General features: G+C 39.1%; 1 protein-coding gene and 2 pseudogenes across 25 annotated transcripts; all 3 read left to right on the top strand.

Moving 5' to 3' along the window:
• Window positions 1–43286: 43286 nt before the first annotated feature.
• Window positions 43287–44040, top strand: LOC101431258 (large ribosomal subunit protein uL30 pseudogene; annotated as a pseudogene).
• Window positions 44041–51305: 7265 nt separating this feature from the next.
• On the top strand, window positions 51306–427244 carry GRIA3 (glutamate ionotropic receptor AMPA type subunit 3). Of its 25 annotated transcripts, none has more exons than XM_071213080.1 (18): window positions 51339–51689; window positions 51985–52134; window positions 53090–53210; window positions 53301–53459; window positions 144784–145023; window positions 229361–229548; window positions 265634–265687; window positions 292025–292186; window positions 295677–295844; window positions 301677–301781; window positions 310309–310416; window positions 311574–311780; window positions 323756–324132; window positions 336425–336623; window positions 398495–398742; window positions 399304–399418; window positions 419836–420083; window positions 425084–427244. In XM_071213080.1, the coding sequence occupies exons 4-17, from the start codon at window positions 53312–53314 to the stop codon at window positions 420079–420081; spliced, it is 2565 nt and encodes an 854-aa protein (XP_071069181.1). In that variant the 5' UTR covers window positions 51339–51689; window positions 51985–52134; window positions 53090–53210; window positions 53301–53311; the 3' UTR covers window positions 420082–420083; window positions 425084–427244. The 25 variants fall into 25 exon arrangements, 20 of the variants coding, with proteins under 20 accessions (XP_071069172.1, XP_071069181.1, XP_071069184.1 ...); XM_071213083.1 differs by lacking the exon at window positions 399304–399418 and adding an exon at window positions 417179–417293 and having other exon boundaries at window positions 51398–51477; window positions 419836–420094; XM_071213078.1 differs by lacking the exon at window positions 399304–399418 and adding an exon at window positions 417179–417293 and having other exon boundaries at window positions 51434–51689.
• On the top strand, window positions 133728–134290 carry LOC139438135 (large ribosomal subunit protein uL11-like; annotated as a pseudogene).
• Window positions 427245–576716: the final 149472 nt, after the last annotated feature.

Raw genomic sequence — 576716 nt, forward strand, 5'->3', positions numbered from 1 at the left:
CAGGGATTTGTGCCTTTATCAAATGGTGCTGACACAAGAGGGCCACAGGCAGAACAATGCCATACAATATCTTGTGCTTGTAGTTTTGTTAAAGATGGAAATTTACGTCACAGTCCTTTAGTGTTAAGATGAGTAAGAGCATATTTAGTGGCATCCTGTACAGACCCTACTAGAATATCAGCCTGTGCATTACGTGCAGACAAGGGTCTGGTTAAATCAGAATGTGATCGAATATGGGTAATATACAGAGAATTTGATCATTGATGAATGAGTGCCTGCAGCTGCAGAAACATTTGAGAAAGTTCATGGATTACAGAGATATTAGCAATTTCAATTTGAGTAACTGTTAAACAAACGTATTCAGAATCAGAAATACTATTAAGAGGTTCTTTAAAGGTTTGCAAGACCATAAGAACAGTTGATAATTCTGTAGGTTGCGCAGAAGTATATGGTGTTTGCCAAACATTTTCTGTGATGGGAGTGACATAAGCCACTTTACCATTGCTACTACTGTCTGTGAAAATGGTGAGTGCATTTTCAATTGGAATGGATTTAACTATTTTTGGTAAAATCCAAGTTGTTCTTTGTAAAAATGTTAAGAGCTTAGAGGTGGGATAATGGTTATCAATAGCTCCCTGAAAATCACTAATAGCAATTTGCCATTCTTTATTTGTAGCATAAAGATGTTTCATTTCATCAGTAGAGAGGCTGCATATCATCCGATCAGGATCAGTGCCTTTAAGCTGCATGAGCCGTAATTGACCTTTAGCAATGATAGAAAGAAGTTTCTATAAATATGGTTACAATCTTTTTTGTTTATTATTATGAAAAAAATATCCATTTCAAAATGCCATCTTGCCAAAATAAGGCAGTTGGAGATTGTAGGGTAGAAAAGATAACCAAATCTATAGTTTTATCATGATCTATTTGATTTAATTGTCCTTGAGAAACTCACTCTTCAATGAGAGCTAATTTCTCCTCCGCCTCCAAGGACAATTTCCTTGGGCTCAAGAGCTCGGAGACCCCTTCCAAAGTCTTAACCAGAGACATTCCTGTCCCGTTGACCAAGGGAGTCTCAACAAAGAACACTCTTTTCTTGTTGTTTCCTAGGTAATATCACATCTTATTTTCTTCAGCCAACAAATAATTACTTCCTTCACTCAATCAAGAACACAGAAGAAGAAGACACACAGGAAGAGAGAGCACACCATAGACGCAGCTGAGGGGAGAATTGATCCTGGGGCACCAGAGAGAGATGAACCATAAGCCTGATAGCTTATAGCTGACCTCATGAAGTGAGTAGAACAGCTGAACCCAGAAAGAAATGAGCCCTCCAGCCTACAAGTGAGATCACAAAAAAACTGGGGCCATGGAGTCTTAAGAGAGAGAGGAAGGCTGAACCTTTGAAGACATTGCCCACCATCTTGCTTCAACACATAGCAACAGAGTTCTGTGAGCAAGCAACTTTGAGTTGGACTCTTTAGGGTCTTGTAACTATAAGGTTTTATAAAATAAATACCTTTTATAAAATAATACCTTTTATAAAAGCCGAAAGATTTCTGGTACTTTGCATCAACACCCCTTACAGTGACAAAGATTCAGATCATGTATATAATACATTTTCATTTGTGCAGAAAAAGGGGCATGAAATAATTCCAGAAGAACACACAAGAATGTAATAACAGTGATGCCCAATATGGAGGAGGCATGGAGATGGAAAAAAGACTTATTTTTCCCACTTTAAAACTTAATGAATTGTTTATCATGTACATGTATTTCTTTTTCAGCTAAAAGAAAGCCTAGATTAAAAGAAAAAAAATACCTTAATACAAAGCCACAGTTGTGGCACGGTACTGACATAGGGCAGATATGTAGACCAATGGAAACAAATTGAGATCTCAGAAATTAACCCTCACACTTATGGTCAACCAATTTTTGACAAGAGAGCAAAGACAACTCAATTGGAAAAGAATAGTCTCTTCAATAAATGGCACTGTGTAAACTCTATCTCCCTTTGCAAAAAAGAAAGAGGACCCCCTACCTCATATCATATACAAAAATCAATTCAGTATCATTCAAAGACTTAAATGTAAGAGCCAGAGCTATAAAACTCCTAGATGAAAACATAGGGAAGCCTCTTTATGACCTTATATTGGGCAATGGTTTCTTAGACTTTACACCCAAAGCACAAGAAGCAAAAGAAATAATAGATAAATGAGACCTGATCAAATTTTAAAAAGCTTTTGTACCTCAAAGAATTTTATCATGAAAGTAAAAAAAAAGCCTACACAATGGGAGAATATATTTGGATCCTATATATCCAATAAAAGTTTAATATATAGAAACTATTTTTTTTAATCCTTCGACTTAACAACAAAAGACAAACAATCCAATGTTCGAGAAAATGTGGAATGGGTGTGGGAAGGGTAGCCATGGTGGCTGCTGGGTGTGGGGAACGGGAGGAAGAGATGAGATGTGGAGGCGTTTTCGGGACGTGGAGTTGTCCTGTATAGTGCTTCACGGACAATTACGGGACATTGTAGATCCCCCCAGGGCCCACTGGATGGAACGTGAGAGAGTCTGGGCTATGATGTGGACCATTGACTATGGGGTGCAGTGATGCTCAGAGATGAACTTACCAGGTGCAATGGATGTGTCACGATGATGGGAGAGAGTGTTGCTGTGGGGGGAGTGGGGGGTGGGGGCGGTGGGGTTGAATGGGACCTCATATTTTTTTAATGTAATTTTAAAAAAAATAATAAATAATTTAAATAAAATAAAATAAAATAAAATGGACAAAAGATTTGAATAGACATCTCTCCAAAGAACATATACAAATGGCCAGGAAACATACGAAAATATATGGAACTCATTAGCAACTAGAGAAATGCAAATCAAAACCACAATGAGATACCATTTTGCAACAAATAGAATGGCTACTATTTTTAAAAATGGAAAATAACAAGTGTTGGATAGGATGCAGAGAAATAAGAATGCTCATTCCTTGCTTGTGGCAATGCAAAATTGTGCAGCCACTGTGAAGACAGTTTGACAGTTCCTATGAAAACTAAAGCTAGAAATACCATATGATCCAACAATCCCAGTAGCAGGTATATAACCACAATAACTGAAAGCAGTGACTTGAACAGTATTTGCAAACTGATGTTCATAGCAGCATCATTCACAATTGCCAATAAATGGAAGCAACCCAATTGTTCATCAGTGGATGAGTAGATAAACAAAATATGGTATATACTTACAAAAGAATGTTATTCATTTGTAAAAAGGAATGAAGTTCTGATTCATGTGACAACATGGATAAACCTTGAAGAAATAATGTTGAGTGAAGTAAGCCAGACACAAAAGGACAGATAATGTATGACCTCCCTCATATGACAGAATTAGCAAACTCATAGTGTCAGAATCTAGAATATATTACCAGGTTATGGGATGGGCATAGCAAATGGGAAAATAGGTTTAAAATATGCAGGGTTCCTATTTGGAATGATAGACATATATTCAAGAATGCAGATGATTTTGGTTATGGCAGCAAAACATTGTAAATGTAATTAACAGTACTGAAATATGTATCTGCATGTGGTTTAAGGTGGAAATGTTAGATTGTATATAAGGTAATAGAATATAAATTCTTTTTTAAAAATCTATGAAAATGTACTACACAAACAGTGATTCCTAAGTTAAACCCTGGAGACTGTGGTTAAAAGTACAATCCTGGAAATATGCTGTCATCAATTTAAACATGTGTTCCACACCAGTGCAAGGTGTTAATAATTGGGTGGTAGGTGGGAATCCTGTATTTTGTGCATTATTGTTCTGTAAACCCACAACTTCTTTAATAAAAATAAATAAAATTACTTTAAAAATGAGAAATAAATTTTAAAATAATATATCTTATTTAGCTAGAAATTGAGAAATGCTTTCTAAAATAGCCCTTCGATAAAATTGAAACTCAAAATTAAAATGATGAGTTATCTAAAATTTAGCAGAAAATAAAATAGAAAGATCAACAAAAATGAAAGCAAATATGGCAGAGAAATAATAAAAAAAAGTTGAAGTGGAAAACAAAACAAAGCAAAACAAACAAAACAATTCAAATAACAAACAACGAAGTTGATTTTTGAAAAAATAGATAAATCTTGATTAGGAAAAATGGGAATAACTAAAATAGACATTTTTTATAGGAAAAAGGAGATGTAACTACACATACTGAAGAAATTAAAGAAGTTTAAGAGGATACAGTATATTGAATTTTATGGCAATAAATTAGAAAATCTAACTGGAAGATTTGTGAAATTTATACAAGAAGATTTCTTTAAACTTGAGCATAAAAACTATAGGGAAAAAATGGAAAGACTTAAAGATACACAAATTTAATTAGCCCCAATCCCAGATTATTTTAAAAAAATAACTTTGAAAATTACTTTGAAATATTGAAGATGGCAAACTACGCTTCATTTTACAATGCTTTCATAACCTAAATACAAAACATAAAAAAATTAAAATTTTCTAAATAAAATATTTTCAAAAGGATCCAACAATTGACAAAAAGTTAGGAAATCTAACAACATAATTAACATTTTAAAAATATGAAGAGGAAATCAATATAGTATGTCCACAGATAATATTGAAAAGACAAATTCTGCAGCCACTCCAGATAAAAACTCTAAAGAATAAAATAATAAAGGTGATGTGATGTTTAAAAGCAAAGGCATTGGAACCTAATTGCCCTGGTTTGAACCTCAAGCTCCAGCACTTTTTAGCTGTGTAGTATGTTTCTGTACCTCAAGTTCCTCAACTATAAAACGGGAATTATAATGATAATACTTCCATGAGTCAATATATATAAGGCATGTAGACCTGTACCTGCTCTTCAGAAATGCAGTATGGTATAGTGGCTGCCTGGGTTCAAAGCTAAATTCACCAATGTAAATCATATGACTTTAGGAAAGTTCTTTAGCATCTGTCCTTTGACTTTTCCTTCATCTGTAAAGTAGGGATAAGAAGAAACCCACATCTGTAAAATGGGAATAATACTAAAACTACTTCTAATAAACATAGTTTGTAGAATTATTGTGAGAATTGAATGTTAAAAGCACTTAGGACACTGTTTAGCACATAGTGATAATTATAATTGTAGTTCTTAGACTTCTGGGATTATCTCTCCATGGCTCCAGTCTCTCTGGAAACCTGCCCTCAAATTACAACCATTTTATTAGTCCCCAAACCATGGTCTCTGCCTTTTCCACCCTGTGAGTCTACCATTTCCTACTTGGATTCTGCCTTCCTGGAAAAAATACCCAGAGCTAACACTGAGAGAATGTTGGGATTGAGTCAAGTGCCTCCATTCTCTCAGGGATCGCAGCCCTGTTTCCATTGTTGTCAAATGCTTGTAAATAGTTGTTTTATATAATTTGCTAGGTTCTCATGGTTGCTCATGCCAGATAGGTAAGTTTGATACCACTTATCCTGACATGGTCAGAACCAGAAATCATGGCGGCTTTAAAAATTTTGATAACATACTATGCTGTTCGGTTTTGGGGGAAAAGGCATTCTCCAGCACTCTGGGTGGAACTGTAAATAAATATCAGTTTAAAACTTACAAATTGTATTTATTGAGCATGTTGTGTCTCAGAATATCTGTGCACTTTGTATAAATGCATTATCTCATTAAATCTTCACAACATCAGATAGATAAACACTTTAATTACAGAAGAGGAAACTGAATGAAGCAGAGGAGATTAAATAACCTGTAATAATTACACAGCTAGTAAGTGGTGAATTCAAGATTTTATATCTGGCACTCTTATTCCAGAGCTGATGCTCTCAAACAATGTACAATACCATCAATCTGGAAATATTTATTAAAGTTAAAATGTACATAACTTTTGATCCAGCAATACCATTTCTGAGGATTTATCCATCACACATAAAAGTACTAGTATATCAAAAACTATGTGTAAGTATTTCAGCTCACAATATAAGATTATTAAATGAGATTCATCTATATGTATTAAATTACAGATGAATATAACATATAATGATAAAAAGAAAATTCCAGAATAATATAGATAGTGCAATCATAAATGACCCACCTAATGTATGTCTCTAGCCCAGGCTTCTCTATTGAACTTCAGATTTCCCTACTCAACATTTACTCTGAAAGTCTCAAAAGCACTGAAAATTCATTAGGCCCAAAAGTAAACTCAGAAATTTCTGTCCCCAACCTAATTATTTCCAGTGTCCCTTCCTAGTTAATGGCACCATCATATATCCAGGTATGTAAGCCAGAAGCCTAGAATTCATCTTTTTTTTGTGGTACCATGGGCTGGGGATTAAACCTGGGATGTGGGAAACCAGCACTCAACCACTGAGCCATATCAGCTTCTCTAAATTGTTTTATCATTCATTTTGCTTGTTTTTTGTCTTTTTCAGGAGGCACTGCGAACTGAATCAAAATGTCAGAACAGTTTTGTAAATGGATAAGGGATGTTTTTTGGAGGAACTGTGAGGTACTTGATATAAAAGGCCTAGATTGCTTTTAAGAGACTGTTGATAGGAATATGGTCACTAAAGATACTTTTTATGAGGCCATCAAAGTAAATGATGAAAGTATTATTGGAAACTGGAGGAAAGGCAACCTTTGTTTTAAAGTTACAGAGAACTGAGCAAGATTAACTCCTGATGTTTTGTGAAAGGCAGAATTTGAAAATGGCAAGCCTGAATGGGCATTTAGCTGAAGAACTTTCCAAAGTATACTCAGAGAATATGGTTTGGCTTATCCTTGTATCATATAGTAAAATGATAGACAAGAGAGATAAGCTGAGAACTGAATTGATAAGCACAACAAAACCAGAAACTGATTTTGGAAGTTCTAAGCCTCTGAAAATCAAGCCCCCAGATGATAGTGCCCCATTTGAGGAATTACCTAAGCTTGGAACTTGTAAGTCAGAATTGAAAATGCAGTTATTCATAAAAGACTTATAGAAAGTTTTACTGTCTGATGGCTTGAACCCCTGCTTCTTGCATGCTAAAGCAACAAGCATTTTAAGAGAGTTTTATGAACAAAACCACTGTCAGTTTGGACTAAAAGGGACATGAAGAGAAAGATGGAAGGGAAAATGGCTTTAAGAGAAAAACCATGGAAGCTGAGGTCTGAAATTAAGACATCTCCTAGAATGAAAAAGGGGAACCCCATCCATGTGTACAGAGAGTGTAAGTTTGTCCAGGTAGTTGAAGAGGCTGGATGTTCCAGCCCTCTGTTCAGGGAGGGTTTTGTCACCCCAGGCTACAAAGAGAGTAGAGCACATTCCCCAAGGGCTGGTGAAAGTGAGGTCAGCACCCCATAGGTCTCAGAGTGTGGGCTTTCCCTATAGATTAGGTAAGACAAGGTTACCAACTCATTGCTCTGAGACAGTTGGGCCTTTACACCATAGATTATGGAGAATGTTGCCTTCACCTCACTGTACTAAGGGACTGAGACTGCACACCAGAGATAAAAGAAAATGTGGCCATCACACCAATGTTCTTGGAGGATGAGCTCTGGTGCTTGGTCATGAACAAGATGCTTGATGAAGGTGGAAACAAAAATTGGTCATTGGGCAAGCCTGTGGAAAGGGTTGGTTCCCATGAGACCCCAGGGAGAAGAAACCATCATCTCAAGAATGACTATCAGACTTTGAAATCTAATGAAGTATGCCCTACAGGTTTTCAGAACTGTAGAGGACCAGTGACTTATGTTTCCCTCTCAAATTCTCCTTATGGTAATGCAAATGTTTATTCTTTGTCTGTTCCTTTGTACATTGGAAGCAAATAAATTGTTTTGTAAGATTCCAAGGTTGACAGCCAGAAAGGACTTTGCCCAAGACAAACTGTATTTCTATAAATAACTTCTATGTGCTTTTGTATTTAGCATTGCTACTGAAATAAGATTTTTTTAATGTTGTAATGTCTTTTTGGAATTCAGAGGGTGGACTGTGGCAGTTTTATTTTATTTATGAATTCCAATTGTAAACAGGTCACTTCCTCTAGGCATGATACCCCTTTGATTGTATTAACTTCAGAGGTTTCACTTTCACTTTATTAAATTAAGGTTAGGGTTTTATTCAACCACATCATTAGGACTTGCAGGGTTGAGTCCCTGCCCCCTTGGTGGACTGATAAGACAGATTCTCACACAGAATTAGGCACACACGAGAAGAACACAGAGGAATAGAGGTGGCTCCTCAGACACAGCAGAGGCCCAAGGAAGAGAGAATAGCCTGATAGTCTATAGCTGACCTTGTGAAGAGAGCAGAGCAGCAGAGCCTGGAAAGAAACAAGCCCTGGGAAGATAGATGAGCCTTATGCCAGCTTACAGCTGATCTCAGGAGAAGGTGGGACTGCAGAGTTTTATGAGGAAGAGGAAGGCTGAACCCTCACAGACATTGCCTGCCATCTTCCTTCAACATGTGGCAACAGTGTTTGGTGAGGAAGTAAATTTAAGTTGGACTCTTTAGGACATTTATCTATAAGCTTCCACCCCAAATAAATACTCTTTAGAAAAGTCAACAGATTTCTGGTACTTTGCATCAGTAGCCCTTTTGGCTGACTCATACAACCATCCTCATTTAAACTTTAAGGATCCTCTGATCTTTGGGGGCAATAAAAAATGTTAATGATAATTCATATGTACAATGTTATTTTGTATTTTTGTGGGGTTTTTTGCATTGTGATTTTCACGTTGTCATTCTTATTTATACATTTTTATTGGATCTCATAGACATCTTAGAAGATAAGTAGAGGGGAGTGGATGTGGCTCAAGCAGTTCAGCACCTGCTTCCCACATGGGAGGTCTCATATTTGGTTCCTAGTGCCTCCTAAAAACAAAACAAAACAAAAATAATGAGGAAACAAATAGAAAAACAACTCAGGGGAGCTGATGTGGCTCAATGATTGGGCACCAACTTCCCACATACGAGATCATGAGTTCAATCCTCATCCCCAATACCTCAAAAACAGTAGAGTAGGTATTAATGAATTATAACAGACCTCTTAAAGGAAAGGGCTGACTCTTGCAATGTTTGTATCCTCCCTAGCACTCAGTAGAGTAATTTTGTACAAAGTAAGTGTTCAATATATAACAATCTATTTTCTATATCCCCTCTTTTCATCAATTTTGAAAATAAGGCTAAGAGACATTAAGCAACACACATAAGGTCCCAAGCAAGTTTGTTACATTCCTCATTTCATACCTAGTACCCATTCCATTAGACTTATACCTATGTTGTTGAACAACATAGAGATGTACAGAAAACATGAGAGGGAGGTCAAGTAGACAGAACATAAATGCTCTATTCAGTGATTTTTATATTCATTCATTTTATATATTGAAATTTTATGTCAGGTTTTACTTAAATCAAGATTGTGCTGCTATTTGTTTTTCTTAAAAAGAAAAAACAGTTGAGCTTCATTCCTACTTAAAGCTCAATACTATTCCATTGTATGTGTATACCACAAATTGTTCACCCATTCATCAGTTGTGGACACTTGGGATGCTTCCCTTTTTTGACAATTGTGAATAATGCTGCTATGAACATTGGTATGCAAATATCTGTTTGAGTCCCTGCTTTCAAATACTTGGTGCATATACCTAGAAGTGGGATTGCTGCATCTTATGGTAATTCTATATGTAACTTTCTGAGGAACTTCCAAACTATCTTCCACAGCAGCTGCACCATTTGACATTCCCACGAAAAGTGAACAAGTGTTCCTATTTCTCTATATCCTTTCCAGCATTCATTATTTTATGTTTTGTTAATAGTAACAATTCTAATGGATGTGAAATGGTATCTCCCTGTGGTTTTATTTTGCATTCCCCTAATAGCTAACGAGATTGAGTATATTTTCATCTGCTGTTTTACCATCTGTATATCTTCTTTGGAGAAATTTCTATTCAAGTTTTTTACCCATTTTTTAAATGAGTTGTTTGTAATTTTACTATAGAGTTGTAGGATTACTTGACACATTTTAGATATCAAACCCTTACCATGTATGTGGTTTCCAGATATCTTCTCCTATTGAGTAGGTGATCTTTTTAATTTCATGGTGAAGTCTTTTTATGCACAAAAGTTTTTAAGCTTGATGTGGTCTGATTTATCTATTCTTTTGTTGCCTGTGCTTTTGGTGTAAAGTTTAAGAAGTCATTTGCAACACAAAGTCTGAAGATGCTTGTCTACTTTTTCTTCTAGGAATTTTACAATCCTGGTTCTTATATTTAGGTCTCTTATACATTTTGAGTTGATTTTTATATATGGTGTGAGTTAGGGATCCACCTCCATTCTTTTGCACATGGACACCCAATTTTCCCATCATCGTTTCTTGAAGAGACTATTCTTTCCCAATTGAGTTGACTTGACACCCTTTTTAAAAGTCATTTGGCAGTTCCAGGAAAATGGCTCTGAGGTGGCTAGGCAGAGTTTGACCCTCTCACAACAAAGGAGCAGAGAAAGGACAGAGACTTATCTGAAGGAGCTGCTTTGAGTATACATAGAATGGGAAAGTGCTCTGAGTCATGTAGAAGGTACTGGAGATATAAAAAAGGCAAAGAAAAACCATGAGTTGCTTACCCATGTGGCTGGAAATGGCACATGTGCCCCATCCTCAGGGCAAATAGCCTATGTGGAGCCCCAGGCTCACAGCTCCAGAGTGTGAGGGGGCATTCCCTGGGAAGAAAGGGGGTCTTGTTGGGTGGAGAGTGGTTACTTTGTGGTGAGTTTGGACACATGAGCCCCTTTTGAAACTTGAAAGGGACCCAGACCTGATGGGGAGACAGGAGGGGGCCTCTCCTCAGGCAGGCTGCCATGCCCAGTTACTCTGGTAAAGAGAGGAATTAGATTTGATAGGGGGCAGGAAATGACAGATTCCTAATCAGCAGGACTCTGGCAAACTGCTAGGAATCTTAACCTGCCTGAGGAATAGGGGCAGATAGATTTCTGAAAGTCTAAATAACCTAAGGAGAAAGTTTAGCTCAGTGGAGGAATTCCTGCCTTGCATATACAAGGTACTCGGTTCAATTTCCAGCTTCTCTTAAAGAAGTGATCCACCAGGTTATCAGGCATCCAGCTAATATTTTATGACAGAGAACATATAGACATTCTTGTTGAATGAACTTTTCTTGGATATCTTTTTTTTTTTTTAAGTTCCTTGTTTGCCCACTTATTTTACTTGCTAAAACCTGGTTCAAAACAAGCAGAAAGCAGGTGGAAGGGTGATTGATTGGTGAACACCAGCAACCTGAGAAGCTACTTAGGGGCCTAAGAAGGAAGGCTGTTTTTCATTGTTTTTTTTTTCTTTCTCCATTTTTTTAATTAGTGGTTTCTGTTTTGTTTCTTGCTTATTGTGCTTTCATTTCTTTGTTTCCCTTTTTATTGATTTTTCTACCTACCCTAATCAATTTCTGTCCTTCATTTTTCTAACTTCTATATTCTGCTGTTGTTATTTGATTCCACTTTTGTTATTTGGCCTTCATTTTTTCTGATTTTATTTCTCTCTCTCTCTTCTTTCTCTACTTTCTTGCTTTTTTACCTTTTTTTCTTTTTCTCATTTCATTTTTTTCCTCTCTTCTCATCATTCCAGACTTTTACCATACACTATATATTTTTATCTATTTTGAGTCTCATTTCAATGCTTGTATTCCACTTTTTTATTCTTTTTCCTCTTTACTTCTTGCTCACATTAATTATTCATTTTCCTAGGTATTGTATGGTTCTTCTTCTAACATTTACTTGTATTGCTACTATTATTTTTTTCTCTTCTTATCTCTTACCTCTTGTCTGATCTTAATTTTTTATATTCAAAGGGCACATAGACAATAACAAGGAAATATAATAAGAGGAATGAAGGGTCAAAGTGAAAACTTACCACACACAAAAACAACAACAACAAAATAAGACCCAAGAGTAAGAAGAGAAGCTAACCAATTAAATAAACCCATCAGGATAAACAGATCCCTAGACACCAACAAAAAATTACAAGCCATGCTAAGAAACAGGAAGGCATGGCCCAGTCCAATGAGCAAACTAAAAAACAGGAGGAGATGCAGAATATGGAACAACTAATCATAGATGTCCAAACAAATATCATGAATCAATTTAATGAAGTGAAGAAAGAGATTAAGTATATAAAGAAGACACTGGGAGAACATACTGAAATAATTGTTAACATACATAAAAAGATAACAGATATGATGGTGATGAGTGGCACAATGCAAGAAATCAGAAATACACTGGAGGCACATTGCAGCAGATTTGAACAGGCAGAGGAAAGAATCAGCAATGTGGAAGACAGTACAGCTGAAATCACATAGAGAGTAAAACAGATAGGTAAAAAGAAAAATTCAAGCAGGGATTTAGGAATTTGAAAGACAATATGAAACACACAAACATATGCATTATAGGCATCCTAGAAGGAGAAGACAAGGGAAAAGGAACAGGAGGTGTGTTGAAGGAAATAATGACTGAAAATTTCCCAACCTTATTGAGGAACCTGGTCATACATGTCCAGGAAGTACAGTGCACCCCAAACTGTATAAATCCTACAGGCCTGAACCAAGCCATATACTTGTCAAGTTGTCCAATGTGCAAGACAAAGGGAGAATACTGAAAAAAGCAAGAGAAAAGACATCAATCCCTTACAAGGGAAACTTGATAAGCTTAAGTGCTGATTACTCATCTGAAACCATGGAGGCAAGAAGACAATTGTATGACATAGTTGAAGTGCTAAAAGAAAAAAAAAACTTCCAGCCAAGAATTGTCTATACTGCAAAGAAGATGTTCAAAAATGAAGGAGAGTTCAAAATATTCACAAATAAAGAGAAATTAAGAGAATTTTTCAATAAGAAACCTACACTTCAAGAAATACTAAAGAGAGTAATGCAGGTCAAGATGAAAAAAAAACAGGAGGGAGAGAGTTGAAGAGGAGTGTAAGGGCAACTAAAAAGATAAAAAGAGAAAGAAAAATAAGATATGACATATATAAACCTAAAGAAAATATGGCTAATGTAAGCAATTCCTTGACAGAAAACTTTCAATGTTATTGGATTAAACTCTCCAGTCTAGAGATACAGATTGGAAAAATTGTTAAGGAAAAATGACTCATCTATATGCTGTCTACAAGAAACCTACCATAAACACAGGGATGAAAAGTGGTTGAAAGCAAATTGTTGGAGAACAATTTATCAAGCAAACAATAACTAAAAAGTGTGGTAGTAGTTAAAGTAATATTGGTCAAAATAGAATTGAAATGCAAAATTATTTTAAGAGGGGGTGGGAAGTGGGTTATATGGGAAAAAAGAAAGAAAGAAAGAAAAAAAACTATTGTAAGAGACAAAGAAGGCCACTATATATTTTAAAAGTGATAATCTATCAAGAAAAAAAAAAGAACACTCATAAACATTTAAGCACATAACCAGTGTGCTTCAAAATACAAAAGGCAAACATTGGAAAAACCAAGTGGGAAAATAGATGCCTCTACAATTACAGTGGGGAACTTTAATACAACATTATCACCATTAGACAGAACATCTCAATGAGAATCAATAAAGAAACAAAGACCTTGAATAATACTTCAAGGGTTTGGAACTAATAGATATAATCAGAACACTACACCCAAATACATTGGGATATACATTCTTCTCAAGTGCACATGGATGATTCTCCAAGACAGACCACATGCTAGTCCACTGAACAAGCCTCAGTGAATTCAGAAAGATTGAAATTATACAAAGTAACTTCTCTGACCACAATGCAATGGAATTGGAAATTAATAAGGTGCAGAAAAAATATTAGGCACAAAGATATGAAAATTAAATAATACACTCTTAGACAAGCAGTGGGTCAAGGAGGAAATTGCAAAACAAATCAGTGACTACCCTGAAATGAATGAAAATGAAAACACAAGATATCAAAACCAATGACACGCAGCAAAAGATGTACTGAGAGGGAAATTCATTGCCATAAAGCCTACATTAATAAAGACAAAAAGAGCCAAATCAAAGATCTAACTGCACACCTTGAGGAACAAGAAAAAGAACAACAAACTAACAGCAAAACAAGTAAAAGGAAGGAAATGACTAAGATTAGAGCAGAGCTAAATGAAGTTGAAAATAAATAGTCACTAGAAAAAATAAAGAAAACCAAAAGCTGGTTCTTTGAAAAGATTAATAAAATTGACAAAACATTAGCTAGACTAACAAATAAAAAAAGAGAAAGATGAAAACACATAAAATAAGAAATGAGGAAGGGGATATCACCACTAACTCCCAGAAATAGAGTATTATAAAAGGATCCTTGGAAAAATTGTATGCCAACAATATGGATTATTTAGAGGAAATAGACAAATTCCTAGAAACACCCAAGCAGCCTACATTAACAAAAGAAGAAATTGATGAACACAACAGAACAATCACAAGTAATGAGATAGAATTAGTTATCAAAAACCTCCCAAATAAGAAAGGCCAGGACCAGATGACATTCTGGAAAAAACATTCTGGAAAAAACGAACATCTTCCTGGCTTAAAGTCTTCCAAAAAATCAAAGTGGATGGAACATTGCCTAACTCATTTTATGATGACATCAAACTAACACCAAATCCAAACAAAGATGCCAGAAGAAAGTTATAGACCAATCTCTCTAAAGAACCCAGATGACAAAGTCCTTAACAAAATACTTGCTAATCATATACAACAACATTTCAAATGAATTATATACCATGAACAGGTGGGTTTCATCCCTAGCATGTAAAGATGGTTCAACATAAGAAAATCAGTCAATGTAGTGCATCACATAAATAGATTGAAAGAAAAAAATCACATGATCATCTCTATAGATGAAGAAAAAGCATTCAGCAAAGTACAACACCCTTTCTTGATAAAAAACACATCAGAAGACAGGAATAGAAGAAAACTTCCTCAACATGATAAAGGGTATATTTGAAAAACCCACAGCTAACATCCTATTAAATGGTGAAATCCTAAAACTTTCCCTCTAAGATCTTAAACAAGACAAAGATGTCCACTTTCACTGCTCTTATTTACAAATTGTGTTAGAAATACTAGCTCAAGCACTTAGGCAAGAAAAAGATATAAAAGGCATCCAAATAGGAAAGGAAGAAATGAAATTTCACTATTTACAGATGACATGATCGTATACATAGAAAACTATGAGAAATCTACAACAAAGCTTCTAAAGCTTATAAACGAGTTCTTTAAAGTGACAGGGTTATAAGAGCAATGTGAAATATCAGCAGCATTTCTGTACACCAGTAGTGAGCAAACTGAAGAGAAATTCAAGGGAAAAATCCCACTTACAATAGCAACTAAAATAATCAAGTACCTAAGTATAAATTTAGCTAAAGGTGTAAAAGACTTTTAAACAGAAAACTACACAACACTGTTAAATGAAATCAAAGAAGACCTAAATAAATGGAAGAATATTCCTTGTTCATTGATAGGAAGGGTAAACATCATTAAGATATCTATCTTACCCAAACTGACCTACAGATTTAACACAATCCTCCCAAAAATTACCATAGCACATTTTTTTTATCAAATTAGAAAAAGTAATTATGAAATTTATTTGGAAGGGCAAGTAGTCCTGAATAGTCAAAGAGATATTTTTAAAAAATGAAAATGGAGGAATCACACTACTTGACTTTAAAACATACTACAAAGTTACAATGATCAAAACTGCATGGTATGAGTGCAATGATAGACATACTGATCAATGGAACCCAGTTCAGAGTTCTGCTATAGATCCTACATGTACAGCCAACTGATATTCAACAAGGCCACCAAGCCCACTTAGCTGGGAGAGAATGGCCTCTTCTACAAATGGTGCTTGGAGAACTGGATATCCATATCCAAAAGAATGAGAAAAGAATAGCACCTGACACCTTATACAAAAATTAACTCAAGATGAATCAGATATATAAATATGAGACAATATAATAAAGATCTTGAAAAATAATGTAGGGAAGCATCTACAGGATCTTTTATTAGGAAATGGTTTCATGAACTTTATACCCAAAGCACAAGCAACCAAAAAAAAATAGATAAATAGGACTTTTTCAAAGTTAAAAACATTTACACCTCAAAGGAGTTTATCAAGAAAATGAAAAGGTAGCCTACTCAATGGGAGAAAATATTTGGTAACCATATATCTGATGGGTGCCTAATATCCAGTATTTACAAAATATTCCTACACCTCAAAAATAAAGACAAACAACCCATTTTAAAAATGGGCAACTGATTTAAATAGACACTTCTAAAGAAGAAATACAAATGGCTAAAAAGCTCATGAAATGATGCTCAACATCACTTGATAATAGGGGAATGCAAATCAAAACCACAATGAGATATCTTCTTACACCCATTAGCCTGGCTGCTATTAAACATCAGAGGACTACAGGTATTGGAGAGGATGTGGAGTAATGGGAATACTTATCGATTGCTGGTGGGAATGTAAAATGGTGCGCCCATTGTGGAGGACAGTTTAGTGATTCCTTGGGATGCTAACTATACAACTTCCACATTATCCAGCAAACTCACTTCTAGGTATATACCCAGAAGATTTGCAAGCAAGGACACGAACAGATATATGCACACCAATGTTCATAGTGACATTATTCACTATTGCCAAAAATTGAAAGCAATCCAAATGTCCATTAACATATGAATGGATAAACAAACTGTGGTATATACATACCATGGAATATTACTCAGCTGTAAGAAGGAATGCAGTATTAACACATGGGATAACATGGATAACTCTTGAAGAACTTATGTTGAGTGAAGCAAGCCAGACACTGAAGGTCAAATGTTACATGACCTCACTGATATGAATTCAGCAAATTGAGCAGATTCACAGTGCTAGAATCTGTAAAATAGGTTTATGGGAGAAAAAGTGAGAAAAACATTGTGAGTCAATGTCTATATGGGCAAAATCTATGATAAGGTGGAAGGGTTTAATTGTGCACTAGATGGGCATAACAGTGTTGCAGTGATGCTATTGGGCTGGGTGGTGTGGGTCTTTGAGGGGTGTAAGGTGGGGAGGGTGGGTTGGACTGTCCATGGAACTGGGGAATGGGCTGTGGGAGGGAGCATGTGAACATTGGGTATTGGTGGCTATGTGGTTGAAACTACAATACTCAGAGTGTTCTTTTGGTAAATATGGCAGGGGAGTGTTACTGGTTTAGGGTGTTGGTTGTAGGAGAATGTGGGTCAGGGCAAACCTGGGGCAGGCTTCTAGGTAGTGTGTAGTGTTCATCTTGTCACAGTGTTTTGTATCAGTGGGTGGAGACTCACATAATGAACAGGAAGGTGTTGGACTCCACTCTAGGGAGTCCTTCTATGATCTCAAATAGAGGGTGGGAATCTCTCAATAGCATACGCAGTGCCTAATAGGGGAGGACAGGCCAATATGTCAAGCCATCAATGTTGCTACAACTATGAATCCTGTCCTTCAATGAGTTAATCTTGGTGGTTACCATAGGTCCTGAGGGGAGAGGGATGGAGGAATAGAAGAGATGGAACATGGGGCATTTTGGGGGTGATGGAGTTATTCTACATGATCTTGCAATGATGGGTGCAAACCATGTTAAACTTCATCAAAATGTATAAATGAGTACAGTCCAAAATATAAACCATAATGTAAATCATTGACCATGGTTAGTAGCAATGTTTCAATATTTCTATAATTATAACAAATGTACCACCCACATGTAAAATGTTATTAAAAGTGGAAAAGGGAAAGGGGAAAGGTGGGAGGAGGTTTGGTATATGGGAATCCCCTATTCTGTACATGACTTTTCTGTAACCTAAAATTTCTTTGAAGACAAAATGAAAAAAATAAGACACTGGAGGAATAAATGGAAGAAAATGTCACTGTACATACAAGACAACAGATCTTACAGTGATGAAATACGTGTCAATTTTTTAAATTTTTAAATTTTTTATTTTTTATAATTTCAAACTTTTTAGAAATCTTTTTGTATTTTATTCATTATTTTTTTAAAGATTTATTTATTTATTTAATTCCCCCCCTCCCCCAGTTGTCTGTTCTCTGTGTCTATTTGCTGTGTCTTGTTTCTTTGTCCGCTTCTGTTGTCGTCAGCGGCACGGAAAGTGTGGGCGGCACCATTCCTGGGCAGGCTGCACTTTCTTCCACGCTGGGCAGCTCTCCTTACGGGCACACTTCTTGCACATGGGGCTCCCCTACGCGGGGGACACCCCTAAGCAGGGGACACCCCTAAGCGGGGGACACCCCTGCACAGCACAGCACTCCTTGTGTGCATCAGCACCGCACATGGGCCACCTCCACACAGGTCAAGGAGGCCCGGGATTTGAACCACAGACCTCCCATGTGGTAGACTGACACCCTAACCACTGGGCCAAGTCCGTTTCCCTTATTCATTATTTTTTAACTATCATTACTATATCATTTTCCCATTAATTGTATTCAGTTAGTTTGTTCACATCAACTTTGAAGAAGTTTTGGATAACCAAAGTGTTACAACTGTGACAGGGGAGAATCATTGGTGTGGTGTATCAGAGATTGGGGATACATGGGATAGGTTCATCTGAACCATACCATAAGGCACATGAGCATGTTCAAGTGTTCATGAGTTTTTGTCACAGTGGGTGGGGATTCATACACTAACCAAAAGAATATCAAATTCCCATCCTGGGGAGCTCTGCCACATTCTCTAATGGGAGAACAGGAATCCCCTGAATACAGGGGCAGTGACTAGTGAAGAAGGATTGACCATTGGTGGGCCTTTGGTATTGATGACAGAATTTATGAACATAGTCTTTTGAAATTGAACCTTAACCTAGTAATATGAGTTACCTAAGAGTTACCTCCTGAAAGCCTCTTTGTTGCTCAAATATGGCCTCCCTCTAAGCCAAACTCAGCATATAAATACACTATATTCCCCCACCCTGATGTGGGACATGACTCCCAGGGATGAGCCTCCCTGGAACTGAGGGACTACCACCAAACACCAACTAGCAATGCAACTAGAAAAAGACCTTGGCCAAAAGGGGGAAAGAGTAAAGACAAATGAGTTTATATGACTAAGAGAATTCAAAGTGAGTTGGAAGATCATTTCTGAGGTATGTTTATGCATGTCTCATCAAGGTCTCATTGACTGTTACAGTAAATATTGCCTCAAATAGAGGGGCTCCTGAGGGTTCTGGAGACATCCAGGCATTTATAGCCAGGGCAGACAGCTCAGGAGTTTGGTGTACTATCATTGGGCCCTACTTTGAAATTTATGCTCCCCCATGTGACAGAGTTGGACTCAGTTGTGGTTTCCCTAGACATGGTTCTTTACCCCTTCTATTTGAACCTGTAGTTAGCACTATAGTTGATAGGTGTATGTCCAAAGAAACTTAAATCTTTGGACTGTTCATATACTATTTGGACCCTAAATCTCAACGGATTTGCAACACCTACTCTCCAGTTCATTGGACTCACCCAGGACAACTAAGGAGATGATAATGGATAACAACCATATCAAGGATCAGAGAGAGTCTGCAATGGCAAGCAATTCAGTCCCATCCATTTGCCCCATGGAATCTAAGTCCCCTCTCAATTAGAGGTGGAGCGGACATCACCATCCCAAAATCCTCAGGATTGGCAAATGAATGATGGACTAGAGTAGACTTATTGTTATTCTACTATAGACTTATTGTGACTCTAGCAGTGGAAGAACTTTTATCATTGATGTGGAGGCAGTGGCCACTGGAGGTTCTGGGAAGTGAGAGAGGGAAAAATAGATGTAATTTGGAGGCATTTTTGGGTCTTGTGAAATTTCCTGAATCACATTGTAATGACAGATTCAGGCCATTATATATCTTATAATAACTTACAAAAATGTGTGAGAAAGAGTGTAAACTATAATGTAAACTATAATTCATGCTTAGTGGCAATGCTTCAAAATGTGTATCAATTGTAATGAATGTACCACACTAATGAAGAATGTTGTTAATGTGGGAAAATATGGGAGGGCCAGGGAGTGGTGTATTATGATTTTCCCAATAGTTTTTATGTAACATTTATGTAATCTAAATATATTTTTTTAAGTATATAAAAAAGTCAACTGGCCTTAAGCATGAGGGTTGATTTCTGAACTCTCAATTCAATTCCATTGGTCTTTATGTCTGTCGTTGTGCAAGTAGCCATGATATTTTGATTATTATGACTTTGTAATACACTTTATGACCGCTCTGTTATGAAATAATCAAAATAAACAAACTCATAGAGTCGGAATCTACAGTACAGGTTCCAGGGTATGGGATTGGGTTAGGGAATGAAGAGTTAATGTTTAAATTGTACAGACTTTCTATTTAAGCTGATTATAAAGTTTTGATAATGAATGGTGGAAGGATAGCACAACACTGTGAATGTAAAGAACAGTAATGACATATATGTGAATTACTTAAAAGGGGGAAATTTTAGGCTGTGATATGCTACTAGAATATTTTTTTAAATAGGACTATTCAATACAAACAGTGAATCCTGTTGTAAATGATGGACTATAGGTAATATAGTATAATTATACAAATGTTCTTTTATGAATTGTAATAAATGTACCACACTAATGCAATTTGTTAATATTTGGTTGGTATATGGGAACTCTGTCTTTTATATATGATTTTTCTATAATGAATTTTAATTAAAAAGGACAGTTATTTACCCATGTTAATTTAAAATGCCTGTTGTGATGAAATGTATTAGTAATTTGATGGTTAGAACTGAAAGGAGATGGGGGAAGAAGCAGGAAAGCGATAGTAGTTTTAGAGTCAGAATTAGTGGTTTTGAATATCTAGGTCCCCTTATCTTCAGTCCATCTGCAGGACAGGTACATTGCATAATTCCAGGTTGCACCAGACCTAGAAAAGCACTCGTGAAAAGTGTCTCTGTATCCTTGATAGACAGAAAGTACATTATAGTTTTATTTAAATAATACACAGTTAATAAATTATGAAAGAGGTTGTTGATGTGAGAGAAGTGGGGGTGAGGTGGGGTGTGGGGTGTGTGAGAACCTTTTATATTTTTTAATGTAACAATTTTCTGTTCTATGTATCTTCAAAATATGCAATAAAATGCTAAAAAAAGCTATTGTTGAAAGTATCAGAATGATTATTGCTACCATTTTGGAGTCTCACCTGTTAGAGTGCTATGTTGCCTTAGTTACTATTAAGCATTTTTTAAGGAGGTACCATGAATTGAATCCAGGACCTCATACATGGGATGCAGGTGCTCAACCACTGAGCTAAATCTACTCCTCTATTAGTCATTTTAAGCTCAAAAGGGAAAGGAAGAAAAGTATGTTTGTGAATAGGACCTGTGCAAATTTGGAGTGCTGTATTGGTATAAGTGTCATTCCAAACACAAATGCAGAGAACACAAATAGGCGATTCACAAAATGTATGTTCCAGGGATATTTTATAAACGAAATTCTATTGTTATGTTTTTCAAAGTCAAACAACTGATTGAGACAGGTTTATAACTACAATCTAGGTCTTCATACCAATTTTCCTGCTATACTGCACAACTTAAAAAAGAGAGAGGCTGGTAGATACAAAATGACAAATATAATATGAACATACTACTATGAACTAAATATATCATGTAACCTGAATATGGGTCACCAGAAAATTGAATGACGTTAGTGAATGTAAAGCTATGTGTTAACTTGTGCAGAATTGGTAAAAAAAAAAAAAAAAGAATGTGTATTAATCTTTGGGAATGAATAGAAAAGGTGAAAGTCCAAGATAATATTTGTAACCAGCTCTACTATTATGTGAGTACTGCAATAAGAACAAGGCCTAGAGTAGCACTGTGCCTGGGAGATTCCTCCTGACAGCCTTCATGTTACTCAAATGTGGCCACTCTCACAGCCAAACTCAGCATGTAGATGCAGTGCATTCCCCCCATCGTGGGACATGTCACCCGGGGATGAGCCTCCCTGGCACCGAGGGATCACTACCACATACCAGCTGAAGATGCAACTAGAAAATGACCTTGAATTAAAGGTTCAATACGGATCAGCCGAATATCCCTGTCTACATATAATAACATGACTTCAAAATGCTGTTTGACCTAATATAAGGGGGAAATGGAAAGGAGAAATGAGATTATAAGGCTATGAGTCTCTAAAAAAGAGTCTGGAGGTTGTCAGAAGGAATGCCCTTATGCACAACTGAGCAGAGTCTAAGAGACAGATAAAGTAGATACAACCCCAGGTATTGGTTCTTCTGAGGGATAAAGAGACCCACGGGTTCTATGGTCATGGCAGATGGGATTCACTGCCATGGCGGATGGCCCTTCTTTGGAGCTGGTGTTTCTACATGATGGAATTGAACTCAGAGGGGATCTCTTCCCACAAGACTTGCATGCTACTTTATTGGAATTGTAGTTGGTGTAGATATATTTAGGGGATTTGAATCTCTGGACTGATAATAAGACACCCAGGCCCAGAGCCTCAACAGACTTCAGCTCCTACACTTTGATTTATTGGACTGACCCCACTCAGCTAACATGGAGTTGAAGAAGGTCAACCACCACACCATGGAGCCTAGAGTGTCTACAACTGAAAGCAGGAGGAGTGCATCCAGTATCCATGTGGAATCTAAGCCCCCACTTGACATAGATGTGCAATGGACACAACCAAGCCAATGTCCACAGAGAAAATGTGGAATGGGTATGGGAAGGGTAGCCATGGTGGCTGCTGGGTTTGGGGAATGGGAGGAAGAGATGAGAGGTGGAGGCATTTTCGGGACGTGGAGTTGTCCTGGGTGGTGCTTCACGGACAATTACAGGACATTGTAGACCCCCCCAGGGCCCACTGGATGGAACGGGGGAGAGTGTGGGCTATGATGTGGACCATTGACTATGGGGTGCAGTGATGTTCAGAGATGTACTTACTGGGTGCAATGAATGTCTCACGATGATGGGAGAGAGTGTTGCTGTGGGGGGAGTGGGGGGTGGGGGCGGTGGGGTTGATTTGGACCTCATTTTTTTTAATGTAATTCGTAAAAATAAATAATTTTAATTAAAAAAAATAAAATAAAATAAAAAATAAAAAAATAAAAAAAAGAACATACTACAAAGCTACAGTAGTGAAAACAGCATGGTATTGGCATAAGGAGAGACACACAGACCAATGGAATCGAATTGAAAGCTCTGATATAGAACCTCACATGTATAGCCATATAATATTCGATAAAGCCACCAAACCCTCTCAACTGGGAGAGAGTGGCCTATTCAACAAATGGTGCCTGGAGAACTGGATAGCCATATGTAGAAGAATGAAAGAGGATTACCATCTCACACCTTATAGAAAGATCAACTCAAGATGGATCAAAGACCTAAATATAAGAGCCAAGACCATAAAAACCTTGGAAAGCCATATAGGGAAACATCTACAGGACCTTGTGATAGGAAATGGATTCATGAATATCACACCAAAAGCACGAGCAGCAAAAGAACTATTAGATAAATGGGGCTTCCTCAAAATTAAAGCCTTCTGCACCTCAAAGGAGTTTGTCAAGAAAGTAAAAAGAGAACCCACACAGTGGGAGAAAATATTTGGCAACCATATATCTGATAAGAAACTTATAACTTGCATATATAAAGAACTCCTATTTCTTGAAAATAAAAAGATAAACAACCCATTTTTAAAAAAATGGGAAAAAGATTTAAATAGACACTTCTCCAAAGAAGAAATACAAACGGCTAAAAAGCACATGAAAAAATGCTTCAAATCTCTAGCTATCAGGGAAATGCAAATCAAAACTACAATGAGATACCATCTTACTCCCATAAGATTGGTAGCTATGAAAAAACAGAAGAATACAAATGCTGGAGAGGATGTGAAGAAAGGGGAACACTCATCCACTGCTGGTGGGAATGCAGAAGGATTCAACCATTCTGGAGGACAGTTTGGCGGTTTCTCAGAAAACTAACCATAGATTTGCCATATGACCCAGTAATACCACTGCTGGATATATACCCAGCAGAACTGAAAACAAGGACACAAACTGATATATGTACACCAATATTCATAGCAGCATTGTTCACTATCGCCAAACATTGGAATCAACCCAAATGCCCATCAACAGATGAGTGGATCAATAAAATGTGGTATATACACACAATGGAATACTACTCGGCTGTAAGAACAAATACACTACAAACACACGTGATAACATGGATGAATCTTGAGAATCTTATATTGAGTGAAGCAACCCAGGCATTGAAGGACAAATACTACATGACCTCAATGATATGAAATAAGAAAGCTGCCTCAGAGAGATAGAGACTGAACGATAGGCTTACAGGAAATCGGGGGCTGGAGGAAGGATGTGAGCCGACGTCTGCAGGGGTGGAATTTATGATGAGCTGGCGGTAAGTATGAACACAAAGAAGAGATAAAATGGGGGCAAGGGGTTGCCTTTGGGTGGGGCTTTGCGGGTTTGAGGGGGGCTGGGGATGGGCGGATGGGTAATATTGCCCAAAAATTGGGGGGAGGGAGGGGCCACATACGAACATAGGAGAGTGTCAGGTGTTCGTTGAGAGTAAATTGCTGAGAAAATTGTATCAAAATATAATTAAGAGGGTTACTTGTTTAGGATGCTTGGAGGGGATGGTCTGATGCGGGACGGGTTCCTGGGAAATGTCTGAATGCTCATTTTGCCAGAGTGGGTGGTACCATTGGATAGAGACCCAAGCAGTGAGAGTGGGGGTGGACCCACATCCTGGGGAGGGCTAATGCCATCAAATAGAGGGAACCGTATCTCTAGAGAGTAAGGGTGGCTCCCAGGGCATTGGAGCAGTTGAGCAAGTTGGGCCCAGAACACTGTTGCAAGTGTCTCTGAATGTGCCTCCTCGGGAAATGGAGGTTGGTTGTCACTGTGGGCACCAAGGGGATGGGAAAATGGATGTTAAATATGTGGAAGCAAAGTAAATGTGGGGTAAGAGAGGAGTTTCGCGAGAGTGCACAGGGATGGATATAAAACATGTAATATTACACCATAAACATATAGGGGATGACAGACTAATAATGTAAACCATAATGTAAAACATAGGATAACTAAAAATTTAGAAAACTGTATATCCTAATGTATGGACCACAATGTAAGCGTGGATGTTGCCTTGTTTGAAAGCTATTGTCTCAGAGTCTGTACATCACTTTAAGTAAATATGATATGAATAAGTTATAAGAATATCACTGTGGAAGGGAAAAGGTTCTATGGTGGATGTGTGGGAGTACTGTATATTGTATATATGAATTGCTGTGGTCTAGGGCTCTTGTGAAGAGAAGTTCAATAATTAGGGAAAAAAAAAAAGAGAAAGATAGGATGTAGAATTTTTCCAAGTCAACACGTATTCTGTATCTGACCTTTAAACCCATCGCCTTATCCCATTTTGCTAGTAAGGGATCCTGACATTATATTGGGCTTCAATTTTCGGGAGGTTTTGGATCACAGAGTGGTTCGGCAGTGGTGGCGGAGGAATACTGGTATAGGACACTATTGACAGGTGATATAGGGCTGACAGGGAGCTATACAGGACATAGGTTCAGGGTGCATGGTAATGTTTGGATATACTCATAGTGGCAACAATTGAAAATTAAAGCTGGGGGGGGTACTGGGTTCCTGGCCGGGGGCGCTCTGTTGTGGCCCCTAGGGGAGCAGCGGCAGTCCCCCAGGTGCAACGGTAAGGACCAGGAAGGAATGAGGGTCCAACAGTGAGAGCATGATACTAATGACTATGCTTGTGAGCCTATATGCCTGAAATAAGAACAAGGCCTAGAGCAGCACTGTGCCTGGGAATTTCCTCCTGACAGCCTTCATGTTACTCAAATATGGCCAGTCTCGAAGCCAAACTCAGTATGTAAATGCAATGCCTTCCCCCCAGCGTGGGACATGACACCCGGGGATGAGCCTCCCTTGCACCGAGGGATCACTATCAAGTACCAACTGATGATGCAACTGGAAAATGACCTTGAATTGAAGGTTCAATGCGGATCAGCAGAATATCCCTGTCTACATATAATAACATGACTTTAAAATGCTGTTTGACCTAATATAAGGGGGAAACGGAAAGGAGAAATGAGTTTATATGGCTACGAGTCTCTAAAAAAGAGTCTGGAGGCTTTCAGAAGGATTGCCTTTAAGCACAACTGAGCAGAGTCTAAGAGACAGATAAAGTAGATACAACCCCAGGTATTCGTTCCTTTGAGGGCTAAAGAGACCCACGGGTTCTATGGTCATGGCAGATGGGGTTTACTGCCATATTAGATGGCCCTTCTTTGGAGCTGGTGTTTCTGCGTGATGGAGCTGGACTCAGATGGGATCTCTTTGCACAAAACTTTCATGCTACTTTACTGGAATTGTAGTTGGTGTTGGGGTTTAAGATATATTTAGGGGATTTGAATCTCTGGACTGACAATATGATAGCCAGGCCCTGAGCCCCAACAGACTTCAGCCCCTACAATCTGATTTATTGGACTCACCTCACTCAGCGAAGATGGAGTTGAAGAAGGACAACCACCACACCATGGAGTCCAGAGGGCCTACAACTGAAAGAAAGAGGATTGCATCCAATATCCCTGTGGAATCTGAGCCTCCTCTTGACATAGAGGTGCAACGGACACAACCAATCCAAGGTCCACAGAGAAAAGGTGGCATTGGAGTGGGAAAAGTGGACATGGTGGCTGATGGGTATGGGGAACGGCAGGAAGAGATGAGAGGTGGAGGCGCCTTTGGGACTTAGAGTTGCCCTGGATGGTGCTTCAGGGACAATCACCGGACATTGTAAATCTTCCCAGGGCCCACTGGATGAAATGTGGGAGAGTATGGGCCATGATGTGGACCATTGACCATGGGGTGCAGAGATGCCCAGAGATGTACTTGCCAGGTGCAATGGATGTGTCATGATGATGGGAGTGAGGGTTGCTGGGGGGGAGAGTGGTGGGGTGGGGGTGGTAGGGTTGAATGGGACCTCATGTTTTTTTAATGTAATATTTTTACAAAATCAATAAAAAAATAATATATTACTTAGGAAAAAAAAAGTGGATTAAAGAGAAAGTCTGAGATCGTGTATATTACTAAAAGGAAAGCAAAAAAATATAGCATGGGACTGTGTAGCATAGTAAAACTGCATGTGAAATATGAATATGGGAAAACTGCATATTCTTTGAAACTGAACAATGCATAATAATACTGCAAGATGTTAGTTAATATGCGACCAAAAAACACAACATTATGCTAAGTGAAAGAAACCAGATACAAAGTACTACTTATTTTATGATTCCATTTATATAATATGTAAATATAAATCAATTTATAAAGATGAAATTAGTTTACTGGTTATGTAGAGTTGGGGAAGGACTGCCAAGTGGAGTGGAGTTTTTCTGTTTGGAGTAATAAAACTGTTCTAAAATTTTTTGTGGTGACAAATGCATAACATTGTGATTATACTAAAAGCCATTGATTATATACGTTAGATAGATTGCATGCTATGTGACTATATCTCAATAAAACTGCTTAATAAATAAATAAATAAATAAATAAATAATTGTGCAAGAATAGCCAGGAGTAGCAACTATGGACAGCAGGGGAAGCATAGAGAGATTGAGAGTTAAAGAATTTTCTTGTTTGTCTGGGTTTTTTTGCTTTTTATTATTATTATTGACACAATGAAAATGCTCTAATAATGACTGAACTGGTGTATGCACAACTATGTGATTATACCAAATACCACTGATTATACTCTTTGGATGAATTGCATGCTTTATTAATATGTATCAATAAAATTAATTTTTTTAAAAAAAAGAGGGGCTGGAAACAAGTTAATATTTCCATGTAATGACAGTTGTTACTAATGTAAATGTATCTATTAACATAATTTTCTTCACAATAAAATAAACACAGGTCTTTAAAAAAGAATAGAAAATGTGCAGCCTCACCATTTATCAATTAAAAATACAAATGAAACCAATGTGATTTTTATTGATAAAATTAACAGAGATTTAAAAATGGATAACACCCAGAATTAGTGAAGTTCAGGGAAATGTACATTCTTGCACATTACTTGTACGAGCATAAATTGATAAAACTATCCTGGAGTAATATTTAACAAGTATTAAAAGTCTTAGCAGTTTGCATAAGTTTTTACTCCGCAACACCATATCTATGAATTTATCCTGTAAAAAGAATCACAAGTGAGCAAATAGATGTATGTTAATAGGTCTTCCCTGAAGCATAATTTTCCATAGTGAAATTTCTAAACTTAAATAGCCAATAATAAAGGCCAAATTAAATAAATTATGGGACATCTCTATATGCAGTTATTAAAAAGCATATTGTAGAAGAAGATATAATGGCGTGGATAATGTTTTGAATATACTATTTTTTTAATTATTGAGTTAAAAAGTAGGTTGCAATATAGGATGGAGATATCCCTGTTTTTAAATATATATATATATGCACATTTGTGTAAAATTAGCACTGTTCATAAATATTCTGATGCTCTTCTTCAAGGCACATGGTATGATTGTGTTTCCCCATTCTCTTTAAAGTTAGGCATGGCAGTTTGACATAACTGGACAATTGAAATGTTATTGAAGAGGTTAAGGGCCAGTGCTCAATTTCTCATATGCCCCTTTTACTGTACTAGCAATCATGGAAAGATGTTGCAATGGCTTATCTGTCACCTTGGGTCCTTGACTACAATATGTAGAGGCCCCTACCCACTATGTTGAACATGAGCAGGAAGAAAAATGTGTATTAAGCTATTGAAATTTCAGGATGTCACAGAATAGGCTAGCTCATCCTTGCTCAAACAGTGGGGGTATATGTGTGTGTATGAAGTGAGAAAGGGAGGAAGCCGCAGAGGAGGACTGGATAGTCATACATGAAAATAATAACAAACAGGTTTATATGAGATTTTCATGTTCTTATTTTCTATATGTCTTCTAAATTCCTAATGATGAATATGTATAATTTTATATTAAGAAAAAACAATGGTTTTAATATGTGTAAAATTGTCTCTTTTCTCATCTACTTTATCCCTTCACAGACTTGCATAGAATTCTCCAGAGCCTTTAAGAGAAGCATATGAACTGTGTAGCCCTAGGTAAATCATTTAGTCTCTCCTCATACTCCTCCTACCTCAATGGCTTCTATTTCTTAATTTATTTTGTGGATGCAACTTTATCTCCTCAATGTCTCAATGTACATGTTCTTTAGGGCATGAAACTAAACGCTTTTCTCTTCTCTCTTTACCCCTTCTCCCTAAGTGAGCTCATCTAATCCTCTGGCTTATGAATGCCATCCATATAGGGTTAACTTCCAAAACTCTTGGATGAGCACTCCCACTCCTGCCAAAACACATATCTCACCAATATTTCCATTTCAGTTTAAAAAGAGTAGGAGGAGGAGAAGGAGTAGAAAGAGAAGAAAGAGGAGGAGGGGAAAGAAGAAGGAGGAGGAAAGGAGGGGAAAGGAAGAGAACACCACCATCTACATAATTCCGCAAGCAAAATCCAAGAAACAGCTTTGCTTCCTTTTTCCTTCCTTCTCCACATCTAAGACATTAGCCTTGTCAGCCTACCTTTAAAATATATCTATCCACTTCTCTCCACCTACATTGTTACCTCCCTAATCCAAGGCTCCACCATCTGTTGTTTGGACCATTGTAACAACCTTCTAATTGGTCTCCAAATTCTACACTTGGCCACCCACAATTTCATTCTCTATACATAGCAGAAAAAGTGATCCTAAAATATGTATCATTCCCAAACCTATTTAAAACTCTTTAGTGGCTTCATACAATACTCAGAAAAAATCCTTAAATGCCCTACAAGTTCCTAAGTGTTCCAGCCCCTACCTACCTCCTGTACCTCATTTCACAGTTTTCTCCCATCACTTGATACATTGTAATCATGGTCTTCTTTCATGGCCTCAAAGATACCAAGCTTGTTCAATCTCAGGTTCTTTGCACAAGTCTCTTCCCTATCTGCCTGAAGATCCCTACCCCCAATGCTTCATTTGACCATCTCATCCATCAAGTCTCAGTTGATTTGTCATTTCATCAAATGGCCTTTCCAAACTGCCTTATTTGAAAAAGAAAATATTGGCTGCCCCCACAGCAGCCATCCCCACCCACCTTCTTCTTTGCTAGTTCAATGATTATTTTATTCAAGGATATTGCTGCCTTGTGATCAGGAGAGGTTGTCCCCTTCCCAGTCCAGATGGTGAATCATAATTGGTCTTAGTCAATCACGAACATACATTACCTTTTTGTCAATGACAAGTTTAGGAATGGGAACATGATCCAGAACTGGCCAGTGAGACACAAAGAGAAGTCTGCTAGGGAGCTTCTTGGAAAGGTCTGCCCTGCTGTGGAAAAAAAAAAAGAGGTACAGAAAAAGAAAACATTAACTTCCTTTAACTAGCAGTTGTGTTCTGTTTGTGATGCTTGCTACTGTGTCAGAAATCATATAACCATAAGGAAAATATTACCCAAACACTAAAGATGGTAGAAAAGAAATATGGAATGAGCCTGGGTCCCTCATAATAATTACATTGTGTTTCTGAATTAACTCTGGATCCTCCTACTTCCAGATTTCTTATTTGGTGAGATAATAAACCCCTTATTGTTTAACCTGCCAACTTTTAGTTGGGTTTGTTATAACTGGCAGTCAAAATTTGGTCTGCATCTTCTATTTTTATTGCATCATCTTATTCGTTTTCTTTTTATGAACAAATCAAAATGAATTGTTACTGTATTTGTTATTTTTGTGTTTTTGTTTGTTTGTTTAACTTTCATGAGAGTAGTCTGAGCCTTTCTTGTTTTTGTTTTTTTTTATTGACTTTGTAATAATATTACATTAAAAATATATATGTGAGGTCCCATTCAACCCCACCCCCCCACCCCCCCCTCTCCCCCCCCCCCCAACAACACTCGTTCCCATCATCATGACACATCCATTGGATTTGGTAAGTACATCTTTGGGCACCTCTGCACCTCATAGACAATGGTCCACATCATGGCCCATACTCTCCTCCATTCACCAGTGTTCCACACAGTATCTGACACATAGTAGGTATTCAAAAAATATTTGTTAAATGAATAATCAAATGTCATTCTCACAGAATGAACCAATTAGTTGATTTAAATGGTGGTTTTTAGGATAGAGAATATATACAAACACTAAGAAACAAATTATAACTGTACTTTGAAAATGACTTCCCAAAGAATCCTAATGTTTAATATTTTAAGCTTTGGTTTCAAAATGAAGGTCTGAGAATTTAGGTATATATAACATTTCTATCCACCCTCCAAATAAATCTATATATCATCATTCCACTAAAACAAAAGGCCATTCTACTCTCTTGGAAAGGCAATCATTTCCAGTCCTCCACCATATTAAAGTGAGTTCATGTTCCTGCCTAGAGCAGATGAGGCAAAAATCTGGATTATTTTATTCTCCCTTTCTATTGTTCATCAACTTTGTTATGAAAAACATTTTTATTGCTTTATCACAAATCAAATGATTCTATAATGATGGCTCAATCCCACAGAGCATGTCATCTAGATGGCAGCAGAAGTCTTGTTGAAAGGCATTATTGCATCCAGTAACCATGTGGAATCTGAGCCTCCTCTTGACATAGAGGTGCAATGGACACAACCAATCCAAGGTCCACAGAGAAAAGGTGGCATTGGAGTGGGAAAAGTGGACATGGTGGCTGATGGGTATGGGGAATGGCAGGAAGAGATGAGATGTGGAGGCGTCTTTGGGACTTGGAGTTGCCCTGGATAGTGCTTCAGGGGCAATCAGCGGACATTGTAAATCCTCCGAGGGCTCACTGGATGGAATGGGGGAGAGTGTGGGCCATGATGTGGACCAATGACCATGAGGTGCAGAGATACCCAGAGATGTACTTACCAAATGCAATGGATGTGTCATGATGATGGGAGTGAGGGTTGCTGGGGGGGGGAGGGGTGCGGTGGGGGTGGTGGGGTTGAATGGGACCTCATATTTTTTTAATGTAATATTTTTACAAAATCAATTTAAAAAATTAAAAAAAAAAGAAAGGCATTATTGCTTATCCAACTTTGAAAGCCCTGACCAAGACAGGCCCTATGTAGTACAAGTCAGGTCATATGGAAAGGTTGTATCTGCTAACTCAAAAAATAACCCCCGTTTGCCAAAGTGCCTGAATTCCCTTCATTATCACTGCTTCTTTGGATAACAGTTAAGTCTCCAGAAGTCCCTTATTTAAATGTTATTTAAATATTGCCTGGAAAGGCTAATATATTAATTTTCAGCTTTCATTTTCTAACATAATGATCTTGTTTATTTTTCTTGGTGCTGGTATCATGCATTTCAGTTTGTGAAAATTCAGTCAGATACAGACTCACGATATGTCCGCTTTTGTGTATGTATATCATATTTCAACACAAAGTTAAAAATTATAAGATGCTAGTTTTTCCCTATTATGTTGACAAAGATTATTTTCAAGTACAGTACTAGTGGAAGGGAATGTGGTGATATGGTAACTGACAGGCAGCGAATAAAACCAGTAAAAAATTTCCGCAAGGCAGTTTGGCAATTACCTATCAAAAATTTTAACACAATTATACTCTTTGGCTCCTTAATTCTGCTTTGTCTCAATTTCCTAGGGCTACCATAGCAAAATACCACAGGCTGGGTTGTTTAAAACAAATGAAATTTATTCTCTCATAGTTCTGCAGGCTTGAAGTCCAAACTCAGGATCTAGGCAGGGCTACAATCCCTCTGAAGTTTCTAGGGAAAAATTTGTTCCATGCCTCTCTCCTGACTTCTGACAGAGCTGGCAATCCTTGGCATTTTTTGACTTGGGGATAAATTTCTCCAGTCTCTGCCACTGTCTTCACATGGCATTCTCCTTTCTCTTTGTGTATGTGTGCTGCTTCTCCTCTTCTTCTTAGGACACCAGCCTTATTAGGTTAGTGTCAATTCTAATCAGTAGGACATCATCTTAACTTGATTATATCCACAAAAACCCTATTTCTAAATAAAGTCACATTCACAGGTACTGGGGTTTTATCTTTTTTGGGGGGACACAATTGAACTCATAATAACCTTCTAGGGATTTATCTTAAGAAAATAATCAGAGATGTGAGAAAAGGTATATCTATGACTTGTATTATAAATGGGATGTTCATAGCAGTAAAAAATTATAAATTTCCTCAATATCCAACAATAAAGAATAGATTAATTAAATCAATTTTTAGTTCATTCATGGTCAAATACTATGCAACCATTAAAATTATATTGGGAAGATTTCTTTTTTTGTTTTTTTTTTGTTTCTTTTAAATTATTTATTTTGCAATAATTATAGATTCACAGGAAGTGACAAATAAGTTTACAGGGAGGTGCCATATACTCTTTTGTGTTTTTTCTAAAATATTACTAGAAAAGTTGTGAGTTAACAAAACAATCATGCATACTTCACAGGATTCCCATACATTGCCCCACCACCAACACCTTACTTCACTGTGACACATTTGTTACAATTGGTGAAAGAACATCACCATAACATTACTGCTATTTAGAACCCATAGTTTACATTTGGTGTGTTTTCCCACAAACCTTCCTATTATTAACACCATGTATTAGTATCATATATTTGTTATAGTTCATGAGAGAATGTTCTAATATTTGTACATTTAACCACAGTCCATAATTCAGCATGAGGTTCACTGTGTTATATGATCCCCTGCCTTGTACAATCCCTCCAAAGTGTACCTTCAGTGGGTTTCAATTTCATCACAGAGTTGTGCTGTCATCAGCTCAGTTCATTTCAGAACGTTTTCATTACTGCAAAAGGAAAAATCCCTTGCCCTCTGTGATGGTTAGACTATTGTGTCAACTCGGTCAGGTAATTGTGCCCAGTTGTTTGGTCAAGCAAGCACTGGGATAACGTAATACAAGGGCATTTATGGACTTTAGTCACCATTGACTGTACTGCAGTGGTAAATCATCGATAGCTGATTACAATTACATCAATCAGGGAGACTGCCATCAGCAATGAGTGATGCTTAGCCCAATCAGTTGAATGCCTTAAAAAGGGAAGTAATTCCAGCATTGAGAGAGAATTTCCTAGCTCATTTTTGGACAGTCAACATCTTCCAGAATTAGTCAAGAGCCTTCACTGGACATTCATTGGAGCTTCTGGTTGCAGCCTGCCTATGGAACCTGGACTTGTGTATCCCCATGGCTGTGTGAGAGACTCTTATAAAATCACATACTATTAATAGATACCGCTTCTTGATTCTGTTTCCCTAGAGAACGCTGACTAATACACCCTCCTATACCCCTCATTCTTGATCCTTAGCATTGATAAAGTATCTTCTTTGCCATTACTGTAAAAAATTACAATACTATGTTTAACTAGTCTATATGTAACATTAGTTGTACTTTTCCATGTATCTCCATATTCTCAACAACTTATAATAAAGTAATATTCTTGAGATTTAGCATTCATTTTTATGTGATTTTTTCATTTATTTTTTGAAGTATATCATTCAAACATGAATATATGCAAACAACAAATATATAGTGAAAGTTGTGAACTTACAAAATAAACATACATAACATCATATAGGCACCCTATACATCACCCCATCACAGACACCTTGCGTTGTTTTGAAAAATTTGTTAAAACCCATGCAGGAGCATCATCAAAATTTTTTAAAATAATAATAATAGGGCTTTCTGAACAAAGAGCAAGGTCCTGAGGGAATGGAATATTGTAAAGAACAGTATTCTGTAAGAAGGAAAGGAAAAGTCTAGACATGCAAGGTAACATGGGGCACTGGGAAGGTAGAAAAAGGGAGAGAGTAAAGGAGGCAAGGAAGATACCAACAGGGAAAGGAAGTAAACAATCAAATATCACCTACTTCACGAATTTTCTCCTAGATTCCAAGTGATCCTAGTGCTACCTGATTGCTTATTTCTGATGGAAACCTAGGGAGGTAAACATCATTTCATCTCTTATCTGTCTCTTCATCTGTGAAATGGAGGCTGGAGAATTAAAGTAAGTGGTAATAGCTATATAAATAGAAAGGCAGATAAAGAAAAGGACTAATGGAACAAACAAACTAGAAAAGCACATATTTCAAAGACCTGGTCTCAGTTTAGTTAGTTTGGGGAACTAGCCTGGGTTAAGGTTTGATTGACTAGGCTAACCACATTTCCAAGATTACACTGTTTGCCTGAAGTCCTGAATTAATTAGTAATATTCCCCTTTCCACTCTCAAATGTGTGCCAGGTTGGAAAATAAAAGATATGGTTAACCTTATGAAAAACTGGTAATGTTGCCGTGAGGATAAATTAGGAGTGTAATGAGTTATTAATTACCTTAAGGCCTCAGGGCTTAAAATGGCCAGAGCCCCCATAATTGTTGACTCCAGTTTTGAGCAACCTTTGGTGTGTTGTGATGGGGAAATATTGGAGAACATGTACAAAATGTAGGAAGCACCACCATTTTAACAGAGAGCTTCCCAAAGGAGAGGGTAAAGGTGGGAATTTAAGAAAATAAAAGGCCAGTGCTAAGGATATGCAGGGGATGAAGTAGAAGCCTTGGAAACCCCTCAAATCGTACTCAGAGAAAGTACTAACTTACTCCACATAGGACTGGACCTGACCCAAACCATTACAAACCATTGTGTTGCCTTCTGTGATAGGTTGAATTATGTATCCCAAAAAACACATGTTCTTTATCTTATTTCATCTCCTTTTGGATGTGATCCCATTATAAATCAGACCTCTTGAGGATGTGATTTTTAATAAGGTGTGGCCCAATCTTAACTAAAATGAAGATGGACCTTAATCCATTGATGGCATTACAAAGAGAACCAGGAAGTCACAGAAGGTAGAAAGGAGTGAACATTGCTATGTAATTGGAGGACAAGATAAAAACCAAGGTACCCTAAGGATTGCAGGCAGCCAGCACAAGAACGCTACAGTCCTTATGGAGAAAGTATCACCTTGCTCATGCCTGACTTTTATCATCAAAACCATGCGCTAATAAACTCCTGTTGTTTCAGCCAATCCATTGTGTGGAATTTATCAAAGCAGCCTGGCAAACTAAGACACCCTCCATTCACACCCAAAAAGGAAATAGTGTTTGCTATATGCAGGATCACCCAGCCTGCAACTGGGCTCACGTTCATAGATGGGTCTGGCTATTTACATATCTTTTAACTTGTTAGAGGCAGATCTGACCTAATCAATACCAAGTCCAGAACAGAAACAACAAGAATAAAAAAAGTAATAGTCCATGCACAGAGGAAATACAATATGAAAAGATCTGCTACATCAGATGTGTAAAAAATAAAATAAAAAAAAATCATTTGATTATAAATATTGGGTTCTGGTTCTCATCTTATATCACCAGAGAGGATATTGTACTAAAATTGATACCTTGTGTTTTTCCTTCCCAAATTTCATGTTCCCATTCAAATTGCACTAAATCTTTAAAGACATTGCTTTCTGCGCCTAAAACCTATTTCCCCACCTAATACTCATTTCATGGTAAATACTTGTAATGTATCTAGAAAATCAAAGACATTATTTCTTTTTCAATATATGAAAAGATTCACCTGTGGTTGAGGGGATGAGTTAAACAGTATAGAAAAATCAGAGGAGAATGAATGGGGGCTTCAGTGTAGCTCCTTGCCTCTCTAGCACTGTTTTCATTTCCCTGAAACAGCATTGATGTGGAGGCAAAAAGCAACAAACCCAAGATTCTAGTCCCTTGGTTGCTTCTGGGAAAAAAGTCAGGGTTATCTCACTGTGCATTGAGGAGCAGGTGAGAAGAGAAAAAAAAAAAGAAAAGAAAGCAAATCCCCCTCTACAGTCTTAACCAAAAGTCCCAGACTCTGTTATTCTATCTTCTTCTGTGTGCATAAAGAGTAGATAATCAGCAAAGCTAATAAAAAATGCATTCATTATCACAGAGCAGCAGTAGGTGAGAGTGACTACAGCTCTTACTTCCCAAGCAATTTCTGGACTAGTACAAATGAATCTCTGTGGCTCTTAAACAAGATTTTTGTCTCCTCCTGCCCTCTCCCCCAGCCCTGGCCATACCAGCTGTCTCTGCCATGTTCAACTCTGTTTCTTTGTTAAAAGCAATCTAATTCATACCCTTGACAATGTTTCCTCCTCAATCACCACAGTGTTGTACTGTAAAAGCTGTTTTCTGACTAATAAGCTTCTGAATATTTTTATAATCCTTTAAAGGTGTTTCTACATTTTATAAAATACACTTTTTCTTTGGTTTCAAAACAGGAAGCTATTTCTTGCCAGGGCTAAACAAACTCAAATACTGACAGATTCTGCAAATGTACAACGCTTTCCTGCTTCCTTCAGTTTAGCAAAATGGACTCTCTCAGAGGCCCCAGAATCAAAAGAAGCTCAGAAGAGTCTGTGCTAAAATATGTTGATGGACCTACAGTTAATAACAATAATGGCTAACATTAGTGAGCATTTATAGTATACCAGGCATCATTCTGTGCACTTTATGTCATTCAACCCTTACGGTAGCCTTGTAAGATATGTTTTATTATCATGTTCACTGTACAAATGAGAAAGGTGAGACCCAAAAAGGTTGAATCACTCTTGTGCTGGTGATGGAGGGGAGATTCTGAACTCAGACAGACTGGTCTTTTCTCTACACTACTACCTCACTATTCTGATAATAGAAAACAAGTGTACCACTATACACTTTGCCTCATCCCCTCTCAGATAGTAAAGCTAACCGTTCCAGGGCATGTGATTACCATTCAGTAAATATTATTTTGTAGGACATATAAACAGTACTTCCTCCATCTCTGGAAAAATTAAATTTGCTTGAGCTAATATAAAGAGGGAGATTTATTTTTAAAAAAAGTCTTTGCTTGTCCAGTCATCTTTACTGTTGGGTGAATGGCCACTGAGTTTGAGAGTGGTCACTGAGTTTGTATGGTTTGTATGGTATAAAGGTAGCTATCTGTTCTCTGCCTTTGGGAACCCACAAACTAGTTGGGATGTCAGAACACACACACATATAAACACACAAAATGTAATACGGAGGCAGGATGGTGTAGGGGCTTTAGAGTCAGACAGCCCTGGATTTTATTTCACCGACACAATTTAGAGCAACGTGTCACTTAATCTGTGCATCTCAATTTCCTCAGTTGTAAAATTTAAATAATAATAGCACACATCTCATAGGTATTTGTAAAGATTAAAGGGGCTAAGTTATTAAAGCACTTAGCACATGACTGGCACATAGTAAGTACTTGACAAATAATAACTCATAATTCATTTCCTATTGATATTATATTAATAGCATATGCTGTATATCCAAAGCTTCAGTGAAGAAATAAATAGTGATACCTTAGGGCGATGTAGGGGCAGTATTGTATATGTTTCATTAACGCTTTTATTTGTCCCTGATAAACTGGCAAATTTCTGGCCCTACATCAGAGATGTACTACGAAATAATACCAGGTGGGAATATTGGGAGTTGGAAAGGCCAGATATTTCTCAATGTAAATTTTGGTAATAAGAGAAGATCTGAAAACAAAACAGCCCCAAACTACATCTTTCTATTCAAAGGTTTCTGTCCTCTGAATTATAGGGATCTTTATTTTTAGTGCATGTACAAAAATGACAAAATAGCCAATTTTTCACATGAAATATTATTTACTTCAGGGTTCCTATAAGTGGCAAGTACCTGTCCTGGATTTTAAATTGGATTCCATTTACTTAAATTCATATTTCCCTTAAACTTTTAGATGCATGCCTATTGAATAAAGTAAGATTTGCCTGTATTATAAGGTAGAAGAGCAAATTAGTTATGTCCGTTTCCATTTTGTCATTATTTGCCACCCAGCCTCTTATCATGCTATGGCCAGCTGCAGACTGAGTCAGCCAATTTCCATGCTCTTGAGAAACAGGAAATGCTATACTAACTCAGGCTTTCAATTCTTCTCAACTGCCATTCATACTTTAATGGTAACACAAGGACTGTTTTCCCCACAAGTACCTTGTGTAACATACCAACCATTTTTATCCAACAGAATACTGAAAAGATGTGGGAAAGGATGGGTAAGTTTGACAGTGAAGAGGCAAGGAGTTGTGTTGGTTATTCTACTTGATCCCCTCCAAATCCACCTTCCACTCTTCTCTACCCTACTATGAATTCCAAGAAGCTGAACTCTTAAGGACTGTATCAACTGTGCTCCCTTGCTCAATGGCTTCTGGTTTGGTTTGGACAATGAAGAACAGCAGAAGTAAGGCAGGAAGACAGAGACTGGGGTATATCTATTCCAGTAGCTCCCTCTATGCCAGGCTGTAGCTTTTGCAATATTTGTGCTCCTCTACTGAGATCCATAGCTCCTATCAGGTGGCTATTTCTTTCAGCTACAAATCATCCCCTTGCCTTTCAGGCCTGTAAGTGATTACGTTGTGCTGCTGTTACTAGCCTAGGGTACTTTACCATCTCTTTTTGGTACCTCTTATACACATCCACACTTTTAAAAATAGTTTCTTTATTAAACTCTGCTCAACTGTATTTATGTTACAGTGTTCCTAATCCCAAAAAGAATTTTAAGTAAACTACAACAAAAGACATATAAATTTATTTTGTTGATTTATTATCCATAAATATAACTGAAATGAAAGTCATATAATATTTTAGAGGGGAAGTGTGTATATGGTTCAACAATCAAGATCCTGTAGCTTTTTGCTTGCATAATTTGTCTGCAATTATTAGAAACTTCCACAAGGTGGTGGTAATGATACCTTAATTTATAACCACAGCAAAAGGACAGGCTGATACCACTGGTATAAAATGTAGGTGCTAATCATTGTGCACAGTGTTAAAAATAAAGGTTGTGTTCACAAAAATATACCAAAGCATCACAAATAAGAGAAAAACAATTCTAAATTGTTTTTCACTTTCACATTCTAAATTGTTAATGGGAACTGTACATTGACTTTCCATTAACATCCCGTGATTGACAGATGCTTTTCAGGGTCTCTTTCTTTTAAGATTTATATGAAATGCCTAACAGTACTTACTTCAAAAGGTAAGTTTTAAAGATTCTATTAGACAATATATTTAAAGCATTTAGCAGAGTACCAGGCGTGCGGTAAGAAATAAATGTTAGCTATCATCATTTTTGTCTTCATTGTCATCATCCTCATCATTGTCTTCATTATCATCATTATGTTCATAGTCCTCATTGTCATCATCATAGAAATTTTTAAGAGGGTGGGGATTTATTTTTATTTTTGCCTTGTGTTGTTTTGTTTTGTTTTTAATTTAAAGACATTTCCTCACAAAGAACTTTCCCAATGTGGTACTTCTCGATAGAGAACAATCTTTAGCTCAATTTAAAATTAGATAGCAGGGCAGGTAAGATAAGTAAGACCAATCTTAGATTGGTTTCCTGCCAAGATATAGTGATTTTAAGTGATTTCTCTTCCTTTGTAACATATAACTTCTCTTGGGACAGGGGTCACCCACTGAAGGAGGCTCGGAGAAACAGTGAGGAACTGTTTGGCGCTTCCTTAGAGAAAACCCATTCATTTGCTTTGGACCCTTCAGGGCTATTAGTTAGTGAGCTTTATCCCTGAGGTCTGGAGTCAAGAGCCCCACCCACTGAGGAAGGAAGGACTCCACACTCCAGAGGAGCAGGCGCTGCCCTCAGGGCGGGCTTTATGAGCACATGACCCATGACTCAAGCAGTTGCACAAAACCCTGTGATTAGAAGGACCCAAGAGAGCTTGATTTAGCATTTTGCTGTCACTATTTTGAAATTTTTAATGTTTGAACAAAGAATCCAATATTTCCATTTTTCACTTGGCACAGCATATTATGTAGCTGGTCCTTTATGCCTTGAAATTTTCTAAAAATCATCCAGTGGACTTTTTCTTAGCCTCCCTCCTTCCTGCTGCTACTTAAAGGTATCCATCCCACTCCCTACCACTGAGTCCTACTAAGTGATGATGGCTCAATGGGGACCAGATTTCTGCCTATTCCTGAGCTCTAATAATCACTATGGAGATATTTTTGTAACTGCTGCTTCTTCTCCTTTGATACTTTCTCTAAAGTAAAACAAGAACAATAATATTCTTTGAAGCACTGGTGACTAGTAACAGGCACTGTAGGTACCTTGCAGTGAATTAAGGCAAAAAAATAGCATAGGAAGTCAGAAAACCTTGGATTTGGAGAATTTACTGAAGTTCTGCCTTCAGTGAGCTATTGCTGTAGACTGTTTAGAAAAGTAAAAGCAGTAGAAATATTTTCAGGAAGTTCGCATTTCCTTATTTCTATGACTTGAGCTAATCAACTTTACCAACCTGAATGCCACAATATTGAGTGGATAATTTCGATCTCTCTCTTTCTCTCTCTCTCTACTGCCTTATGTAGAGAGGTAGCTAAGGTTATTATTATCCCCAATTCACAGATCAAAACTCTCAGGCTCAGAAAGTTTAAATGATTGTTTGAGGTCACACTTAGCAATTTTGGCAGAGGTGCAATTAGAACTAAGGTTTTTCAGATTCTGGGTCTAATGCTCACATTTCTGAAAAGATTTGTAGAAACTATTTTGGTTTTTGAAAATCCTATTCTGACTCACAAGAGCAGGATTTGTCAGTCACAGCACTATTGACATTTGGGGCCAGATAAGTATTTGTTGTGGGGGGTTACCTGTGTATTGTACAAAGTTTAGTAGCTCCCTGGTCTCTACCCACTAGAAGAAGTAGCACACCCACTCCACCCCACGAGTTGTGATGATCAAAAATGTCTGCAGACATTGCCATTTATCTCCTGGGGGTAAGGGAGAACAAAATAACTCCTGAGTGAGAACCACTGCACAAGAGCAGTTTACCTTTAAAGGAAACCTTTGATGAATCCTTTAGTAAAGTACACATCTCCCTCCAAATTTTTTATTTCCACATACTTGATATTCTTAAACTAGAGTATAACTATATTTTCAAAGGAGAGAACTACTGATTTGGGTTTTGTGGTTGTGAAAGTTTGATATTATTGATGAATTCCAAAAAGAAATACTGAATATGTTTCTAAACTGGTCTGTTCCTCTGAGCTAGTGATAAATTAGATTGTATTGGATTCAGAGTTTGCACTCTTATTTGATTAAATTATGTTTAAGGCTTTTATTGGGCTGCATCAACAGGACATTGAATCCCCACCCCCTTAGTGGGTGGGAACTCACAGAGAAAATGACTAGGCAGAGGAGTTAGTTAGAACTGTAGACTCAGGAAGTAAACACACAAAGAAGCATATACAAGAGGAAGGAGAGAAGCCGCTATTAGATACTGCAGAGGCCCCAGGAAGAGAGATGAGCCATTTGCCTGATAGTCTCCAGCTTGCCTTGTGAACAGAGCATAGCAGCTGAGCCTAGAGAGAAACAAGCCCCAATAGAAATGAGCCCCAGGAAGAGAGGAAGACAGGAAGCCTGAACCCTTGTCAGAGATCAGCATCTTGCTCCAACACATGAAAACAGACTTTGGTGAGGGAACTAACCTTACACTTTATGGCCTGGGAACTGTAAGCTTCTACCCCAAATAAATACCCTTTATAAAAGCCAACAGATTTCTTGTATTTTGTATCAGCACCTCTTTGGCTGATTAATACAGTGGGTAATCACCCAGAAAAAATGTGGAATGGTCAATATGTAATTCTTTTTCCTCATAATATGCTCATGGAATTGATGTTACAAAGATTCAACAGAATAAGTCCACAGCACACAGATTAGAGTAGATTAAACTTTAGGAAAACCAGCCATTTTTCTTTAATAATTAGCCAAAGGCAAGTATCTTAAAATTCAGCTGTTTCCAGTTATCTTTTCATTCCCCTAAATACACTCAATTCTCCTTCAAAGCAGGAAATCCTGACCTTCCTAAACTTAAAAGAATGCTAAAATACCTTATTCTTCAAGATGGCCAAAGTCAAATCCCCAGATGACAGGTTAAAAAAGCAGAATTTAAGAGGTGGAAGTGGCAAACAAGCAGAGAGCAAGTTTGCCATCTGGCCTTCAAAGCAACCCCATAAACCAATCATTATCTCAGCTAAATTGACCATACAGTTTATCATCCATACTGGGATAGTTTTGAAAGTGAAGGAGGGTACTAGCTCTTTTCCAAATGGAATCATGGAGGGTGTCAAAGAGAAGAAGAAGGTTCCTCCTGTGCCAGAAACCCTTAAGAAAAAGTGAAGGAATTTTGCCAAACTGAAGATCAAGTGCTTGAAAAGAAGTTTGTCCAAAAGATACTTCAAAAGTCAAGGAGGAAGCTTATGTATGAAAAAGCTAAGCACTATCACAAAGAATATAGGCAGATGTACAGGACTGAGATGCAAATGGCTAGAATGGCAAGAAAAGCTGGCAACTTCTACACACCTGTGGAACCAAAATTGGCATTTGTCATCAGAATCAGAGGTATTAATGGTGTGAGCCCAAAGGTCCGAAGAATGCTGCAGCTTCTTTGCCTTTGTCAGATATTCAGTGACACCTTTGTTAAGTTCAGCAAGGCCTAGGTGAAAATACTGGGAATTGGGGAACCATATATTGCATGCGGGTACCCAAACATGAAATCTGTGACTGAACTGATATATAAGCATGGTTATGGCAAAATCAATAAAAAGTGGATTGCCTTGAAAACTAATTCTTTGATTGCATGATCTCTTGGTAAACATGGCATCATCTGCCCAGAGGAGCTGATTCATGACAGCTATACACTGGGAACTACTTCAAAGAAGCAAACAACTTCCTGTGGACCTTCAAATTATCTTCTCCCAGAGGTGGAATGAAGAAAAAGACAACCCATTTTGTAGAAGGTGGAGATGGTGGCAACAGGGAAGACCAGATCAATAGATTTACCAGAAGGAAGAACTTGCTGAGTTCCTAGATGAGGGAGTGCTGTCACATTCCCCAATGGAACAGCAACAATCTCCAAAGTTCCAGGGCAAAGACCAGTGAAGAAGAATGGTCGAATGATGGGCTTTGATACTGATGACTATGCCTATGAGCCTGTGTGCTTTAAATTTCAACTAGGCCTAGAGATGCAGGGTCCCTAGAGTTACCTCCTGAGAGCCTCCATGTTGCTCAAATGTGGCCATTCTCTAAGCCAAGCTCAGCACGTAAATTCATTACCTTCCCCCCAGCATGGGATAGGACTTCCAGGGATGAGCCTCCCTGGCACCAAGGGATTACTATCAAACACCAGCTGGTGCTGCAACTAGAAAAAGACTTTGAATAAAAGGGGCAAATGCTAAAGACAAATGAGTTTATATGGCAAAGAGACTTCAAAATGAGTTAAGAGGTCATCAGAGGGGTCATGCTCATGCATATCTCAGCAGGACCCAAGAGACAGTCAAAGTAGATACATCCCCAGGTACTGATGCTCCTGAGGGCTATGGAGACATACAGGTTCTACGGTCATGGCAGAAGGCTATGGAGTTCAGTGACATGCCAGTTGGCCCGAATTTGGAATTTGTGCTCCTGAGTGTGATGGAGTTGGACTCAGATGTGACTTTTCTATACAGGCCTCTTGTCACTTTTACTGAACATGTGGTTGGCACTGGGGTTGGTCTATACTCAGAAGACTTGAATCTCTGGACTGTCATGTGCCAGCTGTGCCCTAAGCCTCAGCAGAGTTGCAACACTTACATTCTGGTTCATTGGACTTACCCAAGTCAGCTAACAGGGAGGTAAATATGGTCAACCACCACTCCAGGGAACCGAGAGTGCCTACAACAGCAAGCAGGACAATCATATCTCTCAGTCATGTGGGATATACGCCCCCTCTTGATATAAAGGTGGAGTGGACATCACCATCCCAGGGTCCACAGGATGGAGAAATAAAATATGGATTATAGTGGACTTACTGGTATTCTACTATAGAACTATTGTGACTCTAGCAATGGAAGAAATTATACCATTGATATGGAGACAGTGACCATAGGAGTTGCTGAGGGCAGGGAGAGGGAAGAAGAGGTGTGATGTGGGGGCATTTTTGGGACTTGGAGTTGTCCTGAATGATATTGCAGGGACAGATGCAGGACATTATATATCCTGCCATAACCCACTGAATATACTGGGGGAGAGTGTAAACTACAATGTAAACTATAATACATGCAGTGCAGCAGTGCTCCAAAATGTATTCACCAAATGCAATGACTGTGCCACAATGATGAAAGAGGTGGGAGGAGTGGGGTAGGAACTCTTTTTTTTTTTAATGTAACATTTTTTGTGATCTATGTAACTTTAAAAAAATACAATTAAATAAACATTTTTTAAAAATTTTAAATAGTTACTTAATCCATAAAAAAAAGGATGAACTAATGTTCCACCCTGATTTTTTTTTTGTAATCTGATCTGTTAATAAACAGAAACTGCTTTCAAATTGAAAAAAAAAAGGGTGCTAATAAAAACTGTGCCAGAACAATAGGCATAGACTGGATGATTCTGGGCAAACCGGAACACATCATCACCCTTGCTAACATCACTCTCAGAAACACACCACTGCCAGAGACCTCCTGTATTAGTTCACTATCGCTTTGTAATGGGGTGCCCCAAAACTCAGTGACTTTAAAGAACAATCATTTATTATTTTTTATCCATCTGCAGGTTGGCTGGGGTTCAGCTGATTTAGACTAGGTTCAGCTGGGCACCTCTGCTACAGGCTCAAGTAACTGGTATAGCTCTGCTCTCACTTTAGGTCTGTGAGTTAATTGGAGCGACTACTCCACATCCTTCTTGGACCAGCAAACTAGCTGGTACATGTTCTTCTTAGGCAATGGCATAGATGAAGATGGTAGGAAGAAATTCATGAGACTTCTTAAAATATAGGCTGCAATTGGCTCACTGTCACTTTTACCTACATGCCACTGGCCAAAGCAAGTTACATGGCTAATCCTGAAGTTAAAGGGCAGGAAAATAAACTATCCACAATGAGGTCCCAGAAAAGGTATAGATTCAAGGAGCGGAAAAATTGGAGCATTCATTAACCTAAAACATATACTTCACCCAACACACACACACACAAACACATACACACCAAAAAGGAAAACAGTCCATTTGCCATCATAAGATGTTATCTAGAATAATGCCAACTCAGTTTCTGACATGCAGTCATATAAGTTTCTGAATCCAGAGTAAGTTTCCAATTTTTGTATGTACTCAAATAAATGGAAACTTTTCCTACTGAATATAAAGCATCACTCTTTAACCATCTGGCACCCAGAATTCTTCAACATCTCAAAAATTCAAACCTGCTCAATCTTGAAACTTCCCCCAAACTAGGGCCTCAAGGGAGGTTTAGTTTTACATTGGGGGGTTAATTTCCCCCTGATTTGCCTACACTATTTCATGGTTACAGTTTTTTAATATTTCCAGAGTGGTTTAAAAAAGTATACAATAATAAAAATGTCAACAATGTTATCTCTGGGTAGTAACCTGAAATAATTCACAATAAATTAACACTTCCCATCAGAGAGATATTACAGTTTATAAAAATGTTTCACTTTGTGAAAAACTGGAGTGCCAAAACCATGTGATTTCCATCTGCAGCTTTCAAACCCATTTCAGAGCCCACCAGGGTGAAAATTACTTGCTAAGATGTACCCATCCCAGAAGAATATATTTGTTATGATACAATTCTCTCACATACTTAGTCTCACAGCATGAAGGTGACTCTGGTCTGGTGGATAAAGCCCTGGAAGCTAAGAAAATTCATTCCCTACCACTTGGTTGTGTGACCCTGGGCTGTTAACTTTTCTGATGCCCCAGTTTCATAGTGCATAGAGTGATACCCTATACCTATTCTTACCTTGAGAAGGACATGAAGAGTAGTCACTAAATCCTTAGATGAAAAGATCTGGGAACTATTTTCTTCAACTCCTAGGAAAAGGAATTATTTCTATACTAGATTCTCACCCTGGACTCACTACTATAACATAGTTCTCTTAAGAGCAATTAAGTATCAGGCAGATGCATCTTGAACTCAATTTAGGGGGCTGAGTTACTAAAATACTCAAAGAAAGATCTTACCATTAAGCAGTCTGCCTATAATGGACAAAAGACAAAAACCGTTTAAGCAAAGTCATCAGAAGCCTGTGCACAGTTCAAGAGTAAGATCACCACTACCTACAATTCTCAGGAGGCAAGCTTTTTGGAGAACAGGGATCTTAGTTGTTTTTGTGCTTGTTTCCCAATGTCCATATCTCCCCCCTCGCTGTGTGTCAATCACGTGGTTTGGTGGAGGAGGGGAGGACTGACCCTACAACCAGCTCTATGAGCAGGAAAAAATCTTGTTCCCCCATACTATGATTATTGTTTCAGGTATTTCAAGCCTAAAAATGACATTAACTGGCCACAGGTATTGGATCATTAAAGGTATATTAGTCAGCCAAAGAGGTGCTGATTCAAAGTGCCAGAAATCTGTTGGCTCTTATAAAGGGTATTTATCTGGGATAAAAGCTTACAGTTACAAGGCCCTAAAGAGTCCAACTCAAGGTACCATAAGAGGAAATTTCTCACCCAAAGTCTGTTGCTATGTGTTGACACAAGATCATGGCCGATGTCTGCTAAGGTTCAGCCTTCCTCCTTCCTCTTAAGGCTCTGTGGTCACCGCTTCTTCTGGTCTCAGGTGTAGGCTGGCATAAGACTCATCTCTCTCCCTGGGCTTGTTTCTTTCCAGGCTCAGCTTCTCTGTTCTCTTTAAAAAGTCAGCTATAGACAATCAGGCTCACCTCTCTTCCTGAACTGCAGGATCCTCTGTGTATCTTCTGTGTGTCTGCTTCCTTATGAAAGTCTGTTTTATCAGCCTACCGAGGGGACAAGGACTCAATGCTGAGTCACACTCTAATGACGTGGTTGAATCAAAGCCCTAATCTTAACATAATTTAATCAGAAGTCTCAGCTGAATCTAATACAATCAAAGGTTTATCTCTCCAAAGGAGCAGACCAATTTACAAACATAATCTACAACTCTTTTTAGAATTCATAAATAATATCAAACTGCCACAAAGGTCATATGATTCAGTTTGGACCAATGATACAAGAAGATGTGATGCAGACTTGAAGTGAGAAATACTGTAGCTATTTTGCCACCATGAGAGAAGCAAAGAGATATAGAAAAAGGAATTAGGTCTGTGATGAAATTGTACACTGAGTCTAATCAATTCTCAAGCTGACCCTACCTCTGTTCCCTCACGTTAAGTGAGTCAATACATCTCTTTTATCATTTGCACCAGTTTAGTAGATTTTCTCTTAAAAGCAACATGAGGCATCTTAACTGATCTTGGACCTGAAGGAGTTACTATCCCTGAGAGTACTTAAAGGAGGAAGTATGAAAGTGATTAGCACAGTAAGAAATGGTTGGAAGATGGAAAATGTTAAAGGAGTACTGATGGTAAAAAATCAACTTTAAGGAATTTTGCCCAAAAATAGCTCTTAGTTAAATTGAGTTCTAAATACCTTACAATCTACAAGAAGTAAGCCAATCAAAATAATTTGGTATAAACATAATTGCCCCCATGACCACTGTTTATTTGGTGTGACTCTCTCCTCCTGGATGATGAAATGGATCTATTTCTATTTCTAGGCTTCTCCTCTGACCCACACTTACATCCTACAAGAAGTAGCTCCAAAAATGCCCATGCCTGGATTTCAGGTTCTCCTTGATAACACCAAGGCTTAAACCCACATAGAAGATTTCTATGGAGGTTTCTGGAGGGGGTGGTATAATAGAGACAGTAGGATGAAGTTCAAAAGGTGCCTCACTGCTTTCTTGGGTGAAGTATCGATTTCTAAAGAATTTGCCAGTATTTCTTATACAGTCTTTTCAACCAACAACAATATGACTAGTACACCACTGTGTCCCTGCTGGCTCAGATGGGACTAGCCCAACTCTGCAAAATGCTACCACTGACAGCTAAGAGTTTGAAAAAGTAACATCAGATGAAAGAGAGGAAGAAAGGTGGTGGGCAGGGGAAGATGAAAATGGAAGGGATAGGTGGTATTTACAGTGATTAATTCGGTGGAGAATATTCAAGAGTAGAGGCACTGAAATGTCCTTCTTCCTCTGATCTTTCGTTATTGACCCTCTCCCATTACTCTTCAAGTGAAACGATAGGGAAGATGGCTACAAATCTCTCCTTCCACCTCTTCTCATGGACTTTCCAAGCAAGGATGGGGAACTGGTTGCTTTTAGGAGTGAAGCAAGGCACACTTAGAGCCACCACTTCCTCCCCCTCCCCAATCCAAAATATATTGTCCTGAAATCAAAACTAAAACTTCCTCATTAGAGTTATTCCTTTGTTTCAAGGACTTGAAGGCTCCTATTAAAATGCAATTTATGTTATCTAAAAGGAGGAATATATAGTACCTGGCACAGAGTAGATCCATTCTCTAAATGTAGAAATTTTAATATCAAGTTATCACTGCCTGCCATTAGTACCTTGATGTTAATTGTCTCTTGGGCTCCTGATGGGCTACAATGGGAAGATTTTAATGTAGAACATTGGCAAGACAGAGCAAAATTCTGAGGCTGTGTGGATGGAAAGAAATCTGGAAATTAACATTTATTGATTCTTCTGTGAGTCAGGAACTGAGTTAGGTGCTTTCACATGCATTATCTCATTTAATCCTCACAACCACTTAATAGGAAAATAAATATTAATATTCCCACTTTGCAGATGAGGGAACCTGGGTCCCGACAGATTAAAAGAGTTGTTGAAGGTCACACACTGCCTGCCTCTGAAGGAATTTAAACTTGAACCTGGAGCTGTTTGTCTTCAATGCCTATGTTCCCTATCCTGAATGAAGCTATCTCACTCTCCATATTTGTCAAGGGGTGGCCAGCCTTCTCTCTGCTAGTTCCTTTGCCCTAATGTTCCTACCACTTGCAAAATCAATCTCCTGTGACTACCAGGTTTCTCTCTCACTCCTAGTCATTGGCTATACAAATGGAGAGAGAAGATTTCAATGGGTAATGGAGTATGAAGAGATGGTTCATTGTCAGGGTGCATAGAAGTTTGGGAAGGTCCCAAACCATTTTTCTGGTTGCCAAAAGGTTCAAAACCTCTTTTTCCCGGGCTTCAGATTATGTCTTGCCAATCCAACATTCTGGAGTCATCAGCATACCAAGTGGGTTTCTGGAACCCTGCCCCCTATTCCCTTTCCCATGTGTATCAGTTTTCTGTGTACTGGCAAGAAGGGTCATCTTCCTCTTAGACCAGGAGGAGATATGAAAAGGAGAATAAGCTGTGTGGGGAGAAGAAGTGGTAGATAAAAACCCATGACTTCCAAAGTTGCTGTGGGATAGGAGTGAAAGAATTGAGAAGATTCTTTTTATCACTGCTGAAGAAAGGGGCTAGGGAGGGGAGTCCATATCCTAGAAATTCTTATGCAAGATGCTATGGAGGGGACTAGCCCTCACTAAGATCTAGGCTGGACTGCATGACAACATAGTTCCTTTCCTCCTCTTAGATCAGAGACTGGAAAAAGAGATGGGGAGAACTGATAACCCCTGGGGTCATCAGTCAGGAGCCTAATCTGTTCTGTCCATGAGCAACACCAAAGGAGAAAGGCAGTTAGGGGCAGTCTCCTCCAAATTTAACCTTCAATCCCCACCCCCTCCTAGTTCCTTTGCACACCTCTCTCATCCTCTGTCAGTGGAACTGAGAATCTTTGTCATTAACCTTTTAGTTACCGCCTCCACATATGTACTTTCTACCTCCAAAGCAGTCAGCACCATGCTACCCATCACCGCAATCCCAGTTCTGCCTCGGCACTTGGATAAGGGGAGGGACGTGTCTCCCACAGCTGCGGAGGTTGCGGGGGAGGGTGTCCAGTCGCCCTCGGATCACTGCTGTAAAATCTGAGCGGCAAGGATTGAGCATGCGCAGCATCTTCGGGCGCATTGTGATGGGAACTGTTTCTCTGAGTCTCTACAAAGACTCTGGAGTAACCACCAACCCTCTTCCAAAGCCCCCCTCCCCTTTTTTAAGACAAACACACTAACACAGAGGCAATGCAGTTTTTAAAACAAAAACAAACACACACACAAAAGAGACCATTGCGGCTTGAAAGACCGGCTCACGTGAAGACTGGTGTATTTCTATTGATCCCATCTCCTGTGTTGACAAACGCCAGCGCGGAGGCTTTGCAGTCTTGGGCTGCAGTTTGCAGTGGAGCTAAACTGAGTGCGGCTTTAATTCCACGTCAGATCAACTTTGATCAATATCCCCCTACCGGCCCAATTGGAAGAGCCCAATTCACGGGAGCTGGGCTTTTTCACTCTTTCCTTCTTTTACCCCTCTTTAGACCGACCATCTTTGGGGTATCTCTAATTTTCCTTATAATTTATTTTTCCGCTTTCTCTTTATTTGTTTTTTGGAGCTTTGTGTTTTTATTTTTGTTTTGTGTTTTAGGTTTTTATTCCCTTTCCTCTCCCTCTCTTCCTCTCTCTCTCTTTTTTTCCTTGGTAGTGATAGGAAGAGAGATCGCCTTGGTGAACCAAGCTTGCATCCAATGAACCCGCCTTACAGATTGGTGTGAAGACTGAAGTGATGTGGGGGGCGGGGATGGAGGTGTGAGGGAGCCTGGGAGAGAGAGGGAGAGGGAACAAGAAAGGGAACGGGGGGGGGGGGGGGAAAGGGAGAGGCGAGAGAGAGACAGAGAGAGAGAGAGAAGAGAAGAGAAGAGAGAAGGGAGAAGAGAAGAGGAGGAGGCAGCGGCGGAGGACTAGAGTGGGGAAGAAAGGAAGAGTGAAGGAGAGCAAGTTGACGGGAGGGGGTGTAAGAGTCGGCGAATTCTTTTTCTTTTTCTATTATTTTGACGACTCCAGAGTTGCGCCCATGCTCTTGTCAGCTTCGTTTTAAACGTAGCATGGCCAGGCAGAAGAAAATGGGGCAAAGCGTGCTCCGGGCGGTCTTCTTTTTAGTCCTGGTGCTTTTGGGTCATTCTCACGGAGGATTCCCCAACACCATCAGCATAGGTAAGCGTTAGTGAGCGAGGGAGACAGTCGGGCTGGGTTCCCCTGCGCCCAAGACCACTGCCCCAGTGGCCTTAGGTCCCTGTCCTGCAAAGCCTGGGAAGGGGATGGGGAAGAGGAAGGGCTCTCAGGGAGTCTCCTCAGACCGGGAACTGGTCTGGGGAGCAGGGTCTCCTGGGGCTGGTGAGGGTGGGGGCTCTCCTGTTTTCTGTGCTGAGCGGCGCGGGGAATGTATGCCGGAGGCTGGGAGGCCGGGAGGCTGCAAGGGACCGAAGAGTCGCGGCTATTTGGCTGGATGCTCCGGACTTTGCCATGGCTTGCGTGCCACCGCTGGAAGTTGTACCAGGGTGATGCTGGCTGTCTAGTCTCGCCAGGGCGCGTAACCCGGGCGCCGGGCTACAGTACCGCATCTTCGGCTCACGCAAAACAGGCTAGTACTGGGAGAAGTGGAAGCCCAATCCGGATCCCTAAGATCCGGATAGCCGCTGGGGACGGTGGTGGATGGGATGCGGGGGATGGGGAGACACCAGAAGCACTAGGAGCGGCTAAGTCACGCAGACCACCAATTCATGAATTGTCGCTGTGTCTGTCTGGAGCCTGGCCCTGGGGCCAGGGAGGGAGTTCTCTTTGCCCGTGTTTACAAGTACAGAAGTTCGAATTGTTGCCATTACCGAACCAATCCTCTGTAATGTCATTTGGGGTGGGGGCGATCGGGAACCGGATAGGGACAGCCGGGGGAATGGAATTGTTTTTCTTCCTAACCTTTCCCTTGCTCCAGGAAAGGAGGAACCGGCTTGCAGGGATGGGCAGGTGGGTGCTGGGGGGGGGGGGGGGGGAGGGAGCTGCGGGGAGGCTACAGCCTAAGAAAATACCAAGTCCCATTCGTTTCTCTGGGTTTCATGGTCCTACCCCAAAGCAGCCTCCTCTTCCCTCTCTCCCTTTTCTTCCTTCTCTCCAGTCTTTCCTCCTCTCCTTCAGTCAAGAGGAAAATTAGGTTTCTCTTGGCCGAAATCTGAATTCACAAGAATCTGGAAAGAAAAATAGGTTGAAAATCAATCATCAATTGCGCAAATTGAAAGGTATCTGGTATTTGTAGTGTTCCCCCTTTTTTTAACCGTCCTGGAGTGGGGTGGGGGTGCAAGCCAAATCTTGGTTCCATTTGCTTATAGGTGGACTTTTCATGAGAAACACGGTGCAGGAGCACAGCGCTTTCCGCTTTGCCGTGCAGTTATACAACACCAACCAGAACACCACGGAGAAGCCCTTCCATTTGAATTACCACGTTGATCACTTGGATTCCTCTAATAGTTTTTCTGTGACTAATGCTTGTAAGTAGATCTGCTTTTCCTCCCTTTGGGAACTTGAGGACCTTATTTGCATTTGTTTTGTGGGGTTTGGGTCTACTTGTGTGTTGAGAGGTGACTGCCTTAGTAGACACTTTAGGGGTTCTGGTCAACCTAGGCTTCATGAGGCATAAATCAACTCTGGAGGATCCGGCTGAGGGGTTTAAGGCTGTGGGCAAAACTCTATCGTCAGTAATGTTTGATGCAAAAGTTTCGTTTTCCTCCTGGCTAGGCTGGTCTTCCCCCCCACACACACTATTTTATCTGAAAAGGAAAAAATAAAAATTTTTAAAAAGCATGACTGTTCAGGGGAATCGCTTCAGATGGAATTTAAAAAAACAAAAGAAGCCTTCTCTTGGTTGAGTCAATTCAGGATGCATATTACATGACTGTTAAATCCTGGCTGTAGGAATGAGCTGAATGTGACAACTGCTTAATACACAGAAACCAAATATGAAAAATTCTGCAAACAAGTGACCTTGAGGAAACAGGTCAGGCCAGGTTTCCTGGCCTCTTTCTGTCCTAGAATATCACCTTTCTTACTGAGATAGCTCTGATAGAAACTGGTAAAACTAAAAAATTATCGCAAATGATGAACACCTAGCAAACTAGGGGAAAGAGAGAAGACAACGCTTAGCTGAATATTTGGAAAGACAATTCTGCCTCCCCTAGTGTTGTTCACATCCCCTCCCCATTGTTAAAGACAATACAGTCCTTAACTTAGAGCTAGAAGGAGTGGGGGAAGGTTTGCAGCAGGGAAACTGAGTATCAAAAGGGAGGAATTTCATCAGCCCCATACCCATTTCTGAAATATTTAGTTGTACCCTGCAAAGGGGACATTTTGAGAAGTAAAACCAGAGGAATCCAAATGACTCATAGCCTGGACACAGATTTTTCTTAGATGGAATGTTTTGTGAGAAAGACTGATTTCTTCATTTACCCTCATTTCACCAAAGTTTTCACAACAATGATGGTGAGGATGGCATAAAGTACGTTTTGCTTTTATGACTGGTGCGATTTGTATTTTTTCCCCTCATTTTCTTTCAAGGGAGAAATGAAACTTATGTTTGATTGGGCAAAACTTTATATATGACTTTCTTCAAATCCTTCTGCCTCAGAGAATATGGTTCCAAAGGGCACAGGGTCCTTGGATTTGAAGACTTGGATTTGAAGACTGGGCCATGGGGATGGGGGTGAAGCACTTTGCAAGAAATGTGATATTTATCAGGTTTAAGGAAATTTTAGCTGAGGTAACAGTTCCTTATATGAACATGTTCTGAGATACTCTGTATTTGACATTCTTTGGCTTTCCAACTTTGACAAAAATAGGAACTTATTAATTCCAGCTAAGTGTGAAAGTTACAAAATGTCTGTCTATACTTTGCATCGTATTTCAGTAATCTCAGCCTGTCTCCACAGCATTTAAAACACACATCTGATTCGTAATCCTGCAGCACTGTAATTTTGTCAAGAGGCTGGATCTCAAATGCAGCTTCTCACATATCAATTAGAATACATTTAAATCTAAATACATGAAAATACCAGGATTTGTTGTTATTAATAACTAATATTATTTATTTCAACTCCCTTCAGTGTCTTTCCACCAATGAGGACTGGGATAAGAGAGTCAATGACTTCTCAGAAATGATTTATTTCTAAGGTATTGGGACCTGTTCTTATTTTCAAACTAGATTGACACCTGCCAGTCCAGGGACAACAGAACCCTACTCAAGAAGCAATCAAGAAATGATTCTTGCTGTATAACATCCTCAGATCTGATAATAGACAATAAGTCATCCATATTGGCACTGAGTTTCCTTACTTCCTTAACTTTCAGGGCAATAAAGGAATAATCATGAGAAAGGAAAAGAATTTGGAACAAAATCCCTCACACTAAATCCATAGAATTTCCCCCTACCAAGGCCTTGTTATGACTGGGGGCTTGAGGTTGTGGGAAAGAGGTATGACTCACTGGGCAACAAGAAAAACAAAAAAAAAATGTGACTTTGTTCTTATGCCAAATACACATATGTACATGCACAGAAACATACAGGGGAAATATCCAGAAACCAATGATATATACCCAGCTGCCTGTTGTGCTCTCAGACTTTACAGCTCAGAGAACAGAAGAGGAAAGCTGTCATCTCTGGTTCTCAAAACAGTCCTCTTTGAAAGTCACAATGATTGAATGAGGACCAGATCTCGAGACTGTCCCTTGGCAGCTGCTGGCTGGTGGCTTAGTATGAGAAAGATGAGTAGTCCAACCATAGTTTGATAATCTCTGAATGCAGAAACTAATCACTTCAAGGAACCAGGGAAGCCCTGGAGGTATATTTCATTTCCCTCCTGCTCTTGATTGTTCTTTTCCTTGTGAAAGTGGAGAGCAAACATCCAATATGCCAGTATATAAAATTCTACTCCAGTACTGGACACTATGTTCCACTACTCCAGTTAACTGCTCTGATAGTGCACACTGCCATTAGAAAAATCTTAGATCCTCTGGCCGGCCTTTCCCTAGAGAGCTAGGGAGAATTTGAGAAAACCTCAGATAACTTCAAATGTGGAAATCTACTTCTCCCATCTGACTCAATATGGAATGGACTGGCAAAAATTAAAGAAACTTTTCCCTGTTCTCATTCAGAATTCCAAGTTTCAGCTTCCCTTAGAACTGGAATTGATTTCTTCTCATGCTTTTTCCTGTTCCCTCAGTCCTGAGGCAGGCGCACACTTTCTAGGGCATAGGTGTGCAGATAAACTGACCAAAGAATAAACAAAGGATAATTCCTGTGTATGTTTCTGCTCTCCCTCTTTACTCGCCCACCCCACTCATGTATTCAAAAGGTCTCCTTGTAATGAATCCCAGGCATCAGTTTTTTAAAACTCTTCTTTACCAGCAACAAATTTTTCGCACAACCCCCAAGAGGTCTGCTTAAGACAGCCTCCATCTTTACTTATGTATTAAGAGGACAATAAAAACCTCCCTGGCTTTGAAAGGTGGTTCATGTGGGATCTCAGCTAAGAGGTGAATTGAAGTTTATCAAAGACACTCATCTGATTTTGAGCACATGTTCCCAATTCATAGGGATTAATTGAGTTTTCTGCCTTTTCAATTTAGCTAGATAACCCCAGAAAAGAATACTGAATGCATGCATTCATACTCACACACAGGCACACATACACACACGATCAGGATATATGAAAAGAGATGTGTACACATGCTCTAAGTTACATATCTGTTTTTCAAAACACAGATTTGATCATTCTCAGATTTGGGGACTATGGAATTACCAAGGGACAGCTGGGTCCCATTTGCATGGCTCTATTGCCCTGGTTCCTCAGGAAATGCCACTGTTTCCCTTGAAGTCCCCTTCTGTGTTTTGCTGCTGTGCACTTGTAGTGCACTCCACACTACATCGCCCCAGCCTCTGCAGTGTCAGCTCATTAGCACACAGATCTCATATTCCCTCTCCGCACTGTCATTGCAAAAATTGCTGTTGTACACCTTTACAGCCAACAAATGTGCTTGTGGATTACGCACTGTTTGCAAGAAGCAGGGAAAAGGCAAATGCAATCTTAAAGGTTATTCACCAAGGCATTGTGCTCTAAACACATTGGCTTAAATAAAAATCTGTTGATGGAGGTGCAACAGCAATGGTGGGACTGAGAGTGGGACTCCTAGGATTGCAGGCTTTAATGGAGTCCCAGGCAAAATCTTTGCTGGCTAAACCTAACGCATGAGCTGTGATTTTTTTCCAAGGCCATTTGAAATCTATCTTGCCATCTGAAAGCACCCTCCCTATAAACAAGCACATTTTGCTACCAAGTGTACTTAGCTGAGACAGGTTTTGGTCTCTTGCCCACAGCATCACACCCTAATCAGCTAATTATTCTAATTATCAGGATCTATTTATCTGTTTAGGTCCATTTGCAAGGAAATTTCTCCCCGATCCCATTTTCGGCTTTCTGGTGGGCTTTGTTTTGTTTATTTTGGTTTTGTTTTGATGTTTGTTCTTTCCACTTAAGCTTTGGAACCAGGGCGAAGACCCCTGCCCTCAAACAGATCATCACATACTAACCAAAGTCGACTGCTCTGACTCCACCTCCCACCCCCACTCCCCAACGTATGCACTTTTGTTGCTCTCTCCCTCTCTCCTGTATGCAGGCCAGTCTTCAAATAGCTTACTGGCTTAGCTTACTTCTCAGCCCCTCTGGCCAGCTGGCTTAGCCCACTGAAGCATAAAGAGATTGCCTCAGTGGTGCCAGTCAAAGATTTAAGTCACCTTCTCACAAGGTTTATTATGTTTTTTTAAATCTCTTTTTTTAAGGGGGTAGGAGGGAGGACGGTGATGCTGTTCTTTGGGGCCATAAAAATAAATGGCAATCAGCAGGCTGTAAAGGTAAGCTTCCTCCACAGTGTATTACCTCCTCTAGAAGGCAGTTTCCTATTGATCTACTAAATGGAGGGATGGGGACAGGCAAGAATGGGTTTCAGGGGAAGGAACAAAGAGAATTACTTTGTCCTTTATGCCCACTGGAAAATGGGCCACATTTTTTCTTCCTTTCTGTAATTTTTTTTTCCCTAAAATGAAACAAGTTTTCCACGTGCCCTTACTTCTGCCTCTCTCAGGCTGTTTCCTTAACTCTGCATTCCCTCCCTACATCTCAAGATCCAGTGAGAAGAGTGGGGGCTGGATAAGATTTTATTGTATGTTTTTTGGCTCCTAACATATTTTTAAATTTCATTGTTATAGGCAGTTAAAGGTGATTGGCTGGTTTTATTTTAACAGATTGAAAAATAAATGAAGCTGCTGAGGCGTTTTTAGTCTTCTGTTGTGAATAAGAAATTTGTCATTTTTATAAAATTGGTTGAAGGATTAAAAGACAGCATGGATTTATTAATAAGAGAGGGCCAGAATTTGGGGAGATAGAATTCATAACATGGGAGAAGGGAGAGGACAGAAAACATACTCAGCTTAAGTTTGTACTTCTTAAATTGGGACTGTAAATATATATGAAGACTCTTTGTAAGACTTTCTACCTTCTCTGAAAGTCAGGAAAATAATCTGCATAATTTACATGGATCATTAAAAAAATTCAGTTTTGACTTTGTTCCTTTGGCTTTGATACTTTGGTTCTAATTAGTTGCAATGTCCACAGAAGGATGCAATTAAAACCCCAGGCAGGAGACTTGGGTACTCTTCGGAAAGAGTGTGGGAGTTGTGAAGATACAAGGAACTCCCTTCCTCCTGGGAGCTGCTCAGAAGGTGTTTGGGCTTCAGACGGAGCTACAAATAGCGTCAGTCTGTGTGTGATAAACCCTAATGTAGTGCAGCAACCCCTGAAAGAGGTCAGTCCTTGGCAAAAGGATAAAGTGGACAGAATTTGTCTTCCCCACACTTCTACCTCTTCTTCTCCTGCCATGTTTCCTTTTGCTCTGCTCACAGCCTGGCCCCAGATTCTGGTATCTAATCCATTCTAAACTTACCTAGGAACTGTTTCCTGCTCTGGCATTTTCCTGACATAATGCTCCTCCATAAAAACATCCCTGTTCTTGGTCCCTTCTCCTCATGGCCTGCACTTTATTTATGGGGTAGCAACTTATTATCTAATACAGGAATCTAGCTGAAAGTGGCAGATAAGAGGTTAATATACCTAACAGGAGAGTATTTGCTTTAAAACAAGGGATTATGGGAAACATAATACTAGATTTCAAGGAAAGAAACGCAAATGGAAGTGTTTCTGGATCTGATGCAGAGGGGCAGTTTACTCTACCCAAACCAAAGGATGTCTGGCCTAGGTCATGGAAGACCTTTACAGATGAAAGTGGAAAGGTATGTGCACATGGTAGGTAGGTTGAGTTTAAGGACACCCAAGATATAGAGCAAACTCACCCCTTCTCTATGTTGAACTAAAATCCTTTATGGTAATTTAGGAAGCAGCTTATATTCATAGGGATTTTTATTAAAGAGACTTTTGTAGTATAAAGGTGCTTAAGTGGATATTGGCAGGAGACCATTGGCATAAAAGGGGGTGGATAGGGGAAGAGGAAGATAGTAGGGAAGCTGGGTCTCAGAATGAGTTTCCTATCCCTGGATGGCATGCGGAATGACACATTGTGAGATAACATCTCCCTCACAATCATTAAATGGCAGCTCTGTAGGCCCTTGGAAGCCTAGATGAGCAACGTTCCCTTCCTATTTCTTCCATCCCTCAATTTCCCTGGCTCAATGGAAATAAACAACATATTCCCTTCTAGATTTCCTTTTGAGCATCACTGGTCAGGGACATAGAGTTTTACATCCCTCAGTCTGTTCCTCCCTGTCCCTCAGTTCTTAACTGCCACTGCATTCTTTAGCAATTATCTTCAACATGACCGACCATCATTTGTCCTTATTTTGAGGGGAAATGGAGGAAGGATAAGGACTAGGAGAGAAAACACAGCTGGTAGTGATCCATGAACTCTATGGGGCCCAATTCAGTTTTGAGAAGCGTGCCTCAACCTGTCATGTACACAGGAATCACCTGGAGATCTTGTTAAAATGAATATTCTGATTCAATAGGTCTGGGATGGAGGGATCCAAAAAATTTGCATTTCTAACAAGTTCCCAGGTGATAACAACGATGCTGACCCTGGAGCCACACTTTGAGTAGCAAAGGTCCAGAGCAGGGAGACTGTGATCACCAAAAGAAAAACTCTACCAGAAAAGCTCTTACCTACTTTTGAATCCAGATGCCTTCTAAAGAAGCTATTGTAGGAGACACACTTGGTTCACTCTGACTCAAAAATATTCCTGTCATATTTCCAAAAACACTGTGTCCATTTCAGCCATGTTTGTAGGTGTCAATAGAGCATCTACTTAGAGTTGCTTTTTGTGAGGATATGGAATGGGGGCTGGAAGTTTAGGCAGGAAGAGGAGGTAGTTCATGAGGCAGGATGACAAAGTATTTTTGTTTCTTGCCACACCCCCAAGAGCTTCTTTTAGCAAGCAGACATAAAAACAACTGGACAGTCTATTTGGAAGGCTTGGTCAAGTCCCAGTTCCCTTTCTTGAACCTGGGACCTTATACATGGGAAGTAGATGCTCAAACCACTGAGCTACACCCGCTCCCCTCCCTTTCTTTATACGTGTTCTAACAACACTTTGCATGATGGTTCACTTGAGGCAGACAAAACAGTAGTCTAGTGTTAGGATTCAGCTAAGAATCCTCTTCAGTGTTTGCCCCCAGGCCTGTTTATGTTTCTGAATTGTTCCTAGAATACCAATGCTAAGGTATCAGCCTACATAGCTTATTAGATCTTTATATGATTTTTCCTGTTTGAAAATACCTCTACCATATTTCTAGCCACTCCACATAGGCTAAACACTACTAACTTCACCAATGAGAAATTTAATGTTAATTAACAAAGTCTCTGCTGTTGAAGATAAAGACACCTGAGGTGCTTTTAGGACCACTTCTTGATTAGAATGGTTTTTTTTAATTAGAGATGTTGTAGGTTTACAGAAAAATCATATGAAAAATATAGAGTTCCCATATCCCTACCCCCATTATTAATACCTTGTGTTAGTGTGGTACATTTGTTACAATTGGTAAAAGAACAATTGTATTATAATTGTACTATGAAGTATATTTCATGGTTTACATTAGGGTTCACTTTTTGTGTTGTACAGTCCTATGTTTTTTTTAAATTTTTCATTCTAGTAACATATTTACAACCTAAATTTCCCTTTTTTAATTTTTTTTTCTTTAGGAGTCACCAGAAACTGAATATAGGGCCTCCCATGTGGTGAGCCCTCAACTGCTTGAGCTACATTCGCTCCCTAAAATTTCCCCTTTTAACCACATTCAAATATGTTATATGATTCAAATTTTTAAATGCTAAATAACCACTCCTAGAATGTGTATTTTTCCAATTAAGGTAGCTGATCACCCCTAGAGTGTTAAGATTAACTGACATATATACCACACAATCTGAGTTGAAGTCTTACAAAGTAAATTATAGAAAATATATCATTTAGTATACCACAATTCTTATGGCCTTAGGAAGCAGCAAAACTGTAGTGGGGAGAAGGGGTATAGAGGAATGAGCAGTAGTTTTGGGATGAGGAGATCTGAGTTTTAGTTTCAGCTTGACCATCAAATATCTAGATTGCTTTGAACAAGTCATTCCAGTCTCTAGTTCTAAGTTTTATTACCAGTAAAATGGGGAGATCCTTCTGGATGATCTTTGAGAAGTCTTCTACCTTTTACAACTTATCATTAACTCTTTTTTAAATTTTTTAGAAGATACGTAGATTATATAAATGATACATAAAAAATGGAGGGGATTCCCATATGCCCCACTCTCTACCCTCCCTACATGTTCCCACATTAACAAAACCATTCATTAGTGTGGTATATTTGCTACAATTGATGAACAGGTACTGGAGCATTGCCACTAAGTATGGATTATAGTTTACATTATACTTTAAACTCTCTCTCACACGATTTTCTAAGTTACAACAAGGTATATAATGGCCTTTATCTGTCATTGCAATGTTTTTCAGGACAGTTCCAATGTCGCAAAATGCCCCCACATTATACCTAGTTTGCCCTTCTCCCTTCCCTCAAAACCTACAGTGGCCAGTACATCCACATCAATTATCAACGTTCTTCCATTGCCAGAATAGCTATAAGTCTATAGTACAATAACAGTAAGTCTACTCTACTCCATCATTCATTTCCCAATCTGAGGGTTCTGAGATGGTGATGCCCACTCCACCTCTAATTGAGAGGGCCTTAGGTCCCATGGGGTGGATGGATGGGCCTCTCTTGCTTGCAGTTTCAGACTCTCAGTTCCTTGGGATGATCATTCTCCATCATCATTTCCTTGTTAGTTGTCCTGGGTGAGTCTAATGAACTGGGGGATAGGTTTTGCAACTTCATTGAGATTCAGGGCCTGACTAGCACATGGACAGGTAAAGATTTAAGTCCCTTGGATATACACTGGTGTACTCTAGTACTAATTATAGGTTCAAATAGAAGGGATAGAGGAGCCATGTGTAGCGAAACCACAACTGAATCCAGCTCTATCATGCTGGGGAGCAAAAATTCCTAAGTAGGGCCCACTGAAAAGCCCTAAACTCCTGAGCTATCAGCCCTGACTATAGTGTCTGGATGTCTCCAGAGCCCTCAGAAGCCCTGCTATTTAAGGCAATATTTACTGTAGCAGTCAATGGGATTCTGATGAGATGTGCATAAGTATAACCTCTGGAATGAACTCTCAACTCATTTGAAGTCTCTTAACCTTATAAACTCATTTGTCTTTACCATTTCCCCTTTTGGCTCAGGGTCTTTTTCTAGTTGCATTGCTAATAGGTGCTTGGTAGTAATTTCTCTATGCCAAGGAGGCTCATCCCTGGGAGTCATGTCCCATGTCAGGGGTGGGGGGAGAAGGTAGTGCATTTATATGCTGAGTTTGGCTTAGCTTAGAGAGAAGACACATTTGAACAACAAGGAGGCTGTCAGGAGGTAACTCTTAGGCAACCTATAATACTAGGCTAAATTTCAATTTCAAAAGAAAAGGTTCATAGGTACAGTCACCAATATCAAGGACCCATCAATGGTCCATCTTCCTTAACTAGTCACTGCCCCTGTACTTGGGGGATTCTTGTTCTCCCATTAGAGAATGTGGCAGAACTTCCCAGAATGGTAATTCAATATTCTTTCAGTTATTTTGTGGATCTCCACCCATAGTGCCAATGCCCCATGAACACTTGAAATTTTTCATATGCCTTATAAGTATGCCCCAGATGAACATCCCCCCATGCATCCCCAATCACTGACACCCCACACCAATGATCCTCCCCTGCCACAGTTGTAACCCTTCTGTGATACAAAACTTCTTTGCAAATGATGTGAACAAAATAACTAAATAAAATTAATAAGAAAATGAAATAATAATGATAGTTTTTAAAAAATGACAAATGAAATACAAAAAGTTAAAAATAATTTGAAATAATTTTTTAAAAATTAAAAAAATAAAATTAAAAAATTTGGCACTATGTCTTTCATCACTGTAAGATCTGTTGTCTTGTACACACACTGACATTTTCTTCCTTTTATTCTCCCAGTGTCCTATTTTTAATATATTTTTAAACTTTTAAAAGATATTTAGATTACATAAATGTTGCATAAAAATATAGGGGATTCCCATATGTCTCACTCCCTACATCTCCCAAATTTTCCCACATTAACAACATCTTTCATTAGCATGGTATATTAGTTACAATTGATGAAAATATTTTGAAGCATTGCCATTAGGCATGGATTATAGTTTACATTGTAGTTTCCACCCTCTCCAGCACATTTTTTGTAAGTTGTGGTAAGATATGAAATGGTCTGTATCTGTTGTTGTAATGTCATTCAGGACTATTCCCAAGTCCCCAAAATGTCCCCATATTTCACGTGTTTTTCCCTCTCCCTGCTCTCAGAACCTCCAGTGGCCACTGCCTCTACATCAATCATATAATTTCTCCCATTGCTAGAATCACAACAAATCTATGGTAGAATACCAGTAAGTCTACTTTAATCCATAGTACATTCCCCAATCCTGAGGATTCTGGGATGGTGATGCACACTCCTTCTCTAATTGAGAGGGGGTTTCAATGCCATAGAGTAGACGGATGGGACTCTCTTGCTTGCAGTTGTAGACTCTTTTGGTTCCTTGGGATGGTCATTGTCCATCATCATCTCGTTACTTGTCCTGGGTGAGTCCAATGAATGGGAGAGTAAGTGTTGCAACTTCATTGAGATTCAGGGCCCAGCTAACACAAAGACAGCCCAAAGATTTTAGTCTCTTGGATGTACACCTATCAGTCTTAGTACTAATTATAGGTTCAAATAGAAGGATCAGAAGAGCCATGTTTAGGGAAATCACAACTGAGTCCATCTCTTTCACATGGGGGAGCATGAATTTCAAAGTAGGGCCCACTGGCAAGGCATCAAACTCCTGATGTATCTACCCTGATTATTTGTCTGGATGTTTCCAGAACCCTCATGAGGTAGCATTTACTTTGGCAGTCAATGAGATCCTTCTGAAATATGCCTAAGCGTAACCTCTGGAATGAACTCCCACTCACTTTGAAGTCTCTTATCCATATAAATTCATTTGTCTTAACATTTTCCTCCTTTTGGTCAAGGTCTTTTCCCAGTTTCATTACTAGTGTGCTCGGTAGTAATCCCTTGGTGCCAGAGAGGTGCATCCCTGGGAATCATGTCCCACAGTAGGGGGAAGGTAATGCATTTATATGCTGAGTTTGGCTTAGAGAGAGGTCACATTTGAGCAACAAGGAGACTCTCAGGAGGTAATACTTAGGCAACCTATAATACTAGGCTAAATTTCAATTTCAAGAGTAAAGGATAATGAATATAGTCATCATTATTACTATATTCCATTGGTGCACCACCCTCCTTCACTAGTCATTGCCCCCGTACTCAGGGGATTCTTGCTGTTCCATTAGAGAATGTGGCAGAGCTCTTCAGGATGGTAACTGGATATTCTTTCAGTTATTGTGTGAATCTCCACCCACTGTGACAATGTCCCATAAACAATTGAACAAACTTGTATGCCTTATATGTGTGCCCAGTTGACCCTCCTCCAATGTATCCCACATCACTGACCCCCTGCATAAGTGATCATTCCCTGTCAAAGTTGTAACCCCTCTGTGACCCAAAACTTCTTCAAAAACGAAGCGAACAAAAAGGCCAAGTAAAATAAATAAGAAAATAAAATAATTAAGATAGTTTTAAGAATAAGAAATAAAATACAGAAATATTTTAAAAATTAAAAATAAAGATTTGGAAAAATAAAAAATAATGAAAGAATATTTTAATTTTTTTAACATTATGTCTTTTGTAACTGTAAGATGTTTTGTCTTGTATGTATAGTGACATTTTCTTCCATTTATTTCTCCAGTATCTTACTTTTTTCATTTTGTCTTCAAAGAAGTTTTAGGTTACAGAAAAGTCATGTACAGAATACAGGGTTTCCCATAGACACAACATCCTGCCCCTTTCCCCTTTCCCCTATTATGATAATAATATTTTATGTGTGGGTGGTACATTTGTTAAAATTGATGTACAAATATTGAAACATTGCTACAAACCATGATCAATGATTTACATTATGGTTTACATTTTGGACCATACATTTTATGAATTTTGATGAAGTTTAACCTGGCCTGTGTCCATCATTGCTAAATGGTATAGAACAATTACAAAAACCCAAAAGTGCCCCTTGTATCATTTATTCTAGTCCTCCCTCCTCTTCCCCTCAGAACCCCTGGTAATCATGAAGCTTCACTCCTTGAAGAACAAGATTCATAGTTATGTCCAACAACATTGAGGGCTTGACATGCTGGCCTGTCTTCCCCTATTAGGCACTGCCAATACTCTAGAGAGACTGCTGCCACTCTGTTTGAGAACATACAGGACTCCTCAGGATGAGAGTCCAACATCTTTCCCTTCATCTTATGGGTCTCCACCCACTGATACAATGCACTATGACAGGATGAACACTCACAAACTCCCAAGAATCCTGCTCCAGGTGTCCCTGTCCTGTATGTCCCCCATATCCAACACTGTAAACCAGTAACCCACCTTGCCATATTTGCCAAGAAAACATTCCTAACATAATTTCAACCACATACCCACAAATCCCAAGAGTTCATCTTCTCCCTCACCCTGACTGTATACCCCCAGTTCTGTGTACCATGGAAAGCCCCCTCTCTACCTCCCTCACAGGCCAGCATTGCCCAACCCAATAACATTACTGTACCACTGTCATGCCCATCCACTACACAATGACACCCTTCCAACTTATCATAGATTTTGCCCTTAGGAACATTGGCTCACAGCCCTCTACTCCCTTTCTGTCTCCTGTAAACCTATCTACCAGGCTCTAGGTCTGTGAGTCTGCTCAAATTGCTTGATTCATATCAGTGGGGTCATGTAATATTTGATCTTCAATGCCTGGCTTGCTTAACTCAACATAGGTCTTCAAGGTTCATCCACATTATCCCATTTGTTAATACTGCTTTCCTTCTTACAGCTGAGTAATATTTCATTGCACTTATATACCAGGGTTTGCTTATCCATTCATCTGTTGATGGATATTTGGGTTGTTTCGAACTTTTGGCAATAGTGAATAATGCCTTTTTGAACTTTGGTGTATATACATATCTATTTGTGTTCCTGCTTAATCCTCTGGGTATATACCCAGTAGTGGGATTGCTGGATCATATGGCAATTCTGTAGTTATCTTTCAGAGGAATCACCAGACTCTTTTCCACAATAGTTGCACCATTCTGCATTCCCACCAGCAATGGATAAGGGTTCCCATTCCTCCACATTTTCTCCAACACTTGTAGGCCTATGTTTCTTTAATAGCCACCAGTGTAATGGGTGTAAGATGATATCTCATTGTAATTTTGATTTGCATTTCCCTAATTGCTAGTGATGTTGAGCATATTTTCAGTGGCTCTTTAGCCACTTGTATTTCTTCTCTGGAGAAGTGTCTATTCAAATAACTTGCCCATTTTTTAAATTGGTTGTTTGTCCTTTTATTTTCAATGTGTAAGATTTCTTTTTATGTAGGATATTAGGCCTCTATCAGATAAATGGCTACCAAATATTTTCTCCCATTGAGTAGGCTGCCTTTTCACTTTTTAAAAAGCATTTTTATGTTTTATTTCTTTTTAAAATATATTTAAATTACATAAATGTTACATTAAAATATAGGGGGTTCCCATATGCCCTGCTTCCCACACCACCTACATTTGTCCCCTTTAACAACATTCTTGATTTGTGTGGTACATTCATTGCAACTGATGAACACATTTTGGAGCATTGCCACTAAGCATGGATTATAGTTTATTTTGTAGTTTACACTCTCTCCCACACAACTCTGCAGGCCATGGCAAGATACATAATGGCCTGCATCTGTTGCTGCAATGTCATTCAGGATAATTCCCAAGTCCTGCAAATGTCCCCATTTTACACCTGTTTTCCCTTTCCCAGACTTCAGAACCTTCAGTGACCACCTCCTCCATATCAATGATGCAAGTTCCATTGCTAGAATCACATTAAGTCTATTGTAGAATACCAGCAAGTCCACTCTAGTCTATATTTCATTCCCCAATCCTGAGGATTCTGGGATATTGATTCCCACTCCACCTCTAATTGAGAGGGGGCTTCAGTCTCATAGGGTTGCTTAATAGGGCTCTCTTGCTTGCAGTGGTAGTAGGCTCTCTCAGTTCCTTGGTATGATGGTTATCCATCATCACTTCCTTGTTAGTTGTCCTGGGTAAGTCCAATAAAATGGAGAGCATGTATTGCAACTCCATTGAGGCTCAGGGCCTCTTTGGACAGACATTCCAAAAGGGTCAAATCTCTTGGATGTATACCTACCAACTCCAGCACCGACCACAGGTTCAAATAGAAAGGATCAAAGAAGCATGTGTACTGAAACCACAACTGAGTCCAACTCGGTCACACTAGGGATCACAAACCCTAAAGTAAGGTCCACTAGCAAGGCACCAAACTCATGAGCCATCTATCCTGACCGTAGAGCCTTGGTGTCTCCAGAGAATTCAGGAGACTTGTTACCAGAGGCAGTATCTAATTTGGCAGTCAATGAGATCCGCTGAGACTTGCATAATCGAAACATCTGGAATTACCTACTGGCTCACTTTGAAGTCTCTTAGCATATAAACTCACTTGCCTTTACCTTTTCCACCTTTTGGTCAAAGTCTGTTTCCAACTGCATTGCTTGTTGGTGCTTGGTAGTAATCTCTTGGTGCCAGAGAAGCCTATCCCTTGGAGTCACATCCCAGGCTGGGGGGAAGTTATTATATTTATATACTAAATTCAGCTTAGAGAGAGGTCACATTTGAGCAACAAGGAGGCTCTCAGGAGGTAATATTTAGACACCCTATAATACTGTGCTAAGTTTCAATTTCAAGAGTAAAGGTTCGCAAACACAATCATCAATATCAATGGCCCATCAATGGAACATCTTCTTCCACCAGTCACTGTCTCTGCACCTGGGAGATTCCCACTGGTTCATCAGAGAATGTGGCAAAGCTCCCCATGATGGGAATTCAACAATTTTTTGGGTTATTGTGTTAGTCTCCACCCACTGCGACAATGCCCCACAAATATCCAAACACATTTATATGCCTTATATGTACACTAAAGTGAACCAACTCCCATGAATCCCCCCTCAATAACACCCCACGCAAATGGTCCCCTCCTGGCATAGACACAACCCCTCTGTGATCCAATGCTTCTTCAAAACTGAAGCCAATAAAATAGTCAAATACAATTAATAAGAAAATGAAATTATAATGTTAGTTTTTAAAATAGGAAATAAATTACAAAAAATTTTTAATTAAAAAATATAAAAAAGTGTTTTCGGACATTTTGCATTTCATCACTGCAAGTTCCACTCTCTTGTATGTACAGTAACACCTTCCTCCTTTTATTCTCCCAATATCACACTTCTCCCATTTTGTCCTCTAAGAAGTTTCAGGCCACAGCAAAGTCATGCACAGAATATAGGGGATTCCTATATATCCAACATCCTTCCCTCTTCCCCCCTCCCATATCAAAAACATTCTATTAACCTTAATATATGTGGATGGTACATCTGTCACAACTGATGTACAAGCACTGAAACATATCTATCAACCACAGTCAGTGATTTACATTATGGTTTACATTTTGGACCATACGCTTTTATAAATTTTGATGAAACTTAACATGATCTGCATCCATCATTGCCAAATCATGTAGAACACTTCCATTGCCTCCAAAATGCTGCCCGCACCATCCATTCCATTCCTCACTGTCCATCTGCCCCCAGGACCCATGACAACCACCAGGCTGAATAAACTCTTGTGCAGGACGAGATTCACAGTTACTTGCAACAACACTGAGGGCTTGACACACTGGTCTGTCCTGCCCCACCAGGCACTGTCCATGCTCTGGAAAGACTCTCCCCCTTCTTTGGAAAACAACGTAGGCCTCCCCAGGATGGGAGTCCAGCACAAACCTGCCCATTATGTGAGTTTCCATCCACTAATATAACACACTATGTCAAGGCAAACATTTGCACACTACCTAGAATTCCGCCTTTGATGCACACTATCCCTCATGCCCCCCATATCCAATGCCCCAAGCCAGCAACCCTACCCTGCCCCATTGCCAAAATAACATTCCCAAAATTGTAATTTCACCCATGTAACTACCAATCCCCAGTGTTCACCCACTCCCTCCCCCAAATCTCCCCCAAGTTCCATGGACATTCCAAAGCCCCCTCCTCAACCCACATCCCAAAATACCTGCTGCCTTACCCAAAAGTATCACTGCACTACCATCATGTCCTTCATATGCAAAACTACACGTTTCCAATTTATCATAGATTTTGCCCATACGTGCATTGGCTCATAAACTTCTTCTCCCTTTCTTTTTCCTGAAAACCAATCTCCAGACTCCAGCTCTTTGAGTATGCTCAATTTGCTTAATTCATATCAGTGAGGGCATGCAATATTTAACCTTCATTGCCTGACTTGCTTCACTCAGCATAAAGTCCTCAAGATTGATCCATGCTACCTTGTGTGTTAATACTGTATTCCTTTTTACAGCTTAGTAATATTCCATTGTATGTACATATTAAAATTTGTTTATCTGTTCATCTGTTGAAGGACATTTGCATTGATTCCAACTTTTTGCAATAGTGAATAATGCCATTATTAACACTGGTGTGGATATATCTGTTCATGTCTTTGCTTTCAGTTCTTCTGGGTATATATCCAGCAATGGTATTACTAGATCATATGACAGTTCTATAGTTAGTTTTCTGAGGAACTGCCATACTGTCCTCTACAATGGTTGCACCATTCTACTTTCACACCAGCCGTGGATGAGGGTTCCCTCTCCTCCACATCCTCCCCAACACTTGTAGTCTTCTGTTTGTTTGTTTTTTCCATAGCTGCCAGTCTAATGAGTGTAAGGTGATATCTCATTGTAGTTTTGATTTGCATTTCCCTAATGGCTGGTGATGTTGAGTATTCTTTCATGTGCTTTTTAGCCATTTGTATTTCTTCTTTGGAGAAGTGTCTATTAAAATCTCTTGCCCATTTTTAAAATGGGCTATTTGTCTTTATTTTCAAGGTGTAGGATTTCTTTATATATGCAGGATATTAGGCGAATATCAGATATATGGTTAACAAATATTTTCTCCCATTGAGTAGGCTAACTTTTCACTTGCTTGACAAACTCATTGTTGAGAAAAAGGTTTTAATTTTGTGGAGGCCCCAATTATCTATTTTTACTTTCACTGCTTGTGCTTTGGGTATGAAGTTCATGAAACCTTTTCCCATTACAAGAACCTATAGATGCTTCCTTACATTATCTTCCAAGGTCTTTATGGTCTCCGCTCTTATATTTATATCTTTGATCCATCTTGAGTTAATTTTTTTATAAGGTGTGAGATGGTGTTCCTCTCTCATTCTTTGGATATGGATATCCAGTTCTCCAAGTACTATTCGTTGAAGAGGCCAATCTCATTTAGTTAAATGGGCTTGATGGCCTTGTCAAATATCAGTTGACTGCATATGCAAGGATCTATATCAGAAGTTTCAATTCAATTCCATTGGTTAGTATGTCTATCTCTGTGCCAATACCATGCACTTCTCATCACTGTAGCCTTGTAGTATTTTTTTTAATTCGTGTGGGAAATTTATTTTTAAATTTTAAAAAAATTAATTTAATTTATTTTTTTAAAGACACATAGATCACAAAAAATATTACATTAAGAAAAGAGGTTCCCATATATCCCATACCCCACCCCACTCCTCCCACATCAACAACCTCTTTCATCATTGTGGCACATTCATTGCATTTGGTGACTACATTTTGGAGCACTGCAGTACTGCATGGATTATAGTTTACATTGTAGTTTACACTCTCTCCATTCATTTCAGTGGGTTATGACAGGATATATAAAGCCCAGCATCTGTCCCTGCAATATAATTTAGAACAACTCTGAGTCCCAAAAATGCCCCCATATCACATTTCTTCTTCCCTTTCCCTGCCTCAGCAACTACCATGGCCACTGTATCCACATTAGTGATACAGTTTGAATTGCCAGAGTCACAATAGTTCTATAATAGTATACCAGTAAGTCTATTCTAATCCATATTGTATTCCTCCATCCTTTGGACACTGGGATTCAAGGTCAGCTAACAAGAAGGTGAAGATGGTCAACCACCACACCAGGGCACCAAGAGTGCCTACAACCTCAAACAGGAGAATCACATCCATCACCCAAGTGAGATCTAAGCCTCCTCTCTATTTAGAGGTGTAGTATGTTTTAAAGTCAGGTAGTGTGATTCCTCTGATTTCATTTATTTTTTTCAATATGTCTTGGCTTTTCAGGGCCTCTTGTCCTTCCAGATAAATTTCATAGTTAGTTTTTCCAGTCCAGTAAAAAATGCTGAGGTGATTTTTATTGGGATTTTGTTAAATCTCTAGATCAATTTGTGTAGGATAGACATCATAATAATGTTTAGTCTTCCTATCCATGAACAGGAAATATTCTCCCATTTATTTAGGTCATCTTTGATTTCCTTTAACAGTGTTGTATAGTTTTTTGCTTATAAGTCATTACACATTTAGTTAAATTTATTCCAAGGTATTTGATTCTTTTAGTTGCTATTGTAAATGGTATTTTTTTTCTTGATTTCCTCCTCAGATTGTTCATTGTTGGTATACAGAAATGTTACTGATTTTTCCACATTGATCTTATAACCTGTGACTTTACTAAACCCATTTATGAACTCTAGAAGATTTGTTGTAGATTTCTCAGGGATTTCCATATATAGGATTGTGATATCTGCAAATAGTGAAATTTTTACTTCTTCCTTTCCAATTTGAATGCATTTTATATCTTCTTCTTGCCTAAATGCTCAAGCATCTACTTCTAATACAATTTTAAATAAGAATGGTGAAATTGGGCTTCCTTATCTTGTTCCAGATCATAGAGGGAAAGCTTTTAGGATTTCACCATTGAATATGATGTTAACTGTGGGTTTTTCATATATACCCTTATTATGTTGAGGAAGTTTCCTTTTGTTCCTATCTTTCAAAGTGTTTTTATCAAGAAATTTTGTCGAATGCTTTTTCTTCATCTATATATATATGACCATGTGATTTTTTTTCTTTTGATCTGTTTATGTGATGTATTCCACTGATTGATTTTCTTATGGTGAACCATCCTTGCATACATCATGGTGTATAACTCATTTGCTGTGTTGTTGAATATTAGCAAGTATTTTGATGAGGATTTTAGCATCTAGGTTCAGCAGAGAGATTGGTCTATAGTTTTCCTTTCTCGTGGCACCTTTTTTGGGCTTGGGTATTAGGGTGATGTTGGCATCGTAGAATGAGTTAAGCAATGTTCCCTCCGCTTCTGTTTTTGGGAAGAATTTAAGCAGGATTGGTGTTATTCTTTCAGGAATGTTTGGTAGAATTTACCTATGAAGCCACCTGGTCCTGGGCTCATCTGAGATGGGAGATTTTTGATGACTAATTCAATCTCATTACTTGTGATTTATCTGTTGAGTTCATCAATTTCTTCTCCTGTCAATGTTGGCTTTTTGTGTGTTTCTAGGAGTTTGTCCATTTCCTCTAAATTATTCATCTTGTTGGCATACAATTTTTCGAAGTATCCATTTATGATACTCTTTCTTTCTGTGGGTCACCTTGCTGATTTTTCCTCTGCCTGTTCAAATCTGCTGTTATATGTTTCCAGTGTATTTTTGATTTCTTGCCTACTGCCATTCATCACCATCATATCTGTGATCTTTTTATGTATACTTACAATTTCTATGGTATGTTCTCCCAGCGTTTTCTTAATATCTTTAATCTCTTCCTTCACTTCATTAAGTTGATTCGTGATATTTGTTTGGACATCTCTGATTAATTGATCCATATTCTGCATCTCTTCCTGTTTTTCAGTCTGTTCTTTAGACTGAACCATGTCTTATTGTTTTTTTAGTAATATTTTATTGATGTTTAAACATCCGTTTACCTTGATAAGTTTATTCTGTTGGGTAGCTACTCTTTCTACTGTGGGGTTTTATCTTGTTGTTGTTTCTGTGTGTGTGTTAAGGTTTCACTTTGACACTTTATTTCTCCTTTTCTTTTTCCTTGTTGTTGCCTATGTTCCCTTGAAAAAAAATTAGTACCAGAGAAAAGAAAATATATAAGAATAGAAAAATAATAATAGTAATAATAATAATAAATGTATAAGAGCATCCATACAAGGCCTAGGAAAATAAATAATTAACATGAGTAAAAAGTTCTAAGAAGTGTTGAGGAATAAGAATAAAAAAGTGGAATAGAAAAAATCAAACAAGAAACAAAATAGAGAAAAATATATAGAGTGAATTTAAATGCTGGAATGATGAGAAGGGAGTAAAAGTGAAAAAGAAAGGAAAAGTAAAATAAGAATGATAACAAAAAGAGCAAAAGAAAGAAATAAAACCCCAAAAATTGAAGACATGAAAGAGGTAAAATGAAAGAAAAACAACAGAAAACAGAAGATAGAAAAATGAAGGAAAGAAAAAAAATCAGTAAAAGAAAAAAAAGAGAAAACAAAGAAAGGGGAAACAATAAACAATAAACAAAACAGCAGCAACTAAAAAAACAACAACCAAGACAAAACAGCTTTCCCTCTTAGACCCCTAGGGAGCCTCTCAATCAATCACCCTGCAGCCTCCCCTCTGCAGGTGATGTATCAATTTTTTGCGAGTAAAATAAGAAAAAGGAAAAAAAAATAACAGATCCAAAGAAGTCTAAAACAGAAAGAATGTATGTTCCCTGTCATAAGATATCATTAAGATGCCTGATAACTCAGTGGATCACTCTCTTATCACTTCTGGAAGGAGACCGGGGATCAAACCACGGATTCCTAGATGCAAGGCAGAAATTCCTTCACTGAGCTAAATTGTCTCCTTAGGTTAATTAGTCTTCAGAAAGCTATTGGCCCTCTTTCCCCCAGGTATTTTTGAATTCTACAATTTGATACAGTTCTGCTGATTAGGGGCCTGTTCCTGCGCTCTGTTTAGTCTGGTTCCTCTCTCACCTTGGGTGGCTGGCCATGACAGCCTGCCTGAGTAGATCCCTCCTCCACCATCCCCATCTGGGTGAGGGTCCCTTCTGAGACTCAAAAGGGGATCAGCTGGCCAAACTCACTACAAAGAAAACACTCTCCACCCTCTGTGAGATCTCTTTTCCTCCAATGGAACACTGCTTCTCAGTGTGTTGGCAGCAGTGAACCAGGAACTCCATCCACCAAGGCTACTTGCCCTGAGGGAGGATTATCTGTCCCATTTCCAGCCCCAGGGGCGAAGAACTTAACGGTTTTCCTTTGGCTTCTTTATCTTTCCAGTAACCTCCTAGATGACTCAGAACCCCTTCCTATTCTATATATATCCAAAGCAGCTCTTTTAGATAGGTCCCGGCCTTCTCTCTGCTTTTTTTGGTGAGGGTCAGACTCTGCCTGCCTGCTTCAGTGCCACTTTTCCAGAAGTCTCTATCATTAACTCTTGTCCAATTCCTACCACCTCCCCTTCTAGTAACAACCTCACTTCATTTCTTACTGAGGAATTGAGTATCCCAAATGAAACCACTCAAAATTTTCTTCTATACCTAGAAATGTGTCTTCATATTTATCTCTTCTCTGCTTTTATAAGACTCTACGATAAAAATACTGAATCTTATTCCCCCATCCTGTGGACCCTGGGTATGGATTAGAGTGAACTTACTGGTATTATATTATAGAACTATTGTGATTAGTAATGGAAGAAACTGTAGCAGTGATCTGGAGAAAGTGGCCATGGTAGGTGCTTTGGGCAGGGAGGGGGAGAAGAGATGAGATTTGGGGGCATTTTCAGGACTTGGAACTGTCCTAAATGATATTACAGGGACAGATGCAGGATATTATATATCCTGCCATAATTCACTGAATGGACCGGGGAGAATGTAAACTATAATCCATGCTGTGCAGCAGTGCTCCAAAATGCATTCACCAAATGCAATGAATGTGCCACAATGATGAAAGAGGTTGTTGATGTGGGAAGAGTTGGGGTGGAGTCAGAGGGGGGTACATGGGAACCTCTTATATTTTTTAATGTAACAATTTTTTATCTATTTGTCTTTTTAAAAAAAAGACAATTTTAATAAAAAAATTAAAAAGTACCGAATCTTTAAATCCAATGGCCAGTATTCCCAACAAGTTGTGGCTTATCCTTGCTCACGTCCCAATTCTTCCACTTACTAGCTGTGAGAACTTGGGCAAGTTACTTAATTTCATTGTGCCTGAGATTATCCGAATTATAAAGGATTGTTGAGAGTTTTAAATGAGATAATCCACATAAAGCATGCCGAATAGTGTCTGGCACCTATTGGGTATTATTATCAACGTCATCATTAGTTTAGATCCTTTGACATTTTTGTCCTAAAAACAGAAACCTAGTTTCATTTGAGAAGAGAAATCTGTTGTCACTTTAGGAGTCAAATTTCCTTCCTGAACATCTAGCTGCCTTTCTAGAGTTCTCAGTTTTTCTCCAAACCCAAGGTGATTTTTCCCATCACAGCACCCCTTTACATCATCAACCCACCACCCTAAAATTCTCCAATTCTCACCCATACATCAGAATTTGCCCACCCAGTTTGCATTTTTGGAGCAACAGCTACTCAACTGCTTTGTGGTCAAGGAACTTAAAGATGCACATTATTGCATAGTCTAAGGTTTACGGGTTCAAGGGAAGAACTAGAGCTTTTCTTCTTTCCCAAAGCAACCATCTTCATCTCTAATCCAGCTTTCTTCCAATCACAAAGTAAGCCACCCCTCCTGCTCTTTGTGACAATCGGTTATTCAAACAGTATGCAAGTGGCCCCTCAGACTTCCAAAAGGCCCAGGAGGCGTCCACTTATCCTCTGAAGGTTGATTCAGGGAAAAAAAGTAACACTTGAGCTTAGAGCCTTAGGTATTGGTTCTGTGACCAAGGCCCAGAGTTTCTCTTGGAAATGTGGCTGCCTACTGAGGGATATCAGGAGAAGCTGTAAGGAACAACTCAGGACCTCCATGGAAGAAACCCCTTAATTTCCTTAGGCACAGCAGGGCCATTAGAAAATGGGCTGTCTCCCTGAGACCTAGAGTTAAGAGCACAGGCAACTGGGGAAAGGCACTCCTTACTTCCCATTCTCCTCTGGAGCAGGCAAGGACCTTACACACACACACTGTGTATATCCTCCTCTGATCCATTCCACTTCCTGCTGGCACAATGCAGTGGATAATTCTTGAAGTCCCTTGCTACCCAGATGATGACAGCTCAACTGTCACCCACTTCCTGCATATCTATGAGTCTAGGCAAACCTTCAACTAAATATCACAGCCTCCAAGAAGAATTTAGTCCACTTTGTGCAAGAGCTACTGAAGGAGAACTTTGGCATCCTAGTTTCTGTCAGTCTCAATTCTTACTCTCCGCAATTCTTCCCTCTACATCCTATAAATCTATATAACATAAGCAGAGGAAAACAATGGGGAAACCTTAGCTTTCCCCTGGGTAAAGAGACCTGGAGTTGCCTGCCTTTTATACACTTACTCTTGGCACTTGCATTTTGCACCTAACTCTCTGGAGCAAGGGATTGCTGTTTGATTCTTGCCTAGTAGAAGTCTGTTTATCCTACTTAGTTTGGGAGCACCCAGAGGACAAAGAATGGCTCTAAATTGGACTGCCTGGATTTGAATCTTGGCTCTGTCTCTTACTAGCTGTGTGACCTTGGGAAAATTCTTTAACTTTTTATGAGCCTTACTTTCCTCATATGTGAATTGAAAATAAAAAAAATAATAGTAGCTACTTTATAGGGTTATGAAGTTTAAATGAAACCATTCATGTAAAATGTTTAGTATGATGTCTTTGTTCAATAAATGGTATCTCATTAACACAGAATGGTGAGGGGGTTGGTAAGTGGAGAAGATCATAGTTAGTCAAAGACAAATTATGGAAGAAATAATTCCAGTTTATGGCCACCCACAAAGTCCTCCAAACTAACCTGTACTCTCTGTGAGTCTTTAGCTGGAATCAGGCTGGGTGGGGTAAACTTTGAGTACTGACAATGCTGCCTTGGAAATAAGGGATTTGCTTTCAGGCAAAGCAAAGGCGAAAGTATCAATCTGATGCTTCAAAAACCAGGGTATACACACAATTAGGCCTAATTATGCCATCCTTGAGTGGGACTGTCTAGAAAGACATAATCTCTTCTGCTTTTTTTTTGAAGTTGTATCACTTTTTTACCCAAACTTTCTTCAAATGTAAAGTCTATTTTAATATTGTAGAAAGTGGGAAAATGGAAAAGTAGATCTTGGAGTCTCCACTCAGACAAGGAAAAATGTGGTTCCAAATGAACTCTCCTAGACATGATTTTTCTGAGTTATTTTAATTAAGAGTGATACATGGATGGAAGGGTAGAGCTTATTGGTTTGGGTGGATGGAATTTCTTCTTTTGCTGTTGTTTGCCTAAGTCAGACCAAAAATAGCAAAGGATTTGGCTAATGCGATTTTCCAGTACTTCCTTGTCTCTATCCTCTTCTGAACAAAGTTTTATTAGCTGATTCTACATGCACAGATTTACTAGAAAGGGACCTGCTGAAGACCACCAAGTAATGCAGTCCTCTTGTCCCCCTTTATTCCTGGTATTCTGGGGCTGATCTACTGGCATGCTGCCACTGGCAACACATGCTGCCTCTAGCAGGCCCAGACTGAAGCCATTTTTCCATTGCTCTTCCTGTATCATGTGCTCTTCTCATTTCTCACAGGAGTCCATTCTTATGTTGTCTTATGAGATCATTGATCTTTTCTTATAGATGAGGAAGCTGAAGAACAGAAAGGCTAAGTAATTTGTCCAGAGTCACACCATTAGTTGATGGTTGAGCTAGAATTACAACGCAAGTCTTCTAATTCTTGGTACTTCTCTAAGAAGTCTTCCTAACGCAATCCTTCTTCTCTTAACTTTCACTGCTGCACAACTACATTATATGTGAGGATAAAAACACCCTTTTCTTTTATAAATAGGTGGTAGAGAGGAAGAATAAATCCACAGCAAGTTGGCAATGCAACAAAGCATGAGTTTGCACAGCCATAGTTAAGGTATCTTCCATTTAGTGACTCCAATATTAACTTGTCACCATTTTTTCATCCTCTGATTTATAGTCAAGAATGAACAAAAAAAAGTCTTGAGTTTTGGTATGGATCACAGACCACTGTAGCTAGATCAAGTAGTTCTATCTCATCTACCTCATTTAATGGATAAGGAAACTGAGGCCAGGAAAAGAGAAGTGATTTGCCAAAGATGATGCAGATCTCTAGACACATCAGCAAGATGAGAATCTAGAGTGACTGACTGTCAGAGTAGTACCTCTTCTAACTATGTTTTGCAGCCTCACCAGCAGAAAATTGTACTGAAGCAACAATTACTGCTCTTTTTACTTGACTATTTTCTGGTATGTATTGTTCTCTAATTGTTTTATGTGTATAAGTTGTATTGCCCCAACTAGATTTTTTAAATATGAAAGACATATTTCTATGATTAGAGGAGTTAAAAAGCTCATTATTAAAATGGCTTTCAAAGATACAGATAGAAGAAAGTAAAAGTCACCCAAATTTGTGTTTTACCATATGCTCAGATTTGTATCCTGTTTTTTTAAATTTAATATTATAATGTTAGCATTTTTCCAGATCCTTTAAATGTTCTTTAAAAATTTGATATTTTAATAATTGTAAATTATTATTATGCCATTATTTATATAATCAGTTTCCTATTGTTATGCATTTGGGTAGATTCCCAATTCACTAAAGTTTACACTTTTGCATTGACCTCCTGTAATACCTACATCTTATCACAGATCTGAACACATAATAAATAATAAATACTTGCTAACTGATTAGACACCTTGGCCTTTCTGGAATGATCATGATTCCTCCACTAGACAGCGTAACCAGAACTTGACCCTTCATCCTCTTTAGAGTATGTGTTATATAATTCAATACAGGAAGTATAGTAGAGGCAATTCAGCTCAGAAGCCAGACTATCTAGGTTCCGATACTAGATTCATCACTTTCTAGTTGTGTAGCCATGGGTGAGAAACTTAACCCCTCCAAGACTCAGTAATGTGTGTCTGACAGGTGGGGGTAACAGTAGTTGCCACCCTGCAAGGTCATTGTAAAAGCTGAATGATATAATATTTGGAAAGTGTTTGGCAATCATAAAGTGAGCGCTTAACAAAATTAGCTGCCTTTTTTATACTTTATTTGCCAAAAGAAAAAAAACACCAAACTTGGAGTCAGAAGATTTGGGTTTTTGTTCCATTTCTTCTATTATCTAGCCCTATGACCTTGCATGAGTTATTTTATCAGTCTTATTCTCAATTCCTTTATCTGCAAAATGGGAATAATATTTCCTGAGCTGTATAACTTACAGGGTTTTTATAAAAATCAAATAAGAGAATGGATACAAAGGTGTGTTGAAAACTATGAAGTAAAGTATGATTGTAGAATATGTAATGTTAGATGCAATGTATGATTAGCATATGGTAGAGGTTCGGAGGGAACTGAACTTAGGTCGTTCCCTGGAAGATGTTTTTAAAATTAAACACCTGGTATTGGAAATATAGACTATTATAGGCAGAAAAGACCTCAGAGATCATTTAGCCCAACTTTTTTATTGTTACATATAAGAAAAGAGGTTCAGAGAAGAGAGTGCTCAAGGTTACAGAGCCAGTTGTAAAGCTGAGAGTAGAACTCAGGTTTCCTAATTTCCCGAGCAGAGTTCTAAAGCAATCACTGCAGCTCCTCCTTATATTGAGCTTTATCTAAAATACAGTAAAGAAAAACTCCAGTCATTTGTAGGATCCATATATCTAAGAACTGATAAATTGGAGTTTTATTGCAAAGACAAACCACATATTTTAAAATGCAAATCTCATTCCAGGTGAGGCAGAGAAAGGGGGCAGGAAGGTGATGGGAGGGTTTCAGTCCAGTGGGGAAAATGCCCTCAGACTTGGCCAGATTTGGCTGTCCTTAGCAATGACCTCTGTAGCAGATAGTCTTTCTTTGATTGTTAATATTTATCTTTGCAGTCAACCCTCAGTTATGGGTTTTGGGAAAACTTGGTTAAGTGGATAAAATTGGCAGTTGCTTGAAAATACAATTGCCAATTGTTTGAATGAAGTAAATTGATTACAGTCAGAGAACTATTCATTTTACTCTGGCATCCATACAGCTGTTGTCAAGCAAAGGCTGCATCACTGATGGCAGCTCAGATATTGTTGCACCCCCTGAATTATATTCCTCCAGGTACTCAATAAATATATGTGTTAGATATTTTCATCCTTACACTATTTTAGCTGAGATGAGGGCACACAAACACATCTATCTGACAACCTTATCAAGTTCAACAAGATAGAAGGTTATTTTAAAAAGAAACAAAGTTTTTCAATAGCGGGCTCCAAAGGTGAATAAAAACGCCATTCAACAAGGCAGTTCATTAAGAAATGTAGTGTGAAATGTGTTAATATACTAAATCCAAATCAGGTTTCTCAATTCTTAGCTCCAGATTTTGACTGATTTTCCCAGGTGCCACTGTGACCCAGCTGGAGTCCTTCAAGGCTTATCCTTTACCCCAATCCCAAAGCACACCTTTCCTTCCCTTCAGCTGGAGGAGATTCTATTACCAGAGGCAGTTCAACTTCACCTTGTCATTGTCACAGCTCCTGCTGAGAGGGACTCCCTACCTTAGCCAAGAAGTTTTGGGGGAAGGGAGGAGAAAGCAATGAGAATCTCTCTATCATGCTGCAGAGATCACTGGCTGCTATGCCTAAGATGTTCACCTGCTGTGGGCCAACCAGTTGAGAAACTTGACAAAGTTAGGCCTCTTGTATCTGGAGTAAGTGACCATAGTTTGAAATCAACAAATGGATGGAAAGGAAAAACTGGCTTGTTTACCAAGCTTCCTCTGGAAGCTTAAAAGGAACAAATTTAGGACAAGTCAAAGGCAGGCCTGCTTTACATAGTGGGAAGTAAACCTATGAAACTTCTTAGCCTAAGAGGTGGTGCCAGCTGAAAATATAAATATAAATATGATCAGGGAAGGTTTCAATACATTCATGCATGCTGAGACAATGATAGGTTATTAAAGGAAATGAAACTGTTTGGGGACATCTTTAATCTCTGAGCTCAAAAATCGTTGTGGACAACCAAATCCTCTGATAACCTCAGTGAATGAGTCCTGGAGATGCGGTCTCAGAATAATGATTGTATTTTCCAATTAAGTTAGAATTAAAAAGTGTTGGGTTGATTCACTCAATATGAGATGCCAAATTTTCTGGCTTGCTGAATTAACTTATTCTGAACATATAAAGGAGGCAATGTGGTATGGAAGAAAAAGTCCTAGATTCTTTTCTTCACCCAGATACTAATGACTAACTCTGTGACTGTCCCTTCTCTAAGCCTTACTTTTCCATTTGTAAAATAAAAACGTTAGACTAAGTGACATTCAAGTTCCTTTCTAAATTAATTCAACAGCTTAGAAGGTTATTTATGTGATGATATCACAGGGTTCACTTGAGGGTTTTGTGTTGTGTCTGTACCTTTCCTTAATCTCCCTTGCTCAGGAATTTGAGGGCTTCAGGATGCTTAGAAGATACCCCAGACATCCACCAGGATGTCTCATGCAAGACTGGCCTCCACAGGCTCTCTTCATCTGCTAAACTATAATCACCTTTGCATGTTCTTTTGGTGAGAAGCAAGCCATAGCCTTTGCCTTCACCCAAAGGGTGGATATTACATAGACGTGATTCATTGCTGTCATCTTGAATTCTGTCTACTACAATGGATGGCATATTTATGTATATTATGTCTCTTTTTCTTTGGGTGTTTCTGTTTTGGTTTGTAAAATTTTCAGAAATTAAAGATTGTAGACTTTTGTCAAAAAATAAAATAAAAAGACTGGCATCAACAGCAGAAGCCCATGCTTTGGAATTTATATCTCATGGTCTATCTGTCATCCCCCAAATCCCCAACAGTCTTCTAAGGGGGTAGATATGGTTATATACACAGGTTTGGTTTTGTTCATTACAATACGCACTTGGGGCTCCAAATAGTAGAGTCAGCATTGTATGGGCTGGCTTTAAAGCCAGATATGCCTTGGGTTAGAATTCAGGTTCTGCTGCTTCCTGCTATGTGACCTTCAGCAAGTAACCTAACCACTCTGTGCTTCAGTTTCTTCACCTATATAATGAGTGTCATAATATCACCTTCCTTCTGTGTAAATGTCAGGATTAAGTGAAACATTGTGCTAAGCACAATGCCTGACTCATGGTAAATGCTGCCACCAGTAGGCATCTTTCTCTACAATCATTTAAATAAATTTAAGACTCAAAACCCATAAGTCAATAAATACTGAGATAATAATCGAGACCATACCTTTAAGCAGTGGTAAATTATTCACATTCTCAGGGCCCTCATGTTTTTGTTACTACAATAGGATATTTACGATTTAATAGAGGGCATTCTGGAAACTGCTCAGGCCAACGAAGGAGCTCTTTCTGGTAAGGGTGGCATTTGGGTACTTAGATGTATGTTACTTTCACCTCTCAATTGAGCCAGCTTAGCCTTTGTGAATACTGTGGAGAGGGTATCAGAAAGGGAGGACACAAAAGATGACTCCTTGATGTGGCTCATCCACACAAAGCACTGAACAGTATTTCACCTTCCCTGGTTTGGGTGCAAATTTAAACTGTGAGGTAAGAACAGAACACTGAAACTGCCACTATCCCCTCCCTTTTCAAATTTTCACTGAGTAAGCATCATTGGGGTAGAACAAAGAAAGAGGCTCAGCCTGGGTATGTTGAACTGGAAAATGGTAGGTTGATCTTTAAAGCCATTTTAGAGACAGGAAGAACTGCCCCTTGGGGATAAAATAAAAAGATGAAACTGAGTTGGAACAGGATCAAAGTTGATGAAATTGCCACAAAGGTTAATAAAGGCTCATTAAGTTTTTCCTCAAACCCTGTGTTCTGCTATGTGGTTGTGTGTTTTGAGGCTAATATGTATTGGAAATGGACATCAAAGGGAATCAGGTTCTCTTTTTTTTCCCCAATGCATCAGCACTTAACTGAACATCTTACATACCAAGAATCAGCTTCTCTTAATGCAATTCCAGCTGACCGTTATCAAGACTGTCCACTTTGACCTGGAAATTCAAAGGCCTTCTTACACAGGTTACTTAAAGGTGGTTTCTTTCCTTAGTCTTTTCTACGTGAGAAGTCATAAGTCTTTGGAGAAAAGACTTCAGTAATGGGATACATACATATATCTTAGGAAATTTTTTAAGTTTTTTTAAATTTACTTTTTATTTTGCTTTATTTATCCCACCCCCTCCCAGATGGTTCTCTGATCCATCTACTCACTGTTTGCTCACCTATTCCAGGAGACACCAGGAACCAAACCTGGGACCTCTCACATGAGAGGCGGGTGCCCAGTGGCCTGAGCTGCATCCTCTCCCCACAAGCTGTGGCATCTGCTGACTTATGTCATCTGCTCCTTGTGGCAGGGGCAGCATCTGCTTGTCTTCTTTTAGGAGGCACCAAGACCCGAACCCGGGACCTCCCATGTGATAAGCAGGCACCCAAGTGGTTGAGCCACATCTGCTTCCCTGTCTTAGGAATTTAATTAATCAAGTAAAGTTGTGACGAGGTAAAGATGATCCCCGAAGATATGCTCCAGGTCCAGTGAGGAGGAGAATAGGAGAGATGGTTACCTGCACTGACTAGTGGCACATTATAGGGAGCAAACATGATGAAAGCTGGTGGAAAATTCACAAATTTCACAACGTAGTGAAGGCAAATATTATTGCTATACCCATATTATGATTAAAGAATCTGAAGCTCAAAGAACTTAAAGTGTTATAATCAAGAAATGGCAGGAGTGGGGCCCAAACCTAAATCTCCTAATCTTGTGCTCTTTCCATTTGCTGTGTTGTCTCCCTTGAACCAGAATTGTAAGGGAATGAGTGGTTCCATATAAGCTAATTTTCCAGATAATTGAAGCACACATCTTTTCAGCAGTGCCATTTTTATTTTAACAATTTTTGAAGAATAACTTTCTGCAATGCATCACACACATCCACACCTTATTATACAGAAGATACAGATTACTGTGCTTTTAATCATTTGTCTGTTTTCATAGCCTTCTATTGCCTCTCTCACTATGAGACTGACAAAGTTAAATACTTCCTAAGTTACTGAAGATTGAATATTAGTAAGCAGATAAGCTGAAATGTGACAGCTGACAGTGAAGTAACAGCATGCAGAATCAACAACTATAAAAGTACAGTAGTCTGGGGCTACTTTGTGCAGGTACAAATAAACCTGAGAGACCAAATCACCTAATAGATAACACAGTCAATACTGGAATTGAATTTCCCAGTAAAAACAAAGAATTATCAATAGAAATTGAGTAGTGCTTATTCTCCTGCACTGGCATATCATGTGGAAGGGGTGGTAGGAGAGGTCCAACCTAGCTAGGAGGAGTATTTTTTCACTAATATTATTTAGAATTGGCTGTGCATTCTGATAATTTTAAAAGCAGACTTTTATATAGTTTATTATTCTTTTAATCCTCCACAAACAATACACCCATTTATTTATTGCATCCCAGGCAGATCATTCCTGCCACAACCCTTTTGGTATGCCACTGCTTAACTGTGATTAAAAACTCAGAAAGGGGAAGTGGATTTGGCTCAACAGATAGAGCATCCACCATGGGAGGTCCAGGGTTCAAACCCAGGGCCTCCTGATCTGTATAATGAGCTGGCCCATGTACAGTGCTGATGCGCGCAAGGAGTGCTATGCCACGTAGGGGTGTCCCCCATGTAGGGGAGCCCCATGAGCAAAGGGTGTGCCCCGTAAGGAGAGCCACCCAGTCCAAAAAAAAGTGCAGCCTGCCCAGGAGTGGCACTGCACACACGGAGAGCTAACACAGCAAGATGACGCAACAAAGAGACACAGATTCCCCGTGCCACTGACAAAGATACAAGTGGACACAGAAGAACACACAGCAAATGGACACAGAGAGCAGACAATGGGGCGGGGGGAGAGGCAGGGAAGGAGAGAGAAATAAATAAAAAATAAATCTTTAAAAAAAGTCAGAAAGGGTGATTTTGATTTTAGAAAGATTTCTGTTTCAAATGGTTCAAGAGTTGGTGTATACAGGGGGGTAATGTAAGAAAGAATTACAGTATTAACACATGGGATAACATGGATGAATCTTGAGGACCTTGTGTTGAACAAAGCAAACCAGGCACTGAAGGACAAATACTACATGAGTTCACTGATATGAATTAAGCAATTTGAGAAGACTCACAGAGCTAGAGTCTGGAAGACAGGTTTACAGGAAATAGAAAGGGAGAAGAAGGTTATGAGTCAATGCCCATGTGGGCAAAATCTATGATAAGGTTGAATTATGTAGTTGTGTGGTGGAGAGGCATGACAGTTGTGCGTTGGTACTATTGGGTTAGAAGGTGCAAGAATGTCAGGGAGGTAGAGTGTGGAGGGTGGGTTGGACTGTCCATGGAACTGGGGGGAGGGTTGGAGGTGGGAGCAGGTAGATACTGGGGATTGGTGGGTACATAGTTGAAACTACAATGTTGGAAATGCTCTTTTCGCAATAGGGCAAGATAGGGCTACTGGTTTAGGGTGTTGGGTGTGGGGGGCATTCGGGACAGGGAGCACCTGGGACAGGCTTCTAGGGACTGTGTGAGTGTTCATCTTGACAGAGCATGTTATATCAGTGGGGGGAGACCCACACATGAGTTGGAAAGGGCTGGACTCCCATCCTGGGGAGTCTTGCTATGTTCCCAAATAGAGGGGCAGGAGTCCTCGAGAGCATGGGCAGTACCTAATAGGAGAGGACAGACCAGTATGTCAAACCCTCAATGTTTTTGCAAGTAACTATGAATCTTGTTCTTCAAGGATTGAAGCTTGGATGTTGCCATGGGTCTTGAGGGGATGGGGAAGGAGGAATAGAATAGATGGAACATGGGCATTTTGGGGGTTTTGGAATTGTTCTACATCATCTAGCAATGGTGGATATAGGCCATGTTAAATTTCATCAAAATTTATAAAAGTATATAGTCTAGCTGAGCTAACATGGAGATGAAGAAGGTCAACCACCACGCCAGGGAGCCAAGAGTGCCTACAACTGAAAGCAGGAGAATTGCATCCAGCATTCATGTGGAATCTAAGCCCTCTCTTGATATAGATGTGGAGTGAACACAACCATTCTAAGGTCCACAGGATGGAGGAATAGGGTATGGATTAGAATGGACTTACTGATACTCTATTCATGAACTATTGTGAATAGTAATCAAAGAAAATGTGGCATTGGTGTGGAGAAAGCAGCCGTGATGGCTGCTGGGGGTAGGGAGTGGGAGGAAGAGATGTGATGTGGGGGCATTTTCGGGGGTTGGAGTTGTCCTGGGTGGTGCTTCAGGGACAGTTACCAGACATTTTATGTCCTCCCATGGCCCACTGGGTGGACTGTGGGAGAGTGTGGGCTATGGTGTGGACCATTGACCATGAGGTGCAGCGGTGCTCAGAGATGTATTCACCAAGTACAATGAATGTCTCATGATGATGGAGGAGGTTGTTGTTATGGGGGAGGAGTGGGGTGAGGGGGATGCGGGGTATATGGGGACCTCATATTTTTTAACGTAACATTAAAAAATAAAGACGAATATTTTTTTAAAAGTATATGGTCCAAAATGTTAACCATAATGTAAACCATTGACCATGGTTGGTAGCTATGTTTCAATATTTGTACATCAGTTGTAACAAATGTACCATCCACATATAAAATCTTATTAATAGGGGAAGGAGGGAAAAAGGGAGGATGTTGGCTATACGGGAGTCTCCTATATTCTGCATGTGATTTTGCTGTGACCTGAAATTTCTTAGAAGACAAAATGAAGAAAGTACAACACTGGGGGAATAAATGGAAGAAAATGCCAAAAAAAAAAGTTGGCATATAAAGAGTAAATCTTCACCAAGCTGTAAAACATATCCCATGTGCAATACACAGCAAATTTGTTTTTAGCCTGTTACTTCCCTTTCCTTGCCGTAACTGTTATTTCAAAGAAAAAAATCCCTTTAAGCAAAACCCACCACAGATTGCCATTCTATTGGCTTGCTGTAAGTACTTGGATCTTCTCAAGTTCCAATCAGAATAGGCTGTACTTTGATTTCTCCATCTCTGTCTCCTTTGATCCAGCAAAGTTTCTCATCTTTCATCCTGTCACTTAGCTAATGGTGTGTGTCCTTCTTGCATACATTCGATTCACCGACTTCTTTTGCTAGTGGAGGCATCAGTGAGATGCTCGGCAGATGGTTCACTGGCTGCCATTCTTGTCCCCTCACTGCAACAATCTGTTGTTCTAAATCAAAATGTTAATGAAAAATAAAAGAACGCAGTGCCAATGTCTGTCTGATCTAAATTAATATAGAGTCATATCTTTTGAGGCAGCTTTTACTGGCAAAACATTCTCTGTACAGGCTACCCATATTGTGGGTTTTTTTCCCTCTCTAATTAAAATTAAACACTTTCATTTATCTGAGTCTCTCTTGGTACCCCCAACCTGTTCTTTTTAATAATAACAAAGGTCTAACAAGCAGTTGATTTCAGTGTTCCAGGGAATGGCATCTCACCTGGCAAAACTTAATTTTGAGAGACATTATATGTGATGTCTAATTACTAACATGCTTTGATTAGATGCTGTTTTCAATACTGGAATGACACATTTACTAAGTGCTTCAAGTGCAGCTCTAAGTTAGGAATGTAGCTATTGAAATCTTTCTCAATCCATTTGTTTTAATACTACTATCACAACCATTGCTCATTTGCTACTTTATTTACCAGGCCCTTCAATTTCAATATACTCAGCACAGTACTTATTTCTGCTGCAGCAACAGGACTGCTCCCCTCTTTGGAGAAAATGTGTATGTCCACAAGATTATACAATATAAATTTCAACTTCAATTTAGAGGGTAAGGGATCACAATGATTTTAACACACCACATTGGGGGAAATTACCTCAATATTGTAAATTTGAAAAAAAAATTTTATGCCCCATAAGAATGGCAGTTTCAACCAATTGCAGAAGATCTCCCCTTTAGTTTGTTGTCCTTAAGCTCCTTTGTAGATAATATTAGGAATAGTACTGGGAATAATAAGCACTAATACAGTATTTCCTGAATACCAGACATCCTTCCAAGTGATTTATATTTATTTTTCTTCCAATTATCAAAAGTATCTGTTGACATTAGATCTATTTCATAGATGAGGAAGGTGAAGCATAAAAAAGTTAAATCGACTTGCCCAAGGTCATACAACTAAGTGATGTATCATTCTATTCTGTGCTGGAAGAGCCATAAATTCCTGTCTCCTAGAAGTAAGCCATAGTTTTCTTTCAGATCTGTAAGAGGTTTTCTTTCCGCGAACTGCTGTGCAAGTTGAATTAGCCTTCTACTACAATAGGGCTTGCTTCTTACAAAAATGCATGTGCTATTTGCATGTGTCACTGTCATTAAGACTAAAGTGAATTGGGCAAATCAAGTTCAGGCAGGAAGGCAGGAAAAAAGTCTTGAATTTCCAACTGGGATGAAATGTGCTGGTTACTAGGTCTTTCATCTCAATGCTGTGCACTGGTCCACCAATAGTTACAAGAGAAGGCCAAAAGAGACAAGGCCCACAAAGCTCACATCTGAATCAGTTGACCAAGTAGTGACTCCTCCCTGCTGAGATGCATCCAGTCTCCTAGCTTCAGGTTTAGTGCCTCCCCCCTTACTACAGGCAGGGTCACCAAATAAACCTAAGCCCATTGAACCTCAAACATTTTCCTGCTGCTCAGAAGCCAACTCAACCAGAAAAGCAAATATTAGAAGTTGGTTCTAATTAAAAATATGCATCCCAAGCCTAGGAATTTACTGGGGTATCAAGTTGTTGAATAGAGAGAGTCCCTAGTAGGAAAGGATTGATTTGGACAGAAGTCATTTCCCTTGCTAAAATTCACTTTGCTGGTTGTATTTTTCTGTCCTTACAAGAGACGAAGAAAACATAAGTTTGGACAAGGGTTTGTAAGACACCAAAATGTGTTAAATAGAACTCTGGGCTGGGAGCCAGATGTCCTGGTTTCCAGTCCTGGCTCTATCTCTCATCAACCAGGACCTCTCCAGCTTTCCATTAGACCCTATGCAAAATGAAAAGGTTAGAATGAATAGTCTATGAGGACCTTTCCAATGTTAAATACTGTCTGATTTTAGCTCCCCCTCCATTTTTAAAATGAAAAATGATTCTCCCTAGAGAAACAAGGAAACTCAGAGGATAATTTGACCAAGTGAAACAGATTTGGGTATTTCTGAGCAGCCATCTCAGACTACTAGAGTCATAAAATAGATTTCTTTTTGGCCTGACCTCTCCCAGTAAATATTGCTAGATAAGACTTACCCCCTGAGTCACTGAATCATAAGCATATTGAATCTCTGGGAAGTAAAGGACTTTAAAGGTCATCTTTTCTCCCCTACTCACAGGACTGAGCTCCCCTTTGTCCAAATACAGCCAGTTTAAGCAGTAAGACTAGTGCCAGCTTTATACATAGGCAGAAGATGTGCTATCTAACTGGGTGGATGTCACAGGCACTGGAATAGGCCCTCTGATCCCCATCCCTAAATAGCAATCCATTCTGCTCAGTGATGCCAGAATCCCTTTTAACAGAAGTCCTTGAATTTAATTCCACACCCTAAAGTTTTAAGATACAAATTCCCTTGGAAGAGGTGACACTGTTCAAATTCATATCGAGATGCTTATGACTCACATAGCAGTCCCTGTCATGAGAGCAGATTTTGATAAGAAAAAGAATCCAAAGATGTGGAATTCTTGAAGAGAGGGGGAAAAGCTTATGTAAGGAGGATAAATGATATAGAAAGGGAAGAGAGGGAAAGGTGGAGTCCTTAAAGTGGTAGCCTAGAAGAAGGTGTAACAAATTGGAGTCAGATTTGGGTTTACATCTCAGCCGCGCCATTTACTAGTTATTCTACCTTACCACGAACTTTACCTTCCCTGATTCCAAACTGTAATCTGGGAATAATATCTACCGTTCAAGGCAGCTGTTGTTGAGAATTAAATGAGATAATCATGCAAATGCAATAGTTGCAGGATACTTGATTTACATATGCCTTCAGGGCCAAATCCATACTGTTATTGCAGATTGGTGGTCTTTGATGTATCTCTCCTTGACTACAACTCTACAATCACATGCATGAAAGGTGTTGATGCCTAGGTCTGCAGCCACCAGTAATATAGTCCTTTCAACTGTCTTAACCATCCATGGTGCTGATTGAATAACTGATTCAAGCACCAACCAGAATATCAATTATCAAAAAACTGAAATATCCACCTAGACATTGTTGAGATTAGTGACCACAAAGATATCAGTTCCAGGCTTATAATTTGAGGGACTCTCATGTTTTCAAGCCCATTTCAATTTAGTACAGTCAATAAAAATTCAAGGTGGGTTCTCTAATTAATTACCTCCAATCAAGAGTAAACATGTTCAGTGGCTTTCTTGAAAAATATCCCAAGGTACATTTCAATCTTACTATGGGAGAAGAAAGTTAAAAAGTGAAATGTCAAGGTTTCAGCCAAGATTTAGGTTTTGGAGTAAATACTGAGTCCATAAGCTTGTCAAAGATAATTACAGGAAGATTAGGGGTTGGTCCTGGTCGCATTGTTGGATGATGCTGAAGCCTACATTTCCTGACTTCTGGTCTATGTGCATCTTTCAACACTATTAGTTTGAATGGGGGCTTTGGGCTCTTTTTCTTTCTTTTACAAATATGATCAAAACTTCATATTTTAAAAAATTAATGCTTTAACCTGCTTTTACTGTCCTCCTCCTCCTTCTGCTTTCCTATTTCCTCTAATCTTGGATTTGTGTAAGATGTCTCCATTTGGAATCCCCCGTTCTGTTCTTAACTCCCATAATGTACTTCTATTCTCCCTAATCTACCAATTTTTCTCTTTTAAGGCCAAATCCTTAAAAGAGGATCTTCTTGCCAAATCCAAGGGCTGTCTCTCAATTGTTCATCCTCCCCAATCTAGTTGGGGTATTTGACACACTAATTTTATCCACTCTTTATTTAAGTTCACTCTTTCCTTGGCTTCTGCTGATACTTCATGTTCTTCTTTCTCCCCTCATTTTCCACCAACTCTTTTTATGACATCAGGCAAGTCACTTCTTTCTGGACTTTGGTTTCTTCATCAGTAAAATGAGCAGGTTAAGCAAGATAGTATGAAATGTTCCTTCCATATGTAATATTCTATGGCTATGAGAATCAATGAAATGTAGTGGAGGTGTTTTAGTTGATTTCAATGTTATAATGCTTTTAGTGTTGAAGTTTTTGCATCTACTTTTGCCTTCTTTAATGTTGCAGTAATTGATATTGTACAGCTTCATAAAGCTGGGCATTTGTTGATTTATACATTTTTAATCTGGTTGCTTTCCTTCCTCATCTAATAATAAGTATGTTTGAAATGCATGGATGCTACACTTTACCTTTCTTGAAAACAGCTACAAGATACATTGTAGAAAAATAACTTATTGATTAGGCTTAATATTAGCCTTTCAAAAATGTATACAAGTCAGATATCATTAATTTTCATCCATTGAATTTGGATATTTAGAAAAGGAAACAACTATCTTTTATTTATTTATTTATTTATTTTTAGGAAACAACTATCTTTTAAGCTAAGTGAAAGCATTCTGACCAACTATAAGAGCCAGAATTGACCAATGCCATCAACAAAAAGCCACAGATAGCATACTTGACAGTTTAACACTGAATTTACATATTACATGGCAATAGTCTGTAGTTATTTAGTGCACCCTGGTATGTCTCTATGTTATATCATTTGAAGGCATTTAAATCTGGAAAAAGTGGCTACAGTAGTTGCTGAGGGAAGGGAGAGGGAAGAAGAAACGCGATGTGGGGGCATTTTCGGGAGCTGGCGTTGTCGTAAATGATACTGCAGGGACAGATGCTGGACATTATATATCCTTCCATAACCCACTGAATGGACTGGGGGAGAGTGTGAACTACAATGTAAACCATAATCCATGTGGTACAGCAGTGCTCCAAAATGTGTTCACCAAATGCAGTGAATGTGCTACAATGGTGAAAGAGGTTGATGTGGGAGGAGTGAGGGGGTGGGGTGCGGGGTATGTGAGAACCTCTTATTTTTTTAATGTAACATTTTTCGTGATCTATGTATCTTTTTTAAAAAAAGACAAATAAAAAAATATTGTCCCTACCCCCCTTAGAAAGGCATAATATTACAGTACAATTTCTAATGATAACTTTTCCCTTCATGCAAATTTTTAGTCCTATATATTATACCTTCAAGAGAGTTTCCTGAGACCCCAGGGCAAAAGATTGACTATCCATGCCTTAAAAGCCATCACCACAAGTCCTTTGAACAAGCAGTTTTCCTTGTCCCAATTAAAGTGTAGTAATGCAAAACATGAATCCAAGGTGTATGTAATAAATATATGTTAGTAATGATGAATTGTGCCAAATAGAAATAAATGAGAAGGCTGAGAAAAGCAAACTTTGAGTGTTCAAAGCAGAAAATGCTTCTTCTCTCTAAGGAAGCCAGTCAAAAGTGGCAATAAGTGTCCTTCAGCTGCTCCCAATGCAAGCTACATAAAAATAGCAGCTGAGGTTTTGTTTTCTATCACCAAAGAATATCTGAATTTGAAAGATCTTGCACACAAAAGATCTCTTTTCTAAAAATATTTTTATTATAGAGTTGTGAACTTACAAAACAATCATGCACATGTGTATAATTCCCATACAACACCCCTCCACCAACACTCCACACTGTGGTGGAACATTTGTTACAGATTACAAAATAATATCATCAGAATATTACCACTAACTATGGTCTATAGCATACATTTGGTATATTTTTCCATATCCCCCCCTATTATTAACACAGTACATCTTTGGTATTGATGCAAAAAGTTTTCATTATTGCTGTTAACTATAGTCTATAAGTTATATTAATTGTATTTTTCCCATGCAAAGGAGCTCTTTTGATCCATGGAACATAAGCATGTCAGTGTGTCATAAAGGCATGGCGTATCACCTAATCTCTCCTTTAACAGAAGAAATTCAGTGACTTGCACAAAGTCTTAAAATTCAGTGGCTGAGTCAACAGACCCCCAAACTTCTGTTGAGAATTCAAAACCTGTTAATTTGCACACATTATTACAACAGCTCAGTGCCACCTTCCCTTTCTCTTTCTTCCTCATTCCTCCTCTCTCTTAACTCCCCTCCAAACACACACCACATACCACCTAATTGTGTCTCAAAATCTACTTGATGGGCTGATTCTTATTTTAGCATAAAGTTTTGTTACCTAGCATTGTTAGGGTATAGAGCATTCAAATTAATACACTTGGGTATTCAAGTTACCAGAGAACCACCCAATATGCTATATAAGGTTTACCAATCTTTTAAGGGTTAGAATAAAATAATGTTTACTAGGAAGTGGATGTGGCTCAACAAATAGAGTGTCCACCTACCATACAGGAGGCCCAAGCATTCAATACCCAGGGTCTCCTGGCTCATGTGATAAGCTGACCCACGTGCAGTCCTGCTGCACTCAAGGAGTGCCAGCCCATGCAGGGATGCCCCTGCATAAGGGTGCTTCCCACACAAAGAGCGGCTCCTGCACAAGGAGAGCTGCCCCACATGAAAACTTAGCTTGCTCAGGAGTCGTGCCACATGCAGGGAGAGCTGACCCAACAAGATGATGCAACAAAAAAAAGACACAGATCCCCAGTGCCGCCTGATGAGAATACACGTGGACACAGAAGAGCACACAGTGAATGGACACAGAGAGCAGACAATGGAGGAGGGGGGAGAGAAATAAATAAATCTTTAAAAAATAATAACATTTACTTATGACTCAAAAGATGGCATGTAAAATGATTTTTCATTGATCATTAAGCACTATCCTAGAAAGACTTCATGTATTCAAGTAAACATTATTATCTATGGAATGACAGATCTTGAAAGGCTGTACTTAGTAAAACAACTGATCCTAAGGTCTCTAGGAAAAGAAACAATTCAGGGAAGCAAGTGTGGCTCAACTGATAGAGCATCCGCCTACCATATGGAGGGTCCAGGGTTCGATACCCAGGGCCTCCTGACTCATGTGGTAAGCTGGCCCATGAGCAGTGCTGCTGTGTACAAGGAGTGCCACACCACACAGGGGCACCCCTATGTGGGGGTGCCCCACGCACAAGGGGTGTGCCCCGCAAGGAGAGTCGCTCTGTGTGAAAAAAGTGCAGCCCACCCAGGAGTGGTGCTGTACTCACTGAGAGCTGATGCAGCAAGATGACACAACAAAAAAGAGACGCAGTTTCCCAGTGCCACCTGCAAATGCCAGCGGACACAGAAGAACACACAGCAAATGGACCCAGAGAGCAGACAATGGGGGATAAGGGAGAGAAATAAATAAAAATAAAATCTTAAAAAAAGAAACAATTCAATTATTTTTAAAGAAGTAAACATTTCCAGAATTATTATATAACTGCTGAAACACCTACCTTGAGATTACAATCTCATACATTCTTGATACCCTGTCTTTTCCTTTATTTTCAAATGAGAAAATCTCAACTTTATGCTTTTAAAATGAGTAAATTGATATCTCAGTTTGAAACACAAAATGGTATAATTCTCTAGAAAGATCTTCATCTTTTGGGCTTTTAAGATATTACCAAAATTATTTATATATATATATATATGTACAAAAAGTTATATTTAGGTTTCTGGCACAAATCAACAATTACTTATAACATTTTTTCTTTATTTTCTTTTAAGTGTTATATTAAAAAAATATGAGGTCCCCGTATACCCCCCACCCCACCCACCCCACCCCTCCCACATCAACAACCATTTCCATCACTGCGCCACGTCCTCTGTACCTGGCGTCAATGGATTAAATTCACCTGTCAAGAGACTCAGACTGGAAGATTGGATAAGGAAATATGACCCATCTATATGCTGTTTACTTATAACATTTTATTAAAAAAAGAAATCATCCTAGCCATTTTTCATCCAAAGCAGTACCATCTTTTGTATTAGTTTTTGGAATTTTTGCAGTGTTAAGAAGAAAGTTATAGGTCATAACAATACCAGTAATTGTAGCTACTAACATTGATCTTTTATGCTGTGCCATGCATTTACTAAATGCTTTTACATGTATTATATCATTTAAGTCCATATGTAATGTTGTTAGACCATTCTTCAAATAAGGAAACTGAAGTGTAGAGAAGGTGAGAGGGATATGTCTACGTGGGATCTTTTGCTTAGAAAAAATGGCCTGGGTGCAAAAACACATTTAGAGTTGTGTGAGATGTTTCCCATGAAGGAGCATTAATATTTAGTGAGCACCTACCATGTGAGGGGAGCTAGGTCAAGTGCTTTACATGTGTTGCCTCATTTCATACTCTTATCAACCTATGGAGCTTGTTATTTCACCTTTTCCAGATCAGTGTAAGAGAGGTTCAAAGGAGTTAAAACATTTTCCCACAACCACACTACTAGTGAGGGCAGAGTCGGGAAGTGACTCTAGATTGGTTTGATTCCCAAATTGATGTTCTTTCTATTATAAAGTAAAATTTGAACCAGCAAAAGGGAGGAAATAAATTTAATTTGTTAATAAGTTCCATATTCTCTTTCCTTAGAACTAAAACCTTGGTTATGAAAGCCAATCCCAAAGTCAATACCAAGAGTAAACTCCAAGTCTCCTGTACATAGAGCTTTTTATCCTATGGAGCACAGGGTTACAGCATTCTGATCATTTTAGGTTTCAGAGCAAAGAATGGGAACATTTTGGAGTCATTCTCCAGAAATCTTTTCAGGCCAAATAAATTTTTAAAAAAACTAGACAGTCAAAGAACAATGATGAAATGCATCGCTATGCAGCAGAGAAGCTTCCTATTAGATAATGAATTAACTCTTCCATGCTTTTCCATGGGGAAAAAGTCAGTTCCTCTATCCTCAGTAGCCTGAAGGCTCTAAGAGCCTCCAAAACAGAAACAGAATAGTGTGGGGCAACGGTTAAAAATGCTTATGCCTCTGCCCTGGATGGTGCTTCAGAGGTAATCACCGGACATTGTAAATCCTCACAGGGCCTACATGATGGAATAGAGGAGAGTATGGGCCATGATGTGAACCAATGTATATGAGGTGCAGAGGTGCCCAAAGATGTACTTACCAAATCCAATGGATGTGTCATGATGATGGGAACGAGTGTTGTTGGGGGGGGGGAGAGGGGGGGGTGGGGGGGTGGGGTTGAATGGGACCTCACATATATATTTTCAATGTAATATTATTACAAAGTCAATAAAAAATAAAAAAGTTAATAAAAAAAAAAAATGCTTATGCCTAAGCCCTGAGAACCAGACTTAGGCATCTACAAAAAGAAGTGTTCAGATAACTTATTGACACAGTAAAGTTTGAGAATCACTGTGTAACGTGATAAAAGTCTCCCCTCTCAAGCCTTAGTAGTTCCTAATTTGGGATGTTCAGACACAGTTGAGCTGATTTTATCTTCACCCTATACAAGAAGGGATGGGATCCTTTGAGTTAACATCAGCAAAACAGTTAATAGTGCTGTACGTACCTTAGAAGCACTTACTGAGAAAGAAGGTTGTGGTTAGTTTGCTTCGTTCTCATCTACTCATTATAGCAGGACATAGAATCTGCACCATGCCCATGCAAAATATCTCAGCAGCCCTCCTTTCGCCTTTGAAAATCCCTTTGTAAAGTTCAATATTCATCTAAGAACATTCTATAATTCAGACCCTGATTAAGACTGATTTGATTTAAATATAGCCTAAATAATGAATTTGAACTGTATTTCCCTTCTTAAAATTGAGATAAAATCTAAAACCTCCATAATAAATAGCAATTAGTTGAGTGCTTCTTACATACCAGGCACTATTGCAGACATGAGATACTTCCTGAATTAGAGGGTTCCATCACGAGATAATTTTGCCTACTCTAGAGTTTTCTTGAAAATTCATAATGCACATGAGCCCAAAAATGACTCCAAGAAGACCTTGTTGTAAAGAAATCAATTTCTTTTTCTTTACTAAGAGTTACCAAAACCTATTTGACCAAGAGCTTCTTTTACAAGGAAAATCACTTCGAAGATGTGCTGCTATGGACCAGTGTTTAGCAAAGTGTGGTCAGTGGCTTTAGAATGCAAATTCACGGGCCCTACCTCAGACCTGTAGAATTAACCTTTGTGGGAGTCTTCAGGAATCTATGCTTTTAACAACTCTCTAGGTGACTCTCAGGTACTCTGCTCTAGGCAATACCAGAAGAATTAGTGGTTTCCCTAGCGGTGAAAGTTGAGGTAAATCTTTAGACCTACGCTGGCAAGGCTGACTAAATTTTAATTAAAAAATCCAAAGATGGAAACTAACAGGTGACCACATTTTGACCCTTTATATTTCACCATCTTACCAGTCCAAAAATTTGGGCTATTTACAGAGGTAATGCTTGCCATTATGTAAGTAAGATCTGGAAATGATGCACAGAACAAGACCATCTAAATATTCCCCAAAATTCTTCTGCCAAATTCAGGGTATAATACAAGAACATAGTTGGGCAGATTTGTTCTACCACTTGCTAAACTGTGATTTTAGGAAAGTCACTTTACCTTTCTGACCCTCAGTTGCCTCATCTGTAAAATGAGAATGATTATCCCTATCAGAGAGCTACTGTGGGAATTAAATGAGATAGGACCTGCAAACCTTCTGTTATATACAAGAAGCTCAAAAATGTTAGTTCCCTTTTCCTCTTCTCTCCATTCATTCTACCCCTGGTATAGCACTGAGACATCAGCTTAATTAGTGTTTGAGACATAGGAAATTTTGCTGTTCATTTTAGAGTAGCTATTCTCTTCTAAGGGTAAAGTTTCTTTTAATGATACCCAATGTCAGCAATACAAGGCTAAGTACAAGGTACTGAAGTACCCACTCAATTCAATTAACTATGAGTTGTCATGCACTAATACACAAAGGTGAAAAGACAAGTCGTGCCCTCAAGTTGCTTACAGCAAAGTAGTAACATTCCTACTATGCCTAGTATGGGCCTAGTATGGGCCTAGTATGGGCAGGTAGAGGGGTACACTTGGTCACAGAGGCAAGCCAAATGAAAACAAAACACATTATGGCTAAGTTAAATCAGAGTGTGCAAGGACAGCAAATGTCATCTTTATCTACCCAGAAAAGCCAAACGCTGACCTAACCCAAGACTGCAGTTTCAGCGCTCAGTTCCAGTGGCCAGCACAAACCCAATCACTAGGCTGCTTTGCACTTTGTGCCTCATGCTGTGCTACATATAGAATAAAGCCATTAAAACAGAGGTGACCCTTGCTCTCTAGGGCATAAGAAAGGCAAACCTCTAGAGTGTACAAATATAATTGAAAAATTAACATCAAACAGATAAATACCACAGTCACTCACATAATTCTCTTTTCAGGTTCCTGGGCATTTTTCTCTAAGATGGAAAAAGGTAGATGAGACCAAAATAAGAGAACATCAGATCCCCAGCCAGCTCCACCCTAACAATCTATCAAGAGAGTTGGAGATCCTTGTCATTATTTTTTCAAGCATTGATTCTGCCACAGTTGCATGACAATCAGTGGTCAAGCTAATTGCAATATGGTTTTCCCAACATTTATTTCTCTACTTAGCAATTGTTCATGTTGTCCAGAAGAGAGGGAGGTGAGTTTCAAAATATGCTTGCATGGAAGATTTCCTATCAATGCTCCCATCAGGGTCTTAAGCTTCTTTGGTCAGAGGATCAAACAGCAGGCAACTGCGGCAGTGTCGTTCTCCACTTGCACGCTTCTCATATCTAGTGGGGAATTCAGAATCAGCAAAGTTAGCACCTCCAGTCTCAGAGATGGATGGGGAGGGAGGAAAGTGGTCAAGATGCAGGAGTAGACAATAAAGTGCGTATTTGGCCAAGCAGTCTCTTGCACCTTCCATTTAACCTTTTTCCAAGCTCCTCATCACCAACGACCCTTAGGAGAAAGCATACCATAATTAATGAAGTCTCTGTGAATAGCACAGGCAGTGTTTCTATATAGGAAAAAGAGTGATGGAGTTAAGAGGTTATATTAAGCAAACTATTTTTTCTTGATTTTCTTCTGTGTACGCTGAGATTATATTGAAGAGCAAAAACTGAATAAATAGTGTAGACTAATTATGTAAGCCATCTGAAAGGAAAGCATAAGTTGGCATAGTCTCAGCTGCTCAGCCCAGAATTCACTGGACAGCTGTGTTTCATTCCTAACATCTAACTACTCAAATAGCCTTTCAGTACTGACTCTCTGTTAAAGGGCAATAGGTGCTGACAGGTACCATGGACATTTTGCAATGCCTTTTTTCCTCCAGCAGAACAAATAGTGTTCAGATATTGCAAAGCCAACAAAACTGCAGCACAGGTCAGCTGCCAATTCCCCTTCATCAGAGACCTCCCTAGCCAGCAAGTCAAGGCCATGAGCTCAGGGCCCGCAGAAGGTTGCTGGAGAGGACAGTGAGTCTGCAAGATGAGTCAGGAGAATTAGGAAAGGCCAGCCAGTCCCCAGAGCCAGGCTTCTTGTAAGGCAGCCAAGGAAAAATCTCTGTAAGAACCTAGAACACCCTGATAATGGAGGAGAGGATGGAGAAAAGAAGCAACAGAAAGACAGACTACCTGCCCTCAGCATCAGCAAAAGAAGGAAGTAGGCCAGATTTATCCTTGACATGCCCCATTCCACTTTCAATACCCTCTCCCTTCCCAAAGCACCCAAGACCCCCATGCTGATGCCAGCTGAGCAGACATTTCCTACCACTCTTGGCTCTACCTCTTCCCCCAATAGGCCCAAATTCCTCAGACCTTCTTCAATATCTCACTGCCTTTCAAATTAGTGTTTTGTTCCCTCAGCACTACTCTGCTTCTTGTTTTGTGATAACTGATTTGGGTCAATGCAGGGACAGCTATATATGAGTTAGTATGGCTCCCACACCAGGGCTGAATACTGGAAATTAAACATCTATCTTATAGTGACAGAGTTCCTTTAGTCCAAATAATATGTATAGTGTAAGGATTTCTAATGTCAGGGGGACCTCAGGCAGAGAGATTCTTGGGGAGCCCACATTCAATTCCATGTGATATAATCCCTACTTACCTCCTTTTTTAAGTGTAAACCAGCCCAACGAAATTAAGGCTTAGAGCATCAAGATACCTCACTATGTGGGACCCAAGATACAAGAACTCCCTCTGAATTATTTCCAACACATTGCAAACTGCTAATTTGTGATATCATTGCCTGGGGGAAAAAGTAAATAAGGAATTAAGAGAACTGGCCATATTATCCAATTGTGAAGGAGAAAATTAAAAAAAAAACAACTTCCAGTACAACGGAAAAATTGCCTGCTCAGAAGTTTCTGAAATCCTACAATGTTCCAAACGTGCTAAATAAGAGTGCATAACCTGGAGGACCTGCTCAAGGCAAGAGCCTACAGGCCTAGCACCTGGGGTTAAGGGTTGGGAATGTATTGCTGGAAGGAAGCAGGTAATGATGAGCAGTAGAGGCCCTTTCTAAAATTAGCAACTGAAGATGGGGTAAACTCTTGGTATTTAGGTTATTCAGCTTATATAGAGGCTGTAGACTACTGAGGACACCATTTGACTTATGATAGGCCTGACTTCCTAACATACTGTGCTGATTTACAGTGGACTTTTCAGAGTAAAAGTAATGTCCAGAGTATTGAGTTCCGGAGTGTAGCAGTTTGATATGGTTATGAATTCCAAAAATTATGTTTGCAATCTGATCTGTACCTGGGCCCGATTGAGTTATGATTAGGGCTTTAATTGGTCCACATCATTAGGGCATTGGGTCCCCACCCCTTGTTGGGTGGGGACTCACAGTTAAAGGACTTACCCCACTTTGCGAACATGGAGGTTAAGAAGGTCAACCAGCACACCAGGGAGCCAAGAGTGCCTACAACTGAAAGCAGGAGAATTGCATCCATCATCCATGTGGAATCTAAGCCCCTTTTGATAGAGATGTGGAGTGGACACGGCCATTCTAGGGTCCACAGGATGGAGGAATAGAGAATGGATTAATGATATTCTATTCATGAACTATTGTGATTAGTAATTGAAGAAAATGTGGCATTGGTGTGGAGAAAGTGGCCATGGTGGCTGCTGGGGGTAGGGAGTGGGAGGAAGAGATGAGATGTGGAGGCATTTTCATGACTTGGAGTTATCCTGGGTGGTGCTGCAGGGACAGTTACCAGACATTGTATGTCCTCCTATGGCCCACTGGGTAGACTGTGGGAGAGTGTGGGCTATGGTGTGGACCATTGACCATGAGGTGCAGCGGTGCTCAAAGATCTATTCACCAAATGCAATGAATGTCTCATGATGATGGAGGAGGTTGTTGCTATGGGGGAGGAGTGGGGTGAGGGGGGTGGAGGGTATGTGGGGACCTCATATTTTTTAATGTAACATTAAAAAATAAAAAGAGGGGGAAAAAAAGGCATGGCAAAGGACAGAGTTGAGGGTTTCTGATGTTGGAGTTTTGATGTCGGAGTTTGAGGCTGAAGTATTAAGCTGGAGTCCCGGGGAAAGAGACCAAGCTGTTCGCCTGATAGTCTAGAGCTGACCTTGTGGAGGAAACAGGGGCTGAGCCCATAGGAACCCAGGAAGCCTGAACCCTCACAGATGTCAGCAGCCATCTTGCTCCAACATGTGGAAATAGATTTTTGTGAGGGAAGTAACTTATGCTTTATGGCTTAGTAACTGTAAGCTCCTACCCCAAATAAATGCCCTTTATAACACCCAGCAGATTTCTGGTGTTTTGCATCAGCACCCCTTTGGCTGACACAGAGTATTTGAGAAAGCATCTAGTGATGCTGATTCCAAATGAATATAACCGTCGCTTTAATGTGACTTCTCTGGACAAAGAATGCTGGATCTCAGATTGTTATTGTGCAAGTGGGCTTACCTAAGCAGGACTGGCAAGTGGATGAAGTCTATGTTTGGTCTCCTTTTTCCTTTTCCATAGTTCACTCTCTTCACACCCCTTACCATTGGAACCTACTTCTCCCAGAAAGCCTAGGGCTCCCCCTGGCTATACGCTGTCTAGGCTGCTCATAATACCTCTGTAGTTTCCAGTCCTTTTTCTCCCTGCTCCCTCACATCCCAAGGGACGCATCCTGTGTCCCTTCTCTGAGGACTCTTTCTCCTGCCTTCCAAAAAGATATCTTGGGCTAATGAGCTTTTACGTGCTAAAGTGTGAGTAAACGTCTTACCCCTTTAAAATTAGAGCTTTCAAATCAACAAGGAATGAACTTCTAATTATAACATTTCAGCCTTTTGTTAGGCTAGTAGGGAAGGTAGTTGGGACAGGGGGACCATAAGATGAACCTCCCATCACAGGATGGAAATGGCTGCCTACTTTTCTCTAAACAGATAACAAAAGGGGTGCATTGGCTGGTTTAGTGAACGGAAGAAACTAGCTTATAAAAGATGCTAAATTCACAAAAATCTTATTAAAATTGCCAAAAACCCACTTACAGACAGGTGTCCATCCTTAAGAGCAAAGCTGTGAATTTTGCCTGTGATTTTTCTTTTGTCTTTTGTACTTTTGCCTTTTTAGCAGAATCTGCCTGAGGCAAAGTAAAGTTTCCAAATTAGTATTTCATTTTTATCCTGGATCATATTAACTCTCTTCTTCCTGAGTAATGTTTTGAAATGAGTCTACCCATAATCTCTATCCCCCACCCTCTTTTGAGATCTAGATCTAGTAGATCTCACTTTACCCAACAACTGTACTACTGAAAAGATGTGCATACAGGAAAGGCAATACCATCAAGTACACCTCATTGAATCTATCTGTAATATAAAGAATTCCAAATTTTCTGATCAATTGATTCAATAAACAAGCACAAGGCCCATCTTTGGTCAAATCTATCGTGGAGGCACACCTACTGTTAAAATGTAACATTACTCCATGCCAGTTGTTAAATAGTCACTGCCCCTTCCATTGGCTGCTTTAGAACATCTTCTGGGATACTGGGACCTCAGGAACCAGCATCTAATAGAGTAATACCTGGCAAAGCTAAAGGCCTGTAGGACCTTTTTCTAGGGCTACAGCTGGAATTTATTCTAATTGGTTGTTTTCTGTGCCTTACTAGGTGAATATCATCCATCATGTGTATTGAAGGTACTGTGTATCAGGTACTGGGTTTGGCCCTCACTGTGGACGTATTCAATTTGCTTAAAGCTCTAGTGGTGACACTGATGTTTGTCTCTGTGCTCTTTGCCCCATGCATTCCCATAGAGCAGAACATCCATGACCTTCAAAAGACAAATGACATGAGCCCTGTTTCCAAAATAGCACTTGGCAGGCAGCCTAGACTCGGATGGGGAGAGCAGATACAGGCTGTGGGCATGATGGGCCAGCCCCCTGTCACATCACCTCAGGGAATTCCTCAGCCCCATGGGACTCTAGAAAATCCTTTACGTTTGAAAAGCAGAAATTATCTAGTCCACCTGAGTGCCCTAGGAAAGAGTCTGTTTTCTTAAGCTCATGCTTCAAATGATGAGTTTAGAGCAAAGCCGTTGCTCAAGGTCATAAGATGAGTCAGTTACGGAGTGGGGAGTGAATAAAAGGGGAACAAACAACCCACAACAGGGTTAACTTGAGCTGCCTAAGAGAAAGGCTTAGCAAAACTATTCATAATCTTTATATATAGATAGTTTTAGGAATTGTCTCAGAAGGCTGTTAATGCTCATAGTTATAGAAGAATGATGATAGTGGTAGGTCTCTCTAATCAACTGGCCTTGAGACCTAAACTTGTTAATATACACTGAGCTCCCACTTACTTCACTCTTTCTCCAGTATACCTTGGCTACTCTCAACCTTTCAGTAATATAAATTGTCAGTTTCCACTTAATTCTGATTCTTGTGCACTAACTAATGGGATCAGTGCTGTCCCTCATTACAGTTGCAGAAAGCTGACTTGTGATAAAGGGAAGCAGAAAAAGCCCCGGGTCTGAATTTCAAAGGTCTGAGTTCCAGTCTTAACTCAGCTAACTCCCTTGTTAACATGAGGGAAGGCACATTTCTCTTGTTTCGTTTTCCTCATTTATAAAATGGGAATGATATTAACTACTACCTATGTAATGGGTTTTTATAGGGAGAAAACATCATAATAGATAAGAAAATTATGTGAACAGTTCAATAACCTCTAAATATGTAAGGAAGTATGACTGTCTTCAGACGTTCTTAAGGGGTACATAGAAGTCAGTATTTATTAAACATTGATTTTGTGCCCAGCACTTTCATATCCATTAGTTTCTGTACTTGTGACAGCAACCCTGTGAAGTAGAAATATTAGTCTTGTGTGTAAAATGATAAGGAAAAAAAATGAAAATTAGATATTTAAGTGTGTTCAAGTTCTAATTTTATTCTAGAAATATGTAGATTTGATCTAAAAGAAAAACAAGCCTGCACACACAAAAAAGAATCCATAATACAAATGGTAGTAACATATAAGGTCAGTGTAACATCAAATTGCATCTATATAGCAATGGAAGAAATTGTATCATTGATGTGGAGACAGTGGGCACAGTAGTTGCTGAGGGCAGGGAAAGGGAAGAAGAGATGTGAGGTGGGGGCATTTTGGGGACTTGGAGTTGTCCTAAATGATATTGCAGGGACAGATGCTGGATATTATATATCCTGCCATAACCCACTGAATGGACTGGGGGAGAGTGTAAACTATAATGCATGTGGTGTAGCAGTGCTCCAAAACGTATTCACCAAATGCAATGAATGTGCCACAATGATGAAAGAGGTTGTTGATATGGGAGGAGTGGGGATGGGGGGTTGGGTGTGGGGTATATAGGAAACTCATATTTTTTAATGTAACAGTTTTTTGTGATCTAGGTATCTTTATAAAAAAGACAATAAAATTTTTTAAAAATTGCATCTATAAGATATAATTGAAAGTAAATGATTATTTCCATAATTTTTATTATAGAAGCATAATATGGTTTACAGAAACTTGGGACACATTTCGGATAAGGATTATCACTCTGGAAAGAATGTATAGCTGCCCAAAAGTTAGCCAATAAATGAAAAATACTCCCCATGTTAAAAGGCATAGTACAAGGAGATAGAAATACGAACTAATATTTAGCTTAAAGTAGTAGCACCCATGAGGACTCCCAGAGCCATACAGTTTGCCTTGAGGGAGGTGCTGTGTGAAAACCAAGGAGAAGATAAAACAGGGAACAAAAATGGGGGGATTGATTTGTATAAATGTGAAAATGCAAGCACACATCAACAACATCCTTCACTAGCATGGAACATTCGTTGCAATTGATGAACACATTTGGAGCATTGCCACTAAGCATGGACCATACTTTACATCGTAGTTTACACTCTCTCCCACACAATTTTGTAGTTACGGCCAGATCCGTCATTGCAATTCCATTCAGGACAATTTCCAAGTCCCAAAAATGCCCCCATATTACATATTTTTTCCTTCTTTCTGCCCTCAGAACCTCCAGTAACCACTGCCTCCACATCAATAATATAATTTCTTCTATTCCTAAATCGCAAAAATTTTATAGTAGAATAGAGCTTTTTAAAAGTAGCGATGTTAGATCCCACTTCTGATTTGGAATGGAGTGAGGTCTGATTTGGAATGGAGCAAGGTCTGAGCATTGGTATTTTTTGAAAGCTCCCCAGTGAGTCTGATGTGCTGTCAGAGTTGAGAACGACTGGGATGGATGATCCCTAAGTTTCCTTCTTAATCTGAAAAATCCATATGCTGACTGTAGCTGGGTCATTCTTGATATCAAGCTGTCCTTCTTTTTCTCTACTTTCCTTTCTAATACCACACACCAGAAGATCTATCAACTGAATTGTTCAACAGCTGAACAACTTGTTTCATCCCATTTACCTATTGACTTAAGATTTGTGTGTACTGTTGGAGCGACTAAGCATTGCTACTGAGATCTGTTTTTTAATTCTATGTGGGTCATTTGGCCATCAAAGAAACTCCATTGATAGCAGGTTGTATCTCCATATATTAGCCAAACTACCCTTCTCCCAGGCTGGAGAAGTCCAACAAGCAAATATGAGCAGCTTGGAATGCTCCCACTGATCTGGAAGAATCCATAAGCACAATGTGCAGCTTCCCATTTCATTGGGCTCTTTCATTGCACTGAGCCTGCTCATTTCATTTGACTCTTTGTCAAGAATGTCCTAGACATTTAAGGAATTAATATGGTCTCCTTTCCTTTAAATGATTAGCCAACAGTTATGTAGAAGTTTTATAAGGTATCAATTTAACATACAAACTGTATTATAACCCTTGAATGGTACACCAAGAACTAATGCCTCACTGGTTAGGAAGACCAATATAGTGATATTTTAGTGTTTTCTTAACCTGTCAAAACACTCCTGAGCTGGCTGAAGAACAGACATGCCAGAATTTAGAAATGTCAAATTAAAGCGCTCTGCACTATTTTCAAAAATAGACATGAGACTTTTTAACTACTAGCATTCCCTGAACAATGCTTTTTCAGAATATGCAGTTTCTAAAGGAAAGCACTACAGAAGAACAGTGTGGACATTATAAAGGGAACAGAGGGCCCGTCAAGATCATAAGATATTTATGATTTATTCAAGATTTATTCAAGAAGCACTCTACAGAAATGTTTGCCTGCTCTGTGTGTATATGGGAAGTGCTGAAAAGGTGACAGAATAAGAGTAGAAAGAGGCACAGGGCAGGAATCTGAATGAAAAATTCCCAAAGTACCAAAATTCTATACCACAGGGTTGAAAATTCAAATTTAGGTGCCCTTCAAGGAAAGGAATATGCAGAGGTGGACAAATTGCCAAAAGTACATGAGACCATTCTTCCTTTTGTTGCCAAATATCTTGGAAGGGTAGTCATCTGTCTACCTATCTCTATTTCTCATCTTCCATTCATCTTTCTTTTATTTGAGAAGTAGTTCATTTACAAAACAATCAGGCATTAAATACAGGATTCACATATATTACCCCATCACCAGCAACTTTAAATTTTTGTGACACATTTGTTACAGTTGATGAAAGAACTTTGTTATAATATTGCTACTATCTAATTACCTTCCCCCCCCCCCCCCGTGGGACATGACTCCTGGGGATGAGCCTCCCTGGAATTGAGGGATTACTACCAAGCACCAACTAGCAATGCAACTGGAAAAAGACCTTGACCAAAAAGGGGGAAAATGTAAAGACAAATGAGTTTATATGGCTAAGAGACTTTAAAGTGGCTCAGGAGGTCATTTCAGAGGTTATGCTTATGCACGTCTCAGCAGGGTCTCATTAACTGCCAAAGTCAATACTACCTCAAATAGCAGGGCTCCTGAGGGCTCTGAAGATATCCAGACACTACAATCAGGGCAGATAACTCAAGAGTTTGATGCCTTGCCAGTGGGCCTTATTTTGGAATTTATGTTCCCGCATGTGATAGAGTTGGATTCTGTTGTGATTTCCCTAAACATGGCTCTTCTAAATCTACTATTTGAGGCTATAATTAGTACTAAGTTTGATATATGTACATCCAAGAGGCTAAAATCTTTGGGCTGCCCATGGGCCAGCTGAGACCTGAATCTCAATGGAGTTGCAACACCTACTCTCCCATTCATTGGACTCACCCAGGACAACTACTAAGGAGATGATGAAGGATGGTGACCATCCCAAAGAACCAAGAGAGTCTACAACTGCAAGCAATAGAGTCCCCTCCATCAGTCTTATGGGATCACAACCCTCTCTCAATTAGAGGTGGAGTGGACAACACCATCCAGAATCCTCAGGATTGGGGACTAAATTAGACTTACTGGTATTCTACTATAGATTTATTGTGATTCTAGCAATGGAAGAAATTATATCACTGATATGGAGGCAGTGGCCATTGGTGGTTCTAAGGGTAGGGAGAGGGAAAAACAAATGTAATATGGGGGCATTTTTGAGATTTGGTTATTATCCTGAATGACATTACAATGACAGATATAGGCCATTACGTATCTTGCCACAACCTACAAAAATGTGTGGAAGAGAGTGTAAACTACAATGTAAACTATAATCCATGCTTAGTGGCAATGTTCCAAAATATTTTCATCAATTGTAATGGATTACCACACTACTGAGGGATGTTGTTAATCTGGGAAAATGTGGGAGGTGTAGGAAGTCAATTTGGTTCCATTGGTCTATATGTCTATCTTTATGCCATTGCCGTTCTGGTTTTACCATTGTAGCTAAGTAATATGCTTTAAAATCATTAGGTGAAAGTCCTCCAAATTCATTTTTCTTTTTAAAGATCTTTTTTGTCTATTCATGGTTCCTTATGCTTCCAAATATATTTGATAATTGGCTTTTCCAATTCTGCAAAAAAAAGCTGTTGAAATTTATATTGGGAATATGTTTAATTGTAAATAAGTTCAGGTAGAATTGATACCTTAATGATATTTAGTCTTCCAATCCATGAACATTGAATGTCCTCCATTTATTTAGGTCTTCTTTGGTTTCTTTAAGCAATGTTTTGTAGTTCTCTGAATGCAGTCCTTTATGTCTTTGGTTAAGTTTATTCCTAAATATTTTATTCTTTTCGTCACTATTATAAATGTAATTTTTTTCTGACTTCCACTTTAGATTGCTCATTAGTAGTGTAGAGAAATGCTACTGATTTTTGCATATTAATCTTGTACTCAACAACTTTGCTGAACTTGTCTATTAGTTCTAGTAGCTTTTTGGCAGATTTTTTTGGGGTTTTCTAGGTATTGGATCATATCATCAGGGAATGGCAAAAGTTTTATTTCTTCCTTTCCTATTTGGATGCCTTGTATTTCTTTTCTCTTGCCTAATTGCTCTAGCTAAAGCTTCTAGGACAATACTGAATAACACTGGTGACAGTGGGCATCCTTCTGTTTTTTCCAATCTAAGCATGAAAGCTTTCAGTCTTCCACTGTTGAGTACAATGGTAGCTGTGGATTTTTCATATATGCACATTACTATGTTTAGAAAGCTTCCTTATATTCCTATCTTTTGGAATGTTTTTATCATGAAAGGATGCTGCAATTTTGTCAAATGTTTTTCTGTTTCAATCAGGATGATCATGTGGTTTTCTTCTTCAATTTGTTCATGTGCTTTATTACATTAATTAATTTTCTTATGTTGAACTATCTTTGCATACCTGGAAAACAACAATCTTGATCATGGTGTATGTAGCAGTATGATATGGTTATGAATTCCAAAAATAGATATTGGATTATGTTTGTAATGTGGCCTGTACCTGGGCATGATTGAGTTATGATTGGGACTTTGATTGGACCATGCCATTAGGGCATTGAGTCTCCACCCCTTGGTGTGCGGGGACTCATAGATAAAAGGCATGGCAAAGAACAGAGTCAAGGGTTTTTGATGTTGGAGTTTTGATGTTGAAGTTTGATTCTGAAGCCTTAAGCTGGAGTCCCAGGAATTAAGCACACAGAGGAAAGAGAAGCAAGACCCAGGAAGGCAGGAACACAGGAAGCCTGAACCCCCACAGATGTCAGCAGCCATCTTGCTCCAACATGTGAAAAAAACTTTAGTGAGGGAAGTAACTCATGCTTTATGGCCTGGTATCTATAAGCTCCTACCCCAATTAAATACCCTTTATAAAAACCCACCGATTTCTGATATTTTGCATCAGCACCCCTTGGGCTGACTAATACAGTGTATAATCCTTCTAATGTGTTTTTGGATTTGGTTAGCAAGTATTTTGTTGAAGATTTTTGCATCTATGCTCATTAAAGATTGGTCTGTAATTTTCTTTTTTCATAATATCTTTATCCGGTCTTGGTATTGAGGTGACGTTGGCTTCATAGAATGAGTTTGGTAACATTACTTCCTGTTCAATTTTTTGGAAGGCTTGATCAAGATTGGTATTAAATCATATTTGAATAAGTGGTAGAATTCACTTGTGAAGACATGTGGTCCTGGGCTTTTCATTTTGGGGAGGTTTTTGATGACAGATTTGGTCTTTTTAGTTATGATTGGTTTGTTGAGGTCTTCTATTTCTCTTAAGGTCAGTTTAGTTTGTTCATGTGTTTCCTTCTCGAGAAAGATCTATGAGAACTGGAGAGGAAAGGATATCCTGTTGTTTTGGGGTGTAATGCTCTATATATCTCTTAGGTCTAATTATTTTATTATGTTATTCAACTTCTCTGTTTCTTTATTTATCCTCTGTCCAGATGTTCTATCTAATGCTGAGAGTGGAATGTTGAATTTTCCAATTATTGTTGCAGAGACCTCCATTTTTCCCTTCAGTGTTGTCAGTGTGTGCCTCATGTATCTTAGGGCACCAAAGTTAGGTGCACAAATAAATTATTATAGTTATTTTTTCTTAGTAAATTGCCTGTTTTATTATTATATAATGACCTCTTTATCCCTTATAACAATTTCGCATTTAAAATCTATTTTGTCCAATGTTAGTATTGTTATTTCAGATCTTTTTGCTTACTATTTGTGTGGATTACCTTTTACAATCCTTTCATTTTCAGCTTGATTGTGACTTTACATTTGAGGTGAGTTTCCTGTAGATGACATATAGATGGTTCATGTTTTTTTCTTATCCATTGTATCAGTCTATGTCTTTTGATTGGGGAGTTCAACCCATTAACATTCAATGTTATTACTATAAAGGCATTAGTTACTTCATCCATTTTATACTTTGATTTTCCATTGTCATATGTTACTATTGTCTGTCTTTTTACCCTTTTAGATAACCTTACTAATACTCTTCATTTCCATACTCTTCTTTAAATATTTTGCCCTTTTCTTTTTTAAAGAAACTTTAAATTATATAAATTTACATTAAACATCTACACTCTTCTCAAAGTTTTTCATCTTATCTTTTTTTTATTTTTAAAGAAGCTTTAGATTGCATAAGTGTTACATCATTCCCATATGCCCCACCCTCTCCCCTCCCACACTTTCCCACATTAACAACATCCTTCATTAGTGTGGTACATTTCTTACAATATGATGAATACATATTGAAGCATTGCTACTAATCATGGACTACAATTTACATTATAGTTTATACTCTGTCCCAAACAATTTTGTATGTTATGACAAAATATATAATGGCCTGTATCTATCATTGTAGTGTCATGCTGGACAATTCCAATGTTGTGAAAATGCCCTGATATTACATCTATTCTTCCCTTTTCCTTCTCTCAGACCCTCCTGTGGCCACTTGTCTTTTTTTTTTTCAGACTGTAGCAGTCCGTTTGGTATCACTTATAAATCTGGTCTTTTAGTAACAAACTCAGATTTTGTTCATCTGTAAAGACTTTAAACTCATCCTCATTTTTGAAGGACAGTTTTTCCAGATAAAGTATTCTTGGCTGGTAGTTTTTCTTGTTCAGAACCTTAAATATATCATACTTTTGCCTTATTTCCTCCATGGTTCCTGATGATACATTAGCACTTAGATTTATTGCGCTTTCCTTGTATATGATGCATTGCTTTTCTCTTGCAGCTTTCAGAATCCTCTATTTCTGGTATTTGACATTCTGAATACTAGATATCCAAAAGTAGGTCTATTCAGATTTATTCTGTTTTAGGTGTGCTCTCCTTCTAGAATATTTGCATTTATTCCTTCATAAGTGTTGGGAAATTTTTGGTCATTATTTCCTTAAATATTCTTTCTGCCCCTTTTCCATTCTGTTCTCCTTCTGGGACACTGATAATGTGTATGCTTATATGTTTCACATTGTCTTTCAATTCCCTCAGACCATGTTCAATTTTTTTCCGTTCTTTTTTTCTGTCTGTTCTCCTGTCTTTTCAAGTTCAGATGTTCTATCTTCAATTTCACTTACTCATTCTTCTGCCCTTGCAAATCTGCTGTTATGCACCTCTAATGTATTTTTTATCTCATCCATTTGTCTTTCATTCACATATGCTCTATTACTTTACTTTGAAGGTCTTCAAATTGTTTTTTATGCCTACCCAGTGTGTTAATACTCTTAATCTCTTTAGCCATATTTTCCTTTAACTCCTTGAATTAATTTAGAGCATTTGGGTGATTATCATTGATTACTTGGGTTAAATCCTGTCTCTCATAAGAATTTATGGTTTGTTCCTTTGGCTGGACCATAACTTCCTGTTTCTTAGTGTGGCTTATAATTTTTGCTGATGTCTAGGCATCTGATTATGTTGGTAAATTTATTCTGACAATTAATTTCTATCTTATGCTTAGCATTTTTATTTCATGGCTCTTCTTTGGTTTTTGGTTCAACTTATTCTAAGTCCTTAAAATTGCCCAGTTTAAAAAAAATAAATAAACAAAGAAACAAACATATATATAAAGGAAAAAAAAAGAAAAAGTTGCCCAGCTTAAGTTATCAAAATGGTGTCAGGGATCCACTAATGGGGCACAGATCAGATCCAAGGGGGCCTGTGACATGAGAGACTCCAAAAAGCATTTATTTTTCTTTCTGCAGTTTCCCATTCTACCAGCAGATAGTGATCTTAAATGGCTCTTACCTTGGCAGTGTCTCTTTCAACTTCCACATGCCCATGATTCTGGTATGATCAGAGCCAAGATTCAAAACGGGATTTGCTGGCCAAACTCACTGAAGAGAAACCACTCACCACCCTCCACCACACCCTCCCTCTTCCCAGAGAGGAAAATGTCTGTTCCCCTTTCAGTTGCCTGCAGTGAGCCATGAGTTTTATCCAGGCTATTATCCTTGAGGGTGGGAGATGGGTGCCATTCCTAGCCACTGGGGCTGGTAACCCATTGTTTTCATTTCATGTTCTTCATCTCTCTATCCCTTGCCATCCTGGATGATGTGCAAAACACTCCTGGTCTTCAGATCCCCAAAGCAGCTCCTTCAGACAGCGTTTTGCCCTTCCTCTATTGTTTTTGTAAGAGAGTTAACTTCTGACTATTTACTCTGACACTATCTTTCCAGAAGTACCCACCTCACTCATTCTTCAAATTTGCCCTCCCATGTTCACAACTCTGCTGAAGCTGCTTTCATTAATATACTAATTATATCCTTTTATAGCCAAGGCCTGTGGTCAGCTCTCAATGCTCATCCTGATTCACACCTCCAAAACATTTGATGCTGTTGACCATGCTTTCCTTATTGGACTTTTGTGACATCATCACTCTCCAGATTCTCCTTCTATTACTCTACTTTCATTTTCAGTTGCCTTCTGAGGCTTTTTTTCCTATTTCCATCCCTCAAACATTTATATTCCTCCAGATATTTTTCTTAGCCATTTTCTCTTCTCACCTTCTAAATGCTGCCCCACTATAACTTTTAGGACTCTTCAAATCTTTCCCTCTTGTCCATTCTTCTAAACTCCAAACCCACATAGTCAGCTCCATTTTGGACATCTTCATCAAGACATCCAGCACACACTTCATCCTCATTCCCAATCGGCTCCTCCTCTTGTGCTGTAACAACAGTTTTCTAATTAGTCTCCCCACATCAAATATCTTTATCACCTCTAATGTAGCCTCCTCATTTTCTCCAGAGTTTTCTTTTGAAAACATGGATAAATCTGATATTACCATTCTATTTAAAAATTGGGGGAGGGAACTTCCCACTTCTTATAGATTAAGCCCAACCCTTACCCCGTAGCTTTCAAAATATCTAACAAGCTGGCTCTATTTTACCTTTTCTCATTTTACTTCTGTTTTCTCTCCTATCATCCCCACCACTCACCAACACTTCAATCCAACCTATCCTATGTGCTAACCCATCTTTAAATATGCCATGCTAGCTCATGTCTCAGTGTCTTGTTTCATACTACTTCCTACAGCTGGAATAATCTTCCCTCCTTCACATTTCCAACTCATATTTTATAAAGGTCACCTTGTCCAACAAAAATGTCATCAGTGTAAAACCTCCAGGCAGGATTAAATGTGGTCTCTTCTGAACTTTTTATAAACTATAGACTATAACTTGAGCATTCATTCAAATTGTTTTACAGTTAAGTATGTGTGAGAGCTCTTTAATGGCTTCGTTTCTGTCTCAGGCTTAGTATTTAATATCTCAGAATATGACATCAGACAAGCCTGGATTTGAATACAACGTTTCTGGTGCTTGGTCTGGCACAAAGTTAACTACTCAGTAAATGGTTGCTGAATAAAAGAACCATAGCCTGGAAGACCTAAGGACACTTGATAAATGGACAGTTCCTTCCTTTGTTAGATCTTGGGTTCCTGTCAGAAGTACTACCATTGGGTTATGTAATGAATTTCTTTCCAGGTAGTCAAATCATTAGAGTAGCAGTTGGAATAACCAAAAGCTTCTTATGTGCATTTTATCTTTGATCCTGAACTTGTTATTTATTTATTCCCAGCAAATACATATTTTGTTTTGTTTTTTAATTTTTTTAACACTCACTTTAAAAAAAATTTAAAGAAGCTTTAGATTACATAAATGTTACAGCAAAAAATATACAGGATTCCCATAAACTCAACCCCCTCCCTTTCCCACATTAGCAATATCTTTCATTAGTGTGGTACATTTGTTACAATTGATGAACACATATTGAAGCATTGCTACTAACCAAGGACCAAAGGTTACATTATAGTTTACACTTTGCCCCACACAATTTTGTAAGTTTTGACTAAATGTATAATAGCTTCAAATACATGTTTTGAAGTGCACATTTCAAAATATCCAGATAAACTCAAAGACATTTCTCTATTTAACATTTGACAAATAGGATGATTCAATTAATTTGATAATTATTTAATACAGCAAGCAATAACTTTTAAGATGTAATGGTAATTGAACTCAGCATACTTGAAAATACCATTCTCTGAGTCAAGTTCGGCAACATGTCTTGAACTTGGGACCTTAGAAGTTTAATTCATTTCAAACTCCTCAATGAATAAAAATTTAAATTAATGATATTTCTGATTCTTGTTCCCTTTCATCTATAATCAAACTTAATCACTTGACCACCATTGCAGTCTTTAAATCCTGCAAGACTACCTTTCATATTCAACCCATGGCAATCTGTTTAATAAACTTTGATAAGGAATACCCTTTTAAAATGCCAAATTCTGGCATACTTTAATATAGAAATCCTTTTATTTTGGAAAAGATAAACACTATAGTCTTATCCTTTACTTGATTCTAGAATAGGTTTAGAGGAAAACATATGTCAAGCTTATTGGAAATGAGTATGCCAACCAGACTTTTGAAATCTTGTTTTTGTTATTGTTGTTATAAAAACAATATAACAACAATACAGGAAGATTGGAAAATGGGGGGGGGATCACCTCGAATGCCACTATCCACATACAATTATAATTATTTTTGCATATTTGTTACATTATTTTATATTTGCCTACATTTTTTTTCAAAGCTTGCCTCCCAAACACTCCCTGGCACCCTAAGGACATTTTAAAAACTTCAGAGTAAACTGTAATTCTAATAGTATGACACCTTGAAAGTTTTCTAATGGTTTCAATTTTTCAGAGAAAGGCAGTCTGAGAACACAAATGACATAATGTCCCAAGTCTATGGAAAATTTTTTCTCTGTGCACATAAAGCACCCACTCCAAGATAAGGCAATGGGGAATGAGCTGATGAGCTGATCTTCCTGCTTATTTGATGCCCACTCAGGCCCATTACTATGTGGATAAATGCTGGGACCAGCACTTTTTACCTCAAGTTGTACTCACTCTAAAAGAGAAGTGGAATGAGGAGAGAAGAGATTCTCTAAAGACAATGATTTCAAACTTCATGATATTAAAAATAAAAATGAAAAGACAGAGAAAATTGAAAAATACCATCTAGATCAAAAAAGGGCAAACAATATGCAAATTGTCATTCTTGTATGCAGTTAATCTTTTATTATCCATGAAAGCAGAAAGGAGCTGAAACTTTGGGGTGTGCTAAATGATATTTATTAGTATCTTTCAGCTTCCTGTCATGCACACACATACACACACACTTAGAGTAACATTTGTTTTAGATTAAATTTTGTGTGTTCATGAAAAACTTGATGTAGGCATTAATGAAAGCCTAAGTTTAGGGCATTATTACCTGTCTTTCTAAAATTCATCTTCCCTCATTAAGTTATTTGAACCTCTTGCAACCTACACAAACTTCACCCTTCTTTGACTTTCCTTTTTACTTAATTGTCTAGGCTACATAATTTAATTATGTAATTTAATAATATTTTATATTGTTCTTGAATCATTTAATTTGTCTAAGTCTTGTCTGTCCAACTAAACTGTGAATTTTTGACAGTTTATACCTAGAACTTCCTTTCTATCTATCTGCTGTGGTCCTTGCCATATAGACTACTAGCTACTTGAAGGCAGGGACCATGCCTTTTTCACCTTTGTCTCCTCAACACCTATTGTAATTCCTGCCAGTGGAGATACTCAATAAAATAAATGTTGAATGAAAAAATAAATGAGTGGGTAAATGAATGGATAGTTGAAAAGAATGCACCCAAGAAATTTTCCCTAGCTGATTAATGGATTTCAGAATCCTTGACAGCAAGAGGGGTGGCCTGCAAGTGTTGATAAGTCAGTCAATAATTTCTTATTGGGCACTTATTATCTCAGGCACAGATATTATAGGCAGATAGGAGGTAGGCCCAGAATTGAAAATCAATTGTGTATAAGTGGAACCACAGATGCCTGACTTTTTGTTACTGTCATCTGTGTGTCACAAGCTGAATTTTTTCTCTGTCACATGAGGTAAACTAATTTGGGAGGGAGAATATTTCTGTCTTTTGTGCAATTCTCTTGTCTTAGATTAGGTTGAAAGGTTCAAGTATTGGAATGTATAATTATCTCTATGGTTTCTTCTTTGCTCTGTCATCATTCCTTCCAGCCAATGTGACCATGAGTTGAAGAGTCATTTTGGATTCTAAAGAGTCACTGAAGACAAATGACCAATGGCTAATGGGTAAAGACATAGAGTGTGAGGAAGGAGTTCCATTCAAGGCTGTTCGTGAGTGCCCTGTTAAGCCTTTGCTTCCATTTTAGAGACTGGAGGCTTTTAGCTTCTCTTACTGTCCTTCTAGCACCTCTTAAGAAAATTTTGCTTCAATTACAATAACAGAGCAGAAAAAGGAACAATGGAAAATATCATTATAGAATGGGCTTGTTGACCCAACATTTTCAGCCTCTCAGCAGCCAACCCCATGTAGCTGCCCTATGCTTGTTAATGAAAGGATAAAAAGGATATGGAGGAGACATTTTATGGGGCCATTTCAGCTGTTCATTTTAAATATATCCTCCATCAAATATAGTGAACTGGGACTTGGAGATCTCAGACAGCTGGGTTGCTTGAAAAGGGAAAGGACATTATAGTAAATTATATTATTGTACATTTACTGAGCTCCAGAGTGTCTGAGAGTGCCTCAAAGGGCAAGGGAAGAATTTCCAAAGTGGCTTGAAATGCTGTCATGTTGGGGGCAAGCCAAAAGTCAGCTAATGGGTCCAATGTTATGAACCCATGCCTGTGGTGATTGGGACTTTTTTAGGGGCTAACGTGGGCAGTTTTTTAGAGTAGAAGCATTTGGCAGGTGAGTCAAAAATGAATATTTTAATGGATTTAATAACACCAATGAGTTCACAGTTTGTCTTCATTCATGCCTTCAGGTATTAAAGATCCATTCAAAAGCAGATGTCTGATGAAGGGAAGTTAGGGTTGCCAGGGAATGAAGGCAATTCAACACAGAGGTCAGCATAGCAGTTGGTTTAATTACATAACACATGTTATGAAATGGGCACATGCTTTTTTAAGCCTGATAGCCACAGGCAACACACTTGCTTAATTTGAAAAGAGAAATGTCTCAGTGTGGGGTGAAATGCTGGAAACGCTGTGTTCAGGTAGTCAATCCACCAGGATTCTGCCTATCTCCATACTGTATAGTGAGAATTAGCAGTAGAAAGATCTGAAGGTTAGAAGATTCCTTAGAGATTAGAGACTGAATCTTTGCAGAAGGAGAAACTGAAGCCTGTGGTATCCCAAGGTTGCACTGCTAGTCAGAGGCTGAACTCGGACTACAATCCAGATTCCCTGATTTCCCAAATGAATGCACTTTCTACTATACCATGCTGCCTCTTACTGTTTATAATTAGCATTTATAATGGTGACAATGAAACTGTGAGAGACCCTGAAGTAACTTCTGAATTATTAGGGAAAGCCTTAACCTTTTCCTTCTATTTTCAGTGTGCCATGAATTTCATTGTATTTTATTTCACTGCACTTTTTTATCTATAAGAACTTTCAATTAAACAAAACTTTGAATTAATCTGAATAGCCTAGTCCCTAATCTTACCAGATAACATACTGTGTTCGCAAATGGGGTGTACAATATACAATTCTGGCCTATTCTCTCAGCATCCTTCTTCTGACTTACTTAGCAGATTCATGTCTCTGTCCAAGAACTAGATAAAGGAAACTGAGTGTGAAGGGCAAAGGTCAGGTTTCAAAGGGAGATTCATTTCTGCGTATATATTTCCTCTTTCTGTTTACTCCATAGCATCCAGCAGTGTGGGGCACACAGTAATTTCAGTGAATGATAATTGGTTGATCACAGAGGTGATTCTCTACCAGAGATGGAAGAAAGGGCCATGGGTTTTGTAAAATGAGTCATTGTAACCTAAAAGAAAGGTCATGTATTTTATACTTAGATAAATCTGAGCTTAAATTCTAGCTCAGTCACTTACCAAAAGCAAGTTATTTAATCTCTCTAGGCTTCAGTTTTCTTCCTGTAAAATTGGGAAAGGTATCTTGAAGGATTAAGTGAGAATTAGTTGAGATAATATATACAGGAGCCTAGCATGGTATCTGGCAAATGGTGAATGCTCATCAAATGGTATTATTAATGATTATTATTATGACTATTATATAGCAAGAATAAGTCCTTAAGGACTAAAGCTGCCCAGGGGGTCTGGATCACTAATCCAAAGCTGAGAGGGAAGTTGTGAAGCTAAAACATAGGAGTCTTTGCTAAATGCATGAAGTGAGGGTTAGAAAGAAACTAAAGAATACCCAGTTCTTATACTTAAGGAACAGTTTTCAGCATTTTCACCTGAGATTCTCAAGCTCTCTCAAGATAAGAGTCAAGAACCTTACCTAGATGGTCTTCAGTGCCCCATTGGGCTTTTGTTGTCCCTATCAAGTGTAGGAAACAATGTCCTCATGCTGAGTGCTAAATACTTGGGAGAAACTTATTGTGATGCTCCTTTAATCTTCTCCTGAATAGTACCCCATATGCTGTAATTTTCCAAATTCACCCTAATTTCCTAATCAAAACTAACTTATCCTGTGCCTTCTGCCCACAGTGGTATGGCCTTAGCTAATACACAAAAAATAATTCATTCTGAGGCATTAATGATGGCTAAAAAATCAACATGCAGTTTATTTCAGCTGATTCAAATATAATATTTTCACTTTAATGAACTCTATTGCAACTGAAAGCAGTTTGGTAGAAATTTCTGGCACTTGAGTAGGCTGATAGGAAAGCCACTCAGAGGCATAAAGGAGCTACTTGGTATTCGTCAAACCACACCATGTAGGCAGATCTGCTTCAGATAATTCAGGAAAGTTGACTGGGTATAAATTATAAAAAGAACCAAAAAAGGGAGAAATTTCCTACTCAGTCTATATGTAGGGCCTCCCAGTTGTCATCTTATTTAATTCTGTAGACATTTTGAACACCTACTGTGAGCCTGCTACTGTGCTGGCTATTGTGGATACAAAGAAGGTTATGGCACATCTTGGAGATCTTAGTTCTGTGGTCTAACAAAACTTAGAGTGCTTATTTTATTGACAGAGGAAATAAAACAGCAGAAAAAGCGGGTAGCTGTTTGTTTTTAACCACTTACTATCCGAGGCAGCCCTTCCTGGTTTAAATACTTCTTTTTGTTTCATACACAAACGTGAAGATCTGAATGTGAAAGCACCTAATCTTAGAGGTAAAAACTAAACAAAGAGCAAGTGATCAGAGAAGTTAATTCTGCAGTGATCAAATTGCTAGTCTTTTCCCAAAGAAGCCAACATTGTCAGCTACCTAACAATAGCTTTTGAAGATAACTTTCTAATTAGACCTGTATTTTTTACCCTGACTATTCAAATCATTAACAAAGTGTATATCCTTGGAAATAAGAGGCAGCAAATCCCAGGTAAGCTTAACTGAAATATTTTCCTCCACTGGTAAGAATCATAAACCTAGCTTCAACGGATTCATAAAACATTCAAGCCAGAAAGAACCCTAGAGATCTTTGAATCCTAATTTTTTAAGTGAGGAGACTAAGGCTCAAAGAGGTTAAGTGACATACTTATGACTATACACCCAGTAAGTGGCAGAGTTGGGACCAGAATCCAGAGCGCTTGAATGGTACTCACTCAATCAGTCAGTGAGTAGATCAGTCAGCTGAATTTCTTGAGCATCTACTATGTACCTGGCAGTGTGCTAAGTTCTGGGTGGGAGAGGGTATAAAAATAGACCCTATCTCTATCTTTATAAAGCTGTGGAAGACAGACATTCAACAAATGACTAATTAATTATTAATATTACCATTAAGTATGATCCATGATGTGAAGCCTTGTCAAAGGTAAGGGAAGTCTCCCTAAGGAGGTCATGGTTTAAGCTAAGAAATAAAAAATGAGAGCAAGACCACTAGTCAGATAAAAATTGTCCATGTGGTTAGGGGTGGAGGAGTGAAAGTGGAGGACATTCCAGATAGCATATGGTATGGTACAGTCACCTCTAAAACTCTCCCAGCTCCGCCATGGTTCCCCTTTCATGGTTCAGAGACTATGAGACTCATAGTCCCTTTATATAAAGCAGAAGTATCTCCAGTAAATTTATCAGAAATAAGGATGTAGTTGAGACAGAACAGTATTGTAGTCATCTGGACTTATTAAAATATTATTAAAGCATTTATCTGATTAAACAGTTGTTTTTATTACCAATGCCATCTTCTAAAGCAGATATTCAGTGTTTCAAGTTTCTGAAAAGGTCACATTCTCATTCTTTTGCATGGCATCCAAAGATAAAATAAATATATTTTCAAAGGAGTAGATTTTAAGTGATGCTCACTGAGAAGACACCCACAGGGTGAAGGAGAAATAAGGAATGGTAGAATTTCACATATGTATGCAGAAAACTATTGACATAACAACATATCAGCAGGTAAAAATCTGTCCTTAACTTTTTCTAGCACTCTCTAGAAATGTTGTGCCCATAAGGACAAGCAACTAAAAAACCCCAAGTGTGGATTCTTGAATCCTAGAGGTGTAAGGGCAATTCTGAGGCCCCTAGTTGTCCCCATTTCTGCCATTGAATGTGCCTGAAATCCAGTCACCCATTTCACCTCAGCTTAAAATTAACTGTTGATTTTAAACCGTGATTGGTCACAAGTGCACAATAATAATAAAAGATACTCTGTTACAGTGCTGAGTGGTTTATATGCCTAATATTGTTTAATACTCATAGCAGCCTTGTGACATGGGTTCTATTCTTGCCACTTTTACAAGTAAGGAAGCTGACTGTCTAAGTGGTTAAACAATTTGGCCAAGGTCACACAGATAATAAATCTCTTCACAAGAATATAAGGTCCATGAGTGTTGGGATTTGTGTCTTCCTTGCTCACTGCGAACAGTGACTAGGACAGAGTAAGTGGTCCGTAATGGTAGCTCTGGAGTCCAACCAATGCAATCTTATTCTAGAGAATATTTACCCACATAGTGCACTTGTCTCTGTCTTTTTGTCCCCATCCACTTCCATCTTCATTACCTCTTATCTGGAAACCACGTGCTCTTAACTGCTCATCTTCACGCCATTCCTAGGCTTCCAAAGTTTTATGACTCTTCCTGACACAACACTTCAGCTTAGGGATACCCTTACTGAACAGCCCTTCAAACATTAAAGGTCTAGCTTAGTGACCATTAAGCCATTGCAGACACTACGAGTTTCATATCCTAGCTCTGATATTTACCAACTATATGAACTTGGTCAAGGTCGGTCACTTCTGAGCATCAATTTCCTTATCTTTGAAATGAGGAGTGCCTTGGAAAGTCACTTGTTCTCTCTGAGTCTCTGAGCTTTGTTTATCTCCCATATCTCTTCTAGCTCTCAAGCCTCTATGATGATCATACTTGGACTCCCCAAATTCCCAGATCTCCCTCTTCACAATAGCTTACATCTCCCAGATGAAGTCCTACGAGTTGGTCTGGTGTCTTGGGAATTTCCTGGACCTTCAATTACTAAGGACTCTGCCTGCATTACCAAATAAATAGAATTCAACAATAATTTTCTTGCCTCTATTGAAGAGCCATAGCTACTATTTATGCACTTATCCCTATCTAAGTTTTTTTTTTTTTTATGTTCCAAGAACTAAAGAATGAGCAGGATGTCTTCCACCAACAAATTCGATGGTCAGAGGTTGAAGCCATGAATAACAAGTCTTTGAGAAGAAGTATTAGCTATATAAAGCTGTTAGCTTGTTGATAGGAACTGGAACACTCTTATGAATAATTCCTACATACTTAGCTTTTTTTTCATGTTTTTCTTTTCTGAAAGGGAATATTACACTAAAATTAGGAAAATAAAGGCCCCTCTTATACAGCCAGAAATATTCCACTCATTTTCTTCTTGCTTCCTTCCCTTTTCATTAGTAACACCATGGGGTCTTCTTTTTATTTTACTTTAAATTGTTGGGTTTTTATTTCATTTTATTTTTTCATTTTTTAAAAAATATTACATTCAAAAAATATGAGGTCCCCATTCACCCCCACCACCCCCACCCCACCACTCCCCCCACAGTAGCACTCTCCCCCATCATCATGACACAGCCATTGCATCTGGTGAGTACATCTCTGGGCATCGCTGCACCCCATGGCCTGTGGTCCACACCATAGCCCACACTCTCTCACGTTCCATCCAGTGGGCCATGGGAGGACATAAAATGTCTGGCAATTGTCCCTGCAGCACCACTCAGGACAACTCCAAGTTCTGAAAATGCCTCCACATCTCATCTCTTCTTCCCATTTCCCACCCCCAGCAGGCACCATGGCCACTTTTTCCACACCAATGCCACATTTTCTCGATTATTAACCACAATAGTTCATGAATACGATATCATTAAGTCCACTCTAATCCTTACTGTATTCCTCCTTCCTGTGGACCTTGGCTTGGTTGTGTCCATTCCACATCTATGTCAAGAGGGGGCTTAGATTCCACATGGATACTGGATGCAATCCTCCTGCTTTCAGCTGTAGGCACTCTAGCTCCATGGTGTGGTGGTTGCCCTTCTTCAACTCCATGTTAGCTGAGTGGGGTAAGTCCAATAAATCAGAGTGTAGGAGCTGAAGTCTGTTGAGGCTCAGGGCCTGGCTATCATATTGTCATTCCAGAGATTCAATCCCCTAGATATATCTTAAACCCCAGCACCAACTACAATTCCAGTAAAGTAGCATGAAAGGAAAGGCTTGTGAAAAGAGATCCCATCTGAGTCCAGCTCCATCACGCAGAAACACCAGCTCCAAAGAAGGGCCAACCGACATGGCAGTGAACTCCATCTGCCATGACCATAGAACCTGTGTGTCTCTTTAGCCCTCAAAAGAACCAATACCTGGGGTTGTATCTACTTTATCTGTCTCTGAGACTCAGCTCAGGTGTGCATAAAGGCAATCCTAGTCAGCCAAAGGGGTGCTGATGCAAAATACCAGAAGTCTGTTGGCTTTTATTAAGGGTATTTATTTGGAGTAGGAGCTTACATTTACCAGGCCATAAAGCATAAGTTACTTCCCTCACGAGTCTGTTGCCATGTGTTGCAGCGAGATGGCTACTGACATCTGCAAGGGTTCAGACTTCCTCTTCCCCTTAAGGCTCTGTGGTGCCAGCTTCTTCTGATATCAGTTGTAGGCTGGGATAAGTCACATTTCTCTCCCAGGGCTTGTTTCTCTCTGGGCTCAGCTTCTCCGCTCTTTCCACAACGCCAGCTGTTAACTGTCAGGCTAATGGCTCATCTCTCTTCCTGGGGCCTCTGCTGGGTCGAGTGGAACATTCTTTCTTTCCTCACATATTTGCTTCTCTGTATGTTTACTTCCTGCGGCTTCAGTATCAAAACTCCAACCTCCCTCCTCTGCTGTGTGGTTGGGCAGGACTCAATGTCCTATTGATGGGGCCCAAACAAAGCCTTAATCATAATTTAATCAAGCAAAAGTGAAACCTCCAAAGTTAATACAATCTAATATGTCCAGAGGAAAAGACCAGTTTTCAAACATAATCCAATATCTATATTTGGAATTCATAAATAATACCAAACTGCTACAGGGTCATAGAAAAATAATGCTGTCCTTTATAGATGAAAATGACACTGTTGCCCCACCTTTTGCAGACCAGGTCATGGGAGGTTAGATTTACAGTAATGAGTGCAGGTTTACCTGGAACTATTCCCTTCTGTGGTTATCTCTTTCTTAGGAGCAGTCATGCTCACCGACACTACCACATGGGTGCCACCCAGTAATGGAAATCCCCTTATGGACTGGCCCATGGATATGGCCTCAAAAGACAGGGAATGGTTGCCACTTTCCTAATCATTCCCGAGTCTATCACTTCTAAGAACAGCAAGAGAGTCATCTCGATGACAAACAGCTACTTGTCTTAATACCCCTCCCCAAGGCTTCTACCTAAGAAAACTTGTATTTTCTCTATTGGCATCTAATTCACTAATGTTTCTGCCCTTCTAATAATTGGCATTATTATAAGGAAAGTGGCTAAGTAATATGTAGAGGCAGTAACTATCTGCATATGGACCAGTTTAGGGTGTGTTTCTTAGAGGAAATTACATTCCAAGTAGGCAGCAAGCAGGGCCATCCCTACTTCCCTGAAACTGATAGGGTGGCAAACCAATTATATCTTTTATCTGATCATTTCATACCTCGCGGCCACATATCAGGATCAGGAAACCTTCATTTCAGGGGTGTGGAATATTAACCTCAGCACTTGTCCTGCTCCAAATGGGAGCTTAGAATGTAAATAAGGCAAAGCCAGTCAATAAAATAATAGCCCTGTTCATTAAAAGCCAGTGCATTCACTGGCAAATGTGTTATGTAATGGAAACAATACACCAGAAAATAAGGCAAGGGTGTACAAATGGCAAAATCTCTTTTGAAAGCACATAACTGGATTGTAAGCTCAAATAGAAAATATGCATTGAGGGCCAGGATAATTGGTCCTTTATCTTCTCCTTATAAAAACAAAGGTTATTTGCCTTTTAAATGGGCCAGTAAAATTAAATTGGTACTCTATAGTGTGTGCTGAATATATAATCTGAAATCTGAAACAACAAAAACAAAAAAAGGAAATAAAAAGCAAAAGTAGAAAAATATAAAATTGTGAACAGTGTAGAAAAACATATAGGAAAATAAAGCAATTCCCAGTAATACCTCCTTGATGTGTAGCAGATCCCAGAGCAGCCACTTCTGCTCCTGGAACCCCAGGGTCAACAAACGGATCCACATTACCTCAAAGTCAGGGATGCTTGGCTTTGGAGTATCCTTAGACGAGGGGTAAAGTGAGGTAGGACAAGGCCAGAAAGTAGGCGAATTTTCACTATAGAGGAATGCACAACTTTAAAAGCAAAAGCAGTACACATGAAAAGAAATGCTTTTGTGACACTCAAAGTGTCTTTTAAAGGATATTCCCTGAAATCCTTCCAAAGCATGTTGAGATCTTCAGAGAAACAGCACAACAAAAACCTCATAATACATAAGAAGGCAGTAATACAACTTCCAGAAAAGACAGAAAATTGGTGCCTGCTAATGGATGGACAGGAAGCACAGTAAATAAAAAATCCATCTCACTCTTAATTTCTAATTTCAATGGCCAAGCACATAAATATATGTTTAAAAACTCACAGCACATTGATAATACTTCGCTGTATTATCTGTAAAGATGAAAGAGAAGGGAAATTATTTTGCATCAAATATACTCTCATACTTTACTCAGAAATTATTAATTAAGCACACAAGAATATTGACTTAGAAATCTTGGAACACTTTACAGAAATTGATTGTGCATAACAATTCAGTAGTCAAATAAATACAGGAAAAGTTAGGAATATAAGTCCCAAAATATCTTCCTTTAAAATGTCTTACAGTTAGAGGTTCCCAGTGAAAGCAGAACTGTCTAGAGGGCATCTCTGCCATAAACCAAGTATACATCTAAGCCACCTTGAACAGATTAGGTTCATCATCTTTCCAAAGAGAAAGCTTCTTCAACTTTTCTAGAAGTTTCTTGTTTTTCCTAACTTATTTCAGACCAAAAGACCTTTTCCCAGCTAATGGAATGCATGTTGTGTTTCCTCTGCATTTCTCCCAAGGAACTGATGGACTTGGTGCACCCTCAAATGTCATTGCTTCTGGGCTAATACTTAGGTTCAGTAACATAGACTGCACTTTGGAGCTGAGACCCCTCCTCTTAGGGGTAGATAAAAACCAACATGGGAAGGAACATTGGACAAAATGGGAGCCTAAAGAGTGAAGGATAGAAAAATACTCTTAGATTTGAGTCAGTAACTTTGCTTCTGGGAGCCTAGGCCCCATATATGAAGACTAATTTTTAACCTAATTTGTCACAGATTCAATTTAATAGACAAAAGAAGCAGCTAGGCCACAACTGTGCACAGAAACAAAAATTACAAACATTAAAATGAAATAGCATACTTTATAATCAACTAATACCTGGTACAGTTGGCTGCTCCCTGCCCCCCAAACAAGACATCTTCTATATGATTTCTGGAGCACTTAACCAAGTACAGCTGTAACTTTTATTATTCTTAGAGTAATGGAGTTCCTACTGATCTTCATATTCTTGCATGTTTTACACTCATTATGGCTAATCCACAAAACGTCTCTTTAGGGTATGTAAGTACTTTTCTTGCCAGTATGCTAGAGAGGAGCTAGATATCACAGAAAGGTAAAGTGAAGGTCATAGATTGAGTCAGTCCTAACTCAGGAAACAGAGCTGGAGAATTCTGCTTTTCAGTCCCAATTTATGTCATCAGCTCATTAAGTGCACCAACTTATAGTGAGCCTGACACAGAATTAACAGACATGTGTTCCTGGCTTTCTAAAAGCTTCTTGGCCATAGATTGAGTTCACATTCATACACATAAGGTAAGCAGGCCATAGCTTGAGCAAGGCATGGTATGATTAAGTGCCAAGATGGGGGCTTCAGGACAAGAGCTGCTGAGAAAGAATAGATCTCTTGGGAGATAAAGCAGGTACTGAAAGCTCCATGAAGGAGAGAGTTTCAACCAGGTTTTTTTTTTCAATATATAGATCACACAAAATTTAAAAATATGAGGTTCCCACTCCAACATCCTCCTTCATCATTGCGGCACTCTAATCACACTCAGTGAACACATTTTGGGGCACTGCCGCACTACACAGATAATAGTTTACCCTATAGTTCGCACTCTTCCCCAGTACATGCAGTGGATTATTGCAGGATATATAAAGTCCAGCATCTGATCCTGAAATATCATTAAGGCAACTCAAAATCCCAAAAATGTCCCCACATCACATCTCTTCCACCCTCTCTCTGCCCTCAGCAACTTGGCCACTTTCTCCACCTTGATGCTAAATTTTCTTCCATTGCTAGAGTCACAATAGTTCTATAGTAGAATACCAGTAAATCCACTCTAATCCATATTATATTCCTCCATCCTGCGGACCCTGTGGAATCAGCAAGGTTTTTAAAGGTAGGCAAGAATTGGAAAGGTAACAATCTGGGAGAATCGCATTACAGGACAAGGACATAGCAGCAGGAGTAAGAAGTATGTGAGGGATAGAAAGACCAACTAGACTGAGGTAGAGAGAGTTCCTTATGCAGAATTGTGGGAGATAATTTTGGCTAGATCATCAGGCCTAATTATTGAGGGCTATGGAGTAAAAAAAAAAAAAAAAACAAAAACAGCAAATACTCACTATTGAGCACTAACTATGTACCAGGCTTGGTGCATGCTTTCCAATGTGAATTCCAAACTGAAGAATCTGGACTGTACCTCACAGGCAATAGGTTCCCTAGGTCCAGTCACTGAATCCCAATACCAGAAGAGGACAAAGTGAGGTTCAATGGTCTCACTCAGATGTCCCAGGCTAACCTCCAAGGACTTAGTTGAGTTTTTCCATTATTAAGTATGCAGCTTCTCTCAGGCAATGCCACTGTTATCTGAAAATATGAAGGCATTTGTTTTGCATGGTATTGCACAAAGACAATTACAGGGGCCTAACTCCTCTCTCTCTTAGAGCAAATGGACAACTCTAACATGGTCAAGTGTATTCAGCAGCAGCACATAAAAGTTACAACTCACTACATGACCGAGCAGCAAAGTGCTAGAGCAGGCTGCTAATGCAGTCTACAGCTGAAACTGCATTCCACAAGTTTTATGTGTTTACTTAATTTAATTCTAGATATTTCTAGCTATTTTTAATCAGATTCTTTCCCATGGAGCTAGTTAAGCACTTTGGGAGACAAAGTCTTACTTTCAAGACACTAAGGGAGCCTCTGCAGGATCCATGGAAGAAATCTCAGCTGCTCTGTGTTACTGCAATAAAGTAGAAATTAATTTGAATCATGTTCCGCACCTTCCCAGCTCCCAAATGAATTAAGTTCTAAAAGAAGATGTATAATCTGTCTAGTACTAGTGCAACCCATTATAGCACGTGAGTCTAGGCTGGACCTGAAGGATGGTACAGCACTAAATCTGACCCATTTCCATGCTCGTGATTCTGTGGGAAGACGCATTCACAATCCTAACTTGAAAGTTCAGTAACATATATTCCCCAATCGCTTTCATCTGAGACAGTGGGAGCATAGACTCCTCCAACCCCCAGCTCCAGATGACAATTCAATGGGACTGCAATTGTGTGGAGGGTGAGTTCAGATGGAGACTCTAAGGGTCTAGGGAGCAGGGATGGACTGGGAACACAGAAGAAGGAATAAAAGAAGACTTCTGCAGGAAGTGATAAGCAGAAGGGACAAAAATATTGTAGACCAAACAAGGGCTAGGATTGAGATGGGGCATGGAGCTACAATCGTGCAAGCTAGTAAAGAAATACATTTTATTTCATGACCCACAACTCACACACATACATCTAATAACCAATAAAAAGTTCCATGAAACAATATTTACCCTTACTACACATGATGTACTTTCATATTTTTCTATTCTATTTCATTATTTTTTTAAATGCTAGGTCGTATCTCACTAAATTGATTTCACAGCCCATTAATGGGTTATAACCTGCAATTTTCAGAATACACTCTAGGGAAATGGAGGGAGGATTAGTTTTCCTTTATTGTTCCCTTTCTCCCTTATCAACCATAGACACTGGCCTGGAACAAGTCAGAAGTGAGGGCAAAAAAAGGACTGCAATATGTGTGGTGAAGGTGGGTTCCAAGCAACAAACACATGGAGAAGAGAAAGTTGGAGGTAGAGTGGGGAATGTGAGGTCATGTCACTGGGCCAGCTGGGATTCCCTGGTGGGAAGTCACTTAATATGGAACTTGAAAGCAGAACCCTACATCCCCATCATCTGGCACAATACTTGGTGCTGTTCAATAAACGTTCAGTAAATACACATTTGCTGAATGATTCACATAAGTTAGTTGCTGCTAGAACATACATGTCTTATAAAAACGCTGTAAAAATTACTACCTACCCTTGGCAAATAGCAGTGTAGGCAGAGTTTGTCCTTATCAGTTTTATCCCTCCTCTTTGTATCTGACTTAATATCATTCAGCACTGCCTTCAGATGGCAAAAGACTCCCATACTGAGGTGCCCCCAACTGGAAAATCACTTTTTTAGGAAATAACTTAGACATTCAACTCTTTCCTGCCTCTCACTACTGGCCCTCAAAATTTACCTGACCTTCATCCTGTTCCCTCAGTGCCTTGCTCTCAGAGTTAATCTGACAAACCAATTCATACTGAAGTAGTCAGGAATAATATGACCACATATTCCCCTTCCAGTCCACATTTATAATTTAACAGGGAACTCCATCATCCTAGCCAGTAGAGGTAGATATTTCAAAACTTATTGTAGTCAGTGAGGAAGGCAACTGAAGGCAGAAAATCCTTCGAGGGCCCGTCAAACCATACTATAAAACAGATTCTTAATCTGCCTACACATGGCTAGTTTCCTTTAACCATTAAACAAACACCCATGCAAAAAATACAGAAACTTGCTAATATAATGCCTAGAACAGAATTAGTAGTGAATAAATGCTGGTTGAATCATAATGTAAAACATTTAGGTGGATAGGCTCAGGAGATAACTTTAATAAGAATCTTCCAGACCAGTGCTGTCTGGGATGATGGAAATGTTCTATGTCTGCAATGTCCAAAGTGGTAGCCACTAGATTATATGTAGTCATTAAGGCCTTGAAATGTGATTAATGTGACTAAAACTGAATTTTTAATTATATTTAAGTTCAATTAATTTAAATTTAAATAGCCACATGTTGTTAATGGCTACCATATTGGACAACACAGATCTAGACAGTCAATAGACTTAGGAAACACATTTTAGGTGTGCACCTGTCTGTCATTGGTGCCCTTGTTAAAAAGCTCGGCCTTTTTTCTAAATTATCCTAGAGACATGGAGTGCCTCTATTCCAAGGGATCTTCTTCTTTGTCTTTGGAAAAAGGGATATGGGGGATTTATGTAAGCCAGTTTCAGAGGGATTTTTCTCAGATCTGTGCTGGAGTACTTGTCATGTCCAATCAAGGTACAATATGACCCTGCAATGTACTGCAAGAGCCACTGAGGTTCACCTGAGTATGAGCCTTGTGATTGACAGTATGAACACCTCCGACTGGACTTATATGGCACAAAGTTCTGCACAGCTCCAGAACTTCCTCCCAAACTCAAAACTGGGAATTATTTTCAAATAATCCAACCAGTGAAATTCACGTTAGAAAAAATGTCTTTAATTTAAACTTGCCTTTTTGGTTTAGAGGGAAAATGGATTCTTTGTTCTTTGGGGACAAATCAGAAGGAACTAAGGGTATACAGATTTTTAAAAAATTTCTCCCCCCTTGCCCTGCCCCCCCGTTGTCTGTTCTCTGTGTCTATTTGCTGCCTGTTCTTCTTTGTCCACTTCTGTTGTTGTTAGCAGCATGGGAATCTGTGTTTCTTTCTGTTGCATCATCTTGTTGTGTCAGCTCTCCGTGTGTGTGGCACCATTCCTGGGCAGGCTGCACATTCTTTCGCGTTGGGCGGCTCTCCTTACAGGGCGCACTCCTTGCGCGTGGGGCTCCCCTACGCGGGGGACACCCCTGTGTGGCACAGCATTCCTTGCACGCATCAACACTGCACATGGGCCAGCTCCACACGGATCAAGGAGGCCTGGGGTTTGAACCGCGGACCTCCCATGTGGTAGACGGACGCCCTAACCACTGGGCCAAGTCCGCTTCCCCATATAGATTTTTAATGAAACAATTAAGTGAATTGTTTCATATAACCACCATTCCTAGGTATTGTGAAGATGTCTTTTCTAAAATTGCTTCCCATCAGGATTGCACATGGGAAATTGTATAAGAATGTTTTCAGTTTCTTTAAAGTCTACTAACAGGAAAGGATGCTGAGGACCACAGACTTCAGGAGCTGATAAGGCATCATTTATTCTATCTGTAAAATGGGAAGGTGATTTGCTAACTGTCAATAAAGGGCAATTTATCTGTTTCTCCATCTTAAGTGATGACACACTGCTTAAGTCAGAGGGTTAGAGAGGAGTAGTTTCCCTATTTATCTGGTGGCTCAGTCTTTACTAGAGGACACTTCTCTGTCTGATTATCTCTTTCTTCTCTCAGGATCCTTTTCTTTTTTCACTTCCTACCCCCCAAATTGAATGATAATAGATAATGGTCACAGGTGACAAGACCAGGAAAAAAGAAAATCATTCCAGTTATTTTTTTCTTAGATCCAGGTCTGTTAAAGTATCTGAAGAACTAACATCAGTGCTAGGAATAATCAATATTTCCTGAACTGCTAATATATTAAATATACATTTGGAGCAGACTGAAGAAATTTAGCCAAAAAGTATTCATTACCCATTAGTTGTCATCCTGGAAAGTGTAGGGGTTAAGAATGAAGTACCTGCCAAATGATTCTGTTCTTGATCATGTTATCAGTGCTTTGTCAATAACTTGGATAATGCTACCCAAAACAGGGTGATCAAATTTATAAATGACACATAACTGGGAACAAGAGCTAATAAACTTGTCAAGTGAACCAAGATTAAAATTAAGGCCAGTATCACCAGAGGTTCTGAGGTTTGGGAGAAGGGAGAATAGGTGTAATATGAGTGCATTTTTGGGACATTGGATTTGTCATTGCAGTTATGGATACAGGCCATTTTATATTTTGTCATAACTTACTATTGTGTGTGGGACAGAGTGTAAACTATAATGTAAACTGTAGTTCATGGTTAGTAGCAATGCTTCAATATGTGTTCATCAATTGTAACAAATGTACCACAATAATGAAGGATGTTGTTAATGTGGGAAAGGGTGGGAAGGGGAGGGAATGGGGCATATAGGAATCTTTTGTATTTTTATGTAACATTTATGTAATCTAGATCTTCTTTAAAAATAAAAATAATTAATTATTTTAAAAAATAAAACCACATACACACAAAAGAGAGCCCAAGCAGGAGTGGCTGTAGCTCAGTGTTTGAGCGTCTGCCTCCAATGTAAGCAGGAGTGGTTGTAGCTCAGTGTTTGAGCTCCGCCTCCAATGTACAAGGTCCTGTGTTCACTCCCTGGTACTTCATTTAAAAAAAGAAAGAAAGAAATGAGGCCAAGTGGCTTTTGTCTCAGAGGAGGCGAATGTGCAACTTCCTTTGGTCGTCCCGCATGCTGGTTCATCTGTCACCAGCTACCTCTGCCTTGCCGCCCAAGTTCTACCCCAATGAGATAAAATTTGTGTACCTGAGGTGCGCTGATGGGTAAGCCAGTGCCACATCTGCCCTGACACCCAAGATCAGCTCCCTCTGTCAGTCTCCAAAAAAGTTCGATGATGACATTGCCAAGGCAACTGGTGCCTGGAAAGATCTAAGAATTACAGTGAAACTGACCAGTCAGATCAGACAGGCCCAGATTGGGGTGGTACCTTCTGCCTCCGCCGATCATCATAGCCCTTAAGGAATCACCCAGAGAAAGGAAGAAGCAGAAAAACATTCAGAACTGTGGAAATACCGCTTTTGATTAGATAGTCAGCATTGCCTGACAGATGGTAGATGTGGTGCCAATCTTCAGTCAGAGAACTCTCCAGAACCATTAGAGAGATTCTGGGAACTGTCCAATCTGTGAGCTGCAATGTTAATGGCCGTTACCCTTATGACATCCTCGATGACATCAACAGTGGTGCCGTGGAATGCCTTGCTAGTTAAGAATTACAAAGGAAAATATTTTAATAAAGAATCATTTGACAAACAAAAAATGAGCACAAGAGAATGGGTCTAACCTATAAGGACATTGCAAACGAGTAAAATTCTATATTTAGATTTTAAAAGTCAATAACATATATTCAAATTTGAGGGAAGCCTAGTTTGTTAGAAGCTCCTGAATAAGATACCTGAGACACAAATTCAAGACCACAAACCCAGTAGAAGACTAAAGTGGACTAGTTGGTTTTGTTTGTTTATTTGTTTGTTTGTTTGTTTATAAAGGCCAGTGCCATCTTAGGCAGCACTGACAGATGTGTTATGTCTAGTTCAAGAAGGAGAAAATGGCATCAGTTCATCAAGTTCACTGTCCTCTGGATGGGTTCCACCACACTTATAGTGTGATGCACAGTCCTAGACACCAAACACATACAGTGATATTTGACAAACTGAAACACATCCAGAGGGCCATGACCAGAGTGGTGGAAAGACTGGGAACAACATCATATGTGTAAAGAACAGTTGGTGCTGAGGATGATTAGCCTAAAGAAGAAAAGGCACAGACAGATGTGATACATATCTTCAGATGTTTGAAGTCCTGCCATAGAGAAGAGGGAGCAGAACTTTTCTGTGCAATTAGGGCAAAAAGAAGGATCTATAGGTGGTGAAACTAAATTGTACACTTTAAAATAGTTAATTTTACGTTATGTGAATTTTACCTCAATTGAAAGAAAAATAGGTGGTAAAAGTTACAGGGAAGCAGATTTAGTTTCTATATAATAAAATCATTTCTAATAATGAGAGCTTTTCAAAAGTAGGAGTCAGTGCTTTTGTAAGTGATAAGTTTGCCATCATTGGAAATGTTCAAAAGGAGACATAATTCTCACCAGGTGGATCAGACTATGGAGGGGATTCTTGCACCATTGGCAAGATGACCTAGGCCATCATACTCAGTATTAAGAGTCTGATGCTAAGGAATTAAAACAGATTGGGAAATAAAAACATATCTTCCTGACAGACAGAAGATCTAAATATTTTATGATTTTAATGTTTATAAAATAGTTCAAACATACAGAAACTAATATAACATAAAATCATTAATTAGCATTTTAGAATAATTTTTGTTTGGGGGCCTGGTTCACACAACTCATCTACAGCATGGGCTATAAAATTATTAAATAAAATGGCTTTCAAATGTCATAAATAATAATACCAACTTAAAGCTATTATCAGTCCATGACAAATCTTTGAACTGATTCAAAGGCATCATAAGGGTTCATGACTTTCCTGCCCAGCTTTAGAAATTGTTTCATTGACTGTGACTGGAGCATTGGATCAATTAGTTTTTCAATTAAGAGTTCTGCTAAATCCAATGTAAAATGAATTGTAAGTCAAGACAGGCCCCTGACTACTTTACATGATTGATGGAGATATGTAGGAGAATGACAGGAGCTGAGACTGGGAAGAATGAGGGTTCTGTTATTATGAAGATAAGGATTACTGGAAGCCAAGAACGAATACTACTTACTCACTGACACTTAGGGGCTTTTGTAATTTTCCAATGGAGGAATTCAGATATTATTTCTTTTTATTCTCAGGACATCCATGTGAAGTGTGCAGGACAGGCATTAATATTTCAAGCTTACAAGTGACAGACCTGAAGCTCAGTGAGGTTAGATCACTGGCCCAAGGCCACCCAGTAAATTAGGGGCTGATCCACATTAAAAAAAAAAAAACCATCCCAGTGCAAAAGCACTGAGAAATAATTTTATAATAAAAGATATCATTTATCAGTTGAGCACATACTATATGAGTCATAAGCACTTCACACATACTCATTTAATCCACAAAACAATGCTATGGGGTGAGTACTATTATCCTAATTGTTATAGATATGAAAATGAGATTTAGAGAAGTAATTGGTCCAAGACTGTTTGACCAGTTAATCTGATCTCAAAAATAAACTCTGAATCTCTCCACTTCTCTTCACCTCCTTTGCCACCACCAAAATCCTAAATCACATACATAGACTACGGCAATAGCATCCCAGTTTGTCTCCTTGATTTCATTTATGTCCCTTCAAATCTATTATACTTTCCATATAGCAACCATCTAAATATAAATCTTTTAAAAACATAAATTGGATCAGGGTATACTCATGATCAAAATCCTTCAAATCTTTCCTCCCATGGCCCATAGAATAAAATTCAAATTCCTTTTGAGCACCCTACAAGGTCCTCAATGACTGGATTCCTGCTTCCTACCAGACTCTTTTTGTACCATCCTCCTCTTCACTCACCACACTCCTTTCAGACTAGTCTTCTTTCAGTACTTCAAATGCAACAAATACTGTCCTACCTCAAGGCCTTGTCACGTGTTATTCTCTCTGCATGAGACACTCTTCTATTCTCAGCTCTCAGCTTAAATGTCACATCTTCAGATAACCTTTCCCTGACCTAACCTAAATTTAAGTCACTTTGTTATGTAATCTCATAGCACTCTATATATTCTCTTTGTAATATTTGTCACATGACAATCACTCATTGCTATGATTATTTTATTAATGTCTGTTGCCAACACTAGACTATAAATGCCACAAGGGCAGGAATCCTGTCTATTTTACTCACCTCTGTATACCAGCCCCTAGAAAGAGTTTGTCACACAGTAGGAATTCAAAATTTATTTGACGAAGGAATAAATTAATGAATAAACAAAAAATTCAAAACCCTGATCTGAGACGAAAAGGGACTAGAAGGCATTCTCTTCCCCTGACCCATTCCAGCATTTTTTCTGCCATTTCTGACACTTCTTTGGGAGGGTACTTTGCACTTACAGTTGCACCATGAATTTTTTAAAATGCATATGTTCGTATGTTAATGCTTGAATTTGCAAGCCCTTATATTCAAGTAGGATCAATGTTGATAATGAGTGTTTTCTTTGCCAACATTTAGATACATACCATGTAATTGCAAAAATAACTAGTTAGACTGTTGGAAGGCAGTGTACTCCTGAGAGAAGAACAAAATGTTCAAGAGAATTAGCCCACAGATGGTAATTAAACCATGGAATCATCAGCTAGAGAAAGGCTTATACCTTGTTCTGACTCTGGAATCTGCAAATGCCTGCAGTGGTTACTAGAATCCAAGACCAAAGAGTGTTTGGGAGTGGGGGGAGGGAGAGTCGGATTTCTGTGATCCCTGGGAAGGCATGAACTAGATATTACCTACACCTACCCCACCACTTCAATCATTTTTCCAATTCCCACTCTCTTACATTCCCACGTTAAACACAAGTAGGCACTTAAAGAACAGAGCCAGGAGGGTAGCTTCCTACATGGAGGTCTTTGAAGAGGTCTAAAATTGCCACCCTTCCTGAATTTCTACCATTAAAATCACTCTTTTGGGACCTTCTAGGTAAGTATGCATTTTCACTGGGTTCAAGCCTGTTTTCTGGAAGGAGTAAGTCATGACCGACAACTGTGATTCTTGATAAGGGGTGGCCAAGAGTTTTGTCCCCCCAGAGAACATTTGGTGATATCTGGAGATATTTTTAGTGTAACAACTGAGGAGGCACTATTGATATATAGTGGGTAGATGCTAGAGATCCTGCTAAATATCATAAAATGCCCAGGATAGCCTCCCACAGCAAAGAATTATCTAGCCCAACATGTCAAAAGTGACAAGGTTGAGAAACCCAGAGCAAACCTATCAGCAAAAATGCATTTATTAGTTCATTAACAACTATTAACTCATACACAGGGCAGTTTCTTACAGAAATGAGAGTTGGGAGTGGGTATATTTTGATTGGACAATTGGAACAGAAAAGAGAAAGAGTAATCTTACAGCAGTGCCAAAGATAGGTTGAGAAAAGATATTGGAAATAAGGGAGCCGTTAAAACACTGCTTTCATAGTCTTAAGAGAGAGCAACTGAGAACTTGAACTGAGGATGAACAAGAGCTAGATACACACATGCTGTAGAAGTAGAATTGATGAAGTGTCACAAAAGCATGGTACAGGGCGTGAGGGAGAAAGGGAAGGAAAAGATGACCCTAAGACTCTAGCTCGGGGAACTGGAAGGAGAATGGTATATCAATAGCAATAGTCATGCAGACCTGTGGTTGGAGATTGGTGATGGAGAAATGATGATATGATGAGTTGGTGGTGCCACAAAGTGAGGTTGTCTTATGAGCAGTAGGAAATAAGGATCTGGAGTTCAGAAGTGTGGTTGAAGCTAGAGATATCTACTTGGAAGTCATCCACATAGAGACACTGAGATATGAAATAAAGGATTGCCCTTCCTACAAAAGATCAGTTGTCAGCCTTACTCTGACATATGCACACATATTTATGCATACATACATACATCACAATATATACACAGAAGTTTCTATTTCATCAGGCTGGAAACTTCACCATGATCCAACACCACAGGTTTAGAAAGTACTGAACTATATGATATCTTAAGGTCCCTCCAAGTTCTGAGTTTCTTTGAACCACTGGAATTGTGGTACTATGGTATTACTTGAGAACCTTCTTGTTTGTATCTCTATTAGTTCCTTCATAGCTATATTTTTCTTCTTCCTGCTTGCTTCAAATGTGATCATTAAGTCAGCAAGAGACTTCAGTTTCCTTTTCCCTCCTTGATTCAAAAGACTGTGAAAAGTGTTCTCTAAATGATATGCCTTATTGTTATTCTGATCTTTAGGGTAATCAGGTTGTATGACATTTTTGTAATGATGCTTTCTGGAATATAGGTTATGTAATTAGCTGCAACACTGTACCTGTCCCAACACGACAGAATCAGGGACTATAAATAAAAGTGTGACAGCTGGCTCCAACCTTGCTTGTCACTCACCATTGAAGGGAATGCATCTGGGAAACTATACTACAGTCCCCCAAAATCCAGGATGTAGTCATAAATGACAACCTCAATGAGGATTAGGTGTTTCACCAATGGGAAGAGATGGAGATAGGCCCTCTTGAGAAGCAGACAATATAAGATATTTCATACTGGGAAGGCACAGAGGCCCCAGGTGGAGATAGCATTTTACCAACATGAAGGCATTATATATACAGGGGAAGGGACAGAGGACAACTGCACATTCTTGAACCAAATTAGTAGGTTTTCTTTCTTAACCCATTACTACCCAGGAATGAAAATAAGAAAAAGCCCCAAAAGAATGGAGAGGGAAGGTAAAAGAGAAGAAAAACTATGCTACATGGGGACTCAGTGTGACATTGAGAGTCATGGTTTCTATGGGGAGGATATAAGAAGCCAACAGAGGGCAAAGTATGCTACAAAGAGAACTGGCAAAAGAAAAGAAACAAAGACAGACTATTTAATTCACAAGGTATATAGGAAGCATTGTGTATTTTTCATGTATCATTTCATTTAAACCTTACCTAATGACATTGATAAAAAGTAATACTTATCACTATGATATTCTTTATATTTTACTTATCCCATTTCTTGTTTTTTCCCCTTCACCAGTATTTAATTTCCAAGAAGACAGTCTATTCTGTATTTCCCAACACTTATAATAGTGCCTGGCACACAGTAGATCCTCATTACGAATGTGTTGCATGAACAAGTAGCTACCACCAATTGAGTATCTATTATATGCTAGGCACAATGAGTGCTTCTCATGAATGATCTCATTTTAACTTTTACAGCAATGTTGAGACAGGTACTATTATTATCACAATTTTACAGATGAGGAAACTGGATCAGAGGCAGAGAGATATTAAGTAACTTGCCTAGTAAGCAATGGACTAAGCATTTTAACCTAAATGGTCTAACTCCAGAACCTGGCTATGTAATAACCATCCTGGCTGAGAGAGGTTAAGTAACTTGCACAAAGTAATGCAGCTTATGACTGGCAGAGACATGACTGGAACCAAAGTCTGCTGGTCTCAAAAGCTTTTGAGAGGTGGAGGCGCCTTTGGGACTTAGAGTTGCCCTGGACGGTGCTTCAGGGGCAATCACCGGATATTGTAAATCCTCCCAGGGCCCACTGGATGGAATGTGGGAGAGTATGGGCCATGATGTGGACCATTGACCATGGGGTGCAGAGATTCCCAGAGATGTACTTACCAGGTGCAATGGATGTGTCATGATGATGGGAGTGAGGGTTGCAGGGGGGGGGGGGGAGTGGTGGGGTGGGGATGGTAGGGTTGAATGGGACCTCATATTTTTTTAATGTAATATTTTTACAAAATCAATAAAATATATATATATTACTTAAAAAAAAAAAAAAGCTGTGGCTCTTATCTCTGTACTACATGGCTTCAAAAGATTGCCAAAAATGTTTCTTCCATTACAGTTTTACCAAGGACAAGTCTTCTGAGGTGAAAAAAAAATGAGTGTGGTTCATTTAGGAGTCAGATAAAGAAAAGAGACATTCTTTAAGAGTCAAGAGTCTCAAAGGATCACCTATCTGCCACCTGCTCTCATTGTTGTATTTGGGGCTGGAAGGAGCTGAGGGAAGCAGCCAGTGGATGAGTCATAGGAAACCCCTTGGAGATCCATCTATGCTACCTCGGCTAAGAGCTAGGCATTGAGAATTAGTCACTTTCATGCCAGGTGAATCTTGATCCATGCTGCCCTAGAGATCCCTGGAGTAGGGCTGGTATGGGAGGTGCTGACAACACACTTCTAAGAGACTGGTTTATAATTCATTGTGTGACCTTGCACAAGACACTTCCTCTCTTTGGGTCACAGTTTCTTTATGATAGTGAAAGATCAGACCAGCATAACCCCGGATTCAATCAGAAGAGGTCCAGTTTGTTTCTTATATACTAGACTTTTCTAGATAAAACGTAATTTCAAGAAAAGATTCCACTAAAACTTACGCTTGAAAACCACTGAATAAAATAATCTTTACATTCCTTCCAGTTGAAATATTCTAAGAATCTAAAACCATAACCACTGTCCTTGGGTCAGCTCATGTTTCTCATGTTTCATGCATCCCTATTTTTCTGCAAACAGGAACAAGCACAAGTACCATACTATGAGAGGCTATTCAAAGGTCTCCTATACCCCAGTTTCTCTCAGAGGCTGTTAATCTTGCTCCATATGTCAGTTCTCTCCCCATTGAGTTACTCTTCTCCAGGACTTTTATTTTTCTGTGTATATATTGGGGCATAGAAAGAGGAACTGTACACAACACTCAGTATTTGTAGGATAGCGATACTTCTGTTTTATATGAAGGAAGAAGAATGTTCATTGGTTTTCTCCTAACACTCTTCTTGCTAATGTCCACCATTGTATGCCTTCCTTTTGGACCACAGTAGCAATCCCTTAGTATGCAGGTGATCTATAATATTCCTAAGTCCCTTGCCTAAGTCACCAGTAGCTACAAGGCCATCTTGTAGGCTTAGTTTAGAATTGTTTAAAATTTTCAGTGGGTTCCCTCACACTTGATCACCCACAGATTTTATAAAGTCTTTTTTTTTAATTCTTTCTGCTTGTCATCACAGATAGGCTTAAAGATTTCACTGGGTATTCCTTCCTATAGACAATTCATAAAAATCTTACCTTGGTGCCATATTCCCTTGTTATAAAGACTTAAGATAAGTAAAAATAACAATATATTGTTTAGGACAGTGTGTTTGTATATTTTTTAAAGACCAAGATAATGATAAATAAAAAATTCAGGATAGTAATCACCTCAGGATGGGGATTATTGAGGCAAGAAGATGGGATAGGGAAGGAACATATAAGTGGATATAAATTATAAGTAATATTATAGTTCTTGGATTGGATGATTGGTTTGTGGGTTTGAATTATATTCTAAATAAATAAATAAATGAATAAAATTTGAAAGATCAATATATTAGCTAGTAATGATTAATTAATTCGATGCCCTTGAGGTTCAAAAAATGATCAGAATAGCAATACAAGCCTTTTATTTTATTAACCAGAATCTCACCACCCTAACACACTTACATTTATTTTCTATTTCCTTTCAGTCTGTTCAAAGGCTTTCTGGAACTCTTAAGTAGTTCATATCTACAGCTTTCCCTCTCCAAATTTATTTCACCTCAGTTTGGGTTCTCTTTGTTGGAAATATGTTGCATTTCCCCCAAGAGGGTTTTTTTTGTGTGTGTGTAGTGTTCATGGACTCTTACCTTTCTCTTGAGCCTTGCATGCAATTTGGTATACATCGGAGAATTACCAGCTAGCTATCTTTTGAATCTTTTGTGGTGAAGAACCATGATGTTCCAGTCTCATGACCATTAGTATTAGGGTAAGTTTTTTCTACAGTTGCCAAATAAAATACAGGATGCCCGGTTATATTTAAATTTCAGCTAAACAATTAATAGTTTTCTTTAATATAATAATTCATTATTTATCTAAAATTCAAATTTATCCTGTATTTTTATTTGCTAACTCTGGAAACCCTATGCAGTTTTGGCTAATAAATTATTCTTTATTATCATTGTTTGGTTTGGTTCCCAGGAAGTGTGAATTTTGGAGTCAGAAAGACTTAAGTTCAAACCCTGGTATCTTTGCTTAAGAGATAAAACATTTTAAAGTCTCTGAATCCCTATCTATAAAATAGGAATAATAGCAATACCTCATAAGTTTGTTGTGAAATGTTAAATGAGATAATATTTACATAATACTTAATGCCTGGCACATACTAAGTACCCAGTGGTTGTTATTATTATTAACAATTTTATACAGAATATTATGTGCACCAGCCAAGAGATGACTTGTTAGTGCAAAACTCATTTATAAGGTTAATATGGGAATGGGACTCTCCTTATATCTCCCTTGCTGATGACCAAGGCAAAATGTCATCTAGACACTTCTTTTTTGTTTTTGAGTACTTTCTTTGCTCTCCAGTCCTGAAGTACCCCAGACTCATTCTTTAGTTGGTTTTCTTCTTTTAATATAAAGATTTTTTGCTTGTGTGTGTGTGGGGGGGTTGTGTGTGTCTCTGGGGGTCACTTAGAGTTCCTCAAATTGTACACTATTATTTCCCCTGATGAAGATGCTTAAGTGACTGATGATCACCTTTGAAATGTTACCCTCAAGCCAAAGACTAATGAGTTTGTCTGATAAAAGGGAGGAGCCCAAATCAACACAGACTTAAGTAGAATGCATGGAAAGCAAGATACAACAAATACTAAGAACTCTGTTTCTCACAAGGTCATGAAATGAATTAGATTGATTTTCTACTTACCGTCATCCTACTTTCAATGCTTTCTTCTTTTTGGTGCCTAAATGCCTTTATTGTTTCTCCTCTGAGGGAGGATTCCGGACACTACACATTCTCTTCTGAGACCCACCTATCCTCATCAAAACTTTCCCATCTGTTTTCCCATTCATCTTGGCATCTAATCAGACACATTCATTAATCTTAACATGTTAATGGTTTAAATAGATTCTATTTAATTCCCCTCCCAGGTCACAGATTTTTTTCAACACACTAAACCTAAAGAAGTAAGCCTTACAGTGGCATTTAGGAGATCCTCACAGATAAGAGAGACTGTGCAGAACTGTGTAAATCACACCCCTTATCACTTGTGCTTATGTTTGTTTTGCATGAATGAAAGTGAGTGGTGGTGCAGATAATCTAAAGATCATTTCCACTTCGTTTGGGAATGCAGCACGTGATGTTGTTGTAGCTGATTTGCCTTGCTAATTATGTTCTACTGAAGCTAATATTGAATTGGTTCAGTTTTTACGCTCCTCTGGGCCAGAAGGGGAAAAAGGTGGGTGGTGCGCCTGACTTTGAAGTGAAGGAAAGCTGACAAGGACAATGAGGGTAACATGAAACTTCTATACATGGGCTAATGTTGTTTAGAAGATAAATGCAAAAGTATGACAGAACTTTGCCAGTTGTACATTAGTAGAATAAGCAGCCACCTAGTCCATGTAACTTACTGGGTACTGAAAAACTTGCCTTCCCATGGCCTGCCCAGAATCTGAGAAAATCTTCATTAGTAGCCTTAAAGGCCTTAATCATAATAGAACTAGTTAAAACATTATGCAAACTAGAGAGGAGTAATGCATTTCCTAGTAGACACATTAGCAGTTCATCTGACTAAATCATAAGTCATCATAGCTAGAAAAAGCAATAAAGGGGTGGGCACAGACAGTTGTGCCTTGATGAGGGTATGGCTAAACTAAGAGTCTTCTGGGCAACTAAAGTGAAAGCACACTAACACTGAGTGCCCTGCAGTGAGGTAGAAGTTACTGAAAGAGGGTAAGTCAACCTTCTCCTCCTAAGTACACCCATTTTTTTAAGTTTCCTGCTCATGGTGGACAGAGAACATGCGACTGAATCAAATAAATTCTTTACTTTCTTATTTTTCTGCTGGGCAACTGGGCTTTCAAGGGCTTCTAGAAATCTCCAGAGTTCTTGGTTTTCTTTTGAAGCATGTAATTTAGAGCTAATGCCTAATTTTGCATTGTATTTTTAACCCTACATGTTCTAGCAGGGACAATGGGGCTATTGAAATTTCCCTCTCTTTTTTTTCCATTGCAGTCTGCTCCCAATTCTCAAGAGGGGTGTATGCCATATTTGGATTCTATGACCAGATGTCCATGAACACCCTGACTTCCTTCTGTGGGGCTCTGCACACATCCTTTGTCACGCCCAGCTTCCCCACTGATGCAGATGTACAGTTTGTCATCCAGATGCGCCCGGCCTTGAAGGGCGCTATTCTGAGTCTTCTGGGTCACTACAAGTGGGAGAAGTTTGTGTACCTCTATGACACAGAAAGAGGTAAGAAGTGGCATCTGATCTCTTTGAATACTCATGTAACAGTGTTGTTCAGCCTTCCTCAATTAGGTTTCCCTTCTCTTCCAATAAATAAATTCTCATTTTCTCTTAATTTTATTTGATATTCAAAATTAAGATCAAGACCAAAAATTCAAAGCAATTTTAATTTTATAATCCAATTTTTTAAACTATATGTCCTCCCTTTCTGAATCTGTACGGAGATTTGGAGTGACATCTTGGTTTGAGAATCACTTGTTGAATAAGGCCCCCTATCAAAAAAATTATCTGGTCTAAAATACACAGAGTAAAAACAGTTTAGTGTAAAGTGGAAAAAGGCTTAAACTGGAAAGTTTTAGAAAATTAATCTTGTCAGAGACTATTATTACCCCCATTTCATAGGTGAGCAAACAAGCCCAGAGGAAAAAAATGTGCTTTTCCACAAAGCTGTTTAACCACAGAGCGGGGGCAGGGGCCAACATCTCCTGCTTCCACAGTTTGTTCCACAAAGACCACATTAGGTCTTCAGCTAACATGTCCCCAGCAATTACCTGATGGAAATAATGAGTGGAGACTCACTAAACCTAGGCTTTGGGTATGAATGCTCTTTCTAATAGTAGTAAAATATGTTGAGCACACACTCTATCAAAACAGTCTCTGTAACTAAGGTTCTGATATTAAACAGTATTCAGTAAGGTATATTAATTAACTAGCTAAAGCACACACATCATAATTTAGCTAAACATTCTGCTCCAAAATTCAGTTATCTTTAAGAAGTTCCTCAATAAAAGCAAGAGATCCTATGGCCTTGAGAGTCCATAGGATGGTGATACTTTATCAGTTGTTTGCCTGTACTTCTGGTCCAGGATGTTTCACTGATTTAGGGAAGAAAAGAACAAAGGGAATGCCTGTCTGTGCAAGGGGTGCCTGGAGAGGAGGTCCTCCTTGATAACTTAAAGAACTATTTTGTACTTGGGATCTCAGAGTACACTTAACTCTCATTCTGCTGCATCATCAAACACTATCAGGAAATCCTAAGGCCTGTATTTCCCTATGATACATACTTCCAAAATGTTATCAAACTTCATGAACCTGAACCATGACACCAAAGTTCTAGTCTAAGCTCTGACATTAACTAGCTCTCTGATGTTGATCAACCTCCTGAAGCTCTCTTGACCTTGATCTCCTCATCTAAGTTGTGTCCCTTCTTAATGTAATATTCTATGATTCTATGATTTTTGAGATACTATACAAATTGTTACCAACCTCCTATGATCCACTCAATCCTGTGATCGATACTGTATACAATATGGTTCCAATGAGGGTGGACAGAAAAAACATTCATGAAACAATTTGTAAACAACACAGAACAGTATCAAATTGAATGCTATACTACGTGGTACAGACTCTGGTTGCCATAAGAATTGTGAAAGGGGAGAACTCCAGGAAAGTGGAGTTGCCAGAGAAGAATTGCTAGTGTAGCTAGGTTGAAGGAGAGGTAAGTTTTGGATTGCAAGAGAGAAGAGAGGTGGGTTTTTGGGTAGAAAAAAGTGAACAAAGGGCAGAGTCAGTGAGAAGTGCTATGTGTTCATGCAGAGACTTATCCAACTTTGGCATCATAATAGTTTGAACCTTTAATTCACAATTTGCTAAATTTTAATGTATTTCACTTCTCTCAAACACTACTATTTCCATGCACTGTGTACAGTGTAATGTAGTGCATAGGAATATAATTTTCAAAACTGAAGTGAGACGTTTGTAAATCAGGAAGTTTCTCTCCTGAAACATTTTAAAAACTGAATATCAATTCTACTAATACTGTAACCTCCCAGCTATTCAGGAGCAGACAATCCAATTAATATATTTTCTCCTCTTTTCTCCCTTGACTCTTCTCTCTTCATTAGTTTTCTGTTAAAGAAAAGGAAGCAAAAGTCCATCTTTTCTCATTTCTTATTTCTGTAACTTTTATTAAACAAACTTGTTTAATAGTTTGGACAACTCTGTGGTCTTGGAACCAAAGAAACCTCCTTTCTGATTCATATGTGTTCATATTTTTTCCACTGCAGCCATTTAGCTGATGCAGCTCATCTGCTTTGCTTAAGAAATACTTTCCATAAGCTTTTATACTCATTCCCCCTTGGAAAATCTATCTAAAACATAGCACCATCACCCTGTTCAAAATTTTCAATGGTGTTCTATTGCTCGCATTGAAAAAAGTGTAGTCCATTCTTAAAGACTCTATATTTATGCCTCAACCAACAAACAAGCCTGTTCTCCCTTTGCTAACTAAAGAGAACTTTCCATCTTCCACTGTTGCCCAAATGTGCCAGAACCATGCCTACCTCAGCAATTTCACTTCTAATACTAACTGGAATTCTCTCCATCTTGATTATGAAAGTCCTTCCCATTTTTCCATTTTTCAAAACCCAACTCAAACTCTGTCTCCCCAGGTGGCCTTTTCTGACCACTCCAGCTCACAGTGATTCATTCATTCATTCACTCATTCATTCAATATGTGCTAGAGTTACAGTGATGAACAAGACAGACATGGTTCCTGTGAGAACTAAACCAACAAATAAAATGATTACATACTTATATAAGGTGCTATGAAGGTAACAAAGAGACTAGATGAGACCTAATTCAAAAGGGTTGGCTAGTGAAGGCTTCATTGACATGGGGTCATTTAAGCTGATAACTAAAGGGTGACAAAGAGGCAACCATGTGAAGAGTAGAGGAAAAGAGTGTTCCAAGTAGAGAAAAGAGCAAATAAAAAGGCCGTATGGCAAGGAAAATCTTGGGATGTCTGAAGAACTGAAAGAAGACCTGTGTGGCTAAAAGGTAGCGAGGAGGCAAAGAGTAGCATATGATGAGACTGTAGAAGTAGACAGGAGCCAGATAAAAGTCAGAGAATATGGACAGGAGCCATAGTAGAGTTTGGATTTTATTCTAATGGCAATGGATGAAAATCCTCCAATCCTGAATTAGAGGATTTTAAGAAAGGTAGTCACATGATATGATTTAAGTTTCTGTGGAGAGTTGAGTGTAGTGCAAGAATGAAAGGAGGGAGACCAATTAAAAGGCTAAAGTGGGACATTCCCAGGGAGAAGAGGAAGATTCTACTTGGTTCCTTAGATTGTCAAGAACCCCAGCCTAGAATTCAGTAAAACCTTCCCCTCTTATCCCTGATTCTTGCAGCATTATTTCCCAGTTGGTCCACACCCGGGCAAAAAGACATCCTTTTAACAGTTAGAGAGGAACAGTTACTTAAATGATTCCATGTCAGTGTTGTATTTATGGTTTTGCAATAAAATGACCTTTAGGGGAAAAAAAAAAAAAAGACTATCATAGTCATTCCGGTGAGGGAGAGGGAAAAAATGGGTCGAATTGAAATACATTTTGGAGACAGAATCAACAGGACTTTGGGACAGATTTACTGGTGGATGTGAGGGTGAACAAGGATTTATGGATGACTACTAAGCCTTTGGCTTGAGAAACTGAGAGGATGGTGCTCTTTACTGGGGTTTCATTCACATGGCTTTAGCATAACTGATTTCCACTGTTGTTTCACTGAGTCTACTCTACACTTTCTTAAGCCCTTCTCTCTGGCCTTACAGTAAACATTTGAGTAACCCTTAGACTTATGCTTTGTGCCTCCCTTGGTATGTAGCACAGACTTAAGCACATGATTGGTGCATTTCAACTCCCCAATTGAATGATCAAGAATAAACTTGTTGGGCTGGAAGAAAGAGAGTGATGAAGAGAAAGACAGGAAAGAAGGGAGGGAAGAAGGAAGGGAGTCTTAAAATTCCTGGAAAAGTATCTATTCTGCATTTTCTCATTTTTCTACAATTATAATTTTCTGTAATTATTACTAAATGCTTTAGTAATAAAATTATAGGGATAAATTACAATAGTAAAATATAATTTCAGAATATTTTGCTACCTAAGAGAAAGCTGGAAGACAAAAAGAGCCAGAAGGGTGCTCCTATAATTACTTCAAATAAGCTAAATATATACATGATATTAGTCCACTGTATAAGGGCAGGAATGAGTGAAAACCTGAGACATGGTTAAATATTTTAGGTCATTTAAAAGATTTATAGCACAATCAGGGAAACGCTATCTCTCTGAAAATGTGAAACATTAATAGATTTCAGGGATTCATTGGCTGTGCTTTGATTTCTGTCTACAGAGAAAAGTCTGATTTCATGTTTTCTGGTCATCACTTTGCTTAGTTACTAATCTACCACCTTGGTTCATTAATATAAAATTGAAAATCATGCACTTGGTGCTTATATACATAAAGGATAAGCTCTTAGAAAAATTTTGAGATTGACTCACTGTGTCATCTGCCCCCTCTGTGCCCTCTACTCTTTAAATACACTCCTTTTCCTTATTTTCCCTCTACTCTTTAATGACACACTTTTTACTTATTTACCAGGACATGTGTCTATACCTGCCCTCCCTGGCAGGAGTAAAGCCTTGCATTGTTTCTGTCCCAAACTGCCTCTACACCTCCATATAATTTTGCCTGCCCTGCATCTAATTCCCACAGATTAATAATTTCTCTGCTAGTGACAACAGCTCAGCTGACCATCTCATTTATGCTAATTTACCTATGGCTATTAGTGACTTGACATGTTAGTGCAACCAGGGGAGAAATTTGTATTCAGACAAGGGCCTTCTGTGGTTAAGAAAATTTAATCCAAAGTGTGGCTTTCTAATTCTGGGATCCCAGACACCACGAGTCCAGTTTGTGAGGCCCTTTGTACACATGCTGTCTTATCTAGAGAGCTTTAAAAACATACCAGAGAGGTAGCCACCTCTTCTGGTTTTCTACTAGATCCATCTTTTGGGTGCAAGTAATCTAGCCTCTCTGTTTTGCTACATTTTCCCCAGAACAGCGACATACTTGAGAACTGCAGCCAGACTCTACTGTGCACCTGACAACTCTCCTTGGCTTCAATGGGCACAGCCCACAGAGATAAAAGAATCTGGCCCAGGCTCCGGCTCTCAGCTTAGATAATGAGATAATAGCTCTGGGTGCCCTTTGAGGCAACCAGTCCCTACCTTCTTGCCAGTGTTCAATAAACTCCTGCTGTTTCCCATTCTCAACTTGAAACTCCCTTCTAAGTTCCCAAGTAACTCTCTGTAAGTCAACAGCCTTCTAACAGGCCTTTCTATTTTCTCTAGAAGATTGTGTCAGGAACCTGGGCAAGTGTAGCAAGTAGTCAGTCAGTCAGTCAACAAGCAATTATTTGGCATTCCTTAGTGCTAGCTTTGTTAGGTAACTGGTGGGGATCACAAGAACAGAATTAAGCTCTGTCTTTGACGAGTTGACAGTCCTTTAGGTATAATATTGAATTATCACAAGGGCCTGGAAAAAAATGGATTTTTAGACCAACTGCTTCCACAGCCACCAATGACATTTGCATCCATTATGGCAGGTATCTTGCAACAAAGTTAAAAATTAGCCAGATAGTTCAGAAGGTAGAAAAAATGTTGGAAGGTACTGAAGGGCTTAAAGGGGCTTAAGAGGCAAAGAACTTCCCCGAGACAAGAGGGGAAAGGCTTTTGCTTAGAGGACTGTGCATATTATCAGACTGGCTATATTTGGAATCTACTGAAAAGACAATCAGATCTTCAATTCTTCACACCTTCCTGCATACTCCCTTCACCAGCTATTTATATAACCTATCCTCATCTTCCATCCCAGTCTACTTTCCCAAATAAAGTGCATAGTCACACATATCCCAATACCAATCAATGGCACAAATCAACAAAGCCCCATCATTGTCATCTTCTTATCATCTTATTTTGATAAGAGTAGCACCATTTGTTGAACACTGTTATGTACTAGGTCCTGGGCTTATGGTTAATCTCATGTAATCCTCATAATATCTCTACATCTTTATAATTGAGGAAACTGAGACATAAAATTTTAAAGTGATGGCTTCTAGGGTCCAAACTAGGAAGTAATGAAACTAGAATTTCAACCCATATCTGCCACATTCCAAAGTTGATGTGTGTTTCACTGGTTTGACACACTGATAAACTTCTAAAATTTGATAGCAGCTATTACCTCTTCCCTTAATCTTTCCTTCAACTATTCTTCAAAACAGACTACCCAGGCCCTCCCTATTCTGGTTGTCTTTATATGGATGCACTCCAGTTGGTCAATTTCCTCCTTAAAGTGTATCCACAAATGAACACAATAGTTGGTGGTACCAGATAACCAGGGACCCAGGTAGGCAGGAGATCAAAAATTCAGATTAAGAGGAAGGTGAGTAGCAGAAATGAAGCTAGGGAAAGGGCAGAGTTCTAAAGTCAGACAGATGGTGGGTTTCCTTATGGTGCACACCAATAGAGTACTGTGCTGGAGACCTGATTCTGAGGTGAAGGGAACTTATATATTCCTCTCTAGGGAAGTGACCATTTCCAAAGCTGAACTGGCAGGTCCTCAAAACTAAGGAGATTTATCTGCTTGTAGAAGAAAGCAAGCAGAGACTGATGGTACGTTCTGCCATGAGTACTTGGCAGGAACTCTAGACAAGGTAGCAGTTACCTTGATTAAAAATAAAAGGACACTTATGGATTTTTTCCCTCTACTTTAAAGGATGTGTGAAGGTAATAGATGGCTTCAGTTCTAGTCCTGTCCATTTGCCTTTTGGGAAAATCAAGGCCAAGAGTTTTTATTGAAATTCAAGCTACTTTTTACATCTGAATAAATTAGGAAGGCCCAGAAAGTACATTATCTTGTAAGAGACAAATACCGAATTCCTCTGTCTCAGAAGCAATAATCAGGGTTGACAGTACCTGAGACATTTCGGTAGTTTCTGCAGCCTGCTTAATCTATTGTGATGAGTGTCCAACTATGAGAGCATCTTGAGAGCCTGCACAATAGTAATAGTGAATGACTACTTGGACTGGATTATGAATAAAAGACTGTACATATGTCTTTAATGAGAATTTCATTGAAAATGAAAATACTAAAGCTGTCATATATTTTAATATTCGACTTGCATATCCTTGACTGCTTTGGGGCATAAAAAGAGAAAGTGCCAAGCAATTTGTTGTCAGCTCTTGAAATAAATTATCATTTAAACGCTTCCTCTCCACAAAGGTTATTAGCTTAGTAGCTTGTTCCTGGGGTTGGACCATCAGTAGGGGAAAAAAATCACAAGACATTAAACTATCTTACCAAAAGCTGAATATTAGTTACTGTGGAAATTGTTCTCTCAGTATCTTAACATATTTTTCCATAGCTCTCCAATGCTGCAGCTTATACTGCAGTGACTATTAATAAATACTGTCATATTTTACAGCTGTCATGTAAAGCTGAAAAAAAGCTTCTCTGTGATTAGATCCTGTTTACTGTAATATTTCCAGCTCAGACTCAGAAAGGCAGTTTTCCTATAAAGGTATTTTCCATAAGTAGAATATTTCTCTAACAAATGACATGACTAATTTTAGTGTATCCTTAACTCCTTGGTGGCAGTGAACTTGAGGTTGAATTGACTTCATAGTCAGAGATACATTTCTCTCCAGAGATGCATTAAGCTAAAATGTTAAATTTCCTCTCTGAGGTTGTACTTCATATGCAGAGATGGTGCTACTGTCAGGAGATGTGCTTTGAGTAATCCCCCTCCTCCACAAAAAGGCAGATTTGCACTGGTTTATCCACCTCATTTTGTACTGTCTCTCTTGTGACCGATTGCTTTGTTTGCAAAACAGCTGGCCAGGATTTAAGGTAGGAATGTTACTACAGTGGGTCAGCTAGAAATTCTGCTTCCTGAACTAAAATGTCATTGTATAAGCAAAATAAGTAGATCTCCAGCCCCCCCCCTCCCCATGATGCATTAGTTATTCAGAATGGTGTTCACATCTTTGAAAAAAAAGGAGGTAACAGCTGGCAGGATTGCTTTTGCTCTGACCTTCCACTGCTTTTCATTGAGCTCCTTAAGGAATTAACTCTTACTAAACTGAATATCTAATTTTCCATTAATGAGTAGTCCTTATGCCATAAGGGATTAGCTGAAGTGGGTGTTCTATAAATTTTGGATTTGAACCTAAGAGGTCTTTGGGAAAATTCTTTTTAGTGCCCTTTGAGAAAGAGAAATACTGTGATAGACACTTGCAACTGTGACTTTGAGGTTCATCCTTTGGAGCCCTTTAGACAACAATTAAAGCCAAAGCAGGGTTGTTGTGGCTGTTTAAACAAGAGAATGCACATTAAGTGTTTAGCACCAAGCTAAGCACAGTAATATGCTCAATAAATTTCAATTCTTAATATTTTATTATCATTATAGAACAGTGGTCTTTAATGGGGAAGGAGGAATGTCTGGAGAAGTTTTGGTTGTCACAACGGGGTGGGGGGAGATGTGTGCTTCTGACATCTAGGAGGCAGAGGCCAAGGATGCTGCTCTACATTCTACATGCCCAGGGTATTTCTCCCACAACAAAGAATGACCCAGCCTAAAATGTCAATAGTAGCAAGGTAACAGCTGAAATAAGGAACAAATGGTTACAGACACTTCTCAAGGGCTTATCAGTGAATCAATCTAGCATTTACTGTGTGCCTTCTACTATGCCTAGCTCAGTGCTAAGAGCTGTGTTCCAAAAATAGGAGGTAAAGTCTTTGCTTTTGAAGAGGTCAGAAAGATAGGACAAGGTTAATGAACATGAAGCAAAACTAGTACAAAACAGCATGAGGAAAGAGCTCAGATTGTATGATGCAGACTTTTTAAAAAGATTTTATTTATTTATTTATTTATTTAATCTCTCTCCCTCATTGTTTGCACTCACTGTCTGCTCTCTAGGTCCATTTCCTGTGTGCTCGTCTTCCTTTTAGGAGGTGCTGGGAACCAAAACTGGGACCTCCCATGTGGGAGAGAAGTGCTTAATCACTTGAACCACCTCAACTCCCTGTTTTGTTATGTCTGTCATTGTCTTTCTTCTTTGTGTCTCCTTGTTGCATTATCTTGTTGCATCAGCTCACCATGCCTGCTGGTCACACCAGTTCACTGTCTTGCTCATCTTCTCCAGGAGGCACTAGGAACTGAACTGGGACCTCCCGTGTGGTAGGCAGGAGCTCAATCACTTGAGTCATATGCATTTGCCTGTATGATCCAGATTTGAAGTACAGTGGGAGTCCAAAGAAGAGAGAGTTCACAAGAAGCAAGCTGGATTGGTCGGAGTAGGCTTTTTTCTGCACCTACCATAGAGCTGCTACTCCTAACAATGACCTTGCCTTGATTTCTAAGGCCAAGTTGGTATCTAGAACCAAAACAACATGGCATTCCTCATCAATTCTCCCAAACATTAGAGCTCAGGACAATAACACAATGAAGAGAAAAACCAAAAAAGAAACAATGTTCCTTTTACTAAATGGAAAACAATTACAGGGCTGTTGAAAATAGGCAGTAAACAAAGGGAGGAAGGGAAATACTGGCAAAATTCCATTTTCCCAACTAATCCTGGAGCAAAAGTGCTATTTGTAACAAAATCAACAATGCTCTCTCCCTCTCTCTTGCAGTCAAACACATTGTTTGACATCAACATGGCTACACAGGGTGCCTTAGTAGTTCAGAAACCAGGAGATGAGAACGCAAAATGGGGAGGAAAGGGGATGAGAGGTTAAGGTGGAGCAAAGCTCTCCCTCCACCACTACCACCACAATCTCTGTACAGCACCTTCGCTCAGGGGGAATGGGGACCACAAATAGGACTTCTTCCCTCCCCATCTTCCTGAATCCCTTCCAGTCAGTAAGTTGCCAGTGCTGACTGCTGTCTTGATTTGTAGACTCCACAAACGATCTGATTAATTCTTTGGTGCTAACTGCCTCAGTGGGCTTTCTTGGCAGTAGAACAGAGGCTAATTAAGATCATGTCAGGCAAAGAAGCTGGCAGGTTATGTTCCTAGACTACATTGAACTTTTAGAGGATGCTTTAACTTCTCCACAGGCAGGCAATACTTGGCCAGGCAATGATTCCATTGGAGTTTCTTTCCACCAATTCCTGTACCAACAGGATGCCATTTTGCCCAGGATTTATATCTTTCTCCTTGGAGTATTTAATTATCAACCAGTGTTCACTTTCAATTGCATTTCTTCAGTTTTCTTTCATTTGAATTTTTAATATGTTTGTTACAAGGATAACAATAGTGAGGTCATTTTCCCCTCCTAAATCACGTATGTGTGAGAGAAACTATATATGTAAATGCGTGACTTACCAGCACAGATCTCACAGAGGTGAGTTTAGGACAAATACAAGGAAGCCCTACTTTTCACAGGATGTATGAAATGGAGGAAACATATGGAACTTATAATACCATGTAATGGATTAGACTGAAAACATAAATAGCTTTTCCTTCCCCTCAATAAAGATTTAGATAAATTCATAGATGACAGACTCATAATGAATTAAATGAAACAGATATTTGGAGATTTCTCTAAACTGAGGGTGATACAAACTACACAGTAGATTTTGGGGGCCATATTTGCCTTCCTGTGGACAAGTGGCCACACAGAGTACTTACTATTCTATGCTCTAAGAGTCAAAGATAAAGTCAAGAGTCTACTATGTATCAAGGGGTGGGGAGGAATACTCAAAAATAGAAGGAAGTTCTCCATTAAATTTCTGTCTCATCTCATATAATCAGATCTGCCAACCACATATCAAGAACACCATGCTATAAGAAGTGATTGGTATCAGTTAAGGTATTGAAGAAAAGCACCATTAAATCAGGGACCAAGAATCCTTAGTTCCAGGACCAGGTCTACCACTGAGTAGTTGTATTATACCAGGGAATTTATATGGCATCTCTGGTCTTCATACCCCACATCTGGAAAATGAGGGAGTAGACTAAATCGTTCTGTAACTAACAATTCCTGAGTGTAAGAATTGTCTATCAGGGGCTTTACTTGGGTTATGGAGGTGAATGAAACAGAGTGTTTGCTCTTTGTAAGCTCACAGTTTAGAAGAGTAGCATAGACATGTATATAAGTGAGTAGACTCTAGAGTGAGTTTCAATTTTGGTTTGGTTCTAAAATTCTGTGGGCTATCATAGCACCTCCATTAATAATTAAACTGGAACCTACTCAAATTATTATTTGTAGGGAGGATTTATGGAGGCACATATAATCACCCATTTTGGCTTTGGGAAATAGCCAGGGACACTCAATGCACTTATATATTTCCTTCTTACCCTTCCCCCCCCCCCTTAGTCCTCAGTACTAAACCTTTCCAGGACCCTGCTAGATAGGGAAGAAAAGTAAGCAATGCCCTAGTCAGTAGATTAGGATGTCTTAGTAGATCTTACATTTTCAGAACTTGGAGTTGTCCTGGGTGGTACTGCAGGGACAGATGCTGGACATTGTATGCGCTGCCAAGGCCCATTGGGTAGACTGGGGGAGAGTGTAAACTACAATGTAAACCATTATCCATGTGGTGCAGCAGTGCTCCAAAATGTATTCACTAAATGCAATGAATATCCCATGATGATGAAAGAGGTTGCTGATGTCGCGGGAGAGGGGTGAGAGGGGTGGGAGGTATATGGGGACCTCTTATATTTTTTGAATGTAACATTTAAAAAAAGAATAAAGAGAAAAACAAACAAACAAACAAGCAAAAACCCTTTCTGGTAGATCTCCTAGCCAGGAGCTGCCACCATACAGTTCTCTGCTTTACCACTTCTAACGAGGTTTGCAGAGATTCTTAACAGTGCCTTCCCCTCCACTCAAAGCCCTTACTGACAGCATCCTTCAGGTTCTTAAATTATGGCCCTGTAAGTCATTTGCAATGTCCAAGCTTCCTGAAAATGAAATAAATGAAGACTAAAATGATATGAATTCCTAAGATAATAGATGATGCAGCTTTGCTTCTCCTTGGACAAATCCAATTTCTCTAATGATTTAAAATGCTGCCCTAGGCAAATCAATTGCAATTTCATGTGCGCTTTCCAGATGACCAGACTTCTTTCCGCAACTTATATGTCTTTTTCCCTATAACACTTTCATCTTGATGCCCACAGGGACCTCAAAATCAACATATTAAACGCTGAATTTATCATCTTTCCCAGATAAACCATCTATTCCACCAATGTTCAAGGCTCAATGAATGGCACTACTCAGTTGCACAAAGCGGAAACCACATCTTTGAATTTTTCCTCTTCATCAACTCCCACATTCCATCACCAGAGTCCCTCTTCTACATTCCCACAGTCACTGACTCAAATATAGACTACCATCCTCTCCTGCACAATACTCCTAACTGATGTCCCTGACTCTATAATCTTACTCCCTCCATTCCTGCCAGAGAGCAATCTTCCCATAATGCCACTTGCCTCCCTAAAAGTTTTCAATGGTGTCCCATTAATCTTAGGATCAAATCCTAGCTCCTTAGCTTGAAATTCAAAGCCATGATCCATCTAAACTCTGGCACACTTTCCTAGACTCATTCCCTCCCATCCCTTCCTCACTTGTGCTGCGTACTCTAGCCACAGGAAACTATGCTACTTTCAATACGCCACAGGTATTGTGCCCTTTTTATGCCTCCATATCTTTTATACTATTTCTTCCTTCTGGCATTCATCTCTTTTACTCTATGCACTTCACATTCTCTCTCTCTCTCTTTCTTTCTCTCTCTCTCTCTCTCGTAAATGGAATATCTTTGAAAACCCTGCTTAAATACTCATTTCCCTAGGCCTGGGTGTTCCCCCCACCCTGTGCCCTCAGAGTATTTGTATGTGCCTCTATTATTATGGCACTGATCATAATATAATATTATTATGTGCTAGCCCTGATTTTTTAATATTATCTACTTTTATTATTTTTAAAGAAGCTTTAAATTACATAAATATTACATAAAAAATATAGAGGATTCCCATATACTTTCCCCCCTCCCCCTCCCACACTTTCTGCCATTAACAACATCTTTCATTAGTGGGTACATTTGTTACCAATAATGAACACATATTGAAGTATTGCTACTATCCAAGGTCTATAGCTTACATTATGGTTTACACTTTGCACAGCACCATTTTATAAGTTTTGACAAAATGTATAATGTCCTGTATACGTCATTGCATTGCCAAGCAGAACAATTCCAATGTTCAAAAAATGCCCCATGTTACAGCTATTCTTCTCTGGTGACCACTGCCTATAAATCAATGTTACAAGCTCTTCCATTCCATTACTAGAATAACAATAAGTTTACTTTAGTCCATAGTTGCAATCCTCCATTATGTGTATTCATTCCTCAGTCTTGAAGATTTGGGGATGGTGAGGCCCACTTTGCTTCCAATTGAGAAGGGGCTTAGATCCCTTGAGGGAGATGGGTGGAACTGTCTTGCTTGCAGTTGTAGGTATTCTCTGTTTTGGGGGGAATTGTCTTTCATCATCCTTTTGTTAGTTGTCCTGAGTGAGTCTGATAAATTGGAGGGTAAGTTTTGGCTGCAACTCTGCTGAGATTCAACTGGCATAGAATAGCCAGAAGATGTAAGTCCCTGGGACATATATTTAATGGGTATAGTGCTAATTATTGGTTCAAATAAAAGAGGCAGAAGAACAATCAATGTGTAGGAAAATTATAAATGAGTTCAACTCTGATGCACATTGTAGCCTTGATTTTGAGTTCTTTTTTTTTTTTTTCCAACATCCTAACCACTTTTCTGGTACAACCAGTTTGGAAACAGAACAGACATTTTAGTGCTGGGAATTTTATTTATGGGTTTCCGGACAAAGAATGCACCTGCAGTGCACTCAATGGTTCCTGAGTTTCAGCCAATGAAAAGTTATTAATATTTGAGGACTCAAGTGTTAGAGTGTAGATACTGCACTATTTCATGTAAACCAATGGTATTTAGAGATCCACATGAATTGTCTAAAGGCAAGAGCAACATAATATTAATGTCCACAGCTCCCAGTGAAAAAATAAACAAGGTGAATTATTTCAAAATGCCCATGTAGGCAAAATGACAAGAATGAAAAGTGATATGAAAACTTAGACTGACAGCTCTCAGATATCTGCATCAAAGAAGGAGAACCAAGCATGGATAATGCAAATGGCATTTCTTTGGGTATGAAATAATGCCTTTTCATAACAAATTTTCCTTCTTGGTTCTATCCTACTTAGACTTGAATGAACATGGAAAGGAAGGGAGGTGCCCTAGGGAAAGGAATCTTTAAGATATTCCTTCAATTACAAATACCCAAAAGATAGGAAGCATCCGCTTGAGGGACTAGTAGGAATAATGGAAAAATAGAAGAGAGTAGGTGGAAACAGATGCAAGGAGAAGGACCCTGAATCTGGGAGGAAAATGGGTCATGTCAAGGTCTCAAAGAAATTTTTGCTGATCTTACAATTGCTGGCCCTGTTCCCAAAACCATAATGAGTGAAAGACACAAATATAGAAGAAATAAAATCAGCAATGAACATCATAAACATGGTAATTTTTCCCAAAAAGATTTGACATGAGGCTTTATATTGTTTTTTTTTAATTTCCAAATCCCCATAGTTAATTATTATTGTTACTATTGTTCTTTCAACTTTTTTGTTGTTGATAGATAACAAGAACAAAAAATTAGGTGCAATATAACCAACATTTTCAGTTAAGGAAAAAATAATTACAAGGTTCATCAAGTTTCATGAATGGAAAAGTACAGTTTAAATGGGGACATAAAGTAACCTTAGGTAATATAAGATAAACCAGTATTAGTACTACATCAATAGCAATGATATGAACCCATAATTTAAACAAAACACAGATGGCTAGTTGTTATTGGGATGGCTTAAGTTAAATACTTGTGTGGAACAATGTGAAATGTTCCTGTGACCCTCCTGTTGGTCTAACACTAGCTTTTGCTAGAAGGAAACAAAGCTTCTTGGGAAGCAGCTGATTCCTTAACTTGGAGTAGGTGAGGTTCGTGGACGTGGATCAGCTTATTGCCAGAAAGCAAGGCTTCTTAGGTTGTAAAGTCCTTCCACCAGCTCGTCAGAAATTCCACCCCTGCAGACTTCGGCTCACTTCCTTCCTCCACCCCCCGATTTCCTGTAAGGCTATCGTTCAGTCTCTTGCTCTCTGAGGCAGCTTGCTTATTTCATATCATTGAGGTCATGTAGTATTTGTCCTTCAATGCCTGGGTTGCTTCACTCAACATAAGGTTCTCAAGATTCATCCATGTTATCACGTGTGTTTGTAGTGTATTTGTTCTTATAGCCAAGTAGTATTCCATTGTGTGTATATACCACATTTTATTGATCCACTCATCTGTATGGGCATTTGGGTTGATTCCAACTTTTGGCAATAGTGAACAATGCTGCTATGAACATTGGTGTACATATATCGGTTTGTGTCCTTGTTTTCAGTTCTGCTGGGTATATACCCAGCAGTGGTATTGCTGGGTCATATGGCAAATCTATGGCTAGTTTTTTGAGAAACCGCCATACTGTCCTCCAGAATGATTGGATCCTTCTGCATTCCCACCAGCAGTGTATGAGTGTTCCCCTTTCTTCACATCCTCTCCAGCATTTGTATTCTTCTGTTTTTTTCATAGCTGCCACTCTTATGGGTGTAAGATGGTATCTCATTGTAGTTTTGATTTGCATTTCCCTGATAGCTAGAGATTTGGAGCATTTTTTCATGTGCTTTTTAGCCATTTGTATTTCTTTTTTGGAGAAGTGTCTGTTTAAGTCTTTTTCCCATTTTTTAAATGGGTTGTTTATCTTTTTATTTTCAAGATATAGGAGTTCTTTATATATGCAAGTTATAAGTTTCTTATCAGATATATGGTTGCCAAATATTTTCTCCCACTGTGTGGGCTCCCTTTTTACTTTCTTGACAAACTCCTTTGAGGTGCAGAAGGCTTTAATTTTGAGGAAGTCCCATTTATCTATTAGTTCTTTTGCTGCTCGTGCTTTTGGTGTGATATTCATGAATCCATTTCCTATGACAAGGTCCTGTAGATGTTTCCCTACACTGCTTTCTAAGGTTTTTATGGTCTTGGCTCTTATATTTAGGTCTTTGATCCATCTTGAGTTGATCTTTGTATAAGGTGTGAGATGGTAATCCTCTTTCATTCTTCTACATATGGCTATCCAGTTCTCCAGACACCATTTGTTGAATAGACCACTCTCTCCCAGTTGAGAGGGTTTGGTGGCTTTATCGAATATTATGTGGCTATATATGTGAGGTTCTATATCAGCGCTTTCAATTCGATTCCATTGGTCTGTGTGCCTGTCCTTATGCCAATACCACGCTGTTTTCACCACCGTGGCTTTGTAGTATGTTTTGAAGTCAGGTAGTGTGATTCCTCCAATTTCATTTTTCTTTTTCAGTATGTCTTTGGCTATTCGGGGTCTCTTTCCTTTCCAAATAAATTTCATAGTTAGTTTTTCTAGTTCCTTAAAGAAGGCTGTGTTGATTTTTATTGGGATTGCATTGAATGTGTAGATCAGTTTTGGTAGGATAGACATCTTAATAATATTCAGTCTTCCTATCCATGAACAAGGAATAGTCTTCCATTTATTTAGGTCTTCTTTGATTTCCTTGAACAGTCTTGTATAGTTCTCGGTGTATAAGTTTTTTACCTCTTTCGTTAAATTTATTCCTAAGTATTTGATTTTTTTACTTACTATTGTGAATGGTATTTGTTTCTTGATTTCCTCCTGATCTTGCTCATTATTGGTGTACAGAAATGCTACTGATTTTTGCGCATTGATCTTATAACCTGCGACTTTACTAAACTCATTTATGAGTTCTAGAAGCTTTGTTGTAGATCTCTCAGGGTTTTCTATGTATAGGATCATGTCATCTGCAAATAATGAAATTTTGACTTCTTCCTTTCCAATTTGAATGCCTTTTATATCTGGTTCTTGCCTCAGTGCTTGAGCAAGTACTTCTAAGACAATGTTAAATAGGAGCAGAGACAATGGGCATCCTTGTCTTGTTCCTGAGTTTAGAGGGAAGGATTTTAGGATTTCTCCATTGTAAACAATGTTGGCTGTAGGTTTTTCATATATACTCTTTATCATGTTCAAAAAATTTCCTTGTATTCCGATCTTTTGAAGTGTTTTTATCAAGAAAGTGTGCTGTATTTTGTCAAATGCTTTTTCTGCATCTATAGATATAATCATGTGATTTTTTTCTTTCAGTCTGTTTATATGGTGTATTACATTGATTGATTTTCTTATGTTGAACCATCCTTGCATACCTGGAATAAATCCCACTTGGTCGTGGTGTATAATTCGTTTAATGTGTTGTTGAATACAATTAGCAAGTATTTTGTTAAGTATTTTTGCATCTAGGTTCATTAGAGAAATCGGTCTGTAATTTTCCTTTCTTGTGGTGTCTTTGTTTGGCTTTGGTACTAGGGTAATGTTGGCATCATAGAAAGAGTTCGGCAATGTTCCTTCTGTTTCGATTTTTTGGAATAGTTTCAGCAGTATTGGTGTTAGTTCTTTCCAGAATGTTTTGTAGAATTCACCTGTGAAGCCATCTGGCCCTGAGCTCTTCTTAGTTGGGAGATTTTTGATGACTGATTCTATCTCTCTGCTTGTGATTGGTTTGTTAAGATCATCAGTTTCTTCTTTTGTCAATATGGGTTGCTTATGTGTTTCTAGGAATTTGTCCATTTCCTCTAAATTGTCATTTTTGTTGGAATATAGTTTTTCAAAGTATCCTCTTATGATAGTCTTTATTTCTGTGGGGTCAGTGGTGGTATCATCTTTCTCATTTCTTATTTTGTGTATTTGCATCTTCTCTCTTTTTTTCTTTGTTAGTCTCGCTAAAGGTTGGTCAATTTTGTTGATCTTCTCAAAAAACCAGCTCTTGGTCTTGTTTATCTGTTCAAGTGCTTTCTTATTTTCTATTTCATTTAGTTCTGCTCTTATCTTTGTTATTTCCCTCCTTCTTCTTCCTGTTGGGCTACTTCGTTGTTGTTTTTCTAATTCCTTCAAATGTGCAGTTAGTTCTTCAATTTTTGCTCTTTCTTCTTTTTTGATATATGAGTTTATGGCTATAAATTTCCCTCTCAGTACTGCTTTTGCTGCATCCCATAAATTTTGGTATGTTGTGTTATCATTATCATTTGTTTCAAGGTAGTCAATGATTTCCTTTGAGATTTCCTCTTTGACCCACTGTTTTTCTAAGAGTGTGCTGTTTAATTTCCAAATTGTGGTGTGAAATCTGGGCCTCTGTCCCTTGCAAATTTCCAGCTTGACTCCACTGTGGTCAGAGATATTGTTTTGTATGATTTCAATCTTTCTGAATTCATTCAGCCTTTCTTTGTGGCCTAGCATATGGTCTATCTTGGAGAATGATCCATGTGCGCTTGAGAAAAATGTATATCCTGCTGTGTTTGGGTGTAATGATCTATATATGTCTATTAGATCCAGCTCCTCTAATATATTGTTCAAATGTTTTGTTTCTTTAGTGATTCTCTTTTGAGATGTTCTGTCCAGAGTTGATAGTGGTGTATTAAAATCCCCCACTATAATTGTAGATGCATCCATTCTTTCACTTAGTTTTTCCAGTGTTTGCCTCACATATTTGGAGGCACCCTTGTTAGGAGCATAAATATTTATGATTGTTCGATCTTCTTGACAGATTTTCCCTTTCACTAAAATGTAGTATCCTTCTTTGTCTCTCACAATTGTTTCACATTTAAAGTCTATTTTGTCTGATATTAATATAGCTACTCCTGCCTTTTTTTGGTTATTGTTTGCTTGTATGATTGTTTTCCAGCCATTCACTTTCAACCTCCATGCTTCTCTGGGTCTAAGATGTGTCTCTTGCAGACAGCATACAGATGGGTCATATTTCCTTATCCAATGTCCCAGTCTGAATCTTTTGATAGGTGAGTTTAATCCGTTGACATTCAGTGTTATTACTTTCAAGGAATTGTTTGTGTTAGCCATATTTTGATTGTATTTGTATTTGTCATATTTTGGTTTTTTTTTCCTTCTATTTTTGTTTTTTTTTTGTTGCTCTTATACTCTCCTCCAACTCTGCCTGTCCTGTTTTTTCCTTTCTTCCTGCAGAACTCCCTTTAGAATTTCTTGAAGGGGAGGTTTCTTGTTGGTATACTCTTTCAGTTTCTGTTTATCTGCGAATATTTTGAACTCTCCATCATGTTTGAATGCTAGTTTAGCTGGATAGAGTATTCTTGGTTGGAAATTTTTTTCCTTTAGTACCTTGACTATATCATACCACTGCCTTCTTGCCTCCATGGTTTCAGATGAGAAATCAGCACTTAATCTTATGGAGCTTCCCTTGTATGTGATGGTTTTCTTTTCTCTTGCTGCTTTTAGGATTTTCTCTTTGTCTTGAGCATTTGATAATTTGACAAGTATATGTCTTGGGGTGGGCCTATTGGGGTTTATGACGAATGGAGGGCGCTGTGCTTCTTGGATATGTACATCTGTCTCTTTCAGTAGATTTGGGAAGTTTTCAGCCATTATTTCCTGCAACACTCCTTCTGACCCCTTTCCCTTCTCTTCTCCTTCTGGAATGCCTATAATACGTATGTTTGAGCATTTTGCATTGTCATTCAGGTCCCTGAGTCCTAGCTGGATTTTTTCTATCTTTTTATCGACCCCTTCCACTATCTGTTTGATTTCTGATGTACTGTCTTCCACGTCACTAATTCTCTGCTCTGCCTCTTCTAGTCTGCTGATATTTGCTGCAAGTGTATTTTTGATTTCTTGAACCATGGTGTTCATTCCCATCATATCTGTTATCTTTTTGCATATGTCTGCAATTTCCCCTCCAAGTGTTGTCTTCATGTTGTTAACCTCTTCCTTTACTTCATCAAATTTGTCGGTCATAAATGTTCTGAGATCTTTCATTGCTTGTGTGAAGTTCTGCTCCCCTTCCTGATTTTTAGTTTGTTGATTGGATTCAGCCATGTTTTTCTCATTACTGGTTTGATTTATAGTTTTTTGTTGCTTTCTCGTCATCATTTTATCTTGACGGGTTTATTCAGTTCCTTAGCTTCTTTGTCTACTCTTGGAGATTAGTTAGCTGTTGTTTTTGCATAAGTGTTATATCTTCTCTTTGTCACTTTGTTCTTCTTATTCTAATTTCTTGTTGCTGGTTAAGTTCACTTTAGAGGAAAGTGTTAGTGCAGGGGAAAGGCAATTGTGTAAGCAAGGAAAACATGTAAAGTAGTATTGGTGATATATGTTAACAAAGCAAGAATATGAGATCTGGGAGGGTGGAGGTTAGATTCGTGTAAATTGTGTAGAGTTATAGCAGTAGGTAGAGTACCTATTATGAGGTAGATGATTGAATATGGGAGGAATATGGTATGCGCTAAAAAGCTATTGTTTTCGTGAGAGAGGGAAAGAGAAAAGAAAGGTAATAGTTTCAAGAGTGGATAACAGACAGAACACAAAACAGAGGTATTAGAAATTAAGAGTTAGACACTTTGTGGATCAAAGAAAGAGAGGTGGGAGGTGGAATATAGGAGAGACAGTAGATGATGGTGGATATCAAGATGTAGGGGAAAGGGAATAGTGTTGGTAGCCTAAGTCAATTCACACAGAAATGAGGCAGTGGAGGATGTGAAAACCCAGCAAATGTGAGGTGTTCCCTGCAGCACTTATTGTATAATTGAGTTAAAATGAAATAAGTAGAAAAAAATTTTTAAAAAACCCTAAATAACTGAATAAAAAAAAGACTTTAGGGGATATGCTGGGAGAAAAGACTAGGGGATAATGCAATAGTAGCAATCAGGACATTAAAAAAAAATAAAAAATAAGGTAAATGAAAATAAAAACAAAACAAAATGAAACGATAAAGAAAAAACGCAAACGTTGAAGGCTAGGGCATTCAAGGATCTCAGATGGACCTCAGGGCATGATGGATTCAGGGGTGGAAAGTCTGAGTTATTGAAGACTCAAGAGGTGTGAGTCTCAGGTATGGGCCACCAGAATTTAAGGGATTCAGACCTGGCAACGTCAAATCTGGTCAACAGGAAGCCTAGGAGACCCGCAGTGTAACACAGCCCTCAGGGAGCCCCGCAGCTGGGTGTCAGCCCTTTCCACCAAATCAATGTCCAGACACTTCCTGCCCTGCAAAAATCCTGAAAAAGCCCGGCCTCGGAGAATCTCCAGTGGCGCCCAGCCTCCTTTTCCCACGAGAGACCGCAAGGCAAGTTCACTCAGCCACCATCTTGGCCCCTCCTCCCCTATATTGTTTAGAGAACTCAAAAGAATTGCATCCACTGTAAAATTTCCAGGTTCTAAAAAGCAGACAACAGAATTATTCTGCAGGAGCAGTTTATACTTCTGAGAGACTGAGAAAACACTTCCAACAATTAGTCAAGTCTCTTTCTCTCTTGGGAGACACTTGGTAGAGTTGTATTCCTCCTGAAAATCCTGAAGAAGGAATTGCTGGTTTTCACTTGACACAGTTTGGAGGGAAACAGTACAATATTATTTACCAACACTAACAATTGTCTTCCATTTTTAGTTGCTTTCTGATAATATAAACGCATGCAGCACTGCGTTTCTTCAATAAGGTGTAACTTTCAAGAGTAAGGATTAAGGCTTCTATAAGTGATTTTTTTATTCCACCACTTTTATCTACCTGACTTGGTGCTGGATAGTAGCATTTAAGAAAATGTTAGATATGTCAAGCTGGGAAGGTCTTTAATGTTTTTAAGTCTGAGGCTTCAGGTTCTGAAAAATGAATTGGTACCATATTTTGTCAACTTAATGAGTCTTCTAATTTATAATTCTATTTATAGAATTATTTTTGGGGTTCCAAAAATCTAAAAGCTAGCCCCAGATTTATAGTATTAAGCCTTTTCTACTCTGTCTCAATTCTTTTATCTACATAATGGCATTAATATACTTTGCACTCTATCTCACAGTAGTAGTAAAGGAAAATGGCATAATGATGTAAGCTAAAATCAAATGCTGAATACGACCGGTCAATTGCCTACAGCTAAAAGAACTGTTCTGTAAATAAGTAAGTAATATATGAGAAGACAGCTCCTCTTTTGTAGAGTAGTATGTTTGGAATAAGGCTTTACCCAACAGATTTGAAAGAGTTAATGTACCTTCCACTATCCCTCAGGTACTCACCCACCCCAAGGATCCATCCGGTTATATCCATTCCTCACACAGATTAGCAAAACAGGTAGCCACCTCATTAAATAAGAATTGTCCAGAAATACTGATCAGAACAGAGGCTCCTATGATACACAAAAATACCACCAGAGGGCGGTGGACTTGGTCCAGTGGTTAGGGCATCCGTCTAACACATGGGAGGTCAGCGGTTCAAACCCCCGGGCCTCCTTGACCCGTGTGCAGCTGGCCCATGCAGTATTGATGTGCGCCAGGAGTGCCATGCCACGCAGGGATGCCACCATAGGGGAGACCCACGTGCAAGGAGTGCCCCCCGTAAGGAAAGCCGTCCAGTGCGAAAGAAATTGCAGCCTGCCCAAGAATGGTGCCACACACATGGAGAGCTGACACAACAAGATGACGCAACAAAAAGAAACACAGATTCCCGTGCCACTGACAACAACAGAAGCAGACAAAGAAGACGCAGCAAATAGACACAGAGAACAGACAACGGGGGCGGGGGGGGGAAGGGGAGAGAAATAAAATAAATAAATCCTAAAAAAAAAACCACCAGTGCTAGTCTCCGTTTCATGTCTTGTTTTCTTACCCTGAAAGTGGAGATAGTAATAATACATACCTCATAGATTTTTTCCAGATTACATACTTGGAAGACACCTGGAGCAGTTCCTGATGCATGGTTAGCGTTCTGTGTTAGCCATTATTATTATGCTTTACCAGAGTCAAAGGAAAAGGATGGCCAGTGAGACATAGAATGAAGATCATTAGCTTCCATAAGATGGTCTTTTTTGTGCCTTGGAGCTACCCTACTCATCCTCTCCAATGTGGAAATTTTGGTTCTCCTCTATAGGAATCAGAATTTATTTCCAGGAAAGGTGCTGGGAAACTCATTTATAATTCACAGGGGTAGAAATATAAATTTCTCTACAAAGTGTCTATGCATTTTAGATAAGTGCAGAAAGCCCAGGACCAGAGAAAGGAGGCCTTGCTTTTGGAATTTCAATACTAATGACCTAGAAGAGAGGCTTTGTTGGTTCCCCACAGTTTTAATTTCATAGCCAGCTTACCATCTATTCCACCCATCTCTAAGTCTAGACCACTGCTGAAGAGAAGGAAGAAATTAGAAAAGTTGAACTAATGCATTTGTGTGCTTTCTATGGGCACATATTTTGGGGAATATTAAAACAAAAGACATTCTCTTCATTCACAAGCAAATGGAAATGCCTAAAGTTAACTTAAGCTAAACAGACAACCCCTTTGGAAAGTCTTGAAGTCAGTGGCTCTATAAAAAATATACATATATTTTCATTTTTTAATGAGCTGACAGAAAGTGGAGCATGAGTTTTTTCTGGCACATTTTAGGTTCCTCTGGATTCATAGTATGCCTATTGAATCCTCAAATTGGGTATAAAAGCTCAGTTTGTAGTCTCACAGTTGTTTAGCTTAACCTTGGGAAAGGGGTGGAATGACCTCTTCTCATTACATGTCTCTAGTTCCAAGTTCCCTCCCAATGTCTTCCTTCACCTGCATGCCCATTTCCTGTGGCCATTGCCATATGACTGGGTAGACTAAGTCACTTGTGTGTATAACCCCCTAGGGAAGCTATGACATGAAAACAAAGGAAAAAAGTTGGAAAGCATGGAGCATCTCCAGCCATTTTGTTGGAAACCATGGTAAAAAGTCTTTGGGTGACCTTAAAGATGAATAGAAAAGGGGGTGTGATAACAACTACCCTCACTGACAATCCTTAAAGTGTACAGTTAACATCGCCCAAACTCCAGTTTCCCTCATCACTTCATCATCACCAAGCAGTTGTTCAGAATTCAATGATATAGTGGCCATATTTTCTGAATGTTGAAAGAAGTTTCATGGTCTGCCAATATATTTTCTTTTCTTTCTGGTTTGTGAATTTGTTTTTATGAAATGAATAGTATTAACAGTAAAGGCTTACAATGAAGGCCTGAGGATTTCAATTCCAGTTCTGGTATTGATAAACTATGTGACCTTGGGCAGCAAACTCCTTGAGCATCTGTAAAATGGAAATGGGTTGTTATGAAAATTAAATGAGATACTGAGAATGTACTTAGTGTGGTACCTAGTAAACAGGAAGGTACTTAATAAATGGTAGCTTTTATTACTCATGATAAGGATTAAAATTTTGCAAATGCATCAAAATGAAACCACATTTAACTACTAACTTCTAGAATCATGTATATGGAAAAGTGGGAAGATATATGAAATTTAGACAGTCCCAGAAAATCCAGAATATCTTGTCTAGATACTTCTTCCTCTTCAGTTTAATAAAGCATCTTAGAAGAAGAGATGGAAAGAGGACAAAAATAGGCAATGCAACCTTCTCACTGGCCCGATAATTCCTTATATCTGCAGATAAGCTATTTGAAACTCTTTGAATCTGATTTCTGTCCCCAGCCCCCATCCTTTTGCTCCCTGAATGTTTCAATTTTAAATTAAAGAAATACTTCCATAAACTACCTGGGCTTTCATGATCTCACTTAATATGTAATTGGGGGCTTAAAATTTTTACTTAACTGGAACCCTTAGAAATGGAAGAACATCCAGTTTTTCTAATTAGTATTATTGTTCAAAAGAAAACCCACCACTTTATACTTCCAGGCACTTTCTCCATGTGTTTTATTGTCTTTTGCATCCAATGAGGATGGCAGTGCAGTTATATTATTACTGGTTTACAGCTAAGAAAAATTGTATTCCAAATAGGGAATGACTTGTCCAACATGAGTTTTGAGTGAGTTTTGAAGGCAGACCTAAAGCTCATGTTTCCTAAATCTCAGTTGAAAAATCTTTCCATTCTACCAAACTACTATCCACACTTAAGCCATGGTATTATTTCCTTACTGATAATGAAAACTCAAGACATTTTGGTGCTTTAGGGCTAATGAATAAGCTTCAGTTCCTCAAACTTACATATTCACCCTTGACTGAGTACTTCCTATGTGCCAGGTTCTGCCCTAGGCCTTTGTGTGTGTGTGTGTGTGTGTGTGTGTGTTTATTTTTTTTATTTATTTTTATTGACTTTGTAATAATATTACATTAAAAATATATATATATGAGGTCCCATTCAACCCCACCACCCCCACCCCACCTCTCCCCCCCCAGCAACACTCATTCCCATCATCATGACACATCCATTGCATTTGGTAAGTACATCTTTGGGCACCTCTGCACCTCATGGTCAATGGTCCACATCATGGCCCATACTCTCCCCTATTCCATCCAGTGGGCCCTGTGAGGATTTACAATGTCCAGTGATTGCCCCTGAAGCACCATCCAGGGCAGCTCCCTGTCCCAAAGACGCCTCCACCTCTCATCTCTTCCTGCCTTTCCCCATACCCATCAGCCACCATGTCCACTTTTCCCAATCCAATGCAACCTTTTCTATGTGGACATTGGATTGGTTGTGTCCATTGCACCTCTATGTCAAGAGGAAGCTCAGATTCCACATGGATGCTGGATGCAATCCTCCCACTTTCAGTTGTAATCACTCGAGGTTCCATGGTGTGGTGGTTGTCCTTCTTCAACTTCATCTTAGCTGAGTGTGGTGAGTCCAATGAATCAGATTGTAGGTGCTGGAGTCTGTTGAGGCTCAGGACCTGGCTATCACATTATCAGTCCAGAGATTCAAATCCCCTAAGTATATCTTAAACCCCAACACTAACTGCAACTCCAGCACATTAGCATGAAAGTCTTATGAAGAGAGATGCCATCTGAGTCCAGATTCATCACACATAAACACCAGTTCCAAAGAGGGGCCATCTGACCTGGTAGTTAACCCCATCTGCCATGACCATAACTCCCATGGGTCTCTTTAGCCCTCAAAGGAACCAATACCTGGGGGTTGTATCTGCTTTATCTCTCTCTCAGACTCTGCTCAGTTGTGCATAAGGGCAATCCTTCTGACAGCCTCCAGACTCTTTTTTAGAGACTCATAGCCATATAAACTCATTTCTCCTTTCCATTTCCCCCTTACATTAGGTCAAACAGCCTTTTAAAGTCATGTTATTTTATGTAGACATGGATATTCTGCTGATCTGCATTGAACCTTCCGTATAAGGTCATTTTCCAGTTGCATCATCAGTTGGTAGTTGATAGTGGTCTCTCGGTGCCAGGGAGGCTCATCCCCGGGTGTCATGTCCCACACTGGGGGGAAGGCATTGTATTTACATGCTGAGTTTGGCTTCGAGACTGGCCACATTTGAGTAACATGAAGGCTGACAGGAGGAAATTCCCAGGCACAATGCTGCTCTAGGCCTTGTTCTTATTTTAGGCTTATCAGCTCACAAGCATAGTCATTAGCGTCAGGGGCTCACTGTTGAACCCTCACTCCCTCCCGGTCCCCACCGCTGCACCTGGGAGACTGTCGCTGCTCCCCTAGGGACCACGACAGAGCACCACTGGCCAGGAACCCAGTACCCCCCCTGCTGTGGTTTTTAATTGTTGCCACTATGAGTATATCCAAACATTACCATGTACCCTGGACATATGTTCTGTACAGCTCCCTGTCAGCCTAGGCCTTTTAAATGCATCATCTCCTATAATCGTCCCAACAATTATAGAAGCAAGGTACTATCATGATCTTCATTTTACAAATGAGAAAATGGAGGAATGGAAAGGTTAAGTGATTTGCTCAATGTCACACTCCTAGTAAGTGGTGGAGCCAGTACTAGTTGTTGTTTCCTAACTACTAGTAAAATGTTTTGCTACTCCACACTGTCAGGCACCTTCATCTCTCATATTAAAAAGAAAAGGATTGGGAAGCAACTTTGGCTCAATGGATAGAGCATCCACCTACCACACGGGAGGTCCAGGGTTCAAACCCAGGACCTCCAGACAAGTGGGATGAGTTGGCCCATGTGCAGTTCTGATGCATGCAAGGAGTTCCATGCCATGCAGGGGTGTCCCCTGCATAGGGGAGCCCCACGTGCAAGGAGTATGTCCCGCAAGGAGAGCCACCCAGCACAAAAAAGAGCAGCCTGCCCAGGAGTGGTACCACACACATGGAGAGCTGACGGAGCAAGATGATGCAACAAAAAGAGACACAGATTCCCAGTGCCACTGACAAGAATGCAAGCAGACCCAGAAGAACACACAGTGAATGGACACAGAGAGCAGACAACTGGGGGGTGGGGTGGGGAAGGGGAGAGAAAAAATTTTAAAAAAGAAAGAAAAGGATGTTACTTTTAAAGATTCTTTAGGACAAAAAGATAAGCCAGGCTTCTCTCAATTCCTCATCCAGATAGAGGAGAAAAGAAGTATAGAAAGCAAGCAAATTATGCCTATTCCCAAAACCATGACTACACAACTGTGGAAGGAGTCTGGCATAGAAAACCCAGAGAACACCCTCTCTTACCTGCTCGAGTGCTTTTGTTCAATGGTATTGCTCTCATTGGTCTGGCTTCTGACTTGAAATCCTTGCAATACTCACTATCCTTTATTTCCATATAATAAACTTTATTTTTAAAGAAGTTTTAGATTTCAGAAAAGTTTTACATTACAAAATATGAGGATTCCCATATATCCTACCCCTCCCCCTCTCACATTTTCCCCTATTAATAGCATCTTACATTAGCGTAGTGCATTTGTTACAATTGTTGAACACATATTGAAGCACTGCTACTAACCATAGTCTATAGTTTACATTATGGTTTACACTTATTAACACTGCACAATTTTATAGGTTTTGACAAAATGTATAATGACCTGTATCCTTTATTGCAATAGCATGCAGAACAATTCCAATGCCCTAAAAATGCCCTGTGTTCTACCTATTCTTTCCTCCACCTCCTCTCAGAATTTCTGGTGACCCACAGTGTCCTTGAATTAAGGTATTAGAAGCCTCTGTTAAAACATGTGTATGCTTTGGGAGGGGGTGTACAACGAGCCATTAACCAACATTAACACACTAGTCCAGATTAGCTCTGCAGGGGAGTTCACTGATCATCTTGTAAAGTCTAGATAAAATGCAATTAAAAACAGATGGATTTAATTTGGGAGAAAGGACAATATGATAAGACTAGAACCAAGGGTGGTGCCCAAGGGACAACAGAATGGAGAACCCTAAGTTAACCATCCTCCAAAGCAAAGCCAGCTGCCCTGACCATGTTCCAAGATGTCCTCAAGTTCCCCCACTTCCTTCATCAAAACTGACCTATTCCCTGTTCCTTAGATGCCTGAAGCCAAGTCCAGGTGCTCAGGGCTGAGGAGGACAATAGCTTCTCACTTCAGCAAAACTTGCTTTTCAAACAGATGCCTTCCAGGCTGTGCCTTTGAACACCTGAATGGGGAGAGGCACGACCAGCCCCGGATCCCAAGCCAATCTGAGTTGGGGATAGCCAGTTAAGAAGGGGATAGTGTATGGGTTGCTGTAGCTAATTAAATCACTAAAAATTGAAAGTTGACCATCCTCATTTTAGTGCCTTTAGAAATCCTTCCCTGAGAAAACAAGTGCAAATCACCCTAAAGACAGAAAAGGTGAAGCTCCAAATGCACATTTAGATTGGGAAAGGGAAAAATCAGTTCATTATTTCTAGACCTCTTGAGATGCTGTAAATACACAGTCAACACAGAACAAAGATCCCTTTCTCCCTCCTGGCCCTTACATTATTTATGTGCCATCTAAAAATTACATGCCCTTTCTCTTTCCAGAGCTGAGGGAGAGATACATGCATATTCATGATCTGATAAATATTTAAGTAGGATTTATTTAAATGAGAGAGTCCATTTACAAACATTCCCTCTCTGAGATCTTATCCTGGGCACACAGAGGGAGGATAATTTCCTCTGGTAGATTCAAAACCTCCACTGGCCACCTGCCCCCTTAAACTTGGAGCTCTTCCTTGAAAGCTGGTGAATACTGCCTGCAGTATTTCAAGAGAGTCTTCTGTACCTCCTCCCTCCAGTCCTGCCTTCCTGCTCTGAGATCATGCCAGAGGATTAGTCGACAAAATGCTGTCTCTGGCAGTTTATTTAGGGAGAGGGGAGCGGTCACAGCTTTCTTTGCCTGGGGCCTTCCTTCCCACAACCCCTGATATCCCCAGCTTTCTTGCAGATCTCTGTCTCCCATCAGGGAGGACAGTTATGTGATGCACAAGGTAACCAGAGTTGGTTAACTGTGCCTATTCCTCCCAGGAAGACATACATTTTAATACTTCTAAAATGTTTTGTCAGTATTTGTTTTCAAAACATAAAATACAGTGATTTGTTTGTTACTCACAGCAATCCTATGAGACTTCCAAGGCAAGAATCATTGCTCCAGTCTTAGAGATGAAAAAGTAAGACTGAGGACACCTGCTTGCTCAACCTAAGTCACATAGCTAGTGAGTTGCAGAGATAAGACTAGAACTCTGGTCTGACTCTTAAATCTAGGATCTCTTCATTACACAAGGTTGCATTTCATCTGGGAAGATGCCTGGAGAGAAAGCAATGGTAATCTAACGGGAACACTAATGGTGACCTATCAGGCATTGTGGTTGTTGAAAGATGGGGAAGTATTTTGATGTACATGTGACTGTATCCAACACCTCTTCCAACCTACCATATAGGTGACTTTCTATGCCTGAGGTTAACTTAGGGCTCTCCATTCTGGTGTCCCTTGGGCAAAATCCTTGGCTCTAATCTTATCATATTGTCCTTTCTCCCAAATTATATTCATCTGTTTTGAGCCCTATTTTATCTAGGTCTTACAGGATGATCAGTGAATTCACCTGCAGAGCTAATCTGGCCTAGTGTATTATGCTGGTTAATGGCTCAATGTACACCCCTTCCCAGGTCATACACATGTTTTAATAGAAGCTTCCTTTATTAGTCAGCCAGAGGGGTGCTGATGCAAAATACCAGAAATTGGTTGGTTTTTATAAATGGTATTTATTTGGGGTAGGGGCTTACAGATAACCAGGCTATAAAGTATAAGTTTACTTCCCTCACCGAAGTCTGTTTTTACGTGTTGGAGCAAGTTGTCTGCCAATGTCTGTAAGGGTTCAGGCTTCCAGGGTTCCTATGTTCCTGGGGCTGGCTTCTCTTTCCTCTGTGTGCTAACTTCCCAGGTCTCCAGGTTAAGTCTTCAGCATCAAACTCCAACATCAAATTCCAACACCAGAAAACCCCAACTCTGTTCTTTGCCATGCCTTTTATCTATGTGTCCCCACCCACCAAGGGGTGGGGACTCAACACCCTAATCATAATTCAATCATGCCTAGTAACAGATCAGATTACAAACATAATCCAATATCTATTTTTGGAATTCATAGCCATATCAAACTGCTACACTCTACCCTCTGAATTCCAAAAAGATGTTATGATATTTGATAAAATCTTAAATTAGTAACAATGCAAGTATTAAATCATATAACAATCAATTTAAAGATATACAGTTTGTCCTAGGGCCAGGTCATACCCACTATAGACCTCTGAAATTACAAAACAATTTATCTGCTTCCAATACACAAATGAATAGAAAGGGAATAAACATTTTCATTATAATAAGGAGAAATTGGGAGGGAAACATGAGTTACAGTTTCTCTGCAGTTCAGTAGACCAACAGGGCATCCCCTATTCGATTTCAAAGTCTGAGAGTCATTCTTAAGTGATGGATTCTTCTCCTTGGGGCCTTATGGGAGCCCACCATTTCCACATGCTTGCCCAAAGGCCATTTTCTTGGTTCTATCCTCATCAAGTATCTGGATGTCGAACAAGCCCCAGACTTCACCCTCCAAGAGTGTTGGGGTGATTGCCACATCTTACCCAATCTTTGGATTAGAGTCTTAACCCTCCTAGTACAGTGATGGGAAGACAACACTCCCCCTAACCATTGGAAAACAGGCTCAACCCTCTCAGAGCAATGAGTTGATCACCTGGCCTTCCCTGACCTTTGGCATACAGGCTTAACCCTCTCAGAGAAACACGTTGACCACCTGGCTTTCCCTAACATTTGGGGGACAGGTCCACCCCACTCAGACCTGTGGGGTGCTGACCTCAATCACCCTAATCTTTGGGGAATGTGCCCTACCTTCTCTGCACCCTGGGGCAGCAAAATTCTCCTAGAACATTGGACAAGATCATCCACCCTCTTCAACTGCTGGGGCAAACTCACCCTCTCTGTATACATGGTTATGGTTCCTCTCTTCACCCGAGGTGATATCCAAATTCCAGATCTCAGCTTCCATGGCTTTCCTCTTAAAGCTGTTTCTCCTTCAATCTCTCCTTTCTGTGTTCTTTTTAATCCAGGCTGACAGTGGTTTTGTTCATACAGCTCTCCCAAAAATCTTGTTGGTTTAGCATGCAGGAAGCAGGGATCCAAGCCATCAGACAGTAAGACTTTCCACAAGTCTTTGCAAGATAACTGCATCATCAATCCTGATTTGCAAGTTCCAAGTTTAGTTAAGTCCTCCAATGGGGCACTTTCATCTGGGAGCTTGGTTTCCAGAGGCTTGAAATTTCCAGAATCAGTTTCTGTTTTCTTTGTGCCCAACAGTTAAGTCCTCAGCTTATCTCTCTCTTCTAGCATTTTGCTATAAGCTGCAAGCAGAAGCCAAGCCACATTCTCTGAATTTACTTTGGAAATTTGTTCATCTAAATGCCCAGGTTCACCGTTTTCAAATTCTGTCTTCCATAAAACACCAGGAGTTTATCTTCCTAAGTTGTCTGCAACTTTAAAACACGGATTGCCTTTCCTCCAGTTTCCAATAATAGTTTCATCATTTACTTCTAAGGCATCATAAAATGTCTCTTTATCATCCATATTGCTATCAACAAACTCTTCAAAGCACTGTGGGTCTTTTCTTCCAAGCATCTCATAATTCCTCCAAAAAATACCCCTTACCCATTTATAAAACCGTTCCATCATTTTGGTAATTGCAGAAGTACTTCCCCACTGCTCGGTACCAAATTCTGTGTTAGTCAGCCAAAGGGGTGCTGATGCAAAATACCAGAAATTGGTTGGTTTTTATAAAGGGTATTTATTTGGGGTAAAGGTTTACAGATAACAGGCCATAAAGCATAAGTTACTTCCCTCACCAAAGTCTTCAGACTACATTTCCAATGCTGTAACTCAAGGACACCGTGTATGACAAGGATTTCAAGCCAGGAGCCAGGCCAACGAGGGCAATATCACTGAGAAAAATGGACTTCTCAGGTCTCCTCCAACTTACACCACCTAAAAGACCACTTACTATTCCTACTTTAAAGTTACCAGATAAAATCCAGGGCAGCCAGTCAAATTTCATTTTCAGATAAACAACACATAATTTTTTGTATAATTATGTCCAAATATTGCATGGGACATACGTATGCTAAGAAATTATTTGTTTTTTCTGAAATTAAAATTTAACTGGGCTTTCTGTATTTTTATTTGCTAAGTCTGGCAACCCTAGCCTAATTTTAAGAACTATCCCACTGAGAATCACCATCAAAATGTACCTATTGAGCATCTGCTTGCTTTTGACACTGTGCTGGATAGGGTTGTTAATGGAGAAAGAGAGAAGAAGCTGTGTGAGAGAGAAGTATAATGTATAGCACTGGTCTTAGTTACTTGCATGTGTCATAAATCACCATCAAAATGTACCTATTGAGCATCTGCTTGCTTTTGACACTGTGCTGGATAGGGTTGTTAATGGAGAAAGAGAGAAGCTGTGTGAGAGAGAAAAGTATAATGTATAGCACTGGTCTTAGTTACTTGCATGTGTCATAAAAGTAAAATCACAGGTCGTTTTAGAAAGTATAACTGTTCCTATTTGCCTTTCATCATCAACTCCCTACACACAAACACACACACACACACACACACACACCTGCTATGCTATTCTGCTCTATCCTACTTTGTTCTTTGAGGAATGAAAAAGGAGCAAATTTTGACAAATGCCAGGCTTTACATTCTCTTATTGTGATCTGAGCCTTAGAATGCATTTTGCAAAGAAAACAGTAAGGGCAGGGCCAGGTGCTGCACACAAAGCAGGGCTGCCCAAACTTTATTAAGCACCAGGTGCAGACCACAGGAGCAATAGCGAGAAGAGGTCCATGACCAAAATAATATTAGGAAAGTAAAGTGGAGAATGTTTACAAACCTAGTTAGCAATTTGTACAACTCCAGACTTAAAAATTTTGCTATTGTCAGGCAGCCTTTTGAACTGACTCTGGAAACCGAATTGGACCCAAGGGATTGGTGAGGCTAAGCTTTCGCTAGTTGGCCAAGTCTGATAGCTAAGGCTCTTACAAAAATGTGCAAATTGAGAAAATGACAAAATAAGAGCAGGAAGAATGGGCTGACTTATTTTCAAGGCAATAATAGAGGCTAAGGAAAGCAAACTCCACAAATGAAATCTTTGAGCAGTAATAATAGCGATGGTACTATTATTGCTACTGTCGTAATGATAATGGTAGCAATAGCAAATCCTACTGAGTCCTTATTATATGCTAGGCACTGATCTATGAACTTTACATGAATTGACTCATTTAATCCTGAGAACAACCTTATGAAGATTATACTCATCTGCATTTTATTAGGCACAAAGATATTGCATAACTTGCCCAGAGTTGCAAAATTATTGACTGATGAAGCAGAAATTCAAACCATGTCAGGAGACAAAGCCCATGTACTTACCAGTTCTCTTCTTGTGGAAGTTTTCTTAGAAGTGGGAATGGACTACCTGAGCCCTTCCCATCACCTTGTCCTGGTTCTCATGTTGTCCCAGGGGTTATCCATTTGCGAAAAAAAAAAGGGTTAGGAGTACACACCATGGATTTAGGACAAAAGTCCTAGTGACCTTATCAGCATCACCATGTTCTCATTAAACAAACTAACAGCCATTGGGCTCTTGAAGTATCCTAGAACTAACAATATAAGGTGTAGCAAATGTACCTATGGGAACCACGAGTGAGATTATAGATATCTGATGGTATTTTAGAACTCAGAATGGATCTTAGCAATCATTTAAGTCTGCTGATATCTTATTTATCCTTTGAGGCCCATCTTAAATAGCACCTCATCCCATGAAGAATTTTCCAGTTGGAGTTGTTTGCTCCTTAAGGCTCCAAATGTGCCTTTTTCTCCAGCACTGTATTCAGTACATATCTGTCTCTCCCACAAGAATATAATAAGCATTTTGAGGCCAGAGATTGTTTCATTCATATTTATATCCGGCATACATTTCCTAAAACACACAAGTTAAGTATTTGTTAAACAAATAAAGCTGGTCTAAAGCATCATTTACAGATGAAAAGACAAAGACACAGAGAGAACCACAGAGAAGGTTAATGGCCAGCCTCCAAACCAGTGCTTAATCCACTATCCTAGGATGAATTTCTGAGGATCCTAAACTGGTTCAGTTTCCTTTCCTCTTCTAGTGCATTTGCTTTTAGTTTCAGAACTTGCTGGTTCCATGATTTCAAAGTTCATTTGGAAACAGTCACTTTGATTTCTCTCCCCACCAACTACCTACCTCCTCTGGGACCATTTTTTCCTTCTTCTCCATAAACTACCATATCCAGGTGATGATTTTTAGGATATTACATTTTTATTGACAGAGATGCTGCTGGGGTCTTTATAACAGCTTAAAAACACAAGGCCACTCCCCCTTTCCTCCTTCTCTCAACAATGAGCAGATGAAGATTCTAAAAATTTACTGAAGCATAATTGCTATGTGCCAGGCACTGTGCTAAAACAATGCATGAATTTAATCTCAAGTCCTCCTCATAATAACCTTTTCATGTAGACTTTGTTATTGTTCCCATTTTACAGATGAGACTCCTGAGACCAAGAAAGCTGAAGTTATATTCTTTTTTTTTTTAAAGATTTATTTATTTATTTAATTTCCCCCCCTCCCCTAGTTGTCTGTTCTTGGTGTCTATTTGCTGCGTCTTGTTTCTTTGTCCGCTTCTGTTGTCGTCAGCTGCACGGGAAGTGTGGGCGGCACCATTCCTGGGCAGGCTGCTCTTTCTTTTCACGCTGGGCGGCTTTCCTCACGGGGCGCACTCCTTGCGCGTGGGGCTCCCCCACGCGGGGGAAACCCTTGCGTGGCACGGCACCCCTTGCGCACATCAGCGCTGCGCATGGCCAGCTCCACACGGGTCAAGGCGGCCCAGGGTTTGAACCACGGACCTCCCATATGGTAGACGGATGCCCTAACCACTGGGCCAAAGCCTGTTTCCCTGAAATTATATTCTTAAGGTTATACTGCTAGCGACAAAACTTTCGTGTCCTTGCTCTTAGCCTTTACATGATTCCCTCTGAAGCATCTGACATACTGCTGCCAGATTATCTTTCCTAAATTATGTCATTATTTTGTCCTTCCTTTCTGACTCTACAGCTGTGCTGTCTAAAAAGTAGCTACTAGCTATGTTGTGGCTTTAAATATAAATTTTAATTAAGTAAATTTAAATGCAACTAAAAATGACAGTTCCCCATTCTCACTAGCCACATCTCCAGTGCCCAAAAGCCACATCTCGATAGTGGCTACCAAATTGATCAGTGCATATAGAGAACATTTCCATCACTGAAGAAAATTCCATTTGATAGCACTCTTCTAGAGACAGAAGTGTAAACTCATCATCCTAGTATTTCAAATGTACTGACGTGGGCTATGGGTGAAAGGCTGTTCATCTCTTCTTCAATAACCTAAGCTGTGTGCCCCGAGCTGTGGTGTGGGACAGTAAGAGTTGCAGCCCTGCCCTTGGTAACCATGGCAACAGCTCCAGTACCAGGAAAACAATTTAGCAATGCAAACTCTATAAACTTTAAATATTCAGGGAAAATGCAAACCAAATGTGCTAAAAGCTTACCTAGAATGTAAAAGATATATGTTAATTCAAGCTTATTGAGCACTGAAAAAAAGAACCATTTGGGCCTTCCTCTGTATAAAAAGAACTCAAAAATCTTGTTCATGGCTCAGGTTTTGAACGGAAAACTCCCAAGTCTGGCTGGCCATAAATAAATTACATTTTCCTTCCCAAAATTATGAGTCCTGGCCTTTTCATCCACAAATAATTGAACCTCTCTCAACATCTACAACAGTACCACAATCTCATCCCTATCAACTTTTCAGGAGAAAGGCAGAAAATGAGAGGTAAGTGATAAGGCTGGAGAAAAGAGCAAGAATCTGAGTATGAAGGGCTTGCTATGCCACACCAAGGAGGTGAAGCCTTGTTCTGCAGGAAACAATGGATTTCCTCTCTAAAAACAGATAAAGCCAATGTGTGTTTGAGACTTGACTCAAACTTGCTTCTTTCAGGAAGTCTAAATGGAAGACCAGAGAGGTCTGAAGATCATATCATCCTGTTGACCAGGTGCTCTCTAGCAGTGACAAGAAGGATTCAAAAACTCACAGAAAAGACAAAGATCTCACATTCAAAATGGAGTCAAAAGACCTGTGCTCAAATAGTGGTTCTACTACTTATTATCTGTGTATCATTGGCCACTCCATTTAACATTATTGAACTTCTGTTTGTCTATCTGTAAAATAGAGTCAATAATACCTACTCTCCAGATTTTTAGACCATCAGGTAAGATAATGAGGGAAATGAGATAATGGTCTGAGATGGGGGCGGGGGGACCTAGAGTATTCTTTAAACTACTTCATGTGACTCTAGGGAGCAGCTAGGGTTGACAATCATTGAACCAGATGATCTCTAAATTCCCTTCCAACTTTGAAAATCAAACCTTGACCCACAGTAAGAAAGGTCAGAAGTCAATGTAGACAAAATATGTAGCTAGGTCCTCAAATCAGGCTGCAGGCTTCAAAAGCAGATGATGTTGTAATTTTTGGTACCTGGGATTATGAGGTAAAGCAGCTTCTGTGATCAGAGAGCATGGTCATTGCTGCCTTCTTGGTTGAGCACCTCCCCACCAAGTAATGATGCAACAAGATCCTCCAGCCCAGGACAACACCACCGTGGTTTGTAATGGTCTTCCTAATGAATCATTAAACAGAGCCAATGGATTTAGGGTTTGGATGTTGGCTGAAAGGTTTCTTCTGTCTCACAGAATTGCTTTATTTCAAGGAAATGGAGTTTTAAAATGGCAGACAGAAGTACAGAGGTTATACAAGGTGAAGAGGGCTTAGAGAAGCTGGCAGTGGGAGAGAGAAATGAGAAGGGAATACTGTAACTAATTCAGATAACATCCTGTCAAGCCCCAGTAGACTAGCATAGCAAAAGCAGATTTCCCAGCACTGTAATCCACCAAAGATCTCTCTATTAGCCAGCCCTTCTGCACATCAACAGCGCATTGAGACCTGGTTTATGCCTCATGGCCCAGGTACCCTGTAAGTCCTTAAAGTACTTTCTTAAATTACCAAAAAAAAATAAAGTTATGCGCAACCTGAAGCAACATTTTGCTGTATATCTGAATATTTCTGGGTGTAAGATGAAGTTATGAATTTTAACACCTGAAATCCTGCAAACTTTCAGTTTTCTGCACAGTTGGGAATAGGGCATCATTTTGGGGGTTGGGGAGATCCAGGGATTGAACACAAGACCTCATACATGGGAAGCAAGCACTCAACCACCGAGCTATATCCGCTCCTCAATGAGAGTTGGTTTTTCCCTTTGTTTGCTTTTGTTTTGTTTTGTTTTGTTTTTTTAAGGAGGTACCAAGGATTGAAACTGGGACCTCATACATGGGAAGCAGGTACTCAACCACTTGAGCTACATCTGCTCACCAGGAAATAGGGCTTCTTTTTTTTTTTTTTTCTTTAGAACATTATATTTCATAAAAGACAATGATAAAAAAGTACAAACATTTCCATGAGAAGCAAAAAAAAAAAGTAATATGAGAGTACAAGAAATTATCAGTTTTTATTTCAGTGCATTTATGTAGAAGCCTTTCATATCTTAATAAATAAAATAATCTTAAGTACACTTCCTCTTTCTGATAAACAACACTATGACCACTTTAGTTCTCTCAATTTTTCCACATCCAAGGCAATAAATCCAGAATACTAATATTTATCTGAAAATTACAGTAAGAAATATAATAGAGGCAAGCAAAAACCAAATAAAATGACACAAAATCTGCTTTCACTTACAGAAAGCCTCCAAAAGGAGAATTTTATATTGGATATTTTCCCATTGTTTTAAAATGGATATAATACACTAATTTAACAGAGTGCTTCCATATGTACCCAATAAGAATTTCTGAACTTGCATGCCCAATGAATGTCTTAGTACCAAAAAGGAATCCCAGAGCAACCAATCATCATTGCCTTGATCCACAATTACAGCCACAGTCTTGAGTTAATCTCAAAAAGACACCCCAAGGTTTGGGCACTGAATCCAAAACGGATCATGCAGACATGTTCATGCTTCATCTCTCCCTCCCACTATTTTCTTGCTTTATCTGGTTCAGCTATTGTCCCCAAACTATACAGAAAACACTTAATCTTTTTTGTGTGTGGTACTTTTGGGTTTGGCTTTCAAACTGGTAATGTGGCAGAAAGACAAACATAAATATACACACTTTATTATTGAGATAAGGCAGTTGGGAATTAGTAAAAATTCTCAGGGAATGGACTATTCTAATTAATAGAATCTTCTAATAAACTGTTTAACTGAAACAAAAAGAATGTTGAAACAAACCACTTAGTAGTTTGGTCTACTTTTGGCAAATCTTTCCAAACTGCCTGTTTTGGTGTTCCTGCCTTAAAACATCATTGAATCTTCGTTAGGTAATTGAGGTTCTTCCTGGGCTTTGAGGGGTCATCTTTTGAAATATCTGTTCTTACAGCCCAAGGTTAGAAATGCGAGATGGATAAGGATACAATATGGATGGCACTCAAGACACAACCTAAGTAAAATCTCCAATTTCCAAGGTTATTTGTCTATTGCCTCTTTTGTCAAGGGCATAGGAAGAGGAAAATCCTTTTTATTGAACAAAAATTAATGTAACAAGTCTTTCAGCTTTTCCACATATTTTCAAATTAGATCTCACTTGATTGTCATACTCTTAAGGGGGAGATTCTTCATTTCATAAAAGGAGGCATAGAGATGCTAAGGGACTTGCCTGAGGTTGAGATTAGTTTATCTGGCTTCTGAAGTCTCTATCTAGTTTTCTTTTCACTACACCACATTGTGATATCCATGCCAATTCTACTTTCTCCATATTTATAATGGCCTCCTCCCAAGCACCAGGATCAGCTCATCTCACACAGTAGGAGAAATATCTGAATATGTGCTTAACTTTTGTAGCACTAAGAATAGCTTAGATAAAAATCGTGGCCAGGATGACAATGGTTGCCATAACAGTATCCTTAAGCACCCGAGTTGAGAGCTATTCATTTGCATCCTTGTGTTGAAAACACTTGACTTCTCTGTGGCATCACTGTCTGTGGGAATAAATTTTCTTTGTAAAGTGTTTAGTGTCTCCAAAGACACAATGTTGTACTTTGGAGTAGCTACAGGATAACAATATTTGAAAAGGAAGGTGAATGTGTGCTTTGGGATTACTTGTATGTATTTTAAGTAATAAAAATAAATAATTTCTGTTGATCTTCTTTATGAAGTTGATAGGGTATTTATCATAATCCCATTTTACAGGAGTGGATACTGAGGTTCAGTTAGGTTAACATAGTGCCCTAAACCTGCCTGCACATACCTTTCCCCTATGGTGCTTATCATAGCTCTCTCATCAACAGAATTCCCTGTGAGCTTGTTACAAATACACCTTTCCCAGCTCTATCCCAAACATGACTCAATATTTCCAGGGGTCTGCTTATTACCTGTCCTACCAGTTTCATTAGATTATTTTCAAGATCACTGGAGATAATTTCTTTTTACCAATGAAAATAAAGAAATTAAGAACCTGGAGAATGCCAGCTGCCTAGAGTAAAAATTTCATGATCACCTACTCTGTAGCACCATACCCCATGGTGGAGGTGGGGTGTGGATGGGGACAAACAAGATGCAAAGGATGCAAACTTTGGTCTTGAAGAATTTAAAGTAGTTTATTGCATAGGCCAGTGTTTCTGAAACTCTACAGTGCATCAGAATCACATGAAGAGCTTGTAAAAACACCAGTTGCTGGATTTCAGAACCAGAGTTTATGCTTCAATAGGTCTGAGGTGGGGCCAAGAACCTGCAAGTTCCTAGGTGATGCCGATGTTGCTAGTCCAAGGACCACACTTTAAGAACTACTAGCCTAGGCATCATTTAAACTCTTATGACTGTCTTAGGGCTTAAAAGAAATATTTCAGCATATAAATGTGAAAGAAATTAAAACAAAAGAAATAGTTACCTGTGGTGTGCTATTGCCTCCTCTGAGTTCTCCTCTTTCCCTCCACCTGCCCACACAGGGTGATGTGTTTATGAACTTCAGTTAATGAAAGAAGATCTTACTGACATCTGAAAAACAATCCATTTTCTTACCAAAAATGCACTGGCTGGCATAATTTCAAATGGAAAGATTTGCTTCCTTTACAGCCCGGTTTCTCTAGAAATAGAAATGTCCTCTGTTTTGAGTCCAGAAGGAGGCTGCAGAGAAAACTGCCTTTCTCCCCACTGCATAAAGAGGGATTTCTCAAGATCTGGTCCCCAGATGAACAGTGGCAGAGTCACCTGGGATATTTATTAAGTATGCAAATTATGAGATGTCCACCTCCAACTCAAGGAAATCCATTTTGTCTAGGGCATTTCTCAGGTTGCTAAACACAACTCAGACGCTGACAAATTCTACCCAGTGAACAAAAGATGTTTTTATTTTTTAAAGATGCTATTATTTCATTTTTTACCTTCTCTCTCTGTTTTTAAACTTTTATCTCTCCTGTTTCTTTGTGACATATTTGGGATATGTTTCAAAGCCATTTATAGTCCATACTGATTTTGGTCTTTTTAATGGTCTGAGAAATGCCATAGCTTATATTGAAATGATACACTAAGATATGAGGGAAAAAGAGGCATGGAGAGAAAAAGAGAGAAAAGATAGTGAGGAAAATAACTGAGAGCAGCATTGATGAGAAAGATGGGCAGATACAAGATTTGGAACTCTCCTCCCACAGCTCTAAAATATTCTAAAAATTCATACTTAGTGTGCTCTTCTCCTATCTTTTAGATTGGGAAAGACTTTGCAAGTTTAGCAATGAAATGTAGTCCTCTAACTTGCTTTGGTAGCTATGAGTCTGCCAATGTTTTTGCTTTGGGGTTCATTTTTGAGTTAGAGCAAAGATCTATTTGGTTTCTCCTGGGCTAGTCACTATATAACTTGTATTTTTTATTATGGGCTTCTCAATACAAGTTTTTTTTAATATAATTTTACTATTAACTGTAGTACATGGTTTATTTAATAACTTTTGTTTTGTTTTGTTTTTGTCTTTATTTTTTTAATGTTACATTCAAAAAATATGAGGTCCCCATATACCCCCACCCCCCTCACTCCACTCCTCCCCCATAACAACAACCTCCTCCATCATCATGAGACATTCATTGCATTTGGTGAGCACATCTCTGAGCACTGCTGCACCTCATGGTCAGTGGTCCACACCATAGCCCACACTCTCCCACAATCCACCCAGTGGGCCATGGGAGGACATACAATGGCTGGAAACTGTCCCTGCAGCACCACCCAGGACAACTCCAAGTCCCAAAAACGCCCCCACATCACATCTCTTCCTCCCACTTCCTACCCCCAGCAGCCACCATGGCCACTTTCTCCACACCAATGCCACATTTTCTTTTATTACTAATCACAATTGTTCATGAGTAGAATATCAGTAAATCCACTCTAATCCATACTCTATTCCTCCATCCTGAGGGCATAAGTTGCTAGGACCAAACAAGCGAATCCTCTTTATAGAAGGGTCAGGGTCATGCAGTTCATCAACACTAAGATTTAATTGGCTTCTAAATTCTATTTCCCTTGCTCTCTCTCCTCTAGGTGTGTGTCTGTATGCATGTATGTGTAAAAGACTTTCTGGGGGAAAAAATGTGTTTGCATCAGATGTTGTAGCAGTTTGATATGGTTATGAATTCCAAAAATCAATATTGGATAATGTTTGTAATCTGACCTGTGCCTGGGCCTGATTGAGTTATGATTAGGGCTTTAAAAGGACACTTCATTAGGGCATTGAGTCCCCGCCCCTTGGTGGGTGGGGATTCACAGATAAAAGTTATGGCAAAGGACAGAGTTGAGGGTTTCTGATGTTGGAGTTTGATGCTGAAGTCTTAAGCTGGAGCCCTGGGGAAGAGACAGAGCCGTTCGCCTCATAGTCTACAGCTGATCTTGTGGAGGGAGGTAAAGCCTAGAGAGCTTCATAGTCTACAGCTGACCTTGTAGAGGAAACAGAGGAGCTGAACCCAGAGGAACCCAGGAAGTCTGAACCCTCACAGACATCAGCAGCCATCTTGCTCCAACATGTGGAAATAAGCTTTGGTAAGGAAGCAACTTATGCTTTATGACCTGGTAACTATAAGCTCCTACCCCAAATAAATACCCTTTATAACACCCAGCAGATTTCTGGTGTTTTACATCAACACCCCTTTTGGCTGACTAATACAGATGTCATAAACAATGTTCTTAATTTATATAATGTAGTAATTTTTACGATTCTGCAGTGGATCATATCCAATGCTATTTTTTGTATTACTTTTCAGAATCATGCAAATATTGCTGACAATTTAAATAAATTCTGTGAAAGGAATAAAAATTCATTCTCAAATAATTCCAAATGGAACCAGACCTTTTGTAGGTGGCCACTTTCAAGATGGGGTCCAGTGGGTCCCCAAAATCTATCTCTGACTCAAAATATGAACTTTCACATACCCGATAGCAGCTATTAAAACCCAATTGTTGGAATGGAAAGAGGATATCCTTTGAGACTAACACATTGGAGAATTCTGCTAAAGCTTGAAAGCATAAGTAGTTATTAGATTAGCTTCTGTCACTTCACAAATCCCTGAGGGAATAGAATACAGAGCAAGTTAAGCTTTGGTTTTATTGGTAGTATTGTATAGAGATCAGGAAAGACCTGAACCTGGGCACATTGGCATAGCAGGATAACTGGGGTGATGGACCCTAGTGAGGAGCATTGAGTAAATATGGACTAACTTTAAGGCACTGGAAGTTCGAAGGTTGATTAGGATCACATTTGGCTTCAAGTAACAACAACAACAACACTGGTTTAAACAAATACAACTTTATTTTTCTTTTATAACAGAAGCCTCCAATAGGTAGTTGTAGACAATGATTCTGCTACTAAAGAATGCCATCAAAGACCCAAGCTCTAAGTTTCTGCTTCTGTTTGCTTTGACCTTCGCTTATTACTTTATGGTCATAAGATGGCTGTGACATCAATGCTCAGAACAGGAAAATGAGGGAAGAGTAGTACCAATCACATCTATCACTTTTTACCAGAAAAGCAAAACCTTTGACTGATACTCCCAACAAATTCCCGTTTACATCTCACTAGCCAGAACTGTATTATATGCCACAAACACCCAACCCCAGCTGAAAATGAGATTGGGAAAGGAAATATTTACCTGGGCACATTGCCACCTTAAATTTTAAAAAAATAGGATTATGTTAACAAAGTATAAGAAAGTTGGTATTGGATAGGCAAAGTGCCTGCCATAATGTCTTACTAATACAGGAGTATAAGTAAAGAAAAGTCTGAAAGGGACCAAAGGAAAATTTAGCTACTCTAATTCAGTCTAACCAACACTCACTGTTTATTTAGTAGGTGCCAAAAACTGTGCTATGTGCTTGGAGACTATCCAGAATTCTAACAATGACACTTTTTTCAGAAGAATAAGTTACCAAAATTGACGTCTAGCTAGGTGTATTGTTTTATGTTTATTTTGTTCCTAGTCACCAAGCTGCGCTGAGCTTTGACGATGTCATTTCATCTAATTTTTCAGATGCTTTGGGATGGAGACTCAAACATCAGCTAACCTGCTCCAGATAAGGACCTTCATAAATAAAGTCCTTGGAATTTTAGCTATCAGGGTCATCTTTTTTAAAAGAGTGCTTCAGAGTTATTTTATGCATGCAAATCCCTTTTTGCTTTTTAATTGCATTTGCACCTGGATGCACTGCAAACAGCTTTTGAAGATGGGCTGCAGAATAGGCTTCAGCTACAGGCAGCAATTCAGTGGCTCACGCACCTTAGGTGTGAGCTCACCCACATACCTTTATTCCCTCACAGTCCCCAATACCACCTTATTTGCCAACTAATCAGTAAAAGGATTTCTTAAAACCCAAAGCGATCTTTAAAAACCTCTGCCCTGCAAAAAAGCAAGACAAAATGATTAAGAGCTCTAGAATGATTTCCATTATGGATTTGTTCCTGGAGATTCTCTCCAAGGAAAAATTAATAAATGGCTCTTAGGAAAGAAAAGATCTTTACTGCTTTGTTGTGAACAGGGTCAACCAGAAAATCCCTGCTGTTTGATATCTAGGCTCAGTGACCCTTTGTTTAGTAAAAGAATGGAAAAGTGCTTTCCATACTAAGGCTCATGGAAAAGGACTTGTCAGGAGTGGCGAGAGGGATAACGTTCAGTAAAATCTTTAAAATCAACCTTTCTGCAGGCCTTCAGCAGTAGGATACAAAACAGCCCAGAAGGTGTGATTTGAAAAGGAACTACTTACCTATAGACTTCTTGTTCTTTGGCTTATCAGTTTCAAAGGCCCATTGATTTTGCTTCTTAAGGGTCTCTGGTGACAGGTGCACTTCGATACCAAGGAAGGATTAAAACATATGATCTGGGATTAGTTTGTCTAGTTGGCCCATTGTCACCCAGAGGAGATCAGGGCCCCAAGTGTTTGGTCCATAAAAGGGGTGCATTTTTTGAGGGATAAAAAAGAATAGTTTGTAGTATAAGTTTGGAGCTCAGGCAGAACTCAGTGAGGTGCCCCAGGAGGAAATCCTGAATAGACAGAGAAGAGTAGGTGGTCACTGGACTCCTGGGGAGACATAGTGCTGAAAGGAACAGGGCACTGGACTAAGACAACCATGACCCTTCTGTTTGAGTCAGAGAAGTATATCTTGACTGGGGTGTTCGGACTACCTCTTAAATTAATCACAGTGTTGTAAAGCTCTGAGTATAGTATCTGGTTTATAGAAGGTACCTAATAAATCCTAAGCATGAAAAATTGCAAAAAAGAAGTTTGGGGGAACATAAGATTGATGGGGAGGGAGGACTTCAGTGGAATAAGTGAAAGTGTTTGTTCATAATTTGTGCCATCCAGTAAGACACTGATTCCCTGTGCCTTTGCCTGACCATAACTGATTTGACATTCCACCCAATGTAACATCTCTGTAGAGAGAAGGTATTGGAATTGGTGGATGGGAAGGTTAATGATAACTTGTGGAATAGGATAAAGAGAATAGGTAGGAAAGGGACAGTAAAAAGGAAAATAAAAAAGGCAGTTGAAGGCAGAAGTAAAAAAGGAAAAAGGATGTTTTTTTGTGTGTCATTATTTTTTTAATGTTACATTCAAAAAATGTGAGGTCCCCATATACCCCCATCGCCCTCACCCCACTCCTCCCCCCATAACAACAACCTCCTCCATCATCATGAGACATTCATTGCATTTGGTGAATACATCTCTGAGCACCTCATGGTCAATGATCCACACCATAGCCCACACTCTCCCACAGTCCACGCAGTGGGCCATGGGAGGACATACAATGTCCGGTAACTGTCCCTGAAGCACCACCCAGGACAACTCCAACTCCCGAAAATGCCCCCACATCACATCTCTTCCTCCCACTTCCTACCCCCAACAGCCACCATGGCCACTTTCTCCACACCAGTGCCACATTTTCTTCAGTTACTAATCACAATAGTTCATGAATAGAATATCAGTAAGTCTACTCGAATCCATACTCTATTCCTCCATCCTGTGTACTTTAGAATGGTTGTGTCCACTCCACATCTATATCAAGAGGGGGCTTAGATTCCACACGAATGCTGGATGCAATTCTCCTGCTTTCAGTTGTAGGCACTCTTGGCTCCATGGTGTGGTGGTTGACATTCACCTCCATGTTAGTTGTGGGAGGTAAGTCCAATAAACCAGAGTGTAGGAGTTGCAAGTCTGTTGATGCTCAGGGCCTGGCTATCACATGGTCAGTCCAGAGATTCAGATTCCCTGGGTATACACTAAACCCCAGCACCAACTACAGATCCATTAAAAATAACAGGAGAGGCTTGTGGACAAAGATCACATCTGAGTCCAGCTCCATCACACAGAAACATAAACGCCAAAGTAGGGCCAACTGACATGACACTGAACTCCATCTGCCATGACCATAGAACCTGTGGGTCTCTGTAGCCCTCAGAATAACCAATACTTGGGGTTGTATGTACTTTATCTGTCTCTGGAACTCTGCTCAGGTGTGCAAAAGTGCAACCCCTCTGATAACCTCCCGGCTCTTTTTGGAGACTCATAGCCATATAAACTCATTTCTCCTTTCCATTTCCCCCTTTTATTCAGGTCAAAAAGCATTTTTAACTCTTGGTATTATATGTAGACTGAGATATTCTGCTCGTCCGAGTTGACCAGGAAAAGGGATGTTGAGGCAAAGGGAAAACACAAGAAGAAGAAACATGAAATATTACAATAATAATAATGGCAATAGCAATAATGACACCTAACACTTACATAGGGCTTACTATATGCCAAGCCCTGTTGGAATTATGCCACATGCTTTAACTCAATCTTCACTATCACCCTATGAAGTAAATTTATTATTATTATCTCATTTTACAGACTAAGAAACTGAAGCACAGAGAGTTTCAGTCAAAATTTGACATTTATAGAACAGAAACAAGGAATGAAGAAAGAGTCTGAGTCCTGTTGACATCATTTGATCTCTAGACTTTTCAGTTACTTAAGCCAAGATAGTTTAAGTCAGGTTTCTGTCCCTTACAAACAAGAGTCCTTGTTAATTAAACACAAAGTAACATTGGTGGCTATTTTTCATGGTTAAGGTACTGGGCTTTACACACATTATTTTATTTAATCCTGACAACCCAATGAATTAGATACAGTTATTAACATCCTTTTTTTTTATAATTAAGAAACGGAAGCACAGAAAGTTTAAATAACTTAACCAGAGTCACACAACTAATACATAGCAGAGAGGGGATATACATTTTTTCAGTCTGACTCCAGACTCTTTGCTTCTAACAACTATACTAATAATAGGTAGACAGACAGATAAGCAAAAGAAGAGTATGCCACTAGTCAGTGAAGAGAAGAAACTGAAGGCAGGTTAATTCCAAGTGTTCCCTTTAGTGAATAGCCTGATAAAGTTATAGGCATTCTCTCATATTTCTAAGAAATCAGGTGTTATACAGGCAAGCAACTGTTTGGAGGCTTCTTAATCTTAGGAAACCACTATTTCCGATGCCACGTAGCCTTGACCTTCCAGTGAGAAATCATTAAGTACTAGTAAAAGCTAGCTCAAGGATTTTCTGTGCCCAAAAAAACTCCTTTCTAAACATAACATGGAAGAAGCCATCTCTGGGGCTATGGCTGGGACCACATCCTGGAACAAGAAACCAGGAGCATCACTTCCTGGCAAGCACCAAACTAAGACTCGTGAAGCCAGAGTCCATTGAGCATAGCCAATTTCTGTTTCATACATGCCTTCAGCTTTTCCCCATAATGGATTCTACAGTCATCCTTGGGACTTCAAGTCAATCTCTATGAGCATTCCTTCTACAGGGGTGGTGGGGAGGGGGACTCTTAAATAATTAATTGCTGTAGCTTCATTGAGAAAGAACAAATTGTGTGCATGTTTTTTTGTTTTTGTTTTTGTTTTTTTATTGTCTTTTTTAAAAAGATAAATAGATCACTTAAAATGTTACATGAAAAAACATAAGAGGTTCCCATATGTGTGTATGTTTTTAATGTTTATGTTATTTCAATTTTTAATGCATACAAAAGCCTATTTCCTGGGAATAAGTATTGGTCAAAGAATGAGAGTCTATCCAACTGAGTTTTTTTTTAATTTTTTATTCATTTTTTAAAAAAATATTACATTCAAAAAATATGAAGTCCCATTCAACCCCACCGCCCCCACCCCCCACTCCCCCCACAGCAACACTCTCTCCCATCATCATGACACATCCATTGCACCTGATAAGTACATCTCTGGGCATCGCTGCACCCCATAGTCAATGGTCCACATCATAACCCACACTCTCCCACGTTCCATCCAGTGGGCCCTGGGGGGATCTACAATGTCCCATAGTTGTCCATGAAGCACCACCCAGGACAACTCCAAGTCCCGAAAACACCTCCCCATCTCATCTCTTCCTCCCATTCCCCACACCCAGCAGCCACCATGGCCACCCTTCCCACACTAATGCCACATTTTCTCTGTGGACATTGGATTGGTTGTGTCCATTGCACATCTATGTCAAGTGGGGGCTTAGATTCCACATGGATACTGGACGCAATCCTCCTGCTTTCAGTTGTGGGCAGGCACTCTAGGCTCCATGGTGTGGTGGTTGACCTTCTTCAACTCCATGTTAGCTGAGTGGGGTAAGTCCAATAAATCAGAGTGTAGGAGCTGAAGTCTGTTGAGGCTCAGGGCCTGGCTATCATATGGTCAGTCCAAAGATTCAAATCCCCTAAATATATCTTAAACCCCAACACCAACTACAATTCCAGTAAAGTAGCATGAAAGTCTTGTAAAAAGAGATCCCATCTGAATCCAGTTCCATCATGCAGAAACACCAGCTCCAAAGAAGGGCCATCTGACATGGCAGTGAACCCCATCTGCCATGACCATAGAACCCGTGGGTCTCTTTAGCCCTCAAAAGAACCAATACCTGGGGTTGTATCTACTTTATCTGTCTCTGAGACTCTGCTCAGGTGTGCATAAGGGCAATTCTTCTAACAACCTCCAGACTCTTTTTTAGAGACTCGTAGCCATATAAACTCATTTCTCCTTTCCATTTCCCCCTTACATTAGGTCAAACAGCATTTTAAAGTCATGTTATTATATATAGACAGGGATATTCTGCTGCTCCACCTTGAACCTTCAATTCAAGGTCATTTTCTAGTTGCATCTTCAGCTGGTATTTGGTAGTGATCCCTCGGTGCCAGGGAGGCTCATCCCCAGGTGTCATGTCCGACGCTGTGGGGAATGCACTGCATCTACATGCTGAGTTTGGCTTCAAGACTGGCCACATTTGAGTAACATGAAGGCTGTCAGGAGGAAACTCCCAGGCACAATGCTGCTCTAGGCCTTGTTCTTATTGCAGGCGTATAGGCTCACAAGCATAGTTTTTAAACAGTTAAGGATTATGAGTGGCTTTCATAGTTTTTATAATTATTAGGAGGCACTCCTGATAATTCCCATCTGATTTATATCCTGGTCTTCATTTCTGCAGACATACCATTAAAATGCTATGCTAAATAATTTCATATTAAAAACAAAACCAAGAATTAATCTTCACCTAAAAGTAAAACAATTTTTATCAGTCTTTGTGAGTGGGCCTTGTTCCTCATTCATCAAATGTCTATAACAGTTTGCTAGTTCTTAGAGGCTAAATGAATAAAAGGATAGAAGCAACATGAATTTTTAAAAAATCAGTCTCTATAGTTCCATTCCAAAATACATCCTGCATGTCTCTGTAGATCCTCTCCATGACTAGTTAATAACAAGCATTCTGCGTATTTTATAATTATGTGCACTGCCAACAGAGTGTAGCTGGATTTATTGTGCATTTGAACCCATAGAATCAGAGTCTTGCCTCATAGCACCTATCATAACAAATGGCATGGAAGGGTTCTTTAGGTCGCAGGATGCTGAGTTGGGTATTTAAAAAGAAGGTTTCTGAGTTACGGTCACCCTGAAAGAGGGCCACCATTAAAAGTACACCATGATTTAACAGTCATGGCCCAAACTGGAACCAGCAGCTCACTGAATGAGAACTAGGATCTATAAGAAAGGGGGCAAACAATTCTTTCAATAAAACCCCAGTTGAATCGAAGTAAATTGATCATAAACTTTTATTGGTTCTGATTAGGTTTTCGGCATACTCCAATTTTTAGCCATGAGGCAAGTTACTCAGACACACACAAGGCTATTACATAGTTTTCAATCATGGAAATATTTGACAGAAGCATGGGAGAGGGCCCAGTTTCCTGTATTTCTTTTCTGCTTCCATTCTTAAAAATATTAGAATGTATCAGAAAGTGATATATGGGTAGAGACCCTTTTTTTTTCTGAATTAAAAGATATTCTGAAAGTGGGATAGTACTTCTCCCACTCTCACTTAGAACGAAGGGAGAATGGCCCTTGTTTTCCCACCATATATATAGGGTGTATGAAGAACATTTTTTAAATTTAAATGTGTGTAAAATAATTGCTAATGCTACCTTGGCTTTTTGCTCACTTTTTCTTGTAAACCTATTAGCTTCAGATACTGTCTTCAGAGCTGAATGCTTAAGAACAGCATGACTAACTCTACTTTACCCATGGCAGACTTAGAGAGGTGAGACAAATTATCCAAGGTTCCACAACCAGATCAAGATAGAAGACAACTAGATTGCAAGTCCCCTGACTTCTGGTTCAATATTTTTACTACTGAACTATGTTGTCTATAGCCTATGCTAGCCCTGGTTAATTTACTTTGAATATATATATATATATATATATATATATATATATATATGTGTGTGTGTGTGTGTGTGTGTGTGTGTGTCTAGGAAGTTGTTGTCTTACCCTACATTCATGAATAAAGTTTATCTCCCCACTCCTGTTATCAGCACTCACCCTACCACCACACCTGTGTCCACACATGATATAAATATCTATGTCTACTGATATTATTCAAGTGACTGAAATAACCAGACTAACTAGGATTGAAATAAATTACACTGTTCTTTCAAATTACTTTGACACAAACAATTACTCCAATAATAAACATTGGAAAATGCAATATTAAGTACAATCAGCAAATCTAAATGGTCTTAATTGGCATTACAAATTCTTGTATGTGAACAAATAATTATACTGCTTTCCTTCCAAATTTCAATTTGAACATGGAAAGTCCACTCAGTTCACTGGAGCAGAAATCAGAAGACTACCAAAGCTGACAGTCCACATTGCAAGTGTAGCCTATACATTAAACTCATTTCTACAATTGCAAGCAGGAGAATCACATACATCAGCCATGTGGGATCTAAGCCCCCTCTCAATATAGAGGTGGAGTGGACAGCACCATCCCAAGGTCCACAGGATGGAGAAATAAATTATGGATTAGAGTGAACTTACTGGTATTCTACTATAGAACAATTGTGACTAGTATTAGAATATACTGTAGCATTGATGTGGAAACTCATTTCTGTATTATCCACAATAATTGTTGTTAACACAAAGCTTTGCATCAAAACGCCAACATCTAAAACCCTCAACTCTATCCTTTGCCATGCCTTTTATCTGTGAGTCCACACCAAACATGGGGTGGGGATTCAATGCCCTAATGACGTGGTCCAGTCAAAGCCCTAATCATAACTTAATCATGCCCAGGTACAGACCAGATTACAAACATAATCCAATATCTTATTTTGGAATTCATAACCACATCAAACTGCTACTACCAGCAATATTAGCATCACCTGGGAGCTTATCAGAAATACAGAATGTTAGGCCCCACCATTGTATTACAGTCTCAGAGTCTGTATTTACAAGCAACCCATGTGGTTCATGTGGAAATTAAAGCTTGAAAAGTTCTAATCTGTCAGAACATTGTTAGTCCTGTTTCCAGATACCAACAGTCATGCTGTACATTCCAGTCCACAAATACTTCTTGAACCCTTGTGGATTTACTAAGAACTATAGAGAATATGGAAGGAAAAGACATAATTTTTACCCTAGATGATATGTAATCAAGTCATAAATTATGTGGTTTATACTGGATAAAATGGAATCAGGGAAGATTTAGGAGAGTCAGAGTATTCAGGTAAGATTTTTTGAAATGGAATGTTTTCCAAGTTACTAATCAGTGTGTTAGGAAGTAGGAGAAATCGGTAACAATAACTAAGGTTTATTGAGTGCTTACTATTTGTTAGGCCCTAGGTTACACTTTAAAAATACATTAACTTGTTTTTTGTTTGTTTGTTTTTTATTTTTTTACATTTTTTGTCTTTATTTATTTTTTTAATATTACATTAAAAAAATATGAGGTCCCCATATACCCCCCATCCCCCGCACACTACTCCTCCCCCCATAACAACAACCTCTTCCATCATCATGAGACATTCATTGCATTTGGTGAATACATCTCTGAGCACTGCTGCACCTCATGGTCAATGGTCCACACCACAGCCGACCCTCTCCCACAGTCCACCCAGTGGGCCATGGGAGAACATACAATGGCCGGTAACTGTCCCTGCAGCACAACCCAGGACAACTCAAACCCCCGAAAATGCCCCCACATCACATCTCTTCCTCCCACTCCCTACCCCCAGCAGCCACCATGGCCACTTTCTCCACACGAATGCCACATTTTCTTCAGTTACTAATCACAATAGTTCATGAATAGAGTATCAGTACGTCTATTCGAATCCATACTCTATTGCTCCATCCTGTGTACCTTAGAATGGTTGTGTCCACTCCACATCTATATCAAGAGGGGGCTTAGATTCCACACGAATGCTGGATGCAATTCTGCTTTCAGTTGTAGGCACTCTTGGCTCCATGGTGTGGTGGTTGACCTTCACCTCCATGTTAGCTGAGTGGGGTAAGTCCAATAAACCAGAATGTAGGAGTTGCAAGTCTGTTGAGACTCAGGGCCTGGCAATCACATGGTCAGTACAAAGATTCAGGTTCCGTGAGTATACACTAAACTCCAGCACCAACTACAGATCCATTAAAAGTAACAGGAGAGGCTTGTGGACAAAGATCACATCTGAGTCCAGCTCCATCACACAGAAACATAAACGCCAAAGTAGGGCCAACTGACATGGCACTGAACTCCATCTGCCATGACCATAGAACCTGTGGGTCTCTGTAGCCCTCAGAAGAACCAATACTTGGGGTTGTATCTACTTTATCTGTCTCTGGGACTCTGCTGAGGTGTGCATAAGGGCAACCCCTCTGATAACCTCCTAGCTCTTTTTGGAGACTCATAGCCATATAAACTCATTTCTCCTTTCCATTTCCCCCTTTTATTCAGGTTTAAAAGCATTTTTAACTACTGGTATTATATGTAGACTGAGATATTCTGCTGGTCCAAGTTAACCATTTTATTCAAGGTCATTTTCTAGTTACATCATCAGCTGGTACTTGGTAGTAATCCCTCAGCACCAGAGAGGCTCATCACCGGAAGTCATGTCCCACGCTGGGGGGAAGGCAACACATATATATGCTCAGTTTGGCTTCCAGACTGGACACATTTGAGCAACATGGAGGCTGTCAGGAGGTAACTCTTAGGCACTCTGCAGCTCTAGGCCTTGTTTTTATTTCAGGTGCACAGGCTCACAAGCATAGTCATTAGTATCAAGGGCTCATTGTTGGACCTTGCTTCTTTTTTGGTCTTTGCTGTTGCACTTGGGGTATTGTTGCTGTTCCTTTAGGGACTGTGATAGAGCTCTCCTGTCTAGGAACTCAGCGCTCCCTCAGTTGTTGTTTTTAATTGTAACCACTATGAAAATATCCAAACATTTTTATGTACCCTGGATATATGCCCTGGAGAACTCCCTGCCAACCATGTGTCCCCTGTCAATAACATCGCACACCAGTATTCCTTCCCTGCCATTGTTGAACCTCTCTGTGATCCAAAACTTCTTCAAAAGTGAAGCCCAATATATTGCCATATTCCATTAATAGTAAAATGGAGTATAATGATGAGTTTAAATGTTAGATAGACAATACATATTAATTTAGAAAAATTAAGGTAAAAATAAATGGGGTATCAAAAAATTTAAAAATGCAAAAGCTTTGTTTTTGATATTTTGCCTTCCATCACTGCAATAAGGGTTGCCCTGTATGCAAATTGGCAAGGCAACTATTTCCGTCTTTTCCTCAGTGACTACATCCTACCTTTTTCTTTTTTCTTTTTCCTAATTATTAAGCTTATCTTCACAAAAGTTTTAGATCACATATACAATATACAGTACTCCCACACATCCAGCATAAAAACCTTTTCCCTTCCACAGCAATAGCCTTTTTACATATTTATATTATATTAACTGAAACTGAGGTACAGATATTGAGACAATAGCTTTCAAACAAGGTAACATTTGAGTTTACATTGTAGTTTATATTTTACACTATACAATTTTCTAAATTTTTAATTAAGTTATGTTTTACATTATGATTTACATTTTAGCCTATTAGCCCCTATATATTTTTGGTGTAGTTTTACATGTCTTATATCCATCATTGTGTAATCTTGTGAAACACTTCTATTGCCTATACAATTATATTGGTTCCATCTATTAAATACCTCTTTCCCCTTACCCTTATGGTCCACAGTGATAGTCAATCGTCATTGCTTGAAGGGCCATGTTCAGAGATACTTGCAACAGTATTGAGAGCTTGACATACTCAATTGCCCTAATGCCCTGAGAGCCACCATTTCTCTCGAGAGATACAATTCCCTCTATTTGAGAACATCAGCCCTCCCCAGGATGTGGGTATACCTTCACTCTCATTATATGGGTCTCTATCCAATGATATAACCCACTACGACAAAATGAGCATTCACATACTCCCTAGGAGCCTGTCCTTCGTCAGATTATCCCATTTAAGCATCTTAAACAGGTAACCTTCTTATTATATTTTTGTAAAAGTTTTCTCAGCATTATACTCTCAACCAAATAACTGACAATCTCCTATGTTCGTATGTTGCCCCATCCTCCCCCCCCCCCCCCCAATTTCTTGGGCAATATTACCCATCCTCTCATCCCTAGACCCCTCAAGCCTGCAAAGTCCCCCCCAAAGGTAACCCTATTTCCCCATTTTATCCTTTCCCTGTACAAATACTTACCTCTAGCTTATCATAGATTTCACCCATGTAGGTGTCAGCTTACATCCTTCCTCTACCCCCCATTTTGCTTTAAGCCTATCATCCAGTGTCTAGCTCTCTGAGGCAGCTTGGTTTACTTATTTCATATCATTGAGGTCATGTAGTATTTGTCCTTCGATGCCTGGGTTGCTTCACTCAACATAAGGTTCTCAAGATTCATCCATGTTATCACGTGTGTTTGTAGTGTATTGATTCTTAAAGCAGAGTAGTATTCCATTGTATGTATATACCACATTTTATTTATGCATTCATCTGTTGATGGGTATTTGGGTTGATTTCAACTTTTGGCAATAATGAACAATGCTGCTAAGAACATTGGTGTGCATATATCGGTTTGTGTCCTTGTTTTCAGTTCTACTGGGTATATACCCAGCAGGGGAATTGCTGGGCCATATGGCAAATCTATACCTAGTTTTTTGAGAAACTGCCAAACTGTCCTCCAGAATGGTTGGATCCTTCTGCATTCCCACCAGCAATGGACTAGTGTTCCCATTTCCTCACATTCTCTCCAGCATTTGTATTCTTCTGTTTTTTTCATAGCTGCCAATCTTATGGGAGTAAGATGGTATCTCATTGTAGTTTTGATTTGCATTTCCCTGATAGCTAGAGATTTGGAGCATTTTTTCATGTGTTTTTTAGCCATTTGTATTTCTTCTTTGGAGAAGTGTCTGTTTAAATCTTTTTCCCATTTTTTAAATGGGTTGTTTGTCTTTTTATTTTCAAGACATAGGAGTTCTTTTTATATGCGGGTTATAAGTCTCCTATCTGATATATGGTTACCAAATATTTTCTCCCATTGTGTAGGCTCTCTTTTCATTTTCTTGACGAACTCCTTTGAGGGGCAGAAGGCTTTAATTTTGAGGAAGTCCCATTTATCTAATTGTTTTCTTGCTGCTCGTGCTTTGGGTGTGATATTCATGAAGCCATTTCCTATTACAAGGTCTTGTATATGCTTCCCTACACTGCTTTCCAAAGTCTTTATGGTCTTGGCTCTTATATTTAGGTCTTTGATGCATCTTGAGTTGATTTTTGTATAAGGTGTAAGATGGTAATCCTTTTTCATTCTTTTACATATGGATATCCAATTCTCCAGACACCATTTGTTGAATAGGCCATTCTCTCCCCATTGAGAGGGTTTGGTGACTTCATTGAATATTACATGACTATATATATGAGGTTCTATATCAGACCTCTCAATTCAGTTCCATTGGTCTGTGTGTCTCTCCTTGTGCCAATACCATGCTGTTTTCACTACTGTAGCTTTGTAGTATGTTTTGAAGTCAGGTAGTGTGATTTCTCCAATTTCTTTTTTCTTTTTCAATATGTCTTTGTCTATTTGGGGCCTCTTTCCTTTTCAAATGAATTTCATAGCTAGTTTTTCTAGTTCCATAAAGAATGCTGTGTTGATTTTTATTGGGATTGCATTGAATGTATAGATCAGTTTTGGTAGAATAGACATCTTAATAATATTTAGTCTTCTTATCCATGTACAGGGAATATTCTTCCATTAATTTAGGTCTTCTTTGATTTCCTTGAACAGTGTTGTGTAGTTCTCAGTGTATAAGTTTTTTACATCTTTAGTTAATTTTATTTCTAGGTATTTATTTTTTTATTGACTATGGTAAACGGTATTTGTTTCTTGATTTCCAACTGAGCTTGCTCATTATTGGTGTACACAAATTCTACTGATTTTTGCACATTGATCTTATAACTTGCGACTTTACTAAACTCATTTATGAGTTTTAGAAGCTTTGTTGTAGACCTTTCAGGGTTTTCTATGTATAGGATCATGTCTTCTGCAAATAATGAAATTCTGATTTCTTCCTTTCCAATTTGAATGCCTTTTATATCTGGTTCTTACCTCAGTGCTTGAGCAAGTACTTCTAAGACAACGTTAAATAGAAGAGGTGATAGTGGGCACCCTTGTCTTGTTCCTGATCTTAGAGGGAAAGATTTTAGTATTTCAAGATTGTAAACGATGTTGCCTGTGGGTTTTTCATATATACTCTTTATCATGTTCAGAAAACTTCCTTGTATTCCAAACTTTTGGAGTGTTTTTATCAAGAAATTTTTATGTATTTTGTCAAACGCTTTTTCTGCATCTATAGATATAATCATGTGATTTTTCCCCTTCAATCTGGTTATATGGTGTATTACTTTGATTGATTTTCTTATATTGAAACTTCCTTGCAAACCCAAAATGAATCCCACTTGGTCATGGTGTATAATTCATTTAATGTGTTGTTGGATATGGTTAGCAAGTATTTTGTGGAGGATTTTTGTGTCTAGGTTCATTAGAGAAATTGGACTGTAATTTTCCTTTCCTGTGGTGTCTTTGTTCGGCTTTGGTACTAGGGTAATGTTGGCATCATATAATGAGTTAGGTAATGTTCCTTCTGTTTAGACTTTTTGGAAGAGTTTCAGCAGGATTGGTGTTAGTTCTTTCAAGAATGTTTTGTAGACTTCACCTGTGAAGCCGTCTGGCCCTTGGATCTTCTTAGTTGGGAGATTTTTAATGACTGATTCTATCTCTTTTCTTGTGATTAGTTTGTTGAGATCATCAATTTCTTCTTTCATCAATACAGGCTGCTTATGTGTTTCTAGGAATTTGTCCATTTCCTCTGAATTGTCATTTTTGTTGTAATATAGTTTTTGAAATTATCCTCTTAAGATAGTCATTATTTCTGTGGAGTCAGTGGTGATATCTCCTTTCTCATTTCTTATTTTGTTTATTTGCATCTTCTCTCTTTTTTTCTTTGTTAGTCTAGCTAACAAAGAACCAACTCTTTGTTTTGTTTGTCTTTTCAAGTGCATTCTTATTTTCTATTTCATTTAGTTCTGCTCTCATCTTTGTTCTTTCTTTCTTCTTCTTGTGGGGTTGCTTTGTTGTTTTTTTACTAATTCCTCCAAATGTGCAGTTAGTTCTTCAATTTTTGCTCTTTCTTCTTTTTTGATGTATGAATTCATGGCTATAAATTTCCCTATGAGTACTTCTTTTGCTGCATCTCATAAGTTTTGGTATGTTGTGTCACTATTTTCATTAGTTTCAAGGTAGTTATTAATTTCTTCTGAGATTTCCTCTTTGACCCACTGTTTTTCTAAGAGTGTGCTGTTTAATTTCCATATCTTGGTGTGAAATCCGGGCCTCTGGCCCTTGCAGATTTCCAGTTTCACTCCACCGTGGTCAGAGATATTATTTTGCATAATTTCGATCTTTCTGAATTCATTAAGCCTTTTTTTGTGGTCTAGCATATGGTCTATCTTGGAGAATGATCCATGTGCACTTGAGAAAAATGTATGTTCTGCTGTATTGGAGTGTAATGATCAGCATATGTCTATTAGATGCAGCTCCTCTAATATACTGTTCAAAGTTTTTGTTTCTTTATTGATTCTCTTTTGAGATGTTCTGTCCAAAGTTGATAGTGGTGTATTAAAGTCTCCCACTGTGGGAAACGGACTTGGCCCAGTGGTTAGGGTGTCCGTCTACCACATGTGAGGTCCACAGTTCAAACCCCAGGCCTCCTCGACCCATGTGGAGCTGGCCCATGTGCAGGGCTGATGCGCGCAAGGAGTGCCGTGCCATGCAGGGGTGTCCCCCGCATAGGGGAGCCCCACGTGCAAGGAGTGCACCCATAAGGAGAGCCGCCCAGCGTGAAAGAAAGTGCAGCCTGCCCAGGAATGGTGCCGCCCGTACTTCCCGTGCCACTGATGACAACAGAAGTGGACAAAGAAACAAGATGCAGCAAATAGGCACAGAGAACAGACAACTGGGGGAGGGGGGTAAATTAAATTAAAAAAATAAATCTTTAAAAAATAAATAAATAAAGTCTCCCACTGTAATTGTAGAGGCATCTATTCTTTCACTTAATTTTTCCAGTGTTTGCCTCATGTATTTGGAGACACCCTTGTTAGGAGCATAAATATTTATGATTATTCTTACTTCTTGAAAGATTATCCCTTTCACTGATATGTAGTATCCATCTTTGTCTCTCACAATTGTTTTGCATTTAAAGTCTATTTTGTCTGATATTATTATAGCTACTCCTGCTTTTTGGTTATTGTTTGCTTGTAAGATTGTTTTCCAGCTGTTCACTTTCAACCTCCATGAATCCCTGGGTCTAAGATGTGTTTCTTGTAGATGGCATATAGATGGGTCATATTTCCTTATCCAATCTTCCAGTCTGAATCTTTTAAAAGGTGAGTTTAATCCATTGACATTCAGTGTTATTACTTTCAAAGAATTATTAATGGTAGCCATATTTTGTTTGGACTTGTGTTTGTCATATTTTGTTTGTTTTTCCTTCTCTTTTTGCCTTTTTTGTTGCTTTTACACTCTCCTCCAACTCTGCCTCTCCCGTTATTTTCTTTCTTCCTGCAGAACTCCCTTTAGTATTTCTTGAAGGTCAGGTTTCTTGTTGGCATACTCTTTTAATTTCTGTTTATCTGTGAATATTTTGAACTCTCCATCATTTTTGAATGCTAGTTTAGCTGGACAGAGTATTCTTGGTTGGAAATTTTTTTCTTTTAGTACCTTGACTATATCATACCACTGCCTTCTTGCCTCCATGGTTTCAGATGGGAAATCAGCACTTAATCTTATCGAGCCTCCCTTGTATGTGATGGTTCTCTTTTCTCTTACTGCTTTTAGAATTTTCTCTTTGTCTTGAGCATTGGATAATTTGACAAGTATATGTCTTCAGGTGGGCCTGTTGGGATTTATGGAGTTTGGGGTGCATTGTGCTTCCTGGACATGTTCATCCATCTCTCTCAGTAGATTTGGGAAGTTTTCAGCCATTATTTCCTCCAACACCCCTTCTGTCCCCTTTCCCTTCTCTTCTCCTTCTGGGATGCCTATAATACATAGGTTTGTGTGTTTTGCATTGTCATTCAGGTCCCTAAGTCCTAGCTGGATTTTTTCTATCTTTTTATTGATCAGTTCTACTATCTGTTTGATTTCAGATGTACTGTCTTCCATGTCACTAATTCTCTACTCTGCCTCTTTTAATCTGCTGCTATTTGCTGAGAGTGTATTTTTGATTTCTTGAAGTGTGGTGTTCATCCCCATCATATCTGTTATCTTTTTGCATATGTCTGCAATTTCCTCTCCAAGTGTCTTCTTAATATTGTTAATCTCTTCCTTTACTTCATTAAGTTGGTCTCTAATATCTGTTTTGAGATCCTTAATTACTTGTCCAAAGTTCTGCTCCTTTTCCTGGTATTTAGTTTGTTCATTGGATTTGGCCATGTTTTCCTGATTATTGGCTTGGTTTGTAGTTTTTTGTTGCTGTTTGGTCATCATTTTACCTTGACGAGTTTAATCAGTTCCTTAGCTTCTTTGTTTAGTCTTGGGGATTAATTACTTGTTGTTCATGCAGAGAGAAAAAAAATATTAGAGAAAAGGGGGGAGGCAAAGGAAAGGGTGGGATACAAGCAAGAAAAAACTAAATAAATGAAAAAGAACCTTGGGGAATAAAATGGGAGAAAAACCAGGAGACCATGCAATATTAGCATTACCATGCCAAAGAAGAAAAAGAACCAACGTTTCAAGCTAGGAATCCTCTTTGCATTTAAATAATACACTTAGGGATCTGGCCTTCCCCCTTTCTCCTTTCCTCACTTCTCTCTCTCCCAGGGTAGCAGAAAAGCTACCTGACAGGTCCTGTAGGAGATTCCAGTAGGTCCTTGTTGAACCAACTCAACAGAGAAGACTATGACTCCTTATTTCCAGTGTGAGAGCACCTACACCTCACCAGAAACCCCAAATATGTTATTAGAAGCTTGGATAGCACCTCCTACAGTCCTTCACCCTTAGGTGTGCTAGGAGAGGTCTAATTGATTTTCTGACTCCATCTTCTCCCAGACCAAGTTTCCTATCCCAGGAAGTTTAGGTAAATTGGGCTTTCTCAGTGGATTCACCTTTCCTTTCTTCCCAGACTCTTCCCAAGTCAGCTGGTACATTCCTCCAAGCTCAAGGAGAGAGAGAGAGAAAGAAAGAAAAAACCCGAGGACTAGGGTAATCAAGAACCTCAGGCAGACCTCAGGGCATGGTGGATTAGGGGATGGGAATTCAGTGATATTGCAGACTCAGGGTGTGTGTCTCTGGAGCATGGGCCACCAGGGCTTAGAGGACACAGACCTGGGATCCATGCATCTGGTTAACGGGGCATGGGAACACCACAGCACAACAAGGCCTTCAGGGATCTCAGTGGCCAGGCTGCCAGCCCTAGGAGGAAGGGTCCTGCCCACAACTTCTGACCTCTGTGTCAGAAACCCAAAATTCCACCTTTTGCAAGAATCTCTACTGTCACTGTCTCACCAAATCGACATCCAGACACCTCCTGCCCTGCAAACCCCTGAAACAGCCCGCTCAGGGTTTGGGAGCACCGCAGCACAGCAAAGATTTCAGGGATCACCCTGGCAGGCTGCCAGCCCTAGGGAGAGGGGTTCTGCCTACAACTTCTGACCTCCATGTCAGAAACCCAAAATTTCACCTCTTGCAAGAGTCTCTTCTGTTACTGTCTCACCAAATCGACATCCAGACACTTCCTGCCCTGCACACACCTGAAACAACCCGGTCCAGCAAGACTTTGACCCTACTCAGCTGCTTCTTTGCAGGAGAGATTATGAGGTGCACTCACTCAGATGCCATCTTGCCCCGCCTCCAGTTGGTTAACCCGTTTTTAATCCTCACATTAGCTCAATTAATTAGGTATAGTGTAGTGGCTAAGTGTGACAACTCTGTAATCCGAATTTTGCCTTTACTGTTTACTAGCTGTGTGATCTTGGACAAGATATTTAAACTCTCTGTGCCTTAGTTTCCTCATCTTTAAATGGAGATAGTAGTATTACCTACTTCAGAGTGCAACTACTTATGAGTATTAAAGACGTTAATTTGGGAAACGGACTTTGGCCCAGTGGTTAGGGCGTCCGTCTACGATATGGGAGGTCCGCGGTTCAAACCCCGGGCCTCCTTGACCCGTGTGGAGCTGGCCATGCGCAGGGCTGATGCGCGCAAGGAGTGCAGTGCCACGCAAGGGTGTCCCCCGCGTGGGGGAGCCCCACGCGCAAGGAGTGCGCCCGTGAGGAAAGCCGCCCAGCGTGAAAAGAAAGTGCAGCCTGCCCAGGAATGGCGCCGCCCACACTTCCCGTGCCGCTGACGACAACAGAAGCGGACAAAGAAACAAGACGCAGCAAATAGACACCAAGAACAGACAACCGGGGGGGGGGGGGGGGAATTAAATAAATAAATAAATCTTTTTAAAAAAACAAAAAAAAATAAAGAAGTTAATTTGTATACAACACTTAGAATAATGCTTAGCACATAGCAACCACCCAATACATGTCAGCTTATCATCTGCATTTTGTAAATGGGGAAACTGATGCACAGAGAGGTTAAGTAACTTGTCCAGATAGTAAGTGGTAGAGCTAGAACTTGAACTCTGCTTTGTGTGACTACAGAGTCCAATCTGTTAACTCTATGTCACATCAATTTAAAACAGGGGTTCTTAACAAGGGGTACATATATGTTATCTCATCCTAAATTGCAAGGCTAGGAATTCTGTTTTGAATCCAACCCCTCCGCTAGCTCCTGCCTGTGCATATCACAAATACACTATAAATCAGGGATTCTTAACAAGGGGTCTGTGAGCATGAATTCCACTTGCATCCACTAAAATAAATGAATTTCCACAAGCCCATGTTCTCCCCTTGTACTAAAATATTTCCCTATATCCCCAAAGGTGAGGAGTTTTAATCTCTTGATATGGTCAGGGAAGAGCCAAAGACATAGCTATTGCAAAGGTTGTGACTTTCCCCTTGGTAATTCCAACCTGTGACTAAGCTTAAAAGGACAATATCCAATATTACACACCCACGATAGGATTTCTTTCTTAGGAACTTGTCTCCTGGGCTCCCAGGAAATGTTTCACATCCAAGTTTTGGAGTATAAAATTTCCACTGTCAACCCCTTCGCTATTTCTTCACTGCAGAAGAGCCTACTATTACTTTCAAGGACTACTGTAAAATTTCTTTAAAATCTTAATTGCCCTTTGGCACTTTGAGGGAAATAAAGGCTGCAGTATCTAGCAGAGATGTGCCTGAGTTCCTGATCAATCACATTGGAAATCAGAATTACTCAGTGGTGGCCAGGATCTAGATGTGTTGTTTGACCAAACCAGACAAGTGATACAATTAATCTCTTATTTTCAAAGCAGTGCTTTACTCCAGGAAAGAAGACTTAGGTCTTCCTGGCCAGGGACCATCCAGAGAAATGAGATGTTATTTCCAAGGAATATATGTCACCTTGATTTAGGTGGCAATGTGCTGTATGCAGGAAAGGATGTTAATGTGAATTAAAATGTTTAATTCATCCAGAAGGGCATATACTGCCTGGACTTGTTTGTCACCCATTTATAAGGACACACACTTTAAAATTTAAATGTTTTAAGGAAACGATGTGCATCTGGGAAGACTCTAGATAAAGGTCCATTCCTCATCTTAAAGTTCTCTCTGCTTCATGCTTTGCATTGTTACTGGTTTAAGAAAGAGTCAGTCTGGTTTACTACCACTCTTTGCAATAAGGCATGTTCTTTGGCCCCCAATCTCAACCACTCTACCCAGACTTCTGACTACCATACCTCAGAGAAAATCCGGGGTCACTTCAGGTACTTTCTCTTCAGAGGATCTTCCCCCAGCCCAAAAGGCCCCAATTTGAGTGCTAAATCCAAAGATAATCCAATATAAGTATACCATGTATCTGCTCTAATTTCAGATTCCACGATAGCATCTAGCTTTCTTTTCGTAGCAAAAAATATCAATCAATCAAAGCTGGATGGGCCAGAATCTTCAAAGAGCCAGAATTCCTGCCCAGAGTTTTTAGGAAAGACACAAGTGATTTTGAAAACAGCAAGTGATGTCAGGGATTTAGTGAAAGTGACAGCTTCTTTTGGATGCTCCAGTGTCAGAACACATTTGGTTAATTGCCTCCACTTCTGACTTCTACAGTCATAGGCAATGAATTCCTATGCTCAGAACGATGATACTGAGACATCACAAGATCCTTGGAAGCCAAGAAAGATTCTGCAATATTCACTAGTTTATAATAATAAGAACTAAGGCTTTGGAAGACTTGTCTCCTGATAACCAAATGATATATTTATTATCCTTGCCCAATTATAAGGGATTGGTTATCCACACTGCCAAATATTGCTTTTGAGTTTGACTATCAGTATCCATTATTCTTCAATACTTTTTTGATATCCCAAATGTTCTTTGTGTACTTTCCATTCAACAAAGTGTAAACTATAAACTATAGTTGATGGTTATTAGCAATGCTTCAATATGTGTTCATCAATTGTAACAAATATACCACATTAATGAAGGATGTTGTTAATGTGGGAAAGTATGGGAGGGGCAGGAAGTGGGGTATATGGAAATCCCCTATATTTTTGATGTAGCATTTATGTAATCTAAACCTTCTTTAAAAAAAAGAAACCTGACAGCCACCTCCTCTGCACTGGGGAGATTTTTGGAGGAGGGCAGTTCTACACTTATGGCAATTTTGTATAAGTCTGAGAGATGAACATGGAGAGAGTTGCAAGAAGAAACTGCACAAGCAAAAAGTGTAAGAAACTGGAGAAAGTTTCCCATTTCCTCCGATACCAAGTCTTTATAGTTAAATTCATCCCCTAGTCATATAGACACATATTCAAATACAAGTATAAAAATTTTTCGAAATGTAATATAAATGAGTTTAAATGTATTCACTGTTAGCTACTATTCATATCTTGGATCCCTATTGCAAATAATTAAAAACAAGTTTTAAAGAGCAGGTAGACAATACAACTGAAAATGGGAGATGGAACAAGCAGGGCTGAGTAGACTAAATGGTCTCTTGAGAACTCCACTTTCTCTATCATTCTGTTAGGAGTCACTGTTCTTAATGTTCCTGGACTATTCTATGTGAATAAGACAAATAGTAATAGACCTACAGATTGATAATTCAACAAGCTGAGGCCCATTTTGAAGGAAGAAGCTTAAGTTCTTTTCATATTCATCCCTTGGTTATATGGATAATTCAAAGGCAATACTGGACATATCTGTTGGATCTGCCTGGCTAATTGTCATGTTTGATCTTTAATATACCATCACTTCTCTAGTTTTATCATAGACTTTAAGCTTCCCTTTCTTTATATTACCAGATCACAAAGTGATCAGATATCATGTATACCAATTCAAGGTCCAGAAGGCAAAACAAGTAACTATTATGGCAGGGTCCCAGGTACACTCTTCTCTAATATGAAGGAAGGGAGTAAACTAACATTTAGTGAACACCTACTATGTACCAGACACTGTGCAAAGAACTTTCACATACAACATCAAAAGTATGTTCTATATTGGTGGCAGTATGGAACTATTTGAAAAATAGATGGTACTTTAGAGAGTAGAAGTAAAGGGAAGCGTTGCATCTGGAAATCATTGAAAATCTAACAACAAAATATTGATTGAAGAGGTACCAGCATCCTCTGTCCAGAGGAGTTTACTTTCCAGAAAGATAGCATCACATCCTCCACCATCTGAAGATAGGATGTCAAGAGGCATCCTAGGATGGATACATATGTCTTTAAGTGATTACAACAGCAATTATCTCTCCAAGCTGCATTGAGCTTACTTGGTATCCCAGGCAGAGTAGGGAAGTTTAGCATTGGACCAACATACTTGTCCCCATCCAGCTGTGCCCACATATCTCCCACCTCCAGATAACTCTTTCTCTGACCCTGGGGCACAGGCTGATCACACACCATTCCCTGAAAAGAATTCTCCTCTATCTTACTCCAAGGACTTTGGCAGAGGATTGGGTGGGATGCTTTGTGTATCCTCTGGCATTCAAGTGGCTAGTTAATGCCCAAAGCTGGAAGCCAGGGGAGGTTTGTCCAATTGCTTGACCTAGAAGGGCCATTGTTTCACTTCTTTTCTAATTAGGATAATTAACCTCTCTTGCTTGCTCATTATATTCCAATCCAAAAAGCTCAAATTAAAATGGCACGGGGGACTGGCAGGCTCTAGGGGCAGGAAACAGTTCATAAGCCTCTCATCTCCATGCAGCCGTAATCAAGGCTAAGCCAGGATAAAGTCTTCCCAGAAACTTTACCCTTGAAATAACAGTAGGGCACCTTGAGGGCTACTTTCAGTCTTTTTTCTCAGTATAAATATCCCACCATCTATAAAATTTTGCAGAGCTTCATAGGTCTTGCTGACTAAATTTTTTAGGGGCAGGATGCTCTCAGGAGATGGTATTTATCTTCGCATTGTCATGTGGATTTTGGGTTGGTCCAAGAAGAGCAAAAACTAGATGGTTTTAAGATAGTAAACTTTGATGTGAGATTTATGAAATTTGTTCTTTGGCCATATCCACTAGAGGCAAAATTCAGGAGCATTTCAAAAACTGGAGTCAAACAGCAGCAGTTTAGTAGGGCAGAGATACAACTGAGGGGTAATGATATTGCAGTTCTTGCTCTTGTGGCTTTATTTCTCCTTTCCTCACCTCTGAGAAGGTTCAAGCATTTCCCATAAGGTATTTACAGCCTTCATGCTTCTCAGGAACCTAGGACTGGTGCAGTCCTCTGAATCCTTTTCTCCTCCCTACTACAGGAAGACTCAAAGTCTTCCCTACCTGGAGTCATTTCTACCTACATGGGAAGCCACTATGTTCTTTAGTCTCTCTTCCAAGATCTTTTTTGGCCTATTTGGAATGAGTAGTGAAGAGTTCCTTCCAGTAATACTAGGATATTACCTGGGGCTTCCTTGATTGGAGTGTTAGAATAGCCCCAGTAAATGAGACCCTGACTTGCTATTCAGCATATAATAGAGCCTTTCAGCACATTGACAAGAAGTTTGACCCAGACCTGGACTCCTACACTGTTCACTTCCCATCCATAACCTGCACCTCAGCCTGGACATTCCCTCCCATTTAATTACTCATCTGTTAGCCAGCCAAAGAGTGGTTCTCACTAGATGTACAATAATGAACAAATCAGTGCCTGTCAAACTTTAGTGTGCCTACAAATCAGCTGGTGAGCATATTATATGTATATTTTGGTTCAGTAAGTCTGGGTGGGACCTGAGAGTCTTCATTTCTAAGAAACTCCCTTGGTAATGTTGATGTTGCTGGTCTATAGACTGTATTTTAAGAAACAAAGTTGTAGAGGATAGTATCTTCCTTTTTAAATATTTATTTATTATTCATTTCTCTCTCCTCCCCCCTCCCCATTGTCTGCTCTCTGTGTCCATTCACTGTGTTCTTCTGTGTCTGCTTGTATTCTCATTAGGTGGCTCTGGGAACCGATCCTGGGACCTTCCAGAGTGGGAGAGAGGCAATCATTCTCTTGTGCTACCTCAGCTCCCTGTTCTGCTGTGTCTCTTATCCTCTCTACTCTCTTTCTCTTGTTGCCTCATCTTGCTGCATCAGCTGTCTGTGTTGGCTGGCACTCCTGTACAGGGCAGCATTCCTATGTGGGGTGGCACTTCCACATGGGGTGGCACTCCTCATGGGCCAGCTTGCCTTCACCAGAAGGCCCTGGGCATCAAGCCCTGGACCTCCTATATGGTAAACAGGAGCCCACCTGCTTGAGCCGCATCCATTTCCCTAGAGGATAGTATCTTTAAAGCCTTCTCCATAATTGACATGCTGGTCTAAGGTCCACACTTTAAGTAGCAAGAACCAATGCCACCTTTCTGAATGAGTTAAATCCAACTGGGCTGTGTGGAATAAGGATTGTGGCACATCAACCTCTCTTCTTAGCAGTTAGCAATGGTAACCTCTAATACTGAGGCAAAAAGAATCCTTTAAAAGTGCAGCCAGAGCTCAGTAGAGGGTGTGGTAAATGTGAACCTTTGCATAGATTATCTTTCTTTGGACCTGGGTTACTGGAATAAGCCTCCCTGGGCACCTACCATGCTGCCTGAAACCAACCATGCAGGCCAAACTCATTTTGAGTCTAGCCACTCCATACATCACATCCATTTTCACAGTGGTTCTGAATGGCTGCTGCTGCCATATTACTCATGCTGTGATCTGCATCAGTGCTTAAGACAATGAAAGCAGCTATATCATCCAAGGCACAATCAATTTATTTCATGGTGGATAAAACAATCTTCTATCCAAGTGGGGCCAGCCAGCTAAGTTGCACAGGTGTTGCAATTTTAAATTTGTAGGCTATATGCCTTTTGCACCATTTGACTCCTCAGTGGAGAACAACGTATCCACTGAAGAGACTCTAGATTTCATTAGTGCATCAGTGCCAGACTGGACACAGCATGTTCATTTCCCCTTTAAGGTACAAGATGTTTAACTTCTGGGGGTTTTAAGACATAAATTTACTGGAGAAATTGGTTTCTTCATTTTCCTTCTACAGTAATTCCTGAATCCTTTTCTCTTCAGCATTGCTTATTGTGTTAGTTGTTCAAAATAGCTAATAAACTTTAAAGAACATTGTTATTTGGTTTACAGGATGTTCTGTTATGTTGATATTTGCATAGCTGAACACTGCAGATAGGAAGGGTGCCTTAAGAAGATTCCAGAGGCTGCTGGGGGTAGGGAGTGGGGTGAAGAGATGTGATGTGGGGGCATTTTCGGGGGTTGGAGTTGTCCTGGGTGGTGCTGCAGGGACAGTTACCGGACATTGTATATCTTCCCATAGTCCACCGGGTGGACTGTGGGAGAGTGTGGGCTATAGTGTAGACCATGAGGTGCAGCGGTGCTCAGAGATATATTCACCAAATGCAATGAATGTCTCATGATGATGGAGGAGGTTTTTGTTATGGGGGGAGGAGTGGGGTGAGGGGGGTGGGGGGTATATAGGGACCTCATATTTTTTTAATGTAACATTGAATAAATAAAGACAAAAAAAGAGAAGATTCCAGAGCATTATGATTATGTGGTTTCAATCCAAAATATAAACATGTTTTATGGCTTAAGGGGATTGTCAAACAGTGTTTGAACACCCTCTGGCAAATTTAAGATGGCTTTAAAATTAGGCCTACATGAAGATCTGGATTGACTCCACAACCATACACCATAGTGACTTTAGAAACAAGTCTTTCTGGACTGACCCACTTTTTGGTTGTGGTAGGGTGTCCAAGCTGAAAAAAATACTCCATCATAGGTGTTTCCCTCTTGTCCACCATCCTTGCCTTCTTAAGCTTGTTACCTAACTGTCCTGGGGAGCTTGATAAATAGTTTCATCTATACAGGACCTTATAACTCCAGCTATCCCTCAAAATGAGGCCTAGCACATTGGCCAGTGGGATCAAATCTCCTGCTGAGAGAATCTCATTTAGCCATTTTGTTAAATTCTGTCACTGAGAAATTTTCCTGAATGAGCACAAGAAGCTTTTGGGCATGGCGAGTTCATCCCTCCACTTACCCAATGATTATGATGATTAGCTACATGATGTCTATTTAGATTTGTTTTATTCATATAAATTTTTAACCATTGAAGTTTCCCAGGAATCCATCATTAGAGTCAGCATCTTAACTCTAAATGACCCGAGGCTTTCTCTCTGTCAACATCCCAGATTTTAGTCTGCTAGAACACCCCCAAATTTAGCCAGTCATATAGTTGTTTGTCCTTTGCAAATAGTTAGCTCAATTGGGTAGACCCCCTTGCTAAATGGAGCCAAGGCCGTGAGGTTGATGGATAGGGTCCATTAGCTTCCCTCTTGGCCAGGCTTAGAATTTTCCTCCATGTTGTCCAGCTAGCCTTCTTAGTAACCCATGCTTTTGGTTGCAAAAGAGGCTGGGCCAAATGGTGGGATTGCTTTTGTTTGCATCTCTTTGCTTTATACCCTATTGTCTAGCCAAACTATCAAATTCCAAGTGAAACACTAGTTGGAAACCAAGAGGGTAAGTCAGCAGAAATTTTGAAAAACATATTTTTTCTGTCTGTCTGCCTTTCCAGTGGTCATTCCTTTTATTTAAGTCTTAGTCTTATCTATTATCAGAATAGAATGCCCTTGATCCACCCTCCAAACACTGTCCAAAGTAGCTATGTATACAAATCTAGACTTAGAATTGAAGGGGACCACTTAAAATAAAATATCATTTTACCGATGAGGAAATTGAGTCCCCAAATGGTATAAGAACAAATTTATCCAGTTTATTGGGGCCCCTTAGACTTTTTTAGAAGGTAAATCTTAGGTTGCTAGAAATCTGAAACATTTATAATACCTGCTCTGAACTTTAACCTATGGGTAGAGGGAAATTTTTGAAGGTACATTTGAATGAGCATGGCTATAACATAATCAAAGGAGGAAGTTAAAGCTTGCCTCAGTAGGAAACTTGGGTGGAAGGGGAAGGACTGTTTCAGTAACTCAAGCATGTATCAATAATAATTTCAAAATAGCTGGTAGCAATGAGAATGAAAAAAAATGACAGACACACAAAGGATGAATCAATAGGACTTCATGTATGCTCAAGGCAAGGGAAGAGTCAAAATGATGTTCAGATTTTATAACTAGGAAGTTTGACACAAAAAGGGAAGTCAGGAGTAATGGCTGCTTTAGAAGGAGAGACCATTAGAGACAGTGTGAGAAATAAATAAGGACCCAATCAATGATAAAGTTGCCCAGTCTAGTTAACTCCAGCTCAGTTCTAAAGGTAGTGATTAACTGATGGAAGACATGTCATTATCCAGAGACTCTTGACTGTGTTTCTGTAATCACTTAGTGTTGATTGCAGAGCATGCATCCTAGTGGGCCTGAAAAATTCTGGGACATCTTCACGTAATTACACAATGTGTTCTAGAACCCTCCTTGAGATGGAGAAACATGTAAGACAACACTGATTCCTTCTCTCATGAGCCATTAGAGTGATTTCATGCTTCTGATAAAGGGAAAGAAGAGTGTGAGCTTAGAAACCAGGCTTGGGTATAGATTTGAGCTTCAAAATTTACTAGTTGGGGGCTCTTATTCATCAATATGTGCTTCTCTGTGGCTCAATTTCCTCATCTACTAATTGGTGATAACTACCTACTGCTTAGGGTCATTGGGAGAATTAAAAGTGATAATGTACATAAATGCCTAGCACAGTGCTCAGCTCAGAGCTGGTACTGAATAAATGCTAGTTTCTACTCCTGCCTTAAATTTGACAGTGAAGGAAAAGTCAGTTAATTAAAAATATCATGGATGAAAGTGAAGAATTTATATATATCAATACAAAAAAATAAATCTCTCATTCCAAGCAGTGATTTAAAGCAGGCATTCACGGGTGCAGTGGATGTGCCACAATGATGGAAGAGTTTGTTGATGGGGGAGGGGTGGTGTATGTGGGGTGGGGGGTATATGGGCACCTCATATTTTTTTAATGTAACATTCAAAATAAAATAAAGAAAAAAAATAAAGCAGGCATTCAACCATAACTCCTTAGAGATGGTGGCCATCCTCCATAGTTCAAGCTTCTCAATCTAATGGAAGGTTGATTTGAGACCTTGGAATCCTCATTTCCCATCCTCTCAATCAGGTGATCTGTTGGGTGAGATTTATTTTTATCTTAGTCCTAATGAATAAGAGGGTTATGGAATGGGAGAGAGGCTTTTCCAATTTTGGAGAACAGCTAGAAAAAAGTCACTAGAGATTAAAGATGATCGCACACTTTGTCCTGCATGAGAGCAGGATTAGTCAAGCCAAGGACTTCAAAGCTGGTATAGATTAGAGTGAGCCTCAGGACCACATGGGAGCCCTTGCTAGATGTGAGGTAGAAAATGCTTTGCTTTAGTATACAAATTTACTTGTGGGCTGCTCTGCAAAGGTATTGAAGGAAAGAGGGATGGCTCCTGTAAGGAAGTCACAGAAGTGTTGTAGGCAAAACTACAATCAGGGTATTCCTGTTGGATTTTAATTTTTGCTTGATACCAAAATGAATCTTTATCCATAATGAACGATAGAAATATATTTTTATCTTACTAATTAGTATATTTAATAATAATAAAGTTAAAACAAAAAAAGGGTCATGGTTATGGTCAAGTTTTGGATTTATCCTTGTTTAAAACATTTTCTCTCTCTGAAACTCAGTGTCCTCATTTGTACAATAAAGAGATTGGGGGCATCACTAAATTCTGTCTTTCGTATTTGAGAATTCTAAAAGACTTGGGAGAACTCTGGTCCCCTTATATAGGCTGACTTCTCAGGAAAGATTGACCCACTCTTCACAGAACCCAAGGCCTGGACAAAATGAAACATTATCCTGTAACCCTCTTCTCTACTGCTAAATCCACTCTCATATCCCCACTGGAAAAACTCAACGTAAGAAAACAACTAACCAACATCCTGGGGATGGTTTTATGCATGACTTTTTAAGGAACAGAGGTGGCACATGAAAATACTTTTTCTTTAGATTGTGAGTTATACACATCCCACTATGGGTATTTTCCAGGCAGTTTTTAGATCACAGCATTTAGTCAAAGGGAATTTTTTCCTCCAGGGAGAAACTTGTTCTCTGATTTCCTCAGGATAATATCTTTGGTCCCACTGTATTCTCTGGGCAAAAGCTGGCCCTTAATATTCCCTTTGACAGTCTTCCAATAGTAGTGTCAGGATTAAGAAGTTTCACACTCTGGCAGGCACAACAGACAGAACAAGCCACAGTCTTTTGCAATCAGTTCTAGAACCATTTCCTCTTAGGCATAAATTCTCCCCCACTTCCCATCCCTTTTCCTTCTCTCTGGAAAATGTTAATATGTTTGTCTTGGCCTTGTTTCTAAAAATTGAGAATGTGGAAGAATGTACCCAGATAAGTTATTTTCCTAATGAGAAGACTTTTGTTTAATGGATCGCAAGCACATAGCTCCTGAGTTTAAGTCTCACCTGGATCAGTTTACATTACTACTCCACAGGCATAGGCCATAATGTGAATTACTGTGCACAAAGGGACCCCAGGGTGTGGATGCTCATCACAAAATATACCCACTTCTGGGAACTGATTCAAAGTACATCCTCTGCTGGAGGAGAGAGGCATGACAGCAGATCAGTTTCTTATTTGTAGCTACTAGGTTCTATTTGGAACAAATTGGACCTAGGGTAAAGGTATAATATGGCTGGTTGGTAGCTCTCCATCCTCCAGTCTAAAATTGGGATCCATTTTTAACCATGTGTGAGGCCCACCTGCACCCTGACATCCAACCAGAGCTGGCAAGTAAATTCTCTGGTTGAGATCTATGGTTAGCCCTCTTCTCCAGATGTCTATAAAATACCTGCTAACACCCAGACAACTCACCACTTACTGGTTTAGGAGCCTTAGTCAATTGATCAATGCTGGAGTTACTGATTTCAAGGGGATTAAGAAGCCATGTGAGAAAATATTATGTAAGAAACCTATTAGTGGGTATGATCAATCATCAGATGATATCTATTACGTGCTCAATAGTACACAGAGCAACTTTGAGATGACTCCTGCCCTTTCTGAGTTTGCAAGCAGCCTGTCCAAGAATAATTATCTAGATACCAAACAGAAGCATGAAAGAATTATGTACAAATATTAATGTATCCCCTTTAATCTAAACTCCAGTTGAGTTCAGTTGTTTGTTTTTATCTTTATTTTATTTTTTTATATCAAGACTCGTGTGGTTGAGGATCAGAAAACTTGCTTATTCTGCTTTTTCTAGATGCTAAGCAAATCTACTCCAGATGGTCTTCTAAATTTCCTTTCAGCTGACAATGCAAAGCAAGTTTACTTTCACTCAACAAGACTGACATATCTATTTGGCCATATTTTCTCAGCTTATGGTAAGGAGAATGGAGCTACATAATTTACCAGCAGGGAGACAATGTTCAAGATGAAGGATAGGATTAAAGAAGAAAATAGAAAAGGCAAGATGATTACATGCTCTGCCAGTTTCAGGGTCAACATTAAATTTAGCTAGGATCCTATACTTGCCTCTTAAGTTGGATATTGGAACACTGGGAATACCTTAAGTTGCCAAACAATAGTCTCCCAGTTGCTGTTGTCTGCAATTTCCCCAATTAGAATTTGCCCCTATACTACAAAGCTTTTAATTTTCAATTTTAATTAATTATTATTTTTATTTTATTTTTTTCTTCTTTATTTTCTTTATTTTCTTTTAAATGTTACATTCAAAAAATGAAGTCCCCATATACCCCCCACTCCAGCAACCCCACCCCTTCCATATCAACAAACTCTTCCATCATCGCGGCACATCCACCGCACCTGGCAAATATATTCTGGAGCACTGCTGCACCACATGGTCATGGTCCACATTGTAGTCCACACTCTCCCCCAGTCCATCCAGTGGGCCATGGCAGGACACACAACTTCCAGCATCTGTCCCTGCAGAACCACCCAGGACAAATCCAAATCCTGAAAATACCCCCACACCATATCTCTTCTTCCATCTCCCTACCATCAGCAGCCACCATGGCCATCCTCTCCACATCACTACTACAATTTCGTCCCTTACTAATCACAATAGTTCCCCAGCAGAACACCAGTAAGTCCACTCTAATCCATACTCTATTACTCCATCCTATGAATCCTGGGATGGTTATGTCCAGTCCCCCTCTACATCAAGATGGGGCTTAGATTCCACATGGATGATGGATGCAATTCTCCTGCTGGCAGCTGTAGGCACTCTTTGCTCCCTGGTGTGGTGGTTGACCCTCTTCACCTCCCTGTCAGCTGGCCAGGGTAAGTCCAGCAAACCAGAGGGTAGGAGCCACAAGTCTGCTGAGGCCCAGGGCCTGGTTGTCACATGGACAGTCCAGAGATTCAGGTCTCCTGAGTATACACTAACCCAAACTCCAACCACAGGTAACAGAAGGAACGTGTGTAGAAAGGTCATATCTGAGTCCAACTGCATCACACTCAGGAACATAAATTCCAAAGTAGGGCCAACTGACATGGCCCTGAACTCCAGAGCCATCTGCCATGACCATAGAATCTGTGGGTCTCTGCAGCCCTCAGGAGAACCAGTACCTGGGTTTCCATCTACCGTGCCTGTCTCTGGTACCCTGCTGAGGCATGCATAAGCATCACCCCTCTGATGACCTCCCGACTCTTTTTGGGAGACTCATAGCCATATAAACTCACTTGTCCTTTCCATTTCCTCCTTTTATCCAAAGTCAAAAAGCAGTTTTAAACACCTGATATTACATGTAGGCTGAGATATTCTGCCGATCTGAGGTGATCCTTTTATTCAAGGTATTTTTCTAGTTACATCATCAGCTGGTACTTAGTAGTCATCCCTGGGCACCAGGGAGGCTCATCCCCGGGAGTCATGTCCCACACTGGGGGGCAGGCAATGCATCTACATACTGAGTTTGGCTTAGAGAGTGGCCACATTTGAGCAACATGGAGGTTCTCAGGAGGTAATTCTTAGGCACTCTGAAGCTCTAGGCCTAGTTCATATTGGAGGCACACAGGTTCATATTCGGAGCCATCAGTATCAAGGGCTCATTATTGGACCATCCATCTTTGTTGGTCTTTGCCATTGCACTTATGGGGTGTTTGCTGTTCCACTGGGGAATGTGACAGAGCTTCCCTGGCCAGGAACTCAGCACTCTCTCAGCTGTTGTTTCCAACTGAAACCACTATGAAAATATCCAAACTTTTCTATGTACCCTGTACAAATGCCCTGGAGAACTACCTTGCAACCATGTGCCCCCCACCAATAACACCCCACACAAGTGCTCCTCCCCCGCCATAGTTGAACCTCTCTGTAGTCCAAAACTTCTTCAATATATTGCCAGGTTCCATTAATAGTAAAATGGAATATAATGATGGGTTTAAAGGTTAGATATAGAATACATTGTAATTTAGAAAAACTAAATAAAGGAAAAATAAATTGGGGTATCAAAAAATGAAAAAGCTTTGTTTTTGACATTTTGCCTTTCATCACTGCTGTAGGTGTTGCCCTGTATGTACAGTGGCAAGGTGATTTCTTCCATTTCTTCCTCAGTGTCTATATCCTTTCTTTTTTTCCTAATTATTAAGTTTGTCCTCACATAAGTTTTAGATCACAGTAATTCACATATACAACATATGGTACTCCCACATATCCAACATCAAACCCTCTGTCCTTTTCCCAGCAATGATCTTTTTACATGTTCATATTATATTTGCTGCAGCTGATGTACATATATTGAAACAATAGTTTTCAAACATGGTTCCATTTGGGTTTACATTATGGTTTATATTTTAGACTATACAATCTATGATAAGCCAGCGGTAAGTATTTGCACAGGGAAGTGATAAAATAGGGGCATAGGGATACCTTTGGGTGGAGCTTTGTGGGCTTGAGGGGGGCTAGGGATGGGAGGATGGGTCAGATGGCCCAAGAAATTGGAGGGAGGGTGGGGGGAACATTTGAACATAGGAGATTGTCAGGTATGTGGTTGAAATTATATTGTAGAGAAACTCTTTAGAAAATATGGAAGGTTACCTGTTTATGATGCTTAAGGGGGGACCTCTGACACATGGCAAGCTTCTAGGGAGTGTGTGAGTGCTCATTTTGTCATAGTGGGTTATATCATTGGATAGAGACCCATACAATGAGATTGAATGTATACGCGCATCCTGGGGAGGACTGATGTTCTCAAACAGAGGGAAGTGTATCTCTTGAGAGAATTGGTGGCTCCCAATGGGTTAGGGCAGTCATGTATGTCAGACTCTCAACATTGTTACAAGTATCACTGAATATGGTCCTTCAAGTAATGAAGGTTGATTGTCATGGTGGGCCCTGAGGGGAGGGGGAAAGAGGTGTTGAATACATGGAATCAGTGTAACTGGGCGGCAGTGGAAGTGTTCCACAAGATCATGCAATGATGGATATAGGACATGTTCAATTACACCAAAAATATGTAAAAATGTATAGGCTAAAATGTAAACCATAATGTAAAACAAAAGATAACTAAAAATTTAGAAAATTTTATAGTCTAAAATATGAACTACAAAGCTTTGATTGTAGTTTAACATATAAACCCCTCATGGATGGAGTCACAATTGAAGCTATTATCACTTATGAGTAGTCTAGTATGATTAAAGAGTTTTATTTGGATTGGGGGAGAAGGTATACTGGGGGAGAAAAAAGAGGGTGCAGAACTGGGAAGCTGGAGGCATATTCTGTTTCCTGACTCCACATATTAACTAAGGGCTCATCGTAATAATGCAACTGCAAGGAAGAGAAGGTTTAAAGAGGGTCAGTGCTTCATTAAAGAGAAACAAAAAAATTATGACGAATGAAGATCTCAGGGAAATCTTAATTTGCTAAGGGTAAATTGGGCTGGGTGCAAGTGAATATTTGTTTTTATCCTAGCCTATAAAATTCACCCAGTAACATCCATATGGAAATACAGGGGGTTTCTTGATCTTCCCTTCTCAAGCTCCTCATATACAGAAGAGTTTCTGCATTAGCATCTCAAATTTGCACAATCACTATATTGAGTTTAGTGGAAACCAAAATTATTTAATCAAGTTAAAACAAAAACAACAAAAAGTGGGTTCAAATATGCTATGGGAATCTTTATATGAATTATTTTAAAAAGAAATTACACTTTAGCAATATGTAATATATGTAATATGAATCTGAAGTTTTGAGTTCAGATTTTTGTATAGCAGAATTTTTAGCCATTGACAAAATGTTACACAAAATAACTGAAGAAGATGCATCATCTCTCTTTCTTCCACCTCTATTTTTCTGCATTTCACTTCTGTCTCAGAAAGCATCTTCACATTACGTATCTTACTTCCTCATTCCCTTATCTTGCCATGATATTCAAGAAAAATGTATCTGAAACACCAAGAAGACCAAGGAAGTTTTAAAACATGGGGAGAGTGGTTAACATAAGGTTTGAGCTTAAAGCCCAGGTGAGCACTAGAGTAAGAGTGGAAGAGAAATGTTCATTTGTGTCCATTTCACATAATTTTTTTTATCAACAAGAATTTCATGAATTGTTAAACTTCTGTTCATCAAAACTGCATCACAGCTGACACAATGCAGAGACAAAACAAGGAAACACAATGAAAGACTAAACAAGCAGTGCGCAGAGGTGGCCCAAGTGATTGGCACCAGCCTACCACATGGGAGGTCCTGAGTTCGGTTCCTGATGCCTCCTAAAAATAAGAAGAGCACACAATGAACAGACACAGAGAGCAGACAGAGAGCTCAAACAACAATGGGGGAGGAGGGAAATAAATAAATAAAATAAATATTTAATAAAAACAAAACTGCATCACAAACATTAAAAGTCAAATAAATTGCATTAAAATATAAATGACACATATGTAAAGACTCTCATAAATCAGTTAGACATTAACATCAAATAGGGGAAGCAGACTTGGCCCAATGGATAGGGTGTCCATCTACAACATGGGAGGTCCGCAGTTCAAACCCCGGGCCTCCTTGACCCATGTGGAGTTGGCCCATGCGCAGTGCTGATGCGTGCAAGGAGTGCCCTGCCACGCAGGGGTGCCCCCCGTGTAGGGGAGCCCCATGCGCAAGGTGTGTGCCCCATAAGGAGAGGAGCCCAGTGCGAAAGGAAGTGCAGCCTGCCCAAAAATGGCGCCGCACACAAGGACAGCTGACTCAGCAAGATGACACAACAAAAAGAAACACAGATTCCCATGCTGCTGACAACAACAGAAGCAGACAAAGAAGAACACGCAGCAAATGGACACAGAGAACAGACAACTGTTGGGGGGTGGGGGGAAGGGGAGAGGAATAAATAAAAATAAATTTAAAAACAACAAAGAAAAATCATCAAATAGGAATGTGCACAAGGTAAATTAACAGGCATTTCTCAAAATAAGAAATAAAAATGGCCACAAAATGAAAAAAAATGAAAAAGTCAAAAACTTCATTAATAATCAAAGAAATGATAACAAAAAAAAGAACTTTTTTAACTTACCTATTAAATGGGCAAATTCAGTGCTGGGAAAGGGACATAAAGACATGTATTCTCATATTCTGCAAATGGAAACAAAGTGGCACAACCTTTCTAGAGGGTAATTTGTCAGTATTCCTCAAGGACCTTAAAAATGCCTGAAAATGTTTGACCCAATATTCCTACTTCTAAGCATTTATTCTACAAGTAAAAGCAGACATGTATCAGGGTTGTCATAACAGCATTACTTATAATAGGGAATATTGGAAACAAGTGAAATGTTCGTATAGGGAAATGGTTGAATAAATTACAGTTCTTCCAAATGATGGGATATTATGTAGCCATCTAAAAATGTTTTAGATAATATTTAATAACATAAGAAAATTGTCATGATATAATGTTAAATTTTTAAAAAGTGGGACATAAAAAATACAACCTATTTTAATAAAATAAGCATTCATGAGTTTAAAATAAGTTTATATACATACTATATATGTATATAAAATAGAATGGAGGGAAGCGGACTTGGCCTAGTGGTTAGGGTGTCTGTCTACCACATGGGAGGTCCGTGGTTCAAACCCCAGGCCTCCTTGACCCATGTGGAGCTGGCCCACGCACAGTGCTGATGCACGAAAGGAGTGTACGTGTCCCGGCGTAGGGAAGCCCCATGTGCAAGAAGTGCGCCCTGTAAGGAGAGTCGCCCAGCACGAAACAAAGTTCAGCCTGCCCAGGAGTGGTGCCGCACACACGGAGAGCTGACACAATAAGATGATGCAACAAAAAGAAACACAGATTCCTGAGCCGCTGACAACAACAGAAGCAGACAAAGAAGAACACACAGCAAATAGACACAGAGAGCAGACAACTGGGGGGAGGGAGGAAGGGGAGAGAAATAAATAAATCTTTAAAAAAATAGAATGGAAAGAAATACATTGAATATTAACAGTGGTTATCCCAGAGGGACAGTCATTCATACTTTTTATCTTATTTTTTACCCTTTTTGTGTTCTCACAATGTCCAAAATGAGTGTATATTAATTTTACAATCAGAAAGGAAGACATTTGTAGTGTTTTGAGTACATTAGGGTCTCTTTCCACATACTCAACGTTCCCAGTTTCCTCATCTACTGCAGGAAGAGGCTATTTGTAACTGTGGACTCTTCCCTTTTGCCTCTGCATCTTTGTTTGCTTATTCCTAGGTGGTGTAGAGCTATTCTTGAATGGTACCTTTCTCAACCAGACCTCTCTGCTGGTCATGAAGGATACCTAAGTAAACAGACTTGGGTAGCCCTTCAGGTAGGTCAGTGGTTCTCAACCCTGGCTGTACATGAGGATCACCAAAAGAGTTTAAGAAAAAAAGAAAATCCAGGAATCATCTTCCACCCCAAGGATTCTGATTTAACTGGATCAAGTTGGAACTTAGGCATCAATTTTTTTAAGGCTACCCTGGTGATTACACACTCTGTTAAGAAGACAAATGCAAAAGACTGTATAATATAACCCCTATTCCCTATGTGATAACTCCCATTCTTTAAAATGGGAAAGAAAAAGAAGGTGGACAGCATACGGTGGTCTGGAATCAGGATGAGAGAATTTACTGCTCAAATAAAAGTAGTTTTGGTGTTACAAACTTGAACATGTTAAATCTCACACAGAGTTGAGGACAATTTTGAAGCTGCTAAAACAGCAGGCTTATTTTTACAAAGCCAAGAGCTTTGTTATGCATCTCACCTCCTACAAGCATCAACGCCTGCTTTGGCTCTGTCTCTGGAGCCAAACTTTTCTTTCATTATCCCTCAAATTCATATTTACTCTCTTTGGTCAGTTGCAACATGGAACAGTCAAACTACAGTAAGTTGGTTATGAAAACAAATAAACTTTTCTTTATTTCTCCTTACTGGTGAGGTAATCATTTCCCCCAGGGTTCTTGAGTATACAGCCATACTCAAGCAGACACAGAGAAACTCTGCATGGTAAAAGATACTGTAGTATTGAGCCATAATTCTACCTTGCTCAGAAAATATGAGTTCAGCCCAGGAGGACCCAGACCCAAGCTCATTAAAACATCAGTGCATTTTTTCTATTTAAATTTTGAACAGATAATCATTCATGTGGTTCAAAGAAAAAAAATCTAGAAAGGTCTGTAAGATCAGTGTTTATTAAAAGGTCTTTCATTTGTGTCAGTAGGTAGCATAAGGGAGCACTCATCTGTTATCTAGGTCTTCCAGGAACTTATGGTCTAAGTCTTACAGTCTAAGAGGACAGCATGAGTTGTATTTCTAAATCTTTATTGTTTTTTTTTTTTGGTACTTAAAGAAAATAATACCTTTATCTTATAAATTAGTCAACATTATATAAATAAATGACAATGAAGGTGGAAATTTTTGATAATCCTACATCTCAGATAACTACTGCCAATTCCTTCAGATTATTCTATACTTACATAAATGTATGCATTTTTTGCAAAGGTGAGAATAAACTTGAAATGTATTTTGCAGCTTGTTTTTTCCACAAAACAGTATATTGCAAATCTCTTTCCTTGTTAACATATACAGATTGACCTATCTTTTTGACAGCAGTATGGTGTTCCATGTATATTTACTATAATTTATTGATTCCATTTTATTTTGAATTTTTAAATGTCTGTGATACAGCCATTTAAAAAATTCTCCCTTGCTTATAATTGATTTTCCTTGAATTTAATCTACCTATCTCTGGGGAAATGAAAGAGAAGTCAGTAACAGAAGCTTCGTGGGGGGGGGGGGGGGGAGAGTCATCCAGAAAAGTTTGCAGGTAGCAAGGTATATGTGCCAAGTAAAACGACTGCAGTCACCCAGAGTACATAAAAGGAGAGTACTGAACAAGTGAGTATGACCATTTTTCAGGTTTAAACAAACATGAAAATAAAGGAAAAGTAAGGGCTGGGGTGAGATAAGGGACTTAATAAAGAGACACATGGATGGTGAGTTGTTACAGAGCAAAGGTCACAGAGCAAATTGAGATCAGCCGTGTTCCAGTTGAACCCAAGCTTAATGTGAATTAGCAATATAGTGTGGCTATTTTAAAATATTAGCAATCCCAGACTGCTGTAATGACAATCCAGTTCAAAGCAAGCAATAATCCCATTGTCATCTAGACTGGTCAGATCACATCTGGATTATCAGAATCAATAAAATATAGACAAATATCCAGAGGACAGAACAGTGAGGGAAACTGTCATCATATCATATAAGCAATGGTTGAAGGACTGGAACATCTTCAGGCTGAAGTAAAGAAGATTAAAGGGAGACATTCTACTGACTTCAAATATGTGAAGGACTGTCACATGGAAAAGGGATTAAATTTGTTCTGTGTCACCCCAAAAGGTTCAATAAGATTAATGAGTAGAGGTTACAACAGGGGTTCTTAACCTTTTTTTGTTCCACGGACCCCTTTGCCAGTCAGGTGAAGAGAATACTACTGTAATTTATTTATTGAATATATTCATTAGTGAAGGAAATGCTAGGTTTCAGTTAGAGGTCAGAGAAAATAAAGATAATAAATTGATTTTTTTTTCAATTCAAGCTCACAGACCTCCTTAACCCTGATTAAGAAATTCCAAGAATGCAGATTTTGACTCAACACAGGAAAAACTTGTATTTTGCTAAAGGGCCTTTTTTAAAAAGTTTACTTTAAATATATCAAAGACCCCCTTACTATTCAGCCAAAAATTTCTTCATAAATAGTACAGAACTAGAATTCAACTCAGTCCTTGCTGAATTTTCATAAATTCTTAATTAGTGAGATTCAAAATGATGAGGCCTTATTGTACATTGCTTAAGAAAGATTTTCGAATGCTTTAATCTCTTTCTTCCTGTGTTTGTTTTTTAATCTCATGCCTTGGCCCACTGTGTGCCCTCAACTCCCACTGAAGCAGAAAGCACATAGAAAACCCACACGGAAATGTAAATCCGAGAAAAAAATATGCGTGGTTGGTTTTTTAAAAAAAGTAAGAATTAACATTTAAAGCAATAGCAATTTCTCTGATCTGTAATTTTGAGCTCCTGTGCTGAAATTGCTCATTTGGAAATTACCAAGTGCTTGAGTCTCATTTGTATCTTCTTCCTGCATACACCCAGCACACAAAAGAGTCGTAATGACCGGCTGAGTCACTGCAGCCATCTCCCTGAAGCGTGCTCTCCAAATGTCAATATCATTTTCTCTGGTGCAGTGAGGAACTTTCCCAACCGCAGCCTGCTTACGCTACAGGGTGAGCCTGAGGCATCACAGAACCCAGAATGTGTTCAAAGGGCAGCACAATCTTCCTCCATTCTCTACTCTTGTAATGGTTAAACTGTTACTCTACAGATCATTTTGGCTTTGCAAATCATCCCCGTTACCCATTCCCATTAGTCATTATCTAAATATAAATGAAAAACAATTCAATTTATGGGAAGAAAGGATCTGCTTTTGATGACATCCCAATAAAATGTCTATACTTGATGAGATTATACTGAAATTATGGATTCATACCAGAAGAATTTAGACATGATAAATTAGAAACATGAATACTTAAATAACCAGTACATAGAAACTCCTTGTGCCATTCTGTGTTTCATACTTTAAGATATATACTGTTCTTCCCAACTTCTTATACCCTTACTCCTAAAGGGTTATTCCAAAACTTCAAGCATTAGATCTTTTCTCTGTTTCCCATTCAGCATAGATCTAGGGTGTTGGTAATCAGTAACTGCTTGAGGTAAATTAAAAAGAAACCAAGAATTCCTGGCAAATTTAATTGAGAAAAGAGAATAACTCAGGAAGACTTTAATGACAGAATTTTTCATAATCTTTGAATCGAGGGGGAAATATGATATATTTGTCATAGACTGTTTTTTGTTGGTTTTTCTATTCATGTAAGGGCCAGGAATATAATAATTAGGTTATAACACTATTAAAGTTATTTCTAATTTTGAGGAATGTTTATGTGGAAGTGAAAGAAACGAGCTTCAATTGCAAAAGGAAAGACCATGGACAGATATAAGGAAAAATATTTTGGCTTTCCTTCCATAGATATTTTGGTAATACATGTCAATAAAAACAATTAGGTACTATAATTTAGCTGGGACTTAGGTAGAGGCCTGATAAACACCTGGCCTGGTGCCCACAAGTTGTAGAATTTTCTTTCCTTTAAAATGAGCTAGAGGTGCCAAATGTTAAGAAGGTTCACATCTGAGGTTATGGATAAGCTTGCTCTTCACAATGGGTAATTTACTGAGGAACCTAATGGACTGTGAATAAAAATCCAGGAGAACCTCCAACACCTACAGAAAGTTTTCAAAAAGGAAAAAAAATAATAATTGTAGCTATTTTTCCTTCATTCAGGATTTTCCATCCTCCAAGCGATTATGGAAGCAGCAGTACAAAACAACTGGCAAGTGACAGCAAGGTCTGTGGGAAACATAAAGGATGTCCAAGAATTCAGGCGTATCATTGAAGAAATGGACAGGAGGCAGGAAAAACGGTACTTGATTGACTGCGAAGTTGAAAGGATTAACACAATTTTGGAACAGGTAACTCTGAGATTTCTTCTAACCCCCTGCCAAAATGTTAAATCATCAACCTGAGGCAGTTCCCATATCTGCTAAGAAAATTAAGTAGCCAAAAGACTAAATGTGCCAACAGGTTTTGACAGTCTTGCTAGTCTTCACCCCACCCGACCCCCAAATGGCTGCAGGAAAAAAAAAAAAGAAAGGAAAATCTAAGCTGCTGAAAATTGTGCACTACGATTAATCTGGAAGTCTCTGCAATTTAATGTCACCTATCAGATAAACACACCCCTCACTTCTGTTTCATAGATAGCTAACTATTTCAAAGTAATCCTTTTCTTTTCTCATATCTTCCTCTCAGCAGGGAACAGAAAAGGCAGGGTAGAAAGACAGGGTCTGATTGCTGAAATATGCACTATTCCTAGACCTTTCAAAATAACACAACCCATTCTCTTTTTAAATTGTGGTAACATGTACAAAATAAAACTTCCCATTTTAACCACATTCAAGTATATGATTCAGTGTGGTTAAAATACATTCACAATGTTGTGCTACTGTCAGCATCATCCATTAACAAAATCTTTCCATCATCCCAACCAGAAATTCTATCCATTAAGCATTAACTTCCCATTTCTTACCCCCACCCACCCCTGCTCCTGGTAACCTGTATTCTAATTTCTGACTATATATTTGCATGTTTTAATTATTTCATGTAAGTGAAATTTTATATTATTGGTCTTTTTGTGTCTGGTTTATTTCACTCAACATAGTGTCTTCAAGGTTCATCCATATCGTAGCATGAATCATAACTTTGTTTCATTTTTTATGGCTGAATATCATTCCATTGTTTGTATTTACCACATTTTGTTTATCTAGTCACCCATTGATGGACACTTAGGTTGCTTCCACCTCTGGGTATTGTTGCTATGACCATTGCTGTACATCGGCCCAAGCGCCTGCTTTCAATTCTTTTAGATATATATCTAGAAGTGGGATTGCCAGGTCATCTGGTAATTATCTGCAATTTTCTGAGGAAGTGACAAAATGATTTTCACAGCTGCTGCACAATTTTATCTTTCCACCAAAAATGCATGAGGATTCCTCATTCTCCACTGATGAACCCATTCCTGATGTATATGCATGGGAAGAATGTTAGGAAAGTATTTACTAGGTTTGAATTCATAGATACTTCTGCAGAATACCCTTGTGTTTCCAAAGAGAGATATAGGTAGATGATAGATAGATGGATAGATGATGACAGAGATAGATAGATAATAAATAGATGATAAAGAGAGAAAGGAGAGAAAGAGAGAGAAGGGGAGAGAGAAGGTGTGTATGTAATTTAAGAATATTTTAAAAGTAATAAATATTCATGGTTTTAAACTATGAACAAAGTGAAAAAGAATAAAGGAGAAAAACATGATTAATAGTAAAATGTATTCATTCTTAAGCTCAGATATTTAAATTTAAGACTAAAACATATTACAAGAAATTTTCATCTTAAGCTAGATGGATACCTTTTTGGAGAAAAAAGTCAAACTGAAATGTGGTGAAAGTTTATTATTGTCCTTAATAGTCTCAATTTGCCAGTTAATAACAAAGTGCCTGTGCTGCCATAAACAAAACTGTAAGGGAAATATTTCCATTCTAATTTAATTCCAGTGTACCTGGGGGCCAAAACAGCTTCAGAGATTGTAATTATTGTGAGCAGCCATTGCCTGGGAGAGCTGTTTTATAGCAAATAAAATATTAACAATCTGTCAGGGAGTGAGGGGGGAGGGAAGGAAGAAAGGAGGAAAGAAGGAAAAAAGGAAAGAAAAGAAATTGCTCACTGCGTCACAGAGCTACAAAGCTGTCCCTTTGTTAAGAACATCATCTCCTCTAGTGAATCACACCCCCCAGGAAATCTAGAGCGCTAGCCTAAAATCAAGTTTCCAAACTAACATTCTTTTTAGCTGTATAAATGTTCAAACACACACACACATACACACACACACACACACAAACTTCCTTTGATTTTTTGGATCTTGAAAGTGAAGAATCAGGTCAGTGATGTTGGTGCTTGGACTGTGTGCCCTCTAAAATTTTTTACCAAAATAGCCTTTTTGTGGGTGACCTATTTAATAGTCCCAAGCAGAGGAACATTCTTCTTGTCGTACTTTGTTTTCCTTCTTTCGTATACTGGCTTTGGCTTTTTGGACATCTTACATTCTGTATAATCTTTTTCATTTATAAGACTTTATAATGAAGTCTGGGATTTTTTAGCATGATAGAGTAGAAAAAGAAATGGGTAGACCTCTGTAATCTATGGATTCAGAGCTGTGGAATCTCAGGCACTTAAAATATCTATGACTCAGTTTTCTCTTCTATATAATGGGGGTAATAAAATTTTCTTTACATAACTCACAGAGTTAGTATAATTACTTTGAAAGACAAAATGATACAGTAAAAGATAATCATTATTGCTATAAATTTTCAGGGAAACTAAACTAGCTTTATTTTAAAACTTTGCTCTTTTGTTACATGTTTGATTTCTCTATTCTCCTTTCTTATATGCACAGGTACAGTATCCCTCAAAATATTTTCTACGCAATTTTCAGGGAACATTGTTCAAAGAAAAGTTTTAATAGCATCCGCGTAAGGCTAAAGAATTTATTTTATTTATTCTTCTTCTTCCTTTCAAAAATTCTCATAAAACTATCAAAACTATCAACTCATAACTGTTTTCCTTACCATTAAAATAGTTTCTACTAGGCTATAAATTCCATGAGGTAGACACCATATTTGTCTTGTTCATTATTATATCTCCAGTGTACAACACAGTACCTGGAACATAGAGATGGATGGATGGATCAATGAGTGGATGGGTGGAAGGATGGAAGGAGTGAAAGATGAGTGGCTAGATGAATATTGAATAGGCACATTTCAGCAAGTTGCACTTCGATTTTTCTGTGCTTCCAGCAAGAGGTAAAGAAGTACCTGCAGCCACATGATATGATTGTTGAAGTATACCTTTCTGCAAATGATTAAGATGGTGGTTCTCTGCTCAAGGGTATTCAGGTGATATCATGAATTTGCTATAACTTCTTTTTATAAATATAGATTTCTCATAAAACAACTATTTAAATTAAAAACAACTCCACCATATTTCATTAAATCAAATAATTGTAGAAAGAAATTGAATACTAAAATATTGAGATATCACTTTTCTCTCTGGTTCCTAACCATTATTTTTTACAAACTTATGATTCAAATCTATACAAATCTTAGTTAGAGTGGTAAAGTTTATAAATCAATAAATATCATGTTCACCAAAGAGATGTGCTCATCTTCGAAGAGTGCTTTTAACTTTGAGTTATTTTCATGGAAGGAAACTTCCAAGGTCTCTCACAAAATGTTCTTTTATGCCACTATCTGAGGTGGAAGAAACTGCTATACCACTAAAACACTATTTCTATAGATCACATTTTGGCATAAAGTAAGTCTGTACTGTACCCTTTATCAATGGGTGTTAATGAAAAGACCTCCATAGGGTACAACTTTTCAACTGTAAGACAGGACTTTGATATAGTTTTATATAACATAACCTCCTCATTTCCATGATAAAGGCTGTAATATTCCCTGGGAATGTTCAAACACTTATTTTTTTTTGTTCAAACACTTATAAGGTAATTCAAGAGTCTCCCAACATTTCTTTCTAAAACTCTTTTTTAAAAACTATTTAAAATCTTCATACTATAGCAGAGAAAAAGCCTTATTTGCATACTAATCTGTCTTTAATATCTCTCTTTAGCAGTCAGACTATAAGGAAGGTATCCAATACTCACAGCTATAAGAGATAACATAGAAAAGGACAGAGCTCAAGGCAGTTGAAACCACAAAGAGTTGTTGGGGCTCAGAGAGAACATTTAAAAACTAGATCCTGAATCCGATAATCAGGAGCACTTTCTATAGGAAGATTTAGGTGTACTAGTGTGAAAGAACCATTTATCTGACCCAATATAGCGTTTCCTATTACTATGTTATGCTCACGATGCAGTCCTCACTAGTAGACAGCTTCTCTAATTCAATAACCAATCTAAACAACCTTTGAAAAGGTTGCCTTTGATTGAGTTATCGACCCATGATTGAATAGATCCTTCAGCCCAGTAGCATATTCCAATAGCTTTTTTTTAATCAAACCCCATAAAATCATATGGCTATGTTGGACCTTTAGGTTTATTTGAAGAGGCAGCATACCATAGAAGCTCAGAGAATGGCCACTGGAGACAGTATGAATGGATTCTTTCACTTACTAGATATGTCACCTAGGATAAGTTATTTAACCTTTCTGTGTCTCCATTTCATTTTTGTAAATGACAATAATAACTGTTTCTTTTTTAAAAAATTTTTTGTCTTTATTTTTTTAATGTTACATTAAAAAAATAGGAGGTCCCCATATACACCCCAGGCCCCTCACCCCACTCCTCCCATAACAACAACCTCCTCCATCAACAGGGGACATTCATTGCACTTGGTGAATACATCTCTGAGCACTACTGCACCACATGGTCAATGGTCCACATTAGAGTTTACACTCTCCCCCAGTCCACCCAGGAGGCCATGGGAGGACATAAAATGTCCAGTAACTGTCCCTGCAGTAACACCCAGGACAACTCCAAGTCCTGAAAATGCCCCCACATCACATCTCTTCTTTCCACTCCCTACCCTCAGCAGCAACCATGGCCACTTTCTCCACATCAATGCTACATTTTCTTCAAATACTAATCACAATAGTTCCAGAATAGAATATCAGTAAGTCCACTCTAATCCATACTCTATTCCTCCATCCTGTGGACCCTGGAATGGTTGTCTACTCCACATCTATATCAAGAAGGGGTTTAGATTCCACATGGGCATGGATTCCAGATGGATACAATTCTTCTGCTTTCAGTTGTAGGCACTCTTGGCTCCCTGGTGTGGTGGTTGACCTTCTTCACCTCCATGTTAGCTGAGTGGGGTAAGTCCAATAAACCAGAGTGTAGGAGTTGCAAGTCTGTTGAGGCTCAGGACCTGGCTATCATATGGTCAGTCCAGAGATTCAGGTCCCCTGGGTATATATTAAACCCCAGAACCAACTACAGTTCCGGTAAAAGTAACAGGAGAGGCTTGTGGACAAAGACCACATCTGAGTCCAACTCCATCACACTCAGGAACACAAATTCCAAAGTAGGACCAACTGACATGGCATTTTTTTGAACTCCATCTGTCATGACCATAGAACCTATGGGTCTTTGTAGCCCTCAGAAGAACCAGTACCTGGGGTTGTATCTACTTTAGCTGTCTCTGGGATGCTGCTGAGTTGTGCATAAGGGCAACCCCACCCACCGATAACCTCCTGGCTCTTTTTTGGAGACTCATAGCCATATAAACACATTTATCCTTTCAATTTCCCCCTTTTATTCAAGGTCAAAAAGCATTTTTAACTCCTGATACTACATATAGGCTGAGATACTCTGCTGGTCTGAATTGACCCTTTTATTCAAGGTCATTTTCTAGTTACATCAACAGCTGGTACTTGGTAGTAATCCCTCGGCACCAGGGAAGCTCATCCCTGGGAGTCATGTCCCATGCTGGGGGGAAGGCAATGCATTAATATGCTGAGTTTGGCTTCAAGACTGGCCACATTTGAGCAACACGGAGGTTCTCAGTTGATAACTCTTAGGCACCCTGAAGCTCTAGGCTTAGTTCTCATTCAGGCGCACAGGCTCACAAGCATAGTCATTAGTATCAAGTGTTCATTGTTGGACCAATAACTGTTCCTTAATGAGTTAATATTTGAAAAACATTAGAAAGGCATTGGACACATAGTGTCTGTATAGTGTTTTCTTAAATTTTAAATTTTAATTTTTAAATAAGCTTTAGATTACATAAATTTTACATAAAAAATATAGGGGATTCCTATATGTCCCACTTCTCCCCCTCCCACACATTCCCACATTAATAACATCCTTCATTAGTGTGGTACATTTGGTACAATTAATGATCACATATTTAAGCACTGCTACTAACCTTTGATGCTACCACTACAGTATTTTCACATAGATTATCTCATTTAAGCCTTACTAGGGGAGGCAGGCAAGGCAGATGTGTTTATCCAAAATTTATAGATGATGAAATTGAGGCTCAGAGAAATTTAGATGACTTATCCAGAGGTGAATTTCTGCTTAATCGCAATAAATGGCAGAACCAGGATAAAACTTGGATCTTAGTTCAATGTTCTTTCCCCTATATTGCACCACCCTCACTTAATTTCTAATTCACTCATTAAATAAATACTTAGTCAACACCAGGCCCTAGATTAGGCCTATTTATCAGTTTACATCTTAAAACAGTTGCAGAGCAATTGGAAATGATCCAGAGAAGAGCAGCAAAGAAAAGATTAAAGCATTATAAAATAGGACCTATGAGGAAAGGCTAAATGAGTTGAGGTTGTTAGCCTGGTGAAAGAGAGCCAAGAGGCAGTTTAATCACCATCCTCAAGTATTAAGAGTTATCATAAAGAGGGCACTGACCAACTGTTTTGCATGCCTAAGGACAGTACCAGAGCAAATGAGCTTAACTAGATTAGAGAGTAAGTCAGCCTTAGAAAGAACTCATTGTAAAAGAGAGAAGAAACTGGAAAAAAGTAAAATCTCACCAGTTCAGACTATATAAAGGTGAGAGAGCTATGAATTAGTGAAAAGTCAGATCTAGAATATTTTAAAGATTGTTTTCAAGGATGTACAAATAGTCTGACTTAATCCTTTGTTGCCAAATAAAGATTCTTATAGAAAACTTATTTTAATTAATAGATAAGGGTGTTTCCTAATTTGCCTATGCATTGGATATCAAAGGCTTTCTCCCTTAAAGAGGTTTAAACATCCTCCCTTAAGTCTTTACCATATTGCTATTTTTTTCACCAGTAATTTGAAGGTAAATCCCCCTGCTGATTCATAGCATATGCTAATTTAATGGGCTCCAACCAATATGTTTCAATGTTCTACCCAATGAAATTATAGAATATATGATGTACCCTGGAGATTTTCCAGGCTAAAATCACCTCATCATGGCTAATATGAAAGTAGTGCTTCTTAAGAATAGAGTTGATTGAAGTAGTTCAGTTCCTGAAGTTCCTTTCATTTGAGGAACTCTGACTGTCCCTCTAAAGACAGTAGTTTTAAGAGATGAAACACCCAAGTTAGTAAATCAGGTTTTTAAAAGATAACAAGTTAAGGAAGATTAACAATATTGGGGGCCCTTCTAAAGCATTAGGCTCCAGCACAAAGGAGATAGTGCTCACTCCAAAATATGTATAGCAATTGCAGCCACGTGATCACTGTTTCTAACAGCTAGATCTGGGATAGGTGAAGCAAAAATGTTTCAAAGCTTTTTTTTTTTAAGATTTATTTATTTATTTATTTCCCCTCCCCTCTCCCTGATTGTCTGTTCTCTGTGTCTATTTGCTGCGTCTTCTTTGTCCACTTCTGTTGTTGTCAGCGGCACGGGAATCTGTGTTTCTTTTTGCTGCGTTATCTTGTTGTGTCATTTCTCCATGTGGGAGGTGCCATTCTTAGGCAGGCTGCACACTTTCTTTCGTGCTGGGCGGCTCTCCTTATGGGGCGCACTCCTTGTGCGTGGGGCTTTCCTACACGGGTGACACCCCTGCGTGGCAGGGCATTCCTTACACGCATCAGCACTGTGCATGGGCCAGCTCCACACAGGTCCAGGAGGCCCGGGGTTTGAACAGCAGACCTCCCGTGTGGTAGATGGATGCCCTAACCACTGGGCCAAGTCCGCCTCCTGTTTCAAAGCTTTGTTCCTGCTCCCTACTGCATGCCTCACTCAGCAGATAGTGGTACTGTCCATTTACTCTCCCCTTTGTTCTAACTCTCACTCTCAGTGTTCCTTCTAAAACATTTGGCTGACTTACCAGTTCATGCTTAGTTTAGCATCCTTTCTTTTTGGAATATTTCATTTATGGACTAGTTGGAATAACGTAAGCTTTGGAGTTAAATAGGCATGACTTTTAATTCCAGCACCATCACTGCTCTGTTGTATGGCATTGGGGAAAGTGACTTAATTTCTTTGAGGCTCAATTTTCTCACTTTAAAAATCTTTCCCACTAACTTCTTTTCTTGAACGTTGTCAGGATAAATTAATATGTAGAAAGCACCTAGCCCAGTGCTAGACACATAGTAGGTGCTCTGTAACTGATAACCATAGCTATTTTCTCATGGGTGGTGTAACAGTTTGATATGGTTATGAATTCCAGAAACAGATATTGGATTGTGTTTGTAATCTGGTCTGTACCTGGGCATGATTAAGTTATGATTAGGGCTTTGATCGGGCCACATCATTTGGGCACAGAGAAAAGGCATGTCAAAGGACAGAGCTGAGGGTTTTCAATGTTGGAGTTTTGATGTTGGAGTTTGATGCTGAGCCCCAGGAAGTAAGCACACAGAGGAAACAGAAGCAAGCCCTAGGAAGAAAGAAACCCTGAGCCCAGGAAGAAGCAAGCCCTGGGAAGAGAGAAACCATGAACCCAGAGAGAAGCAAGACCCTGGAAGAGAGGAACCCGGGAATCCTGAACCCTTGCAGTTGGCAGCCATCTTGCTCCAACATGTGAAAATAGAGTTTGGTGACGGAAGTAACTTATGCTTTATGGTCTGGTATCTGTAAGCTCCTACCCAAATAAGTACCCTTTATAAAAACCAACCAATTTCTGGTATTTTGCATGAACACCCCTTTGACTGACTAATACAAGTGGTAAGTCTTTGTGCTTCTGAAAAGAAGTTAAGGACAATTGCTTAAGAAGAGTCCCTGCGTCTCTTCCAAGATATCAGTTCAATCTAAGTTCAAGTCATGAGGGTAAAGTTTGAGATTCGAGGTATGCTCTGATCTCACTAATATGAGTTCAGGATGTTAAAAGACCTATCTGTTTTTTCTCCAACATAGCACTGGGAAACACATGTTAAATGATAGGTCAAAGACTACCTGAGGATTAACCAGATTTTTCAGTATCACTTAAAATAATTTATAGCACTGTCTTAGTTTCCCAGCTGCTATCACAAATACTACAAAGTGGGTTGGCTTAAACAGTGGAAATTTATTGGCTCACAGTTTTGAGACTAGAAGTCCAAATTTGAGGTATTAACGAAATGATGCTTTCTCCCTGAATACTGTGGCATTCTGGGGCTGGCTTTTGGCAATCCTTGGTCCTTGATTTTTCTGTCATGTGGCAGTGTACATGGTGATATCTTCTTTCTCTTCCTGATTTCATTGACTTTCAGCTTCTAGTCCTCCTTTATGTGGCTTTCTCTTCATAAAGCCTCCAGTAATAGGATTAAGACCCAAATACATTCAGTGGGCCACACCTTAATTAAAAACAGCATCATCAAAAGGCCCTATTGACAATGGGTTCCCATCCACAAGAATGGTTTAAGTGCATGTTTCTTTTTGGAGTACATAATTCAACCTATCACAGGCACTAAAACCTTGAGCCACATATGCTAACTGGACATTTTTTAATGAATATGTTTTAAGTGCCTACTATGTTTCAAATGCTGTTTTAAGTATACATGTGTATATATATGTGTGTATTTATATATCTCATGTGAGTTGATCCTCACATAAAACTATAAGGTAAATGGGAATAGTCTTCCTATTTTACAGATGAGGAAATTGAGACTTGGAGAACATCATGCAGCTAATTATTGGTTCAGCCAGAATTTGAAACCAGGGAATCTAATGATTCCACATTTCATGTTGTTAGTCAGCGCACTAATCGACCTTGTATCTGACTGCGTTTTTCAACTATTTGACCTGTATCTGACTGAGTTTTTCTATGGGAGTAGATTCAGTCAGAAGTTGTAAGAGATAAGCATCCTGATGAGGCCTGGGGCAACTTTGTTTATGAAACAATCATTTCACAGATATTTTCCTCACTTGATGAGAAGCCATATTCCATTAACACATGGAATTGAAAATATGCCCCTTATACCTACCTGTGGGTGAAAAGCTCATTTATAACAAAGAGGTTCATTTACTCACAGTGCCAAAATAATCTAACTATGGAGTGGGCCCCACAAGAATAGGAGTAAATTATGAGGAGCACTTCTCAGAGTGGTAAGTATATAAAACTAGCATTCCCATTTTTGTGTATTTCTCTTCAGGTAAAGAATCACAACCTCATTGTTCTACCAAACTTGCATAAATGTTGCCCATTTCCATCTTCTCATGCAAGTGGGGATCTGAATGTGAGTGGCAAAGTCTAATAGATAGAGCTCTCCATTCTTTCAATAACTCCTCCCACAAAACCAAGCATAAAATAAGTCTGGTTCTGGGAAAGCATAAACATCCAGAAGTTAAGTATTTGGAGTGGGTGTCTAGCTTTTTTGAGCTCCTAAATCTGAGCAGCAGTGTTCCAAGGGACATGTTCCTCCCTCCCACACAGGATCACCTTTTGATACAGGTGAGAGGAGCCCCTGCCTTAAGCTCCATGCTTTAGAGAGCTCCTGGTACCACAAACACGGAAACACAAAGACATTTTTTTTTTGTATCTTGAGAATTTTTTGAAAGGTTAAGCATCAGATTGGATTGGGCCTCAGGCATAAATAGCAGAGGGACACTATCTTAGTTTCCTAGGGCTTTCATAACAAAAGTCCCAAAATTAGGTGACTTCAAGCAACAGAATTTGATTGTCTCACAGTTCTGGAGGCCAGAAGTCTGAACTAATGTGTTAGCAAGACCCTGCTTCCTCTGAAGTCTGCAAGGTTATGGTAGTGGCTTGTGGGTCATGGATTCATGATGTGCTTTGGCTTGTGACATAACTCAGTCTCTGCCTCCCTCATATGGCTGTGTTCTCTCTCTCTGTGTGTGCAAATTTCCTCTTCTTATGAGGGCCCTAGTCATATTGGATTAGTGTCCATTGGCCTCATCCTAACTAGTAATATCTTTAAAGATCCTATTTCCAAGTACGAAGGATCACAAGACTAGAGGTTAGAACCTGAACATATCTTTTGGGGGGGACACAATTCTACCCTTAAAAAACAAATAAACTGGGCTTCTCAGACCAGAGCACACAGCGTGCAGGAAGAGGGATGAGAGGAAAGGCAGTGGTGGAGAAAATGACAGTTCTGCCACAAGAAAAAGTGACTAATTTTTTAAATAATTTTGACCTCTGGTCTGCCTACAAAGAAGAACCAAGCAAATGCAAACTAACAAAAGCTAAAATAGAATATGTAGACTCAAATTCTTTACTGAGCTAACACTAAAGGGCAAAAGTCATTGATTAATTCATGCCAAGGTTTGGACTTTGATGAGACTAAGTGGAGGAAAGTGCCCTGGACTAGTTTGATGCAATTGTTACAACTCCACCACCTGTCTTTCCAGTCAAATTCATCCCATCCTTGTGGGGGCAACTTTTCTTCAGTCCAGATTTAACAAGATCAAACTCTCTATGACCAAAGGTTATGACCCATTTTGCTCTACCTAGTGCTAGATGTGGTGGGAAGAAAAGGATATCATGGCTTCTCTGCTCAAGAAACTTACATTCTAGTAGCGGAGCTAAGGAAATGCAATAATTCTAGAAAGCATAACATGGTAAGTATATAAAAATGTGAGTTACCTTTCTTGCTTTCTTAGATTTCCAGACTAAGAACCATCATTGAATATTTCTTTACTCACTGAAAATTGTGTAAGCCTCAACATAAGTGAGCTGGAGACAGAGATGATGGGAGAGATCGAGATAATATGCTCTAAGTCCAGGATACAGCCTGGAAAATAGTTATTTACTTATGTCCTTAGAGCACTGAGCAACAATTGTCCTCATTAATCAGAGTTTCAGGTTGATCAAAGCCTTGACACATGTGTATATAAATATTGAATCAGCCCTTATAATATCTGGAAAATGCCTGGGGAAAATTCCTGCTAATTAAGGGCTTCTGATAGTTAGGCTCTGATTAACAAGCCTATCACAAGCCAATCTTAAGTTCTCCATTTCATCCATATCCACTGTTATACTCCTGCTCAGATTTCCTTTGCACATAGCAACATATACTGAATTGTAGTAAAAATTTATCAGATCAAAAGTCCTTCTTTACATTCAATTAACACCAGTGTTTTAGGAATCCAGCTGGTGATAACTCATCCCAAATTTTTGAAAATATGAGCCAATTCAAATGGAATAACAAAACTAATGCAAATATTCCCTTTGTTTTGTGTTAATCCCAACATTTATATCAGGTGAGACCTCAGGACCATTCTTTTTTTTAAAAGAAAGAAATCTTTATATATATTTAAAATTATCCCTTCACAGGGAATGAGTACATTCTCAGTTGACATTGTGGGAAAACACCCTGACATCTGTTCCTTTGTATGGCTTATACTGTGAGCATGCTGGTTAAACCTTTGCAGGCACTGGGGGATTGATGAAGTCCTATTAATTAGAATTACTGGCTTGAAAACATTAGTGATTTTTTAAAAATCATCATCCAGCTTTATTACAAAATTTCCCCAGATTAAGAGCAACAAAAATGTAGCAATTAGAAGGTTCATCACACGGCTGCATGATTACAGGAGTCCTGCCCTAGATTCTAACAGATGCTATAACAAACAGTTTTATAAGGTCTGCAAGAACCACAGTTTAAAACAGCAACAAAAAAGCTAGTTATTGTTCAAGCTCACATTACCACAGGAGCCTTATTTTTAAAATAATCTAGACCTCTGGTTTCTCTATAAAGAGGTACCAAGCAAATGCAAAATAAAAAACTAAAGTAAAATATGTAGAGTCAAGTTCTTTACTGAGCTAACACTGAAGGGCAAAAACCATTGATTGATCCTTGCCAAGGTTTGGACTTTGATGTGACTGAGTTAAGAAAGTACCCTGGACTAGGTTGGTGTCATTGTTGCAACTTAACCAGATTTGACAGGATCAAACTTTTTATGACCAAAGATTATGACAAATTAACAGGTGAGGGACACCATTCAATGGGCCAGGGTCATTACTTGAGGAGATTGGTAGCAATCAGTGTCTTGTCACTAGGGGTGGAGCTAAGTGGAAGAACTTAGTAGCCAGACACCACTATTCTGTTTCCAAACTTTAAAAAATATATATAGACACCAAACTGATAACCAAATACACACACACCAACAACAACAACTCCTCCCATAAAACAGCAATTTACCAAATATATTCAGAAGTAATCCAGCACTTGCACAAAGACAAGAAATCTGGATGAGTTCTGTCTCAAGATCTCTGTATGACCTTGCACAGATACCTCACTTTTCATTGTCTTAGCAATTTCAGCTATAAAATATAAAAACCCTTCCCTGCCTTACCAGGATATTATTAGGGTGAATCAGACAAGTTCTCAAAGGTATTCTAAAATCCTCAAAAAGGGCAATTCTACAAATACCAAACGTTATAATTAGGGTCACTGTAACTCATTTCTTAAGGGGAGAAAATGAATAAAGAAAAGAACATGTGGTCACTGAGCCTGAAAATTCAAAATGCGTGTAAGCTCCTTCTCTCACCTGAGGCAGGTCTCAAGTATAGGAGACTGCCCTGGCAGAAAAGATGAGTGAAACACCTATATCTAGTAAGTGGTTAGAACATGCTCTCTAGACATTTGGAGCTTTCATGTTTGTCTATAACATCATGATATTATTTTACTATGATCATCTTAAAGGTTTCAATTTGTGAGTGCCACCAAAAGAATGCTTTGATTAAGATTTTGTAGACCAAAGTGCTCTGGCCACCAATAGTGATCAAAAACAGCATATTGTATTCAAACTTAAGTGGTCTAACAAATTGTTTTCATGCCTTAATTGTTCAAAACACAGCAGTCCTAGTTCTATGTACAACTGGATTATCATGAAGGAAAGGTAGGGTCCCTCTCAGATTTCAACATTGATATAAAATATGCTTGCCAATCTTAGGAATGGAGACACAGAAAAGGGATAATTGGTGAGAACACATTTGTAAATCAAAACCGTAAAATTATCTTATCTGAAATACACACATTTGCAGAGGCAAATAAGAGGGAAGAACTAAAATGGAATAGGACATCAGTAATGCTGTCTTGGACTAAGAGATGAAGATCCAGGGACATTGAAATAATGGACAAAGCAGTAAAAGAGGGTTCTATAGAAAGTTTCTTAATGAACACTCTTAACTGCCTTACACCATTCCTTTCTCTTCAACATCTCTGAGAGCCCTTTTCACTTCTCTTGACCTATTTTAAACTACTGCCTGTGCTTAACTTGAGAACCTCCTACTCAATAAATTGCTCCTCCTCTCTCTTCCATGGCCAATATAAAATCAATTGCTGCTTGACAGACTACTTTGTTGCCAATTTTGCAAAAGTGCAGAAGAAAGAAACATGCCTTATTTTTATAAGCATTAACTTAATTTCAGTCTCACCCACTCAAGCACAGTACAATCCTTCAAATTCTGACCCAAACCCTTTCACCATTTGGTATCCATGGCAACCGCCACCAAGCCTCTCAGATTTGCAAAAAGTGGCAGAAAAGTGCATCTCTGAATAAAACAGCTCTCCTATATTAGCCACATCTATAACAGGTGACAGCAGGCACATGCCTGAATCTTTATGCCCTTGCTTTCATCAGAGAGGGGGAATATTGTTCATCTCTTTCTCCAGAAGAGTTATGGGCTACTACTCATGCCCAACTTGTTAAAGATAAAGTTCTCACTGAGTGCATAATGTTGGAACTAAGTAATAATAATAGGGCAGGGGTTTTTTGTTTTGTTTTTGAGGTATTGGGGCCAAGTATTGAACCCAGGACCTTCTATATGGGAAGCTGGCACTCAACCACTGAGCCACAAGGGCTCCCCTAAGTTGGTTCTCTTGTTTCGTGTTGCCTGTTGCTTGTCCCCTTGACCTCAGGAGGCACTGGGAACCAAACCTGGGAACTCCCATGTGGGGAGCAGGTGCTCAACCCCTTGAGCCATATCCACTCCCAATAGGACAGTTTTTATTTCAGAAAAGTTCCCAATGTCATACTTCTCCAGCGACACTGCAGCCTACACTACAAAACCCTGGTCACTAAACAACAACTTTGATCTGGAGCCCCACAAGGACAAGGCATGTGAAATCCTAGCCACTTTCTTTCATTGTCCTTACCACTCAGTAACTTGCAACTCACACTCTAAATTTCTTAACCCATGTCAAGGATGCATGCATGAAAATCTCCTGCCATTAAATCATGTGGTTTTCTTTTTAAAGAAAAAGAGCAATGTTAATAATTGTCCAGGTATTGGAGGATTTATGAGCCACTAGGAAAAGGTATGATTTTTCCAAATGTAAAGAAGGTGTTCAGTTTGCAAAGTGTTTTCATTAGTTCCATATTATTTGCTTTGCTCAGAGTTTAGGTGAAATGTTGTCAGATGGAGATGAATTTCCCTTTACTCAAGAATAAGATGGGATGGTTCTATGTGCAACCTCATTACAACAGAACCCAACATATCTAACAAAGACTCTGCATAAAGAGGACTATCTCAGACTTGGTTCTTTCTGGAAACTGAAATGGGCCCATTACTCAAGTGTCCTGTTCATAGAATCTATGTAAATAGGAATAATATTTGAAGTGGGAGAAATAAGTGAATGACTTTATAAAACTATATACCTTCTTAACTGCATGAAAAAGGAAACAAAAGCCTCTTATGCACAATCCTTTCCAGTAGATCTGCTGAAATGTAAGGAGATGATGTCAAGTCCTCCTTGAAAACAAGATGACACCCCTATTCATGCTGCCTGTCTATAGTCCTCAATAAGAACAAGTTAAAAAGTTTAAATAAAAAGTGAAAAACAAGATAATCATGGCTCCAGCCCTCAATGAGCTTGTGGTTAGTAAGAGAGCAGCCAAGTAACAGATGATCATGATCTAGTGTGATAAGTGCAGTGATAGAGGGGAACACAGATCATTATGAGAATGCAGAAGTATGCCTAACTCGCCCTGACTCAGGTCAAGGAGGGCTTTCTCCAGATGATTTGATTAAGCTGAGTCTTCTAGTCCAATAGAAATTCATCTGATTTGGTGGAAGAGTGTGGAGATTTAGATTTGCATACATATGGCGAATCTCACTTACTTGTCAAAGTAAATGTTAATAAGTAGTGTCAATCAGGAAATTGAAAATAACTCACCTATTATAAGGCAAAATGATAGAAACCTGACACCGATCAGAACACAGCTTATATTGGCCAGACTGAATTCTATCTTTCATCACGACCATTTTTTATACAATCTATTTATTTTTTTAATTTTATTTTATTTATTCATTTTTTTAAAAATATTACATTCAAAAAATATGAGGTCCCCATTCACCCCCTCTGCCCCCACCCCACCACTCCCCCCACAGTAACACTCTCCCCCATCATCATGACACATCCATTGCATCTGGTGAGTACATCTCTGGGCATCGCTACACCCCATGGCCTGTGGTCCACACCATAGACCAAACTCTCCCACATTCCATCCAGTGGGCCATGGAAGTATTTATTTTTTTAATATTACATTTAAAAAAATAAGAGGTTCCCATATACCCCCCACCCCCCACCCCCATCCTCCCACATCAACAACCTCTTTCATCACTCTGGCACATTCATTGTGTTTGGTGAATATATTTTGGAGCACTGCTACACCACCTGGATAATAGTTTACATTGTTTTTTACACTCTCCCCTAGTCCATTCAGTGGGTTATGGCAGGATATATAATGTCCAGCATTTGTCCCTGCAATATCACTTAGGACAACTCTAAGTCCCAAAAATGCCCCCACATCACATCTCTTCTTCCCTCTTCCTGCCCTCAGCAACTACCATGGCCACTTTCTACACATCAATGCAACAATTTCTTCCAATACTAGTCACAATATTTCCATAGTAGAATATCAGTAAGTCCGCTCTAACCCATATTTTATTCCTCCATCCTGTGGACCCTGGGATGGTGATGTCCATTCCACCTCTATACCAAGAGGGACTTAGATTCCACATGGATGATGGATTCAAGTCTCCTGTTTGCAACTGTAGGCCCTCTCAGTTGCCTGGTGTGGTAGTTAACCATCTTCACCTCCCTGTTAGTGGGCGTGGGTAAGTCCAGTGAAACAGAGGGTAGGAGTTGCAAGTCTGCTCAGGTTCAGGGCCCAGATGGCACATGGACAGTCCATAGATTCAAGTCTCCTGAGTATACACCAACCCTAACACCAACCACAGGTTCAGTAATAGTGGCAGAAGAGGCATGTGTGAAAAGGTCACATCTGAATCCAATTTCATCACATTCAGGAACACAAATTCCAAAGTAGGGTCAACTGACATGGCACTGAATTCCAGAGTCACTTGCCATGACCATAGAACCTGTGTGTCTCTGTAGCCCTCAGGAGAACCAGTAGCTGGGGTTGTATCTACTTTGGCTGTCTCTGGGGCCCTGCTGAGGCATGTGTAAGAGCAACCCCTCTGATGACCTCCCAACTCTTTTTTGAAGACTCTTAGCCATATAAACTCATTTGTCTTTCCCATTTCCCCCTTTTATTCAAGGTCAAAAAGCAGTTTTTAACACACAATCCTACATATAGGCTGAAATATTCTGCTGATCTGAGTTGACCTTTTTATTCAAGGTCTTTTTCTAGTTACATCACCAGCTGGTGCTTGTTAGTAATCCCTTGGCACCAGGGAGGCTCATCCCCGGAAGTCATGTCCCATGATGCAGGGAAAGTAATGCATTTACATGCTGAGTTTGGCTTAGAGAGTGGCCACATTCAAGCAACATGCAAGCTCTCAGGAGGTAACACTTAAGCACCCTGCAGCTCTACGCCTAGTTCATATTTCAGGCACACAGGGTCATAAGCATAGTCATCAGTATCAAGGGCTCATTGTTGGACCGTCCTTCTTTGTTGGTCTTTACCGTTGCCTTAGGGCATTGCTGCTGCTCCATTGGGGAATGTGATAGAGCTCTCCTGGGAAGGAACTCAGCACTCCCTTAGTTGTTGTTTGTAACTGTAACTAATATGAAAATACCCAACATATATCCAAACATTTTTATGTACCCTATATACATGCCCTGGAAAATCCCTCCCAACCATGTGGCCCCCATCAATAACACCCCACACCAGTGTTGCTTCCCTGCCACAGTTGAACCTCTCTGTGGTCTAAAACTTCTTAAAAAATGAAGCCTAATATATTGCCAAATTCAATTAATAGGAAAATGAAATATAGCGATGTGTTTAAAGATTAGAAATAAAATACATACTAATTTAGAAAAAATAAAATAAAATAAAAATAAATTGGGGTATTAAAAATGAAAAATATTATAAAGCTTTGTTTTTGACATTTTGCCTTTCATCACTGCAATAGGTGTTGCCCTGTATGTACAGTGGCAAGGCACTTTCTTTCATTTCTTCCTCATTGTCTACATCCTGTCTTTTTTTTTCAAAATTTGTAATTTTACCTTCATAAAAGTTTTAGATCACAGTAATTCACATATACAATATAGGGGACTCTATATATCCAACATCAAACCCTTTTCCCCCTTCACCAGCAATGATGTTTTTTCATGTTCATGTTATATTTGCTGTAGCTGATGTACAGATTTTGAAACATAGCTATCAAACATGGTTCCATTTTGATTTACATTATGGTTTATATTTTAGACTGTACAAATTTCTAAATTTTTAGTTTTCTTGCATTTTACATTATGGTTTGCATTTTAGCTTATAGACTTTTATACCCTGTGGTGTAAGTTAACATGTCCTATATCCATCACTGCATGATCTTGTGGAGCACTCCCATTGCCCCCCAGTTACCCTGATTCCGTCTGTTCTATACCTCTCTTCCCCTTGCCTCAGGGCCCACAGTGACAATCAATTTTCATTACTTGAAGAACCAGATTTATGGATTCTTGCTGAGGGCTTAATATACTAGACTGCCCTAATCCATTTGGAGCCACCAATTCTCTCAAGAGACACAATTCCCTCTGTTTGAGAATATCAGGCCTCCCTAGAATGTGGGTACACCTTCACACTCATTGTATAGGTCTCCGCCCAATGATATAACACACTATGACAAAATGAGTGCTCACATACTCCCTAGAAACCTGCCCCCATGCCAGATGACCCCTTAAGCATCTTAAACAGGTAATTCTGCCTTATTATATTTTCTAAAGAGTTTTCTCAACATTATAGTTTCAGCCACATACCTGATAATCTCCCATGTTCAAATGTTTCCCCCAGACCTCCCCCCAATTTCTTGGTCCATCTGACCCATCCTCCCAACCCTAGCCCCTCTCAAACCGGCAAAGCCTCACCCAAAGGTATCCCTATGCCCCCAACTTATCCCTTCCCTGTATAAATTCTTACTTCCAGCTTATCATAGATTTCACCCACATAGGTGTCAGATTGAACCTTCCTCTCCCCCACAACTTCCTTTAAGCCTATCATCCAGTCTCTAGCTCTCTAAGACAGCTTGGTTTACTTATTGACAGTGTTGGAGGAGAGTGTAAGAACAACTAAAAAGACATCATGACCTTTTGATCCTCAAGATACATAATTTTTCCAACAGGCATTACAGTTAAGAAGGCATCTGAAATGAACAGATTCTACTGAAGGATTAATCTACCACTTCATTTTACAAAGAAACTGAGGTGCTGAAAGAGGATTAACACACATAATGGCCACTCAAGTAGTGAGTGAAAGAACAAGGATTCAAACCCACAGCTCTCTCCAATGGTCATATACTTTGAGCCACACCACCCAAAATGTATAGACCAACCAGATATCTACACATGAGTTCCCATAAATGAGCTACCTGCCTTTCACCTCCATCCCATTTCCCACATAACTACCTGAAATTAATATTTAGGATAAAATAGTCTGTTCACATGAAAGCATACTACCACAGAAAGATAATATTTAAAATTATCATTTTTCACCCTTCTTCCCTATATTGGTATCTTTTCCTTTCTCATCATCCGCATTCATTGAATTACCTGACTTTGGTGCACTATATTGAATGCTGTACACACTAACAAATATAAAAACTAGGTTTTACCCTCAAGGACTTGAATTGGGGTCACAGGACATAGGCATAAGTTGGGTAAATATTTAATAGATTGAGGGACAGTTGAGAGGTAGAGGTAGAAATGATAAAGGAATTCACAGGAGGAAATGATCACTAGACAAATGAACTAGAACATAGACTTCATGAGGGCAGGGGTTTTTGTGTTTCATTACTGCTGTATCCCCAGCACCTAAAATAGCTGTCATCTACTAAGTTCTCAATAAATATTTATAGAATTATATATATAATCTTCTTGACTTTTTGGGTAAAAAGCCCTGATATTTATCAATTGGAGAATAATTCACAGTCTTGCATATTTTGGCTTTTATTTACTGTGTACAACAGAGGTCCCCAGGGAGACTTCTAAAAATGAGTGCTCAAACCATGACTTAAACTTATGCAAAATCACAGCAAATCCTTGTCCTCTGCTGCTCCTTCTCATAGATGGGCATTTCCCAGTGACGAAGAGGAATGTGGGGCCAGGGCTTTTTGCTTGTTTATTTGTTTATTGTGACCTCAATTCCTTTCAGCAAATGGCGCAGCCCTTAGATAGAAATGCAATACTGTGAAATACAGCTCCATTATTTGCTTGACTCATAAAAGGCAGAGTACAGATTCTGATTTAAAAGTAAGCTCCTTTAATGAATTTTGGTTGAAGTTGAAAAACAGTTGTGATTACTGTCACGAAGCATAGGTTGTAAATCTCTGTTTTGGGTGCTTAAATTCCATTAAAGGAAATACATATGGGTATTGGAGTATAATTCTTTTTAAAAGGCAGAATCAGGAAAGAAAAGCAGTTTCAAATGTAGTCATTTTGTATATCCCCAAAAGGCCAATTTTTTGGTCTTCTAAGGCTTTGTACTGGGTTATGATTTTTTTCAGATATTTCAGCTTTTACATTGTACAAATTCACATTACCTTTGGCTCCTAAGGCTTGGGAACATATGGGCATTTAGAATGTATGCAACCACTAAAGGGAAACCCAAACATTCATATAAAAAATAAGTAGGGGTAAAGTCATCTTGCTCTCACTGTGACTTACACTAACTTCATGGTACCTCAGTGCTGTGTCAGCACCTAATCTTAAGTGAATGATTTATACGAAAATAGAGAAGGATATTATTTCAAAATAAAAATGCTAAATTGGTGTTTTCTCTGTCTTACTCCAAAAGCCCACAAGGCCAAAATCATTTTTCAGCTCTGTGAGTATGCCTCCTAAGAAAGTAGAACATCATGTACCACTACCCAGGTATGGTGCTGAGCACATTGCCCACAGAGATGCTTCCACCATTTCAAAAGTGTGGCTCAGATGGCATCTAAATAAAAAGAAGCACACCTAGCATAGCCTTATACTCCAAAAAAAAACTTGGTTTAGGAAACTTTCCTGAATTAAAGCAAAAATAAATACTGCCTTACAGAGCTTTCCCTATTTTTTCAAGGCTATTTTGAAAATTATCTCCTCTGATCCTCTGAGGTCAGTAGGGTTAATAGTATGTTCTCCTTTATGTAGATGTGGAGAAGACATAAGAAGGTTAAATAACTTTCCCCCAGACTACTTAAGAGTGCTGAATTCTAGTCCTTATTTCCCAAAGAGCTAGACCCATTTAATATACCAAATCTAAAAGTGTGCATTTGGAAAGGCAGCAATGGAATTCTTGTTTTACAACATTAATCATGCCCTGCCCCAGTCAGCTCCCCTGCTTTTAAAAGGTATGGATCATAACCTTTACTTTGGGCTTCTCTTCCCCTCCTTCCCCACTCCATTTCCTGACAGAACAATTAAGATCCATCTGGGACTAATTACAGCGATTCTTAAATTTGAACTTGTAGCCATTACCCAATTGAGATCACTTATTTTAAGTTAACTTGCCTGGTCAGAACACAAGTTTGGTTATCTTCAGACCCAGTGCAGAGCTACATTAGCCCTCTCAGACTTTTAATTAACTAATTAAATAACATGCACTGTGACAAGCTGTCTATGGTTTGATGGATCATTTATTTACATTCAGACAAGGATCAAAATACATTGTCAGAACTTCAGGGACTAAGTCTTAGAAACCTTCACACAGTCTCTTGTTCAAGGCTGTGAGCCCCTTCCCTTTGATTCCCTCTAATTATTTTTCCTATGCTTTTGTTCAGATGATCCAACATTTGTCACAAGTGCAGTTTGCGATTAAACAGTGACAACTCATGGCATATACTGACAGAGAATTGATCATATGAACCAAGCCCAAAGTTTTGAGAAATAATTAAGGAGGATCAAAGGAAAATTCCCAGGATGCCTAGCAACAAAGAGTTTTCCTAAAGATTCAGGCCACAACTGATCCACTACTTAGAAGATAATACATAAAAATAGGAGGTGCTCAATCGTTGTTGAATTGTATACATGGTGGGGGCTGACCATCTCACAACAATAATAATTCATATCATTAGTAATTATTATCATAGCTGTTAACACTTAATGAGAAATCTGAATTTGACCTCAGGCTCCATAATTTTCTGCCCTTGAGACCTGAGGCAAATTATCTAACTTCTCTGTGCTTCAATATCCTAACCTGGAAGATGAAATTAATAATATCACCTACCTTAAAGGATTGTGAGGATTCAATGAGATAAAACATGTAAAGAAATCACTTAATACAATGCCTTGTACACAGCAATGTACTCAATAAATGCCAGCTTATGTTTGTTTTCTACTGTGTACCAATACCAGGTTTCCCATGGGAACTTCTCAAGGAGGCACCCCATAGACTCAATGTCTCCCTTCCCACCCCTTTCATGAAGATTCTATCATTGAGGTCTTGCTTTTATCTTTTTAAAATAAATTTATTATCAGATAGACTGGTGGCTCTTAAATGTCAGGGTACATCAGAATTACCTAGGCTGAGTGTTAAAATTCAAACTCCATGGCAATACCACAGACTTTCTGAATTAGTCTGTCTGGAGAGGAGCTTAGATGCTTGTATTTTACATATTTCCCAGGTGATCCACACAGCATATACTTTGAGAAACACTGTCTTTGACATTCGTGTAGCCTAAGCCTCCAAGGAATATAGACTGTGTTCCTTAGTCTTCTCTCTATTCCAAGGCCTCTGAGGATTCAAGTGAGAAAACCTGGAATAGCCATGCCTGTGGATAAAATCAAGGTCCAGGTATCACTGTCAATGTGGGGTGACCCAAACCTTCTGAACAACATTCCACACAGAAGAATAAAGGACCTCCTGACTGACATGGTAAAATCTCTGCTCTCACCTCTCTCACTACCAGCCCCATCCCTCATTCTCCCCGATGTAGAACACTGTGATGGCTGCACATGGTCAGTTAGGTCCTGGCCTGTGCTCCTTTGTAGCTGGGTAGGAACCCTACATACCCATATATTCACACATACATACAAACATCTCTTTCCCAGCCATGGTTGCTATGTGATTTTAATTTACAGCTTTAATCAATGCCAGTGGTAGCCTAGAGGCCTAGATAATGCAGTGTGAATTATTTTGATGTTCATTGACCTCAGGTTATTGTCTTTCTTGCACCTTCAGCTCAAATGCCAAAACTCCAAATGCAAACCTCAGATTCCTCCCTCTACCTTCAACCCAGTACAGTACTATCCTAAGCAGCAGCCCCAATACTCCTCTGTGCCTGAACACTAATGCCTCTCCATATCCTCCACCCCGTATCAGCAGGAAACAGCTTATCTATCTTTTGAAGATGGGGGATGTGGAATTATATAAATCTTCATAGAAGAGGCTGCATCCAAGCTCGATCTTAAAGGGTGACTATGATTTCCACTTGTCAAGATGGAGGGAGGGGACATTGCAATCAGGAACAAGGAAAAGAGAAGGTAATTAACATGTGATAAGCACTGGGCACTGTGTTAAGAACTATATTTACATTATTTCACTTATTCCTCATGTGAGTTCTATGAGGTAGGTACTAATGTTAGCCCCACTTCACAGATGAGAATAGTGAGACAAAGAGTTTAAGTTAATTGCCCAAAGTTACACAATTGTTAAAGGGCAGAGAAGATACTCTAACCCAGACAATCTAACCTGTCCTCTTGACCACTCCACTCCACTGCCTCGCAACTATTATGTTACCTATTTTACAGATGGAAAACTGAGCATGAGAAGTTAAGGAGCTTGCTGAATTTTATACAATTTGTAACTAGCAAAATTGGGATGCACTGCCCATAGTAGATTCCATTCAGTTTACTATCTGTCCATTTATACATCCCTCTATCTTAGCTTTTCCCACCAATCATTTTAGACAGAATTTCTAATGAGTCACCTCTGGCTACCATCACAGTGAATCCTTATATTTTGGCACAAATAAAAAAACTCTCTTCTCGTATGTAAGCACTATAAAACACCAAGACTATCCTGGAATCAAGAGAAATAGCCCTCTGAAACATATCTGTTTTCAAAATAGCATTCTATTTAAGTTACCTGTTTGTCAGTTTCCCACTTACAGCAGCTACAGGAAAAATTCTGTAGATCTTCAGTTAGAGACAAAGTACTTTCTATCTATAGCAGGTTATGAGTTAATCATTCTCTCCTCAGTTGTATCCTGTACATATTTCTGTTCTCGCACTTCTCCCACTGGGTTATAATTGTCTGTTCACTTGGCTATGTTTCCCACTCAAGTATGAGATCCTCTAGGCTAGGGATGAGATATTGATGACCTCTGTTTCCCAGGTGTCTAGCTGCAGGTTTGGCAAAGACATGGCATTCAACAAATGTTCACTGAAAGAGCAGAGGAATGAATGTGGTTAATAAAGGCAGCCTTTCCCTTGCTTAGGGCTTCAATCCATATTCTTTCTAAGCCAAGTGATATGCCAGTAAACTGACTCTTGGGGCAAGGGAAAAAAACCTGATTTGTAGTATTGGTTGATTTCTGGGGTGTAAACACTCCCACCATGACTGATTTCAAGCACCCAACAATTTAATAACTGGCTCACAAAATTCCTGAATGTTTGAAAACAAGCCCTTGTGAACCCCCTTTTTAAGATGAAATTCTGTAATTCTACCTAGGGTGCTTGAACTATTGGCATATCAGCATGATAACAAAGGTGGGTGAACTGGCAGAGTAGGGAAGATAAATGCCAGGTCCAAATAGCAAGAAAGAAAGACCAAACAAAACATTTTTGATTGAGAAGAATTCCATGTTTTGCCTCCTCTAACATTTGCCATCCATTTGCAAATTGAGTGAGATCTACTTAATTGACATGGCTCCCAGAAAAGAGAGAAACCTGCCAAGTAAACAATTGCCCTGAAAATCAGAGGTCCAAAAAACACAGTGTATTTCTGGTAGATACTTGCCTTTATTTGAAAATATAAAGATGAACCCGATTTCCTTTAGCAACCCGAAAATCCCACAGATTAAAGTGTCAAATACTGGAAACACTGCACAAATAGGAACAGAGAGAAGCATTCTCAGAGAATTTACAGGGAGAATATCCCATCCTCCACATCCCTTTTCAGCATGTATTATTTCTCCCTCTCCTCTCCCCTCTTAAAGGCCCCATTATTCTGGACTGGACCTGGGTCTCTAATATTGCACCCAACCACTCAAGCTTCAATTTCACACACAATAATGCAGCTAGTAAGTAAATGGCAGGATTTGAATCCAGAACTAGCTGACTCTACATCCACAGATCATTTTTACTACCTCACTTATAAAACCTACCCATTTGTTCAAAGCTGTAAGAGTGCCTCAGATCACAACCATAAGGAATTTTAGACTCTTCCAAGCTTAAACACTGTAAGGTGCCATTTTAAGTGTGATGGTAAGTTATTGATTCTAAAAAATACCTAAAGATGGAGAGATATGACTGAACCCTGGGCCTATGAAGGAAGTCCTGCTTTATCCTGCCCATCTCCAAGTGGTTGTGGCTGGAAACAACTTTTTGAGTGACTACTTAGCTGTATGCTAGATGTTGCTAATCCATTTTTTTAAAAGTCCAAGTAATGAGTACACTGGCATTTCCAAGGATTCTACTTAGCACCTATACAGTTCTTCTAGTAAGTCTTTGTTGGAGTTCAGGATTGTAGTTTTGGGCCCAAAATATTTTTCAGTATCTACAGAGAAAAAAAAAAAAAAGATACACTGGGAGATTTATAATAAACTTCTATTAAAACAAGAGTTGTGTCTGTGAAAAAAAAAAGGTTAAGTTCACAGTTAATTTCATAAAAGAATGCATCAAGAACATCGGCATTTAAAATGTACTATCAAAAATAAATGGATCACTAATTTTGGAGGACAGCCAATACAAAATGCACAGAGGCTACACAGGTCATATGCATGCCCATGTTGAAGAGAACTAATTAGTTTACTATATTCTAGGTTAAATACTAATTAAAATAACCCCATTCCACCTCTGGAAGAAACTTCTAGAAAATATGTTTAGGGCAGGGGTTCTTAACCTTTTTTGTTCCATGGACCCCTTTGCCAGTCAAGTGAAAACCATGGACCCCTTCTCAGAATGTAGCGGCAGATAGTTTTATGACACTCAATATCGGTATATCTTTAAATTAAATTTTAGGATTATTCAAAATTACATTTTACAACTTTCTCATAATTTCAATACATGATAGTCTAACACAGTTCAACATTTGTTCAAATGGTCATTTTTGGCAAACATTTAGAAATTTGAGTTTCCCACAGTGTCATAAAACTATCTCTGCCATCCTTACCAGCCTTTTTGCAGGCATTTATCCACTGTGCTCAGAACATGCTACATCAAAATAAAAATCATACTAAGTCCACACTATACTGTGTATTATTTAATGAATATATCACACCCACACCTACAAAGACCCACAAAAATAATGTTTTTAAATGCATAAAATAAAATTACAGAGGAAATCAGTTACATATATTGAAATACAGTTACTAAAATAAAAACATGATATAATACTATACACATTATTTAACACATTAAATAATAATCCAATACATCAAAAATAGAAGAAAGTTTTATATTTTTAAAAACATGTCAATGTGCAGAGGTTGTTTAACTTGAATAATAACATTAAACTGTGGTGTAGTATTTGATAAGGCAACATGCATATCATGTTGGGCATCTAATTGAGCTAACTTTTCCAATTCAAGCTCATGAATCCCCTGAAATCTTTCCACAGACCTCTTATTAAGAACTCCTGTATATAAACGTGTTCTAGAGTTTGTGGGGCATTGTTACAGTGGGTGGAGGTTCATACAATAACCCTAAGAATATCAAATTCCCATCCTGGGGAGCTCTGCCACAATCTCTAATGCAGCAGCAAGAATTCCCTGAGTACAGGGACAATGACTAGTGAAAGAGGATGGACCATTGACAGGCACTCAATATTGATAACCATACTTATGAACCTTTACCTTGGAAATTCAAACTTAGCCTATTATTATAGGGTGCCTAATAGTTACCTCCTGAGAGCCTCCTTGTTGCTCAAATGTGGCCTCTTTCTTAGCCAAATTCAGCATATAAATGCTTTACCTTCCCGCTGTGTGGGACATGACTTCTGGGAATGAGCCTCCTTGGCACCAAGGGATTATTTACCAAGCACCAACTAGCAATGCAACTGTAAAAAACCTTGACCAAAACGGGGAAAGGATAAAGACAAATGAGTCTATATGGCTAAGAGAATTCAAAGTGAGTCAGGAGGTCATTCCAGACGTTACGCTTATGCACATCTCAGCATAATCTCATTGACTGCCAAAGTAAATATTGCCTCAAATAGCAGGGCTCCTGATGGCTCTGATGACATCCAGACACTATAGGGAGGGCAGACAGCTCAGGAGTTGGCACCCTGCCAATGGGCCCTACTTTGGAATTAATGCTTTCCAGTGTGACAGAGTTGGGCTCAGTTGTGGTTTCCCTACATATTGTTCTTCTGCCCCTTCTATTTGAACCTATAGTTAGTAGTAGAGTTGATAGGTGTATGTCCAAGAGACTTAAATCTTTGGGCTGTCCATGTGTCAGTTGGGCCCTGAATCTCAACTGAGTTGCAACACCTACTATCCAGCTCATTGGCCTCACCCAGGACAACTAACAAGGAAATGATGATGGACAAGGTCCTTTCCAAGGAACATAGAGAGTGTGCAACTGCAAGCAAGATAGCACCATCCATCAGCCCTATGGGATCTAAGACCCCTCCCAATTAGAGGCAGAGTGGGCATCACCATCCCAGAATCCTCAGGTTTAGGGAATGAATGATGGAACAGAGTAGACTTCCTCATATTCTACTGTAGACTTACTGTGATTCTAACAATGGAAGAACTTATATCACTGATGAGGAGGCAGTGGCCACTGGAGGTTCTGAGTGAAAGGAGAGGGAAAAACAGGTATAATATGGGGGCATTTTCTGGACTTGGCAATTGTCCTGAATGACATTGCAATGACAGATACTGGCCATTATATATCTTGTCATAACTTACAAAATTTTGCAGGAGTGTAAAGTACAATGTAAACTATAATCCACACTTAGTGGCAATGCTCCAAAATGTGTTCATCAATTATAGCAAATGTACCACATTAATGAAGTTTGTTGCTAATGTGGGAAAATGTGGGAGGGGTAGGGAGTAGGACATATGGAAATTCCCTATATTTTTCATGTAACATTTACGTAATCCAAGTATCTTTAAAAAATTCAAAAATCTATATTAAAAAAAGAAACCCAGGTTTAAAGGAATGTGCCAAAATGATGAAAGAGCTTGTTGATATGGGAGGAGTGGGGTGAGAGGGTGTGGGGGGTATATGGGAACCTCTTATATTTTTTGAATGTAACATTTTTCAAAAAATAAGTAAAGAGATAGTAGAACAACAACAAAGAAAAGGTCTTCAGGATCAGGTACTCATATAAAAGGCATTGGAGCTGTGTGGAAATGCAGGTAGCTGGATAAGAACATCATTTTTCAGGGATGTTAGCTGGTAGAAAAGTCCAAGTATTTTAAGTGTTTCTTATTGGCCCCATGAAAAAGATTCCAGCTGATCCAAGCAGCTGACTTCCTGGGTGGGGCAGTTTATGTAAATTGTCTGAGGAAATGATTTTGTAAATTTCCAGGTTTGTCATTTTTTTCCTAGCCCCAGGCATTGTTCAGTACCTCCCAGACTGCCCATCATTTCCTTCCCTTACAAGTTTCAAGAACCTTTGGAAGTAGATGGGGATACTTTAAGATTCCAACTGTAAAAGAGTCATCTACTAAAGCAAATTAATCTTTCATCAAAATAAGGAAATATGATCTGCATCCTCTTCCTTAAACACATGACTTCTTTGAAGCAATATTTCCCACCACTTCTAGTGGTACACAAGAGGATTTTCAGTGACACTTGGATACATATATTTTATTTTAATACAGTTGTTTTTTATTTCTGGTCTATGGTTTCATGGCCATTACTGCTTTGAACAGGGTTAAATTTAAGTAAAGCAGCTGGTAGCTATGATATAAGCCCCCTCTCGATTTAGAGGTGGAGTGGACATCACCATCCCAGAGTTCACAGAATGGAGGAATAAAATATGAATTATAGTGGACTTACTGGTATTCTACTATAGAACTATTGTGACTCTCGCAACAGAAGAAATTGTATCATTGATGTGGAGACAGTGGCCACAGTAGTTGCTGAGGGCAGGGAGAGGGAAGAAGAGATGTGATGTGGGGCATTTTGGGGACTTGGAGTTGTCCTAAATGATATTGCAGGGACTGATGCTGGACATTATGTATCCTGCCGTAACTCACTGAATGGACTGGGAGGGGGTGTAAACTACAATGTAAAGTATAATCCATGCTGTGTAGCAGTGCTCCAAAATTTTCTGGTTTTCACCAAATTTGGTATTCACCAAATGTAATGAATGTGCTAGAGAAATGAAAGAGGTTGTTGATGTGGGAGGAGTGGGGTGGGGTGGGGTGTGAGGTATATGGGAACCTCATATTTTTTAATGTAACATTTTTGTGATCTATGTATCTTTTTTAAAAAGGCAATTAAATTTTAAAAATTTAAAAATTTAAAAAAGAGCCGATGTGGCTCTGTGGTTGAGAGCTGGCTTCCCACATACGAGGTCCAGGATTCAATCCCTGGTCCCAGTAGTGCAGAAAAAAGAAAAAGAAGTTTTAAAAAATTAAGTAAATAATAGTAATGCCGTGTAAGAAACAGATCATTAAGGAATTTTATGAAGAGCTGAAATTTGAGAAACTGTTACGGTTAATACAATGAAGTGTTCCCTCCAAGAGTAACAGGTGTTTAAATGGTTTCTTATCCTTAAAAGCAAGAATTATCTGTTTCTTCTTTAAATTATTTGTGGCCATTTCTTACCTCTTTTTTAAAATAGATATAACAAATTTTTAAAGATACATAGATCTTACAAAATATTACATTAAAAAATATACAAGGATCCCATATAGCCCTACTCCCCACGCCCCCACTCCTCCCACATCACCAAATTTTTTCATCCACGTGGCACATACATTGCATTTGATGAATAAATTTTGGAGAACTGCTACATAGCATGGATTATAGTTTACATTGTAGTTTACACTCTCTCCCAGTCCACTCAGAGGGCTATGGCAGGATATATAATGTCCTGCATCTGTCCCTGCAATATCATTAAAGACAAAAGTCCCAAAAATACCCCCATATCTCACCTCTTTTTCCCTCTCCCTGTCTAGAGGAACATCCATGGCCACAGTCTCCACATCAATGATATAATTTCTTCCATTGCTGGAGTCACAGTATTTCTATAGTGGAATACTAGTAAGTCTACTCTAATCTATATTTTATTCCTCCATCCTGAGGACCTCTTATTTACCTCTTATTCCACATATTCCATTCAGTCATGGTGAAAGTAATATTAAACTCTTCAAGTGAAACTTCCCTAACACATGTTCTTTGGTGAAATCCTTGTCCTCTAATCCTCACATCCTAGCAATTTATTTGATGCCTTACTCAATTGTCTTCTCTATGGCATAAGCTACTCTGTAGACAGCATAAGCATTGATGAGAATTCTTGGTTATATTCCCGTTTTTTTTTCTTTATGAAAAGCTTTAGTCTTTCTTTCTCCATCTGCACTACCCTCGCCCCCACTGCCACTGGGCTGACTTTGGTACGGGTGATTGGCTCTTTTCACCTCACTGATTCAGCACATTTATTCAAGTCAAATGATGGCAATATGAAGTATTCTCATTCAGTTAGAGGAGAGAATGTATGTGTTGCCCATTGAGATTATTAGAAAATAATTCTGATGGAATTGACTTCGATATGTATTTACTAAGACTAAAACCATTTGAAAGCTTGGGATTTTAATTTAAGAAAATAAATGCTTTTTTAAAATATGGAGAATTTCCTCTGGGAGTTGTGGCATGTTCTAAAACTGATTTCTGTTGTATATAACTCATTTAACTCCCAACACAGCTGAAATTATATAGGTTGCCATAGGACAACATTATATTTTTTTTAACTGAGGAAGCAGGAAAAAGACAGGGGGCTAAAAATGTTTTCTCTTTGAGCAAAAAGAAAGTTGTCTAATAGCTTTATCTTAAAGATAAAACATCCAAATAATAAATGAAGGAAAAACTGGTGAATTAATATTAGAATTGCCTCCTACTTCTCTATCTAGCACTCCAAACATTCATAGGGTGCCTATATCAAAGAGGAACAGATTAAGATGAACTTCAAGGCATGTTCTGTACTCAAAGCAATATCAGTCTTTATACATATATCCTTTTTTAGAACTGATGAAGAAAATCCAAACATGGGGATACTTAGTTCTTCAAATAACTTAATCTGCATACCAGATGGATCTTAGGGGGAAAAAACATACACACTTTTCCACACATTTACTTTAAAAAATGCGAGCATGGCAAAACAGATGCTTTTGCCTCCCAAAGGATATTTAGATCTCGCTCAAGTAGTCTTGCGGTACAATTTAATTTCAGATTTCTAAAATTATGGAACTGTCTAGATTAAACATTAAATTGGAGAAGAAGGCACTTCTTATATATTAGAGCAACTGAACAGTTTAAGAACTAATTTTAGCTATTAAGTGATACCCAGCCTCCAATTCCACAGATATGTGGATGGGGGGTGGTCAACAAGGGAAACTAACTCCAAAGATCTACCTCAATTGGATAGACAATGATTCACTGACTCCTTTGACAAATAATTTGACTCTCTGCTATATAAAAGGATCAGTGTACAGTATATATACTTTTTCTTCAGCCAATAAAACACTGTTATTTAAGCTTCAGTGAACAAAAACTGTGGCATTTTTCTTTCAGATCATGTTGGTGAGTATAAAAACAAATTTCCTTAAAACAATGCATTTATCTACATTTTACACATTTTCCCTTATTACATTTATCATTTCTGCCATTACATTAGGCCACCCATCATCTCCAAAAAAGCTAACAAAGACACAATGAATACAGAACATGAATTTGGTAACTTGGCATTTCCTCCTTAAATTACACAGTAGTCTATAAAAACAGTTCTAATACTTGAAGTTCTAAAACTAATTCAGAAAAAACTACTATAATTACTGTAAAAGTAAAGTTGAATATTGGTTACCAGAGTCATTAAAGAACTGAACGTACAATCTATTCCTTGTTCATCTATAACATATAGAAAGGATAAAGATTTAGGATTAACTGAACAAGAACAGCTCCTGTGAACTAGTTCTTTTATGTGCTGTGTCAGGCACAGCCCTCCCATCCTACCCCTACTCCCACAAACCCTGCATCAAAATTTATTTTAAAAAGGAACAACTAAGAGCAAAACAAGACACTTTTTGCAATGAGGCTACTCTTAGCTCACAAAAGTAGGGTCATAGCAACCTTACATAAGTAAAACAGCAAAATGTCTGATGTTTACTCTATTAACTATTGGGATTTTGAGCATTTCTGGTGGATTTTTCAGCAGAAATTACTCAACAAAATAAACCATTCCCTGATGACTCAGGCATTCACTATGAACATCCATGATTATACTCTGCAATATCACAATGTTGTTTGGTTTTTTCCTCCATCTCTTTCTTTTCCTTTAAATCAATCTGTCATTTCCTCTGCTGCTAATGCATCTCTTTCTAATATCACTCCTCCCTTCATACACACCCCTTCTAATTTGCAACCCTTTTAATTTACTGCAAACTGGAAACTAAGATTGGTAGGAATTCTATGTTAAAAAAGAGTTAAAAAGGCTCTGAAAGAGGATGATGAATTAATTAGGGGCTTCAGGGCAACAGCTTTGTGACACCTAAAGTTTTCTATCTTTAGATAACTTCCCCATCCCTTCCAGTTTAAGGCTACATTTTGAAAGGGTGATGTTGTGATAGAGCTACCTTCAAATGAGTGACTATGTTTATCTGAACAGATAATCTGGGCATGGGTTAAAGCAGATATTCCAATAGCTGCAAGTTTTTCTGAACCTGAAAAATATTTTGGTGAATGACTTCCTTCCCTCATTTGCAGATCATGTACTTACATAAGGCATGTCCCAAACACTATTATATGTGAAATATAGTTTGATCCTGATAACATTACTAAGATAGGAACCCGCATCACTGTCCCCATATTACAGAAAAGGAAATGTAGGCTCAGAGTTTCAGTAATTTGCCCACAAACAGTGAGTAAGTGACAAGGGATCCTCCTGAGTTCTCATTCGAGTTGCGTCTCACACTAATGTTTTCTATTGTTACCTTTGCTTTCCTCCAAAGGACTCGCCTCTTGTGAGAGAAGACTCTACTCTGATTATTTTGGGCTTGTCCTTATTTCCTTCTAAGATCCATCAGATGTGCTCAGGAATCTTGCTCATTTTATCTGGCAGAACCCCAAACCTTCTGATTTTATTATGTCAAGGGTTGTCAGTAAATTAAAAATTCAAAAAATGAATGGTCCCAACTTGCCTCCAAAAGTTAACAAATGTCACCAGTAAGGATGTTTCTCATAAGCAGACACTGAAGAATACAGTCCAACAGTTACCTAACAGCTCATTTTGTGTCATTGCAGTGTGAGAAATCACCTCCTCAAGACATTCATTAACCTTTCATTTCCTCCATAAATAATCAGTCAGAAATGTAGCTCATATTTTAAACTAATCCAAAACAGCTCACTTGCACTTTCTCACTCTCTCTCCAACTATTAGAATTTAAAATGACATGAGGGTTTCCAATGCCAGCATATTTAAATTTATGTTTCCACTCCTCTGAGCCAGCTTAAATGTTGTCTCCTTCATTAAGTCTTCCCTATCCATTCCAGGCCTTAGACAGCTCTATTTCCTCTTCTCTAAGAGCCCAAAGCAATGATTGGCATTTGGATTTTAGGCACATATTAGGAAACCATGCAATGTACTGGCAAGAGTATGAGTTCTAGAAACAGATAGACCCAAGTCCTAACTGAAGCTTTACCTATACCTAGGTGTGTGGCCTTGGACAAATTATTTAAACTCTCTTTGGCTGAGATTCCTCATCTATGAAAGGAGACTAATGATACTTAATCTATTAAGCTGTCTGGGGATTATATAATATAAAGCCTCTTGGCATATACTAGGCACTCATTTAAGGGCAGTTGTTATGATGATAATGATGATGATGGTCTTTTACATAGAGTTTCAGTTTGATGTATATGTGATTTGATGTCTGCCCAACTTGCTTTTAAACCTTTTGACAGCTGTGTCCAGAAGGGGATTTATGATAAATTTTACTTTTTTTATGTCTTCCCAACTTGTTTTTAAACCCTTTGACAGCTATGTCCAGAAGGGGATTTATGATAAATTTTGCTTGATAACCTCTTCCTTGAACAACTCTTTCTAAGGCCTCATTCCAAATACTGTATTTGTAATTTTTAAAATTATTTTTCTTTAAAAGGGCTCCCAAAATTATATTAGCTTCAGGTGTATATAAAACCTGGTTCTATGTCTGGTTATATCTTTAACTTCTCCCTTTCTCTGTTTCTATTCTCTTATCCAGCATAATGCTTTTCACATGTTGGTACTTAATAAAAGTATATTTTATTAAATCTTCAATTAACTAGAATTTTTGTTATACTTAGCTTCTAAGAAAAGAGACAAATAACAAGGAAATAAACTTATATCAGGTATTTAGTCAAAACCTTCTAATTTCCAACTGATACCCTGGGGTTGGAAAATAATATGCACAATCAATTATATATGTTGAGATAATGAAAAGGCACTTTGTAAACTATAAGATTTAGTATTAATACAGTGCTACTCATGAAAATTATTATGTGAATGATGACCTTAAGTCAGGATTTCTCGACTTCGGCGTTATGGGCATTTTGAACCGGATAATTCTTTGTCATGGGCACTGTCCTGTGCATTGTACGATGTTTAGCAGAATCCCTGGCCTCTATCTGCCAAATGCCAGTAATACTTCTGCCAGGTGTGATAACGAAAAATGTTTCCAGATGTTGCCAAATGTCCCCTGGGGTTAGGGTAAGGATTGTTCCCATTTGATATGTATTACTTCAAGGCATTGTAACCAGCACCTAAAGCCATACAGATCCTTGCAAGATTTTCACATTAAGGCAAGAAAAGGAAGTCAACCTTGGTTAACCTGAAAATCCCTTTAACCCCATTCATTTAGTGTTCTATTCCCTAAGCAATCCAGATAACAATAAGAGTACTGTACATTCTATTTTCTAATTTGTGTGAAAAGTTCAGATCATTTTCCATCTGAACAGCTAAACACAGAAATGCAGTTCATAGACAGGGACTCATCAGCCTCATTGCTTTTATCATCTGCTTTAAGTGACAATGATGTTACTAGTCCGGAAGTTTAGAGGGGTGTCCCCCTCTTGTTTTAATATTTTTAACTTTGATATTAGCAAATCTTCCTGTATTCTCTGCCTGAAAGTGAAATACAAGAAAATACAAGAAAAATTAACTGCAATTTTACTGCATATAAAAGATCTAACATTTTGATAGTCATATAAAAGTCGTTGTCCTAGACATATCACTATGCAATTGAAAATGCTCTTCTTGAATAAGCATTATTTTTTATTTCTTCTTTCTGCAGGTCGTGATCCTGGGTAAACATTCAAGAGGTTATCACTACATGCTTGCTAATCTGGTAAGAACAAGGAGAGTTTAAAGCTTCCTGGGCAATATATTCTATTTAGTTTGTATTGTCTGTAACCAACAAAAAAGGAAATACATGAAATACATAATGTGTTCTCTAGAAACTTGAAGAAATGAGTTTGGTAAATACCAACACCTGAATGCAAAAGCCTTGTTTTCAATTATACTGTCTTTGTTTCAGTTGGGAAGTTTATATTCTCTCCTCATTTAAAAAAACAGTTTGACTATGAGTCTTCATTTATTGTTCTTAAATTCACTTTGGATATGAAATGTAAAGCATTTTAATCAGGTTTGAAATGTAAACCAAGGTACGAGAGACAGGAAACTAATCCAAGTGTATGTGCACATCATTACTGGATTTGTTCTTCCAGAAGCAGATCACTACCAAATCTTTTCAAACCCAATGCCAGAAGTCAATTTCAATATGAGATATTTAGTGACTCTGGCAAAATGTGTAGCCACATTTCTACTTACATAAAACATAACTTGACTTTACCCTCCACACTTCTCATGTTTTTAAAATGATGTATGATATTCTAAAAGCTAGTATTTCCTTGAAGTTGGTTTGTAGCTCTTTCTTTTCTAATAGGACAACTGGTTTAGGAATTGACAAAATGATTTCTGAATCATGTCTCTGGCAGAAGTTCTAAATAATAGTATCTCCATTGAGTGAAAGAGAAATGTTAAATGATCACTAAGATACTAAGAATCTATTAAATTATTACATAACATGAATTCTAACCCCAATTTTGTTTCATTAGTTCAACAGAATCATAATCATTATAGAGCTCTTAAACCAAGAGATTAGCAACAAAGGCAAAAGATTATTCTAATATTCTTAGATTTCTTAAATCAAAAAAAATTATTTTAACAATGCTTATTTTAAATGAGAAAGGAAATGTTACTTACATCTCTTTCTTAGGAAGTATGCACATTCAAACACTTTATAAGATGAAGATTAGAGCTGCTGCTTTTAAATGTGTTATGTGTCTGCTCCAATAATTTGCCCAAGGTGGAAAACTTCAGTCCATTTTAAAGATGAATGAATGGTCTATTTTAGGAAGAGAAATCTCGATTCTTTTTTTCCCTACGATCTCTTTTTTTTTTTTTAATGTTACATTCAAAAGATATGAGGTTCCCATATACCCCCCACCCCCCTCATCCCAATCCTCCCACATCAACAACCTTTTTCATCACTCTGGAATATTCACTGCATTTGGTGAATATATTTTGAAGCACTATTGCACCACCTGGATAATAGTTTATATTATATTTTACACTCTCCTCCAGTCCATTCAGTGGGTAATGGCAGGATATATATATGGCAGGATATATCTGTTCCTGCAATATCATTTAGAACAATTCTAAGCCCTAAAAATGCCACCACATCACATCTTTTCTTCCCTCTCCCTGCTCTCAGCAACTACCATGGCCAGTTTCTCCACATCAATGCTACAATTTCTTCCACAGTAGTTCCATAGTAGAACATCAGTAAGTCCACTTTAACCCATATTTTATTCCTCGATCCTGTGGACCCTGGGATGGTGATGTCCATTCCACCTCTATTTCAAGAGGGGGCTTAGATTCCACATGGATGATGGATTCAAGTCTCCTGTTTGCAGTCATAGGCCCTCTCGGTTCCCTGGTGTGGTGGTTGACAATCTTCACCCCTCTGTTAGCTGGCCTGGGTAAGTCCAATGAACCAGAGATTAGGAGTTGCAAGTCTTCTGAGGCTCAGGGCCCGGAAGGCACATGGACAGTCCAGAGATTCAAGTCTCCTGAGTATACACCAACCCTAGCACCAACCACAGGTTCAGTAATAGTGACAGAAGAGGCATGTGTAGAAAGGTCACATCTGAGTCCAACTCCATCACACTCAGGAACACAAATTCCAAAGTAGGGCCAACTGACATGGCACTGAATTCCAGAGTCATTTGCCATGACCATAGAACCTGTGGGTTTCCGTAGCCCTCAGGAGAACCAGTACCTGGGGTTGTATCTACATTGGCTGTCTCTGGGACCCTGCTGAGGCATGCATAAGAGTGACCCCTCTGATGACCTCCCAACTCCTTTTTGAAGATTCTTAGCCATAAAACTCACTTAAATTCTTAATTTACACCTGAATACAGTTTGGATGTTAGGAACCATGTGGTAAAGGATGGTTGTTTTTTTTTTACCCACTGGAGGTTAGTTAGATCAGGGCTTGGCAGGAAACATGGATGTCACAGCAAACCACCTGAGGCAGTTATTGATGGCCTTTCACCATTCCTTCCTCACCAATATGTATTCACCCTTCCTTCCTTCCTTCCTTCCTTCCTTCCTTCCTTCCTTCCTTCCTTCCTTCCTTCCTTCCTTCCTTCCTTCCTTCCTTCCCTCCCTCCCTCCCTCCTTCCTTCCTTCCTTCCTTCCTTCCTCCTTTCTTTCTTCCTTCTTCCCTCTCCCTTTTCCTGCTCCTCTATATAAAGCTTTATATGTTTTAAGAAGCAGCAAGTTTGTAGTGTAGTGTTTTAAAATGCAGGAATGGGAAGGGATGTTGCTCAAGCCATTGGGCACCTCCATCCCTCAAGGGATGTCCTGGGTTCAGTTTCTAGTGCCTCCTAAAAAAGAAGACAAGCATACAATGAACAAACACAGTGAGCACAAATAACAAAGAGGAAGAAATAAACAAATAAATAAATAAATAACTTTTAAAAATGCAGGGTTCACATATCACTGATGGTACCTGCAATGATTTTAGATAGGACACATACAAACTTCTTAAAATTATAATAGCAATATATTTATTTAATATGTATTAGAAAAACATAAAGCTGGCATATCAAAAGCCTACTTTAAGGGTATTATTACTTCATACAAGGCTAAAGTAGAGATTTAACAGCAATATGTGAAATATTTTACATGATATGTAAACAATAGCATGGGAGATAAACAGATATGGCAAAATCATGAAAGTGAAATGTGGGTGACAGAAGTTTGGGAACTAACATTGGACTGTAGGGGTCAAGAAGTTTTGGTTGTCATACTGGCTTTGCCATTAGCTAGCTATAGGACCTTGGGTAAGTCACTTCACCTCTATGGACCTCAGATATCTTAATGTAAAACTCAGGTGGTGGGGAGGATTTGTTGATGTATTGATTGAGTCCTTTTGAATAAAATATTAAGACATAATTAGAAATGCAAAACATTTATTGGGAATAATACCTGTGAAAGGTAAAAGGGGGAGTGGACAGTAGTAAGCAGGGAGCATTTCAAACCACACAGTATTTTCTGTGAAGGAGGGAAAAGAAAGGAGGTTTGATAGGAAGGACTTCAGACTGTGGTTAGCTCTGAGAGTCTTGGCGGACACGATTGGGAGCTCTGGTTCAGAGCCATATATTATCCTGAAATGGAAAACCACTAAACTCCTGCCTTGCTCCGTGATTGGCTGCCAGCTATCCAGGAAGCTCATAGCTTCCACTAGAAAACTAAGACAGATCCTGAGGGTGCCTGGAGCTAGAGGTTGTCAGCTAACTGAACTCTCTGAGGCAGGTTTTGTCTCATGATATAATCTGAAAAGAGTACATCATGGCTGACTTAGTTGGCCTAAGATGACCAGATGATCTCCAAAACCTTTCCCATTCTAAAATTCTATTTGGGCCTCCTTACTTCTATTGACAATTATTAAGCTGATACTTGATTTCAACTTTGAGAGTCAAACCTGAAAGAAATGAAAATTTGTGGAATGATAAATCTGTAAAGAGAATCACTAAGACAAGGGTGGGGAAAAGAATGGTAAACTGACTGCCTAACACAGAACTCAGAACTATGAGATTTTGGAGTCTCCTATTACAAGAATAAATAGGGAAGTGGACTTGGCCCAGTGGTTAGGGCATCCATCTACCACATGCGAGGTCCGTGGTTCAAACCCCGGGCCTCCTTGACCCATGTGGAGCTGGCCCACGCGCAGTGCTGATGTGTGCAAGGAGTGCCATGCCACGCAGGGGTGTCTCCGCTTAGGGGAGCCCCACGTGCAAGTAGTGCACCCTGTAAGGAGAGCTGCCCAGTGCGAAAGAAAGTTCAGGCTGCCCAGGAATGGTGCCACACACATGGAGAACTGACACAACAAGATGACTCAACAAAAAGAGACACAGATTCCCATGCCACTGACAACAACAGAAGCGGACAAAGAAGAACACGCAGCAAATAGACATAGAGAACAGACAACAGGGTCAGGGGGAAGGGGAGAGAAATAAATAAATGAATCTTAAAAAAAAAACAAGAATAAATAGTCTGTTCCTTCAGATAGAAAACAATGTATTGTGTCAGTCTGAGTGATGAAAATAAGGACTCTGAGTTACCACACCTTCTCTTCCTTTACTGGCCTTCTTTTCATTTGAACTCAGCCACGTATTTCCATATATCCCTGTACTCTATATCAAACTGCATTTGGGCAATAGAAATAGAAATTGCTGCCCACCTCTGATGCCAATAAGGAGACAGATTATCCCAACAAGGTTTTCAGATTTTTTAAACATAGGAAAAAACTCAAACACCTCCCATCTCACACACACACAAACATGTGCACACGCATAGAGTAAATAAAAACTACTTAGAAGTCACTTGGATCATCAAGAAAAAGAGAAGTGGAGTTGAGAAGATGAACCATTTGGCCTTTCAGCTATGTGAAAGCTGAGGACAGATATACAGGGGAGCAAAGACCAGCCTGAGTCTTGGTGTCACAACTGCATAGAACCACTGCTTTATTCTACAAATACAGAGTCAAGAATACCTGCACTGCTTAATTAAGCTTCCTGGAATCTTCTTCACCATAGCCCAAAATGTCTCCATTCACTACTGAACTCCATCTATATGACAAAGACTTCCATGTGTTTTTATGTCGACCTAACTTAGTATAAACCTTAAAGTGAGAAAATTGGATATTCCATGGATGCTTCAATAAAGGGTACACATTTTAGAGTGGACAATGAGTTGCAGAAAATTCTAACTTGTTGAAAGCCCTAGAAGAAAAAAATCCCATCAGGAGCACAGGCCAGATATGTGATCTGGCCAGGCCAGAAATGGACTTAGGGCAGGTAAGTCTTTCCCAAATTCCTTATCAGTTGGTGATAGCATTTCTTTTTAGGGTTCGTTCCACAATTAATTTGTTGTTTTTGCTTCCAGGACTATGTCTAAGGAGGTGATGTTTCTCTACTCTAGTCCCAGAGGTAACCAGCTCCCTATGTATACACGTTGTCAGTCAAGCAGCCTCTCTTTCTCTCCTTGTAAAGTCCTGGATCAAGATCCTTTATACTACATTCCCAGGCACATTAAATGCCATGATTTAATTTTTTTCATATAAATCAATAATGGTAGCTCAGTCATCATGTATAGAACCATAGATAACATTATAAATAGATTCTTAAAAAGAAGGCAATGTGATGTAATAAAAAAAGCACTAAAAAAAATGAGCACTAGACCAGGAGCCAGAAGACGTGCTTGACTCTTAAGAATTGCTCTCATTAGTCTTGTGACAAACCAAACCTCCCTGAACCTGTTTCTTAATCTGTTCAGTGGTGAGTTAGTCCAAATCACTATTTCTTAAAGTATGCTATTTTGTGCACGAAATGATTTTATGTAGTACACAGCCAAACTTCTTTTTAAATTTATTTGTTTTGAATTTATATTAAATGTATACTAGAAAAAAAATAGCTATTCCATCAATTCTGTGGTTTTATAGATTCCATTTTTTAGTTATAAGGCAAAAGAAGATATTTAGGTTGAAATTGAATCAATGTAAAGAAAAATATTAGGTAAATTATATTTCAGGTGGCCCACCTTTACGGGGAAAAAAAAACTGTAAAGGTAGTATATTAATGACTGATGTTTGGAAAACACTCCTAGGTCACTTCCGGCTCTACATTTTTTCCATGATGAAAGATAGATTTGGTCCAAGGAAGGTCAGGGGTAAGAGTATAGGCAAAACAGCTGGGTAAATGCTAAGAACATAAACAGGATTGCAAAACAAGTACCCTGTCATTCTTGGTGACACAAAGTCCTAAGACAATCTGAAGCCTTAAAAATCACTCAAGGTAGGCAAAAGCCAAAAGGGGTATTAGTACCCTTAGCCAGCGTCTAAACAGAGCTGAGGATCTGAAAGATCAATCAAAATAGTCTCAGCAGTTGATGCAAGGTGAATTAGATCTGGGTTGAGATGACCCAACAACAGATATTCATACCCAGCCCTTCTTTAAAATGAGATTTAAAAAAAGAAAAGCAATTAATGTGCCCTAGGGAGAATGCGAGCCACAGCGGGGCTCATTCTGTGCTGCCCCAGTTAACCACTGCCTTAGAAGACCCGACAGTTTCCCTACCTGGGTTGAGACTGGTCCCAGAGTTGGGGACAGTGTTGAGCCTGCAAGTGAAAGTTGCCAGGGGTAGAGGACTGCAGGACCATGCAATCAATCAGGAGGTTGTGCTAGGGGAGAAGAGAAGGAAGCTTATGTATTGTAGAGTCCTCCCTGTTGTACTAGCTATTTCCCTTACAAATCTCATTCAATTTTTTCAGAGCTCTTATGAGGAGAGAATTCTTGTCCACCTCCCACTCTTAGCTTTTCACAGATCAGGAAATGGGCTCAGAAAGGATAAATGACTTGTCCAAAGTCTCATCACTAATCCATTGCCAAGTTAAATTTCCAATCCATATTGGTCATATTCGTGTTAGAGCACCTTGCTTTTCCCACTTTATCCACCCACACATTGCAGTGAGGCAGAAGGTCAGTCCCACAAACGTCACATAAGAGCATTTGCACAATGTGATTCAAAATAACTTCCAAGAATGGGTTTAGACAAATAAGACTTTATATTCAAATAGTTGGTTTTTATTCTTAAAAATCTACTACATGCTGATAATGTCAGACTATTTGGAAAGATTTGTTGCATTCTGTGGTTGTTCTTCTGAGAGATTTATTTTTAAATCTGTTCACTAAGGGGCAATTCTTAGGAAGTTGGATGTGTTTTTTTTTCTTTTGTGAATATTAAAAAGAAATAAACAGGAAAAAAAGAGCATTTGCAAAGAAACAAATGTAAATGAATAAAGTGCAAGCTGTAAATTTAAGAGGCTGAAGTGATTAAAGATAAAAGGGCTTAGAAACAAGGACAGCTTTGTGAACTTGCATCTGAAACCTGTCCAAAGAACCAACATTAAGTGCATCTTAACAGCACCAATTGCATCTCACTCTGTTCTCTACTGCCACCTTCCCTTTTTCTCTCTGTTTCTCTCATCTCTCTTACACTCTCTCACCTCCACTTCCTTTCTCTTGCTCTCTCTTCTCTCTTTCCCTCCCCATTCACCCTACTCACATTATTACTATGCCTGGAAATAATGATGGGGGGACGGTAGCAGAGGGCATCTAATTTTTCCAAAGTATCACTAAAAAAAAAAAAATTCTCATAAAATAGAACAGAAAGAAGCAGTCAGGAGTAACTTAGATTTGAGGAAGTAAACTCTGTGGTTTGCCAAATCTCTGAGCATACCTGAAATGGAGAAACGCCCGTTTCGTTTAGACAGAAAATAAGTTCAAATGAGTTTGAATCATGCTGTTTCACTTGCCAGTAATAACTGTTCCCTTCTGCTCCCCACCCCTTCCAGATCTTCTTGTTCTGTTCTCTGCTCTCTCTTCCTTTATACTTCCATTTTTAATGTTCTAAATTTTAAAAAATTCTAATGCTTAAAGCAACATGCTGTGATCAGTGACACCTCAGCAGAAGGCATGTAAACACAGAACTCACTGGGCAAGAGCCTGGTCTTACAGACAAGAAAGGTAGGCTTGGAGGGGAAAACTCCCCCTGGTCTCAAATGCAAGGGAATCCAGCCACCCTCCCCGGGGTATACAACCTCTCTAGTGGATCATATATTCATTTTCTCAAAATGGAGACAGGATATAGCAGAGCACCAACGGAATAAAGAGAGGAACTGGGCTGGGGTCCAATTTCTACCTTGCATTTAGAAAGCCACAGACATTTTTCAGTTTAAAGCAACCAATTTTGAGACTCCTGTTTTCTCTGTCTGAAAATGCCTCCATTATGGCCAACCATTCCCTTCTCTCTCTCTCTGCTGCCTGAAATTAACAAGAAAAGGTCACCTCCTACCCAAAGTTCTAGCAAGATAAATTGAGAGAATTCTGTTTTTGCTCCTTAGCCACCATCTCACGTCCTTTAAAACAGTGCCTCTCAAACTATCTGTGATAAAAGACTCCCCAAAGCCTACACAAACCAATAAAAATATAACAAAAATGAATTACTGGAAAATGTGGAATAAACAACACAAGATATATAAAATACAAGCCCAGTTTTTTAAAGTATTAAATTCAACAGAGATAACATTACCCTGTCAAATTACTATAAATGTTTATAAAAGCTTACTCTCAATTTTTGTTCTCATATCTTCTCAGACTGTTAAACAGTGGACCAGCACTTTGGACCTCACACACTTTGGGTAGCACTGCTTTAAAGATCTTTTCCCCTCTATACCACCTTTATGTATAATACCTTGTTCAGTGCACTCTAAGGAAGACAGAGGATGGTGTCCTTAAGAACTTTAAAATCATTTTGGACAGACAAAGCTTGCACAGCTTATAAGTACTATGGAGGTAGAAGAGTTGCTGAAACAAAGAGTGAAGAGAAGACAGACTACAGGGAGTCAATATTTTCTCTAGGGTAATCGGGGGTGGCCTCTCTATAAAGGTGACTTTGAAACAATCATTTGAAGGTTGAGAAGGAGCCAGGTACATGAAGAATCAGGAAAAGCACTCACAATGCATAGGAAACAGCACATGGCAAGGTCCTGAGGCAGAAAAAAACCTTGATACCTTCTCGGAACTGCCAGAAGGCAATTTTGGCTACGACAGCATGAGTGACTGGGCTCAAGTTATCTAAGGCCTTAATAAGCCGGGTTAAGCAGTTTTAGCTTTTTAAAACAGTAACAGAAAACCACTGAAGAGTTTCATACAGGAGAGCAGCATGATCTCATTAATGCTTTAAAAAGATCAGTAACAAATGGGTAAATCTTAAAGCATATAAATTATACCTCAATAAAGCTGTTAATTAAAAAAAAGATCAGTTGGCAATTTTCCCCACCAATAGCACTTACATCAAGTTGTAATTATTTGTATATTTATACAAATAACTCACTGGACTGAAGTCCCATGAGTGCAGGGACCAAGTTTGATTTGGCTCATCATTGTACCAATAGTTAGCACTTAGAAGATTTCAGTGCATGCTTACTGATTGAATTATAGAATAGAACAGTGTGGGAATAATAGAGGCAACCTGTAATCAAGTGCTAATTATTTGGTGTGATTTTCAACACTATACAATTCTGTACATTATATCCTACCAAGAGGATGGACTTTTGTAGAAAAAGGTATATGTATTTCATTAGCAACCTGATTACTTGAGTCACCACAATTACTTTGCATTTCCCTATCTAAGCATCGCCCAAATAAACAACTGAAATGCTATTAAAATCAGAGTCAAACTTCATCCAAATCTTCAGATAGGTAGTCGAACTTGGCAAACTTCCAGCCCTCTTTCTTCTGCTTTCATCTTGCCAATAGGCAAACCACCTTTCCCATTTTATATGCATAGTCTATCATAAACTCAATGAAAGTCACCCAACTTATCTTGTATCTTTTTTTATCTCTGTACAAAATGTGCTACATAAAGGGAAACTCCCCAGATCATCTTGAAAATAAGTGCTTTAAAAGTAAGATGTGTATATATTTATTTCCAACTCTCAGTAATGCACTACCAGAAGGACGCTGAATTGCAGCACATGTAAATCAATTGAGATAAATACCAAAGTTATTTGAATCTTTGGAAGACTGAGTTGTCTGGCTATTCTTTTTTAAAAAACTTTATATTTAAAGAAGTTTTGGATTACAGAAAAGTTACATCAAAAATATAGGAGATTCCAATATGCCCAATCCCCTCCCCCTCTCACATTTTCCGCTATTAATAACATCTTACATGAGTGTGTGCACATATTGCAGTTGATGAAAAATATTGAAGCATTGCTACTAAGCATGGTCTATAGTTTACATTATGGTTTACACTTGTACCATGCAATTTTATACGTTTTGGCAAAATGTATAATGGCCTGTATCTGTCTTTGCAATATGCATTGTGTAACAAAATCTGTATGAGCATTTTTACAAAGATTTCAGGGAGGTCAGAATCTTCCATTTCTCAAGAGCAGACAGAAGGGCATGCCCCACTCACAAATCACAATGAGAGAGGAAAAAATCTCCAAGAGCTAGGAAACTATCATCTTTACCCAGAGGTACTCATGGAATATGCATCTTCACACTCATTTACCTTTTCCTTCTCCTGCTAGAGATGATGCTGTATGGCCAATATTGTTGCATTAATTTTTATAGGATTTAGGGAGGGCAGGGGATCAAAATTCCCAAAATTGCAGAATTTGAAGTTAATCAAAGAAAAAAAAAGTTCATTAGGAACCACAAACTCCTAGTACCTCCCATCCTACCACTCTCTTTAGTCCTCTTTTCCCTTGGACTTAGTGGATGTATGATGGTCAGATATGTTGAATTAATGTCTTTAGAAAGGATTTAGGGAATATTTCCTCATTTCTCCATACTCAGAGACTGTGGTTGGGAAGTTCAAGAAAGGAAATCTAGTAAAAGTTTATGAGCAAGAATAATGATTTAAAATAAAGGAATAGGAGGAGCAGGAGAACCAGGAGCTAATCAACTTCTGCCTCATAGCCAGAGCCACTCTCCTTATAAAACCATTATTAGCCTACCTTTCATTCTCTTTTCCTCCAATTACTCAGATTATCACTTATGCCAAAGGTTTGGTGGTCAACACTGCTGCATTAGCGTCTTAGCTGAGGATTTGGGGAGAGTCAGACCTCAATTTTCAAAACGTCATTCCACTGCTACAATAGAATCTAACAATATATGAAAGAAAAGAGAACATACACTAAAGCAATAAAATATCCTTGTTCTTAGGGAATATACATGGATGTATTAAGTGGTAGGGGAACATGATGTATGCAAGCTACTCTAAAATGTTTAGAAAATAGAGGGAGGACAGAGGGAGGGAGGAAGGCAAGGAGACAAAATGATATAACAAAAGTGGTAAAATGTTAAAAGTTGGTAAATCTGGGTAAGGGATATATTGGCAGTCTCCATATTGTTTTTGTATTTTTGCAACTTTTTTCTAAGTTTGAAATTATTTCAAAATAAAATGTTAAGAAATAGAATAGAGTTGGAAAGTAGATGAAGAGGCAGCCACTTTTTTGCCCCTCAACCACCAAATCTCTTAAAATTTCATTCTTCCTACCATTGTTCTTCATCCTTTTATTTTATCTGTTTACCTATTTTATTTTTTTGGCCGTCTTTTGAGTTATATTAATTTTTTACAGAGGTTTTATTTTTTTAATATTTTATTCTCTTTTTTGAAAGATACATAGATCACTAAAAATGTTACATTAAATAATATGAGGTTCCCATATACCCCACTCCTCACCGCCTCACACTCCTCCCACATCAACAACCCCTTTCATCATTGTGGCACATTCATTTCATTTGTTGAATACATTTTGGAGCCCTGCTGCAATGCATGGATTATAGTTTACATTATAGTTTACACTGTTCCACATCCTTGCTAATATTTGGTGTTTTCTCCATTTTGGAGCTTAAATATACTAATAAACATGTAGTGGTATCTAATGGTTTTAATTTGCAGTTCTCTAATGACATGGTATTGAGATTTTTTATAAACATATTTGCCATCCATTTATCTTCTTTGATGAGGTGTCTGTTCAGATTTCTTCCCCATTTGGGAGTGGGTTGCTTGTTTTCTTAATTTTGAGCATTAAGTATTCTTTATATATTTTGGATACATACCCTTTTGGTTTTGCAAATATTTTCTGTCAGTCTAGTGGATTAGTTTTTCATTTTCCTAGCAATGTCTTTCACAGAGCAGAATTTTTCCATTTTAATTCAGTCTACCTTCTCAGTTTTTACTTTCATGGATCATACTTTTTATGTTCTATCTAAGAAGTCATCGTCAAACTTAAGGTCATCTAGATTTTCTCTTATGTTATTGTCCAGGAGTATCATAGTTTTGCATTTTACATTTACATCTGTGTATTAGTCAGCCAAAGGGGTGCTGATGTAAAATTCCAAGAACCTGTTGTCTTGTATAAAGGGTATTTATTTGGGATAGAAACCTACAGTTACCAAGCCATAATGAGTAATTTATTTCCCTCACCAAAGTCTGTTGCCACGTGTTGAAGCAAGATGGCTGCCGACATCAGGAAGTATTCAGCCTCTCTCTTCCTCTTAAGGCTCCATGATCCTAGCCTCTTCCAATATCAGCTGTAGGCTGGGATAAGTATCAAGCTCATTCCTCTCTGAGCTCAGCTTCTCTGGTCTCTCCACAGTGTCAACTGTAGACTATCAGGCTCTCTCTCTTCCCAGGACCTCCATCAAGTCTATAGAGCCATCTCTATTCCTCTATGTTCTTCTCCTGGGTGTTTACTTCCCGCGGTTCCAGCATAAAAAACTGGAACTAACCCCTCTGCCATGTCATTTTCTCTGTGAATCCCCACACACCAAGGTGGCCCAATCAATGTCTTAATCATTATTTAATCAAGTAAAAGTGAAACCTCTCAACCCAATACAATCTAATATGCCTGGAGGAACAGACCAGTCCACAAACATAATCAAATACCTATTTTTGGAATTCATAAATAATATCAAACTGCCACATCTATGATCCATTTATAGTTAGTTTTGTGAAAGGTGTAAGGTCTGTGTCTAGATTCATTTTTTTTTTTGCATGTGGATGTCCAGTTATTCCAGTATCATTTGTTGAAGAGACTTTCTCCATTTAATTGCCTTTGCTTCTTGTTCAAATATCAGTTGCCTATATTTGTGTGGATCTATTTCTGGGCTCTCTATGCTGTTCCATTTATCTATTTGTCTGTTCATTCACTAATACGACACTGTCTTGATTATTGTCGCTTTGTAGTAAGTTTTGGCAGATAGTGTCATTCTCAGATTTTGTTCTTCAATGTTGTGTAGGCTATTCTGGGCTTTTTGCCTCACTCCCCTTTATTAGTCCTCTTATTCTGTATATTTGGTGGTGAGCTCTGTTACAATAATGTCTTTGCTAAAGATGTCCAAAGAATCTGGCCTTAGTTTTCTGTAAGTATGGACTGTATTTATGCATTTATATGTAACACCCATAGAATCTAGCAATATGTGATGGAAAAGACAACATGCTTTGAACCATGTCAGAAAGGAACTAGGTGAACAAGGAGTCATTCATCTCTGCCCATTACTCAGCAATTCCATTCTAACTTCCTTAATTTCTACCAATGACCTTCCCAATTCATTTTCCCCTTTAATCTTCCAGTTACTCTGTGGTCTTTTGTGTTGCGTTATGCTGTTTTTTCAGTGATATCAGCAGAATTCCGACAGATATTCCCACTTGCAGCTCTATGAGTGGTCAGCTCAAGTAGTGAAACTTAGGAATAATTTATGGATAAATGAAATGGCTTAAAATGCTATGATAGGAACCAGCCAACTCTTGTCCTTATTACAAAATCAATCTCCTAATATTTCTTGCTATATACACCCCTGTTCTCCATTTCTTTCACTCTCTTTTATTGTGGATATTTGTTGTTTAAGTTTCTTTTATATTTTTTTTCTTTTCTTTTTTTTAATTTTACTTTTTAAGATACATAGATCACAAAAATATGTTACCTTAAAAAATATAGGGAGTTCCCATATACCCCACACCCCACCCCACCCCACTCCTCCCACATCAATAACCTCTTTCCTCACTGTGGCACATTTATTGCATTTGGTGAATACATTTTGGAGCACTGCTGCATTGCATGGATAATAGTTTGCATTGTAGTTTATACTCTCCCCCAGTACATTCAGTGGGCCATTGTAGGATGTACAATGTCTAGCATCTGTCCCTGCAATATCACCCAGGACAACTCCAAGTCCTGAAAATGCCCCAACATCACATCTCTTCTTCCCTCTCCCTACCCTCGGCAGCTACTGTGGCCACTTTCTCCACTTCAATGCTACAATTTCTTTTATTACTAGTCACAATAGTTTTAGAGTAGAATACCAGTATGTCCACTCCAATCCATATTCCATTCCTCCATCCTGTGGACCCTGGGATGGTGATGTCCACTCCACCTCTATATCGAGAGGGGGCTTAGATCTCACATGGTTGATGGATGTTATTAGTTTCTTTGCTGACACTCTCCAGAGACTGGAGTCTCTTTTTTGTGACTTGGAGACTGTATTTGCACCTATCAACAGGTGACTCTAATATATATAGTGGTAAAGACAAAATACCTTAAACTGTGTTAGAAGGCAGCAGGTTAACCATGAACCACCCAATTCCTGTCCCTAGCCAGCAACTGTCTCATAAGTCTTTATTTCTTCCAATGACTTTAACAATTTTATTTCCCCTTTTTGCAAATGGCTATTTGCTAGTCATCTCCATAGATTTAGTGTTTTTTCAGAGATTTAGCATAGTATCAACCTCAGTATACCCATTTGAGGTCACCATATCAAGAAAAGAAGTGTGGCAAGCATTATGAATAAGTAAAGTGGCTTAAAACAATATTAAAGTGTAAAACAGGACCCAACTAACACCTGTCTTTGAACCACAATATTTCTCCTTACTTAAATCTTCCTACCACTGACCCTTATGCTTTTATTTATTCCATTTTCCTTTCTGTATATTATACCCTTCCCTCTGCTGTGTTAGTTAAGTTTTGTGGTATACCTGGCCCACCTTTAGGCTTGTCAGTGTCATGACCATAAAAATCCATCAAAGAGGCTGATTGAAAATCACAGAGATGGTAGGGACCACCTTCTTTCAATCTAAGTCAAATTGCACCCTAGCCTAGGATCCAGCCCCAACTCTGGCAGGAAGGAAACTGGAGGGACCTGTGCCAGTCTCTATGAGCAACTGCAGGTGCTTTTGGCCCTCACAGTCTAGACTGATTGGCAAAACTATGGATATATCCCTGACCCCAATAGGATAGGAGGGTTTACCATGTTTCCTCAGCCTCTCCAGGCAACTTCAGGTGCTTTCAGCCCACACTAAGGAGAGTGTTGGGCACTCCTGTGGATCTCTCTCTGCCTTTGACAGCACAGAAGGGACAGTGCTCCCTCAACCTCTCAGGGCAACTGCAGGTACTTTTGGACTGCATGAACCAGATTGTTGGAGACAGCTCTGACTCAATCCCCACCCCTGACAGGGCAAGAGGTAGGATAGTGCACCCTCAGCCTCTGCAGGCAACTATAGTCACTTATGGCCTGCACAGACTAGATTAGTGGACAAACCTGTGGATACATCTCTGCCCCCAGTAGGATAGGAGGGGGACACTATTTCCTCAACCTCTCCAGGCAACTGCAGGCGATTTAGGCCAACACAGACTAGAGTACTGGGCACTCAGTGGTTCCATCCCTGACCCTGACAGAGTAGGAGGAGGGACATTGCTCCTTTACCTTCTTGGGACAACTGCAGCCAATTTTGGCCAGCACAAACTGGATTATTGTACACATCTGTGGATCCTTCCTTGCCTCTAACAGAGCAGGAGAAGGGACAATGCTCTCTCTCCCGCCTTGGAAAACAGCAGTCAATTTTGCCTGCACAGACTACATTGCTAAGCACAATGGAGGCTCCATTCCCACCCCTAGCAGAGGAGGAGCGGGGCTGGTGCCTCATCAGTCTACATGGGCGACTGCAGTCAGGTTTCACTTGCATGGCTAAGTTTGCATCTCAAACTTTGGCCTCCATCCCCACCCAGGCAGGGGCGAAAGGGGTGTGTGGAACTTCATCAGTCTCTCTAGGTAACTACAGTCTTGGCCTGGACAGCTTGGATTATTGCACACAGCTGCAGCTCTGTCCCTACCCCTGGCAAGGGAGAGAGGTGAGAGAAACTTCATCATTCCTGGGGTAACACAGGCAACTTCAGTCTCCACTGCTCACAGTAACAACCACATCCCTTGTTCCTATTCTGCAGCCAGCAAGGGAAAAGGGGCATGAAACAGATGAAGAAGAGCTGAAAAAATTCAGAATGGCTAAACACAAGCCACTATAAAGTTCCAAATTAAGTTGAACCAAGTAGCAAAGAGGGGCTGTAACACAGAGCAAATCAAATAAAAGCCCTAGACTAAAGAGAGAAAAGGTCCATAAATAAATGCATCTAGTAAATCAGATGCTGAGACACCAACAAAAATTATAATCCATACCAAGAAACAGGAATATAAGTCCAGTCAAAAAAACAAACTAAGCCTCCAGATGACTTAAAGGAGTTCAGACGACTAATCATAGATGTTCAAACAAATCTTAATAAATTCAATGAGATAGCTAAAGGGATTAAGGACATCATGGAGACACTGGTGAACACAAGGAAGAATGTGAAGTTATACACAGGAAAATAGCAGATGTTATGGGAATGAAAGTTATAATGAATGAAATTAAAAATACACTGGAAGCATTTAACAGCAGATTTGAAGAGGAGGAAGAAAAGATCTGCGAGCTTGAAGACAAGGCCTCTAAAAGTGAACATACAAAAGGACAGATAAACAAAAGAATGGAAACAAATTGAACAGGGTCTCAGGGATCTAAATGATGGCAAGAAACTTGCAAACATGTGCCATGGGTGTTCCAGAAGAAGAAAAGAAGGAAAAAGGGACAGAATGAATACTTGAGGAAACAATGGTAGAAAATTTCTCAACCCTATTGAGAGACTTAGATATCTGTGTCCAAGAAGGACAATGTACTCCCATTCAAATAAATCTGAATAGACCTACTCTGAGACACATACTAATCAGAATGTCACATGCCACAGATAAAGAGAATCATGAGAGCATCAAGAGAAAAGAGATTCATCACAATCAAGGGATGCCCAATAAGATTAAGTGCTGATTTTGCATAAAAAACCTTGGAAGCAAGAAGGCCTCCAAAGTTTATTTAAGATACTTCAAGAGAAAAACTGCCAGCAAAGAATCTTATATACTGAAAGATTAGTTTTCAAGAAGGAAAATGAGGGAGTGGATATGGCTCAAGTAGTTGAACACCCACCTCTCCCATGGGAGTTCCCAGGTTTGGTTCCCAGTGCCTCATGAAAGAACAACAACAACAACAAAAAAAAACCAAGCAAAAAAAAAAAAACTAACTCAGGGAAGCTGATGTGACTCAGTGGTTGAGCTCTGACCTCCCACATACAAAACCCCAAGTTCAATCCCTAGCTTCCAATACCTCAAAAAAAATTATATAAAGCACTTTCTCTGATCATAATGGAATAAAGATAAAATAAAAAACAGGCAGAAAAAGTGAAAATTCACACATATAGAGAGATTAAATAACAGACTATTAAATAATCATGGGTCAAAGAAGAAATTGCAAGAGAAATCAATAAATATCTCAAAATGAATGAAAACAAGAACACAACACATCATAACCTATGGGATGGAGCAAAAGCTGTGCCAAAAGAGAAATTTATAGCTCTCAGTCTTTCATTAAAAAAGAAGAAAGAGCTAAAATCAGTGACTTATATACACAGCTGGAAGAACTAGAAAAAGAAAAGTAAACTATGCCCAAAGCAAGGAGAGGTAATGAAATAATAAAGATTAGAACAGAAATAAAAGAAATTGAGAAGAAGGAAAAAACAGCAGAGAATTAACAAAACCAAAAGTTGGTTATTTGAAAAGAGCAACAAAATTGACCAGCCCTTAACTAGACTGACAATGAAAAAAAAAAAAAGAGAGAAGTTACAAATAAATAAAATCAGAAATGAAAATGGGGGCATTATTAATGACCATACAGAAGTAAAAGAGATCATGAGAGGATACTATAAACAACTGTAAGCCAAAAACTCGACAATATAGGTGAAATGTAAAAATTCCTAAGAACATGCTTACAACCTACACTGACGCTAGAAGAAATAGAAGACTGCAACAAACCCATCACAAGCAAAGAGATTAAAACAGTCATGAATCAGCTCCCCAAAATGAAAAGCCGAGGACCAGATGGCTTCACAGGTGAATTCTACCAAACATTCATAGAAGATTTAATACCAGTCTTACTCAAATGATTCCAAAAAATTGAACAAGAAAGAATGCTACCAAACTCATTCTATGAAGACAACATCACCTTAATACCAAAGTCAGATAAAAATATTATGAAAAAAGAAAATTACAGACTCTTTTCCCAAATGAATACTGATGCAAAATTCCTCAACAAAATACTTGCTAATAGAATGCAACAACACATTGAAAGAATTATTCATCATGATCAAGTGGGTTTGATACCAGGCATGCAAGGGTGGTTTGAAACAAGAAAATCAATCAGCATAATACACCACATTATTAAATAAAAAAGAAAAACCACATGATCATCTTGATTGATGCAGAAAGGCATTTGATGAGATCCAGCATCCTTTGTTGATAAAAATACTCTGAACAATAGTTATCAAAGGAAACTTTCTCAACATGGTAAAGGGCATGTATGAAAAATCCACAGCTAACATTGTACTCAATGCTGAAAGACTGAAAGCTTTTTCAGTGAGATCAGGAATAAGGCAGGGAAGTCCACTATCACCACTGTTTTTCAATATAATGCTAGAGGTTCTAGCTAAAGCAATCAGGCAAAAAAATAAATAAAAATAAAAAGCATCCAAATTGGAAAGGAAGAAATAAAACTTTCACTATTCACAGGTGATATGAACCTGTACCTAGAAAATCCCAAAAACTCCACAACAAAGCTATTAGAGCTAATAAATGAATTCAGCAGAGTGGCAGGATACAAAATTAACATGCAAAAATCAGTAGTGTTTTTCTACAACAGTAATGAACACTCTTTGGAGGAAGTCAGGAAAAAATGTAATTTACAATAATGACAAAAAGAATAAAATATTTAGGAAAAAACTTAACCAAGTATGTAAAGCACTTGTATTTAGAATATTATAATACATTGCTAAAAGAAATCAAAGACCTAAATAAGTGGAAAAACATTCCATGTTCATGGATGGGATGACTAAATATCATTGGGATAATGATTCTATGTAAATTGATATACAAATTCAATGCCATCTCAATAAAAATTCCAACAGCCATTTCTAAAGAAATGGAAAACCCAATTATCAAATTTATTTGGAAGGGGAAGGGGCCCCAAATAGCCAGAAACATCTTAAAAAGGTTGAATGAAGTTGCAGGGGAGCAGATGTGGCTCACGTGGTTGAGCACCTGCTTCCCATGTACAAGGTCCTAGGTTCAATCCCCCATACTGCCTAAAAAAAAAAATTAATGAATGAATGAAGTTGGAGGACTCTCATTTCTGGACTTTAAATCATATTACCTAGCTACTGTGGTAAAAAGAAAAAAACAAATATTCATCATGGTACTGGTATAAAGATAGACATATAGACCAAAGGAACTGAACTGATGGTCAGAAACAGGCCCTCACATCTATGGTCAAGTGATTTTTGATAAGGTGGTCAAACTCACACAGCTGGGGCAGAACAGTCTATTCAACAAATGGTGCCAGGTGAACTGGATATTTGTATCCAAAAGAAAGAGAACCCCTAACTCACATCTTACACAAAAATTAACTCAAAATGGATCAAAGACCTAAATGTAAAAGTTGGAACCATAAAGCTCCTAGAAAAAAATATAGGGAAACATCTTCAAGACCTGGTGGTAGGTGGAATTTCTTAAACATTACACCAAAAGCACGGCACCAAAAGGAAAAATGTATAAATGGGACCTCTTCAAACTTAATCACTTTTGTGCTGCAAAGGAATTTGTCAAGAAGGTGAAAAGAAAGTCCACTCAATGGGAGAAAATATTGAGAAACCACATATCCAATAAAGGTTTGATTTCAATGCTGTATAAGGAGATCATCCAATACAATAATAAAAGAGCATGCAATCCAATTAAAAAATGTGCATCAGATTTAAATAGACATTTCTCCCAAGAGGAAATACAAATGGCCAAAAAGCACGTGAAAAAAAAGTTCAGTATCACTATTAGGGAAATGCAAATCAAAATTACAATGAGATATCACCTCACACCTCATTGAAAGCCCATTATTTAAAAAAAAGAAAGAAAGAAAACAAGAGCTGGAGAGGATGTGGAGAAATAAGAATACTCATTCACTGTTGGTGGCAATGTAGAATGGTGCAACCTCTGTGCAAGACAAGTCGGTAGTTCCTCAGGAAGGTAAATGTAGAAATTCCATATGATCTGGCAATCCCTCTACTAAGGATTTATCCAGAACTGAAAACTGTGATGTAAGCAGACTTTTGCACACCGACATTTTTAGCAGCATTTTCACGACTGCCAAAAGATAGAAAAAACCCAAGGGTCCATCTGCCTATGAATGGGTAAATAAAAATCCATACATATGATGGAATACGATACAGCTGTCAGAAGAAATGGAAATGGGACACAGATCCTTGAGGACATTACGTTAAGTGAAATAAGCCAGACACAAAAGGACAAATACTGTATGGTCTCATTAGCATGAACACAAAGAATAAAAACATGGCATTAAAACCTAGACTATAGATTACTAGGAGATCAGATGAGGACTGAGATGGGGTACTAGATGCTTACTGTATGTAGGATATTCAATTAGCTTGACTGTAAATGTGTAGAAACGGATTGAATTGATGGTAATACATTATAGTGAGAATAACTAATACGACTGGTTAATAGATGGAACAGTGGCTGAAAGGGGTAGTCTAAGGATATAAACATTAATTGAAAGAAAGCTAGGGAATAGTCTAGGGACTGAATAACAGTGAACCCAGAGGTGGATATGGATTGTGGTTAATAATACAAATGCAAGAATATTCTTCTATGTATTAGAACAAAGGTTCGTCACTATTATAAGGTGGTAAGAATATAGTGATGCATGGGAAAAATACAATTAATGTAACTTATGTACTATAGTTAATAGCAATATTGTCATATTCTTGCATCAGTGTCAAAGAAGGTACTATATCAACCAATCCAATGTTCACATAGAAAAGGTGGCATTGGATTGGGAAAAGTGGACATGGTGGCTGATGGGTATGGGGAAAGGCAGGAAGAGATGAGAGGTGGAGGCGTTTTTGGGACATGGAGCTGCCCTGGATGGTGCTGCAGGGGCAATCACCGGACATTGTAAATCCTCCCCAGGGCCCACTGGATGGAATGGGGGAGAGTATGGGCCATGATGTGGACCATTGACCATGAGGTGCAGAGGTGCCCAGAGATGTACTTACCAAATGCAATGGATGTGTCATGATGATGGGAATGAGTGTTGCTGGGGGGGGAGAGGTGGGGTGGGGGTGGTGGGGTTGAATGGGACCTCATATATATATATTTTTTTCATATATTTTTAATGTAATATTATTACAAAGTCAATTAAAAAAACTCTTTAAAAAAAAGAAGGTACTATATCAATGCTAAGGGTCAATAATGGATATGGGATCTATTCTTTTGGACTAAGGAAAACACTCAAATTTTTACTGGGGTAATGATTGCAGGACTCTGATGAAATTGAGAGCCACTGAGTGTACACTTTGGATAGAATGTACAAAGCATGGGACTGTGTAACATAGTGAACCATGTGATGGAAGATGAATTGTGGTGAATAGTACAAGTATGAGTGTTCTCTCATGAACTATAACAAATGTACAATACTAATGCATGGTGTTTATAATGAACTATAACAAATGTACAATACTAATGCATGGTATTTATAATGAGGGTGTATGAATACCAAGTGTATGCTATAGGTCATAGTTATTGGTAATTAGTCTGATCATGTTCTTTAATCATCTGTAACAAATACTCCACAACAATGCAAGGCGCTGGTGGAGGGGTGACATATGGGAATTCTGTACATTATGCATGAATGTTTTGTATGCTCGCAACTTCTCTAATTCAAAAAATGAATTTAAAAAATCTGGAGAAAAAAATCCATTGAAGTTGTCATAGAAAGGCACAATGCCTTGACTTGTTGGGTGTAGGAGAAAAATGAGGGCCAGTAACCAATCAAAACCTCCCCTTAAACATAACCTCTCTCCTAATTTCTATTTCCTTCCTTTTCTACCTTTCCTTCTTTTCCCCTTTACCTGCTAGATATTAGCTCTGCTGCATTAATATAGCAAAAGAGGGTATGTCGAGAATCAGACTTTAAGTTTTACAGTTCTGTGTTCTGTCAGTAATCACCTAAATGGTAGAGTTCAGAAATATTTAATGCATAAGGAAAACTCTTTTTTAAAAAGCATCAGAAATAGGATGCTCAAAATATCCCCCTCTCTATCATCACCTCCTCTCTCTTTTCCCTTCTACTCCCTTGATATTTGTTGGCTACCTCTGCTGTGTTATTACTTTTTCAGAGTGCATAGGGAGTATCTAGCCTTGATTATCTCAGCCTTGAGGACTGTGGATTGCTACATCTAAATGCCATGCTCCAGGACAACATTCAAGCCATAGAATCTGACAAGAGGGCATGAACAAGCAAAATTAATACGAATGGGATAGAGGGAGATATAGCACCAGGAGGCAGACAACTCTTGCCCTTTAGCAACAGGCGCTCTCCTTTCATCTCCCTAAATACCTGTTACATCTTTTCTTTTTCTACCTCACTTCTTTTCTCTCTTCATTTTGTCAATGGGCCATGCTCGAGCTTTCTACCTGTATGTCCTGATAAGCTTTCAGGGAACTCATTAGGAGCTAGTCTTGTGGGTGTCTTGCCAGCCAGAAGAACATTTCAAGGTGACTTCCTCTTGGCAGGATTTGTGCAGTTGTGGATGCATTTCATCCAATGAAAGCCATGCAGGTTCCAGTATGAGGTATGCTAGGGCTTATTCCTAGGTATGTCTGCCATAAAATATGGTTTGACTGAAGAAATTTCTAGGTACTCACAGGCGTGGTTGATGTATAGGTAGAGATATGAGTGCACCATGTGCCTATAAAGATGACAATATGTTTATTGAAGAAAAGGACACCAACTGGGAATATGTGGGACCTATGTGGCAGGCAAAACCTCCTGGAAATAGGTGGAAGTGACTGGCAAGGGAATCTGAGCTGGATCCTCTCCCTTGCCAGGGAAGGTTAGTGAGGTTATATCCTGGAAAGATAGTCTTGTGGACAATAACTGGACTGAAGTGCTGAGTCTTTGGCCTTATGGTAGGTTGAATTATGTACCCCCAATAAACATATGTTCTTAGTCTTAATGCATGTCCCTGTGGGTGTAAACTCATTATAAATAGGACCTCTTAAATATGGTTTTAGTTAAAGTGTGGCCCAACTGAATGAGAGTGGGTCTTAATCCAGGTTACTGGGGGTCTTTTAAACAGAAATACCCCATGAAGGATCCAGAAGCAGGAAGTCCACAAGAATCCAGAAGAGAAAGGGAGGGTAGTGCCATGTGATAAGAAAGCCAAGGAACAAGGATTGCCAGCAAGCCAGTATTGTGCGGACTTCTGCTACTGCTGGAGTATAGCCGGCGGATCGCTGCCAGGGGTCGGGCCTACGCCACGGCCTGACCGGGGCGGCAACGGGCGGCTCAAGGCTTGGAGGGGACGCGCGGTCAGATGGAAGAAACCACGGAGACAAGGTCTATGCGCAAGTCTAATTTATTGAGGAAGTACACTTAGTTATATATGGTTGGGTAGAGGGAGGGGTTGGAGCTAGGGCGGGCTGGCTAGGGGTGATAATGGATAGGCGGGACTGGGCAGGCGGCTATGAGGTAAGCAGTGGCTAAGGAAGAAGGCAGATTATATGTTGGCAACGTGGGCGGGACTGGCGGGAAGGACAGCAACAGCTGGAAGAAGATAACAAAGGCTGGGGGAAGGGGTGGAGGGAGGCAGCAACAAGCCAGCACCAGAATGTCACAGTTTTGGGGTAGAAAGCATGGCTTTGCTGACACCGTGATTTTGGACTTCTAGGTTCTAAACCTGTGAATCAATAAATTCCCATTGTTTATGCTAAAATCAGTTTGTGGTATTTGTGATAACAGCCCAGGAAAACTAAAACAGGCCTTAAGGCAGAAGTAAGGTCTGAGATCTTTTCTCTTCCTTGCCTTTTATTAATTCCATATTGCCATTTTAACATACCATAGGTATTAGATAAACAAGAATCTGATGTTTATCAAAGTGTGAGAGGCACAGGAGATACAACCTCCTAGGGCATGCCATTGTCATTGACCCTAGGGACCAGAGTGGTGGCAGAAGTATGCTCACCCTTTTCTTTCAAGGAAATGTTTTCAGCCCTGAGAAACAGACCAGATGACAGAACACCTATCCTTCATCCACAACCAGCAGTCAAGTGCACAGTTGTTAGATTTTCTTATGAAATACCCAACTGCTAAATATGGTTTCTCATGGTAAAGAAATTAAAACTGCTTGGTAAAGTTTCGTCCTTGGCTTTTTAGTTGTATATATGTTTGAAGGGTGGAGTGGGGAGTTGGGTAACAGTTAGGCTTAAACCTAAACTGTCGCCTCTGCTAGGGTTATACTCATACAAGCTTCTCTGCTGATTTTAGTGCAGGGAAGAGAAAATAGGAGAAAACAGTCTTAGATGCTCTCAAGCCTTGGGACAAAACTCATCATAAAATAATAGAGTTCAACCAGTTAGTATTAATTTTAAAATCTTTTTGGTTATCAGAAAGGAGTGAGTGATGCAAACTGATTCTTTTCCAGTCTCCATTGACTCGTATCTCACCTATGAAAAGAAGAGGAAAGGACATCTAAGTAATAACTGAAAAATCGATTTCACTAAAGTATTTTCTAAGACTGTATTTTTACCCATGTTAAAGAAACGTTAAATGAAGAAAAAGGGGTGGGGGTGGTGACTGAAGAAGAACATTAAAGGGGCTCCTGGAGATTGTGTTCAGTTTGTGAAAATTCATCAAGCTCTACACTAAAAAATAAGTACGCATTTCTATATGATTTTTATACTTCAAAAAATTTTAGAATGTGAAAAAAAGAGAAAATTTTAAGACATGGTAGGGAATTGAATAATGCAGGTATATGCATTTACGAAAACTCTTTGAAAAACAAACTCATTGAGTGATGTATTTAAGATTTGTACATTACATTAGATGTAAATTTTACAAAAGATAGGAAGGAAGGGAGGGAGGGAGGGACGGAGGGGGGAGGGACAGAGGGAGGGAGGGAGAACTGCAAATGAACTTTGAACTCCAGTTTCTGAGCTGCATGCTGAAAATCTTTATGGGTGAAGTTTGCAACTTACTTTGAAATGCATCCCACAAATAAAATGGATTGATGGATGATAGAAGGATGAGTAGATATATTATAAAACAAATACAGCAAAATATTAATTGTAGAATCTGGGTAATTCTACACTGTTCACTGTACAACTCTGTCAACTTTTCTGTATATTTGAATTTTTTTATATTAAAATGTGGGGGGTGGGAATCTCAAGAAAGAATGAAGAATTTTTCCCACTTCCTTGTAAGTGTAAATGGTAACTTCAGCCCATTGAGGACACAAACACAGTATAAGGAGACAGGTATGCAGCAGAAGTTGCAGCAATCTCTGGGAGTGGTGTCCCAGAAAACAGCAATGCCCAGTGGAAGCTGGTGGTGCTCAGGTGAAGATAGCTTAGGTGTGAACCTGGAGACACTCCTTCAGGAAGTTTAGATAGCAGAGACATCAGATAGTAACCAGAGAAGGAGAAGCAAATAGTGGATGCAAGGCAGTAGATGTCAGGACACATTTATGGACACATGTGAGGCATATCTTAAGGTCTGTACCATCATGCGCAACGAAGTTGTTGATTTCATTCTTTGGCATTTCTGTAAATCACAAATATTGAAAAGACTCATCACTGGAGTCTGCTATGATTGGCATATTAAGCTAAAGAAAAGGTTTATATGCTCCTAGGTACAGTCAGACTTCTTTCACATTTTCTGGTTACATGAAGTTTTGTATTTGTACTTGATGAAGATTGAAAGTACAAGTAAATGAAACAAATTTAAACATTTGCTTTAAGTTGGTACCTGTGTTTGTCCATGCAGCAGCTACTCTAAATAGAAACATAGGCACTAAAGCAGAAGAACAGATATTTTCTCCATCGTGCCTGTAGTTTCAAAAACATAGCTTCTTACAAATTGGCCCACATCAAAGTTTTCCTGATTGCTAATGAGTGATCCTGGGGAAGGAACTTTCATTTCCTCCCGAGCACTCTAATCAGCAAATATGGTATGTCAGAACACACAACCTCCTACAATTATGATTCCCTTTTGAATGTCTTTCCAGGGTTTTACTGATATTTTGCTGGAAAGAGTCATGCATGGGGGAGCCAACATTACAGGATTCCAGATTGTCAACAGTGAAAACCCTATGGTTCAGCAGTTCATACAGCGCTGGGTGAGGCTGGATGAACGAGAATTCCCTGAAGCCAAAAACGCACCACTAAAGGTAATGTTCCTTGTCACATAGAAACCTTAGGCCAGCTTTTCAAAGCATCTCAGTTTAGCCTTTATATATGTTAGGCTAGGCCATCCTGTGAGCAAGTGGACTTCCCTCGGAAATGACAAGGTGATACTACTGCATTTAAAACTAGCTCCCCAAATAAAGAAGCTGTTGAGATTAAGGTCTTTTAAAATCCACTGTTTGGGAAGAGGTGAGCTTAATTTTTAAATGAATTTCACTTGTCTGCTCATAACAATTTACTGTATTACAAGAAATTGAGATGGGAAAAGACTGGGAGAGGCAGGAATAGGTAAGAAAGATTGATAGTCAGAGATAGAAAATTAGATTTTACATTATTTATGTGATTGCTTTGGGTTAATAAGTTCCATGAATCTCAATACAACTAAATGAATTTGTCTCTAGTACAGAGTATGTGTCACCTATACATGTATTGAATAGAAATATTTTCCTGCATGGAAAAATATCTTTAAAAATAATTAGATTACCTAGGTTGCTCATTTTCATGAAATCAAGATAAGAATATTAAAAGCTGGCGGTGGACTTGGCCCAGTGGTTAGGACGTCCATCTACCACATGGGAGGTCCCGGTTCAAACCCCAGGCCTCCTTGACCCGTGTGGAGCTGACCCATGCGCAGTGCTGATGCGTGCAAGGAGTGCCGTGCCATGCAGGGGTGTCCCTGCGTAGGGCAGCCCCACGCGCAAGGAGTGCACCCTGTAAGGAGAGCCGCCCAGCGCGAAAGAAAGTGCAGCCTGCCCAGGAATGGTGCCGCACACACGGAGAGATGACAACAAAAAGAAACACAGATTCCAGTGCCGCTGACAACTACAGAAGTGAACAAAGATGACACAGCAAGTAGACACAGAGAACAGACAACCGGGGTAGGGTGGAAGGGGAGAGAAATAAAAAAATAAATCTTAAAAAAAAAGAATATTAAAAGCAAAGAGTCATGCTTAAAGTACCAATTTTTCAAATATGTTCCACTATGAATAGAAATAGTATTTTTTAATCATGAATTTTAAAAGACAATAAACTAAGGGAAAGTTATTCATGTTAATGGATCCTTAAATGTATTTTTAAGTAACTCATTCCCTCAGTGCGTTTAGTTAAAAGTCCATTTTCAAATATGAAACTGACTTGAAATTCTTCCTTCCTGCTATAATGGAAGTATGTACCATGACTGTGGGGTCCCTGTGATATAAGATGAGGGATCAGACTAGAGTTTAGACCCTTTCCTTAAAAAAGGAAAGGAATAAAGAGCTCTCTTTTCTCATGGTCCCAAGATATCATCACAAAGGTACGTTATTTTCTTGTCAAGACTAGAATAGGGAGAAAAGGGGAAGACAGGCCAGAGAAGAGACATATTCTAGATAACCTAGGCAGGTCTACCCTGATTGAGTCACATCAGATCATAATTCAAGTTTGACTTTTTATAATGGGTTTGTTCCAGAAAAGTTTGGAGTTAAACATACTTTTTCATTTATTTAAACCACTGACTAGTTAAGTGATACTCTGTGGTTCAGTTACAGTGATTATACATTTTCCAGGACTGTCCCTTTTTAAAACATCTGACCCATAGTCAGATCAGGTCATCCAAATTTGTTTCAGCAAACATGATCATAATCCCTATAATGAATCCTCTTTAATGTAAATCTTTTTATGTAGTAAATTGACACTTATCTTCCCAATACAGTTAGGTGAGCTTATACAAATTTAGATTTTCAGAAAACTGCTTTTGCCACGATTAGTTTCGGAGAGTAATAGGTAGAAGTAGGGGATTAATTTATTCAATATTTTAAGAAGTACCTACAATGTGCCAGACACTGTTAGACACAAGTAAGTAGACAAGGGTAAAAGGATGAAAAGACTACTGCAGAGTGGTTTATGTCAGCTCAGAAGTTGTAAGACTGGTTAACAGAAAGGGAGACAATTTATGATACTTTAAGGTATGCATAATGTAAAGTTCAAAGAAGTTGCTGAGGACTGTTCAGGCTTATAAGTAAAGCCCTTCAAATGACTAAAGAAAATGGAGTATTTAAATAGAGGGTTACAACTTACAGATTATTTTTGCTTGATATTAGTCATTATGGAACCCTTCACTGTATCAATCAGACAAAAATCCCATTTTAAAAATTGATGTACAATATTTTTATTAAGAAATAAAATATTCTAACGATTAAAATCCTGATACTTGATTTATTCTCTATTTTATGAATATTTCCTTTTGGGGATTTTTTTTTCCACGTGCTCACGTATTGGTAAGTAGAAGTCAAATAAAGTAGAAAATTAAATAGTTTCTTTTGACATGACTTGGAAAGGACATTAAGATTGCTGAAAATGTATGCAGTTAGCTGGAAAAAAATCACCCTCATATTGGCTTTATGTAGTGCTAGGATAGGCAGACACAAAGAATTTTCTTCATGAAGGAATATATGCCCTGTTACAGTCATAGTCGATAATTTGCTCCTGAAAGAAAAGTAACATGAGAAAAGTAGGAAAAGTAAATCAATATTTGTAAAGATTACAGTGTATTCACTTTCATTTGTATTTGGGCATGCTATAGAGAGAGAGAGCTTCCCTTAGGACATTTTGCCACATTTGAAAAAAGCCAACAATATTCTGTATTCTACCAGTATTTGTCACTCCTGCAAAACATAGGTCAGCTTATTTTAATCATATTTTGTTGATTCACTTAATGAAAATACATCCACAATTTCAAATTGCAGATAATCAAATCCCTTGTATTAAGTGACTGACCTCATTCCTCATAGAGCAGATCAATCTATTCAAGGAATAGGAAGTTTTTTGCCTGAAAGAGGGAGCATCATGAAATATTGCCTGCAAATTGTCAACATTATCAGATTTAAAACTCAATAACAATTGTAATTTTTTTTACAATTGAAGACCAGCTTTGGTTTTTGTTCTCCCCAATGAAGCAAAACTTGATTTATTCCTGGCCAGAGGTCCTCGTTTGCCAGAAACATGGGCCAGACAGAAATGATTAATGTTTCCCTCCAAATTAATTTCAAACTGTCTAACTTAGCTACTTTCATTTTCCCCTAAGTAAATACCAGATCTGAATCTCCTATTGGATTGCAGTAATCCAATCTTGCTATAGGATATAATGTTTCTTCTCCAATCCACATATGCCATCCTTTAATTTCACACAGATTTCTTCCTCTATAAAGGACCCTGCCTTTTAGCAGTCACTTGCTCAATACAAAACACAGTATTGAGAGCAAAAGATTACCTCGAGCCATTTGACTTTAATAATCTCAACATTTGCACACATGAGGTAATTGGCATCATTCCAGAATGAAACAAAGTCAGGTGTACCCAGAGAGATATCTTGATTCAAATAATTAGGAGAGTGACTTTATAGAGCAAGAGGTGGAGATGAATAAAAATTTTAAGGAACAAGGCAAGTTTTCAGGTTGCATTTTTCATGATCTCTTGTTTTCCATGCATCCATTTCAGTATACATCAGCATTGACGCATGATGCAATACTGGTCATAGCAGAAGCTTTTCGCTATCTGAGGAGGCAGCGAGTGGATGTGTCCCGGAGAGGCAGTGCTGGAGACTGCTTAGCAAATCCTGCTGTGCCCTGGAGTCAAGGAATTGATATCGAGAGAGCTCTGAAAATGGTAAAGACCACAATGGGTTATTGCTGGGGTAGGGTGGGGGGAGGCTTATAGAGACATTTTAAAAATGAGACCTCAATCTTGATCAGAGTCTATAGAATTTTAGAGTGTGTGGAGAGGAAGAACTTGGATCTTTTTCACCAAAATCTAGAAATCTAAACCTAGAGATTCTTCCTTGAAACTTGAAAAGTGGTAATTTTAGGGCAAATGAATATTTAGTTCTGTGCCACACTGTGGGTAGTAAATGGAACTCAGTACCCTCAAAAGTTATGGGTGGAACACGTAAATAGCTTCAAAATTTCAAACTTTCCATAAATATGTTTCTAGGGGGATATTTTAGAGGGAACTTAACTTCAAGGTAGCCATTACAAAAGATAATAACATCCTGTAGCTCAGCAGACAAATATTAGCCTGAATGGACCATGGGACTGAGCCAGTGTGACAAAATTTCTATTATTATAAAGAATATTTATACTATCTTATATGGTGGAATGAGGAACATGATACATTTGTACTTAAGAGGATTTCCCCCAATGCCCTAAGAAAAAGCCTAAAGAAAAGTACAAGGAATCAATGGATAAACAGTCAAAAGAGGTCACTTGTTTTTAGTATTTAATGGGAAGAACATTTAAGGCTTCAAACAGTGCTCTTTGAAGATATTCTGTTATTTACGCTAGGAGCAACATCACCCATTCATTGCAGCTTTCCAAGCAAGAGCTCTTTCCTGAATATTTTGCTTTATGCCACGTGCACCCTCATGCATTATAATAAGTCATCAAAAGTACAAAAATCTCTTATTTTTACTTATTTAATTATCCTGATTTTGGGACACCACAAATAAACAAAAAGATAGGCCATGATAAGATAATTCTGTGCTCAACCCAGCAACGAAGAATTTGTAACACCCTTATAACATATATTATTTCGTATAGTTGGCTCTCTTACTGCTGCCTTAAATTTGCCAAGATGGAAGCATTCAATCGAAAGGAGTTAGTAGCCCCTGTGTCTCTCATTACAAAGTGATATGACTCATTCATCCATCATGCAGATTTTTATGTCATTCATTATGTCAGTTCCCTAACAAATGCCGTAAGTGTAGCTTTATAGAGGTAACACTGAACAATTCTGAAGAGCAATTAATTAAATTCAATCTTCATAGCAGTTACAAGATTTGTATTGTCAGGTGAAACATAATGAGTGGATATACAACTCCTTCAGAGTGAGTCAAAAGGAGTTTTCATCAACCAAGTCTCAAGGGGCAAGTGCCAGGATCTCTGATTGACTCCCCATTCTTGACACAAACAACTACCTTCCCCAAATAGAAAATTGGCTACAAAAATGAATACAAGAAACTACTTTGGCCAGAAAAAAAAAGCAGATTGCATACTATTGCACAGAAAAGTTTCAATATGTCTAACTCACTGAAAAAGGGCAAGATATAAGTCATAAAAGTGACCTTCTTCTTGAGGTCCTAATGATCAAACATTCAACCTATTGCTTCAGATAGGCTGAAAAGGATCAACATTTTCCTAAAGTAAAAGGTACCTTGTGATAAATACTTAGTAAAATTCCACTATTCAGAGAGACTGCAAGAGAGGCTGTTCTGAAATACTGAATGTTCGATATATTAAAAGAAATCCCTTTATTTGAATTCATTAAAAATGAGATTGTTTGATGTAAAAGAATCCCTCATTGTGACTAACACATAGTTGTTGATCAATAAATCATTCCCTTCCTTCAAAAAAACTGGCAAGCAAAATCTTTGCTTGGTAGAGACTCCTAAAGGGTTTGTTTTAATGAATAAATAAGTACACCATTCATTAAATAAATATTTATCTAGCACTTACTACTATGTATCTGGCTCCATAATAGTATGCAAAGAAGAAATAAGTTGAAGGACATTTGCATTTAAATCGTTAATATGTACATGGTCTTAAAACTATTTGCAAATTGGATAATCATTCTCAGAATTTGCAAATAGTGCAAAGATGATTCTCAGCAGTCTACTGAAATACTACAGATTCTAAGCCCATAAGACTTGTCCACTTCTTCAGTAAACATTTCTTGAACACCTGCTCTATTCCAGACACTGTATTAATTGCAGAGAATACAGAAAAAGAATGTCTCTCATCTCGAAGTCCTTCCAATCTAGTAGGGGAGATAGAAATATATTAACTATATTAATATATTAATTAATTTTGATAGAAATATGTTAATTAATAACATAATTAAAATGTTATGGTTAAGTTCTACCTGGAATACTATAGGAGCCCAAAGAACAAACACCTAAGTGAGACTAGGATGGGGATGGGGAAGGATTAGAGAAAGGATTTCCAATGGGATGATGGGAAACTGTCACTGAATTTCAATAGCAGACCACATCCTCAAAAATAGACTTCTTTCTGAGTGGTAGTCCAATTCTACTTTTACTCACAAAAGTTCTCTGAATCTAGATCATGGTACAGTTTGTATATTTCATTCGGATAGGTTGGGTCTTTAGAAATGAACAATTCTTGTGGTACTTAAAGCTCTTTCTATTTCCAGTAATGAAGAATTTCATTAGTAAGTATCTATGCCAACGTCTCTATCCTGCCTAACTCCTCTCCTTCAGTGTTCAAATTATAGAGTAAAGAACCCTTCTTACATCACAGTATACATCAATCCCATCCTACTGGATAAGTAAGCCCTATCTTAACAAAGGTCCTTTTCTTTCATAGAATCATGACATCACCTTCTCTGAAAGCCTGAGTTAACAATGGTGCTTAGGTTTGTCAGGTCAGTAGGACAATCATTTTGTCCTCAGTAAATCACATTGGACCATTTCTCCCTCAGCAGGAATTCCACAGTATCTCCTGGTAGTTAATTCCACTGGTGATGAGCAAGCCTCCTTCCCTTTAAAAATATTCCATAATATTTGACATCAATTTTCCCTTTTGCAACACATGCCCATTACTCCTCTGACTTGCTTAACAGCTTGTCACTTCCAGTAAGTAATGAAAAAGTATTCCATCCTTTCATTCCAAGAAAACAAGACAGATTCTTCTTTGAAGCAAAGTTCTTGACTCTTTCTCACCAGATGAGTAACTTGAGTGGTTAATAATAATAGCTTATATTTATAGTGAGCCTTTCATCCAATGCCCTTGCTCTTTGAAAGAAGAAATCTTTCCACCCAGCAGAAATGACCTTTTAGTTCATCATACTGGGGCCAGGCCAAGGAAAAATTTTGGCATACATAAAATCTGTAGTTAGCATGCCAAACAGGTGTCCAGGTTATTCTAGTACCTCCCTCTTTTTTGTCTAGTGTTCCATACTTCATACCCCTTAGAATTGACAAATTCATCAGTCTATAAATCATCACTCCATGTCATATCATCTCTCTGCTATCTATATACAGCTGGTCATGGATTAAATAAAATTAAATAAGAGGGAAAACTCATCCCTGTTACTATTGTAGCTGGTAAATGAGTAACCCAAGAAACAGAAATAAATTCACTTTTTTTCTTTTCTCACTAAAAGTTTTTATTGTCGTGATATATATACACACAAAACTCCTCATTTTAATCAATTTCATATGTATAATTCAGGTGTATTAATTATATTCACAATGTCATTCTACCATCACTACCATCCTTACCAAAACTTTTTCACCATCCCAAACAGAAACTCTTTACCCATTTATCTACTTTCTATCTCTAAAAATTTCCTTATTCTAGATATTTCATTTAAATAGAATCATGCAATATTTGTCCTTTTGTATTTGACTTATTTCACTCAACATGATATCTTCAGGGTTCATCTGTGTTGTAGCATGTATCAGAACTTCATTACTTTTTTGACTGAATAATATTCCATTGTACCACATTTTGTTTATCCATTTATATGTTGTTTCAAACTGGGCTATTGTGAACAATGCTGCTATGAACAAGAGTGTACAAATACCTGTTTTCAATAATTTTAAATATATACCTATAGGTGGAATTGCTGGATCATATCATAATTCTATGTTTAACTTTCTGAAGCACCACAAAACTGTTTCCCACAGCAAATGCAACATTTTACATTCCCACCAAAAATGTGCAAGAATTCCTATTTCTCTGCATCCTCACCAAAGCTTGTTATTTTCCATTTTTCAATAGCTGTCTTGGTGTTAAGTGGTATCTCAGTGTGGTTTTGATTTGTAGTTCTCTAATGGCTAGTAATGTTGAGCATCTTTTCATGTGTTTATTGTTCAATTGTACATCTTCCTTGGATAAATGTTTATTCAAGTCCTCTGCCCATTTTAAAATTTGGTTGTTTGTATTTTTGTTATTGAGTTGCATGACTTATTTATATATTTTGGATACAAATCCTTTATGAGAAATATGAGTTGCACCTATTTTCATCCATTCTGTTGTTTCTCTTTTCACTTTTTTGATAATGTCCTTTGATGCATGAAAGCTTTTAATTTTGATGACGTCCCATTTATCTATTTTTTTCTCTGTTTTTCATGCTTTTGTTGTCATCTCGATGAATACACTGCATAACACAAGTCCTGAGGGTTATCCTCTATGTCTTCTTCTAAGAGTTTTAGGTTTTTAGCTCTTATAATTTAGATCAGTTATCCATTTTGAGTTAATTTTTATATATGGTATGAGATAGGGGTCCAATTTCATTATTTTGCATGTGGAAATCCAGTTTTCCCATCACCATTTGCTGAAGAGATTCCATTTTCTCCTTTGAGTAATCTTTTGACCCTTGTAGAATAACAATTGGCTAGAGATGTATGGGTTTATTTCTGAACTCTCAATTCAATCCCATTTCCTTATTTGTCTGTTCTCATGCCAGTCCACGGTATTTTGTTCACTGAAGCTTTGTAGTAAGTTTTGAAATTGGAAAGTGGAACATTTGTTATTTTTTCAATATGGTTCAGGCTATTTGGGACCTTTTGCCATTCCGATGCATATCATGTTTGCCTTTTGCATTTCTACAGAAAAGACTGCTGGAATTTTGATAGGAATTGCATTGAATCTGTAAATTGCTTTGGGCAGTAAGGACATCAAAACAATATTACATCTTCCAATCCATGAACACAGGCTATATTGCCATTTATTTGTGTCTTTAATTCCTTTCAGGAATGTTTTATGTCTTTCAGTGTACAAGTTTTTTAGAACTAAATTCATTTTAATTAATATAAATAATTATTAACATAGCTAGCAATTATTGCAATGCTTACAACATGCCAGGCACTGTTCAAAACATTATATATGCATTAACTCAGTTAATCCTTCCAGCGACTCTGAAGGATAGATACTACTAGGATTTCCCATATTACAGATTAAGACACTGAGGTAAAAATGCATTAAAGAATATGTCCAAGGTCATATAGTTTGTAAGTGATAAAGCCAGGATTTGAATCCAGGAGCTCTGAAGCTCATGTTACTGAAACCAGACTATGTTCAGATATTGGGAATACTATGGTAAGACATAGCCCCAACCCTCAAGCAGCTCACAGTTTAGAATAGTTCATTATCCTGTTTAAGGGAGTAGCCTGAAGAGTTTTCTTAAGAAGGGACTAATGATAGAAATTTCAGGCACTTGAAGAAGTGGTGGTAAGACCATCATTGCATTATATAAGTAACTGCTTATCACACCCACTCAAAACTTCATAACTTAAAGGTATACCAAGAAAGCACTGGGGAGGAAGCAAAAATCTGTTCAGACTTAATCTAGTTGATAACGCTCAATGATAAGATAAAAGTTCTCCACTGTCTCCAAAATCTGTCAGTGGACCTTATCCCAGAGATCTATAAATAACATGATGCTATTTTTAAATTCTACATTTTCCCTTTCTATCAGGTACAAGTCCAAGGAATGACTGGAAATATCCAATTTGATACTTATGGACGTAGGACAAATTATACCATTGATGTGTATGAAATGAAAGTCACTGGCTCTCGAAAAGTAAGTTACCAAAACAGCCAAAGATAAAGTCTTTCAGTAGATGATAGCACTCAGATGCAAAAAAAAAAAAAACACAAAAAAAATACAGGTGTTAAGAAAAAACATATGGAAAGAAAATCCCCACACATCATTTCTGTCTATCCTTTCAGTGAGGAGTATAGATATGATGCACAAAGTGGTTTGTGGTCAAAGTGTTCCATCTACATATTTATTTTTCTCTGAGACTCATTCTATAAAAGTGGTAGACTAACAACTTATTATCAACTTCCTACATTAAAGGTAAGGAATCATGTATTATTTCAACTGCCGAGGTACATATGTTTTTGGCAGAATAATTGAAGAATAGGTATCCTTGTTAGTCAGCAAAAGGAGTGCTGATGAAAAGTACCAGAACTCTGTTGACTTTTATTTGGGGTAGGAGTTTACAGTCAGAAGGCCGTAAAGACTCCAACTCAAGGTACCATAAGAGGTACTTTCTTACCCAAAGTCATTGGCGATGTGTTGGGGCAAGATGGCGGGTGATGTCTTCTTTATCTGAAGGCTCTATGATCTTGGCCTCTTCCAATCTCAGCTGTAGGCTGGTATAAGACTCATCTCTCTCCCCAGGGTTAATTTCTTTCCAGGCTCAACCACTCAGTCCTCTTTACAAGGTCAGCTGTAGAGTGTCAATCTCATCTCTCTTCCTAGGGCCTCTGCTATGTCTAATGAGTTGTCTCTCTTCCTCTATGTTTTTCTTCTCTGTGTGTTTACTTCCATGTAAGCATCTGTTTTATCCCCAAAGGGACTGGAACTCGACACTGAGTCACTCTCTAATGACATGGCTGAATCAGAGCCATGATCTTAACATAATTTAATCAGATGTCTCAGCTGAATCTAATACAATCAAAGGGTTATCATGCCAGAGGAACCAATCAGTTTACAAACATAGTCTATATTTCTTTTTGGAATTCATAAATAATATCAAACTGCTACAGTATCTTTCCCCTTGGACAGCTCAGCAACCAAAAGGACTCTCTACAGAAGAACTTTGTAGTGACCACTTTGCCTCTATCATACTAATAGTTAAGTTAGATACGAAGTGGGAATTTTGTATATATTTGATGTAACCCCACAGAAATAAAATATCTCATGTCATTTTTATAGGATACTCACTGGTTTCCCACCCCTGCCACCCAGCTTTCAAGAAAAGTATTTTTCTGTTATAGGAGTTTAAAGGGGGAAAAAAGCCAATCATCCTACCATGGGTTAAATTATTTTGTAAAGTACTGATAGGGGTGAGGAGGTGTAATAGGGTTCTCCAGAGAAACAGAACAGATAGGATATTTATAATTATATACATAAATATTAAGATGTTTATTATAGGAGTTTGTTCACTTGACCATGGGAATAGGCAAGTGCAATTTCCGTAGGGCAAGCCACAAACTGGGAACTACAATGTATGTTTTCAGTGAATTGCCCAGAAGAAGCTGAGTCACTGAAGTAGAGATAGAAATTCTTTCTGGCTGCTTAAATCATCAGTTTTCCCTTTAAGGATTTCAATTGATTATATGAGACTTCTCTCATTACTGAAGGAAGTCCCCTTTGTTAGCTGTAGATATAATCAGCCATAGATGCAATCAAGTGACTAATGATTTAAATCCACGAAATACCTTCTCAGTAACAATCAGGACAGTACTTGCTTGACAAGACAACTGGACACCATAACCTAGCCAAGTTGACACATAAACTTGGAACCCAAATACATCTTAAGCCATGCTTAATCTTTAAATGAAAATAATAACAGTCATACTTTTGCCTAACATAATTCAACTGTCCTACATGCAACTGAAACATACTAACCCTTCCCTGCAAAAGAAGGTGCAAGTCATTGGGTAATATTCACTCTTAAACTTGTAACTTAAATACTATGCCATAAAGTTAATGCAACTCATGTTATATGATAAGGGAATAAGATAGGGATGAAAACAAAGATATTTGCTATATGTGTAGATGCAAACATATTCATAAGAAAAAATAAGAAAGAAATACTCATAACCATTGCAGTCCACATTTCTGCAACTGATCATGTGCTCATAGCTTTTTTTATAACTACCTTCTACTTCCCATTCCATAATCCATTTACTCTCAGCTAGCACTTCAGCTAATCATAGATCTTTACCTGATGAAACAACCCAGATCTTCATTGCTGAAGTTTCTGGGCCATTAGTGGGTCCTGTCTGGGTTGGATTATTGAAGTTTCCCGTTGAATTTAATTACAGAACATGGTAGTATTAAGGGACACCTTAAGAAATTGCCAATATTTCAGTCAAACTCTTTTTTACCTCCATTGTGTGGCAGCCCTATTTTCCCTTCTTAATTAACATTAATCACCCCAGTCATTATAATTATTTCCTTCTTTGTCTTTTTTTAAAATTTATTTTATTTATTTCTCTCCCCTTCTCCCCCCATTGTCTGCTTTCTGTGTCCATTCACTGTGTGTTCTTCTGTGTCCACTTGGATTCTTGTCAGTGGCACTGGGATTCAGTCTCTTTCTGTAGCATCATCTTGCTGTGTCAGCTCTCCATGTGTGAGGCACCACTCCTAGGCAGGCTGCACTTTTTTCTCATGGGGTGGCTCTCCTTACAGGGTGCACTCCTTGCGCCTGAGGCTCCCTTTTGTGGAAGACACCCCTGCGTGGCACAGCACTCCTTGTGCGCATCAGCACTGCGCATGGGCCAGCTCACCACATGGGTCAGGAGGCCTTGGGATTGAACCCTGGACCTCCCATGTGGTAGGTGGATGCTCTATCAGTTGAGCCAAATCTACTTCCCTTCTTTGTCTTTTGATTCAGAATCATGAGGAGCCCAAAGTGGCTGGGCAACAGTCTTAAATTCAAGTTCAATGGAATGATTGTTATGTCATCTCATGGAAGCTCAACTCCTTTTGGAACACAGAACAAATGGTCATAGGGCCATGAAGCAAAAATTTTTCTACTGGATTACTATGGATAATAGTGAGTGGTGTTACTACCATTTCCACTCCTCGGCCCTTGGACCTATGAATCCTGCCTATGGGAGAAAGAGAACTATGGAATGGATGGTGATTTAGAGTACTTATAGTCTTCTAGAGAACATTGTCCCAGTCCTGTAAGGTATTGTCAGCCAGTTGGTGCCATAATTGAGTATTCAAAAGGCCATTCTACTGTTCTGTCAATCCAGCTAGATCAGTATGATGGGGATCACGGTAAAAACCAGGGAGTTCCATGAGCATGTGCCCATTATGACACAATTTTCTGGGAAGTGGGTTCTTTGGTCAAAATCAGTGCTATGTGGCATACCATGATGATGAATACAAATTTCTCTGCTTCGAAGTATGTTAGTCTTGGCAGTAGCATTTCATGCAGGGAAGGCAAATCTGTATCTGGTGTATGTGACTCTTCTGGTAAGAACAAAATGCTGTCTCTTCCATTATGGATGGAGTACAATGTAGTCAGCCTGCCCCCAGGTAGCTGGCTGAACACCTCGGGGAATGGTGCTATTTCAGGGAATGAATGTTGGTCTCTGCTGCTGGCAGACTGAGCACTCAGCAGTGGCTATAGTCAAGTCAACATTAGGGAGTGGAAGTCCATGTTGCTGAACTCATGCATATCCTCATCCATACCAACATGGCCACTTTGTTCATGAGTCCAGTGGGAGATAACAGGAGTACATGGGGAAACAGGCTGACTGGTATCCGCAGGTCATTTATCCACTTGATTATTTAACTCTTCTAAAGTCAGCATTTGATGAGCATTCACATGGGACACAAATATATTCATGTTTTTTGCCCATTCAGAAAGGTCATCCACATACTTCTGTGTCACCAGTTTTCCAATCATGTTCCTTCCAAGTCTCTGACCATCCAGCCAAACCATTAGCCACAGCTCATTAATCAGTGTACAAACATATCTCTGGCCACTTCTCCTTCCAAGCAAAATGAGCAACCAAATGCACTCCTCTAAGTTCTTTCCACTGAGAGGATTTTCCTTCACCACTGTCCTTCAACAGACAATTCATGATGGGCAACTCAGGTCTCATGGTAACTTGATGGCCCATAGTTAAGTGTCCAGTCTCTGTAAAGACCCAGTAGCATGCAAAAATCTTATTTCGCAAAAGGTGAGGATTTATTTGCAGAGGATGATCGGGCTTTGCTCAAAAATCCTAAAGGTCTGCACTACGATTCTCCTACACGGGCCTACCATAGGCTCCAAACAGCTTCTCTATTTGCCAATGAAATATTTAGTATCATTGGATCTGCTGAATCATATGGCCCAAGTGGCAGAGCAGCTTGCCTGACTGCTCTACTTCTTGCAGAGTCTCCTATTGTTCTAGTACACTAGCAGCACTTTAGGTCACTTGTAACACCCTCAAATTAAGAATGTGATACCCCAAAATCCAAAGATTCCAACAAGGCATTATGCCTCTTTTTTGGTTGTAGGAGTGGCCAGACACCCTTAGAAGATGATGCCACCTTAGAAGGGATATCTCAATAAGCCACACACCACTAGGCACCTAGAAATTTCACTGAGCTTGAAGGTCTCTGAATTTTTGTTGAATTTATCTCTGACCCTCTAACACTCAGATGCTTTAGCAATAAATTTAGAGTAGTTGCTACTTCTTGCTCACTAGGTCTAATCAGCATAACGTCTTCAATATAATGGACCAGTGTAATGCCTTGTGGAAGAGACAGGTGATCAATATTCCTGCAAACTAGATTATGACACAGGGCTTGAGAGTTGATGTACCCCTGAAATAGAATGGTGAAGGTATATTGCTGGCCTTGTCAGCTGAAAGCAAAGTGATTTTTATGGTCTTTACTAACAGGTATTGAGAAAAAGGCATTTTCCAGCTAAATAGCTGCATACAAGATACCAGAGCATGTGCTGATTTGCTTAAGTAATGGTACCACTTCAGGAAAGTCTTCTGCATTTGGAATCATCACCTGGTTAAGTTTAAAATAATCCACTGCCATCCTCCAAGAGCCATCTTCTTTCTGCACAGGCCAGATAGGAAAGTTGAATGGGGATGTGGTACGAATCACCACTTTTATATCCTTCAAGTACTTCCAGGAATGCAGTATATTCTTAGTTTATTAATTGGGATGCAGATGTGGCTCAAGCAATTGGGCTCCTGTCTATAATATGAAAGTTCCAGGGTTTGATTCCTGGGGCCTCCTGGTGAAGGCAAGCTGGCTCACATGGTGAGCTTGCCCCAGTGGAGAGCTGGCTCATGCAGAGTACTGGCCCACATGGCAAGCTGGCCCTAGCAGAGTAATGGCCTGTGCAGGGATGCTGGCCCATACTGGAGTGCCAGCCTATGTGGCAAGCTGGCCCAAAAGGGGAGCTGGCACAGCAAGATGATCAATGAAAAGAGACATAGAGGAGAGACAATAAGAGATGCTGCAGACCAGGAAAGTGAGGTGACACAGGAGATTAAGCACTGCTCTCCCACTCTGGAAGGTACCAGGATCAGTTACCAGTGCCTCCTAAAGAGAAGACAAGCAGATAGAGAAGAACGCACAGCGGATGGACACAAAGAACAAACAACTGGGGGGGGGGGGTAAATAATTAAATAAATCTCTTAAAATTTGCTATTTTATGTAAGAGTGTTTTAGTGGCATCCACTTGAACTTCCATCCATTAATAGACCTCACTCTTCAATTCAGAGAACCAATGTAGGGGTTATTCCAGTTGCCGAGTATGTTTATTCCAATTATGCATTCCAAAACTGTGGAACAAACCACAGAACAGGTTTGGGGTCCCAACAGACCCACTGTAAGATAGACCTGAGCTAAAACTCCATTGTTCACCTGACTTCCATAAGCCCTTCCTCTGAATAGTGGACCATTGGTGATATTTTGGGTGTCCTGGAATTCATAGCAGTTCAGAGCCATTTTATAATAATCCCTGAAATATGTGATGATTTCCTTTCCCCAAATGCACATTCACCATGGTGAAGGGTCATAGATCCTTTTGGGGAAGGCTAGAAGAAAAATTAAGAGTATAAAATTTTGACAGTGTAACTGGGTCCTTCTCCAAGGGGACTTGACCTTCCCTTCATTCAAGAGATTCTGGATCTGTAAACTGTCTCAAGTCTGGAAATTTATTAAGCAGTCATGGTGCTATTTTTGTGCGTGATTTGATTTTTGTTCACTTAGCCTATAATTTTGTTTATATGGATCAGGAATTTACTAGACACCCATCTGTTTTACTTCTAGGTACTCCATGATCAACTAGTCACCATCATAGGTCTCTGTGAGTCAGAGTATTTTGATTACTGCTTTAACTCTGCTGTCCATTATTTTACACCTTGTCTTTCTTGATTAAGTGCTGCCACTTGACTGTATTCTGATTACTGCTGTGACTCTGCTGTCCATTAGGGAAGCCACATCCACCTTGTATTTGATGATTAAATGCTGCCACTTGGCTACTGCCAATGTGGGGTCAGATCATTCCGTTTGTGTTTTAGGGTCCAACTTCAGTGGCAGCAGTTCCCACAGTTTCTACAGTAATACCTACAGAGAATAGCAACATCAGAGCACTTCAGGGATGATGGAGCTGCTCTCAAAATTTTTTTCCTCAAGGTTCTGGTTAAAGGAGTGTCCTCTGTATATTCCTTTGCGGAGGAAGACCTCCTTTGAGGAGGTCTTACATGATACATCTACTCTAACTTTGCAGTCTTTCTAAGCCTTTGGATCCCCTCATCTACATTATTCCAGGGCAGTTCTGACATTTCCACTTCATTTGACCTTTTTATCTGTGTTTTGGCTAACCACTGAAACAAGCTGTTAGAGACCTTTCTAACACCTTGAGCTATAATACTGGATATCTACTTAGTGGGCCCATATCATAAATTCAGCCTGATCCAACTTTATATTCCTTCTACCATTACCACACAAACTTAATAATGATTCCCACACATATTCCCTTATTTTCTGTGTATATAAACTGGAAAAATCAAGCAGTATTTTTTGGAGTATGGCACACCTCCTTATGGATCACACTTTATATTCAACTACAGAGTTGTGAGGGCTGTTTCCTCAGGAGAAGAAGTTACAGGTTTATCAGGCACATCAGGGTTAATCTCCTCAGATAGAAGTCAGGTGGCTGATTCCTCAGGGCAGACCATTATAGATTTACTTGGCAAAGAAGACTCAGCAGAAGCCAGGGTTTCAATGTTCCCATCATCATTATTATCAGTCCATATGTCCCCATTCCTATTTTCAGGACCCCATTCTTTTCCAGTCAACATGCTCAGTTTAACAGCAGGCACTGTGTAAGGTTGGGAGTTCAATTTACTTTGTAATTCCACCACTCAAGTGATGAGACACTGAGTTTGGTTTTCAGAAATCTCAAGTCGGTGGCTACAAGAAATAAGTTTCTTTCATAGCATACATATCAAATTTCTTGTCCTTCATGTGGTGCCTCAGCTGAGAATTTGAAGCCGTGAGCTCATCTCTTTCTTTAACAACTCTATCCAGGATAACATCATTATACTTTTTATCCAGCCAACATCATTATACTTTTTAAATCCACAAAGCTCTCTCTTATGGTGCCAAATACACTGCCACACAGAGCATTGCCTCTTAAAAGCATTTCAGTAGCAGTATTCAATGTTGATATTTTCCATATCTTCAATGTCAGTTCAAGTCATGAATTATCATTGCCATCTTGATCATTATAAATAGTGTCATTAATGGCTTTTAATCTAATCAGATTAAAGAATTAATCCCAGAAACCCCAGAATCCACTCAGAAATCTCATCCTTAAGATTCTGTTTCTTAAGAACCTCTCTTGGTTACCAAAATCAGTATTAGTGTTCTCCAGAGAAACAGAACCTACAGGATACACACACACACTCACACACACACACACACACACATCATGTATGTATATTAATACTAAGAGATTCGTTATAGAAATTGACTCATGTGACCATAGGGATTGGTAAATCTGAATTCTGTTGGGCAGGCCACAAATCGGGAATGCAAATGAAAGTGCACTTCCCAGAGAAGTTGATTGACTGATATGGAGATAGAAATTCTTCTTTCTGACTGCTGAAATCATCAGTTCTCCCTTTAAGTCCTTCAACTGATTAGATGAGACTTCTTTCATTGCTGAAGACACCTCCTTTGTTCATTATAGTTGTAAACAGCCATAGATGCAATCAATTGACTAGTGATTTAAATCCACGAAATATTCTCACAGTGATAATCAGGCCAGTGTCTCCTTGATCAAACAACTGGACACCATAACCTAACCAAATTGACACATGAATTTAACTATCACAAGTGGGACTAGGAGCCTCCAGGATGGAGGAACAGCACATCTGTGTGTGTGTTGGTGTTGGGATCTTGAAGGGTGTGGCAAGACATTGGTAATCAGAGTATCATTCCTTGTAAAACTCAAGCTACTAAAAAAGAAATGTTTTGTTCCACAATAGCAGTTGAATTTCATGCAATACTTTAGAATGAAAACTAGGTAACCAGGTCAAATGTCTGATCTTTCTAGGCTGGCTATTGGAATGAGTATGAGAGGTTTGTGCCTTTCTCAGATCAGCAAATCAGCAATGACAGTGCATCCTCAGAGAACCGGACCATAGTGGTAACAACCATTCTGGTAAGTGTGGGCAGACAGCGGGTGGGCTTTCTGTACAGGAAGACTTAGTTTTCTAAAAATCATTGTTCAGACCAGTATGAAGACCTCAAGTTCAAGGGGTAAAAACTTCCAGCAGGGCAGCTCAGGAACCTCTCAAAACCTTGCCATGATGATGAACAGAATGTCATTAAAAGTAATAAGAATTTTGAACAGTGCAAAAATAATTCATCTCATACACACCTGGCTCTCCTCTTTACTTCCCATAGAAGAGATCTTTCATCCAGACTTGAAATTTAATTCTTCATTATCAGGGAGTCAGTATTGTGTGAGAGTAAATCAGAGTTCATATATTAGGTCTACCACTAACTTATGTAACTGTACAAGCCACAACTTCTCTGAGCCTCAGGAATATTTTTAAATATATGGAACAGATATAATAGTAATCTACATATATCATAAGACTGTTTCAAGGCACAATTCATTATATTAAAAAACTTTTCTGCAAAATGCAAAGCACTAATGACATATGAGGTATTATTATCCTCTAGTTATAATATGTTTTTCTAAAAGCTGGCGTTTTACTGAATAAAGAATAAACCAGGGTTAAAAGTGGTATGCCACTAAGTATGAAACTGTGGTTGGGGAAATTGGTTGGGGATTCTGCTGAAGTTTACCTTTCATTTAAACATTCATGTCAAATACTTTGTCCTAGGTTCTGCACTAGGCCCTGGGGATATAAAAATGAATAAGCCACAGACCCTGATCTCACAAAGATCACAGTTCATTCCTAGGGCTTGTGTGGGTTGGCTATAGTTCCTACATGGTAAATCCTGAAGAAATCAAAGGTAATTCACCTTCACGTCATTAAAGAGAATACCTCTGCCCAATTTAAATAAATTAAAAATTTTACAGGTGAAAACCGGTCCTTCTTTCAAACTTTCAAAAATAAATTCTTTTCTACTTCCTTAAATAATCAATCAGTTAAGGACTGCAAGGAATATGTGACCAAATAAATAGTCGACTGAGGCTCTTCTGCTTATTAAGTAAAAAATTTAAAGGTCCTTTTCACATGCCAAACCTTCGTTAGCCACAAGCAGACAAAAAAACACTTTATTATTACATTTATCATCTCTTAGATTTGTAGGAGTAATCATTTTATTGTCCCTCTGGTCCCAAAGGAATCACCATACGTCATGTATAAAAAGAACCATGAGCAACTAGAAGGAAATGAGCGATATGAAGGCTATTGTGTAGACTTAGCCTATGAAATAGCTAAACATGTAAGGATCAAGTACAAACTGTCTATTGTCGGTGACGGGAAATATGGTGCAAGGGATCCGGAGACTAAAATATGGAATGGCATGGTTGGGGAACTTGTCTACGGGGTAAGTTTTCTTTAAACTCTGTTTTCATCTATCTCTGTATTATCCAATTAAAAATAAATTAGATTTAATTTTCAAGTACAGTATTCAGTTGTATAGTCTGTAAGAAAATGTTTTCTTCTATAGTTGAATTCGGTAGCATCATTTAGGCAACAGGATTATTTTACTAAAAAGAAAGAAGAATTGGGGGATTTTCTTTGGCAACATTAAGCACAGCCTTGCCTCTATCGAAAATCTTTTATTTCTGTGTTCCTTATCTCAGAAAGCAGAATCACCACATACCTTATTACCTAAGCCAAAAACCTGGACATCTTTCCTCATTGCTGCTCTTATAGCTAGTCCTATCAATTTTACTCTAAATTCTCTCAAATCTAGACAGACTCTACATCTAGTTAAAATTCTTACCATTTGCCACCTTTGTCAGTCATTTAACAGGTTTCCCTACCTCTGCACTAACTTCATTAAATATGCTCTCCACATTCCTGTAATTTTTCACTTTAAAAACCAGGATAAAATTCAAAGTCCTCAGCATGGCAAGCAAGACACTTCATAATCTAGTACCAACTTACCTCCTTAGCTTCATCAGATACACTTTTCCCTTCACACTTGTTTTGCAGTTATAGCAAAATATATGTTGTTCCCTGGAAGTACTAAGCTCTCACTTAGGGCATGACTGGATATGCCTTTGCCTCTCTTCAGCTGGCTGATACCACCTACCAATCCTCTAGAACTCAGAAGTATCACCTCTTTCAGGAAGCTTTCCCTAATCCCATCTACGCACTAGCAATCTGGGTTAGGTTCCCCTGCTCTTTGCTTCCGTAATTACTGTACTTTGTGCTCTTATAGCACTTCCCACCCTGTATTGTAGTGATCTATTTACATGTTTGACTGCCCCATTAGACTGTGAATTCCTTGAGGATAGAAGCCATATCTGTTTTATTTCAGTATCAAAGGACCTGGCACATAGCACAAGTTCAATAAATACTTGATTGAATTAATAAATGAATGGATGAATGGATGAATAGGATGGCTCTGCCAAAGGCTTAGCTATGAGCCAAGTGCAAAGAATTAATACTGAGAAGAATTAGGGCTTTTATAAGGGGTACAGTGGTATCTTCAGAGCTCCTCAGTGACTTGGCTTTAAAAGGTTTTGGCCTCTGATTGTGAATGTCAGGTCTTGGGCATTCCAGTGGGACATAAGGAGACAAGCAGCACAGGACCTAAGAACTGCTAATTGGATGAACTAGTCACTAGAGAACTAACCCAAGTACAAGTGATGGCAGAAGGGCTTTAGTTCTAACAGAAAAGTATTACCTGCAATGACAGGCCTCTGTCCAAACAATAAGGAGGGGGAAGATAGAGGAACCTAGGGATTGGAGATCTGAGAAGTCACAGATCAGCAAAAAGCAAACACCCAAGTGTACTGGGATTCAGAGGAAAGACTAGTGCTTGAGATAGGAACCAGCAAGAAAAAGGTATAGCTATCCAACCCTAAGAGAGTACTGGGGTTGCTAAATAATTTTTTGGAACAGGCCCTCAGAAACAAGCACAAAGGCAGAAGCTCGTTTTTCAAAATAAGAATACAGAAATGGAACTAAGGTTTAAAATGAGGCTGGACCCTAGGTATCAAAACTAGGACACCATCTTCCAGTCAGACAAGCAGCAAGGCAAGTTGAAGCTTAGCCTCTAGCTATGGGGCTGGAGCCAGTTATCTCCTGTTTTGGGTCAAGGTTGGTCCTGGGAACTAGGGCAGAGTAGAATAGCAAATGAGATTCAAGTAAGTCCAGCTATGAAGAAGAGAAGAGTTTCTAATCCTAGAAAGAGAGGGCCGAACAAAGTGCAGAGCACCTGCCATGCTTTCTGAGAACTCTAGGAAGCTCTGAAACATCTTGACAGGACTCTAACCTCCTACTTTAGGAGTTGATAATCAGGCCTTCTCTTTCCTCAGGCTTCGTGAGATCCTGTCTTGCTCACAGCTCTCCCCTGTACCTAGTACATTATTTGGTACATAGTAGATGCCCACTTTTTTTAATACTCTTTTTATTTTTTAAAGATACTTAGATTACATAAATGTTACATTAAAAATATAGGGGATTCCCATATGTCCTGCTCCTTACCCTTCTCATGTTTTCTTATATCAACAACACCCTTCACTAGCATGGAAGATTTGTTACAATTGATGAAGACATTTTGGAGTATTGCTACTAAGTGTGGATTATAGCTTACACTGTGGTTTACACTCTCTCCCACACAATTTTGTAAGTTTTGACAAGATATGTAATGACCTATATCTGTCATTGCAATGTCATTCAGGACAATTACCAAGTCCCAAAAATGCTCCCATATTACACCTATTTTTCCCTCTCCTTCCCCTCAGAACATCCAGTGGCCACTGCCTCCACATCAATGATAAGTTTTCTTCCACAGCTAGAATCACAATAAGTCTATAGTAGAATACCACTAAGTCTACTTTGGTCCACAGTTCATTCCCCAATCCGAGGATCCTGGGATGCTGATGCCCACTCCACCAATTTTTGTTGTAATTAATCAATGTCTGGTATGCAGTAATGTCCAGTCAATATTCATTGAATTGACTCCTTGGCAAGAGATAATCCTATAATAATAATAATAGTAATAATAGCTAACATTTGTTGAGTATTTATCAGTTGCCAGGCACTGTGCTAAGTGCTTTACAGTCATTATCTCACTTAATTCTCACAACACACGTGTAAGGAGGTAGCCCATTTTACAGATAAGAAAATCAAGGCTTAGAGAGATAAGGTCACATGTCAAAGACCAAACAGCTTGTAGTGGTACCATGATCCAAACCAGGGTCTCCATGACGTCCATGCTCTTTATTACATTATACTGCCCTTCACCAAAGTGTTGTTTCAGGCTTACCTTATCCTGAAAAGTAGTTGAAATTTATTGCAAGTACCCTTTGGGCCTTAGCCACTCTGAAGAGAAAACTGGCCATAGTGGCCTGGTAGGAAATGTGGGGTGTGAGTTTCCATTGGCCCAGGGTAACTGATATGTGCTCTACCATGAGCTCTACCAGGCCATCCTAATTCATTGACCAGAGCTCTGTAATCTCAAAGGAAATACTTAAAGAGACCAGTGTCCTCCTGCCAGTTGAAGGCAGGACATTAGATGCAGTGATGTCAAGCAAGGCAGATTTCCTGACCCTGTTCAGACTAAAACCAATTTTCTCACTAGGTTTTGGTTTCTCCTATGGCGTGTCCTCTGTACTGTGCTCACTTAATCACTACATACCCCTTCCTGTTTCCAATTTGTATGCCTGTGTTGGGGGTGGGTGCTTGACAATTAGTGAGTCCTTTATTTGTTTATTAATTTAGATGCCATCTCTCTACTTCACAATAGGTTAAAATTTCCTCTGGAGAAGCCTTCCAATATTTTCCCTCTAGTTCTCTCTACTAAAGACAAAAGCAGAGGCTAGGGAAAATTCTTATGGAATATACTACCCCTTCTATTGACCTAGAACAAGTTTCTATTGCCTTCTGGACTTAAAACACAAGATGATTCCAAAGAACCAAAAGCCAACCAGCCCATTACTAAGTAAACTGCCAAATTCTACTTTCCTCTAAAACCTGTGGCTATGAAAACATGAATATTTTCTAATCATGCTTGGAGGAAGAGCTCTTGTTAGGGAGGATGAGCTTGTAAGTTAAATATTTTTTTTCATCTTCATTTAGAAGTTTTAATGTTTTGGCATTAGGAAGTATTCAACTTCTCTATCAATGATAGAAATGGAGAAAGGTGAAAGCACAGGCACTTGTTTCTGGCAGGCCTGGTCTCTTGTGGCTTGCAAGTTGCTGAAGAAAAAGGTCAGAAAACTCCCAGTGATTTTAAGGGCTTACTGAGCAAAAGCATGAGGAAAATGAAACTATTTGTTACAGTGAACATGAAAACTACACAGATAGGCACTACTTTATATTTAGGGTATTTTCTGTTATGCTTTTAGTATATAGTGTATAAAACAGATAAGAGTAGGAAAAAATGAAGAAAGGCAGAGATGAAGAAAGCTTTGCAAAGGAGATTTCAATATCTACCCTTAAAGTCTCAAGAAAGAGTAAAAATGAATTAAATTTTTACTGCTAATAAATAAAGAAGCCAATCAAGCCTCTTTTCAGACGATTCTTAAATAAGTTTTTATTCTCTAAAAAATTCACATTAAGGTAGATGTTTGGGGCACCTTATATCTCTAAGAAAGCTATTTTTGAAACAAACAGTAGGATACAATGTGCCCCATTAGGTTAGCTCTTCAGAACGTCATGGACTTGAAACTGTCTACTAACTTTCAGCAGTTTTGATTGTGATCTAGATGTCTGTAGCATGACCACATGGTAATTATGCCCAGCTCAAATGGCTTGCAGACCACAAGTTTTTATGGCTTCCAAATAGCACATGTTTTAATAAGGCATATAAAAACAGGATTTTGTTGCTAGCAGGGCTCTTAGACATCAGTTAGCCTATTTCTTCATTCATTTTACAAATGATTATGGGGACAACTAGCACTAGACAACAGAACTGTCCATTGGGTAAAACAGGGAAACAAGGTCCCATTGAGGGTAAGGATGATAGGAATGGTGGTAGAGATTGTGACAAGTCACAAAATCACCACACAGATTGGCAGAGCTAAAACTATAATCCAGGTTTTCCGATGCCCTGTCCAGTGCTCTGTCCACTGGATCACATTGGCTCAGTTCACTACATTTGTCAGACCTGTGGGACACTTGGTGTGGTATCAAATTCAGAAACCCTCTCCTACCTTTTTAGGCTTATATGCTTTTCCACCCAAGAAACCTATCCTGCTTATCTGTGGTTCCTGGGATAATGTAGTGAACATCTCTAGTTATCACTAGAAATATTTCAAAACCCATTGTAGACAGCTGGGAATATCTGCCCTTAGAGAGGAGACATGACCTAACAGAAAAAGAAAGGAAATGGACTGGAAAGAAACTGAGCGCCTAATTGACAAAAGGACACCTACCAGCAGGCAGCTGTTCAGTTCCTTATGTTCCTAGCACTTAGAACCAGGGAAAAAGAAGAGGATTTGCCCTGGGAAAGGCCAGACAAGCTAGTGCCCAGATTAGTCCCTCTGACTTAAAAGACAGCAGACAGCTTGGGGATAGAGATGGGGTGGGAGATGGTTGATTTCATGTTGCATCTCCTGGGTATCCCCAGACTCCTTCATGCACCCAGGACAAATGGCAATTTTACAGATGATATTCACACTGACATTTTTCTACCTTTGGGAAATTATATCTTAGGCTGTCACTATCCTAAGATAGATCATTTTCCATTAAGAAAGGCAGAAAGTCTATCTATCCTTCCAGCTAAAAGGCAGAGAAGCAAGGTTCGGTAACAGATGCCAAATATTCTCTTGTCTTCTTCAGGTGATTACACTGGGCTTTGGCAGAAAGGCTGATGGTTTGAAAAAAAGTGTCCCACTCTTTCAAATGATGCTTGTGAACTTCAGGAAGGGGCATTAATGATACATGGAAGTCTGTTATTCTGAGTCAAGAGAGTAGGGAAATATTTTCAACCAAATTTAGTCCCACTAGATCTTTGCTGAACTCCTAGGACACTCTTTTTTTTTTTCCAAATTCTACTCAATTTATTCATTTTATAAAAAATATTACATTCAAAAACTATGAGGTTCCCATTCACCCCCACCGCCCCCACCCCACCACTCCCCCCACAGTAACACTCTCCCCCATCATCATGACACATCCATTGTGTCTGGTGAGTACATCTCCGGGCATCGCTGCACCCCATGTCCCATGTTCCACATCATAGCCCACACTCTCCCACGTTCCATCCAGTGGGCCATGGGAGGACATACAACATCTAGGACACTCTTTTATCTCCACTTTGTATTTGACTCCCTTAGCTTTCCAATGACAAGGGTCCCTAATCAATAGATCCAGACTAGAACATCTGTTCTAGATAAATGAGGAAATACTATTGTGACAATGCTTGTTGCACAGATTTAAATAGGCCTTGTGTCTTTCTCCACATCTTAACAATTGCAGATAGTAAATATCCTATAGAATACAGTCAATAAAGCAGTTTAATTCCTGTCCCCTAACATATAACAATTATATTCCTATCATCTAGCTTAATTCTTCCCTACTCTTTTATCTAACACATTTAAACTTTCCAAAGGAAATGTCTGCCAAGGGCCACTAAAGCCTCATAGTTGATACAGGGATATGGGGTCATGGTATGTCTACCTCTCCTCTCAGATAATATATAATGTCTTATGCATTGCTCACCAATACATTGCCTACCTCCCTCTCTCCCATCCTTCCCCTTGCTTTCAGAAAGTGTTTTAAAATGGTGTCTGACATGCTTCTGCATATACATGGGCTCCAGGTGGGTTACAAGTTTTGTATCAAATAATCAGATAAAATTCTTTAAGATATAGCATAAACCTTATGGCTCAAACTTTTTAAAAAGAATTACATTTAACTAAGTGTCATTTCCCTCTTAAATCTGTCAGATTTTTAAGTGCATCATCACTGCACATGTAAGTTTGTTGTATTTTTAAGTTTTGTGAAATTTATGAATTGGACAACCCACCTAAGGAAAGGATTATAAATCTCCTCAAACTAAATCCCTGTATCCTGCTTTAATGTCATTGTTCCTGGTTTTTCACCAGTGAGTAGGAAAATCAAGCTGAATTTGGTGTTTACGGAACCCACACAGCCACTCTCACACCGCTTGATTAAAATCCTCTAAGTAGTCAGGATTCAAGCAAAAGCACTAGCAAACTCTCACCCTGAGCTCTTTACATTTTCTGTATTTAGTTTTTGTTTTTCTCTGGAAACTGGAGCACCCTCATACCACTTACGCACACAACTAGGTTTCTGAAAATGATCTACCTACTGCTGTGACCAGCGCAGGCAGAGGCTTGAGGGTAAAAACCTGTGGGAGTGATTCAGGACACCACAAGTGAGGCACTTCATTATTGAGACAGAATTTCACCTACTCCCTACCCCCTGTCAAAATTTCTAACAACACTCCCAGCCACAGCCAACTTTCCTTAGGAGCAAAGATGAGGAATGAAATGTCATTTAGGGAGTAGCCTTTTTCACCTATTCATTACTTGGCCTCTTAAATCTTTAATTTGCCTTGAAAGTGACCTTCCTCTTCATCTGTATTCTATGGCAGTCCCGAGCAGTAAACAGATATTTTTGAGCACTAGTTACCTACTCCTGCCCATTTCCTTTAATAATCAGCTTAATCAGCAACTCCCTTCCTTTCTATTGGTTGAGTTCTTCCACCTGCTTTTTTTTGCTGCTCCTTTATCTTTATTCATCTGTGATAGGTCCTTTTTAAGGTTTAGCTTGGATAATTCTCATTCTGGAACAGATCCACATCAATGAGGCTTAAATGAGCACAGAGTTAATTCCATTCTTCATTGGGGAAGCACCATCCTAAAAAACAAACTTTACCTTCTTTGAAAAATCTCCTTAGAAAGGAACAATTCAGAAAAGGCAGAAATGCCAGGCTGTGGGGGAAAAGGCAAATGCCTGAGGAAAACAGATTCTTCCTGCTATCTTTCGTGATTTCAAAAGTACTTCAAACTAGGAATGGCCAGCTTTGGGAATCTGTTCTTTTGCTGAATTTCCTGGGAAACTCTAGTCCTGCTTTGTCAAGCAGCCACTTCTTGTTAGTATTTAACTGTGCTTACCGTCTGGTGAGTGTTTCAGCTCGTTTCTTTTAAAGGAGTTGTATTCATTTTTTAGGGCTTCCATAACAAAATACCACAAACTGGGTGGCTTAAAACAAGAGATATATTCTCTCACAGTTCTAGAGGTTAGAAGTCCGAAATCAAAATGTCAGTAGGCTCAGTTCCTTATGGATGCTCCAAGGGAGAAGCTGTTCCATGCCTCTGTCCTAGCTTCTGGTGGTTATAGACAATCGTTGGCATTCCTTGGCTTGGAGACATATCACTCCAACCTCTGCCTCTGTCTTCACATGGCATTCTTCTTTTTGTGTCTCTGGGGGGGGGGGTATCTCTGTATTCAAATTTATTGGATAAGGGTCCACCCTAACCTAGTATGATCTCATCTTAACTTGATTAGATCTGAAAAGACCCAATTTCCAAATAAGTGCATGTTCACAGGTACCAGGGTTGAGAAGAATATATCATTAGGTGGGACACAATTCAATCCTCTATAGGGGTCAAGATTCTCAAACTCCTTTCTTTATCTGTTTGAAAAAGAATCCAGTTCCCCTAAATTTGGTCCAAAGTGATTTTCTCACACAAATACCCCCTTACTTCTTACTTCCAAAATAAGACATGGTAATTTCTCTTAGAACTATCAATTGTTTAGACTTGAAATATCAAAAAAAAAACTAGTTAAATTAAGTAATTAAATTCAAATGAGATTAAAAGGGAAATGACACTAAAGGGGTATTTGCATGCTTTGAGCAGGAGACAGAAACATGTTGGCAAAGATAGAAGGTGGTTTTATCTGTGAATTCTCTTGACATAACAAGATTCTTTCTAGCTGATTCATACTTTCTCTGCCAAAAATCCATTAGCTTTCTGGCAAATCTATTTTCCTCAATTACTTTTGTTTCTGTGACCAGGACTGGCCCCAAGTAAAGAGGTAAAATAGATAAAATTTGGCTTTGGCTCCCCTCCAATTAAAAATGTGGAACTGGAGCTGGGGCAAAAGAACAAGACTGGAAATTCAGAAATCATCCACAATGAGGTGAGAATTGAAGCCATGAGACTAGATAATATTGAGGGGAGAATGTGAAGGACAATTAAAGAATCTTGCTTATTCCACAAAATTTCATTATCTCTTGACACCATGAATAGGGTCTGTTGGTACAAAGATACTCCTTCATTGAGAGAGAAGAACTAGGAAGGAAGACCAAAGAAGGAACATTTAGAGAGGTAGAAGAACCCATAGTATCAGAGACCCAAGGAAAGAGAGAATATAGTACAAAAGGCCAATGGTGTCACATGAGCAATTGAGGCCGAAGGAAAAGGCTTTGAATTTGGTAAACAAGTATATAGTTCAAGAAACAATTTCAGCAAATTGTAAAGGATAGCAGCTAGTTCACATGGGGTATAAGGAGAAAGTAGTGTTGAAATCAAGAATAAATGTGTATAATTTTAAGAAGATTTACAGTAATAGAGACATGTACTATGGTTAAGGGGTAGCATATTCAAAAGAAGGTGGGGGGAAAGTAGCCTGTTTTTTTTTTAAAGATTTATTTATTTATTTATTTCTCTCCTCCTTCCCCCACCCCGGTTGTCTGTTCTCTGTGTCTATTTGCTGCGTCTTCTTTGTCTGCTTCTGTTGTTGTCAGTGGCATGGGAACCTGTGTCTCTTTTTGTTGCGTCATCTTGTTGTGTCAGCTCTCCGTGTGGGCGGCGCCATTCTTGGGCAGGCTGCACTTTCTTTCCCGCTGGGCGGCTCTCCTTACGGGGTGCACTCCTTGCACGTGGGGCTCCCCTACACGGGGGACATCCCTGCATGGCACAGCACTCCTTGTGCGCATCAGCACTGCACATGGGCCAGCTCCACACGGGTCAAGGAGGCCCGGGGTTTGAACTGCAGACCTCCCATGTGGTAGACGGACACACTAACCACTGGGCCAAGACCGCTTCCCTAGCCTGTGTTTTTGTTTGTTAGTAAACTGAAATGCCTGAGTATGGTTTTAAGCTAAAAGGATAGATTCAATGGCTCTCAAATTACAACACACAACAGAATCGCCTAGAGGGCTCCTTAAAATAGAGATTCCTATGACCCATTCCCAGAGTTTCTGATTCTGTATGTCAGGTGGGGCCTGATAATTTGCATTTCTAACACGTTTGCAGGTGACACTGATGCTGCTAATCAAAGGACTACACACTTTGAGAACTGTTGGGATAGATTAATGGAGAAGGAGATATTAAAGATGTAAAAGAGACAGCTAGGTTGATCTGGGTTTTCAGAAGAGACAGAAGAATATGAGATGCAAGGTATAAGTAGATTAAACCTTAGAAAGAAAAAGTTACTTTTTTATGAGATGGGAATGAGAGAAGGGATGGATGAAGATTCAGGAATATATTGAGCAGCAGAGGACAGCCATTGAAATAACTGAGCTCATATCCACCTTCTCAGCAAAATAATAGGAAAGGTTATCTGCAGAGGGGGCAGGACTGGGAACTGGAAAATGATTGGAAGGAACATCATTCTGACTTAAGAGGAGAATATACTTTGGGGTGATAGATGATAGATTTAATTTCAGAAATGGTAAGTTTGAGGTGGTGGTGAACTGTCAAGGTAGATTTGGTCAGCAAGCTGTTAGTTGGTTTCAATAAATTCATACTTTCTGCAACTTCTACTAGGATGTAGTAGATGTAGAATGCCCTACCTAAGGGAAAGGATTTTTGTCTCTTTTATCTGTTCTGCTCACTGCTTCATCCCCAGCATTTAAAATAGTTCTTGGCTCAGAAAAGGCCCTCACATATATATTGGATTGAACCTGAGAGGAGTTGACTGAGGTCAATAACTGTACATAAAAGTAGTGTATAATAGAAACCTGCACATATCTGTTCAGTTAAAATATTATGGTGATTAAGAAAGTGAGTTTGAAATCTGGAGATTGGGTTTCTAATAGCAGCCTCTCAGTGCCTCAGTTTACCATCTCTGAAATGATAATAGCACTAACATCAATGTTACTGTGAGAATTAAAGGAGATAATGTATGTAAGGTGCTTAGCACAGATTCTCACAAAGTAAGTGCTCAAGGAATGTTAGCAAGTAGTTTATTATCTGCAGTTCCCTTAAATAAATTAAGCAGTATTTCTTAACCAGTTTGAGTTACTATATGTAATTGAAAGTAGTAAAACTTCATTTCTTTGAAAATATGCCATCTCATATGTTCCTCTGACTTCATCATTATTCTACTCCCACCTCTTCCATTAGTAGGGATACTGAGGTATAACTATTTAACATAGAAAAATTGATCATTAAAACTGTTGGTTTCACGTCATACCTAATATACCATCCAAAAGCCTTTCCTTAGTCAGAAGCATTTTACTATATGTACATTTTAAGGCCTGGCTCCAGTTGTGGAAAACAAAAGAAATAAGTGCAGAAATTCCTAGTGCCTATTTTCATGAGATTAATGCCTCTGCCTGAGCTAATTATACAGTACACTACTGACACATTTATTTTATTGATCCAATAAATGTGAATGTTAACCTGGTATTCATCACCAGAAAATATGGCTTACTGTATAAATTGATATTTATTATAATAACTACCTTAACCTTGCTACTCAAGTAGGAATCTTTCATATTTGCATATATCATACTCAATAATCAACAACTTTTAAAAAGCACGTACAATTTCCTTGGTTTAGGATCTGTTTTGTTGGTAGACGCAAAAATAGAACAATAAGTCCCTACCGTCAAAGAATCTATGTTTTAATAGACAAACTCTCCAAAAAAAATCAATAATAATAGAAGATAACAAACACCCAGGTGTTAAGTTGAGAATTATGACCCTGTATTGCACCTGATGGTAAGGGGGCAGCAGATATAAGAAGTGTAGGCTATTACACTTGCTCCACAAGAATTTAGTCAAGTGAGCTAGATAAGACATAAGTGCATGAAAATTAAAGTGAACAAAAGTCGAACAGTGACATATCACAAGGAGTATGGTACAGATAGAGTTGCCAGATTGTAAAAAAATTAATTTTAGAAAAAAAATTGACTCAGTTGCATTAAGCCTACATATTTCAGAGGACAAAAAGTCAGTTTGCTTACCATCAAATTGAAGCACTTTAGAGCCCCAAAAATGCAAATGATTTTATAACCTGAGTACTTATAGGTTGATTGTTTATAGTAATTTAGGACCTTGTATTTCCCCAAAGAGATATATTATGACAAACAACTGATTGAAATACTGTCTCTAAGTCATCTATGTGGGTTTTTTTCAGAGAGCAGATATAGCTGTTGCTCCACTCACTATAACACTGGTCCGCGAAGAAGTCATAGATTTTTCAAAGCCGTTTATGAGCCTGGGCATCTCCATCATGATAAAGAAGCCTCAGAAATCAAAACCAGGCGTATTCTCATTTCTGGATCCTTTGGCTTATGAAATCTGGATGTGCATCGTCTTCGCTTACATTGGAGTCAGTGTAGTTCTTTTCCTAGTCAGCAGATTCAGCCCTTACGAATGGCACTTGGAAGATAACAATGAAGAACCTCGTGACCCACAAAGCCCTCCTGATCCTCCAAATGAATTTGGAATATTTAACAGTCTTTGGTTTTCCTTGGGTGCCTTTATGCAACAAGGATGCGATATTTCTCCAAGGTTTGTTTCCATGTCATACCCAATGCCTCTTTGCATTTTATGGCCATACTCTACTCATGTTCATCAAATATTCACCCATCTCAAGTCCATATTGCTTCCAATTAACATTCCATCCAATGACAAAATCTATCATCAAGACATTTTGTTTGCTTGCATCCATGAAATGAGCATGTCCGTGTTCTTGCTTTGAAGGTCTTTAATGCATTTCTATGGTATCATAAATTTGTATACATTATAGCAAATATTTAAACTCTGAATTTAGTCATCATTGCCAGCTAATTATAATATCATTTATATAAATCTAACACAAACTCTTGATCAGAACAAAGAGACATGGTTTCATCATTAAAAGAGCTAAAAGAGATTGGATCTAGATAAAATTTGAAAGTAGAACTCATCTTTAAAATCTTCCCACTTTCTCCTTTCAGTCCTTTCTTTTTAATTTTCCCTCAGATTGCCTAGCATTATATATTGTACTATTCCACCCAAGCCTACCTTCCCTGAATTGCTCTCTAATTTCCAAGGATAACTTGTCATTGCTGAAAGATTTCTGGCAACAGATTTTTTTATCAAAAGCAATGAATCTTTAATATTGGACGTTCATATATCATCACAGATTAGGAAAAGAGGTATTCTGAAGCCTTCAATTATAACCATGTGGTTGACTGAATATGCACCATGGTTTAGACTATGCCAACCTATCTCAAGTATTAATTCACATTAAAAAAATAATTGGCGGTGAGTTTGTAATCAAAATATTGTATGTAAAGTGGGACTTCCATCTATGACTTAGTGAAGAGACAGTAAAAGTCTCTCCACCATAAAACTGGACAAAATTGACCAGAAAAACTGTTTTATCACTCTGGAAATGAACAAAAATAATACAACAATCTGAGAAGCAATTATGCTTGAAAAACTACTGAGCTTCAAGTAAAACCATGGGGAGTCCCTGGTGCTCTGCTCTGGGACTCCTCCTATTCCTACACCCAGCTTGATTGTCTTGGAGGTTCTACCAGGGCATGGCAGTCCTTGATATTCTCAAAAGAGGTTCTATTGTTTTGGAGCAGTGGGCAATATGCATGCCCAGCAGTCTTGTGGTAGAAGCAACTTCTCAAAGACCAGCAAGTAGAGGAAGCTTTACTTGTCTGAGGTTACCATTGGGGTGGTTATGACGAGGTTGGGGCAAACATTCATGGCTGCAGCTGAGCATATGCACAGTAGAGACCTGGAGAGGGTCCAAGCTATTCATATACTCCTGGCCAATCTGAAACTGGACACACATGAATAGGGTACTTGAAAAGGCACTGTGGAAAGTAAAACCCAGGGCAGACTTGAAAATTGCCTCGACTTTGAATGTGCTGCCCTACCTAGTCACACATTCATCAGCAGAGATCAGATGCTTTACATGCTTAAGGTATTTGAATACAATATCTTTCTAATCAGTGCAGACATAGGAACAACTCCTAGGAAACCAGATATAAAAATAAGCAGGAAGATTTTTTAAAATGATAAACATGAACCCTAACATCCATTTATAATGAAAACTCTCAACAAACTAGACATAGAAGGGAAGATCCTCAACCCACAGTTAACATACTTAATAGTGAAATAATAAATGCTTCCTTATAAGATTGGGAACAAGGTAAGTATGTCCACGTAGACATCCAGTTTGGAAAAGAAGACATTCATAGATGGCATGATTCTACATGTGAAAAATTCCCAGATATCCACAAAAATGATTAGAACTAGTAAATGAGTTTAGCCAGGTTGTTGAACACAAAATAGATATCCAAAATTCAATCATATTGGGAAGCAAATTTGGCTCAGCTGATAGAGCTTCCACCTACCACATGGGAGGTCCAAGGTTCAAACCCAGGGCCTCCAGACCTGTGTGCTGAGTTGGCCCACATGCAGAGCTGATGCACACAAGGAGTGCCTTGCCACGCAGGGGTGTCCCCTGCGTAGTGGAGCCCCACACTCAAGGAGTGCACCCCTCAAGGAGAGCTGCCCCATGCGAAAAAAGCACAGCCTGCCCAGGAGTGGCACCACATACACAGAAAGCTGATGCAGCAAGATGACACAACAAAAAGAGACACAGATTCATGGTGCTGCTGACGAGAATGCAAGCAGACACAGAAGAACACACAGTGAATGGACACTGAGAGCAGACAATGGTGGGGGGAAGCAGAGAGAAACAAAAACAAATAGATAAATTTTAAAAATTCAATCATATACTAGCAATGACTAATTTTCATCAAAGTTGCCAAATACATTTAATGGTGGAAGAATAGTCTTCAATAAGAGGTGCTGGAACAATTGGATAGCCACATGTAAAAAAGTGTACTTAGGATTTATCTCACACCATATATTACAAGTAGAACTTAGACCTAAATATAAGAGTTGAAACTATAAAACTTCTAAAAGTAAACAGGAGAAAGTCTTTTTGATTTTGGATTTTTCAGAGTTCTTAGATATAAAAACACAAGCATGATCCATAAAAGAAAAAATTGGTAAACTAGATTCAACAAAATTAAAAACCCTTGCATTTCAAAAGGCACCATGAATGTAGAAAAGCAACCAATCAGGACAGCAAATACTGAGATCTCTCCTTAATATGGGAAAAGGATAGGAGGAAAAGCCTTATAAAGGCCTACCCAGGGTCTCCACATGCATATCTCACCCTGTAGCATGGCCTGCACCCATGTCTTGGCTATGTACTATCTCTTTTTCTGTTTCTTAATAAATTCTTTATTCCTTTGCCTTAAAAATAAAAGAAGACAAGCCACAGACTGGGAGAAAATACTAGCAAATCATATATCTGATAAAGGATTTGTATCTAGACTATAATAAAGAACCCTTGTAACTCACTAATAAGACAAATAACCCAATTTTAAAAATGGAGAAAAAATTTGAATGGATATTTCCACAAAAGGGATATGCAAATGGCTAAAAAGCACATGAAAGGATGTTCGTTATTAGTCATTAGGGAAATGCAAATTAAAGCCACAATGAGATACCACTACACACCCTCTGGAATGCCTGTAATCAAAAAGAAACACAATACCCAGTGATGCTGAGGGTGTGGAATATTAATTCTCATCCATTAGTAGATGCTACAGTCACAGTAGAAAATAGTTTGGCAGTTTCTTAAAAAGTTACACATATACTTAAAATGTGACATAGCAATTTTACTCTTATTTATCTATAAAGGAAAACATATGTCCATACAAAAACTTATACAGAGATGTTCATAGCATCTTTAAATTTATAATAGCCAATGGAAACAAACCAAAAGTCCATCAACTAGTGAATGGATAAAAATGTGGTATATCCATACAAGGCAGTATTACTCAGCAATGAAAAACAAACTACTGAACCACATGGGTGAACCTCAAAAACATTATTAAGCTAAATTAAAGAGGCCAAACACATAAGGCCACATAGTATTTGATTCCATTTATTGAATTACATTTATTGTATATTCCATGTTGTATTATTACATTTACTCAGAATAGGCAAATCCATACAGGTAGAAAGTATATTAGTAGTTGCCAGGGCCTGGAGAGGATGGGAAAGTGAGCATAATCAAGGCCAGGATGAGGGTGAGGTAAGTAAGACCAAGTAGAGCAAGTTTAGGGTCAGAACCAGTCTATATTTAAAAGTTTGATATTTTATTCATCATGGATTTTGGCATTTTGATATTTTAAAATAGTGAATTAAAATATTACTTCCTTGATAACTGAGTTTTGGCAGCCCCTTTAAATTTTGCACATATGGCAAATACCTCACTCACCTCACCCTAATCTCAACCCTATGGGGATTAACTATAAAAGAGCATGAGTGAACTTTTGGGGGTGATAGAAATGTTCCAAATCTGGATTGTAGCATTGGTTGCAAAACTCTAAATTTACTACAACCATTGAATTGTATGCTCACATTACTGAATTTTATGTATGAAATTATATCTCAGTGAAGCTGTTAAAAAATACTTTATATGAGAGTCCTGGGCCTCTCATCCACTTAGTTTGTGTTAACTCACCAAAAAAAAAAGGTGGTGAATAATTAATCATAAAATATTGTAGTGAATGTAACATGTCTGTAATCAGAAAAACTTAATGTTTTCTGAAATAAAAAGTTATAGTTTTTTGACAAAATTGAATATTATACCAAATATTGGCCAGAGTCAATTATACAACTGTATAGGGATTTTCATTTAGGATATAAGGACTCAGAAGGTTACCTACCATGTTTTCACAGCATTTTTCATTTTGAGAGTATCCACTTGGGGAGCAAAACATTTTAAATGAAGCTTTGCAGTATAACTCACTAGTAATCACCTTAAGCAGCATAGATAGTATAGCATGTATATGGCAAAACTTATTTGTCTAAATATGTTGGTTTTATGTCACAATTTTTTGCCACTCTCAACCTGCTTGAGGTATAATTCTCCAAATTATATCATTCCCCATTTTTTCTGTGCATTTTTGTGATATCATTTGGGAATTCGTTTGTTTTGCTAGTTTCTTTTTTTTTTTTTTTTGACACTCATCTCAAGAAACTAAGGTTTCTGAATGATCCCATAATTGAATGATTTTTAACATGGCTGGTAATCTGTGTTGAGACAATGCCACAGTCATTAAGGCTAGAGATTGTATAGGTTTCTGTAAATGAATTTTCAAAACTAAATTTGTGATATCCCTACCAGAGTGCTTCATATTCAAACAGAACTCTTTAAAAGCTGTTTGTTTTTAGAAGCATTTATGCATATTGCTTCATTAAATAATAATGTAAAGATTATGACCTGAAAATGACAAAATGAACAGTTATTTTTCTCATAACAGATTTTAGGTTGTGACTCTTCAATGGCTCTGAAATATATAAAATGCTTTTTCAAGATATGGATATTATACTGCAATAGATACTGTCAAGCAGGGCAGTGGCTTTCAAACTTTTTTTACCATGATCCTTAAGAAATACTTTTACCTTCTTGATTCAATACACAGATATGTATAAGTATATGGCAAAAGTTGCACCAAACATTATCCATGCAATATGCCATGCTTTCTGGTATTTCCTATTTTGTTTCGTATTTTTAAAATGCTGGTTCCAACTTATCCAGTAATGAAGCACAACTTTCAGAATAATGCTGGTCTAGACTAATAAGTATTATCCTTATTGTGTTTTTTAGTCATAAATGGTTAACTTTATGAGATCGCTACATTTTCTACCATGTGGGTGATCCTCCTTCAATAATGTCTTTTGAGTCCTTCAAAAGAACTTATATCTTTAAGCCTCCTAAAATGTATAGTTCTTGTATTTATATCAGTGTTTCTTCTTGTCTTGATAGCTCTATTGGTTACATAGTTGTAGTCAATTGTGTAACAGCAAACCCCAATATAATGTGCTTATTTTTAAAAGACTTTGAAATTCCTAATAACAACATAATTGCACTCTAGGATTCTTGTGGTTGCCTTGACTGCAAACACCAACAGTATACATTATTTCAGTTTAATGGCCACACTTGGAATGCAAACTCAGAAAGCCCAGAACGTGCAATTGTACACTCTGACTTTTCTCAAAATTGCAGCAATTCAAGAAATTATAAGAAGTCACATTTTAAAGTAGAAATGCCAAGTACGTTAGAGATAAATTAATCTCCTGCTTGTGTTTACTGGTAGCAGAGTAACAACAACTTTCACTGAGCTCCCCCTGTGTCTGGGCACTTCACTTGCATCATCACATGGATTTTAAAACGCAAACACTTATACTTATTTTTAAATTGCGGAAGGCAATGCTCAGATTCGCCCAGTCACAGAGCTAGTGGCAGAACCAGTATTAAAACCTCACTCTGACCCCAAAACCTATGTTCTTTCCACTTCATGCGCTTTTCTCATGTCATAGACAAAGGACCGGTACCCAGAAAGATGATGAGATGTAGCCCAAAATCACAGAGGTTTTAAGTGCAGAGCCAGAAGGAGAATTATTTTCAGTACTATTCATTGTCTCCTGCTATTGACCTAAGGTTGCACTGTTCGTTCCATCATTTCCTCATGATTATGCATAAGACCTGTGTTCCAGTCTTTCAACCTTTAATAAAACTCTGCTTTTTTCCTGTGAGGGCAGTGAGCATTTAAAATGTTAATGATTGTGTGTTTACTCACACTAAAAGACTGGGAATGCAGTAATGAGACACCATGAGGAAAACTGCTGGCATCATTCCAATCCAATCAAATAAAATTACTGACAGCAACGTAAAAGTTTAGAACATCTACATCAGTATTATGTTTGACATTTTCAGCTACCCCAATTATTCAGAGTAAACTAATACATTCTATTTGAAGCAGGATGCCAAATCAACTTGAGAGAGGATAATCAATGTAATAAATTGGGGTTATATTCATATGGAAACTGATTTGGACAAGAGAGTGAGAGAAAGGAGTGAGGAGACACAACCCAACCTTTTCCTCCCAGTGTGGGGAATGGGAAGATGGGCAAGAGAGAGCATGTGGGAGCTGAAGTTAGCCTTACTAGGTTCACAGTCTGCTTAGCAACTGTGTAACCTGAGGGCAACTCACATAACCTTACTAACCCTCGGTTTCTCATCTGTAAAACATAAAGCACAGTGCCTGGCTTATAAGCTATTGTCATTATTAAGCTGGCTGCACATAACCATCCTAGTTTCAAAAAAACTAATAGTTATTATTATTTGCATTTTCTTTTCCAAAGCTCCTTAGGAATACAGTTGAGATTTTAGACAATGCCAAATAAGTTTCTTATGAGAAGAAAGAACCTACAATATTCCTTCTTGAACCCATATAGGACTTTCATTAAAGATGACACATTTTGCAAATATTTTGATTGTACTCTTCAACAATATCTTACTGATATTGATAGGACCCTGCAGGGTTTTTTTTTAATCTAAAATTTGTTTCCTTTGTAAAACCTCTATAGAACCACTAAGCAGTCCACAATGCAGTCCTTCCAGACAAATGCTCCCCCTTGCTGATAGTCTATGAAGCTAAAGGGACATCTGAAGACTAGCCAAGTTGAAGAGGTGAGGGTTGGGGGAATTGTGGAGAGAAAATGGAAAGAATGGACTAACTTGAATTGAAATAGTTTACAGATTACTCCAAAGGCTTTACTTTCTTGATTAGGTTTCAAGATATCAAATACTTTGGAGGAGTAGGCAGAGGATCCATCCAATATAGAACCTCTTTCAAAATAGAAAGAATGTGTAGAATAATAAAAGACATGAAGGGTATAAATGAATGAGATCAAAGACAACAGGAATTTGGGACTCCATTTTAAGTGATATCCTTTTCTCTCCTGATCAGTGTCTTCATCCTAAAGAACATCCACTTCAAAGCAGTAGTGATATGGTAATAAATAAATGATGCAATAGCCGGATTTTTATTACAACTATTCCATGGATTTTCTGGTTGAAAGCTGTGGTTTTCGGTCTTTGGGGGATGGTTACTTATTCCTATCACAGAAGACTATAAGAACCACAGATTGATTCTGCATGTATTTTTTAAAAATCAGTCTCAGACGCAGCATTGAATGGAGTGTAGAAATGTTGCATTCTTTAGAAGAAAGAAGAGGAAAAGAAAAGGATGATAAAGAGTTTGTGCAAAGAAGTGGTTTGTAGTTCAAGCTCTTCATCTCGTGAAGCTAGTAAAATGCAGATATCAAAATTTACTTACAGAATGAAGGTTACAGCACATAACTCACTTTTATCATTATTTCAGAAGTCATAAAATACTTTTTATTAACTCAAACTATTTTCTTATGATTACAGATTTCAGAGCATTGTATATTATCTGATGTGCATATTTTGTAATGTTTTATGTTTTTCTCTTGTTGCTAATTTACTTTCCTTAACTTCATGTCTCCTCTTACATTTCTTTAAAGGTATGATATGCTCCTTATAATGCACCTTCATAAACAGTAAATACTAAGTATTTTATAGACATTTCATTACGCTAATCCCAAAAACTGCCTTTGCCACAAAACTTTTTGAAATGAATGTTAAACATTTTGCAGCTGCCTTAGATGGGAGAAAGGTACTGAAAAATGGCCAATCTTTTAAGCTCAACTTTAAATTCTTGTCTTATTTTAATAGATCCTTTATAAAATGTGATGGGGCTGACCCATCAGTCACTTTTTATATAGGCTCCATTTGAAATGTGGCTTTAAGTGACTATAATTTCACTAATGAGAAAAAGGAAATGTAAAAATGCTTGTAGAGCTTCTTTCTCATGAATTTCACTGCCTCTTTTTTCAGTGAAAGCATGCGCAAAAAGTGGAGAAAATGGTGGAATTTCCACCAAGCATTTTGTCAAACCTACTAAGTTATCTTGAGGGGAGAATGAATAATTTTAGTCTGTGTATTCAACACTGATTCCATGGAAGCTCTTTTTTCCATCTATTCTGAGGCTTGTGAATACCATTTTTTATGTGTGAGTAATCACCCATATTCTCTAATCTCAAGGGTATGCCATGGTATTAACCACAGAATTACCCAAGTCAATAGCCATGTAGACATGAGGCCCTGAAAATGAGCATTTTGCATTTAATTGGGTTTGTTTGCAGTCATGTCAACAGCCAATCATAGCCAAGTCATTCAGATCAACTACATGATTATCTGAGTCAGCTATGAAGGTGGCCAAAATAACCAGATTATGATGTGTATGCTGACTTTACATCATATAGACACAACCACAGTCCATTAGCCTCAATAGAATAACACAGGTGGAATTTCTATAAATTACTGTATTTCTTCCACATTTCAAGTAGACAATGCATAAACTACCATTAGTATTCTCAGCAGCAGAATATACCTATTTCCCTAGTGAACTATGATTCTGAAAATACTCCAGTAAGTTTTCCCCTTGGTCTGTGTAAAACCCCACCATTCTAAATAAAGATGACATTCAGAATTGCATTCCAAGTGAACAACAGATAATAAACAATATGTATCCAAACATAGTTTTCCTGCACTTTTATTTCTCAATGTTTGTGGGAAAATTGCATCTTCTAAAATTTGCATGTGGTTTTGAGTTTTCTTATACAAAATGAGGGTATTTTGTACTACAAAAATGTGGGTATTTCTTTCCTATTGTATAATTATAGATGTTTAATCTCCTGTTTCTACTCCATGCCTCAGTTTCTTTATCTGTAAAATGTATCCATTTCTTTATTTATAAAATATACCTAACCATATGGATGTAAGATTAAAAGAGTTGATATTTCTATAGCAATTAGAACAGAATCTGTTAATCAGGAAATGCTCAATAAGTATTAGCTATTATTATCATTTTTATTATCCTACTATTAAAAGTGTTGCTTTTGACAATTAATCCTTTACACATTAAAAATTATTTCCAGAGTCAGATCAGTCCAGAATAAATTAAATTTCAAATGGCAACAACTGAAGAAAGACTATGAAAGCCCCAAATTCATAAATGAAGTGTGACACATTCTTTTCTGACTCATCTAGATGCGTTTATCTCTTTTGATTAAAAGGTTAATGTTCCCACATGAAATTCTGAGAGAATAAAACTATTAGTTTTTTAAAATATGCTGCAAAGAAGATTTCACATCCAAGAAGTTAAAAGTGATTATGTACAGGAAATAAACAAATAAGGGTCATTTTATGCATCCAGGGACCAATAGGAAGTACAGACTTAAATAAGGTCAAATGCATCCATGTGGAATCTGAGCCTCCTCTTGACATAGAGGTGCAATGGACACAACCAATCCAATGTCCACATAGAAGAGGTGGCATTGGATTGGGAAAAGTGGACATGGTGGCTGATGGGTATGGGGAAAGGGAGGAAGAGATGAGAGGTGGAGGCGTCTTTGGGACATGGAGCTGCCCTGGATGGTGCTTCAGAGGCAATCACCAGAGATTGTATATCCTCACAAGGCCCACTGGATGGAATGGGGGAGAGTATGGGCCATGATGTGGACCATTGACTATGAGGTGCAGAGGTGCCCAAAGATGTACTTACCAAATCCAATGGATGTGTCATGATGATGGGAGGGGGTGTTGCTGGGGGGGGGGGGGGGGGAGAGGTGGGGTGGGGGGGGTGGGGTTGAATGGGACCTCACATATATATTTTTAATGTAATATTATTACAAAGTCAATAAAATAAAAAATATAAAAAAATATAAAAAAATAAGGTCAAATGTTTGTTATAGTTAACCAATAAAATATACTACTATGAAAACACCTGCCAAAATTATTTGATCAGAGTGTAGGATCTAAAACAACTGAATTTTTCAGAGGCTAATAAAAGGTTAACTCGACAGGGAGTGGATGTAGCTCAGTGGTTGCTCGCTTGCTTCCCATGTACAGAGTCCTAAATTCAATCCCCTGTACTTCCTAAAGGAAAAAAAAAAGTTAACTTGGGACATAGGAATTTAAATTTGCTTTGAAGTAGTAAAGTTCAAGTATAGATGGAGAAGAGCTTCATTTGTCAGTTCTCAACCAAAAGCCCTCTTCTTACAGAGCCTGAAGATGTGCCAGTTTCTGATGCCTATTCTTGCCTTAATGACAAATTGAACTCTCTTCCTGTGAGTTTTCTGGGTATGTGAGAACTTAGCCTAATAAAAATTGAGCTCTGCCACAGAGCATAACTATCCTAATGATGATGTGGCTATGTTTGAAGACCTGGGACTAGATTTTTTCATTTCTGCAGATGGATCCAGCCTTCAACAATATTATGAAGAAAATGAAGTTTCCTCATTACCTGCTATTACCCATCACTGAGCACCCAACATCCTCATACTGCCCCTCACTTCCCATGGTCCTTCTCCCTGAGTAGCACTCAGGATGTAGGACCTTAATCTGCAACCCTGTGTTAATGCTTAGTTCCAACCTCCAGAGATTCTGATTTAATTGGTTTGGGGTGGGGCCTAGGCATGTTTTCCTTTGTTTTGCTTTTTTTGTTTGTTTTCTTTTGCTTCAAGTTCCCCAGATATTATTGATGTGCAGGCAAGGTTGAGAGTCACTGATATAGAGGAACAATGTTTCTCAAAGTTTGATTTACAGACCACTTGCAGCAGAATCACCTCTGATGCTTAAATGCAGATTCTTTGGCACTCAGAGATTCTGAATCTGCACTTTAACCAACACCTCAGGTAATGCCAATACACAATAACATTGAAGAACAAAATTCCCCCCTTTATTACTAGTTACCCAACCTCTGTCCCATTCTCTAATTGGAAAAACTAATCCAGGATAATATGAAAATAGGTGCTGTTGAAGTACTGTGTTACATTTTGACCATGCCTCTTGGAGACAATGCAGAAGGTATTCCAAGAGTAAGAATATCTATGGCAGACCAGTGAGGATGGTTTTGTTTTGCTTGGTTTATTTTTTTGGGGGGAAGGGGTCAAAAGGTGAAGGAAACAAGCTTATCAGTACTTCTATTATACAGGTAGTTTCCTACTTCAATTTGGGCCAGCTCTGTAGCTCTGTGTGCTACATAGGGCTTTATTTGTGAAAAGGAAGACTTTCTATCCCTAGAGCTAGGTTTCTGAGTCCCACTAGCCATTTGTATGGAGACAATAATAAATATTATCTTCTGGCTCCTTGCCTCATGGGTGACCAATTCCACAAAATGTCAATGTCTTCATTAAATTTATTAAACTCAAAGTGAGTAGAGCTCTTTTCCAGCACCTTTCCATTTCTCTTCAAATGTGGAAATGTTTAGACTCTGTTTCTCCCAGGCATATCAGTGGTCTCAACCTTGGCTGCACATTTTAATCACCTGGGGAGCATGAAAAAAAAATACAGATGCCTGAGTTCTACCTCTCAGGTTCTGACTTAATTAGTCTTGGGTGAACCTGGTCACTGGAATTTTTTAAAAGATTCTAGGTGATTCTAATATGCAACCAAGTTTGAGAACCATAGCCTTAAAAGAAATAGAGCCGTTTTCTTTATGTGCCCAAAAAAGTCACTCACAAGGAAAGAATCCAGTAAGTACAATGATTAAGTGTAAGGAGGAGCCTAAAGAGAAGGCTTTTTCCTACGATTAAAAAAAATCTTGCTTTGAAACCCATACAGGCCTGAAGAGCATTATGCATGTGCCATTATCATATGAAACAATGATAGGAATCATTGTTAACATGTTACTTTTGTTTAATGTTTCAGTTCCTTCCAATCACCTACTTCCCTATTTCATCTGCTCTACTGAAAACATTCATCTTTCAGAAATAAAGACAAGATTTCTTAAACTGAAATTCGGACCCTTTGGGTCTGGCTTTATTTTGTTTTGTCTTGTAGATCACTCTCTGGACGCATTGTTGGAGGGGTTTGGTGGTTCTTCACCCTGATCATAATTTCTTCCTATACTGCCAATCTTGCTGCTTTCCTGACTGTGGAGAGAATGGTTTCTCCCATAGAGAGTGCTGAAGATTTAGCTAAGCAGACTGAAATTGCATATGGGACCCTGGACTCTGGTTCAACAAAAGAATTTTTCAGAGTAAGTGCGTTACAGTTAATTGGGCCTGCTGGTTTTTATTTTATCATCTTTTCACAAAGGCAAATCCACAGTGCATTTAATGGAGGATTGAGATGGGATGGTAATATTATCAAAAGAGAGCACCTTAAATGTGGTACTGCCTGGTTGTACCCTAATTCATTGTCCTTTACAACTATGATGACTCATATATGAGGTATATAACAAGTGGCATGTTGAGAGCACTGAGTTTGAACTCCCAGGTTTGAATATTACCTCTGCCACAGTGATTATCCTTGGGCAAGTCATTGAACTTCTGTTGGCCACCATTCCCTTACTTGAATAATGAGGGTATTGGACCAAATAATATTTATTCTCCCTGCCAGCTTTTACAACAGCAGTGATTTTATCTCTCAGCAATCCACAGAAAGTTAGGTAATTGACTTTACTAGGATTCTGACAAGAGATAGACTCTAAAAAATTGCATATTTAAAATTGCATTTTAGATATTAGTTTCCTATTGAACTGCATTACAGTTGTTTCAAATACTCATATACATGCTGATGAGTAAAATTTCAGGGCAGCTGATTATTGTTTTAATATCTTAAGTCAAGTTATTTTTCCCCCATAAGCCAAGCCTTAGTGGGGAAACAACAAGTTGTTCACTAGCAAAATATAGTAAAGCTTCGTAAACTCTGTTGGGGGGGGGGGGGAAGATGAAGAAGATTTGGGGCAGGAAATGATAGGATAGAATAAGTAAACTTCTTTTGACATAAACTACCAAGAACTTTGTTCTGTGACTACTGACCTATAACAAAGAATAACCAATGGAGTTTTTAAGAACTCAAATTCCTTGCCCCAAAAATGGAAATACATTGGCTTGGATTAGAAAATAGACCCATTCTATACATTACCATTGCCTGCTACTGTACCCACCCACTGTAATAGGTTGTAGCAATGACCTAGAAGCCTTTGAACAGTAGGTTGGGAAGAAAAGTTTAGTCACTGTCTTGAACAATAATCAAGTTATTGGATGGCAGAAATAACTACTGGCTTTTCCTCAAAGGTCCAGAGGAAACAAATGTTGGCACTAAACCAGAATGTTTTAATAAAGTACTAATAAATATATTTCTACATGCATTATCATGATGTTTATCCAATTACTTTGTGGCAAACAAAGAGGAATGTGCTTCTTGAAACTGTAGCAATTAACTAAAAACTGTTTTCACTCCTTGAAAGATGAGAGGGTAGTGCTGGGACACTTTCAATGATTCTCAAGGATTCCTGGCTCATAAAATTCATATCTCACCTCTACCACCTGTTTACTGAGCATATCAGAATCCCCAACTGGGGAGGGGGATCCAGTATTAGAAGCATCAAAATGATCTGAGGGGAGCATATAGGAATCCCGTATATATTCTCTGTAATATTTATGTAATCAAAGTATCTCAAAAAGTGGGGGGAAAAAACTAAAAAAAAAATTATATGAGGGATCTCTGGAAATAGTCTGGCCTGGACTCTCGCTAGTATGATAGTCCTAGGAGGTTATCTGGGACTATTCCCTGACCCCATGAAATCACTCACAGGTTTCAGGACTGGAAGCCAAGGATTTCTATCTGCTGAGTAGTCAGCACATAGCCAGCTCCATGGAAATCTGGTTTGCTGTCAACCTTCAACAGGGCTTATGTTCACCATCCCAATAGATACCAAGTTGCTATATGAAGTAATTGACTACCTTAGGATAACCCAGACTCCAGACTTAAACCCTCTGACCCTCTGATAAAAGATATTTGTTTCACTGGAAACCCTTTTTCCTTCAAGAATTGGAAGTTAGGAAGTGTGCTTTAAATGGTAATCGATAGAATATCAGTAAGACCACTCCAATCCATACTCTATTCCTCCATCCTGTGGACCTTAGAATGGTTGTGTCCACTCCATATCTATATTAAGAGGGGGCTTAGATTCCACATGGATGCTGGATGCAATCCTCCTGCTTTCAGTTGTAGGCACTCTTGGCTCCCTGGTGTGGTGGTTGACCTTCTTCACCTCCATGTTAGCTGAGTGGGGTAAGTTCAATAAACCAGAATGTAGGAGTTGCAAGTCTGTTGAGGCTCAGGGCCTGGCTATCACATGGTCAGTCCAGAGATTCAGGTCCCCTGGGTATACATTAAACCCCAGCAACAACTACAGTTCCAGTAAAAGAAACAGCGGAGACTTGTAGACAAAGATCACGTCTAAGTCCAGCTCCATCACACAGAAACACAAACTCCAAAGTAGGGCCAACTGAGATAGCACTGAACTCCATCTGCCATGACCATAGAACATGTGGGTCTCTGTATCCCTCGGAAGAACCAATACCTGGGGTTGTATCTACTTTATCTGTCTCTGGGACTCTGCTCGGGTGCTGATATTCTATTTAAGAACTATTGTGATTAGTAATCGAAGAAAATGTGGCATTGGTGTGGAGAAAGTGGCCATGGTGGCTGCTGGGTGTGGGGAATGGGAGGAAGAGATGTGAATATGGGGGCATTTTGGGGGGTTGGAGTTGTCCTGGGTGTTGCTACAGGGATGGGAACCAGATATTTTGTGTCCTCCCATGGCCCACTGGGTGGACTGTGGGAGAGTGTGGGCTATGGTGTGGACCATTGACCATGAGGTGCAGCAGTGCTCAGAGATGTATACACCAAATGCAATGAATGTTTCATGATGATGGAGGAGGTTGTTGTTATGGGGGGAGGAGTGGGGTGAGGGAGGTGGGGGTATATGGGGACCTCATATTTTTTTAATGTAACATTAAAAAAATAAATAAAGACAAAAAAATAAAAAATAAATGGTAATCAATAGATGGCACCAGTTTCCATTAGGCTTTCAAAGGTTATTCGTCCATATCGCAAGTAAAAGAAGGATCTCTGGGAAGACTTATTAGCAGAAAGGCATGAGTGTATGACTATTTAGTTGTTGCTCCCATGCTCAGGTACCATCACTGAGTCCTTTTGGTGTCTGTCTTAAAAAACAGGCTAATCCATTTAATGATGGTTTAATTGAAGAGCATCATATTGCCAAAGCCAATATGAATGTACATTGAATTCTGAGCAAAGTTATTGCCACATTCTAATTCATTTGCAATTCCTAGTGCTCACCAATTTCTAGTGGCCTTTATAGCCAATGAGAAACTCCTACAGAAATTGGGCTGTTTTGAAAATCTGATTAAAGAAGGAGCTGGATATCTCTAGATATAAGAAGGTATAAGTCATTTCTAATTCGCAAGTGCCCCTATTTCTCTTTCTCCAATTGGTTGCTGGTGACAGAGTTAAGGTTTCTGCAGAATGGTTATTCAGAGTAACACATAAAGGTAGGTGATTGAAAAGTGGAATTGAGCAGTATGTAATAAAGACTGGTGATTGAAAAGTGGAATTGAGCAGTATGTAAAAATTGATCCTTTTAGCCTACTTGTATTGAAAATGTGATGTAAACTTAACAAAGGCTATGCTTGTTGTTCATATAATTCAGGAGAACCCAACCAATAGTTCTCTACCCCATCCTTCCTTGAACCCCTTGGGACAGAGAAGGCAGTCAGCAAGAGCACATTATCATTCACTCAGGGACTTGACTGCCACAACAGTGCCACTTCCCTTCAATCCTGTTTGCAAGGTGTAAAGGGAATTTAAGAAACAGTAACTTTTCCACTCAAAACCAAATAGAGACCTCTGATGCCTTCTGAACTTTAGAGGATGAAACAAGATCACTTGCAATATTAACAAACGTAATATTAGCGCATTTATTCTCATTATCACTTCATACTAAAACTATAGGGACCAAACAGTAATACCCTAAAACAGCCTTGAGCAAACCCTTAAGTTTTCCCACTAAGAGAGAGAAATAAATATAATCAAAATTCTTTTCTAATTTCCCTGAAGATATTTTTACTCATCCTTGGTAAGGCTGCCATTACAATGACTACATATTAGTCAGCAAAAGGGGTGCTGACGCAAAATACCAGAAATTGGTTGGTAGTTATAAAGGGTATTTATTTGGAGTAGGAGCTTACACATACCAGGCCATAAAGCATAAGTTACTTCCCTCACCAAAGTCTATTTTGACGTGTTGGAGCAAGAATACTGCTGACATCTGTGAGGGTTCGGGCTTCCTGGGTTCCTCTGGGCTCAGCTCCTCTTTTTTCTCCACAAGGTCAGCTGTAGACTATGAGACTCCCTAGGCTTTGCCTCTCTCCACAAGGTCAGCTGTAGACTATCAGGGGAACGGTTCTGTCCCTCTCCCTGGGGCTCCAGCTTTAGCATCTAACTCCAACATCAAAACTCCTACATTAAAACTCCCCAACTCTGTCCTTTGCTTGCCCTTTATCTGTGAGTCCCCACCCAATAAGGGGTGGGGACTCAACGTCCTAGTGACGAGGCCCAATCAAAGCCCTAATCATAACTTAATCACATCCAAGTACAGACCAGATTACAAACATAATCAAATATCTATTTTTGGAATTCATAACCATATCAAACTGCTACAGACTATTTTTAAATGATTCATTTGTTTCTCTCACTTCTGCGCTATCCTTAGCTCTCATTTTATAATCACCTAAAGTCACTAGCACAGGAAAGCCAGGGAGGAAACGAGGAAAATGCATGCAACTGGATGAGACATCTGGAATATCACCATCAAACTTCTTGACCTGAAAACTGATTTCCTTAGACATCAACTTCAAAATGAAATGTCTCAACCAGAGTCAGAGGCACCCATGCTTTTTAAAAAAGCCTATAGCTTTATTTTCATTGCCTAGAGAAGTGCCACTATGACTTAGAAAGTTGCACCAAAATGATCATTCTTCAAGTTTTGGAAATCTAGCATGAAACAGTTTCATGTTAAAAAGTACACTGGGAGAAAGAGCAATTCCAAAATTATCTCTGACTTTAGACCCCTAGAAATATTAGAAAAATATTAGGATGATTGATTTCTTTTCCAGATGCTTCTCCATACCCCCACTGATGATAGTTTGGGGGATAAAAGAAGGGTTTTCTTTATAGGAAATATTCACTATTCATTGTGATGGTTTGGAAAAATATGTTCTTAAACTTAATCCATTCCTGTGGGTGTGAACCCATTGTAAGAAGGAACATTTGACAAAGTTACTTCAGTTAAGGTCTAGTCCACCTCAATCAGGGTGGATCTTACTCCTATTACTATAGCCCTTTGTAAGTAGAATGAAATTCAGACATTGAGAAAGAAAGCCATGGGAAACAAGAAAATGAAGGTCAGTGGAACCAGGAAGAGAAGGGAGAGCCCAGAAAGCATGACCTTAATGACAACTTGATTTGGATTTTCTCTTAGCCTCAAAACAATGAGCTAATAAATTCCCATTGTTTAAACTAACCAACTACATTGTATTTGATAAATCAATGAAGGATACTAAAATAACACCTAAATGCTTCAGTGCATATTTCCTAAAAACAGAGAAAATACATAGTGCAGCACAGTTATCAAAATCAGGATACTTAACATTAAGAAAGTGTAATTACCTAAATCTACAGACATTCATCAGCTTTCACCAGTTGTTGTTCCTATAATGACTTGCAATGGCATTCTTTTTTTTTTTTTGGTTCATGAAACTCAGCACTATATTTTTATTAATTATATTTATTTTAAAGAAGTTTTAGGTTACATAAATGTCACATAAAAAATATGAGGTATTCCCATATGCCCCAGCCCCTACACCTCCCACACTTTCCCACATTAACAACATACCTCATTACTGTGGTACATTTGTTAGAATTGATGGACACATACTGAAGCGTTGCTATTTAGTATGGATTACAGTTTAAATTATGGTTCACACCCTATCCTGCACAATATTATAGGTTATGACAAAATATACAATGGCCTGTATCCATCACTGCAATGTCATGCAGGACAAATCCAATGTCCCAAAAATGCCCCCATATTAAACCCATTTTTCCTTCTCCCATCCCTCAGAACCTCTGTTAGCCACTGCCTTTATATTAATGATAAGAGTTTTTCCATTGCTAGAATAATAATGTCTATTATAGAATAATAATAAGTTTACTTTAGTCCACTGTTCTTTTCCCAATCTTGAGAACCTTGGGATGGTGATGCCCACTCTGCTTCTAAATGAGAGGGAGCTTAGATCTCATGAGACAGATGAATGGAATTATCTTGCTTGCAGTTGCAGACACTCTGTTCCTTGGGATGGGCTTTATCCATTATCATCTCCTTGTTAGTTGTCCTGGGTGAATCCAGTGAACTGAAGAGTTGGTATTGCAACTCTGCTGAACTTCAGGTCAACACTATTCTCTCTCTCTCTCTCTCTCTCTCTCTCTCTCTCTCTCTCTCTCTCTCTCTCTCTCTCTCTCTCTCTCTCTCTGCCTCTCTCTCTCTGCCCTCTCTCTCTCTCTCTCTCTCTCTCTCTCTCTCTCTCTCTCTCTGCCTCTCTGTCTCTGTCTGTCTGTCTCTCTCCCACTCTCTCTTCTTAAAACAGAAATGTATTGAGTCACAGTTCTGAAGGCTAGAAGTCCAAAATCAAGTTGTCAGTAGGGCCATGCTCCCTCTGAAATCTGTAGGAGAGAATCCTTCCTCGTATTTCTTAGTGTATTAGACAGCCAAAGGAGTGTTGATGGAAAATACCAGAAATCAGTTGGTTTTTTTTTATTTTTTTTTAATTTATTTAATTCCCCTCCCCTCCCCCGGTTGTCTGTTTTCTGTGTCTTTTTGCTGCGTCTTGTTTCTTGTTTCTTTGTCCGCTTCTGTTGTCGTCAGCGGCACGGGAAGTGTGGGCGGCGCCATTCCTGGGCAGGCTGCTCCCTCCTTCGCGCTGGGCGGCTCTCCTTATGGGTGCACTCCTTGCACGTGGGGCTCCCCTATGCGGGGGACACCCTGCGTGGCACGGCACTCCTTGCGCGCATCAGCACTGCGCATGGGCCAGCTCCACATGGGTCAAGGAGGCCCGGGGCTTGAACTGCGGTCCTCCCATGTGGTAGACGGACGCCCTAACCACTGGGCCAAAGTCCGTTTCCCAGTTGGTTTTTATAAAGGGTATTTATTTGGGGTAGAGGTTTACAGTTACCAAGCCATAAAGCACAGGTTACCTCCCTCAACAAAGTCTGTTGCCAAGTGTTGGAGCATGATGGCTGCCAACGTCTGCAAGTGTTCGGCTTCCTGGGTTCATCTCTTTCCTGGGCTTACCTCTCTCTGGGTTCAGCGGTTCTGCTCTCTCCACAAGGTCAGCAGTAGACTATCAGGCAAATGGCTCATCTTTCTTCCTGGGGCCTTCCCTCTTTCCTCACAACCAAGCTCCTCTGTGTGCTTACTTCCCAAGGCTCCAGCTCAAAACTCACAACTCTTTCCTTTGCCATGTCTTTTCTCTGTGAGTGCCTGCTGACAAAGGGGTGGGGACTCAATGCCCTACTAACATGGCCCAATCAAAGTCCTAATCATAATTTAATCAATTAAAAGTGATACCTCTGACAGGCCAGTTTACAAACATAATCCAATAACTATTTTTGGAATTCATAAACAAGGCCAAACTGCTACACCTAGCTTCTAGTGTTTGGTGGAAATCCTTGGCATTTGTTGGCTTGTAGATGCAGCACTGAAATATCTGCCTCCATTTTCATAAGGCCTTCTCTATGTCTCAGTATGACATTACCATAAATTGAATATATCTGCAAACACCTGATTACAAAATAAGGTCACAGTCACAGGTACTGTCATTAGTCATTATAACTTTTTTTTTAGTCATTTTAAGTTTTTAATTGTTTAGAGGAAAATGCAAGCAGCCAAAAGGATTCCTGCAGGTTGGTTTGGGAAATAGTCCTTCTTACAGCATTAAGATTCTACTTACGTATTCAAAATTACTCAAAAAAGAATGTTCAATTGGAAGCTGCACATATTCAACACTTATTGGGTTTTTGCCCTTTTGAATTATATGGGGGAAAACTCTCTACAAACACCCTCATATTGAGTATGTTGACATTCTTACATGATCAAAAACCTAACCATTAATCTTTAAGCTCTAATACAACTGAGCTATATGCCTAGCAGAACTTGATAACCCCTTAACCCATCACCTACCCCTGTCTTAGGAAATACATTAAATGTAAACTATAAATCCTTTTTTAAAAAAATGTTCCCACCAAGTACTATGATGAATTTGAGGTCTTGGCAGACAATATATTTGGACAACTACAACCAATTTTAATTAGCTTGCAGACACATATTATGTGACCATATGTTTGAGGACACAGCCAAACCATATACGTAACAGCAACAAGAAGAGATTGGTTGAGACTAAAGGATGCTAGGTCAGAGATATCTGCTGTATGAACTATTTGGCCATTTTTAAAAGAACTGCTCTTCAGTTTCTACATGGATACATGGATATTTTGATACAATCTTTAAAGTATTGCTTTCTTATGTCATTTCTTACAGTTACAGAGCAAAATCGGTCTCTTTTTATATTTTTATTTAATTCATTTTTTAAATTATTGTCCTTTTTTAAAAGATAAATGGATCATACAAAACATGACATTAAAACTATAAGAGGTTCCCATGCACCCCACACCCCACCACAACCCACTCCTCCCATATCAACATCCCCTTTCATCAGAAAGCCACTTTCATTGCATTTGGTTAATACACCCTGGAGCATTGCCACACCACTTGGACCATAGTTTAAATTGTAGTTCACACTCCCCCAGTCCATCCAGTGGTTTATGGCAGGACATGCAATGTCCTGCATCTCTCCCTGCAGTATCATTCAGGACAACTCCATATCCCGAAAATGCCCCATATCACACCTCTTCCTCCCTCTCCCTGCCCTCAGCAAATCCCATAGTTACCCTCTCCACATAAATGATACAATTACTTCCATTGCTTAGAGTCACAAGTTCTAATAGTAGAATACCAGCAAGTCCACTCCAATGCATAATATATTCCTCCATCCTGTGCACCCCAGGATGTCAATGTCTACTCCATCCCTAAATCAAGAAGGATATTAGATCCCACATGGCTGATGGATGCAATTCTCCTGCTTTGCCATTGTAGACAGTCTCAGTTACCTGGTGGTTTACCATTCTCACCTCCCCACCAGCTGACATGGGTAAGTCCAATGAACCAAAGAGTAGGTATTGCAACTATGCTGAGGCTCAAGGCCCAGCTGGTAAATGGACAGTCCAGACAGTAAAGTCTCCTGAGCATACACAAACCCCAACATCAACCACAGGTTGAGCAAAAGTGACAGAAGAGGCATGTATAGAGAGGTCATATCTGAGTCCAACTCCATCATACTCAGGAGCATAAATTCCAAAGTAGGGCCCACTGGCAAGGCACTGGACTCTAGAACCATGTGTCATGACCATAGAACCTATGTGTCTCCATAGCCCACAGGAGCACCAGTAACTGGGGTTGTATGTACTTTTGCTGTCTCTGCGGTCCTGCTGAGACATGCATAACTGTGATCCTTCTGATGACCACCAGGCTCATTTTGAAGTCTCTTAGCCATATAAATTCATTTGACTTTACCCTTTTATTTTTCTAGTTACATCACCAGTTGGTGATAGTAGTAATCCCTAGGTGTCAGGGAGGCTCATACCTGGGAGTCATGTCCCATGCTGCGGGGAATGTAATGCATTTACATGATGAGTTTGGCTTAGAGAGGAGCCACATCTGAGCAATATGGAGGCTCTCAGGAGGTAACTCTTAGGCACCCTGCAGCTCTAGGCCTAGTTGAAATTTCAAGCAAACAGGCTCATAGGCATAGTCATCAGTATCAAGGGCCCATCATTGGACCATCCTTCTTAACTGGTCTTTGTCCTTGCACTTGGGGGATTGTTGCTGTTCCACTGGGGAATGGGACAGAGCTCCCCAGGATGGGAACTCAGCACTCCCTCAGTTGTCATGTGTAACTCTATCCACTATGAAAATACCCAACAAACATCTGAACATATCTATATACCCTATATGGATGCCCTGGAGAACCCCCTCCCACCCATGCATTCCCATCAATGACACCCCACACCAGGACTCCTCCCCTGCCATAGTTGAACCCCTCTGTGATCCAAAACTTCTGGAAAAATAAAGTCTAATATATTACCAAATTCAATTAGTAAGAAAATAAAATAGTATTGATAGGTTTAAAGATTAGAAATAGAACACATAATTTAGAATAACTAAAAGTTAAAAATAAATTGTGGTATTAAAAAAATGAAAAATATCAAAAAACTTTGTTTTTGATATTTTGCCTTTCATCACAGTAATAGGTGGTGCCCGGCATGTACAGTGCCAAGTCAATCTCCTCCATTCCTTCCTCAGTGTCTACATCCTTTTTTTTTTTAATTTTGTCTTCTAAAAAGTTTTAGATCACAATAAACTCACGTATTCAAAATAGGGGACTCCCATATACCCAACATCAAACCCTGTTCCCACTTCCCCAGCAATGAACTTTTTATAAGTGGATGTTATATTTCCTACAGCTGATGTAAAAATATTGAAACATAGCTATCCACCATGGCTCTGTTATGGCTTACATTATAGTTTTATTTTAAACTGCACACTTTACTAAATTTTTGGTTACATTATGGTTTACATTTTAGAGTATACATTTTTATAAATTATTGTGAAATTTAACATGGTTTATATCCATTGTTGCATGACCTTGTGGAACACTTCTATTGCCCCCCAATTACCCCTACTTCCATCTGTTCTATTCCTCTCTCCCCCTCCGCTCAGGGCCCACAGTGACAACCAAGCCTCACTGCTTGAAGAGCAAGATTCATAGATACTTACAACAATGTTGAGGGCTTGACACTCTAGTCTGTCCTCCCCCATTGGGAGCCACAAATGCTGTCAAAAGACACTGTCTCCTCTGTTTGAGAACATCATTCCACCCCAGGATGGGAGTACAACACTTTCCTGCTCATTGTATGTGTCTCCACCTGCTGATATAACACAATATTACAAGATAAGCACTCATACACTCCAAGACGCCTGACCCAGGTGAACCCTGTGACAGATGCCCCTCATCAAACACCTTAAACAAGTAATCTTTCCTTATTATATTTTCTAAAGAGTTTACTCAACATTATAGTTTCAACCACATACCTGACAATTTCCCATGTTCACCTGCTCAACTCAAATCCTTCCCTACATTGCATGGACCATCTGACCCATCCTCCCAACCCTAGCCCCCTCAAGCCTGCAAAGCCACACCCAGTAGTATCTCTATAGCCCCTTCTTATCCCTTCACTACACAACTACTTATGTTCACTTTATCTTAGATTTTGCCCAGGCAGACATCAACTCACAACCTTCCTCTCCACCACCAACCCCCATTTCCTGTGATTTGCTTATTTCATATCAGAGGGGACATGTACTATTTCTCCTTCAATGCAAGGCTTGCTTCACTCAACATAAGGTCCTCAAGATTCATCCGTGTTATCCCATGTATGAGTATTGTATTCCTTCTTACAGCTGAGTAGCATTCCATTGTGTATATATACCCCATTTTGTTTATCCATTCATCTGTTGATGGCCATTTGGGTTGATTCCAATGTTTGGCAATAGTGAATAATGCCACTATGAACATCAGTGTGCATATATCAGTTCACGTCCTTGTTTTCAGTTCTTCTGGGTATATACCAAGCAGTAGAATTGCTGGGTCATATGGCAAACTCATACCTAGTTTTTTGGGGAACAGCCAAACTGTCCTCCATAATGGCTGGATCCTTCTGATTTCCCACCAGTGGTGGATGAGTGTTCCCATTCCTCTACATCCTCTCCAAAACTTGTAGTCCTGTTTTTTTTAATAACCACAAGTCTAATGGGTATAATATGGTATGTCATAGAAGTTTTGATTTGCATTTCCCTAATAGCTAGTGATGTTGAGCATCTTTTCATGTGCCTTTTAGCCATTTCTATTTCTTCTTTGGAGAAGTGTTTGTTCAGATCTCTTGCACATTTTTGTAATGGGTTGTTTGTCTTTTTCTTTTCAAGATATAGTTCTTTATATATGCAGGATTTAAGTCTCCTATCAGATATATGGTTATCAAATATTTTCTCCCATTGGGTAGGCTGTCTTTTCTCTTTCTTGATAAACTCATTTGAGGTACAAAAGGCTTTAATTTTTAAGAGGTCCCATTTATCTATTTGTTCTTTTGCTGCTCGTGTTTTGGGTGTGAATTTCATGAAGCCATTTCCTATTACAAGGTCCTGTAGGTGCTTCCCTACAATGTTTTCCAAGGTCTTTATGATCTTGGTTCATATATTTAGGCCTTTGATCCATCTTGAGTGGATTTTTGTATAGCTGTGAGATAGTAATCCTCTTTCATTCTTTTGCATATGGATATCTAGTTCTCCAAGCACGATTTGTTGAAGAGGCCATTCTCTCCCAGTTGAGTGGGCTTGGTGGCCTTGTCGAATACCTTATGGCTGTATATATGAGGATTTATATCAGAACTCTCAATTCCGTTTCATTGCTCAGTGTGTCTATCCTTCTGCCAATACCATCTTGTTTTCACAGCTTTAGCTTATGGTACGTTGTAAAGTCAGGTAGTGTGATTGCTCCAATTTCATTTTTCTTTTCAGTATGTCTTTGAGTATTTGGGGCCTCTTTCTTTTCAAAATAAATTTCATAGATAATTTTTCTAGTTCATTAAAAAGTGCTGTGTTGAATGTAATTGGGATTCCATTAAATCTGTAGATCAGTTTGGGTAGGATAGATACCTTAATGATATTTATTCTTCCTATCCATGAACAGGTAATATTCTTCCATTTATTTGTCTTCTTTGAATTTGTTTAATAGTGTTGTGTAGTTTTCTGTGCATAAGTCTTTTACTTCTTTAGTTAAATGCATTCATATGTATTTGATTTTTTTATTTACTATTGTAAATGGTATTTTTTCTTGATTTCCTCCTCAGATTGCTCATTATTGGTGTACAGAAATCCTGCTGATTTTTGCACATTGATCTTATAACCTGCAACTTTACTGAACTCATTTATAAGTTCTGGAAGCTTTGTTGTAGGTTTCTCAGGGCTTTCTATGTACAGGATCATGGTGTCTGCAAATAGTGAATTTTTTACTTCTTACTTTCCAATTTGGATGCCTTTTATGTCTGGTTCTTGCCACGTTGCTCGAGCAAGTACTTCCAACACAATGTTAAATAGGAGTGGTGATAGTGGGTATCCTTGTCTCGTTCCTGATCTTAGAGGGAAGTATTTTAGGATTTCACCATTGTAAATGATGTTAGCTGTGGGTTTTTCATATACACCCCTGATCGTGTTGAAAAAGTTTCCTTCTATTCCTATCTTTTGCAGTGTTTTTATCAGGAAGGTGTGCTGCATTTTGTCAAATGCTTTTTCTACATCTATAGATATGACCATGTGGTTTTTTCTTTTGATCTGTATGTGGTGTATTACATTGATTGATTTTCCTATGTTGAACCATCCTTGCCTACCAGGGATGAAACCTACTTGGTCATGGTATATAATTCATTTGATGTGTTCTTGAATACAATTAGCAAGTATTTTGTTGAGGATGTTAGCATCTAGATTCATTAGAAAGATTGGTCTGTAATTCTCCTTTCTTGTGTTGTCTTTTTTTGCTTTGGTATTAGGGTAATGTTGGCATCATAGAATGAGATATGCAATGTTCCTTCTATTTCAATTTTTTGGAAGCATTTAAGCAAGATTTGTGTTAGTTCTTTCTGGAATGTTTGGTAGAATTCAACCATGAAGCCATCTGGCCTTGGACTCTTCTTAGTTGAGAGGTTTTTAATGACTATTTCTATCTCTTTATTTGCGATTGGTTTGTTGAGATCATCAATTTCTCCTTTCATCAATGTAGGCTGCTTATGTGTTTCTAGGAATTTGTCCATTTCCTCTAATTTCTCCTTCTTGTAGGCATATAGTTTTTCAAAATATTCTCTTATGATAGTCTTTATTTCTGTTGGTCAGTGGTGATATCCACTTTTTCGTATTTTGTATATTTGCATCTTCTATCTATTTTTCTTTGTTAGTCAACCTAAGGGTTTGTCAATTTTATTGATTTTCTCAAGGAACCATCTCTGCTTTGTTTATTTTTTCTAGTTCTTTCTTATTTTCTATTTCATTTATTTCTGCTCTGATCTCTGCTATTTCTTTCTTTCTTCTTCCCTTGGTGTTAGTTTGTTGTTTTGCTTTTTTTTTTTTTTTACTAATTCCTCCAAGGGTACAGTTAGGTCTTGGATTTTAGGTCTTTCTTCTTTTCGATGTATTAATTTATGGCTATGAATTTCTCTCTCAGTACAGCTTTTGCTGCATCCCGTAAGTTTTGATATGTTGTATTGTCATTTTCTTTAGTTTCAATGTAGTTACTGATTCCTTTTGAGATTTCCTTTTTGACTCATTGTCTAAGAGTGTGTTGCTACACTTCCATATCTTTGTGCCTAATTTGTGTCTGTGCCCTTGCAGATTTCTAGCTTCTTCGACTGTGGTCAGAGAAATTATTTTTTATGATTTCAATCTTTCTGAATTCATTGAGACTTTCTCTGTAGCCTAGCATGTGGTCTATCCTGGAGAATGATCCTTGTGTGCTTGAGAAGAATGCATATCCTCCTGTATTTGGGTGTGGTGTTCTGTATATGTCTATTAGGTCCAGATCCTCTAATATATTATTCCAAGTCTTTGTTTCTTTATTGACTCTCTGTTGAGATGTTCTGTCTAATGGTGATAATGGTGTATTCAAGTCCCCCACTATAACTGTAGAGGCATCTATTCCTCCACTTAGTTTTTCCAGTGTCTGCCTCATGTATTTCAAGGTGCCCTGATTAGGTGCATAAATGTTTATAATTGTTCTTTCTTCTTGAAAGATTACCCATTTTATTAATATATAGTGTCCATCTTTGTTTCTCAGAATAGGTTTGCATTTAAAATCTATTTTGGCTGATGTTAATATAGCTACTCATGCTGTTTTTTGTTTATTGTTTGTTTGTAAGATTGTTTTCCAACCATTTACTTTCAACCTCCTTGAATCCTTGGGTCTAAGGTGAGTTTCTTGTAGACAGCATATAAATGGGTTTTTCTCCTTATCCATTCCACTCACCTGTGTCTCTTGATGAGTTTATCCATTAACATTCAGTGTTTTACTCTCAAGGATTTACTTACATTAGCCATATTTTCTTTGGATTTGTGTATGTCACATGTTGTTTTTATTTCTTTTTTTTTGTCCTTTTAGTTCTTATACTCTCCTCCAACTCTGTCTCTCTTGGTTTTTTTTTTCTTTCCTTCTGCAGAACCCCTTTAATATTTCTTGAAGGGCAGGTTTCTTTTTGGCATACTCTCTTAGTTTCTCTTTATCTGTGAATATTTTGAACTCTCCATAATTTTTGAATGCCAGATTTGCTGGGTAGAGTATTCTTGGCTGGAGTTTTTTTTCTATTATAACCTTGACTATGTCATACCACTGCTTTCTTGCCTCTATGATTTCATATGAGAAATCAGCACTTAACCTTATTGAGCTTCCCTTGTATGTGATGGTTCTCTTTTCCCTTGCTGCCTTCAGTATTTCCTCTTTGCTTTGAACATTGGATAATTTGACAAGTATATGTCTTGGGGTCATCCTGTTGGGATTTATACTGTTTGGGGTATGCTGTGCTTCCTGAACATGTACATCCATCTCCTTCCATAGGTTTTGTAAGTTTTCAGTCATTATTTCCTTCACACCCCTTCTGTCCACTTTCTCTTCTCTTCTCCTTCTGGGATGCCTATAATGCATATGTTTTTGTGTTTTATGTTGTCATTCAAATCCCTAAGTCCCTGCTGGATTTTTTTTATCCTTTTATCTACCAATTCTACAATCTCTTTTATTTCAGTCAGATGTATTTTCTTCCGTATCACTAATTCTTTCCTCTGCTTCTTCAAATCTGCTGGTATTTGCTGAGAGTGTATTTTTTATTTCTTGAATGGTGACATTCATCGCTATCATATCCTTTATCTTTTTGTGTATGCTTACAACTTCCTTGTTATGCTCTCCAAGTGTTTTCTTAATATCCTTAATCTCTTCCTTCACCTCATTAAATTGGTTTGTGATATTTAATTGGAGAGCTTTGATTAGTTGTTCAATGTTCTGCTCCTTTTCCTGGTTTATCATTTGTTCATTGGACTCAACCATGTTTTCCTGATTATTGGTTTGGTTCTTACTTTTTTGTTGCTGTCTGGTCATGATTTTATCTTTGTGTGTTCCTTCAGTTGATTAGCTTCTCCCTCTAATCTTGGGTTTTTTTTTTTTTATTTTTTATTTTTTTTTATTTTTTATTTTTTTATTGACTTTGTAGTAATATTACATTAAAAATATATATATGAGGTCCCATTCAACCCCACCCCCCCCCACCCCCCCTCTCCCCCCCCAACAACACTCGTTCCCATCATCATGACATATCCATTGGATTTGGTAAGTACATCTTTGGGCACCTCTGCACCTCATAGACAATGGTTCACATCATGGCCCATACTCTCCTCCATTCCATCCAGTGGGCCCTGTGAGGATTTACAATGTCCGGTGATTACCTCTGAAGCGCCATCCAGGGCAGCTCCATGTCTAATCTTGGGGTTTTTTAGTTGCTGTTTTTGTGTGTGTGCTAATTTTTGTCTTTCACACTTTGTTCTTCTTATTCCATTACCTTGTTCTTGTCTAAGTTACCTTGAAGGAAAAAGATTAGGGCCAGGGGAAGGAAAAGAGATAAGAAAATAAAAAGTATATTAGTAGTAGTGGTAGTAAATGTTAGCAGAAGGACCATATAAGATCTAGGAGAATAAATATTAAAGTCATGTAAGCAGTGTATAGGTATAGAAATAAGAAAGTGGAGTACCTACAATTAAATGGGAAACTGAATATGGAGAAGAATATAGTATGAATTAAAAGACTAGCATGATCAGGAGAAAGGGAAAGAAAAAAGAAAGGACAATAAGATAAAGAGTTAATAAGATAGGAAACTGAATAGAAGTGTTAGACATAAAAAGCTAGAAAAATTGGGGTCTAAACAAAGAGAGGGAATGTAAGAGCAACACCAGAAGGTGGAATGTGGAAAGATGTAGAAAGGAAATGAGATAGCACTGGTAGCCAAAATCAGTACACACAGAAAAGAGGAGGTTGAGGTTGAGGAAGCATAGCAAACAATAAATAAGCTGGCAGCACCTAATTGAAAAAAGGAAAGAAAAAAAAGGGTTGGGGGAGAAAGAGGAAGGAAAGACAAGATAACAAGGGGAAAAAAATGCACAAGCCCTCAAGCAAGGAGTCAACCAAACAATAAAAAACCAGACTTCCCTCTTAAGCTCTTATTTAGGGAAAATAAGAGTCCTGATGGAAGCTAATACAAGGATATTATCTGTTTTCCCTGTTTCAAAGCATCAGCTAATATCCCAGTGGGTCACTACTCTAAGACCAGCTAGGAACAACCAGAAGGCTGAAACTCCTCCACTGAGCCAAACCCTCCTTCAGGGTGAACCTGCTCCTCAAAAAAAGTCCCCTTCCAGGGGCAGGATAGACTTTGCAATTGAATAAACTGATTAAGAATCTGACCTTCCCCCTTTCTCCCTTTCTCACTTCCCTCTCTCCCAGGGTAGCATGAAGTCTGTGTGAGAGCTCCCCTCCAAAATTCAAATGGGACCCTGGTAAACCAAACCACCACGGAAAATAATGACTCTCAGTCTTTTTGAGAGATAGTACCCACACCTTATGGGAACCCTAAATATGCTCTTGGAAGCCTACAATGCACTTTCTACTGCCCCCCTCCTTTAGATGTGTTGCACAGGATTAGTTAATTGCCTGGCTCCACCTTCTCCCAGATGTAACCTACAGAGGTTAGGTTAATTGGGCAGCCTCAGCAGATTTGCCTCTCCCCTCTTCCTGGTTTCTCCTCAAGCCGGCTGCTATGCTCCTCAAAGCTCAAAAAAGGGGTCGAGACAATTGAACCCACATTCGTAGGACCACTCTCCACCCTTCATCAGAACCCTCCCACTCTTGAAGTTTTTCTCCTCCAACTGTGTGACCAGTGAGTTTTGGGGAAAGCTGAGGCTTCTTGCCTTGGGGGATGGGCAGAAACCCATGGTTTTACCTTGAGCTATCACTCTTCTTGTCTCGTTCTCACCAGATCGATATTCAGCAGTCTCCTGCTTTATGGGTTCCCAAAACAGCTCACTCAGGCAGGATCTTGTCCCCACTCAGCCATTTTGCTATAGGAGTGATGACATGGGTTCTCTCACTCTGATGCCATCTTGCTTCCTTCCCAAAATCATAGTCTATTAGAGAACAAGACTGAAAGTGGAGCAGCAGTCACAAGGTGAGGATGCTGAGGCCTAGCCATACAGGTGTCTGGAAGAGAGAAAGATACATTTAAACAGCTATTGTCCTTTCCTGTCCTTCAGTAGAAAGGGATCTGCAGTTCCATAGATCTTCCTTGCATGCAGATCCCAAGCTGATTGGAGAGTACAATCTCCAGAAGAGTAGAGTTGACCTGACAGCTATGCACACAACTGAAAACACAGCTCTGTCTTCAAGAGAAAGCAGAAAATGTGACAACGAATACAGGCCAATAATAATGCCTCATATTCCATCATTTATTCATCACTCTTTCAATAACTTTCTTTTTAAAACATGCTCTATTTACTATACTCCATGCTAGGTACTGGGAGCACCATATATCTCCATAAACAAAATTAAATCTCTGTTTTTTATCAATGCATACAAAAACACCTAGACATATATATACATGCATACATATATATGTATGTATATTTGGAGGATATGTTTAGGATGGATTGACTTAAAATATAGGCATCTCAGAGAACTAAGTGGTCTACCCTCCAAAGGGCTACTAACCAGCATGGACCATTCTATGGGGTATGCTCCATGGCAAATAGCATCAGGGTTAATTATTCCCCCAAATCATGGCAGGAAGCTCAGCTAGTTGATTATTAACAAGAGAAGTGACCTCTACCTTCCGGGAGCTTAAAATCTAGTAGACTATCAATTTTCAACACACATTCACATACATTACCATATTCAATCAATACCTCAACCCAGTGATGCAGTCAGTACCTGTACTATTACCCCTAATTCATAGGCGAGACAACTGAGGCAGGATGAGATTGTGACTTGCTAGTTATCACTCAACTCAGTGGAGAAAAGCTAGAAATGGTACCCTAGTACTCTGAGTCCAGGTTGATTCAGTACCATTCTGGTATGAGTATTCACAAAAACATGGGATATTCACATTAATCAAGCCTCTAGTGAAGCACCTGTTAAGGCATCTGTCTCATCTCCTGGTTACTCTTTGTTTTTATTTCCTTTGATGGATCAATTCAAAAAGGAAATCAATACACTCTATTTTTCCATGCTCTGAAAATTTCAAAAGGATCCAAGATAAGAAAGCAAAGAAAGGAAGACATGCATAAAAATAGACTGAAATTATTTATTTTATTGCTATAAACACAGAAAACCACTATTGTTACACAACTTGTAACAGTTTCTGATAGGCCAAGAGCTATGTCATGGTGCGGATATAGCTGGCAGGAGCAAGATAGATGAAAATGATTTCAGTTTTCTTATCTATCAAATGAGAATATTCCCTGATCCACCTTCCTTATGGGGTTGGTGAGAGAATACTATCATAGAAACCTCTTAAAACATATGAACGGTTCTACAAATCCCAGGAGACTTTAGGAAAAGGGCCCAACAATAAAGTAATTAAAACATAAAGACTGTTCAGGCAAGGCTCGGTAGAGATGTGAGGAGTACTTCTCAAAATAAAATAAAATAATCTTTACTTCCTCAGTGGAACACAAGTGAGGGGAGGGATTCTGGCTTTAGAAGGAGAGAGAAATCTCATTTACATCATTCCACATTCTCCTGATCCCACTCCTATCCTTAATTATGAAATATTACCTCATCTCCTAGACAGTCCATCTTTAGTCATTCCTTTGTGACCTGCTGATTCAACATCTTCACCATGCACAATTCAGAGTTGTCCTTGAAGGTCACTAGAAATTTAGGTGCTTCAAAGGTGACATTCAGGCCATCTGGCAAAAGTAACCAACCATATGGTTTTCATTAGCTTATCTTCATTAGTCCTCCTACGTAACCTACATCCCTATGAAAGCATTTCACACCCTGGAAAACCTAAGGGAATAAAGTTTTCTTTTTCTTTGAGGTTTCCAACTCTTTCAGACAATACCAGGTTAATTAATATCACACAGCAATCCCAGATCCTTGTGAGAATTCTAAAACTCACTTCCCTTGGGGAACTCATCTCAGCTTCTCACTTTCTTTCCTTATTTGACAAAGCCAAATAATCTAATAGCCTTCCAGGGGCCCACCTGTTCAATCAGACTTTCCTTGAGTTCACCTGGCAAGTCTGTATAGGTTAATTACTTACAGTTTTTCACCACCATGCAAAAGTGTCTATAAACTTTATCATAAGAATCTAGTCAGTAAAATTTCAGCTTACTAAATCTCAGCTACAATAACAAAAACATTCTATTAACTTGAATGCTTGGTTGCATTTCCATTATTTTTATAATTTTACTGTGGTAGCATACAACCCCAAATTTCCCATTTTAACCACATTTGTGTGTTCAGTTCAGTGTCATTAATTAACATTCAAAATAAATGAGGACACTTTACTTTTTTTAATAAATATTTTTTATTTGTTTTGCTTATATGATCAGAACTGAAACTACTGTCTGTCATTTCCCTAAATAGGGAAATCAATCTAAAATATATACTGGTGCTTTCCAAAAAGAGCAATTTAAAAGGGTGATTGCAGCAGGCATTTAATATCTTTTTCTTTTCAAAATCGTCAGGCTGTAGGAAAGACATGTGACCAAAAGTGTTATGATTATCCATTAAAGATTTTCATCAGTACTTGTACCAATTTAGGTGATAATACAGCAAGATCCAAGCATTAGTGACAATGCCCATGTCATAAGTAATGATATAAAGTAGTCACCTCACATATACAGAACCTGGATATGAATTTTTTTTCAAAAAAGGTACTGGATGATGTCCTGTGGGGTCAGATTCATCCAAGTCTCTAACATCTTCTACATTTTTAGTAAGCAAGTGAAAAAATGTTGAGTTTCTACTATACCACTTTTGGCACCAAGGATAAAAGTAGAAGAATCAAGACAGAATCCCTTTGCTCATGGTACTTGCATTCTGTTGGAAAAAGACAAAATAATAAATATGAAAATAAATAGATAAATAAAGTAATTTCAGGTACTGATAAATGCTATAGAGCATTATGACAGAGATATCTTAGAGTTTAAGGACTGTTTTAAACAGGATCTAGGGAAAGGGATCAGGGAAAGTATCTTTAAGGAGGTGAAATTTGATTAGAGACCTGAATGATAAAAAAGAGGAAGCCATGTGAAGATCTGGTGGAAGACTATTCTTAAGAGAAGGCATGACAAGTGCAAAGGTTCTGGAGCAGGAACAATCCTGGCATGTTTAAGTGGCAAGAAGAAAACCAGTGTGCCTGAAACTTAGTTTATGGGAGAAATGAGAGATTAGACAGAAATAATCTCGGAGAAGTAGACCAAGACCTGATTATGTAGGACTATGTAAACCATCCAAAAAGGGGATTCAAATTTTATTCTCATTGCATTGGGATGCAACCTGACTGAAGTATTTCAATCAAGAAAATAATGTGATTTCATTTCTATTCTAGAACTATCACTGTGGCTTCTAACTGGAGAATGGATTGTAATGGGGGAAAGGCAAGAAGGGAAGACAGCTGATCATGGTAGTCCCACACAAGAGGTACAGCAGAGGGCATTTTGTAAAGTGGACAGATTTAGAATATATTTTGTAGGTAGAGACACAAAATTTGCTGATGGATTGGGTAATATATGTGAGAGAAAGGGAGGAGACAAGGATGACAGATTTTTGGCCTACATCCCTCTGCAGTGATTGCTGATGAAATCTCTAAGTTTTCCATTATTCAAATGATCCAGAGATACATATTAAATTGTAGTAAGCAAGGCTGAAAAGGTTCACTAGGATTGGTTAGGAAACTTTCCCAACAAATGGTAAAATATGGAGGCTCTTCAGATTAGTCCTCAAAGAACTTTTAGAAATCCAGAAGCCCCTAATGATTCATGCCTTTGTGCCATATTACTATCTCCTTAGAAGGTGGTTTTGGTTAGAGGTGTATTTTTTCCAAACTAAGAAAACACTGTTTTTTTTGTGGAGTTGGCAAACTAAACAAAGAACCATATAGGTAGTTTTATGCACTAGAAAGGATTTAATTAAATTTGCTTCAAAGATGTCAGTGCAGGCTTGAAAAGTAGTAGCAAGTATTATTTATAATATGCTTTTACTAGAGAAGTTGAAAGCTTACAAAACAATCATGTATAATGTGCTGAATTCCCATACATCACCCCTTCACCAACACCTTTCATTGTGTAACACTTGTTACAGATTATGAAAGAACATCAAAATATTACTACTAATTATGGTACATAGCTTAAATTTTGTATATTTTTTCCATACACCTCCCTTATTATTAACACAATATATTAATATTTTTATGGCTTTTTTTAAATGTTACATTAAAAAATATGAGGTCCCCAAAACCGCCCACCTCCCTCACCCCACTCCTCCCACATCAACAACCTCTTTCATCATCATGGGACATTCATTGCATCTGGTGAATACATTTTGGAGCACTGCTGCACCACATGAATAATGGTTTACATTGTAGTTTACACTCTCCCCCAGTCCACCGGTGGGCCATCGCAGGACATACAGTGTCCAGCATCTGTCCCTGCCGTACCACCCAGGACAACTCCAAGTCCTGAAAATGCCCCCACATCCTATCTCTTCTGCCCTCTTCCTACCCTCGGCTACTGTGGCCACTTTCTCCACATCAATGCTACGATTTCTTCCATTATTAATCACAATAGTTCCATAGTATAATATCAGTAAGTCCACTATAATCCATACTCTATTCTTCCATCCTGTGGACCCTGGAATGGTTATGTTCACTCCACCTCTATATTGAGATGGGGCTTAGATCCCACATGGATGATGGACGCAATTCTCCTGCTTGCAGTTGTAGGCACTCTTAGCTCCCCAGTGTGGTGGTTGACCTTCTTCACTTCCCTGTTAGCTGAGTGGGGTATGTCCAATAAACCAAAGGGTAGGAGTTGCAAGTCTGTTGAGGCTCAGGGCCTGGCTCTCACATGGACAGTCCAGAGATTCAGGTCTCCTGCGTATACACCCATGTATTAATATTGTACATTTGTTTTAGTTAATGAGAGAATGCTCTCATATTTGTATTGTTAAACACAGTCCATCATCCACCACATGATTCACTGTTGTATACAGTCCCATGCCTTGTACCACCCATCCAAAGTGTACATTCAGTGGCTCTCACAGTAGTCATTGTCTCAGTAAATTTTTGGACGTTTTCCTTAGTCCAAAAGAAAAAATTCCACATCCCCCTATTATTGACTCTTAGCATTAATTTAGTACCTTCTTTGACACGAATGCAAGAATATTACAATATTGCTGTAACTATATTCCATAAGTTACATAATTGTATTTCCCATGCATCACCATATTCTTACCATCTTGTAACAGTGACATATATTTGTTTTACTACATTGAAGAACATTCTTGTATTTGTACTATTAACAACAATCCTCATCTACCACTGGGTTCACTATGTTATTCAGTCCCTAGATTTTTCTCTAGCTTTCTTTCTATTGACATTTAAGTCCCTCGACTACCCCCTTTCAGCCACAATCACATTTATAAACTAGCTGCCTTAATAATATTGGTAGAGGGATATTTTAACCATTGGCTTACTCCATTTTCCAAAAAATATATAACTTTTTAAAATATTCCTTTAACTGCACCTCATTTTTGCCACTTCACTCTTCATTCATTTGCTTTCCAATCTATTGACTGGAAATAAACCTTATACTTTTTTTGTTATCCTTTAGGCTTTAGAATTTTGAAATGTAATCTTTTTCATTTCTCAAAAAGCTTGGCTCTTACTAATCTAAAACTTGGCTTTTAAGATAATGTCATCTGTGCTACAATTTTCTTAAAAGTCTATTTTGACATAAAAAAGATGTATCTTCTGTTCCATTTTCTTTCCATTCCTGTTCTAACAATCATAATCTTCTCTGAGGAAATAAATGTATCTGCCTTAATAGGAAGAGGGCAGCTGAGTAACTGGTGTAGGTGGCAGAACTTTAGTTAATGTCATAGAGCTTCATCCAGATATATGTGTATGTGCTAAAAAAAGACCTAAAGTTCTACTTTGACTACACATTTATGGGTTCTGGGAATTTTAGCTAGCAATCGAAGCTGATAGGAAAAACTTAGGGGAGCACAACTTCTTCTTTCCATATGTGGGCTGCAACTCTGGTGCCCTAAGCAGGCTTGCACTAGAATAAAGGCAATAGATGGTAGAATGAAATCCATTGTCCTTCTATTCTAATGGTTTACAATGTTCCCTGTCTGAAGGGAGAGGATTGGGCAGAGAAGCTCTAGTCTATTGCATTTCTTCCCAGTTCTGATACTAGGGTCTGTCAGTAAGCTATTCCCAAAAATGATCTCTACCTGCATACATTCTGGTGCCCTAAAGATATTCCTGAAGGTGGATAGTTGCTATGGTTATAGAAATCTGAATTCTAAAACCAAGTCTTACTTCCCAGTTTTATCAAAATTCTTAGGTGTTCACAACCTGATTTGTTTGACTCTCAATTTTATTTCCTTTGAATCTCTGGTCTGTGTTACAGACTGTTTTTCATATCAGGCAGTAACAGTGATTCTCCAACAGACTGGGTAAAGAACCCTGTCCTAGATACCCTGAGGAAGAAATAGGAGATGTCATCTTACCCCTGAGTCCAGTATACAGAAAATAAAGGAGATAGACAAGTTAATCAGGAAAGGTTTCAGCAGAAAGGGGCATTTGGAAAATATTTGGAGGGACAGAGAATTAAGAAATAATTCAAGAGGTGTGTGAGGATATATTTGTAACTCAAAAAAAGTCTCCAATTAGATTCCATGGCTTTGTATCATATTAGACTGTGGTCACTATTGAATGAGGTATGAAAGAGTGTATATATGTTCTTTGAGGGGAGAGGAGAGTTTAAGAGGGATAAAAATAATTTTTTTCCAAGAAGAAAAATTATTGCTCTGAAACAAATGTATCAAGTTAAAATCAAATATATAGACTGTCAAGGGTAAATTTGAAACCATTGCTTGAGACCAAAGAACTCTGAGCACTGTTTTATTTCTAATTTCATAATTCACATTTTGCATGTGAAGATGAAGGTTCATTTTAAAAAGGGATCCTCCAAAGAGTACTTTGCTTTTTTTTAAATGAGTTTGAGGAACCAATGTTGTAAAGCAAAATACATCTATGTTTTGGCAAATAATACCTAATAAAAGAAGATTTAATAATGAACCTTCCATATTTAAAAGCAGCCCCACAACATTAGACATTATTTTAGGCAAGATAAACAGTCCCTTTCTTGAATGTAGTAGTATGCATGGGTTAATCACTAAGAGAAGCAAATTAAAGCCCCTTTGCATAGAAGTTTGAAATTTGATTTCCAGATATTTGTATTCTGCCCAATTCCTCCAAACAGATATGCACACAAACACCAATTCACACATACCACAACTTAGACAGATGTGCTAATTAGCATATTATTGAAGCTTATTATATACAAAACTATAAGGGCATAAACTGCGCACCAGACAGAACCTAAAACACTTTTGCTCCACTTTATTGGTGTGGGGTATCAGTTAATTGCATAAAAAGAAAAACTGGGAACACCGTGGTCAGTGATTGAACAGATAAATTCAAGGATGCATGGGTAAATTCTTATAATACAGATTCATGGAAAGTTGTTAAAGGTAAAGAACAGGTACTTGAGGACAGGGTCCAAACTCTTTGAGGCTTCATGCTTAAGCTTTGGCTTCTAGTGATACTTGAGTTCTATCTCAGGTGGCAGGGTCAAAAATGGCAGTCTTTTAGAGTTCAAGAGGACAATCATGGTTCCCATAGTTCATTGTTGGCCTTATCTTAAAACATTCCTATCCAGAATTGCCCAAAGAATGGACCTTCAGGGACTGGTCTACAATTTTTATGAGATCGTTTCCTACTTGACAAGAATTAATATTATTAAGCCTGAAGAAACTATGCAACAACTGAATATATTATAACTCTCTCCAAATATTTGAAAGGAGGACATTTTAAAGATGTATTGGATTTCTTCTATGTGACCTTAAGGGACAGAACAAAAAAAAAAGGTAAATATTACAGGGATAAAGATTTTAACTTAATGTAAAAAAAGATCATTCTAATAAAGCAATCCAAAGATAGAAGAGGCTGCCTCTACAGACAGTAAGCTGCTCATCTTTGAAGGGATTCAAGAATAGGCTAACCACCACTGATCATGGGATGCTGAATAAGAGACTCAAGAATCTGCTGAATGACTACACTATACCAGTGTTTTCTAAAACTGACTGCATAGAAAACCATTTGGAGAATTATTTTAAAACACAGATTATTGGGTCTCATTCTCCCCTCCCCCAAGATGTTGATTTCATGAGTTCCAATAATCTGTGTTTTTAAACCTACACCCCAAGTGATTCCAACACAGGTGACCAAGAGACACTATTTGAAGAATATTTGACTACACAATGTATAAGGGAATTTCTGCTATGATTATTTGGAATTACTTTTTTCTATTAATCCTATTTGAGGGATGCAAGGAGAAGCCTGGAGGTTGGGCCTGTGGGGCAGAGAGAAGCTTGAGTCTTCCTATTGCTGTACTATATATTCAGCATGCACCATGTTGCTAAGATTGAAACAATGAGAAACGTAAATGTTCTGCATTCCTTGATTTTAAGTTTAAATTTGTAAATTTAATTTTGCATTAATGGCCTATTTTGCATATCTGTTTGATTGTACAATCTTAAAGATTCATTTAAACCTGGGGAGGACAGCATGACTCCTACCTGCTTCTTATCAATAATATACTTCTCAATGAGTGGATAATGAATGGCCTGGAAAGAAATCAGTAGAAATGCAGATTGTCATTAGGTGGAGAAAGGTGGACAAAATCCACTTTCTCTACAACACTGACAAGCAATTTTCAGGCAGAAGATAGAGAAAGCATGGCTCAATGAGTCTAGGAAGGCTCTTGACTAAATATTGTTTAGTCTTTACACGTCAGACTGTGAAAGAAAAGTCATCCTAATGGAAATTAAAATATGTAAGTGATTTTTAAAATCTTGGGCTAATAGAAATAAACCATTTAATTATGGCGAGAAAACCAGATAGCTCTTGGCTACAGATTATCTGAATGCAGTCTGAAAAGGACGCAGGTCTTCATAAGTATTCTCTTGTGAATTAACTACTGTTAGCACACTGGTGGTTGTGGAGGGTAAGAGGTAGTGGGCAGTAGGCATTCCAGCTGTAAGGGTCTACCACTTGTTTATCAGAGTTAGAATAAAAGACAAAAAAGGGAAAATATGTAACTTTTTAAAATTATTATTGGCCTGCTAAAATACCAAAAGAAAATAATGGTCTTGCTCAAGATATAGAGGGCCTGTTTTTCAGGTAGACTCTATTCCTTTGGTAATAAGGGGCTGGCACAGAAACAGGAACATAAGGGAAATATTTCAAACCAATGACTTAATAAATTAACTTTCAGGCCACAGGTTTCACAGGTACTAAAAAATACATGAAATCTGGAAACACAACCCAGGCTTTCTTTCAGTTTCCTTTACTCTCCTAGGATTTAATATAGCTTCTTTCCTCAGTTTTACCATTGATTTTTACTGAGTAGAGATAACCATATCTATCAGAAACTCAAGTCAAATGAAATAAATTTTGATTAGGTTTAGTTTGGAAAGTTTTCTTATCTTGGTTTTGCTTCTCTTCAACAGTGGCAGAAAATACACTGCCCTGACTATAAAACAACTTGGTTTTCTAGTTATTCATTATTTTAAAAAAACAAAAAACCTTTGTTTTAGCTCATGATTATTTTCCTGTTTTCTGTTGTTTCTAATGGGGTTTTATTTGCAAATCTCCAATTTAGCTATGTTAATTTCCTTTTGCAGCTTGGAGTACTGCTTGGTTCAAACTCCTGGTAACTGTGTGGTAGTAACCAAGCTGAAAGGCTATAACATTTAACTTGCCAAATTCTGCAGGTCTTACCTCCATAGAAGATGCTAGTGCCCTTCCCCTCTGATGGCTCATATAAGACAAATTTACAGTTGTGACCTTAATGTAACTAACAAATTTTGAAAATTTAAGGCAAAGGCATTTGGAATGAGTACTTGACAAATTATTTGGAAATTTTAGAGGAAAGCATATACAGAGGTTCTTTTTTTTTATCTTGAATAGCTTTTTAATTGTCTTTTTTAAAAGATACATAGATCACAAAAAATGTTACATTAAAAAATATGAGGTTCCCATATACCCCACAGCCTAGCCCCCACTCCTCCCAAATCAACAACCTCTTTCATTATTGTGGCACATTCATTACATTTGCTGAATACATTTTGGAGCTCTGCTGCACCGCATGGATTATAGTTTACATTGTAGTTTACACTCTCACCCACTCCATTCAGTGGGCTATGGCAGGAAATATAATGTCCAGCATCTGCCACTGCAATGTCATTTAGGACAACTCCAAGTCCTGGAAATGCTCCCACATCACATCTTATTCCCTCTCCCAACCCTCAGCAACTACTGTGGCCACTGTCTCCACATCAATGATACAATTTCTTCCATTGATAGAGTCACTATAGTTCTATAGTTCTATAGTAACTACCAGTATGTCCACTCTAACCCATATTATTCTTCCATCCTGTGGACCCTGGGATGGAGATGTCCACTCCATCTCTAAATCGAAAGGGATCTTAGGTCCCACAAGGCTGATGGGTGTGATTCTCCTGCTTGCAGTTGTAGGTACTCTCGGTTCCCTGGTATAGTGGTTGACCATCTTCACCTTCCTGCTACCTGACCTGGGTAAGTCCAACGAACTAGAAATTAGGTGTTGAAACTCTGCTGAGGCTGAGGGCCCAACTGGCACATGGAAAATCCAGAGATTCAAGTCTCCTGAGTATTCACCAACCCCAGCACCAACCACAGGTTCAGTAAAATGACAGAAGAGGCATGTGTAGAAAGGTCACATCTGAATCCAACTCCATCACACTGAGGAACACGAATTCCAAAGCAGGGACCACTGACAAGGCACTGAACTCCAGAGCCATCTGCCATGACCATAGAATCTGTGTGTCACTGTAGCCCTCAGGAGCACCAATAACTGGGATTAAATCTATTTTGGTTATCTCTGGGATCCTGCTGAGACATGCATAAGCATGAACCCTCTGATGACCTCCTGATTCATTTTGAAGTGTCTTAGCCATATAAACACATTTGTCTTTACCTTTTATTCAAGGTCTTTTTGTAGATGCATCACCAGTTAGTGATTGGTAGTTTTCCCTTGGTGCCAGGGAGATTCATCCTTGGGAGTCATGTTCCATGGTGGGGGGAAGGTAATGCATTTACATGCTGAGTTTGGCTTAGAGAGGGGCCACATTTGAGCAACATGGAGGCTCTCAGGAGGTAACTCTTAGGCACCCTGCAGCTCTAGGTCTAGTTCAAATTTCAGGCCTACAGGCTCATAAGCATAGTCATCAGTATCAAGGGGTCATCATTGAACCATTCTTCTTCACTGCTCTTTGCCGTTGCACTTGAAGGATTTTTGCTGTTCCATTGGGGAATGTGACAGAGCTCCCCTGGCTAGGAGCTCAGCACTTCCTCAGGTGTCGTCCTACAATGACAATATGCAAATAATATCTGAATATTTTATATACCCTATATACAAGCCCTAGAGAACTCCCTCCCAACCATGTGTCCCCCATCAATAACACCTCACACCAATGTTCATCCCCCGTCATAGTTGAACCCCTCTGTATTCCAAAACTTCCTCAAAAATGAAGCCTAATATATTGCCAAATTCAATTAGTAGGAAAATAAAATAGTAATGGCAGGATTAAAGATTAGAAATAAAATACATACAAATTTAGAAATACTAAAATTAAAAAATAAATTTGGGTATTAAAAAAAGAAAAATACCATAAAACTTTGTTTTTGGCATTTCGTCTTTCATCACTGTAATAGGTGTTGTTCTTTATTGGTGTTTGTTCAATCTCTTTCATATCTTCCTCAGTTTCTAGATCCTTTCTTTTTTTAATTTTATCTTCAAAATTTTTAGATTACAGTAAAGTCACATATACAATATAGATAACTCCCATATATCCAACATCAAACTCTTTCCACCTTCCCCAGCAATGATCTTTTTACATGTTCATGTTATATTTGCTACAGCTGATGTACAGATATTGAAACATAGCTACTAACCATGATTCTATTTTTGTTTAAATTATGATATATATTTTAGACTATACACTTTTCAAAAATTTTAGTTTCATTAAGGTTCACATTATGGTTTTTGTACTAGACTATACACTTTTATAAATTTTTTGGTGAAATTTAACATGTCCTACAACAATCATTGCACGATCTTGTGGAACACTTCCATTGCCCCCCCAGTTACTCCTGCTTCCATCTATTCTATTCTATTCCTTTCTACCCCTCCCCTCAGGGCCCAAAGTGACAACCAAACTTCACTACTTGAAGGACCAGACCCACAGATACTTGCAACAATGCTGAGGGCTTGATACACTAGACTGTCCTCCCCCATTGGGAGCCACCATTGATCTTGAGAGACGCCCATCCTTCTGTTTGAGAACATCAGGACTTCCCAGGAAGGGGGTACACCTTCTCTCTCATTGTATGGGTCTCCAACCAGTGATATAATGCACTATGACAAGATGAGCACTAACACACTCCCTGAAAGCCTGCCCCTGTGACAGATGCCCCCATTAAGCACATTAAATGAGTAACCCTTCCTTATTATATTTTCTAAAGAATTTTCTCAACATTATATTTTCAACCACATACCCTACAATCTCCCATGTTAACCTGCTCCCCCCAACCCTCCTCCTATTGCATGGACCATCTGACCCATCCTCCCAACCCTAGCCCCCCTCAAGCCTGCAGAGCCCCACCCAATATTATCCTATGCTCCCGACTTATCCCTTCCCTGAACAGCTACTTACCTCCACTTTATCATAGATTTCACCCATGTAGTCATCAGTTTACAAACTTCCTCTCCCTCCCGATTTCCTGGAAGCCTATCATCCAGTCTCTAACTCTGTGAAACAGCCTGATTTGCTTATTTCGTATCAGAGAAGTCATGTAGTATTTGTCCTTCAATGCCTGGCTTGCTTCACTCAACATAATATCCTCAAGATTCATCCATGTGATGACGTGTGTTAGCACTGTATTCCTGCTTACAGCTGAGCAGTATTCCATTGTATGTATATACCATATTTTATTTATCCATTCATCTGTTGATGGGCATTTCAGTTGATTCCAACTTTTGACAATAGTGAATAATGCCATTATGAACATTGGTGTGCATATACTAGTTTGTGTCCTTGCTTTCAGTTCTACTGGGTATATACCCAGCAATGGAATTGCTGGCTCATATCGCAAATCTATAGCTAGTTTTTTGAGGAACCACCAATCTGTCCTACATAATAGCTAGATCCTTTGGATTTCCCACCAGCAGTGGATGAGTGTTCCCATTCCTCCACATCCTCTCCAATACTGGTAGTGTTCTGTTTTTTTAATAGCCACCAGTCTAATGGTAGTAAGATCGTATCTCATTGTAGTTTTGATTTGCATTTCCCTAATAGCTAGTGATTTTGAGCATCTTTTCATGTGCTTTTTAGCCATTTGTATTTCTTCTTTGGAGAAGCAACTGTTCAAATCTCTTGTCCATTTTTTAAATGGGTTGTTTGTCTTATTTTCGAGATATAGGATTTCTTTATATATGCAGGATATTAGTCTCCGATCAGATATATGGTTACCAAATATTTTCTCCCATTGGGTAGGCTCTCTTTTCACTTACCACCTCCTTTGGGGTCCAAAAGGCTTTAATTTTTAAGGAGGTCCCATTTATCTATTTGTACTTTTCCTGCTCATGCTTTCAGTGTAAAGTTCATGAAGCCATTTCCTATTACAAGGTGCTGTAGACTTTTCCTTACATTGTGTTCCAAGGTCTTTATGGTCTTGACTGTTATATTTAGGTCATTGATCCATCTTGAGTGGCTTTTTGTATAAGGTGTGAGATGGTAATCCTCTTTCCTTCTTTAGCATATGGATATCCAGCTTTCCAAACACCATTTGTTGAAGAGGCCATTCTCTCCCAGTGGAGTCGGCTTGGTGAACTTGTTGAATATCAGATGACTCATATGCGAGTATCTATATCAGAACTCTCAATTTGGTTCCATTGGCCATTATGTCTATCCTTGTGCCAATACCATGCCATTTTGATGACTGAAGCTTTGTAGTATGTTTTAAAGTCAGGTAGTGTGATTCCTCCAATTTCATTTTTCTTTTTCAATACGTCTTTGGCTATTCAGGGCCTCTTTCCTTTCCAAATAAATTTCATAGTTTTTCCAGTTCATGGTTCATTGGACTTACCCAGGTGAGTTAAAAGAGAGGTGAAGATGATCAACCACCACATCAGGGAACCAAGAGTGCCTACAACTGCAAGCAGGAGAATTGCATCCATCATCCACATGGAACCTAAGCCCACTCTCGATATAGAGGTGGAGAGGACTTCACCATCCTAGGGTCCAGAGGATGGAGGAAGAAAATATGGATTAGAATACACTAACTCATACTCTACTATAAAACTATTGTGACGAGTAATGGAAGAAAATGTAGCATTGATGTGGAGAAAGTGGCCATGGTAGTTGCTGAGGGCAGGGAGAGGGAAGAAATGTGATGTGGGGGCATTTTTGGGACTTAGAGTTGCCCTAAATGATATTGCAGGTTCAGATGCTGGACATTATATATCCTGCCATAACCCACTGAATGGACTAGGGAAGAGTGTAAACTACAATGTAAACTATTATCCATGTGGTGCAGCAGTGCTCCAAAATGTATTAACCAAATGCAACAAATGTGCCACAATGATGAAAGAGGTTGTTGATGTGGGAGGAATAGGGTGAGGGGTGGTGGTGGGTATATGGGAACCTCTAGTATTTTTTGAATGTAACATTTTTTAAAAATTAAGAGAAAGAAATAATGCAGTGTTGATTTTTATTGGGATTGCATTCAATCTATAGATCAGTTTGGGTAGGATAGACATGTTTTTTTTTATTGATTTTGTAAAAATATTACATTAAAAAAACAATATGAGGTCCCATTCAACCCCACCACCCCCAAGTCTTATCCATGAACAGGGAATATTCTTCCATTTATTTAAGTCTTCTTTGATTTCATTTAACAGTATTGTGTAGTTTTCTGTGTATAAGTCTTTTACATCTTTAGTTAAATTTATTCCTAGGCATTTGATTTTTTATTTACTATTGTAAATGGTATTTTTTTCTTGATTTCCTCCTCAGATTGCTCAATATTGGTGTACAGAAATGCTACTGATTTTTGCACATTGGTATTATAACCTGTGACTTTACTGAACTCATTTATAAGTTCTAGAAACTTTGTTGCAGGTTTCTCAGGGTTTTCGATATATAGAATCATGTTGTCCGCAAATAGTGAAATTTTTACTACTTCCTTTCCAATTTGGATACCTTTTATTTTATTTTTTTGCCTCCCTAATGTAGTTTTTTTATTTTATTTTATTCATTTTGTAAAAATATTACATTCAAAAAATATGAGATCCCATTCAACCCCACCACTCTCCCCCCCCCCCCCCCAGCAACACTCACTCCCATCATCATGACACATCCATTGCATTTGGTAAGTACATCTCTGAGCATCTCTGCACCTCATGGTCAATGGTCCACATCATAGCCCATACTCTCCCACATTCCATCCAGTGGGCCCTGGGAGGGTTTACAATGTCCGGTGATTGCCCCTGAAGCACCATCCAGGGCAACTCCAAGTCCCAAAAATGCCTCCACATCTCATCTCTTCCTCTCATTCCCCATACCCATCAGCCACCATGACTTCTTTTCCCACACCAATGCCACCTTTTCTCTGTGGACCTTGGATTGGTTGTGTCCGTTGCACTCTACGTCAAGAGGAGGCTCAGATTCCACATGGATACTGGATGCAATCCTCCTACTTTCAGTTGTAGGCACTCTAGGCTCCGTGGTGTGGTGGTTGTCCTTCTTCAACTCCATCTTAGCTGAGTGGGGTGAGTCCAATAAATCAGAGTGTAGGAGCCGAAGTCTGTTGAGGCTCAGGGCCTGGCTATTATATTGTCAGTCCAGAGATTCAAATCCCCTAAATATATCTTAAACCCCAACACCAACTACAATTCCAGTAAAGGAGCATGAAAGTCTTGTGAAAAGAGATCCCACCTGAGTCCAGTTCCATCACGCAGAAACACCAGCTCCAAAGAAGGGCCATCTGACATGGCAGTAAACCCCATCTGCAATGAACATAGAACCCGTGGGTCTCTTTAGCCCTCAAAGGAACTAATACCTGGGGTTGTATCTACTTTATCTGTCTCTTAGACTCTGCTCAGTTGTGCATAAGGGCAATCCTTCTGACAACCTCCAGACTCTTTTTTAGAGACTCGTAGCCATATAAACTCATTTCTCCTTTCCATTTCCCCCTTACATTAGGTCAAACAGCATTTTAAAGTCATGTTATTGTATGTAGACAGGGATATTCTGCTGATCCGCATTGAACCTTTTATATCTGGTTCTTGCCTCAGCGTTCAAGCAAGTACTTCTAACTCAATGTTAAATAGGAGGGATGATAGTGGGCATCCTTGCCTTGTTCCTGATCTTAGAGGGAAAGATTTTAGGATTTCATCATTTTAAATGATGGTTAGCTGTGTTTTTTTCATATATACCCTTGATCATGTTCAGAAATTTTCTTTCTATTCCTATCTTTTGGAGGGTTTTAATCAGAAAAGTGTGCTGTATTTTCTTGAATGCTTTTTTTGCATCTATAGATATGATCATGTGGTTTTTTCCCTTTGATTGGTTTATGTGATGTATTACATTGATTGATTTTTTTATGTTGAAATATCCTTGCATGCCATGGATGAAATCCACTTGGTCATGGAGTATAATTCATTTGATGTGTGGTTGAATACAATTATCAAGTATTTTGTTGATTTTAGCACCTAGGTTCATTAGAAAGATTGGTCTGTAATTTTCCTTTCTTGTGGTGTCTTTGTTTGTCTTTGGTATTAGGGTAATGTTGGCATCATAGAATGAGTTAGGCAATGTTCCTTCTATTTAGATTTTCTGAAAGAGTTTAAGCAAGATTGGTGTTAGTTCTTTCCAGAATATTTCGTAGAATTCACCTGTGCAGCTGTCTGACCCCAGACACTTCTTAGTTGGGAGATTTTAATGACTGATTCTATCGCTTTACTTTTGATTGATTTGTTGAGATCATCGATTTCTTCTTTCATCATTGTAGGCTGCTTATGTGTTTCTAGGAATTTGTCCATTTCCTGTAAATTGTCCTTGTTAGCATATGGTTTTTCAAAGAATCCTCTTATAGCAGTCTTTATTTCTGTGGGGTCAGTGGTGATATCCCTTTTCTCTTTTTTTATTTTGTTATCTTTTTTTCTTTGTCAGTCTAGTGAAGGGTTTGTCAATTTTATTGATCTTCTCAAAGAACCATCTCTTTGTTTTATTTTTTCTAGTACTTTCTCTCTCTCTCTTTTTTTTTTTTTTTTTTTTTTTTTTTTTTGCAGAGCCACCAGTTTATTTTACAAGGGAGAAGTGCAAAGACCCAGACACCCTTCCCTGGCTTACTGAAGCAAACACAGAAAACCCCTTTCGCTGAGTAAATGTGAACTTTAGTATCAATATCAATACACCTAGAAGGAGCAGAGACCACCCATAAGGAACATTGGGATTTAAATGTTGAAGGTACTTCCATGTGCCAGGACCATTTTCTGACCCTGGGCAGGGCAGTGGTTTCCTTTCTACCACTTTGTTCCTTTCTACCACTGTTTGTCTAGGAGTGTGTTGCTTAATTGCCATATCTTGCTGCCTAATCTGGGTCTCTGGCACTTGCAGATTACCAGCTTCATTCCACTGTGGTCAGATAAATTATTTTTTATGATTTCAATATTTCTGAATTCATTGAGACTTTGTCACCTAGCATGTGGTCTATCTTGGAGAATGATCCATGTGGGCTTGAGAAGATGTATATCCTGCTTTATTTTGGTGTAATGTTCTGTATATGTCTATTCGGTCCAGCTCCTCTAACATATTGTTCAAAATCTTTGTTTCGTTATTGATTCTCTGTTGAGATGTTCTATCCAATGGTGATAGTGATGTATTAAAGTCCCCCACTATAATTGTAGAGGCATCTATTCCTTCACTTATTTTTTTCCAGTGTTTGCCTCATGTATTTGGAGGCACCCTTGTTAGGAACAAAAATGTTTATGATTTTTCTTTCTTCTTGAAATATTACCCCTTTTACTTACATGTAGTGTCAATCTTTGTCTCTCTCAATAGTTTTGCATTTAAAGTGTATTTTGTCTGATATTAATATAGCTACTTCTGCCCTTTTTTGGCTATTTTTTGCTTGTAAGATTGTTTTCCAGGCATTCACTTTCAACGTCCTTGAATCCGTGGGTCTAAGATGGGTTTATTGTAGATAGCATATAGTTGGGTCTTATTTCTTTATCCATTCTTCCAATCTGTGTCCTTTGACAGGTGAGATTAATCCATTAACATTCAGTGTTATTACTCCCAAGGAATTACTTACATTAGCTGTATTTTATTTGGATTTGTGTACATTATGTTTTTTTTCTCTTTTTGTCTTTTTAGTTGTTTACACTCTCCTCCAACTCTTGTCTCTCCTGGGTTTTTTTTTTTCCTCTTTCCTCCTGCAGAACTCCCTTTAGTATTTCTTAAAGGACAGGTTTCTTGTTGGCATACTCTCTTAATTTCTGTTTATCTGTGACTATTTTGTACTCTGCATCAGTTTTGAATGCCAGCTTTGCTGGATAGAGTATTCTTGGTTGGAAATTATATTCTTTTAGCATCTTGACTATGTCATACCACTGCCTTCTTGCCTCCATGGTTTCAGATGAGAAATCAGCACTTAATCTTAGGGAGCTTTCCTTGTATGTGATGGTTCTCTTTTCTCCTGCAGTTTTCAGTATTTTCTCTTTGTCTTCAGTGTTGGATAATTTGACAAGTATATGTTTTGGGGTAGTCCTGTTGGGATTTTTGCTGTCTGGGGTGTATTGTGCTTCCTGGACATGTACATCCATCTCGCTCAATAGGTTTGGGAAGTTTTCAGCCATTATTTCCTCCAACAGCCCTCTGGCCCCTTTCTTTTCTTTTCTCCTTCTGGAATGCCTATAATGTGTATGTTTCTGTGTTTTGTATTGTCATTCACATCCCTAAGTCCCTGCTAGATTTTTTCTATCTTTTTGTCGATCAATTCTACTATCTCTTTGATTTCAGATATACTGTCTTCCACATAACTAATTATTTCCTCTGCCTCTTCAAATCTGCTGTATTTGCTGAAAGTGGATTTTTGATTTCTTGGATTGTGCCAGTCAACATCATATCCATTATCTTTTTGCATATGTTTACAATTTTTCTGTATGCTCTCCAAGTGTTTTCTTAATATCCTTAATCTCTTCTTTCACGTCCATGATATTTGTTTGGAGAGCTTTGATTAGTTGTCTGATGTTCTTCTCCTCTTCCTGGATTTTAGTTTTTTCATTGGATTGGGCTATGTTTTCCTGACTATTGGTATGGTTTGTTATTTTTTGTTGCTCTCTGGTCTTCATTTTATCTTGATGGGTTTGTTCAGTTGATTGGCTTCTCTGTCTATTCTCGGGGTTTATTTAGGTGCTGTTTTTGTGTGTGTTAAGTCTTTTCTTTGACACTTTGTTCTTCATATTCTATTTCCTTGTATAATTGTAGTTTTGATAGTAAATGTTAGCAGAAAAACTATGTGAGACCTAGGAAAATGAATATTAAACTCATGTAAACTGTGAAGAGTTATAACAATTAAAAAATGGAGTACCTACAATGAGATGGGAAACTGAATATAGAGAAGAATATAGTATGAATTAGAAGGTCAGTGTGATCAGCTTTGAGGGGAAAAGAAAAGAAAGAACAATAATATAAAGAGTAACTAAAAGTTCGAGAACAGAATAGATGTGTTAGAAATAAAAAGTCAGAAAAATTGGGGGCTAAACAAAGAGGGATGGAATATAAAAGCAACAACAGAAGATGGAAGATAGAAAGACAGGAAAGTGGATCACGTTGGTAGCCAAAATCAGTACACACAAAGAAGAGGAAATTGAGGATGAGGAAGCACAGCAAACAAGAAACACTGCCTGCAGCACCTAATAGAAAAAAAGAGGTGGTGGGGGGAGGGGAATAAAGAGGAAGGAAAGACAAGAAAACAAACAAAAAAGACCAGACAAGGCCTCAAACAAGGAGTCTTTTTGCAATTTAAAAAACTGCTTAGGAATCTGTCCTTCCCCCTTTCTACCTTCCTTGCTTCTCTCTCTCCCAGTGCAGCATGATGTGTATGTGAGAGCTCCCTTCTGAGATTCAAATGAAACCCTGATGAACCAATTCACCACAGAAAATAATGACTCTTAATCTCTTTGAGAAAGAGTACCCACATCTTGCTGGGAACCCTAAATAGGCTATTGGAAGCCTACCAAGCATGTCCTACTGTCCCCCTCCCTTAGATGTGTTGCACAAGACTAGTTAATTGCCTAACTCCACCTTCTCCCAGACTAATTTTCCCTATCCCAGGACATTTATGTAAATCAGGCTGTCTCAGCAGATTAACCTCTCCTCTCTTCCTAGCCTCTCCCTAAACCAGCTGGCATGCTCCTCCAAGCTCAAAAAAGGGGGGCACCAGACAATTGAACCTGCACTCCTCAGGCCCCTCTGCACCTCTCACCAGAACCCTTCCACTTCAGAATTTGTCTGAAACCTGTGGGATAGGGGAATGCTGGGATATGGGGAGCGCTGAGTTCAGGGAACATGGGCTTGGGGAATGCGGGCTCAGGGAACATGGATTCAGGGAGTGTGGGTTATGGGGAAAATGGGGTTAAGAGAACATGGGGTTTGGGGAACATGGGTTCGGGGATCACAGATTTGGGGAACAAGGGGCTTGGGAATACAGCTGTGTGACTGGCAGTGTTCAGGGAATGATATGGCTAGCAGTCTTAGGGGAAGGGTTTAGCCTTCCCAGTTTCGGGCTCAAGTATCAGAAACCCACAGTTTTACCTTGAGCAAGCACTCTTTTTGTCGCACTCTCTCCAGATTGATGTCCAGAAACCTCCTGCTTTGTGGGTTCCCAAAACAGTTCACTTGGGCAGGATTCTTTCCCCACTCAGCTGTTTTTTTTTCAGGAGAGATGATGAGCGTGCACTACTCAGATGCCATGTTGCCCCCCTCCCCCTCCAGAGGTTCTTATACTTCCCATTTTCATTATAATCAATTCTTTCCCTGAATCAAGGTTGATACAGGGAAATTGTGACTGTTGCTGTTCATCTGCCTGCCCCTTTTGTAATTCTTCCCTTGGAAAGGAGAATTAGAGACAAGTTTCAAACAACTTAATGTAGCAACTCACAAAACCAAACAGAGAAAATCAGATTGTCTGGAAATTTAAGCAGCATACATTTTTTGTGTGCTCAAATATTTCCTATATAATGAATGACCTACTTTTCTTTCTGACTTTTTAGAAAATTTACTGATGACTATCACTCATACATAAACATAAATAATAAATGTATAGTAATAGTTGTGAACTTACAAAACAAACATACATAACATCATACAGGGCTCTCATACCTGACCCTACCACCAATACCTTGCATTGTTGTGAAACATTTTTAACAAATGATGAAAGAGCATCCTCAAAATATTATTACTAGTCAAAATTTCTTACATTTGGTGTGTTTCTCCCCAACCCACCCAATTATTTTTTATATAATTTATACTTGAGCATACATAAACAATAAGTTTAGTAAAACTTGTGAACTTACAAAGCAAACATGCATAACATCATACAAGGGTCCCGTACATCAATCCACCACCAACACCTTTCATTGTTGTCAGACATTTGTTACAAATTAAGAAAGAATATTATCAAAATCTTACTACTTTGTAGTCCATATCTTATATTTGGTTTTTTTCCCCCCACAACCCACCTTATAATTTTTTAAAAATATTTTGATTGCAGAAGTTGTGAACTTAAAAAACAATCATGCTCATGTGTAGAATTCCCAAACAACACTGCTCCATCAACACACCACACCATGATGGAACATTTGACACAAATTATGAGATAATATCATCAGAAAATTATCATTAACCATGGTCCATAGCATACATTTCACACAATTTTTCCATACTCCCTCATTAGCTACACAGTGCATATTTGGTATTGATACCACCATCCATAGGTCACTCCAGTTGTATTTTTCCCATGCTTCTTCATATTTCCACTACCCTGCAACAGTGGTGTACATCTGCTCTAGCTCACAGAGGACACTCTTGCATCTGTACCATCAACCACAATTCTCTCCACCTCTGGGGTTACTGTGTTATTAAGTTCCTGGATTATTCTCTAGCACTCTTTCAACTGATATTTACATTCCTAGACTAGCCTTTCCAGCCACATACCCATTTATAAAGCAGCTGTTACTCACTGTAATGTGTTACTGGCAACTCTACACATTTCCATACTTTTCCAGTAAAGTTAATTAAAACTTCTACATACATTAATATAAACATCAGTAGTCCATCTCATTCCTCCTCTTTTCTCTTTTAACAACCCACCACTTACCACCAGGTCTTGAAGATATTTTCCTATATTTTTTTCTAGAAGCTTTATGGCTCTTGCTTTTATATTTAAGTTTTTGATACATTTTGAGTTAATATTTGTATAAGGTGTGAGATAGGGGCCCTGTTTCTTTCTTTTGGCTAAGGATATCTAGTTCTCCCAGCACCATTTGTTGAATGGTTTGTTCTGCCTGATCTGAGAAAGTTTGACAGTCTTGTCCAGAAGTAAGAGTCCTCCAACTTGGCTTTTCCTTTTAAAGAAGTTTCTGGCTATTAGGGACCACTTACCCTTCCAAATAAATTTGATACTTGTGTTTTCTATTTATTTAAGAAATGTTGGTGGAATTGTTATAGGGATTGCATTGAATCTGAAATTTGATTTTTTTAGTTGCTATTGTAAATGGAATTTTTTCCTGACTTCCTCCTCAGATTGCACATTTCTAGTGTCTTTTAAATTCTGTTTGATCTGATAAAAGTATAGCTACTCCAGATTTTTTTCTTTTTTGTTACTGCCCGCATGGAATAGCTTTTTCCAGCCTTTCACTTTCAACCTACTGGTATCCTTTGGTATAAGGCGAGTCTCTTGCAGACATCATACAGATGACTCATATTTTCATATCCATTCTGCTAGTCTGTGTCTTTTCATTGGGGAGTTTAATTCATTAATATTCAATGCTATTACTATAAAGACAGTTCTTATTTTACCCATTTTGACCTTTGGGCTTTATCTTTTATATTTTATTTTCACCACTCTTGAGATTTTTAGTTACTTTTACTAGTATAATACTCATTTCTAGACTCTCTTCCAAGCCTCTTTCTCCTGACCTTTTCAGGTTGTAGCACACCCTTTAGTATTTCCTGCAGTGCTGGTCTCTTTGTTATAAACTCTGTTTCTTTTTATCTGTGAATATTCTAAACTCACCTTAATTTATTAAAGATAATCTTGCTGTACATAAGATTCTTAGCTGGATGTTTTTCTCTTGCAGTATCTTAAACATATCATATCATGGCCTTCTTGTCTCCCTTATTTCTGGTGAGAAATCAGCACTTAATCTTATTGGGTATCCCTTATATGTTATGCATTGTTTTTCTCTTGCTGCTCTCAGATTCTCTCTTTGTCTTTGGCATTTGTCATTTTGATTAGTGTGTGTCTCAGAGTTGATCCACTCAGGTTTATTTGGATGGGAGCACATTTTGCTTCTTGGACCCGGTTATCTATGTCCTTTGATAGGGCTAGGAAATTTTCTACCGTTATTTCTTCAAATATTCCTTCTTCTCCTTTTCCCTTCTCTTCTCCTTCTGAGATTCCCATGACACATATGTTTGCACATCTCTTGCTGTCATTTAATTCCCTGAGACCTTGTTCAATTTTTCCATTATTTTCTTCATCTGTTCTTTTGTATGTTCGCTTTCAGAGGCCATGCCTTCAAGCTTATCAATCCTTTCTTCTGCCTCCTCACATCTGCTGTTATATGATTGCAGTGTATTTTAAATTTAATTTATTGTGCCTTTCATTCCCATAAGATCTATTTTTCTATGTATGCATTCAAATTCTTTGTTCATTCAATGTCTTCTTAATATCCTTAATCTCGTTAGCCATCTTATTGAATTTATTAAGGAGATTTGCTTGAACATCGATGATTAGTTGTCTCAACTCCTTTATGTCATCCAGAGGCTTACCTTATTCCTTTAACTGGGCTATATCTTCCTGGTCTTGGTATGGTTTTGTAATTTTTTGTTAGTGTCTTGGCATCTGGCTTACTTAGTATATTTATTCTGGGTGCAGTTTCTCTCTTTAGTTTAGAGCTTTCTTGCCCTGTCTCCCTTGCTGGTTGTGTAATAGGAGCCAAGGATGTAGCTGGTGCTGTAAGCTGTGGAGGCTGATTGTTTCACATTGTTCCAGAGACCAATGAAGCTTCTCTCACCTTTTCCTTTGCCAGGAGTAGGGACAGAGTCACAGCCATGTGTAATAATCCAAGTCATTCAGGCCTAGACAACATAGTTGCCCAGAGAGATGATGAAGCTTCATGCCCCTTCCTCCCCTGCTTAGGGCAGGGATGGAGCTGCAGGTTTGAGCAGCAATCTATGCTATGTGGGTCCAAAATGACTGCAGTTGCCCTGGTAGACTACCAACTATTCAATCTACGCCAACTGAATGTACCTGCAGTTACCCAAAAAAGTTGGTGCAGGTCTCATTGGCTTCCTCCTTGCCAGAGGTGGCCTGAAGCCCTATCCAGGTAGAAAGAAGCCAGTCCATACCTTCACTGTGATGTTCAGTCAGTTTTGCTTCCTTTCATGCCAGGGGTGGAATTAAAATGGCAGCTACCAGCATCTTTCTGATTTAGGTTCAAACTTTAGCTGTTCTTAGGATTATACTTTAGCCCACTGAATTTACTAATCAGTAGCTGAAGTTGGTGCCCAGCCATCTCTTCCAGCCATAGAATAGCTCCTGAGGTGACTTGTTCTGTCAATGGAGGATGGGTACTCGCCTCTGTGGTATGGAGTGCTCTACTCACAAATCTTCTCTCAGATGGGCAGTCTCCTCCTTCCATTCTTTCAAGGATGTTTCAGGATGCAGCTCTGGCCTCCTGAAGCCCCCAAACAGGTGCTTTAAATAGATCTGGGTGATTACTAACTACCCTGTAATACAAGCTGACTGTAGGAGCTCCTTACACTGCTGCCATCTTGCTGGTTGTCCAATGATCTGCTTTTGTGAAAGAAAGTAACAAGAATAGTCTTTCATGGCATACCTTAACCTAGGGGGTTATTTATTTTCAATTTTTCACACATAGGAAAAATTTAAAGGAAACAATTCCTGCATGTACCTAAGGAAATTTTACCCATGCAAATAGTACAGTTTACCCTCTCTTGAGAAGTCTTTCATAAACACAGGCTGAGTAAGCTATTCCAGGACTACAGATTATAACTATGTCCCCTATACCATTACCCCCACCCCTCAAACTGGGGTGTAGTCAGCCCTTCCAACTGCTGCAACCAGGACTTCCATTTTTGCAGCCATCACCTCCATTATCAAGGCGAGCCAGTAAAACATTGTGAAGTAGACAAAGTAGTTCTCAGTGCCCTTTTACTGCCTTTTAGTAACTCTCTGCCTTCTCCTTTACTGAGGTTGTAGACCTGTACTGTCTAATATAGTAGCCAATAGCCATGTGACTATTTAAATCAAATTAAAATAAAATTTAAAACAGTGGCATTAACTATGTTTAAGTGCTCAGTAGGCATGTGTGGCTAGAGACTACCATATTGGACAGCACAGATATATAACATTTCAGAAAGTTCTATTAGACAGTGCTCTTGAATGTTAGTTCCATTAGATTTCTGAGCATAAAGACCATGTCTCACACCTCTCCAACCCCTGCTTCATCTACCACAATGTCTGATGTAAGTACTGAATGGGACAGAAACTTACTAAGTGCTTACTGTGTGTCAGGAGCTATGCTAAGTTTATTATAAGCAGTCTCAAACTTCATCATCACAAGAATACTAGGAGGTGGGTCCTATTACCATCACTATTTTTCACATGAGGGAACTGAGGCTCAGTAAGGTTAACTTAATTTTTGCTTTCCTTCATGCCAGGGGTGGAGTTAAAATGGCAGCTACCAGCCTCTTTCTGATTTGCCCAAGGTCACACAGCTAGTAGGTATCAAAACCAGAACTCAAAGCCAGACCTCTGTAACTTCAGAACCTATGCATTTAACTACTGCTTTAATACAACATAAGCAAACCATATAACTGCAAGTTTCACCATGGTCAGGAATGCCCCTTGCAGAACACTGGTTACTGGATAGCTTCTCCACAGCTCTCATGCTGGTCAAGGCAGAAAAAATAACAGGTTGGGATCATGGCCTAAGCATGAAGAATGGGGTATAAATTATGTCAATTTGTGTTTGAGTGTGGATATCAGACTAAGTAGCTACTTCTTTAAATAACAGTGCATTAGTAGTTTTATCTGCCATTTTACATATGAGAACCATTGCCTTAGTCCCCCATGGTGATGAGTAAAGCCTAATCATTTTGTCAAGTCATCCCCACATGCGGAATTTACCAAAAAGTTCTGTAACTTGAGTTTCTGTGCTGCAGAATTTGTGCCAAGACATTCAAACACTGGAAAATCCATTTTCTTGCAGTTTTCACAGTTGGTATATTTGCCAGACAAAATCCCAGCCAGTCACTTTTCTTTTAAAAAATCAGTGTAGTACCTTTAGAAATTATACTTACCAGAATGCTACTAATGTCACAAAAAGGAAAAGACTTAAATCTAAACCCAACTGTTCAAAATTGAGAGCCAGAGTTGGAAGGTAAAATGTGAGTATCTTGAAACTGAACATTTTAGTGGGCCCCATTTGGCCTTATAAGGAATTCTCTGCTGAGAATCTAGTGAGTTAGCTTTGATTCTAGTCTGTGCCTCAGTAGCACTAGCAGCACTTAACTTGGCACTTTCCATCTTCCCATCCACATGTGCCCATGCCCTCACATGCCCCCTGACAGTGTTTTACCCCATCTTCCTTGCCCTGCCCAATACTTTTCTGTATTCCCCTTCCTTCCAATATTCCCCTAAATTCTCTAACAAACCAAATCACACAGAGGTGGTACACATGGGTCGTGTTACCCTCTCATTTGCCATAAGGGCATAATCTAACTTACTATGGACTTACTACATGCCAGTCACTGTGCTGGGTGCTTTATGTGTATTTTCTTTTTAAGTGCTCTATCTCCATTTCACAGACAGTTATTGGTCTTAGAGAAATTAAGAAACTTGTCCAAGTCAAACAGACAGCATGAGTTCTAGTGGTAGGATTTAGGACCTTGTGATGGACTAGTGGGGTATTATATTAGTGCATCTTACCTCCTAGCATCTCAGAAAGGCTTCAAAGTTGGACCAAGGGAGGACATTAAGGCTATATATAAAATCATGTCAAAACAGTGGGTGGATCAAAGAAGTAAACCTCAGTCAAGTCACTGATATTTTGATCAATGTAGTCACTAGTAATTTCTCCACTGGGAGGCAGTGGGCCAAAAAAGCACAAGTTTTAGAAGCTGTATTAGTCTGCCACCGTGTTGCTGTAATGCAGGTAGAGACCATGACCTGCAGATTACGCCCATTATAAAGCAGGCAGTCAAGTCCAAATAACTGCTTTGATATTCCAGAGAAACCACATGGGGAGCCCAGCGACAGTCATGCCTTTATTACCTACTCGCACACTGAACCCAGTGGTGGCAGGCCAGGGGAAGCTCCACACTCATCACTTCCAGATCCCAGGGGCAGCTGACCAAGCAGTGCTCCACCTCCTGCTCCACACTCTGCTCCTCACTACCTAACAGACACAGTCAACTTTTATAAGTTTACACACAGTGGAACACAAGGGTTACTAGTTAACAATTACCAGACCTCCTGATTATTATCGCAGGTGTGCTTTCAGTGCTTACATCCAAACCCCTGTTTATGAGGGTAAGGTGGTTGGCCAAAATAACACATCCTTATTCCAGGGCCTCAGGTTCTTGGAAAGAGCATTCTGGCTCCATTAACCCTACAGGTGCCAATGCAAAGCACCAGGAATCTGTTGATTTTTATAAAGTGGTAAAACCTTACAGTCCCAAGGCCAAATCAATGCATCAGCAAAGATGCTTTCTTACCAAAGTCAGCTACTGTTGATTTCGGTGTGTTGGCATGTGGTGAAGCAAGGTGGCCACTGATCTCTGCAAGGTTTCTCCTTCCCCTCCTGGCTTCCTCTTCCTTTTGAGTTCTATGGGCCCAGCTTTGAGGTTTCGTGTTTAAGTGATCCTGTAGTCCTCTCTCTCGTCACAAGGCTTGTTTCTTCCCTGGCCTTCTATATTATTCGCAACTGTTCTTCCCAGTCTCAGGTGTAAGTTATCAAGCAAAATGATTCATCTCTCCCCGGGGCTTCAGCTGCTTGAGACTTCTTTCTGTCACATAGCTGGATTTTTAAAAATGACAGAACTCTCTCTTCCCTGTGTGTCTCTTTGTGTGAGTGTCCATTTATATCAGTGTTAGGGTCTGAGCTGGACCCCTCAGAGTGGGAGAGTCACGGCCATTAGCAAAGAAGGCACATGGAGCCACTGAGAGTTTATGCATATTGAGTTTATTCCATGCTCCTGATCCTTTAAGCTTTCTTTGTTCTCTCTCCGCCTCTGTTTACATGGGAGCTGCTTTTATGTTACTACTATCAGAATATATGATTGGCTCTTACAGTGGCATACCTATCATGTTATATTTACTGATTAGCTGGCACATGGTCAGTCGGAATCAAGTTCATCCCCCAGAAGATGAGTGCAGTTATGCTGTGTCAGTGCATCACAGATGTAGCAAAGCAGTATCCAGGTTGCTTAGGCCATTTAACTATTGGGCTCTAGCACCCCTACAATCAGCCCCACCAAGGGGGTAGGACTCATTTAGTCTTACCTTATTAACGGGATCAAATCAAAAATCCCTGAAAGCAATATAAACAGGAATCTAATCAAAGGCCCCTCAACTGAATTTAATACTGTATAATCAAAGGGTATCACACCCAGAGGAATAGATTAGTTTACAAACATACCTTTCTCTTTTTGGGATTCATAAATAAACTCAAAATGCCACAGAAGCCAACAAACCTAGATTTAAATTCAAATTCTTTTGTGTGTATCTACCACGTTTTGTTTAGCCATTCATCTGTTGATGGGCATTTGGGTTGATCCCAATGTTTGGCAATAGTGAATAATGCCACTATGAACATTGGTATGCATGTATTAGATTATGTCCTTGTTTGCAGTGGCCATGATTGTTGCTGAGGGCAGGGAGAGGAAAGAAGAGATGAGATGTGGGGGCATTTTTCAGGACTTGGAGTTGTCCTAAATGATATTGCAGGGACAGATGCTAGACACTATATATCCCACTGAATGGACTGGGGGAGAGTTTAAACTACAATGTGAACTCTTGTCCATGTTGTGCAGCAGTGCTCCAAAATGTATTCATCAAATACAATGAATGTGCCACAATGATGAAAGAGGTTATTGATGTGGGAGGACTGGGGTGGGGTGGGATGTGGGGTATATAGGAACCTCTTATATTTTTTAATGTAACATTTTTTGTGATCTATGCATCTTTTTTTAAAAAGGCAATTAAATTTTAAAAAATTTAATTTAAAAAAATTCCAATTCTCTCACTTACTGGCTATGCAACCTTGGAAATCATCACTTTACCTCTCTAAACTTTCGAAGACAAGAAAGGGAGAGTCATTAGCACATATAATTAAGAAATAGACCTTAGTGCCAAATGATCTGGGTTGAAATCCCAGCTATTTCATTCATTTATTCATTCAGTTAATATTCATTGACTACATGCTATGTGCCAGCCACTGTTCTAAGTGTTCAAAACAAAATAGTTCTTATGCTCATTGTAGTGGGTGAGACAAAAATAAACTACTGTAAATAATATATATGTTTCAGTTGGTGGTAAGTGCAATGAAGAAAAAACAAGCAGATAAGGAATAAAATGGTGGAGTACTATTTCATCTTGGCTGATTTCAGAAGGCTCACTGCCAAGGTGACATTTCACCAGCACCTGAATGAAATGAGGGAGCAGGTCATGCAAACATGAGGTGTGGTGAGGTGGTGTGAGGTGGGGAGAAAACCTCCCAATTGGGAAGGCACAAGCAAAAGTCCTGACATGAAAATGAGCTCAGTTAGTTTGAAGAGGCAACCCATGTGGCTGGAGTAAAGAGGCAAAGAGTGATAAGAGATAAGGGCAGCAGGAAGACAAGTCAGAGCCCCTTGTGCTAGGCTTTGTAAACCCTGTAAGGATTTTGGATTTTATTCAGTGTTTGATAGGAAGCCATTAGAGGGTTTTGAGCAGAGGAATGACACAAACCTATTTATGTATAAAAGGATCACTCAGACTGCTATTCCAGGGCAATAGAAGCAGAGAGACCACTTAAGAATCTATTGCAAGATTTCAAGTGAAAAATGACTGGCTTGGACTAGAGCATAGATGGTGAGAAATTTGGGACTTTGAATAAGTTTTGAAGACTGAGCTGACAAGGTATAGAATGTGAAAACCCAGAGAGAAGTCAAGGATTTCGATCTGAGCAACTGGAAAATGGATTGTGAAGCTATTTCTGTGATACATAACACTGAAGGAGTAGCAGGTTGGTTGGGGGAGATTCGAGAGTTCCCTTATGTCCATAGTAAATTGGAGATGCTTATAAAATATCCAAGTGGATGTGTCAGGTAATCAGTTGAATAAAGGCATCTAGAATTTAGAGGAGAGGCCAGGGCTGGAAATTTAACAAACTGCATGGTCTTAAACTAGTGAATTAACCTCTATAAGCATCTTTTACCTCATCAGTAAAATAGAGGAAATATTTGTTTCACAAGGTCATTTTAAGGATTAGCAATAATGTACTTAAAGTGTGATGCGCCATTCCTGGTGAACCTAAGTATTTCATAAATGCTTTCTCTCTCATTCTCAGTATTCACTGCCATAACTGACAGCTAGTTATTGCTGTTGCAGAATCTCACCTGGGAAGCTTTAAAACTACTGGCCACACCTTAGGCAATTAAATCACAAACACTGATGTGGTCATAGGTGGTTCATCAGATATATATATGTTACCTACAGATAGAGAACAGATGAGCTGACTTTAAGAGAACTCATCAGATTAGTTTCAGCTCATCTTGTGGGAAACTAACTTCTTCAAATATTCTAAGTGGAAATTTGGGACTCTTCTAGACAACCCTGAGCAAATTGCTTCTTTCATTCATTGCTTTTTCTCCCCTTAGTATGAAAATAATTCTTGGTCTGAGGACCTGGGAAAAACAGCCACTATAGAAACCCAGAACTTTGTAATTCCAGGATAGATTTTTCCTTTAGTAAAAGAATTTTCCCATCTCCTTTCATAGGATCTGCATTGTCAGGTTTGGCCTCTGCACTACAATTAATTGATTCAAGAGTAACAGGAGTATGAATTTCTCTTATAAAAGTCTTAGTTATGAAAATTAAGATATTTGGAAATTGAAATCTGATGGAGCAAAGATGCTAGACTCTGGACAGCTAAAGATGGAATTCAATTGAAAAAATAGAAATTGCCATAGAGAGGTCAATAGTGATGACAGACCTAGAGGCAATCCACTGACTGGGGACCAGGGAATTTGAGGTTTTGCTCTGATTAGTAGTGAAAAGGTGTGGTAGGCACATGCTTTCTCTATGCCCCATTGTCTCTCCAGAAATTAGATACTGTGTTCTAAATGTAAGGGAGCATAATTAGCAAAGTCAGCTTTTCAGTACACACACCCCTCCCTTAACCAGTCAATGTGTCCACGATTACACTGTCATTTCTTTACCTCAATATTTTGATTTTGCCGAAATGCAAATTCTCCTGCATAGCGGTTACACTTTAAGCTGCTGTCCATCATTTATACCTCAGTTTGAACATTCCCAATCCTTTTCTAAGAGTAGGGGTTATGGGAGGAAGGCATCTAGTATCTGGTAAGGCAAATGGGGAGAAGGTGCTACTGCCCAGGTGGGGGAGGGGAAAATGAGGAGGATCAGAGCAATAAAAGTTGACCCACAGTCTAGCCTGATAATAGCTCCAGTAGTCCATATTTATGTATTTTCATTCTCAAAATAAAGAGAAAAAATTAATTTGTTGACTTCTAGTTTAAAAATTGAGACTTTTATATAGAATAAGGTCAAGATACCTTGATTCCAAATCTCACATTTCAGAGTGTGAATAATAGAAATAGTATGCCCCTTGAAATTAGGCTAAAGCATAGGTACCATTTCAGGAAGAATTTGTATGGAATCAGTCCAGCCCTCACCTGTGATTTACAATCATCCCAAAACCCACATGGAAATAGTATACTGTTATAGAGCACAGATGCTGGAGCAGCCTGCATGAGCATGTCCGCATCTCCACCACTTACTAGCTGCGTAGCCTTGGACAAGTTACTTTACTTCTCTGTGCCTCTATTTCTGTGTTTTTTTATATTGGGTAATAATATCTACTTCATAGAATTGTTGTGAGGATTACATGAGCTATATGTAAAATGCTAACAACAGGGCCTAGAACAAAATACACACTTGATTAAATGCTAGTTATTATTGTTTTCCCTACATAGCAGAGGCTCCATCAAAGTTCCTAGAGTAGGGCTTCTTAAGCTCAACACTACTGACGTTTTGAGCCAGATAATCCTCATTGTGGAGTGAGAGGGAGCATTGCCTTGGGTATTTTAGGAGGTTTAGCAGCAGCCCTGACCTCTACTCACTAGATGCGCTAGTGAGTAGCATGCGCTACCCCCACCCAGTTATGATATCAAGAAATTGCCAAATATCCCCTGGGGGATAAAATTGTTCCCTCTTGAGAGCCACAGGAGTAGAAGATACTATGTGCCTTCCTTTAATTCCCCAGAACAGAGCAACAGGACCTTAGAAACATTTTCTCAACGAGTTTGTTGATTTTGACTTTCAAAGGCATCTAGTCACTGACGTTATTTTAAACATACTGGAATATTCTTAGCCTGACTTAGCAAGAGAAGCAGAAGACAAATCAGAATAGTAATCTGACTTTGCATGCCAGGGAGGGACACAGAAAGTTCACTGGAAACTAAGTTGCGTTGTCAGCTACACCTTGGAAAAGGAGACATCTGAAATAGCACTCCTTGAGATGAAGGGAAATCTGTTCCTATGCTTTAGAACACAGTTTGAAAACATTAGGCAAGGGCATTTGAAATGAAAGTGACCTCCAACTCCACTGAAGTTACCTAAAACACAATCCCTAAAATAACTCTGCCAGGATCATAACATACCATTAGAAAAGCTAAGAATAGAAACCAGGATTTCTTTCCTCTTCTTGCCCCTGATTTCACCAAAACACAGTTACACACCCATTGCTGGTTGAAGCAAAAGGAAATTGAAAAATAGTACTTGCCTGACCGTTTAGAAATGTGAGAACCAATATGAAGGAAAGAAAGACAATGAAATTTGGGTTTTGCTCATGCTTTAGAAGTGAAATCAGTTCCTGTGTGCTTTGCTCCAAGTCAAAATAGAAATCATATCCTTTGCTTTGGTGGCAGATTTTGTAAAATGTGATTATTCCTTTTTCCCTAATGCACCTCATCAGAGCTACAGCCTTCTTCGAAGCAGATGTGTAAGAAAAATATGTGTCAGATGCATTTGGCAGGCCAGATGTGCTCTTCCTCTTCTGCCCCAAATTGATTTCATCCCTTCATGTGGTGAATTGTGGACACTAGGGGCCTGTGGCAGAGTTACAGGGATACAAGAACACACACTTATTCTAGTGCCTTAGTGAGAGGGGATTGGGGTTCATTAACAGTTTATCTCGACTTTTTTTTAAAAAGCTTGGACAAGAAATTTAAAAATTGTTTTCTGAAGGCAAGCTGCTCTCTTTCATCAAGAAAAAATATTTTCAGTGTTACAGCAGACTAGGCTGTGGTTGTAGGGGAAAGATCTGTCTGTGGCCTTGAATTCAGCAGATGTGGATAGAGTCTGAGTTTTCTTTCTCATTAGCTTTGTGACCTGGGGAAACTTACTGGGTCAGTGGCAGCCCCTTAATTTCTATATAGGAGGCCCTCATTGTCTCATTCCGCTTGGGAGTTATCTGGAAGCTATGTTTGCCTAGTAAGCACACAGTTTTTTCCAGACTTGTTTATTTGTGGGGACTTTGGGGTGGATTGATGGAAATGAGGCAGTAAGCTAAAATCTACCTCCTGGCACTGCCACTGTACTTACCTTTCTCACCCTTGTTTCCCTCATCTATAAAATGGGCATTTATTCATTCATTCAAAAATGTGTATTGAGAGATACTGGGTGCCAGGCACTGTTCTAGGTGTTGGAGATTAAGCAACACAGAATATCACTGCACCTATCTCACAGGGTTGCCATGGGGATTAAATGAGATGATATCTGTAAAATCACCTTGACAACCAGAAAGCCTTATGCAAATATAAGGTTTATAAAGAAATTCAATGATCTCCTGCTTCTGGTAATGACAAATCCAAGGTTCTCTGAGTAAGAAAAAGGAACACTTGAAAGGTCCTATGACACAGGTTCAATCCCTGGGGCCTCCTGGTGAAAAAGAAGAAGAGGAGTGTGCCTGCATGGTGAGCTAGTGCCCATGTAGTGAGCCAGTGCCCGCACAAGTGAGTCATGCAGTGAGATGATGCAACAAAAGAGAGACGAAGGGGAGAGTCAAGATAAAATGCAGCAGATCAGGAACTGAGATGGCACAATTGACAGGGAAACTTTCTCCACATCAGAGGTCCCTGGGATCGAATCCCAGTGAATCCTAGAGGAAAAAGATTAGAAGAGAAGACAAAAAGAAAAATAGATACAGAAGATCACACAGCGAATGGACACAGACAGCTAAAATAGCAGGGTGGGAGGAGGGGAAGGGGGGAAAAAAAAGAAAGGTCCTATGAGATTCAGCGCTCTTCTGACTTTCTGTAGACCTGAGACTTATAACCACATTAAAGAACTTTAGTAGGGGCCCACCCCATCCACACTTTATACCTCCCCCTCTTCTCCTATTCTGCCTACTGTACTAAGACACAGACAAGTTGTCTTCTTCCAATCCCATCAAACATTGGGAGAGGAAATAAAAGAGGGGAAAAACAGGTTAGGAGCTTTCCAGAGCAGTAATATCATAAGTCCTTTCCTGACACTTTTGTCTTATAGGGGTTACCTAGCCATAATCTCAGTATTTGAGAAACTCAAAGAGGCAACATTTGCACCTGAATGTTAGAGAAGGTACAGGAGGCACATAGGGCTCTGTAAATGCTCAGTTCAGGCAGACAGAGGTCTGAAGCCACCCTTGTGAATTTATACCAGCTAGCAATACCACCTGAGCCTTTATTAAAATCAGAGATTTCAGACGGGTCTAAAAAATTCAGAAGTAAAAGCAGGTTATAGTTTTTAAATATATTCTCTTTATTAAAGGCACAATCTAGAGAAGATATTGATCAAGTTACTAATAAATAACTCACAATAAAATTAGAGAAGGAAAAACGAGTGATGTGAAGACTTGCTTGTTTGAAAATCTTGTCATGTTCTCCTTTTTTAGTGTCCTGTATACAGGGCTGGCCTACTCTAGTCCTAAAAGGCACTTTTTACAGTGCAAAGAAGCCCACGCTCCTTATTGGGACCTGAAAGCTTTTTAATCTAAGTAATCCCCTATTCAAATAAAAATAATCACTTGTTCAAGGATAACAGAATTCCTTATAATATTGGTAAACTCTTCCATGAGGACCAAGATTGCTGATGCCAGGAACGAGGTTCAGGATAAATCTCTGAGGGAGGCAGACTGGGGAATGGGGAAGAAGAGGTAGAGAGTGAGGATTCAAAGTCAAATCTGGTCTCTCTCTCTGACATGTATGTGCAGGGTTAATCCTGATGGAAATGGAAAATATAGGCATGGAGACAAAAGTGGCCAAATAAATACATAAAGCCAGCTCATTCCCCACATTAGCCTCTTTGAGGAACCCTCGGGTACTAGGTGCCTAAGCCTTCTTTCCCTGACCTTTCCTTAATCCTGATCTCTCAAATTATTCTCTAAGAACACATTGTACTAATTTAGTGCATAGAGATGTCACAACCACCAATACTCTCTTTGAAAATTGTGTAATATTTTGAACTGTGAGAATAAATTAATACAATAAGGGAATTAGCAAATTATGTCTCTGTTGACAGTTATGCTTCCAATTTATTGATATATTTTGTTAATTCAGTTAATTCTGTATGATCGACATAGTGAAAATATGTCTTTGAATTCTGTCAGAATAAAAAATTTTATTTGTGTCTAGATCATGAGCAGGGAAGGTCCAATTGTCCTCTGTGCTAGTGCAACTATATCAAGAATATTGTAGTCAATTCTGGGGTGACATTTTTAGAAGGGATTTTGAAAAATTAAAAAAGTATCCAAAAGATGGTGACCAGAAAGGGAGGGGAGACTGGAATTCTGGTCATAAAAGTAGCACACGAAGACCCTTAGAATGTTTAGCCTGCCAAAATGAAAATCAGCAGTTGACCTCGTGGTGGTGGTCTTCAGACTATGTCATGTGGAAAAGAGAGCATTTTTATTCTATATCACTACAGAGGGAAGAATTAGGACTAGTGAGTGGAACTTCAATTTTTACCTTCATTCATTCCACACACACAATGAGAGCTTACTATGTGCCAGGCATTATGCTAGACACTGGTGATGCAGAAAAAAATCAGACATGATTTCTATTCTCAAGGAGTTAATATCTGCTAGTAATATAAATGGTGCTACCTATAATGGAGAAATGGAAGCAGAGAGGAGGAGTGCCCCTTCAAGTAAAAGGCAAGAGTAGGATTAGAGAGGAGAGAGAGATTCATGTAGGATGTCAACTCGACAACAACAAAAAAACTTTCTATCAGTTCTAACCATGAAATAAGCTCCCTCTTGAGCCTCTTCTCTGAGTCACACCCTGAGCTATTTAGTGTCTCACAGCTAGAGGCATTTGAACAGAGAAGACATCACTGTGTTGGGTGAAAGACTGAACGAGATGTTTAGTTTTGTTTTGTTTTTAATAACAGCTACCATTTATTGGGTGCTATATGGCAGATGCTTTCCATAAAATCACCTTTTTCAAAAGTAATTCTTTTTTATTGTGGTAACATGTATATAACATAAAAATTGCCATTTTAACCATTTTAAGTGTACAAGACAGAGGCATTAGTTACATTCACAATGTTGTACTACCGAATGAGATGATTTTTAAAGTCCCTTCTAGCTCTAAAATTCTATTATTCTGCTGATTCCAGTTCTATTGACCAAGTGAATATTCTATATTCCCTCTTAGGAAAGTAGAAAATTCCATTCACCAGTTCTCACCAAAAGCAGTGTTCTGGTTAATGAGGATTTTAAAGTATAAAACTCAAGCAAACTACAAAACAGAAATTTGAAAGTAAAATTTGCTATCCTACCTATTTTTCCTCTCCCAACAAGTTTTTTTAATTAAATTGTCTCTTTTTTAAGATACATAGATAACACAAAATGTTACATTAAAATATATAAGAGGTTCCCATATACCCCCCACCCCACCTCACCCCACTCCTCCCACATCAACAACCTCTTTCATCATTGTGGCACATTCATTGCATTTGGTGAATACATTTTGGAGCACTGCTGCACCACATGGATAATAGTTTACATTGTAATTTACACTCTCCTCAAATCCATTCAGTGGGTTAAGCCAGGATATATAATGTCCTGTATCTGTCCCTGCAATATCACTCAGGACAACTCCAAGTCCTGAAAATGCCCCTACATCACACCTCTTCTTCCCTCTCCCTGCCCTCAGCAACTCCCATGGCCACTGTCTCCACAGCGCTGGGGGTGGTGTATTATCAATGAGTTTTTTAAGTCCAAAGTCAATTGATAATAATTTTTGTTGGTGGCAGACCGTGGGAATTCACCAAGATGTGTCTGGAGACCTAAATGTATAAATAATGCTTGAATATATGATTTTCACTATGAAATGAAGTAATGATTCTGTAAATACAGGACTTAGGCCATTTTTAAAGCTATTAAAAATAATTTCTGCCAGTAAAATAAATGACACTTTACTACAAAAATGAGTAACGTTTTTCACCACTTCCTGTGTGTCAGGCACTCTTCTAAGTGAGCTGCATATATTAACTCATTTAATTCCTCCCAATAAACCTTTGAGGTAGGCACTTTCCAAAAAATCATCTGCATTTTACAGATAAGGAAATAGAAGAATGCAGAGAAGTTAGATATTTATGCAGCTAGCAAGTGGGATTCAAACACAGGCAGTCTGACTCCATACTCTTAACCACTGCATTATATACTTACTTTGAGAGACGCTGTTTACAAGAGCTAAGAGTGACTAACTTGTAAGGAGATGCAAGGTCTGAGTGGTGTACTAAGCATATTCACTAGTCAGTAACTGCTTCCATGCACCAGCCTCACAGGGTTCAAGATCTAAATTTTTACTTCAACAAGAAGACAAATTTCTCCACATCATTGACCTTCGCAATTTATTACAAATAGTTGGAACAGTAACTGTTGAATCCATGAATACTAAGGCTCTACCTTATCTGTTATTTTGGATTCATCTGTTTCTCCTCCATTCATGTATTTCTCCTTCGGATTGCATTTAGTAATTACCTAACAGTGCTATGAGAATTTCTCATGGTCTTTCTGCATAACCATTGTTTGTTACTTTTTAGGTACAATATGGTGCTCTGCAGAAAATAACCAATTGTTGCAGGTTGGAGAAAAATGAACTTGCTAATTCCCATCCTGCCCATAATTTTTAAAATTTCTCCTACATGATTGAACTAAGATTCAATCCCTTTTATTGGGTTCTGTACTTTAGCCAAAATAAGACAGACTGCAAAAAAAAAAAAAAAAGCTAGTGATGGAGTTTTTTCTTCTTTTTAGTCTGAATGTTATATTGTCACTTAAATGCCAGTAAAAAGATAAATGTTTTAGCTTTATTTTCTCTTATGAGCAATTTATTTCTCCCCCTTCCAACCACCTTTGAAATTCAATCATCAACCAGAGACCAATCTCTTCTGCCACCAACTTCATTTACTACATACTTTAATATCTACTGGATGTACACCATACATGTTTAAAGTGCCCACTTCAATCAGTACCATTTATTCTCCTAGAAATGAATCATTACCTAAAGGAATAAATCTTTTAACCTGTACCAGCAATTCAAGAGCTCAAGTAGAATGAAATAAATGAATCCAAATTATAGTGCACATCAGAATTCATAGATCCTTTAACCCCGAGCTTATAATAAATTTATCTTTGGAAGCAATGGCCTGTTTGCAAATAGTGTAAGATACAACAAACTGGTATAAGCGCGCCCCCCACCCCCCGCCTTGTGTTCTCAGGTCTGACAGGGCCAAGATGAAGAACACAAAATAATTTTTCTGAAGTACAGAAGGAGAAATGCTTACCACCTTGCTTTCTATGACAAGAAATGGGAACTGACCTAAGAATGTGTCAATAGGAGACTGGACATATAAAGTATGGTATATCCATATATAGAAACGCTATGCAGCCATTACAAAAGAGTTGTGTTTATTCAGTAAGGTATAAAGAGATGCAAAGGAGTAATAAATCCAAACTCAATATAGTGGAGTAGTCAATTGTTACTGCATCATAAGAGAGTGTAACCAAGATCATAAAGACTCTTAAATATCATACATAAGAGTTTAAATTTTATCCTTTAGGTATTAGGGAACTATCAGATGATTTTAAAGAAGAAAGTAACATCTTGACCCAATTTTCATTTTGGAATGATCACTGGAGGATAAATTGAAGAGAGATGAAGCAGAGAAACCAGTTAGAAGACAATGTAGTCCAGACAAAATAAAATAATGGAAACCTGACCCAGGGCAATGGTAATGAGAAGAGAAAGGAGTTGAAAGAACAGATTCAATAGGCATTTCTAAGTTAGAATAAAGATGTCATGATAAAGGGCTGAGGAGGAGTAAAGACCAGTTTCTAGTTTAGGTGTTAGATGGTTTATTAATTGAATTCAGAATGAGAGCTAGACTTTACAAGGAAGATAATGTTTGCTTTGGAAATGTTTAATAAGAAAGCATCTACAGGACCACAGGTAGAGATGTCCATCAGCAAGATTTGCTGACTTATCTCTCCCAAACATATCTTAAATCCAACCTCTTTTCTCCATCTCCATTGCTCCCACCTAGTTCAAGCCACAATCATCTTTCCTCTGGACTATTAGAATAGGCTCCTAACTAACCTCTTGGCTTCTACTCTGGCCCTTCTTTTTTCTTTTTTTTTTTTTTATTTAATTCATTTTTTTTAAAAATATTACATTCAAAAACATGAGGTCCCATTCAACCCCACCGCCCCCACCCCCCACTCCCCCCACAGCAACACTCTCTCCCGTCATCATGACACATCCATTGCACCTGGTAAGTACATCTCTGGGCATCGCTGCACCCCATAGTCAATGGTCCACATCATGGCCCACACTCTCCCACGTTCTATCCAGTGGGCCCTGGGGGGATCTACAATGTCCCGTAGTCATCCGTGAAGCATCTGGCCCTTCTTATAGTCTATTCTCCATACAGCAGACAGAGTAATCCTTTAAAAATTTAGATCGGATCTCATCACACCCCTCCAGTAACTTTCCATAACATGCAGAATAAATCTAAACCTTTTTACCAAGACCTACAGAGCCCTACATGATCTGGCCTTTGGTTATCCTTTTAAGCTCATTTCCTACCACTCTCCCTCTTGCTCATTTTGCTTTAGCCATATTGGCTTTTCTTTCTGTTCTTCCTGCAAACTATGCCCTTATCTCAGTAAGCAATTTTAATGACTTTGTGAGAGTCTGATTACCAAAAACAGCATATTTAACTTCCACCATGATAGCTTTGTGAGTTCCAGACTCCTTGAATTATTTGGGCAGGTCCAAGCAGTCTCTCAAGAAGGATGCAATGCAACTGGCAGAGGTCCAGAGATGAACAACTGAATTAATAATAATAGAAAAGCTGAGGTGAGGGCCAGGAAGTCCCATAAAAGGAAATTTCAAAACATGGTATATGTTTATGGTTTCTACCATGCTGTTTCACCTCTGTTCAAATATCACCTTAGAATTTTTCTCTAGGGTTTCCCTTCCTAAAAACCTTGCTCCCCCACTCAATTGGAAACTCCTAAAGCATTGAGCCCATGCTTCCTTTATATTTTACAGAATACCTAGCAGAGCTGGAGATACAGTAAGCATTTAGAGCATGTTCTAAGGACCACCTGAATTGAGATGAAATTTAATGGGATTAAAAGCAAAATAGTGCAGGCAAAGAGTAGGGAGATTTGACTGGTAGAAAAAGCTAGTAGTTTTGATTTGTACTCAACCTGAGTTGAGGAAGGGACTCTACTTACACACATTTCCATTAGAGTGTTTTATATATAGTGGGTGCTCAATAAATATTAGTTGAAAGAATATATGGATGACTAAACACATTAATGCAAGCTTAGGCAACACTGATAGAACAAAAATTCTCCAATCAAAAGACACAAACAGACTTTTTTTTCATTCTACCCTAGTCATATATCTGAGGTGCCGTGTTTATTGGACATGATAATTTTTAAAAGACACCATCAATTAGAAAATGCCCTGGGAAAAGACCAAAATTGTGATGGTTCTCAAAATGTTGGTGAAGCATGGCCTGATGAAGAGATGAGGATGGGGACATAATACTAGCCTTGCAATAGCAAAAGAAAGATCAAAATTGCTTTGGATAGCATTAAAGGGTGGGAGTTACAAAGAAACAAAGTTCAGCTCAGAATAAGGGAGTAGTTTCTTAAAATAATTGAAGTCCCATGCTAGAGTGGACTGCCTAAAAATGATTGTCAGACAGGTACTGTTTAAAGCACAGCATGTTATTGTAGAGGAGATTTCTGCATTAAAAGGAAGACTGAACTAAAAATGTATTTTTTATTAACACATTTTTTTATTAAAGTTAATAGATCACATAGAACGTTACATTAAAAAAGCATAAGAGGTTCCCATGTAACCTACTCGCCACCCCCCCACCCCCATCATTTTTGTAAATTGTATTTTTTAAGATATATACATCACAAAAAAGGTTACATTATAAAAAACATAAGAGGTTCCCGTATACCCCCTATCCCCTCACCCCACTCATCCCACACCAATAATATCCCCCATCATTGTAGCACACACTTCGCACTTGGTGAACACATTTTGGAGCTCTGCTGCACCATGTGGATAATAGTTTACTCTGCAGTTCACACTCTCCCCCAATACATTCAATGGGTTATGGCAGGATATATAATGTCCAGCATCTGACCCTGCAATACAATTTAGGACAACTCCAAGTTCCAAAAATGCCTCCTCACCACATCTCTTCTTCTTTCTCCCTGCCTTCAGCAAAATACTGTGGCCACTTTCTCCGCATCAATGATACAATTTCTTCTATAACTAGCCACAATAGTTTTATAGTAGAATATCAGTAAGTCCACTGGAATCCATATTTTATTCTTCCATTCTGTGGACCCTGAGATGGTGATGTCCATTACACCTCTATATCAAGAGGGGGCTTAGATTCCACAGGATTGGTGGATGCAATTCTGCTTGCAGTTGTAAGCACTCTTTGTTCCCTGGTGTGGTGTTTGACCATCTTCACCTTCCTGTTAACTGACCTGGGTAAGTCCAATGAACCAGAGAGTAGGGGCTGCAACTCTGCTGAGGCTCAGGGCCCAGCTGGTATATGGATAATCCAGAGATTCAAGTCCCCTGAGTATACACCATCCCTAGCACCAGCCACAGGTTCAGTAAAAGTGACAGAAAAGGCATGTATAGAAAGGTCACATCTGAGTCCAGCTCCATCACTCTCAGGAACACAAATTCCAAGGTAGGGCCCATTGACATCACACAGAACTCAAAATCCATATACCATGACCATAAACCCTGTGGGTCTCTGTAGCCTTCAGGAAAACCGGTACCTAGGGTTGTATCTACTTCAGGGTTTCTGGGGTCCTTCTGAGGCGTGTGTAAGCATGACCTCTCTGATGACCTCCCAACTCTTTTTTGAAGACTCTTAGCCATATAAACTCATTTCTCTTCAAACTGAGTTGCAACTCATTAGTGGAATCATAAAATCAATTTAATGGGTTATAACCAGCATTTTAAAAAGTGAGTTAGAATAGAATAGAAGATATCAGAGAACATCACACGTAGTGAGTGTAAAAGTTTTGAGAAACCTCTTTTTCAAAAATATGTTTACATATATATGTATGTGTCTACTGGGTGGCAGTGTGACATTATTTTTCTTACTCTGGGTTGAAGTAAAAAATGTTTGAGGACCATGACACAGTTTTAAAATCTGGCAGCTCTAAGAATTATCTCTTGGTTGCAGAGGTCCAAAATTGCTGTATATGAGAAAATGTGGTCATACATGAAATCAGCAGAGCCATCTGTGTTTACCAAAACAACAGCAGACGGAGTGGCCCGAGTGCGGAAGTCCAAGGGAAAGTTTGCCTTCCTGCTGGAGTCAACCATGAATGAGTACATTGAGCAGAGAAAACCGTGTGATACGATGAAAGTTGGTGGAAATCTGGATTCCAAAGGCTATGGTGTGGCAACCCCTAAAGGCTCAGCATTAAGGTGGGTGGAATAATATAACAATATCCGTGTTGTTATAGTATTCCACCTACCCTGATGCATTTTGTTGTCATTTTCTTTCTTGTGGATATTGAGGTAACTTTTAAAAGTTTAAAATCTACAATATTCCATGGAGTTAAATAAGACGGTAAATTATGGTTTCATCTATTTAATGCATCCATTTTTTTAAATGTTCTCTCTCTGTGTTGTCCTTTCTGACTGTTTGTCACTGTTTTAATTTTACAGTTCAACGGCTTTTTCAATTTAAATGGTAAAAGCCAAGTTATGGTGCCATATGTGACGAATGTTAATTGCATGGATGTGGTGTTCTTGTTACTTTTTTCTCAAAGACAATTTCCCCATCCCGCACACTTCAGTTTTGAGCAAGTGTTATCCTCCATGCCACCTTCCAATATTTAACCCTGTATTTGCTGTACAGACATTTTTATAGCTCCACGTTCTGTGAAATTTAGCCAATTTGTCCTCTTGTGCTCCTTTTTTATACGTTAACGATTTCATAAGCATTTGTGCATTTTCTTACAAGTTATGTTTTATCGTTTCAAGAAATGCTGTTAACCTGGCAGTATTAAAACTGAATGAGCAAGGCCTCTTGGACAAATTGAAAAACAAATGGTGGTACGACAAAGGAGAGTGCGGCAGCGGGGGCGGTGACTCCAAGGTCAGCCTCAATGTCACCACAACCGGGTACCCTTAGTGACGAGTAATCGGCAAGACTGTTATCTTATTATTGAGGAGAGAGCACGACAAGACTCACACATACAGTGGAATGACCAGGTTATTCCCCTGCCCGGCAGCTTTGGGAAACAGAAAGACTTCAGGGCATTGCCCTCATTTTTGATCTAACTTGGGTCCCTTCTTAAACTCCCAGACAGAGGCTCCCCATCTACAACCCTTCCTTCCCCTCACACACCAGACTGGTTGCCTTATGAAGGCCATGATATGGATGTCAATGCCCTAGACTTTAAAGAGCACAAGGTTTTCCTATGAGACTGTCCCCGACTGCCTCAGTTGAGTTGTATGAGGAGTCAGATCCATTTATTGAAAAGCCAGGTTATAAGCTTTTTTCTTTTCTAATACATGATGGTAACTCACTGAGGTTTGTTAATTGATTAGGGTTGGCTTCTTCAATTATGTGCATGAGCGATGAGATGTTGCTCTCTGTATATGTGATGGCCCATTTAAAAGCAGACCCCATTTAACTTGAAAGCAAAAGAATAAGCTCAGTTTCAAGTTAAATGGGGTCTTTCTTCAATAGGCTGCCCCATATACAGACTTTGTAAAAACACTTTGTATATTTAAATAAGTGTGTCATCTAACTGTGATACTATGTGTGTATGAATCCTTGATTTGGCTTTTCCTTAGCCATGTTCTTGGTTCAGGTAGATCTAATTGTTATGCAGCCTGCCATCATGAAAAACCCCTCTTACTTGGCATTCCTTTGGCTCCTTAATGCTCTTCAGGGCTAAAATGAATGAATAACCATCATTCAAGCAACAAGAGATAGGGACAAGTTCAGAAGCCATGATACCAAGTGATGGAAAGACACTTTGGGTAAGTACAGGCGAGGACCTGAAAACAGAATCCAACATGGTCCAAGTGGCATGAGAATTATATTGAAGTATGTAAGATCGGCTCTTGTACAATCAATATTCCACAGGCATCTTATGGTGAAGAACAGCATTTCCCAATCACAGACCAACAAACAGATGTCCCTTCAGAAACAATTGTTGCACTTCTGCTCCTCTCTTTCCCTCTCCATTCCTCAGGACCCTGATGAAAATGTTAGTTTACCGATCTCCAATATATATAATATGGATTTAGATACACAGATCCAGGGCACTGTCAAAGAAATAAATTTAAAAACAACTTTCTTCAGCACATAATCGTCCCAGACATTGGTGGGACCTTTTATTGTAAAACCTTGATTAACCAGAACTCACCTAACCAGTACCACAACTACCTGAATTGCTCCCTCTCACAGCACTCCACTTTGATAAGAAAGCAGCAATAGTACACAAAAAGAAGACTGCAAGAAATTTATTATTTTTAAAATCACTTGTCAAGAAGCGACCTGGGATTAGGTCACATTAGGCTCTGCCTCCCATACCTTCTTCATCTGGATCTGGATTTTCCCTCAGGCATTAGGGGCTGCTTCCCTGAGGTGAGAAAGTGGATACAAGAATTTTTGGAGAAAAATTTATTAGCCATGAATGAAATAAAATGAGTATTCTTATTGAAAATTCCATTCATCCCTTATGGATTCCAATTGGTCAAGGTTTTACTATGTGTCAAAAAACAGTAACTTCCTTTCCAGTGTGAACTGATGAACTGACAGTTTAACCAAGTTTTTGTCTCATTTGAGTTTTACAATGGCTAAGTATTTAGCACCTTCTTCCTGCTCTTTTTCTCATGTAATTAGCAGGCCATTGAGAATTTAAATGCATCTTTCAAGTGAGTTCAGAGTGAAAGCTGAGCTGGATTGGATACAATGATCTCATGAATTCTTTATCCACACTCAACATGGTTAAAAAGGATCCATGGACTGTTCAAGATGACTCTAAAACATGATGTCAAGTACCCAGAAGTTTTCAAATAACCAGATGTTTGTTGTTATGTAAACAAGGGGGGAAAGGCTGCATATATTTGACTGAATTTTCACTTCTCACCCAGATGTTTGGTATCACGAAGACCCCAAATCTTTAGGCCATATATTTGTTAATTACAACCAATCAAGCTTTGTTTTTTCTTCAGCTGATACTGCTGCAAAGCTATTACCAAGTAACTTTATTGCCAGCCCACTATTTCCAGATTATATGATTTTTTTATATACAAATAGAAAAATATTTCAGTAGATCCTAAATGTTTCCAACTTTCTTGACCATAAAGCTACCTGTCAAGCATCTTTCAAATCATTTTTTCTTGGTCATTACTCTAGCCAACCTTTTGAAATTAGTCAAACCCTTTCTCAAATATGGATAATTGTATGATCAGTGCTTCATATCCAACAATTTGCTTATTCACTTTCTGGACTACCAAGGAACTTGCCTTTATCATCATCCTTCTTGCTACCCGTTGTTTTCTGGGAGTGAGAAAGAGAAAGGGCAAGAGATTAACTTGAAACTGTTTTGCCATTATTTGGTGGTATGCTTAAAACAAATCATTGGAGAAGGTAGAAATGGCAGTGAAACTTCATCAATTTGAAGCCTTCTAGTTCATAATATGTGATAAATTGGACGGGTACCACTCTAGAGTTTAACTATATTGTCAGGGATGGGGACAAGAGAGGGTTGCTAAGCAAATGAAAGTTTATTTACACTAAATTGCCAGTGAATCTTTCCTTAAGAGAACAAACCCCTTTCAAATGTTAGGTGCATTTATTAGATAAAATCATATTCATTACAAATCGATCTGCTAAAATAGTTCTCATGAGGACCTCCACTAAGGCAATGTTTTATAGTCAGTTTGAATTACAAATAAAGACTTAAAGTAATATAACTATCATTCTTCAAGCCTATTTTGTAATTCAGGCCTTTCCTTACTCATTCAGACAATCCTTCATTTCTGTTAGTATAAATCAGTGAATTTTTTACTGTATTAGTGAAATGACTTTGGCATTACGCTTCTTTACTATATCCCATCCCCTGGTAACTTGACAATTGACTGATGAATACACTGTCATTTCCTTGAGAAAGTGAAACCTGAAGATGGTGGTTACTTTGAGAAGGCCACACAGCTGATGCTATTGCAAATCTCTACTGACTTTCAGGGTCACCTCTTGTGATAATATCACAGTAGGTAATTTATCACATCTAGCCATCCAATGAGCAATGTGAATCTGATTGCATGTGACATGTTTCCATAAGAATCAGAATCATCCTCAACCACCTTGGTTACAAGGCAAATGGCATATTTAAGCCATTCTAGCCCTCAGTACTGATTACTAAAAATGACAATAATCACAAAGTCTGACATTTATAAGTGTTTCTACTTTTAAAAAAAAAGCTTTAACACACATTATCTTTGAAATCAGGAAAGGAAAAATACCTGTATTACTTATCTCTCTGTATCTTTCCTGCAACTTTTTAAACAATGATAAATGGGCAATTATGCTATTGTTGATTCCCTCTCACCCACCACTTACTCACACCCCCCCTCAGCATGTGACATTACATATTCTGAAAATAATTACTATTCTGTGGAAAGAACCAGCAACTTTTCCGACTGTTTAAAATGTACACATGCTTAAATTTATAAAATCAGTTTGTTGTTTTATTTTCTAAATATAAGAAATTAAGAAAAATGTCAACCACTTAGGCAGCCCTGACTTAGATATACAGGCTAGAAACAAAATACTGCTTGGTTTTACCAATTTTCTAAACCTGGGCTAATTGAGCTTAAACAGATCAAAGTTGATCCTTCTTTGATGGACTATAAATGCCCAGGTAAGGATCATGGAAATTATAATTGTGCTTTGGGACTTTTTAGCCTGTAAGCTGCAAATGACCCTTTTGTGTTAGTGCTTTATTAAAATGTGTGTGTAAATGCAGTGATTAAGAGCCAGTAGGTTGTTTCAGTGATAAACCCAGATAGCCAGAGCTTTGTTAACACATCCAGTGAAAACGTGTCACTGTGTGTCATAGTAGAATGGGGATTTAGCTGCTGAATTACTACATAGACACAGTCTCCCTCTACTTATTCTTGTTATCTCAAACTTTCACATTTTCCTGATCCCGCTCACCCCCACCCCACGTACCTTTCTTCATTCTCTTAATCTTGGGTTAAGGGCAACAGCTTTGCTTTCCCATCTAGCATTACCTTTCCAGAGAGAATCAGGTTAATGAAACAAGTTATTTGTAACTGGGGTGACTTGACATTGAAAGGTATTATAATATCTCTCCTACCTTACCCTAAAATCGTACCTGGTTTTAATTCTATCCAGAGATTTAGTCAAACATCCAGTGCCTATCTTTTCCAAGTTGAAAATCAGCACACTTAGCCTGACCAGTAAGACATATACTTTGAGGAACATTGGGATAGAATGTTTTAAAAGGAACCACCTTGAACTCCCTGATTGCAATGAGAATTCTATAATATGCACTTTAGTTTATAAGACATATAGGGAATTGAGGGATGATGATAGGATATGCAATTTAACCTCCATTATTTAGATCAATGTTAGGCTGATCATTATCATTTATAGAATATTGAGAGAAGAATACAGTTTTATTATCTTCAAAGATAAACAGGGACTAGAATAAACTCACCAATGTGATTCTAAGAATTTAGGGAACTTGTTCTTTGTTAACATCTTAGTCCATTTATTTCTATAGCCTACATTTTTTACATTATACTAATCATTTTTAAATAAATTTTTAGCTTCAGAACACTTTGTTTTTTCAAATAAAATCTTTCACAGAAGCCTATATATAAAACAGGTTAAATCTCTGCTTCTGTTTGCTGTAAGGATGAGGGACCTGGCAGCCTACCTTTTCAAGTCCTCCTTCCTCACCCTCGAAAGATGCCTGAGCTACCTCCAGGGGTGTCCTGGGATTCTGTGGACCATAATTTGAAACCACTATATAACACCAGATGTTATTTCAAGTATACCACAAATCCTTGAGTTCTTTCCTTATATGGCATCAGAAAATCAGATAATCTCTTTGCTCTAGGACATTATATCCTAAAACACAAACTGTATAAAAGATGGGAAAACAACATACGGATAATGAAAAGCAACTTGCCTGATGGCAAAGTTGAAATACTATAAAACCTGAGCTACAGAAAAGATTTCTGGGTAGTTGTCTTCTGGGCCAGGTTATAATACAGTAAGCTAATGAGCCACTCTTCTTTTCTTTAATAGCTGTTACTTTCAGGGAACTTGTTTTAATAGATTCAGAAAAATGGCTTGTAATTTAAATTGTGTTTCCTTTTTGCATGGGTGGATTTTTTTTTTTTATTAGAGAAGTTGTGAGTTTAGAAAACAAATCATGCATACTGTACAGGATTCCCATATATCACACCACCAGCAACACCTTGCTTTGTTATGGAACATTGTTACAAATGATGAAAGAACATCATCATAATATTACTGCTAACTATAGTCCACAGCTTACATTTGGTGTATTTTTCCCACAAGTGCTTTTAAAGTACATAAAAACAGTTTGTTTTCTTAAGAAATTCAAACCTGTTTTTCTCCCTTGTCACTGGCAATCTTTTGGTTGTTGTTCTAAACTCCGTGCATTTGCTTAGCAAGTCTTTTAATCACAGATAAAGAAAAGTTACACTTCAGGACAGTTCATTTCCAAATTCCCTTGCTTCCTATTGGTGGTACATAAATGAATGAGGGTATAATGTATTTTCCATATGTATAAATGAAATCTTTAGTTTGTGTGTATTTCTTCTTCTTCCATGTATGTCTACAATTCTCCTCTCCTATTCCACATCTCTTAACCACTTCTCTTCCACACCCAGAATTGTTTGACATTCTTGGGCCTTGGGTAATGGATATGAATCTGCATCTGCCTTTTACCTGCAACAAGATGGACCTTTTATTGACAGGAGCCACCCCTAAAGGTAGACATTTTGGATACCCAGAGTTAAGATGGATCCCAATGACTCTTTATTGACCCTGTTATGTGTGTAGGCAAGAATCATTACAGATCGATGCCACTCCCTGGGTCTTAGCAGAAGTTCCTGTGAATCCCCAAGACTCTGGTTTGGGAGCAAGGAGTAGGGTGAGTATGTTATGCTCTTCATGGTTTGCATGTCTCTGTGATGATACTGCCTCCTGGAAGTATGAAGAACCTGACACTTTTCTTTCCTGGTAGTGAATAAATTTGCTCCTTGGGGCTTATTCAGGTCTTCCTCCCAAAAGCAAACCCTCACTTTCTCTCAAGTGGCTGCTTCAAGCAAAGGACCTTTTTGCCTTAAGAACTGAACCAGTCCAGTAACTGCCAAAACCACTGATTTTGCCAGATAATGTTAAAGAATAAATTCTACCACCGGAAAAAAAATTGTAATCCAAAGGAAAACATTTTTTAAAGTATTCCACTCTAGGGATTTTTGAAGTTTACTGCGTGACCTTAGCATGGTTAGGACATAATTACTTTCCTTCGGGCTTGCCCTGATAACATGAATGCGTTTCTTATTGACAAATAATGACAAAATGTCCAACATGAAAGCTACAGAAAGAGCAGCAGGAGTGAAAAGCCTGAAGGTAAGAATGCTCTTTTAAAATTTCCAGGAGGTAAAACACTGTTGCAGTGACAGAGAGTGAAACAGTATATCTATGCCCTTTCTGTCCCTTTAAGAACACATTATTTTGTTTCCTTTCATTTGGAAGGAAGGTTATAGAACAACACTATCTGACAGCCATGGAAAAGAAACATGACAGATTTGAAGTGAGCAAACTACATTTGGTGAAGGTGGGAGCTGGGATTGGTGGAGCAGGGTGGGGGGAGGTTTCTTTGAAAACAACTGAAATCCATTCTCTTTTGACTTTCTAGAGAGCGGTATAGCATTTGGCCCTTGGCACATGAGGCAAATCCCCATTGGTCAGAGGTGACAAAAGTGTGGTCCAAGCTTATTTTATTGCTTAGTTTTATCTGATCTCTAAATATAGACCTAAAGCAATAGCATATATACACACACACACACACACACACACACACATACACATATATATGTATATATATATAGTAATACCTCTAGTGTATCCTGTCTAGTATCACTGCTGGGGTTGCAGAAGTACGGATGCTAGATGTGTGCTAGAAGAGAATGGTAATACCGTGTTATGGCAACCAGTAGTCGGCTTTGAGATCTCTGTATATGCTCTGATATATAGATCCCATTTGTTGTAATAAGCCAAACATGATTACTTTTCTATGGATCATGTTCAAGGGGGGGCTACTGGGGAAAATAGAAGATGCTAGAACCCATCAGACTGGACTCTCAAATGTACATCTTGCCTAGAGTCAGGAGAATGAACTAGATGTCTTCAGAAGTACTTGTGATGTGAGTTTCTAGTAAAGATCTGTTTCTGTCTTTCTCAGTCTATATCACTCTTTCTCAGTGCCATTGGGATGAGCTAAAGAAAGCACATTTATTCATAATAAAACAAAGCCAGATTAGATAGTTTGGCTTTTTAATGAATTTTAAAATAGAGTTTTCAAGGGACTCACACCTATTATGTACTTGTAAAAGTGAAAGTATGTGGGACCACATTTTAAACAAAACTGGCTTCTCCAGAAGCTAGGTATGTTTTTGAGTCCCTTTGCTCTAGCTGCCAGGGAAAAATTGAGTAAAAAGTCTCCTCAGACAAATTAGGCTGTGTGAAAGAGTCCATAAACTCTAAACAGTTTTAGATTTCAGTTATAGAGGGGAAGGTTGGATAGAGGCTCAGTTTGGCAGAAATCCATTAGTGAAAATTACAATCTGTGGAATCAAGGAGTCTTTGCTTTGAATTGGAGACGTTTTCATTTGGTAATGCCACTGGCTTTACCCACATATCTAAAAGAGGTTTGAAGTCCCTTTCTTTAAGATCAGATGCTTATCAATAGGTTTGATTACTAGAATTGTTAGGCCCTTAATAAAATGACTCAGAGATTTTATTCTTGATGTTACAGGCATGCATTATTGCACTTGCTCTTTGCACTTATATTAAATTAAAATACCATTAGCAAAGAGTTAAATAGGTTTGAGCTACATTTGTGAAATATATAGATATAATACTCTTTTACAGGTAGTTCCTGGCAGCTAAGCACTGCATAACTCTGCAAATCATTGTAGCTGCCCTTGAAGAATGAGGGCTGCTTGGACGGCCAGAGTCCAATAATGCTAATAGTCATATATGCACACATGCTCCCAGGTTGTGGCGAAAGTTCAGGTTGATCCAATGATAAAAGACTCTAAATAACTTAAACCCTCATTCTTTTGGAATCTTGAATTCAGGAATCCCTGTGAAAAGAAGGGATAGTAATTTTTTAAATGGCCCCAGACACCCTGGTGTCACTCTAGAGCATGTTTAAAACCAGTATGGCCTCCAACAGCATCTATATGAAGGAGTAACTCTTTTCCCAAATCATATCTCAAGTTAACTTGCAGAAAAGAATGTAAAGGACATTATAATAAAACCTTTCATCCAGCAAAGAATCTTCTCATGCTTGGTCATCAATTGGCATCAACTTAAAGCAAGACTTAACCTGGGCAGAGAATCTCTCTGCAATTACCTGGCTGTATATGACTGTTTCCTGAATGATACTAAAGGCTCTCCAGAAAAGGCTAAGGAAGCAAGCAAGTAATTGGGAAAAAGTTATTTATCTCCATGAAAACCTGAAATATCTTCAAAAAAAGAGCCAGCAAAAGGGAGGGTGACTTTGCTTCACTGGGCCAGAGAGGTTTTTAAAAAATTGTTCAAAAAAAAATCACTAGGTACCAAAAACCAAGTGTTAGTTACTTGAAGCAGAGGTTTGAATGAGGGGTGAAGTGGGAGGAAGTCTTCCAGCTTAGGCTGTGACAAGTTTCCATATTTATCATCCAGATATTGTGTTATTAGAACAGGTTTCTAATTAACTATGTAAATGCACCATTCTTGTTCAAATATTTCTTTTACTTGTCTGTGAGTGCCTTGTCTTTCTCCATAGCCTAAGTATTTACACATTAATTTTCCTTCCTAAGGGCAACATTAGAGATCTTCTGGCATCGTTAATTAAACAGACATTTGTTCTTAGGTGTCCCTGCTCAAAAAGGAAAAGTGAGGGCATTTAGAACAGAATATATCCCACAATCTCTCAAGTGGATAAACCATACTACAACTGAGCTTCTATATTTTTCAGGCCCAGAGCCATATCCATTGTATAACATCCTCTCTAAACTCTTCCAGTATCAACGGACTATTTGGAAGAATCAACTTGGAAATTAATTCACAAGGTCCAGTTTTTCTTCTTTTCCCCTCTGGGGAAGCTCAGAACTCTCATATCAATCACCCTTTCAAAGTTTCTTTGTTTCAAATAAGTAATCCAACATGGCTCCAAGCTACTTTATTATTTTAATTGTTTCCTGAAATATAACAAAAAAAATTTTAAAGAAACATGATGGTTCAGTGGTAGAATTCTCGCCTAACACGTGGGTGGCCTGTGTTCAATTCCTGCCAATGCAAATAGCAAGCTTGGGAAGCGGATTTGGCTCGATGGATAGAGCATCCGTCTACCACATGGGAGGTCCAGGGTTCAAACCCAGGGCCTCCAGACCCATGTGATGAGCTGGCCCATGCACAGTGCTGATGCACACAAGGAGTGCCATGTCACGCAGGGGTGTCCCCCGGGTAGGGGAGCCCACATACAAGGAGTGTGCCTTGTAAGGAGAGCTGCCCAGCACAAAAAAAAGCACAGCCTGCCCAGGAGAGGTGCCACATACACAGAGAGCTGACACAGCAAGATGACAACAAAAGAGACACAGATTCCCGGTGCTGCTGACAAGAATATAAGCAGACACAGAAGAACACACAGGGAATGGACACAGAGAACAGACAACTGAGGTGGGGGAGGGGAAGGCGGGGAAGGGGAGAGAAATAAATTAAAAATTTTTTAAAGAAACATTTTTTCTTTCACAGAAAAAAATGGTTTTCTTAATTCCTCTTACCCTAAAACTTTCTCCATGGGTAACATTTGCCATCACTTAGATAACATTGCTACTTTGGGGTGGCTAAATAGTATATCCCAGAAACTGAGCCTGAAATCTAGACAACTACCACCTGTGGGATGTATGCCTTGGATTGTGAGCACAGTCCTTTGTAGCAGAGTTATTGCCAGGCAGAGATAAGCAGAAATTTTTACCAGCCAATTATGCTTTCTTCAAAAATAAAACTCATTATCAAAGTATTATGAATTATTACCCTCTACATAAAAAATTTTTAAAACACAGATGCTATTCCATGACTGTTTCCCACACTCCACAACCATTATCCTGCTGCAGGTTAGCACTTCTTTACATACTTCAAATGAATATCTAACTCACATTTGCTCTTACTCTCTCCATCTGATCAACAATCCACACACATTTTTATTTATGACTTACTAGCAGTTAAACTTTTTCTTCCTAAGAGAAGTTTATACTCTTTTCCCCTGGACATTTTTTAAACAAACTAGAACAAAGGGTCACAATTCATAAATAGTTCATCTTTATTTCACTTACTATTTCTCAGAAAGATCTGTATTTTAACAAGGAATATTGCTTAACCTTAAAGGTGTGAAATTCTCATGGTGGAATTTCAAGTACCAATAGGGGAGATACCTTTAGTTAGGGGGATATTCCCAGGCCGCCTGAAATTACATCACAAAGCCCTTCTATTTTCTCCCAAAGCCTGCTGACCCATGTCTTTGTCTTAGGAGGGCTCTACTCAGCAAAAAGTTCATACAAGCCCTTCAGAGGGAAGAATGGCTAATTTCCACAATAGGAATCTGACCTACTTTCTTTAATTCTTTCTGTTCCCTATTGAGGTGAGTACAATAAATATTTCTGATTTATAATTCTCTTAGGTACCAGTTAAGAGCCTGCAGTAATTGCTCTAAAACGTTCCTCTGGAGACATATTGCTGCACCATAGTAAAAGGACCCAGCTACAACATGTGTCCTTGTAAGGTTGATAGTTATTTGGAGTATGGTGGTTGCTAAAGAAAAAATTATGGACATCCAAGCCTGAAAACCTAAAACAAGGAGGGCTGCTACCCTTTTCTTAATTTTTCAATTTTATTTTATTTTTTTAAACTGGTTACTACCCTTTTGTTTCTTTGGTTTTTTTTTTTAATTTTTTTATTGAATGCATTTTTTTCTTAAAGATACACAGATCATAAAAAATGTTACATTAAAAAAAATAAGAAGTTCCCACATATCCCACACCTCACCCCACTCCTATATCAACAACCTCTTTCATCATTGTGACACATTTATTGCCTTTGCTGAATTAATTTTGGAGCACTGCTGCACCTCATGGATTATAGTCTACATTGTAGTTTACACTCTCCCCCAGTCCATTCAGTGGGATATGGTAGGATATATAATGTCCAGCATCTGAACCTGCAATATCATTTAGGACAACTCCAAGTCCCTAAAATGTCCCCATATCTCATCTCTTCCATCTCTGTGCCCTCAGCAACTACTGTGGCCACTTTCTCCAGATCAAAGGTGAAGTTTCTTCCATTATTAGTCACAATAATTCTATAGTAGAATACCAGTAAGTTCACTCTAATCCATATTTTATTCCTACATCCTGTGGACCCTGGGTTGGTGATATCCACTCCACCGCTATATCAAGAAGGGGCTTAGATTTCACGTGGTTGATGGATATGATTCTCTTGTTTGGAGTTGTAGGCACTCTTGGTTCCCTGGTGTGCTGGTTAACCATCTTCACCTCCCTGTTAGCTGACCTGGGTAAGTCCAATGAACCAGAGAGTAGAAGCTACAATGCTGCTGAGGCTCAGGCCCAGCTGGCACATGGACAGTCCAGATACTCGAGTCTCCTGGGTATACACCAGCCACAGTGCCAACCACAGGTTCAGTAAAAGTGACAGAATAGGCATGTGTAGAAAGGTCACATTTGAGTCCAACTCTGTTACCCTCAGGAGCACAAATTCCAAAGTAAGGCTGACTGACAAGGCACTGAACTCCAGAGCCAACTGCCATGACTATAGAAACTGTGTGTTTCCGTCGCCCTCAGGAGCACCAGTACCTGGTGTTGTATCTACTTTGGCTGTCTCTGGGATCCTGCTGAGGCATGCATAAGCGCGACCTATCTAATGGCCTTCCGACTCTTTTTGGAACGTGCTTAGCCATATAAACTTATTTGTCTTTACCATTTCCCCCTTTTATTCAAGGTCTTTTTCTAGTTGCATCACCAGTAAATGGTTGGTAGTAATCCCTTGGCAACAGGGAGGCTCATCCCCAGAAATCATGTCCCATGCTGGGGGGAAGGTAATGCATTTACATGCTGAGTTTGGCTTAGAGAAAGGCCACATTTGAGCAACATGGAGGCTCTCAGGAGGTAACTTTTAGGCATCCTGCAGCTCTAGGCCTAGTTCAAATTTCAGGCACACAGGCTCATAAGCATTGTCATCAGTATCAAGCGTTCATCATTGGACCATCCTTCTTCACTGTTCTTTGCCCTTGCACTTGGGGGATTGTTGCTGTTCCATTGAGGAATGTGACAGAGCTCCCCTGGCTAGGAACTCAGCACTCCCTCAGGTGTCGCTTGTAACTCTACCTACTATGACAATATGCAAATAATATCTGAATATTTTTTATACCCTATATACAAGCCCTAGAGAACTCCCTCCCAACCATGTGTCCCCCATCAATAACACCCCACACCAGTGTTCCTCCCCTGTCATAGTTGAACCCCTCTGTATTCCAAAACTTCCTCAAAAATGAAGACTAATATATTGCCAAATTCAATTAATAGGAAAATGAAATAGTAGTAATAGGTTTAAAGATTAGAAATAGAATATGTACTAATGTAGAAAAACTAAAATAAAGTAAAAATAAGTTGGGGTATTAAAAAATGAAAATATCCTAAAGCTTTTTTTTTTTACATTTTGCCTTTCAACACTGTAATAACTGTTGCCCTACATATACAATGGCAAGGCAATTTTCCTCATATTTGAAGAGTCAGAGGAAAGAATTAGTGATGTGGAAGACAGTACATCTGAAATCAAAGAGATAGTAGAATTGCTCAATAAAAAGATAGAAAAAAATCCAGCAGGAACTTAGAGTCCTGAATGACAACTCAAAATGCACAAACGTACTCATTATATGCATCCCAGAAGGAGAAGAGAAGGAAAGGGGACAGAAGGGGTGTTGGAGGAAATAATGGCTGAAAACGTCCCAAACCAATTGAGGCAGATGGAGCTACAAGTCCAGGAAGCACAACATACCCCAAACAGCATAAATCCCAACAGACCTACCCCAAGACATATACTTGTCAAATTATCCAATGCTCAAGGCAAAGAGAAAATACTGAAAGCTGCAAGAGAAAAGAGAGCCATAACATACAAGGGAGGCTCCATAAGATTAAGTGCTGATTTCTCATCGGAAACCATGGAGGCAAGAAGGCAGTGGTATGACATAGTCAAGGTACTAAAAGAAAAGATATTTCCAACCAAGAATACTCTATCCAGCAAAGCTAGCATTCAAAAATGATGAAGAGTTCAAAATATCCTTTTGTGTGTTCCATTGGCAAATTCACAACAGAGTTTGATGTACTCTAAATTGCTGTGCAGGCTTGAGCAGATTGCTTAACCTATCTTTATAAAGTGGATGCCATAAATTTACCTTCTTAATATGACCATTAAATTTGACCAATACTAAAGATTATGTGAAGGTATTGGGTTGAAAAACAAAATACTAAAGAGAGTTAACCATTTACCAAGTATTTATTGAGAAAACTATTCTGTGGGAATATAAAATACATGAGACATGTTCCCTGCCTGCAAGAAGTACACAGTCTAAGGGAGACACAAGATATGGGCATTAATAATAAGACAAGGTAGAAGACGATGGAGGAAAGAGAAAACATTAGCATGAAAAGCAAAAAAGGCTTCATGGGGAAGGTGACATTTGAAATGACCAAATGCCCACCTACCTAATTCCACGTCCTTCAAAATAGCAACATGTGTTGTGTCTTTGTGCCATGCAGTGGGGATCAATACATTGGGTTGGTGTGGATTAGACTAGGCAAAACATCAAGTAAGATAGAGTAAGAGGGAAAATTATGTGGAAAAACGTAGTGTTTCTTGGCTATTTTGGAAATTTATTCTACCCCACAACTATATAGAATTCTATTATAGGAGATTTTGCTTTTAAAATACTTTTACTTTGTTTTCTTGGCAGCTCTCCTAACCTTGTTAAGTGGTATTATCTGTGATTTCTGATTACAGCTTTTATGTTCCTTGGCTATGCTGCTACTTTAAGTGTTTGTTTTTCTCCCTCATTTTTACTTAGAAGTTTCCAAATGCATATTGGTTCCCTGCCAGATTTCATAAGTCCTGTGATTTTTTTTTTTCTAATCAAAGAGTAAAGTAATAGGGTTATATCACTTGTCAGATTTCCTAAAGTCCTGGGGCATCTCAGTCAAGATCTAAATGCTCTAAGGCAGGGCTTCTCAATGATAGCACTATTGCCTTTGGGGGCCAGATAATTCTTTGCTGTGGGGGCCTTCCTGTGCATTGTAGGATGCTTTGTAATATCCTTGGCCCCTACCCACTAGAAGTTAGTAGCACCCTTCCCCAGTTGTGACAACTAAAACTGTCTCCAGACAGTTTTGCCCCCTGAAAGACAAAATTGCCACCAGTTAAAACCTAAGGTAATCTCCTCTGTAATTGTGGTGGCCTTGGGAGTGAAGAGCAATTACTAGTAGTGCTGTGGAAGCCACCATTTGTCAGAACTGGGATGTTAAGTTGCTGATCTATTGAGCCTGGGTTTTGACAAAAGTTGATGGTGGCAGTCCACTGTAAGCCCTTGAAATAAGAAAAACCTTCCTGCCTCCAAACCACTACTTCTAATTTGTTTTGGTCTCAGGACCCCTTTATAGACTTAAAAATTATTGTGATTCCCCCCAAATATTGTGTTTATGTGCGTTATATCTATTAATATTTTATATCAGAGACTAAAACTGACAAAACTTTTTAAAAATATATTTGCTAATTCATTTAGAAATTAACAAGCCTGCCACCTATTAACATAAATAACATACTTTTAAGAAAAAAACTATATTTTTCAAAACAAAAAACATTAGTATGAGGAGTGGTATTGTGCTCCATTTTTTGTAAATCCATTTAATATATGGCTTAATAGAAGAGAACAGGATTCTGATTTGTGTTTCTACATTCAGTCTGTTGTGATATCACATGTCATGTAGTATCCGGGGAAACTCCACTGTACATCGTAAGGGAATGAGAGTGGGAAGGGCAAATAGCATCTCCATATTATTACATAGTTTTGATCTTGCACACGTTCTGATGAAAGAGTATTATGGACACTTTCAGAAATGCCTAAACCACACTTTAATGCTCTAAACTAATACCCCACATATTTATCAACCCAGTTTGCTTAATTTGGTAAACGTCTTTAAAAACCAGATCTTAGTATGAATGCCTTTAATCATACTATACTGTTTCTGAGATCTAGCAAGAATAGCAGTACTGAAGAAATTGAATGAGGTGATTTGAAGAACATAGTACCTTGAAAGAGGACAGGAACTGATAAATGCTTGTTAAAAGAGCAGCATGAGAAACCTGGGCAGTTGGCAATAAAAAAAAGAGGAAGCATAGAAAGGAGAAGGGAAATGCTTTGTACTTTTTCCTGTGGTCCTGATGGGCACAATCATCCATGTGCCATTGGACAGATTCTCCTTCTGCAACCTGAGCTAATTCCACATTACTGAGTCTGGATGCCAGTGTCAGGCTTAAGGCATAGCATTGGGGGAGAGGTGATAGTGATAACACAAAAATTTATAGGGAAAAAGGAGAGAGATAAGGGGATAAGATGGTGGGAAATAGAGAAGGCTGCTCCAACCATGGTCACAGGGCCATAGACGACCTGTCAATGCTGTAAAAGTTTTAGACTTAAATTTCATTGCCAATAATATCTTAAAGAGGCCAAAAGCTTTAATTTGAGTAACTTTTGGTACTTTGCATTCCAGGAAACTCTGGTTTCCATCTGAGAAGCCTAAAGTTCTGATCATTGATTGAGTGAACTTGTTTAAAGTATAAAGGACCCCAATTTCCTGGTGAGATACAAAATGCAGACATTCTGGCTGCCAGGCCATGCACTAACCTAAAACCTGTCACTCCCTGATGCTAAAGTTTTGTAGGTTTTTCAAATCTCAAGCACTGTCGAATTGCATATTATTTTAAAATAATGATACCTCTCTCAGAATATCAAAAATGAGACTCTGCTCTCAATAGCAAATAGGGGAATAGCAAATAGGGGACATGGTATGATGGTAGCCAGATCTTTGTGATCATAGGAAACCCTGTCAATGACTGGCTATGTTGGTGGGTCCAACCTATTCAAAATAAGCAAAGAAATTCCATGGCATGTTCATGGTTACACAAGTTTATCTGTTTTCCTCTTTTTGAGTTGGTGGCATTCAGACCAACATGCACGACTACTGAAAATATTTTTTACATAAAATCTAAACACACAGTAGTTGATTGCCTCTTAATAAAATTACACCACCCTCTCTATGCATTTTTATCCAGAGTTATTAGCAGTTTTTCATTTAAATTCAATAGCCCTAGAAAAATACAAGGTAAAGTTCATTATTACTATTTTACTGCTGAAGAAACAATCTCTAAGAGATAAAATATTTATCCTAGGGCCAGAATAGAGCTAGCCCAGCAGGGCTTCACACGTTTGCCCAGTAGCTCCAAACACAGTCCTTATACTTTAAGAAGTGGAGGACTAAGGAACAGTGTCCTGGCCTCCTGGAGATATATCAGCCTCTCAGTTGAGGAAGTCTTGTCTTACTAGAACAACTTACTTACACTATTCCTCTAAGATGCTGCCCAACAGTGGCAGAGTCATTTTGTCATTTTAGGTCATGCTGCATTAATAATCCATTTTTTACAGTCTAATCCATGCTGTGGTGATTTGCGTTGACCACCAACAAGATAATATCAGAGAGACAGCCAGTCAATAACTCAGAAACAATCCATAGGCAGTTATAGAAAGTACTCCTCTTATCCCAAACTCAGAGATCCAAGTTATATCTTTAATACTAAAACCAATACGTACATAGTCAGTTAGAATATGTGTTTATGTGGAATAAGAACACATAAATAGTATAGTTCTTTCTGGGATTGTTTTCTACTGGACAACAGATTTGTGTAATAACAGACAACTAATCAGAAGGCATGTTACGCATGTAGAATCTATTTTCTTTATGTTCAGATTCATCCATTTGTCGCGGTCTACAATACAGAAACTCTTTCCCTTCTGGTCCTGTCCCCCTTCCCATTTCCACATAAAACTTGCTTTCTGTCTGGAAGTACAATAAGACACCCGGTTAGATCAAACCTAACACACCTCCATCACAAAGTTACTGCAAGCTGCCGCCGACGATTGTCACTTGAGGGCAACCCTCCTCACCACACACAGCCTACCTGAGGAGTGCCTTTTTTTCCTATCCTCATTATTTAACAGTGTGTGCCGATTACTCAAAGCGATATGGGCAGGCCCTGGTAAATATAGCGTTGCTGTAGTGTTAACTTTTTATAAGGTAATGCTCAGGTTGCCTGCAGTGTGTAAAATTACTCTGTGGCCAGGGCCCCCTGCTTTATCGCTTTCTATAGTTTTAAAGTAGTTTGAAGCTTGAATAACATAAAATAACATAATATAATGTTATTTATGTTATTTCCCACGTGAAGAACGCCTGTAAACCTTGCAGTATTGAAACTCAGTGAACAAGGCATCTTAGACAAGCTGAAAAACAAATGGTGGTACGATAAGGGGGAATGTGGAGCCAAGGACTCCGGGAGTAAGGTCAGTCGCTGAAGGTCTTTTTGTACTGATTGGCAATCACATTTTGACCCACTGTTTATTTTCTACCCTAAAATGGCTTTCCTTCCCAACACACACTCCCTCTCACAGTGGGACCCCTTTATAACACCAGCACTAAAGGAATAAGGCAAACAGGAGCCTCAGAGTCCTGCCATATGGCACCAATCATTAACTCTATAGAGCTGTTCTTATGATTAGGGAACTCAATTGACCCACCATAATTCCAAAGCTGTAAAATAATGAGCTGTGTTATAAGGGAGTTTTACTGTATTTCACATTTAGGAAGTTCAAAGAGAAAATATAACAACAGCAAAAAAGATCCAGGTGTGACAGTATTTTTCTTAACCTCTCACAACATCAGAGACTTTGTAGTTGTAAATACCTTTGGTTATTAATATATTATGTTGATTCCATTTGAAAACAGTCAAACAAATAATTTTAAAAGACTGGTTTCTATAAGAAGAATGATTACCTTCATCCTATCTGCTGTTGTATTGAGTTCAGCATCTATTTGGATCTCAAGTCTTATTAAGGCTGTCATTTTCTTTCTTCCAAAGGTGTCATTTGAATTTCTGTATAGAATACTTTAAAATTTAGCCGCATGTTCCATAAAGATGTACATTGTCAGGATAACATCACATTAATAAGCATGAAACACTCTTCCCTGCCTCCTTCCTGCCCCCCCTTTGCTTCCTTAAGAAAGTTCTTTTTAGTTTCAATTTTTGCCTTTCCTTTTTGTGAACTAATATTGTGGTATCAGTTAATTCATTTCACGAAATGCCACTCATTTTCCCTGTGCGATAAACCATTTTGCTACTGGTTTTCTACATCCCACATCAAAGAATTCTGTAACTGTTGTGAAAATTAAATCCATGGAACTTGAAACTGTTCTTGTTGCTCAACTTATGTGGGTTATGTCAAAGAACATTTCCCCCCATTGAATAACATATACACAGAAAAATTTAATGGCAGGTGGAGGGTTACAAGAATTTGGCCCATTTCCTAAGGGACTATAGAACATTCTTGAAAATAGCCTCACCAGCTTTCTTAAGGAGAAGAGTTATTGTTTCTTAAGTGACAGAAGTTCTTACTACTCTTCTAGCTAACTGGCATTCATCCTAGAAGAGTGACTATTGGCAAGATGGTTGTATATATGAGGCACCCCCACACTCCTCTTCCCAACCAATTGGACTTTTCATTAAGATAAACAAGTACAGGACTGGGTCCTATTAAAAATATATATTCTTTACATTTAATTCTTTAAATGATACCAGATCTAGCTGAACCACAGAATGCTAAGTGTCAGAAGTGACCATTGTCTGCTCACTGTGTTATTATTTAAAAAGATACTCAATTCACTGGCTTAAAAATTTGGGTATTCCATTCAATTTCATTCAGCAGCAAAATGGTTACATTCCTTCTAAAAAGACTACAAAATGCTAATTTTTTTTCAAAGAAAGTCTCCTGGCCCTTGGTGTGTCCTACCTCAAGGTAGGGCTCAAAGCACCAGCTTTTTTCAGCAGATCATTTTTTTTGCTTTTTCATACAGGAAGATAGCTTAGTCAGATTCACAGTTTGGCCTGAAAGTCACTGACTGGTTTCCTCGATTTTTCCCCAATGTTGAATAGAAAGCTGATAAATGTAGTAATTTTTAAATTACTCTCTACATTCCCTGGAATAAAAGTTAAAAATAAGCTAGATTTCTTTTTAAATCATCAGCCTCCTGGAAAAGCTTTCTGATTTGTTTGGAGGCAATCCAGGACCCCATGGGTCCTCTTGATGGTTTCCTTAAATGCTCAGGAAGATGAAAAAGAGCTAATTCTTTATGCTATGCCCTTGTTCCAGCAGCATTGAGATTTCCTCCTCTGATTTTAAATAGGATGAGGTCCAAAAATGTACATACCTGTCCCCAAAAGGAACAATTTCTCAGTCATTGGGGGAAAGGCGAGAATTAACTCTTTCAAAACAAACCCTTTTGAAGTAAGTCCCGAGATAAGAATATCAGAAACCTCTAATATTCTCATCTGGTGCCTTAAACACTAGTTGACAAGGTTTGTCACAGGGAGAACGAGGAAGAAAGGGGAGTTGCAGGTGAGAGAGGGGAAAGAGTGCTTCAAGTTCCCAAATGAAAAGATTATTAACATTTATAGAGATTATGTCACCACTCAACTCTGACAAACGGTGTTTACTGAAGCTGGCAGAGAATTAAATTGTGCTTTTGTTTACTCTTTTGTTCTGAGGCCTTCTGTTGTTTTATTCAGTTGTTGAACGCCATTTTGAGGTACTAAGGGACTTAAGGAGTCCAAAGATCATTGAACTGAGGATCACAACTGTCAGTAGAAGCACAATCTACCATCTTGCTGGTCTTTGTGAAACAAGCCAGTTGCCGGAGTTGAGTCATAACACTTACATCGATGTTTAGTTATTTTACAACTTAGATGTATCTTACACTGTTGTAATGCATTACAATGTCCTATTGCCTTTGTTTCCCCCAAGAACTAATCACACTGTTCATTTCTCTTAGGACAAGACCAGCGCTCTGAGCCTAAGCAATGTGGCAGGAGTTTTCTATATACTTGTCGGAGGTCTGGGGCTGGCCATGATGGTGGCTTTGATAGAATTCTGTTACAAATCACGAGCAGAGTCCAAACGCATGAAACTCACAAAGAACACCCAAAACTTTAAGCCTGCTCCTGCCACCAACACTCAGAATTACGCTACATACAGAGAAGGCTACAACGTGTATGGAACAGAGAGTGTTAAGATCTAGGGGTACGGCTAAGGTCTAGTAAACTAATCAGCCTTACATTACTGTATTTAATCTCTTCCTTCCTTCCTTCCTTCCTTCCTTCCTTCCTTCCTTCCTTCCTTCCTTCCTTCCTTCCTTCCTTCCTTCTTTCCTTCCTTCCTTCTTTCCTTCCTTCCTTCTTTCCTTCCTTTCTCTTTTGTTATTAGTTTGGTTATTGTTTCAAACATTGTCTATTCTTTGCAACCATTGGGTTCTTTGTAAACAGTGGTTGTGCTTTCTTGTCAGGCTGTGGTGCTTTTCTAACAGCAATAGATGTAATTAAAAATTGTAGTCTGTAACACAAAAAGAAAAATTCTCTAAAGCAGCACTGTTAAATAGAATCATATGCAAGCCACATATGTGAAACACATATGTAATTTTAAATGTGCTAATAACCACATAAAAAGTAAAAGGAAGCAAATGAAATTAACTTTATATATTTTATTTAACCGAATATATCCCAAATATCATAATTTAAATATGTTATTAATAAATTATTAATAAGTTATTTTACATTCTTTTATCCTGCTAAGTTTTCAAAATCTTGTATTTTACATTTATGGCACATCTCAAATTATATGAGCCACATTTCAATTACTCAAAAGTCACATATAGCTATTGGCATCTGTATTGAACAATGCAGCTCTAGAGAAAGCAGCTGCTCTGGAACTGATGATAAAATTAAGAATGGAAATGAGGTACTGCCACCTTGAGTAGTGCAGTGGTTCAATAAACTAGCTGTGGTTCTTTATGGAACCAGTTTAAGATGCACAGGTGAGTGTCTCCCAAAGGACAGTATAGGCTCCCTGTTCCTGGCTACCTCCAAATGCATACTTAGATGAATCTATCTGATGCTACTTTGACTCTGGAAGCTACAGTCAAACCCCACCACTAACTCAGATGTATTCAAAGTTCAGCTTGAATTAGGATAACTTCTAAATTCTGGAAGTGTTTAAAAGAATCTTGTCTCATTACTTTCAAGTGCACATCTATCATCATTAACATTCTTTTCTGAAATAGAACAGAATGATTAACAACGTCATATCCCTTATTTTAGGTGAGAGATATTTTACCTCATCAGTAAATGTCAATGTGCTTGAATTTCTATAAATATATTTATTTGTGATTTGCCCTTCTACTATTTTACATTTTGAATCTAAATTCAGCCAGTTTTTAAATAATACTTTAGCCAGATAAATCATTTGCCATCACCTTGGAAAGCATCATCCCATTGGATAAAGTTTCTGGTTGCTCTTTCTGCTGCAGACTGTAGCCTTTTGCCACAACATATTCAGTACACTGAACTAACTGCTAACGAAGTGTTCCCATTACTGAATGTACAATACGTGGATTCATCTGCAATTAGCATTGTTTGTATGCACATCAATGTGCCAGAGTTCTTAAAATATTTCACTTTTGAGTAAAATCCTGAGATACTGGCATCCAAATAAATAGTACACTTTAGATCTGTGCAGCAATTTTCCAGTGCCTTCACATCTGTTGCCTCATTCGAGGTCAGGTAGTGTTTTCCCTTTGAGGTAACTAAGACATGGCCTCATAAAAGACTTGCTCAAGGCAACAACACAAGGTACCAGCAATTCTGGGAATAGAACCTAGTCCTTCATCCTACTATCACTATATTTTTTACTAAACCTTGCTGCCTCTAACCACCCATGGCCTGGTGACCTCCAAGAACCTAGAAACCACATTAGGATTCTGTCAATTGGAGACATTTTTCCTAAGTGTCTATGTCCCACTTTTCCACCAAAAAAAAGTCTGGAGGGAACTCACCAAGCCTCCACATGTCACACTTCTTATTCCCTTGACAAGAGACTGTATATTCAATCATTCCTACTTTCCCCAGAAAAAAAAATCTTCCTGAAACAGAAGGGTCACAAAGCATTCAGACCTTCTTTTTCATCAACAATCTCATATGAAAATCCATGCCCCCACCTCCTAACTACTATAGCCTCAGTCTCTTATTGAGACCCTAAAGCACTGCTTCACACATGCCAATGTGCATGTGACTCACTCAAGATCTTTCAAAAATGCAAGCCCTGATTTAGACCTATGCTGTAAGTTCTGAAATTCTGCTTTCCTCACAAGTTCCCAGGTGATGACAATGCTGCTGATCCAGGGAGTAGTAACACTCTAGAGAAAGTCATCTCAGACAGAGGGAAAGAGAGAGAAGGAAAAAAGAAAAGAAGGAAAGAGATGGGAGAGGGGGAGGGGAAAGAAAAGAAGGAAGGAAGGTGAGAGAGTGAGAAAAGGAAAGAAGGAAGGAAAGAAGGAAGGAAAGAAAAGGGAAAGAGAGGAAAGAAAATAAGGAAGGAAGGAAAGAAAAGAAAGGAGAGGGGGAAGAGAGAAAAGACAGATAAAGAGAAAGAGAAAGAAAGAAAGAAAGAAAGAAAGAAAGAAAGAAAGAAAGAAAGAAAGAAAGAAAGAAAGAAAGAAAGAAAGAAAGAAAGAAAGAAAAGAAAGAAAGAGAGAGAGAGAGAGAAAGCAAAAGAAAGAAAAAGATGGAAAGAAAGGCAAAACAGTCTGGGATCAGCAAAATTTTGTTCTATTGGGCAGAATGCTGCAGTCCTAAAGTGGAGGCCCAGAACATCAAATCTAGAGGAAAGGCCTCAGAAATGAACTTGTCACAACTCTGGCTCCCTAGACTTCCACTGGTCATTTTCATTGACCCACTTTTGTGAAGTGAAATCTAGGCTAATTGAGGCAAAGTCACATTCTAATAGACTGATGCCAATGTGGTTACAGCCCAGTTGGTGAGCACCTTGGCAACCATTCTGGAATGAAAAGAAAACCTCTGCAAAGAGCCTCTGCAAAGAAATCTGTCTTCCAAGCCTGTATGAAGTTTCAGAGAAGAAGGAAAATCCCAGGAAGACGTCAGGATGACTTAAACACATCATTTGAGAGGCACAAAGCAGGCTGAACGGGAAACCCCTCCACTGTCCTCAGCCAGTTTGATGATGTAATATTTGGGGAATGTTTCTTAAGTGAAGCATGAGCTCTTCACCCACTCATTTTATATTTCCCAACAAGTTCTGGAATATCTCCTAGTGACTTCTAATTTGTTACCTAATTCTTAGGCTTCCAGCTGACTTGTCCTTGGTCTATTCAGGGGCACAGATGTCTAAAGGTACCCTGAGATTCCACTTTTACTGCTAATTCTCAGAGCCATATTTGGAGGTTTACAGTACTAATAATTCTTCATGGAAAGTAACTCTAGGACAAATCACTTCAACAATATGATCCAGGTGAAATCTAGTTAATAAAAGGGCATCCTTGAAAGAGGAGGGAGATGTCTGTCATTTTCTCTTGGTAAGAAAAGTCAGGATTATTAGACTCATTGTGGCAACAAGTGACTCAGTCTCAGACCTTGTTTAGTACTACTAGGGAGTAGACAGCTTCTTGACTATACTGCCTCCCACTGGCAGTGTGGTCTCCAAGGGTACCTTGACAGGTGACCGACCATCATGTGCCCCAGATTCACTGCACTCTAAAGTTAGCTCTGCTAATTTTTTAAAGAAATTATTTCCACTTTTTTCATTGTTCTTCATAACTACTTCTAGTTTCTTTGGTTTCTTCAATAATATTTTTGAAATCTCTTTCATTTTCAAGATCTTAAAATGCCTGAATTTAGGGGGAAAAGATGTCCATTTTTCCTCTAAGTCTGTTCCATTTAGTCTTTCTAGGAATATTAACTTTAGTCAGGTGGCCTATTTTCAAAATGATCAATTTTCCTTTTGCAGTCTTTGCACAGGCATTCTAGTTGCCCTGCTTTAAAAAAGTTTATCTTCTGGTAAGTGGAAAGACATTTCTGGATAACTGAGGAATTGATGTTCTTTCTGGCCAAAGGACTTTTACCTCAGTGATAACACTTCATTATTATCTCCATTTAAAATCAGGACATGAAGGCACTGAGAGTTAGGTGGCTTTCTCAAATTTCTCAAAGTCATGTGACTAATTGGTGACACCTTTAGATCTTTGTATCATAGATATAAAAACTTCTTGAAGATTCAGAGATACATATGACTCAGGACTCTAGAGATTCCAAGGAAGAGGGTTACCCACTTCCATGTTAGTCTTATTCTGCCCTCTTTGGGGCTTTTGGCCTTAAAACCTATCTTTGACATTCTTCTTGCAGATACTTATTTCAGGGCCAGAAGTAGATAATGATTATACCATCCCTTTGGAATAAAAATCAGTGTTAATTCAGAAAAAAAAAGAAATGCCCCATCAGTGTAGAAAAAACAGATGGAATGAGGTGGGCTTGAAGAGGAGACAAGAAAGAGGCCTTCAATTTTCAGTCAGGTGCAAGTGAATCCCCTGCACTAGTTAATACCTCCAAAAGGAGGGCACCATCAGTATCAAAATCAAGTCCATAATGTCAGAACTCAACAGATGCCAAGCCCCATCATGGTTATCAGTATTCTGGCCTCTTCTTGGAATGTGCTGTCTCTTTAAAGTCCTTGTGCTATTTTCAAACCTTATTAACTAAGGTTATAGGTATTAAAATGAGCAAGCAAATATCCTCACAGTCAAAATGGATTTCAATTCAGCAAGCTGTAGAAGACTGCCTTCTGTCCTAGGTAAACAGTGCTTTGTCACAGGTTCTGCCATCAGGTTACACCCTGTGGTGTAGTTGTCGTGAATATCTGTATTTAAACGCCACTAAGACTTTCTAGTATGCCAATATTCTAAGTGATTAAAATCTTGTGTTAGACTTCATGTATACTCCTTAGCACAATGCATATAGTAGAAAATGAACCTAATTTAACCTAGTGCAAAGCATTTGCACTGGGCTAAAGAATTTAGCCAGACCTGTTGCCTAAAGCCCATCAAACAGGGTGCAGTCCCAGACATGTCAATTTGAGAAACAGCCATGTTTTTTTTCCAAGATAAACTGAGCCATAAGAAGCTTCTCAATTCCCAGTAGAAAACCCCTTCAAATTTAAATTTCCCCTTGCCTTTGCAGATCCCTTCCCTCTAGAGGCATGTGATGAGAGGAATCACCGAAAAGGAGGCTGCTTCAAGGATCCTGAGCCAGATTTCACTCTCCTTGGTGTCGGGCATGACACAAATATTGCTGATGGTGCAATGACCTTTCAATAGGAAAAACTGATTTTTTTTTTCCTTCAGTGCCTTATGGAACACTCTGAGACTCACAACAATGCAAACCATCATTGAAATCTTTTTGCTTTGCTTGAAAAAATTTTAAAAAAACAACCAAAAAAATGGACATGAAAGATTCCAATATGCGAAAATAAATCTTACTTTAAAAATCAGTTCAACAAAAGCCATTCTTTGATACCACTGCACAGTATACAAGCACCATGTTCTTTAATACACACATATGCACCTACACACACACGCGCGTTTAAAATTCTAATTCAGCAAATAGGTCCATCTTAGCTAAAATAATTCTTCTTGATTTAAAAAAATCTGACTCCCAAAGTTTGGGAAGACAGACTGGCATTTCTTTTAGGATCTGCTCACCAGATGTTTTTGGTATTTCCTGTTGGTGGTGATGTTCTGTCGCACCCTCTTTCTTTTCAACGTTGCTGAAATATGTATATCTTTAGAACATAAATGCAACACTTAAAATTCAAGCGCTTTGGAAAAGGGACTAAACAGTGACTTTTCTGTATTCTTGAGATTGTTTGGTGAAAATGCTTTGACACTTTCCCACGTGGTGAAGGGATTAACAGAGCTTTCGAAATTCAAAGGAAAGGGCACTATCAGGCATACCTCTAGGTGCTTTCCTAAAATGGATCCCAAGGCTTTCCAAGAAGCCAGGAATTTCAGCTTACAGATCTGTTTTTCTTGCTTCAGTGTGTACTTTAAATCAATATAGCTGAGTATTTAACATTGAGGCGAGGGAAATGCTGCCTATACTCCCAGATGTGTTTAGAATATCTTTCTCAGAAACAACACTGTGTTTAGCTCTGCTTTCTCTGCTAAGTATGCCTTTCAAGTGTACACCATGGAGACAGGACCGCATTGCAAGGCGGGCCAGTGGAATCAGACCACAGTTCTAAATCTGACTTTACTCTTGATAGGTCTGTCCTACCAGCTGTTGCCTGTTACTGCCCGTGGCTCTCCGTCAGACTGCATGTGACCTTTTCTAGTTTGCAAAGACTAAAATGCATTCTCAAATCTGCTATACCAAGGGCCTCAGCATCACTCCCAGGTCCTTGCTCAGAGCAGTCTCTCTACTGACTCTCAGAAGATCGCTCCACTGCTCCATGGGCTACCAAGTAACTAATTGCGTACCTGCCGTTGGCATCATCAGAACAGTCAGAGGAAATAGTCTCCGCTCACTAATTACCTTCTCTATAACAATGTATGCTTTCTGTAATTCAGTAGTTTACTATCATCAGAGATGTGCATTGGGAAGTTTCCAGACTGTAAGAAACAGGAATTCACATTCATTTCCCAAATGTGACCCTTAGATGCTTAGTTGACTCACTACATATTTGCTCTTGTCTTCAGAAGAGAAAGGAAGAGGCCGTGTTCCAATGAAACATTTTCAGAAAAGTGTAATATAAACTTTCATTCCCAAAATTGTCATAAGCGAATAACTCACCTGTCAAATTTTAAGTGGTATTGAACAAAAAGGAAAACTGTTATGTTTTTTTTTTTCATGAAACTGTGATTTTCAACTTCTGAATGCTATAATGTCCCCAGCACAGGAAGCTAATGCTGTGTGAATATGAAGTTGTATAAAATAAACCAACCAACCTACACACAAATGTTTTCATAGGCACTGTATAAAGAGAAATGTATGTTTATTGACTCAAATCAGTTTTTCAGAGAGGAAATTTCACTGAGATGAAGAGGTGGATAAATTGGTTTGTTATTTTTTAAAAATCTGCATGTTTAAAAAAGCATTGATTGCTTCAAATTTCTGCTACTAACTTCAAGCTATGGGAGTTTGGCGGTAGTCACTCGAGGATTTTTTTCCCAATTCTTTTCTTTTTGTTGTTAAAGCTATATTTCAGTGAACAGAAATATTGTCAAGCAAACTAATGGCCGTAAAACATAAATTGCATGTGTGGGCATAAATTACGGAGCCTCACTGCTGTGGGGTATTGTACAAAGTTTTAATACGTTTTGTAAATAAAATTGTAAAGAAAGAATTCTGTTTCTGTGCTTTTACTAGTTGTTTAGAATTTAGTTGGATGCAGGTACCAAGAAGTTATTCACTAATTTACTTCCCACCAGAAGCTTTGACAATGATATGACTAACACATTACTGATGATTTTCAGAAAGAATTACACCACTCCCCACCCCAAATACAACCACAGTTAAGCTCAAGCCCATCAACCTAAAGGGAACTGAACCAACAAAACCTTAGATTAAGTGTGCCATGTCACCAATGGTGAGAAAGAACAAAGAGACAGGACTTCAGTTCCTACTGAAGCAGGGAAAGTTTGACATTAGGACCCTCAAACACCATTTTTGTTTCTTCCACCCTTTGAGATCCTCTTCCCAGAGGCCTGTCTTTACCCTAATCTTGATTCCCAATCCTCCTACCTCCAGATCTGACTTCCCAAGGAAGTGCCCAAGCTCAAGACTGAGGATTTTCTAAAATACTTCCAATTACTTTCCCATGTCATCACAAAGTATATGTCTTAGTACACTTCATTATTTGGCTAAGTTTTATGCTGCTATATTTATAACTAATAATTAATGTCCCAGTTAAAAAACCTTTATTCCACCAAAGGCCACTGATTTAGAGTGGGGGAGAGAAATAGTGAATTTGGGGCTATACTGATTTTAGAGTATTTCTGACAGATAAAGGAAAGGATAATGAACCAATCTGATTTGTACAATCTGAACATGGAATACAACTTTATTCAATAAATAAAGTTTTTATATATAAACCATTTTTATATTATGACCACTAGAAAAAATAAGGTGATAAGAAGGAAGGAAAGGGGATAATTTGCAACTGAACCAGAAAAGAGATAAAGTGCAATTGAGATGGTATAGAGATAAAGGAAGAAAGATATCTTGGATTATGGAGCTAGGGGACAAGGAATACAAGGCCTGGGAGAGGGAAAAAAGTAGGAATGGGAAAGGAAGACTCTCAGAAGATTCTGAAGTGTTGGCTGATATCATCATGCTGTGTTCAACTTGGCCTGTAGGCATCAGCATATTACTACCATTTCCTCTGTCCTCTGAAATGCTGATTAGCAGGTAAACCACTCACACTTTATAATACTTCAACTTCTTTTCTTCCCTTTGCTTAGGACACCTGTAGCAGTCCCACCAGAAGAGAACTGATTCTCTATGATGCTACCTCAGTGACTAGACTAGAGTGATGATCTACCTGGGAGCTGATGAAATCGTTCAAGTACCAAATGAGGTTCCTGGGTAGTTCAGAACAATAAATTTGTATTTTTACAGGTGCTTTAATTCCTTGCTCAAAAGAGAAAATATTCTCAGGTGCTGTGACTCATGATGGTGGAGAGCTATTTTGGTTTAGGTGGGATTTGGGTTTTTTTCCCTCCCTGGAGGAAGGGAGAAGCAAAATGGAGTACTTTCAGCATTTCTCAAAGTGGACTATAGGTAGCTATATATTTTGCTTACACATAGGGCAAGACGTGCTAATCAAATAAGCAAAAAGGCTTTGAGCTTCAAATGGCACATTCCCCTGTGCCTAAAGGAAGAATGACTCCTGGTCTCTGTATTGAATTTCTTGCCCTGTTAAGACACATATCCGATTATATTCTGTCTATAGAGCAACCTTGAAACAAGAAGGGCAAATACCTTTAAGGAAACCTTGGTAGGATAATGAAAGAAATGGTGTGTCATATTGCCTTCTTTTCTTGGTATGAATGAACATAGAGGAGGAGGAGAACACATGGAGAATAAAAAATAAAACCATTATTCCTCAGAATCAAGACTCATTGAAGAAGATGCATTAATATGCTGTCTCATAGGGTCCAAAACCAGTTGAAACACAAACACCACCAAAACCTATTATGAGTGGGTGAGTTACTTTTGAAATCTGAACCAATTTTTCAGCTATTCTGGGTCATATCTCTGCCTTCCTGTCCCCATCCTGAGGCTAGGAAAAGTCCAAATTAAGATGTCATTGAGGCAATGCTTTCTATCCAAAGACTGGTGTTCTGGAACTGTCTGCTGGTGATCCTTGGTCCTGGGCGCCTCTGTCACAAGGCAGTGCACATGGGAGTCTCTCCTTAACTCTCACTTCTCTTTTGGTTCCATTGACCATTAGCATCTTTCTTCCCATGGATTTCTCTCTTTCTGAATTTCAATCCACTTATAAAGTACTTCTGGAATAGGATTAAGACCCATCCTGGGGAAGCAGACTTGACCCAATGGATAGTGTGTCTGCCTACCACAAGGGACGTCTGCAGTTCAAACCCCGGGCCTCCTTGACCCGTGTGCAGATGGCCCATATGCAGTGCTGATGCATGCAAGGAGTGCCCTGCCATGCAGGGGTGTCCCCTGTGTAGGGGAGCCCCATGCACATGGAGTGTGCACTGTAAGGAGAGCTGCCCAGCACGAAAGAAAGTGCAGCCTGCCCAAGAACGGTGCCACACACACGGAGAGCTGACACAACAAGATGATGCAACAAAAAGAAACACAGATTCCCAGTGCCGCTGATAAGGATAAAAGCAGTCACAGAAGATCGACACAGAAAGCAGACAATTGGGGGGGGGGGCGGGGAAAGGAAGAGAAATAAATAAAAACTAAATCTTAAAAAAAAAAGACCCATCCTGATTGAATTTGGGCCAGACCTTAAAGGAATTAATCTCATCAAAGGAGCCTACTTACAATGGGTTCACACCCACATGAATGGATTGTTTAAGAGCATTATTTTTATGGGGAACATACAGCTCCAAACCACCACAGCATCCCATAAGGAAATCTCTCTTTAATCCGGGGGCATTGAAAGGACTTGAAAGTTCACAACTATCATTGTGAACTGAGGGAAAGGCAAGGTCTTGGGAGAGGCTGGTAGGTGGCACTGAGGATTAAAGAAACTTGTCTCCAGAACTAAAAGTAAAATAATGAGAGAATTGTGGGAATATAGTAGAGTAGGAAGCTCCAGGAATCTATTTCTCTTCTAGAACAATTATTAAACAGGCAGGAACTGTCTGAATCAGCTATTTCAAAATTCTGCAGTCCAGTAGAACATTGTACAGCATCCAGGGGAGAGCAGGAGGAAGAGGCTGGTAAATTACAGAAAACACCAATACATTGTTTTCTCTGGACAGCGTTACTATCACCCAATCCCTACTCTCACTGCAGACAGCATTGAGTTCCAGCACCAGGTGTAGCTTACTGGTGCCAGAGAAGGACCTAAAAATCCAATTCCCCAAGACCTGAGAGGAGGTATGGGGTGGCAAACCAGTGATCAAGGCTTTTAATTAACTACTTTGGATGACTGGGGGTCCAGCTCTGAGAGTGCCTATTATTCCAACCCTCCCCTGACAAAGACAGCAGAGCAGAATTAAAGGTGGTACACTTCCTCAGAGATGCAGAGGACAGTTGAAGGGTTGCATTTGCTGGGCAGGGGCTGAGTTATGAAAGTGTAGCTTTGGGGAGATATGAAAGAGACTCCTGGCACCCCTGTTGACCCTCTCTTATCAGGTCAGCAGGTCAGTTTGGGGCTGGCCAGTACTCCCTTTGAGAGTTCCTGGCTTTGTTCTAGCTAGGAAAGACTTACTTGGGAAACCCTTTTCCAGTGTGCCACCAGGTAAGAACAGCTCCAGACACCAAAAGCAGTATAAGAAACAATTAAAGCAGATGACCTGGGGTCAAAGGCTTATGTGATTTAAGTCTAGCAGTGGAACAACGGAGAGGGGCAAGGTCTGTTTTATGGGAAGAAAAAGAACATTCAAACTCCTGTAAACAGGACAGCCATGGGCAAGCACAATACCAGGACAAAACATAGGCCAAGAAATGACAGGAAGGGCACTGCACTTTGTATTCACCTTGGGCTGAACTTCCTGATAGAAAAGTTGAATTCTGAAGGAGCACACCAGCCAACAAAAAGAAAATTTTAAGAGACAGTGAGTGAAAGTTGTTTTTTTAAACTTCAGTTTGTTTGGTTTCAATTTGTTCTGACACTCAAGAAAATGTGTCATATCACAAACTGGTTAGGAACTCAAAAAAAAAGCAGCATTACAGGGAATAAACCCCAGAATTAACATTTTAAAATAAGGAAATGCACAAAAGTGATGCAAATCTATGGTTCTGGAGGATTGGGGGAAGACAGCTTCAAATTAGGCAGACAAGGCTCAGCTGTCTCAAAAAACAATGGAGAAAGAGCAAGATCTAACTGAGGGACCTGCTTTGGGGGTCAACAGACCAGGTCAGTGCTTTACAACTCCCAGGAAGGTGAGGGACAGAGTGATGAAGAATCCAAAACAACAAACTTTGAGTTACTAAACTTCCTGGCTGCCAGGAAGGGATCCACTCCCCCCATCCCCAAGATATTAAGCAGGCAGAAAACCCCTGGTTCATTGCAACTGACTGACAGGGGAACAGATGCCTTCCTCCCTGTCAGGTATTACAAGGGAAAAGGGAGACAGAGACTTGGCGGGCTTTTCTTCAGTGAATTCAGCCAGCAGAGTCTTCCTTCAATCCCAGGCTCTGGCTAGACTAAAACAAAGGAAAACCAAGAGATACACTTCCCTAGAAAATTGCGCCAATGAGCGCCATCTGCTGACTGGTCTGGAAATTGCATGGACAATAACTGCAATTGGGTCTCTCTGTTCCCTAACTTCTGGGGAAAATCTCCACCCATTAGTGAATTCCTGGCATGATTTTGATCATTTAAACTGGGCAAATGTAAAAATTTATTATAAGTTGAGCCAAATAGCAAAGAAGAGCTGTGAAAAAATAATAACAATAGACAAGAGAGATAAATTCACCATCAGAGTAAATTCACCAACATATTCAGATGCCTAGACATCAGCAAAAAGTTACAGCCCATACTGGGAAACAGGAAGAAATGGCCCAGACAAAGGGACAAGCCAAATATCCTGAAGAGATATAAGATTGAAGACAATTAGTCTATGATAATCACAGAAATCTCCTAAATCAATTTAAAGAATTGAAAGAAAATATGACTAAAGAGATATTAAGAAGACACTGGGTGAGCATAAAGAACAATTAGAAAGTCTGCAAAGAAAAGTAACAGACATTATGGGAATGAAAGACATGTTGAATGAGATTAAAAATACATTAGAGGGAAGTGGATGTGGTTCAACCAGTTGGGCACCCACCTACCCACATGGGAAGTCCCAGTTCGGGTCCTAGTGCCGCCTAAAGAACATGAGCAGAAGCCTCCCCTGCAACAATGAGCTGGATGTCTTCCCACAGCAACAAGCTAGATACCATCCCTGCAGCAAAAATGAGTTGGATGCTGCCCCTACTGCAAAAATGAGGTAGCCACAGCCCCTGCTGCAACATGCTAGACACCACCCTGCTGCAATGAGCTAGATGCCATCCCCACTGCAAAAATGAAGTAGATGCCACCCCCGCTGCAATGAGCAGAAGCCACAAAGAAGCAGACACTGCAGCATATGGGGAGCAGATGTGGTTTAAGCTGTTGGGCACTTGCCTCTCATGTGGGAGGCCTGAGGTTCAGTTCCTGGTACCTCCTGAAGAAGGTAAGCAAACAAAGAACAGACAAACAAGAAAACCATCTGGGGAAGGGGGAATAACTAAAGAAAATTCAAGTAAATAAATAAATCTTTTTTAAAAATACATAAAAGCATATCTGAATTGCTCAAAGACAGAATTAATGATTTCAAGACAAAACAAATGAACTGGAAAAGACAGGAGAACAGAAAAAGAAGAGAATGGAAAATATGGAACAGGGTCTCAGAGAGTTGAGTGACAATGTGAAACGCTGAAATATATGCATTATCAGGGTCCCAGAAGGATAAGAAAATGGAAAAAGGGCAGAAAGAATATTTGAGGAAATAACACCTGAAAACTTCAGTATCAATGTTGAAGGACAAGGCACCCCAAACAGAATAAATCTGAAGAAAGCTACCCCAAGACACCTGCTATTAAGAATGACAAATATCAGTGATAAAGAGAAGATTCTGAATGCAGCAATAGAAAAGCAAAACATCACACACAAGGGAAACCCAATAAGATTAAGTGCCAACCTCTCATCAGAGACCATGGAGGAGAGAAAAAAGTGGTATGATGTATATAAAGTACTGAAAGAGAAAAAGATGGATATAAGCCATTATGCATTTTGCCATAACTTTAAAATTTATGTGTCACACAGTGTAAACTATAATGTAAACTATAAGCCATGTTTAGTGGCAATACTCCAATATGTGTTCCTCAGTTTTAACAAAAGTGCCACACTAATGAAGGATGTTGCTAATATGGGAAAGTGTGGGAGGGGTACAGAGTGAGGCATATGGGAATCCCCTATATTTTTTATATAACATTTATGTAATCTAAAGTATTTTCTTAAAAAAAAGGAAGTACTAAAAAAATTGGAGGGTTCAAAGTCTTCACAGACAAACAAAGACTGATAGAATATGTTATCAAAAGACCAGATTTACAAAAGATACTAAAGGGAGTATTGCAGCCTGAAAGGAAGAAACAAGGGCAAGAGACTTGTAGAAGAGCATAGAAATGAAGAGTATTAGAAAGGGTAAACTAAAGGATAAAAAGATATACAACAGTACAATATTACAACAGAAAGCTTAAGGTCAAAATGGAAGAAGTAATTCATTCCATTACAGTAGTAACATTGAATGTTAATGGCCTGAATTCCCATCAAAAGACATAAACTGATAAAATGGATGAAAAAATATGAGCCACCTGTATGTTGTATACAAGAGACTCACCTGAGACTTAAAGGACACCACCTGGTTAAAAGTGAAAGGTTGGAAGAAGATATTCCACACAAACAATAGCCAAAAAAAGAGCTGGAATCATGATACTAATATCAGACAAAATAGATTTCAAATTCAAAACTGTTATAAGTGATGAAGAAGGACATTATATATTAATAAAAGAGGGGCAATTCTACAAGAAGAAATAGCTATTAAAAATATTCATGGGTGACGGACTTGGCCCAGTGGTGAGGGCATCCATCTACCACATGGGAGGTCCACAGTTCAAACCCTGGGCCTGCTTGACCCATATGCAGCTGGCCCATGTGCAGTGCTGATGCACGCAAGGAGTGCCGTGCCATGCAGAGGAGTCCCCCGCGTAGGGGAGTCCCATGCACAAGGAGTGCACACCGTAAGGAGAGCCACCCAGCTCAAAAGAAAGTGCAGCCTGCCCAGGAATGGTGCCACACACATGGAGAGCTGATGCAGCAAGATGACGCAACAAGAAGAAACAGATTCCTGTGCCACTGACAACAACAGAAGTGGACAAAGAAGACACAGCAAATAGACACAGAGAACAGACAACCGGGGTGGGGGGGGGGAAGGGGAGAGAAATAAATAAATCTTTTTAAAAAATAAAAAATAAAAAAATAAAAATATTTATGCACCCAACTTCAGTGCCCCAAGGTACTTGAGGCACTCACTGGCAAAGCTGTGGGAAGGTAAATCCCTTCCCCCTAGGGCTAATGGCCACAGTGCTCCCTGAGAACTGCCAGTCATGTGGCAGCATTCCCAAGCCCTGTGTTCCCGAAATGCGTTAACACCAAGCCTGTTTTCTGAACCCTGCAACCCACATTTCAGAGACCTAAGTACCCTGAGTCCACATTCTCCAGGGCCACGGTTTCCTGAGCCCAACACTCCCAGAAATCTGACATTGCCCTAGCCCTCCAGTCCTGGACTAACTCTGAGAGTGGGAGGGTTTAGGTGGGAGGTACAGAGGGGCCCAAGGAGTGCAGGTTCAATTTTTTGTTCCCCCCTTTTATTGAGCTTGGAGTAGCATATTGGCTAACTTGGGGAGAACCTAGGAAGAGAAGACAGGTGAATCTGCTGAGAAAGCCCAATTTACATAAACACCCTGGGATAGGAAACTTGGTCTGGTAGAAGGTGGAGTCAGAAAATTAACTAGCACCCTGTAACACACCTAAGGAAGAGGGACAGTAGGATGTGCTTTGCAGGCCTCCAATACCATATTTAGTATTCCTGGCAAGGGGTGGGTGCTCTCTCTCAAGAAATTAAGAGACATTATTTTCTGAGGTGAGTTGGTTCACCAGGGACCCTTTTAAATTTCCTGTGGGAACTCTCCCACAGCCTTCATTCTTCCCTGGGAGAGAGGAAAGTGAGGAAGGAAGAAAGGGGGATGGTCAGACTCCTAAGCATTTTATTCAATTGCAAAGAGGATTCCTTGCCTGAGGCCTTCTCTGGTCTTTATTGTTGGTTTGTTTTCTTGTTTTGCCTTACTTTTTATCCTCTCATGCCCTTGTTCTTTCTTTTATTTCCTTTCTCTTTTTCTTGCTTTTTTTTCCTCTCTTTATCCCTTTTTTTTCTTTTTCTTCATTTTCTTTTTTTATATTAGGTGCTGCAGACAACATTTCCTATTTGATGTGCTTCCTCATCCACAATTACCTTTCTGTGTGTCCTGATTTTAGCTACCAATGCTATCCCCTTTCCTTTACATCCTTCTATTCTCCATCATTTATTGTTTCTCTTACCCTCCACCTCTCTTTGTTTAGCCCCCAATATTTCTGACTTTTTATCTCTAATAACTCTATTCTATTTTCTATCTTTTATTCACTCTTTCTATTATTGTCCTTTCTTTTCTCTTTCCCTCTCTCCTGAAGATACTGGTCTTTTAACTCATGCTATAGTCCTCTCCATATTCAGTTTGCTATCTCATCATAGGTACTCCACTATTTTACTGTTATAACTCTACATAGCCTATGTGAGTTCAATATCCATTCTCTTGTATCTCACATGGTTTTTCTGCTAAAATTCACTATCAGTACTACTATTATATTTTTTCTTTTATTACCCCTTTTGCTTTCTCTGACCCTAATATTTTCCCTCAAGGGAACTTAGCCACAACAAGGAAATAGAATAAGAAGGACAAAGTGAAAAAGAGAAGAATTACCATGCACACAAAAACAACAACTAATTAAACCCTGAGACAAAGAGGCTAAACTGAATAAACACAAGATAAAAACATGACAAGACAGTAACAAAAAGCTACAGACCATACCAGTAATCAAGAAAACAAGAGCCAATTCAATGAACAAAATAAAAACCAGGAAGGGAAGTGGAACATTGAACAACTAATTAAAGCTCTCAAAACATGTATCATAGATCAATTTAATGAAGTGAAGGAAGAGATTAAGCATATTAAGAAAACACTTAGAGAGCATACAGAAGAAATTGTAATCATACACAAAAAGAAAATGGATATGATGGGGATCAACAGCACAACCCAAGAAAGCAAAAATACACTCTCAACAAATAACAGCAGGTTAGAGACAGAGGAAAGGATTAGTGATGTGGAAGACAGTACATATGAAATCAAAGAGATACTAGAATTGATCTATAAAAAGATAGAAAGAAATCCGGGCAGGGACATTGGGACCTAAATGACAACACACAATGCACAAATATATGTATTATAGGCATTCCGGATGGAGAAGAGAAGGGAAAGAGGACATAGGGGATGCTGGAGGAAATAATGGCTGAAAACCTCCCAAACCTATTAAGGGAGATGCATGAACATGTCTAGGAAGCATAATGCACACCACACGCATAAATCCCAACAGGCCTACCCCAATACATATACTTGTCAAATTATCCAATGTGCAAGACAAAGAGAAAATACTAAAAGCAGCAATACAAAAGAGAACCATCACATACAAGGAAAGCTCCATAAGATTAAGTGCTGATCTCTCATCTGAAACCATGGAGGGAAGAAGGCAGTGGTATGACATTGTCAAGGTACTAAAAGAAAAGAATTTCCAACCAAGAATACTCTATCCTGCAAAGCTACCATTCAAAAGTGATGGAGAGTTCAAAAGGGTCACAGATAAACAGAAATGAAGAGAGTATGCCAACAAGAAATTTGCCCTTCAAGAAATACTAAAGGGAGTTTTGCAGGAGGAAAGAAAAAAGTAGGAGAGACAGAGTTGCAGGAGCTTGTAAGAACAACTAAAATTATAAAGAGAGAAAAAAATCAAGCAACACATGATGAACACAAATCCAAAGAAAATATGGCTAATATAAGTAACTCTGGGGCAGGGCAAGATGGCATCTGAGTGAGTGCACTTCATAATCTCTCCTGCAAAGAAGCAGCTGAGTAGGGTTGGAGTCCTGCTGGACTGGGCTGTTTTGGGTGTTTGTAGGGCAGGAGGTGTCTGTACATCAATTTGGTGGGAAGGTGACAGAGGGGATTCTTGTAAGAGGTAAAATTTTGGGTCTCTTTCATGGAAGTCAGGGTTGTGCACGGGACCCTCCCCCTGGGGCTGGCGACCCGGGGGGTGGTGATTCCTGGATGCTTTGCTGTGCTGGGGAGTTCCCAAGCCCTTAGTGGGCTGTTTTGGGAGTTTGCAGGGTGTGAGGTGTCTGGAAGTCGATTTGGTGAGACAGTGACAGAGGAGATTCTTGCGAGAGGTGGAATTTTGGGTTTCTGACTTGGGGGTCAGAGGTTCTGGCTGGAGCCCTTCCCCTAGGGCTGGCAGCTGGGCCGTGGTGATCCCTGGGATCTTTGTTGTGTGGGGTGTTCCCAAACCCTGAGTGGGCTGTTTCAGGGCTTGCAGGGCAGGAGGTGTCTGGATGTCGATTTGGTGAGACAGTGACAGAAGAGATTCTTGTGAGAGGTGGAATTTTGGGTTTCTGACATGGAGGTCAGAGGTTGCGGGCGGGACCACTCCCCCTAGGGCTGGCACCCAGCTGTGGGGATCCCTGAAGGTTGTGTTGTGCTGCAGTGCTCCCAGGCCCCCTGTTAACCAGATGCGTGGTTCCCAGGTCTGTGTCCCCTAAACCCTGGTGGCCCATGCTCCATAGACTCACACACCTTGAGTCTGCAATATCACAGAATTCCCATCACAGAATCCACCACGCCCTGAGGTCCATCTGAGGTCCTTGATAACACTAGCCCTCAGTGTTTCTGTGTTTTTTTCTTTTTATTTTTCTTTTCTCTTTTTATTTTGTCTTGGTTGCTAACATTGCATTATCTCCTGGAATTTTCTTCCATTCTATTGCCAAGGTCCTTTTTCATTTATTTAGGTTTTTTCCCTCATTTTCTTTTTCTTGCTTGTTTCCCTCCCTTTTCTTTGCCCACCCCCTTTTTTTCTTCTCTTTTTTTTCTTTTCTCTCTCTTTCTTCTTATTTTATATTATTTTCATTATATAATAGGTGCTGCAGGGAGCACTTCACATTTTCTGTGTTTCCTCAACCTCCATTTCCTCTTTTCTTTGTGAATTGATTTTGGCCACCTACACTATGCCCTTTCCCCCACATCTTGCTATCATCCATCATCTACTGTTTTTCTTACATTCCACCTCCCTTTCTTTGGCCCCCAAATTGTCTGACTTTTAATTTCTAATACCTTTGTACTGTTTTCTGTCTTTTATCCACTCTTGATATTATTGTATATCTTTTCTCTTTCCCTCTCTCATGAAAACTCTGGCTTTTTAATTCATACTATATTCCTCCTCATATTCAGTTGACTGTCTCATTATAGGTACTCTACTTATTGCTATAACTCTACACAACTTACATGAGTCTAATATCCATTCTCCCAGATCCCACATTGTTGCTCTGTTAACATTTATTACTAATACTACTTTATACATTTTCTTTTCTTACCATTTTCCTTTCCCTGGCCCTAATATTTTCCTTCAAAGTGAACTTAGCCAGCAACAAGAAAATAGAGCAAGAAGAACAAAGTAACAAAGAGAAGACATTACACTTATGCAAGAACAACAACTAATTAATCCCCAAGACTAAACAAAGAAGCTAAGGATGTGATTAAATCTGTGAAGATAAAATGATGACCAGACAGCAACAAAAAACCACAAACCAAACCAATAATCAGGAAAACATGGCTGAATCAAATGAACAAAATAAAAACCAGGAAGGGGAGCAGCACATCAGGCAAGTAATTAAAAATCTCAAAATATATATTAGAGACCAACTTAATGAAGTAAAGGAAGAAATTAACAATATGAAGAAAACACTTGGAGAGGAAATTGCAGACATATGTAAAAAGATAACAGATAAGATGGGGATGAACACCACAGTTCAAGAAATCAAAAATACACTCTCAGCAAATAACAGCAGATTAGAAGAGGCAGAGGAGAGAATTAGCAATGTGGAAGACAGTACATTTGAAATCAAACAGAGAGTGGAACTGATCGATGAAAAGATAGGAAAAATCTGGCTAGGACTTAGGGATATGAATGACAATGCAAAATGCACAAACATACATATTATAGGCATCCCAGAAGGAGAAGAGAAGGGAAAGGGGACAGAAGAGGTGTTGGAGGAAATAATAGCTGAAAACTTCCCAAATCTACTGAGAGTGATGGATGTACATATCCAGGAAGCACAATGCACCCAAACACCAAAAATTCCAAAAGGCCCACCCCAAGACATATACTTGTCAAATTATCCAATGCTCAAGACAAAGAGAAAATTCTAAAAGCAGCAAGAGAAAAGAAAACCATCACATACAAGGGAGGCTCAATAAGTAAGTGCTGATTTTTCATCTGAAACCATGGAGGCAAGAAGGCAGTGGTATGATATAGTCAAGGTACTAAAAGAAAAAAAATTCCAACCAATAACACTCTACTCAGCTAAATTAAAATTCAAAAATGATGGAGACTTCAAAATATTCACAGATAAACAGAAATTGAAAGAGTATGCCAACAAGAACTCTGCCCTTCAAGAAATACTAAGGGGAGTTCTGCAGGAAGAAAGGAAAAAGCAGGAGAGGCAGAGCAGGAGGAGAGTAGAAGAGCAACAAAAAAGACAAAAAGAAAAGGAAAAAATCAAACAAAATATGACAAACACAAGTCCAAACAAAATATGGCTAACAGGAAGCGGACTTGGACTAGTGGTTAGGGCATCCGCCTACCACATGGGAGGTCCGCGGTTCAAACCCCGTGTGGAGCTGGCCCACGCGAAGTGCTGATGCATGCAAGGAGTGCTCTGCCATGCAGGGGTGTCCCCGCGTAGGGGAGCCCATGCACAAGGAAAAAGAAAGTGCAGCCTGCTTAAGAATGGCACTGCACACACAGAGAGTGGACACAACAAGATGATGCAACAAAAAGAAACACATATTCCTGTGCCACTGACAACAACAGAAGCGGACAAAAAAGGCACAGCAAATAGACTCAGAGAACAGACAACCAGGGTGGGGAGGAGGGGAGAGAAATAAATTAATAAATAAATCTTTAAAAAAACATATGGTTAACATAAATAATTCCTTGAAAGTAATAACACTGAATGTCAATGGATTAAACTCACCTATCAAAAGATTCAGACTGGGGGAAGGAGGCAAGATGGTGGCTGAGTGAACTTGCCTTTGTGGTCTGTCCCGGGAAGAGATGGCTGGGTGCGGCTGCAGGTTCTCCAAGGTGGGGCTTTTTCGGGATTTTTGCAGGGCAGAAGTGCCTGGACATCGATTGGGTGTAAAGGTAATGGAGAGGATTGGTCTAGAAGAAATAATTTGGGTTCTATTGCCCCCAGGTGAGACCCGCACACGGGTTCCTCCCTATTGGGGGTAGGGGGAGCCGCGGTCCTGCCTGGCGGCTCCGCTTTTAGATGATTCTGAGGTGCTAAGGAGTTCGCGAGTTCTGGGCGGGCTGTTGGCAGATTGATGCGACGGGCCACCTTTGCAGATCGATTTGGGAAGATAGACGGTGTTTTGTTGTGAAGCGGGAGAAACTTTTGATTGCGAACACAAACAATAGCACTTCCGCCTGAAGCCCCGCCCCCAAAAGCCCGGCAGCCGATCTCCAACCCAAATAGGCTATAGGCAATAAAGGGACGTAATTGGAAAGTTGTTTTAGGCTGCGGCAAGGGAGGGGGACACGTCTGGAAGCCAATTAGGGAATATTTTGTGAAGCTTGGGAATTCCGGTTTTGGAATCTGTTTTCGGCGTCACAGGCTGGGCTTCGGATCTGTACCAGTAAAGTGGCTGCGGTGTAGAGGTGCCCTCTAGTGGCAGTGTTTTGGAATCACAGGGCGGGAGCTGTCCAAAAGCTGAAGTGAGATATACCCACACTAATGAGCCCTACTAAATAAGTGAATTGCAGGGTTCAGTCATAATATAGAGTTTGAGGATCTGACTTCCCCCATAGGGCTGGCACCCAGCTGTGGGGAACCCTGAGGGCTGTGTTACACTGTGGAGCTCCCAGGCTTCCTGTTGACCAGATTGGAGGTTGCCAGGTCTGAATTCCCTAAACTCTGGTGGCCCACACCAGAGACTCACACCTCTTGAGTCCTCAATATCTCAGACTTTCCATCCCTGAATCCATCACGCACTGAGGTCCATCTGAGGTCCTTAAATGCCCTAGCCTTCAACGTTGGCATTTTTTCTTTATCGTTTCATTTTGTTTTGTTTTTATTTTCATTTTGACTTATTCTTTAATTCTTTCAATTTCCTGCTTGCTAACACTGCATTATCCCCTAGTCTTCTCTCACAGAGTATGCCCCAAAGTCTTTTTTTATTCAGTTATTTAAGGTTTTTTTTTTTGTGGTAGGTGTTGTGTAGTAGGTGTTTTAATTCTGGTTCATGTATATCTGTTTTTTGTGTTTTTTTTCTTTTTTTCTTTCCCCTACCTGTTCCCCACCCTTTGCCCATCCCCTTTTCCTTTCTTCCTCTCGTCCCTTCCCCCCCTTTTTTTTCTTTTTTCTGTTGTCTCTCTCCCTCTTGTCCCTCATATTCTACTTAGTTTATTTTAACTCAATTATACAATAGGTGCAGCAGGAAACACCTCACATTTGCTGGGTTTTCTCATCCTCCACTGCCTCATTTCTGTGCGAACTGATTTAGGCTACCTACACTATCCTCTTTCCCCTACATCTTGATATCCGCCACCATCTACTGTCTCTCCTATATTCCACCTCCCACCTCCCATTCTTCGATCCACAAAGGGTCTAAGACGTAATTTCTAATACCTTTGTTTTGTTTTCTGTCTGTTATCTACTCTTGAAACTATTACCTTTCTTTTTTCTTTCCCTCTCTCATGAAAACAATAGCTTTTTAGCTCATACCATATTCCTCCCATATTCAATCATCTACCTCATAATAGGTACTCTACCTACTGCTATAACTCTACACAATTTACATGAATCTAACCTCCATCCTCCCAGATCTCATATTCTTGCTTTGTTAACATATATCACCAATACTACTTTACACTTTTCCCTTGCTTACACAATTGCCTTTCCCCAACACTAATACCTTCCTTTAAAGTGAACTTAACCAACAACAAGAAATTAGAATAAGAAGAAAAAAGTGACAAAGAGAAGATATAACACCTATGCAAAAATAACAGCTAATTAACCTCCAAGAGTAGACAAAGAAGCTAAGTAACTGATTAAATCCATCAAGATAAAGAGATGACCAGAAAGCAACAAAAGTCTACAAACCAAACCAGTAATCAGGAAAACATGGCTGAATCCAATCAACAAACCAAAAATCACGAAGGGGAGCAAAACTTTACACAAGCAATGAAAGATCTCAGAACATTTATCACCGACAAATTTGACGAAGTAATGAAAGAGGTTAACAACATGAAGACATCACTTGGAGGGGAAATTGCAGACATATGCAAAAACATAACAGATATGATGGGAATGAACACCACAGTTCAAGAAATCAAAAATACACTTTCAGCAAATATCAGCAGACTAGAAGAGACAGAGCAGAGAATTAGTGATGTGGAAGACAGTACATCAGAAATCAAACAGATAGTAGAAGGGGCCAATAAGAAGATAGAAAAAATCCAGTTAGGACTTAGGGACCTCAATGACAATGCAAAACGCTCAAACATACGTATTATAGGCATTCCAGAAGGAGAAGAAAAGGGAAAGGAGTCAGAAGGAGTGTTGCAGGAAATAATGGCTGAAAACTTCCCTAATCTACTGAAAGAAACAGATGTACATATCCAAGAAGCACAGCGCACTCCACTAGTCATAAACCCCAATAGGCCCACCCCAAGACATATACTTGTCAAATTATCCAATGCTCAAGACAAAGAGAAAATCCTAAAAGCAGCAAGAGAAAAGAAAACCATCACATACAAGGAAGCTCAATTAGATTAAGTGCTGATTTCTCATCTGAAACCATGGAGGCAAGAAGGCAGTGGTATGATATAGTCAAGTACTAAAGGAAAAAAATTTACAACCAAGAATACTCTATCCAGCTAAACTAGCATTCAAACATGATGGAGAGTTCAAAATATTCGCAGACAAACAGAAACTGAAAGAGTATACCAACAAGAAACCTCCCCTTCAAGAAATTCTAAAGGGAGTTCTGCAGGAAGAAAGGAAAAAACAGGAAAGGCAGAGTTGGAGGAGAGTATAAGAGCAACAACAACAAAAAAAAAAGACAAAAAAAAATACAAACAAAATATGACAAACACAAATCCAATCAAAATATGGCTACCACAAATAATTCCTTGAAAAGTAATAACACTGAATGTCAATGGATTAAACTCACCTATCAAAAGATTCAGACTGGGACATTGGATAAGGAAATATGACCCATCCGTTAGATGCTGTCTACAAGAGATGCATCTTAGATCCAGAGACGCATGGAGATTGAAAGTGAATGGCTGGAAAACAATCATACAAACTAACAATAACCAAAAAAAGGCAGGAGTAGCTATATTAATATCAGACAAAATAGACTTTAAATGTGAAACAATTGTGAGAGACAAAGAAGGATACTACATTTTAGTGAAAGGGAAAATCTGTCAAGATCGAACAATCATAAATATTTATGCTCCTAACAAGGGTGCCTCTAAATACGTGAGGCAAATGCTGGAAAAACTAAGTGAAACAATAGATACATCTACAATTATAGTGGGGGGAATTTAATACACCACTATCAACTCTGGACAGAACATCTCAAAAGAGAATCACCAAAGAAACAAAACATCTGAACAGTATATTAGAGGAGCTGGATCTAATAGACATATATAGATCGCTACACCCAAACACAGCAGGATATACATTTTTCTCAAGCGCACATGGATCACTCTCCAAGATAGACCATATGCTAGGCCACAAGAAAGGCTGAATGAATTCAGAAAGATTGAAATCATACAAAACAATATCTCTGACGACAGTGGAGTCAAGCTGGAAATTTGCAAGGGACAGAAGCCCAGATTTCACACCACGATTTGGAAATTAAACAGCACACTCTTAGAAAAACAGTGGGTCAAAGAGGAAATCTCAAAAGAAATCAATGACTACCTTGAATCAAATGATAATGATAACACAACATACCAAAATTTATGGGATTCAGCAAAAGCAGTACTGAGAGGAAAATTTATAGCCATAAATTCATATATCAAAAAAGAAGAAATAGCAAAAATTGAAGAACTAACTGCACATTTGAAATAATTAGAAAAACAACAACAAAGTAACCCAACAGGAAGAAGAAGGAAGGAAATAACAAAGATAAGAGCAGAACTAAATGAAATAGAAAATAAGAAAGCACTTGAAATTATAAACAAGACCAAGAGCTGGTTTTTTGAGAAGATCAACAAAATTGACAAACCTTTAGCGAGACTAACAAAGAAAAAAAAAGAGAGAAGAAGCAAATACACAAAATAAGAAATGAGAAAGGCAATATCAGCACTGACCCCACAGAAATAAAGACTATCATAAGAGGATACTTTGAAAAACTATATTCCAACAAAAATGACAATCTAGAGGAAATGGACAAATTCCTAGAAACACATAAGCAGCCCATATTGACAAAAGAATAAATTGATGATCTTAACAAAACAATCACAAGCAGAGAGATAGAATCAGTTATTAAAAATCTCCCAACTAAGAAGAGCCCAGGGCCAGATGGCTTCACAGGTGAATTCTACAAAACATTCCAGAAAGAACTGACACCAATCCTGCTGAAACTATTCCAAAAAATCGAAACAGAAAGAACAATACCCATCTCCCTCTATGATGCCAACATTACCCTAGTACCAAAGCCAAACAAAGACATCACAAGAAAGGAAAATTACAGACCAATTTCTCTAATGAACCAAGACGCAAAAATACTTAACAAAATACTTGCTAATCATATTCAACAACACATTAAACGAATTATACACCACGACCAAGTGGGATTCATCCCAGGTATGCAAGGATGGTTCAACATAAGAAAATCAATCAACGTAATACACCATATAAACAGATTGAAGGAAAAAAATCACATGATTATATCTATTGATGCAGAAAAAGCATTTGACAAAATACAGCACCCTTTCTTGATAAAAACACTCCAAAAGATTGGAATACAAGGGAATTTTTTGAACATGATAAAGAGTATATATGAAAAACCTAAAGCCAATATTGTTTACAATGGAGAAATCCTAGACTCCTTCCCTCTAAACTCAGGAACAAGACAAGGATGCCCACTGTCTCCGCTCCTATTTAACATTGTCTTAGAAGTACTTGCTCGAGCACTGAGGCAAGAACCAGAAATAAAAGGCATTCAAATTGGAAAGGAAGAAGTCAAAATTTCATTATTTGCAGATGACATGATCCTACACATAGAAAACCCTGAGAGATCTACAACAAAGCTTCTAGAACTCATAAATGAGTTTAGTAAAGTCGCAGGTTATAAGATCAATGCGCAAAAATCAGTAGCATTTCTGTACACCAATAATGAGCAAGATCAGGAGGAAATCAAGAAACAAATACCATTCACAATAGTAAATAAAAAAATCAAATACTTAGGAATAAATTTAACTAAAGAGGTAAAGAACTTATACACCGAGAACTATATAAGATTGTTCAAGGAAATCAAAGAAGACCTAAATAAATGGAAGACTATTCCTTGTTCATGGATAGGAAGACTGAACATTATTAAGATGTCTATCCTACCAAAACTGATCTACACATTCAATGCAATCCCAATAAAAATCAACGCAGCCTTCTTTAAGGATAGAAAAACTAACTATGAAATTTATTTGGAAAGGAAAGAGACCCGAATAGCCAAAGACATACTGAAAAAGAAAAACGAAATTGGAGGAATCACACTACCTGACTTCAAAAATATACTATAAAGCTACGGTGGTGAAAACAGCATGGTATTGCATAAGGAGAGACATATAGACCAATGGAATCGAATTGAAAGCTCTGATATAGAACCTCACATATACAACCACATAATATTCGATAAAGCCACCCAAACCCTCTCAACTGGGAGAGAGTGGCCTATTCAACAAATGGTGTCTGGAGAACTGGATAGCCATATGTAGAAGAATGAAAGAGGATTACCATCTCACACCTTATACAAAGATTAACTCAAGATGGATCAAAGACCTAAATATAAGAGCCAAGACCATGAAAACCTTAGAAAGCAGTGTAGGAAACATCTACAGGACCTTGTAATAGGTAATGGATTTATGAATATCTCACCAAAAGCACGAGCAGCAAAAGAACTAATAGATAAATGGGACTTCCTCAAAATTAAAGCCTTCTGCACCTCAAAGGAGTTTGTCAAGAAAGTAAAAAGGGAGCCCACACAGTGGGAGAAAATATTTGGCAATCATATATCTGATAAGAAACTTATAACGTGCATATATAAAGAACTCCTATATCTTGAAAATAAAAAGATAAACAACCCATTTAAAAAATGGGAAAAAGACTTAAACAGACACTTCTCCGAAGAAGAAATACAAATGGCAAGAAGCACATGAAAAAAATGTTCCAAATCTCTAGCTATCAGGGAAATGCAAATCAAAACCACAATGAGATACCATCTTACACCCATAAGATTGGCAGCTATGAAAAAAACAGAAGAATACAAGTGCTGGAGAGGATGTGAAGGAAGGGGAACACTCATCCACTGCTGGTGGGAATGCAGAAGGATCCAACCATTCTGGAGGACAGGTATGGCGGTTTCTCAAAAAACTAGCCATAGATTTGCCATATGACCCAGCAATACCACTGCTGGGTATATACCCAGCAGAACTGAAACAAGGACACAAACCGATATATGTACACCAATGTTCATAGCAGCATTGTTCACTATTGCCAAAAGTTGGAATCAACCCAAATGCCCATCAACAGATGAGTGGATCAATAAAATGTGGTATATACACACAATGGAATACTACTCGGCTGTAAGAACAAACACACTACAAATACATGTGATAACATGGATGAATCTTGAGAACCTTATGTTGAGTGAAGCAACCCAGACATTGAAGGACAAATACTACATGACCTCAATGATATGAAATAAACAAGCTGCCCTAGATAGCAAGAGACTGAACGATAGGCTTACAGGAAATCGGAGGGTGGAGGAAGGATATGAGCCGATGTCTGCAGGGGTGGAATTTAAGATGAGATGGTGGTAAGTATGAACACAAAGAAGAGATAAAAGGGGGGCAAGGGGTTGCCTTTGGTTGGGGCTTTGCGGGTTTGAGGATGGCTGGGGAGGGACGGATGGGTAACGTTGCCCAAAGTGGGGGGAGGGAGGGGTAGCATACGAACACAGGAGAGGGTCAGGTGTTGGTGGAGAGTAAAATGCCGAGAAAATCATATCAAAATATAATAAAGAGGGTTACCTGTTTAGAATGCTCAGAGGGGAGGGTCTGATGCAGGACGGGCTCCTGGGGAATGTCTAAATGCTCATTCTGCCAGAGTGGGTGACACCATGGGGTAGAAACCCAAGTAGTGAGAGTGGGGGTGGACCCACATCCTGGGGAGGACTAATGGCATCCAATAGAGGGAACTGTATCCCTCGAGAGAAAGGGTGGCTCCCAGGGCATTGGGGCAGTTGAGCACGTTAGGCCCTGAACACTATTCCATCTGTCTCTGGAAGTGGCTCCTCAGGAAACGGAGGTTGGCTGTCACTGTGGGCACCAAGGTGGAAGGGAAAATGGACGTTAAGTGTGTGGAACCAAAGTAAATAGGGGGTAAGAGAGGAGTTTCTTGAGAGTACACAAGGATGGTTATAAAACATGTAATATTACACCATAACATATAGGAGATGACAGACTGATAATGTAAACCATAATGTAAAACATAGGATAACTAAAAATGTAAAGAACTGTGTATCCTAAAGTATGCACCATAATGTAAGCACAGATGTAACCTTGTTAGAAAGCTAATGTCTCAGACTCTGTACATCACTTTAAGTAAATATGATATGAATAGGGCGTAAGAGTATCACTGTGGAAGGGAAAAGGTTTTCTGGTGGATGTGTGGGAGTGCTGTATATTATATATATACATTGCTGTGGTCTAGGACTCCTGTGAAGAAAAGCTGAATAATTGGGGGGGGGGGGGGGGAAGAAGAAAAAAATAGGATGTGGAATTTTTTCAAGTCAACATTCTTTATCTAAGTTCTTTATCTCACTTTATCCAAGTTCTTTATCTATCCTTTAAACTCATCGCTATATGCCATTCCCTAGTAAGGGACCATGACATTATATTGGGCTTCAAATTTCGGGGAGTTCTGGATCACAGAGTGTTTCAACAATGGCAATGGAGGGATACTGGTATGGGATACCAATGACAGGTGATATATGACTGACAGGGAGCTGTACAGAACATATGTCCAGGGTGCATGGTAATGTTTGGATATACTCATAGTGGCAACAATTAAAAACCACAGTAGGGGGGGTACTGGGTTCCTGGCCAGTGGTGCTCTGTCATGGTCCCTAGGGGAGCAGCGACAGTCTCCCAGGTACAGTGGTGGGGACCGGGAGGGAGTGAGGGTTCAACAGTGAGCCCCAGATGCTAATGACTATGCTTGTGAGCTGATAAACCCAAAATAAGAACAAGGCCTAGAGCAACTTTGTGCCTGGGAATTTCCTTCTGTCAGCCTTCATGTTACTCAAATGTGGCCAGTCTCGAAGCCAAACTCAGCATGTAAATGCAATGCCTTCCCCCCAGCGCGGGACATGACACCCGGGGATGAGCCTCCCTGGCAACGAGGGACCACTATCAACTACCAACTGATGATGCAACTGGAAAATGACCTTATACGGAAGGTTCAATGCGGATCAGCAGAATATCCATGTCTACATAAAATACCATGACTTTAAAATGCTGTTTGACCTAAAGTAAGGGGGAAATGGAAAGGAGAAATGAGTTTATATGGCTACGAGTTTCTAAAAAAGAGTCTGGAGGCTGGCAGAAGGTTTGCCCTCATGCACAACTGAGCAGAGTCAGAGAGACAGATAAAGCAGATACAACCCCCAGATATTGGTTCCTTTGAGGGCTAAAGAGACCCATGGGAGTTATGGTCATGGCCGATGGGGTTAACTACCAGGGCAGATGGCCCCTCTTTGGAAATGGTGTTTATGTGTGATGAATCTGGACTCAGATGGGATCTCCCTTCATAAGACTTTCATGCTAATGTGCTGGAGGTGCAGTTAATGTTGGGGTTTAAGATATATTTAGGGGATTTGAATCTCTGGACTGACAATGTGATAGCCAGGTCCTGAGCCTCAACAGACTCCAGCACCTACAATCTGATCTATTGGACTTACCACACTCAGCTAAGATGGAGTTGAAGAAGGACAACCACCACACCATGGAGCCTAGAGTGATTACAACTGAAAATGGGAGGATTGCATCCAGCATCCAGGTGGAATCTGACCCTCCTCTTGACATAGAGGTGCAATGGACACAACCAATCCAATGTCCACATAGAAGAGGTGGCATTGGATTGGGAAAAGTGGACATAATGGACAAAGGGTATGGGGAAAGGCAGGAAGAGATGAGAGGTGGAGGCGTCTTCGGGACATGGAGCTGCCCTGGATGGTGCTTCAGAGGTAATCACCGGACATTGTAAATCCTCACAGGGTCCACTTGATGGAATAGAGGAGAGTATGGGCCATGATGTGAACCAATGTATATGAGGTGCAGAGGTGCCCAAAGATGTACTTACCAAATCCAATGGATGTGTCATGATGATGGGAACGAGTGTTGTTGGGGGGGGGGAGAGGGGGGGTGGGGGGGTGGGGTTGAATGGGACCTCACATATATATTTTTAATGTAATATTATTACAAAGTCAATAAAAAATAAAAAAATTAAAAAAAAAAAAGAAACAAATACCATTCACAATAGTAAATAAAAAAATCAAATACTTAGGAATAAATTTAACTAAAGAGGTAAAGAACTAATACACCGAGAACTATACAAGATTGTTCAAGGAAATCAAAGAAGAGCTAAATAAATGGAAGACTATTCCTTGTTCATGGATAGGAAGACTGAATATTATTAAGATGTTTATCCTACCAAAACTGATCTGCACATTCAATGCAATCCCAATAAAAATCAACACAGCCTTCTTTAAGGAACTAGAAAAACTATGAAATTTATTTGCAAAGGAAAGAGACCCCGAATAGCCAAAGACATACTGAAAAAGAAAAACAAAATAGGAGGAATCACACTACCTGACTTCAAAACATACTACAAAGCTACGGTGGTGAAAAGAGCATGGTATTGGCATAAAGAGAGACACACAGACCAGTTGTATCAAATTGAAAGCCCTGATATAGAACCTCACATATATAGCCACATAATATTCGACAAAGCCACCAAACCCTCTCAACTGGGAGAGAGTGGCCTATTCAACAAATGGTGTCTGGAGAACTGGATAGCCATATGTAGAAGAATGAAAGTGGATTACCATCCCACACCTTATACAAAGATCAGCTCAAGATGGATCAAAGACCTAAATATAAGAGCCAAGACCATAAAAAACCTTAGAAAGCAGTGTAGGGAAACATCTACAGGACCTTGTAATAGGAAATGGATTTATGAATATCTCACCAAAAGCATGAACAGCAAAAGAACTAATAGATAAATGGGACTTCCTCAAAATTAAAGCCTTCTGCACCTCAAAGGAGTTTGTCAAGAAAGTAAAAAGGGAGCCCACACAGTGGGAGAAAATATTTGGCAACCATATATCTGATAAGAAACTTATAACTTGCATATATAAAGAACCCCTATATATTGAAAATAAAAAGATAAACAACCCATTTAAAAAATGGGAAAAAGACTTAAACAGACACTTCTCCAAAGAAGAAATACAAATGGCTAAAAAGCACATGAAAAAATGTTCCAAATCTCTAGCTATCAGGGAAATGCAAATCAAAACCACAATGAGATACCATCTTACACCCATAAGATTGGCAGCTATGAAAAGAACAGAAGAATACAAGTGCTGGAGAGGATGTGAAGGAAGGGGAACCCTCATCCACTGCTGGTGGGAATGCAGAAGGATCCAACCATTCTGGAGGACAGTATGGCGGTTTCTCAAAAAACTAACCAATAGATTTGCCATATGACCCAGCAATACCTTGAAAACAAGGACACAAACCGATATATGTACACCAATGTTTCATAGCAGCATTGTTCACTATTGCCAAAAGTTGGAATCAACCCAAATGCCCATCAACAGATGAGTGGATCAATAAAATGTGGTATATACACACAATGGAATACTACTTGGCTATAAGAACAAATACACTACAAACACACGTGATAACATGGATGAATCTTGAGAACCTTATGTTGAGTGAAGCAACCCAGACATTGAAGGACAAATACTACATGACCTCAATGACATGAAATAACCAAGCTGCCCTAGATAGCAAGAGACTGAACGATAGGCTTACAGGAAATCGGAGGGTGGAGGAAGGATGTGAGCCAATGTCTGCAGGGGTGGAATATAAGATGAGATGGTGGTAAGTATGAACAAAAAGAAGAGATAAAAGGGGGGCAAGGGTTGCCTTTGGTTGGGGCTTTGCAGGTTTGAGGGTGGCTGGGGATGGGCGGATGGGTAATATTGCCCAAAAGTGGGGGGAGGGAGGGGTAGCATACGAACACAGGAGAGGGTCAGGTGTTGGTGGAGAGTAAAATGCCGAGAAAAATCATATCAAAATATAATAAAGAGGGTTACCTGTTTAGAATGCTCAGAGGGGAGGGTCTGATGCAGGACGGGCTCCTGAGGAATGTCTAAATGCTCATTCTGCCAGAGTGGGTGACACCATGGGGTAGAAACCCAAGTAGTGAGAGTGGGGGTGGACCCACATCCTGGGGAGGACTAATGCCATCAAATAGAGGGAACTGTATCCCTCGAGAGAAAGGGTGGCTCCCAGGGCATTGGGGGCAGTTGAGCAAGTTAGGCCCTGAACAGTATTCCATCTATCTCTGGAAGTGGCTCCTCAGGAAACGGAGGTTGGCTGTCACTGTGGGCACCAAGGTGGAAGGGAAAATGGACGTTAAATGTGTGGAACCAAGGTAAATGGGGGGTAAGGGAGGAGTTTCGTGAGAGTACACAAGGATGGATATAAAACATGTAATATTACACCATAACATATAGGAGATGACAGACTGATAATGTAAACCATAATGTAAAATATAGGATAACTAAGAATTTTAAAACTGTGTATCCTAAAATATGCACCACAATGTAAGCACAGATGTCACCTTGTTTGAAAGCTATTGTCTCAGACTCTGTACATCACGTTAAGTAAATATGATGTGAATAGGGTGTAAGAGTATCACTGTGGAAGGGAAAAGGTTTTGTGGTGGATGTATGGGAGTGCTGTATATTATATATATGCATTGCTGTGGTCTAGGGCTCCTGTGAAGAGAAGTTCAATAATTAGGGGAAAATAAAAAAAGAAAAAGATAGGATGTAGAATTTTTTCCAAGTCAACACGTATTCTTTATCTAACCTTTAAACCCATCGCTATATGCCATTACCTAGTAAGGGACCCTGACATTATATTGGGCTTCAAATTTCAGGGAGTTCTGGATCACAGAGTGGTTCAACAATGGCAACGGAGGAATACTGGTATAGGATACCATTGACAGGTGATATATGGCTGACAGGGAGCTGTACAGAACATATGTCCAGGGTGCATGGTAATGTTTGGATATACTCATAGTAGCAACAATTAAAAACCACAGTGGGGGGGGTACTGGGTTCCTGGCCAGTGGTGCTCTGTCGTGGTCCCTAGGGGAGCAGCAACAGTCTCCCAGGTGCAGCGGCGGGGACCGGGAGGGAGTGAGGGTTCAACAGTGAGCCCCTGACGCTGATGCCATGCTTGTGAGCTGATAAGCCTAAATAAGAACAAGGCCTAGAACAGCATTGTGCCTGGGAATTTCCTCCTGTCAGCCTTCATGTTACTCAAATGTGGCCAGTCTCGAAGCCAAACTCAACATGTAAATGCAATGCCTTCCCCCCAGCATGGGACATGACTCCCGGGGATGAGCCTCCCTGGCACCAAGGGACCACTATCAACTACCAACTGATGATGCAACTGGAAAATGACCTTATACGGAAGGTTCAATGCGGATCAGCAGAATATCCCTGTCTACATAAAATACCATGACTTTAAAGTGCTGTTTGACCTAATGTAAGGGGGAAATGGAAAGGAGAAATGAGTTTATATGGCTACGAGTTTCTAAAAAAGAGTCTGGAGGCTGTCAGAAGGATTGCCCTTATGCACAACTGAGCAGAGTCTGAGAGACAGATAAAGCAGATACAACTCGCAGGTATTGGTTCCTTTGAGGGCTAAAGAGACCCATGGGAGTTATGGTCATGGCAGATGGGGTTAACTACCAGGTCAGATGGCCCCTCTTTGGAACTGGTGTTTATGTGTGATGAATCTGGACTCAGATGGGATCTTTCTTCATAAGACTTTCATGCTAATGTGCTGGGGTTGCAGTTAGTGTTGGGGTTTAAGATATATTTAGGGGATTTGAATCTCTGGACTGACAATGTGATAGCCAGGTCCTGAGCCTCAACAGACTCCAGCACCTACAATCTGATTCATTGGACTCACCACACTCAGCTAAGATGGAGTTGAAGAAGGACAACCACCACACCATGGAGCCTAGAGTGATTACAACTGAAAGTGGGAGGATTGCATCCTGCATCCATGTGGAATCTGAGTCTCCCCTTGACATAGAGTTGCAATGGACACAACCAATCCAATGTCCACATAGAAAAGGTGGCATTGGATTGGGAAAAGTGGACATGGTGGCTGATGGGTATGGGGAAAGGCAGGAAGAGATGAGAGGTGGAGGCGTCTTTGGGACAGGGAGCTGCCCTGGATGGTGCTTCAGGGGCAATCACCGGACATTGTAAATCCTCACAGGGCCCACTGGTTGGAATGGGGGAGAGTATGGGCCATGATGTGGACCATTGACCGTGAGGTGCAGAGGTGCCCAGAGATGTACTTACCAAATGCAATGGATGTGTCATGATGATGGGAATGTGTGTTGCTGGGGGGGGAGAGGTGGGGTGGGGGTGGTGGGGTTGAATGGGACCTCATATATATTTTTTTAATGTAATATTATTACAAAGTCAATAAAAAAAAGATTCAGACTGGGAGATTGGATAAGGAAATATGACCCATCTATATGCGGTCTACAAGAAACATATCTTAGACCTAGGGATTCATGGAGGTTGAAAGTGAATGGTTTGAAAACAAGCAAACAATAACCAAAAAAAAAGCAGGAGTAGCTATATTAATAACAGACAAAATAGACTTTCAATCTGAAACAACTGTCTGAGAGACAAAGCAGGATACTACATATTAGTGACAGGAACAATCTCTCAAGAAGAACGAACAAACATAAATATTTATGCTTCTAACAAGGGTGCCTCCAAATACGTGAGGCAAACACTGGAAAAACTAAGTGAAAGAATAGATGTCTCTGCAATTATAGTGGGAGATTTTAATACACCACTATCAACTTTAGACAGACCATCTCAAAAGAGAATCAATAAAGAAATAAAACTTTGAACAGTATATTAGAGGAGCTGGATCTAATAGACATATACAGATCATTACACCCAAATACAGCAGGAAATACATTTTTCTCAAGTGCACATGGATCATTCTCTAAGATAGACCATATGTTAGACCACAAAGAAAGGCTCAATGAATTCAGAAAGATCAAAATCATACAAAATAATATCTCTGACCACATTGAAGTGAAGCTGGAAATCTGAAAGGGCCAGAGACCCAGATTTCAAACCAAGATATGGAAATTAAACAGCACACTCTTAGAAAAACAGTGGGCCAAAGAGGAAATCTCGAAAGAAATTAATAACTACCTTGAAACTAATGAAACACAACATACCAAAACTTATGGGATGCAGCTAAAGCAGTACTAAGAGGGACATTTATAGCCATAAATTGATAAAACAAAAAAGAAGAACAAAATTGAAGAAATAACTGCACATTTGGAGGTATTAGTAAAAAAATGGCAAAGTAACCCCACAAGAAGAAGAAAGAAGAAAGAACAAAGATAAGAGCAGAACTAAATGAAATAGAAAATAAGAAAGCACTTGAAATGATAAACAAAACCAAAGCTGTTTCTTTGGGAAGATCAATAAAACTGACAAACACTTAGTGAGACTAACAAAAAAAAAAGAGAGAAGATGCAAATACACAAAATAAGAAATGAGAAAGGAGATATCACCACTGACCCCACAGAAAGAAACACTATTATTAGAGGATACTTTGAAAGACTATATTCCAACAAAAATGACAATTCAGAGGAAATGGACAAATTCCCGGAAACACATAGGCACTCTATATTGATGAAGGAAGAAATTGATGATCTCAACAAGCCAAACACAAGTAAAGAGATAGAATCAGTCATTAAAAACCTCCCAACTAAGAAGAGCCCAAGGCCAGAAGGCTTCACAGGTGAATTCCACGAAACATTCCGGAAAGAACTAACACCAATCCTGCTGAAACTCTTCCAAAAAATCAAAACAGAAGGAACATTACCTAACTCATTCTATGATGACAACATTACCCTGGGACCAAAGCCAAAGAAACACACCACAAGAAAGGAAAATTACAGACCAATTTCTCTAATGAACGTAGATGCAAAAATTCTCAACAAAATACTTGCTAACCATACTCAAAAACACATTAAATGAATTATACGCCATGACCAAGTGTGATTAATTCCGGGTATGCAAGGATGATTCAACATAAGAAAATCAATCAATGTAATACATCATTTAAACAGATTGAAGGGAAAAAATCACATGATTCTATCTATAGATGCAGAAAAAACTTTTGACAAAATACAGCACCCTTTCTTGATAAAACCACTCCAAAAGATCAGAATACAAGGAAATTTTTTGAACATGACAAAGAGTATATATGAAAAACCCAGAGCCAACATCATTTACAATGGTGAAATCCTAAAATCCTTCCTTCTAAGATCAGGAACAAGACAAGGATGCCCACTCTCACCTCTTCTATTTAACACTGTCTTAGAAGTACTTGCTCGAGCACTGAGGCAGGAACCAGATATAAAAGGCATTCAAATTGGAAAGGAAGAAGTCAAAATTTCATTATTTGCAGATGACATGATCCGATACAAAAAAAAACCCTGAGAGGTCTACAACAAAGCTTCTAGAACTCATAAATGAGTTTAGCAAAGTCACAGGTTATAAGATCAATGTGCAAAAATCAGTAGCATTTCTGTACACCAATAATGAGCAAGATCAGGAGGAAATCAAGAAACAAATGCCATTTACAATAGTCAATAAAAATTAATATCTAGGAATAAATTTAATTAAAGATGTAAAAAACTTAAACACAGAGAACTACACAAGACTGTTCAAGGAAATCAAAGAAGACCTAAATAAATGGAAGAACATTCCCTGTTCATGGATAGGAAGACTAAATATTATTAAGATGTCTATTCTTCCAACACTGATATACACATTCAATGCAATACCAATAAAAATCAACAGAGCATGCTTTAAGGAACTAGAAAGACTAAATATGAAATTTATTTGGAAATGAAAGAGGCCACGAATAGCCAAAGACATATTGAAAAAGAAAAATGAAATTGGAGGAATCACACTACCTGACTTCAAAACATACTACAAAGCTACAGTAGTGAAAACAGCATGGTATTGGCACAAGGAGAGACACACAGATGAATGGAACCGAATTGAGAGTTCTGAAATAGATCCTCATATATATAGTCATATAATATTTGATAAAGCCACCAAACCCTCTCAACTGGGAGAAAATGGCCTATTCAACAAATAGTGCCTGGAGAACTGGATATCCATATGTAAAAGAATGAAAGTGTATTACCATCTCACACCTTATATAAAAATCAAACCAAGATGCATCAAAGAGCTAAATATAAGAGCCAAGACCATAAAGACTTTGGAAAGCAGTGTGGGGAAGCATATACAAGAACTTGTTATAGGAAATGACTTCATGGACTTCACACCAAAAGCACAAGCAGCAACAGAACAAATAGATAAATGGGACTTCCTCAAAATTAAAGCCTTCTACACCTCAAAGGAGTTTGTCAAGAAATTGAAAAGAGAGACTACACAATGGGAGAAAATATTTGGTAACCACATATCGGATAGGAGACTTAAAACCTGCATATATAAAGAACTCCTATATATCTTGAAAATAAAAAGATAAACATCCGATTTAAAAAATGGGAAAAAATGCTCCAAATCTCTAGCTATCAGGGAAATGCAAATCAAACCTACAATGAGATACCATCTTACTCCCATAAGATTGGCAGCTATGAAAAAAACAGAAGACTACAAATGCTGGAGAGGATGTGGAGAAATGGGAACACTCATCCACTGCTGGTGGGAATGCAGAAGGATCCAACCATTCTGGAGGACAGTTTGGCAGTTTCTCAAAAAACTAGCCATAGATTTGCCATATGACCCAGCAATTCCACTGCTGAGTATGTACCCAATAGAACTGAAAACAAGGACACAAACCGATATATGCACACCAATGTTCATAGAAGAATTGTTCGCAATTGCCAAAAGTTGGAATCAACCCAAATGCCCATTAACAGATGAATGGATAAATAAAATGTGATATATACATACAATAGAATATCACTTGGCTTTAAGAACAAATACAGTACAAACATACGTGATAGCATGGATGAATCTTGAGAACCTTATGTTGAGGGAACCAACCCAGGCATTGAAGGACCAATACTATATGACCTCAATGATATGAAATAAGTAAATCAAGCTGCCTCAGAGAGCTAGAGACTGGATGATAGGCTTAAAGAAAATTGGGGGTAGAGGAAGGATGTAAGCTGACACCTACATGGGTGAAATCTATGATAAGCTAGAGGTAAATATTTGTACAAGGAAGGGATAAAATGGGGGCATAGGATGACCTTTGGGTGGGGCTTTGCGGACTTGAGGGGGCTAGGGATGGGAGGATGGGTAAAATTGCCCAAGAAATTGGGGGGAGGGTGGGTCACCATACGAACATAGGAGATTGTCAGATATTTAGTTGAGAGTATAATGCTGAGAAAAGCTTTTCAAAAATATAATAAGGAAAGTTACCTATTTAAGATGCTTAAAGGGGATAATCTGATGCAGGAAAGGCTCCTAGGGAATAAGTGAATGCTCATTTTGCCATAGTGGGTTATATCATTGGATAGAGACCCATATAATGAGAATGAAGGCATGCCCACATCCTGGGGAGGACTAATGCCACCAAATAGAGGAAACTGTATCTCTCAAGAGAAATGGTGGCTCCCAGAACATTAGGGCAGTTGACAATGTCTACCCCTCAATATTGTAGCAAGTATCTCTGAACATGGCCCTTCAAGAAATGAAGATTGACTATCACTGTGGGCCCTAAGGGGAGGGGGAAAGAGGTATTAAATAGATGGAACCAATGTAACTGTGTGGGCAATAGAAGTGTTTCACAAGAGTATGCAAGGATGGATATAAGATATGTAAAATTACACCAAAAATACATAGTGGCTGATAGGCTAAAATGAAAATCGTAATGTAAAACATAAGATAACTAAAAATTTAGAAAATTGCATAGTCTAAAATATAAACCACAATGTAAACACTGATGTTACCTTTTTTGAAAGCTACTGTCTCAAAATCTGTACATCAGTTTCAGTAAATATAGTATGAATATGTAAAAAGTTTATTGCTGTGGAAGGGAAAAGGTTTTATATTGGGTATGTGTGAGTACTGTATATTGTATATATGAATTGCTGTGATCTAGAACTCTTGTGAAGATAAGCTTAATAATTACAAAAAGAAAAGAAAAAGATAGAACGTAGACACTGAGGAAAAGACGGAAGTAGTTGCCTTGCCAAGTTGCATACAGGGCAGCACTTATTGCAGGGATGGAAGGCAAAACATCAAAAGCAAAGCTTTTGCATTTTTTAATTTTTTGATACCCCCAATTTATTTTAACCTTAATTTTTCCAAGTTAATATGTATTCTATATCTAACCATTAAACTCATCACTATATTCCATTTTACTAATAAGGGAACCTGACAATATATTGGGCTTCACTTTTCCAGACGTTTTGGATCACAGAGAGGTTCAACACTGGCAGCAGAGGAATACTGGTATGGGATGTTATTGACAGGAGACACATGTTTGGCAGGGAGTTCTATAGGGCATATATCCAGGGTACTTAAAAATGTTTGGATATTTTCATAGTGGATAAAATTAAAAACAACAACTGAGGGAGTGCTGAGTTCCTGGCCAGGGGAGCTCTATCACAGTCACTAAAGGAACAGCAACAATCCCCCAAGTGAAACAGCAAAGACCAAAAAAAATGAAGATCCAACAATGAGCCCTTGATACTAATGACTATGCTTGTGAGACTGTGCACCTGAAATAAGAACAAGGCCTAGAGCTGTAGGGTGCCTAAGAGTTACCTCCTGAGAGCCTCAGTGTTGCTCAAATGTGACCAGTCTCAAAGCCAAACTCAGCATGCAAATTCCTTGCCTTCCCCTCAGCGTGGGACATGACTCCCAGTGATGAACCTCCCTGGTGCTGAGGGATTACTACCAAGTACCAGCTGATGATGTAACTAGAAAATGACCTTGAATACAAGGGTCAATTTGGAACAGCAGAATATCTCAGTCTACATATAATACCAGGACTTAAAAATACTTTTTGACCTGAATAAAGGGGGAAATGGAAAGGACAAATGAGTTTATATGGCTATGAGTCTCCAAAAAAGAGCTGGGAGGTTATCAGAGGGGTCACACTTATGCACATCTCAGCAGAGTCCCAGAGAGATAAAGTAGATACAACCCTGGGTATTGGTTCTTCTGAGGGCTACAGAGACTCACAGGTTCTATGTTCATGGCTGATGGAGTTCAGTGCCATGTCAATTGGCCCTTCTTTGGAGTTTGTGTTTCTGTGTGATGGAGCTGGACTGAGATGTGATCTTTTTTCACAAGCCTCTCCTGTTATGTTTACCAGAACTGTAGTTGGTGCTGGGGTTTAATACATACCCAGAGGATCTGAATCTCTTGACTGATCATATGATAGCCAAGCCCTGAGCCTCAACAGACTTCAGCTCCTAGACTCTGGTTTATTGGACTTACCCCACTCAGCCAACATGGAGTTGAAGAAGGTCAACCACCACACCATGGAGCCAAGAATGCCTACAACTGAAAGCAGGAGTATGGCATCCAGCATCCATGTGGAATCTAAGCCCCCTCTTTTCATAGATGTGGAATGGACACAACCAATCCAAGGTCCACAGGATGGAGGAATAGAGTAAGGATTAGAGTGGACTTACTGATAATCTATTCATGAACTATTGTGATTAGTAATCAAAGAAAATGTGGCATTGGTGTGGAGAAAGTGGTCATGGTGACTACTGGATGTGGAGAATGGGAGGAAGAGATGAGATGTGGAGGCATTTTCGGGACTTGGAGTTGTCCTGGGTGGTACTGCAGGGACAATTACTGGACATTGTATGTCCTCCCATGGCCCACTGGATGGAACGTGTGAGAGTGTGGGCTATGATGTGGACTATTGACCATGAGGTGCAGCGGTGCTCAGAGATGCATTCACCAAATGCATTGAATGTCTCATGATGATGGAGGAGTTTGTTGCTATGGGGGGAGCAGTGGTGTGAGGGGGGGGGTATATTGGGACTTCATATTTTCTGAATGTAATAAATAAATAAATAAATAAATAAATACCATTTGATCATGAATAATTCTTTTAATGTGTTGTTGGATTCAATAAGGGAATATTTTGTTGGGATTTTTGTATCCATGTTCATTAGAGAAGTGTCTGTAATTTTCTTTTTCCATAATATCTTTATCTGGCTTTGGTATTAGGATGATGGCTTCACAGTATGAATTTGGCAACATTCCTTCTTGTTAAATTTTTTTATAAAGTTTGAGCAAGATTGTTATTAAATCTTCTTTGAATTCTTGGCAGAATTCACCTGTGGAGCCATCTGTTCCTGAACATTTCATTTTGGGGAGTTGTTTGATGACTGCTTCAATCTCTTTCCTTGTGATTCTTTGTTGTGTTCTTCTATTTCTTCTAGGATCAGTGTAGTTTGTATATTCCTTGGAATTTCCCTATTTCATCTACACTGTCTAGTTTGTTGGCATGCAGTTGTTCATAGTATCCTCTTATGATTTCTTTTATTTCTGTGGGGTCTGTAGTTTTGTCCCTGTTATCTTTTCTTTTTTATTTTTTTTTAATTTTTAAAAAAATATTACATTCAAAAAAGATGAGGTCCCCATTCACCCCCACCACACCCACCCCACCACTCCCCCCACAAGAACACTCTCCCCCATAATCATGACACATCCATTGCATTTGGTGAGTACATCTCTGGGCATCCCTGCATCTCATGGTCAATGGTCCACATCATAGCCCATACGCTCCCATGTTCCATCCAGTGGGTCTTCGGAGGATCTACAATGTCTGGCAATTATCCCTACAGCACCACCCAGGACAACTCCAAGTTCCGAAAATACCTCCACATCTCATCGCTTCATCCCATTCCCTGCACCCAGCAGCCACCATGGCCACTTTTTCCACACCAATGCCACATTTTCTCGATTACTAACCACAATAGTTCATGAATAGAATATCAGTAAGTCCACTCTAATCCTCACTGGATTCCTCCTTCCTGTGGACCTTGGATTGGTTGTGTCCATTCCACATCTATGAAAAAGGGGGCTTAGATTCCACATGGATACTGGATGCAATCCTCCTGCTTTCAGATGTAGGGACTCTTGGCTCCATGGTGTGGTGGTTGACCTTCTTCACCTCCATGTTAGATGAGTGAGGTAAGTATAATAAACTAGAGTGTAGGAGTTGCAAGTCTGTTGAGGCCCAGGGTCTGGTTATCACATGGTCAGTCCAGAGATTCAGGTCCCCTGGGTATACATTAAACTGCAGCACCAACTACAGTTGCGGTAAAAGTAAAAGGATAGACTTGTGGATAAAGATCACATCTAGAGGGTCTTCTGCAGGGAATCGGCTGGGCAGCGTTGGAGACTCTTTGGGAACGGATTGTTTCAGGATTTTTGCTGATCCGGAGGTGTCTGGACATCGATTTGGAGGGAAGGTAACACAGAGGATCCGTCTGTGAAATATACACGGAGATCCCAGCTACCTGTAGAGGATTCCCTCCTTGGGTAGGTGGAGATGAGGCATCTAGCCCCGCTTGGTGGGGCTGAGCCAGGCTGGGCCACAGCGGCGGACGCCAGAGCCGGGCCGGGCTGTGCCGGCGGCGAGCGGGGCCGGGCGGGGCCGAGCCAGGCCGAGCCGGGCCGCGGCGGCGTGCAGAGCCGGGCGGGGCCGGTTCAGGCCGCGGCCGGAGCCGGGCCTGGGCCACTGTAGCGAGCGGAGCCGGGCGTAGCCGGGCCGGGCCGGGGCGGCGTACGGAGCCGGGCGGGGCCGGTGCAGGCCACGGCGGCGAGAGGCGGACGCCGGAGCTGGGCCGGGCCGCTGTAGTGAGCGGAGCCAGGCGGAGCCGGGTCAGGCCGCGGCGGCGTACGGAGCCAGGCGGGGCCGGTCCAGGCCGCGGCGGCGGGAGGTGGACGCGGGAGCCGGCTGGGCCGCTGTAGCGAGTGGAGCCGGGCGGAGCCAGGCCAGGCCGTGGCGGCATAAGGAGCCGGGCAGAGCCGGTCCAGGCCTCCGCGGCGGGCAGTGGCGGGCAGAGCCGGGCCTGCGGAGGGGTTTCTGTTCTTTGTATTTTTTTTTTTTTTTGGAGCATCTGCAGTACTGGGGAGTTCATGGGCCCTGGGCGGCCTATTGGGGGTTTGTGGGAAGGGAGGTGTTTGCAGACCCATTTGGGCAGACAGACGGGGGGTTTTAGGGCAAAGCGGGGGGAAGTTGTTGTTTTAGATAGTGTTGCAATTGTGACACGTGTATACTTGTATCTCTCTTCCCCCTATCCGTCCCCCACCGTTTGCCCATCCACTTTTTCTTTCTTCCTTTCTTCTTGTCTTTCTTTTTTTCTTTATTATAATTAGTTTTTTTTTCAGTTTTCTCTTTCCCTCTTGTCCCTCATCTTCCACTTATTTTATTTTAATTCAAGTATACAATAGGTGCTACAGGGAACACCTCACATTTGCTAGGTTTTCCCATCCTCCACTGCCTCATTTCTGTTTGAACTGATTTAGGCTACCTACACTATCCCCCTTCCCCTGCATCTTGATATCCACTATCATCTACTGTCTCTCCTATATTCCACCCCCCACCTCCCGTTCTGTGATCCACAAAGTGTCTAACTCTTAATTTCTAATACCTTTGTTCTGTTTTCTGTCTGGTATCCACTCTTGAAACTATTACCTTTCTTTTCTTTTTCCCTCTCTCATGAAAACAATAGCTTTGTAGTTCATACCATATTCCCCCCATATTCACTCATCTACTTCATAAAAGGTACTCTACCTACAGCTATAACTCTATACAATCTACATAAATCTAACCTCCATCCTCCCAGATCTCATATTCTTGCTTTGTTAACATACATCACCAATACTACCTTACACTTTTCCCTTGCTTACACAATTGCCTTTCCCCAACACTAATACTTTCCTCTAAAGTGAACTTAACCAACAACAAGTAACAAGAATAAGAAGAAAAAAGTGACAAAGAGAAGATATAACACCTATGCAAAAATAACAACTAATTAACCTCCAAGAGCAGACAAAGAAGCTAAGGAACTGAATAAATTCATCAAAATAAAGAGATGACCAGAAAGCAACAAAAATCTACAAACCAAACCAATAATCAGGAAAACATGGCTGAATCCAATCGACAAACCAATAATCACGAAGGGGAGCAAAACATGGCACAAGCAATGAAAGATCTCAGAACATTTATCACCGACAAATTTGATGCAGTAATGAAAGAGGTTAACAACATGAAGACATCACTTGGAGGGGAAATTGCAGACATACGCTAAAACATAACAGATATGATGGGAATGAACACCACAGTTCAAGAAATCAAAAATACACTTGCAGCAAATATCAGCAGACTAGAAGAGACAGAGCAGAGAATTAGTGATGTGGAAGACAGTACATCAGAAATCAAACAGATAGTAGAAGGGGTCAATAAGAAGATAGAAAAAATCCAATTAGGATTTAGGGACCTGAATGACAATGCAAAACGCTCAAACATACGTATTATAGGCATTCCAGAAGGTGAAAAGAAGGGAAAGGGGTCAGAAGGAGTGTTGCAGGAAATAATGGCTGAAAACTTCCCAAATCTACTGAAAGAGACAGATGTACATATCCAAGAAGCACAGCGCACTCCACAAGTCATAAACCCCAACAGGTCCACCCCAAGACATATACTTGTCAAATTATCCAATGCTCAAGACAAAGAGAAAATCCTAAAAGCAGCAAGAGAAAAGAAAACCATCACATACAAGGGAAGCTCAATTAGATTAAGTGCTGATTTCTCTTTTGAAACCATGGAGGCAAGAAGACAGTGGTATGATATAGTCAAGGTACTAAAGGAAAAAAATTTCCAACCAAGAATACTCTATCCAGCTAAACTAGCATTCAAACATGATGGAGAGTTCAAAATATTCGCAGACAAACAGAAACTGAAAGAGTATACCAACAAGAAACCTCCCCTTCAAGAAATTCTAAAGGGAGTTCTGCAGGAAGAAAGGAAAAAACAGGAAAGGCAAAGTTGGAGGAGAGTATAAGACCAACAACAACAACAAAAAAGACAAAAAATATATATATAAACAAAATATGACAAACACAAATCCAATCAAAATATGGCTAACACAAATAATTCCTTGATAGTAATAACAATGAATGTCAACGGATTAAACTCACCTATCAAAAGATTCAGACTGGGACATTGGATAAGGAAATATGACCCATCCGTATGCTGTCTACAAGAGACACATCTTAGACCCAGAGACGCATGGAGATTGAAAGTGAATGGCTGGATTAGAGCAACATTGTGCCTGGGAATTTCCTCCTGTCAGCCTTCATGTTACTCAAATGTGGCCAGTCTCGAAGCCAAACTCAGCATGTAAATTCAATGCCTTCCCCCCAGCGTGGGACATGACACCCGGGGATGAGCCTCCCTGGCACCGAGGGACCACTATCAACTACCAACTGATGATGCAACTGGAAAATGACCTTATACGAAAGGTTCAATGTGGATCAGCAGAATATCCCTGTCTACATAAAATAACATGACTTTAAAATGCTGTTTGAACTAAAGTAAGGGGGAAATGGAAAAGAGAAATGAGTTTATATGGCTACGAGTTTCTAAAAAAGAGTCTGGAGGCTGGCAGAAGGATTGCCCTCATGCACAACTGAGCAGAGTCAGAGAGACAGATAAAGCAGATACAACCCCTAGATATCGGTTCCTTCGAGGGCTAAAGAGACCCATGGGAGTTATGGTCATGGCCGATGGGGTTAACTACCAGGTCAGATGGCCCCTTTTTGGAACTGGTGTTTATGTGTGATGAATCTGGACTCAGATGGGATCTTCCTTCATAAGACTTTCATGCTAATGTGCTGGAGGTGCAGTTAACGTTGGGGTTTAAGATATATTTAGGGGATTTGAATCTCTGGACTGACAATGTGATAGCCAGGTCCTGAGCCTCAACAGACTCCAGCACCTACAATCTGATTTATTGGACTTACCACACTCAGCTAAGATGGAGTTGAAGAAGGACAACCACCACACCATGGAGCCTAGAGTGATTACAACTGAAAGTGGGAGGATTGCATCCAACATCCATGTGGAATCTGAGCCTCCTCTTGACATAGAGGTGCAATGGACACAACCAATCCAATGTCCACATAGAAGAGGAGGCATTGGATTGGGAAAAGTGGACAGGGTGGCTGATGGTATGGGGAAAGGCAGGAAGAGATGAGAGGTGGAGGCTTTGGGACATGGAGCTGCCCTGGATGGTGCTTCAGAGGCAATCACCGGACATTGGAAATCCTCACAGGGCCCACTGGATGGAATGGAGGAGAGTATGGGCCATGATGTGGACCATTGACTATGAGGTGCAGAGGTGCCCAAAGATGTACTTACCAAATCCAATGGATGTGTCATGATGATGGGAACGAGTGTTGCTGGGGGGGGGGGGAGAGGTGGGGTGGGGGGGTGGGGTTGAATGGGACCTCACATATATATTTTTAATGTAATATTATTACAAAGTCAATAAAAAAAAAATTAATAAAAAAAAAAAAAAAAAAAAAGAAAGTGAATGGCTGGAAAACAATCATACAAGCTAACAATAACCAAAAAAAGGCAGGAGTAGCTATATTAATATCAGACAAAATAGACTTTAAATGTGAAACAATTGTGAGAGACAAAGAAGGATACTACATTTTAGTCAAAGGGAAAACCTGTCAAGAAGATCGAACAATCATAAATATCTATGCCCCTAACAAGGGTGCCTCTAAATACGTCAGGCAAACGCTGGAAAAACTAAGTGAAAGAATACATACATCTACAATTATAGTGGGGGATTTTAATACACCACTATCAACTCTGGACAGAACATCTCAAAAGAGAATCACCAAAGAAACAAAACATCTGAATAGTATATTAGAGGAGCTCGATCTGATGGACATATATAGATCGCTACAACCAAACACAGCCGGATATACATTTTTCTCGGGCGCACATGGATCATTCTCCAGGATAGATCATATGCTAGGCCACAAAGAAAGGCTGAACGAATTCAGAAAGATTGAAATCATACAAAACATTATCTCTGACCACAGTGGAGTCAAGCTGGAGATTTGCAAGGGACAGAAGCCCAGATTTCACACCACGATTTGGAAATTAAACAGCACACTCTTAGAAAAACAGTGGGTCAAAGAGGAAATCTCAAAAGAAATCAATGACTATCTTGAAACAAATGATAATGATAACACAACATACCAAAATTTATGGGATGCAGCAAAAGCAGTACTGAGAGGGAAGTTTATAGCCATAAATTCATATATCAAAAAAGAAGAAAGCAAAAATTGAAGAACTAACTGCACATTTGAAGGAATTAGAAAAACAACAACTAAGTAACCCAACAGGAAGAAGAAGGAAGGAAATAACAAAGATAAGAGCAGAACTAAATGAAATAGAAAATAAGAAAGCACTTGAACAGATAAACAAGACCAAGAGCTGGTTTTTTGAGAAGATTAACAAAATTGACAAACCTTTAGCAACACTAACAAAGAAAAAAAGAGAGAAGATGCAAATACACAAAATAAGAAATGAGAAAGGACATATCACCACTGACCCCACAGAAATAAAGACTATCATAAGAGGATATTTTGAAAAACTATATTCCAACAAAAATGACAATCTAGAGGAAATGGACAAATTCCTAGAAACACATAAGCAGCCCATATTGACAAAAGAAGAAATTGATGATCTTAACAAACCAATCACAAGCAGAGAGATAGAATCAGTTATTAAAAATCTCCCAACTAAGAAGAGCCCAGGGCCAGATGGCTTCACAGGTGAATTCTACAAAACATTCCAGAAAGAACTGACACCAATCCTGCTGAAACTATTCCAAAACATCGAAACAGAAAGAACATTACCCAACTCCTTCTATGATGCCAACATTACCCTAGTACCAAAGCCAAACAAAGACATCACAAGAAAGGAAAATTACAGACCAATTTCTCTAATGAACCTAGACGCAAAAATACTTAACAAAATACTTGCTAATCGTATTCAACAACACATTAAACGTATTATACACCACGACCAAGTGGGATTCATCCCAGGTTTGCAAGGATGGTTCAACATAAGAAAATCAATCAACGTAATACACCATATAAACAGATTGAAGGGAAAAAATCACATGATTATATCTATAGATGCAGAAAAAGCATTTGACAATATACAGCACCCTTTCTTGATAAAAAACTCCAAAAGATTGGAATACAAGGGAATTTTTTGAACATGATAAAGAGTATATATGAAAAACCTAAAGCCAATATTGTTTACAATGGAGAAATCCTAGACTCCTTCCCTCTAAACTCAGGAACAAGACAAGGATGCCCACTGTCTCCACTCCTATTTAACATTGTCTTAAAAGTACTTGCTCGAGCACTGAGGCAAGAACCAGAAATAAAAGGCATTCAAATTGGAAAGGAAGAAGTCAAAATTTCATTATTTGCAGATGACATGATCCTACACATAGAAAACCCTGAGAGATCTACAACAAAGCTTCTAGAACTCATAAATGAGTTTAGTAAAGTCGCAGGTTATAAGATCAATGCGCAAAAATCAGTAGCATTTCTGTACACCAATAATGAGCAAGATCAGGAGGAAATCAAGAAACAAATACCATTCACAATAGTAAATAAAAAAATCAAATACTTAGGAATAAATTTAACTAAAGAGGTAAAGAACTTATACACCGAGAACTATACAAGATTGTTCAAGGAAATCAAAGAAGACCTAAATAAATGGAAGACTATTCCTTGTTCATGGATAGGAAGACTGAACATTATTAAGATGTCTATCCTACCAAAACTGATCTACACATTCAATGCAATCCCAATAAAAATCAACGCAGCCTTCTTTAAGGATAGAAAAACTAACTATGAAATTTATTTGGAAAGGAAAGAGACCCCGAATAGCCAAAGACATACTGAAAAAGAAAAACGAAATTGGAGGAATCACACTACCTGACTTCAAAATATACTATAAAGCTACGGTGGTGAAAACAGCATGGTATTGGCATAAGGAGAGACACATAGACCAATGGAATCGAATTGAAAGCTCTGATATAGAACCTCACATATACAACCACATAATATTCGATAAAGCCACCAAACCCTCTCAACTGGGAGAGAGTGGCCTATTCAACAAATGGTGTCTGGAGAACTGGATAGCCATATGTAGAAGAATGAAAGAGGATCACCATCTCACACCTTATACAAAGATCAACTCAAGATGGATCAAAGACCTAAATATAAGAGCCAAGACCATGAAAACCTTAGAAAGCAGTGTAGGGAAACATCTACAGGACCTTGTAATAGGAAATGGATTTATGAATATCTCACCAAAAGCACGAGCAGCAAAAGAACTAATAGATAAATGGGACTTCCTCAAAATTAAAGCCTTCTGCACCTCAAAGGAGTTTGTCAAGAAAGTAAAAAGGGAGCCCACACAGTGGGAGAAAATATTTGGCAATCATATATCTGATAAGAAACTTATAACGTGCATATATAAAGAACTCCTATATCTTGAAAATAAAAAGATAAACAACCCATTTAAAAAATGGGAAAAAGACTTAAACAGACACTTCTCCGAAGAAGAAATACAAATGGCAAGAAAGCACATGAAAAAATGTTCCAAATCTCTAGCTATCAGGGAAATGCAAATCAAAACCACAATGAGATACCATCTTACACCCATAAGATTGGCAGCTATGAAAAAAACAGAAGAATACAAGTGCTGGAGAGGATGTGAAGGAAGGGGAACACTCATCCACTGCTGGTGGGAATGCAGAAGGATCCAACCATTCTGGAGGACAGTATGGCGGTGTCTCAAAAAACTAGCCATAGATTTGCCATATGACCCAGCAATACCACTGCTGGGTATATACCCAGCAGAACTGAAAACAAGGACACAAACCGATATATGTACACCAATGTTCATAGCAGCATTGTTCACTATTGCCAAAAGTTGGAATCAACCCAAATGCCCATCAACAAATGAGTGGATCAATAAAATGTGGTATATACACACAATGGAATACTACTCGGCTGTAAGAACAAATATACTACAAACACACGTGATAACATGGATGAATCTTGAGAACCTTATGTTGAGTGAAGCAACCCAGACATTGAAGGACAAATACTACATGACCTCAATGATATGAAATAACCAAGCTGCCCTAGATAGCAAGAGACTGAACGATAGGCTTACAGGAAATCGAAGGGTGGAGGTAGGATATGAGCCGATGTCTGCAGGGGTGGAATTTAAGACGAGATGGTGGTAAGTATGAACACAAAGAAGAGATAAAAGGGGGGCAAGGGGTTGCCTTTGGTTGGGGCTTTGCGGGTTTGAGGGTGGCTGAGGAGGGACGGATGGGTAACGTTGCCCAAAAGTGGGGGGAGGGATGGGTAGCATACGAACACAGGAGAGGGTCAGGTGTTGGTGGAGAGTAAAATGCCGAGAAAATCATATCAAAATATAATAAAGAGGGTTACCTGTTTAGAATGCTCAGAGGGGAGGGTCTGATGCAGGACGGGCTCCTGGGGAATGTCTAAATGCTCATTCTGCCAGAGTGGGTGACACCATGGGGTAGAAACCCAAGTAGTGAGAGTGGGGGTGGACCCACATCCTGGGGAGGACTAATGCCATCAAATAGAGGGAACTGTATCCCTCGAGAGAAAGGGTGGCTCCCAGGGCATTGGGGCAGTTGAGCAAGTTAGGCCCTGAACACTATTCCATCTATCTCTGGAAGTGGCTCCTCAGGAAACGGAGGTTGGCTGTCACTGTGGGCACCAAGGTGGAAGGGAAAATGGACGTTAAGTGTGTGGAACCAAAGTAAATAGGGGGTAAGAGAGGAGTTTCTTGAGAGTACACAAGGATGGTTATAAAACATGTAATATTACACCATAACATATAGGAGATGACAGACTGATAATGTAAACCATAATGTAAAACATAGGATAACTAAAAATGTAAAGAACTGTGTTTCCTAAAGTATGCACCATAATGTAAGCTCAGATGTCACCTTGCTAGAAAGCTAATGTCTCAGACTCTGTACATCACTTTAAGTAAATATGATATGAATAGGGCATAAGAGTATCACTGTGGAAGGGAAAAGGTGTTCTGGTGGATGTGTGGGAGTGCTGTATATTATATATATACATTGCTGTGGTTTAGGACTCCTGTGAAGAAAAGCTGAACAATTGGGGGGGGGGGGAAAGAAAAAGAAAAAGATAGGATGTGGAATTTTTTCAAGTCAACATTCTTTATCTAAGCTCTTTATCTAACTTTATCCAAGTTCTTTATCTATCCTTTAAACCCATCGCTATATGCCATTCCCTAGTAAGGGACCATGACATTATATTGGGCTTCAAATTTTGGGGAGTTCTGGATCACAGAGTGTTTCAACAATGGCAATGGAGGGATACTGGTATGGGATACCAATGACAGGTGATATATGGCTGACAGGGAGCTGTACAGAACATATATCCAGGGTGCATGGTAATGTTTGGATATACTCATAGTGGCAACAATTAAAAACCACAGTAGGGGGGGTACTGGGTTCCTGGCCAGTGGTGCTCTGTCGTGGTCCCTAGGGGAGCAGCGACAGTCTCCCAGGTACAGTGGCAGGGACCGGGAGGGAGTGAGGGTTCACCAGTGAGCTCCTGATGCTAATGACTATGCTTGTGAGCTGATAAACCTAAAATAAGAACAAGGCCTAGAGCAACATTGTGCCTGGGAATTTCCTCCTGTCAGCCTTCATGTTACTCAAATGTGGCCAGTCTCCAAGCCAAACTCAGCATGTAAATGCAATGCCTTCCCCCCAGCGTGGGACATGACACCCGGGGATGAGCCTCCCTGGCAACGAGGGACCACTATTAACTACCAACTGATGATGCAACTGGAAAATGACCTTATATGGAAGGTTCAATGCGGATCAGCAGAATATCCATGTCTACATAAAATACCATGACTTTAAAATGCTGTTTGACCTAAAGTAAGGGGGAAATGGAAAGGAGAAATGAGTTTATATGGCTACGAGTTTCTAGAAAAGAGTCTGGAGGCTGGCAGAAGGATTGCCCTCATGCACAACTGAGCAGAGTCAGAGAGACAGATAAAGCAGATACAACCCCCAGATATTGGTTCCTTTGAGGGCTAAAGAGACCCATGGGAGTTATGGTCATGGCCGATGGGGTTAACTACCAGGGCAGATGGCCCCTCTTTGGAAATGGTGTTTATGTGTGATGAATCTGGACTCAAATGGGATCTCCCTTCATAAGACTTTCATGCTAATGTGCTGGAGGTGCAGTTAATGTTGGGGTTTAAGATATATTTAGGGGATTTGAATCTCTGGACTGACAATGTGATAGCCAGGTCCTGAGCCTCAACAGACTCCAGCACCTACAATCTGATCTATTGGACTTACCACACTCAGCTAAGATGGAGTTGAAGAAGGACAACCACCACACCATGGAGCCTAGAGTGATTACAACTGAAAATGGGAGGATTGCATCCAGCATCCAGGTGGAATCTGACCCTCCTCTTGACATAGAGGTGCAATGGACACAACCAATCCAATGTCCACATAGAAGAGGTGGTATTGGATTGGGAAAAGTGGACATGGTGGACGATGGGTATGGGGAAAGGCAGGAAGAGATGAGAGGTGGAGGCGTCTTTGGGACATGGAGCTGCCCTGGATGGTGCTTCAGAGGTAATCACTGGACATTGTAAATCCTCACAGGGCCCACGGAATGGAATGGAGGAGAGTATGGGCCATGATGTGAACCACTGTCTATGAGGTGCAGAGGTGCCCAAAGATGTACTTACCAAATCCAATGGATGTGTCATGATGATGGGAACGAGTGTTGTTGGGGGGGGGAGAAGGGGGGGGTGGGGTTGAATGGGACCTCACATATATATTTTTAATGTAATATTATTACAAAGTCAATAAAAAAAAAAGATCACCGGACATTGTAAATCCTCACAGGGCCCACTGGATGGAATGGAGGAGAGTATGGGCCATGATGTGAATCATTGTCTATGAGGTGCAGAGGTGCCCAAAGATGTACTTACCAAATCCAATGGATGTGTCATGATGATGGGAACGAGTGTTGTTGGGGGGGGGAAAAGGGGGGTGGGGGGGTGGGGTTGAATGGGACCTCACATATATATTTTTAATGTAATATTATTACAAAGTCAATAAAAAAAAAAGATCACATCTAAGTCCAGCTCCATCACACAGAAACACAAACTCCAAGGAAGGGCCACCTGAGATGGCACCGAACTCCATCTGCCATGACCACATGCTCTCCCCTTCTATTTAACATTGTCTTAGAAGTACTTGCTCAAGCACTGAGGCAATAACCAGATATAAAAGGCATTCAAATTGGAAAGGAAGAAGTCAAAATTTCATTATTTGCAGATGACATGATCCTATACATAGAAAACCCTGAGAGGTCTACAACAAAGCTTCTAGAACTCATAAATGAGTTTAGTAAAGTTGCAGGTTATAAGAGCAATGCGCAAAAATCAGTAGCATTTCTGTACACCAATAATGAGCAAGATCAGGAGGAAATCAAGAAACAAATACCATTTACAATAGTCAATAAAAATTAATATCTGGGAATAAATTTAATTAAAGATGTAAAAAACTTAAACACAGAGAACTACACAAGACTGTTCAAGGAAATCAAAGAAGACCTAAATAAATGGAAGAACATTCCCTGTTCATGGATAGGAAGACTAAATATTATTAAGATGTCTATCCTACCAAAGCTGATCTACACATTCAATGCAATCCCAATAAAAATCAACACAGCCTTCTTTAAGGAACTAGAAAAACTAACTATGAAATTTATTTGGAAAGGAAAGAGGCCCCAAATAGCCAAAGACATATTGAAAAAGAAAAATGAAATTAGAGGAATCACACTACCTGACTTCAAAACATACTACAAAGCTACAGTAGTGAAAAGAACATGATATTGGCATAAGGAGAGACACACAGACCAATGGAATTGAATTGAAAGTTCTGATATAGAACCTCATATATATAGCCATATAATATTCAATAAAGCCACCAAACCCTCTCAACTGGGGGAAAATGGCCTATTCAACAAATGGTGCCTGGACAACTGGATATCCATATGTAGAAGAATGAAAGATGATTACCATCTCACACCTTATACAAAGATCAACTCAATATGCATCAAAGAGCTAAATATAAGAGCATCCTTGTATTTTTCCTGAATTTAGAGGGAAGAATTTTAAGATTTCTCCATTGTAAACGATGTTGGCTGTGGGTTTTTCATATATACTCTTTATCATGTTCAAAAAATTTACTTGTATTCTGATCTTTTGGAGTGTTTTTATCAAGAAAGTGTGCTGTGTTTTGTCAAATGCTTTTTCTGCATCTATAGATATGATCCTGTGGTTTTTTTTCTTTCAATCTGTTTATATGGTATATTACATTGTTTGATTTTCTTATGTTGAACCATCCTTACATACCTGGAATGAATCCCACTTGGGCATGGTGTATAATTCATTTAATGTGTTGTTGAATATGATTAGCAAGTATTTTGTTAAGTATTTTTGCATCTAGGTTCATTAGAGATATTGGTCTGTAATTTTCCTTCCTTGTGGTCTCTTTGTTTGGCTTGGTACTAGGGTAATGTTGGCATCATAGAAGGGGTTAAGCAATGTTCCTTCTGTTTCAATTTTTTGGAAGAGTTTCAGCAGGATTGGTGTTAGTTCTTTCCGGAATGTTTTGTAGAATTCACCTGTGAAGCCATCTGGCCCTGGGCTCTTCTTAGTTGTGAGGTTTTTAATGACTGATTCTATCTCTTTACTTGTAATTGGTTTGTTGAGATATACAATTTCTTCTTTCATCAATATAGGCTGCTTATGTGTTTCTAGGAATTTGTCCATTTCCTCTGAATTGTCGTTTTTTTTGGAATATTGTTTTTCAAAGTATCCTCTTTTGATAGTCTTTATTTCTGTGGGGTCAGTGGTGATATGTCCTTTCTCATTTCTTATTTTGTGTATTTGCATCTTCTCTCTTTTTTTCTTTGTTAGTCTTGCTAAGGGTTTGTCAATTTTATTGATCTTGTCAAGAAACCAGCTCTTGGTTTCAAGTGCTTTCTTATTTTCTATTTCATTTAGTTCTGCTCTTATCTTTGTTATTTCATTCTTTCTTCTTCCTGCAGGATTACTTTGTTGTTTTTTTACTAATTCCTCCAAATGTGCAGTTAATTCTTCAATTTTTGCTCTTTCTTCTTTTTTGATGTATAAATTTATGGCTATAAATTTCCTTCTCAGTACTGCTTTTGCTGCATCCCATAAGTTTTGTTATGTTGTGTTATTATTATCATTTGTTTCAAGGTAGTCATTGATTTATTTTGAAATTTCCTCTTTGACCCAGTGTTTTTCTAAGAGTGTGCTGTTTAATTTCCATATCTTGGTGTGAAATCTGGGCCTTTGGCCCATGCAGACTTCCAGCTTCACTCCACTGTGGTCAGAGATATTATTTTGTATGATTTCGATCTTTCTGAATTCATTAAGCCTTTCTCTGTGGCCTAGCATATGGTCTATCTTGGAGAATGATCCATGTGCACTTGAGAAAAATATATATCCTCCTGTATTTGGGTGTAATGATCTGTATATGTCTATTAGATCCAGCTCCTCTAATATACTGTTCAAATGTTTTGTTTCTTTAGTGAAATCTTTTGAGATGTTCTGTCCAGATTTGATAGTGGTGTATTAAAATATCCCACTGTAATTGTTGATGCATCTATTCTCTCACTTAATTTTTCCAGTGTTTGCCTCATGTATTTAGAGGCACCCTTGTTAGAAGCATAAATATTTATGTTTGTTCGTTCTTCTTGAGAGATTATCCCTTTCACTAATATGTAGTATCCTTCTTTGTCTCTCACAATTGTTTTGCATTTAAAGTCTATTTTGTCTGATATTAATATAGCTACTCCTGCCTTTTTTTTGTTATTGTTTGCTTGTAAAATTGTTTTCCAACCATTCATTTTCAGCCTCCATGAATCTCTGGGTCTAAGATGTGTCTCTTGTAGACAGCATATAGATGGGTCATATTTTCTTATCCAATGTCCCTGTGTGAATCTTTTGATAGGTGAGTTTAATCCATTGACATTCAGTGTTATTACTTTCAAGGAATTATTTATGTTAACCATATTTTGATTGGACTTGTGTTTGTGATATTTTGTTTTTTTCTTCTTTTTTTTTTTTGTCTTTTTTGTTGTTCTTACACTCTCCTCCAACTCTGTCTGTCCTGTTTTTTCCTTTCTTCCTGCAGAACTCCCTTTAGAATTTCTTGAATGGGAGGTTTCTTGTTGGCATACTCTTTCAATTTCTGTTTATCTGTGAATATTTTGAACTCTCCATCATTTTTGAATGCTAGTTTAGCTGGATAGAGTATTCTTGGTTGGAAATTTTTTTCCTTTAGTACCTTGACTATGTCATAACCCTGCCTTCTTGCCTCCATGGTTTCAGATGAGAAATCAGCACTTAATCTTATGGAGCTTCCCTTGTATGTGATGGTTTTCTTTTCTCTTGCTGCTTTTAGAATTTTTTCTTTGTCTTGAGTGTTGGATAATTTGACAATATATGTCTTGGGGTGGGCCTGTTGGGGTTTATGATGTTTGGGGTGCATTATGCTTCTTGGATATGTATGTTTGTCTCTCTCAGTAGATTTGGGAAGTTTTCAGCCATTATTTCCTGCAACACCCCTTCTGACCACTTTCCCTTCTCTTCTCCTTCTGGGATGCCTATAATATGTATGTTTGTTCGTTTTGCATTGTCATTCAGGTTCCTAAGTCCTAGCTGGATTTTTTCTATCTTTTTATTGATCAATTCTACTATCTGATTTCTGATGTACTGTCTTCCACATCACTAATTCTCTGCTCTGCCTCTTCTAATCTGCTGCTATTTGCTGCGAGTGTATTTTTGATTTCTTGAACTGTGGTGTTCATTCCCATTATGTCTGTTATCTTTTTTGCGTATGTCTACAATTTCCTCTCCAATTGTTTTGTTCATTTTGTTAACCTCTTCCTCTATTTCATTGAGTTTGTCCCTGATATATGTTCTGAGATCTTCAATTACTTGTGTGAAGTTCCACTCCCCTTCCTGGTTTTTAGTTTGTTCATTGGATTCAGCCATGTTTTCTCGATTACTGGTTTGGTTTGTAGTTTTTTCTTGCTGTCTGGTCATCATTTTATCTTGATGGATTTAATCAGTTCCTTAGCTTTTTTGTCTAGTCTTGGGGATTAATTAGCTGTTGTTCTTGCATAAGTGTTATATCTTCTCTTTGTCACTTTGTTCTTCTTATTCTAATTTCTTGTTGCTGGCTGAGTTCACTTTGAAGGAAAATATTAGGGCCAGGGAAAGGCAATTGTGTAAGAAAGGAAAATGTGTAAAGTAGTATTCATAATAAATGTTAACAGAGAAACAATATGAGATCTGGAAAGATGGATATTAGAGTCATGTAAGTTGTATAGAGTTATAGCAGTAAGTAGAGTACCTATAATGAGGTAGTCGACTAGATTTGGGAGGAATATAGTGTGAATTTAAAAGCCAGTGTTTTCATGAGAGAGGGAAAGAGAAAAGAAAGACAATAGTATCAAGAGTGGATAAAAGACAGAAAACAAAATAAAGGTATTAGAAATTAAAAGTTAGACAATTTGGGGACAAAAGAAAGGGAGGTGGAATATAGCAGAGACTGTAGATGATGGAGGATATCAGGATGTGGAGGAAAAGGGATAGTGTAGGTGGCCAAAATCAATTCACACAGAAATGAGGCCATGGAGGTTGAGGAAACCCAGCAAATGTGAGGTGTTCCCTGTACCACCTGTTATATCATTAAGATAAAATAAAACAAGAAGAAAAAGAGTGAAAAGAAAGAAGAAGAAAAAGAGAAAAAATAAAGAAAAAAGGGGGTGGGTAAAGAAAAGGGAGAGAAACAAGTAAGAAAAAGACAAGAAGAAAAACAAAAAAAAACCCTAAATAAATGAAAAAAACACCTTGGGGGATACAATGGGAGAAAAGACTAGGAGATAATGTAATATTAGCAACCAGGACAATAAAAAAGAAAAAAGAAAAAATAAAGCGAAAAAAATGCAAATGTCGAGGGCTAGGACAATCAAAGACCTCAGATGGATCTCAGGGCGTGGTGAATTCAGGGATGGGAAGTCTGTGATATTGCAGACTCAAGAGGTGTGAGTCTCTGGGATTTGGGCCACCCGGGTTTAGGGGACACAGACCTGGCAACCTCAAATCCGGTTAACAGGGAGCCTGAGAGCACTGCAGTACAACACAGCCTTCAGGGATCCCTGCCGCTGGGTGCCCAGCCCTATGGGGGCAGGGGGTCACATCTGTAAACTCTGACCTCTGTGTCAGAAACCCAAAATTCCCCCTCTCACTAGGGTCTCTGCTGTGTCACCAGTTCGACTTCAGGACACCTCCCACCCTGCAATCCCCCGAAACAGCCTGCTGGGGGCGCCTCTATATTGCAGCCATTTTAAGGACGCTGCAGACTGGCAGCCAGGCCTAAGGGACAGGGCTCTAGCTGGAAGCGCTAATATCCGTGTCAGAAAACCAAAATTCCACGCCTTGCACAAGACTCCTCCGTCTGTTTCACCTAATCGGCTTCCAGATGCCTCCCACCCTGCAAGCCCCAGAAACAGCCTGCTGGGTGCACCTCTATATTGCAGCTGTTTTAAGGATGCTGCAGATCGGCAGCCAGGCCTAGGGGGCAGGGCTCTAGCTGGAAGCACTGATATCCATGTCAGAAAACAAAAATTCTACGCCTCGCAAAAATCTCCGTCTCTGTCTCACCAAATCAGTTTCCACAGGCCTCCTGCCCTGCAAGTCCCTGAATAGTCCACTCGGGGCTTATGAATTCCCCAGCACCACAGAGCCTCCAGGAATCACCATTGCCGTGCCACCCACCCCAGGGGGGAGCTTCCTGCATGCAGCCCTTATGTCCATAGAAGAGAGCCTGATTTCTATCTTTTACACGAGTCTTCTCTGTCACTGTCCCACCAAATCGATGTCCAGACACCTCCTGCCCTGCAAAATCTCAAAACAGCCTGGTCCTGAAGAATTTCCTATGCTCCCCAGCCACTTCTTTGCAGGAAAGACTATAAGGTGCACTCACTCAGATGCCATCTTCCCTGTTTTCGTTTCTGAATTTATTCATTTGTATCTTCTCTCTTTACTCTTTATCAGTCTAGCTAAGGTTTTGTTAAATTTGTTCATCTTCTCAAAGAACCAACTTTTAGTTCTCTTTAATTTTTTTTCTATTTCATTTACTTCTGCTCTGACCTTTGTTATTTCATTCCTTCCACTTCCTTTGGGAATAGTTTGCAGTTCTTTTTTTTAGTTTCTCCAGTTGTGTAGTTAGTTCTTTGACTTTAGCTCTTTCTTCTTTTTAATGTAACCACTGAGGGCTATAAATTTCCCTCTCGGCCCTATCTTTCCTGCATCCCTAGTTTCTGATATGTTGTGTTCTCATTTTGTTCATCTCAAGATATTTACTGATTTCTCTTGCAATCTCTTCTTTGACCCACTGATTATTTAAGAGTATGTTGTTTAATCTCCATATATTTGTGAATTTTCTTTTTTCCTGTTCATTATTGATTTCTAGCTTCATTCCATTATGATCAGAGAAAGTTCTTTGTATAATTTCAATCTTTTTATTTATCAATATCTGTTTTGTGAAACAATGTATGGTCTATCCTGGAGAAATACCAATGAGAACTTGAGAAGAATGTGTATACTGAAGTTCTGGTGTGCAATAATCTATATATGTTTATTAGGTTTAGCTCATTTATCATATTATTCAGACTCTCTGTTTCCATATTTACCTTCTGTCCAGATGTTCTATGCAATGATGAGAGTGGTGTATTGAAGTCTCCAACTATTATTGTAGAGACATCTTTTTCTCTCTTAAGTTTTGCCAGTGTTTGCCTCATGTAATTTCGGTCATCCTGAGTAGGTTTATATACATTTATTTTGTTATTTCTTCCTGGTGAATTGCCCTTTTATTTATACAAAATGTCCCCCTTGTCTCTAATAACAGGTTTGCTTTTAAAGTCTATTTCACCTGATATAAGTATAGGTACTCCAACTTTTTTTTTTTACTGCATGTGTGGAATTTCTATTTCTAGTTTTTCAATTTTCAATCGATTGGCATCTTTGGTTTTAAGATGAGTCTCCTGTAGACAGCATATGGATGGCTCATATTTTCTTATTCATTCTTCCAGTCTTTGTCTTCTTATTGTGGAGTTGAATCCATTATCATTTAATGTTATTACACTAAAGGCAGTTCTTACTTCACCCATTTTGATCTTTGGGTTTTATCTGTCATATTTTATTTTCACAAGTCTTTTTACACTTTTAGTTACTTTTACTGAGGTAATCTTCATTTCTATACTCTCTTCCAAGCCTTAGGATTTCATGCAAAGTCAATGTCTTGGTTACAAACTATCTCAATTTCTGCTTATCCCTGAATATTTTAAATGTGCCCTCAGTTTTGAAAGTTAATCTTGCCAGATATAAAATTGTTGGCCTGCAGTTTTTCTATTGCAGTATCTTAAATATATCATACTCCTGCCATCTTGACTCCACAGTTTCTCATGAGAAATTAGCATGTAATCTTATTGGGCATCCCTTGTATGTGATGCATCACTTTTCTCTTGCTTCTCTCAGGACTCTCTTTATGTATGGCATTTGACATTCTGATTAGTATATGTCTTGGACTAGGTCTATCTGGTTTATTTGGATGGGAGTAAATTGTGCTTATTGGACACAGATATCTTTGTCCTTCAATATGATTGGGAAATTTTCTACCATTATTTCTTCACATATTCCTTCTGCCCCCTTTCCCTTCTTTTCTCCTTCTGGGACACCCATGACACATATGTTTGCTCCTCTCTTGTCATTATTTAGTTCCCTGAGAACTTGTTCAATTTTTTCCACTCTTTTATTCATCTCTTCTTTTGTGTGTTTTTTCAGAGACCCTGTCTTCAAGCTCAATTCCTTTCTTTGCCTCCTCAAATCAGTTATTATATACTTCCACTGCATTTTTAATTTCATTTATTGTGCCTTTCAATCCCATAAGATCTGCTATTTTTCTATGCATGTTTTCAAATTCTTCTTTGTACTCACCAGTCTTCTCAATATCCTTAATCTCATGAGACCCTGTCTTCAAGCTCAATTCCTTTCCTCTGCCTCCTCAAATCAAATATATGCTTCCACTGTATTTTTGATTTCATTTATTGTGCCTTTCAATCCCATAAAATCTGTTATTTTTCTATGCATGTTTTCAAATTCTTCTTTGTACTCACCTGTCTTCTCAATGTCCTTAATCTCATTAGCCATCTCATTGAATTTACTAAGGAGGTCTGTTTGAACACCTATGATTTGTTGTCAAATCCTTTATGTCATCTGGACGCTTGGCTTTTTCCTTTGACTGGCCATATCATCCTGTTTCTTGGTATGTATTGTAATTTTTTGTTAGTGTCTTGGCATCTAGCTTACTAGATATATTTATTCTGGGTGAAGTTTCTCTCATTAGTCTAGGGCTTTATATTTGATTTTCTTTCTGCAACAGCTCCTCTTTGATACTTGGTTCACCATAATTTAGAACTTTATAGTGGCTCATGTTTAGCCTATCTGAAATTTTTCAGCTCCTTTTTTTATATTTTTGAGGTACCAGGACCAGGGATTTAACCTGGAACCTCATATGCAGGAGGCAGTGCTCAACACCTGAGCTACATCAGCTTCACTGAGATGGCTTTCTCATCTATTTGCTCATTGTTTGCTCAGTATTTGCTTGTTGTCTGCTCATTGTTCATTTGCTCATTATCTGTTTTGTTTTGTTTTCTTTAGGAGGAACTGCTTGAGCCACTTCCACACCCTGCTCATTTTGTTTTTGTGCATTGTCTGTTCATTGTTTTGTGCATTGTCTGCTAGTTGTTGTGGTGGGGATTTTTGCTCATTGTATACTCACTGTTTTTGCTTGTAGGCTGCTTATTGTTTGTTTTCTTTAGGAGGCATCAGGAACAGAACACAAGACCTCCCATGTGGGAGGCAGGCACTCAACTGCTCGAGCCACATCTGCACCCTTTTTTAGCTATTTTTCATCTGTTTCTTGCCCTTTCTCCCATGATGTTTGTGTGGTAGGAATCAAGGATGAAGTTGTTACTCCAATCCATGGAGGCTGAAGCTGCCCACATTTCCTCAAGAACCAATGAAGATTCTCCCATCTTTCTCACTTGCCCGGGTTAAGAACAGAGCCATAACCATGTGCCAAGCCATGCAGGCCAAAACCATTTGTAGCTGCCCAGAGAGACTGATGAAACTTCATTTGCCTTCCTCCCCTTACTGCAGGGGAGATGGAGTCACAGGTTTGGGCAGCAAATGAAGTTGTGTGGGTCAAAACTGATTTCTGTTGTCCAGGGAGACTCACAAAACACTGGCCACCCATCTCCCTTGCCAGGAGTTGGAATGGAGCCTCAAGAGTGGCCAAGAATCTAGTCCATGTGGGCTGAAAATCCCTTAGCTGCCCTGAGAGTCTGAGAAAACACTTCTCCCTTCTACCCTTTCAGGGTCAAGGATGGAATCATGAGTGCCCAACAGTCTATTCCACATGCTTCCCTCCTGTCTTATTGTGGGTAGGGGTGGAACCACAGGTGTCTAACAATCCTGTGCATGCAGGCCAAAATCACCTGCAGTTGCTCTGAGAGGCTGAGAAAACACCAACCCCTCCTATCCTATCATAGCATGGGGTTTGAGCCACAAGAGTCCAACAATCCAATCTGTGCTGGTTGATAGTAACTGCAGTTGCCCAGAGAGGCTGGGGACATATTGCCCCTTTCATATCTTATTGGAGGGTGAGGAAGGAGCCACAAGAGTCCAACAATCTAGTCCATTCAGGCCAGAAATGCCTGAAGTTGTCCAGAGAGGCTGAGGAAACACTGCCCCCTCCTAACCAACTGGGGGTGGGGATGGAGCTACAGGTGCCCAATAATCCAGTCTGTACAGACTAAAAGTACCTACAGTTGCCCAGAGAGGCTGAGAAAATACAGCCTTCCTCTCCTGTCAGGGAGTGGAGATGGAGCCACTGGTGTCCAACTATCCATTCCATTTGGACCAAAAGCTAATACAGTTGCTAGTGCAGGTCCTCTCATATTCCTCCTTGCTGGAGGTAGGGCTGCGACCTAAGCAATGCCTGCAATCGGACCTTGGTGGAAAGGAACCCAGTCCCTACATCACTGATTTTCAATCAGCCCAGCCGTCCCTCAAGCCAGGGGCAGAGTTAAAATTGAGGCTACTGGTCACTTTCTGACTTAGACAGGCTCAAACTTTGGCTGTTCTTAGGATTAGATTTCAGCCAGTTGAATTTACTAATCAGTAACTGAAGTTGGTGCCTGAATGTCTCTTTCACCACCATTTTGGGGGGGAGGGAGGAAATGGAGCTTCCAACTCCAGCTAGGGAATAGCTCCCAAGATGATTTGCACTGCCACTGGGAGAAGGGAAATGGCCTCCTTAGCATGGAATGCTCTACTCAAGAATGTTCACTGCAAATAGGAAGTCTCCTCTGTTCAGCCAAGGATATTACAGGATGCTTTTCTGGTCTCCTGGGTCCCCCAAACAGGTACTTTAGATAGCTCTGAGTGATTACTAACTGCCCTGTATCACGAGCTGGCTCTTGGAGCTCATTACTCTGTCACCATCTTCCCTTTTGTTGGTTTTTGAGCTACAATGTCCTTATCTACAAGACTGGGTAGATAATAATACCTTCTTATAAAAGTGTTGTGAGAATGAACTGAGAAACTGCAAATGTTATTGGAGTTCAATTTAACCAGTTCCAGGTGAAAGGAGAATGAGACATTGGCACATATCAGAAACCACATACACATTGGCATGGGTCATACAAACTCAGGCTGTCTGACTGCAGAGCCCAAGCCCTTAACTTGGGCTGCCTATCATACATTCATTCATTTAACAAAGATTTGGTGAGCACCCACAATGTGCAAGGCATAGTTCTAAGCCCTTTGAATATAACAGAGTTTAAAACAAAATTCCTGCCTCCATAAAACTTACATTCTAGTGGAGAAGATAAACAAAAACCTAATAAAATACTGCAAAGAAAATTAAAGTAAGAAAAGGCATAGAATGAGTGACAAGGTTTATCAGATCTCTTACACAACACTTCAAAATCTCCTCAGAACCTGGCAATATATTGGGCTTCCTTTTTGAAGAAGTTTTGGACTACAGAGAAGTTCAACTATGGTGGGGGAGAAAGACTTGTGTGGGATGTTATTGGTGGGGGCAAACAGTTGGGAGGGAGTCCTCCAGGGCATGGATACAGGGTACATAGAAAGGTTTGGATATTTTCGTAGTGGTTTCCATTGGAAATGACAGATGAGAGAGTGCTGATTTCCTGACCAGGGGAGCTCTATCACATTCCCCAATGGAACAGCAACAATTCCCAAAGTGCAATGGCAAAGACCAACAAAGATGGATGGTCCAATGATGAGCCCTTGATCTGATGGCTCCGATTATGAGCCTGTGTGCCTGAAATAAGAACTAGGCCTAGAGGTGCAGGGTGCCTAAGTGTTACCTCCTGAGAGCCTCCATGTTGCTCAAATGTGGCCACTCTCTAAGCCAAACTCAGCATGTAGATGCATTGCCTACCCCCCAGCATGGGACATGACTCCTGAGGATGAGCCCCCCTGGCACCAAGGGATTACTACCAAGTACCAGCTGATGATATAACTAGAAAAAGACCTTGAATAAAGAGGTCAACTCAGACCAGCAAAATATCTCAGCCCACATGTAATATCAGGTGTTAAAAACTGCTTTTTGACTTTGGATAAAAGGGGGAAATGGAAAGGACAAGTGAGTTTATATGGCTATGAGTCTCCAAAAAAGAGTTGGGAGGTCATCAGAGGGATGATGCCTATGCACACCTCAGCAGGGTACCAGAGACAGCCAAGGTAGATGGAAACCCAGGTGCTGGTTCTCCTGAGGGCTGCAGAGACCCACAGGTTCTATGGTCATGGCAGATGGCTCTGGAGTTCAGGGCCATGTCAGTTGGCCCTACTTTGGAGTTTGTATTCCTGAGTGTGATGGAGTTGGACTCAGATATGACCTTTCTACACATGCCTCTTCTGTTACTTTTACCAGACCTGTGGTTGATGTTTGGGTTGGTGTATACTCAGAAGACCTGAATCTCTGAACTTTCCATGTGATGGCTGGGCCCTGGGCCTCAGCAGACTTGCAGCCCCTACCCTCTGGTTTCTTGGACTTACCCTGGCCAGCTGACAGGGAGGTGAAGAGGGTCAACCACAACATCAGGGAGCCAAGAGTGCCTACAACTGCAAGCAGGAGAATTGCATCCATCATCCATGTGGACTCTAAACCCTGTCTTGATGTAGAGGGTGACTGGACATAACCACCCCAGGGTCCACAGGATGGAGGAATAGAGTATGGATTAGAGTGGACTTACTGGTGTTCTGCTGGGGAACTATTGTAATTAGTAAGGGAAGAAACAGTAGTAGTGTTGTGGAGAGGGTGGCCACGGTGGCTGCTGATGGTAGGGAGATGGAAGAAGAGATATAGTGTGGGGGCATTTTCAGGATTTGGAGTTGTCCTAGGTGGTGCTGCAGGGATAGATGCTAGACGTCATGTGTCCTTTTGTGACCCACTGGGTGGACTGGGAGAGAGTGTGGTCTACAATGTGGACCACTGTCCATGTGGTGCAGCAGTGCTCCAGAATGTATTTGCCAGGTGCAGTGGATGCACCGCAATGATGGAAGAGGTTGTTGATATGGGAGGGATGGGGTGGGTGGGGTGGGGGGCATATGGGACCTCATATTTTTTAAATGTAATACTTAAAAGAAAATAAAGAATTAAAAAAAGAAAGAAATATAAGGAAAAAAAATCTCCTCAGACTTACTTCTGTCCCAGCCACAGCTGTGGTGACCAATTCCACGGAGTCTACAACCAACTTTCAGTAGGCTCAACAAGACACTATTTTGCCTCAGGTCCATACCAAGGCTCTTGCCTTCTGGACAGCAAAGGTACCTTGAAGTAAATGTGACCCATGAGGAGTGGCAAGACTGTCTGCATGGGTATGTGACCTGTGCAACTGCAGAGGATTCTGTGCTTAGAAAGATTTTGCATTTGGTCTAATACTTTGTTGATGCCATCTTGAAATTTTTAATACGTTTTTGATAAAGGAGCCTCACATTTTCATTTTTCAGGGGGCCTTACAAATTATGCAGCAAGTTCTACATGGGGAATTGGAAGCTGATGGAGAAATGCTTACGCTCTCTAGTCCCCAGAAAATGGTTCTGAGACACATTTCATATCTTCTCAGAAGTCCAACAGGATTGAGGAAACAGTCGCCCATCGTTGTGGTCAACCCCATAACTGATCTTTATATTGGTTCTCACTCCTTTCTTGTTTCACTTCCCTTGTCCCCAGGTAATCCATGCTTCCTGGAACCATATTCCCAAATAAGTGACTTACACAAAAGTTGTGATTAGAGAAAACCTCTCTGACATTTATGCAAAGACCATTAGGTAGTGAGTAAACTCTGCAAAATTCTAGGAGAAGATGGTTGCTGGTGGCAGGAATATTCTGTGCATGATACCTGATGGTCAGAGCATGCCTAATATGTTTGAGAAGCAGCAAAGAAGACACTGTGACTGGAGTGCAGCAAGCAAAGGGGAAAGTATTAGTATATGAAATGAGTGAGCTCATGGAGGGATTTGTAGATCTTGTAAGGACTCTGGCTTTTACTCAGAGAGAAATGGGAACCTGTTGGAGGGTTGTATCAAACAAGTAACATCTGGCCACTATGTTGAGAATAGATTGTAGAAGACAGAGGTTGGGGCACGTAGACAGTTGGAAGACTATGTCAAGAGTTCAGGTGAGGGAGTCTTGGGCTTAGGTAGTAGCAATAGAGGTGGTAAGAAAAGGTCAGATTCTGGATGTAATTTGAAATACAGCCAAAGGATTTGCTGATAAATTGGATGAAGGCTGTAAGAGAAATAGGATGTCTACAAGGTGCTAAGCCTCAGCAGCTAGAAGGATTTAATTGCCAATTAACTGAAATGGAGAAGTCTGCAGGAGGATCAACTTTTCAGGAACAATCCAGAGTTTTAGTTTTAGATATGATAAATTTTAGATGCCTATGAGAGACTCAAATGCAGATGTCAAGTACGATCATGACTGTGTGTCTGGAGCCCAGGAGAAAGATGTGGGATGGAGACATAACAGAGAACAGGTCCCTGAGGGAATGGGAGGCAGAATAGAGAAGGGATGTTTCAGATAGGAAAAAGGAAGATCTGAAAAAAGCAAAGTAGTATCCAGGGAAAGAGACAATAAGGCTCATGATTAAGAGTAAATCTCTCTGTGTCTATTCCCCCTTTTTCCTTGCCCCTAAAGGAATGACTAATGAATAAAGTAGCAGGCTAAACAGAGGAGTCAACACTACAGAGATAATCATTCACTCTGTGTGTACTTGGGGTTAACTTTACAGAGTCACACTTGGTATCTGAGGCTCCTAGTTATGGTGATAGCCAATTACAGCAGGTCTATATAAATAAAACAAATCAGTTTTCCTGGAAAGAGAATGGAACCAAGAGACATGCTTTCTGGGTTACTGTAGTCCTAAGATTATCTGGTTTTGCCCCACCAACAATGGCATGTCTTCATACACACCCTAAAAGAAAGTCTGCTGACCATGCATTGAAGATTATACTGAAGATTTCACAGGGAAGATGAAGGAAACATTTACATCATACACAACTTCATTAGCCCCTTCTAGACTTGTCTCCCCTCTAACCATCAAATAATGGAATTTTTTTCCCTTCACCCACCTAGAGCTGGCTAGTCTCACCAGCCTTCACTACTCCTAGACCTCTTATTCCTACCCTTAAGCCCACACCAGCTTCTCCAAACTTGTACCTGTTTTATTTTCCTAGACTGTTCAAGCAAGTATCATGTAAACAATGGGAATTTAATGGCTCATGGTTTTGAAGCTGGGAAAATGTCCAGATAAAGGCATTATCAAGGTGATGCTTTCTTCCTGAAGACTGACATTCTGGGGCTGGCTGTTGATGATTCTTTGTCTTTAGCTTGTCACATAGCAAGTCACATGCCGGCCTCTCTTGACCTCTCTCTTCTCTTCCAGATTCCACTGATGCTTGACTTCTGGCTGCTTCTTCTGTGGCATTCTCTCTTTCTGCCTGAATTTTACTCTGCTTATAAAAGACTCCAAGTAATAGGATTAAGACCCATCCTGATTGAGGTGGGCCACAAGTTAACTGAAGTAACCTCATCAAAGATCTTCCTTACAATGGCTTCACTCTTACCAGAATGAAATAAATTTAAGAACATTTCTCTGGGGTACATACTGTTCCAAACCCCTACATATTCTCAGCCTATTTAGCCAATATAAAAGTATCTCTGGTTACCGTGATCCATCCCCTTGAGTGGAAGGTAGATGAGGAGAATGGGAAGAAATTATAAAAAATATCTTTTTGTTTTGTACTAAGTGCTGAGGACTCTATCATAAGACAGTTCCCATCCTCAAGTATCCAACCAACATGTAAGTAGATCACTGTAACTCAGTGCCTTAAGTGTTATGATAGAGGTAAGCACAGGTACTGTGGCACCACAGAGGAGTAGCACTTAATCCATACTAAGAGAGCAGTCATCAGGGAAGTCATTCCAACTTTTTCTCAGCACCTAATCTGTGCCCAACCCTGTACTGCACTTCAGTATTATAGAGATGAATCCTACACAGCCTCTGCCTCCAAGAAGGGCATCCCTAGTTGTTGCACTTGCTTTTCTTGCTCCCTAAGCAGGTGCTTATTCTGCCTATAAGGTAATCAATTTCTTCCTCCTGAAGCCGTGCTCCATCTCTGAAATTAGTTTCCCCATCTGCACATTGAAGGGATCTGGTCAGGGTTTGGCAAATCCAGAATTAGAACCTGGAGCTTAGAAAGCCTTACAGACTGAGAAATTTTGATTCAAAGACTTTGTCCTCATTGCTCAGCCCAACAGAAATGTATTGTTAGTAGAAATAGGAGAGTGTAGGCAGTGTGAAAGTTTCTAGAGAATTCTGCAGTTGATTGACCTATTTCTTTTTCCTGCCCATCATTGCTGGGACGTAAGCAGTCTTATCTTCACTGCTTTTCCTTGGAACCACACTGACATTCAGTGGTCACTTGAGGTTGAAAATAAGTGTAAACCCTGGGATGACAATATCCACTCCACCTCTATATCGAGAGGGGGATTAGATCCCACATGGATGATGGATGGAATTCTCCTGCTTGCAGTTGCAGTTGTAGCCCTTTCGATTCCCTAGTGTGGTGGCATGGACAGTCCAGAGAGTCAAGTCTCCTGAGCATACACCAACCCTAGCACCAACCACAGGTTCATAAAAGTGACAGAAGAGGCATGTATAAAAAGAATACATCTAAGTCTAACTTCATCACATTCAGGAACACAAATTCCAAGGTAGGGTCCACTGACATGACACTTAACTCCAGAGCCATCTGCATTACCATAGAACCTGTGTGTCTCCATAGCCCTCAGGAGCACCAGTATCTGGGGTTGTATCTACTTTGGCTGTCTCTGAGACCCTGCCGAGGAGTGCATAAGCATGTCCCCTTTGATGACATCCTGACTCTTTTTTGAAGACTCTTAACCATACAAACTCATTTGTCTTTGCCATTTCCCCCTTTTATTCAAGGTCAAAAAGCAGTTTTAATACATGATCCTGCATGTGGGCTGAGATATTCTGCTGATCTGAGTTGACCCTTTTAGTCAAGGTCTCTTTTGAGTTGCATCACCAGTTAGTGATTGGTAGTAATCCCTCAGCACCAGGGAGGCTCATCCCTGGGAGTCATGGCCCACACTGGGCGACAACATATATCTGAACAATTTTATGTACCCTACATACATGCCTTGGAGAACTCCTTCCCAACCGTGTACCCCCCATCAATAACACCCCCACCAGTGTTCCTCCCCTGCCATAGTTGAACCTCTCTGTGGTCCAAAACTTCTTTAAAAATGAAGCCTAATATATTGCCAAATTCAATTAATAGGAAAATGAAATATAATGATAGGTTTAAAGATTAGGACTAGAATACATATTAATTTAGAAAAGCTAAAAAAAGTAAAAATAAATTGTGGTGTTAAAAAAATGAAAAATATTACATAACTTTGCTTTTGACATTCTGCCTTTCATCACTGTAATAGGTGTTGCCCTGTATGTACAGTGGCAAGGCAATTTCTTTCATTTCTACTTCAGTGTCTACACCCTTCCTTTTTTTTCCAATTTTTAATTTGCCTTCATAAAAGTTTTGGAATACATTAATTCACATATACAATATAGGGGACTCCTATATATCCAACATCAAACCCTTTTCCCCCTTCCCCAGCATTGGTCTTTTTAATGTTCATGGTATATTTGCTGCAGCTGATGTACAGATATTGAAATATAGCTACCAAACATGGTTCCATTCTGGTTTACATTATGGATTGTATTTTAGACTGTACAATTTTCTAAAATTTTAGTTATCTTATGTTTTACATTATGATTTACATTTTAGCCTATAGACTTTTATATATTTTTGGTGTGATTTAACCCGTCCTATATCCATCATTGCATGATCTTGTGGAACACTTCCATTGCCCCACAGTTACATCTATTCTTTACTTCTCCCCCCCCTCCCCTCAGGACCCACAGTGATAATTAATCTTCACTACTTGAAGGACCAGATTCACAGATACTTGCAACAATGCTGAGGGCTTGACATACTAGACTGCCCTAACCCATAGAGAGTCACCAATTCTTGCAAGAGACACAATCCCCTCTGTTTGAGAGCAACAGGCCTCCCCAGGATGTGGGTACACATTCACACTCATTGTATGGGTCTCCACCCAGGATGGAGGAATAAAATATGCATTACAGTGGACTTAATAATATTCTGCTATATAACTATTGTGACTAGTAATGGAAGAAATTGTAGAGAAAGTGGCCAAGGTAGTTGCTGAAGGCACAGAGAGGAAAGAAGAGATGTGATGTGGGGGCATTTTGGGGACTTGGAGTTGTCCTAAATGATATAGCAGGGACAGATGTTAGACATTATATATCCTGCCAAAACCCACTGAATGGACTGGGGGAGAGTTTAAACTACAATGTAAATTATTATCCATGTGGCGCAGCAGTGCTCCAAAATGTATTCACCAAATGCAATGAATAAGCCACAATGATGAAAGAGGTTGTTGATGTGGGAGGAGTGAGGTGTGGGGGTGTGGGGTATATGGGAACCTCATATTTTTTAATGTATTGTTTTTGTTATCTATGTATCTTCAAAAATATAATTAAAAATGATGAGTGTGAGGGGGTGGGAGTGGGGTATATGGGAACCTCTTATGTTTTTTAATGTATCATTTTTGTTATCTATGTATTTTCAAAAATATACAATTAAAAATGATGAGTGTGGGGGAGTGGGAGAGGGGTATATGGGAATCTCTTAAGTTTTTTAATGTATCATTTTGTGTGATCTACTAACTTTAAAAAAAACAATTTAAAAATATAATTAAATTTAAAAATAAAATAAAACAAGAGAAATTGGTATTTAAAAAAAGAAAAGAAGTGTGAGGGAAATCATTTGTCTTTATCCTATAGGATGGAGTAAGGCAACACTCCCAGCAATTTTCCCATTTAAACTACCACAATCTTACTACCTCTTGCAATTGTTTATGGAAATTTAGCCAGGGCTAAAGGCTAAAAGCTAGACCTGGTGCATGAATACTGCTTAGTACAGACTATTCAAATTCCTTTCACTTGGTTGCCTTTATAGACACTAGAACAAACCAAAACAGTTTAAATTTTAATAGTGATTTTAAAATTTTCTTTATAATGTTTCCTTAATGCAAAAAAAAAGGAAGAAAAAAAGACAAACACTAAAATCATCCACAATTCCACCACCCAGCCATTACGCTCATTAACATTTTTACTTATTTCCTTTCTGTCTTTTGATGCTTAATAAAATGTCTCAATTTTGAGGTGAAGTTGATATCATCATCCTGGGGTCTGCAGGGTGGTGGAATAAAATATGGATTGGAGTGGACTTACTGTTATTCTACTATAAAATATTGTGACTCCAGCAATGAGAGAAATTGTATCATTGGTGCGTGAACAGTGGCCATAGGGGTTGCTGGGGGTGGGAAGAGGGAGAAGGAGTGTGATATGGGGGCATTTTTGGGACTTGGAGTTGTCCTGAATGATATTGCAGTGACAGATACAGGACATTATATGTCCTGCCATAACCCACTGAATGGAATAGGAGAGTATAAACTACAATATAAACTATAATCCATGCAGTGTAGCAGTGCTCTAAAATGTATTCATCAAATGAAATGAAAGTGCCACACCTGATGAAAGAGGTTGTTGATGTGGGAAGAGCGGGGAGAAGGGTATATGGGAACCTTATGTTTTTTAATGTAAGATTTCATGTGATCTATGTATCTTTTTTAAAAAGACAATTAAAAAAGTATTTTTTTTCTAAAAGTGGGAAAATGTGGGAGATATAGGGAACAGGGCATATGGGAATCCACTATATATTCTCTGTGACATTTATGTAATCTAAGTGTCTTTTAAAAATAAAAAAATGAAAGACAAAAAATGTTATTCAACCAATATTGATTCATTGTCTGCTTTTGGCACTTACTGATATATTGCAGATATTTTCCCAGCTCATTCTACAACTTTCTTTGTAATAGAAGAATAGTATTCCAGCTTATGGATTTATGGTGGTTAATTTATGGGTATATCATAATTAATAGTCATTCAAATGGCTTCTAAATTTTCAACATTATAAAATAATGTAGGAATGTCTTTATAACGTATCTGATTATTTCCCTAGGATCAATTCCTGGATTGTCATTAGTCAGAGTGTGCACATTTAAGACTTTTGAAACATTTTGCCAATAACCCTCCAGAAGATCATACCAATTTATTCTTCCAACAGCTGTACTTGAAAGTGCTTATTTCCTCATATCCAAGTCAACACTGGTTATTATCATTACTTTTATTCCTTGTCAATGATAGGACAAAAAAAATGGAAAAATGGCATGGTATTCTTTAATTTTCTTTTTTTAATCAGTGGATTTGAACTATTTTATATGTTCATTGGCCATTTGTATTTGTTCCTTTGTAAATTGTCCTTGTCTTTTGCCAATTTTTTCTATTGGAATATCTTATTTTATTTTATTTTATTTTATTTTGAAAGAAGCTTTAGATTACATAAATGTTACATGAAAAATATATGGAGGGAAGCAGACTTGGCCCAATGGATAGGGCATCTGCTTACCACATGGGAGGTTCAGGGGTTCAGACCCAGGGCCTGTGACCTGTATGGTGGGCTGGCCCATGAGCGGTTCTGATGTGCGTGGGAGTGCCGTGCCACACAGAGGTGTCCGGCATGTGGGGGAGCCCCATGCACAGGGAGTGTGCCCCGTGGGGAGAGCCGCCCAGCACGAAGAGGGTGCAGCCTGCCCGGGAGTGGCATGCTGCACACATGGAGAACTGGTGCAGCAGGGTGATGAAACAAAAAAAGGAACACAGGTTCCAGGTGCTGCTCACTAGAATAGAAGCGGACATGGAGGAGCGCGCAGCGAATGGACACAGAAAGCAGACAACGGGTGGGGGGGGTGGGGCGGGCGGGGAAGAGGAGAGAAATAAATAAAAAGTAAATCTTTAAAAAATATATATATGGAGATTCCCATATACCTCCCTCCCTTCCCCTCTCACACTTTTCTCCACTAACAACCTCTTACATTCCTGTTGTTCATTTGTTACAATTGGTGAACACATATTGAAGCATTGCTTCTAAACATGGTGGATAGTTTATATTATAGTTTACACTTTGCACCACAGAATTTTATAGGTTTTGACAAAATGCATAATGGCCTGTATCTGTCATTGCAATATCATGCAGTACAATTCCAATGTCCCGAAAATGTCCCTTGCTGCACTTATTCTTTCCTCTCCCTTCCCTCAGAAACTCTGGTGGCTGCTGCCTTTATATCAGTGTCACGAGTTCTTCCATTGCTAGAATAATAATAAATCTACTTTAGCCCATAGTTGCATTCCCCTCTTATGTTTGCTCATTCCTCAATCTTAAGGATTTGGGGTGGTGATGTCCAATTTGTTTCTGATTAAGCAGGGGCTTAGATCCCATGGGACAGATGGATGGAACCGTCTTGCTCTCAGTTATAGATTACTCTCTGATTTTGGATATTAGTGTTGTCCATCATCATCCTTTTTTTAGTTTTCCTGCTTGAGTACAATGAACTGGAGAGTAGGTGTTGAAAATCTGCTGAGACTCAGGGAACAATGGGCAAATGAGCAGACTGAAGATTTAAGTCTCTGGGGCATATATTTAACAAGTACTACATGTGTTGGAGAGGATATGGAGGAAAGCAAACACTCATTCACTGCCAGTGGGAATACAGAATGGTGAAACCATTATAGAGGACAGTTTAGTGATTACTCAGGAAGTTAACTATAGAACTGCCATATGATCCAGCAATCCCACTACTGTGTATATAACCAGAAGTATTTAAAGCAGGGGCGTGAACAAATATATGTACACCGATGTTCATAGTGGCATTATTTACTATTGCCAAAAGTTGGAATTAGTCCAAGTGTCCATCAACAGATGAATGAAAAAGTAAATTGTGATATATGCATACAATGGAATATCACCCAGTTCTAAGGAAGAATGCAGTATTAACACACAGGACAACATGCATGAATCTTGAAGAACTTACGTTGAGTGAAGTAAGCCAATCACTGAAGGACAAATATTACATGAACTCACTGATATAAATTAAGCAAATTGAGCAGACTCAGAGCTAAAATCTGGAAGATAGGTTATCAAGTGACAGAAAGGGTATAGAGCATGTTGAGCCAATGTCCAATATGGGTAAAACATATGTTAAAGTTGGAAGAGTGTGGTTGGGCAGTGGTTGGGGGTGATAGTGATATAATGATGTGATTGGGTTTGACAGTACTGGAATGTGAGGGAGGTAGGGTGGTGGAGCAGGTTCAGCTATCCATGGAACTGTGAGGAGGATTGGAGGAAGGAACAGCTGAACTCTGGGAATTTGTAGGTTAAAACTACAATAGTGGAAAGTTCTTTTGACAAATATGGCAAGGAGGGTTACTGGTGCCAGGTATCAGGATGGGGGGATATGCAGGATAGGGTGCACTTGGGGCATGCTTATATGAAATATGAAAGTGTTCATCTTGCCAGTGTGTTATCTGAGTGGTTGGAGACCCATACAGTAAACAAGACAATATTAAACTCCCATCCTGGGAAGTCCTACTATGTTTTCGATTAGAGGGACAAGAATCTCTAGAGAACATAGGTCTAATAAAAGAAAACAGACGAATATGTCGAACCCTCAATATTATTGCATATAACTATGAACTTTAGTTTTCAAAAATTGAAACTTAGTTGTTACCATAGGTTCTGAGGGGAGGGGGAGGGACGAATAGAATAGTTGGAACATAGGACAATTTCAGCACATTGGAATTGTTCTGCATGATCTTGCAATGATGGAAACAGGCTATTTTAAATTTTGTCAAAACCTATAAAAAGTGTATGGTGCAAAATGTAAACCATGATGTAAACTACTGACCATGGTTAGTACCAATGCTTCAGTATTTGTACATCAATTGTAACAAATATATTAATACCATACTCATTTAAGATGTTAATAGCAGGGGAGAAAGGGAGAGGGGGAGGGGCTGGGTGTATAGAAATCCCCAGTATTTTCTATGTGAATTTTCGGTAACATAAAGTTTCTTTGAAGATAAAGCAAAGAAAATAAGACACAAAAGAAATTGCCACTGTACATAAAAGATAACAGATCTTACAGTGATGAAAGACACAATGAAAAAAATTTTATTTTTGTATTTTATTTGTTATTTATCATTATCATTAATATTTTATTTTATTAATATTTTGTTGTTTATTTCTTGGCTTTGCTTTTAGAAGGTTTTGAATCACAGAAGAATCTCAACTGTGGCAGAAGAGGATCAGTGGTGGGGGGTGTAGGTGATGGGGGGATATGTGGGGAGGGGTGCACCTGGGGCATGTTTCTATGGCATATGAATATGTTCAAGTGGTCATGGGTGTTGCCTCAGTGGGTGAAGATCCACACAATCATCAAAATATTATTGAATTTCCATCCTGGAATTCCTGCTACATTCTCTAATAAAGCATCAAGAATCCCCTGAGTACATGGGCAGTACCATTACGCCAGGCCCTTGATATTAATGATTGTACTTCTGAGCCTTGCTCTTGTGAAGTTGAAACTTAGCTTAATATTATATATTGACTAAGAGTTACCTCCTGAAAGCCTCTTTGTTGCTAAAATGTGGCCTTTCTCTAAGCCAAGCTCAGTATATAAATGCACTACCTTTCCCCTGGTGTGGGACATGACTGCTGGAGATAAGCCTCCTTGGCACTGACTACTGCCAAGCACAAACTAGCAATGCATTTGGAAAAAGGCCTTGACCAAAAAGGGGAAATATTAAATAGAAATGAGTTTTTGTGGCTAAGAGATTTCAAAGAGAGTCGGGAGGTCATTCCAGAGGTTACACTTATGCATGTCTCAGGAGGTTCTCATTGGCTGCAACAGTAAACAGTGCCTCAATCAGGGGCTCCTGAGGGCTCTAGAGTCGTATAGACACTATAGGCAAGAAGACAATTTCACGAATTTGACACTCTGTCACTGGGCCCTACTTTGGAATATATGCTCCCCAATGTAACAGAGTTAGACTCATTTAGAACTTCCCTACACATGGCTTTTTTGCCCTTTTTTATTGGAATATCTTTTTTTTGGCATATATATATGTTACAATTGAAGTATAAATATTGAAGAATTGCTACAAACCATGGTCAGTGGTTTACATTATGGTTTACATTTTGCACTGTACACTTGGTAATTTTTGATAAATTTTTAAATGGCCTGTCCATCATTGCAAGATCATGCAGAACAATTCCAATATCCTAAAATTAGCCTACATTCCTTCTATTCTATTCTTTTTTTTTAAGTCCACTCTAATCCATATTTTATTCCTCCATCCTGAGGACCCTGAGATGGTGATGCCCACTCCACCTCTAAATAGAGAGGGGACTTAGATCCCACATGGCTGATAGACGGAATTCTCCTGCTTACAGCTGTAGACTCTCTCAGTTCCCTGGTGTGGTGGTTGACCATCTTCACCTCCCTGTCAGCTGACCAGGAAAAGTCTAATGAACTAGAGAGTAGGTTTTGCAACTCTACTGAGGCTCAGGGCCCAGCTGCACATAGACAGTGCAGAGATTCAAGTCTCCTGTGCATACACCAACCCCAGTGCCAACCACAGGCTCAGTAAAAGTGACAGAAGAAGCATGCATAGAGAGGTCACATCTGAGTCCAACTCCTCCATCACACTCAGGAGCACAAATTCCAAAGTTGGGCCCACTGGCAAGGCACTGAACTCCAGAGCTATCTGTCAGCAAATGATGCTGTCTCAGCGATCTAGGAACTGGGAGATAGGCTTACAGGAAATAGGGGGTGGAGAGAAAGGCTGAAGTATATTTTATCTATGTTGGTTTGTAAACACTGTTTATGTGTTACCCTTTGTCATACAATACAAATTTTATCAGTATGTCATTGTCTTTCTATTCTTTTTGACATTTAGAAGTTTGCTTTTTCTATACTCAAATGTATTTACCATTTCTTTTTGGTTTCTGTCTTTGGTGCCATGTTTTAAAAAACCTTCCTGGGGAGTGGATGTAGCTCAAGTGGTTAAGCACCGGCTTCCCATGTACTAGGTCCTGGGTGTCATCCTTGATACCTCCTAAAAAAAAAAAGACCTTTCCCACTCCTAAATAATATTCATGTACTTTTTTCCTCTGGGTCTCTTGTATTAATATTTACATTTAACTATTTAATCCACCTGGAATTTATTTTGAAGTGTGAGGTCAGGTTATAACTTTATTGAATAATGTTGCTGGAGTGGTTAACTGGAAAAAATAATTTCTCTTTAACTTCTGAATTTAAATGCCACCTTCAATTATTAAGCATTGATTTATACTGGTGTCTATTTCTAGGCTTCTTATTCTGTTCCACTTTACCATCTCATCTCTCATTTGTAGCAGTTGGACATTTCACATGAGAGGGGACACATGCCATCCAATGGGATAGTGTATACCCCCACACATCTTCTTTTATACTATTACATGTAGGCATATGAGTGAGAGAAGTGAACCTTCTCAAAGATACAACTTAGGATCCAAGGAGGAAAATGAGGACCTCCAGAGATTTATCATTTCCATTATGTCCAAGTCAGAGAGTGGCTTACATCCTACCTGTGCTAGATGTCTTCCATTTACCCTCCACATATACTCCACCCTTGTTTGCCATGCTTCGTGCCCCCAGGAAGCTGACCTATGTGATTAATAAATGATATGCCTTGTCTCTAACTTATGGTTGGTTTTGGCCAGTGGGGAGCACGAGTAGGAGTCTGGAGGATGAGGAGAGACTATTTACTTCTCCAGCTCACTCCTTGGGATTACCACAGGTTGGCTATGTCTTTCTAATGGAGGCCACAACTCCTTTCAAGAGACCCTTTCCAGATAGCTATCTTCTCTATATTCTGATAACCAGTCACATATTCTTTTACTTGTACCTTTAAGCCTCAGATGAAATACCTCCCTCACTATTGCGAGCCCTGAAGTTCTGTACTATCCTTTGCTGATTCCTCAAAACCTGCCTGTATTTTTATTAAACTTCTCAAATTACATGGATTGTGCCAACTGTTTTTAGCTAGTATCTTGTATAGCACATACCTCTTCAGATAAGCACTATATCCTTAAGGACATGGGCTTGCACTGTGGCACTGCCGGAGAGAACTATCCTAAACCCAGGTGCGATAATTTCTACCCCCTTTCCTCCTTAAATGCACTAAGGGTGTTATCTCAAGCCCCAGATTGTAACATAGGCTTCTAAAAAGAAAATGAAAAAAAGAAGCAAGTATAGAACAGTTTCTAAAAAGTTATAAGTGGAGTCCAAAAACTTTAATCTCATAAAATGCAGGGTCGCAGTTTTGCAAGGTTAATAAAAAGCAATAATTTTCAGCTGATCTCTGTATTGTCTCAAAAAGTACAAAGATCCAATAAACTTACTGTACCTAGGAAACTATACATTGAACTAAGAAAGTCCCATATAATCACAAGTAATTCCTAGCCTCATCTTTCCCCTACTCACCCCCACTCCTGCAGAAGATAAAGAATTTTAGCCTACCACTACTTGAGAAATGGGAATATATGGCGTTAAATTATGTACTCCATCAAATGCAGGTTCTTAATCTTAATCCCCATTCATATGGGTATGAACCCATTGTAAATAGGACCTTTTGAAGATGTTATTTTTAATTAAGGTGTTGTGAGCTGAATCAGTACAGGCCTTATTCTGTATTCCTGTAGGCCTTATAAAGAGAATCCAGGTAGTCACAGAATCAGGAAAGAAGAGGACATTGCCATCTTAAGGAAGGCAGAATTTCAAGCCAAAAAACCCCAAGGATTGTGGCAAACCAGCACCAGAATTCCACAGATTCTGGGAAAAACTGTCTCAACAATATCTTGATTTTGGACTTCTTCTAGCCTCAATACTAGCCTCAATATTCCTATTGTTCAAACAAACACAGTGTATGGCATTTGAAGGACAGACACCAACTGACAAATGTGTTTTATTAGAAACATCATAATCTGAGGGGCTACTATAGTCTAGAATTTAGTTGGTACTGGGTAGCAGGCCCAGTGCAAGCAGGCCCTGAGGGCCTTCACTGATTAATATGGTAGGTGAGTGGTGTGGATACCATGGATTGACTTGCTCGTCCTTTATTCCTACTTCCTTCTAGTGTGTCTTCTGTGCTGCAAAGACTGAAAAACTGAAAATTACACTTCTCAAATTCTTTTACAGCTAGAAGTCTGGGTGTGAAATAGTTTCTACCAATTATGCACACTTATGTGAGATTTGGAAGGCAGAAGTGAAGCCAAGGTTAACTTCCCTGCTCTTTTGGGCTCCTTCACCCTGGCATTCAAGGTCATCCAGACATGAGAATGTTCTGCAGCATTCCACCAGCATCTGGTCTCCAATTTCCTAGGTGTCAAGAAGCAGTTGCATTAGTGGCAGTGGCACTTCCTGATACCAGCTTCTGATCCCTGGGGCACAGCCATGGTTTTGTGTTCTTGAACTGAAGCATTCCAGTGGTTTCAGAGGTGGGTCCATCAGTAGGTCAGTTCTATAAGATTCTAGAAGTCTTTCATTTGGGCCCAACCTAGAGCCTACTCTTCCAACCCTTCCAAGGATTTTATAATTTCCTTATTAAATCCTTTTCTATTTAAAATGCTAAGAGTGGTGTCTGTTCCTTATACTGACTCTGACCCAATACAGACTTTAAGGGTTGGGGTCTAGGGTGTTTAGATAATCATTTTGATCAAGACCTGAGTCTAGGTAAATCTGGGTTATAGATAGGGGCCTTTCAGGTAACAGCTGGCTAATAAAAACTCAGACCTGAGTCACAGATATTAGTTTTCTGCCCTTTACAGAGACCAACATTAGGAATATAGAGAGAGGTGAAAGAAGGAGCAGAGAGTAAAGGAGCCAGGAAGGTAGTGTTAGGCCTCAAATCTGGGTCTTTGGGGATAACCAGAGATCTAGAGAAAAAACTTTCCATGAGAGTTAGGCAGAATTTCCATTTATTCCGTCTACAGAAGTAAGGAGCCAAGGTGAGTCTAAAGTGACTCAGACCTCACTCCCCATGCTGTGGTTTCTCTCTAGTTTAAATGCCTAAGTTTCTATTTACCATCTGCATTTATTATGCATTATCTTTTTATGGATGAATATACATGGCTACTTATGTAATTATGTGATTAGAATTCTCAGGAAATTATGCTTGCACATCACTGAATGATCAAAAATTGCAAAATTCCAAAATTCCTAGGGTGGGAATTTTACTATGTTAATTAAGAAAGTTGAAGTGAGGACAGCCAGGGGTTTCTTCTTTGCAAGTCCCACCACTTGATTGAAGTTGGTTTTCATACTTCATTGCTTCAATAAAATATTCTAGACCACAAGAAACAGATTCTGACACAAAAGGATGGATGCATCTCATTACTTTCTAATTTTCATATAATTCTTTCCTTTGTATCCTAGCAACCGGAACAAAAATTACTTTCAGGTATTCTGTCACTGTACATCCTTCAATTCCCTCCTCCTAGTTTTTGGCGATATTCTTATCACAGGGGAAAGGGGCAGAGGTCAGATCTTTTGTAACTACTTCCTGCTGACACTATGGGTGTTGATTGCGACGGTTTGCTCGGTCGGTAGAGGTGGGGTCTGGCTGCGGACGAGGGGTCGGTCCAGCTCTGGATGAGGGGTCGGTCCCGCTTGGGACGAAGGGTCGGTCCCACTTGGGACGAGGGGTCGGTCCGGCAGCAGACGAGGGATCGGTCTCACAAGGGGTTGCGCGGTTTGGCTGACGGGGTCGCCCGGCGAAGCCGGCGACGAAGGGGTTGCCCGGAGAAGCAGGCGACGAAGGGGTCGCCCGGACAAGCAGGCGACGAACTGGGGACAAGGGAGGCCAGGCCCTTGTCGGGGGCTCTCAGGACTGGAGGGCGCACGGCAGAAGAACTACCGCGGAGACAAGGTAAACACGCAAGTCCACTTTACTGAGGGAGAGGCAACAGTTTTATAGGAGCTGGGGAAGGCTGATTGGTCGAAGCCACGCCCTGTTCTGATTGGTTGCCGGCGAAAGGTCAGTGGGCGGTACTGGACGGGGGAGGGGTGGTGGTTAGAGATTGGCTGTCGCTGTTGCTGGGGGAAGGGGCAGGGTTTAGGGATTGGTGGCTGCTGTTGCTGGGGTGGAGGGCAGACTTGAGTTTCCCGCCCACGCCTGGCTGTTGCTGCTGTCGGGGGAAGGGAAAAGGGCAGGCTGGATTTTTCCGCCCACACCTGGCTGTTGCTGCTGTCGGGGGAGGGGAAAAGGGCAGACTGGAATTTTCTGCCCTGCGCCTGCGCAGGGAGAAGGAAGAAGAAGGGTGTTGCCCCACAAGGCATCGGGTGGCGCCATCTGGGAGGAGGGGCGGCCGCGGAAGCATGGCTGCCGAGAAGGGGAGACCCGAGGGCACTCTGCGCCCATGCCGAGCTTCCTTCAGGGGTGGCGGTGGGCCCGACCAACCACCCTATTATGGGGGCAGCGGAATTAGGCCTACTGCGGCCGCTCCCCTGCCAGGCCAGCAAACCACACTTCAGCCCGAGGGGTGACCGCAGTTGATCACTTAGGAAACAATACTAAGAGGGTGATCTGAGGAGGAAAAGTCAGTCTGTTAGAGTTTGCAATTGCTTTTGGATAAAGCGTTATGTACATGATGAATACATTTTGGAGCACTGCTGCACTGCATGGATTATAGTTTACATTGTAGTTTACCCTCTCCCCTAGTCCATTCAGTGGGTTATGGCAGGATATATAATGTCCAGCATCTGTCCCTGCAGTATGTGTGCAACCGCCAAAAGAATTAAGATAATAATTACATACGAGAGGAGCCACTTGGTGAAGCTGGATGGGTTTTAGAAGGAGAAATTATTTCCCCACGTTATGAGGTCATGGGGCTTGTTCTTTATTTTTTTTAATGTTCTTAAGGACTTTGTTGATTTATTTACAATAGTAGCAGCACTCTTATTTGAGGGAAAAAAACATATTCCTCTTTGTGAGGCTGTTAGTAGGTTAAGTGCTTGGTGGTTTTGCAGCACCACCATGACTAAGGAGTTTACTTGTTTTTGCACTGTTAAGACAGTATTTGTTACTTGGACTATATCTACTCTCACTTCTTTGGAGAGCTTAGTGGCTAAATATAAGGATGCAGCTGTGGTCCTGGCAAGTGCTGTGATTCTTAAAAAGACAAACAAAGGGATTAATTGGATTGTTCTCTTTGATCATTTCTGGTGTTAAAAGTTTTAGGGTCTGTTTTTACAAAAGTCTGTTGAATTTTCTTCTAAATTTCCTATAAACATATGGGTATATGGTGGTTGTTTTTTAATTTGGGACCCCAAATGGGAAGGTAAAGTAAGATAATAATTTGTTGAGCTAGCAGTTATAGTATATACATTTGCGCTTCTGTTTCTAATACTTTTTCTGTTTCTAACACCCAGGCAGTCGGATTATATTGGTTTGGTTTCAGTGAGCCAGGCTGGGGTCCAGACATTGTAGACTTGGTTAGGATGCAAATGCTATATTTATGATTACTACTACTTATAGAAAATATTTCTCCAGTCATTAGAGGTTTATAATGATTAGGCATGTATCGTTAAGGTGTTACATAAGCAAGTTAAGTGAATTTTAAGTGGGCTTTTCTGACTGCTGCTTTCAAGGTGCAAATTAACTGAAGTATTTCACAGTACAGCTGGCCCAGGCATTACTTGATAAGGATTGTGCAAATTTACACAGTACCAACATTTGGTTCTATTGTAGAGATTTTTTTTAATTATCTTTTTTTAGAGTTAATAGATCAGACAAAACATTACATTAAAAAAACATGAGGTTCCCATATACCCCACTCCCCATCCCCCAACCCATCATTTTTTATTGTTTTTTTTTTGAAGATACATAGATCACAAAAAATGTTACATTAAAAAATAGAAAAGGTTTCCATATACCCTCCACCCAACCCCCCCACACACTCCTTCCACATCAACAACCTCTTTCATCACTGTGGTACATTCATTGCATTTGGTGAATACATTTTGGAGCACTGCTGTACAGCATGGATTTTAGTTTACACTGTAGTTTAAACTGTCCCCCAGTCTATTCAGTGGGTTATGGCAGAATATATAATGTCCGGCATCTGTCCCTGCAATATCATTTTGGACAACTCCAAGTCCCTAAAATGTCCCCACATCACTTCTTTTCTTCCCTCTCCCTGCCCTCAGCAACTACAGTGTCCACTTTCTCCACATCAATGATACAATTTCTTCCATTATTTGGATGACTTGTCAAACAGGTGTGAGAGGTGATCAGGATCTTCTCTCAGGACTAGTTATTGGTAGGTCCTGTAAGAGAAAGAACAGATTAGTATCTGGTGGAGTTTTTTTTTTCTGAATAGGAAATGCAGCTTCTCAACCAGCTCCACTCCATAATTCACTTCATGCTTAGGTGCAGTCTCTGGCTCAGGACCTCTTTTATGTACCAGATTTGACAAGTAGTAATAATTTTCTCTAGTATGATGAATTTCCTGTAACTTAATTTCCTGTAACTCAAGAGAAGAATGAGAGGTCAGTAATACCATGTAGGGTCCTTCCCATTTTGGTTTAAGTTGATTCTCGGGGTGTTTATGGGGAACAACAAGGGGCAGAGGGCAGATAATGTTGGTTTAGTAGTATGCAAGCAACATTTCCATTAGTAGATAACAAAGTAACAGGTAGGCGAGTTTTATGAGGAGGTATTTAATACCATACATTTTCCCCTTCTAAATTCTTTGAGTTTTCTTCAGCGATATCAATAACTAGTTTAGGCATAACGAAGAGTTTACATCAATAGACATAGACCCCAACGGGAATAGGAGACTTTGGATTATTAATAAAGATTTTTACTGCTATTTTTGTATAAACTGTGGTTTTATAACAATGTTTTTGGTGACTCTTATTTCCTATGGGTTTAAGATTCCCAACCAGTGAGGCTGCATAGGCCAGTATCGTGACCAAGTAACCTAATTTTCCAGTTTGTATGGTTTGAGGCATAGGCAACAACAGATTATTATTGCTTCTCCTTTTGGGCTGTAGTGTGGCTAGCCCTTTAACTTGTAATCTCAATGCCTGCATTGGTCCTGCTATTAGCATTTTAACTGGAGCAAGGGCCACAGCCCCCAGTGCAGTGCTGTATTTAAACAGGTTAAGGACGGATAAAACCTCTTAGTTCATTGTTGTAAAGATCCCTTGTTTTTTTATTTGTTTCTTTAAAAGGCCATTTATCCTTTTTATAAGACCTGCACTGGTGGAGTCATAAGGCAGATGGAAAGTTTAAATAATATCCTGATTCACAGCCCAAGACTGTGTGAGGTGACCAGTAAATGGAGGTTTTTTTTTTTAAGATTTATTAATTAATTTATTTTCCCCCTTCCCCTCTTCCCACCCTGCTGTTTTTGCTGTATTCTCTTCTCATTTTCACTCTTCTAGGTTTCACCTGGATTTAATCCTAGAGACCTCTGATAGGGAGAGAGGTTCCCTGTCAATTGCACCATCTCAGTTCCTGGTTTCTGCTGTGCTTCACCTTGACTCTCCCCTTGTCTCTCTTCTTCTGTGTCACCATCTTGCTGCATGACTCATTTGCACAGGGCACTGGCTCACCACATGGGCACTTGTGTGGGCACTCGTGCAGGCACTGGTTCACCATGCAGGCACTCATGTGGACACAGGCTTGCCATGTGGGCATGCTTTCTCATCTTCTTTTTCACCAGGAAGACCCAGGGATCAAACTCAGGCCCTCCCATATGGTAAGCAGAAGCTCTTTCACTTGAGCCACATCTGCTTCCCTGGAGTTTCTTTATTACTGTTAATTTGGGTTGGCACCATGTATAGGATACTTACTTTTTCTAGGTAGCAAATAGTAGCTTGCTGGTTACAAGAGTCCCATGGCACTGTCTGTGGCAGTGAAAGCATACCTTGCCACTTCTGGGAGCAGGATGGGACTGATGCAATCCATTTGCCATTGTGCTACTGGAGTCTATGCTTAGCTAATATATCTGATCTGGTAAAGTAATTGTTGCAGTTGGAGTGAGCAAGATGGACACTTGTGGGTGATGTCCGCAAACTGCTGGAGAGTAACAGGCAGCTGGAACTGCTGCCACAGGGTCTGGCAGCCATGAAGTCTGCTTTTTCCTGTGGAGCTACTCTGCTGCTTCTTATGTTTTAAAGGTATAGTTTCAGATTTTTGTCAGGGTATCTGCCTCAACATTCCAAAGAGGGGTGTTAGAGGAGTGGGCAGCAACATGATAGACAGTTATCTTATCATCATTGGCAGGTGTTTCAGATGTTCTTCCATAGATCTCTCCCCCACACAGGGCAGCCTATGACAGTTCATTGTTTTCTTGTTTCTAGTATCTGCAATTTACCCCTGACTAAGGATGGCAGTTTTCAGAGTGACTGGACACTCTTGGGTTAAGCACTCTACTTGCAACAGGGTGTAGTATGCTGTACACAGTTGCTTTTTTTTACAAGGCTATATGATAATTTGGTCCCCTTCCATAATTGGGACCAAAACCCAAGGGGTATTTGTGAAGCAGTCTAGATTAGGGAATAAAGAGATGAATCTGGCACCTGGCAGAAAATTGGGGCCATAAAACATGTAGCCATGGGAGCCCTCCCTGAAGGAAAAACTGTTCAAAATGGCTGCTAGAAGAACCTCATGAGAAAACCAACTAAGACTGGGATTTCAACAAGGAAAAGCCCCAGATATTCTCAAGGGACCTTATCATTGGACCCTCCCAGGGGATTGATGGGTGAGGTAACCAATCAAAACAGCAAACAACTTGGATTCCTCACCTGACATTAGCAAAGGGGCAGAATAATTAGTGGTTTAAAAAGCAAGTGTGATTTTTTAAATGTAACATTAATATAATCTAAGTATCTTTTTAAAAAATAAAATAAAAAATATTTTTTAAAAAGGCAAGCATGGAAGTCAAGCCTGTCCTGTTTTCTCTTCCTCTCCCTCTGCAGATTAGCATGCAAGTAGACCTGAGGCCTTGTAATCTGTAATGGGGAATTGTAATCTGTAATGGGGACTTGTAGTCTGTAAAAAAAAAGTCCTTTTTACCCCTCTTTTAGCCCTTTTCCTCTCTCTACCTGGGGCCATAATCTGTTATTTTCTCCCATTTATCTTCTCTCATTTTCTTAATAAAATGCTGGCCTAACTGAACTGGCATGTACTTAAAACTATTTTAGTGTAACATAGCCAAGAACCTAGAGAAAATCTGGAAACATTTGTTTAGAATGTTGCCTTTATCGCAAACCCCACCCAAAGCTAATGTTGGTGCCGGCTACATCCAATTCACAGGGTATGTTAGGATCCACCCCACTTTAGTGCTTGAGTCTGTGCTATTACCCTCTTTACTTCTTTAAAAGCAGTTTTTTGGGGGTATTCTCATTCCCATGCACAACATTTCCTGAGTAACACATACAATGGTTTTAATATTTGAGCTAAATGAGGGATGAAGGGTTTCCAGTACCCATAGCAATCAAAACATGGCCATTAATTGTTTTGGAGTTTCAGGACACAATAAGATTAAAGTACAAAAAGCTATTTTGATAAAACAGACACTCTTCTTTGTATACTAATATAAGTGCTTATTTAATCTTTTGACCATTTGAATGAGCTCTTTTAAAATTTTTTATTTGTTAATTTAATGTTACCATCCAGAGGTATGAAAATATACACTGACCAAATAGACAAACACAAAAGAGTTAAGACACAACAACAGAAACTTAAAGCTTGGTAATTTGCTTATAATTCTTATACCTTTGCTATGGCTGTTTCCAAGCTTTCCATCATTTCATATCTTTGATTTTTACTGCTTTTAAGATATTTGACTGGGGCTAAAGGAAACACACACAGTAATAACCTACAACTCTTTAGGTTCTTTATCTTTTCAATGTTCAAAGATTTGAACATACGGGTTTTTTTTTTTTTGCCCATTTTTCTCGCCATTTACAAAGCAGGTTTAATTGCAATACAGTGTTAAAATTCAAAGATCCATTTTCTGCCTAAGCCTCTCTGCCATTTAATCTGTAAATCTGTAGTGAGGCCAAGTCTCATTACAAAAAATAATTAATGTACATTTTTGTAATCCAGATCTCCCAAATTTAGACAATTTGAGCCCTCATATACTGATGCCTCATTCCTCATTGCAGCAAAAAGAAAGGGAAAGAGAGCAAAGAAAACAAAGGCACAAAAGGCGGGGGCTTCCCCTTAGGGAGCAAGGGAGTGAGACTCAAATTAATGAATCCTCACCTGTGCCAGCTAAACCTCTGCCCTGTGGGAGAGGAAAACCAAATGCTAACTCACAGTTAGCTAAAGCCAAAGAGAAATGGCAAAACTGAAACCAAATACTAACTTGTGGTCAGCTGGAAGAAGAAAAAAATCAGAAGTGTACTGGTCAGCCAAAAGAGGTGCTGATGCAAAATACGGGAAATTTGTTGGCTTTTATAAAGGGTATTTATTTGGGGTAGAAGTTTACAGTTACCATACAATAAAGCATAAGTTATCTCCCTCACCAAAGTCTCTTGCCATGTGTTGGAGCAAGATGGCTACCAACTTTCAGTCTTCCTCTTTGTCTTAAGGCTCTGTGGTCCAAGCTTCTTCCAATATCAGCTGTAGGTTGGGATAAATCTCTTCTATCTCCCAGGGCTCTCTGGGCTCAGCTACTCTTCTCTCACCTGAGTGTTTACTTCCTGGGCTCTAGCTCAAAACTCCAACTAACTCCTGTGCCTTGTTGTTTTCTACTTGAGTCCCCACACCCTTGATGGGTGGGGACTCAATGTTTTACTGACATGGCCCAATCAAAGCCTTAATCATTATTTAATCAAGTAAAAGTGAAACCTCTGAATCCAATATAATCTAATATGGCCAGAGGAACAGACCAGTTCACAAACATAATCCAATATCTATTTTTGGAATCACAAATAATGCCAAACTGCTACAAGAAGTAATAAATAAAGGAAAGAACTTACCTTCCAAGGGAAGGAGACAACAAGTTCTCTGTCCTAACCTCATGAGCCAATTCCATCAGTGGCTGGAAAGGGACTCTACCCTAGGTCACCCTACATCCATCAGTAGCACTAACTGTCAGATATTGACCAAGGCGCTTCCACATGCTCAAATTTAACTCTTAAAACAGTTCTGTGAGGTAAGTAAAATCATCTCCATTTTACAAATGAGAACATTAAGGTGCCCAAACTTCCCTCACCCCACCCTGCACAAACATATTTCTGGATAATGTGTCTATTTCCCTTGGGTTTAGATCATTGTTAAAATACCACACTTTACCTGGGGTGGGAATCTGGAGGGTGGGTAGGTCGAGATTTTAAGCCACTCTGAAGACTTCAGCTGCAGAGTATGTGGTCTTTCAGTCAAGTACTTTGAAATTAACATGACTCAGCTCCAGTCCCTGTAACTACTTCTCTCAGCCCTGTTACATACTGGTAAATTTCCCTTGTATAATTAATCAAAATTCCTGAGAGAATTATATGACCCTGTTCATCTTAAGGCTAAGCTACAAAAATCAGCTGCCAGGCTATGAATGGAAAGATGCCTCAAAGACAGGAATCTATCCCTGGTCCAATCAGCTGTGACTGAGAGCAGGGATCCCAGGTCCTGGTGGATGCTCAGCAGGAAGATTGACAGGGAAAACCAGATTTCGGCATCTCTTTAAAAACAGAATATCTGGAAACACTGAGCTCAATTATCCATAGGCAACAGGAGTAAGGGGACTCCTTTATATTGCAATTTGTTTCATGCCACCCTTTTATGTTAATTGCCTGGCCCTTTTAGACCTTCATGTTTGAGTACTCCTAAGTTCCTTTCAGCTCTAACAATCTTTTTTTAAATTTTTAAATTTTTATTTGTCTTTTTTAAAAAGATACATAGATAAAAAAAAGTTACATTAAAAGATATAATAGGTTCCCAAATATCCCATCCCCATGCCACCCCACTCCTCGCACATCAACAACCTCTTTCATCATTGTGGCATATTCATTGCATATGGTGACTACATTTTGGAGCACTGCTGCTATGTGTGGATTATAGTTTATATTGTAGTTTACACTCTCCCCCAGTCCATTCAGTGGGTTATGGCAGGGTATATAATGTCCTTCATCTATCCCTGCAGGGGATATCTATCAGGACATATCTATTCAGGACAACTCCAAGTCCCGAAAACCCCATATCACATCTCTGCTTCCCTCTCCCTTCCCTCAGCAACTCCTATGGCCACTGTCTCCACATCAATGATACAATTTCTTCCATTACTATAGTCACAATAATTGTATAGTAGAATACCAGTAAGTCTACTCTAATCCATATTTTATTCCTCCATCCTGAAGACCCACAGATGGTGATGTCCACTTCACCTCTAAATCAAGAGGGAGCTTAGATCCCATATAGCTGATGGATGTGATTTCTTGCTTGCATTGTAGACTCTCTTGGTTCCTTGGTGTAGTGGTTGATCATTCACCTCCCTGTTAGCTGACCTGGGTAAGTCCAATGAACTGCAGAGTAGGTGTTGCAATTCTCCTGAGACTCAGGGCCCAGCTGGCACATGGAGAGAGCAGAGATTCTCATCTCCTGAGTATACACCAACCCCAGCACCAACCACAGGTTCAGTAAAAGTGACAGAAGAGACATGTGCAGAGAGGTCACAGCTGAGTCCAACTCCATCACACTCAGGAGCACAAATTCCAAAGTAGGGCCCACTGGCAAGGCACTGAACTCCAGAGCCATCAGCCATGACTGTAGGACCTGCATGTCTCCATAACCCTCAGGAGCACCATTACCTGGGGTTGTACCTACTTTGACGGTCTCTGGGATCCTGCTGAGATGTGCATAAGCACAACCCCTCTGATGACCTCCCAACTCATTTTGAAGTCTCTTAGCCATATAACCTCATTTGACTTTACAATTTCCTCCTTTTATTCAACGTCTTTTTCTAGTTGCATCACCAGCTGGTGCTTTTTTACAAAGGTTTTAGAGATACTCAACAACTATATCCCAACTTGATTTTGGTGCTTCATCCATCAACTCAAAAAGATATATCTAGCGAGAGTTATAGACAAGGGTAATAACTTAAAATAATGAGGTAAAGGTGAAGTTGACTCAAGAAGTTCAGCCAACTCCTGCTCTTAGAAAGGATCCCTTTCTTAACTCCCTACTTTCTACTACTGACCTCCACTCCTTTATTTTCCTTTTTACCCTCTAGTTGATTGGTCATCATTTCCACTACATTATGATTTATATAGAGGATTAAGTGGGACATAGGCACAATAGAATTTATGAACAAGTGAAATATATTAAAATGTTGTAATAAGAGGCAAATCAGGTTCAGGAGCCAGCAAACCCCTGTCCTGCGTACATATCCAGTCTCCTCATATTCTCCTTTTTAACACAGGCCTGTTCTCCTTTCTCCTCTCTCTTACCACCAAGATAAGGAGTAGCCACATGTGCTACATTAGTATCCTTCTTGAAAGTGTCCAGAGATTCTAGTCTTAGTTTTCCATACCGGGAAATCTGTGTTTCTTCATTTCAACTATATAACCTAGCAATATGTGACAAAAGGACAATATGACTTATTAGTTAATGGAGAGCAGGTTAACTGGGAGTCAGACAACTCTGGCCCATTATTCATCAGTTCTTTCCCAACTTCCCACTTTCTAAAAGTGGTCTTCCCACTTTCTGTTTTGCCTGTTTGCCTGGTGGTCATCTGTTGTGTTATTTTATTGATAGAAATTTCAGTGAGGCTTGGCCAAATATTCTCCTCTTTACTTTTACAAGTCATCAGGAAAAGAAATAAAACCTAGGAAAGGTGTAAGAACAAGTAAAATACCTTAAAATGAGAAGCTAGGATATTCTTGCATCTATGCCAAAGATATACTGTGTTGATAATTGGGGGTTATGGAAAAAATGTGCTAAATGTATGCTGTGGACCATGGCTGGTGGTAATAGTGTGATGATATTATCTCAAAATCTGTAACAACTGTTCCACCACGATGTGTTGTGTGGGTGAAGGGGTATTGTAATGGAATTCTATACATGTGCAGGATTGTTTCTTAAGTTCGCAATTTCTGTAAAATAAATCTTCTAAAAAATAATAGGTGGGTTGGGGGGAAAATACACCAAATGTACTAGGGTTAGTAGTAATATTTTGATGTTTTCTTTCATAATTTGTAAAAAGTATTTTACAGTAATGTAGGGTGTTCATGGTGGATTGATGTATTGGACTCCTGTATGATGTTATGCATGTTTGTTTTGTAAGTTCACAACTTTTACAAAGCACTTATTGTTTATGTATATTCACATATGAATGACATACTTCAATAATTGTTTTTAAAAAATTATACGCTTTGAAGAAAAGCAAGAATAGGAGCCAGTCAACTCATGCCCATTAAAAAAATTAGTCTCCTACTGTTCTGCTTCTTGCCATAATTCCTCCATCTTTTTATTTACCCTCTTACATTCTGAGTATTTGGTAAGAAGCACTATTATGTATTTTCTAGTTGAAGTTGTACAAATAGTCTAATCTTAGTTTTCTGTACCTACAGACTTCATTTGCCATATCATCCCCTGTATCTAGCAATATGTGATGGAAAAGTGACATGCTTTGACCCATGTTAGAAGCGAAGCACTTGAACCAAAGTCATCCAGTTTCAGCATCTTACTGAGCATGCAGGTCCTTACTTTCTCCTTCCTACCACTATCTTTCACACACCTATTAAACCTTTCACCCTCCAGATGTTCTGTGGTCATTTCTTTATGTTATTTTACTTATAGAGATTTCAGTATGGCCTGGTCCAGTTTTCCCACTGTATCTCTGCAGTGACTCAACTCTACAAGTGAAACAGCCACAGTTTGTGATAAACTGAAATGCCTTAAAGTGTTGCAATAGTTGACAAAGAAGGAAAAGAAGCCAACTAAATCCTGTTTATGCAAAACTGGTCTCCTAATATACCCACTCCTACCATACGATCATCCATCTTCCTTCATTCTCCATCTTACATTCTAGATACATATGGTCAGTTATGCTACAGGTGTGGATTTGCTGAAGTTGTCCAAAAAATCTAATCTCACTATTCTATAACTTTCACACTATATTTCTGCAGATCAATCACACAATATAGAAGTATGTGATGGAAAAAACATGCTGTAAATGTGAACTATATTAGAAATGAAGCAGGTGAACCAGGAGTCAGATACCTCCTGCTTTGGTAAAAAAAAAAAAAAAAAATTCTGCTCCTGGTATTCCCCTTGTTGCCAGGCTTGCTCCTTTTTCACTTATCCTTTGGCATACTGGTATTTGGTGTTAAGCTCTGTTTCATTAGTATCTTTTGCTAAAACTATTCAGAGATTCTAATCTCAGTTTTCTCTACCAATAAACTACTTTTCTACAGATCACCCATAGAATCTGGATATATGTGATGGAAAAGAAATCATGTTTCATCCTGCCATAACCATAGGACCAGGGTGTCTCCATAGCCCTCAGGAGCATCAGTACCCTGGGCTGTATCTACTTTGGCTGACTCTGGGATCCTGCTGAGATGTGCATAAGCATGACCCCTCTGATCTAAAAATCTTTAATTCTAAGATTCTGTACTGTTCCAGATTCCTTTACGTTAGAACCATTATGTATTAGCATCGGCCTTACTGAACAGATAATTTGGAAACAAGCTGGGAGTCATTTTCATTTATCCACTGATTTGATTTTCTAAATAGGGACTCTGCATTTCCACACTATAAAGCCATTATTCTCCTCTATTGGGGTTGCTGTAATTCTCAATATGCCATGTATTATCATCATCCCATAAAATGAAAATATTACAGAAAGCCTTCAAGGGCCTTATTAAATCAAGTAGAAGTGATTAAAGACAGTAGGAAATTTTAGAAAAATTATATATATACTATTAAATAATTTAACAAATGAAAATCCAACTAGTCATCAAATTTTCAGAAGTAAGGTTTGCAGTTTGATATTTTGTTGACTAAAAAGCAAATTATCAATTCATTAAATGATCAAACCATTTATTAAATCTGTGAATTACAAAACAATCAGGGACTAGGGTAATCAGACTCTGAGTATGTTCTTTGTGTAAAATTCAAATGCACCCAGCACAATACAATTTTGTTTTTAATGTCATTTCATCTAATTAGCATATTTCTGGTCGAATGTGAAACTTTGAATTTGAGATACAACAGATATGGAGGCCACAAAAATCTCATTTATATAATCATGACAAGTAAGTTATCATGGTTGTCAAAATTAATTAAGCCTAATATGCTCTATTTTCTAAACTCAAAATTGACACAAAACATTTTTGAGAAAGGTAAAAATGCTAAATAATCTCAGAAACAGGTAAAAAAGTGATTTTTTTAAATGTCTACATTTTATTTGTTAGCTAGCTAGCTAGTATTGATTCTGACAGATAGATACCCCAAACATTTGAAGAGATCAGTTGAATATGAGCATTTACTATATGAAAGTCTTCATCTTTGGCTTATTTTTTTTAGTTTTTGTTTGTTTGTTTGTCTTTATTTATTTTTTAATGTTACATTTTTAAAACTCAGGTCCCCATATACCCACCACCCCCCCTCAGTCCTCTCCTCCCCCCATAACAACAACCTCCTCCATCATCATGAGATATTCATTGCACTTGGTGAATACATCTCTGAGCACCACTGCACCTCATGGTCAGTGGTCCACACCATAGCCCACACTCTCCCACAGTCCACCCAGTGGGCCATGGGAGGACATACAATGTCCGGTAGCTGTCCCTACAGCACGACCCAGGACAACTCCAACCCCCGAAAATGCCCCCACATCACATCTCTTCCTCTCACTCCCTACCTTTTTTTAAATAGAATTTTTTTATTGCACAAGTAGTGTATGTTCATGATACAAAATTTAAGCATTACAGGTAAACATGTTAAAGGGTGACAGCTCTCCCATAAGTGCTTGCTATTGAAATAACCAATATCAATAGTTTTATACTTTTTTCTCACAATTTTATTTTCCCAAACAAATTCTAGGATTTATTCATTTTTTTCGATGGGTCACAAAATAGTATCAAAGAACTAACCAACACATTTAGACAACATCATAAAGTAGTATAACTATTTGAGTACACAGAATTATTATTTACAGATGTTTGAAATTATCTATTAATGTGTAACAAACTATCCCAGAACTCAGTTCCTTAAGACAACTATTTGATCATGATTCATGATTCTGCCAACAGTGATAGGCTATTCCCTTTCTCTCTCCATTCAGCCTCTCCTTGTGGTCTCTCCAGCCAGATGACCAAATTTCAAATAAAGTCAGTTAGGACTCCCAAAAGCACACACAAAAAAGTAGAAACTGGTAGGCTTCCTTAAGACTTATGCACAGTGCCACTTCCACTGCATTCTGTTGATTAAAAGCAAACTACAATGTAAACCACTATCCATGTGGTGCAGCAGTTCTCCAAAATGTATTCACCAAATGCAATGAATGTGCCACAATGATGAAAGAGGTTTTTCATGTGGGAGGAGTGTGGTGAAGGGGGTGGGGGCTATATAAGGACCTCATATTGTTTGAATGTGATATTTTAAAAAATAATAAAAAAATAAAAATAAAATTTTAAAAAAACAAGTCAGAATCAAGCACAAGGAACTATAGAAGTGTGTGAATACTCAGAAAGGTGGTTTATTTAAATTTGGCTTCTTTTGAGTAGTAATGATTCCCACTGGTCCAATTAAAATAAATGTAAATTTAGAAAACTCCACTAATACACAGCTTCTCATGAAGAAATTCTTTCCTAAGGCAAGAGACACCTTTATTTATGATTATACTTTCACCTTGATCATCTTCAAGGTAGAGCCAAATTTCTGACTACACTAGTGGGTTTCAAACTTCATTGTATGTAAGAAACACTTGGAAACACTGTTAAAAAAGCAGATTCCAGGGCCTACACCTGAGCTCGATTCAAAAGGTCTGAAATAGCTTCATTTAAAAAAAACGCCTCAGCCAATTCTGTTGTAAATTATCCCAGGATTACACTTAGGTAAACAGTGACCTACACAATGTTTTATTTTTATTTCTCCCTTTGCACTATGTTGTTTTGAACCCTTGGATTATAAATCTTTCCAGTATGTCTTTTATCACATGTGTTTGTAGTGTATTTGTTCTTAAAGCTGAATAGTATTCCATTGTATGTATATACCACATTTTATATATCCATTCATCTATTGATGGGCATTTGGATTGATTCCAACTTTTGGCAATAGTGAACAATGCTGCTATGAACATTGGTGTGCATATATCTGTTTGTGTCCTTGTTTTCAGTTCTACTGGGTGTATACCCAGCAGTGGAATTGCTGGGTCATATGGCAAATCTATAGCTAGTTTTTTGAGAAACCGACAAACTGTCCTCGAGAATGGCTGGATCCTTCTGCATTCCCACCAGCAGTGGATGAGTGTTCCAATTCCTCCACATCCTCTCCAGCACTTGTAGTTTTCTTTTTTTTTTTCATAGATGCCAATCTTATGGGAGTAAGATGGTATCTCATTGTAGTTTTGATTTGCATTTCCCGAACACCTAGAGATTTGGAGCATTTTTTCATGTGGTTTTTAGCCATTTGTATTTCTTCTCTAGAGAAGTGTCTGTTTAAACCTTTTCCCCATTTTTAAATGGGTTGTTTGTCTTTTTATTTTCAAGATATAGGACTTCTTTATATATGCAGGATATAAGTCTCCTATCAGATATATGGTTACCAAATATTTTCTCCCATTGTGTAGGTTCTCTTTTCACTTTTGTGACAAATTCCTTTGAGGTAGAGAAGGCTTTAATTTTGAGGAAGTCCCATTTATCTATTTGTTCTTTTGGTACTTGTGCTTTGGGTGTGAATTTCATGAAGCCATTTCCTATTACAAGGTCCTGTAGATGGTTCCCAACATTGCTTTCCAAAGTCTTTATGGTTTTAGCTCTTATATTTAGATCTTTGATACATCTTGAGTTGATTTTTGTATAACGTGTGAGATGGTAATCCTCTGTCATTCTTTTACATATGGATATCCAGTTCTCCAGGCACCATTTGTTGAGGAGGCCATGCTCTCCCAGGTGAGAAGGTTTGGTGGCCTTGTCAAATACCATATGGCTGTATATATGAGGATCTATATAAGAACTCTCAATTTGGTTCCATTGGTCAATATGTCTATCCTTGTGCCAATACCATGCTGTTTTCACTACTGTAGCTTTGTAGTATGTTTTGAAGTCAGGTAGTGTGATTCCTCCAATTTCATTTTTCTTTTTCAATATGTCTTTGGCTATTCGTGGCCTCTTTCATTTCCAAATAAATTTCATAGCTACTTTTCCTAGTTCTTTAAAGAATGCTGTGTTCATTTTTATTGGGATAGCATTGAATGTGTAGGTCAATTTTGGTAGGATAGACATCATAATAATATTTAGTCTTCCTATCCATGAACAGGGAATATTCTTTAATTTATTCAAGTCTCCTTTGATTTCCTTGAAGAGTGTTCTGTAGTTTTCTGTGTATAAGTTTTTTACATGTTTAGTTAAAATTATACCTAGGTATTTGATTTTTTTTTATTTACTATTGTAAATGGTATTTGTTTCTTGATTTCCTCCTCAGATTGCTCATTATTGGTGTACAGAAATGCTACTGAATTTTGCGCATTGACCTTATAACCTGCGACTGTACTGAACTCATTTATGAATTCTAGAAGCTTTCTTGTAGACTTCTTAGGGTTTTCTCTGTATAGGATCATGTCATCTGCAAATAATGAAATTTTGACTTCTTCCTTTCCAATTTGAATGCCTTTTATATCTGGTTCTTGCCTCAGTGCTCGAGCAAGTACTTCTAAGACAATGTTAAACAGAAGGGGTGATAATGGGCATCCTTGTATTGTTCCTGATCTTAGAGGGAAACATTTTAGGATTTCACCATTGTAAACGATGTTGGCTGTGGGTTTTTCATATACACCCTCTAAATGTTCAGAAATTTTCCTTGTATTCCAATCTATTGCAGTGTTTTTATCAAGAAAGGATGCTGTATTTTGTCAAATGCTTTTTCTGCATCTATAGATACGATCATGTGATTTTTTTTCCTTCGATCAGTTTATATGGTGTATTACATTGATTGATTTTCTTATGTTGAACCATTCTTGTATACCGGGACGAATCCCACTTGGTCATGGTGTATAATTCGTTTAATGTGTTGTTGAATACGGTTAGCAAGTATTTTGTTGACGATTTTTACATCTAGGTTCATTAGAGAAATTGGTCTATAATTTTCCTTTCTTGTGTTGTCTTTGTTTGGCTTTGGTACTAGGGTAATGTTAGCATCATAGAATGGGTTAGGCAGTATTCCTTCTGTTTCAAATTTTGGTAGAGTTTAAGCAAGACTATTGTTAGTTCTTTCTGGAATGTTTGGTAGAATTCACCTGTGAAGCCGTCTGGCCCAGGGCTCCTTAGTTGGGAGGTTTTTAACAACTGATTCTATCTCTTTACTTGTGATTGGTTTGTTGAGATCATCACTTTCTTCTTTCATCAGTAGAGGCTGCTTATGTGTTTCTAGTAATTTGTCCATTTCCTCTAAATTGTCCTTCCTTTTGGAATATAGTTTTTCAAAGTATCCTCTTATGATAGTCTTTATTTCTGTGGGGTCAGTGTTGATATCTCCTTTCTCATTTCTTATTTTGTGTATTTGCATCTTCTCTCTTTTTTTCTTTTAGTCTAGCTAAGGTTTTGTCAATTTTATTGATCTTCTCAAAGAACCAGCTCTTGGTTTTATTTACCTTTTAAAGTGCTTTCTTATTTTCTATTTCATTTAGTTCTGCTCTTATTTTTGTTATTTCTTTCTTGCTTCTTCCTGTGGGGTTACTTTGTTGGTTTCTTACTAATTCCTCCATGTGTGCAGTTAGTTCTTCAATTTTAGCACTTCCTTCTTTTTGGATGTGTGAATTGATGGCGATAAATTTCCCTCTTAGTACTGCCTTTGCTGCATCCCATAAGTTTTGGTATGTTGTGTTATCATTTTCATTAGTTTCAAGTTAGTTATTAATTTCTTTTGAGATTTCCTCCATGACTCACTGTTTTTCTAAGAGTGTGCTGTTTAATTTCCATATCTTGGTGTGAAATCTGGGCCTCTGGTCCTTGCAGATTTACAGTTTCTCTCCCCTGTGGTCAGAGAAATTATTTCATATGTTTGATCTTTCTGAATTCATTGAGCCTTTCTTTTTGGCCTAGTATATTGTCTACCTTGGAGAATGACCCTTGTACCCTTGAGAAAAATGTATATCCTGCTGTATTCAGGTGTAATGTTCTGTATATGTCTATTGGGTCCAGCTCTTCTAATATACTGTTCAAAATTTCTGTTTCTTTATTGAGTCTCTTTTGAAATGTTCTTTCCAAAGTTGATAGTGGTCTATTAAAGTCCTCCACTATAATTGTAGAGGCATCTATTCTTTCACTTAGTTTTTCTTGTGTTTGCCTCACATATTTGGAGGCATCCTTGTTAGGAGCATAAATGTTTATAATTGTTCATTCTTCTTGAAAGATTATCCCTTTCAGTAATAGTAGTGTCCATCTTTGTCTCAAAATTGTTTTGCATGTAAAGTCTATTTTGTCTGTTATTAATATAGCTACTCCTACCCTTTTTTGGTTATTGTTTGCTTACAAGATTGTTTTCCAGCCATTCGCTTTCAACCTCCTTGAATCCCTGGGTCTAAGATGTGTTTCTTGTAGACAACATATAGATGGGTCTTATTTCCTTATCCAGTCTTCCAATCTGTGTCTCTTAACAGATGAGTTTAATCCATTGATATTTTGTGTTATTACTTTCAAGGAATTACTTATATTAGCCATATTTTCTTTGGATTTGTGTTTGTCTCATGTTGTTTGATTTTTTTTTCTCTTTTTATAATTGTAGTTGTTCTTACACTCCCATCCAACTCTGTCTCTCCTGTTCGTTTCTTTCCTCCTACAGAACTCCATTTAGTATTTCTGGAAGGGCAGGTTTCTTGTTGGCATACTCTCCTGTTTATCTGTGAATATTTTGAACTCTCCATCATTTTTGAATGCTAGCTTTGCTGGATAGAGTATTCTTGGTTGGAAATTCTTTTCTTTTAGTACCTTGACTATGTCATACCACTGCCTTCTTGTCTTCATGGTTTCAGATGAGAGATCAGCACTTAATCTTACGAAGCCTTCTTTGTATGTGATGGTTCTCTTTTCTCTTGCTTCTTTTAGTATTTTCTCTTTGTCTTGCACATTGGATAATTTGACAAGTATATGTCTTGTGGTAGGCCTGTTGGGATTTATGGTGTTTGGGGTGCATTGTGCTTCCTGGACATATACATCCATCTCCCTCAGTAGATTTGGGAAATTTTCAGCCATTATTTCCTCCAATACCCCTTTTGTCCCCTTTCCCTTCTCTTCTCCTTCTGGGATGCCTATAATGCATATGTATCTGCATTTTGCATGGTCATTCAGGTCTCTAAGTCCCTGCTGGATTTTTTCTGTCTTTTTTCGATTAATTCTACTATCTGTTTGATTTCAGATGTACTGTCTTTCACATCACTAATTCTTTCCTCTGTCTCTTCAAATATGCTGCTACTTGCTGTGAGTGTATTTTTGATTTCTTGGATTGTGCTAATTATCCCCATCATCTCTGCGATCTTTTTGTTCATGATCACAGTTTCTTCTGTATGCTCTCCAAGGGTTTTCTTAATATACTTAATCTTTTCCTTCACTTAATTGCATTGGTCCATGATACACATTTTGATGGCTTTAATTACTTGTTCAGTGTTCCACTATTCTTCCTGGTTTTTAGTTTCTTCACTGTATTGGGCCATGTTTTCCTGATTATTGGTATGGTCTGTAGTTTTTTGTTGCTGTCTGTGTCATTTTATCATGTTGGGTTTATTCAGTTGATTATCTTCTTATTCCAGCCTTGGTATTTAATTCGTTGTTTTTGTGTGCATATTAAGTCTTCTCTTTGGTGCTTTTTTCTTCTTATTCTATTTCCTTGTTGTTGGCTAAGTTCCCTCAAAGGAAAATATTAGGTCCAGAGAAAGCAAACGGGGTAAGAAAAGAAAAATATAATAGTAGTATTGATAGTGAGTGTTAACAGAAGAACCATGTGAGATCTAGGAGAATGGATATAGAACTCATGGAACCTGTGTATAGTTATAACTGTAAAAAAGTGGAGTACTTATAATGACATATTAAACTGAATATGAAGAGGAATATACTATGAATTAAAAGGTCAGTGTGATCAGGATAGAGGGGAAAAGAAAAGAGAGGACAATAACATAAAGTGTGACTAAATGATAGAAAACAGATTAGAGGTATTAGAGATAAAAAAAAGTCAGAAATATTGGTGGCTAAACAGAGAGAGGTGGAATGTAAGAAAAACAATAAATGATAGAGGAGAGAATGATGTAAAGGAAAGGGGATAGCATTGTTAGCCAAAATCAGTACACACAGAAAAGAGAAAATTGAGGATGAGGAAGCACTGTAAATAAGAAATGTTGCCTGCAGCACTAATATAAAAAAAGAAAAAAGAGGGGAAAGAGGAGGAAGAAAGAGAGAAGAAAAAAAGCAGAGAGCAGAGAGAAAAAAGAAAAAGAAAAAAAAGAGCAGTGGGGGGGATAAAAAAGGAAGAACAAAACAAGAAAACACACCAATAAAAAAGATCAGACAAGGCCTCAGGCAAGGAATCTTCTTTGCAATTGAATAAACTGCTTAGGATTCTGACCTTCCCTCTTTCTTCCTTCCTCACTTCCTTCTCTCCCAAGGAAGCAGGAAGGCTGAATGAGGACTCCTGTAGGAAATTCAAATCAGTCCCTGGTGAACCAACTCACCTGAGAAAATGATGACTCTTAATTTCTTAAGAGAGCACCCACCCCTTGCCAGGAACCCTAAATATGCTATTGGAAGCCTGTAAAGTACGTCCTACTGTCCCTCTCCCTTAGGTGTGCTACAAGGGGGCTGGTTAATTTTCTGACTCCACCTTTTCCCAGACCAAGTTTCCTATCCCAGGGTGTTTAGGTAAATTGGGCTCTCACCAGATTTGCCTCTTCTCTATTCCTAGGCTCTCCCCAAGTCAGCTAATATCTCCTCCAAACTCAATAAAAAGGGGGGACCAGAAAATTGAACCTGCACTCCTTGGCACCTCTGCACATCCCACCTAGACTCTCCCACTCCCAGAGTTAGTCCGTGTCCTGAGGGGTAGGGCAATGCCAGATTTCTGGGAATGCTGGGCTCAGGAAACAGAGGACCAGGAGAATGTGGACTTGGGGTATTTAGTGTGAGACACGGGGGTTCAGGGGACACAGGTTTGGGGTTCTCACATTTGGGTGACATGGGACTTGGAAACTCCTCCCCATGACCATCAGTTCTCAGTGAATGCTGTGGCTCTTAGCCCTGGGAGGGGGGCGGGATTTACCTTCCCATTGCTTCCATATTCAGTGTTAGAAACCCACAGTTCTACCTTGAGCAAACACCAGTTCTGCTGTAGTCTCTCCAGATCGATGTCCAGACACCTCCCACCCTGCAGGTTCCTGAAATAGCCTGCTCCAGTAGGACTCTGTCACCACACAGCCAGGTCTTTTGTAAGAGAGATGACGATGGTGTACTTACTCAGATGCCATCTTGCCCTGCCTCGCCAGTATCTCTTTTAAGTACTTTCTGCACTTCCTAGTCAACCAATACATAGAATGGAGTAGCCTATCTCATTAGCCCAAAATGGAAAAAGTTGTGATTTCTACACTTTCCTTCTTCACATTCGTATCTTTCAGGCCTTCACCCATGTGCATTCTTTTTTGAAAACACCAATTAGCTGTACCCTTCTGGAAAGCTTCCTTCCTTCCCAAAGCCAATCAAATTCCCAAGTGTTTCTGAGCAAGAGTTCTTCAAATATAAACATAGGCCCTGATTGTTTCTCTCAGACTTCCCTGTTACCAAGGAGAGTCTTTAGTCTCCTGTATCAGTCAGCCAAAGGAGTGCTGATGCAAAATACCGTAAATATGTTAGCTTTTATAAAGGTTATTTATTTGGTGTAGAAGCCAACAGTCAAAAGGCCATAAAGCATAAATTACTTCCCTCTCCAAAGTCTGCTACCATGTGTTGGAGCAAGGTGGCTGCTGATGTATGCAAGGGTTCAGGCTTCCTGGGTTCCTCTCTTCCCAGAGCTCATTTCTCTCTGGGCTCGGCTCCCCTGCTCTCTCCTCAAGGCCAACTGTAGAGTATCAGGCAAATGGCTCATCTCTCTTCCCAGGGCCTCTACTATGTTCAATTGAGCTGTCTCTCCTTCCTCACATATCTGCTTCTCTATGTGTTTACTTCCCAGGCTCCAGGATCAAAACTTCAGCATCAAAACTCCAACTAACTCCTCTGCCATGTAATTTTCTCAGTGAGTCCTACTAATGTGACCCAATCAAAGCATTAATCATTATTTAATAAAGTAAAAGTGAAAGCTCTGAATTCAATATAATCTATGCAAACAGGCCAGTTTACAAACATAATCCAATGTCTCTTTTTGGAATTCATAAATAATACTAAACTCCTATAACTCCCATTAAGATGTATCACTGATCATTAATGCTATTACACAGAGTGGACCAGATAAAACAAAGGAGGGGGACCTCAAACCAGTCCATTTAACATCTTATTAGCAGCTCAAGGAAAACCGTTTTAATGAAGATCTAGAAATCCAGTTTATTGAAAAATCACAATGGTTTCCTTTTTTCTCTCTTTATTTTTCTAAATGTTACATCCAAAAAATATAAGAGGTCTCCATACACCCCCCACCCAACTCACCCCACTCCTCCCACATCAACAACCTCTTTCATCATCATGGGACATTCTTTGCATTTGGTGAATACATTTTGGGGCAATGCTGCATCACATGGATAATGGTTTATATTGTAGTTTACATTCTCTGTCAGTCCACCCAGTGGGCCATGGCAGGACATACAATGTCCAGTATCTGTCCCAGCAGTACCACCCAGGACAACTCCAAGTCCTGAAAATGCCCCCACATCATATCTCTTCTTCCCTCTCCCTACCACCCTCAGCAGCTACGGTGGCCACTTTCTCCACACCAATGCTACAATTTCTTCCATTACTGATCACAATAGTTCCATAGTAGAATATCAGTAAGTCCACTCTAATCCATATTCTATTCCTCCATCTTGTGTACCCTGGGATGGTTATGTCCACTCCACCTCTATATCAAGAGGGGGCTTAGATTCCACATGGATGATAAACACAATTCTCCTGCTTGCAGTTGTAGGCACTCTTGACTCCCTGGTGTAGTGGTTGACCTTCTCCACCTCCCTGTTAGCTGGCCGGGCTAAGTCCAATAAGCCAGAGGCTCAGGGCCTGGCTGTCACATGGACAGTCCAAAGATTCAGGTCTCCTGAGTGTGTACACCAACCCCAGCACCAGCCACAGGTTCAGTAAAAGTGAAAGAAGAGGCATATGTAGAAAGGTCACATCTGAGTCTAACTCCATCACACTCAGGAAAACAAACTCCAAAATAGGGCCAACTGACATGGCACTGAACTCCAGAGCCCTCTGCCATGACCATAGAACCTGTGGGTCTCTGTAGTCCTTGAGAGAACCAGTACCTGGGGTTGAATCTACTTTGGCTGTCTCTGGGACTCTGCTGAGGTGTGCATAAGCATGACCCCTCTGATGACCTCCCAACTCTTTTGGAGACACATAGCCATACAAACTCATTTTTCCTTTCCATTTTCCCCTTTTATTCAAGGTCAAAAAGCAGTTTTAACACCTGATATTACATGTAGGCCGAGATGTTCTGCTGGTCTGAGTTGTTCCTTTTATTCAAGATCTTTTCCTAGTTATATCATCAGCTGGTGCTTGGTAGTAATCCCTCGGTGCTAGGAGGCTAATCCTCGAGAGTCAGGCCCCACACTGGGTGGGGCAGGGGGGATTTAATGCATTTACATGCTGAGTTTGGTTTAGAGATTGGACACATTTGAGGAACATGGAGGCTCTCAGGAGATAACTCTTAGACACTCTACAGCTCTAGGCCTAGTTCATATTTCAGGCGCACAGGCACATAAGCATAGTCATCAGTACCAAGGGCTCATTGCTGGACCATCCTTCTTTATTGGTCTTTGCCATTACTCATCCAAGTTCTCATTGAGTCCTCATCCACAGATAATGAGCTACTGAACATGCCCCAAACCTATTAGTAGCAACTTCTCCTTTTGAACTTTTTTGCAGGCCAGTATAACCTGAGCAAGCACAGAAACCCAGACTGGCATCCGTAGGTGACCTCTAAGACATCAGGAACTAAAATAATCTCCCTCAGAACCAAAGTTAAGTGAATCCTGAGAAGGTGTCAGAAGCAAACCCAGTATGAGAAGCCCTTCAACAAAGAAAATCTGGTCAAATGTAGTGAAGGGTTATGACAGGTGTAGTGATACATTGGATTGTGTGGTGCAAGTTTGACAGGGGGGTAGGATGTGGAGGATGGGTTGGACGGTCCATGAAACTGGGGGTAGGGCTGGAGGAGGGAGCAGGTGAACACTGGAGATTGTCAGGTATGTGGTTGCAAGTACAATGTTGAGAAAGCTCTCTTGGCAATATGACAAGGAAGGGTTACTTGTTTAAGTGTTGGATGGGGGGCATTTGGGACAGGGCACACCTGGGGCAGTCTTCTAGAGAATGTGCAAGTGATTATTTTGTCATAGTGTGTTGCATCAGTGGGTGGAGACCCACATAATGAGAGGGAAGGAGTTGCACTCCCATTTAGGGGAGGCCTGATATGTTCTCAAACAGAGGGGTGGGTGTCTTTCAAGAGCATGGGTGGTTCCTAATAGGGGAGGACAAAGTGTGTCAAGCCCTCAATGTTGTTCCAAGTATCAATGAATCATATCTTTCAAGGAGTGAAGCCTGGTGGTTGCCATGGGCCCTGAGGGTAAGGTGAGGGAGAAATAGAATAGATGCAAGAGGGGATATTAGAGGGCAATGGAAGTGTTCTTCATGATCTGTAATGACGGATACAGGACATGTTAAATTTCATCAAAAACTTTATAAAAGTGTATGGTCTAAAGTGTAAACCATAATGTGAATCATTGACCATGGCTGGTAGCTATGTATTAATATTTCTACACCAAATGTGGCAAATGTACCATACACATGTAAAAAGGTTATTGATACAAGAGGGGGGAAAGGGGACAGGATTTGGGTGTATGGGAGTCCCTTATATCCTGTATGTGACTTTACTAAGACCTAAAACTTCTTAGAAGACAAAATGAAAAAAAGGAAGACACTAGGAAAGAAATGGAAGAACACCTCACTGTGCATACAGGACAACAGATAATACAGTGATGAAAGGCAAAAACATCAAAAAATTCAATATTTTTCATTAATTTTTTAATATCCCCATTTTTAAACTTTACTTTAGTTTCAGTTTTTCTAAATTATTATGTATTTTATTTCTTATGTTTAAACTTATCATTATTTCATTTTCCTAGTAATTGTATTTGGTAATATTCTGGGCTTCGTTTTTGAAGAAATTTTGGATCACAGAAAGGTTACAACTGTGGCAGGGGAGGATAGTTGGTGTGAGGTGTCAGTGATGGGGGATACATGGGAGGAAGTTCACTTGGACATATATATAAGGTATATAAATGTGTTCAAGTGTTCAAGAGGCATTGTCACAGTGGGGGGAGACTCACACAATAACTGAGAAAATACTAAGTTTCCATCCTGGATAGCTATGCCACATTCTCTAATGGAACAGCAACAATCATCCAAATACAGGGGCAATGACTAGTGGGCCCTTGATATTTATGACTATCCTTATGAGCCTTCTTGAAGTTGCAACTTAGCCTAGTGTTACAAGGTGCCTAAGAGTTGCCACCTGAGAGCCTCCCTGTTGCTCAAGTGCGGCCTCTCCCTAAGCCAAACTCAGCATATAAATACATTACCTTCCCCCAGTGTGGGACATGACTCCCAGGGATGAGCCTCCCTGGCTGTGAGGGATTACTACCAAACACCAATGAGCAATGCAACTGGAAAAAGACATTGGATAAAAGGACATAAAGACAAATGAGTTTATATGGCTAAGAGATTTTAAGATGAGTTGACCCAGGTATTGGTTCTTTTGAGGGATAAAGAGACCCACGGGTTCTATGATCATGGCAGAAGGGGTTCACTGCCATGACAGATAGCCCTTCTTTGGAGCTGGTGTTTCTGCGTGATGGAATTGGGCTCAGAGGGGATCTCTTTTCACAAGACTTGCATGCTACTTTATTGGAATTGTAGTTGGTGCTGGGTTTAAGATATATGTAGGGGATTTGAATCTCTGGACTGATAATATGACACCCAGGCCCAGAGCATCAACAGACTTCAGCTCCTACATTTTGATTTATTGGACTTACTCCACTCAGCTAACATGGAGTTGAAGAAGGTCAACCACCACAACATGGAGCCTAGAGTGTCTACAACTGGAAGCGGGAGGAGTGTATCCAGTACCCATGTGGAATCTAAGCCCTCACTTGACATAGATGTGCAATGGACACAACCAATCCAATGTCCACAGAGAAAATGTGGAATGGGTGTGGGAATGGTAGCCATGGTGGCTGCTGGGTGTGGGGAACGGGAGGAAGAGATGAGATAGTGGAGGCGTTTTCGGGACGTGGAGTTGTCCTGGATAGTGCTTCACGGACAATTACGGGACATTATAGATCCCCCCAGGGCCCACTGGATGGAACGTGAGAGAGTCTGGGCTATGATGTGGACCATTGACTATGGGGTGCAGTGATGCTCAGAGATGAACTTACCAGGTGCAATGGATGTGTCATGATGATGGGAGAGAGTGTTGCTGTGGGGGGAGTGGGGGGCGGGGGCGGTGGGGTTGAATGGGACCTCATATTTTTCATAATGTAATTTTAAAAAATAATAATAAATAATTTAAAAAAAATAAGATGAGTTGGGAGGTCTTCCCAGAAGTAACACTTATGCATGTCTCAGCAGAATCTCATAGGAAGCCAAAGTAGATACTACCCCCAAAGAATTGGGTTCTTGAGGGCTCTGGAGAGACCCAAGTCCTACAGTCATGGCAGATAGCTGCACTGTTTGTTGCCTCACAAGTGGGCCCTACTTTGGAGATTGTGCTCCCTAGTATGACAGAGTTGGGCCTCAGATATGACTTTTCTACCCATGCCTCTTCTGTATCCTTTATTTGATCCTGTGATTGGTGCTAGAGTTGGTAGATGTATGTCTAAGAGACTTGAATCTCTGGGCTGTCCATGTGCCAGCTGGGCCCTGAGCCTCAGGAGAGTTGCAATACCTACTTTCCAATTCATTGAACCCACCCAGGAAAACTAACAAGAAGGTGAGGGTGGAAAATCACCACTCCAAGTAACTGAGAGAGTATACAACTGCAAACAAGAAATGCCCATCCATCAACCATATGGGACTGAATTCCTCTCTCAATTAAAGGTGGAATGTGCATCATCATCCTAGAATTCTCAGGATCAGGGAACTAAATATGGAAAAGAGTTTAGTTACTGGTATTCTACTATAGATTATTGTGATTCTAGCAATGGAAGAAATTATATCACTAATGTGGAGACAGTGGTCACTGGACATGGAATGGGGAAAAGGAGTGTAATATGGGGGCAATTTCAGGACTTGGAATTGTCCTGAGTGACATTGCAATGACAGATACGGGCCATTATATATATGAACATAACCTATAGAATTGAGAGGGAGAGAGTGTGAACTACAATGTAAACCATAATGTAAACCATAATCCATGCTTAGTAGCAATGCTCCAAAATGTGTTCATCAATTGCATTGAATGTACCACAGTAATGAAAGAAGTTGTTAATTTTGAGGAAGTCCCATTTATCTATTAGTTCTTTTGCTGCTCGTGCTTTTGGTGTGATATTCATGAAGCCATTTCCTATTACAAGGTCCTGTAGATGTTTCCCTACCCTGCTTTCCAAGATCTTTATGGTCTTGGCTCTTATATTTAGGTCTTTGATCCATCTTGAGTTGATCTTTGTATAAGGTGTGAGATGGTAATCCTCTTTCATTCTTCTACATATGGATAGCCAGTTCTCCAGGCACCATTTGTTGAATAGCCCATTCTCTCCCAGTTGAGAGGGTTTGGTGGCTTTATTGAATATTATATGGCTATATATATGAGGTTCTATATCAGAACTTTCAATTCGATTCCATTGGTCTGTGTGTCTCTCCTTATGCCAATACCATGCTGTTTTCACTACTGTAGCTTTGTAGTATGTTTTGAAGTCAGGAAGTGTGATTCCTCCAATTTCGTTTTTCTTTTTCAATATGTCTTTGGCTATTTGGGGCCTCTTTCCTTTCCAAATAAATTTCATAGTTAGTTTTTCCAGTTCCTTAAAGAAGGCTGTGTTGATTTTTATTGGGATTGCATTGAATGTGTAGATCAGCTTTGGTAGGATAGACATCTTAATAATATTCAGTCTTCCTATCCATGAACAAGGAATATTCTTCCATTTATTTAGGTCTTCTTTGATTTCCTTGAACAGTCTTGTATAGTTCTTGGTATATAAGTTTTTTACCTCTTTAGTTAAATTCATTCCTAAGTATTTGATTTTTTAATTTACTATTGTGAATGGTATTTGTTTCTTGATTTCCTCCTGATCTTGCTCATTATTGGTGTACAGAAATGCTACTGATTTTTGTGCATTGATCTTAAAACCTGCGACTTTACTAAACTCATTTATGAGTTCTAGAAGCTTTGTTGTAGATCTCTCAGGGTTTTCTATAATGTGGGGAAGGGTGGGAGGTGTGGGGAGTGTGGCATATGGGAATCCCTTATATTTTTTATGTAACATTTTATGTAATCTAAGTATCATTTAAAAATAAATTAAAAATATATTAAAAAAAAAAAAAAACAGGAAAATTCATGGGGAAAAAAACCTGCCTTACAATATGCAGGCAAATCTATGCCTAACCAATCAAGTCTACTAACACTCACTTCCCAACCCCATAAAATCTCCCTTTACCTTCAAGTCAAGGAGAAAGATTTGAGCCTTGCCTCCTATCTCCTTGCTGGGCAACCTCACAATAAAGCTCCTTCTTTTCTCAAACTCCTGATGTCATAGAATTGGCTCCTGTGCATATTGGTCAGCAAGCCCATTGCTCAGTAACACTATCACCTGGGAATTCATTTGAAGTGATTTATATTGAATCTATATAATTGGTCTATATTATAGACCAGTGCTGAGGCCCTGCCCTAGATCAGGGTTTCTCAACTTTGGCATTATTCATACTTTTGGTCAGATAATTCTTTGTTGTGGTAGGTTGTCCAGTACCTCATAAAATGATTAGAAGCTTTGCTGGACTCTATCTACAGCACACCAGTAGTATCTTGCCCATACCTAATATTTACAACCAAAAACCTCTCCAGATATTGCCAAATGTCCCCTGGGGAAGAGGAAACAATATTGTCCCCAGCTGAGAACCACAGTCTGGACCAATTAAATCAGAATCTCTAGTGGAGGAGCTTAGTATTTTTTTTTATTGACTTTGTAATAATATTACATTAAAAATATATATGTGAGGTCCCATTCAACCCCACCCCCCACCCCCCCTCTCCCCCCCCCCCCAACAACACTCGTTCCCATCATCATGACACATCCATTGGATTTGGTAAGTACATCTTTGGGCACCTCTGCACCTCATAGACAATGGTTCACATCATGGCCCATACTCTCCTCCATTCCATCCAGTGGGCCCTGTGAGGATTTACAATGTCCGGTGATTACCTCTAAAGCACCATCCAGGGCAGCTCCATGTCCCAAAGACGCCTCCACCTCTCATCTCTTCCTGCCTTTCCCCATACCCATCATCCACCATGTCCACTTTTCCCAATCCAATACCACCTCTTCTATGTGGACATTGGATTGGTTGTGTCCATTGCACCTCTATGTCAAGAGGAGGCTCAGATTCCACATGGATGCTGGATGCAATCCTCCCATTTTCAGTTGTAATCACTCTAGGCTCCATGGTGTGGTGGTTGTCCTTCTTCAACTCCATCTTAGCTGAGTGTGGTAAGTCCAATAGTTCAGATTGTAGGTGCTGGAGTCTGTTGAGGCTCAGGACCTGGCTATCACATTGTCAGTCCAGAGATTCAAATCCCCTAAATATATCTTAAACCCCAACATTAACTGCACCTCCAGCACATTAGCATGAAAGTCTTATGAAGGGAGATCCCATCTGAGTCCAGATTCATCACACATAAACACCATTTCCAAAGAGGGGCCATCTGCCCTGGTAGTTAACCCCATCGGCCATGACCATAACTCCCATGGGTCTATTTAGCCCTCAAAGGAACCAATATCTGGGGGTTGTATCTGCTTTATCTGTCTCTCTGACTCTGCTCAGTTGTGCATGAGGGCAATCCTTCTGCCAGCCTCCAGACTCTTTTTTAGAAACTCGTAGCCATATAGACTCATTTCTCCTTTCCATTTCCCCCTTACTTTAGGTCAAACAGCATTTTAAAGTCATGGTATTTTATGTAGACATGGATATTCTGCTGATCCGCATTGAACCTTCCGTATAAGGTCATTTTCCAGTTGCATCATCAGTTGGTAGTTGATAGTGGTCCCTCGTTGCCAGGGAGGCTCATCCCCGGGTGTCATGTCCCACGCTGGGGGGAAGGCATTGCATTTACATGCTGAGTTTGGCTTCGAGACTGGCCACATTTGAGTAACATGAAGGCTGACAGGAGGAAATTCCCAGGCACAATGTTGCTCTAGGCCTTGTTCTTATTTTGGGTTTATCAGCTCGCAAGCATAGTCATTAGCATCAGGGGCTCACTGTTGAACCCTCACTCCCTCCCGGTCCCCGCCACTGTACCTGGGAGACTGTCGCTGCTCCCCTAGGGACCACGACAGAACACCACTGGCCAGGAACCCAGTACCCCCCCCCACTGTGGTTTTTAATTGTTGCCACTATGAGTATATCCAAACATTACCATGCACCCTGGACATATGTTCTGTACAGCTCCCTGTCAGCCATATATCACCTGTCATTGGTATCCCATACCAGTATCCCCCCATTGCCATTGTTCAAACACTCTGTGATCCAGAACTCCCCGAAATTTGAAGCCCAATATAATGTCATGGTCCCTTACTAGGGAATGGCATATAGCGATGGGTTTAAAGGATAGATAAAGAACTTGGATAAAGTTAGATAAAGAACTTAGATAAAGAATGTTGACTTGAAAAAATTCCACATCCTATCTTTTTCTTTTTCTTTCCCCCCCCCCCCCAATTGTTCAGCTTTTCTTCACAGGAGTCCTAAACCACAGCAATGTATATATATAATATACAGCACTCCCACACATCCACCAGAACACCTTTTCCCTTCCACAGTGATACTCTTATGCCCTATTCATATCATATTTACTTAAAGTGATGTACAGAGTCTGAGACATTAGCTTTCTAACAAGGTGACATCTGAGCTTACATTATGGTGCATACTTTAGGATACACAGTTCTTTACATTTTTAGTTATCTTATGTTTTACATTATGGTTTACATTATCAGTCTGTCATCTCCTATATGTTATGGTGTAATATTACATGTTTTATAACCATCCTTGTGTACTCTCAAGAAACTCCTCTCTTACCCCCTATTTACTTTGGTTCCACACACTTAACGTCCATTTTCCCTTCCACCTGGGTGCCCACAGTGACAGCCAACCTCCGTTTCCTGAGGAGCCACTTCCAGAGACAGATGGAATAGTGTTCAGGGCCTAACGTGCTCAACTGCCCCAATGCCCTGGGAGCCACCCTTTCTCTCGAGGGATACAGTTCCCTCTATTTGATGGCATTAGTCCTCCCCAGGATGTGGGTCGACCCCCACTCTCACTACTTGGGTTTCTACCCCATGGTGTCACTCACTCTGGCAGAATGAGCATTTAGACATTCCCCAGGAGCCCGTCCTGCATCAGACCCTCCCCTCTGAGCATTCTAAACAGGTAACACTCTTTATTATATTTTGATATGATTTTCTCGGCATTTTACTCTCCACCAACACCTGACCCTCTCCTGTGTTCGTATGCTACCCCTCCCTCCCCCCACTTTTGGGCAACGTTACCCATCCGTCCCTCCCCAGCCATCCTCAAACCCGCAAAGCCCCAACCAAAGGCAACCCCTTGCCCCCCTTTTATCTCTTCTTTGTGTTCATACTTACCACCATCTCATCTTAAATTCCACCCCTGCAGACATCGGCTCATATCCTTCCTCCACCCTCCGATTTCCTGTAAGCCTATCGTTCAGTCTCTTGCTATCTAGGGCAGCTTGTTTATTTCATATCATTGAGGTCATGTAGTATTTGTCCTTCAATGTCTGGGTTGCTTCACTCAACATAAGGTTCTCAAGATTCATCCATGTTATCACATGTATTTGTAGTGTGTTTGTTCTTACAGCCGAGTAGTATTCCATTGTGTGTATATACCACATTTTATTGATCCACTCATCTGTTGATGGGCATTTGGGTTGATTCCAACTTTTGGCAATAGTGAACAATGCTGCTATGAACATTGGTGTACATATATCGGTTTGTGTCCTTGTTTTCAGTTCTGCTGGGTATATACCCAGCAGTGGTATTGCTGGGTCATATGGCAAATCTATGGCTAGTTTTTTGAGAAACCGCCATACTGTCCTCCAGAATGGTTGGATCCTTCTGCATTCCCACCAGCAGTGGATGAGTGTTCCCCTTCCTTCACATCCTCTCCAGCACTTGTATTCTTCTGTTTTTTTCATAGCTGCCAATCTTATGGGTGTAAGATGGTATCTCATTGTAGTTTTGATTTGCATTTCCCTGATACCTAGAGATTTGGAACACTTTTTCATGTGCTTTCTTGCCATTTGTATTTCTTCTTCGGAGAAGTGTCTGTTTAAGTCTTTTTCCCATTTTTTAAATGGGTTGTTTATCTTTTTATTTTCAAGATATAGGAGTTCTTTATATATGCACGTTATAAGTTTCTTATCAGATATATGATTGCCAAATATTTTCTCCCACTGTGTGGGCTCCCTTTTTACTTTCTTGATAAACTCCTTTGAGGTGCAGAAGGCTTTAATTTTGAGGAAGTCTCATTTATCTATTAGTTCTTTTGCTGCTCGTGCTTTTGGTGAGATATTCATAAATCCATTTCCTATTACAAGGTCCTGTAGATGTTTCCCTACACTGCTTTCTAAGGTTTTTATGGTCTTGGCTCTTATATTTAGGTCTTTGATCCATCTTGAGTTGATCTTTGTATAAGGTGTGAGATGGTAATCCTCTTTCATTCTTCTACATATGGCTATTCAGTTCTCCAGACACCATTTGTTGAATAGGCCACTCTCTCCCAGTTGAGAGGGTTTGGTGGCTTTATCGAATATTATGTGGTTGTATATGTGAGGTTCTATATCAGAGCTTTCAATTCGATTCCATTGGTCTATGTGTCTCTCCTTATGCCAATACCATGCTGTTTTCACCACCATAGCTTTATAGTATGTTTTGAAGTCAGGTAGTGTGATTCCTCCAATTTCGTTTTTCTTTTTCAGTATGTCTTTGGCTATTCAGGGTCTCTTTCCTTTCCAAATAAATTTCATAGTTAGTTTTTCTAGTTCCTTAAAGAAGGCTGCATTGATTTTTATTGGGATTGCATTGAATGTGTAGATCAGTTTTGGTAGGATAGACATCTTAATAATGTTCAGTCTTCCTATCCATGAACAAGGAATAGTCTTCCATTTATTTAGGTCTTCTTTGATTTCCTTGAACAATCTTGTATAGTTCTCGGTGTATAAGTTCTTTACCTCTTTAGTTAAATTTATTCCTAAGTATTTGATTTTTTTATTTACTATTGTGAATGGTATTTGTTTCTTGATTTCCTCCTGATCTTGCTCATTATTGGTGTACAGAAATGCTACTGATTTTTGCGCATTGATCTTATAACCTGCGACTTTACTAAACTCATTTATGAGTTCTAGAATCTTCGTTGTAGATCTCTCAGGGTTTTCTATGTATAGGATCATGTCATCTGCAAATAATGAAATTTTGACTTCTTCCTTTCCAATTTGAATGCCTTTTATTTCTGGTTCTTGCCTCAGTGCTCGAGCAAGTACTTCTAAGACAATGTTAAATAGGAGCGGAGACAGTGGGCATCCTTGTCTTGTTCCTGAGTTTAGAGGGAAGGAGTCTAGGATTTCTCCATTGTAAACAATATTGGCTTTAGGTTTTTCATATATACTCTTTATCATGTTCAAAAAATTCCCTTGTATTCCAATCTTTTGGAGTGTTTTTATCAAGAAAGGGTGCTGTATTTTGTCAAATGCTTTTTCTGCATCTATAGATATAATCATGTGATTTTTTTCCTTCAATCTGTTTATATGGTGTATTACGTTGATTGATTTTCTTATGTTGAACCATCCTTGCAAACCTGGGATGAATCCCACTTGGTCGTGGTGTATAATACGTTTAACGTGTTGTTGAATACGATTAGCAAGTATTTTGTTAAGTATTTTTGCGTCTAGGTTCATTAGAGAAATTGGTCTGTAATTTTCCTTTCTTGTGATGTCTTTGTTTGGCTTTGGTACTAGGGTAATGTTGGCATCATAGAAGGAGTTGGGTAATGTTCTTTCTGTTTCGATGTTTTGGAATAGTTTCAGCGGGATTGGTGTCAGTTCTTTCCGGAATGTTTTGTAGAATTCACCTGTGAAGCCATCTGGCCCTGGGCTCTTCTTAGTTGGGAGATTTTTAATAACTGATTCTATCTCTCTGCTTGTGATTGGTTTGTTAAGATTATCAATTTCTTCTTTTGTCAATATGGGCTGCTTATGTGTTTCTAGGAATTTGTCCATTTCCTCTAGATTGTCATTTTTGTTGTAATATAGTTTTTCAAAATATCCTCTTTATTTCTGTGGGGTCAGTGGTGATATCGCCTTTCTCATTTCTTATTTTGTGTATTTGCATCTTCTCTCTTTTTTTCTTTGTTAGTGTTGCTAAAGGTTTGTCAATTTTGTTAATCTTCTCAAAAAACCAGCTCTTGGTATTGTTTATCTGTTCAAGTGCTTTCTTATTTTCTATTTCATTTAGTTCTGCTCTTATCTTTGTTACTTACTTCCTTCTTCTTCCTGTTGGGTTACTTTGTTGTTGTTTTTCTAATTCCTTCAAATGTGCAGTTAGTTCTTCAATTTTTGCTCTTTCTTCTTTTTTGATATATGAATTTATGGCTATAAACTTCCCTCTCAGTACTGCTTTTGCTGCATCCCATAAATTTTGGTATGTTGTGTTATCATTATCATTTGTTTCAAGGTAGTCATTGATTTCTTTTGAGATTTCCTCTTTGACCCACTGTTTTTCTAAGAGTGTGCTGTTTAATTTCCAAATCGTGGTGTGAAATCTGGGCTTCTGTCCCTTGCAAATCTCCAGCTTGACTCCACTGTGGTCAGAGATAATGTTTTGTATGATTTCAATCGTTCTGAATTCGTTCAGCCTTTCTTTGTGGCCTAGCATATGATCTATCTTGGAGAATGATCCATGTGCGCTTGAGAAAAATGTATATCCTGCTGTGTTTGGGTGTAGCGATCTATATATGTCTATTAGGTTGAGCTCCTCTAATATACTATTCAGATGTTTTGTTTCTTTGGTGATTCTCTTTTGAGATGTTCTGTCCAGAGTTGATAGTGGTGTATTAAAATCCCCCACTATAAGTGTAGATGTATCTATTCTTTCACTTAGATTTTCCAGCGTTTGCCTGACGTATTTAGAGGCACCCTTGTTAGGGGCATAGATATTTATGATTGTTCGATCTTCTTGACAGATTTTCCCTTTCACTAAAATGTAGTATCCTTCTTTGTCTCTCATAATTGTTTCACATTTAAAGTCTATTTTGTCTGATATTAATATAGCTACTCCTGCCTTTTTTGGTTATTGTTAGCTTGTATGATTGTTTTCCAGCCATTCACTTTCAATCTCCATGCGTCTCTGGGTCTAAGATGTGTCTCTTGTAGACAGCATATGGATGGGTCATATTTCCTTATCCAATGTCCCAGTCTGAATCTTTTGATAGGTGAGTTTAATCCGTTGACATTCAGTGTTATTACTGTCAAGGAATTATTTGTGTTAGCCATATTTTGATTGGATTTGTGTTTGTTATATTTTGTTAGTATATTTTTTTTTGTCTTTTTTGTTGTTGTTGTTGGTCTTATACTCTCCTCCAACTTTGCCTTTCCTGTTTTTTCCTTTCTTCCTGCAGAACTCCCTTTAGAATTTCTTGAAGGGGAGGTTTCTTGTTGGTATACTCTTTCAGTTTCTGTTTGTCTGCGAATATTTTGAACTCTCCATCATGTTTGAATGCTAGTTTAGCTGGATAGAGTATTCTTGGTTGGAAGTTTTTTTCCTTTAGTACCTTGACTATATCATACCACTGTCTTCTTGCCTCCATGGTTTCAGAAGAGAAATCAGCACTTAATCTAATTGAGCTTCCCTTGTATGTGATGGTTTTCTTTTCTCTTGCTGCTTTTAGGATTTTCTCTTTGTCTTGAGCATTGGATAATTTGACAAGTATATGTCTTGGGGTGGGCCTGTTGGGGTTTATGACTTGTGGAGTGCGCTGTGCTTCTTGGATATGTACATCTGTCTCTTTCAGTAGATTTGGGAAGTTTTCAGCCATTATTTCCTGCAACACTCCTTCTGACCCCTTTCCCTTCTCTTCACCTTCTGGAATGCCTATAATACGTATGTTTGAGCGTTTTGCATTGTCATTCAGGTCCCTAAATCCTAATTGGATTTTTTCTATCTTCTTATTGACCCCTTCTACTATCTGTTTGATTTCTGATGTACTGTCTTCCACATCACTAATTCTCTGCTCTCTCTCTTCTAGTCTGCTGATATTTGCTACAAGTGTATTTTTGATTTCTTGAACTGTGGTGTTCATTCCCATCATATCTGTTATGTTTTTGCGTATGTCTGCAATTTCCCCTCCAAGTGATGTCTTCATGTTGTTAACCTCTTTCATTACTGCATCAAATTTGTCGGTGATAAATGTTCTGAGATCTTTCATTGCTTGTGCCAAGTTTTGCTCCCCTTCGTGATTATTGGTTTGTCGATTGGATTCAGCCATGTTTTCCTGATTATTGGTTTGGTTTGTAGATTTTTGTTGCTTTCTGGTCATCTCTTTATTTTGATGAATTTATTCAGTTCCTTAGCTTCTTTGTCTGCTCTTGGAGGTTAATTAGTTGTTATTTTTGCATAGGTGTTATATCTTCTCTTTGTCACTTTTTTCTTCTTATTCTTGTTACTTGTTGTTGGTTAAGTTCACTTTAGAGGAAAGTATTAGTGTTGGGGAAAGGCAATTGTGTAAGCAAGGGAAAAGTGTAAGGTAGTATTGGTGATGTATGTTAACAAAGCAAGAATATGAGATCTGGGAGGATGGAGGTTAGATTTATGTAGATTGTATAGAGTTATAGCTGTAGGTAGAGTACCTTTTATGAAGTAGATGACTGAATATGGGGGGAATATGGTATGAACTACAAAGCTATTATTTTCATGAGAGAGGGAAAAAGAAAAGAAAGGTAATAGTTTCAAGAGTGGATACCAGACAGAAAACAGAACAAAGGTATTAGAAATTAAAAGTTAGACACTTTGTGGATCACAGATCGGGAGGTGGGGGGTGGAATATAGGAGAGACAGTAGATGATAGTGGATATCAAGATGCAGGGGAAGGGGGATAGTGTAGGTAGCCTAAATCAGTTCAAACAGAAATGAGGCAGTGGAGGATGGGAAAACCTAGCAAATGTGAGGTGTTCCCTGTAGCACCTATTGTATACTTGAATTAAAATAAAATAAGTGGAAGATGAGGGACAAGAGGGAAAGAGAAAACCAAAAAAAAAACTAATTATAATAAAGAAAAAAAGAAAGACAAGAAGAAAGGAAGAAAGAAAAAGTGGATGGGCAAACGGTGGGGGACGGATAGGGGGAAGAGAGATACAGGTATACACGTGTCACAATTGCAACACTATCTAAAACAACAACTTCCCCCCGCTTTGCCCTAAAACCCCCCTGTCTGTCTGCCCAAATGGGTATGCAAGCACCTCCCTTCCCACAAACCCCCAATAGGCCGCCCAGGGCCCACGAACTCCCCAGTACTGCAGATGCACCAAAAAAAAAAACAAAAACAAAAACAAAAAAAAAACAAAGAACAGAAACCCCTCCGCAGGCCCGGCTCCACCCGCCGCCGCCCGCCGCGGAGGCCTGGACCGGCTCCGCCCGGCTCCTTACGCCGACGCGGCCTGGCCTGGCTCCGCCCGGCTCCGCTCGCTACAGCGGCCCAGCCGGCTCCCGCGTCCACCTCCCGCCGCTGCGGCCTGGACCGGCCCTGCCCAGCTCCATACGCCGCCGCGGCCTGACCCGGCAGTGCCTGGCTCCGCTCGCTACAGCGGCCCGGCCCAGCTCCGGCGTCCACCTCTCGCCGCTGCACCCTGCACCGGCCCCGCCCGGCTCCATACGCCCCCGCGGCCCGGCCCGGCCACGCCCGGCTCCGCTCGCTACAGCAGCCCTGCCCGGCTCCGGCGTCCGCCCGTCGCCGCTGCGTCCTGGACCGGCCCCGCCCGGCTCCGTACGCCGCCGTGGCCCGGCCCGGCTACACCGGCTCCGCTCGCTACAGTGGCTCCGCCCAGCTCCGGCGTCCGCCTCTCGCCGCCTCGGCCTGCACCGGCCCCGCCCGGCTCCGTACGCCGCCGCGGCCCGGCCCGGCTACGCCCGGCTCCGCTCGCTACAGCGGCCCGGCCCGGCTCCGGCGTCCACCTGTCACCGCCGCGGCCCGGCCCGGCTACGCCCGGCTCCGCTCGCTACAGTGGCCCAGGCCCGGCTCCGGCGTCCGCCGCCCGCCGCCGCGGCCTGAACCGGCCCCGCCCGGCCCCGCTCGCCTCCGGCGCAGCCCTGCCCGGCTCCAGCGTCCGCCGCTGCGGCCCGGCCTGGCTCAGTCCCACTGAGAGGGGCTAGATGCCTCGTCTCCACCTACCCAAGGAGGGAATCCTCTACAGGTAGCTGGGATCTCCGTGTATATTTCACAGACGGATCCTCTCTGTTACCTTCCCTCCAAATCGATGTCCAGACACCTCTGGACCAGCAAAAATCCCGAAACAATCCGGTCCCAAAGAGTCTCCAACGCCGCCCAGCCGATTCCCTGCAGAAGACCCTAACAGGGATGTTCACTCAGCCACCATCTTGCCCCCTCTCCGGAGCTTAGTATTTTTTAAGCTCCTTGGGTAATTCCGATGTGTATCAAGGGGTGAGATGCAATGCTTTAGGCAAATCTCTGAGCCTCAGCTTTCTCATATGTAGGGAATGGGAATGATAGGAATACCTACTTCTTACAGTTGTTCTAAAGATCATATATATAGTATTTGTGAAAATGTTTTTATGCATGATTAAACAATGTAATGTTGTATTTTTCACAGCTATTCTGATACACTAACCCAGGAACCATCAAACTATGGCCTGCAGGCCAAATCCAACTCACCACATGTTTTTGTATGATCTGTGAGCTGAGTGATTTTCACATTTTTAAATGATTGAACACAAGTCAAAAGAAGAAAAATATTTTGTGATACATGAAAATTAAATGAAATTCAAAATTCAGTATTCATTTTATTGGAACACAATCATGCCCCCTTCATCTATGTATTACTCAGCCAAAGGGGTGTTGATGTGGAACACCAGGAAATGGTCGGTTTTTATAAAGGGTATTTATTTGGGGTAGGAGTTTACAGATACCAAGCCATAAAGCATAAGTTACTTCCCTCCCAAAGTCTATTTTCACGTGTTGGAACAAGATGGCTGCCAATGGCTGTGAGGGTTCAGGCTCCCTGGTTTCCTCACTTTCAGGGTCTTTCTTCTCTTTGGGTTCAAGTTTCCTTTCTTCCCAGGGCTTGTTTCTTCCTGGGCTCAGGGTTCCTCTCTTCCTGGGACTGGCTTCTCTTTCCTCTGTGAGCTTACTTCCCGGGGCTCCAGTTTAAGGCTTCAGCCTCAAACTCCAACATCAAAACTCCAACATCAAAAACCCCCAACTCAGTCCTTTGCCATGCCTTTTATCTGTGAATCCCCACCCACCAAGGGGTGGGGATTCAGTGCCCTAATGACATGTCCCAATCAAAGCCCTAATTATAGCTTAATCACACCCAGGTACAGACCAGATTACAAACATAATCCAAATTCTATTTTTGGAATTCATAACTATATCAAACTGCTACATTCCATCCTCTGAATTCCAAAAAGACATTACAATATTCAAAAAAACCTTAAATCAGTAACAGTGCAAGTACTAAATCATATCACAGCGAATTTAAAGAAATACACATTGTGTCTTCCTGAGTGAGCATCCATTTTTAGCAGACCCAGCAAGGGGGCAGAAACTCAACATGAGTCCCACCTCACTGACACAGTCCAATAAAAAGCCCTACAGTCATCTTAACAGGTAATCTAATCAAAAGTCCCTCAACTAAATTTATTGCAATCAAAGGGTATCACACCCATTAGTTTACAAACATAATCTTTCTCTTTTGAGGAGTAATAAAATAATTTCATACTGTTCCTCTGATAGTAACTCACATTTTAATGTATTTCTTTATTATTATAACTATGTAATCCAGCAACATCCAAGGGTCCGAAAAACACAACTTATGATGGAGCTATTTTCAGAAAGAACAACTAGAATGGAGCAGACTTAGAATTGGGGAACACTGCTTGGAACAGGAATAGAAGGGAAATTAAACGTGATAATGGGTCTCCATACACCTACAGGAAACCTCATTGTGAAATTTTAGAAGCATTTTCACTAAAGTTAGATGATGGCAAGGATACCCATGATCACAATTATTATAATATTTATCATTATATTAGAGGTCATAGGCAAAGCAATAGAAAGGAAAATAGTAACTGTAAGGATTGTTTTCAGACAAAATAATAAATAACCTACTAGAAAATAAACAAAAAGCTAAAAGCAATTAAAACTAAGAGAGTTATCAAGATTGTTCAATAGAATATAGTTTCTTACACATTATTAGCAACTAATTAGAAAATGTAAAAATAATTTTAAACTCTCATCCACCATAACTTTTAAAATTCTATGGCATCTAGGAGTAAATATAATGAAAGTTATGAAAGATACTTATGAAGAAAATAATAAAATTTTATTGAAGAACTTAAAAGAATACCTAAGCAAGTGGAGAAATAAGTCATATTCATGTATGGAAATTATATAAAGATGTTAATTCTCCTCAAATTCACTTCTTAATTCATTGCAATTCCAATCAGATTTCTGACTGAAATTGAGTCAAGGATAAAGAATATAAAAAATGATTTTACACAAGAACAAGAGAAGAGGGCTTGCCCTACCAGATTTTAAGAGTTATAAAGAATAGTATAATTTAAATGTTGTATTGTAGTAGCACTATAAAAAGCAGACAAATGGAACATATTAGAAAGTAAAGAAACAGGCTCATGTATATATAGAAACTTGGTATATGATAGAGATGTGATTACAGTTCAATGGTGAAAATAAAACAGATTATTTTAAAATTTGTGCTGCCACAAATACCTTTCTAACTTGAAAATCGGAAAAATAGACAACCATACCTCATATCACACACACAAAATAAATTCTAGATAAGTTAAAGACCTTAAAGAGAGAGATCTTTATAGTTTTTGGAATCAAATATAGAAGACTCTAGGAAAAATAGAAAAATAGTTATTCAACTCAACACTAAAACCACAAACTATAGAGAAGATGTCTATCTTACTGAAACTGTTCTACAGATTTAATGCAATCCCAATTAAAATCAACGCAACATTTTTTACTGAACTGGAAAAACTAACTATGAAATTTATTTGGAAGGGAAAGAGGCCCTAAAAGGCCAAAGATATATCTAAAAGAGAAAAATGGAATCAGAGGAATCACATTACCTGACTCTAAAACATATTACAAATCAAAATGGCATGGTATTGACACAAGGATAAACATACCGACCAATGGAACTGAATTGAGAGTTTGGATGTAGATCCTCACATTACAGTCATCTGATATTCAACAAGGCCACAAAGCACATTCAACTGGGAGAGAATGGCCTCTTCAACAAATGGTGCTTGGAGAACTGGATATCCATATGCAAAAGAATGAGAGAAGATTACCATCTCACACCTTATACAAAAATCAACTCAAGATAGATCAAAGTTCTAAATATAAGAGCCAAGACACTAGAGACATTGGAAGACAATGTAGGGAAGCATCTACATGATCTTGTTTTGGGAAATGGCTTCATGAACTTCATACCTAAAGCACGAGCAGTGAAATAAAAAATAGATAAATGGGACCTCTTCAAAATTAAGGCCTTTTGCACCTCAAAGTAGTTTATCAAGAAAGTGAAAAGACAGACTAACCAATGGGAGAAAATATTTGGTAACCATATATCTGATAGGAGCCTAATATCCAGCATACATAAAGAAATCCTGTATCTCAAAAATAAAAAGACAAAGAACCCATTTTAAAAATGGGCAAGAGACTTGAACAGATGCTTCTCCAAAGAAGTAATACAAATGGCTAAAAGGCACATGAAAAGATGCTCAACATCACTAGCTATTAGGAAAATGCAAATCAAACTACAAAGAGACACCATCTTACACCCATTAGACAAGTGGCTATTAAAAAAAACAGAGGACTACATGTGTTGGAGAGGATGTGGAGGAATAGGAACCCTTATCCACTGCTGGTGGGAATGCAGAAGGATCCAGCCATTCTGGAGGACAGTTTGGTGGTTCCTCAAATGCTTTTAAAGAATATGGACGTAAATGTCCATGAATATAAATCCTAATAGACCTACACCAAGACATACTTAAGAAACTGTCCAATGCTTAGGACAAACAGAGAATACCGAAAGCAGAAAAACAGATTAATCATGTACAAGGTAGCTCAATAAGATTAAGTACTGATTTCTCACCTGAAGCCATGGAGGCAAGAAGGCAGTGCTATAACACAGTTAAGGTACTAAAGAAAAAACTGTCAGCCAGAATACTGTGTACAGCAAAACTGGCAATCAAAAATGAGGGATAGTTCAAAATATTCACAGACAATCAGAAATTAAGAGAGTTTGTCAACAAGAAACCTCCCTTTAAGAAATACTAAAGGGAGTTCTGCAGGTTGAAAGGAAAAAAAAACAGGAGAGAGAGGATTGGAGAAGAGTGTAGGAAATAAAGTTATTGGTAAGAATAACTAAAAAGATAAAAAGAAAAAGAAAAACAAAATATGGCATACATAAGCCTAAAGAAAATATGGTAATATAAGTAATTCCTTGAGAGTAATAATAACACTGAATGTTAATGGATTAAATTCTCTAATCAAGGGACACAGACTGTCAGAATGGATAAGAAAATATGATCCAAGTATATGATGTCTACAATAAACTCAACTTAAATGCAGGGACACAAGGAGACTGAAAGTGAATGGCTGGAAAACAATTTTAAATGCAAACAATAATCAGAAAAGGGCAGAAGTAGCTATATGAATATCAGACAAAATAGAATTTAAATACAAAATTATTCTAAGAGACAAATAAAAACTATAATTTTTAAAAAGGGTAATCCATCAAGAAGAAGGAACAATCATAAACATTTATACACCTAACCAGGGCACCTCAAAATACATGAGGCAAACATTGAAAAAATAAGTGAAGAAATAGATGCCTCTAATTTATAGTGGGGAACTTTAAAACACCATTATCACCATTAGACAGAACTTTGTAACAGAGGTCAAAAACAAACAGAAACCTTGAATAATACATTAACAGATCTGGATCTAATAGACATATAAAGAATATTGCACCCCAATACAGTGGGATATACATTCTTCTTGAGCATATATGGATCATTCTCTAGGATTGTCCACATGCTAGACCATAAAACAACTTTCAAAAAATTCAGAATGATTGAAAATATACCAAGTAATTTCTCTAGCCTCAATGGAATGAAGCTGAAAATCAGTAAGGGGCAGAGAAGCAGATTAGGCATAAAGATAGGGAAGTTAAACAACACACTCTTAAACAATCAGTGGGTTAAGGAGGAAATTGAAAAAGAAATCAGTAACTACCTTGAAATGAATGAAAATGACAACACAACATATTAAAACTTATGGGATTCAGCAAAAGCTGTAATGAGAGGAAAAATCTTAGCCATTAAAAAAGAAGAAAGTGTTAAAATCAAAGATCTAACTGTAAACCTGCAGGAATTAGAAAAAGAACAACAAATTAATCCCAGAACACCTAGAAAGAATGAAATAACAAAGATTAGAGTGGAACTAAATGAAATTGAAAATAAGAAAGCACTAGAAAAATAAAGCAAAATTCTGGTCTTTGAGAAGATTAATAAAGTTGGCAAACCCTTAGCTAGACTAACAAAGAAAATGAGAAGATGAAAATACATAAAATAAAAAACAAGGAAGGGGCTATCACCACTGACCCCACAAAAATGAAGGTATCATAAAATAATTCTTTGAAAAATTGTATACCAACAAGATAGATATTTTAGAGTAAATGGTCAAATTCCGAGAAGCACACAAGCAACTTATATTGACAAAAGAAGAAATTGATGAACTCAACAGACCCATCACAAATATAAAAATAATGATTCATGAAAAACTTCCCAACTAAGAAGAGCCAGGAACAAATGGCTTCACAAGTGAATTCTACTACACATTCCTGAAAGTACTAGCACCAACCCTGCTTAAACTCTTCCAAAAAATAGAAGTGGAGAGAACATTGCTTAACTCATTCTATGATGCCAACATCACCCTAATATCAAAGCCAAACAAGAAAACCACAAGAAAGGAAAACTATTGACCAATCTCATTGATGAACCTGGATGCTAATTCCTCAACAAAATATTTGTGACTTGGATTCAACAGCACATCAAACAAATTATGCCCCATGACCAAGTGGGTTTCATCCCCAGTATGCAAGGATGGTTCAACATAAGAAAATCAATGTAATATACCACAGTAACAAACCTAAGGAAAAAATTCACATGATCATCTCTATAGATGCAGAAAATGCATTTGAAAAGCAATCTTTTCTGATAAAAGCACTACAAAAGATAGAAATAGAAGGAAACTTCCTCAACATGATAAATAGTATATATGAAATACCCACAGCTAACATCATATTCAATATTGAAATTCTAAAAGGTTTCTCTCTAAGCTCTGGAAAAAGACAAGCATGCCCAATATAGAGCCACTCTTATTAAAATTGTGTTACAAGTACTTGCTAGAGAACGTAGGCAAGAAAAAGATGTAAAAGTCATCCAAATTGGAAAGGAAGAAGTAAAAATTTCACTATTTGCAGATAACATGATCATTTCATTGAAAGCCCTGAGAAATCTACAACTAAGCTTTGAGAGCATATAAATGAGTTCAGTAAGGCGGCAGGTTATAAGATCAATGTGTAAAAATAAGTAGCATTTCTGTACAATAGGCAGCAACCTGAGGAAGAAATCAAGAAAAAAATTCCATTTACAATATCATCTAATAGGATCATCTAAGAATAAATGTAACTAAAGATGTAAATTACTTGTATGCAGAAAACTACACAACACTACTAAAGGAAATAAAAATGACCTAAAAAATGAAAAATATTCCCTATTCATGGATAGGAAGACTAAACACCATTAAGATGTCTACCCTTCCCAAACTCATTTACAAATGCAATCCCAATAAAAATTTCCACAGCAATATTTACTGAATTGGAAAAACTAACTATGAAATTTATTTGGAAGGTAAATGAGATCCAAAGAGACAAAGACATATTGCAAAAGAAAAATGAAATAAGAGAAATCACACTAGCTGACTTTAAAACATACTATAAATCCACAGTGATCAAAACTGCATGGCATTGGCACAAGGATAGACATACTGCACAATGGAACCAAGTTGAAAGTTCTGATACAGACCCTGCATATATAGTCAACTGATATTAAATGAGGCCATCAAGCCCATTCAACTGAGAGAGAATGGTTTCTTCAGTAAATGGTACTTGAAGAAACAGAATTGAGAGTTCTGATATAGATCCTCAAATATACAGTCATCTGATATTTAACAAGGCCACCAAGCCCACTGAACTGAGAGAGAATGGCTTCTTCAGTAAATGGTGCTTGGAGAACTGGATATCCATATCCAAAAGAATGAGAGGAACACCAACTCACACCTTACACAAAAATCAACTCAAAATGGATCAAAGATCTAAATATAAGAGCCAAGACCATAAAAATCTTGGAAGATAATGTAGGGAAGCATCTACAGGGTCTTGTAATAGGAAATGGTTTCATGAACTTTACACCCAAAGCACGAGCAGTGAAAGAAAAAATAGATAAATGGGACTGCCTCAAAATTAAAACCTTTTCACCTCAAAAGAGTTTATCAAGAAAGTGAATAGGCAGCCTACTCAATGGGAGAAAATATTTGGTAATCATATATCTGATAGGGGCCTAATATCCTGCATATATAAAGAAATCCTACACCTCAAAAATAAAAAGACAAACAACCCATTTTAAAAATGGGCAAGATATTTGACCAAACACTTCTCCCTAGGGGAGTGGGGAGGGAGGGATAGAACAGATGGCACAGGTGGCGTTTTGTGGGTGTTGGAAGTGTTTTACATGATCTTGCTATGATGGATACCAGCCATGTTAAATTACATCAAAATTTACAAAAGTGTGTGGTCTAAAATGTAAACCATAATGTAAGCCATTGACCATGGTTAGTAGCTATGTTTCAGTGTTTGTACATCAGTTGTAAAAAATATACCATCCACGTATAAATGTTATTAATAGGGGAAGGGAGAAGAGGGGCGGATATTGGGTATATGGGAGTCCTCTGTATTGGTATGTGACTGTCTTGTAACCTAAAATTTCTTTAAAGAGAAAATTAAAAATAATAAGACACTGGGGAAACAAAGAGAAGAAAATCTCACTTTGCATATAGGACAACAGATCTTACAGTGATGAAAGGCAAAATGTAAAAAAAAATTTTTTAATTTTTTAAATTATTTTTTATTATCACAAATTTCTTATTTTTTATTTTATTTTTATTTTTTGTATTTCATTTCTTATTTTTTTAAATATCATTATTATTTCATTTTCTTATTAATTGTATTTAGCTATTTTATTGGCTTCATTTTTAAAGAAGTTTTTGGTTGCAGGAGGATTACAACTGTGATAGGGGAGGATAATTGGTACAGGGTGTCAATGATGGGGGATGTATGAGAGGAAGCTCATATGGGCATACATGTAAGGCATATAAATGCATTCAAATGTTCATGGGACGTAGTGATGGTGGGTGAAGATACACACAACAAACCAGTGAAGAAGGATGGTCCAATGATACTGATGACTATGCTTATGAGCTTTGTGCTTTAAAATTTCAACTACGTCTAGAGCTGCAGAGTGCCTAAGAGTTACCTCCTGAGAGCCTCCATATTGTTCAAATGTGGCCACTCTCCAAGCCAAACTCAGCATGTAAATGCATTACATTCCCCCCAGCATGTGACATGACTCCTGGGGATGAGCCTCTCTGGCACTGAGGGGTTACTACCAAGCACCACCTAGCAATGCAAATGGGAAAAGACCTTGACCAAAATGGGGAAAAGGTAAAGACAAATGAGTTTACATGACTAAGAGACTTCAAAGTGTGTCAGGAGGTCATTCCAGAGACCACACTTGAGAACATCTCAGCAGGACCTCATTGACTGCCAAAATAAATACTGCCTGAAATACTGGGACTCCTAAATAGACACAGAGAACAGACAGCCGGGGTGGGGGGAAGGGGAGAGAAATAAATAAATAAATAAATCTTTATTTAAAAATACTGGAGCTCCTGAAGGCCCTGGAGACATCCAGACACTATAGGCAGGACAGATAGCTCAGGAGGTTGGCACCCTGCCAGTGGGCCCTACTTTGGAATTTATGCTCCCCAGTGTGGCAAAGTTGGCCTCAGTTGTGGTTTCCCTACACATAGCTCTTCTGCCCCTTCTTTTTGAAACTACAGATAGTACTATACTTGGTAGGTGTATGTCCAGGAGACTTAAATCTTTGGACTGTCCATGTGCCATTTGGGCCCTGAATTTCAATAGAGTGGCTAAATCTCCTCTCCAGTTCATTAGACTCTCCCAGAACAACTAACAAAGAGATGATGATGGATAACGATCACCCTAAGGAACAAAAAGAGTCTGCACCTGCAAGCAAGAGAGTCCCATCCATCTGCCTCATGGGGTCATAGCCCCCTCTCAATTAGGGGCAACGTGGGCATCACCACCCCAGAATCCTCAGGAATGGGGAATGAACAATGGGTTAAGGTAGAGTTACTGTAATTCTCCTATAGATTTATTGTGATTCTCCCTAAGGAAGAACGTTTATCACTGGTGTAGAGGCAGTGGCCCCCAGAAGTTCTGAGGGGAGGGAGTGGGAAAAATAGGTATAATATGGGAGCATTTTCAGCCTTGGGAAATGAACTAAATGATATTGCAATGATGGATAGTGGCCACCATATGTCTTGTCATAACTTACAAAATTGTGCAGAAGAGAGTGTAAACTACTACATAAACTATAATCCATGCTTAGTGGCAATGCTCCAAAATGTGTTCATCAATTGTAACCAAGTACCACACTAATGAAGGATGTTGTTTATGTGGGAGGGGAAGGGAGTGGGATATGTGGTAAACCCCTATAATTTTATGTAACATTTACGAAATCTAAGTATCTTTAACATTTTTTGAAGTATATAAGAAAATAAAGTCTATTGATGAATCACAAAAAAAAGAAATTAAATTGAGAACAAAAACAATAGCTTTAACAAAAACAAAAGTTGATTCTTCTTCAAGAAAGGCAACAAAATTGACAAACTTTAAACTGACAAAGTAAAAAATGAGAATATGCAAATAAACAAAACATAAATAAGAGGGTGGTCATTGCTACTGACACCACAAAAATAAACAGATCATAAAAGTATACTATGAACAACAATACACCAAACTACACAATATAAATGAAATTGAAAAATTCATAGAAACACATAAACAACCTACACTGGCCCTAGACGAAATAGAAGACCTCAACAAAACAATCACAGTAAAGACATTGAAACAATCATCAAATAACTCCCTAAAAGGAAAAGCCAAGGACCACATGGCTTCTTTGGTGAATTCTACCAAGCATTCAAAGATGATTTCATACCAATCTTCCTCAAACTCCCAAAAACTTGAACAAGGGAAGACTTCCAGGAAGATGGTGGACTAGAAAGGCAGGAGACTCTCTTCTCTCTCAGAAAAGAGCTAGAGGACATACAGAAAGGGTCTGGAAAAATATCTTCTAGAGTTTAGGAGACCAAGGGAAGGCTGGACAGCACCCAGAAAAGAGAAGGACAAAGAAAAAGAATCACAATGACAAAACTGTCAGTTAAAAGCCACAGTTGCAACTGCTGGCAACCTCCCCCAGCCCACAGAACTTTTTTTAGAGAATTTATTTATTTATTTCTCTCCCCTCCCCCATTGTCTGTTCTCTGTGTCCATATACTATGTGTTCTTCTGTGTCCACTTATATTCTCATCATGAGGCACTGGGGATCTGTGTCTCTTTTTGTTGCATCATCTTGCTGCATCAGCTCTCCATGTATGTGGCACCACTCCTGGGTGAGCTATGGTTTTGTATGGGGTGGCTCTCCTTGTGCAGGGACCACTCTTTGTGTGGGGGCACCCTTATGCAGGAGCATCCCACTGTGGGCCTGCACTCCTTGTGTGCAGCAGCACTACACATGGGCCACCTCACCACATGAGCCAGGAGATCCTTGGTATTGAACCATTGGACCTCCTATATGGTAGGCAGATGCTCTATCTGTTGAGCCACATCTGCTTCTCAAAGAACTTTTGAATTCACAGGCTTTGGGACTGGTGGCTACAGACAAATGGGGCCCAAATGAGCCACCTTCCCAGGAAAGGGGAGAGAGGGGAAAAGAGACTATAGCTGACTCAAATTTTGGCCCCAAAATTTGGACTATTCTGTACCAGGAGCCCTTCCAGGCTGGGTGGGGCCACATCATTGTTTGGCTTGGGAGCTGGCAAGGCATTAAGGAGATCCAACCCTATCAACCTCTCTCTCTACTGACCAGGACTGGTTGATGAGGAAAGAGAAGGGAGTGGAATTATTTCCTACCTGGGAAAAGGGAGCAGGCACTAGCATATGTTGGAGAACTGCCTCTGAGAAAGTTTTAAAACTCCTTTTTTTAAAATTTTTATTTATTTATTTATTTCTCTCTCCTCCCCCTGCCAGGCCAGTTGTTTGCTCTCTTTGTCCATTCACTGTGTGTTCTTCTGTGTCCACTTGTATTCTTGTCAGTGGCACTAGGAAACTTCATCTCTTTTTTGTTGCATCATCTTGCTGTGTCAGCTCTCCATGTGTGTGGTTCAACTTCTGGGCAGAATGCACTTTTTTCACATGTGGCAGCTCTCCTTATGGGACACACTCCTTAAACGTGAGGCTCCCCTTTGTGGCACGGCACTCCTTGCACACATTAGCATTTCATGTGGGCTAGCTCCACACAGGTCAGGAGGCCCTGGGTGTGAGCCCTGGGCCTCCTATGTGGTAGGTGGATGCTCTATCAGGTGAGCCAAATCCACTTCTCTGAGAAAGTTTTAACTAAAAGGCTTAGCCAGAAGGCAGGATCCCCTGTCACACTAATCCAGTTCATGTTGCAGCAAATAGACTCCAATGAGGCATTGAATGGAGAGCAATGCCAAAGAGTGCCATATGCTGGCAAACTAAGGAAGTGCACATGAAAAAATTAAACATAAATAAGAGAGGCTTTTTTCTGCCTTAAGAGCTTCTCTCCCCAAAGTCCTAGGAAGTGTTTCTGCAACCCATTGCTGGAACTAGAGACCAGATTCAAGCAACTAACAGGGACAATCATAAAGATCCAGAGCAGGTTGAACCAAAAATCAAAGAACAGGAGTAACACAACCCTTACAAAAGAGACAGAAATTGAGTATCTTAGTAAACATGCCTAGACATCAACAGTAAATTACAAGCCATACAAAGAAAATGGAAGAAATAGCCCAAGAAAAGGAACATCTCAAAGCTCCAGAAGAGACACAGGATTTGAGAAAACTAATGAAAGAGATGCACACAAATTTCCAAAATCAAATTAGTGCATTGAAAGACAATATGGCTAAAGAGTAATGAGATTATAAGGCTATGAGTCTCTAAAAAAGAGTCTGGAGGTTGTCAGAAGGAATGCCCTTATGCACAACTGAGCAGAGTCTAAGAGACAGATAAAGTAGATACAACCCCAGGTATTGGTTCTTTTGAGGGATAAAGAGACCCACGGGTTCTATGGTCATGGCAGATGGGGTTCACTGCCATGGCAGATGGCCCTTCTTTGGAGCTGGTGTTTCTGCGTGATGGAATTGGACTCAGAGGGGATCTCTTTTCACAAGACTTGCATGCTACTTTATTGGAATTGTAGTTGGTGCTGGGGTTTAAGATATATTTAGGGGATTTGAATCTCTGGACTGATAATATGACACCCAGGCCCAGAGCCTCAACAGACTTCAGCTCCTACACTTTGATTTATTGGACTTACCCCACTCAGCTAACATGGAGTTGAAGAAGGTCAACCACCACACCATGGAGCCTAGAGTGTCTACAACTGAAAGCAGGAGGAGTGCATCCAGTATCCATGTGGAATCTAAGCCCCCACTTGACATAGATGTGCAATGGACACAACCAATGCAATGTCCACAGAGAAAATGTGGAATGGGTGTGGGCAGGGTAGCCATGGTGGTTGCTGGGTTTGGGGAATGGGAGGAAGAGATGAGATGTGGAGGTGTTTTCGGGACATGGAGTTGTCCTGGGTGGTGCTTCACGGACAATTACGGGACATTGTAGATCCCCCCAGAGCCCACTGGATGGAACGTGGGAGAGTGTGGGCTATGGGTGTGGACCATTGACTATGGGGTGCAGTGATGCTCAGAGATGTACTTACCAGGTGCAATGGATGTGTCACGATGATGGGAGAGAGTGTTGCTGTGGGGGGAGTGGGGGGTGGGGGCGGTGGGGTTGAATGGGACCTCATATTTTTTTAATGTAATTTTTAAAAATAAATAAATAATTAAAATAAAATAAAATAAAATAAACCTACCTGAAAGAAAAAAAAAATGTTTAATAGCAATGCAAGGTATTGGTGGTAGGATGAGGTACGAGAGTCCTGTATATGCTATATATGTTTGTTTTTTAGGTTCACAACTATTACTTTGCTATACAAAAAAAAAAAAAAAAGAGTTAAAGGACACCAAGAAAAACTAAGTGAGCACAAACAAGAATTTAGGGAAGCAGATTTGGCCCAATGGCTAGGGCATCCACCTACCACATGGGAGGTCTGCAGTTCAAACCCCAGGCTTCCTTGACCCATGTGGAGCTGGCCCATGTGCAGTGCTGATGCACACAAGGAGTGCTATGCCACGCAGTGGTGTCCCCCATTTAGGGGAGCCCCATGTTCAAGGAGTGCACCCCATAAGAACTGCCCAGTGCAAAAGAAAGTGCAGCCTGCCCAAGAATGTTGCCACACACATGGAGAGCTGACACAACAAGTTGATGCAACAAAAAGAAACACAGATTCCTGGTGCTGCTGATAAGGATAGAAGCAGTCACAGAAGAACACACAGGGAATGGACACAGAGAGCAGACAACTGGGGGGGGGGGGAAATAAATAAATCTAAAAAAACAAAACAAAACAAAAATTTAAAAACTTGAGTAGAAAAGTAACAGAGGTCATGGGGATGAAAGACACAATAGGAGAGATCAAAACTTATTAAATGTGGGAAAATGTTGAAGGGGTTGGGAGTGGGGCATATGGGGAATCCCTTATATTTTTATGTAACATTTATGTAATCTATGTATCTTTTTTAAAATTAAAAGCTATATTTAAAAAAGAAAAGAAAGATAAGGGAAAGACCAGCAGACATTGCCATTAGCCTTATCATGTGACACAGCTGTCCAGGATTGCTGGCAGCCAGTCTTTGAGGAGAAAGCATCACCTAATGATGCCTTGATTTGGACATTTTCACAGCTTCAGAACTACAAGCTTGCAAGGAAACAAACCCCTAATATAAAAGCAAACCCATGGTAATGGATATATTGCCTTTCAGCAGTCTAACAAACTAAAACAACTGGCAAACTAATATTTTCAGATTTGGGTATTTGTCAGACATTTTCTTAAAAATGAATGAAGTGAGCCTGTAACTTCATGGAAAATAATTGACAGCACTTGTTGCCAGTCATAAAATTTAAGCTGTCAAGTGAATTTAGGTATTTTAAAAACTGGTATCCACCATATAAATGTAACAGCTTCTCAGTATTTAAAGATTCTTCTGAAACTGTAACACTGATGTGGAGAAAGTGGCCATGGTAGCTGCTGAGGGTAGCAAGAGGGAAGAAGAGATATGGTGTGGGGGCATTTTCAGGACTTAGAGTTGTCCTGGGTCATATTGCAGGGACAGATGCTGGACACCATATGTCCTGCCATGGCCCACCCAGTGGACTGGGGGAGAGTGTAAACTACACATTAACCATGTGGTGCAGCAGTGCTCCAAAATGTATTCACCAAATGCAATGAATGTCCCATGATGATTAAAGAGGTTGTTGATATGGGAGGAGTGGGGTGAGGGGGCTAGGGGGATATATGGGGACCTCATATTTTTTAATGTAAAATTTAAAAAAAATAAAGAGAGAGAAAAAAGACTGTTCTGATAAGATTATCAATCACATTAATGTTATGGTTTCTGTATATTGTATCATAAAATGTGGCAACGTTTGATTTAAAAAGCACATTAAAGGCATACAATAGCAGACATGAAATAATAAAAGAAAGAATAAGTGATACAGAAGGCAGAACAGTTGAAATTGAAGAGAAAAAAGAATGGAAAACTTTGATCAAGGGTTTAGGGAGTTGAATGATAAAATGAAACAAACACAGCAATATACATGTCATGGGAATTCCAGAAAGAGAAGAGAAAGGAAAGGGGGCAGAAAGAGTATTTGAGGAAATAGATGAAAATGTACACCCAGAAAATTTACACCTGGTGAAACGGTGCAGATTTCTTATATGAAATCATGGAGGTGAGAAGACACTGGTGTGATACAATTAGAATACTGAAAGAGAAAAACTACCAGCCAAGAATTCTTTATCCAGCAAAATTGTCCTTCAAATATGAAGGTGAGTTTAAAATATTCACAAACAGAAACTAAGAGAGTTCATTAAAAAAGAATCCAACTTTGCATGAAATATTAAATGAAACCTTATGGCCTGAAAGAAAAAGACAGGATAGAGAGGCTTGGGGGAGAGTATAGAAGAAAGAATAACAGAAAGGATAACCAAAACAGTACAAGCAGATGAAAATAAGTTATGACATATGAAACCAAAGAATAATGTGGTGGAAGCAAATAATGCATTTACAGTATAGGCTGAAAGAATGGGAAAAAAACATGAACAATTCTTATGCTGCCAACAAGAAACACTCTTAGATCCATGGATATAAACTGACTGAAAGTGAAAGTTTGAAAAAATATACTCCATGAAACAGAAAACAAAAAAAGAGCAAGGATGGGTATACTAATATAGGACAAAACAGACATTAAATACAAAAGTTGTAAGTGATAGAGTAGATCATTAAATATTAATAAAAGGGACAATCCATGAGGAGGATAAAGCAATCATAAATATCTATGCACCTAACCAGGGTTCCCAAAAAACTCATGAAAAATCTGGCAAAACTGAAAGGAGAAATGGACATCTGTACAATAGTGGAGGCTTCCACACACCACTCACATCATTAGTTAGAACAACTAGACAGAAGTTCAACAAGGAATGAGAGAACTTGAACAATATGATAAATGAGCTAGACCTAACAGATACTTTCTTCTCAAGTGCCTATGGATCTTTCACCAGGATGAACCACATGTTAGGCCACAATGCAGGTCTCAATAAATATAAAAAGAATGAAAGTACACAAAGCATCTTCTCACATCATAATGGAATGAAACTGGAAATTAGTAATATATGAGTAAGAGGTAAATTCCTAAATCTGTAAAGGCTGAAAAACACACTCCTAAATAATCAGTGGGTCAAAGAAGAAATTGTAAGTGAAATTACTAAATATATTGAGATGAACGAAAACAAGAACTTAAGTTATCAAAACTTATGGGACACAGCAAAGGCAGTCCTGAAAGGGAATTTTATAGCCCTAACGTCTATATGTACAAGAAGGAAAGAGCAAAAATCAAAGATCTAACAGAACAACTGGAGAAACTAGAAAAAGAACAGCTAACCATTGACAAGGCAAGCAAAAGGAAAGAAATAATAAAGATTAGAATATAAATAAATGAAATTGAGAAAAACCAATAGAGAAAATCAACAAAACAAAAGCTGATCTTTAAGAAGATCAATAAAATTGGCAAAACCCTAGATAGACTAACAAAGAAAAAAATAAAGGAGATGCAAATAAGTACAATCAGAAATGAAAGGGGAGAAGTTATGACTGACCCCACAGAAACAAAAAGGATCATATAAGGATATTATAAGAAACTGTATGCCAACAAACTAGACAACCTAGATGAAATGGAAAAATTCCTAGAAATGCACAAACAACCTACACTGACATTACAAGAAATATATAAATGTAACAAATCAATCACATTTAAAGAGATTGAATCAGTCATCAAAAATTCTCCCAACAAAGAAAAATCAGGACCAGACAGCTTCACAGGTGAATTCTACCATGCATTTTGAAAAGAATTAACACCAATCCTGATTAAACTCTTCCAAAAAAAATTGAAGAGGAGGGAAAATTGCCCAACATATTTTATTAAGCTAACATCACCCTAATACCAAAGCCAGATAAAGACACAAGAGAAGAAAATTACAGATCAATCTCTCTAATGAACATAGATGAAAAAATTCTCAACAAAATACTTGCAAATAAAATCCAGCAGCATATCAAAATACTTATACATGGTGACCAAGTTGGATTGATTCCTGGTATGTAAGGGTGGTTCAACACAAGAAAATCAATTAATGTAATATACCACATTGACAAAGTGAAGGAAGAAAGACACACAATCTTCTCAGTGAAAGTATAAAATGCATTTGACAGAATACAAAATCCTTTCTTCATAGATACACTCGAAAGATAGAAATAGAGGTAAAATTCCTCAATATGGTAAAGGGCATATGTGAAAAACCCACAGCCAACATTGTACTCAATGGGGAAGGATTGAAATCTTTCCCTCTAAGATTGGAAACAAGACAAAGTTGCCCACTGTCACCATTGATATTCAACATTTGCTAAAAGTTCTAGCTAGAGCAATTAGACAAGAAAATATAAAAGGCATCCATATAGGAAAAGAGGAAGTAAAATTCTCACTACTCATGGAAGACATGACCCTATATTTAGAAAACTCTGAAATGTCTATGACAAAGCTAATTAAGTTAATAAACAATTTCAGCAAAGTGGCAGGACACAAGATGAACACACAAGAATCATTAATGTTTCTGTACAATAGTATTAAAGAATATGAGGAGTAAATCAAGGGGAAATTCCATTTACAATAGCAGTAAAAAGACTCAAATACCTACAAATCAATTTAACCAAAGTACAGGACCTATCTGCAGAAAACTATGAAACAACACTAAAAGAAATCAATGAACACCTAAACAAATAGAAAGACATTCTGTGTTCATGAATTGGGAGACAAATTATCATGAAAATGTCAATCTGACCCAAACTGATTAATACATTCAATGCAATACCAATCAAAATTCCAACAGCCTACTTCATAGAAATAGAAAAAGCAATTTCCAAATTCATTTAGAAAGAAAGTGCATCCATACAGCTTAACGCATTCTAAAAAAGAAGAGCAATGTGGGAGGAATTTCACTGCCTGAACTTTAAACATATTACAAAGCGACTGTGACCCAAACAGCATGGTATTTACATAAAGATGGACACATCAATCAGTGAAATAGAACTGAGAATTCAGAAACAGACCCTCAGATCTATGGTCAACTGGTTTTCAACAAACATACCACATGAACAGGACACAATGGTCTCTTCAACAAATAGTGCTGGAAGAACTGGTTATGCATAACTAAAAAAAGAATGAAAGAGGACCTCTATCTCACTCCCTATACAAGAATCAACTCAGGGGAAGTGGATGTGGCTCAAGTGATAGAGCTTCCACCTACCATGTGGGAGGACATGGGTTCAATCCCTGGGGCCTCCTGTTGAAAAAGAAGAGAAAGCATACCTGCACAGCAAGCCAGTGCCCATGCAAGTGCCTGCATGGTGAGCCAGTGCCTATGCAGGTGCTGTGTGGTGAGCACAAGTGCCTTTGTGGTGAGCCATTGCCCACACAAGTGAGCCACACAGCAAGATGATAAAACATCAAAAGAGAGACAAGGGGAAAGTCAAGGTGAAATGGAGCAGAAACCAAGAATTGAGGTGGCACAATTGACAGGGAACCACTCTCCATATCAGAGGTCCCCAGGATAGAATCCTAGAGGAGAGAAAATGAGAAGACAACACAGACAGCTAAAACAGCAGGGCAGGAGTAGAGTGTGGTGGTTAGGCTATTGTGTCAACTCAGACAGGTAATTGTGCCCAGTTGTTTGATCAAGTAAGCACTGTGCTAACTGTAATACAAAGGCATTTATGGACTTTGGTCACCATTGGCTTTACTGCAGTGGTAGACCATAGGTAGTTATAATTACATCAGTCAGGGAGATAGTCATCAGCAATGAGTGATGCTTAACCCAATCAGTTGAATCCCTTAAAAGGGGAAGTGATTCCAGCATTGAGAGAGAATTTCACAGCTTGTCTTTGGACAGCCAACATCTCCCAGAACTCGTCAAGAACCTTCACGGAACTTTCATTGGAGCCCCTGGTTGCAGCCTGCCTGCGGAAACTGGACTTGTGCATTCCCATGGCTACATGAGAGACTCTTATAGAGTCACATACTATTGACAGATATCTCTTGTTGATTCTGTTTCTCTAGAGAACCCTGACTAATACAAAGGAGTGGGGGAGATTAATTAATAAATAAATAAATCTTTAAAAAAAGGATCAACTCAAAATGGATCAAAATATAAATATAAAATCAAAGACCATAAAACTACTAGAAAAAAATGTAGTGGAACATCCTCAAGACCATGTGATAGGTGGTGGTTTCTTGGACCTTACACCCAAAGTATGAGCAACAAAAGAAAAAAAGTAGCCTAATGGGAATTCCTCAAAATTAAACACTTTTGGGATTTTTTATGAAGTACTGGGAATTGAACCTGGGACCTTGAACAGGGGAAGCAGGCACTCAAACACTGATCTACACCCATTCCCCAAAATTAAACACTTTTGCACCTTAAAGGACTTGTCAAAAGGGTGAAAAGGCAACCAAATCAAAGGGAGAAGATATGTGGAAATCACATATCTGATAAGGGTTTAACATCCATGATATATAGAGTTGCTAAAACTCAACAATAAAGGTGAGAGTGGGAGGGTGCGTGAAAGCAGGAGGGAGTGCAAGAGTGGGAGCCACTAGCAGGTGGTTAGTGCCTGTCCTCAGGGACAGCAAGGGGACTTTACTCTTTAGAGTTAGCCAGGCTACTAGGAACAGGAACCTCCATCCTACAGTCCCTCTGCAGTCCCAGGAGTGCAAGTGCGAGCTGGATGCATAGCCCACCAAGGTCCTGCCAGCTGACTAAAAAGTATGCACACAGCTCTCCAAGAAAGACCCATATGGACCCCAGGACTGGCTGAGTGGTGATGCGATCCTGAATGAGGTATCTGGATGTCGATCTGGAGAGACTGCAACAAAATTAGTGCTTCCTCAAGGTAAAACTGCAGGTTTCTAATACTGAACTCAGAAGCTGTGGGAAGATAAATCCCTTCCTCCTAGGGCAAAGGGCTGAAGCTCCCCCTGAGAACTACCAGCCATGAGGCAGATTTCACAAGCTCTGTGTTCCCCTAAATGTGTGAGCCCTAAGCCCATGTTCCATGAACCCCCACAGACTCATGTATCGGGGTCCACATTCTCCAGGGACTCTGTTTCCCAAACCCAATATTCCTGGAAATATGGCATTGCCCAAGCCCACTGGGCTAACCCTGAGAGTGGGGGGGGGGTAGATGCAGAGGGACCAAGGAGTGCAGGTTCAATTTTCTGGTCCCCTTTTACTGAGTTTGGAGGAGCATACCCAGCTGACTTGGGGAGAGACTAGGAAGATAAGAGAGGCGAACCTGCTGAGAGAGCTTGATTTACTTAAATGCCCTGGATAGGAAACTTGGTCAGGAAGAAGTTGGAGTCAGAAAAATAACTAGCCCCTCTGTAGCACATCTAAGGGAGAGGGACAATAAGTTCTGTTTTGCAGGCTTACAAAAGCATATTTAGTGTTCCTGGCAAGGGGAGGTTGCTCTCTCCCCTTAAGAGACATTATTTTCTGAGGAGAGTTGGGTCACCAGGGACCCATTTGAATCTCTTCTGGGAGCCCTCACACAGCCTTCCTCCTTCCCTGGGAGAGGGGAAGTGAGGAAGGAAGAAAGACGGAAGGTCAGACTCCTAAGAAGTTTATTCAGCTGCAAAGAGGATTCCTTCCTTGAGGACCTGTCTGGTTTTTCTTGTTGGCTTGTTTTCTTGTTTCTCCTTCCTCTTTATGCCCCCACAGCCACTTTATTTCTTTTATTCCTTTCTCTTTCTCTTGCTTTTTTTTTTCCTTTTTTTTAATAATAGGTGCTGCAGGCAACAATGCTTATTTACTGTGCTTCCTCGTCCTTAATTTCCTACTTCCTGCATGTACTGATTTTGGCTACCAATGCTATCGCCTTTCCTTTACACCTTTCTATCCTCCATCTTTTATTGTTTCTCTTACATTCCACCTGTTCTCATTTAGGCACCAATATTTCTGACTTTTTATCTCTAATACCTCTATTCTGTTTCTATCTTTTATTCACTCTTTATATTACTGTCCTTTTTTTCTCTTTACTTCTCTCCAGACCACACTGGCCTTTAATACTATATTCCTCCCCATATTCAGTTTACTATCCCATTATAGGTACTCCACTTTTTTACTGTTATAACCCCACACAGCTTACATGAGTTCAATATGTATTCTTCTAGCTCTCACATTGTTCTGCTAACATCCATTATCAATACTACTGTTATCTTTTTATTTCCTTACACCTTTTGCTGTCTTTGGCACTAATATTTTCCTTCAAGGGAACTTAGCCAACAACAAGGAAATAGAATAAGAAGAACAAAGTGACAAAGGAAAGACAACACACACACAAAAACAACAACTAATTGAACACCGACACGAAAAAATTAATCAACTGAATAAACCAATCAAGATACAATGATGATCAGACAACAAAAAACTACAAACCATATGGAAACATGACCCAATCCAATGAACAAACTAAAAACCAGGAAGAGGAGTGGAACACCAAACAACTAATTAAAGCTTTCAAAACATGTATCATGGACCAAGTTAATGAAATGAAGGAAAACATTAAGGATATTAAGAAAACACTTGGGGAGCATACAGAAGAAACTGTAATCATATGCAAAAAGATAATGGATATGTTGGAGATGAACAGCACAATCCAAGAAATCAAAAATACACTCTCAGCAATAACAGCAGATTTGAAGAGGGAGAGGAAAGAATATGGGATTTGGAAGACAGTACATCTGAAATCAAACAGATAGTAGAATTGATCAATAAAAAGACAGAAAAAATCCAGCAAGGATTTAGTGACCTGAATGACAATGAAAAACCTGAAAACAAATGCATTATAGGCATCCCAAAAGGAGAAGAGAGGGGAAAGGGGACAGAAGGGGTGTTGGAGGAAATAATGGCTGAAAACTTCCCAAACCTACTGAGAGAGATGCTATATGTCCAGGAAGCACAACACACCCCAAATAGCATAAATCCCAACAGGCCTACCCCAAGGCATATGCTTGTCAAGTTATCCAATGTACAAGACAAAGAGAAAATACTAAAAGAAGCAAGAAAAAAAGAGAACCATCACATACGAGGGAGGCTCCATAAGATTAAGTGCTGATTTCTCATTTGAAACCATGGAGGCAAGAAGGCAGTGGTATGACATAGTCAAGGTACTAAAAGAAAAGAATTTCCAACCAAGAAAACTCTATCCAGCAAAGCTAGCATTCAGAAGTGATGGAGAATTCAAAATATTCACAGATAAACAGAAACTTAGAGAGTATGCCAACAACAACCCTGCCCTTCAAGAAATACTAAAGGGAATTCTGCAGGAGGAAAGAAAAAACAGGAGAGACAGAGTTGGAGTAGAGTGTAAAAATAACTAAAACAACCAAAAGAGATTTTTTAAAAATCAAACAGAAATCCAAAGAAAATATGGATGATATAAGTAATTCCTTGAAAGTAATAACACTGAATGTTGATGGATTAAACTCACCTGTTAAGAGACACTGATTGGAAGACTGGATAAGGAAATATGACCCATCTATATGCTGTCTACAAGAAACACATCTTAGACCTAGGGATTCAAGGACATTGAAACTGAATGGCAAACCCTGAGCAGGCTGTTTCAGGGGCTTGCAAGGCAGGAAGTGCCTGGAAGTCGATTTGGTGAGATAGTGGCAGAAGAGATACTTGCAAGAGGTGGAATTTTGGGTTTCTGACATGGAGGTCAGAAGTTGTGGGTGGGAGCCTTCCCCCTAGGGATGGTGGCCTGGCCATGGCGATCCCTGAAGGCTTTGTTGTGCTGTGGTGTTCCCAGGTCCCGTGTTAACTGGGTGCATGGTTCCCAGGTCTGTGTCCCCTAAACCACTCCAGACTCACACACCTTGAGTCTGCAATATAATAAACTTCCTATTCCTGAATCCACTGCACCCTGAGGTCCGTCTGAGGTCCTTTATTACCCTAGTCCTCCTCATTTAGTGTTGTTTTTTTTCTCCCTCTCTCTCTCCTTGAGCTTGGAGGAGTGTACCAGCTGACTTGGGGAGACTCTGGGAAGAAAGGAGAGGCGAATCTTCTAAGAATTTACCTAAATGACCAGGGATAGGAAACTTGGTCTGGGAGAAGGTGGAGTCAGAAAATCAATTAGACCTCCCCTAGCACACCTACGGGGGAGGGACTGTGGCAGGTGCCATCCAAGCTTCCAAAAACATATTTGGAGTTAATGGTGAGGTGTAGGTGCTCTCACGCTGGAAATAAAGAGTCCTGGTCTTCTGTGTTGACTTGGTTCAACGAGGACATACTTGAATCTCCTACCAGATCCCTCAGGCAGCTTTCCTGCTGCCCTGGGAGACAGAGAAGTGAGGAAGGGAGAAAGGGTGAAGGTCAGATCCCTAAGCATATTATTTAATTGCAAAGTGGATTCCTAGCTTGAAACGTTGGTTTTTTTGTTTGCTTGTTTGTTTGTTTTGGTCATGGTTGCTAATATTGCATTGTCTGCTGGACTTTTCTCCTGTTTCATCCCCCAAGGTTCTTTTTCATTTATTTATGTGTTTTTTTCTCTTTTTCTTTTTCTTGCTTGTTTCCCCCCTTTTCTTTGCCCCCTTCTTCTCTTCTCTTTCTTTTCGTTTCTTTCTTTTTCCTCTTTTTTATTTTATTTTCTTTATATAATATGTGCTGCAGGGAGTGCTTCACATTTGCTGTGTTTCCTCATCCTCCATTTCCTCTTTTCTGTGTGTATTAATTTGGCCACCTACACTATCCACTTTCCCCTTAAATCTTTCTATCCTCCATCACCTACTGTTTCTCTTACATTCCACCTTCCTTTCTTTGGCCCCCAAATTGTCTGAATTTTTATTTCTAATACCTTTGTTCTGTTTTCCGTCTCTTATTCACTCTTGATATTATTGTCTTTCCTTTCTCTTTCCCTCCCTCATGAAAACACTGGTCTTATAATTCATACTATAATCCTCCCCATATTCAGTTCACTGTCTCATTATAGGTACTCTACTTACTGCTATAACTCTACACAACTTACATGAGTCTAATATCCATTCTCCTAAATCTCACATTATTGCTCTGTTTAACATTTATTGCAAATATTACTTTATATATTTTCTTTTATTACTCATTTTGCTTTCCTTGGCCCTAATATTATCTGACAAAGTGAACTTAGCCAGCAACAAGAAAATAGAGTAAGAAGAACAAAGTGACAAAAAGAAGACGTAACAGTTATGCACGAACAACAACTAATTAACCCCCAAGAGTGGACAAAGAAGCTAAGGAACTGATTAAGCCTGTCAAGATAAAATGATGGCCAGACAGCAACAAAAAACTACAAAACAAACCAGTAATCAGGAAAACATGGCCGAATCCAATGAACAAACTAAAAACCAAGAAGAGGAGCTGAACATCGGACAAGTAATTAAAGATCTCAAAACATATATTAGAGACCAACTTAATGAAGTAAAGGAAGAAATGAACAATATGAAGAAAACACTTGGAGAGGAAGTTGCAGACATATGCAAAAAGATAACAGATATGATGGGGATGAACACCACACTTCAAGAAATCAAAAATACACTCGCAGCAAAGAGAAACAGATTAGAAGAGGCAGAGCAGAGAATTAGTGATGTGGAAGACAGTACATCGGAAATCAAACAGATAGTAGAATTGATCGATAAAAAGATAGAAAAAATCCAGAAGGAACTTAGGCACGTGAATGACAATGCAAAACGCACAAACATACGTATTATAGGCATCCCAGAAGGAGAAGAGAAGGGAAAGGGATCAGAAGGAGTATTGCAGGAAATAATGGCTGAAAACTTCCCAAATCTACTGAAAGAGACAGATGTACATATACAAAAAGCACAACGCACCCCAAACATCATAAACCCCAACAGGCCCACCCCAAGACATATACTTGTCAAATTATCCAAAGCTCAAGACAAAGAGAAAATTCTAAAAGCAGCAAGAGAAAAGAAAACCATCACATACAAGGGAAGCTCCATAAGATTAAGTGCTGATTTCTCACAAGAAGGCAGTGGTATGATATAGTCAATGTACTAAAAGAAAAAATTTCCAACCAAGAGTACTCTATCCAGTGAAACTAGCATTCAAAAATGATGGAGAGTTCAAAATATTCACAGATAAACAGAAATTGAAAGAGTATGCCAACAAGAAACCTCCCATTCAAGAAATTCTAAAGGGAGTTCTGCAGGAAGAAAGGAAAAAACAGGATAAGCAGAGTTGGAGGGGAGTGAGAGTGCAACAAAAAAGACAAAAAGAGAAGGAAAAAAACCCAAAAAAACAAAATATGACAAACAAAAATCCAATCAAAATATGACTAACATAAATAATATCTTGAAAGTAATAACACTGAATGTCAATGGATTAAACTCACCTATCAAAAGATTCAGACTGGGACATTGGATAAGGAAATATGACCCATCAATATGCTGTCTACAAGAGACACATCTTAGACCCAGAGATTCACGGAGGCTGAAAATGAAATGGTTGGAAAACAATCTTACAAGCAAACAATAACCAAAAAAAGGCAGGAGTAGCTATATTAATATCACACAAAATAGACTTTAAATGCAAAACAATTGTGAGAGACAAAGAAGGATACTACATATTAGTGAAAGGGGCAATCTCTCAAGAAGAACAAACAATCATAAATATGTATGCCCCTAACAAGGGCATCTCTAAATATGTGAGGCAAATGCTGGAAAAACTAAGTGAAAGAATAAATACATCTACAATTACAGTGGGGGATTTTAATACACAACTATCAACTCTGGACAGGACATCTCAAAAGAGAATCACTAAAGAAACAAAATATTTGAACAGTATATTAGAGAAGGTGGATCTAATAGACATATACAGATCATTACACCTGAATACAGCAGGATATACATTTTTCTCAAGTGCACATGGATCATTCTCCAAGATAGACCATATAATAGGCCACAAAGAAAGGCTTAATGAATTCAGAAAGATCAAAATCATACAAAATAATATCTCTGACCACAGTGGAGTGAAGTTGGAAATCTGCAAGGGCCAGAGGCCCAGATCTCACACCAAGATATGGAAATTAAACAGCACACTCTTAGAAAAACACTGGGCCAAAGAGTAAATCTCAAAATAAATCGATGACTACCTTGAAACAAATGATAATAATAACACAACATCACAAAACTTATGGGATGCAGCAAAAGCAGTACTGAGAAGGAAATTTATAGCCATAAATTTATACATCAAAAAAGAAGAAAGAGCAAAAATTGAAGAACTAACTGCACATTTGGAGGAATTAGAAGAAAAAAAGTAATTCCACAGGAAGAAAAAGGAAGGAAATAACAAAGATAAGGCAGAACTAAATGAAATAGAAAATAAGAAAGTACTTGAAAAGATAAACAAGACCAAGAGCTGGTTTCTTGACAAGATCAATAAAATTGACAAACCTTTAGCGAGACTAACAAAGAAAAAAAGAGAGAAGATGCAAATACACAAAATAAGAAATGAGAACGGAGATATCACCACTGACCCCACAGAAATAAAGACTATCATAAGAGGATAATTTGAAAAACCATATTCCAACAAAAATGACAATCAGAGGAAATGGACAAATTCCTAGAAACACATAAGCAGCCTATATTAATGAAAGAAGAAATTGAAGATCTCAACAAACCAATCACAAGTAAAGAGGTAGAATCAGTCATTAAAAACCTCCCAAACTAAGAAGAGCCCAGGGCCAGATGGCTTAACAGGTGAATTCTACAAAACATTCCGGAAAGAACTAACACCAATCCTGCTGAAACTCTTCCAAAAAATCGAAACAGAAGGAACATTTCCTAACTCATTCTATGATGCCAACATTACCCTAGTACCAAAGCCAAACAAAGACACCACAAGAAAGGAAAACTACAGACTAATTTCTCTAATGAACCTAGACGCAAAGATACTTAACAAATTACTTGCTAATCGTATTCAACAACACAGTAAACGAATTATACACCACGACCAAGTGAGATTCATTCCAGGTATGCAAGTATGGTTCAACATAAGAAAATCAATCAATGTAATACACCATATAAACAGATTGAAGGAAAAAAATCACATGATTATATCTATAGATGCAGAAAAAGCATTTGACAAAATACGCACCCTTTCTTGATAAAAACACTCCAAAAGATGGGAATACAAGGAAATTTTTTGAACATGATAAAGTGTACATATGAAAAACCCACAGTCTACATCATTTACAATGGAGAAATCCTAAAATCCTTCCCTCTAAAGTCAGGAACAAGACAAGGCTGCCCAATCTCTCCCTTCTATTTAAAATTGTCTTAGAAGTACTTGCTCGAGCACTGAGGCAAGAACCAGATATAAAAGGCATTCAAATTGGAAAGGAAGAAGTCAAAACTTCACTATTTGCAGATGACATGATCCTATACACAGAAAACCCTGAGAGATCTACAACAAAGCTTCTAGAACTCATAAATGAATTTAGTAAAGTCGCAGGTTATAATACCAATGTGCAAAAATCAGTAGCACTTCTGTACACCAAAAATGAGCAAGATCAGGAGGAAATCAAGAAACAAATACCATTCACAATAGTAAATTAAAAAATCAAATATTTAGGAATAAATTTAACTGAAGATGTAAAAAACGTATACACTAAGAACTATACAAGACTGTTCAAGGAAATCAAAGAAGATGTAAATAAATGGAAGAATATTCCCTGTTCATGGATAGGAAGACTAAATATTATTAAGATGTCTATCCTACCAAAACTGATCTACACATTCAATGCAATCCCAATAAAAATCAACACAGACTTCTTTAAGGAACTGGAAAAACTAACTACGAAATTTATTTGGAAAGGAAAGAAGCCCCAAATAGCCAAAGACATATTGAAAAAGAAAAACGAAATTGGAGGAATCACACTACCTGACTTCAAAACATACTGCAAAGCTACAATAGTGAAAACAGCATGGTATTGGCATAAGGAGAGACATGCAGACCAATGGAATCGAATTGAAAGTTCTGATATACAACCTCATATATATAGCCATATAATATTCAATAAAGGCACCAAACTCTCTAAACTGGGAGAGAATGGCCTATTCAACAAATGGTGCATGGAGAACTGGATATCCATATGTATAAGAATGAAAGAGGATTACCATCTCACACTTTATACAAAGATCAACTCAAGATGGATCAAAGACCTAAATATAAGAACCAAGACCATAAAGACCTTGGAAAGCAGTGTAGGGAAACATCTATTAGACCTTGTAATAGGAAATGGCTTCATGAATATCACACCAAAAGCATGAGCAGCAAAAGAACAAATAGATAAATGGGGCTTCCTCAAAATTAAAGCCTTCTGCACCTCAAAGGAGTTTGTCAAGAAAGTGAAAAGGGAACCCACACAATGGGAGAAAATATTTGGCAAACATATATCCGATAAGAGACTTATAACTTGCATATATAAAGAACTCCTATATCTTGAACATAAAAAGATAAACAACCCATTTAAAAAATGGGAAAAAGATTTAAACAGACACTTCTCCAAAGAAAGAATACAAATGTCTAAAAAGCACATGAAAAAATGCTCCAAATCTTTAGTTATCAGGGAAATGCAAATCAAAACTACAATGAGATACCATCTTACTCCCATAAGATTGGCAGCTATGAAAAAAAAACAGAAGAATACATATGCTGGAGAGGATGTGGAGGAATGGGAACACTCATCCACTGCTGGTGGGAATGCAGAAGGATCCAACCATTCTGGAGGACAGTTTGGCGGTTTCTCAAAAAACTAGCCATATATTTGCCATATGACCCAGCAATTCCATTGCTGGGTATATACCCAGCAGAATTGAAGGCAGGGACACAAACCGATTTATGCACACCAATGTTCATAGCAGCATTGTTCACTATCGCCAAAAGTTGGAATCGACCCAAATGCCCATCAACAGATGAGTGGATCAATAAAATGTGGTTATATACATACAATGGAATACTACTCGGCTTTAAGAACAAATACACTACAAACACACGTGATAACATGGATGAATCCTGAGAACCTTATATTGAGTGAAGCAACCCAGGCATTGAAGGACAAATACTACATGACCTCAATGATATGAAATAAGCAATTGCCTCAGAGAGTTAGAGACTGGAAGATAGGCTTACGGGAAATTGGGGGGTAGAGGAAGGATGTAAGCTGACACCTACTTGGGTGAAATCTATGATAAGCTGGAGTTAAGTATTTGTACAAGGAAGGGATAAAATGGGGGCATAGGGTTACCTTTGGGTGGGGCTTTGGGGGGTTGAGGGGGGCTAGGGATGGGCGGATGGGTAATATTGCCCAAGAAATTGGGGGGAGGGTGGGCCAACACACGAACATAGGAGATTGTCGGGTGTTGGTTGAGAGTACAATGTTGAGAAAACCTTTTCAAAATATAATTAGGGAAGTTACCTGTTTAAGATACTCAAAGGGGATAATCTGATGCAGGACAGACTCTTAGGGAATATGTGAATGCTCATTTTGCCAGAGTGGTTTGTACCATTGGGTAGAGACCCATACAATGAGAGTGAAGGTAGACCCACAACCTGGGGAGAACTAATGCCTCCATGTTACTCAAATTTGGCCAATCTCAAAGCCAAACTCAGCATGTAAATGCACCGCCTTCCCCCCAGCATGGGACATGACACCCGGGGATGAGCCTCCCTGGCACTGAGGGATCACTACCAAGTACCAGCTGATGACATAACTAGAAAATGACCTTGAATTAAAGGTTCAACGTGGACCAGCAGAATATCCCTGTCTACATATAATAACAGGAGTTCAAAATGCTGTTTGACCTAATGTAAGGGGGAAATGGAAAGGACTAATGAGTTTATATGACTATGAATCTCTAAAAAAGAGTCTGGAGGTTGTCTGAAGGATTGCCCTTATGCACACCTGAGCAGAGTCTCAGAGACAGATAAAGTAGATACAACCCCAGTTGTTGGCTCTTTTGAGGGCTAAAGAGACCCACAGGTTCTATGGTCATGACAGATGGAGTTCACTGCCATGCCAGTTTGCCCTTCTTTGGAGCTGGTGTTTCTGCATGATGGAGCTGGACTCAGATGGGGTCTCTTTTCACAAGCCTTTCATGCTACTTTACTGGAATTGTAGTTGGTGCTGGCATTTAAGATATATCTAGGGGATCTGAATCTCTGGACTGACAATATGATAGCCAGGCCCTGAGCCTCAACAGACTTCAGCTCCTACACTCTGATTTAGTGGACTTACCCCACTCAGCTAACATGGAGTTGAAGAATGTCAACCACCACACCATGGAGCCTAGAGTGCCTACAACTGAAAGCAGGAGGATTGCATCCAGCATCCATGTGGAATCTAAGACCCCTCTTGACATAGATGTGGAATGGACACAACCAAGTCAAGGTCCACAGGAAGGAGGAATACAGTAAGGATAAGAGAGGACTTAATGATATTATATTCATGAAATATTGTGGTTAATAATTGAGAAAATGTGGCGTTGGTGTGGAAAAAGTGGCCATGGTGGCTGCTGGGTGCCAGGAATGGGAGGAAGAGATGAGATGTGGAGGCACTTTCAGGAATTGGAGTTGTCCTGAGTGGTGCTGCAGGGACAATTGCCATACATTTTATGTCCTCCCATGGCCCACTGGATGGAACATGGGAGAGTGTGGGCTATGGTGTGAACCACAGGCCATGGGGTGCAGTGATGCCCAGAGATGTACTCACCAGATGCAATGGATGTGTCATGATGATGGGGGAGAGTGTTACTGTGGCAGGAGTGGTGGTGTAGGGGCAGTGGGGGTAAATGGGGACCTCATATGTTTTGAATGTAATACTTTTTTAAAAATGAATAAATAAAATAAAATTTTAAAAAATCAAAATTACACTCTCAGCAAATAGCAGCAGATTAGAAGAGGCAGAGGAGAGAATTAGTGACATGGAAGACAGTATATCTGAAATCAAACAGATAGTAGAACTGATCGATTAAAGATAGAAAAAATCCAGCTGGGACTTGGGAAACTGAATGAGCATGCAAAACACACAAACATATGCATTATAGGCATCCCAGAAGGAGAAAAGAAGGGAAAGGGGACAGAAGGGGTATTGGAGGAAATAATGGCTGAAAACTTCCCAAATCTACTGAGGGAGATGGATGTACATGTCCAGTAAGCACAATGCACCCCAAACACCATAAATCCCAACAGGCATACCACAAGACATATACTTGTCAAATTATCCAATGCTCAAGACAAAGAGAAAATTCTAAAAGCAACAAGAGAAAAGAGAACATCACATACAAGGAAGGCTCCATAAGATTAAGTGCTGATTTCTCATCTGAAATCATGGAGGCAAAAAGGCAGTGGTATTATATAGTCAAGATAATAAAAGAAAAAAATTTCTGACCAAGAATACTCTACCCAGCTAAGCTAGCATTCAAAAATGATGGAGAGGCAGCAGACTTGGCCCAGTGGTTAAGGCATCAGTCTACCACATAGGAGGTCCATGGTTCAAACCCTGGGCCTTGTTGACCCATGTGGAACTGGCCCATGCACAGTGCTGATGCACGCAAGGAGTGCTGTGCCACACAGGGGTGTCCCCCACATAGGGGAGGCCCAAAGCAAGGAGTGCACCCCATAAGGAGAACCACCCAGTACAAAAGAAAGTGCAGCCTGCCAAGGAATTGTGCTGTACACATGGAGAGCTGACACACAAGATGATGCAACAAAGAGAAACACTGATTCCCGTTCCACTGACAAGAACAGAAGCGGACAAAGAAGATGCAGCAAATAGACACAGTGAAGAGACAACCAGGGTTGCGGGGGTGGGAAGAGGAGAGAAATAAATAAAAAATTTAAAAAAAAAGAAATGATGAAGAGTTCAAAATATTCACAGATAAACAGAAATTAAAAGCATATGCTAACAAGAACCCTGCCCTTCAAGAAATACTAAAGGAAGTTCTACAGGAGGAAAGAAAAAAACAGGAGAGACAGAGTTGGAGGAGAGTGTAAGAGCAACAAAAAGACAAAAAGAGAAGGAAAACAACAAACAAAATATGACAAACACAAGTCCAAAGAAAATTTGGCTAACATAAATAATTCCTTGAAAGTAATAACAATGAAAGTCAATGGATTAAACTCACCTGTCAAAAGATTCAGACTGGAAGATTGTATAAGGAAATATGGCCCATCTATATGCTGTCTACAAGAAACACATCTTAGACCCAGGAATTCAAGGAGGCTGAAAGTGAATGGCTGGAAAACAATATTACAGCAAACAATAAACAAAAAAAGTCACAAGTATAAATATTAATATCAGACAAAATAGACTTTAAATGAAAAACAATTGTGAGAGACAAAGATGGATACTATATATTACTGAAATGGATAATCTTTCAGGAAGAATGGAAAATCATAAATATTTATACTCCTAACAAGGGCGCCTCCAAATATGTGAGGCATACGTTGAAAAAACTAAGTGAAAGAATAGATACCTCTACAATTATAGTGGGGAAATTAATACACCACTCTCAACTGTGGACAGAATATCTCAAAAGAGAATCAATATAGAAACAGAAACTTTAAACAGTATATTAGAGGAGCTGGATCTAATAGATATACACAGATCATTACACCCAAATACAGCATGATATACATTTTTTCTCAGGTACACATGGATCATTCTCTAAGATAGGCCATAGGCTAGGCCACAAAGAAAGGATCAATGAATTCAGAAAGATCAAAATCATACGAAATAATATCTCTGACCACAGTGCAGTGAATCTGGAAATCTGCAAGGGCCAGAGGCCCAGATTTCATGCCAAGATATGGAAATAAAATAGCACACTCTTAGAAAAACAGTGAGTCAAAGAGGAAACCTCAAAAGAAATTAATAACTACCTTGGAACTAATGAAATTGATAAGACAACATACCAAAATTTATGGGATGCAGCTAAAGGAATACTGAGAGGGAAATTAATAGCCATAAATTCATACATCAAAAAAGAAGAAAGTGTTAAAGTTGAAGAACTAACTGCACATTTGGAAGACTTAGTAAAAAAACAGCAAAGTAACCCCACAAGAAGAAGAAAGAAAGAAAGAACAAAGATAAGAGCAGAACTAAATGAAATAGAAAATAAGAAAGCACTTGAAAAGATAAACAAACCTAAACCTGGTTCTTTGAGAAGATCAATAAAAATGACAAACCTTTAGCTAGACTAACAAAAAAAGACAGAATATGCAAATACACAAAATAAGAAATGAGAAAGGAGATATAAACTCTGATCCCACAGAAATAAAGACTATCATAAGAGGATAATTTTAAAAACTATATTCCAAGAGAAATGACAATTCAGAGGAAATGGACAAATTACTAGAAACACATAAGCAGCCTATATTGATGAAAGAAGAAATTGATGATCTCAACAAACCAATCACAAGTAAAGAGATAGAATCAGTCATTAAAATCCTCCCAACTAAGAAGAGCCCCAGGCCAGACGGCTTCACAGGTGAATTCTACAAAAAAAAATCGGGAAAGAACTAATGCCAATCTTGCTGAAACTCTTCCAAAACATCGAAACAGAAGGAACATTACCTAACTCGTTCTATGATGCCAACATTACCCTAGTACCAAAGCCAAACACGGACACCACAAGAAAGGAAAATTACAGACCAATTTCTCTAATGAACCTAGATGCAAAAATCCTCAACAAAATACTTGCTAAATGTATTCAACAACACATTGAACGAATTACACACCATGACTATGTGGGATTCATTCTGAGTATGCAAGGATGGTTCAACATAAGAAAATCAATTAATTTAATACACCATATAAACAGATTGAAGGGGAAAAATCACATGATTATATCTATAGATGCAGAAAAAGCATTTGACAAAATACAGTATCCTTTCTTGATAAAAACACTGCAAAAGATTGGGATACAAGGAAATTTTCTGAACATGATGAAGAGTATATATGAAAGACCTACAGCCAACATCGTTTACAATGGTGAAATCTTAAATCATTCCCTCTAAGATCAGGAACAAGACAAGGATGCCCAGTATCACCTCTTCTATTTAACATTGTCTTAGAAGTACTTGCTCTAGCACTGAGACAAGAACCAGACATAATAGGCATCCATATTGGAAAGGAAGAAGTCAAAATTTCATTATTTGCAGATGACATGATCTTATACATAGAAAACTCTGAGAGGTCTACAAGAAAGCTTTGAGAACTCATAAATGAGTTCAGTAAAGTTGCAGGTTATAAGATCAATGCGCAAAAGTCAGTAGCATTCTGCACAGCAATAATAAGCAAGCTCAGGAGGAAATCAAGAAAAAAATACCTTTTACAAGAGTCAATAAAAACATCAAATACCTAGGAATAAATTTAACTAAATATGTAAAAAACTTATACACAGAGAACTACACAAAACTGTTCAAGGAAATCAAAGAAGACCTAAATAAATGGAAAGATATTCCCTGTTCATGGATAGGAAGACTTAGTATTAAGATGCCTAACCTACAAAAACTGATCTACACATTCAATGTAATCCCAATAAAAATCAACACAGCATTCTTTAAGGAACTAGAAAAACTAGCTATGAAATTTATTTGGAAAGGAAAGAGGTCCCGAATAGCCAAAGACATGTTGAAAAAGGAAAACGAAATTCGAGGAGTCACACTACCAGACTTCAAAAGATACTACAATGAGAGGTGGAGGCGTCTTCGGGACATGGAGCTGCCCTGGATGGTGCTTCAGAGGTAATCACCGGACATTGTAAATCCTCACAGGGCCTACATGATGGAATAGAGGAGAGTATGGGCCATGATGTGAACCAATGTATATGAGGTGCAGAGGTGCCCAAAGATGTACTTACCAAATCCAATGGATGTGTCATGATGATGGGAACGAGTGTTGTTGGGGGGGGGGAGAGGGGGGGGTGGGGGGGTGGGGTTGAATGGGACCTCACATATATATTTTTAATGTAATATTATTACAAAGTCAATAAAAAATAAAAAAATTAAAAAAAAAAAAGATACTACAAAGATACAGTAGTGAAAACAGCATGCTATTGGCACAAGGAGAGACACTCAGACCAATGGAACCTAATTGAGAGTTCTGATATAGATCCTCATATATATATAGTCATATAATATTTGATAAACACACTAAACCCTCTCAAGTGAGATAGAATGGCCTCTTTAACAAATGGTGCCTGGAGAACTGGATATCCATTTGTAAAATAATTAAAGAGGATTACCATATCACACCTTATACAAAAATCGACTCAAGATGGATCAAAGACTTAAATATAAGAGCCAAGACCATAAAGACTTTGGAAAACAGTGTAGGGAAAGATTTACAGAATCTTGTAATAGGAAATGGCTTCCTGAACTTCACACCAAAAGCACGAGCAGCAAAACTGATAAATGGGACTTCCTCAAAATTAAAGCCTTCTGCACCTCAAATGAATTTGTCAAGAAAGTGAAAAGAGAGCGTACACAATGGGAGAAAATACTTGTAACCATATCATCATAGGAGACTTATAAACTGCATATATAAAGAACTCCTATATCTTGAAAATAAAGACAAACGACCTATTTAAAAATGGAGAAAGGATTTAAATAGACACTTCTCCAAAGAAGAAATACAAATGGCAAAAGCACATAAAAAAAATGCTCCAAATCTCTAGCTATTAGGGAAATGTAAATCAAAACTATAATGAGATACCATCTTACTCCCATAAGATTGGCAGCTATGAAAAAAACAGAAGACTACAAAAGCTGGAGAGGATATGGAAGAATGGGAACACTCATCCACTGCTGGTGGGAATGCAGAAGGATCCAGCCATTCTGGAGGACAGTTTGGCGGTTTCTCAAAAGACTACCTATAGATTTGCCATATGACCCAGCAATTCCACTTCTGGGTATATACCCAGTAGAACTGAAAACAAGGACACAAACCGATATATGCACACCAATGTTCATAACAGCATTGTTCACTATTGCCAAAAGTTGGAATCAACCTAAATGCCCATCAACAGAAGAATGGATAAATAAAACGTGGTACATACATACAATGGAATACTACTCTGCTTTAAGAACGAATACACTACAAGCTCATTGATAACATGGATGAATCATGAAAACCTTATGTTGAGTGAAGCAACCCAGGCATTGAAGGACAAATACTACATGACCTCACAGATATGAAATAAGTAAACCAAGCTGCCTCAGAGAGCTAGAGACTGAATGATAGACTTAAAGGAAATTGAGGGGGTAGAGGAAGGATGTAACCTGACACCTACAAGGGTGAAATCTATGATAAGCTGGAGGTAAGTATTTGTACAAGGATGGGATAAAATGGGGGCATAGGGTGACCTTTGGATGGTGCTT

The sequence above is a fragment of the Dasypus novemcinctus genome, chromosome X (genome assembly GCF_030445035.2).
Source record: "Dasypus novemcinctus isolate mDasNov1 chromosome X, mDasNov1.1.hap2, whole genome shotgun sequence".
Classification (NCBI taxonomy): domain Eukaryota; kingdom Metazoa; phylum Chordata; class Mammalia; order Cingulata; family Dasypodidae; genus Dasypus; species Dasypus novemcinctus.

Bases quoted from the DNA above. Each gene is read 5' to 3' on its own strand.
- GRIA3 (XM_071213071.1), top strand. From the start codon at position 52,026: ATGGCCAGGCAGAAGAAAATGGGGCAAAGCGTGCTCCGGGCGGTCTTC. The intron at 52,135-53,300 runs GTAAGCGTTAGT...ATTTGCTTATAG, and splicing joins CCCCAACACCATCAGCATAG to GTGGACTTTTCATGAGAAAC. The intron at 310,417-311,573 runs GTAAGTGTGGGC...CTGGTCCCAAAG, and splicing joins TAGTGGTAACAACCATTCTG to GAATCACCATACGTCATGTA.